This window comes from Phocoena phocoena, chromosome 7 (genome assembly GCF_963924675.1).
Source record: "Phocoena phocoena chromosome 7, mPhoPho1.1, whole genome shotgun sequence".
Lineage (NCBI taxonomy): Eukaryota > Metazoa > Chordata > Mammalia > Artiodactyla > Phocoenidae > Phocoena > Phocoena phocoena.
The window spans coordinates 64,011,400-64,553,087 of record NC_089225.1 but is presented as its reverse complement, the minus strand read 5'-3'; the positions used below and the strand labels follow the sequence as shown (position 1 = coordinate 64,553,087).

Below are 541,688 nucleotides of genomic sequence, written 5' to 3'. Positions count from 1 at the left end.
TCATGTTTCTTTGACAATCCCCATCATTTTTTGAATATGTTTCTTTTAGAGCACAGTAAGACATTCTACACTCATCCAGCATTTTTCCTGCCTCAGCCCTGATACCAGCCATTTCTACAAGAAGTCCTGATTCTTTCAGAGAATGGTATTTAGATAGCAAGATCTTGGTGCTAACCATGCTCCATGCTTTTGGGATGCTGTTACTCCCAATTCTTACCAGTGGACAGAGGTTGGGAATACATATATGTATAGATACACACACACACACACACATACACACACTTACACACATACACATGTTCACATTTACATATATATAAAACTATGAGGTCCCACCAGTACCTCCAATTCCAATATAATGCCATTTCATTTCGTTCATTCTATTTTCCTCCTTTCCCTGAAAATGAGAAAACTGATTCCCATTATCCTTGATACATATGTACTTAATGTTCAATTCCCCCTATGTAACCAATCTCCCATTGCTGATGCTAGCCCCTCCCCTGTGCAGTTGCCCTCTTCATCCCACTTGGTTTCTCACATTTTATACTGGGTCACTCTCCTGAGCAGATGCTCCACCCACTTCATGCAGGTTCCAACCTATGCCAGGCTGCACTCCCACAGGGACACCCAGAAATGGTTGCAATATGCACTCACTTGCTCTCTCATCTCTTTTCCTTCACCCAGTATGGACACTCTCCTCACCTTGGTTGGGCTCTAACTCGTGCCAAACCCACCTAATGGCTCTTGGTCTGAACTATTCAGGATGGGGAAGGGCCAGGATTATTTTTTAATAATCATTTTAGCTATAGTTTGAAGAATTTATAGTAAGAGGGAAATAGTAAATATAGGAAAACTGGCTAGGAGACTATGGCCTAGGTGTTAGGGGATAATGTCTTGAACTAGGGTGCAGTTAGTTCAGATGTAGAAAAATGAACAGATTCAAGAAAAAAGTGGGAGGTAATATACATAGGATTTGGTGATGAATTGGTCGTGGCGGGGAAGAGAAAGATATCTGAAGACAGATCTCTACTTCCGATAATTAATGTCCACTTGCTTCAGAGAAACCGAAGCCTTGCCAGCTTCAGTACAATAAATCAAAACTTGATAAAATAGCTCCATCATATATGCATGAGATATGTTATAACGAGGGGACTGTTTTGTTTCATTTTATTTATTTATGCTGTGTTGCGTCTTTGTTTCTGTGCGAGGGCTTTCTCTAGTTGTGGCAAGCGGGGGGCCACTCTGCATCGCGGTGCGCGGGCCTCTCACTATCGCGGCCTCTGTTGTTGTGGAGCACAGGCTCCAGACGCGCAGGCTCAGTAGCTGTGGCTCACAGGCCTAGTTGCTCTGTGGCATGTGGGATCCTCCCAGACCAGGGCTTGAACCCGTGTCCCCTGCATTAGCAGGCAGATTCTCAACCACTGCGCCACCCGGGAAGCCCTTGTTTCATTTTTAGTTCCATCTGGGGAATTGCTATTTATCTTTTAAGATCCAGTTTACGTTTCTTCTAAAAATTATTTTTCTGTGAGCCATTCAAGCATGTTTGATCACTCCATCCTTTATTATTCCATTTATCACACCATATTGTAATTACATTTCATTGGTTGGTCTAATGAATTCTTTGAGATCAGGAATCAGATATTATTTACTTTTTTTCTCACTGCCTAGCTAGAACAGTTCTTGGCACTTATTCAACACATGCATTACAATGGAATAAAGAATCAATATTTATTATGTGCAAAGAGGAAAGAATAGCCCTTTGTCTCTAAAGTCATCAATGTCTGTCCTGGGAGGAGAGGCATGAAGAACATACATTCACATGTAGAAAAATAGTAAATGTTGAATGAGTGATACAAACAATGTATTCCAGAGGGACTCAGTTTTGGGCTCAAGTGTACAGAGTAGAATGAGAGGACAGTATAGGTGTTTCTAAATTTTAAAAATTTCTTTAATAAATTTGGAATTTTAGAACCAGGTAGAGTCTTTGAGGTTGTAAAGTTTACTTCTTAAATTCATAAGGGAGGAAATGGAGGCCCAGCAATGTTGATGAGTGACTTGCCTAAAGACTCAGATGAGTCAAAATATTCATTACTCAAACGTAAATGAATGTAATGGGACTACTACCTGTGTTTTTTGATTTCTTAGCCAGTATGAAATGATAATCATAATCATAATAACTGAAACTTAATATACATTATATGTCCCAGGCACTATATCAAGCACTTTACTTACATTAACACATTCAATTGTCATAACAACTCTATGAGGTAAGTGCAATCATTATGTCAGTTTTACAGGTGAGGAAACTGAGGCTAAGAGAGGTTAAGCTACTTGCCCACTGTTGCACAGTTGGTAAGTGGTAGAAGCTGGATTCCAACCTGGGCAGTCCTGATCTGGAGTCCATAATCAGTTAATTAACTGAAGTATTTTTGATAGCTTTTATTTAATAAGGTGTTATTTTCATAGTTTTTTTTTCATAATAACCTATCACAAGTGCTTGACTTTGGGGGTAAATTGTAATAGTCTATTAGATCAGACCTTATTTGTAAAGACAAATTGGTTGATGTCTTAAAATCACCTACAGCACCTACTGATAGAATTGACATTCATTATGTGTGTTAAATTCAGCTGAATTTTCAGTTGCTTATATTCCTATGATAATTATAATTTCACATTTTAATCTCCAATAAACAGGTCTCCTTTTACCTACAACTGACCTTTCTTTTAAGCTTATTTTATTTTATGCTTATTTCCCTATATCCCAATTTTTTGACACTACAGTTTTTAGTGTTAAAAAAGTTATGTAGTAATTAAATACTTAAACAAAAAAGTCACAATAAAGCATACATAAAATGTATAACATATAAATATACATATGTATATATACACATATCTGTATATATATTTTGTATACATTGGCTTCTCTTGGCACTAATTCCTAAATAAATAATTGGTAAGTTGAATTGAAAGCAAACAAAAAGCAAATATAGGTTGACAGTCCTAATGAAATATTTTTTCTTTCTATTTTACTCGATTAAAATATGGGGGTAGAATTCCCTGGCAGCCCAGTGGTTAGGACTCAGCACTTTCACTGGAGTGGCTAGGGTTTTCAATCCCTGGTCAAGGAACTAAGATCCCACAAGCCACGTGGCATGGCCAAAAACAAAAAAAAAAGAAAAGAAAAAGGGGGACCAGGAGATTGGAATATAAACTGATAAAATGTACTTGACAGTCTACCACATCCCAAATCTTTAGAGATGATAGAGATGTTTATTTAAAAATGTCCAAATCATTGCTGCAGAACAACAAGTGCCCTCAATGGACCAGAAATTTTGAGGGGTCCCTGAAATGTGGAAGACAGGAGGTGTTAAGTTAACAGAAGAAATCACTGAGCAAAGCCCAAAGGAGAAGAATGCTGCAAAATGTGAGAATGGCTCTGGATGTTATTAAGAAGAGAATGACATGGGAATGAAAGGACATGGAGATGTTGGTTGGTTGAAGCACTGAATTTAGGGTAGCTATGCAGGTGAGCCCCTGTATTGGGCATACTCAAGGCCATCCCCAAGTTTTATGATTCACTAGAATGACCCATCTGACTGAGAATGTAATTGCACTCATGGCTAAGATTTACTATAGGGAAAGAATACAAAGCAGAAACAGTAAAGGGGAAAAATGCATGAGCAGAGTCTGGAGAAAACCAGGTAACTTCCAAGAGTCCTCTCCCAGTAGGGTTCACGGGATGCACACTTCCAGCAACGAGTTGTGACAACACATGCAAAGGGTTGTGTACAAGGGAAGCTCATTAGAGACTAAGTGGCTAAGGTTTTTATTGGCAACTGGGCAGGTAGGCATCCTCTGCTCAGTAGGCACCAAAATTGTAGACCGACCATCAGAAGGAAAGTAAATGTTCCGCACAAATGACATTGTTTTAGAGTTTAGGTACAGTGAGTTATTTTTATTATTTAAGGAAAGTTTTGTACCAGGAAACCGTTTACCAGCCAAGTTCCCAGACCCCAGACAAAGACCAGCTTCCCAGCAAGACTTTCCAAGGAGAGCAGTCTCAGGTTTGCTATGTTAACTCTTTTTTGCACAGCCTCTTCTAATCACTCTCTTCCAACCAATCAAGCAGTACACTGTGGAGGCATCTGCTGCCAGACAGGTACAGTGAAGGCATGAGATTTTTCAAGGTGTCAGGGAAAGGTCCTGGTTTGCTAGGAGGGAGGAGAAGAAGACATACTCAGAAAATTAATGAACGTCACATTCCTCTCAGCAGCACATTTTCCCTTCCTTCATGAAAACAAAGGAGATCCTATCGTACATGGGAATAGCATATACATATAAGCTATCAAGAAGAGTTGTAAAAACAAAGATAGCATAACTAAGAATCACCAAAATTTCAAGATCAACTCAACAAAGAAGGCACAAAACTAAGAAAAAAACCCAAAACAAATAAAAATACAACTAACAAAAGATGGGGGACTTCCCTGGTGGTACAATGGTTAAGAATCCACCTGCCAATGCAGGGGACACAGGTTCAAGCCCTGGTCCAGGAATATCCCACATGCTGCGGAGCAACTAAGCCCATGCACCACAACTACTGAGCCTGAGCTCTAGAGCCTGCAAGCCACAACAACTGAGCCTGCATGTCACAACTACTGAAGACCTTGCACCTAGAGCCCATGGTCCACAACAAGAGAAGCCACCCCAGTGAGAAGCCCATGCACCACAACCAAGAGTAGCCTCCGCTCGCTGCAACTAGAGAAAGCCCATGTGCAGCAACAAAGACCCAACGAGGCCATAAATAAATAAATTAATTATTTTTAAAAAGTGGAGTTAATAGTGCACACAAAGTGGGCTATGTGCATCCCAGGAGGAACACAGGTGATCTTTTGGGGGTAGGAGCAGGGAGGAAGTTTTTCAACTATTTTTACCAAAAAATAATTATAAAAAATTCAACTTTACTTATGTTACTAGAATGTCAGCTACATGGAATATTGTCTGCTTTGCCTATGATATTCTAGAGGTATCTGTTAAAGAGTAGATTTTAGTATTTGTTGAAGGAATAGATGAATAAATTTAATATGTGAATTAAGAACAGCAATGTTGGGACTTCTCTGGTGGCACAGTGCTTAAGAATCCTCCTGCCAGGGCTTCCCTGGTGGCGTAGTGGTTGAGAGTCTGCCTGCCGATGCAGGGGACACGGGTTCGTGCCCCGGACCAGGAAGATCCCACATGCCGTGGAGCGGCTGGGCCCGTGAGCCATGGCCGCTGAGCCTGCGCGTCAGGAGCCTGTGCTCTGCGACGGGAGAGGCCGCAGCAGTGAGAGGCCCGCATACCGCAAAAAAAAAAAAAAAAAAAAAGAATCCTCCTGCCAATGCAGGTGACACGGGTTTGAGCCCTGGTCCGGGAAGGTCCCACGTGCCGTGGAGCAACTAAGCCCATGTGCCACAACTACTGAGCCTGCGGTCTAGAACCCGTGAGCCACAACTACTGAAGCCTGTGCACCTAGAGCCTGTGCTCCGCAACAAGAGAAGCCACTGCAATGAGAAGCCCACACACTGCAACAAAAAGTAGCCCCTGCTCGCTGCAACTAGAGAAAGCCCGTGCGCAGCAACGAAGGCCCAACACAGCCAAAAATAAATAAATTAAAAACAAAAAAAGAACAGCAATGTTATAGAATTTGTAAAGAAATATACTGATAAAAGTACAACCCTCATCCTCTTGTCTGCCCTGTCCCCCTCAAAAAAAAAAAAAAAACTTGGAGACCAGGACAGGTTGTTATAACAAAGAAGCAAATTCAATGCAAATGCAAATGCAAAGTATAATCATTAAAATAAAAATCTCAAAGATGGACCGAGTAGAGGGATGTTTACAGAAAACCAGCAAGCTAGAAGATCAAATGAGGAATTCTCTAGGAATGTAGGACACAAAGATGGATCCATTGATTTGAGAAGTTGGGAACTCTTACAGAGATTCCAAGAAGAGATGAGAGAGCAAATGCAATGTAAGAAATTTCAGACATATTTCCTACAGTAGGAGACTCAACTTTTCAGATTAATAGGACACACTGTGCTGAACAGGATGAATGAAAAACATATTTTGTGATAAAACCAGAACCTCGAAGGAAGGAACAAAATGATAAATGCTTCCAAAGAAAGAAAGCATATATGATATTCAGATTAAAGGCAAACTAAATACAAGAAGGCATTTTTCCTCAAAGTTCTGAGAGAAATGATTCTGAACTTTATTTTATGATGCTATTATAAATTTTATAATTTATATTTTTCAGTATTTTTTATTCATTGTGAGTATACAGTAACACAATTATTTTTACTTATATCCTGCAACATCATTAAATTGACTATGGTAGGTTTTTTTGTAGGTTACACTGGATTTTCTTTGAAAAATATGTTGTGTATGAATTAAGACAATTTTATTTCTTCTTTCCAACCAATGCTTTTTATGCCTTTTTCTTGCTTTATTGTAGTGACTAGAACCTCAGTACAATGCTGAGTAGAAGTGTTGAACAGATTGTTTTTAATCTTAGGGGGAAAGCATTCAGTGTTTCACCATTAGGTAAGATGTTAGCTATATTTTTTTTGGTAGATGACTTTTACCAAGTTAAGAAAATTCTGTTCTCTTCTTAGCTTGCTGAGAGGCTTTATTAGGAATGGATGTTGAATTTTCTCAAGCGAATTGTTTATATTTATTGAGATGATCATGTTTGGGTTTTTTCCCCCCCAGTTTGTTAATATAGTGAATTAAGTTGATTGATTTTTGAATGCTAAACTGTCCTTGCATTCCTTGGATAAATTCACTTGGTCATAATACAGTTCCTCTTAATATATTGTTGGATTTGATTTTCTGAAATTTGTTTAGGATTTTCGCTTCTCTTTCATGAGGGATATTGGTTTGCAGTTTTCTGTTCTCATAATGTCTTAGTTTGGTTTTGGCATCAGTGTAATGCTGGGCTCATAGAATGAGCTGGGATGTATTCACTCCTTTTCAATTTTCTGGAAGAGTTTGTGTAGAATTGGTATTACTTCTTCCTTGAGTATTTGGTACAATTCACCAAAGAAGCTATCTGAGTCTAGGATTTTATTTGCGGGACGGTTTTTAACTTTGAATTCAATTTAAAAAAAGATACAGAGCTATTAAGTTTATTTCTTTTTGTTTAGCTTTTTATTTAAAAATCGTGGTACGTTCACAGGAAGTTAAAAAAGAAAATACATAGATGCCCTGTGAAGCCTTCATCCAATTTTCCCCAATGGTTATATTTTATGTAATTATAGTACAATATCAAGACAAGTAAATTGACATTGATACAATGTTTGCATAGTTTGGTGCCCTTGGTGTCACTCAAGATACAGAACTATTCCATCACCACACAGAGGTCTCCTTTATGCTACCCATTTAGTCACGAGATTACCCCCCCCAACGTCGTATCACCTCTAACCCCTGACAACCATATTTCCATCTTTATAATTTTGCCATTTTGAGATTTGATTTTCACTCAGCCTAAAACCCTTGAGATTCATTCAAGTTGTTGCAGGTGTTAATAGTTTGTTCCATTAGTTTTATTTCTGAACAGTATTCCATGGTACATTTAACCATTCATCTATTGTAGAACGTTTTGGTTGTTTCCAGTTTTGGACCTTTGCAAATGAGGTGCCATGAATATTTGTGTGTAGTTTTTGTGTGTGTATGTAAATGTAAATTTCTCTGGAATAAATTCCCAGAAATGTGATTGCTGGGTTGTTTGGTAAGTATATATTGATACTTATTTTTTAAAGAAACTGGCAAACAGTTTTTCAAAGTGGCTGTACCATTATGCATTTCTACCAGCAATTACTGAGGGTTTCTGTTAGTAAAACTTCTCTCATCACAAAACCAAAAGATGGGACTGCATTGCCTGCTCAGGAACAAATGGATTTGCATTCCTTCCTGGAATTTACAGTGATAAATGAACTTCCTAATTTCTGATGGCAATGTCAGCAGAGCTAACTGCATAAGATTCAGAAGGGGAATATGCCTCATTTCTGGAGTAGGGCTCAGAATTGTACCATCCATATAGGACAGGAGCCCTGGGAGGTGCTAACCTACCAATGTACAGCAGGTTCTGGAGCACATACAAATACAAAATAGTACTAGGGGAAGGGGCAAAAGTGGAAGAAAACTTCCAAGAAAGATGAGCTCTTATCAAGAATTTTAAGTCTGGGGCTTGTATAGTTAAGACATCAGCTATAAGACATATATGAGAAATGGGTTTATTTCTTCTTCTAAAAAACCTAATTTAAAATAAGAGGTGGAGAAGGAGTAAATGAAAGGAAACAACAGTATTCTACATCATGATATAATATACTTATTCTGTTGTGAGAGAGATAACCTTATACATTTTGTTGCAGTCAGAAACTTTTTTTTCCTATGAAAGAGCCAATTAGATCAAAAAAAGGGGAAGATTTTACACTAGAGGAAATGGGAAATCTAAGCATTACAAAAAGGACTTTAAATGTGTATGTTGAAAATACACAAAGGAATAAAGCAGAGTGAAAGTTTAGAATAAACTTGTCTGAGACTTATTCCTTGCAGGCTCTCTTCTCAGAAAGGGATTTGACCTTTCGCTTCTTCTCCATGATTTCCCACGGAAATAAGTCATAGCTGAGTGTTTAAGGACCTCAGTGTTGGTAGAATTCTCAGGTGATAGATCAAGCCACTGATCCCCCAACAGCAACCACAAGGTTTAGATCCAGAATGCTGATCATGACAGAGAGGGGCTAGTGTTTATCTAGTCAAAATCCCCACAGCACTAGGGCCCGGATGCTCCTTCTGAGTCTAATGTCTGGCCTTCCAGACGCCTGGGGGTCCTAGCCAGGTTGTGATAGGCAATGGAGGACCTGTACACCTACTACTTCTTTCTTAGGAATTTTATACAGGCCTGGAGTGTTTGATGTTGTTCGCTTAACAATTGGCCCCAAAGGTAGGGCATCTGTCCCAGCATACCAAGGCACCACAGATCAAAGACCTACTGTGGAAGTAGGAAAAGCCCAAACAGGGCATCATGACTAGCTTCAAGGACTGGGATGGAAAATTACCAACTGGTTGCAGGAACTAGTCCTTTGAAGTCCCATGTTTCTAAAGCAATAAATTTGCTAAGAATGTTAAGCCCTGGTGAGATACAGATTGTCAATATTCCATAGTTGTTATTAAGGCCTGAGAGGGAGTTACACGGAGGTGAAGCAGAAGAGGAAGTGTGAACTGGAACCGGAGGTGAAACTACTAGTTGAACATTCTGATGAGTGGAATGGGCAAAGAATTTTAGGTAAAGTAAGACCAAATAAATGAACCATTTCCCTAATCCACTTCCTATAATCAGAGCAATGTAGGTTGTCACGTAACCATGTCAAGATTAGGTGTCACGTGTTCTGTCAAGATTAGGTAGCATGAGACAGAGAATGTTGTTGGGGCACTATGTAGGGCAAGAAAAGGGGGGGAAGTATAAAGTATGTGACCCTTATGATCATCCACACACACCCCCCCACCCCGATCCCATGACAGTGATAACCTTAAATCAGACCAAGTGAACTGAAAGAACTGCTGGGTGGACCTCCACCACGAGGCTGCCTCTTGGAAGACTATGAAGTTATGGCATCTAAATAAAGGGGCCAAGCAGAAAAACTTTGAAGGTGTCCCCAACTATGTTCTATGGAAATAATTAGGGCGTAGGGAGCCCTTCCTTTAAAAAAAGACTGCGTGCTTAGTGTGTGAGATAAAGGGAATATTAGGGGAGGGCCCAGACCATCTGGAAGATGAGAACAGGGAGGAACCAAAAATTATATCCCCTCCTATGACATTTAAATAATAAAATGGTTTGTCTGGTAAGGTATGTGTCCTCTAGGTAGTTGCTAACCAGTCCCAGCCCATCATCACCCCAGAGTCGTCTGATGATTCGTGTATTAAAGCAGAGGCATTGGCTGTCCAGTTGCAGACGCTCATACACATGGTTGCAACATTGGAGGTATGATGCTGTTGACTCTTGGGTTGTCCAGAGACCCTCCAATCAGACACTGGATTATACTTCAGGGCCCAGAAGATATTAATCTGGGCCTCCTAGCATAGGCTATTCCATGCACATATCACCTGCAGAGTGTGTGGCAGTAAAATGCTGGGATAGGTCTCTGAAAAGGACAAATTTCATCAGTCTGCTGTTCATCATCCCATTGGCAGACTGGGCCACATGCCTAATGCTATATCTGTTTTAGGTACATCTCCTCAGGGGTCTATCTGTTCTTAGCTATCTTCTAGCAATCCAGAAGGGGGCATGGAATCTTCTGGAGTGGAGCAAATACAGTGCAAGACCCAAGCCTAGATATGACTTCCCACGATCACTCCTTTTCCCTCCACCCTGACTTGATCAATCAGTTAGGAAGCCTAGATTGCATCCTGTGCCAGTGGGTGGATGGACACCAACCTGGAGGCACTGCTATATCCTGATCCACTGTTGTGGCCACACAACCAGGGTCATGCCCATCCTCTACCTTGTCCCTTGAAATATTGCACTTCTGGGCACAGACACTCTGTTGTGTGGACACTACACTTATCATTCTTATTACACATGCATTCATTCTTAGCTCTATGAAAGGTGGGAGAGTGTGGTGGCAACAGGGGAAGTCCTACATCCCAGAGAAATTGATTTATGTTTGGTGGATCAGATAACACTCAGTTTGTGATTCAGTTTACTTGGTAGCCCAGGGTCAGGCATTCAGTATTTACCAGGGTCTAGGGGAAAACTGAGAGCTAATTTCACGTTGATAATATTTGTTACAAGAGGACATCATTGTCATATAACAAAACTCTAAAACCCTAGGCTGTGCATCTTCTATTGGGGCGTATCAGAAGCACCTTATAGTATCTCTGTCTGCCAAAGGCACTTTCAATATCATTGGGTCTGCTGGTCATAAGTTCCAAGTAACATGACCATTTGCATCACAGTGTAGATCTACTTATTTCAGACCCTTTCTTAAGTCAGGTCCATCTAAAACTGTCCAGTCTCATGAATTAATTGGTAAATGAGTTGGAGTAACACACCCAAATATTGTAAATATTTCCTCCAAAATTCAAGGAGCCACCAAATGTTTAACTTCTTCCTTCATGATAGGTGCAGCAACTCATATAATTTTACCATTTATACCACTTATACCATTATAACTTATATTAACTCATACCATTATACACTTTAAAAGAAATATTTCAACCTGTCCTAGACCACTGGGCCACTAGTAATTTTACCAGAGTAGCCAATCCTGAAATGTATCTCCTAATCTCTGGCATATGTATGCCTTAGTAAGGCTTGGTACATCCTACTTATCTGTTCCACATTAATATAGTGGATCAGTATGATAGTCTTTAGGATATTGGGATGATCAAGGACCCTCTAAAGCATATTATGACAATAAGAGGTTTGACATAGCCCTGGAATAAGGTAATAAAAATATATTGTTGTTGGTGCCAGGTACATGCAAATTGCTTCTCTTTTCTCTTATCCAACTGAAAAAAAAAAGCATTTAACAGGTTAACAGCTGCACACCATGTGCCAAAGATTGTGCTAGATTTTTTCAGCTAAGAAAACTTAGCTGAAAATGTAACTTCCTTTGGCATCACCATTTTATTCTCTGAGAGTCAGTGACTTTTGACCCAGCCAAAAAGGCAAGTTAAATGAGGATATATTAGGAATCACTGACCCTGCATATCTCAGGCCTTTAATGGTGGTATTAATGTTTGAAATTCACCCAGAGATGTGATCTTGCTTTTGGCTTGCTTTCTTTGTGTCTGTGTGCAACAGTTTCAGATGCTTCCATTTGGCCCTTTCTATCATAAAAGCCCTACCTCCCCCTCAAGGAACCAATTCTTGGGATTCTGCCAGTTACTAAGCATATCTATTTATACTATACAATCTAGGACCAGGGAAATAACAACAGGATGGGTTCACATCCTCTTGGGCCTACTATTAGACTCAGGCCAAAACTGCATTGAGTCCTACCTTGCTTAGTGGATCATGGTGACATGTTGAGTTTCCAGGGATCAGCAAAAACTCAGAACTAGTATCTGAAAAATTCCCAGAAGATCTAGCTATTTCCCTTTTGCAAGGCCAGTGTCAGTCTGGCAAAAGGGCACTGGCTCCCCTGGGGAAGGCCCAAGGGGAAAAATCACAGTATGTTCCTGTTGTCACCTTGCCGGCATCTCTCTCAATTGAGGGACTCTACATTTGGGAACTGGTTAGGTCTGGGATCCAGGTAACAGTCTGTGAATTCCAGCTATGGTGACTTGAGTTACTTTTCTGCCCTGTAGACCCAGAAGTTTTCCTTCTATAAATGTCAAACAGCACCTTAGTAGGTGCCTATCTTTCTTATTCATTGGGACCCTATAGTCAATTAGCCATTTGCTACAGATCAATGCGGTCAAAATACTTTGATTTTCATTCCATCTCTTTAATAATTGCACCCTTCGATTGCTGCCAGTTGAACCGTACCACCTGGCTTCTACAATTCTGGGATCTTATTCTCAATGAGATCAAGCAACTCATTTCTACTGCAGCATTCCCCACAACCATTTCTGACCTATAGAATGTAGCCACCACAGAGCTCTTTGAGGATGCTGCTGCCTCTTCCCAGTGCATTTATTAATACTTTGGTGAAAGTAATGTTCTTTTGGTCCTCCTGAAGGGATGGTTTGGGAGTGGCAGAGCATAATAGATCCATTCCAACTTACCCTTTTTCCTGAGACTTTAGACTTCTTCCTCTACAGTATGCCAAGAAAATTCTGACATTTTGACCTCATCAACTGGAAGCCATCATTTAATCTAGGCTTTAGATTAACCACCATTCTACTCTCTGTTTCTATGAGTCTGACTATTTTTTTTTTAGATTCTACATAGAAGTGATACAATACAGTATTTGTCCTTCTGTGTCTGGCTTATTTCGCTTAGCTTAGTGTTCTCCAGATTTACCCATGTTGCTTCAAATGGCAGGATTTTCTTCTTTTTTAAAGCTGAATAATATTCTAGTGTGTGTGTGTATACATCTATCTATTATCTATTTATTTAGCTAGCTAGCTAGCTATTATCTACCTATCTTCTATCTATCATGTTTTCCTTATCCATTCATCTGTTGACACTTAGGTTGTTTCCAGAATAATACTGAAATGAACAGAAGAGTTGGATGGTCAGGCCACTCAAGATGGCTGTTCTCTTGCTCTTTGTACATTCCCCCGCCTGATGAGTGCCTACTTTACCTACATCTTACCCACAGACTGACCTTCCTACGTACTTGCCCCAGGCCCCAGCTAGTGATTGTTCTTATCAAAGGGGGATAAGGGGTGTGCCCCTCTGCTGGTTTCCCTGCTGACTGCTGAGCCCACCTGACGCCAATTCCCCTATACTGATAATCTCCCCTTCCCCCCCCCCCGGGAGCGGGAGCGAAGACTACCACCATGTCCTGCCGCGCACAGTGGGGTGTCGCTCCAGGACAGTGTTTCAGACGTGTAAGTTACTCCATCCATTAAACTGTTGACGTCTCTGTTGCTGACTCTGGGCTCTTTCTTCGGTCTTGAAGCTGTGCAAACACAGGACTTGCAGGCCTGCGGGGTGCAGCACAAGAGTACAAATATCTTTTTGAGTAATGATTTCATTTCCTTTGGACATATATTCAGAAGTGGGATTGCTGGATCATATGGTAATTCTATTTTTGACTTTTTGAGTAACCTCTGTACTGTTTTCCATAGTGGCTGTATCAATTTACATTCTCACCAGCAGTATGCAATGATTCCCTTTCTTCCATATCCTTGCCAAAATTTATTTCTCATCTTTTTGATAATAGACATACTAACAAGAGTGAGATGATACCTCATTGGTTTTGATTTGCATTTCCCTGATGATTAGTGATGTTGAGCACCTTTTCATGTACCTGTTGGCCATCTGTATGTCTTCTTTGGAAAAATGTCTATTTAGGTCTTTGCCCATTTTATAATTGTGTTATTATTATTATTGATTTTGATAATGAATTGTATGAGTTCTTTGTATATTTTAGATATTAACTCTTTATCAGAGCTGTGGTTTGCAAATATTTTCTCACATTCAGTAGGCTGCCTTTTCATTTTGTTGATCGTTTCCCTCGCTGTGCAGAGCTTTTTAATTTGATATAGTCTCACTTGTTTGTTCTTGCAGTTGTCTGTTTCTGGTGTCAAATCTAAAAAATTATCACCAAGACCTATGTCAGGGAGCTTACTGCCTATGTTTTCTTCTAGGAGTCTTATGGCTTCAGATCTCATGTTCAACTTTTTAATCCATTTTGAGTTGATTTTCGTGTATGGTGAAAGGTACAGGGTACAGATCTTTCACCTCATTGGTTAAATTTATTCCTAGGTATTTTATTCCTCTTAATGCATTTGTAAATGAGATTGTTTTCTTAATTTTTCTGATACACGTTGTTATATGTTGTTAGAGTATAAAACAACTGATTTTTGTATCTTGATTTTGTATTCTGCAAACTTACTGAATTTATTAGTTCTAATAGCTTTTGGGCAGAGTCTTTAGGATTTTCTATATAAGCTATCATGTCATCTGCAAATAGAGACAATTTTACTTTTTCCTCTTGAATTTGGATGCTTTTATTTCTTTTTCTTGCCTATTTGCTCTGACTAGGATTTCTAGCGTGTTGAATAAAAGTGGTGAGAGTGTCTTCTTCCTGATTTGAGAGAAAAAGGTTTTAGCTTTTCACCACTGAGTATAATATTAGCTGTGTGCTTGTCATATACGACCTTTATTATTTTGAGGTATGTTCCTTCTACATCTAATTTGTTGTGAGTTTTTATCAAGATAGAATGTGGAATTTTGTCAGATCTATTGGGGGTGATGATATGATTTTTATCTTTTATTTTGTTAATGTGGTATATCAAATTTATTAATTTTCATATGTTGAAACATCCATGCACCCAAGGGAAAAAAATCTCACTTAATCATGCTGTATGATCCCTTTAATGTATTGCTGAATTTGATGTGGTAATATTTTGCTGAAATCCTTGCATCTATATTCATCAGTGATATTGATACTGACCTGTAATTTTCTTTTCTGGTAGTGTCCATATCTGGCTTTGTATGAGGTTAAAATGTCTTGTAAAATGATTTTGGAAATGTTCCTTTCTCTTTAACTTTTTGGAAGAGTCTGAGAAGGACTGGTGTTAATTCTTCTTAGAACACTTGGTAGAATTCACCTGTGAAGGTATCTGGTCCTGGGCTTTTCTTCGTTGGGAGGGTTTTGATTACTGATTCAACTTCCTTACTAGTAATGAGTTTGTTCAGATTTTCTATTTCTTCATGATTTGTCTTGGTAGGTTGTATGTTTCTAGGAATTTATTTCTTCTAGGTTATCTAATTTTTTGGCACGTGATTGTTCACAGTAGGCTCTTAGAATTCTTTGTATTTCTGTGTTATCAGTTGTAACATCTCTTTCATTTATAATTTTATTTGAATCCTATTTCTTTTTTTCTTGCCAAGTCTAGCTGAAGGCTTGGGTATTTTTTTAATCTTTTTGAAAAACCAGATTTCAGTCTTATTGTTCTTTTCAGGCTCCGTTTCATTTATTTCCACTCTGATATTGGTTATTTCTTTCCTTCTATGAACTTTGGGCTTAGTTTGTTCTTTTTCTAGTTCTTTGAGGTGTCAAGTTAGGTTATTTAGTTGAAATCTTTCTTTTCTCATACAGTAAGCATTTGTTACTATAAACTTCCCTCTTAGAACTGCTTTTGTGGCATCCCATAAGTTTTGGTATGTTGTAATACCATTTTCATTTGTCTCAAGGTCTTTCTTGATATCTCTTTTGAATTCTTTTTTGACCCATTGGCTGTTTAGGAGTATGTTGTTTAATCTCCATATATTTGTGAATTTTCCAGTTTTATTCTTGTAAGTGTTTTCTGGTTTTATACCACTGTGGTTGGTATGACTTCAATCTTCTTAAATTTATTAAGACTTTTTTTTGGACGAACATATGATCTATCCTGGAGCATGATCTGTGTATAAGGGGAATGTGCACTCTGCTCCTGTTGGCTGAAATTTTCTATCTATGTCTGTCATGTCCCAGGTGTATGGCTGTGGGGTTGCTTCTGTATCATTTAAAAACTGCTTCTTTTTTTGTTATTGTCCTGTGGGACCCATGCATGCAAGCTCTGTGAGAAGGTGAAAGGTGTGCCCACCAGCTCCCCAGTCTCTGTGGAAGATCATAGCCAGTCCCTAGATACATGTTAAATTGGAAGTTGGACCTTTATGCAGCAGCTTGTGAAGTATGCAGTCAAGACTCCTTTCAGGGAGAGAATGGGAAATGGGCATTTTTACCTGCTCCCTCTGTATTGAGCTGTAGAGGGATAGCTCTGGCCAGTGCTCATGCCCACGCCTGTTAAAAATTGTTTCTTTGTTTATAATCCTGTAGGACTTGTGATTACAAATCATGTTGGCTGTCAGAGCCAGGCAATTTAGGGCCCCATCCCTCAGGCAGCAGGTGGAAAAGGTGGAGCTCCAGAAGCTTTTTCCAGAGAGATCCTGGTGACCTGTTTTTATTGTTGGATTTAGTCAGGAGAGGTGGGCATCCCTGCCCACTCCCTTTGCACTCAGCCCCAGGGGGATAGCTGTGTCAAACATTCGTGCACCCTTTAAGAACTGTTTCTTTGTTTGCCTCAGTTCCAAGAATCTCATGGATGCAGGCCCCTTAGGCCCTCAAGAGCCAGGTGTCTTGAAGGCCCGTCCCTTGGGTGGGAATCTTAAAAGTTGTGGTGCTAGATGTGTGGTCCAAGCCTCTTACTTCTCAGGGAGAAGCTGGAAGCTGGGGCTTCCCTCCTAACTGTGGGGTGCTGTGCTGAGTGGGGTTCGTGGCAAGAATGTGTCTCAGCTTTTCTCACCCATCTCACTGTGAGTGCATTCTCATTTGACTAATGTGCCAGAGTCACTCAGCTAGTTCCTGGATTTCTTTCAGAGGGAATTGCTCTATGTGTAGCTGTACATTTGGTGCATTAGTGGAAGGAGGGAAGTTCAGGAGACTCCTATGTCCCCATCTTGGTCCCTCTTCTGCTATCATTTTAGTGGTGTCTCACTTGTGTTTTCATTCTTATTCAGTTAAAAATATTTTAAGTTTCCCTTATAATTTTTCTTTGGCCCATGGGTTATTTGGATGTAACAAGGGGCATAAACTAGTGCTTACCTCGAATAATTGTTGTGAAGAAGTAAGTGAACAATCGTAGAAGTGATGCACTTAGAAACAGTTCCCCGCACATAATGATTGCTGTGCATAAGCTGTCATTTTCACTGCCAAATTTATGTTTGAGTGTCCTCATTCTGCTTTGAGGAGAAACCTGAATTTTCTCTTACCTCTGGTACTGTAAACCCTGGGACTCATTAAAACCACTGCTTACTCTTTCATATTCATTTGCTACTACCATTGTAAAATCAGAATGCTTTGAGGGCCCAGTCTTTCTTATATTGCTAACATTGCTTAGTCTCTAATTAACCAGACTTTTCTGTGGATAAGAGAGAACCATTATTTGTTTTGTGCAACTTCTGCTTGCTTTAGCAGCCACGTGTCCTTTAAAATTCTGTGGTGGGGACAAGAAAACAAACAAAAGAATACGGGTGTGGTGTTTTAAAAATAATCTTGTTACTTCTTTTTTTTCAATCAGAAAAGTTTACTTTGGTCATCTTGGAATATATTACTCATTGTAACCAGTTTCAAGTTATATGACTCCTTGTTTCTTGGTGAATTTATTTTATACCTAAGAATTGCTTTATTAAATGCTGTTTCCAGGGTTATTCATTTTTCCCTCCCAACATTTTAAAACATCAAACAGAACCAAATGTGCCTTTTGCCCAAATTAATATACTCAAAACCAAGATTAAATAAAAATATTAAAATTTCAGTTGCATGCTAATATGCAGAGAACCTTCCTCAATGTTTAATGGAGATGCTAAAGAAAAAGGACAAGCATTCTCTATCTCTAAATGAGGGAATAGGGTTTCAGGGAAGGGAGTAGACTATGAAAGACAATGAAAGGCCCTCTGAGATTTTTAAACACTGAACCACTGTTCCTATCTGTCTAGATGCAAGTGCCTGACTTGGTGATGATAACTTTGGGACTTGTCATACCTAACAACAGCCTCTCACATATTGATATAGGCTTCTATCCTGTTCTCCACTGAAAGGTTTTAATTTCTATAATAGACTTTTCAACAAAAGCTTAGTATTATATTGAACAATTCTTTTGGCATAACTGACTACAAAAATCTGATATATTCCCTCTTAATAGCAGTGGATACTTTAATGCAGTTATTACACTTATAAGAGAATTTTTTGGTTTTGGGGTTTTTGTTTGTTTGTTTATTTTTTCGGTACGTGGCCTCTCACTGTTTTGGCTTCTCCCGTTGCGGAGCACAGGCTCCGGACGCGCAGGCTCAGCGGTCATGGCTCACGGGCCCAGCCACTCCACGGAATGTGGGAACTTCCCGGACCGGGGCACAAACCCATGTCCCCTGCATCAGCAGGCGGACTCTCAACCACTGCGCCACCAGGGAAGCCCTATAAGAAAGTGTTATAGCATCATAATGATATCAGCAATATTCTGCAATTAAATATAATTGTTTAATTCTGTTGTCATAAATTTTGCATTTGAAGAGTTAGTCTTTATCAAGATCAATTTATATCCCAAAGACCTAATCTACTTCTTGTAAAAAATTTTCTCTTCAATGCCTGTTCCTTTACTAATTAGCAATGTTAATTAGTTGAATAATTTTTTAATTTACAAAGCTAAGGAGTAGATTGCCACCAAGTTGATGGTAACAAGCATACTGTCACTATGCCTGTCTCCTCCTATCTCCATTATTATTGTTTTTGTTCAATTCATAAAAATGCCACTGAGCCAGCAGAGTGTCACCCACTATTAATTAGGTAAGGTGAGTTGCCAGAGTATGCTGGGAAAGCAAACTGTCTTTGCATTGAGCAAGACTTCACTTCATATAGAATTTTTGTTTGAAAAATTATTGTACATGATCTTTGGTCCTTCAGGATACTTGGAGGTTTTCTATACTCTTAAAGGTAAACACTAAAAATTTTATTTGATTTTGTTTCTACTTGATCAATTTGTCAGTTGCAGAAGCAAGAAAACCATAGGCTGCAGTTTGCCACATTCTCCAGGACATAACTGAGGAAAAAATAATCTTTAAATACTTCGGTCATTAGGACATGAAGTATGATCTAGGGACTCTTGGGGACCCTGGTATCTTTCCAGGTATCCATGAGGTCAAAACCATTTTCATAATAATAATGAGATGTTGATTGTGTTTTTTTAACTTTCATTCTGTCACAAATATACAGCGAAGTTTTCTAGAGACTACATGATGTGTCATATCACAGTACATTGACTGTAGAAACAGATATGAAAATCTAGCTGTCTTTTATAAAGTCAGACATTAAAGAGATTTATAGAATTGTAAAATACTGTCATCTTCATTAATTTTGGGGAGAAATTTTTCATAAACGTATTTTAGTATGTAATGATTTATTTTTAAAATGAAAATTAATAAAATATTTTAAATTTCTCAGTTTATTTCTAATATGGTAAATATCAATAGACACAACAGATATAAACAAAGGCTCTTTGAAGCTACCAATTTTTAAGAGTGTAAAAAGACTCTGAGGCAAGAGTTTCTGAACCACTGATCAATCCAAGTGCCAAGAAGACTTGCTACTTTTCCCACTGTATCCTGAGAACAGTGTACCTGAATATTTATCTAATATCCTTACTTATTTTAATAACTTCAACTGTTTTTAGTTTATGTATCCTGTGTTACTCCGCCTCCCCCTCCAGCTCTAGATTCACTGTCAGATCAATTACCTTGGATCTTAAATTTTACAGAGTTCTGAACGCTTGCAGCAACTTGATTGAAAAGCAGAATTGATTGGAGAGATATGAAGAAATAAGAGTAGGAATGGTGAGCTTCAAAGAACTAAAGTTTTATAACTAGTAATATTTCTCCTATAACCCCTATATTCATGTAACCAAGGCAATGAGACTGGACTAGAGCTAGAAACTTATCATTTATAGATGGTTTGTAGTATGTCAGATATTCTATTAGCTGCTTTTATTATTTTTAGTCCTCAGTTTCTTTGGAGGTATGCATATTTGACTCATTTCATGGATGAGGAAACCTAGTTTGGAGAAGTGAAATGATTTATTCAAGGCAACACAGCTAATTGGCAGAATTGGAATTCCCAGCTTGGTCTGATTAGGCCCCCAGGCCATGTGAGCAAGAGGTGTGTTGTTTCTTCTTCTTTAGGTTTCACATTGGGGAAGGTCTGCACCATAATAGATATTTAGTAAATAATTTCTGTAGAATGGGGACATAAATTAGACCCAACTAAAGAGGTGAGTCCTGCTTAGCTGTGTTAAAATTATTTCTGTTTTCTCTCAGATCATTCCAGCCCCCTGATCAGAATCAGAATTTCCAACTGTTCCCTCTGCTCATAAAAGCATTTTAATCAGAGATCCTTTAGCATGGGGAGTCACTGATCTTTCAAGGGCTGTGAAAATTAATGAATGGAAGATAGGTCAGTTTCTTCCAGAATGTAAATTAGAATTAGTCTAAGAGAAACTTAAAAATAAATTGCCACTGGGGACTGAAGAGTTATTAGAAATAAGATCAAATTCCAAGAAGGATATTTTACATAACATGAAATATATATCTTGAAATACTTCCCCATACCCCCTCCTGAAAAGAAATTCTATTCTGCTTTTATTAGTCTGTCTAGAACAAATTGGTTGGTTCTGTTCTACTTTTAACAATCAACTTAAAATACATGAACAGTTTCATATCATTAACTTTCATCTCTACTTGTTATTATAACTTGAAATCTTAAAAAGTAATGGTTATCTTTTTAGAAAGTACTTTGTGTGATTTACCTATCTGAAAGATCACAAGGAAGAGAATAAATAATTCACAAAAATCCAAACTGATATATTTTGACTGCCACCTATTTACTAATTTTATTTCTAATAGGAAAAGACATGAATTTATACTAGTCACATCAATGGTGTGATGAGGGAGCAACACCAGTCACTTTGCTAAAAATTTAAGTTTAGTGAAAGCAAAGATTACAAATATGGCCTATGATAAGTTAAAAGTAACCTAAATAATTAAGAAATAGTTTTTAAAAGTATTGTTCTCATTTAATATTAACGAAATACATATCCTTAATCAGGAATGTCTTTTCTATAGCTTTTATAATTATAAAAAATAAGACGAGTCTCCATTTTCTCTGACCCCATCTGATAATTCATTGCACATATTTTATGATGTGCATCTCGTACAACCTATGTGTACGTTTATCTGGAAAATAAGGTCTTGTCCATTTTCTTCAGGAGAGAAACAGAGATTAATAACCAGCAGTGCTGGCAGCAGCCTCAGTACCATGACCAAAAGCAGAGATCACAGGATGATGAGAAAGACCTGGGTTTGAACCCCAGCTATGCCATTTTAGCCCTGGACAAATCAGTTAACCTCTTTTATCCTTAGCTGTAAAACAGTCATAATGATTATCTCACAAAATTGTTTTGAGAATTATAAAAGAGCATGTCTTTAAAAAGCCTGGTATATGATAAGCATTCACAAATGGTAACATAAAAGGAAAAAGCAAACAACCTTTTTCTTTCTACAGAAATATTCTTACAGCAGAGAAAGGTATTTCATCATGCTGTTTAAGCTTAGTGGAAATATTTCTTAAGCACCTATAACTGTCATCTAAAATTCCACATACTCTAAGTAACCTTCAATAGTCTATTCTATTATTTTTTTGAAGAGGAATTAACTCAAGTGAGATAACAATTGTCTTACAGTGTAAAATCATACATCTGCATTCTTGACTTTAAGTGTTTCTAATAAAATATATTAATTAGTGTATCAAAATCATAGTGCTTCATTATCTCCTCAGAGAAGTGATAAAATCAGTTTTTAGAAACTAAAAAGTAAGAAAAATTTGGTATAGTAACTAAAATGCAACACCTGTGAGCCTGAAACAATCAGCAGGTCATACCCATTTCTTTATTGGGAAAAGAAATTGAGTAAATTGCCTCCTGAGAGTGGATAATCAGCTATTTCATACAGAGCTTTGTCTAGAAGCATGAGTTATCTTGATGAGTATAATTTCTAGCCTGGTTTCCTTTGTGAAGATTCAGGGTAAGGCCTGAGGCCTTAGTATTACCACTTATCCCTTCTCCTTGAGTTATGATTAAAAGAGAATAATCACGGAGATTTGAGTCAAACAGGAATCAAAACATCAATATTATTACTGATAAGGGCTATGTCAGAGATAGTCTTTAATACTCAAGAATAACTGAAATACTTTATTGCCTGATCCTCCTGTTAGTTGACAAGTGCTGCCAAGTGTCTGTGGACATTTCTTAGAAACTAGAGGTCTCAGGGCCAAATACACTGTGTTCACATGTTCTCCCACATGAATATATTTAGAGATGAAATCAGCTTGAAATGAATATTAAGAACAACCTTAAAGGGGAAATGAAGTCATAGCCAGGCAGTTTTATCCCTTTGCCTTGGTGATGTGGTATGTGATGTGCTCACTATACGCAAATGTCTCTGGGCTTTAATAAGAAATATATATTTTTCATAATAAGAATAGGCACAAAAAGGAGTAGAAAAAGATGATGCTCATCCTCCACTACCCCAATATAATTACTATTAGCACTTTTCTGTATCTCATTCTGTTTTTACAGATCTATAAAAATATTTATTCTGTTCTTTCTAGTTAAATTCCTAACATAAACATTTTCAATATTACAACACAATCTTTATAAACATATGTTTAATGATAGTGTAGTGTATAATATTTCACCGAATGGATTTAACATAATTTATTTAAACAGTCACCCTGCGTTTATTTCTAGTTTTTAAAGTTGTTTCTAGATTTCCTTTTGCTGATATAAACAATGCTGATGTAAGTATCATTCTGCATATAACCTTTGCTGTTTTAGATTTCTTACCTTTAGAATCTCAAGAGTTGAACTTTAGGATTCAAAGGTATATTTAGGGTCTAAGGTATATTCCCACAAGACATTAGGGTAGGAGGCAAGAAACCATTTTTTCCTAGTAAAAACCTAATCAGCTTTCTAAAATATGGCACCTGAAAGTTGTCCTGAGGAGCTATAGTTTAGGAATAGCAACAAGGTGCATGAGACCTGTATATGGAAGTTGCATTCTGTCACTGATAATAACCATTTAGCAGCACTGCTACCAGAGTAAAATGCTGACTGTCTTTGCTGCTCTTCTGATGCACGAGAGGAGTTTAATAGAAAATTGAGCATATTTTCAACTTGGTAAATTCCTCAAGAAGGGAGAGGGGAGCTAGCATTTGGTGAGTGCCTGCTTGGCTCCAGGCACAGTGATTGTTATTTTACATTTATTATTGTTTAAGTTACACAGTAGGGGTTGTTTTCTCAATTATACTACTCACCTCTTTTCCCCTCCAGGGTTCTGGTCAATAGAATACAGCATCAGAGACCTAATTCAAACTGGGCTCAAGATTTCAGACATATTACTGGTAAAGTTGGATTGAAGGATGTGAAATGCCTCCTAATTCCTTCCAAGCCTACATTTTGGAATCCATCTGTCTGTTATTATCTATCTGCTTACCGGTGAAAAGTTGGAGTTGGGAAAGCAGGCCCTCTTGGTTTGCTTATCACATAAAGATTATAAATACAGGTACTCACTGTGTAAGAGAGCAAGCAGGCCCCAGAGGACAAAAGGCAGTTTCCCGTCCACTTGGCAGTGTAGTGTCTTGCCTTCTGGTCAACATAGACCAATGGAGAACTGCTTCTCTGTAATAGGTAAGAAATCTGAGGTTCAGATATGTTAAGCAACACTCTGAGGTCATATAGCTAAGTGGCAAGTGGCTGAGCCAACATTCAAACCTAGACCCCAAGGCCCATGTTCTTTTCATCATGCCGATGAGCACTACTGCCTTCATGAGCCTCATTTCCCCCCAGCTCATTCTTATTTTAATAGAGGCTTTCTGGGGACATAATATCTTAAGGGATAGGACTGACTCTAATGGTGGGAATTTCATGCATCTTAGAAGACCAGGAGGATTGAGATTTGGGACAGTTTGGCCTTTTGACATTTCTCAAATGATGAATCCATCTACAAATCTTGGAACAGCTAAAGCAATCAGCCTAACTAAGCTCAAGACAGAAAAAAATGAGAGCGAAAAGTCAACACCTAAGCTCTAAGACAAGATTTTGTAATGAGAAACACTTTAAAACTACATTTAGAAGTATTTAAGAAACTATACATAAATATTGTTGAGTTCTATGATTTAAACTTAAATCATGACTTTATAACAATGATCTACAAGAAATAGTATTGTTTCATGCTCCATATATTTCAGAAGATATGCTTGGTTTTTAAATCACATGAGGAATGAAATTCTAAAAGACATCTCTCAAAGAAATACTTTATCAGTCAAAGCTATTAAATTCTTAAATTTTATAGTATGAGTTCTTTCTCCAGATTTCAAAATTTGTCCATAATAGTGATTGCTTTTTAGATTATAAAAATAATTTACTTTCAAAAAATGGAAAAGTAAATGAAGTAAAACAAATCAATAATCACACACAATCACCTTTTAAATTTCTTTTGTATTTCTTGTCTTAAAATTTTTTTGCATTTTTTTCTCTATGTAAAATCAATAGTCCTTCATTTCCTTCCACTAGAGCTCTGGGTTCCATAATCCATTTTCTTGAGAGCTTCTTCCATTAATTACTCCTCTTCTTCCTGAATCTTTAAACTTTCTTCTCTCTGGGTTCTTATTTTTAAGCATATGAATAGGCTGTATTAGTTAATGGTATGTGTCCTTTATGTAGGAATTTGTTCTAACACAGACACATCTGCCCTTTCCAACTCTAAGTAGCCTTTCCCCTGTCAGGAGAGACAGTCGCTCATGGGTCTCTTCTCTGCTGAGTGTACCAAAACTGCCATGTCCTGACTGTTCTTTTACCTGGACCATTTCTCAGGGTTGTTTGTGTATCTAATACTTTAAGACATGAGATACATCCTCCTCTAGACAAAGAGTAGGCTTAATTACTGCTTGCTGTAAAAGCAGTAAATTCCCCAAATCCAGTGTTCCTCAGGTGAAATACAAACCCACTAAATGCATGGTGTTCATCTAAACTCATTGTATCATCTAGATTGCATGGTACTGGTATAAAAATAGACATATATATCAATGGAATAGACTTGATAGTTCAGAAATAAACCCATACATTTGTGGTCAATTGCGTTTCTACAAAGGTGCCAAAACACCTCATTAGGAAAGGAGTAGTTTTCAATAAATGGGGCTAGGATAGCTGGATATCTACATGCAGAAAATGAAGTTGTATTCCTACCTCACACAATATATAAAAATTAACTCAGAATGGATCAAAGACCTAAATGTAAAAGCTAAGATTATATAATATATATCTTATATATAGTATAGGTGTAAATATATATAATATAGGTATAAGTCATCATTACCTTGGATTGTCAATAGTATTTTAGACATTTAGATATAATACCAAAAGCAGAAGAAAGCCCCCCAAAAATAGATAATTAGACTTCATCAAAATTAAAAGGTTTTATGCTTAAGAGGACACTATTTTGAAAGTGAACACACAACAGATAGAATGGGAGAAATATTTGAAAAACATACATTTGATAAGAGTCTAGTATCCAGAATATATAAAGAACTTTCACAACTCAACAATTAAATGACAAATAACCCAATTAAAAATTGAGCAAAGATACTTCTCCAAAGAAGATACACAAATGAGTTGTAAGCACATCAAGTTATGGTCAACATTATTAGCTATCAGAGCAATGCAAATAAAATCAAAGAGATACCACTTCTCACCCACTAGAATGGCTAGAATAAAAAAGACAGATAAAAACAAGTGTTGGCAAGGATGTATAGAAATCAGAAACCTCATACATTGCTGGTGGGAATGTAAAATGATGCAGCTATTTTGTAATGATTTCTTAAAATGTTAAACAGAGTTACCATATACTCCCATAATTCCACTCTTAGATATGTACCCCAAAGTAATGAAAATGTATGTACGTACAAAAACTCATACACAAAAGTTCACAGCAGCATTAATCATAGTAGTCAAAAAGTGTTAACAACCCCAAAGTCTATTAACTGATGAATGTATAGACAAACTGTAGTGTATCCATAAAATTGAATATTATTTGGCTATATAAATGAAGTTCTGATATATGCTACAACATTGATGTACTTTGAAAACAAGCTAAGTGAAAGAAGCAGACATAAAAGGGCATATACTGTATGATTTCATTTGTACAAAATGCCCAGTACAGGCAAATTGATAGATTCAGAAATAAATTAGGAATTGCCATGGGGTAGTGGGAGGATGGAGAGTGACTTCTAATGAGATTTTGGGCTGATGAAAATGTCCTGAAGTTATATAGTGATGATGGCTATATATCTTTGTGAATTTACTAAAAATTACAAAATTGTACAATTTAAAAGGGTGAATTTTATGGTTTGTGACTTATTTCTCAATTAAAAAACAAAACAAATCTGTGCTGAGCCATAGTTTAGAAAGAGGTGAGTTGGATTAATGGCAATTACATGATGAGATTTTATCTATTCCCTCTGGGAAAGGAATGTTGAAAAAGAGCCAGAGCAGTAGTCTCTCAGATAGAAGGTCGAGATCATTACACAGGGGTATACTTTAGATATTACATTCCTTTTTTAAAATTTGAAACCACACCAATTCTCTTGTGGGAATGAAAGGTGAGGTCTTTTATTTTTTACGTTTAGTTCTGAAAACCAAAGAAATACAGTCAGAGAGGAGGTGGAAACTCCAAGATATCAGGGCTATGACTTCCTGTGGCAACAGTGGGCCAGGGGAAGGAAAACCTATTTCTTTCTTGAATAGTGTGACTTTGGTAGAAGTTAAGGACTTAACCTAGGATGTAATATCAAGTACTAGAGTTAGGAAGGAACCTCTCAGCATCTGTGTGGGACACTGCTCCCTTATTCCATTTAGACAGCAAGGAATGAGTGTGGAACCTGTTGGTGTCACAAACTGGAACTTGCTTGAGCCAACTTCAGAACATAAACTGGTTTATATTCCTGTGGGTATTTTAGTAGATTATTGGTCATATGCAAAGTGAAATTTAATCTATTTGCCTCTTGGAATCTGAAAAAACTTATAATATCTTTGGAGATTCTAGGGGAGAGGGAGGCCCAAGAGGGAGAGGGTATATGTATACCTATAGCTGATTCACTTCACTATGCAGCAGAAACTAATACAACATTGTAAAGCAATTATACTCCAATAAAAAAAAATCTTTAGAGATTCCATATATCTCTGAGTAGAAATATGAATCTTAGTAGTTGAATGGGTTAGTTTCTCATCATTGGAGATTTCTGTAGCCATCTCAAATTGTCCTGTTACTAGGAAATAATTTCAATTTTTTCCAGTTTATAAAATAAAGCATTGGTTTAACCCTATATATCTCTATTGCTTCTACCTTCCCTCGTCCTTCATTTTAGCTGAAATACTCTTATGGGATTGTTTGGCTGTCCTGTTTTCCTCCTGTGCTCTATTCTAGGTGGGCCACTGATCATGACCTGTCTTTCCTTGGAGGCATCTATCTTTCCTCAGATTTCAGGCTAGTTGGTTACCCTGAGATCTCTGATCTTTGATGGGTTCAAGGGAAGTTATGCTTTTATAGATTATCTGGATTTTTCTTATTGTTAGTGTGGGAGTGATGCTCTTTTCAGATTTCTACATCCTAAACAGAAGATAGAAGATACATCACTTACTAAATAATTCATTTCTCTAGTGAATTGAAAGACACCTATCATCTTTTAAATTCTCATTTATACTTGTTAACTAAATTTTCTTATAATTATAAAATATTTCAAAGGATAATTTTGAATTTAAGGATATAGAATCATAACATCTACAAGTAGAAATTAAATTATCTCATTGATTTCAATATTTATTTTCAATAATTCAATTACTCATCTTAAATCATTGTCTAGGATTTTTAGAAGGCTGTTGAATACTAGAGGTGATTATAGATATTTCTTGTTTTCTTGCTGATTTTAGTGGTAATTAATTTAGTATTTTACTGTTTAATATGATAGTTATTATTGGCTTTTGTTAAATAGTAGTCTCTTTTCATTCTCATTCACTTATATTTTTACTAGGTATGGCTATTTTATATTAATGAATGCATTTTTGACATCTATGTAGATAATGCAAATATGATTACAACATAAGTCAAATGAATATAGAGGAAACAAAAAAAATCTCTAAAAGTAATGGAATAAAAATAAATTCAAAGAAAAGATAAATAAAATTAAAAAACAGTTCCTTAAACATTAAAAATATATCACATCTCCTTTTTAGTTTATTTACATTTAAAGTAATTATTGATAAGTATGTGTACTTATCTCCAGTTTGTTAATTGTTTTTGTCTTGTTTTTGTAGTCGTTTTTGTTCATTTCTTCTTTTTCTCTTTTCCCTTGTGATTCAATGGCTATCTTTAATGTTATATTTGGATTCCTTTCTTTTTGGGTGTGTGTGTGTGTATCTATTATAGATTTTGGTTTATAGTTACCATGAGGTTTGTATATAGCAATCTCTCTCCTCTCTCTCTCTCTCTGAAATACATATGTAAATATATTTCAATCTTCTGACTAGTGATTGGTCTATTCAGACTTTCTATTTCTTTGATTCAGTCTTAGAAGGTTATATGATTCTAAGAGTTTATCCATTTCTTCTTGGTATTTCAATTTGTTGGCATATGGCTATTCATAGTATTCTCTTCAAATCCATTGTAATTTCTCCTCTTTTATTTCTGATTTTATTTATCCGAACTTTCTTTTGCTCTTAATGAGTCTAGCTGAAGATTTGTTAATTTTGTTTATCTTTTCAAAGAACAAGCTTTCAGTTTCATTGATCTTTTCTATTATCTTTTAAATCACTGTTTTATATATTTCTACTCTGATCTTTACCATTTCTTTTTCTTTTTTTTACTGACTATGGGCTTTGTTCTTTTTAGTTCCTTTAGGTGTAAGGGTAGACTGTTATTTGAGACTTTTCTTGTTTCTTGAGGTAGGCCTGTATTGCTATAAACTTCCCTTTTAGTACCACTTTTGCTGCATCCCATATATTTTGGTATGTGGTATTTTCAGTTTCATTTGTCTTCAGGTATTTTAAATTTTTTCCTTTGATTTCTTTGTTGACCCTATAGTTGTTCAGTAGCATGTTATTCAGTCTCCATTCATTTGTGTCTTTTTCAACTTTCTTCTTGTAGTTGATTTCCAGTTTCATTCCACTGTGGTCATAAAAGATGGTTGATATGACTTTAATCTTAAATTTATTGAGACGTATTTTGAGTCCCATATGGTCTATGGTCTATCCTTGAGAATATGGTCTATCCTTGAGAATGTTCCATGTGTATTTGAGAAGAATGTGTATTCTGCTCCCTTTGGGTGAAATGTTCTATATAAATCTATTAAGTCCACCTGATCTAATGTTGCATTTAAAGCCACTGTTTCCTTGCTGACTTTCTGAATGGATGATCTATTCATTGATGTAAGGGGGCTGTTAAAGTCCTCTAACATTATTTTTTTGCTGTCAATTTCTCCCTTTAGGTCTATTAGTAATTGTTTTATATACTTTGGTGTTCCTATGTTAGGTGCATATATATTGATTGATAATTGTTATGTCTTCTTGATGAATTGTCCTCTTTATCATTATATAATGTCCATCTCTGTCTCTTGTTTCCTTTTTTTGGAGTGAAGTCTATTTTGTCTGGTATAAGTATGGCCACACCCACTTTCTTTTGGCTGCCATTTGCTTGTAGTATCATCTTCCATCCCTTCAGTTTAAGCCTGTGTTTGTCTTTAGAACTGAAATGAGTCTCCTAGAGGCGTGTGTAGTTGGGTCTTGTTTTTTAATCCATCCAGCCACTCTATCTTCTGATTGGTGAATTTAATCCATTTACATTTAGGGTGATTACTGATAAATGAGGACTTAGTACTGCATTTTATCTTTTGTTTTCTGGTTGTTCTATATCTCCTCCCCTCACACCTTGTGTTTCTGTGTGTACTTTTGGTTCGGTGGTTTTCTATGATGTTTTTCTCACTTTCTTCATTTTTAATGTTTCATGTTTCTGCTCTAGATTTATATTTTGTGGTTACCATAGGTTTGTAAAAAAAAATCTCATAGATAAAATAGTCCATTTTCTACTGATAGCATCTTATCTCCATTTGCCTATATGGGTTCTCTCCATTTCCTCTTCCCCTTTTATGTTTTTGTTGTCTCAAATTATCCTTTTTTACGTTGTGAGATCATTATCAAATTGAAATAGTTATAGTTATTTTTATTGCTTTTTTCCCTTTAACCTTTATGATATAATTAAGTGCTTAACAACCTATTCTAATACAGAGTTTTAATTTTCTGATTCTGTCTATCACCTTGCTCAAAGTTTTGTATACTTTTGCCTTTTCATTTCAGGTAGAAGATAACTTTTCTGAGTAGAGTATTCTTGGCTGACAGCTTTTATCTTTCAATATTTTGAGTATGTCACTCTACTTTCTCATAGTCTGTAGAATTTCTGCTGAGAAATCTGCTGATAGCCTAATGAGGTTTCCTTTGTAGATACCATCCTTTTTACCCCTGGCTGCTTTCAAAATTCTTTCTTTGTAATTGACTTTTGAAAGTTTTAATATAATGTGTCTTGGAGAAGGTCTTTTTGTGTTGAGGTAATTAGGAATTCTCAGCTATTATTTCTTTAAATAAACTCTCCTCCATTCTCCCTCTCTTCTCCTTCTGACATTCCCATTATCCTTGTGTTGTCCTTCCTAATGGAGCTGGATAAATTTTATAGAATTTCTTCATTTTTTTAGATATCAGTTCTGTCTCTTCTTCTACCTGTATCACTTCTAGATTTCTATCTTTGAGCTTGCTAATTCTCTCTTCTATATTGTCTGCTCTACTTCTGCTTTTTAATGCATTCTTCATCTCATTTATTGAGTTCTTCAGCTCCAGAGTTTCTGTTTGGTTGTTTTTTAGAGTTTCAATCTCTTGATTGAAATTCTGAAATCTTGGTAAAGATTTTACCAAGTATTTTACTCTAAAATACTTGGTAAAGTATTCCTTCTGTTCATAACTTCATTCCTGAACCCACTAAACTGCCTTTCTCAGTTTTTCTGTAGTTTGTTGAGTTTCTTTATGACAGCTATTTTTAATTCTCCATCATTTATATCACAATATTCCATGACTTTAAATTTGGTTTCTGGAGAACTGTTACTTTCCTTTTGTAACACAGTGTTCCCATGATTTTTCATTGTGCTTGATGAGTTGTTCCTCTTCTAGCACAAGTACTGAACACCTTTCTTCATAGGTACACTTTTTTTTTTCACTTGATTCTAACAATTCAACAGGTTAGTAATTAAAGGCCTTTCTTCTGTCTTTCAGTAGGTGGCACTATAACACAAGTTTGTGCTTTCTCTTACCTGAGGGGCCTCTGGCTATATCTGGGAATCAGTACTTTCCACACTCTACCACCTCTCTCAGAAGTGTCACTCAGTACCTTCATTGCCTCTGCTTGTCTCTTTATGGCTACTGGTGCCTGCTGCTGCTAGTGTTGATGCTGTAGTTGGTATCACTGCCTGGGCACCAATATGGTGGGTGCCTCTGTTGTGTCCAGGGTCTCCTGGGTTGTGGGCTCTGCCATCACTGGAGAAGGGGGAGAGTGTGGAAATTCAAGGTCAAAGACACCTTGTGTCCAAGATTTTTGGGTTTGCAAGCTTGCCACTGCCGGTGGAAGGGCTAGAGTTGCAGGTACCTCTGTGGCTGGAGGCATGCGATCACAGGCCTTGCTGCCACTGATGCCTGGTTCCCTTTGGCTGGGGGCAGGTTTTTGGTCAGGAGGCTGGACTCATGTGTGCCACCTCTCCTTCTGCTATCAGGTTCTCTGGGGCTGTGGGCTCAGCTGCCAAGTCTGGGGGGCTGGGATTACAGGTACCGCCGCTGCTGTTCCCTCAATCTGCCTTCTCTATGCATTCCAGTCCACCTGCCTTTACATGTACAGATGTGTGGAACACTCTGGCATCCTGTTGTTTTGGACAGAAGGACCTTTGTTGAGTTACGGATATTTTACTGGTTGTAGATGGAAGGGGAAAGAAAAAGTGAGCATTTGACATTGCCATGATGCTGACATCAGTAACCAGGATGTCTGGTTTTGAAAATCAGCAGGCCTTAACTCCAGAGAGCTGTAAGACTGTAGAAATCTGAGACCTCAGTCCTCAGAGGTGTGAACAAAAACTCACTCAATCTGAGTCCCAGTGCAGAAGCAGCAGTTTAAAAAATGCCTGGGTAGACTCACTTGCTAATCTTGGAGAGCCTCCTGGAGAAACAAGAATAATCTCAAAAAAAACCAAAACCAAAACAAAACAAAACAAAACAAAAAACAATCTAACATTACACTTAAAAGAACTAGAAAAAGAAGAAGAAAAAAAATCTCATTAGTAGAAGGGAGGAAATAATGAAGATCAGAGAATAGATAAATAAATAGGAGACTAAAAATACAATAGAAAAGATCAATGAAAATGAGAGCCAGTTCTTTGAAAAGATAAACAAAATTGATAAACCTTTCGCTAGACTTATCAAGAAAAAAAGAAAAGAGAGCTCAAATAAAATCAGAAATGAAGCAGAAGTTACTACAAACACTACAGAAGTAGAAAGGATCATAAGAGATTGGTTGAATGATTAACTGCCAACAAATTGGGCAATCTAGAAGAAATGAATATATTCATAGAAATATTCAATCTTCCATGACTGAATCAGGAAGAAATCGAAACTCTGAACAGACTAATTACTAGTGGTGAAATTGAATCACTAATCCAAAAAACTCCTAATAAACAAAGTCCAGGACTAGACAGCTTCACAGGTGACTTCTAAGCATTTAAAGAAGAGATTATACCTATCCTCAAACTATTCCAAAGAATTGAAGAGGAAGGATCACTCCCAAATTCATTCTACAAGGCCACCATTACCCTGATACAAAAAACAGAAACAGACACTACAAAAAAAGCCGAAAAGCAAAACAAAAAACCACTACAGGCTAATACCCCTGATAAACATACAGGCAAAATCCTCAGTGCAAAATACTAGCCAACCAAATTCAACATACATTAAAAGGATCATACACTATGATCGAATGAGATGGAGCCCAGGGATGAAAGGATGGTTCAATATCTGCAAATCAATCAGTGTTATAAAAACAAGACCAAAGTTAAAAATCATGTGATTATCTCAATAGATGCAGAAAAAGCATTTGACAAAATCTAACATACATGTATGATAAAAACTCTCAACAAAGTAGGTGTAGAAGGAACATACCTCAGCATAATAAAGACCATATATGACAAACCCACAGCTAACATTATACTCAAAGAGGAAAGATAAAATCTTTTCCTCTAAGATCAGGAACAAGAGAAGGATGCCTACTTCACCACTCATATTCAACATTGTATTGGAAATCCTAGCCATGGGAATCAGCAAGAAAAAGAAATAAAAGGCATCCAAATTGGAAAGGAAGAAGTAAACCTGTCACTTTTTGCAGATGACATGATTTTATATATAGAAAACCTGTAAATACTATGCCAAAAATTATTAGGAAAATAATTCAGTAAAGTTGAAGAATACAAAATTGATATACAGAAATCTGTTGTTTCTGTACACTAATGATAAACTATAAGAAAGAGAAATTAAGAAAATAATCCCATTTAAAATTACATCAAAAAGATGCAAAAAAAAAAAAAAGGAATAAAATACCTTGGAATAAATCAAACCAAGGAAGTATAAAAGACTTGTACTCAGAAAACTATAAGACATTGATGAAAGAAATTGAAGATGACCAAACAAATGGAAAGGTAAACCATGCTCATGGATTGGAAGAATTAATATTGTTGAAATGTCCATGCTACCCAAAGCAATCTACAGATTTTATACAACCCTATCAAAACAATTGCTTTTTTTTTTTTTACAGAGCTAGAAAAAATAATCCTAAAATTTGTATAGAATAATGAAAGTTCCAGATACCCAATGCAATCTTGAAATAGAACAAAGCTGGTGGTATCATACTCCCACATTTAAAACTATACTACATATTAGAAAAATGAAAATCAAAACTACAATGAAGTACCACCTCACACCAGTTAGAATGGCCATCATCAAAAAGTCTACAAATAATAAATGCTGGAGAGGGTGTGGAGAAAATGGAGAAAATGGAACTCTCCTACACTGTTGGTGGGAATGTAAATTGTAAATTTAAATTTAAAATGTAAATCCAGCTGCCATGGAGAAAACTATGGAAATTCCTTAAAAAACTAAAAATAGAGTTACAATATGGCCTAGGAATCCTACTCCTGGGCATATATCTGGGAAAAATGAAAACTCTAATTTGAAAAAACACATGCACCCCAATGTTCATAGCAGCACAATTTACAATAGCCAAGACATGGAAGCAACCTAAGTGTCCATCAGCAGATGAATGGGTAAAGAAAATGTGATATATATATATATATATAATTTTATACATATATTTTATAATTTTATTTTATAATTTTATATATATATAATTGACTATAAAAAAGAATGAAATAATGCCATTTGCAGCAACATGGATGGGCCTAGAGGCTATCATACTAAGAGAAGTAAGTCAGACAGAGAAAGACAATATATCACATGATATCACTTATGTGTGGAATCTGAAAAAATGATACAAATGAATCTATATACAAAACAGAAATGGACTCATAGACATAGGAAACAAACTTATTGTTACCAAAGGGGAAAGGGGAGGATGGATAAATTAGGAGTTTGGGATTGACAGATACAGAGAATTATATTCAGAATCTTGTAATAACCTATAATGGAAAAAAATCTGAAAAAGAATCTTAAAAGAATCTGATATATATATATATATATATATATGTGTGTGTGTGTGTGTGTGTGTGTGTGTGTGTGTGTGTATGTATCACTGAATCATTTTGCTGTGTAGCTGAAACTAACACAACATTGTAAATCAACTATACTTCAATAAAAACTATACTGCAAAGCTATAGTAATCCAAACACTATGGTACTGACAGGAAAACAGACACATTGATGGATGAAACAGAATAGAGAGCCCAGAAATAAACCCATGCTTATATGGTCAATTAATTTACACCAAAGCAGGCAAGAACATACAATGGGGAAATGGCAGTATCTTCAATAAACAGTGCTGGGAAAAGTGGACTGATATATGCAAAAAAATGAACCCAAAACTCTTTCTTATACCATATGCAAAAATAAACTCAAAATGATTAAAGACTTAAATCCAAGACCTGAAACCATAAAACTCCTAAAAGAAAACATACAGTAAACCCTTTGACATCAGTCTGAGCAGTATCTTTTTGGATTTTTCTCCTCAGACAAGGGAAATAAAAGCAAAAATAAACAAAGGGGGATATATCAAACCAAAAATCTTTTGCACAGTGAGGGAAATCATCAAAAGAACAAAAAGGCAACCTATTGAATGGGGAAAGATATTTGCAAGTTATATATCCAATATGGGGTTAATATCCAAAATGTGCAAAGAACTCATATAACTCAATAAAAAAAAAAAAAAAAACACAACCAAACAAGCAATCCAACTGATAAATGGGCAGAGGACCTGAATAGATATATTTCCAAAGAAGACATATAGATGGTCAACAGACACATGAAAGATGCTCAATATCACTAATTTTCAGGGAAATGCAAACCAAAACCCCAGTGAGATATCAACTCATGCCTGTCAGAATGTCTATTTTCAAAAAGAAAACAAATAACAACTGTTGGCCAGGTCGTGGAGAAAAAGGAATCCTACACTGTTGGTGGGTAGGTAAATTGGTACAGGGACTATGGAAAACAGTATGAATATTCCTCAAAAAATTAAAAATAAAACTATCATATGATCCTGCAATTCCACTTTTTGGTATTTATCCAATGAAAATGGAATCACTAATTCAAAGAGATATATACAGCCCTATGTTTATTGCAGCATTATTTAGAATAGACAAGATATGGAAGCAACCTAAGTGTCCATTGATAAATGAATGAAGAATAAGTGGTACATATATACAATGGAATATCGGCCATAAAAAGGGTGAAATTTTGCCACTTGCAACAACATGTATGGATCTAAAGGGTATTATGCTAAGTGAAACATGTCAGACAAAGATCATATGATTTCTCTATATGTGGAATCTAAAAAAACAAAACAATGAACAAACAAAACAGAAACAGACTCATAGTATAGACAACAAAGTGGTGGTTGGAAGAGGGGAGGGAGATAGGGGAAATGATGAAATAGGTGAAGGGGATTAAGAGGTACAAACTTCTAGTCATAAAATAAATAAATCATGGGAATATAACGTACAGCACAGGGAATGTAGTCAACAGTATTCTAATAACTTTGTATGGTGACAGATGCTTACTAGACTTATCGTGGTGAACATTTTGTAATGCATATAAATGTCTAACCACTATATTGTACACCTAAAACTAATATATATAATACTGTATGTAAACTATACTTCAATAAAAAATAATAAAAAAGATAACGTTATACACACACACAATGAAAAATTGTTCAGCCATAAAAAAGAACGAAATCTCGCCATTTGTGACAACATGGATGGAATTTGAGGGCATTATGGTAAATGAAATAAATCAGACAGAGAAATACAAGTACTGTAATATCTTTCTTATATGTGGAATATAAAAAACAAACAAAAACCGCCACAAGAAACAAGTTCATAGTATACAGTATAAATTGATGTTGGTTTGGGTGAAATGAATTAAAGGGGTGAAAAGGCACAAAATCCCAGTTATAAAATAAATGTTATGGGGATGTAATATACAGCATTGTGAGTATAGTTTATAACACTGTACTGCATGTTTGAAAGTTGCTAAGAGAGTAGATCTTAAAAGTCCTCATCACAAGAAAAAAACATTTTTGTAACTATATATGGTGACAAATGTTAACTAGACTTATTGTGGTGATTATTTAACATTATATACAAATATTGAATCACTTTGTTGTAAACAAAACTAATGTAATGTTATATATCAATTATACTTTAGTAGAAAAAAGAAATTCTTGTTCCTTCAGTTGTAACAATAGCATTGTGATTATGCTAAAAAATTTCTTGTGTAGATAAATACTACAAATATCTATAATGACATGATATGGTATTTGTGATTTGCTTCAAAATAATATAGAGCAGGGAGAATTGGGTAGAAGTTAAATGAATACATGGACCAAAATTGGTAGTTGTCAAAGCTGGTGATAGGTACATCGGAGTTCACCATATGTTTCACTGACGTTTATATTTGAAATTTGAAGCAAAGTTTCACAGAACTCTGGGGAATTGTTATAAAGACTGAAATTTTGCCAAATAATTAGAGCAGTAAAAATGGAAAATGGATTTATAAAAAAACTAATAAATTAGGTAATCTATGATTAAGTTGGATATAATTATAGATATCTATAAAAATATAAATTACCTAAAATGATCCAAGAGGAAGTAGACATGTATGTCTACATTGATTACTGTGTAAGAAACGGGAAATGTTTTTAGAGGTAATAATAAAAAGTCACCAGGTCCAGATTGTTTTATATCTGAATTCAATCTAACTTCCAAAGAACAAATAAGTTCTCTATTATTTACTATTTCAGGCCATAGAAAAAGACTACAACTAATTTTTCAAAGATAACCTTAATCCTGAATACTAGTAAGAACAGTTCAAACAAATGTATACATGAATATAGATACAAATATCATAAAATATTAGCAAATTAGATTCAGCAATGTATTAAAGAGTAATAAACCATAATTAAGTGATTTTTTGGTTTTCAAGGTTGAAAGATAATTTAACATCAGGAAATCTATTAACATAAACCATTACTTCAGTAGATTAAACAAGAAAAACCATGTAATTGTATTAATTGATGTTTTTCTCTTTTTGGTATTGCTGGCATATTTGGAAGGTATATTTTAGTTCAGTTCTCACCCCAGTTTGCAGATAGCTTTTGGAGCAACAAGCAAATTTTCCAGTCCGTAAACTTGTGTAGTAGAGAGTAAGGAAAGGGAGTGTATAGAAAATCTTTCTCAGTTCCTCTGGAAGAGCAGGTTGCTAAGGCCATCCAAATCAAGTTCAAATTGGTTTAAATCAAGCTCATTATGTAGTACAGAATCACTATATGATATATGATGATTAAGATTGCTCTAATGACTAATGGAATAGGTTTTGTGTCTTATTAAAATGCAAATTATTTCAGCAGGGATAATGAATTCAGCTCCATTTGCCAATAACAACAAAGGAGACTTCATTAGGAAAGTGGAAAGGAGGACAAATATATTGGATACTTAAGATGGGGAGAAGAAAGGTGCGCCATCAAGAAGGCAAAAGTAGTTCAGGAGACCAACTTTACTGACCTAATACTTTGGCTTAGGGTGAGCCTGAATGTCTGTGCTCTAATCACAGAGGCCTCAACAGGAAAGGGAAGGGCAGATTCAGAGGGAGGGCAGACAGGAGAAGAGATTTAGCATTCAAGAAGTATACCTCCCATGGTCCCCGCTTTTTTTTTTTTTTTTTTTGCAGTACTAGGGCCTCTCACTGTTGTGGACTCTCCCATTGTGGAGCACAGGCTCTGGATGTGCAGGCTCAGCGGCCATGGCTCACGGGCCACGGGCCCAGCCGCCCTGCGGCATGTGGGATCTTCCCGGACCAGGGCACGAACCCGTGTCCCCTGCATTGGCAGGTGGACTCTCAACCACTGCGCCACCAGGGAAGCCCTTTACGGAGGTTTTTAATTGTAAAATATGATATGCGTACTGAGAAGTGCACAGGACAAAACTGTCAATGTGACAAATAAAAAGAGAATACTTACATAACCACTACTCAGATCTGAAAGTATTGATACTTGTCAGCATCTCAAAACCACCCCCCATATCATTTTCTCATCACAAGCTCCTTCCTTATTCCCAGTTAAACACCATCCTCATTTCTTTTCTTTTTTTAAATAAAATTTTAAAATTAGTCATCACACCCCTACCCCCACCCCATCCCCTGCTGCTTTCCCCGTTTGCTCTCCACATCTGTGTCTCAATTTCTGCCCTGCAAACCAGTTCATCTGTACCATTTTTCTAGGTTCCACATATATGCATTAATATATGGTATTTGTTTTTCTCTTTCTGACTTACTTCACTCTGTATGACAGAATCTAGGTCCATCTACCTCACTACAAATAACTCAGTTTTGTTTCTTTTTATGGCTGGGTAATATTCCATTGTATATATGTGCCACATCTTCTTTATCCATTCATCTGTCGATGGACACTTAGGTTGCTTCCATGTCCTGGCTATTGTAAATACAGTTGCAGTGAATATTGTGGTACATGACTCTTTTTGAATTATGGTTTTCTCAGGGTATATGCCCAGTAGTGGGATTGCTGAGTCATATGGTAGTTCTATTTTTAGTTTTTTAAGGAACCTCCATACTGTTCTCCATAGTGGCTGTATCAATTTACATTCCCACCAACAGTGCAAGAGGGTTCCCTTTTCTCCACACCTTCTCCAGGATTTATTGTTTGTAGACTATGGTAAAAAGTGGGGTCATGTTACTTGCCTCTCTGGGCTTCATTACCTTCTCATAAAAATAGAAACTTATATTAGATTTCTTTCATATCCCTTCCAATTCTAAAGTTTCATGAATTTCTTATAAAGGAATCCTAATGTATCTTTAAAGTACATGGATACAGAAAATGAATAAAATTTATTGATCCTTTTAAGGTAGGCTACATATAAGTAAATCATTTGATTTATTCTTGAATACTCCCATAACTATGTAAATGTTTTTATTAGATACTAAATTTTAGTTGATATTATTTAGAAACAATATGTTTCTTCTTAGCTTGGACAATTAAACTTTGCTATCAGAGTGCTTTATGGAAAAGCCTGCTTTCATTACAATGACATATTTGGTAGCAACTGGTGTAATTCCCATTTTTAGAAAAATGTAAATGATTCATTGTGACCTGTTAGGAACCAATATATCTACTTCAGTCTAATTTATTTGTTATTCTCAAGAAATTTTAAGAGTCTGAAACTTTGCCCTATTTGCAGGTTAACAAGTTAATCTCATGGATGCTGCTGAAGACACGCGATCACTAGATGAGAGATAAAGGACAATTTAATTAACTATAGCAATAGTGGTAGCCAGAATCTCAATATTTTTGTATGGGTTCCCTGAGCCTCTATACCCACAGTATGATGTGAATAGGACTAGATGATGCCTGTATACATAGTGAGTTGTGTGACAGGAGAGAAACCCTGAACTCATGGAAATCTGAATCTTTTATAATGAACAATAAGGAAACCTTCCCTTTGCTCCAGGTGAAACATTATCTCTATTTACCAAAGCTATTCACTATACAAATACACTTGAAAAGATAGTCTAGAACAAAAGACGGTGCCTCTGCTCACAAGAAGCTCAGGAGCAAGAGACTCATGGAGAATTGTCTCTCAGTACTTATACCTCTGGATAATAACTTTACAAAATTCCAATTAATTTTTAGTAACACTACACGTTCAGATAAAGACGTCAAAACTTGAAAATTTAAGCTCAGCCTATCACATTTACAAAGTCATCAATCTGGAATAATCAGAATTATAGAAGTTTCCATACTGAGTTAGACAATGATATGTCTGAAATGGCATGTGGCTAATTATAAAATAGTATATCTTCACTAATATTTGGTAGCAACTGGATTCTGATAATATTTTGGGAGTTGTTATGGTTATTTTTCTGTCCTAGTGTCATTCTTTTCATTCTGGGGAAATGACTCTGATATTTTCTGAAATTCAGTCCTGGAGTGATATCAGTAGCAGAATGACAACTCTATTGGATCAGTTGATAACCACTGAACATACACATAAGAAGATGAAATGGACAATGCTTTAGAATGGGGATTCCCAATCGGGGGCCATAAAATCATTATGACAAATTAAAATGAAGTTCAGGGATTGCCTAGGGAATTGAGAAATCATGAGGGGGCAAATGCTGCAAGTTTAATTTAACTAAAGTTAATGTGTTGACAGAAGAATTCTGGCAGACATTGCACAGAGGCAGCCTGTCATAAATGCTGCTCAACTAAACTCTTAAGGTTTCTCAGAGAATCCAGAAGTAACTAAAATAGCTTTTACTAATGACTAGCCAACCTGTTCCATGGCAGACTGCCCAGACTGTGTTTTTTTTCTTTAATGGTTTCCAGCCAATCAGCTTACCCGAAGAAAAGTAGAACAAACACATCGTTCTCAGAAAATCTGTGTTTTTTTTCTACTTCATCTCCTCTTTGTTTTATAAATTCATTTTTTGCTGTTCTTAAAAAGTGTTTAATGACTGACTCTCTTTTATAAAAGAAACCTTTGTGTGAATATTAACTAAATGTTTCTGAGTTATTTGTTCACAGTCCAAATTCATAATATCTCCTGTGTGTAAACTATTTTAAAGTGTATATGTGCTATTTTATTAAATAAAAGTTTATATAAAAGTGTTAACAAATGTACAGTAATTTTTAAATGTGTATTTTCTCAATTAACTGATAATAATGGAGACAGTGGCACTTATAATAACCGTTAATCAATTAGCCAGTATTTAAAAAATACCTATTATTTACTTAGCATAGTCCCTGAAGACAGCTAGTCAGGGATACCAGAAACACAAAATGTTTACATAATTGCTATTATTCTATTAAGCAAGAAAATGATCAGTTTAGACAATAAATATTCTAGCAGTTTAGAGGACAGGTTTAGCAGGTAGAGGTCGAGGTGGGGCTAGAGTGATGGAGGGATTGTGGAGTGTGGTCATGAAGAAAGGAAAGAACATTTTGGAAAGTTACAATAACCAGAGCAAAGAGGCAAATGGTGCTAGTAAGGAAGATGGAGCAAATATATGTATAGGGGAAAATGGGGTTTGTATACTTTGAATGCTGGCTATTAACAAAGATTCTCTCATTGTCCAAACTACTCAGACTCCTCTGAACTTTTTTTCAGCTAGGCCTGACTCTTGTATTTCCATGTTTCCCTGCATCGTCCAATTTTAGCAAGTATCCTGCTAACTCAATTTAATCAGTATCCCTTTCCCTGGATATCTGATTTGGTTCCTCAGCCTCTGCCATCCCTCAGGTGATATCTGATCACCCTAGACTGTCTTAAACAAGAATCCTATTGAGTTGGTTTAGCCACAATCCTCCATAATCCCTGAAGTTTCCTTTTAGTAATTTTCCATCCACTGATCCCCACCCTACTCTTTGGCTATAAATTCCCTCTTACCCCAGCTGTATACAGAGTTGAGCCCAGTCTCTCTCCCCCACTTCAGTATCCCATCTCAGTGGTCCCTGTACACATCTTGATAGTCTCCCCCCACCCCCCTTGAATAAAGTCTTCCTTATTATGTTTTAACAAATCTCATTGAATATTTTTTTTCTTTAACACTACTCAAAAGTGTGAACCATAGACCAGCAGTATAGTCATGAACTGAGAGCTTATTAGAAATATAGAATCTCAGATTCCACCCTACATTTAATGAATTAAACCTGCAGTTTTACAAGATTTCTCAGGTGATGTATATGCACATTAAAGATGGAGAAACATTGCTAGGTGATTGGTTTCCAATGCTTGTCACTAAACCAGGACCATTTTGGCTAAATAAGAATGCCTAGAAAGCTTGCTAAGAAATGGAAGTTCTCAGAAACCTCCACCAGAGATTCTAATTCACTAAGCTTGAAATTCAGGAATGTTAACAAGCTTCCCCAGGTGATTGTGATGCACCACTGCCCTAAGCGGAGGACAGTATCTTCTAACTTTGACTTGATCTAGTTCCAGATCACTGATTCTCAACCTAGGGTGCACATTAGAATCTCTCGGAGACCTCTTTAAAAATACTGATCACTGAGCTCCACTCTGAGAGTCTGATTTACCGGTGCTGTTGTGGGACTGAGGAATCCTTTTATTTTTTTAAACATCTTTATTGGAGTATAATTGCTTTACAATGGTATGTTAGTTTCTGCTTTATAACAAAGTGAATCAGCTATACATATACATATATCCCCATATCTCCTCCCTCTTGCGTCTCCCTCCCACCCTCCCTATCCCACCCCTCTAGGTGGTCAGGAATCCATATATTTTTAAAACTCCTCAGGGACTTTATTGTGCACCCAGGATTGAGAAATACTATTCCTTATAATTTAGTTTAAATAGCATAGGTGGGAATAAATGAAAGGAATGTAACAGGGAAGAGTCAGTTTTGACCCCATGTTGGATCTGTTCTTTTTGACTTTAACCTTTGCTTTTCATTGCTTTTGTTATTATAATCACACAAGCCTGCCCCTCTGCCTGAAATGTTAAACTAAAGTGCCTTTGTTCAGCTCACAGGGAGAGAATCTGACCCTTCCCACCTGTGAATGGCTACAGAAAAGGAGAAATTAACACATCCCCTTCCGATGCTGGCCAAGCCAGGCAAAACTAATGGTCTTTTTACTTGGCTTCCTCACCTCCCACCACTCTCTGTTCTATAAAAGAAACTGGCTTCCAGACCCCGATAAAATGGTTTTTTGGGGACTGTAATCTGCCGTCTTCTTGGTCTGCCGGCTTTTCCAAATAAAGTCGCAATTCCTTGTCTCAACACCTCGTCTCCCGATTTATTAGCCTGTCATGGAGCGAGCAGAGCGAGCTTGGACGCGGTAACAGGAACCTTGGATTTTTTTTTTTCAAAACGGAAGAGTTACATATGAGATGGACCTAAATGGGAGATTATTTTCGTGGTGGTGTAAAGAAATAGATTAAAAAGAGATAAGCAGTGTGAAAACCATCTGTAATAGTGCAGTAGAGAGCTGTTCTACTGAAGCACTAACAGTAAAAATGGAAAGGAAGATTTTGAGAGAAGAAATATTTAGAATGAAGAATTATCAGGTCTTTGAAATGAACTCTTAGTAAGGAGTAGGTTTAATAACATAAGAGTCTCTAGAGAGGTCAAGAAAACTGAGTGTTGAGAAATTACTATTGGATTAGATGGTTCGGAAGTCATGGAGATTTTTGAGAGTATTATTTCAGTGAAGGGATGGGAACAAAATTTAAAATGTAAGAGATTGTAGAGAGAATTAATGATGAAGAAAATATGGTTGTGGGGTGACTTCATTTAAAATCCTTAACCAAGAAGACAGGAAAGAAATAACATGCTCCTAGAAAGGAGAAATAGTCTAGTGAAGGCGTTGTTGTTTTAAAGCGTGAAATTTACATGTAAAGAGAAGTTACAGAAGAGAGTGAAAATAGAAAGCAAACCAAAACAATCCTTTAATTTTCTTTTTCTGAACATTAAAACTATGTAAAAAATTCAATAAATTTTAGTTAGCTTGTTAGACCCAAACGGTCTACGAAGGATTCCAACTCGCCCAAGAACCGCCAAGAGTCGAGAGCCGCTGCAACACGCAAGAGGTTTATTAGGAGCCGATGCACCGGGGTTCCCTGAACCTCACGCAGGAGGCCGATGGGGAACCCCTAAAAGCGGAATCACATACTTTTTATAGGTTTATTTACTCATAGGGCGGGTATATTCTCACAATGATTGGGTAAATGTGGTGACTTTTGAATTCATTGGCTTAGGAACTTTTGCCCCACCTTCTGGCCGTTATAGTTGTCTGTTCATTGTGGCGGTTAGGGCGTATACCTGTTACGGGCAACTGGAAAATTACCCGCTGTCTGGCAAGTCCCCGTCAACTGAAAAACTCCAAGAATTGGTTTCGATAGGGAGAAGGAGTGGCGCACGATAGGGAGAAGAATTGGTTTCGATAGGGAGAAGGAGTGGCGCACGATAGGGAGAAGAATTGGTTTACGGGAACAAGTGAGGGGGTGGAAAGTCCCTAAAGGCCCCACAAGCTGAGGGGACTATTTGTCAAAAGGTGCTATGGGTTTAAGAAAATGATTTAGATGCTGTCAAAACAATTAACTCTCATCACTTTAATCCATGGCATACCAGCACCTGAGCCCACTGGGCCATTGTATTAAAAGTTACACCTTAAAAACACAACTGGGCGAGAATAAGTAACACCTTTTCATTTTGAGAATTGATCTTTCTTTGTAATCCTGTGAATGGTGGGGTTGGGGTGGGAGGAGAAGTACACTTAATTTTGCCTATTAAAACTCACTTAGTCTCTTCTGTCTAGAATAGCCTCTTTTGGGGAAATTGTCAATTAATTCAAATTTCAAACTTCCTAAAAGGCTGTTTCTCTCCCTTCTCAAAGGACTTTCCTTTCTCCATTTCAGGAGAGTGTCTAGGTGTGTGTGTGTTGGTTGTGGGGCTTACATTTACTCATGGTGGACTCTCTATTAGCCTGAGTTTTGCCCCTTCGTTGTTTCATTCTGGTTTCTACCGCAGTGAAGTTGATTGATCTGGTATAGCCTTGTGGAAGCATGCTTATACCACCTTGATTTTTTACCAGTGTATAAGCATCCTCTGCTTAAGTTCATAGCTTCTCCCGTCTGTCCCCAGTCATGATGTGCCTGCTGATGTATCTTATCTGGACTAACTGACCACAGTGTCACTAGGAGTGAAAGAGATGAGCAACCTACTAAAATGCTGCTTTATTACTCATAACAGGAAAAACGAAAGATCTGATGGCTAAAAACCTGACGTCAGTTACCTTGTGGATAGTGTAAGGCCAACTGGCCCGAGGCAGGGGAACACAATCAGATTCACAGGTTGCATCAGACCGAAATTCTCCGGACCACCCAGTTCCAGAAACTGCCCTGGAGACATTCCGGACCACCCAGTTCCAGGAACTGACCTGGGGACTTTGAACCCAGCCCAGCCTTCCCGCCTTTCGAAGGGCGGGACTAACAGTCCACCAGGATACCCGAAAAGACCACCAAATAAGGAATAACCTGCGCCTTCCCAGATTCACCACACCCCTTTCCCTTCTTCCCCTATAAAATCTTGCCCAACCCTCGCCCGGGTGCGACTTCACTGGCCCACTTTCTCTCGGACCAGTGAACCTCACCCGGGAGCGCTCCCTAATAAAGCTCACTTGAAGCTTCCCTCTGTTTCGTGGTGCCGTTTGTTAAGATCCGACCTTACATTTGGTGCTGAAACCCGGGAGGGGTACAAAGCCCCGCGGGTTACCAAGCGGGCCGCTCCTCCCCTTCCCCAGGAGACAACCAGGGAACCTCTACTCATCCACCGGATACGGCAGAAAACGGGGTAAGTCCCCCTCCCTTGTCCCCTCCGACCCCCAGAGTCCCTGCCCAACGGACTCCCTGTCCCTAATGGCGGCCGCGTCAGGGACTCCTCCGTCCTCTCTCTGGGCCTCGGGCAACTGTGGAGACGTCCCAATTGCCTGATCGCTCTCCTACCCGCCGGGCCGCGGGTGATTGTGGAGACGTCCCAATCGCCTGACCACCCTCCGACCTGCCGTGAATTGGAGACTGAGACCAGGGACGCCTCTCTCCCTCTCCATTCACTCAGGGACAGACTGGGGGTCATGGGAACCTCACAATCGAATCCAGATCCTAAGACGCCCCTGGGGTGTCTCCTAGCCAATTTTACAGCCCTCACTATTTTCCTGAAGGGACTTTCGATTTTAACATCCTCCGTGATCTAGATAATTACTGCCGCAGGACGGGCAAATGGTCTGAGGTCCCCTATTTCCAGGTTTTTTGGTATTTGCGCTCCCGCCCCTCCCTTTGCGTCAATTGTTCTACCTCTCAAATCCTCCTTGCCAAACAAACATCTCCTCCATCCAAAACCTCAATCCCCTTGGATTCCTCCCCACTAACCGACCCTCCCGAACCTCTCGCCTCTCCCGCTCCAGAACTCCTCTCCAACCTCCACCCTATCCTGAAGCGGTCCCTCCTTCTCCCGAACCCGGCCCCTCCAACCGCTCTTCCGCCTCCCTCAATGGTTTCTCCTCCCACGCCCCTTGCTTCGCCAATTAGTGCACATACACGCTCTCACGACTCCCAAGATTCAAATCTTGTGTGCCCTCTGAGGGAGGTAGCAGGAGCGGAAGGACTGGTCAGAGTCCATCCATGTCCCTTTCTCTCTCCAGAACCTCTCTCAAATTGAAAAACGATTAGGCTCCTTCTCTGCCGACTCCTCCCACTACATCAAAGAATTTCGCTACCTATCTCAAGCTTACGATCTAACCTGGCACGATATCTTTGTGATCCTATCTTATACTCTGACCCCTGATGAGAGGGAAAGAATTCAAACTGCTGCCCGAAACCATGCAGATCAGGTTCACCTTACCGACAACTCCATGCCTGTCGGAGCGACTGCCGTACCTGGCACCGATCCAGGCTGGACTTATCAGGATGGCCAAGATGGCCGTCGTAAACGCGACCTCATGATCCAATGCCTCCTGGCTGGCATATAGGCTGCCGCTCATAAGGTAGTCAATTTTGAAAAAACTAAAAGAGATAACCCAGGAACCTAACGAAAATCCAGCTATCTTCCTCAATCGCCTTACAGAGGCCTTAACTCTCTACACCCGGCTGGATCCCGACACCCCGGCAGGGGCAGCGGTCCTGGCCACCCATTTTATCACCCAGTCAACCCCGGACATCCGAAAGAAATTAAAACGGGCAGAAGACGGCCCTCAAACCCCTATTCGAGATCTGGTAAAAATGGCCTTTAAAGTCTATAATGGTCGTGAGGATTTGGCAGAATCCATCCGACAGGCTCGGATGCACCAAAAGGTGGCCCTCCAAACCCAAGCTCTTGTAGCCGCCCTAAGGCCGGCCATCTCCCATGGATCACAGCATCCACGGGGTCCGCAAAACGCAACCCTGCCGGGGGCCTGCTTGAAATGCAGAAAAGAAAGCCACTGGGCTCGCCAATGTCCCAATCCCCAACCTCCTTCTAAGCCCTGTCCCAGCTGCGGGCTAACGGGCCACTGGAAGAGTGACTGCCCTACGACTGGCCCTCCCTCAGCATCTCCACGCGGGGCGCAGGCCGACCCAACGGCATTACCACTCGAACTGCTGGGATTGGCTGACGACTGATGGCGCCCGGACTCGAAGACCCCTATCACCCTCGCCGAGCCCAGGGTAACACTACAGGTAGCGGGTAAGTCCATCTCATTTCTGGTGGACACGGGGGCTACCTATTCGGTCCTGCCTACTTATTCCGGGCCAGTTTCTCCTTCCCAAATCTCGGTCATGCGTATTGATGGCAAACCATCCTTCCCACTCCAGACCGGTCCACTCCCATGTCATATCGAAGGACTCCCTTTTACTCATTCCTTCTTAGTCATACCATCCTGCCCAGTTCCCTTGCTAGGCCGAGATGTCCTTTTCCACTTAGGGGCCTCCCTCCAGCTGGTTAGACTTGACCCTAAGGTCCTCTCCTCCCAACTCCTGCTTCCTCTTCTCGGTCTGTCTCTAGAACCCTCCCCCTCCTATCCCCCTCTTCCAATCACACCGAACCCAATCAATCCCCAAGTCTGGGATACTTCTAAGCCCATAATAGCAACACACCATTCCCCCGTTCTCATCCGCCTAAAGGACTCCTCCAAATTTCCATCAAGGCCCCAATTTCCCATCTCTGAGACTCACCTTAGAGGCCTACAACCTATTATCACCAGACTCCTAAACCAGGGACTCCTTATCCCCACTGACTCTCCCTGCAACACCCCCATCCTGCCTGTCCGCAAGGCGTCTGGGGATTATCGCCTGGTCCAGGACCTCCGAATAATCAATGAGGCCATAATTCCTCTCCACCCAGTAGTACCAAACCCATACACCTTGCTCTCCCATATCCCCCCATCCACAACCCACTTTACGGTTCTGGATCTCAAAGATGCCTTTTTCACTATACCCCTACATCCCGACTCCTATTTCCTCTTCGCCTTTACCTGGATGGATCCGGATATTCATATTTCCAGTCAGCTCACCTGGACAGTTCTTCCCCAGGGCTTCCGCGACAGTCCTCAACTCTTCAGTCAGGCGCTGGCACGGGACCTCACTTCCTGCTCCCTTACCCCCAGCACACTCCTTCAATATGTAGATGACCTCCTCCTTTGTAGCCCATCTCTCAGCCTCTCGAGACAACATACTGCAGATCTCTTCAATTACCTTGGCTCTCACGGTTATCGGGTCTCCCCAGCCAAGGCTCAGTTATCTGTATCTTCTGTAACCTACCTGGGGCTCCACCTTACCCCTACCACAAAAGGTCTAACAGCTGATCGCACCTGGATTATCCGTGAACTCCAGCCTCCGGAAACAGCGGAACAAATTCTCTCCTTTTTGGGCCTTATAGGATTTTTCCGACACTGGATCCCTAACTTTGCTCTCCTCGCTAAACCCTTATATCTAGCCAGTAAAGAAACCCCTCAAGGACCCCTCACCTCTCCTTCCGCCGTTCGACAGGCCTTTCTCACCCTCCGTAACGCTCTGATATCTTCTCCTCCCCTTTCTCTGCCCAACCCACACTGACCTTTTCACCTTTTTGTGGGTGAACGGGCCGGAATAGCCACTGGACTCCTTGCCCAGCCTGTAGGGCCTTCCTACCGCCCTGTGGCTTACCTCTCCAAACAGCTAGAGCCAACCATTCGGGGATGGCAACCATGCCTTCGGGGCCCTAGCCGTGGCAGCCGAACTGACAAAACAAACACTCAAACTGACTCTGGCCCACCCATTAACCGTGTTTTCCTCCCACCGGCTGGTCGACCTCCTAGGCCACAAGTCTCTCTCCCTCCTGGGCCCCTCCCGCATCCAGGAGTTCCACCTGCTGTTCATTGAAAACCCTGCTATCTCCCTCGACCTCTTCCCCCGCCTAAACCCGGCCTCCCTCTTGCCTATCTCCGATACCGGGACCTTCCCTTCCCACTCCTGCCCCCAAGTCGTAGAGGCCCTCAGCCCGCCGAGAGAGGGACTCTTTGACACCCCTCTTTCAAAACCGGACCACACCCTCTTCGTAGCATGCTTGCTCCCTGTTTTCTTAGGTTCCTTCGCAGGCGCATGGAGGAAGTCTTTCTGGTGGCCACAAACCAAATGCTCCTCAGTCCTTACACCTTGCTTCCTACAGAACCCCCCACTGGTCTCCTCTAAGCCTCGGACCTCTGGTCGCCCGACTCCCCTTTCGACGCCCCCATTCAGCATGAAGTAGCCAGAGATCAGAACGCCAACCCATTACACCAAAGATGTCGGGATGTAAGGCCAACTGGCCCGAGGCAGGGGAACACAATCAGATTCACAGGTTGTATCAGACCGAAATTCTCCGGACCACCCAGTTCCAGAAACTGCCCTGGAGACATTCCGGACCACCCAGTTCCAGGAACTGACCTGGGGACTTTGAACCCAGCCCAGCCTTCCCGCCTTTCGAGGGGCGGGAGTAACGGTCCACCAGGATACCCGAAAAGACCACCAAATAAGAAATAACCTGCGCCCTCCCAGATTCACCACACCCCTTTCCCTTCCCCTATAAAATCTTGCCCAACCCTCGCCCGGGCGCGACTTCTCTGGCCCCTTTCTCTCGGACCAGTGAACCTCGCCCGGGAGCGCTCCCTAATAAAGCTCACTTGAAGCTTTCCTCTGTTTCGTGGTGCCGTTTGTTAAGATCCGACCTTACAGATAGTGATGAATTTCTACCTAATTTCTAGACCCAAATTAGTTCACAGACCTAGAACTCCTTGACGGAAGGGGAGACCAGGTCCTCTTGAGGAAGGATGCTGCACGCATCCACCAGGTAAGTACTGTGAATTCTCTTCCGAGCCTTTCCCAAAGTGCCACTACTAGGGGGACTGCACACTGGGGAAAAGGAAATACCCTGACTTTTCAGAGATTACTAGATACAGGTTACGAATTGATATTATTTCTGGGTACCCCATATTCACCATGATCCACCAATCAAAATGGGAGCTTACGGTGGCCAGGTGATAGATGGAGGCTTAGCCTAAATTTGAGTTACAGTGGACCGTAGAGCATAGCTGGTGTTTTCTTCCTTGGTTCCTGAATGTATAATTGGAATAGACATACTTGGTAACTGGCAAAATTTCCACTTCTTGCTTCCTTGTTAAACTTTACTGAGTGTGTTATCAATTTTTTCCAGCTTTACTGAAGTATAATTGACAAATACAATTGTATTTAAGATGTACAATGTGATGAATTAATATATGTATATATGTGAAATAACTACTGTAAGCAAGTTAACACATCCATTACCTCACGTAGTTACTATTTTTTTTTCTTTTTGTGAAAAAACTTAAGATCTATTCTCTTAGAAAATTTCAAGTATACAATACAGTACTATTACTGGTAATCACCATGCTGTATATTAGATCCCCAGATCTGATTCATCTTACAACTTGAAGTTTGTACCCTTTGACCAACACATCCCTGTTCTCCCACTCTCTAACCCCTGGAAACTAGTGTTCTACTCTCTGCTTCTATGCGTTCAACTTTTTTAGATTCCACATGTAAGTGAGAACATACAGTATTTGTATTCTCTGTCTGGCTTATTCCACTTAGCATAATGTCCTCCAGGTTCATCCATGTTTTTTTAAATGGTGTTATTTTTTATGGCTGAATGATTTTCCATTGTATATGTACCACATTTAAAAAATCCACTCATCCATTGATGATACTTGGGTTGCTGTTTCCATATCTTGGCTATTGCAAATAAAGCTTCAATGAACAGGGGCATTCAGATACCTCCTCAAGATACTGATTTGATTTCCTTCGGATATGCACTCAGAAGTGGGCTTAATGGATAATATGGTAGTTCTATTTCTAATCTTTTGAGGACACTCCATACTATTATCCATATAACGGCTGTACCAATTTACATTTCCATCAAGTGCAAAAATGTTACCTTTTCACCCCACCCTAGCCAACACATCTTATATCTTTTGTCCTTTTGATAATAAATTTCCTAACAGGTTTGAGGTGATATTCCATTGTGGTTTTGATTTGCATTTCTCTGATGATTAGTGATGTTGAGCACCTTTTCATATACCTTTTGTCCATTGTATGTCCATTCAAGTTCTTTGCCTATTTTTAAATCAGGATTTTTTTTTTGTTGTTGTTGTTTTTCTGTTGAGTTGTGTGAGTTCCTTGAGTATTTCAGATATTAACCCCTATCAGATATACAGTTTAGAAATATTTTCTCACATTCAGTAGGTTGCCTTTTTGTTTTGCTAGTTGTTTCCTTTGTGGTGCAGAAGCTTTTTAGTGTGACGTACTCCTACTTGTTTATTTTTACTTTTGTTACCTGTACTTCTGGTCTAATATTTAGAAACGATTACCAAGATCAATGTCGAAGAGTTTTTCCCCTTTGTTTTATACTAAGAGTTTTATTGTTTCAGCGTTTTTCCTATATTTTATTCTAGGAGCTTTTCACCTATGTTTTATTCTAGGAGTTTTATGTTTTCAGGTCTTATATTAAAAGTCTTCAATAGCTTTCAAGTTAATTTTTGTGTATGGTATAATTTAAGGGTCCGATTTCATACTTTTGCAAGTTGATATTCAGTTTTCCAAGCACCATTTATTGAAAAGACTATTCTTTCTTCATTGTATGTTCTTGGTATTTGTGTGGTATGTAGCATCAGTTGTAATGTCTCTTTTTTTCGTTTCTTAAAAAACTTTTTTTTATTGACATATATTTGATTTACAGTGTTGTGCAAATCTCTGCTGTACAGCAAAGTGACTCAGTTATACACATATAGGCATTCTTTTTTATATATGCTCAACATCACTAATTATTAGAGAAATGACTACAATGAGGTACCACCTCACATCAGTTAGAATGGCTATCATTTAAAAGTCTACATAAGCTGGGACGAGGTAAGAGAGTGGCATGGACATATATACACTACCAAATGTAAGATGGATAGCTAGTGCGAAGCAGCCGCATGGCACAGGGAGGTCAGCTCGGTGCTTTGTGACCACCTAGAGGGGTGGGATAGGGAGGGTGGGAGGGAGGGAGATGCAAGAGGGAGGAGATATGGGGATGTATGTATATGTATAACTGATTCACTTTGTTGTAAAGCAGAAACTAACATACCATTGTAAAGCAGTTATACTCCAATAAAGATGTTTTTAAAAAAAAGAAAAGGTAAATTTATATGAAAAAGTCTACAAATAACAACTGCTGGAGGGGGTGTGGAGAAAAGGGAACCACCCTACACTGTTGGTGGGAATGTAATTTGGTACAGCCACTATGGAGAACAGTATGGAGGTTCCTTAAACTAAAAATAGAACTACCATATGACCCAGCAATCCCACTACTGGGCATATACCGAGAGAAAACCATAATTCAAAAGGACGCATGCACCCCAATGTTCATTGCAGCGCTATTTACAATAGCCAAGACATGGAAACAACTCAAATGTCCAACAATAGATGAATGGATAAAGAAGATGTGGTACATATATATAATGGAATATTACTCAGCCATAAAAAAGAATGAAATTGGGTCATTTGAAGAGATCTGGATGGACCTAGAGTCTGTCATACAGAGTGAAGTAAGCCAGAAAGAGAGAAACAAATATTGTATATTAATGCATATATGTGGAATCTAGAAAAATGGTACAGATGAACCTATTTGTAGGGCAGGAATAGAGATGTAGATGTAGAGAACGGACATGCGGAGACAGTGGGGGAAGAGGAGGGTGAGACGAATTGGGAGATTAGGTTTGACGTAAATACACTACCATGTGTAAAATAGATAGCTAGTGAGAACCTGCTGTATAGCACAGGGAGCTCAGCTCAGTGCTCTGTGACGACCTAGATGGGTGGGATGGGGGGGTGGGAGGGAGATCCAAGAGGGAGGGGATATAGGTATACATATAGCTGATTCACTTAATTATACAGCAGAAGCTAACACAACATTGTAAAGCAATTTTACTCCAAAAAAAAAAAATACTGTTTTGACCCATCTGGGGGGTGACTTTGGTTGCCAGTTTCAAGTGGGACCCATAGCAAAAGAGGGCTCTCCAGCAGGTCCAGGCTGTAGTGCAAGCTGCCCTGTCTCTCAGGTAGATCCAATTGTGCAAGAAGTAGATAAGGACTCCATATGAAGTATCCAGAAGCCCCAACAGGCAAGTTGCAGCACAGACCCTTAGGGTTTTAGAACGCAGCCATTTCCTCCACTGGAAAGAGTTACCAGTAGCTGTTTCTGGTGCATTGCTGAGCACTAGCAGAGACTGAGCACCTGCCCATCAGCTGTACCACAACCTGCATAGATCACTGAATTGTAAAGTTTGGATGAGCAAAGTGACAATTCATTGTAAAATGGTGCTATAATATGAATGTTTGTGTCCCCTAAAATTCATATGTTGAAATCCTAAGTCCAAAAATAATAGTATTAGGAGATGGAGGTCTTTGGGAGGTGATTAGGTCAGAGGGTGAAGCCTTCATGAACAGAATTAGTGCTCTTACAAAAGAGGCCTGAGAAAGCTCCCTTGCCCCTTCTGCCATGTGAGGTTATAGCTCAAATGCAACCATCAATGAGGAAGTGGGTTCTCACCAGACACCGAATCTGCTGACATGATCTTGGACTTCCCAGCCTCCAGAACTGTGAGGAATAAATGTTTACAAGCCATCTAGTTTATGGTATTTGTGTTATAGCATCCCAAATGAACTAAGACAAATGGAAACTGCATTTTGGGGATCAGGCCCAAGGAAGTCACGAGGGCAAATAAATGATGTCAACAGGTGACCCAAGTTCTGTTTTACCTACCTCTGTTGCACTAATATATCTCTCTGAACTTATATATATTGAACTATTTTATAGATAGTTTGGCTCCATATGTGGAACCAAATATGGGCTGCTATCTCCCTACAGCTCAGAGGTGGCCCTAAAGGACCATTGGGAAGGAGTGAATATTCTCAGTGAGCAAAGGTGTGAGGTTTAGACATGGTTGTTTACTTTGTATGAAAGAGAAATGAACTGAGTTAGATATACCTCCCACGAAGGTGGTGAATATCTTGGCTTGGTCAGGAGGCTGGAATAGGCAAGATTAGAAGATTGGGGGCAGGAAGGTCCAAGGAAGAATGGGCTGGACATATGAGTGTGTGACTTTTCCTATCTCTATTATTGTTCACTAGAATGCATCCAACACAGAAGAAAGACTGAACAACCAGGTGGACAGAATCATCCTTCTGGTGGATGTTGGTCAGCTTCTGTCTTCAGCCACCTCAGTGCTTATGCAGTGGGCTCAAAACAGAGTAGAAATGGTGGTAGGGATGGAGACTGTACGTGGCCTCGATACGTGGAGTCCTACTCACCATGGCTGATACCGCTGCTGCTGAATCTATTAGAAGCAGAGATCAGTGGTAAGGTCCTGACATTATCATCCCTCAGTAAGATCAACCAGTCACATGATAGCAAGTTGATTACACCAACCCCCTTCCATCCTGAAGATGATAGTAATTCTTCTCTACTATCAAATTCAAATTGACGTCTTCTCTAAATATGCTTTACCTTTCCTTCTAACAGTACTTCTGCAGCACCACCATTCGAGCACTTACACAATGTGTGATTTACTAAAACAATACCATATAACATCCTCTCAGATCGAGGAACTCATTTCATAGAGAAAGAGGTGTGAAAGTGGGTGCCCGGCCAAGAGGCCCTCTTGTCCTACCACACATCACATCCCCTGGAAACAGCTGGATGATTATAATTATGGAATGGCTCAGCTAGTTCCCTTCAAGATTGTGTTGAATCACTGGCTGATATATAATGAGGTGTCCTCATGGCTAAAACACACAGGTCCAGGAACCAAGACATTGATATAGAATTGGTCCCTCTCACCATTCACTCTCTGAGGTCCACCCGTGCAATTTGCACTTTCCTTTCTTGACAGCTTAGCTCTGCTAGGTTAGGAGAATTCTTTTACTCACCAATACAAGGAAGTATCTAGTGAACCTGAAGTTGTGACTGCTTCAAAAGAATGAAAAGACAACCCTGATTTATTATGGGCTCCTCACGCCAGTGGACCAGCAGCTGAAGAAAAGAATTACTATATTCATGGGGGGAAATGAGCCTCAAGATCACAAAGAGCTAGGACTGCTACTGAACAATGGAGTTGAGGAGATGCACTGGTGCTTTCATGTCTGGTGATAACGATGAATCAACAGTTGTAGTGACCATAGCATGATAAAAACAAAGCAAATAAAAGCTCAGATTCTCAGGTTGAAGATCTGGGTTATTCCACTAGGTAAACAACTTGGATAAGCTGAGGAGAGTGAGCAACCTGGTAGACAGAAGGGAGAGAAAAATATACAAAGGGTGACAGAGAAGTAGGATGATGAGTATGAATTTCAGTTTGGGTTGTAGCATCTGTAGCTTGTGCCTCTATCACTTGTGTATTAAGCTTTCTGAAGAAGCAAATGCCTTGAATATTCAGTGATGGATTGTATTTAATGTAGGGCACAAGTTGATTTGAGTGGTACCAGGGTGGATTTATCAGGGTGCCTCTGGTGCCCTTACATACTCTTAGTCATTTCTCCTAGTCCAGCGGTGGCTGGGGAGGATAGTTCTAAGTATATTTTGACTCACTTTGTACTGAAAGCATCTTGCCTCAAACATATCATGTCTTTGATTTCAGCCCCACAGCTCCTCTGATGCTGTGGATGAAGGAGGTGTAACTAGGCAGCTAGAATATGAATCTAGATGTTAGGAAGTTAGTTTGTAGAGGTAAATTTAAGTGTTTCCAGACTGTAGACGGTATTTGAAGGCACTGGAAGGAAAGATTCCTTAGGAAGAATTTCAAGTGGAAAGAAAAAGATCATGGGGAAATGTCCCAAAGAATATGTAAAACACTCATATTTGAGGAACAGTTAATATATGTGCAAAGAGGGAACACCGGCAAAAATCTTGAAGAGTGGCCAGTGATAATACAAGGAGAATGCTTAATGTGTTTATTTAAGGATGGCCGCATTAAGCCAAATTTACTAATCTTCTCAATTTTATATAAAGAACAGAAATAATAACACATACACACACAGAGTTCTTTGTAATTTATAAAGCCAGTCTATAAGTTTTCACGTTTGATCCATACAAATATATGCAATAAGCTCGGATTTCAAAATTATTCCCATTTTAGAGATAAGGAGATTGGATCCCTGACTTTATTGATAAAGAGTGGATAGCTGGATATTAAATCAAAGCCTATCTCTTGTTAAACTGAAGGAAGTAACTGTTCATCGTTTTAGACTTTGAATTTTATCTTCTGGTTCAAAGTCTGCAGCTTCAGCCTTCACATGTTATTTAGAAACGTGCTCCTATTATGCCTATTGTTATACCTCATCCTGATCTGTGTGTCTTAAACAGGGCATTACTAGTTACGCCTCTATTTTAATCATTGTAGGTTGATTCATTTATTTGTAAAAGCATTAATTAGTTATCCTCATGCATTGTCTCAGTTTAAGGTAGAGGCTTCAAATGTTACATTAATAAACACTGTTTTGGGAACTTACAGACTGAAATGAATGCATAATATAAACAAATAATATATATAAATAGGGGGCTTCCCTGGTGGCGCAGTGGTTGAGAGTCTGCCTGCTAATGCAGGGGACACGGGTTCAAGCCCTGGTCTGGGAGGGTCCCACACGCCGCGGAGCAGCTAGGCCCGTGAGCCACAACTACTGAGCCTGCGCGTCTGGAGCCTGTGCTCCGCAACGAGAGAGGCCGCGATAGTGAGAGGCCCGCGCACTGCGATTGAAGAGTGGCCCCCGCTTGCCGCATCTAGAGAAAGCCCTCACACAGAAACGAAGACCCAACACAGCAAAAATAAATAAATTAAAAAATAGATATATGTATAAATAAAAGATGAAACTAGCTTGCTGTTATTAGATTTGCTTCAAATATATTTGTATGTGTAGGCCATAGAAAGAAAGTAAAATAAAAATGCAACACATATTAAATTAAAACTTTAGTTTTTTCGGTTCTATGGAGATAAGTAATGTTCAAAGATTTCTCGGGGGAAAATAACTATACTAAATTTTGTAGATACATACGTTTTTGTAGCAGCAATAAACAAATTTGCCACATTTCTAAATTTTAATGAACATACCCAGAAATTGTCAAAACAATTTCCCCTTGATTTGGCATTAAAAATACAAGCAAGACTCTAGAGGGCACTCTATTCCTGTTTTTCAAGAGGTGGTACAATTCCTTTTAAGTGCAGCAATGAATGCATGTATTTAAAATTCATCGTGAATACTTCCAAGAAGGTTAGAATTCTCATGCAAGATCTTGAAATTAGTATGTGTTAGTGGGATTTTGTGTTTTATGTTATATGCTTTCACTTGGGATAGTTTATGTTCTTTAATGCCTAGGATGTAATTAAGTTCTCAGGAGAATACACCTGTATTTAAAAGGCTAAACGTTCTATCTAATACGTGTAGCTCTAATTGTTTTCTCGGCATTGCTTAATTATGTTTAACTTAATTTCTTTACTTGATTGTTATTGCTAGTAATAACATATATTGTTACTTTAGTCAGAGTTTTGGGATTTTTCTGGGAGTGGCATCATCACATTACTTTGCTTCTTCCCTAATTACCTGCACATTAAATGTATATGGAAGGGTCTCATCTAGTGCCTGGATTATAGCAGGTGTTAACTGAATATTCCTTAAATCTGAATCTGAAGGTTAAAAAAATCTTTTAATAGTAAATGAAGATATCACATTATCTATATCTGTGCCCCCTTCCCTGGGCCATTAATGGGCTAGGTGATGGTAAAAACCTGGTCACTCAGGGTTTAATTTAGCTCAGAGATTATTCTGGTTTGTCAGTAGGTTATAAAAAAATCTGAATTTGACTGCATTTAAGCCATTGCATTTTATTGATAAATTCTAACAATACTCACATCCCCCCATTTTTGTACCTTACCTGCCTGGTACGTAAAAAGCCATGTGTGCTTAAAACCTCTGGATCTCTTTGCTGGCAGCAGACGTCTCTCTTAAATACCATTTTGTGTGAATAAGTGTTGCCTCCTTAGTTTGGTTTACCAGCCCTTGTGTATAAAAGCCGTTTCTCAGCTTTGCCAGAATTGACCAAGGGGAATTGAAGTTTTAGGAATAACTCACTTTTGTTTTCCTATTCTGACTGTTCTTTCAGGGCTAATAACTTGTGTTGCGCAAAACTCCCATCGTACATTCCATTTCCAGGAAGTGGGCAATGAATTTTTTTCCCATATGTCTGGATTTTATCTTGGTAACCTTCCAGCTACCCAGTTCGTCCCCAAGTAACTTGAATCTTACTTCTCTCTGTACAGTACCTGGAGACGGTAGTCGCAGGTGAACTACAGGCCACTAGAGGGGACTATGTTATCTGCTGCCACTTGACTGCATTGTCCGGTTCTTCCATCCGCATTCCCATTGTGGTGCTTCACCACCCACCATTAAGGACATACCTTGTTGGACTCCCCTAACACCAACACTTGCCCTCATCCTCTTTACCTGGTAGTCATAATCCCTTACATTTATGTAGCACTTTCAAAACACATTATTTAACTTACAAAGTGTATCGGCTCTTATAACAGGCATCTATAAATTGGGTATCATCACTTCCTTGTACAGATGATAAAAATGTGGCTGAAAAAGTCAAGATTTGCAGCCATGTCTTCATATTGCAGATATCAGGATGCTCTTGTTTGTCTAAAGTAATTGCAACTGGTAATAGACTGTAACTTGCCTTAACTTCTTAATAACTAGAGTTACTTAATAGAGTCCACTTAAGCTCTCACCCCACATTGTGAGGCCTTGATATTTTTGTTCTGCTCATCTGAATCAGAGTTCCTATTCTGACTCCAACAACTGGATTATGATCTTATTAGGAATTAGGTTCACTATTCCCAAAGCTCAGAATATCACAATAAGCATATAAACACATCTTCTCAGCTAATAACTTGACATTCTCTTTTCAGACAGTGTATCCCAAAGTTATCTGAAAAGACTCGCTAACAGCCTTCTTATATGTACAGATTGCCAAGTTACCAGATTTCTTCCCCGGGCACACTGTAGCTTAGCAGTTCTGGGCAGAGGTCTGAGAATTTTATTGTAGACAGTTATCTTCAAGCAAATTTGAAAATCAACTTCTTGGAGCAGAGTCTCTTAGAAAGGCGTGAAATTAATCTGTTCATGCTCATTTCCTTTTCCGTGACTTTTTTCTCACTAGATGAATTTCAGCATCTTTCTTTTCCTTTCCCCTCCTCCTCTGCCTAGCTTCCACTGTCAATGACAGAATTTCACTTTGATAGCTTATCAGCCCACTGTGTAATTTGGGTTTAGAAAGCTATTTGATCTACAGATGCTCCTTGTCCTGAATTGAATTGGAATAAATGATTCTGAAATTGCACCCATCCAAGATGATTTATGCCATAGCATTTCTAAAGGCCACATATTAATGAAAGAGTTTTGGAACCAGACGGTGTTGGACTTAAATTCTTTTCTTCTCTTCAGAAGAAGGTGACGTGACATGTCTTTCCCTAAATGACCCTATTCCATCCCTGCAGAAGCTTCCAGGCTATCTCAATGATGCTTAAGTTAAATTCTAGGAGGCCGTTGACACATTATAAAGACAAAGCACATATATAAAGATCCCACAAGAAAAATGACAAATTATGTAGTGGTTATTTGTGTGGCTAAATTTCTTATTTTTTTTACTTGAGACAATTTGGGGAGGCACTGCCAATGTTTGTAAAAGACTATGATTTTGTAGCATCAACGTTTCTGATCAATACATGATTTCTTCAGCTATATTACAATCTTTAATTGGATTACACTTACGTTTCACTGACTTGGGAATTATACTTTTGAGGTGACTTTGTTTAATTCTTACTGTAATTATCCATGACCAATCTGACCTATATTCTTACTGACCTAATTACATGGAAGAGTGGCTAAAGGCCTTTTTTTCTTTTTTACACTATACCATTTCATTTATGTATTTTTTATATCTTCAAGTAGCCTATCAGCAGTTATTTTCAACTGAAAAATGACATTTTATTCCCCAAACAGAAAAGCAATGAATCACTAATTCAGCTATTTAGGAAAAGAGAAATTTTATTTTAGGAAAATTCTTTACTTCTGGGTGACATTATGATGAATAATAATTTATCTTATTAGGAGAGAGAGAATATTTGAAACATGGATTTCTCTTAACTATGGAACATGAAGCTGTTATAACTTTTACTGTTTTACTCTGTCATATTAACAATTCCAATTATGTTGTTCTTGGATTTAGCATATTTTGTTCAGTACTGGCCACATTTTTTTTTTTCATTAGGGGTTGAAAACTTAAACAAGGTAATCTGAAAAAAAATCATGTTTTGTTTACTTTAGATATCCAAGGTTTTTGCCAATTTTTTTCCTGAGCATAATGATTTTGATAAACACTGTTCTACTATTATTTGAATATCTGACAGGCTTTCCATTATATTCCAAATGTTACAACAGTTGACTTCAGTTTGACAGAAAAAAGATAAGTTAGCCTGGCCTCCAAAATTATTGATGTGTTTTGAATAAGAAATGCCAACCATGCTTCTGTGGCTTTGTACAGATGAGGAAAATGTGAAAAGAAATAAATTGGCAGTGATGATTTTAAGATAAGTGACAATTTTATTAGAAAGAATACCCCAAAGAAATAATATTTCATCAGGCAAAAAGGAATATTTACATTAAAACAACAATCCATAACAGAAAACAGTTGCAAAAATGTGGAACATGTGGGTGTGCCTGAGGATGTAGGAAATGATTTACACTATTTCAAATTTCTACGCTTTTGAAAAAACTTGATAGTATTATTTATCTTTCAAATATATATATTCACATAACTTTTCTCATTTTATTTATTTATTTATTTATTTAGTTTTTGCAGTACGCAGGCCTCTCACTGTTGTGGCCTTCCCCGTTGCAGAGCACAGGCTCCGGATGCACAGGCTTAGCGGCCGTGGCTCACGGGCCCAGCCACTCTGTGGCATGTGGGATCTTCCCAGACCGGGGCATGAACCCGTGTCCCCTGCATCGGCAGGCGGACTCTCAACCACTGCGCCACCAGGGAAGCCCCAACTTTTCTTATTTTAGAATCCACTTATGTTCAAACACTTTGGTGAGTTTCACTGGCCTTGCTTATGTCTTAAATAGGATTGAGAAAGAAGAGGAAACCATATGCTAGTCACTCTGCCACTCATGCTACCTTCCTTGTCACAGTTAATCATCACCATGATCCTCTGAAGCAGGTTGTATCCTTTCCACTCAGAGACATGAAAATGAGTCTCAGAGAGATTAGGTCATACTGAAGATCACAGGCATAGCAGTTCTAGCAAAACTGGTGTTAGAACCTCAATCTTTTGGTTCAGTAACTCATTCTACACTTTGCAGTATATTTACTTTGTAAACTATAAAATGACATACACTTGTAAGAGTTATAATTATTACCTAATAGTATAGAGTTTTGCTAGAGTCTTTTACCGTATAGAAAAGCCTTGCATTTGATTCCAAACCTAATGAATGTTTGAACTCAATTAGTTTTTTTTCTTTAATTGAGTACTTCAATGCATGTGCCAGGTACTTTACATGCACTATATTGTTAAACACTCACAACATCACATTGCAGTAAATAATGCTGTTACACTCATGTTACAAGTGAGGAAACAAGCTCAGTGAGATCAAGTAGCTTGCTCAATAGTCAGAGAGTGTGGAACCTACTTCTTTTCCTCTGAACCATGTTCTGTTTGCACATTGTCAGTCAGAGGTAAGAATTCCTTACATAAAGAATTATACACACAGAAAGACTTATATGCTGAGAACTAAAAAACATTGATAAAGGAAATTGAAGATGATTCAAAGAAATGGAAAGATATCTCATGATCTTGGGGTGGAGGGATTATAGTATTGTAAAAATGGCCATACACTCAAAGCAATCTACAGATTTAATGCAATCCCTATCAAATTACCCATGACATTTTTCACAGAACTAGAACTAGAAATAATCCTAAAATATATATGGAACCACAAAAGACCCAGAATTGCCAAAGCAATCCTGAGGAAAAAGAACAAAGCAGGAGGCATAACCCTCCCAGACTTCAGAGAATACTACAAAGCTACAGTAATCAAAACAGCTTGGTAATGGCACAGAAACAGACATATGGATCAATGGAACAGAACAGAGAGCCCAGAAATAAACTCAAACACCTATAGTAAATTAATCTTTTACAGAAGAGGCAAGAATATACAATGGGGAAAAGACAGTCTCTTCAGCAAGTGGTGTCGGGAAAGCTGGGCAGCCACATGCAAATCAATGAAGTTAGAACACTCCCTCACATCATACACAAAAATGAACTCAAAATGACTTAAAGACTTAAATATAAGACATGACACCATAAACCTCCTAGAAGATAGCATAGGCAAAACATTCTCTGACATAAATTGTAGCAGTGTTTTCTTAGGTCAGTCTCCCAAAGGCAAAAAGAATAAAAGCAAAATTAAATAAATGGGACCTAATCAAACTTATAAGCTTTTGTGCAGCGAAAGGAAACCATAAAGAAAATGAAAAGACAATCTATGGAATGGGAGAAAATATTTGCAAATGTTGTGACTGACAAGTACTTAATTTCCAAAATATACAAACAGCTTGCATAGCTCAATATCAAAAAAACAAACAACCCAATCTAAAAATGGGCAGAAGACCTTAATAGACATTTCTCCAAAGAACACATACAGATGGCCAATAGGCACATGAAAAGATGCTCAACATGGCTAATTATTAGAGAAATGCAAATCAAAACTACAATGAGGTATCACCTCACACCAGTCAGAATGGCCATCATCAAAAAGTCTACAAATAATAAATGCTGTAGAGGGTGTGGAGAAAAAGGGAACCCTCCTACACTGTTGGTAGGAATGTAAATTTGTACAGCCACTATGGAGAACAGTATGGAGGTTCCTTAAAAAACTAAAAATAGAGTTACCATATGATCTAGCAATCCCACTGCTGGGCATATATCCTGAGAAAACTAATTCAAAAAGATACATGCACCCCAATGTTCATAGCAGCACTATTTACAATAGCTAAGACATGCAAACAAACTAAATGTTCATCAGTGATGAATGGATAAAGAAGATGTGGTATATATATGCAATGGAATACTACTCAGCCATAAAAAAGAATGAAATAATGCCATTTGCAGCAACATGGATGGACCTAGAGACTGTCATACTAAGTGAAGCAAGTCAGAGAAAGACAAATATCATATGATATCACATATGTGGAATCTAAAAAAAATGATGCAAATGAACTTATTTACAAAACAGAAAGAGACTGACAGACATAGAAAACAAACTTAAGGTTACCAAAGGGGAAAGCAAGGGGAGGATAAATTAGGAGTTTGGGATTAGCAGATATAAACTTTTATATATAAAATAGATAAACAACAAGGCCTTACTGTATAGAGCAAGGAACTATATTCAATATCTTGTAATAAACTATAATAGAAAAGAATATGAAAGAGAAGATATACATAACTGTATCATTTTGCTGTACACCAGAAACTAACACAACATTGTAAATCAACTATACTTCAATTAAAAAAAAGAATTACACATGCAGCTTTACACAGAATCCAACTCCTTATTTATTTAATCATGATTTAGGCATTTTCCATAATCAATTATTCAATTGGTTTTTGATCTGTTAGTTCTGGAAACCATTATCCAAACTCCATGATTTGGATCTAATAACAACTTTGGGTTTCATAGATTGCTTTATATATATATGTATATATGTGTGTGTGTATGGATATATATGAATATATGTAAGGATATAGATGGATATTGTGATATATATATTTAAAAATATGTTAGAATGTATATAAGGAGATATATGTATATCAAGATATATATATATAAGGATAAATGCATAAGGATATGTGTATATATATATCATATATATGTATGTGTGTGTGAATATTCTCTGACACTGAGAAATCAGGAGGACAAGCCCACATTTAAGATTGGTTATTTGGTGGTTAGTCAATCTTCGGGTGTAGAAGCTTGTTACAAGATTTTTTCATGTAATCACTGATTAGAAAGAAGGTATCTCTGACTTAACATAAATTAAATATGACCATTAGGCTTTTGAAGAGCATTGACTTATTTCAGGCAAACTGTAGGTTTCTGAGGATTTAAATGAAAGGGAAAATTGTAACAGATCGGTCATCAGCATTTATTTATCATCTGTCATAAGCTAAAGAGAGAATTTTGGTTTTATAAGTCAACAAGAGTTAGCTGAATTCCCAGTCTGATTTAACAAGAAATCAACATAAGCAGCTTAAATGTCTTGCAAATGAATTGCAATATTGTATTTTCCTGTACTTTCTCAGATGTGCCAAAGCAAGTACCTGATGGTTCTGATGAGAGTTCTGTCTCTCTCTTTCATTAATCCTCTTTTCCACTTTGACATTATTTTAATTACTTAAAAAAACAAACAAACAAAAGATACTTCATTACCAAAATAGTACTGTTTGCTTTAGAACAAAGCTATTGGGAAGAAAGTTATATAAGGGTTAGGAAGGAAGCTGAGATGAGAAGGTAAGATCAGAAGAGACAACGGAGGACTAAGAGCGGTCCCAGGGCAAGCATGTGAGGCTGACCCAGAGAGAACATGGAAGCTGGGTATAGGGAAAAAAAACACAAGACCTAGGTGGAAGACCTGGCTAAATATTTTTTTTTAATTTTAATTTAATTTAATTAAGAATTTTTTTATTGAAGTAGAGTTGATTTACCATGTTGTGCCAATCCCTGCTGCACAGCAAAGTGACTCAGTTCTACACATCTAGACATTCCTTTTTTAAATAGTCTTTTCCATTATGGTTTATTACAGGATATTGAATATAGTTCCCTGTGCTATACATTAGGACCTTGTTGTTTATCCATTCTAAATGTAAAAGTTTGCATCTACCAAACTCAAATTCCCAGTCCATCTCCTCCCTCCCCTCCTCTCCCTTGGCAACAAGAAGTCTGTTCTCTATGTCTATGAGTCTGTTTCTGTTTTGTAGATAGGTTCATTTGTCTGACTCGATACTTTCCTGTGCCAGTCTAGGCAATTAATTAATTAACTTCTCTGAGCACCACTTTTTAATCTCTAAATATTAGAATTATACCCACCTCAAGAGGAGTTTACAAGTGTAAAAATGTGCTGTAATTGTAAATACATGTAAAGTCTTAAAACTGAGCTGGAGGAACAGCAGCAAATAGCCAGGAATTGTGGAGGACTTGGGCTCTTGGAGGGCCTGGACCCAGTAATAGTTAACCTGGGACCTAAGCAGCTAATGCAAAGAGTAGGACTGTCTGGCTTGTAGGGCTGCAGGGGAATGGTGCATGCTCCAAGAGGAGGGTGGGTGAAGAGAAACGACAGGCATCAACACTCTTGTAATTTTTTGATCTTCTATGCTTGGCCATGTGCTTATTTGAGACCTGGTTAAAGGTTTGCCAACTTGTATCACTTGTTTCTGCCTATAGAAGTGTTAAGACATTTTCCAAGCCAATTAGAGGGAACAATGGATGCCACTAGAAAGTCTGAAGTGCCATCGGAAGATCCAATTCCCAGGACTGAAACCAGATGTATTCCCCGAAATAACTCAGGGTTCTAATGTGAATATGAAAGCCTTCAAAGAAACCCTTTTCAGAGCCTCTAAAGCTTATTTAACTGGCTTTGATATCTTAGCATCAGATATGAGTAAAGAGAAAAATACAGAAACTCCTTTAGCACCTCTCTTTTAGGGAGCCACCCATTTTCCCATTTCATAACAATTGGCTAGGCCTGGCCAGTCTATATGTTTTCAATACCACTTAGCTTATGGTCCAGGCCTGACCATTCAGAGCACTGCATCCCCCCGACTTCAGTGGTTGCTAAAGGGATAAGCATGTAACTCAAACTGGGTGATTCAGAGTCCTCCAGGTTTCTAACTTCTACAATCCATATGGTTTTAGGAATACCTGCAACCATTTTGCTGATACACAGACAAATCCTATGTGATTTCAAGCAAAGCAGAGGCAAGCAGAACCAAAATCAAAGAGGCAAGAAAACAGAGTTCTGATGAAATTGTTTAAACCCCTGGATTCAGCAGGAGATGTACCTTTTGGTCTTACATTTTTCTATCACTTGATACTGAAAATGTTTTGGCTTGAACAATTCCATAGTGTTAAACTCCAAATATTTCTCATTATGTTATATAGTTTGTAATTTAACTGAAGAAAAATAAAAGAGATTTTTTTAGCTAAAAATAACTTAATATTGTAGGATTTCTTATCATATGTAGACCCTGCTGAGATGTTTGCTATCGGTTTAGAAATAACAGATAAATTTGTGCCATAAAGCTTATTAACATGAAAACTTTTCTCATACAGGTCTTTATCTTATTAATTAGATTAAATGCAATTGCTTAGTAAAAAAATAGTTTCTACAGGGACTTCAGGTATGCCAGAGTAAATTAGGAAAATGTGCAGATACTCTTTCTTTGATATGTCTTTTGACAATTGAAGATTATTTCAACTGTCAACCGTGAAGACATATATTGTCTCATGTACCATGACTAGGAGCTATACTGAAGTGCTAAAATTTTCAAGTGATTATCACGTCTGTCTAAGAAGAGTAATAATAAAAATGTTATTTGAAAACATTAAGATTTTTTTTCTTACCTCAGAAAAACTATGCAAAGTTCTTTAGTCATTATTCAAGTTGTAAAACTAACTCATTATATGAAAATGTAAAGAAGACTAATGGTACTCTTAGAATATAAAACTATAGTAAATTGTTAATTATAAATTCATTTCCTTCTCCTTGTTCATCATAATGATTTACTTTTTTTTTTTTTTTAAGATGATGCTGGGGGTAGTTTATTAATTAATTAATTAATTTTTGCTGTGTTGCGTCTTCGTTTCTGTGCGAGGGCTTTCTCTAGTTGTGGCAAGCGGGGGCCACTCTTCATCGCGGTGCGCGGGCCTCTCACCGTCGCGGCCTCTCTTGTTGCGGAGCACAGGCTCCAGACGCGCATGCTCAGTAGTTGTGGCTCACGGGCCTAGTTGCTCCGCGGCACGTGGGATCTTCCCAGACTAGGGCTTGAACCCGTGTCCCCTGCATCGGCAGGCAGACTCTCAACCACTGCGCCACCAGGGAAGCCCATGATTTACTTTTAAAATCTGGAACGAATAAGCCCAATTAACCAATTTTGATTATGGGTTTGCTCTTGGTTAAAATATTTCAATTTATATTTGCTTTTATGGGGGAGGGAATGTTGAAATACCCAAGATTTTGGGAAATATTTAATAAATAATCACTTTAATTTTATATTAGTTATAAAATATTGGGAATAGCTTAATTATGATATGACAACAGATAGAAAGTGGGCCTAGTTTTTAATGATTGAATATATTTTTTATATTATGTTTAAATTAATTTTTGATTAGGTAGTATTAAAATTAAATTAAATTAAATTAAAAACACAGTAAAAAGTCTATACCATCCTTTTCCCCATATGCCTAGTACTCTTTATATTCTTCTTCCCACCCCTCCCCTTGCATAGGTAACTCCCTTATATAGATTCCTATATATCCTTCCAAAGTTTCTTTTTGCATGTACAAGGAAGCATGTATATAGAAACTTAATATTCCCCCATATTTTACACGTTTGAAAACTTTTTTTTTTTTTTTGAAAACTTTTACTATGAAGTCTGTTGTCTTTGCTTTCTATTCTTTATATGTCTTCTGACAGTTAAGGAGTTTTTTTCCCTCCCTTGTGGTTGCCTTTATAAATATAACTATGTATAGTCTACAGTATCAACCCTAAGACAACTAATAAAATAAACATGTTTCTTCTTCCTTCCTGTTCCCTCCATTTTCTTCCACTATCTGATAGTATAGAATAAAATTATCTTTCTTAGTATTTACCCTTCTATGGTTAAATATGCATATATTTCTATTAATTGATTTGTCAGCTTCAAATAACATTTTTGACTCCCAGCTATTACAGACAAGACAATCAGAAAATTTATTTACTCTCTACCTTTCCTTTATGCCCTCCCTGTATTTATTAGTTTATCATTTCTACATTTTCAGAACATACTATATTTACATCCTGATTTTTTGCCCTTATCCTCACTTATAGTCAGTGTCAGTTCTACAGTTACATGTATTTCAGTCCTCATTTCCAGTCTCATTACTGCAGTTTTTCTGACCTTGTTTGGATAAAGTTCATCCTTTTGTATCTACTACTAGGAAAGAAACATTATTTGAAGAGAATATGATTGCATAATAACCAACCCCACCCCCCACCCCCTGCCCCATGTAATTAGTTGAAAACCTGCTGTAAATAAGAACATTCAGTGAAGTAAAGGGACATGGAAGTAACATAGAGAAATCAGTACTTTTTATTATATAAGGAACAACTATAAACAAATGACTCCATAAAATACCTAGAAATAAACACATCAAGAAATATATAAAACCTATATCTAGAAATTTTTAGAACATTCCTGAAGAGCACAAAAGAAGAATTGAAATAATGGAAAGATATACCAAGATTTTGACAGGAATATTCAAAATCATGAAGTTATCATTTCTTCATAACTTATAAATTTAAAGTGATCCAATAAGAGAACCAAGTGTTTTTAAGCTAGAAAAATTGATTATAAAGTTTATATAGAAAAAATATACGAACAAGAATATTGAAAAGAACTTTGAAAAAAGGAGCAATAGTGGTAGGGGCAGGATTTCCTGGAGGCAAAACATTTTATGTCTCAATAATTCAACAGAGAGCTAGTATATAAATAAACAAATGGCCAGAAATAAATGATATGGAAATCTAGTATATTACATAGGTATTATCCCAAAACTAATGGGTAAAAATGTATTATTAAACAAATGGTCCTGGGATGATGGGTAGCTCTCTGGAAAAAATAAAACTGGATCCACATTGTACATTATATACTATGATGAATTTCAGTTGCACCAAGAATTTACATGTAAAAGAAGAAGCCATTAAAATACTAGATGAAAATTTATTTTTCAGTGGGAAGGCTTTTCTAACTATGAATCAAAATCCAGAATTTTTAATAAAAAAAGATTAGTGGATTTGGAACTATAAAAAAGAAAAAAATTCTTCATGACAAAAATACCACATGGTAAGTCAAAAAACAAATTGCAATCTTGAAAAAATTTTGCAATTCATATCACAGGCAAAGATTAAATCTTACCATTATACAGAAAGCTTCTAGAGCTCAACCAAAGACCAACAGCCTAAAAGTTAAGAGAGCAAAAGATATAAGCAGTTCACAAATAACAAAGTACAAATAATTAAAAAACATAAAAGAGGGCTTCCCTGGTGGCGCAGTGGTTGAGAGTCCGCCTGCCGATGCAGGGGACGCGTGTTCTTGCCCCGGTCCGGGAAGATCCCATGTGTCGCGTAGCGGCTGGGCCCGTGAGCCATGGCCGCTGAGCCTGCGCGTCTGTAGCCTGTGCTCCACAACAGGAGAGGCCACAACAGTGAGAGGCCCACGTACCGCAAAAAAGCAAACAAACAAACAAAAAAACCATAAAAGAGGTAGTCAACCTCACTGAAAAATAGAGGTTTTTATAATGAAGAGTATCCAATTGATTTATTGTTCTAAATTTTTAAATTCAAATTATTCTATTAAGATCCTATAAGTTGCATGATATTACTTATAGGGTTGGTCAAAAGTTTGTTTTTCTGTACAATGTTATCAAAAAGCCTGAACGGACTTTTTGACCAACCCAATACAATAATTTCAACTGCAGTTTATATTCACATGGAGTGACATTTTATGCTATCTTTTATTGTGCACCTGTTTTCATATTTCTGGAGCAGGTTCCAATCATTAGGATGAATGCAGTAATTAAGGGCCTACTAAAGATGAATCTTCACCCGTACATGCTGTGTGAATTTTGATCACTATAATATCTGTCACTGCTATTAAAACAATTCATTCTCATTTCATCAAGTATTCTTATAAACTTATTTTCTTTTAGTCCTCACATTAGAGAGTTGTTTTTCTCTCTGAGTATCAAAAAGTGCTACCCATGTGAGATGAGGCATTCAAGGCAAGGGTAACATTATTCCTTGAATAATAGTGACACCTGCAATCCTTAGTATCACAAAATATGATAATTGGATCAGCTTTGTGCTACAAAACTGACAGCTGAAAACCTGCTTTGGCAAAGCAGGACTCTTTTGCTACTGCTTTGGTTTGTTTCAATTGTTTGTGTTCTTAGTCCACCCTGTTCCTGAAGTTATTTTCATTTCCTCCAATACTTGGTATCTTAGTATTATAAACATATTGGAGGTGGATGGTTATAATACATACTCCTTGTTTGATCTCTTCGCAGAGACAGTACCCGAGAGAACTCTCTGGGAGAACTGGATTTTCCTGTGTCTGGCTCAAGCTTTATTGAGTTATGTTGGTCTGTGAGATCACATTGTACCGAGTAGAGGCTCTCTCCGCACACCTTGATTTATCCAACTTGCCCACTGAACTGGTGCTCCACATTCCCTCTGCAAAACATATCCATGACCAGAGCAAGCTGAATGCAGATGGCTGAAGACTGCTCTCTCATGCACTCTGCTCCTCCTTGGATAGTTGCATACTTACCATAAATCAAGAAGCTTGTCCCCACACTTTCTTTTATGTGAGTTTTATTATAATCACTAAACATAATTTTTTTTTTTTTTACGGTATGTGGGCCTCTCACTGCCGTGGCCTCTCCCGATGTGGAGCACAGGTTCCGGACGCGCAGGCTCAGTGGCCATGGCTCACGGGCCCAGCTGCTCTGCGGCACGCGGGATCATCCCGGACCGGGGCACGAACCCGTGTCCCCTGCATCGGCAGGCGGACTCCCAACCACTGCGCCACCAGGGAAGCCCACTAAACATAATTTTAATTAAATATTCCATAAACTGACAAGAATGGAAAAAGAGTGTTGTTTGCATGATAACTAGACTGAATGCTTTGGAAAGACTCAATTAAAAAGTTCCCTTAAAACTCCTGTCAGATAAAGTATTGGTGAGACAACAGTAAAAACATTAGAGAAATTATACAATATGAAAGGATTTTCTATTCAGATTGTTTTGAAAGATTGCATCCCTGAGATTTCTCTTCATATTAAAAAATTGAAATTGGAAATTGTAGACTGCATTGGGAGTTTGGTTCATGCAAGGTATCACACAAAACTCCAGTCAAGTAGTGGGCTCATACTCACAGATGTTTTGCTCTACATGAAAAAAACTGGAAAATGAATGTACATTTGTATATTTTAAATTCAGGTAAAAATTTTAAAGTATATATGCAATGCTTTTAAATGATTCAACCCTTTACACCAACTGGTTTTGATAAATTGACCAATTACAAATGCTGATGTTTCAGATAAGAGGATTTGTACTGAACTTAAACATGAATAGCTGTCCTTTTAATATTTTCATGCGGACCTAAGCTTTTGAGATAGGTAGAAGTTTGTTTTTGGAAGAATATAATGTTCTCTTAGGATGCAGGCAAAGTGATTAGAAAAAGTTTTGAGAATATCTGAAATAAGGGCAGGATGAAATGGAAGTGGGAGCAAAATGAGAAAACTGTGGACCCAGAAGTCATGTTCTTCCTATTCCTGCTAGAACAAATCCATGACCTAAATCACAAATTAACACCTCTTTTCTTTCCCCCATGGCTTCTTTTAATAAGAGACAAAGACTTTCAAGCTAATAGTAAGGGTATTCTAAGTACAAGTAACTGTACATAACACTAGCCATTTCTATTTTAGTGTGAATTAGTTTTTAGATTTTGTGTAAATGACAGACTGGTGGGGCTTCTGGAAGATGATGTAGATAAGAAACAGGAAGAAAAGTACAAACACCAGATTGGAGCAGGGCAAGACAGGGTGTACCTTCTTACAGTGGTATTAGATGAGGAAAATCTCTTTGACTACATGGATAAAGATGTTGTTTTCAAAATTTTCCATGCAATCAATGTCACATTGTTGACCCGAGCAACTGAAATCTTATTCATGTTGTGCTATCTACCCATTTCATGCTGACCTGCTATCACCCTGACAGTTTGTCTTAATTGTATTTGAGTAAGTCTATTCATCATGCCATTTTATTTTACTTTGTTTTGATTGCAGCAAATGGAGCCAACATGAAATTCATCTTTATCTGTAATCTAGCAGGATTGGAAAATAAGTCTCTAAGACCTAAATGGATACAACATAACCTGAGTGCTACAAATTATGTGGTTTGAGTTTACCATGACGTCATGAAATCATTCTCCTTTTGCTTAGGTTCTGGAAAAAAATATGCTTTTTATTTAATGAATTAAGAAATTCAGAGAGAAACAAAGCAACACTGGCACCTGATAGTAGTCATAATTTGAGATCGTCTTATAATATCATAAACTTGATCCTTTTACTTAAAATCGAAGGGTACTACATAAACTGTGTGTTTATAAGAGTAATAATCTTTTAAAATAAAATTTGAATTATTACTAACAATTCTTTGCTGTATTCCACTTTCTTTCAGTTATAGAGATACTTGAAAAAATAATTTAACTTTGTAAAACTAGGAAATTACTTATAGTAAGTCTAGGACCCAGTTGGGCACAGAAGCTGTGAAGGAAATAAGACATAATTTTCAAGGTAGAAGGATATTGCCTCTTATGGTGTCTAACAGAGCTATCCTATTGCTAGAGTGAGAAAAAGGGTAACTAGAGCAGCAGGAGACATAATTACAAATAAAAGGGGAAATATAACTATCTTTGAATTTATTGCCAAATGTTTAAAAAGGAAGTTTTAAGTTTGCCGTTATTCTTCCACTTACTCAGGTGAATGATAAATCTTGCAAAGTTGATAGGTAAAGCCTCAGATTTTATATATTTGGCCTCTAGGATAAAAGTAGTCTCGTTAAAACATACTGGTAATTAAAATTTTTATTTTCAATGGTTGGTAGTACAGTTAAAGAAAGCAGACTGTGTTTTTGTTTGACATTAAATCTGATGAAATACTTGTCTGGAAGAAAAATACGCCTGATTTTGTGTGTGTGTATCTGTGTGTGTGTGTGCATGCTCTTGTTTATGTGTTATTATCCTAAGGCTTTTTTACTTTTCCGTCCATCTCCTCGGTCTAAACCAACCTTCTCTCACATCCTATATACTTCAGTCTGGAAGTGAATAAAACCCTCTGAAAGTTGTTTACAATTAGCATAAGAAAGGGAGAAAGAAGGCCTTGACTATAATTTAGTATCAGTGTATCTGATTCCACTGATTTTATTAATAATGCTTCCCATTTGTGGGAAGTATAAAAGCAAATTAATTACTGCCATTTCTGCTGGACTCTTGAGTTCAACCTACATTTTTGAGAATAGCAAATATTATAAATTTTTACAATTTCCTGACATTATACTTGACAGAAATGCAGAGAAATACTTTCATGTGAAAACTTTGCCAGAGAGGAAGAAAAGTGAATCATACCAAAACTTTTATTTGCTTTTATATAAAATTAAGTTTTACTAACATAACTTCTGTTAAAGCAAATCCCCCAATAATAGGACCTCAACATGTTTAAGTGCTTTGCAACTGTACGAACTCAAATTCTCACTAAATGAATGAACATTAAAAAGAAAGAAGAAAATGGAGGGGAAAAGGAGAAATGAGAAAATTTGGATGAAAAGAATAATATTAAAATGTGAATATTCTAAATGTTAATATAGAAACAAAATTAATTTTTAATCAGAACTCCTCACATGCTATATTTTCAGTCTGATTAAGTGTTTTAAAATTTTTTATAAAGGTAAAAATGCATGAGCTAAGTAAGATATTTTTGGAAAAGAGGACTAGAGAAGGAGAACTTGCTTTACTAGATGAGAACATGCAATAATTTACTGTATTTGAATCAATATGGCATTGGCATCAGAACAGACCAGTGGAAAAGAATCCAAAATCTGAAAATAGATCCTGGTGATGAAGAGAATTTAACATATGGCAAAGGTGGTATTTTAACTCACTGGGAAAATGGATTTTGCAACATATAGTGTTAGCCCAACTGGCTACCCATCAGGAAGTAAATAAAATTGTAACAGTACCTCACACCATATAGATAAATTTTGGATGGATTGAAAATTAAATTTAACAAAAACACAGTAACAAACACGTATAAGAAAATCTAGAAGACCATGGTTATAAACTGGGGGAAGGAGAGTTTTATTTTTTAAAAAGTAAATAGAAAAAGCAATATATTTGGAAAAGATATTTGTATGCAGAATGCAGACAGAGGATTAATATTTATAATACACAAAGAGTTCTTAGAAATTGATAAGGAGATAATTCAAGAGAAAATGGGCAAAGGACAATAGGCAAATCATGAAAGAGTTAATCCAAAAAAGTTCAACCTCCTTATAGGCAGGCAAAAGTTAATTAAACTAATATCTGTATACCTCTCCAACTGGCCAAAATTAAAAAGAAGGAAAACACCACTTTCTGCCCAGGAATAGAGAGTTTAGAGTATTTTCAGATGTTACTAACAAAAATGTAAATTATTGTATCCTTGTTGGAAAGTAATGCAGTAATGTCTATTTAAAGAAATAAATGCATAGTTGACTTTGATCTAGCAGTCCCTTTCTTAGGAATTTAGCCAGTAGAAATAATAGCACCCATGAAAATTGTATACAGACTATTGGTTGTAACATTATTCATAGTGGCAAAGAATTAGAAACAAAGTGAATGCTCATCATAGTACATTTGTACCATGGACTATTTTGTAGTCATTAAAAAGACTGTATTAGAACCATACTAGGAAACTTGGAAGGATTTCCATGAGGTATTGTTGAGTGAGAAAAGCAGTATACTGACATATTGCATAATATCCAAATTTTGAAATATAAATAAGATCCCCCCACTATAAATATATATGCATTTTGTAAATACTTATAATTTTATAATCTAAGAAATTTTGTCACCTGGATTACCTAGGATGTGATGGTGCTGGTGATGACATGGGTAAAAGGGGAAGAGAAAGGAGAAAGGTAATGTATTAGTTTTTTGTTGTTATGTAACAAATTAGCACAAATTTAGAAGCTTAAACATCATACAGCAATTTTCCTACAGTTTTTATGCGTCAGCAGTCACATTTGCTAAGCTGAGTCCTCTGCTCAGTGTCTTATAAGGCTGCAATCAAAATGTTGGCAGGACTGAATTCTTTTCTAGAGCTCATGATGCTTTTCCAAGCTCACATGATTGTTGGTGGAATTCATTTCCTTGCGACTGCATGACTGCAGGCCTTGGCTTCTCCCTGGCTATTGTCTATAGGCCACCATAACGTCCTAGAGGCCACCTGCAATTCCTCATCACGTGTCCTTTTCCACAGGCAGTTCAAAACACAGCTGTTTGATTCTTCAAGGCCAGCAGGAGAGTCTCCTTTTGCTAAATCAGTTAAGATGTCTTATAAAATGGAATGTAATCTTGAGAGACAACCCACCCAATCACTTTTGACGTATTCTACTGGTTAGAAGAAAGTCATAGGTCCTGCTAACACCCAAGGGCAGGGGATTTTTACAAGGTCATGGATCATAGGCGGGGAGGTCAAGATTAGAGTGTGTTTTGTCATAGAAAGCCAAGCAAATAATGAAAAGAAACAATATTTCAAAAAGACCAAAAAACTAATTGAATACAGAAACTATTAATATGATCATACCTATATGTAATAAATAATTTTTAAAAGTAAAGACTTTTTAAAAAAGAAAATGATTGCCATGTGTCAGATCATTAGTATTGTGCATTTCCTTGTGTTCTACACAGACCATTAATAACGATACATGGTGCCATGAGCTTCTCTGGTTTCTTCATGAAGAATGTGCTCTATTGTTTTCCTTCATATTTCATCCATTCTAACATGGTCTCAATTGTCAGAGGCCCATTATTTTATGTATCACAATGAAAGAAAAAAGAATGCTAGTTAAACTGGGTTTTTCTAACACCATCAATTATGAGACATATGCTAATTTCAAAGACTTGAAAATGTGAAAATATATTTATCTTAGAATTGATGAAAATTACTTGGGGACATTTTCTTCTTGGGAAAGCTCTCTTTAGCTTACTGCTGGAGGCCCTTAGGGTCCAATGGGTTACCTTCTTCCTCTCAGACATTGCCTGCTGAAAGCCATTGCTTGCCTCACATCCTTCTATTTCCTTAAAATGTAAATCAGGAATAACAATAATCAGATGTAGGCTAAGCAAAGGTAAGTAAGACACTTTCTAAGAGCAAATTCCTCTGAAGTCATTCAGTGGTTCTATGGTGCTAGGTTTCCACTTTCAGGTTAACTTATGCAAACTCTAAACATATATTTTACTTATTATTATTATTTTTTTTGTAGAAAGAAGCATTGTTAAGGTGAAAATAGTGTAACAAAATTTTTGAATTAATTTTTATTTGTCAGCTGCAAAGGTCTGGAAAATTTTTTTAGCTAAGCACAGAAAACAGATGTATTTATAATATTGTGTGTGAACAATGTTTTCCCTTAGATAAAATGAATGCTAATCAAACTTGTCAAGCAATTTAAATGAACTATCTCTTATGGCAATTTCAAATGCACTGAAAGTGACTCAGTAATTTCTTGAAAGAGATTGTATTTTAAAAATGAAGGTAATTTGCTCTTTTCTTTGGCTAGTTCTTTGCTCAAAGTTTTCTGTATATTAGGAAACATTTTTCTTATGGGTTCTACAGGTCGTTGCTAAATTTTTATGTGATATCATTATCATTCTCCAGAATAAAGTCTGTTATCATGTTTTTTAATAAAAATTCCTTTACCAGTAAAATGATTAATATAACAAGCTCTAAAATTAGTTCAATATATTCAATAGGTGTTTGAAATAATTAGAATTTTCAAAAGGAACAGCCTAAACTGCTACCCTTAAAAAATTATAAATAGCATTATATATATAACCTTAGTCTTTAAAAAAAATTTAGGTGTCTTTTGCTTCCATTACTGTTTTGTAGATCTTAAAGTTTTTCTCTAACCTTCCTCTGAAATTGAATTTCACGGTGCTATTCTAGTTTTCATCATTAAAAAGCTTTAATTAGAACTCTAAGAATTTATTTGCATTTCCTGTTTCAAAGTGACCTGAAGCTATCTGGTGAAGTTTTCTTTTTTCTCCAGAAATCAGTGACAGCATGTCAGATATAGCTTCAAGCTGGAGTCTAATTTTCAGTCACCTTCATACCTCCCATACACGGGGGTGCCCTACAGATTTCAAGTGCAGCGGTCAGAAGCCGATGAGCAGGATCAGCTACCCATCTGTGCTTTGTCAGTGTTGGCATTTACCATCCTAAGAGTACCTTTTCTTTCTCTCTGCCTTTGTCTCTGATCTTAAGTCTGCTAGAATTTTACCCTTGTAAGTCTTCCTAATTTCCTGTTTCCTCTTTTGATTTTCTCACACACAGGCAATAATAGATGTCAGTGCTATGGTACATGTTGCTGTACCTGAGGAAGGGTTTTTTATTAGCAAACATAAATGCTTGGGTTTCTTTTCTTCTGCGTTAGAAGGGTATGATGGCTTGGGCCCCTCAAAAATACATCTTGGCTTTATGATATTGTATGATATTGACAAGTTGAAAGCAACATAAACTGATCTTACATTTTCATGTTTTTCTGTTACTAAGTCTATTCTCATATGAAAGCTGAAAGATTTAGCCTCTCCTAGAACTGGTGGGATGGCCCTGTACCCAGCCAGTCAGCCAAGGGTTGTTTCCCCAACCTAATGTATATTGGGGTCACCTGTATCTTGCTCCCTAAAACAGAGAGATCTCTTTTCATGGAGTGCTCTTGCACTTAGGCAGGTGCCCCAAACTCAATCTCACCTGTCAAAAGTCCAGAGAAGGCAACAGATATTTGGAAGAAATAGTCAAAGATAGGCAAGGCAGCTACCTAACTCTCCAATCACTATATCTGTATCAAGTCAGAGCACCAGAACACCTTGTACTCCAGGAGGACTACCTCACCTAGCCTTTTTTCTATGTTTTAAAGGATTTTGCTTTAATCAGCTCCAGTTGTTTTAATAAAATACCTTAGATGGGATGGCTTAAACTACAGAAGTTTATTTCTCATAGTTCTGGAGGCTGTATGTCTGAGGCCAGGGTGTCAGTATGATTGGGTTCTGGTGAAGACTCTCTTCCTCACTTGCAGATGGCCACCTTCTTGCTGCATTCTCACATGGTAAAGAGAGGAAGCTCTTGTCTCTTCCTCTTCTCATAAGGGCACTAATCCCATCTTGGAGGATCCACCCTTATGACCTCATTTAAAACTAATTACCTTCTAAAGGTCCCCTCTCCTAATGCCATTACATTGAAGGTTAGTGCTTCAGCATATGAATTTGGAGGGTACACAAATATTCAGTCTATAACAGATTTGAAGTTTTCTTTTTGTATGAAAGAACACAACACAATGACACTGGGATAGATGAGATAGATGAAAGGTACAGCTTTTAGTTACTTACAGCTCCAAATGAGAGAAGGCTATCACTCAGGCCATGCAGAGGGTTGCACCCAGGTAAGGGTGACAGCAAGCTGGTGCTGTAGCAGGCTTGTATGTATGGCAAGAATGGTGAGTTTCATTAAGTTGTGTGGTCCTCCTGTGGATTGGCTAGTTTGAATAATTTTGCAGGCTCTGGGGCATAGAGGCTGTCCTTTGGTGTTTGGTACCTGGCCCTGGGGCAAATAGGTCAGATGCATAGTGACCCAGAGTCTGAGAGAGTCTAATAAGGGAAGTGATTGGGGTGTGGACTCAATCAGCTGCTGAAGAAGGGAAACTGACCAGCCTCTAGGCAGGGCCTTAAAACTGGTCAAGAGAGCATAAAATAATTATATTACACATGGTTGCCAGGAACATGATTTCCTATCATTCAGTTTTTATTAGGAGTTACTATGAGGACTGGCAATAAAAGAAAGGTTTCAGTGTCTTTTAAAAAGTATTGAAAATAGTGCTCATTGGCATCCATGATACCAATATGAAGACTCATTTTATAAATTCTTCCTAGGATTTTGTGTTATTAACAACTGTTTCCCAATGCATTGGTATGGGAGTATTTAATTACTGGGTAACAAATGCTGTGGCTTCTGTAATTTCTTTTGCGTACAGACCTTTTCAATAAACAGCTGCAGTCATGAGTAGAGTCCCCCACCTGTACCTTAAGCACGTAGAAAGCTAATTATTATTATTTAAAATCAGGAAACATAAAGTTAATTTCATGATGGGTGATATTGAGTAGGTTTTTATCTTTTTTGGACTTCACTGTAAAATGGCAGTAAAACCTGTACTATCGTCTACATGGTTTGTATGAGATTCAAGTGAGATGATTTTATAAAAAGTAAATAAAAGTGTTTTTCTAAATAATAATGGAATTCAAATAACTCAGGCTGTAGCCTGTGGACATAAAGTTATTGGTATTAACATCCAAATAGAGAGGGTTTTTTAAGCTATAGCCTGCTCATGCAAGACTCACTTTTAATCCCTAAGGCTCTCCATGTATATATTTACCTATATTCTGAACATGTCTCACAGGTGTTCATGGGGCCTCTGTGGCCCCTCGCTTATATCTCTTCTGTGCATTAGAGTCAAGTTGCTGGTGACAACCCTGAGCCCTAGGGCTTAACTCTAGTTGTTGGAAGACCAGGTAAGATGTTACCTGCTTTAATTTGGAGTTGTTTTCTCTCTCTTAGGCCTGAAACGAGATTCCTTGAGACTTCCTGTGTCTGGAATGCCACTTAGACTTTCCTAGAGAAGTATACTAAGTCTGTCTGCTCCCAAACATCTCTTTCCATACAGTATCTACACCAGTCCATTGGACTGGGCATGTTGGGTGGTCACTGTGCTGTCACCTCCATCCTCATTTCCACTTCTCACTGGATTCCCAGATCCATACATACATATGCCAATAAGTTTATGTCTTTTCTTCCTCCTTCTCCTCAGACCCCAAAGCTTTCATGGATGTCAATTCATGCACCCAGATAATGCCAGATTTGCCATCCAATTTCTGCAAACAGTAGTTCAGTGCGGATTTAAGTATAACACCTCATTTTGTTGAGAACCATTTATTGTAAATTAAGTCACATCAATTTTTGATTGTTGTTCTAACTGTGCTCCACAGCCACAGAGTCTCTGCTATTACTAAAATGCTTCCTTCCACTGAGTATTGCTGTTTGAAACTCCATCTTGAATAATGTCCTTCAATTTGTCTGTTTCTTGTTGTTGACCCTTTGTTTCTGGTCCCAGTTTTCTTCTCATTTTGGACCTATTCTTATATCTTGCTTCACCAGACTCTCAGAGTCCCTAGTTTCTGGACCACCCTTGTCTTCCATTAAATCTAGCCCAGCCTTCTAAGTCCCCCAAGCTCAGGTCAATGGCTTTGCTTCCTACTCAGCAGGGAGGGGAAATTGGTGGTTTGGATGTAGGATGGTATGAACTGATTCCTAAAAATAATACGCATTCATTCCTATCACTTCTGTATAGGCCCTGTAGAACATTTGTTTATTTTTAAATTGTAGAAGACTGCTTGTCTTGGTAAGAACTTACTTCAGGATAGTTTCTCTTATTCATATGGGAAATTATTACTGTATAGTTTTCCTTCTTGTGTTTAGCTGCTCTCTGACCTAATTAGATACAGCAGTGATGCTCAACACTGGCTGCACATTTTAAATCATCTCAAGTGGTTTTGAAAAAATGCTTTATTCTGGATCAATTGAATCAGAATTTCTACAGGTAGATTCAAGACGTGGGTGTTTTAAAAAAATCTTTCTAGGTGTTTCTAATATGCATCTAAGATTGAGAACCACCAGGAAGATTTCAAAACAATCACTTGCTTTATAATTTTAGACAGCAGTTCTATCTCATACTTAATAGCCTCCTTTATTTTCAATCTGTTCTCTTTAAATATAAAAGTATTTAAAACATATTGTGCTTAACCCTCAATTCTTGCCTAAGATAGGGCATTTGCATATCTGGAAATGGGCTAACCAGTCTATAATATTCAATAACTTATAAATGAAACCATAATTGGATTTTCAAATATCATTCTCCAAAGTCATGAAAATTCTCTCCTGAGGCTATTTCCATTATTAAGTAAATGCATTATAAATTAGGAAACCAAAAGAATATGCATGAACTATAATTCATATCCTGTAAATTTAGAACTAAACCAGAAATCTCATTTTTCTTCAGGATGTGTTGCTGTATGCTTCTTGTCTACATATCAAGAACTTAATTATGTAGAAATTAAATTCTTTGAAATCCTTAGGAATCTTATCAATGTTGAAAATAAACAACAAACATCTTGCTGTATTCACACAAAAATTAGGCTTTTAAAATTCCTGTTGGAGATCAAAAAGTATCACAACACATTCAAAGGGAGAGAGAAACAATGACTTGAGAGAAAAGTTTTTTTTTTTTAATGTGTGAAAAATACTCGATGGGCATAGAAAATGACCACATATAAATTTAAAAAATTGATATCTCCTTCTGATATTTCTCCTTAGGAGAGTGTGATAGGTTGGAGAGTAAAAAAACAAACAAACAAACAAAAAAAGACTTTAGTCTCTGGTTTTTGTTTTCAAAAAGCTCAGCCTCACTGAAGAAATTATATTAAGTACTCTTTGAAGCAAAAACATTTCATAGAGAAAGTGATTCTTCTACACTTAAAGCAAGAATGGAGGATGGGGTTCAACTGGAGATAGTCAAATATTCTCCCGGGTTTTAAGTAGCTGGTGGATTTTGGACCCCAGAGGTAGGAATGTGTGGCCCTGCTTCAGAGATAGAATCCTGAAGAGGTAAAAAGAGAGAGGAGAGGGTTATAAAACCCAAGATAGGAAGGGATCTGCACCCAGTTTTCAGGCTTAGAGTCTTGGGACATGGCAAAACTTCAGAGAGGGAATGGCTGCTTGACACATCTGGGCAGAAGGAGCACAGAGAGCCCTGTGGAGATGATTCTTGGGTCACGAAGTGCTATACACTGAATGCGTCTCCCCAAATTCATGTGTCTGAAGCAATAAACAAGGACTGAATGACTATTGACAAATCATTAAAAATCAAATAATTAAAATTCAAATTAATATAGAAATGTGTTAATAATTACATTCTTAGAGATGCACACAGACTCATTCAATTACTATTTATTGAATAAATAAATACATTAAAAACTTATCAACCTTTTATTTATTTTATGGGATCCTGCACTTGGCTTAATTCCCATTAAAAATCCCAGCAAACCTTCTTCTGTGAAAGCCCAGTGGTATGAAATTCTCCTGAACTTGTATGTATAATAACTGTAATGTATCAGAAGGAAAGTTTGATAAAACAAATAAAATATTTTTCATAAAAGGTGGTTTACAGTAAGGTAAAATCTTAGATCTCAATGCTACACAAAGAATATTTCCAGTGTCAAAAACTTCTTTGAAAATAATTTTTTTCATGCAGGTGTCCATTCTGTGTGTAGCTCTGACAAAGTCTGCATTTCCCTTTGTCACTGTGGTTTGATCATGTGACTCTGATCTTCCAGTCACTGGGGGGTATGGGTCACTGTACATTCCTCTGCTTATGTGAGCCACACAGTGTATTCTCAGAACTTGCTCTTTCTTATTTTCTGAGGCATCGATAACACTTTCTGGACATGCTCAGACTTCTGAATTTCACACATCAGTAGTATTTCCCCTCAATTTGGGGGCAATTATCATAGTGTTGTGATTTTCTATTTGGCCAAGCAAGCATGTTAATAAAACAAATTGATTACCACCCATTCTTATCATATTGAATAAACGGATATTTTTGTGAGAGATAATAAATAAGGAAAACATCATTGCAGAAATTAAGAATGTGGAATTAATTTAGCTTTAGGATAGACTTGTTATAGTATATCTTTTTTTTTTTCTTAATTGCAGAGAAATCAATGACAACTTAAGTACTGAGTGGCACTGGACCAAAGCCTGGCATTTGGGAGTCACTGCCCTAGATAATGCCTTCTTGTTCTGGACAATTTCAATGGCACCCATAATTCTAAGATGCTGTCAGAAGAGGGATTGTCTTTCTCTAAGGTTTATCTTCTCTTCGTAGAGCATTCATTTATTTAACAAACACAATCCAGGCCTGTGCTTTGTGCCAGGGACATAGAGATAAAAGTCCCTGACTCCTGAAACTCACAATCTGTAAATAGATAATTCTTCAGTTGAATCCTACTGTTACTGACTCATGTTCCTGGAAATAACCATGTATATAAAAAACGTGAAAGAGAAATATAATGCATACCATCTTTTAAAGCAGTTAACCTATTGCCAACATGCAGAGAAAACTTTCAATTATTTCTATCTTTATTAAATTATCATTGACTCATTTTTTACAAACAGAATCATAATTTTTATGACAATTCTTACTGTAAAGTCTTTGACTCCATTTCTCTTTGACTATTATTGTATTGCTTGCCTTCCTCACCACTCTTTCACTGCTTCAACTTTTGCTTGGAATCAATTAGTTCTTTTGTAGTCTTTTCCCTCTTTTTTTTCCCTATTCTAATTTCTTCTTTTGGTTGCACTTATTTTTGTTTTTCCAGTAATTTCTCACAAATTAAAAAAGTCAAACATAATTACACAATATCCATGACCTTAGAGAGGGAGCACAGCAGAAATGAGAAAGCAAAGCAAGCAAGCTGAGTATGAAATATTGAAGTTCCTCTGCTGCTAAAATTGGAGCCTGGTCAAAGTCTTACCAAGGACATTTGAGGTTGAAAGAAAGTAAAAATAACAAGCTTCAGGTGTTTATAATCTGGTAAATGTACTTTAGACATAAGTACAAAGTTCTATGAGAAGGGCACACATGTAATATAGATGGAGTGTGGAGGTTTCTGGAAGCAAATGACACCTGAAACAATTTCTGACAAATGAGAAGGATTGAGTCGATGATGAATATGAGTAAAGACATTTCCAGAAAAGGAAAAGCTGATGTAAGGACATGGAGAAATGAGAAAGGATGCTGCTGCAACTCAAATGGAGAATTACTCACGTTGGGGATCATTAGGTTCTTCACAGAGGAGACAATCTGAGCTGGGTGAACTGAATAGGCCACATGAAAAGTACATGAAATTCCCAAGATCACCCTCATTTCTGATGTCAACTGGAGATTGGAAGGTCCCTAAGACGACTCTCAGGTTTAATAACTCACTAGAAGAACTCACAGAACTCAGCAAAGCCATTATACTCATGGTTACAGTTTATTACAGCAAAAGATAGATTTAAATGATATAAGTGAGGAAGTGCACAGGCAAGGGTCTATGAAGGTCCTAGGCATGAGCTCCCAGTTATCCTTTCCCAGAAGAATCTTGAGAACAGCACTAACTTTTCCCAGCAACAATGTGTGACAACACTCATGGAGTATTGCCAACCAGGGAAGCTTACGTGAGCCTTGGTGTCCAGAGTTTGTACTGGGGCTTGGTCATGTAGACATATCTGACTACCCACATGGCTGACCTTAGTCTTCAATCCCTCCAGACGTCAATCTGACACTATGTGTCTCAAGTCTCCCCAACCATAAATTACATTATTAGCACAGACTATCTGACAAGGTCCAATGTTCTCAAATAAACAAAAACACTCTCATCAGGCAGAACATTTCAAAGGCATAGAGGTTACCTCCCAGGATCTGAGGGCAAAGGCCAAACCTCTCTTTGGGCAAGGTTAATCTCTTATTGCACACCAGAAAACTCTGAAATTCCACCCATATTTCCTTCAGAGGAAGCCTGACATCAGGTATCTCTCATTGGACCAGGGGTCACATCCATTGAGACCTGGTGGATCTCAACACTGGCTACACATTGAGCTTACTTAGGAGCACTTAATATTGTTGATGTTTAAGTCTGTATCCCCTGATTAAGAGATTATGATTTAATTTGTCTGTGACAGGTCTAGGATTGGTATGTTTTTAAAGTTCTCCAGGGGATTTCAATTTGTGGTCAAGATTGGGAACCACTCACTACATGAAGTAGCTGGGAGAATTCTGCCTGGTAAAGATACTCTCAGGAGCATGATGGCTCTCTGTTGACATATCAATAAAAGAAAAAGTTGCCTCTGGCAGTGGGTGTAGATAAAGATGCAGCCTCAGGAGAAGAAGCATAAAGAGAGATGCTGAGTCAAGAGAATGGTTTTCTACTGGAGTTGCTGAGATATCCAAAGAGACATGACAATTCTCAAGAGGCCCTACTCTACTACTGCTAATCTGGTTTTTAGAGTGGTCATCTACCATCAGAGGTTATCTGTGCTTGTGCTGTGCAATTTGAATGAGTTTACCTAATACTCTGGCTGCTGCCTCTTACCTCCTGGGGCAGGTTTGTTAATCCTTAAAGCTCCAGCTATCTCATTGGTAAAATGTAAATAATAATAGATACCTCATACGGTGTTATAAGGTTAAATCATCAAAACCTTATTCTACTGTGCCAAATTATTTAGATTAATACATAAATTAACATATCTAATTTTTGTAACAGCTCTATGAAATAATGCCATTATAACTTTCATTTGATAGCTGAGAAACTAGGACTTATTAAAATTAAATAATTTGTTCAATATTGTTCATGGCTTATTTCATTAATAATGCTACTAATAAAACTAGTTTATTGGGATAAATATACTTAATTTACTAATAAAGAAGTTGTTTATTTATCATCTGATGATATATGGTTTTGTACTGTTTTTGAATTTTTCCAAGTGTTGTAGTTTTATCTTTCCAATGAGATTATAAGTTTTATATTCCCCATAATATTATATCTTCCCAATAAGATATAATATACAAGTGACCAACTCTTATATTTCATTTGCATCCCTTACTGCTCTTGGAGCAGGAGGAGAAGAGATCCTGTCATGTTAAAGAGAACCAAACTGATACCTGGGGAGGTCAAATGATTTGAAGTTACTCAATGAGGTGGAAGTCGAACCGCAATCTACTGGCTTTTATTCAGGAGGCTTTCACTGGACCTTACGCCCATGGAAAGAGAAGAGAAATTTATGTAACAATTCCACACATTCTCAAATCATCTGCCATAGCTACATGGTTTTGGAGATAGTGAAAATGGCATGATTCTAAATTCAATTACAAATGAATTTTCAGGAAAACAGAATATTCTAGTTAATCAAATATTCTGGTTAATGAAGACTTTCTATATATGTCACATACGAATTATCTATTTTAAAAATCCCGTTATATTAAAACTATGAAGCACATATCATACTTTATGTTTGATGATTCATAAAAGTTTCTTGCTATGGTTTAGGACCACAGTAGCATCACTTCAGGTAAAACTGAATAGATAAACTAAATTATTTTAAATATTATGTAATAAAGTAACTTTATAAAAATAGCAAAGAAAAAGTTTTCATATGATAATAAAGTCCCCTACATATGAAAGAGTTCAGTTCCAAGAGCTCATTCGTTAAGTCCAATTTGTTCGTAAGTCCAACAAAGTTAGCCTAGGTACCCAAGTAATACAATCGGCTACATACTACTGTACTGTAATAGGTTTATAATACTTTCCACACAAATAATACATAAAAAAACAAACACAAAAAATAGAGAAAACATTTTTAATCTTACAGTAGAGTACCTTGAAAAGTACAGGGTACAGTACAAGATCTGGCATACAGGGGCTGGCATCGAGTGAACAGGCAAGAAGAGTTATTGACTGGAGGAGGGAGAGGAGGTGGGAGATGGTAGAGCTGAAGGATCATCAGCAATAGGAGATGGAGGGCAAGCTGCAATTTCACTCACACCTGACATTAATGGTACAGGTTCTGTTTCCTTGCTGGGTTCAATTACATCTACCCTCTTGAAAAAAACGATCCAGTGATGTGATGTCTGGGTAGTAGCTCTTTTTTGCTCTTCGTAGATGACATGGTAGCACTGTGACATTCTGAACAGCTGCTGCAACCTTCAGGGACCATTTGCTGGTACTAATAGTGCCTCCTCAAAAACTAACAGTGCCTCCTCAAATAAAGAAAATCCCCTTGCCATTTCCTGTGTCGTGAATCTCTTCGGTTCTTCAGTTACTTCTTCCTCTTGTCTCTCTTCATCCTTTCTATGAGGCTCCAATTCCATCAGGTCTTCATTAGTAAGCTCCTCCTATTGCATAGAAAGGAGTTCAATGAAGTCGTCCTCTTGCAGATCTAGCTCCAGCTTCTCCCCAAGGGTCACTAAGTTGCTGAAGACCTCTTTTGACTCCTCATCCACCTTCTCAAATCCACAAAAATTGTGAACAAACTGCAGGCAAAGGTTCTTCCAAACCCCATTCGTGGTGACGGCCATAACCTCATGCCAAGCAAAGTCAATGTTTTTTATGGCCTTGTAGATGTTAGAGATAGTCCTTCCAAAATTGTCACAAGGTTGTTCCTCATTCGTCATTCACCTTTACTGCCTGACAAAAAGTGTGACATGAACAATATTTCTTGAAAGTCACTATAAATTCCCTGGTCCATAGGTTGGATGAGTGACATAGTATTTGGTGACAGATGCACTGCTTTGATGTTGGGATGAAATTCATCCATGAAAGGGAGGTGGCCCGGAGCATTATCAAGCAGCGAAAGAATGTTGAATGGGACGTCCTTCTCCAAGCAATAGTTCTCTACCTCCAGGATAAAGTGGTGGAAAAACCAGTCCTGGAAAATGGCCTGTGTAAGCCAGGCTTTGGGGTTACTCTTCCACACAACAGGAAGAGAGCCCTTGGATACGTTTTTAAGGGCTCTTGGGTTCCCTGAATGATAAACTAAGAGAGGCTTCAGCTTCATATCGTGCTGGAAGCATTGCCACCAAACAATAGAGTTAGCCTATCCTTTGCTGCTTTATAGCTTAGCATCGACTTTTCCTCCTTGCTGATGTAACTTCGTTATGGCATCCTCTTCCGGTACAGTCCTCTCTCATCCATATTAAAAATCTGCTTGGGTAAATTCGCGCCTTCATCAATAATTTCTCAAAGCGTTTCAGGAAATTCCTGGGCAGTTACCGTATCTGTACTCGCTGCCTCGCCACTTATACATTGTGAAGGTTGGCTCTAGCCTTGAACCGATGAAACCAGCCATGGCTGGCATTGAAAGATGCTCCCTCTGATTCTTCACTGTGTTTCTTCTTCAAGCCTTCATAATGGCTTTTAGCTTTCTCTTGAATCAGCATTAAGCTGAGTGGGACTCGACACTGATGCTGATCCTGCATCCACACACTGATAAGTTTCTCCATCTCTTCCATCAATTTCCCACACTTCTTCGCTATTATTGTCGACATCATTGGCACAGCAGACTTCACACGTTCCATGATCTTGTTCTTATTCTTTAGAATCGTGCCAATGGTTGAATGATTCATGTTATAAGAATGAGCGACATCTACCATCTTTTCGCCTCATTCCACTCTCTCAATCATTTTCACTTTTCTTTCCATTGTTATCACTTGGTGCTTCTTAGCAGTACCAGCTACATCACCGCTGCTTTTACGCTTGCTTCCGGGACATCCTGGGTTTGAAATAAAGATACTGTACTACTGTACTCCATACAGTACTGTACAGTAAAGTACACAAAAGCACAACCAATTGTAGAGGTACCTGCACATGACAATGTATGCCAGACACCTGAACTAACTTACGTGACTAGACATGCAAATGCACGTTCACACCTTTGAAAGTTTGCAACTTGAAATTTCATATGTAGGGGACTCACTGTATTGCAAAAATGAAAAATTCAATCAATCATTCCGGAGATAGAGAATTAAAATTTATAGAGTTTCTATGGTCATTATTTTAGATACTTTTACATGTATTATGTACTGTTTCACAATAGCAAACTCCTTCTTTCTGTTATTTTCCTGTCTTGAATACCTGTGAAATTGATGTCTCTGTCTAAGCAATCTGATAACACACAATTTACAAGGACTAAATAGTTAAATATTAATCATGTTCACTAAGAATATAGAATTCCTATAAATGACATTGAGAGAAAAATGTATAGCTTGTTCTGAATACTAACATACTGTACATATCTATTTTGAGTGAAATTAGTACTGGGCTGAAGTCTTTTGTGAAGCAAAGTATATTTGAGCTGACCCTTTGTGGCCCCATTACAAGTGGTTGGTTTGGTACAGTTCAGTGTTGAGACTGAGACTTTGTTAGCAGGACACAGAAAGTGTCTGAGCAGCAAGCCTAGTTATTCTTGTTTTGATTAGAGTTGTGATTTGCCCAAACATCATCTTTCATTTATATTTAACTTTGTTACTTGAAGTCACCTATCAGTTTCAGATATTACATTTCTTAATATTTGCTTACTTTTGCAATTCTTTTGCTTTCAAATAGACCTGATTTTTCCTCATTCTTTCCCAATATGTATCTCATGACAGTATAAATTGTTAAATTTAAAAGTAATTACTAAGGGAAGCTATAAAATCACCATCTTTGGAAATCTTTAACAACAAGATAGATTTTCTAGGGTTATTTTAGGCCATAGGTTAGACAGAGGGATAAATTTGTATAATTTTCAGAGCCTGCCAGCCTTAGGGTTTTGGAATCTAATGCTATGTCAAGCAAAATGAAAGATGAATTGAAATTTAAATTTACTGATCACTGGTACTGGTTGAGAAGATTAGATCAATGAAAAGTATAGCAGAAAGGGAATACTACGCCATGGCATTACTTTATGTTGAATCTATCATTTGGCATATACATTTAGATACATTTTGGGTGGGAGTGTTTCTTTGAAATCACTTTAGTGCTATTTTGAGGCTTATTATTCCTCATTTTCCCCCACTTCTAAGCCCCCACATATCCACACTATAGGTGGTGAATAGTTTGGAATTCTGTGTGGCTTAGATGTTGTATAATTCTATGTTATAGAGCACCTCAAAATGGCAGTACGTGGAATTAGCAGTGGGCTGAATCAGTTAATTGCACACTCTAGGTATGAAGGTCAGGGAACTTGGAGGTCCAGGGAGACACAAAGAAAACTGGGCATTATAAGGGTAGAGCACACATTCACTACCAGAATGTTGTGTGTGTCCAGGAGGGATGAGTGAGGGGAAGGAGGGACAGAGATGACAAAGGCCATTCCCTATAGGTTCTGATAACCTCACATTCTGCTTTTTAGGCTTAAGGGCTTTACTTGGATCATATGGTAGTTCTATTTTTAATTTTTTGAGGAATCTTCATACTGTTTTTCATAGTGGCTGTACCAATTTACAGAGCCACCAACAGTGTACTAAGGTTCTCTTTTCTCCACCTCCTAGCCAACACTTGTTATTTCTTGTCTTTTGATGATAGTCATTCTGACCTGTGTGTGGTGATACCTTATTGTGGTTTTGATGTGCATTCCCTGATGATTAGTGATGTTGAGCATCTTTCTATATGCCTATTGACCATCTGTATGTCTTCTTTGGAAAAATGTCTATTCAGATCCTCTGCCCACTTTTTAATTGGCTTATTTGGCTTTTGATATTGATTTGTATGAGTTCTTTATATATTTTGGATATTAACTCCTAATCAGATATATCATTTGCAAATATCTTCTCCCATTCAGTAGGTGGCCTTTTTATTTTACTGATGGTTTCTTTCACTGTGCAAAAGCTTTTAAGTTTTATTAGGTCCCATTTGTTTATTTTTGCTTTTGTTTCCCTTGCCTGAGGAGAGAGATCCAAAAAAGTATTTCTAAGACTGATGGCAAAGAGAACACTGCCTATGTTTTCTTCTAGTTTTATGGTTTCCAGTCTTACATTTAAAAGGTCTTTAATCCACTTTGAATTTATTTTTGTATATGATATGAGAAAATGTTCTAATTTTATTCTTTTACATGTAGCTGTCCAGTTTTCCCAAAACTACTTCTGAAGAGACTGTCTTTACCCCATTGTATATTCTTGCTTCCTATGTTGTGGATTAATCTAGCAATTCCACACCTGGGTATTTAACAGAAGAAGACAAAAACATTACTTTGAAAAAAGATACATCCATTCCAATGTTCATAGCAGCATTATTTACAATAGCCAAGATATGGAAGCAACCTAAGTGTCCATCAACATATGAATGGATAAAGAGGATGTGGTATTGAGGTATATATAGTGGAATATTACTAAGCCATAGAAAAGAATGAAATTTTGCTATTTACAACAACATGGATGGACCTGGAGGGTATGATGTTTAGAGAAATAAGTCAGACAGAGAAAGACAAGTACTGTATGTTTTCACTTATATGTGGAATCTAAAAAATAAAACAACTGAACAAGTATAACAAAACAGAAACAGCCTCACAGATATAGAGAACAGATTGGCAGTTGCCAGAGGGGAAAGGGGTGGGGCTAGGGGCAAAAAGGGTGAGGGGGATTAAGAGAAACAAACTACTGGGTATAAAATAGATAAGTTACAAGGATGTAAATTACAGCATAGGGAATACAGCCAATATTTTAAAATGACTTTATACGGAGTGCAATCTATAAATTTATCAAATTACTATGTTGTACACTTGAAACTAATATAATATTATAAGTCAACTATATTTCAATTAAAAGAAAAGACTTTACTTGGAGACTTTTTCAAAGGAATTTGTATCTTCAGATGACAAGTAAGCAGTCAAAAAAGCAGAAACCCATGCCACCTTTTGCACTAAATTTGAATTTGCTTTCCTTATCTTTTGTCTATGAAATGCTTTGTAACAGCTTTTATATATTTTATTCTCTTAGTGTTTATAGCAATAATAGCTCACATTCTTTTTTTTTTTTTTTTTTTTTTTGGTACGCGGGCCTCTCCTGTTAAGGAGCACAGGCTCCAGAGGCGCAGGCTCAGTGGCCATGGCTCACAGGCCCAGCCGCTCTGCGGCATGTGGGATCCTCCCGGACCGGGGCACGAACCCGTGTCCCCTGCAATGGCAAGCGGACTCTCAACCACTGTGCCACCAGGGAAGCCCCTCACATTCTTAATTAAGAGCGTAAATTTTCCTTTTTATATTTTTGAGATACTTTACTTTTGCTTTTCAATTTATTTCCTTGCTCTTTTTTAAAAATAAGAGTTTTATAACTTTCTTATAATGTATCCAACACTATTAAATTTTGAGCTGTTTTATCTAACACTAGTAAATTTTGAGATGTTGGTTTTGTCTTATGTTTAAATAAATTAAGACAATTATTTTTAGAATAGTTTTAGGTTCACAGCACAACTGAAGGGAACGTACAGAGATTTCCTGTATAGCTCCCACCCCCACACATGCATAGCCTCCCATTATCAACATTACTCACCAGAATAGTACATTTTCTTGCCAAGGATGAACCTACACTGACACATCATAATCACTCAAAGTCCATAGTTTACATTAGGGCTTACTCTTGGTGTTGTACACTCTATGCATTTGGAAAAAAGTATAATGACATATATTCATCATTATATAACACACACATTATAAATCAAAGCTCTTCAACTAAGATCAGGTACAAAGCAAGGATGTCTCCTCTTACCAATCTTTTTCAAGATTGTACTGAAAGTCCTTGCTAATACAAGTCAAAGAACTAAAAAAGTGAAGAAATATTCCATGTTCATATATAGAAAGACTCAATATTGTCAAGATATTAGTTCTTCCCAACTTGATCTGTAGCTTCAATGCAATTCCAGTCAAAATTGAAGCAAGTTACTGTGTGGATATTGACAAACTGATACTAAAGTTTATATGAAGAGGCAATAGACCCAGAATAACCAACAAAATATTGAAGAAGAAGAACAAAGTTAGAGGCTGACACTACCCAAATTCAAGACTTACTAAAAGTTACAGTAATTAAGAGAGTATGGTACTGGTGAAAAAATAGACAAATAGATTAATGGAATATAACACAGAACCCAGAAATAGACTCCTGTAAATATGATCAACTGATTTTTGGTAAAGGAGTAAAGGCCATACAATGGAGCAAAAATAATCCCCTCAACAAATGGTGGTCAAACAACTGGACATTCACATGCAAAAAAAAATGAATTAGACAGAGACTTTACACTGTTCTCAAAAATTAACTCGAGGGAGAGGGGGAAGATGGCGGAAGAGTAAGACGCAGAGATCACCTTCCTCCCCACAGATACATCAGAAATACATCTACACGTGGAACAACTCCTACAGAACACCTACTGAACACTGGCAGAAGATCTCAGACCTCCCAAAAGGCAAGAAACCCCCCACGTACCTGGGTAGGGCAAAAGAAAAAAGAATAAACAGAGACAAAATAATAGGGACGGGACCTGCACCAGTGGGAGGGAGCCGTGAAGGAGGAAAGGTTTCCACACACTAGGAAGCCCCTTCATGGGTGGAGACTGCGGGTGGCGGAAGGGGGGAGATTTGAAGCTGCAGAGGAGAGCACAGCAACAGGGGTGTGGAGGGCAAAGCGGAGAGATTCCCGCACAGAGAATCGGTGCCGACCGGCACTCACTAGCCTGAGAGGCTTGTCTGCTCACCCGCTGGGGTGGGCGAGGCTGGGAGCTGAGGCTCGGGCTTCGGTCGGAGCACAGGGAGAGGACTGGAGTTGGCAGCCTGAACACAGCCTGCAGGGGATTAGTGCGCCATGGCTAGCCGGGAGGGAGTCCGGAGAAAAGTCTGGACCTGCCGAAGGGGCAAGAGACTTTTTCATCCCTCTTTGTTTCCTGGTGCGTGAGAAGAGGGGATTAAGAGCGCTGCTTAAAGGAGCTCCAGAGACGGGCGCAAGCCGTGGCTAAAAGTGCGGACCCCAGAGACAGGCATGAGACGCTAAGGCTGCTGCTGGCGCCACCAAGAAGCCTGTGTGTGAGTACAGGTCACTATCCACACCTCCCTTCTGGGGAGCCTGTGCAGCCTGCCACTGCCAGGGTCCCGGTATCCAGGGTCAACTTCCCTGGGAGAACGCACAGCGCGCCTCAGGCTGGTGCAACGTCATGCCAGCCTCTGCCGCCGCAGGCTCGCCCGCACTGCATACCCCTCCCTCCCCACAGCCTGAGTGAGCCAGAGACCCCGAATCAGTGGCTGCTCTAAGCTCGCCCTGTCTGAGCAAAGTAGAGACGCCCTCCGGCGATCTACACGCAGAGGCGGGGCCAAATCCAAAGCTGAAACCCGGGAGCTGTGCGAACAAAGAAGAGAAAGGGAAATCTCTCCCAGCAGCCTCAGGAGCAGTGGATTAAAACTCCACAATCAACTTGGTGTACCCTGCATCTGTGGAATACCTGGATAGACAACCAATCATCCCAAATTGAGGATGTGGACTTTGAGAGCAAGATTTATTAATTTTTTCCCCTTTTCCTCTTTTTGTGAGTGTGTATGTGTATGCTTCTGTGTGAGATTCTGTCTGTATAGCTTTGCTTTCACCATTTGTCCTAGGGTTCTATCTGTCCGTTTTTGTTTTTAAAAAAAATTTTTTTTCTTAAAAATTATTTTTTTATTTTAATAACTTTATTCTATTTTAACTTACTTTATTTCATTTTCTTTTATCCTCTTTCTTTCTTTCTACTTTTTCTCCCTTTTATTCTGAGCCGTGTGGATGAAAGGCTCTTGGTGCTCCAGCCAGGAGTCAGGGCTCTGCCTCTGACGTGGGAGAGCCAACTTCAGGACAGTGGTCCACAAGAGACCTACCAGCTCCACGTAATATCAAATGGCAAAAATCTCCCAGATATCTCCATCTCACCAATAGCACCCAGCTTCACTCAAGGACCAGCAAGCTACAGTGCTGGACACCCTATGCCAAACAACTAGCAAGACAGGAACACGACCCCACCCATTAGCAGAGAGGCTGCCTAAAATCATAAAAAGTCCACAAACACCACAAAACACACCACCAGATGTGGACCTGCCCACCAGAAAGACAAGATCCAGCCTCATTCACCAGAACACAGGCACTAGTCCCCTCCACCAGGAAGCCTATACAATCCACTGAACCAAGTTTAGCCACTGGGGACAGACACCAAAAACAACGGGAACTATGAACCTGCAGCCTACAAAAAGGAGACCCCAAACACAGTAAGATAAGCAAAATGAGAAGACAGAAAAACACATAGCAGATTAAGGAGCAAGACAAAAGCCCACCAGACCTAACAAATGAAGAGGAAATAGGCAGTCTACCTGAAAAAGAATTCAGAATAATGATAGTAAACATGATCCAAAATCTTGGAAATAGAATACACAAAATGCAAGAAACATTTAATAAGGACCTAGAAGAACTAAAGATGAAACAAGCAGTTTTGAACAACACAATAAATGAAATTAAAAATACACTAGATGGGATCAATAGCAGAATAAGTGAGGCAGAAGAACGGATAAGTGACCTGGAAGATAAAATAGTGTAAATAACTACTGCAGAGCAGAATAAAGAAAAAAGAATGAAAAGAACTGAGGACACTCTCAGAGACCTCTGGGACAACATTAAACGCACCAACATTTGAATTATAGGGGTTCCAGAAGAAGCAGAGAAAAAGAAAGGGGCTGAGAAAATATTTGAAGAGATTATAGTTGAAAACATCCCTAATATGGGAAAGGAAATAGTTAATCAAGTCCAGGAAGCACAGAGAGTCCCGTACAGGATAAATCCAAGGAGAAACATGCCAAGACACATATTAATCAAACTATCAAAAATTAAATACAAAGAAAACATATTAAAAGCAGCAAGGGAAAAACAACAGATAACACACAAGGGAATCCCCATAAAGTTAACAGCTGATCTTTCAGCAGAAACTCTGCAAGTCAGAAGGGACTGGCAGGACATATTTAAAGTGATGAAGGAGAAAAACCTACAACCAAGATTACTCTACCCAGCAAGGATCTCATTCGGATTTGATGGAGAAATTAAAACCTTTATAGACAAGCAAAAGCTGAGAGTTCAGCACCACCAAACCAGCTTTACAACAAATGCTAAAGGACCTTCTCTAGGCAAGAAACACAAGAGAAGGAAAAGACCTACAAGAACAAACCCAAAACAATTAAGAAAATGGGAATAGGTATATACATATCGATAATTACCTTAACTGTAAATAGATTAAATGCTCCTACCAAAAGACACAGATTGGCTGAATGGATACAAAAACAAGACCTATATATATGCTGTCAACAAGAGACCCACTTCAGACCTAGAGACACAGAGAGATTGAAAGTGAGGGGATGGAAAAAAAATATTCTATGCAAATGGAAACCAAAAGAAAGCTGGAGTAGCAATTCTCATATCAGACAAAACAGACTTTAAAATAAGGACTATTAGAAGAGATAAAGAAGGACACTATGTCATGATCAAGGGATCGATCCAAGAAGAAGATATAACAATTGTAACTATTTATGCACCCAACATAGGAGCCCCTCAATACATAAGGCAAATACTAACAGCCATAAAAGGGGAAATCGACAGTAACACATTCATAGTAGGGGACTTGAACACCCACTTTCACCAATGGACAGATCATCCAAAATGAAAATAAATAAGGAAACACAAGCTTTAAATGATACATTAAACAAGATGGACTTAATTGATATTTATAGCACATTCCATCAAAAAAACCCAGAATACACAGTTTTCTCAAGTGTTCATGGAATATTCTCCAGGATAGATCATACCTTGGGTCACAAATCAAGCCTTGGTAAATTTAAGAAAATTGTAATTGTATCAAGTATCTTTTCTGACCACAACGCTATGAGACTAGATATCAATTACAGGAAAAGATCTGTAAAAAATACAAACAAATGGAGGCTAAATAATACACTACTTAATAACGAAGTGATCACTGATGAAATCAAAGAGGAAATCAAAAAATACCTAGAAACAAATGACAATGGAGACGCAACAACCCAAAACCTATGGGATGCAGCAAAAGCAGTTCTAAGAGGGAAGTTTATAGCAATACAATCCTACCTTAAGAAACAGGAAACATCTCGAATAAACAACCTAACCTTACACCTAAAGCAGTTAGAGAAAGAAGAACAAAAAACACCAAAGTTAGCAGAAGGAAAGAAATCATAAAGATCAGATCAGAAATAAATGGAAAAGAAATGAAGGAAACAATAGCAAAGATCAATAAAACTAAAAGCTGGTTCGTTGAGAAGATAAAATTGATAAACCATTAGCCAGACTCATCAAGAAAATAAGGGAGAAGACTCAAATCAATAGAGTTAGAAATGAAAAAGAGAAGTAACAACTGACACTGCAGAAATACAAAAGATCATGAGAGGTTACTACAAGCAACTCTATGCCAATAAAATGGACAACCTGGAAGAAATGGACAAATTCTTAGAAATGCACAACCTGCCAACACTGATTCAGGAAGAAATAGAAAATATGAACAGACAAATCACAAGCACTGAAGTTGAAACTGTGATTGAAAATCTTCCAACAAACAAAAGCCCAGGACCAGATGGCTTCACAGGCGAATTCTATCAAACATTTAGAGAAGAGCTAACACGTATCCTTCTCAAATTCTTCCAAAATATAGCAGAGGGAGGAACATTCCCAAACTCATTCTACAAGGCCACCATCACCCTGATACCAAAACCAGACAAGGATGTCACAAAGAAAGAAAACTACAGGCCAATATCACTGATGAACATAGATGCAAAAATCCTCAACAAAATACTAGCAAACAGAATCCAACAGCACATTAAGAGGATCATACACCATGATCAGGTGGGGTTTATTCCTGGAATGCAAGGATTCTTCAATATATGCAAATCAATCAATGTGATAAACTATAATAACAAATTGAAGGAGAAAAACCATATGGTCATCTCAATAGATGCAGAGAAAGCTTTCGACAAAAGTCAACACCATTTATGATAAAAACCCTCTAGAAAGTAGGCATAGAGGGAACTTTCCTCAACATAATAAAGGCCATATATGACAAACCCACAGCCAACATCATCCTCAATGGTGAAAAAATGAAAGCATTTCCACTAAGATCAGGAACAAGACAAGGTTGCCCACTCTCGCCACTCTTATTCAACATAGTTTTGGAAGTTTTAGCCACAGCAATCAGAGAAGAAAAGGAAATAAAAGGAACCCAAATTGGAAAAGAAGGAGTAAAGCTGTCACTGTTTGCAGATGACATACTACACATAGAGCATCCTAAAGATGCTACCAGAAAACTACTAGAGCTAAGCAATGAATTTGGTAAAGTAGCAGGATACAAAATTAATGCACTGAAATCTCTCGCATTCCTATACACTAATGATAAAAAATCTGAAAGTGAAATCAAGAAAACACTCCCATTTACCACTGCAACAAAAAGAATAAAGTATCTAGGAATAAACCTACCTAAGGAGACAAAAGATCTGTATGCAGAAAATTATAAGACACTGATGAAAGAAATTAAAGATAATACAAATAGATGGAGAGATATACCATGTTCTTGGATTGGAAGAATGAACATTGTGAAAATGACTCTACTACCCAAAGCAATCTACAGATTCAATGCAAGCCCTATCAAAGTACCACTGGCATCTTTCACAGAACTAGAACAAAAAATTTCACAATTTGTATGGAAACACAAAAGACCCCGAATAGCCAAAGCAATCTTGAGAACGAAAAACAGAGTTGGAGGAATCAGGCTCCCTGACTTCAGACTATACTACAAAGCTACAGTAATCAAGACAGTATAGTATTGGCACAAAAACAGAAAGATAGATCAATGGAACAGGATAGAAAGCTCAGAGATAAACCCACGCACATATGGGTTTATCTTTGATAAAGGAGGCATGAATGTACAGTGGAGAAAGGACAGCCTCTTCAATAAGTGGTGCTGGGAAAACTGGACAGGTACATGTAAAAGTATGAGGTTAGATCACTCCCTAACACCATACACAAAAATAAGATCAAAATGGATTAAAGACCTAAATGTAAGGGCAGAAACTATCAAACTCTTTGAGGAAAACATAGGCAGAACACTCTATGACATAAATCATAGCAAGATCCTTTTTGACCCACCTTCTAGAGAAATGGGAATAAAAACAAAAATAAACAAATGGCACCTAATGAAACTTCAAAGCTTTTGCACAGCAAAGGAAACCATAAAGAAGACCAAAAGACAGCCCTCAGAATGGGAGAAAATATTTCCAAATGAAGCAATTGACAAAGGATTAATGTCCAAAATTTACAAGCAGTTCATGCAGCTCAATAACAAAAAAACAAACAACTCAATCCAAAAATGGGCAGAAGACCTAAATAGACATTTCTCCAAAGAAGGTATACAGACTGCCAACAAACACATGAAAGAATGCTCAACATCATTAATCATTAGAGAAATGCAAATCAAAACTACAGTGAGATATCATCTCACACCAGTCAGAATGGCCATCATCAAAATATCTAGAAACAATAAATGCTGGAGAGGGTGTGGAGAAAAGGGAACACTCTTGCACTGCTAGTGTAATGTGAATTGATACAGCCACTATGGAGAACAGTATGGAGGTTCCTTAAAAAACTACAAATAAAACTACCATATGACCCAGCCATCCCACTACTGGGCGTATACCCTGAGAAAACCATAATTCAAAAAGAGTCATGTACCAAAATGTTCATTGCAGCTCTATTTACAATAGCCCGGAGATGGAAACAACCTAAGTGTCCATCATCGGATGAATGGATAAAGAAATTGCGGCACATATATACAATGGAATATTACTCAGCCATAAAAAGAAACGAAATTGAGCTATTTGTAATGAGGTGGATGGACCTAGAGTCTGTCATACAGAGTGAAGTAAGTCAGAAAGAGAAAGACAAATACCGTATGCCGACACATATATATGGAATTTAAGGGAAAAAAATGTCATGAAGAACCTAGGGATAAGACAGGAATAAAGACACAGACCTACTAGAGAATGGATCTGAGGATATGGGGAGGGGGAAGGGTAAGCTGTGACAAAGTGAGAGAGTGGCATGTATATATATACACTACCAAACGTAAAATAGATAGCTAGTGGGAAGCAGCTGCATAGCACAGGGAGATCAGCTCGGTGCTTTGTGACCACCTAGAGGGGTGGGATAGGGAGGGTGGGAGGGAGGGAGACGCAAGAGATGTGGGAACATATGCATATGTATAACTGATTCATGTTGTTATAAAGCAGAAACTAACACACCATTGTAAAGCAATTATACTCCAATAAAGATGTTAAAAAAAAAAATTAACTAGAAATGGATCATGAGCCTAAACGTAAAATGCAAAACTAGAAAACTGCTACAGTAGAACATGGCAGAAAACTCAGATGACCTTGGGTATGGTCATGCCTTTTAGATACAACACCAAAGGCACAATCTATGAAAGAAATAATTGCTAGGCTGAACTTCACTAAAATTAAAAATTTCTGCTCTGTGAAAGACAATGTCAAGAGAATGGGAAGACAAGCCACAACCTAGGAGGAAATATTTGCAAAACACATATCTGTAAAGGACTGTTATCCAAAATGTACAAAGAACTCTGAATACTCAACAGTAAGAAAACAAGTAATCATAGTTAAAACCGGGCCAAAGACCTTAACAGACACTTCACCGAAGAAGAGATACAGATAGCAAATAAGTATATTAAAAGATGCTCCTCATCATGTGTCATCAGGAAAGTGCAAATTCAAACAACAACGAGATACCATTACATACCTATTAGAATGTCTAAAATCCAGAACACTGACAACAATAAATGCTAACAAAGCTGTGGAGCAACAGGAACTCTCATACATTGCTGGTGAGAACACAAAATGCTACAGCCACTTTGGAAGACAGTTTTCTTGTTTCTTACTAAAATAAATATACTCTCACCGTACAATCCACCAATTGCACTCCTTGGTATTTATGCAGAGTTGAAAATGTATATCCACACAAAAACCTACAGATGGTTATTTACAGCAGCTTTATACATATTTGCCAACACTTGGAGGCAACCCCAGAAGTCCTTTAGTAGGTGAAGAATAAATAAATTGTGGTACATCTAGACAATGTAATATTATTTAGAGTTAACAGGAAATGAATTTTTAAAAACATATTTATTGGAGTATAATTGCTTTACAATGGTGTGTTAGTTTCTGCTTTATAACAAAGTGAATCAGCTATACATATATCCCCATACTTCCTCCCTCTTGCGTCTCCTTCCCACCCTCCCTATCCCACCAAATTATACACATATTACTAAGTGAAAGAAGCAAACCTGAGAAGGCCACATACTGTATGATTCCAACTATATGACATTATGGAAAAGGCAAAACTATGGAGACAGTAAAAAGATCAGTGGTTTAGATCTGGATCAAGAGTTGGGGTGAGAGAAGGATAAATAGGTGACACACAGAAAACTTTTAGAGCAGTGAGAATGCTCCATATGAGATCATAATGATAGATATATATGGTTATACATTTGTTCAAGCCCATACAATATACAACACCAAGAGTGAATCATAATGTAGACTATGATTTTGAGGTGATTATGATGGGTCAATGTACATTCATCAGTTTAACAAGTGTAACACTCTGGTGGGACATGTTGATAATATGCATGTATGGGGGCAAGTGGTATATGAGAAATCCTTATAACTTCCTCTCAATTTCACTGTGAACTTAAAACTGCTCTAAAGAATAAAGTAAAAAAAACCAACAACTTTGTTTCTGAAAACTATAACTTCTCTCATTGATTGTCTTTTCCCCCTTAACTCCCCATGTTCTTCATATTCTTGGACTGAGTGAATGACTACATTTTTCATTTTAAATGGTTCTTCATAGGAAATGCTTTTTTTCTTTTCCCTGAATATGACTTTCTTCTGTGATAATGACAATGATTGACATGTTTAAAATAAAGATCATTCAGTTAGTATTCTAGGCAATTTTCAAAAATTAGCAAATTTCCCCTTGAAATTTCTCGTTTAATGTCTTAAATTTGCTATTGCTAGTTTAATAGTGGCTCAAAAAAGATGATAACACTTTGAAATAATTAGACTGGCTATCAAAACACTGATACATGTAAGTTGAATATCTACTTTAATGTACAGACACCACAAGTTAACCAAAATTATTCCAAATAAAAAATTAATATAAAATTTGATTATAATATTTAATTAGAATTACTTTCAAATGTGGATTTTAAATTCTTATTCTGTAGTATTACTGCAATTCTCCAAAATGTATAGTTTAGGAACAGTGTATAAATTTTTTTGCTAAAAACTACATTTTTAGAAATAATATGTAATTTATTTTATAAAATATTAATACCTATTTTTAACCCAATGAAGTATTAGTGGTTTGAGATATTTCAGAGTGAAACAGGAATGTAGATATCACTCTGAAATTACAGGAGTTTAAATTGCTGCATTTTTAAATATTATTAATACTCTGGTTCTTTCTTGGTATGGAATTCACATTTTTGGATGATGTTTCTCGTTGGCATGAATTTTGTCTTTAAAAATGAATTTAACTTAAGGCCACATCTTGTTGAACAAAATAAACCTTCAGTGACTTGTTTAATATAGACAAATTATCTTTCTATTTTGCTATTCTCACAGTCTGCATTTTACTTGAGTACCTTACCTGCATTCTTCAACTGTTAATAAACTTTAACTCACTCCTCCTCTTTCACCCTTCTCTGGTAACCAGTATGGTTATAGTTAATACAATTTTCATGGAGTGAATATCAGAAAACCCAATGATAGGGCTTCCCTGGTGGCGCAGTGGTTGAGAGTCCGCCTGCTGATGCAGGGGACACGGGTTTGTGCCCCGGTCCGGGAAGATCCCATATGCCGTGGAGTGGCCAGGCCCGTGAGCCATGGCCGCTGAGCATGCGCGTCTGGAGCCTGTGCTCCGCAATGGGAGAGGCCACAACAGTGAGAGGCCTGTGTACCGCAAAAAAAAAAAAAAAAAGAAAACCCAGTGATAAATTTCTCAACAACTACTTACTGACAGGAAATGTGAAAGAACTTCTAGAATCAAGAAAAGACATAGTACACCTTACTTATAGCCATGATCTTATTCCTTCTTTGGATTTGGTTTATCTTTAGACCTGCCCAAGTTGCCTTTCAAATTAATGTCAAAGACGAGTAGACAGAGAGAGTATTTCAATCTCCCCCACGACGGCATTGTTTATTTTTTTAGTACAATGCAAGTGTCAACTCCTTAGATACTCAGTAAGTCTACTGGGTTATCTTGTACTCTTAGATTTGATATAATTAGTTTCAACTTCCAACTCAGTGTCCCTTTTTTTATCTTCAGTTTCTTGATACCCAGTTACTATTGAGTTACTGATGTTGTTTTATCCTCTTTGTCTACTGTACCATTTATCTCATTTATCTTCTGCCTGCATTAATTCCTTTCCCATACCATGTTGTCCCATTATTCTGTTTCTAAATTACCAACTTTGCCCAGTTTAATTCTGCTTCCAAATTACCATCAATGCAGGCTGATTCTCTGGAAAATTTTATTGGATATTTGGGGCCAAAAAAAGTTTACATCACAGGACAGCATATCACTTAAAATCAGATAATAGATATTTGTATATGTTAGATTTTGCTCCATAACAAACCACTTCAAAATGGTAAGGTAACAACAATTTTATTACTGCTTCTGAGTCTGTGGTTGATTATGCAGTTCTACAGCCATCTGAGGGCTGATTGATCTAGGATTGTTTCTCCTATATATTGGGAAATAGTGTTGGCTGTTGGGCTGGGGCAGTAGGGATGACAGGGCCATGTGTCTTTTACCATCCAGTGGACTAGCCTTGTCTTTTAACATGGTAGCAGCAACATAATTTTGAAGACTTAGCAAGAGACAAGCCTTTAATACACAAATACTTTTAAAATCTCTGTTTCTGTCAGGTTTGCCATTGACCAAAACTGGCAAAACTCAGAATCAGTGTGGGAGGTAAATACTCAAGGGCAAGGGTAAGAGAAGAATTATTAAGGCAATTTGTAAACAATCTGCCAAACATTGTTTAACTTTTTTATCATTTATATTTTTATTGTTCATCTTTTCTTATAAGGTACATACATCCAACCACATTGATGTGTCCCATAGATTTTGAATTATTGTGTTTCTGTTTTCATTTGTTTCCAGATATTTTTAAATTTCCTCTTCAGTTTCTTCAGTGACCCATTTGTTGATTAGTAGTATGTTGTTTACCTTCTACGTGTTTGTGTTTTTTGCAGCTTTCTTCCTTGTAATTGATTTCTAGTCTCACAGCATTGTGGTTGGAAAAGATGCTTGATATGATTTCAGTCTTCTTAAATTTGCTGAGACTTCCTTTGCAGCCTAGCATCTGATCTATCCTGAAGAATGTTCCATGTGCACTTGAAAAGAATATATATTCTGTTGCTTTTGAATGGTATGTTCTATATATACCTATCTATTAAGTCTATATGGTCTACTGTGTCTTTAAGGCCAGTGTTTCCTTATTGATATGTTGTCTAGATGATCTGTCCATTGATGTCAGTAGGGTGGTAAAAGTTCCCTACTGTTATTGTGTTACTGTCAATTTCTCATTTCAGGTCTATTAATATTTGCTTTATGTATATAGGTTCTCCTACATTGGATGCATATATTTACAGTTGTTATGTCTTCTTGGATTGATCCCTTGATCATTTTGTAATTTCCTTCTTTGCCCCTTGTTAGAGTCTTTGTTTTAAAGATTATTTTGTCTGATATAAGTATTGCTACCCTGGTTTTCTTTTCATTTCCACTTGTATGAAATACCTTTGTACATCTTCTCACATCCAGTCTGTATGTGTGTTTAGATCTGAAATGAGTCTCTCGTAGGCAGCATATATACGGGTCTTTTTTAAAATCCATTCAGCCATTCTAAGTCTTTTTATTGGAGCATTTAGTACATTTATGTTGAAAGTAATTATTGATAGGTACGTACTTATTGCCATTTTGTTAGTTGTTTTGGGTTTTGTAGTTCTTTTAGTTCCTTTTTTCTTTTGCTCTCTTCCCTTATGATTTGATGACTATCTTTAGTGTTATGTTTGCATTCCTTTCTCTTTTGTGTGTGTTTATCTATTATAGATTCTTGGTTTGTGGTTACCATGAGGTTTATACATAGCAATCTATCTATCTATTTATCTATCTATGTATCTATCTATCATCTCTGATTATTTTAAGTTGCTGATCTCTTAAGTTCAAATGTATTTTAACAACCCTGCATTTTACCTGCCCCTGCAATGTTTACAGTTTTTGACATCATATTTTTTTATTCTTTTGTTTTTTGTATCCCTTCACTACTTATTGTGGATATAGATGAATTACTACTTTTGTCTTTTAACCTTCCTACTAGCTTTATAAGTGGTTGATCTATTAACTTTACTGTATATTTGCCTTTATCAATGACATTTTTGCTTTCATAGTTTTCATCTCTAGTTGTAGCATTTTCCACTTAGAGAAGTCCCTTAATATTTCTCATAAAGCTGGTTTGGTAGGGCTGACTTCTTTTAGCTTTTGCTAGTCTGCAAAACTTTTGATTTCCTCTTCAAATCTGAATGAAAGCCTTGCCAAGTTAGTATTCTTGGTTGTAGGTTTTTCCTTTTATCTCTTTAACTGTATCATGCAACTCCCTTCTGACCGGTAGAGTTTCTGCTAAAAAGTCAGCTGATAGCCTTATTGGAGTTCCTTTGTATGTTGTCTGTTGCTTTTCCCTTACTGTTTTTAATATTCTTTCTTTATTTTTAACTTTTGCCATTTTAATTACAATGTGTCTTGGTGTGGTCCTCTTTGGGTTGATCCTGTTTGGGAATGCCTATGTTTCCTAGACCTTGATATCTATTTCCTTTCCCAGGTTGGGGAAGTTTTCAGCTATTATATGTTCAAATATGTTCTTTTCCTCTTCCTCTCTTTCTTCTCCTTCTGGGACCCCCATAATGCAAATGTTAGTAGGCTTGATGTTGTCTCAGAGGTCTCTTAAACTGTCTTCATTTTTAAGATTCTTTTTCTTTTTTCTATTCATCTTGAGGGATTTCCACTACTCTGTCTTCCAGGTTGCTGATCTGTTACTCTGTATCATCATCATCATACTGTTGATTCTTTCTAGTGTATTTTTAAAAGTTCAGTTATTGTGTCTTTCAGCTCTATTTGTTTCTTCTTTATATATTCTAATTCTTTGTTAAAAACTTTTAACTTCTCACTGTGTTCATCCATTCTTCTCGGGAGTTCTTTGAGCATCTTTATGATCATTACCTTGAACTCTTTATTGAGTAGATTGCTTATCTTCATTTCAATTTCAAAAGTGGCTTTGTGTACAAAATATCCTATGGGGCCCAGCAGCACACTCTCCTTTGGTCACCAGAGCTAGGTGCTTTAGGTGTACCCTCTATGTGGGTTTTTCTGTTGTGGCAGGCTAACTATTGTGGGCATGCTAGGTGTGGCTGGTCCTTGAATTTGGTTGGTTGTAGGCCCAGCCTTGTGTGGAGGCTGCTGGCCACTGATGGTGGGACTGGGACCTCACCCAGTGGTTGTTATGGCCAGGGGAGTACAGATCCTGGTGCCAGCCCACTGGTGGGCAGGGATGGCTCATGAGGCAGCTGGTTATGGAGCTCCAGGTGGAGCTATGGCTATGGCTGGTCCATTGGTGTGTGGAACCAGGTCCTGGTGTGGCCAGCTGTGAGACTTGGGGTCCCAGAGCTAGTGCTGACCTGATGATGGGTGGGACCATGACCAGGAGGGTCCCAGGGCTGATGTCAGTCTGCTGGTAGGTGGGGCTGACTCCTGACATGGCTAGCTGCAGGGTCCAGGCTGTTCCAGAGCTGGTGACTGTCCACTAGGGTGGCCCCAGATCTCAGGGCAACTTCCTGAGGGACCCAAGGTGTTTTATAACTGGTATTGGCCTGCTGTTGTGAAGGGCTGAGGCCCAGTGTGTCCTGGGGTGCTGATGCCCTGCTAGTGGGTGGGCCAGGTCTTGACATAGCTGGATGTGGGACTACTGTGGTCCTGGGGCTGGTATTGGCCCACTGCTGTGCAAGACCAGGGCCCAGGAGGTCCCCAGGCTAGTGCCCACCCAGCAGTGGGTGAGGCCAAGTGTTGGGACTCATGCCAGCTCATTGAAGGGTGGAGCGAGGTCCTGGGGTCTCTAGCTGTGGGTATCTTGGGGGTCCAGCGTTGGTGTCAGCATACTAGTGGATAGGGCCAGGGTCTATTGGGTTCCCAGGGCTAGTGCCAGGCCATGGAAGATGGGACTGTGTTCTGGGCCCTTTGCTGGGTGGGGCTGGGTCCAGGGGTAGCTGGGAGCTGAGGAATCTAGCCTGCTGGTGGGTGGAGCTGTGTCTCCTTCCAGCTAGCTGCTTGGCCTGAGGTGTCCCAGGGCTGGTGCTGACCAGCTGGTGGATAGGACCAAGTCCTAGCACTAATAAGTTAGAGGGAGGATTCCAAAATGGCACTTGCCAGCACCGGTGTGATAAGCTCCCGAAAATGGCTGCTGCCAGTGTTTATGTCCCCAGGGTGAGTCCCAATTGCCTCCTGCCTCTCCCAGAGACTCTCCAAGATCAGGAAGTGGGTCTGATCCAGGCTCCATTCAAATTACTGCTTCTGCCCTGGGTCTCAAAGAATGTGAGATTTTGTGCACACTCTTTAAGAGTGAAGTCTGTATTTCCCACAGTTATCTGGCTCTCCCCAAAGTAAGCCCCACTGGTCTTCAAAAACAAATGTTTTAGGGGATGATCTTCCCAGTGTAGGACTCCTAGGCTGGGGATGTGGAGCTCAGATCCTTCACTCCTTGGGGAGAAACTCTGCAATTTTAATTATCCTCCTGTATGGGTCTTGACTATACTGTGACTCTGCCCATCCTACCCATCTCATTGTGGTTCCTTCTTTATATTTTTTAGTTGTAGAAGATTTTTCTGCCAGTCTTCAGGTCTTTCTCATTGATAGTTGCTCTATAAATAGTTATAATTTTGATGTGCTTGTGGGATGAAGTGAGCTGAGCGTCCTCCTACTCTGCCATCTTGGCCACTCCTCTACTTTAGCTCTTTTTAACCTCTTTTCCTATGTCATCTAAATCTGACCTCCAAAGACCGAATTTTTGTAAACAAACCTACTGATGAGGTATATTTACTGTATAAGCAAAATGGCTCTCTCTATGATAGAAATTCAGTGTACAACTCAATCTTTTCCTAACAGTTATATAAATATGAAGATGAAAATGTGAATTCTCACAAAATAGTAATAGTACTCTTATGTATTCAGTGTATAAACAAGGCTCTGGATTTATAAACCACTTAAGATAGTTTTGGGGCCCCTCTATGGGGCCTTTGTAGTTGAAAAATTTTACAGTACATTTGGGAAAACCTTTCAGAAAATGGATATTGCAAGACAGATTGGTACAAAAAGAGAACTGTGTTGACAGAAGGAAGCATGAACATTTTGAAATAGTATTTTTTTAAAAATCGAGTTGTACGGAAGTGCCCGATTTTATTTTAAAAACCTAAGAGAAATTTGCTGCAGTTTTCCAATCTAATTATCAGTGACAGTAACTTTAAAACCTGAAACATTTTACTTAGTGACCTATTTTATTCCTGGGAGTGAAGCAGAGTTGTGACCTAGACCAGGCTCTAAGGAACTTCCCTCTCATGCTGAGGTAGCAACCTGATCTGGGTGTATGTGATTTCACTTTATGATTCCTATAGGAGTAGAGATCAGTGCTCTGATATATGTAGCTATTCAGAAATACAATCAGATATCATATTTGGATCAATAACAGGCATAACTGAACCTCTTTGACACCTGTATCACTGGGATATGTGCTTGAGTAGGGTGATCTGATAAAATATGGGACATCCAATTAGCTTTGAATTTCAGATAAACAACAAATAATTTTTTGTATAAGTATGCCCTAAATATTGCATTGGAGATATCTATCTATCTATGCTAAAAATTATTGATCTGAAATTCAAATTTAATGGGGAATTCTGTGTTTCTATTTGCTATTTCTGGCAACCTTGTCAGCTTAGGACAACATGAGGCTTAAGAGTCAGGACATATACATAAAAAGTACTAACAAAACAAAACAAAAAAAAAGTACTAACAAAAGGAAATACATTGTGGTGGATTTAACACATATATCTACAAATTCTTTGACACTCCTTCATTGAGAGATGGGGACTATGTCCCTTTCTTTGAATCTGGTTTGGATTTAGGGATTTGCTAGTATTCAATAGAATGCAGAGGAGATGCCACTACATGGCTACCAAGCCTGGGTCATAAAAGGCATGTGCAGACACTCACTGTTGAAGCACTGAGCCACCAGGTAAGAAGACTAACTACCCTGAGGCCACCGTGCTGTAAGGAAGCCCAGGTCACAGGGAAAGGCTCAAGTAGCTGCTTTAGCCAACAGCCCCAGCTTAAGTCCCACTGCGGTAGCAGCTTAGAGCCAACATCAACCACTAGGCATGTGAGTGAAGTAATCTCCAGATGATTCAAGACCCCAGCCACTGAGTAACTCCCAGATGAAACTCAGACATTGTGGAACAGAGATAAGCTATTCCTGCTGTGTCCTATCTGAATTCTTGACCTATATCATCTGAGAGCATAATAAAGTGGTTGTTTTAAGCAATTAATTTGTTATGCAGTAATACTAACTGTAATACACATGTTAAGTAAAAAGTGAATGGTTAACAATCTGTGATTCAGGAGTTTAGGGGAGGAAGAAGTCACCAAACCTTGGGTGGGGGTGGGGCTCCCCTTCTTGACTCTACTCCCACACTTGAAATACATAGCTTTATAGGAAGTATAGGACATGGACAATGAGAAAAGGAAAGTGTGAAAGTGGATTTAATGGCAAAGATCTCTGTTCTTTTTCCTTTAAAATTCTTCTCTTAGAATAATTGGAATTTAAAATAAGTCAGCTTACGAAGCACTGGAAAGAAGATTAAGGGTTGAATGGAGAAAGAATAAATTAAACTCCCATCTTCATTCTTGGGTTATGCTTCTGAGTGTTTAAAGATAAAGCTATTATGACTGTGTATAGGACTTAATAGTCTTTAGGGAGACTGATAAACTGAGAAAGAGATTGCAGTAATTTTGGATTGGTGACCCACCAGGCTGACTTAGTCACTTAAATTTCACATTTCTTTAAAATTCTGAAAAAAGGGCATTCTTAAGTGTTCTTTTAAAAGAACAGAAGAGTTTCATGGGAGAGCAAAGCAATTTGGTGAGAAGAGACTTTTCTTCATGCTTTAATGCGTCTGAGGAAGTCTCCAAACTGCTGAATGATCAAAGATAAAAGCAAAAAAGAATATTTTTGCCTTTATTTGTGGCAAGATTTTTTGAGAGCTGCCGTGTGCAGATATTGTGGGGTAAGATACTAAAGGCTGAATCCTTTTCCTTGAAAACTTTATAATGTCAGGAGATGTTTATAATGTAAAGGATGTTTGTACACTCCTCAAAGCTAAAACCTAGAGATTTCTATGTACAAATTCAGTAGTATACTTTCTGTTTTAGGAGTGGACTTTGAGCAAAATATTGAGGTAGGTGTTGCTGAAACAGCTTCCTTCCTCTTACTGTATTCTTTTCTCTCTTTACTCCCCTTCCCTCGCACCTTTCTGGATCTTCCCAGAACTCCTCAGTTCTCATGCTGTGTCTAGCCTATTAGCTCCTCCCTTTCTCTACTACAATCTACAGTACTCTTTTCTCAGAGTTTCCTCCAAGGTATGCTTTGACGCTATCAATGTCTCCACACGTGTCCATCCAAATGTACCTTCCCTTAGTGAGGCGTGGCAACCACATAGATGGGTTTTCCAGGATAGATAGTACACAAACAATCCTATTGTCTCCATATATTGAAATTCCTCAGAAATCCCAACATTTTTATATTCAAACTATATCTCTCAGAACTTCACTCAAATCTGGGACTTCCCTGGTGGCCCAGTGGTAAAGAATAAGCCTTCCAAAGCAGAGGGCATGGGTTCGATCCCTGGTTGGGGAACTAAGATCCCACATGCCACGGGGCAACTAAGCAGGCATGCCACAACTATTGAGCTCGTGCCTCAACAAGAGAGCCCGCGTGCTGCAAACTACAGAGCCCACGTGCTCTGGAGCCCATGTGCCACAACTAGAGAGAGAAAACCTGTAAGCCACAACTAGAGAGAAGCCCACAAGCACAACAGAGACCATGCGCCATAATGAAAGATCCCACATGCCTCAACGAAGATCCCGTGTGCCACAACTAGGACCCAACGCAGCCATAAAAGTAAGGAAAATAAATTTAAAAAAAAAAAGAGAACTTTGCTCAAATCTAAGAGGGACCCCAAATCCTTTTACATCACGTGTTTAGATTCTTTGTGTCAAAGATTCTTATCCTCCACCGCTCATTGACTCTATTAAAAAAAAAAATCCGTTTTCTGTTTACTCTACAGCTTTCATTAGAGACACGGGCATTTGCTTTACTCTCTTTGTCCTTGCCAAGTTCTGACATTTTCTCATCCACCCATCTATCCATCCTTCCAGTTTACTGTTCATGTAGATAGCTCATATTATACCATAGCTTCACAGTTACTTGTGGTTCTTGACTTTGATACCTTTATTTCTTTTTCAGTTTAATTACCTGGCACAATTTATTTCCTGGCACATTATGTTAAGGAAATAAAAATACTTAAAATACAAACCAATTTTTATAAAGCATCCCCAGACTTTGGTAACAGAATCATCAGGTACTAATAGCACAAATTTCACTGGCCCTTGCTCTCCTCTAAGGATGTGGTACCTTTAAGCCCCTGCAAATTTTCACCCAATTAAGACTTCACTCTCCCTGAATGTGGGGGTGGTGGTGGTGTCTTGTACGTGCCTCAGAAGAGTGTTAGGTTCAGTCACTGTACATTGTCTATCCTGGTTTTCCTATGTCGCTCCATGAGCTTCTCAACCTCCTTTGCCTGAGAGGCTGCTTGTCAGTGCTCTATCTGCATGTACCTCCTGTGAAAACCTCCTGTGAAAATGCTCGTGCCAAGTGTTCATTATCTTTGAATTTCCATAGTTTCCAAATCCCAGGGTAGGGAAGAATGCAAGCTACTCGGTTAGACTTTTGTCTTGGAGACTTAAGTAACACTCCTGATGCCTGTCCTATCTCAGATATTCCCTCATGAAACAAACAAAAAGTTTTTACAGATTTTCATTTAATTTGCTTGTGCTATAGGTTTTTAGCAGTGGTTCCCAACCTTGAATGTGCATTAGAATCATCTATTTAAATCATCCATTTAAAAATGCTGATGTCCCCCCCACCCCCCAGAGATTCTGATTTAATCCATCTGGGATGGGACCAACATTAGGTGATTCTACTGTGCTGTGAGGGTTGAGAATCTCTGGTTTATAGGCACTGACAGGAGGCTGACACAGTGCTTATCTCCTCCTGGTTTTTATTCCAGGTGCTTTCAAAATAGTGTTCCTCCTTTTCATCAAAACAAATAGCCCTCACTCCTCAGCAAATCATCTCAAAACACCTACTTGATGGTGAGAGAAGTTTGAATTTTAGTCTGGTGCTTAAAATAAGAGTCCACAGCAGTTTTTATAGGGAAAGAATTCTAAACACAGATGTCTGGCAGAGAAAAAGACTTACTGGTGTTGGAGGTTTCCCCATTCTAAGTTATCAGAAAAATCTTTGGCCCAGTTTTGAAAGAGATTGACTAGGATACAAAAATGAGCATGTATTACCTCATTTTCATCTTTAACCTATTTGATTTTTCTGTTCAATATATGGGAACACAGTTAATGTCACATATAATATTAATTCTGGATTTTGATATGTTTCTCAGTTTCTCAGGGTCACAATTTATATTGAGCACAGGCGAATCATTTGAAGAGTCAATCAGTTATGCAATTTTCTCTGAATAATCTGCAGAGGTGGATTTAGTGATGATAATGAAGTTGAAACTTTAGGGTCTCTGGAGGGCTCTAGAAATGTGTCCCTATAATCATAGTTTTGTAAAATTTAAATAAGAAAGTTTTTTTTTTTTCTTAAGAAGGGTCCCCTTCCCCAAACTGCAAAAGCTTCAGACCTCCCTTAACCTGGTTATGTGGAATCCTTGAGAATTGTGCCAAAGTGAAACGGTTCTTATTTCAATGTCTTTATCTTTCATTTTCTTTTCTATTAGAAAAAAATGGGCTTATTTTAAGCCAATATGTGCCACTAGCCATGTACAGTTGCTAAATTACTGAAGTACTACTCTACCTGTTGGTAAAATAGCCATTGCCTCAAGCCCCCAAGTACCCCATACTACGATTCCATCTAACCCAGTTGTTCCCCTGAAGCTTACTGATGCCTCCCATGATCCAACCCCTAACAAGGTAACATCTGGTACACCAGGCGCCCTCCAGAACCCTGTTTCAGTGCAGTGGCCACCAGCATCCATTCTGATTTGGCAATACCTGTGCTAAATGAGTTATTAAATATGTTGAATATCAACCTTGCTCAAAAACAACTTAAAAAATTCTGTAGTTATATATCATAGGTAAGATGACTAAATGTTTAATAAAATATTTTTATACAGGTGACACTATAAAAAAGTCCAACCTCTTTTAGAAATTATTTTTGGAAATCTGTTTTGGGACCATTTAATATCTGGTTATGTATGACTAAGAAAGGTCATGTCATATAGAAACCAGATCTTAGCTCAGTCAAAAAGGATTTGAGGAATACCTTAATAGAGCTTTAATTTGCAACTAGGATGGTTCTTAAAATATATTGAAAGAAGGAAGCCAGCTGCTAACACAAAGGAGTACACTACTCAACAGTCACTGTGTAGGAGTTGCTATGAGGGCTAGAAAGGAGACAGCACAGATATTCAACAATCGCTTAAATCTTTACCAAGAAATACATCTGGGAAAGTGCTATACTTAAACTCTATCTAGAGATGATCCACACTTTAGGTTTAAAGAATATAAGCTCAGGTCATTCTCTGCATAATTTGGCAACCTAGGAATGAATAAATTATTTGGATCAGATTTGATGCACATGAGTGTTGAAAGTAAATGAAAAATTAATTTAAGTTGAAAGTAAAATTAATTTAAGACTAAGTTGTTTAAAATATATAAGCTCACTTTAGAACATAAAACATAGCATAATCTTTGAAAAGAATAACCTCACCTTATTATTTTCACAGATATTTTGTTTGTAAACTGAAAAGAATCTATGGTTATACTATATTTATAGATTCAAAGACTCTTTGGTAATGTAATTATTAATAAACAAAAATAAGCAACAAAGGGAAGAGGTGAAAGGTACTTTTGGGTAGAAAAAAGTGACCGCCATACATTTGCAAGGCAGGTTTATTTGAAGACTCACAAATGGCCGGAAACCACCCATGCGGATACTCAAATTTATAGATGCCAATAGCTTTTCTGAGTAAAAATCTGCCTATTCATTCAGGACTCAAAAAAACCTTTACTGAGTACGTAATGTATTCCAGGAATTGTATTAGACTACTGATATGAAAGGATGAAGATGACACAGTCCCTGTCCTAAAGGGCCCAGTCCCAGTGGTGGAGACAAACAGGTAAATAATAGTTCCATTCAATATAACATGTAAATAGTTTGTAGAAATGAATTAGTCACTCTATATAATTATATATCTTTTTAGTATAAGATGCTGCTTGGCAGAAACTCCAAAGGAGTTTTCAAACCCAACACAGATTCTCTCCCACTGGTGTGACTCATCAGGAGAGAGTATTCCTTCCAGTGTTAAGTGGAAGCACATCATGCTATCTTGGAGCCCAGATTCCCTGAGTACTTAATGCGTACAACAGTGCAGCAATGGGGATTCCATTTGATCTCTGCCAATCTCTCCCATTTTCTGGTCCAGCTATAGTGCTCTTCTGCCCACATTTCTGAGACAAATAATATCTGTTCTCTGCTTCTTTCATAATGAAAGAAAACTTAGCCATTATTGGATTCAAGTGCACACTTGCCCACTTTAATCCCCAGGTTTAATCCCAAATTCCACCAGCAGGTGGTAGGGAAGTCAAACAGAGTAAACCTGTTTATAATTGTTTTGGGCTGAGACCACAGTACAGTAATGATTTTGACACTTCTGGATAAATAACATCTTTTACGTTTATAATAACACTTGTAGATATTGTTCTTGCTTACTTTATTTGACGTAAAATTTGTGTAATTTTTTGAATTACATTTTTAGTTTCTTAGAATTTCAAACATCAGAATTATTACTATTATTAAAGAATACTGTGTGAATGTGTATTGATGTGGCTTACTTAAAGTTTACCTAAAGTAGCCATAGTCTTTTTATTTGAGAATAATACAATTTTAAAGTCTGAAAACAGAATTAATATGTGTTAATACAACATCCAGTAAAGTTTTCTTTCTAGAATAAAAAAATCTGAAAGTCTAGATATCTATTTTCTTTATTTCATTTCTTATTATGCAAGTGAACCAAAAAGAACAGGAGTTTAACTGACCATTGTGATGCACAGGTCTTTGGAACACTCAGTTGCATTTGGCATGTCACCCTAGGACACTTGAGGTCCTTTAGCATCTTCTGTGACATGGAAAGGAGTAAACAAACATCAGACACCTAAGATTCATTTTTGGTCCCTTTTTTCCCAAATAATTTTATACAAGTCCCTGCATGTACAAGTTTAAGAGTAAAGGAAAGAAAGGCTAATTAGAAGTAGAACATCAAGCTAATTTCCCTTAACTGGCAAACTTTCTAATACATAGTAGGTAAGGCCTGTAAGATTGCATTTTAAACATATTTTGTGCCAAATATCTCCATGAATTATTCTGAAGAGAAATTATTTTAAAAGGATATGTTTATTTCAGAAGAACTTCTTTGTTTTTTAGGAAGCATTTTGAGATAATTCATTCCTTTACGTATATTTCTTAGTTAATGAAGGTATTTCTTTTCTAACTTTTGTTTCTTTTGTATAACAAATATTTTCTTGATTTCAGCAGCTACTCTATCTCAATGAAGTGATGAAAATGGTCATGACAAATGATTCTTTCTTGATAATCTATGTAATCATTAGAGGAATAAATATAATATCTGGAAATTAGAATTAGAAGCCATTTTCTTTTGGTAAAATTTTAACATTTAAAACGTTAATGTTAGGAAATAAAGGTAGCTTGTTTTTAGCTATTGCAATCAATATATTTGATATACAGAATATCTGGCGTTAGGCATGTGGTGTTAAAATCTGAAATAATATTTCTTTTTTGAACTCCAATGTGTCTTTATCATAAATTACATTGTTGAAAATTCATTTGGTGGGAAGATGGAGGTGGCTTTTGAATCTTCTCAAATCCCCACAAAAGTAAAAATAGCAACTAGATAGCAAAACCAGAAATATTCATGGACAACATTTATAATAAAATTAGGTGACATGAATTCTCTTGAATTTCAAAAGTAGGATCAAGCCATCAAGAGCTACAAGACATACAAGGTATTAGCATATGTTCAGAAGAAAGCAGAGGAAAAACAATGGAGAGTCTAAAGGGCCTGAGAACAGGAGAATCTTAAAATAATCAACAAATACTCACTGGAAAATATAGTGCAGGCAATTTTAGAATAGCAGCTGAAACTGGAAATGAGTTTTGCCCACTGCAAAAGTGGTGAATGCAGGGGACTTCAGTAAGGCCTGAAAAGGCTAGAGAAATCTAGACTCTATGGACTCTTAAATTGACCAGCTAGGATTCCTTTTCAAGACTGGATCCCACCCCAAGGAGAAAGTGTTTGGAGTAAATTAAAAATTAGCCAATAGAGGAACAACCAGAGGACCAAAGGACAATGTTTAGGTGAGACTGGGGAAGGAGCCAAGAGACAGGAAATCTCAGCAAGTTGCCTTATTATTTAACACTATATAAAAAAACAACAGAACAGGGAGTCCTGAAGTTAAAAAATGCTGAATTTAATGTCCTAAAAATTCATGAAAACCAATTTTATATACACAAAAACCCTAGAAACTATTGAGGTCAAATCTCAGAAGAATTTGTTACAAGAATAAAAGAGAAAAAAAATGAGAATAACATTTTTACAGATAACACAAGTTTGTTAGAAAGACCTGTTCCTAAAACACATAAAAGCCATAAAACCTTCTACTTCAAAATGAGTTAATAGACATTAAGAAAATGATACAAATTATGAGAAATAATATAGTCAGAATTAGAAACTCTAAGAAAGTATGTGACTGAATGTGAGAATTAGAAATTAAAGAAAAAGGAATACAAGAGTGAATAAGTACAACATATAATGCTTTAAGAGAAATATAAAGCAAAGAAAAGTTGTAAAAATTAAAAAGAAAAAAATAAGGATTTGAGAGAAAGTGATAGATATTGAAAATAGACAGACTCTAATGTAAGGATAACAGAAGCCATTTAAGAAGAATAACCAAAGCAATGAAAGAAAATAAATACAAAAACATGAAATTTAAGAAAAATTTCCTGAATTTATAAAATATGTATCTGAAACTATATTTTGGAAGAGCATATCATGAACCTGAGGATATTGACCCAAATGACCACCACCAAGACATATGGTAATGAAGTTACTGAAAGAAGAACTCCTGTATTTCCTAACTGAATAGTACACAGAAGCTAGAAATTGTATAACTCTTGTTTGAATAATCAAACTTGTATTTGATTAAATAGAAGTATGTAAAAGTGTGAATGTGACAAACTTGTTCAGTGTCTTGAAACCAATTATTTCAGATATTTTGTCCATTTACTGGATGTTTTAGGCAGGAGGGTAAGTTCTATCCCTGTAACTCCTTCCTGACTAGAAATGGAAGTCCTGCTTGGCTGCCTTTTAGTTATATCTTACTTTATCTGTGCCTCCCCAAGACTCTTAAATCCACAAAATTTTAGAGTTTCCTCAAAGCACAGGAAATATCTGTATTCCTACCTAAAATAAATGATTCTCTGACATGAAACCATTAAGGCTTTGAGTGTTTTTCACTGATATTCCTTGTCAAATCACCAAACTGTTTACTTTGTATGTCTGTCCCAATCTTCAAGGAATATTATAATATTTTTCTATTGTTGCTGTAATACATTATCACAAATTTAGCAGCTTAAAACAATAAAAATTTAGTATCTAACAGTCTGTAGGTCAAAAGTTTGGGCACAGAGTGGCTTGGATGTTTCCTCTGCTTCAAGTCCCACAAGGCTGGAATCAAAAGTGCCAGCTGGTCTGCAATCCCTTCTGAAGGCTCTGAGGGAGAATCTGCCCCCAGGCTATTTGTGTTGTTGGCAGAATTCAGTTCCATGTAGTTGTAGGATTGGGGTCCTTACTTCCTAGGTGTCAGCTGGGAGTTGGCCTTGTCTTCATAAGAGGTGAAAACTGGACTGGAGACTGTAGTGTAGATGTACTGCCATAATGCGTATCTTAACACATCACCCCTGACTTAACCATCCAGGAAGTGACACATTTAGACAATGGCAATTTAGCGCTATGTGTTTCCCAAAGCGTGGAGAATAGCTTAGCGTGTTCCCTTCCTCTCTGCTGGCAGGAGGATCCAAAAGAGAAAACCCAAAACATGCTAAGTCAAGCAAACTCATTTCTTTTCCCGGATGCATTAATTAGGTAAGTCATGCCTTTTCTTACAGAGGGAGTGAGTAATGAGGGAATTGAGAGACATCGGGAAAAAATAAGACAAGGAATAACATTCCCTCCTCTCCCCCTCACCAAATTAGAGTTCTTCCTCTCATTTAAGTCAATGAAAATAGTATTAGGAGTATATGGGAGGGATTCCCCTATTCCACATGCCATAGGTACCACACCTCCAGCTCCCTTGTTGCAATCTCCTCTGAGCAGATTCTTTGTAGTTCCTGCACAGATTTCCACTCTCACCAAAGAATTCTTCCTTGGAAGAAATAATGTTGTAGTCTTTTCCCTGGGGCATATGACTCTTCCTACATTCTAAGCTGTTAGTGTACATTAATGGTGTTGTGTGTAGATAAGCTTAGCTTTGGGGCAGAATTTGTTCCAGTTTCTCCTGAGGTTTCAACGGGATCTTTTTCTGGGTGGGTGCTGCCTCTGTTGTTCATAGACTGGCACATCCTCAGGGATAAGGACTCTGGGTCACCCAGATCTTTTACAATTTTAGTTCCTTCATGGGTGGATTAGACGGTCTCAGCACACTGTCCAGGGATGGAGAACAGTATGTGTGGAAGGGGTGCCTGCCTTGATAAATTTATCAGTTGTGCTCTTTTCCCTCCTTGTCTCATTTCCTGATTCCCTCTTTCTTTTTCTCAGCATGTCAGGCATAAAATCTCTGCCACCCTGACCAGGGGTATAATTTATCTAAAAACATCTCTATGGGGCTGTGATTATTTAATTGGATTAACTTGATTTGGCCTGTCCTATTTTTGCCTGTGTTTTGTACACAAGAAAGTGTCCCCAAGAATATCTAATCTTGGATGGGGACTAGCCGGTTTTTATAAGCATAATCATCATTTTACTCAGGTCTGACATAACTAAGACTGAAATCTGAATAATCTAAAACCTTCTCTTAATTTTGGCTTATTTAGGCTGGTGATGGGAAGATATTTATCAGTCCTCAGGTTAAAGGAATCCCATATACTTCAGATATTCTTCACTATTCAAATCTCACTGTCCAAATAATTATATATTTGCAAAAAATTTTACCCATAATTCCTTGAACTCAAAACCTGCTATAATGAATATGTTTGTGCACCAGCAAAATCATTTTAATTGGGCAGGACTCAGGGAGAGAAGATGTAAAACGGGCTACATCTGAGCTGTTCTCCCAATAGAATTACAGCATGTGTGCTTTTATTGTTCAACGAGTTTGCATATTGCTATCAGCTTTATTACTTTTGCCCTGAGAGTTCAGCCTTTAAGCTTCCCAGTGTCTGCCTCCATAAAGAGCCTGAGGTCTAAATTAGACAAGTGTTAATTTCATTTGAAGTCAGAAGGATGGTTAGCATTTGAAATACTCTAACGAGGCATACTCTCTCAACATGCAGTTAGCTAGCATTTGAAAGAATCTAATCAGGAGAGGCACCTGCTCTTCAGAGGCACTGATACTAGCACTTTCACTATCGCCATCTAAATCAATACTAGTAGGTGTCCTAATTATAGCATATGGGATGTTGATTTTTCACTGGTGAAATGAGTGTTCAAGATATATAGGTTGGTTAGAAATACTACATAGGCACCTTTGACAACATAAAAAAAAGACTAGGTGTCCAGTGAGCCAAGCAGCCTAGACCAGTGGTTCTTGACTAGGGGGCAATTTTTCAGTTTGGCAATGTTACAATTTTTGGTTGTCTCAGTTGGAAGGAGGGGCTGCTACTGACATCTTGTGGGTAGATGCTAGGGATGTTTAAAATGCGATAATGTACAGAACCTTCCCACCCCCATCACCCCAACAAGAATTATCTGGCCCAAAATATTGGTAGTGTCAAGGTTAAGAAACCCTAGCCCAGACTCTTAGGCTGGTGCCCTAGGTCTAGGGCTCTATTTGTCTCTATGTGTAGCCATTAACTGAGGATTTTGTCTTCTGCTTTTGATTAGAAATTTAGCTGACATCTGCTGCCAGAATATTGCTACAATTCCCTCAAGTAAACCTTTCATGGAAGGTGCTAGCTGGAGTTCATAACACGTCAAAGAACTGGGACTTACTTATTTTTGTGCCTGCTTGCTAATATATGTTTCGATATGTTGCAGAATTCAATCTGAAACTTACTTTCATTGTAATGGAACACCTGACAGATTTTTTTTTAGGCTTCTCTTCCAATGGATTTTTATTTTTTGTGACTATAGTTACAATGTCTATGCTGTTTACATGGTAGGATAATAAGTTGACACTAAATTAATCAAAAATATTTTGTTTTCTCAAGCATTTGTAAATTAGGATTTTACAGAGATTTTGAGAGCAAAGGCCTATGGCTTTTACCTACCTCTCATAATTAGAGTCTATTTATTTTTATCAAACTAACCTAATAATTGTGTATAACTAATTTTGCTTCGATAAATTTCCAAAAGGCAAGGTACAGCTTCAACCTTCTATCACACTGAGTACTCAGTAGCTTTATGTGCTGACATGCTTAAATATTTGTACATGTATTCAATAGATTATATTGAATACCTTATATATACCAGGCACTGTTATAGTTCCTATGGATATAATGATGAACAAAACAGGCAACAAGCTTACTTTCCTGTGGATTATATTAGAAATATGTCTGAGTTCCAATTGTGAGCACAGCTGAATTCTTTGGCTAGTAGCAAATTATTTACAAGGCAAATTAGTGGATGTAAATAAGTGTGAGAGTGGGGGGTCACAGGCCATTGTCAATTTTACAGTAACACATAAATATTACCTTCAGAACAAGACTTTCCCTCAATTTTTATGAAAATCTTTGCAAATAAAATACCTGGGCTAATCACTCATAAATTAAGAGAATCTGTAAGTATAGTTTCTACAAATCATTGCTACATGAGAGAGAAAATGAGAAAGAATATTTGGTAAAGTCTCTGGGTTATTTTAAATTATAGGACTGATCCCTCTCCTTCACATGCAGAAGAGGCCTCCTTCCCCTTGCTTCAATTTCACTTCTATAAATCACCATTATAGTATTTTTCTTTCTTAAAAATCATTTATTTATTTATTCTGAAGTATAGATTTACAATATTGTGTTAGTTTCAGGTGTACAGCATAACGATTCAGTATTTTTGCAGATTATATTCCATTATAGGTTATTACAAGATAATGAGTATAATTACCTGTGCTCTATAATACATAGTATATCCTTGTTACTTATCTATTTTATACATAGTAGTTTGTTAATCTCACACCCCTAATTTCTTCCTCCCCACTTCCCTCTCCCCTTTGGTATCCACAAATATAGAAAACCTTCAGTTTCTATATCTGTGAGTCTATTTCTGTTTTGCATTATACATTCATTTGTATTATTGTATTATTTTTTAGATGCCATATATGAGTGATATCATATAGTATTCATCTTTTTCAGTCTGACTTATTTCACTAAGCATAATATTCTCTAGGTCAATCCATGTTGCTGAAAGTGGCAATATTACATTCTTTTTTTATGGCTGAGTAGTATTCCAATGTATGTATATAGCACATCTTCTTAAGCCAATTATCTGTTGATTGGTACTTAGGGTGCTTCCATATCTTGGCTATTGTAAATAGTGCTGCTATGAACATTACATTGCATGTATTAATATCTTCTTAAATTAGTGTTTTCTTTTTTTTTTTTTCAGATACATACCCAGGAGTGAAATTGCTGGATCATATGGTAGCTCTATTTTTAGTTTTTAAAGACCTCCATTCTGTTTACCATAGTGGCTGCACCAATTTATCTATAGTGTGCAAGGGTTCCCTTTTCTGCACATACTCCCGGACATATGTTATTTGTGTTCTTTTTGATGATAGCCATTCTAACAGGTGTAAGGTGGTATCTCATTGTAGTTTTGATTTGCATTTCTCTAATAATTAATGTTGAGCATCTTTTCACGTGCCTGTTAGCCCTCTGTATGTCTTCTTTGGAAAAATGTCTATTCAAGTTCTCTGCTGGGTTTTTTTCTTTTCCCGGTACGTGGGCCTCTCACTGTTGTGGCCTCTCCCGTTGCGGAGCACAGGCTCTGGACGTGCAGGCTCAGTGGCCATGGCTCACGGGCCCAGCTGCTCCATGGCATGTGGGATCTTCCTGGACCGGGGCACGAACCCGTGTCCCCTGCATCGGCAGGCAGACTCTCAACCACTGCGCCACCAGGGAAGCCCCTCTCTGCTGATTTTTGATTGGATTTTATTATTGTTTTTAAGTTTTAGTTTTTATTTAATTATTTACTTTTGGTTGCATTGGGTCTTCATTGCTGCGTGTGGGCTTTCTCTAGTTGTGGTGAGCAGGGGCTACTCTTTGTTGCTGTGGGCTTCTCATTGCGGTGGCTTCTCTTGTTGCCTAGAGCATAGGCTCTAGGCACGTGGGCTTCAGTAGTTGTGGCAGATGGGCTCAGTAGTCGTGGCTCACAGGCTTTAGAGCACAGGCTCAATAGTTGTGGTGCACCGACTTAGTTGCTCTGCAGCATGTGGGATCTTCCTGGACCAGAGCTGGAACCCATGCCCCTAAACTGGCAGGCGGATTCTTAACCACTGTGCCACAAGGGAAGTCCTGATTGGATTTTTAAATATTGAATTGTATGAGTTGTTTGTATGTTTTGGTTATTAACCCCTTGTCGGTCACATCATTTACAAATATTTTCTCCCATTCTGTAGGTTGTCTTCTCATTTTTCAGTGGTTTCCTTTGCTGTGCAAAAGCTTTTAATTAGGTCCCTTTTATTTTTGCTTTTATTTCTTTTGCCTTAGGCAATGGATGCAAGAAAATATTCCTATGATTTATGTCAAAGAGTGTTTCTGCCTATGCTCTCTTTTAGGAGTTTTATGGTTTCATGTCTTACATTTAGGTCTTTAAACTACTTTGAGTTTATTTTCATATATGGTGTGAAGGAATGTTCTAATCTCATTAATTTATATATGGCTGTCCAATTTTCCCAGCACCACTTGTCCAAGAGACGTTTTTCCATTGTATATTCTTGCCTCCTTTGTTGTAGATTAATTGACCCCAGATGCATGGGTTTATTTCTGGGCTCTCTATTCTGTTCCACTGACCTATCTATGCATCTGTTTTTGTGGCAATCCCCTGTTGTTTTTATTACTGTAGCTTTGTAGTATTGTCTGAAGTCTGGAAGGGTTATACCTCCAGCTTTGTTCTTTTTTTTTTCAGGATTGCTTTGGCAATTCAGGGTCTTTTGTGGTTCTATATAAATTTTAGGATGACTTGTTCTAGTTCTGTGAAAATTGTTCTGGGTATTTTGATAGAGATTGCATTGCTTTGGGTAGTATGGCCATTTTAATATTATTAATTCTTCCAATTCCAGAGTACAGGGTGTATTTCCATTTTTCTGAGTCATTCTCAATTTCCTTCATCAATGTTTTATAGCTTCAGCATATAGGTCTTTCAAATCCTTGGTTAAGATTATTCCTAGGTATTTTATTTTTTTGACATGATTTTATTTATTTATTTATTTCATTGAAGTATAGTTGATTTGCAATGTTGTGTTAGTTTCAGGTGTACAGCAAAGTGATTCGGTTATACATATATATCTATTTTTTCAGATTCTTTTCCCTTACAGGTTATTATAAAATATTGAGTATAGTTTCCTGTGCTATACAGTATTTCCTTGTTGGTTATCTATTTTACATATAGTAGTATGTATATGTTAATCCCAAACTCCTATTTTATCCCTCTGCCTTTTCCCTTTGGTAACCATGAATTTGTTTTCCATGTCTGTGAGTCTCTGTTTTGTAGATAAGTTCATTTGTATCATTTTATTAGATTGCAAACATGTGATATTACATGATCTTTGGCTTACTTAGTATGATAATCTCTCATGTTGCTGCAAATGGTATTATTTCATTCTTTTTTATGGCTGAGTAATATTCCACTGTATAAATATGCCACATCTTCTTTATTCATTCATCTGTTGATGGACATTTAGGTTGCTTCCATATCTTGGCTATTGTAAATGGTGCTGCAATGAACATTTTGGTGCATGTATCTTTTCGAATTATGGTTTTCTCCAGATATATACCCAGGAGTGGTATTGCTGGATCATATGGTAGTTCTATTTTTAGTTTTTTAAGGAACCTCCACACTGTTCTCCATAGTGGCTGTACCAATTTATATTCCTGCCAACTGTGTAGGAGGGTTCCCTTTTTTCTCCACACCCTCTCCAGTATTTATTATTTGTAGACTTTTTGATGATGGCCATTCTGACTGGTGTGAGGTGATACCTCATTGTAGTTTTGATTTGCATCTCTCTAATAATTAGTGATGTTGAGCATCTTTTCATGTGTCTTTTGTCTGTCTATATGTCTTCTTTGGAGAAATGTCTATTTAGATCTTCTGCCCATTTTTTGACTGGGTTGTTTGTTTGTCTGTTTTTTGATATTGAGATGTATAAGCTGTTTGTATATTTTGGAGATTAAGTCCTTGCTGGTCATACCATTTGCAAATATTTTCTCTCATGCTTTTCATTTTGTTTATGGCTTCCTTTGCTATGTAAAAGCTTTTAAGTTTAATTAGGTCCCCTTTGTTTATTTTTGTTTTTATTTCCATTAATTTAGGAGACAGATCCAAAAAGATATTGCTACAATTAATGTCAAAGAGTGTTCTGCCTGTGTTTTCCTCTAGGAGTTTTATAGTATCTGGTCTTTAATCCATTTTGAGTTTATTTTTGTGTTTGGTGTTAGACATTGTTCTAATTTCATTCTTTTATGTATAGCTGTCCAGTTTTTCCAGTACCACTTACTGAAGAGATTGTCTTTTCTCCATTGTATAGTCTTGCCTCCTTTGTCATAGATTAGTTGATCATAGGTGCATGGGTTTATTTCTGGGCTTTCTATCTGTTCCATTGATCTATATGTCTGTTCTGGTAAATGTAGTTTTGTAGTATAGTCTGAAGTCAGGGAGCCTGATTCCTCCAGCTCCGTTTTTTTTCCTCAAGATTGTTTTGGCTATTTGGGGTCTTTTGTGTTTCCATTCAATTAAAAATTTTTTTGTTCTAGTTCTGTGAGAAATGCCATTGGTAATTTGATAGGGATTGCAGTGAATCAATAGATTGCCTTGGGTAGTATAGTCATTTGGGCAATCTTGATTCTTTCAATCCGAGAACACGGGGTATCTTTCCATCTGTTTGTGTCACCTTTGCTTTCATCAGTGTCTTATAGTTTTCTGAGTTTAGGTCTTTTGCTCCTTAGATAGGTTTATTCCTAGGTATTTTATTCTTTTTGACATGATGTCAGATGGGATTATTTCTTTAATTTTCCTTTCTGATCTTTCGTTGTTAGTGTGTAGAAATGCAACAGATTTCTGTATATTCATTTTGTATCCTGTGACTTTACCAAAATCATTGATGAGTTCTAGTAGTTTTCTGGTAGCATCTTTAGGCTTTTCTATATATAATATAATGTCATCTGCAAACAGTGACAATTTTACTTCTTTTCCAATTTGGATTCCTTTTGTTTCTTTTTCTTCTCTGATTGTTGTGGCTAGGACTTTCAAAACTATGCCGAATAAAACTGGAGAGAGTGCACATCCTTGTCTTGTTCCTGATCTTAGAGGAAATGCTTTCAGCTTTTTACTGTTGAGTATGATGTTAGCTATGGGTTTGTCATATATGGCCTTTATCATGTTGAGGTAACTTCCTTCTATGCCCATATTCTGGAGAGTTTTTAACATAAATGGATGTTGAATTTTATCAAAAGGTTTTTCTGCATCTATTGAGATGATCATATGGTTTTTATTCTTCAATTTATTAATGTGGTATATCACACTGATTGATTTGTGGATACTGAAAAATTCTGGCATCCATGGGATAAATCCCACTTGATCATGGTGTATGATCCTTTTAATGTGTTGTTGGATTCAGTTTGCTAGTATTTTGCTGAGGATTTTTGCATCTGTGTTCATCAGTAATTTTGGCCTGTAATTTTCTTTTTTGTGTGTGGTATCTTTGGTTTTGGTATCAGGGTGATGGTGGCCTCATAGAATGAGTTTGGAAATGTTCCTTCCTCTGCAATTTTTTTGTAACAGTTTCAGAAGGACAGGTGTTAACTCTTCTTTAAATATTTGGTAGAATTTGCCTGTCCAGCCATCTAGTCCTGGATTTTTGTTTGTTGGGAGTTTTTATTTATTTATTTATTAATGACAGCACTCTAGATTCACCAACTTATTAGTTTCTCCAATTTAAAAGGATCCATCATTTGGCCATTAATAAAATACATATTAATAGTGATTCAAACAAATAAGATGCAAGAGGTTTCCCCATAAGAATGGGAGGGGATGTCACCTAAGTAAAATCCTGAGAGTTTATTCTCAAAAATAGTATGGCAGAAGTCATGTTTTTAGAACACATACACTCACGTTCACACACACAGAAAGTCCTAGGAAGATCCGGTAGAACATTTACATCTCAAAGCACAGGAAGAGAAATGCAAGTCCCCCTAGAAGGTCTTTGTTTAAAGTCAGAATTCTGAAAAAATATTTTTATCAAGCTGGCTTTTTAAGCTTAATTTAACTTAACTGCACACACAATAAAAAAGCCCCCTCATTTTTAGGGCAAGATTTCCTTTAATTTCCAATTAAGTAAGTATTTGTAAGTTTTGTACATAAATAAACCTGACTAGGGTATTAATTGGAGCTGGCAATCTGCTGTTCCTTTTTCTTTTGTTTTAAAAGCTTTATTTCCCATTCTGAGGTCGGTTTGTCGAAATAAAATTGCTAGTGACAATCGTGTGGTGCTGCTTGAGAGCTTCACTCCTCTAGGTTTTGCCCCAGATTTGTTTTAGCCCCCTCTTATGTGTCTCGGGTTCTCCTGGTGGTGTATAAGACTACCACGGGTGCTCCAATCGTGGAATGGCCAGTTCTTATTCACATCCCTGGTTGAGCAGTTTAATTAAATGAGTGTTTCCCTGTAGGGACAGCAGCACAGCATGAGGTCTTGCCTCCACCACTCCTGCAAGTTTCTCAGTTGCCTGAGAAAGCTGTTGCTGGCCTGGAGGAGAGGATCCCTTCTTTGGAGCTCAGAAGCTCTCATAAGATTTTGGTTTTTTATTTTGACAAACTCTATTAAGGTAGACAATTCAAGGAAAAATGACAGGCCAGTCTTCTCCCTAATTACTCAGTCCCACCCTACTCAGTGTTTAACTGAGCAAAGTCTTCCCGGTCTTTAAACTGAAGATACCCACTCAGTGTCTAAACTGAGCAAAATCTTCCCAGTCCTTTGACTGAGGATAACCCAGTTACCTCTTCTTGAAACTAAGTCTCAAGGATAACCTATTCCCCCACTGAATAAAACTTAGGATTATCAACGAATAATGGGAGATCCTAGAACCAGGAGAGAATCACCCACATTCATCTGGACTCCCTGAGGAGGCGATGGGCACAAGAGGCCTCTTCTGGTATCAAGGATCCAGATCCTCATAGAGTACAGGTGAAGGAGAGGAATCTGCTCTGGTCCCTTCGTTGGTCGGCTATAACTGTTGACTAAAAAATTATTCACACCCTAAAAGTTGAGAGTTATGTTTTATTTGGCAGGAATTTTTAGGATTTCAAGCCCAGGAGGCAGCATCTCAAGTAACCCTGAGAGAACTGCTCCCTGTTGGGAGTGTTTAAATCTCAGATTCAATTTCAGTACTTGTCAATGGTCTGCTCATATTTTCTATTTCTTCCTGGGAGATTGTATCTTTCTAAGAATTTGTCCATTTCTTCTAGATTGTCCACTTTATTGGCTTGTAGTAGTATAGTTGCTTGTAGTAGTCTTTTACGGTCTTCTATATTTCTTTGGTGTCAGTTGTAACTTCTCCATTTTCATTTCTAATTATATTTGTTTGGGTCCTCTCCCCCCCCTTTTTTATTGATGAGCCTGGCTAAAGGGTTATCAATTTTGTTTATCTTCTCAAAGAACCATCTTTTAGTTTCATTGATCTTTTCTGTTGTTTTCTTAGTCTCTATTTCATTTATTTCTGCTCTGATCTTTATGATATCTTTCCTTCTACTAACTTTGGCTTGTGTTTGCTTTTCTTTCTCTAGTTGCTTTAGGTGTAAAGTTAGGTTGTTTATTTGAGATTTTTCTTGTTTCCTAAGATAAACTTGTATCACTATAAACTTCCCTCTTAGAACTTCTTTTGCTGCATCCCATAGGGTTTGGATCATCGTGATTTTGCTTTCATTTGTCTCTAGGTATTTTTTTATTTCCTCTTTGATTTCTTCAGTGATCCACTGGTTTTTAGTAGCATATTGTTTAGCCTCCATGTGTTTGTGTTTTTTACAATTTTTTTTTCTTGTGGTTGATTTCTAATCTCATAGCATTATGGTTGGAAAAGATGCTTGATATGATTTCAATTTTCTTAAATTTATTAAGACTTCCTTTGTGGCCCAGCATGTGATCTATCCTGGAGAATGTTCCATGGGCACTTGAAAAGAATGTGAATTCTGCTGCTTTTGGATGGAATGCTCTATAAATATCAATTAAGTCGATCTGGTCTAATGTGTCATTTTAGGCCTCTGTTTCCTTATTGACTTTCTGTCTGAATGATCTGTCCATTGATGTAAGTGGGGTGTTAAAGTCCTCCACTACTATTGTGCTACTGTCAATTTCTCCTTTTATGTCTGAAAACATTTGCCTTATATATTGAGGTGCTTCTATGTTGGGTGCATAAATATTTACAATTGTTATATCTTCTTCTTGGGTTGATCCCTTAATCATTAATGTAGTGTCCTTCCTTGTCTCTTGTGACAGTCTTTATTTTAGTGTCTATTTTGTCTGATATGAGTCTTATTACTCCAGCTTTCTTTTAATTTCCATTTGAATGTGTACCTTCTTCCATCCCCTCACTTTCAGTCTGTATGTGTCTCTAGATCTGTCTCTTGTTGACAGCATGTATACAGGTCTTGTTTTTGTATCCATTCAGCCAGTCTATGTCCTTTGGTTGAGCATTTAGTCTGCTTACATTTAAGGTAATTATCGATATCTATATTCTTACTGACATTTTGTTAATTGTTTTAGATTTGTTTTTGTAGCTCTTTTTTCTTCCTTTCCTCTTTTGTTCTCTTCTCTTGTGATTTGATATAGGATTTTTAACTTTCTTTTTCTGATATTTCATTTTTAGTGTACAGAAACACAACATATTTCTGTATAGTAATCTTTATCCTACAACCTTCAAGAATTCATTTATTAGTTCTAATAGTTTTGGGGTGGAGACTTTACGGGTTCTCTATATGGAGTATCATGTCATCTGAAAAGAGTGACAGTGTTACCTCTTCCCTTCCAATTTGTATACCTTTTATTTCTTTTTCTTGTCTGATTGCTGGGGCTAGGATTTCCAATGCTATGTTGACTAGAAGTGGTGAGAGTGGGCATCCTTGTCTTTTTCCTGAACTTAGCAGGAAGGCTTTAAGGTTTTCACCTTTGAGTATTATGTTGGCTGTGGGTTTGTCATAAATAGGCTTTATTATGTTGATATAGGTTCCTTCTAAACCCAGTTTGATGAGAGTTTTTATCATGAATGGATGTTAAATTTTGTCAAATACTTTTTCTGCATCTATTGAAATGATCATGTGATTTTTGTCTTTCCTTTTCTTAATGTGGTCTATCACATTGATTGATTTTGAACCATTTCTGTTGAACCATCTTGTGACCTTGGAGTAAATCCAACTTGATCATGGTGTATGATCCTTTTAATGTATTGTTGGATTCAGTTTGGTAATATTTTGTTGAAGCTTTTTGCATTTCTATTCATCAAAATTATTGGCCTGTAGTTTTTTTTTTTGTAGCATCTTTGGTTTTGGTGTCAGGATAATAGTGGTCTTATATAATGAATTTGGGAGTGTTTCTGCCTCTTCAAGTTTTTAGAATAGTTTGAGAGGGACAGGTATAAGTTCTTTATGTGTGTGGTAGAATTTCCCTGTGAAGGTTTGGTCCTGGACTTTTGTTTGCTGGGAGTTTTTTAAATTACAGATTCAGTTTCACTTCTAGTGCTCTTTCTGTTCAAACTGTCTGTTTCTTCTTGCCTCAGTCTTGGCAAGCTTTTTTCCTAGAAATTTTTCCATTTCTTCCAGGTTGTCCAATTTGTTGGCATACAACTCTTCATAGTATTCTCTTACAATTTTTTTGTATCTCTGTTGTGTTGGTTGTTATTTCTCCTCTTTTGTTTCTTATTTTATTTGTGTTCTCCTTTTTGGTGAGCTTGGCTAAAGGTTTATCCATTTTGTTTATCTTTTCAAAATACCAGCTCTTGGTTTTATTGATCGTTTCTACTTTTTGAGGGGAGGATATCATTTTACTTATTTCCTCTCTGATCTTTATTATTTCCTTCCTTCTGCTGACTTTGGGCTTTGTTCTTCTTTTTCTAATTCTTTTAGGTGGTAAGTTAGGTTGTTTATTTGAGATTTTTCTTGTTTCTTGAGGAAGGCATGTATTACTATAAACTTTCCTCTCAGAAGAGCTTTTGCTGCACCTCATAGATTTTGGAAAGTTGTGTTTTCATTTTCATTTGTCTCAACGTATTTTCTGATTTCCTTTTTGATTTCATTGTTGACCCATTGGTTTTTTAGTAGCATGTTGTTTAGTTTCCATGTGTTTGTTCTTTTCCTGTTTTTCTTTCTATAGTTGATTTCTAGTTTCATACTGTTGTGGTTGAAAAAGATGCTTGATATAGTTTCTATCCTCTTAAATTTATTGAAGCTTATTTTGTGACTTAGAATGTGATCTATCCTGGAGAATGTTCCATGCTTCCCTGCACACTTGAAAAGAATGTGTAGTGTTTTTTTCTTTTGGATGTGGTGTCCCGTAGATATTAATTAAGTCCAACAGGTATAAGGTGTCATTTAGGACCTCTGTTGCCTTACTGATTTTCTATCTGGATGATCTGTCCATTGATATCTGTGGGGTGTTAAAGTCTCCTACTATCATTGTATTATTGTCAATTTCTCCCTTTATGTCTGTTAGTGTTTGCTTTATGTAGTTAGGTGCTCCTATATTGGGTGTGTATATGTCAATAAGGGTAATACCTTCGTGTATTGATCCCTTTATCATTATATAATGCCCTTCTTTGTCTTTCTTTATGGTCTTTGTTTTAAAGTCTATTTTGTCTGATATGAGTATTGCTACCCTGTCTTTCCTGTTGTTTCCATCTTCATGAAATACCTTTTCCATCCCCTCACTTTCATTCTGTGTGTCCATCACCCTGAAATGAGACTCTTTTCGGCAACATATTGCAGGTTCTTTTTTTTTATCCAGTCAACCACTTTATGGCTTTCAATTGGAGTATTTAGTCCATTGACATTTTATTATTAATAGGTATGTACTTATTGCCATTTTAATCCTTGTTTTCCAGTTGTTTTTGTAGTCATTCTTTGCTCATTTTTTCTTCTTTTTGTTTTTTCCTTTTGTGGGCTGATGATTTTCTTTTGTAGTATGCTTGATTTCCTTTTGTTCTAATTTTTGTGACTCTATTGTATGTTTTTATTTGTGGTTACCATGGAATTCATGTATGTTGACTAGTGACTATATCTACTTGCTTTAAACTGTCATTCAAATTCAAAGGCATTTAAAAAGATCTATATGCTTTTACTTCCCTCCCCATATTTTGTGATTTTGATTTCCTATTTTACATCTTCATACTTCTTTTTTACTGTTTATTGTAGTTATAATTACTTTTACAATTTTTCCTTGTTTTTTAATCTATGTACTGGCTTATTTAAGTGACCTTCAATCACTGGTTTATTTAAGGATCTTCAATTCTTAGTATATATTTTCCTTTCCTATTGGGATTTTCCCTTTTCTATAGATTCTTTTCCATTTAGAGAATACCCTTCAACATTTCTTTTAGGGTAGGTTTAATATTGCAGAATCCTTTTAAGTTTTTGCTTATCTGAGAAATTCTTTATCTCTCCTTCTATGCTAAATTATAATCTTGCTGTGTAGAGTATCCTAGGTTGCAGGTTTTTCTCTTTCAGGACTTTAAGTATATAATGCCACTCTCTTCTAGCTTCAGAGAAATCAGCTGATAGCCTTATGGGGGTTCCCTTTATATGACTCTTTGTTTTCTCTTGCTGCCTTTAGAATTCTCTCTTTACATTTAATTTTTGCCATTTTAATTATGCTATATCTTGGCGTGGGTCTGTTTTGGTTCGTCTTGTTTGGGACCCTGTGCTTCTTGTACCTAGATATTTGTTCCTTTTTTAGATTGGGAATTTTTCAGCCATAATTTCTTCAAATACATTTTCAATCCCCTTCTCTCTCTCCTCCTTCTGGAATCTCTATTATGCTTAGGTTGGCATGCTTTATATTATTCCATAGATCTCGTATGTTGCTTTCATTTCTTTTCATTTGTCTTTCTGTCTGCTGTTGAGTGATTTCCATTTATTCTATTTTCCAGATCACTTATGCATTCTTCTGTGTCACTTAGTCTGCTATTTATTGATTCTAGATTGCTTTTATCTCAAAAATTGAATTATTTTTCATTGAGTCTTCTTTATAGTTTCTAGTTCCTTGTTAATGTGATCTGTGCTTAGATTGATTCCCTTTCTTTAATTCAGTTAGCATTTTTATTACTGAATTTTTAAACTTGCTACCTGGTAGACTGATTTTCTGTTTTATTATTTATTTTTTCAGGGGTTTTCTCTTGCTCTTTCAATTAAGAGTAGTTCCTCTGACTTTTCATTTTACTTTACTTTCTCTATCTCTGTGAATTTAGGTGAAACAGTTACTTATTGTGGTCTTGAAGGGGTGTTCTTATGTGGGAGCATCCCTATGCAGACTGCATGTGCCCAGTGCCCTTGGTGGGAGGGCTGGATTTGATGTGGATGCCAGGCATGTCTTTCCTCAGGGTGTACTGGCAGCCATCACCTTGATAGGGTTTGTGGCTGGTATTGGAGTAGCTAGAGCCTGCTCAGGATATGAGGAGAGACTTCCTCTCTGCTCAGTGGCAGTCACAGCCCTTTCAAGGTTGGGGGCTGCTCAAGTTGCTGGAGCAGATACCCTGAGGGTCAGGCTTGAACTGGTTCTGTTCCTTTTAAGTGTTTGTTTTTCCTTCTCCCCATACTGGGGCCTTTGCTCCAAAGTGGGGGGAATGCTGTAGTAAGCAGGGATCAAGTGCTTACAGAGATCTGATACACCTCTGTAAGCAGAGGCATCTGCAAGCTCCATTTAAACACAGCCCAAGGTCGTGGTCTCTTCCCTTATTGTCCCAGATCTAGTGCAAGGGTTTGGTACTGAGTGAGTGGGGCCAGAGCATTCACTCAGCTGATGCTGGGGATTGTGGCATTGTGGATGCAAGAGTTGAAGAGGCTGCACTGCTGTGAGAAGTCTGGGCTGCTTGGCATTTGAGAAAGCATGAACAGTGGCCACTGCTGCTCCACCTGGACCACACTCTGGGCCCCTGGGTTGCCTCTGTGTTCTTAAATCGAGTCTTTTCCCAGACCTGGTTGCCCTACATCTGTGCCAAGCTGTGGCATGGAGTGAGTGGGGCCAGAGAGTTCACTCAAACTCATGTTGGGAAATGTGGTGAAGCAGCAGCCGCTAGGGCAGACCTTTCTCTGCCCTGTCTGGTGGCAAGCCAGAATCTGTGTATTCCTCATGAGTGGAGTCTAGGTTTCTTCAGTCTTTCTATGTGTCTCAGCAGTTTTCCAAGCAGCCAAGGGGCTTGTCTTCTCCCCGCTGGACCCCAGGATTGGGACACCTAGTCTGTGGTTTTACCCCACTCACTTCCCATGTCCACCCACGAGTTCTCCTTTTTCCACTTAGTCCCATCCCAGGGTCACAGGTCCCAACCCATTGCTTTCCTTCCCAGTGTACCTGATTACATGGGAATATTTCTTGCAGCCTAGGTTGTATAGGATTTCTTCTTCCAGTTTCCAGTTAGTTTCCTGTGAGAATTGTTCCACATGTAGATGTATTTTTGATGTGTTTGTGGGGAGAGGTGAGCTCCATGTCCTCTTTCTCCACCATCTTGATCCCCTTATCCTGTGTTTTTCATACTATATCAAGTTTATGGACATTTCCATCTCCCCTGCTAGTTTGTGAACTGTTTCAAGGTGGTAATGGCACATTTCCAGTACTTACCAAAGAACCTGGTGCACAGAGGGAGTTATGTTTATGGAACAGATGAATGAGTAAACTAATATCATCACATATTCCTATATCCAGAAAGCATACATATTATTTCTATTTATGGTTTCCACATATTGTTTAATGATCACAAGAAATAGGTGAATTTTAGTTGTAGAAAATTTGAATGGAAAGAGCAAATAGCCAATACCATGGTCAAGATGTCCACTTGAGAAAAGCTGGTTGATTATCAGCCAAGAGGACTCACAGGCGTTATTATCTTGGTAAGCATGTAATCCTAAATCTTGTGTAGTCACTCTGAGAGTGGATGTGCTAACCACTGATGTGATGGACTCCCAGTAACCAGACTCATGAGATTGATGAACAGAATACAAATGTTAATATACCAATACTCATGAGTGTTGGCATAATCAGAGTATTCTTGACCTGCAGGCATATCTATCTGGAATTGGAATCAGAGCACTGAGATTGACACAAATTTCTTCAGTGTGACGTATCTATCTCCCTGAAAGGAAGAGCATTTTTCATGAGAAAATGAAAGAAAACGTCAGGAACTTTTTTACCTGTAAGAGAAAAACCAATTGACAAGAATTGCTTTGAAGTGTGCTAAGGGTCAAAGATAAAGGTCTCTGACCCACTTCTCTAGATATAAAGATGATTCTTTATAGAGCTGGAGGGAAAAGTTCATCTCTGCTTTATTTTCCCCAGAGCTCTCTTTTCCCTTGTTTCATACTATAGTGAACAGATGATAAGGAGGAAATGAATTCAAATTTATTTACTTGCAAATAGACATATTCTACAAAGCTTTGCTTTGAGTAAGGATAGTTAATAGCAAAGTAGTGCTACCAATTTTTCATCTTTCAAATTCCAAACTGATTCAATCAAAAACACATTCTGTTAAACACAGTTACTCCTCGGCAAAAAACATTCTCCCAATGTGTTGAGCATTCATTTGACTTTCTTGTTAGTGACTCAGATATTACTTAGAGTCACATCAAGTTGTTTTCTCTCTCATGTTAAATGTATTCTTTAGTTGTGTGGTATATTGAACAAACATCACCTGACTATCTAATGTTTTTAATTCATACAGAGAACCAAATTCAGTGCTTATGTAGTAGATGTATGACACAATTTTTAAAAAATTATGTCCTTATAATTCAGAACTTTCCAATTGAATTTTACAAAAATATAACAAGATGTAACATCAACTCTTAGAGAGGGGAAATCAGTAGCTTTTTCCAAACTTGCTTTTGATTTGCTTCCTTCTTAGTTTCATCTATAAATGGCAAATTAACTATGTACTTGTCTTATTTTCTTAAAGAACTTCTTGGAGCATTACTTGAATTAGTGTACAAAAACTTGGTACCTATTTGATGATAACCACACAGAATATCTTTAGAGTTTAGAGTTACTTATGTAACAGTGAAAAAAATGTAGGATAGTTTTAATTACAGAGATAAGTTTTCATTCTTTTATGGATAGACCTGGAAAATTGATGGTTTCTGTCTTGTACCTGGTAAAAGAGTGGAGAAACTAGAGAAGTTTTGGGCTGGCATAGAAGCATTCAAGGACTGACTGACTGACTGACTGATGGAAGAAGAACAGTTATTTGAATTTACAAAAGTCATGGCTCCCTTATCCAGAGTCATCGTCTTGAAGGGCAAGATCATAACTCACCACTATCCTTAGAATAATGTCAAGACTCTTTAATATGAAACATAAGACCTCATGTAACCTGGTCCTTGCTTGTAGATTTCAGTGCCCCAGTAATGCTGACATGCTTTCTCACCTACAGACTTTTGCTTAATTATCCTCTTTGCCTGGAACACTCTGTCCCTTTTTAATTTTTCACTGAGCTAATTCCCACTCATCTTTTTGATGTCCCCTTAAGTGCCTCTTCCTTTGTGAAAGCCTTGATCCCCCAAACTGGGTTAGGTGTCCTTTCATTATGCTCTAGTAGCATTTTGTTTTTACCTCTGTGGTAATATTTTATATACTAAATTGTAATTTACAGTTTTCTTGTCCACATCTATAACTAGACTTCAGGAGAGCAGAGGGCAAGCACTATATCTTTCTTACTTTTGTATTCCAGTGCTTGACACAGCATGCATCTGATAGACATTAATTGAATGAATTGATGCATAAATAAACAAATGTTAGTGTAAACCAGTGGTTTTCAAATGGGGCACTTGATCTTGCTTATCAGGGGACATTTGGCAATTTCTGAAGACATTTAAATTAAGATTTAGGAGAGGTGGTGCTATATCATTTAGTAGGTAGATGCCAGGTATACTGTTAAAAATCCTATAGTGCACAGGTCAGCCTCCTATAATGAAGTGTTATCTGATCCAAAATGTCAATAGTGTCAAGACTGAGGAACTCTGGGGTAAATAATACTACGTTTATTGTAACAGGTAATACAAAGGTGTCCTCAGGGGTAAGTAGTAGAAAAAAGTGGGTGGCAAAGGAAATAACTGGCATGTTTGGAAATTGGACCTTTCAAACTGAGGTACAAGGAAAGTTGTTCAAAACCAAGGTCGTGGAGAACAATAGGGACCAACCTTCCTGTGTTAGTGCTGCCATGTGTGGTGGGTTGAGTGGAGAAGTCCAAAAGTTTTAGGCTTAGATGTGCTCTCTAATATGTTTCTTATTCTTTTCTTATCCCTTATAGTTACTGCTCTTTTGTGTTGCCTTAATTTCCTCCTACCGTCCATTAAATATTTGTCATTCAATTTTCAAGTTTTAAAAAAATATACTCACTTTGAACATTTCAGATTGTATACTGGGGAGGAAAAACTGAAAATGAATTCCCCATAATTTGTAGGAGAAAGTTAGAGGAGATTGAACCTAAAATGCTTCCTATATAGGAATAAAAAAAACCATTGTATTTCTGGCCTATGTTCTTAGAAATAGGGATATATTATCTTATAAGCTCTATATTACATCTTTCTTTGATCACATTTTGTCTAAAGTTAAACATAGTAAGACCCTTTTTTCTATATATAGATTTGAAATACATCTAATACAAAGTTAAATAAAATTGGCCTTTAAAATCATAATCAGTATAACAAAAATGGAACCAATTAGTAAACAAGAAAGTGTACTTGTTTACTGTATCTATGGAAACAAAGGGAAAATTACTTCTGCTTCCAACAAATGTACAAAGATGAAAAATATTTTGCTTCTCTGAATAATCAGCACAGATGTTGCCCTCCTTGTCAACCTTGTGTTATTACCTATTTTATCACAAGAAAAGCAAAGTCATGGGGGTGGAGATCAAAAGATATAAGATTAAGAAAATGGATTGAAGATGCCTTAAAGAAAATTGTATACTATCAATTAATTGGGATTTCTGAATTGCTTTCTGAATCAGCAAATAAAAATTGTCCAAACCTAGGTGGTTTCTAAGTCAAGTCTGTGACCTGACATAAATATGACCAATTTCTGTACAGTTTTATAAGCAAATTTTAATAGAAAATCTTTAAGATTAAGAACATGGAAGAATAAAAATTAATCAAACTGGGAAGAGACTCCCAAAATACATATCAGAAAAATAATATTCCATTAAGTTTTAAATGAGATGTCCTATGAGCCATGCTGATATCATGTATCTGGTTTTCATCAGGATCTACAGCTTGATGAGATTTCCTGAAAGATATCCATACTTTCCAGGTGATTCTCACCAGATATTAAAGAATAAATGGAATTTATATGAGAATTAAGGCTGAAATGCAATTTCTACCACCCCACATACACCTCTTATCTCTCTACTGAAGTTAAAAGATTGATGTGTTCCTCTAATTTGGTTTAAAAGTTTTATAATCTATATAGTTTGTTTTAAAAAATCAAGGAGTTGAAAAACTATTTGTTTACATTAGATTTGTTGTTTGATTTTGTTTTGTGTGTTTTGGTTTTTTTCATAGAATCAGCTGAAAAACAAAGGTTTTCTTGAATCATCTTTCACAGTGGATTGAGTGTGTTCTGTCTATGTAGTTAATGGTTGGGTTTGGTTCTTCCCCAAGCTCAAGACAGTTTAAAGCACTTGTTCTCCTGGGTGAAGACAGAGGAGAGCCAATTACCTGGTGCAGCCAGGCAGGTGCTCCAGTCAGGCTCCCTGCTAAGAGGTAAGTCGCAACTGCAAATGCTGGCAGGATGCTGGCAAGAGACTCCTATCACTCTAAGAAGACAGGGAGGTGGTGAGGGCAGAGTTCCTTCTGGAGGAGTCTCTGTCTCTGCCCTAGCACATCCTGTCAATGCCCTTTTAGAAGTTAAGTATTGTAGCATTGCACAGCCATCTAAGACTCTAGTGGCCTGAGATGGTGGTAAAAGCCATCATTTGCCTCACACACATTTTCTCACATACAACTCACATAACCCCCTGGCCAAGGGAGTATGTTTATCTTCTTTCTTAAAGACAAGGAAGTAATTTGCCCAAAGTCACACATATAATCAGTGGTAGAGCTACATTTCAAACTGAGGTCTCTCTAACCCCGACACTGCTGTGTTCTCTCTCCACAACTCCTTGTGGCTCCTTGCAAGTTCTCCAGAGCTGCCTTTCTAACTAAAAGAGGAAGTAGCATTGGTCATTTTTCTGAGTCAATCACATAGAACCTTTGTTTTCTGATCTAGCAATCAGATATTAAAGAATGTAATAATATTCTAGAATCTCTTAATTGGAATCTTGACCCAATTCTATTGTTAACTTTGAATCCTAAACTTTGAATAATCTCGATTTTGGCTTTTTTTGTGCAAAAAATTCATCACCACAATCTGTTATTTCGTACAGGAGTTCTATGGAAAACTTAATGGATGATTTTTAAATTTCTACCATGAAACATCGCATGATGAAGGCAAAGAGTCATTACTGATTGGGAACATAGAATAGCAGGAATATATCAATAGCTTTTGATGTCATTAATCTCAAAGAAAAATTGCACTGGACAGGGCTTCCTTGGTGGCGCAGTCGTTGAGAGTCCGCCTGCCGATGCAGGGGACACGGGTTCGTGCCCCGGTCTGGAAGGATCTCACATGCTGTGGAGCGGCTAGGCCCGTGAGCCATGGCTGCTGAGCCTGCGCGTCCAGAGCCTATGCTCCGCAACGGGAGAGGCCACAACAGTGAGAGGCCCGCGTACCGCAAAAAAAAAAAAAAAAAAAAAGTTGCATTGGACAAAGTCAAAAGGGTAGGGAAGGCTTTTCCTCAAGACTACTGCAATAGGGGAGAGAGACTGAGCTCAATTTCACTGAAACAAAAGGGGTACAGAGTTTTTAAGAGTTGGGATGAGGGGAATCATAAACCACCTGTAACTCCTAATTTTCCTAACCCAAAGAAAAAGTAAACTTTCTCACATCTTCATGACAGAAGGAAGTTTTAAATCTTGTAACAAGGCATCCACTGAAGTTAGGTTCTAATCTCCCACAGACTCTGGGAGATAGGGGCACTATCTTCCTTGATGAATATGTTTCAACACGATGATTGTCAGGTCTTTGGGAAAGACATTCCCCAGGTTATAAAACTAGCAAGAGGCTTCTAAGGAGATCTGTATACATTTCAAAGAGAACAGAGAAAGAATTTATGATTATATGTTTTGTAAAGCAAATGCTCTAAGAAAAGGGACTATGATTAGGAACAAACCTATCTAAAGTTTAGTCAAGCTGAGGGGAACATTGAGGTCATCTTAGTCATTAACAATAAGGCTTTACCAAAACCTAAAATTAGCATTGTATTTGTTATATATTACTATGACTATTTGGGAGCTGGCACTACTTGTCTCCCAAAGATCTATGGGCTCTGAATAATCATACTGCTTTTAAGTCTGCAGATAAAGAAAGAAAACACAGATAGTTTGGGTAAACAGTCAAACAGATCTCCATAATATCTTTATAATAACTCAATCTAAGTGGCCAGTTTGCATATATTATTCTGATAATTTCCTTAATTATTAAATTTCTTTGACTATAGAGATTTTTCTGTTCTCCTTCAATTATTATTAAATATGTGATAGCTGAATCATATAATGTTAGCTGCTGGAAGAACAGTTTCCCTAATTAAAAACAAAACCAGAATCTTCATGGATTTTGCCACTGGAAGGAGATCATCTCTGAAGAGAAGAGCAAATGAACAAGTAGCTCCTTCTTTGTTGTCCTGAATTTATCTTTATCTTGGGGTTCTCTTATTCCAATCACCCTCACTATCATCAAACCATTCTCCAGGGCTATTCTGCAGTTCCTTTAAAGGTCTGGTTAAAGCACAGAAAGGAACCCCATCTTTTAGTTATCTTTATTACAATTACTACATCATGGAATTTTCAAATATTAACCAAACACAAAACCATAAAAATAAAGATACAAGCACAGAAAAATGTATGAAGCATAAAAACAATCTGGCTGACATAATGTAGGTTGCTGATCCTATGATTAACTAGTCATTTTTCCCAGTCTCCAGGCTCTGTCCACTAGCCTGGAAATAAGTCTCTCAAAACTGGGTCTCTCCCTCCAATCTCAATTCAAGCTTTCTTGCATGCATTCTGTGATATAGACTCTAGCTCCACTAGAGCATTTTTTCCCTACAGACATCTGAACTCTTCTGCATCACTGTACAAGCTATGCCCCTGGCCAGGAAAAGCACCCTCCCATACCTTTTGTCCATATATCTTCACTCATTCTTTTTTTTTTTTTTTTTTAACATATCTTCACTCATTCTTGATGGCCCACTCATTTATCACTTCTTATTGTTCCAGATTCCTGCAAAATTAACTGCTTTCCTGTTTACCTTAAAAATTTCACTTTTACCATGTTATTTGGTTCTGTATCTATCCCCTTTGTTACGTCTGAATTCCTTGGAGATAGGGACTGTGTCTTAATGACCAACTACATCTAGCATAGTCACAAACATATAGTAGGCACTCAATAGTTTTTGTTAAATTACATTGATCAGTTTTTATGTCTCTTTGGAAAGAATACCCACATCTTCATGTCAACTGACATAACTTTGAAGATTCCTGTCCAATTCCTTGCTTTATATTTCCAACTCTGTGGAACAGTCCATCTAACTGGACATTTTGATCCTTGCCACCTTTGCATTTAAGGCCAGGAAAGCCTATAATGTGAAAGCTTGAGGTGTGAGCTGCAAGTTAGAGTGAAGGGGGCAGTTGAGTAATTTGCCTTTCTTCAATAGTAGACTAGATCTCTTAAAATTCTATTACATAAGAAAAGTACTTGTTCACTTTGGTGCATAATTTAATCACTACTTTAGGTAAAAAGAAGAAAATTGCTATAGGTGTTCACACATAATGGAATTCTTGTATAAAGTCTCTTCAATTGCAGAACGTGTTTACTTAGCTAGTACTGCCCATCTTTCAAACCCACAACCCCTCCTGAATGCTGACTGAGTCTGTAGACTCTTCCCTTGGGAAAAGAGAATCTCCATGAAGCCACTTGGGGTTTTTATCCTATTCTGTACTTTTCTGAGTCTACTCTCTAAGAATTAAACCCATGAGAATATTCCAACAATCCTTATTTTTACTTTACCAGGTATTTCTGGGGGAGGATAGGATAGTCTTGTTCACTGAGCGTGTAACACCTATGAAAACAGGTATTTTGCCCAGGATTAAAATTTGCTTTGGCATAATTAAAACCAGCTAGTGGGTACAGTTTTAAGTTACTAAATTTTCTCTAATTTTTTTATTGTCATAAGACTCAATTTGTGAAGGAAATTATGACTGCTTGTGTGGTTATTTTATTGGATATTATCTAATATTGTAACCTGAACTGAAAGCAGTAGGAATGGGGTGACATACTTTAGACTGGGAGAATAAGATTGACAAGATACAGAAAAGGCACGTGGCCCTAATCCAAATGACTGGCATCCTTATAAAATGAGGAAATCTGGACACAAACAGGCAAAGCGAGAAAACAATATGAAGACACAAGGAGAAGATGGCTATCTACAAGCCAAGGAGAGAGGCTTCAGAAGAAACCAACCCCATCAACACCTTTATCTCAGACACTAGCCTCCAGAATTGTGGGAAAATAAATTCTGTTGTTTAAGCCATCCGCCCAGTCTGTGGTACTTTGTCATGGCAGCCCTAGGAAACTAATATAGTACTTGAGACTAGAATTCAGTAGCTTCTGAATGATGGATCTTGCTCTGATTTTATGATAGGAAAAAGAGTTTACTATTATTTTTATGTCATTTATAGGAAATACAGATTTTATATCAAGTTTAAAATTAGAGGCTCCTAAGCATTTTAGGTGTACTACAATTCACTACAACTGGCCTGGTAAAGGATTACATCCATAATGAAAGTACAATGTATATGTTTCCTAGGGCGGCTGTAACAAGTAACAAACTGGTGACTTAAAACAGAAATTTCTTATTTCATAGTTCTGGATTCTGAAAGCCCCAAATCAAGATGTTAGCGGGGTCATGCTCTTTCTGAAACCTACAGGAAAATCCTTCCCGGACTCTTCCTAGCTTCTAGTGGTTGTCTGGCAATTGCTGATGTTCCTTGACTTGCAGCAGCTGTATAACTCCAATCTCTGTCTCAATTACTGTGGGCCATTCTCCCTGTGTCTATCTGTGTCTCTTCTCCTCTTATCAGGACAAGACATATTGGATTACGGGTCTGTCCTACTCCAGTATGACCTCATCTTAACTTAATTAATTGCATCTGCTATGACTTTATTTCAAAATAAGGTCACATTCTGAGGTACAGGGGCTTAAGATGTCAACATGTCTTTTAGCATGACACAATTCAACCCATAACAGGTCCTTTAGGATATCGTGAATTCCTTGCTACAGGAAAGGCAAATTTAGGAAATTCAAATGGCTGTTTATTTATTGCTAGTAATCAAAAGAGCAGTTATATATGGTTTGTTTTGCAGATGCCATTAGCCTGAATGGACTGGAAATAGTCTGGATATTTATCTCCCTTTAATTAAGTCATATTACTTATTGTTAGCTGTTAATGAAATATGTGCTGATGGCATAATGAGAACTAAGAAGGTTTGCCAGACATTTTCTCATTACTTGCCCTTCTTATGGAATTAATGCCCGCTATGTTCATTCTAGTCCCAGAGTCATCATCCTTTTGTTAAAATCATACCAGTTTATATTGATTTATTATAATAAGTTATATAACAGTAATTTAGATTTAAAAGCTCATTTCTCCTTTTCTGAACATACCATGTGTTTGCTTCCAGGTATGAAGGAAAACAGTCATCTTCCTCTTCTAAAACTTGCAGTCTTTTCAGACTTATGCCAACAATGACAGTCTAAGTGGCTATATATACTCATAGCTCTTGGCTGATCTCCAAGCTGCTATAGACTATAGCACTTGGGAGGAATTAAAAATATTTGTTATCCTTTGCAGAAGAAATTTTCATTAGCTGGGTTCTTGCTAATTTTTAGAAGTTTGTGTCCCTGTTTCACTAGGAGCTACTTGAAGGTAAAACTGAATCGTATAGCAGAGTACCTAACTCATTTATTGAAAACTTACTGAACTGTTCCTGGCACTATTTTAAGGGAATTATTTTCTATTTTATAGATAAGCAGATGGAGGCCTAGAGAGAGGTTAAGTAATGAGTCAAATACTCCACACCAAGAGTGTCAGACAGGATTTGAATCCAGGCAGTCTGACTGCAAGGCTGGGGTCAGCTCCATTTAGTAGTTCTGCCTTCCTACATAGATGGCTAACCAATAAATACATTTCTTAAATTCACAGTAGGGTGTTTATTTTGGGATTCATTAGGCTTATTGTTTCACTCTCATAATCAAGTTAAAGTTAAGTGTCCATGATCTTGAAAAACTGTTTTCAAGTTATTTATTTATTTCACTCAAAGTAAAAAAAGTTTTCCCTTTTATGTGATTAGATAACTAAGTGACTTTTAGGAAAAGGAAAGGGAAATAATTCCATTACCTAGAATTTAATTTTAGAAATTGTATTTTTTGAGGTCTGAGCAGAACTTTACATTTTTTCTTTACTAGATTAAAAAATACAGAGCAGTACTTAGCTGTTGTAACAAGATTGCAATATGAGATCTAAAGAGACTGATCATCTCCTTCAGCTCTTCCTCCAGTCCTAAAGTAATTTAGGTTTACATCCTACTGTCCACCCTTCCACACCTCATTCCAAGCTCCTGATAGGATCAAAATATATACATTTCTACAACTTGCTGTTTTTATTGAGTAGGAATATCATCCCCTCAAGTTCGCAAATAAAGATTTAATTTATTTTTAAAATAACAGTATAATTTTCCATTGTATAAATGCACCGACTCAACCATTTCCTTAGTGATGGGCATTAGAATGGTTTTCAGGGGTGTCCCCTTTGTTTTTAAATAACAAGCTTATGAAAAGTGAGTTTGTTGGTCAAAGTACATGTAGATTTAAAAATAGATGTTGCCAGATTACATTATCCAAATTTACTACTTTAACCGTTTATAATGTAGACTTTTCTTTTTGAAATCAGACAGTATTGCCTTTTATATATGTTGGGAGCTTTTAAATCTCTATTGCAATGTTTTACTTGTCTCCTCTATAGAATAAAACTCATAAGAAACTCAGATGATATGCTCAATAGATATATAAATCTAAAGGAGCACCCTTGAACTTGCTTCCTGTTTCCTTCCAAAGAGTAGAAAAGAGTTTGGAAGAAAATAGATCCAGGTTGTGTTTTGTTATGAGGGTTCCATGAATTAGGTTGGCTCATGACCTTGGGTTCCTTCTAGACCAAAGCTTATGGTTCAGAAAATGGGGGGGGGGGAAGCTTTCTTTATGGTCCCTGTGCAAAGATACTTTTAATTTTAACTAAATTCTTCCTCATTCTTATTTATTGAGAAGGCTGTGCGTCCAACTCTCTTTAGCAAGTCTATAAACCACTGAATGCAATTTTAGAGATCTCAGACAATGGATCTGCTGCCACATTAAAACATTCCCTCACTATCGTAATGTTTGGACCCTACAATTCTTGGCTTGGTTATTCTGAAAACTGACAATCTGCCGGAAGTTGTGTGTGACAGTTTATCTTTCCCTGATTCTAAGCACTTCACATGTCAATGAAGATAATATATGACATTTGGCTGTCCAAGCTGCCATCTGGGGAAGAGTTTCCCTTAATCAATCTAATCAGATTCTGTTTGTAGAACTGACAAATTTGCACATTCAAGATGGGACAGAAAGTTTATTCTAATTAATTCTTAATTTTGTAACAATATAAATATTTAAATCAGTACTGCAGCATGGTTTAGCAGAACAGTGTAACTGAATTTGAAACTCAACTTCACTTTGTAGTGGTTGTATGAACTTGGCCGAGTTAATTATATTCTCCAAGCTTTAATTTCTTCAGGTATAAAACTGGGCTATAACACCAACCTCTCAGGGTGATATAAAAAGGAAATCAGTTAGTAACAACAACAACAAATAGATAATTTAATTTATAGTTGATAAACTAGTTTATAAACTATAGTTTATAGTTTAATCTATATCAAAATCAAAGACTTCTGTGCATCAACTGGCATAATAAATAGTGTGAAAAAGCAACCCATAGAATAGGAGAAAATATTTGCAAATCATATATCTGATAAAGGGTTAATATCCAGAATACATAAAGAACTCCTACAACTCAACGACAATAAAACAAATACTCCAATTTGAAAATGAGGAAAGGACTTGAATAGACATTTCTCTGAAGAAGATATACAAATGGCCAATAAGCACATGAAAAGATACTGAACATCACTGAGCATTAGATAAATGCAAATCAAAACCACAAAACCACTGATATAACCTCATACCTATTAGGATGGCTACTATCAAAAACCCAGAAAATAACAAATGTTGGAAAGGGTATGGAAAAATTGGAATCCCAGTGCACTGTTGGTGGGAATGTAAAATGGTGCATCCACTATCCTCAAAAAATTTAAATTAGTAATACCATATGATTCAGCAATTACACTTCTGAGTATATACCCAAAAGATTTGAAAGCAGGACCTTGAAGAGACATTTGTACACCCATGTTCATAGCAGCATTACTCACAATAGCTGAAAGGTGGAAGTAACACGAGTATCCATCAATGGATGAATGGATAAATAAAATTTTGTATATGCATACAATGGAAAATTATTCGGCCTTAAAAAGGAAGATTTTGACACATGCTACATCATGGATGAATCTTGAGGACGTTTTGCTAAGTGAAATAAACTGGTCACAAAAAGACAAATGCCATATGATTCCATTTAATGAGGTACCTAGAGTAGTCAAATTCATAGGGACAGAGAGTACAATGGTGATTGTCAGAGGCTGCAGGATTGTGGGTATGAGGAGTTATTGTCTAATGGGTATAGAGTTTCAGCTTTTCAAGCTGAAAAGAGTTCTGAAGATGGATGGTGGTGATGGTTGCACAACAATGTGAATGTACTTAATGCCACTAAACTGTATACTTAAAAATGATTAAGATAGTAAATTTTATGAGTATTTTGAAAAAAGTTCATCAGGTAATGTATGTATAGCAATTAATATGGTTTCTAGTTATAGCAGATGATCAATAAATAGTTATTACTAATAACAGTGATAACATTTAATCTCACTGGGTTACTACTTTTCCCTGGCTTGTTTTATTTTTAATTAAAAAACACTTTTATGTATGTAAGTTTTCAAACATACAGAAAAGGTGAAACAGCTCAATAAACACCTGTAGATCCTTAGCCAAGATTCAGCAAAATTAACATTTTGTCATGTTTTATATCCATCTATCCATATGTTTATGTATGTGTGTACATTTATATACATATATTTGTATCTATTTGATGTGTTATTAGAATTTTATATATTATGAAAAATATATTTTTACTGAACCATTTAAGCCATCTATTTAAAATAAATTGAAGAAATCATCACACTTTACTAAATATTTTAGCATGCATTTCTTAATAAGAATAAACTATATAATCATAATACCATTATAACTAGGAAAATTAATATCTATTCCCTAATGTCATGTATCACTCATTCATATACAAATATATCTAGTTGTCTCCAAAATGTTTTTAACAGATAACTTTTTTCAAACCAGGATCCCTTCAAGATTTATGCATTACATTTGGTTATTGTCTCTTTAGACTCTATTCTAGTTCAGTCCCATGTTTGTTTTTCCCTGTGACACTGGCTTTTTGAAGAGACCATTCTAGCTGCTTTGAGGGACATCACACATTCTAGATTGTTTTAAAAAAATGATTTCCTTATGATAAGGTTCAGCTTGTTCTTCTATATCCTCTATTTCTGTAAAGCTGGAAGTTAGGTCTAAAACCTTGATGATATTCAGATGAAATATTTAAAAAATAACTTCACTGAGATATCTTTGACATATAAAAACTATATATATTTAAGGTGTGCAATTTCATGTTTTAATATATGTATACCTTGTGGAAAGATCACCACAATCAAGCTAAATATCTTATCCATCACCTCTACACAGTTACCGTTGTATGGTGTGTGTGTGTGTGTGTGTGTGTGTGGTGAGTAAATTTAAGATCTATCCTCTTAGAAAATTTCAAGTATATAAGATGAGACATTTTTGGCAGGAAAAACCTCACCAGTGATGTCTTTATATTAGCTCCCAATAGGCACATAAAGGCAGGTTTTGCTTGCATGAGTTTGCTATAGATCACTGGGTTAAGAGACGGTTGTCAAATCTCTATGTTGTAGAGGATATAAAGAGATTGCAAAGCAATGTGTGACGTACATGTGTAGAGCCTCATCCCACCAAACTTACTGAACATGGCTTTAGCATTCATTGATCTTTGATTAAATCAGTATTTCATTGGGGGTTTTAAAATGGTGATGAATTAGAATTCCTCCAAAAAAAAGCAAGTTAGATATTGAATTCTTTCCCTTTAATTATCAATTTTCAGAGTGAAAGTTGGGAAATAGCTGTCTCTTTCAGTGGTGGCAAATGAGATTTGTCTTTCACTTTTCAAACACTGTAAGGCATATAAATGTATAGCAATGGATTTTACAATGAAGTAAACAATTCTTAACAAGTCCACAGCTGATATCTTGCCATACTTTTTAAAAATGGCTTATAGTGGTAATGATTTATGGTAACAAACTCTGAACTAAGACCAACAGAGGTTTAAACAACCTTCTTCTCCTGCCTTTCTCCTTTACCAGATCCCTCCAGAGTTACATCACCAAACTATTTCCCTTGGCTGAGAGGAGAGATTATTGTATGAGTCTCTCCCTCATTCTTCTTTAGTGAATGCTCTTTATTCCTTTTTCTTCTCCCTCTTCTGCTCATACAAAAAGGGCTTCTTACAAGCACATAAAACCTACTCCTGGGAAGACATTCTGATGATTTCCATTCTTTAAACAACAATTACTGAACAGGTGCTTAATGTCAGGCATAGAGTCAACTTCTGAATCTACAAAGAGATAAAAAGCATTGCCCTTGTCTTATAGGAGCTTATGATTCATTTTGAAGCTATCTTTTGAAGAGGAGTTAGCTGATGCTTCAAGTATAAAAGAAATAAGCTGTGGACAATCAGGAGGTCATCACAAAGATGACAGTTAGGCTTTCTTAGGAAGTGAACATAGAAAAATGTCAGTTTTAAAAAGGAAATTTTCTGGATAATGAAACAGTGTTCAGCTGTTGCTAGGTTGAAGATTTAGAATTCTGTTGGCATAATGGGTCATGATCTCCTTCCCAAAAAGTTGCTATTACATTGGAGACCTAAAAATTGCTCAACCTTTGATGCCACTCTTAAAAATCAAGTTTACTGGCATGTAAAACATTTTCTATGATTGATATTATCTTTGTTTTTCAAATATAAATTTATGGTCTATTTAGTATATTATTTTGCCCTAACATAACAGAAAAGTACCATTTCATACTACCTTTAATCCAGTAATAAGTAGTTCTTGCATTTTACCAAGATTTTTCATTTTGACAATGACAGAAAGAGATTATCCTCCTTATAACTCATGACATTTGCTTTTACTGTTCTATACTCACTTTAGGTAAAGAAATTAAAATAAGTGGCTAAATGAATCTCCAAAATCTCAAAATTCATAGATGACCATTTTATGCCATTTTCTTGTACTTCTTTTAGGCTGGTCATACCAACTTCTCTATGATTTGATTTGTAGAATAATATTGAGCATGTTTGCATTTTCCTTTTCCATTCTTTTCAGCTTGGTAAGACTTCAATGATCCAAATTTTAAAACAAAGCGCATGAAAAACATTATTCTAAAATTTTGAATTGTAAAGTAAAACCTTCAGTTTCACCCATGATAATAGCTTTGGCCATTCTCTTCATAATCAGGAAGAACACAATGAATGAATTGTGGGTATCCATTGAGGTAAAAACCTTGGTCTTCTCAGTTTTCATATAAGTATTTCAACATTACTATCTACTCAACATGAGTTAGCAACTACTTTTTTCTTTTCTTTCGGGCTGCGTGGCATGCGGGATCTTAGTTCCCCGACCAGGGATCAAACCCATGCCCCCTGCAGCGGAAGCGCAGAATCCTAACCACTGGACTGCCAGGGAATTCCCAGCAACTACTTTAATAGCAGTTATCATATGACAGCTCTTGTTCTAAGACCTTATTCACATTACTGTTATAATACTCATATCAATTAAATGGGATAGGTACTATTATTATTGTCATTTTGTAGATGAGGAAATTAAAGCAAAGAAAGCTTAAGTACCTTACCCAATGTTCTACAGCCAATTAAGTGGCAGAGCTGTGCTTTTATCTCTATCTTGTGCCACTTCCTCACACAGCTTCACATGTCAAATATATGGATATATTTATCTTAAACTCTCCATCATCTGGCCTAGCTTAGAAATGAGGTTAAGAGAGTGTTCGGTATTAATGACTGAAGGATATGCTCGTTTTTTTATTGCTTTATTATTATTATTTTAATTTTATTCTTTATTTCAAACAATAAGAAAATTAATATTAAACCTTGACCCTCTATAAAACAACCGTCACTGCTGTGTTTGATGTCATGCCTTTTATTGATGAATGCTATAAGAAACAGCCTCATAAGCCTATCACTGTATTTGATATGGGAATGATACTAAGGACATTCTCTACTATATTACTTAGTACTGCATTATAAAGTCCTGAGTGAGAAATTTTTTTTAAAACTTAGTGGTAGGAAAGGGATTTGCTTTCAGTGATAATTCCTGCCCCTCCTTTTCAATAGTAATTTACAATCGGTCATATTTCCCTTTTCCATTTGGTTACCAGGAATACCAAGTGTAGCTTAGTCAAATATGTAGACAATATTAAAAGTTTTAAGAGTAATTTCTTACAACATTCAGTTTTACATTTTATACTTTGTACTTCTCTCCTCTTTATGTCTTGGCTTCCCATTTTAGCTTATATTTTCCCTGCTCCAGATTTTAATGTACATTATAATCACTTCTGAACATTTTATGTAAGCTATCTCAAATCTGTCATGAATAAGACAGATACAATCTCATGTCCCCTAGGCCCCAGGGATGCAAAGAGGCAAAAGGCATGGTGTCTGAGCTGCATAAGATCAGACATTACATCATTGGGAATATAGCACGTAGACACAGAAGCAAATTATTAATGAGATCGAACATACTATGAGTCCCAAATGAGTGGTATAGATTAAAAAATACTATCTGAATTTTGAGTGAAGTCCAAGGAAGTTGGGAAAAACAGAAAGAAAGAGAAACTAAGTTGGCCATTGAAGAAAGGCTAGAAATTCAATAAGAATAATATGGGAAGAGAGGAAGACTTTTTAGGAAAGGAAAGTTTGCTGAACCAAGAAATAGAAATATGTTTTATTAAAATGACAATGGATATATAAGTATGGAAGAAGAGTATTAGCTCCCTACTCCAATATTCATTCTCCTGCTTCCCCTCAATTGCTGAACCTTAATTTTATTTCAGAGCAACCATGTAACCAGATTTTAAAAACTATGTTTTCTAGGAGGCAAGAATATACAGTGGAGAAAAGACAGCCTCTTCAATAAGTGGTGCTGGGAAAACTGGACAGCAACACGTAAAAGAATGAAATTAGAACACTCCCTAACACCATACACAAAAATAAACTCAAAATGGATTAAAGACCTAAATGTAAGGCCAGACACCATCAAACTCTTAGAGGAAAACATAGGCAGAACACTCTGTGACATAAGTCACAGCAAGATCCTTTTTGATCCACCTCCTAGAGAAATGGAAATAAAAACAAAAATAAACAAATGGGACCTAATGAAACTTAAAAGCTTTTGCACAGCAAAGGAAACCATAAACAAGACCAAAAGACAGCCCTCAGAATGGGAGAAAATATTTGCAAATGAAGCAACTGACAAAGGATTAATCTCCAAAACATACAAGCAACTCAGGCAGCTCAATATCAAAAAAACAAACAACCCAATCCAAAAATGGGTAGAAGACCTAAATAGACATTTCTCCAAAGAAGATATATAGATTGCCAACAAACACATGGAAGAATGCTGAACATCATTAATCATTAGAGAAATGCAAATCAAAACTACAATGAGATATCATCTCATACCAGTCAGAATGGCCATCATCAAAAAATCTACAAACAATAAATGTTGGAGAGGGTGTGGAGAAATGGGAACCCTCTTGCACTGTTGGTGGGAATGTGAATTGATACAGCCACTATGGAGAACAGTATGAAGGTTCCTTAAAAAACTAAAAATAGAACTACCATACGACCCAGCCATCCCACTACTGGGCATATACCCTGAGAAAACCATAATTCAAAAAGAGTCATGTACCACAGTGTTCATTACAGCTCTATTTACAATAGCCAGGACATGGAAGCAACCTAAGTGCCCATCAAAAGATGAATGGATAAAGAAGATGTGGCACATATATATAATGGAATATTACTCAGCCATAAAAAGGAACGAAACTGAGTTATTTATAGTGAGGTGCATGGACCTAGAGACTCATAGAGTGAAGAAAGTCAGAAAGAGAAAAACAAATACCGTATGCTAACACATATACATGGAATCTAAAAAAAGAAGAAAAATAATGGTCAGAAGAACCTAGGGGCAAGACGGGAATAAAGATGCAGACCTACTAGAGAATGGACTTGAGGATATGGGGATGGGTAAGGGTAAGCTGGGACAAAGTAAGAGAGTGGCATGGACATATATACACTACCAAACGTAAAATACATAGCTAGTGGGAAGCAGCCGCATAGCACAGGGAGATCAGCTCAGTGCTTTGTGACCACCTAGAGGGGTGGGATAGGGAGGGTGGGAGGGAGGGAGATGCAAGAGGGAAGAGATATGGGGACATGTGTATATGTATAACTGATTCACTTTGTTATAAAACAGAAACTGACACCATTGTAGAGCAATTATACTCTAATAAAGATGTTAAAAAAATAAACTGTATTACTATTTTAAAAAGAACAAAACAAAAAACTATGTTTTCCATCTCCACTTTGAAACCAAGTTCAGCTAAGTATTAAGTTTTTGGCAGTGAAATGTAAGCACAAGTGTTATGTCACTGCCTGGGACTTTTGGAAGATCTCCTTAAAGAGAAGGAGCATGTCCTTCTTTTCTCCATCTACCACCCTACTGCCCGGAAGGCCAAATAACAGTTGGAGCTCAAGTGGGCATCTTAGATCCTGCGGATAAGGGCCACACAAGCATGCAGGAGAAGAGAGCTGAAAGCAGCTTGGGCTCCTGATGCCTTCTAGCAGCTGCCAGACAGTCCCGGCCTAACCACCTCCAGGTTCTTTTATGCGAGAGACTAAAGCCTGGTGAATTTGAAGGGGATCTTTTCCAAGTTGCTCTGACTCATGCTAAATGCAATTCCTCCCTGATAAAACCATTTGGCTAGAGTAGAGAATTTGTATTAAGCATAATCAAAAATTGTGTCAGAGCTAATATCCAGCAAACAAATATGGGCTTTATTACTGAAAAAAAATTGATTGTATGTGAACTTTCAAGGAAAAGTTTCTAAGCTGTTTTATTCAGTTAATTAAACTTGTATGAACTAATTTTCTGAGTGAAACTACACGTTTTATACCAGTGAGAAATATAGAAATATATACCTAGTTTGTATCTACTGTTACTATAAAAATATTTTATAAAAGGACAGAAGACACATTTAGAATAATTTTTAAATGTGCTTAAAGTTTTAATAGCAGCTAAGGAAATCAGGAATATGAGTTCAATAAAAAATATTTTTTCTTAAGTTTATAAATACTTCAGTTTAATAACTCATTTTTAATGACAATAAAAATAGAATAAAAATAGAACTGTATTAACTGAAATTGAAAATCTAACTAAAAGTAACTACATAAAACTGCTGTACAAAAAATTGTTTATAAAACTTAAGCATTACAATAATGTATTATGTAGAAGACATTGAAAACTCATTATGAGGACTTGGATTTTTTTAACTAAGAATGTAATCAATATCAAGATGAATATTATTTTTTCATTATCCAATTTTGCAAGCTGAGATTTACAACTAGTTCCTTAAAACATTTTTCTTGGTCTTTGCATCTTCAAACCTGTGTAAATTAAGGAATCACTGTACTTGCTTTGAAACCCTATTAAAGAAATGCAAGGAAGATGAGAAAATATATACTTCTGAAATCTCCCAATTTGGTGGTATTTCATGTGTAAATGAGTAAAAATTTTATTTTTCACAACTGTTTGACCCTTAGTTTGGAAGCTGGGTGTAACACATTCCAGGTTTCTTATGCAGGTACCACAAAAGTAAATTAATAGTACTCCTATTAAATTCCCTTCCACTTGCTGGAAAATTACCTTAGAGCATCAGATCACCAGCTGGCAGAGACACAAGGACAGTTACGTATCAACTAACAAGAAAATAAAGTTTCTTAGTCATCCAACTCGATGATTACAATTGGAACCAAGACTTTTGTGGTGATCAGATAATTTTCTTACTAATTTCCTAATTCTTGACTTCTCATGATAATATTGCAGCAAACTGTTGTGAAATGGCATCAGTGGGAGTGATTAAGAATATCATACAACTAAAATTGGTTATAGGAGAAAAGAATGTTTCTTCATTTAAAAGAGTGTTATAACTAATTCCTAATTAATTAATTAATTACCAAGCTAGCCTCTTCAAGGGCTTTTAACAATTAAAATTATTCACTCTAAATCATGATCATATAAGGAACAAAATGTATAAGGTTATTATGGATTTTTCTATGTTGCAAAGCAAGGATAAATGCTAAGCCAAATCTAGGTGTTCACAAAAACAAATTTAAAATTTGATTGCTTGAACTTGTTATGCAAAGGTCACGTTTATAAAAACTATTTGCATAGCAGAGCTGCTATTTAGGGAAGATGTAAAACAAACTCATAACTCGTAGATGGTCTTAGACTTAAGAAAGGAAGAAAGGACTTGGCAAAATCACTATAAATCAGCTTTACCATATTTATAGAAGTTTTTGCTCAAATATAAACTTCAAAATTTAAAGACATATTATCAAGATAAATATCTAAAAGTGAGATTTATCCAGTTTCATGCTAGAAATCATACCTTGAGTAACTGGAAAGAAATATTTAAAATGAAGTACCCATAATTCACCTCTTATTCCTTGTATCATAGCATTTATACATGGCATATGTTATTGTACAAAATAATATATATTTGGAATGTAAAATAAACAGAAATTTTTGTCCTCTCTATTATTTCCTATCTTGCTTCTTTCTTTTCCTTTTAACTTTTGTGTATAGAAATATTGACAACTAGGAAGTTTCCCAGATTTACATGAAATATAACTTCAAAAATTACATAATTAGAAAGTGTTAGGACAAAACTGTAGCAGATAAATAGCTATTGGAAATGAATTGATTTAAAACAGGAGAAATTTAACAAAAGGTTCTGACCAAGATTGGTTATGATTCATAGAAGGGAGAATGTAGAAGTGGGATATAAAGGAAAATTTGTGGATGGAATTAACGGCCTGTGTAAAAACAAGTCAGTGTTTTTAAACTTTAAGTTTAAATTAAAGTAAGAATGTCAAGTAGAAGATCTGGAAGCTACCTTGAACCATCCTTATAATGCTCTTACAGCTCACTCAAATCACTGAGCTCTGAAGCACCCTGTACTCACAATTCTACATTTGTGTATCCTACATCTGCAGGGCTGACCCAACTTCCTCCCTCTCTCTTCTTTTCATTAGTGACATTTGCAAATGAGGGCTTCTCAGAGGGTGGTTGCTGGGGTGAAGTGGTACCTGGAACCCACTTTCTACAAAGAGTGGATCATGTTGCTGACTGTTTCACTGGGAGAAAGGAAGACTAAGGTGAAAATATGTCAGCTGTCTTCAACTCCTTGAAGAGCTTTTACTAATATTCAAATGGATTGTTCCATGTTGTTTCAGAGAGAAATAACTAGAATAATAAATGAGATTTTGACTATTATAAATAACATTTGAACCATCAGATTTTTTTTTCAAAAGAACAGTCTCCCTTATAAATAGAGTTTCTCATCACCAAGAGTGGTTAAACCAGGCATATAGAAGGTAGATTGTAACAGATGGCTGTTGAGTATGAGTCTTTGATGCTGTGCTTTTTATGTATACTGTATGTCATCAGTCAGTATAAGAACCCCTATCATTTCCTCATCACCCCTCTTTGCCACCAAGCTATGGTCTCAATGCTAATGTGTTACTACTTCTCTCCACCTACAGGCTACTTTCCAGTCACTGGCCACCCCCTACCTGCACAAAGGGTAACCACTATTTTGTTTCTTAAAAATATAGATTAGATTTGCCTGTTTAAGAAACATCTAAATGGAATAATTCAATATGAACTCTTTTGTGTTTGGCTTTTGCCCAATGATATTTGTGAGATTCATTCATGTTGTGGATTATTCATTCTAATTCCTGTACAGGGTTTCACTGTGTGAATAGTCTATACTTTATCTATTGTACTGTTGACAGGAATTTGTGTAGTTTCCAGTTTGGGGCTGTTTGAATAATGCTTTAATGATCATTCCATTAAAGTTTTTGTTGTTGTTGAACATATGCATGCATTTCTATTGAGAATATACCTAGGAGGGGCTTGCTGAGTCAAGGAGTATAAGTATGTTCAGCTGAAGCAGACACTGCCACATAGTTTGCCAAAGTGATTGTATCGGTTTACACTCTCACCAGCAATGTCTGAGAATTCTGGTTGCTCTGTATCTTTGCAAACATTTACTATTGTCAGTATTTGTAATTTTAGCTGTGCTAATGGATGTTTTGTAGTCAGAGTGATCTTTTTATTTTTTTCTCATAAAGCTAACACTATTAAAAATTTTCATTTTTTTAAACATCTTTATTGGAGTATAATTGCTTTACAATGCTGTATTAGTTTCTGCTTTATAACAAAGTGAATCAGCTATACATATACATATATCCCCATATCTCCTCCCTCTTGGGTCTCCCTCCCACCCTCCCTATCCCACCCCTCTAGGTGGTCACAAAGCACTGAGCTGATCTCCCTGTGTTATGCGGCTGCTTCCCACTAGCTATCTATTTTACATTTGGTAGTATATATAAGTCCATGCCACTCTCTCACTTCGTCCCAGTTTACCCTTCCCCCTCCCCATGTCCTCAAGTCCATTCTATACGTCTGCGTCTTTATTCCTGTCCTGCCCCTAGGTTCTTCAGAACCATTTTTTTTTTTTAGATTCCATATATATGTGTTAACATATGGTATTTGGTTTTCTCTTTCTGACTAGAGTGATCTTTTTAAAACCATAAATAAGATGACATCTCTTCCCTTCTTGAACAGCCCTGCAGTGCCTTCTAATTTCACCTAGAATAAAATCCAATCTTGTTGTGGCTTATAGACCTCTGAATGACATAATCCCTGCCCATCTCTTATTTCATTTTATATCACAATCTCCCTTTTTCTCAAGATTCTAGACTCATAGACTTTATTCTGTCTTTTGAAAATTACAAACTATGCCTCACTTTAGAATTTTACACCAGGTTTTAATCCCAGATTTTTACTTATCCAGTTTATTGACATTTTAATTCTAATGTTATAATTTTTTTTTAATTTATTTATTTATTTTTGCTGTGTTGGGTCTTCTTTTATGTGCGTGGGCTTTCTCCTAATTGCGGCAAGTGGGGGCCACTCCTCATCGCGGTGCGCGGGCCTCTCACTATCGCGGCCTCTCTTGTTGCGGAGCACGGGCTCCAGATGCGCAGGCTCAGTAATTGTGGCTCACGGGGCTAGTTGCTCCGCAGCATGTGGGATCTTCCCAGACCAGGGCTCGAACCCGTGTCCCCTGCATTGGCAGGCAGGTTCTCAACCACTGCGCCACCAGAGAAGCCCTAATGTTATAATTTTTAAAAAGCTGATTATTTAGGCAGAAATAAGGAGACCAAACATGATTTGAAATCTCACTTTGATTGGGGTATAGTATCAAAGTTTGGGAACAGTAAGATTTAAAATCACAATTTTGTCTTCCCTCTGGATTTAGGCTTAGGCTTTGTTGTCAGTGAGAATCAATCAGAAAGTGTTGCCCAAGCAAGGAGAAGAGAAAACTCTCTTCAACAGCCTTTTGGAGTCACTGGAGTAGAAGTGCTGATATTGACTCAAGCCTACTTTCTGATCTGCATAAATTCCTTTTCCAAACAGAGATAGGAGGAAGAGTGCATTTTCCTCTGTGGAAGACTACATGGTATGAGCATTGACAGTTTAAATACTGTACACTGTGATTTACTGAGAAATGGAAAGCACATCTTTCATTTTTGGAAATCCTTTCTCTTCAGCATGGCTCTTATATCTTGTCATGCACTATGAAAGAACCGTTGGCCATTTCACTTTTACTATTTTGTCAGCATTCTGAAATTTTAATTGATTACATATTTGTTGAAAAGAAAAGATTGACAAGATCTTGTACCTTTCACCTCTTATAACAGTACTGGTTTTATAGGGATTTAAGGCAATTATGACTGTAGTATTATTTATTATGCTGGAAGTATAATAATTAATGATTATAAAAGCTTAACTTTTTGTGTTTTTTGTATTACTGAGAACTAGTAAAGAGTTAAATAGGGAAAGAGAGTGGCAAGTAATACAAATATTAAATAAGCACATTAGGTATGTAAGTTTGGAAAGACAAATATATTCTTTTTGAGTCAATAAATATTAATAAAATCTAAATTATAAAACAATAATAGATATTATATTAAAATTCTAACCTTTGTAGACTCATTTGGTGTGCTTGCCTCATAAAAAACAGTTGTCTAACTGTTTCATGTTTCTTTGAAAACTCTTCGCATCTAGTGAGAATGAATTAACAGAAGGATGCTGACCTTGTCTCTTCAAAATTTACAAGGAAGAAAAGTCCTACAAAATTATATAAAACATCAGTGATAAATTATCTTCAACTCGAACATAAAAAAGAACAAAAATATTAAGAAGAGTGTTAGAGAAAAATGGGACATCCAAAACACATTTTGTACTTACTAATGAAACTTCAAAACAAAAGATTTTAAAACAACAATTTAAAAAGAAAAGCTCAAAGTTTTGTGGCTATGGAAGTTAAGAATTTCAATAGAAATTGTGTTGAAATGATTGTTACAGACTGCCAGCCATTTTCAGTAGTTGATAATGAAGCCTTTTAAAGATTTGCTTAAGCTATGAAACGTTAGCATAAAATTCTCTCTAGGAAATATGCTACTGAAAAACTCTTTCCTGAATTATATTCTTCAGTGAAAAGTTTAGATACATTATTAAGTGGACACGTTGAAGTAAGACTCTATGTATACTGACTGCAGGAACAATCTAGAGATGACAGTGCTGAGAAATTATTCTCAGACAATAATATAAAAATTTAGGAAACTGATGACTAGATTTTTAAATAATCTGAAGTAGTAAATATTTTTGATAAAATTTATTCATATATACAGATGCTTTTTTCATGATGATGATATTTAGCTTTGAGTGAATATTAATTCTAACACTCAGCTTTGAGAAAACATATATTTACTGTACCACCAGTATTTATATATTCATTAATGATATGCATGTACTAATAGTCTGAGGATTTTAAGTACTAGGCCTACAATATTAAGTACATAGTAAATTAAGTGTATTACAAAATGAACAGAGAAATGGAAATTTAAAAAGGCTAAGTTAAAGATGATATAAAAAATATTTTTAAATGTCAGCTGATTATCATGGTTTCTTAATATCATTAGGTAATATTTTAAGAAATAAAATTAGGGCAATACATTCATCATAAATAAAAGTTAATGTAAATCCATCTTATAAATAGTCTTCATAGGGCTTCCCTGGTGGCGCAGTGGTTGGGAGTCTGCCTGCCGATGCAGGGGACACGGGTTCGTGCCCCGGTCCGGGAAGATCCCACATGCCACAGAGCGGCTGGGCCCGTGGGCTGTGGCCGCTGGGCCTGTGCGTCCGGAGCCTGTGCTCCGCAACGGGAGAGGCCACAGCAGTGAGAGGCCTGCGTACCACAAAAAAAATAAATTAATTAATTAAAAAATAGTCTTCATAATTTCAAATTTTCAAAGGGCTGATTAGACTGTCATCATTTAAAATTCCTACTGTGGCTATTGAAGAGCACTTCCTAATAGGAGAAGGGTCAACTTCCTCCATTTCTTACTGTTTGCTCTTGCTTGCATTATTATATTATTAATCTTTAATTTATTTACAGGAATATTTTTAAGCCATTTCTACATTTTCCGGGGATGATACAATTAACACTATAAAATAATCTGCAAATCAATTTAACTGTTTACAAGTAAACTATGAAGGGTTAAAATATTCTGGTGGCTTGAGATTCTGTTCCTCTCTCACTACCCAAAGCCAAATTATCTTTAGAGCTCAACCTCATTACCGTGCTTTCTTTTGGTTATGGTCTTTGGTGGGAACCTTTAAGATGATTTAAAAAGACACTTATTTCCCAAGGTTTCCCTTACTCTATGTTTGTAGCTACTATTTCAAATAATTTTAATGTAGTCAGTTCTGATTTCTTTTATTTAAAGGAATAACAATTTTGTAGTTGGAAAGGATTTTTAGATCAAATGTATGTCAACCCCCTATTTGATTTCCTTCCAATAAGTTAGTTTTAATTTTTTTTCCCTCTTTAATTTTCTAATGCTTCTGTCTTTCAGTTATTCAATATCTAGCTGAGAGTACACTGCCTTATTTTTAAGTCAAAACAATGCTACACTCAAAGAATATTACCTTTAAAAAATTCCTGGTAATTAATAATGACATTTCAAACACTTCCTTTGTTTCGAACATATTTTGGCAAATGTTTTCTCAGTGCAAAATATATTCATCCTCAATACATGCATGTTTTTAAATGGTAAAGAAAGGGTTATATGATTTTTAAGATAGTCATTTTTTTCCACTGCACTATAACATAGAAGACATTTTTTTAAAAAACTGGATAATTTGCATGAAAAAGAGTTAATTTACATGTATAAGAATTTACTAGTTATGGTAAGTGGCATCCACATGGATTAGAAATAATTTATTTTATTGTAGTTCTTGAAATCTTGATTCTATTATCTTACTTCTATTATCAAATGCTCTGAGCACCTTGACAAAACATTCACCAGCAGTGTGTTTGAATAATGTAATGAACTCAGCATGGAAATTTGTTTCCTGTGATTTGAAAGAAACTTCACAAATACCTTTGGTTTAAGGCTCAGTTTATTGTCTAGAGGGCTTTGTATCAACTAAAAGCTCTGAAGTCAGGGAAACAATTACTGTGAGCATTACTGAAATTAAATTTGCCATACAAGTCATTGCCCAGTTGTGATGTCAGGTAACAGATGACATTTGTTCACATTTCTTTACTTTACATGAGTGTTACAAAACAGATAGCATTGACAAGGCTTTACAGATTATTTAATATTTCAAGTGTTTCTCTGTTTATACTTTTGAAAGGATATCTTGAAATCCTAACAGTATATCTATGAGATTATGCACATTCTTTGCAAGTAATTTCTTTCAAATTTTATGATGAATTATGGCTAATGGAACATTTATTTTGCCAAATTACATCCTGAAACCAGATTTTTCTATAAGATGGCAGAAAGAAGACTTCTAAGGCACCTATCCAACACTGAAAGATGATACCTCGGAAGGTAATAATAATAACGGCATGAATAAAAATAATAATACTATCAATCATTTGTTGAGGAGTTACTATGTGTTGAGCACTGTGCCGAGTGCTGCACATGACTTATTTCATTAGTATAACACTATGCATTAAGCAGTAATATTATTTCCATTTTACAGATTAAGACTCTGAAACTCTGAGAATAAAGCTAAATAACTTGCCAAACTTCATATGAGTGGAAGTGATCGAATAGGAATTTAAATCTAGGTCTGCTTAATTCCAGAGCCCACGCTCTTAACCACCTCGCTAGATACATCATCCCTGGAGATGTTCAAGCCTAGTCCAGAAGATGGCTTGGCAAGAATATGCTAGAAAGGCTTCCAATATCAGCTGGATGGTTGAACCAAGTGAATTAAAACTTTCAAACCCTGAGAATCTGTGATTCTATGTTTATATCAGTAACAAATGTATTTTTATGTACCTTTAAACTTCAGAAGAAGAATCGTGACTAGAGTTTCATCAAAGATGGATTTAAAATCAGTTTTAATTTAAAACACTAAAAAGGAATATGAAATAGTTTAGAAAACTTGGTTCCAAAACAAATGTTCTCTTCAAACTGTGGGTTAAATTTAGTCAAAGAAAAATGGTGCAATGCCTTGCTTCAGGACTTTGTATCTCATCTAAATGTTGAAGTTCCATCTCCACTGGCCTCCCTGCCTGAGACGAATCTCAGTGTGCCACTCGTCCCTGTTCATGTCAGTCGCCACAGAAAGCCCTGGATTTCTGGGCCAGTCGATCTTCACTAAAATCCTGATATTATTGACCTCTTGAATGGTCCCTTTACCTTCTTGCTCTAGTGGAAATTGGCCTCTCCCAAAAGGGCCTCCCTGCAGGGCTTCCCTGCAGCCTTCTCATGTGATGGTTGCTTTTTATTCTATAGTTCTTATACAGGTGGAGTTGAAGATGGGGATGGACATCCTCTTTGTCCCTCATTGCTGTTTTCAGATCATTCTTTTTCTAGTCTCTAAAACTCTGAATTCCATACCAAATTGCCCACTGCTTCTCCTTATTGCTGTTATTAACTAATTCACGGGACACCCCCAACCCCCTATTCTCTATTATTTTAGTTTCTGGCTCACCATCACTTTCCTTAACATTGTGACATTATTGGTAAAGATGAAGACCACAATAATTGGCCTCCCATTTCTTTGATCGTCTCTTCTCCAATGATCTATCCTCCACACTACTTCAGCCACCTACAGTCATTGTCTAAAGACTCTTCTTCTTATCCTGCTCTGCGTTTTCTCTCCTCTTCTCCCCTCCATCCCCAGCTGCAACTGTGTTATTCATCACCTTATGAAAGACTATGCAATTTAATTTATTATGCTTTTCTTTGTTTCTGCCCAGGTAGAATGTAAATTCCTCAAGACCAGAGATTTTTTTAAAAAACTGATTGCAGGAAATACTGTCTAGTTATTTTTCAAATCTTTCTTCTTCCCTGGGCACACAGGTAGACTATATTTCCCAACTACCCTTATGATTTGTTTCTGGCTAATGAAACATGAATGAAGTGATATGAACCATTTCGAGTCCTAACCTCCATGTTCTCTTTCTTCCCCCATCCGCTCTGTGGATACAGAGAATCCAATCAATGACTGATGCTCTCTCTAGGGTAGTGGAGCCACAAGACAGTAATAACCTGGGTTCCTGAATCACCTCCTGATGGCAGCTCACCAAACATACTCCCTGATCTTTTACCTGACACAGAGGTAGGGTTCTATTGTGTTAAGCCTTGAAAACTGTTGGGTTGTTGTAGCAGTAATAGCTATTCTGAATCATACAATGATATATCTCAAGCACCTGGATTGTGACTGAAGCATGGTAGTTCATTAACAGATGCATTTTTCCTTTATTCTTCAATATAATGGAATTAAAGACCTCAAAATCACTAGTACCTGCTTAGCTAGTGTTTCAAAACTAGTTATATACTAAGCTTAACAGACAGTATAGCTTGGTTAGAACTGCCCTGAATTCTGATGAGCTATGCCAAGAGAGCAGTTGCCCAGGACATTATTTCCCTGGAAAACCAGGTCTTACTCTAGCTGTAACAACAGAATAGAAATGCTAGTGAAACACTCAGTGCACTAATCTATTCCAGACTAACTTATTTATTTATTTATTTATTGGTACTTAAAACCTTTGTTTAGTGCTCAAGACATTTCTGATGTACTGGGGAAGACCAATTCAACTGGTTATTCATCATTCTCACATTTACTTTCTTTATTTATAGTACAAGTTCTCTATATGCCGAACAGAGCTGAAGCCCTATTTTAATGCCATCTTATGATTCTCTTAGATAATTGAGGTCAGAAATATACTGCTTCTTTTCTAGGAATCTCCAAGATTTACCAAACATTTACCAAAAATGCTTCTCTTTTTATTCACAAATGGATGAAAAATCTGATGACTTTGAATGTATAAATAAAAAGTTGCCAGGAAAAAGCCAACCAAGATATAAAGATAACACATAAATTCATAATATAAGGCTTTCTGTCTGATTTCATGTGTACAGCAACTTGCTTACCTTAACCAAATGTTATTATTTGCCCTGATGAAATTATATAACACAGACAGCACAAACTGTTTAATAACCCTGCCCATAAATAGCATGAACCCACACACAAATACTTCAAGAAACATCTCATTGAAAGAACCCTAATAACTTGGGGAATAAAGAAAAATAATATACCCTAGAAATACTATTGTTGCTTCTCTTTTCTGTATTATACGTCTATTTAAATTGAAACAGAGTTCCTCAGTTTTGCCCTTGACTATACTGAATGATTTGTAGCAATAATATAAATCTAGACTGAAAAAGGCATTTGTTTTTCTATTTAAGTACACAACTTGATGATATTTAGACATTTGCCAGAGATCTGCAAATCATATTTTGATTTCCTAATTCACTCTTTTCTTCTGCCATATGCTATACATTCTATGTATAATACAATACATGTTGCTGATTATCTTACCATTAATTCCTGACTTATGTTTAACAGATGACTTTTAAATAGCCTGTGTTCTTTCAGAACTGTTTGTTTTGTGTCTTTTTAGATTATTAGTAATATTTATAATTTTAAAGAAGCAAAATCTGAATTAATAGAAACATAGCTCTGGTTTACAAGTTAAAGTAGAAGACTATCTTGAGTTTGGTGTTATAATTTTTTCAGGATTAGAAGATATTTATATTTTAAAAAATCTTTAGAAATCAATAAGAATTGATTTAGATTCAATTTTAGAAAATCAAATTTAGAAAATCTTTGGAAATCAATAAAAATTGATTGTGTTATATTTTTTCAAGATTTTTCTTGAAAAGGCTATTCAAATATATTTCTAATGCTTTTTGAAACACTTTTCCCCCCAAAGAATACATTTCTCAAGGTATTATGAAACACTGATTATTTAAGGATTCAAAACTTCTATAATCCAAAGTGCATTATATTTCAGAACTTCAAAGTAGCTTATAAATATTAATTTCTTTTATAATGTATACAAGTATACAATTATCTTCACTGTATATTATAAGCTGTATAAGCTGGGTTTAAGATTTTTAACACATCTCTTGTTAGTCTTGTAAATTGTGATTTTAGGAAATGTTTAGTTGGTTATCCTCATGGAACATCCCTCCATTGCAGGAGTGGTCTGCAAACATTTAGAGAACATGTACTGGTCAGTTTTTCCATTGTGGAGTTGCTATTTGACCTTGGCATGACCTATCTGAGGGAACCCAGAACCACAAGTGGAATCTGGTTCCAAGTGGGAAAAATATCTTATAATAGTGTTCATGAACTAGGAAAATTACCAAAGAGTCCTAAGCTATCCCAGATGGAAGTTTAGTCACTGGGAAAAAGAACTCCATCCACAAAGGTGGAAATCCTTAATTTGGAGGAAATGCTACAGCACCCTTATTTTTAAAAATCCCTAAAAATTCAAAGAGAAGCAGCATCTGCCTCCTTGGTCTGCGTGTGCTTTTGAATAAGCTCCCTAGTGTATCTTTGACCTCAGCACAGTTTACTGAGAGCAGTTGGCAGGCACAGATTTGGGCCCACATTTTCCTAATCTGCCTTCCAAATTCCTTCTTGCATTTTGCTTGGTCGTATCCTGTGCACTTCAACTTGGTATTTCAGCATTTGTCACTGATCCTATTTTAAAAATCAAGCTTGCCGTTGTTTTGGCTCAGGTACTTTAAAAACAAAAACTGAAAAGCAACGAACTATATAGGAGGTCTTGGGAAAGAAGGCAAAGCCAGCTATTTCCTGTTAATGAGTTGAATGTGGAACATAGGTTTCTTCAGGCTCTGGTCTCATCTTCTGTCCATTACTTCTCCTCTGATGTCTGAGCAAATATATCAATTGACTTATGATGAAAATAAAGGCAAATTCCCTTTCCAAATTTCGGGGAAGTTCTTTGGGAAAAATGTAAAATTAGGAAAGGTGATAACTTTATTTTAAATTTGAGATGAGAATTAAATGGTACAGAAGCCTGATCCTAGGAGAAATTGTGATATTTGTTTTAGGGCAAGCCATTCCCATTTCTACATCCCTCTCTCAGTCCCCACTTCCCTGATCCTCAAATACTGCTGCGATAAGCATTGTTAACTTTCTTGAAGGTCCCTCTTCTTCAAAACTTACTTAACCTATGTACTAACCTCTAAGAGAGCTGGAACTCATTAGTTGATCAACTAATTCATGCAAAGTATTGAAGAGTAACTGATAAATGTGTTAGCTTTTAATTTTAAATAAGCAACACTGATGCCCTTTATTCTAATCATAGAAATTTTGGGATCTGTGACAGGCCATTTCTGAGGGTCTTTTTGGTCAGAGTGGGTCTTCCCATAGCTGTCAAATCACATTGCATAGGCAACAGCCTTAACCTGCTTACATGCAAATGAATGTAGACCTATTTTTTTTTTCAGAATGTTTGTCTAGGCACACTTCTTGTGCAATCTAAAGAGTCTGACAAGTGTCTGTATGGATTATGTATTTTAGTTAGCCCTTCCTGGGTGTGTAGGTAGAGTACGCCTGGTTGATAAAAACATCTTACATGAAATAAATTCTAATGCTCTTGATTAATTAGTTCTTGCCTAGAGTCCTCTCATTAAGCAAACATCCTATGCTCATGGTCAAAGTCAGGAAGACATAAGATGGAGGGTTAAATCATATCAACCTCAGTTGGTTTCCTGTGACTTTGCTTTTCTCTTCTTTTTTGGAGGAGAGATCCATTTTAGGAGATGACAGTCCTACTAGGCAGATATGGACAACAAGAGGTGCTAGATTAGAAAGGGTAGGCTGGACATTTAGAAAAGATTTACAATGGGATGGAAACCCTAGCATTTGATGTACAAATGCCTTTATATTTTGCAAATGCAATTATTGACCAGGGCTCTCTATGAGGCCTTTTTTGTTGAATCCTATTTTCACATCTATTTACTCCCAATAATCTCTCATAATGTACTTTCAACTTGCTTTTTTCCCCTTAATTTTACAATGTGAGTTCACCTACAGAAGAAGTCCCAACTATAGTTAGTTGAAAGTATCTGTTAAAGATGTGATCATAAAAGTGATGTGCAAGTAACCATATTGGTGGAATCTCAATTTGGGGGTAAAAACATGAAATGGATAAATTTTTCAATAACTTCTACTACTCTTTCAATAGCAGTTCTTTCAAGTTACCCATTTTTCTTGCTGGTTAGTGGGCTTCCTTGATAACATTTCAGTTAAATTACATAACATTCTTTCATTTACAGTTAATAAAACATTTCATTTTGGTTATTAACACATCTTTCTTCTCCACACTTGTTCCTCTGGTATTGGTTTGGTGAGGAGGGAAAGGGAAGAGATTTGTCCTTATAGCAACCGTGCACAGCAAGTTGGCTATATGCTCCTTGGTTGATTGTAACTTTTGCTTCTAGACGAGAACCACCCCTTATGTATGGTGGTTAAATTACTCATTTGTCTATTGTTGGCTGTGACTTCCACCTGTATGGTTGGCTTTTGAGTGCTGGCACTCTTGTGGGATGTCCAGTTGTTGGTTCTCCACAGGGCCTGATAATGGCCTCCTGATATGCTGCCCGCTAATATGGAATAACTGTCATAGGCACAACCTCTTCTTACCTCTCACAGCAGGTGGACGACCTATAATGCCTTGCTTCTGGCACACTCTGTGGATAGGTGTACCTGTTGGAGGGGGGATCAGCAAAATGGTTTTGCTGTGTCACCTTCTCCCTTGTCTTGCTATACTGCAGAAATCCTTGGGCATTCTTGCAACAGACTTGATGGGAATGCAAGCTGTCCTCCTGACACTTCCGGCCACTGATCTTCCACTTCTCTCCTGCCCCTTCTCTATACCCCAGGTGCTTTGCTTCTCAGGAGCTCAGCCACTGTCAGATAAGAGATGATTACCAGTTCTTGCTTTAGTAGCAACAGGAGACAGTTTGAATACTCCTTTCTTATTGGAAAGATAGAGCCAGAGGACAAATTCTAATAACTTTCCTCAGCCACAGAAAGGATGTGGGGAGGAATCGTTGTTTTCCACCAACTCTATAGCGCTCCAAAAGGTCAATTCTTACTTGCTTCCAGTCCTTCCTTTATATCTCTATGTGGTAAAAGTCACCAAACTAGTATGGTCTCTGCCACTCACTAACTACATTATGTAATTACACTAATAACTGGCATAAACTGGTCTTAGAATAAATACAATCAACTCTTTTTTTGTGTGCGGTACGCGGGCCTCTCTCGTTGCAGAGCACAGGCTCCGGATGCGCAGGCTCAGCAGCCATGGCTCAACGGTCTAGCCGCTCCGCGGCATGTGGGATCTTCCCGGACCGGGGCACGAACCCGTGTCCCCTGCATCGGCAGGTGGACTCTCAACCACCGCGTCACCCCGGAAGCCCCCAATCAACTCTTGGTAATAACATAAATTGGAATGTAGGGACAGAAGCACTGATTCCTGGAAAGAGGACTACCAGCTCTGACCTTTCACTGTGCCATAGGTGTCAGTATGTTTTATGGAGGAATGCAAAGCTTTTATGAATCTGACAAGTCTGTTAACGGAGGTGAGTTAGGGAGCTTTCACTGTAAAGTATGCTATTTGCAGCGTAAAGCAGCTTTATGAACCTGAGGTTGAATGGCCTGATCCAAACTTTCCAGCTAATTAGTCATCATTAGGACATGAAATCAGATTTTCTGACCTTTTTTGTAGGGCTCTTTCTACTATAATACTTGCATCCATTAGGGGTCAGTCAGGAAAATAGAAATCATTCTAGATCTTTCAAACAGAATGATTTATTAGAGGAAACCTGTTTACATTAGCCATGAAAGAGACAAGACAGTGAACAGGGAAGAGTGAAACAACTGAGAGGATAGCAATAGCAGGGAGGTGCTACCATTTCTAGAGCTAGATCTGTTACCAGAGCCCATGTGGTGAGGGCTATGACTAGGGCAGGGGTTGCTCAGCAGAAGCAGGGATCGCTCAGCAGAAGCAGGGATCACAGACATGGGTGCTGGAGTCTTGGAAAAGGTGCAGCCATTTATCAGAGAAGCCAACCAAGGCAGAGAGAGACATATCTGGCTCCTTCCTTCATCCTATCCTTCATTCTTCTACTTGTATCTCTCCTCCCTTTTCTGATATTTGCTTTTTTGGAAATAGGTATGTGGTAATCCTGATAGTATTATTTAGGGAAATATGTAGCTATGAACTAAGAAAAAACATGGCATGTCTAATAACATAGCTCTAAAGGGGCATAATTAAAGGATTAAAAAGAAGCAAACTCCCAGTAAGATAATTAGTAATACTTAATTATTATATAAACAATAAATATATTATTCACAATAGCCAAAACACGGAAACAACCTAAGTGTCCATTGATGGATGGATAAAGATAATGTGGTGTGCATACATACATATATATACACACACACACACACACACACAATGGAATATTAGGAAATCTTGCCATTTGCAACAACATGAATGAACCTTCAGGGCACCATGCTAAGTGAAATAAGTCAGGCAGAGAAAGACAAATATGATATGATATCACTTATATGTAGAATCTAAAAAAGCTGGACTCCTAGAAACAGAGAGTAGAGCAGTGACTGTCAGGTGCTAGAGGGTGGGGAAATGGGGAGATATTGGTCAAAGGGTACAAAGTTCCAGCTGTAAGATAAATAAGTTCTGAGGAAAAATAAATATTACACAAATAGTAAATGCTAAAATTAGACATGGTCATTGTGCCATTTATTGTTTTATCCTCATCTCACCTTTTACTGTAATTACACCTCTTTGTTTTTTCCTATTACAGGAAAGGGAGAAAAATAAAGAGGAAGAAGAACCAGAAAGAGAAGAGGGGATGGGAATCATCAGAGAGACAAATGTGGAGAGAATCAAGAAGGCACAGACAATACAGGCAGAAAAGCAAGGCTAGTAACTGCAGTTATAGATTAAAATATTGAAACAATACTACATGTACAGCATTTTAATGGACATTCTCCCCACTTGAATGAGAAGAAGGAGAAGGGATTGGGAATGGGAAAGAATATATATCAAACAAACCCACCTCCTACTGCATTATTTTCAGCTGACCTTGATTTCTTGCCACCAGAGTAGGTTCCACAGATGTTTAATTTTCTGAGCTAGTAGTATGTTTTAATGAATATTGTACACAACGTTTTTTCTTATGACTTAAACTCATCTAGACTCAAGAGCCTAAGTTTGGACAGCAGAAAGAAGCATAAACAGTAAAAGGAAGCATCTATCTTCCTATAGAAGAGAAAATGCTTAAAAGTTGACCATAAACAGGGGAAACAAACCAGACAACTGCATTGTGGTTCAGTTCTTTTTGTTTACTCGTTACTGTCAGGGCTAGTCTAGCTGCCCCTCTGAGCAATTTGCTCTGCTTTAACTTTGTCAGTTTCTATTCATCACCTAGCTCTTATCTCCAATTATGGTCAGGTAATTGTTTGTCACCTCTTATCTCCACTTGAAAATGTTTATATGTCGATAGTCCTGTAACTTTAAACAGGTCACCAATTTTTAATAAGGTTAGGGTTCTTTTTATTTTCTGCCTTTCATGATTAAGAGATACTGAAGAACATACAGACCACTGTTAAGTAATTTATACCAAAGGCACCCAATATCATGACAGAATTCAGGATGTGGTGGGAGACTGGCAGGTGGGGAAGGAGACAGAGAAGAGTAGTTGGCAGGACCTGTGTGTATCATCTTCTTAGTTTAGAAGCCCATATGGTGCTTCATAATGCTCTGCTCAACTGCCATATAGTTTTAGTCTACATCCTATTAAAAATAAACTCTATTAAGAAGGTATTTCAGATAAATTATAAATCTCATATTATAATTTACAAGAAGTTTTCAGGAGGAGTGTTTTGAGTTTAATGTAGACTGACCTTGAAAGATAAATTGAGACATCTATTTTTTTAATGAAAAAACATACTTATTTCTGAAAGGTGTTTCCACTATTTAAAAATTACAAATTACATGTCTTTGATTAAAATAAGGTTAAGTGCAATTTTATTGTCATTAACAAAATAATACAAAACAAAATATAACAACCTCCACCCCCAAAATACCCCCCACCCCCCAAAATGCCCCCCCCCACTTTATTGTTCATCATGGAGGTATGGCCTGTTCCTCCTGTGGCTTGTTGTATGAAGGTGTAAGTCCTAAGTTTAAACCCTGGAGATGAACTACTCAAAATAAGTCACAGTCCCTGACCTTTAGAATCTTGTAATTTAGTTTATCTGATGAGATATAGCTACAAGAGCAACTTGTAGTGGCTCACTTCAATAGTCAGTGACCTATTAGGGACTAATCTTACAGTCAGTAGTGTGCTGCTTGGAATTAGCCACACCAACCTGTAAGTTCTATTTAATTTTTCAGGACAAATTTTGGAAAACATAAATAAATATAATTAAAGGTAACGACTTTATTTTCTATAATCTCATTGATATTTTTATATCTGAGCCATTTACACTATCAACACTTTCATATATATTCAGTTACAAAACATTTGGTAGTCTTCAATATTCGCATTGACTGTATCAGCGTAAGAGGGCCACCCTGTCCTCTGACAGCTATACTTCTACTTTCCACTGCTTCCTGGATTTGTAACTTAATGAAACAGAGCAGCTTCCTTGAATAAGCTCACTCAGAGCACACTCACAAAAACACAGGCTCCTACAAAAGCCAAAGGGAAAAGGATATATGGAAGCAACGCACATCAACGATAATTTTTACAAAGGTACTCACCCTCTGATCTCCTTTATCATTGTGCTGTAAGTTCTGGCTTTTGAATCTGGAGACATATGCTTATTTTCATTAGCATGATTTCCCCCTAAAAGACAAATATGGGGCTTTGTCAGAAAATTCAATGAAAATTGAGAAATGGATTATTATCTTGACAATTGGCTTTTATGCACTACTTGGACATCTTTAAGAACCAAAGATTTATCATCCATTGACATAAATCCATGGTGTAGAAATTCTAAAGACATACCATGGACTCAAGAAATTTCCATTACCAAAATAGGTATTGTTATTTTATTCTTAATAGAATAATAGAATATGCTTAAAGAATAAAAATGAGATTCATAATAATCATAAATACTAAAAAATACAAAGAATTTAAACAAGTTTTATACTTAGAATATATGAGGTATTATATAATTTAATTCATATGGTTTGAGCAAAATGATAGAATGAGACTGGCAAATCAAATATTCTAGTTAATAAATAGTAACAATGTGAACATTAACAGTCTCTTAATGAGGTCATTATTATAAGCAAACAAGTTATAAAATTTGAAAAAAATGGCATACAATAAATACATAAACTATATTTAGTTTTTCTTTCCTGATTCCAAAGTTATGTCAGCCTTATTATTTGGACTATAAATTAGTCCCATATAGCAACCAACTAGCATGGTACTCAGTAAACATTTATTGAAGAACAAATATGTGGAAGCAGATGCTAACATGGTTCTAGTTGAGAGAATGAATGGGTAACATATTACATACTATATGTAGCATTTACATTGACTTTACAAAAAAGTTTAATTCATACAGAATATTAGATATTTTCATACATTTCCAGTGATTTTTTTATCCCAAATTTACTTGATAAAACTACTTGGTAGCCGTTCAAAAAATTTGGCATTTTCTCTAGCGTTAAAAAGTAATTTGGTCTTAAAGCACATACATAGATACATCTGTTAAATAAAGGATAAAAATACATCTATCTTTTGTTAAATTGAGCATAGTTAAAAATAATCACAGAATATATGTTAACATATTTTGAAATATTTAAGGTTGAGTTTTTAACTTTATACATTTTCGTGAAATTATATAGGTTTAGATATTATAAAATGATAAACTAATTTGAAAAGGCAACACCTAATTTAAAAATTATCTAATAAAAGCAATTTATTTTATAATTACATAAATTAAACTAGGTTTTAACATATCTTCAGTAAATGTTTCTAAATGCCCAACATAAAATTCTCAAATTGATTTTAATTTTGATGCTTTGGACTTAGAATTGATAGGTTTATTAGTTGGAAAAGGAATTTTAATATCCAGGCACAGCCTTAAGCCAGTCATTTCCTGCTCTAGTCACATAAAACTTCACTTACAATAGTTAGTTTGGGATTTTAAAACTTAATTAATATTTCCTTTTCTATCATGTGAAGGTAATTAAGTCAGAGCAGATCTGCCTATAAATATTCATGACTAAGTAACAAAATACTTCCAGATTTTCTTCTATGTTCTCTGCATTAATACTCCATTATCAGTCAAATCAATTAAATATGAACAAATACAGGCCTAATGGTCAGTCTAGAATGGTTTTAAAAGTAATTTAGATGTGTAATAGTTTTTCATAAACATTAGAGGTTGAGTCTCACAAGAACAGTCCAAGGTTGGCAGGGCGGCTTTTCTTACATCTCTTTATTTTGTAATGATAGCTCTGATTTATTGACTCTTTCCTTCAACGAAGGACCATGGTGACTATGTTACATGCATTATCTCCCTGTGACTTCATGACAACCTAATGAAGCAAGTTCTATGATTAGTGATACTTTATAGCTGAGGAAACTGCAAATATCAAGTAGTTTCTCTGAAGATTACTGAATTGGTAAATGGTGAGTCTGGAAATAGATACAGGCTTATCTTTACCACTTTTGGCTTCTTATTATAGATGAAGAAATTGAAATATAAAAAAGCTTAAGATGACTAGCAAGTTTAGATTACTAGGAAGGGGCAGGGTCAGAAGCTGAACCCAGTACTAGTCCTAAAGTACTTCCAACAAATATTTGGATTTAAAAATCTCTATTCACATGTAGTGAAGATTTTCTCTTGTGTAGTCTACTTGTAAGATAACTACTAGATTAATTTTGGAATTAAAAGCAGAACATTTGGAAGGAGCCAAATAATTTAAGCTATTTTGCTTATATTGCACAAAGCAAATAAGAATAGAGATGAAGTTCAGTTAAAAAAATGTTTTAAAAAAAATGTTTAAAAAACTGGGGGGAAAAAACCCCCTAAATTCTCTGAATTAACAACTCACGAAGAACCAACTATAGGCCAGTCTCTTTTCATACATTATATCTCTTACCCTTCACAATACCTATGGAAGATATGGTTGTTCATGAATTTATTTAACTAATATTGGTGGAGCACCTACTTTATTCCAAGCACTGTTCTAAGTGCTGTAGGTATATCAGCAAGCAAGAGAGACATGGTCCCTGTTTTCATGGAGCTTACATGTGAGAAAGAGCAACACAACACAAACAAGTAAATACAGGATGATGTGATTTAAAGTGTCACCAGAAGTGGACTGGTATTTTTGGTTGGATGGAGAGACCAAGAATCCTGACAGCAGCACACATTTGAAGACATGAGGAGACAGGTGCTGGTGAAGGGGAGAGGAACCTCAAAAGTCCTAAGTGAGGAAAGAGCTTTGCATGTTTATTCAATAGATAAAAGACCAATGTGACTGGAGCAAAGTCAGCGAGAGAGACATCAGGGTAAGTCATCCAGAAGGGTGCTTTTAATACATAAATCAGAGCCCATCACTCTCTTGCTGACAATCCTTCAAAAGTGTCCCATTACACATAGAACAAAATCCTCCAAATTTTCAAAGGCCTCCATGGTTCCATACGGATATAACTCTTGCCATCAATTCAACCACTCATCCTCTAGTTTACGTCCCACCAGCAACACCCCACCTTGCTGGCCGTCCCGTGTGCCAAGTATCCCTAGCCTCAGGATGCTTTTATTGCTCTTCCCTCTGCTTGGAATTTTCTTTCTATGGATATGTACATGGCTTCATGTTTTCATTCATTTCATTTTCATTCTCTGCTCAAATATTACAACCTTGGGGAAGCCTTCCATGATTATCAGTAAAATCTAATCCCCTCCTATCCCTGTCTTTTCCTTTACGCTGCTTTTTCCAGTTGCTATGGCTGCATAAGAAATTACATCAAAAGTTAATTGTTTAAAATAACAATAATCATTTGTTATCTTTCACAGTGTCTGTAGGTCAGGAATTTGAGAGTAGTTTAGCTGGGCAATTCTGACTTGGGGTCTTTTATGAAGTTGCAGTCAGACAGCTGTGTCTGGGGTCACCTGTCAGCCTTCATTCACATGACTGGTCTGGGAAGACTCAAAAGGCTGGGGACTGGAACAGCTGGGGTTCCTAAGTGACCTTTCTCTTTCTCTATAAGGTCTCTCCAGCATAGTGGCTTCAGGGTAGTCAGAATTCTTACATAATGGCTCAAGGCTCCAAAGGCAAATGTCCTGAGAGACAGTGAGGCATAAGCCATATCACCATTTATGGCATAGCCTTGGGAAATCAGGCAATATCACTTCTGGGGCATTCTATTGGTTGGGGCAGTTACAAAGGTTTGCCCAGCTTCAAGGGAGGAGGGGGGATGTAGCTCTTGTCTCTTGATGGAGAAGTGTCAATATAATATTGTAAGAAGAACATGTGGGATTGAGATATATATATTCTCCAGTATTTGGAAAATTAAATCTGTCACATTCCTTTATTTTTTCTCCAAAGTTGTTTTCACTCTGTTTATTGCCTGTTTCCCACATTAGGATATAAGCCCTACAAAGACAGGACTCTTGACGGTCCTCTTTACTGCTGGTCAATCTTTTTCTACTATCCAAATCAATGATTAGCACATAGCAGGCACTTAACATTTTCTGTTGTTGAATAAATATTTCCTGAATCAATGATCTATTAAGCACTAGTGTTTCAGAGATGGAAAATTTTTTATAATATTTTGTAAACTGTCCCAGAAATGTAGTAAGAGAATAGACTATACTAAAATTATCCTAAAAATGAGCTGGTTTTCATGTGTGCCTAAACAGAAAAATAAATGCTTCTTTTATAATATTTTGGAAAAACTATGACTTTTTAATGACATTATACTTACTAACTTCTCAGTTGCTACAAATCACAATAGTATGAGAAGTATTAAGTTAGGTTGTAATCTGCTTATGTGTACAGATTATAACATTGCAAATAGCACATTAATCTTTCAGTCACAGCTATACAAATGCCATCATTTAGCTCTTACTAATATCAGGGAAGATGAGCAGGGTCCTTTACGCTCTATTTTTGACTGTTCACTTTACCATTTTCAATGGGCCTAAATTTCTGCTTTTTTTTTTTTTAATTGACGTATAGTTGATTTACAATATTGTGTTAATTTCTGCTTTTTTTAAAAGGCAGATTGTTGACATCCAGAAGGAAAGTATTTCTTGGGTCTTTACTGAAAAAACTGTAATTTTTTGAAGCCAAGAAATATTCGTTTGAAATTCCTTCTCCATAAGGGTCACCTTAGTGGTTTGTAATACAGACACAGGAATGTGCCTTAAGGTTGACATTTTAATAATAAGCCTCAAGGACATGAGACTCACTACACCAACAGGAAAAATAGGTGCTTTTTCATTTGAATTTAAAACAACCTAAATGCTCACCAAGAACAGTTGAAAAATTAATTATACACCACATGTTAATGTAAAGGCATTTAAAAAGATGTTGCAAAAGAAAAAGAAAATTTTCCATAGCTGGCAAAATTACCTAACTAAAACTCCAAGATAATTAACTAAAAAATCAGAACTAATATAAAATTCGTCATTATTTGGATAGAATAGACAATAAAAAATCAACAGTTTTCTTATAAAGAGCAGTGATTAGAACATAATGGGAAAATATGAAAGCATAAGAGCAACAAAATATAAAACACTTAGGACTGGCGGCAAGCTAAGAAGAAACATAGTGCAATAAATTTAAGGAGCTCGGCCCTGCTCTGTACTCCGTCCCTCGGCGGGCGGGTGGGCGGGCTGACTGGGTCTGCAGATCTCAAATGACAAAACAGTCACTGGTGACAAAAGTACGCAAAACTGTAGTTTCCTGTTTTAGCCACCGGCACTTACTGGAATCTCATCTGTTCTCTGTCTGACGCAGAGTAACGTAAGAGTTACTTACGTTACTGTCTGACGTAAGAGTTTGTGCCACCCAAGAACGCAGGAAAAGCTATGAAGGGGACTTTTCAGTCTCCTCTGCGGGGTACAGATGCACAGGATTTTAAGTCCCAGCTTGCGCAGTGAACCTGAGGCTTGTTTTGATCCGGATGACACCATTGGGTTAGAAAACTATACTCAAATCTGGACGCAGAAAACACCAAGGAAGTGGACACCAAAATGACCAAAGGAATTCTCCGGAAACAAACATTGGTGGGGACGACCCCCCTTCAGGGTACATTAAACTAGCCTTTGAAGACAGGGTTCCCACCTCCCGGCTGGGCTGACCTACATTGCCTGGACGCGTCAAGCTCTCCCATGCCGGGGGCGTCTTCAAAACAAATGGCACCTCCAGGACCAACGTTTAGTTCTTATTCTGCAGACATTCCTTCCATAAAAGCATCACATCCTCCTCCGAAATTGTGGAAGACCCTTCAGGGATGGCATCCCAAGACAGAACGGAGGGTCCTCAGAAGCCAGAGGAGAAGAAGGGCCCCTCGCAGACCCACCAGGCTGGCCCGTTCCCTGCTCGAGACTTCTGCCCCTGAGAACGCGGCCACCGGCCCTCGGAAGGCCTCATAAGGAAGAGGCCCATGGCCAAATGGCCGACCGTGCCAGGAATGGCCCATGAAGCTAGAATCTGGCTTCTCTGATGCTGCCACCAGCAAAAGGCTTTCCTCATCTAGGAAACTGGGGGAGAGAACTGGCCTCAAACCGACAAAGAGGAGGCTGGAGGCTGAGGCGGGAAAATGCCGCGGTCCTTACTACCCTCGGGGCATTTTCCTGGGACACACCGGACGACCCAAACTTTAACCTGTTCCGAGGCCGTGGAGAGGTCTGGCCCCCAGATGGCCCCCGAAGGAGCTGCTGGGCCCTGCGGCCGAGCCGCTGAGCGTGGGGCCTGTGGCTGCGGAGGACTCTCCTCAGCGGATGACGCCTGCGGTGCACACCGCGTGGGAGCCGCGGGCTGAGGAAACGGTGAATTCTTCCGGCTCACTGGCTCCCCACCAGCAGCCCCGGCAAAGAGCCACTGCCTCGCCCGCTGACCCAGTGGCCCGCGCGAGCTGCCTCGGACTGGAGTGAGGAGCACTTCCGGACCTGATTGGTGAGCACTTCCGAGCCCCGAGGTGGATTATGTGAAGCAGATTGGGACTCTCTCGTTCAAGGAGTTGCCCTTGAGGAAACAGTCCGTATACCACAAGTTTGACCTACTCCTTAAAGACAGCCCTCAGAGACCGACGCCTGTGACCCCTGAGACAGGAAGTGCGGGCGAGGCCGACACTCCTTCCTCAGGGAGTCCGCCTGAGGCCAAGCTGGTGGAATTTGATTTCTTCCGAGCTCGGGATGCTTCTGTGCCAGGTTGGCCCTGTGTGTCCTTGGGCCGGGGGTACGTGCCCATCGTGGATATGCTGCAGCGCAGCATGTACCTGGACACTATGGTGAAGCGACACAAAAGGAGAACCTGTTGCTGAAGAACAGATAGGAGGGGCTCTCTGAGAAGAAGCTGGAGATGAGGAAGATCATGGACAGGTTTGAGGAGATTGTGTACCAGGCAGTGGAGGCGGCTCAGAAACAGAAGGCACTTACCAAAAGCTGAAATCCAGAAGGTTCTGAAAGAAAAAGATTAACTTATTGCAGACTGAACTACATGGAAAAATCTCTCTAACCTTTTCAGGTGGTTCGAGAAAGAGAAGGACTTGATCAAAGGCTACCACACATATGAAGAAGCACTGAATAAGTGTGTTGAGGATTACATAGAAAGAATTGAAAAGGAAGGCCAGAGATACCAGGCGCTGGAGACCCATTCAGGAGAGAAACTCACGCTCACAAATGAGGAGATTGCCCAGGTCTGGAGTAAGGCCCAAACAGAGGCCTTGGCCTTCCAAGTGAGCCTGAGGAAAGAGCATCCACTCACTGGAGAAGAAGATTGAGCAGAATACTAAAGAAAATGATGAATTGACCAGAATCTCTTGTCCACCTCATTTCCAAGATGTAAAAGATCTGATGTGGAAGTTTCTGACCAGTGTCCATCTCTCCCTCCTGTCTGTCTGTCTGTCTGACTCTCTGTTAGATGATTTCATGTTCTTTCTTCTCTCTTGACCTCAACTTGCTTTTAAATCAGATTGCTTTAAAAAGAAGACTAAAGAGGATGGACCTAGAGATTATCATACTAAGTGAAGTAAGCCAGACAGAGAAAGACAAATATCATATGATATCGCTTATGTATGAAATCTAAAAAAATGATACAAATGAACTTATTTACAAAACAGAAACAGACTCACAGACATAGAAAACAAACTTATGGTTACCAAAGGAGAAAGGGGTAGGGGAGGGATAAATTAGGGTTTGGGATTAAAATATACACATACTATGTATAAAATAGATAACCAACAAGAACCTACTGTATAATATAGGAAACTATGCTCAATATCTTGTAATAACCTATAATGGAATGTAAAAAAAGAATATATATGTATAACTAACTCACCTTGCTGTACACCTGAAACTAACACAACATTGTAGATCAACTATATTTCAATTAAAAAAAAACTAAAGAAAGTTTCCCTTTAGTTAAAACAAAAAAAGAATTTAAGTGTACTAGCTTTGGAATTACACACTAGGTTTAAGTCCTAACTCTGTCATGTACTAGCTGTAGAGCTCAATCTCTCCTACGTCAGTTTCCTTACTGATAAAATGTGTACAATTATTGAAATACTGATGCAAGATTGACAATGTATGTCTGGAAAAAGCACTTGAAAATAATGTCCATTAAATATAGTTTAAAATGCATCAAAATCTTATTAGTAAAACTGTGGGACTTACATAACAGACAGATGGAGCAATAAAACAGCACAGATGCTTCAGGGACAAAATACCAGTATATATAAAAATATATTGTTTGATAAAGGCTGCAATACAAATCAGTGAGGGCAGAAGAAAAATTTCAACAAATGGTTCCAGACTTTGGGTGAAATCTCTGGGAAAAATTAGCTAGATGTGTACTTTTCAAATAAATTCCATATAAATTAGATCATTAAATAAATAAAATAAAACTGTTAATCAATTAGAATAAAATTGAAGTCATTAAGTATTGGATATCAACATGGGGAAAAGCCTCCAAGGCAAAAGAACAATAGCAGAATAACAGAATAAAAAAACAGATTCGACTACATAAAAATTAGGTCTAAATGACACTAAAAAAAATTATGAAAAGTAAATTACAAATGGTAAACAAGAAAAATACTTTCATCATTCGTGGTAAGCCAAAGGTTAATATAAACACCTAAAGAACATTTACAAATCAGTAATAAAAATTGTAAACTCTGTAAGAGAAAAATGAACAAAAAATGGAGCAAGTATTTTGTTAAAGTGGTACAAAGAGCCAAAAAAAAAGTTAATACGAAAAAATCTCAATAACCAATTTAAAAACACATTTTTGCTTATCATACTGGTAAATAATTTGAAAGAAAAATAGGTACTATTACTAGGTAGTGTACCCTGAGATTGGAGCATTCACAGATTGCAGATGAGGGAATAAATTTGAGTAAATGTTAAGGAACTAATACCAGATTTATAATCCTTGACACAATATGCTTTCTATAAAAATTTATCTTAAGAAATAGAGAGGGTTCTAACTGCTGTTGGGGAAAGGTTGTGGTAGAGAGAATGGCAAGAAGGGTTAATATTGAGTTATTACCAGGGATAGAACTGAACGTACTTGGAGTGTGGGAGTGGGACATGAAGGACAAGTAGGAGCCAAGAACAAAATTTCCTGAATATTAAAAAATACATACAACTATTATATAAAATAATACAAAAAAATCCAAAAAAGCAAAATAAAAAAGTTGTTTTTAAAAATGAAAGTGCCAATTTACATGGAAATTTGGAGGAAAAGCTGGTTTGAAATAGATGATGTTAATTTTTAAACGAGTTGAATGTGTGCCAACAGGGTATTAAAGATACATTCAAATATCTCCCTTAGTTTTTATTATGTAATATATGAGCATAGTAAAAAAAAAAAAGATCGAATAGCAGAGAAAGTTACACAATATCAAATTTCCCACTGACTTTCCTATAACTACTACAAGTCCTACTCTTCATTAGTAGCCACCTTGAATTCTCATTTACTTCCTCTGGTGATCAGTTCCCATATTCGTGGAACTCAAACCTCGATATTTTGATCTATCAACATCAAATATTACTTGATGTCTTCATACTATGAGAGACCAGGAACTTGTCCTCTCTTCCTAATTTTCTTAAGTTGAATTATTACTTTTGGATCCTATTGGTAATAATTGTAACATATTATATGTAAACTTCTGTAAGAAGTTTACACTTAAACTATGTCTTGACTGATCAGCTTCAGACAATATTGTTGAAATCCCTCAATATAAACTGAGTGTATCAGTGATTATAAACTTTCTTCCACCTCTCATCCCCCTGTTTTTCTCCCAATATCTGGAGGCTGTACTATCACTTTTATTAAGGTTTAGGACATTTATATTTTATTCTGTAAATATAATAAAATAATTCATATTTTGCCTAGAGGTTGAATTCTGAAAACTTAAACTGATAAGTAGCATTTGATAATTTTATAATTATGTAACTGTTATTGATGTAGAATATACTACATATTTAGGACCCATTGAGAAAGATATAGAATTCCTTTTTCTTTGCTTTTTAAACAACTTTATTGAGGTATAACTTGCACACCATAAAATTCATCCCTTTTCACTATACCATTTCAAGATATTTAGTAAACTTACCAAGTGATGCAAATCTTCATCATAATCCACCAATATTTTCATCACCCCAGTAAGGTCCCTCATGTCCATTTACAATTAATTCCCTTTCCTACCTGCCAGCCTCAGGTAAACATTAATCTACTTTCTGACTCTATAGATTTGCCTTCTCTGGTTTTTTTCTCTTAGAAAAATGGTTTAAGATTTATACATGTTGTTGGGACTTCCCTGCTGGTGCAGTGGTTAAGAATCCACCTGCCAATGCAGGGCACACAGGTTCAAGCTCTGGTCTGGGAAGATCCCACATGCCGCGGAGCAGCTAAGTCCATGTGCTACAACTACTGAGCCTGTGCTCTAGAGCCCGTGAGCCACAACTACTGAAGCCTGCGTGCCTAGTGCCCATGCTCCGCAACAAGAGAAGCCCACGCACTGCAACGAAGAGTAGCCCCTGCGGGCCGCAACTAAAGAAAGCCTGCGCACAGCAATGAAGACCCAATGTACCATAAATAAATAAATAAACAAATAAATAAATAAAAAGAGTATACATGCAGTAGCATGTGCCACTATTTCATTCCTTTTTATTGTTAGATAGTATTCCTTTGCTTTGATTTACCGTATTTTGTTAGTCATTCATCAGTTGATGGACATTTGAGGTGTTTCCATTTTTTGGATATTATGAATAACTCTGCTATGAACATTTGTGTGCAGGTATTTGTGTGAACTTATATTTTTTATTTCTCTTACGCTGATACCTAGGAAATCTAATTTTGTATTTTTCTGCACCAGTCTACGCAAAGGAAAATGTCCCAATTATCAAGAGCATCTGGAGTTTTTTTTTCCTGTATGTCATTAATTACTTTGAATCATTCCATATTTTACAGTCTAACCTCGGCTTTTTTGTTCAGATTTTTTTCCCTCTAGAGATTTAAAACAATTTTTAAATTAATATGTCATAAATACCAAAGGGTATAAAGATATTACCCACAAACCTGCATATTTACACCCTGCTTAAGAAATAAAATACTTCCAGAACACTTGAGGAACCTTATGGATTTCACCTCAGTAGCGTCTCCCTCTCTTCTTTCCAGAGATTACCATTATCCAGAGTTTATCATCTTTATACATTTAAATAAAAACTTTTACTAACTATAAATGTATTTCTCAATTAGTTAAAAAAACAAACAAATATTTATGCTGTTTAAATTCCTACTGGACTTGATTTTTTCTCAACATTTATTTTTGTGAGATTTACCTATATGTATAGTTTTGTTTTGTTTTTTTACTGAAAGTCATACATTTTCATTGCCATGTTATATTCCATTTTGTGAATATGCCAACATTTACCCATTTTTCGGTTAATTGGAAGTTAACTAGTTAAATTTTTTTTTTTGGGTGGGGGCACTATAATCATTCTTTGTCACTGACCCAAGAATGTTTTCTATCAGCATCCAGGAAACTGTAGTAGGCTGACCTGATTGCTTGTATAAAAGGTGAAATCTCAGAACAACCAGTTCTTAACATTTTATTTTATTCATTAATAATATATATCAATTTTATTGACCTTTTCAAAGAGACAACTTTCTATTTCATTGGTTGTCTCTATTGTTTTTCTGTTTTCTATTTCATTGATTTCTGCACTGATATTTATTTTCTTATTTTTAACTTATTTTGCGTTTAATTTGCTCATCCTCTTCAAGTTTTTTTAATGTGGATCCTGAGGTCATTAATAGGAGAGCTTTGTTTATTTTTAAAACAGTAATATAAATTTCCCCATAGGTACTGCTTTGGCTCATCTCACAGATTTTAATATGTTGTGTTTTCATCTTCATTCAGTTCCAAATACTTTCTTATGTCCCTTTTATTTTCTTCTTTGACCTGTGGATTATTTAAAAGTGTATTATTTAGTTTCCAAGTATTTGGGAATTTACCAGAGATCTCTGTTAGTGATCTCTAATTTAATTCCACTGGGGTCAGAGAACATACTTGGTATGATTTGAATCCTTTTAATATTATTGAGACTTGTTTTATGGCCCAGAATGGGGTTTCCCTTGGTAAATATTCAATGTGTACTTTAAAATAATGTGTATTTGCTGTGTGGAGTGTACTATAAATGTCTATTATTCAAGTCTATTGATAGTGTTGTTCAGATCTTTTATATCCTTAATGGGTTTCTCTCTACCTGTTTTATCAGTTTTTTAAAGTGAGGAGTATCAAATATCTGACCATTTGACTGTAATTGTGAATTTGTGTACTTCTCCTTAGAGTTGCATTATTTTTGCTTCATGTATTTGAAGCTTTGTTATTATGTGCATCTTCATTTTGACACCTTCATTTTATATAGGTGTTCCTGTGCATTCAAAAGGGTATTTATTATTATTTTCCCAATATTTGAAAATGTTTTTTAGCCTGGAAAATTTCAGAATATCTAATCTTCCATATTATTAAAAATTTACATCTTTTCTGGATTTTTTTTTCTTGTCAGTTAAAATATAATGTGCTCTCACCAGTCAGAATGGCCATCATCAAAAAATCTAGAAACAATAAATGCTGGAGAGGGTGTGGAGAAAAGGGAACACTCTTGCACTGCTGGTGGGAATGTGAATTGGTACAGCCACTATGGAGAACAGTATGGAGGTTCCTTAAAAAACTACAAATAGAACTATCATATGACCCAGCCATCCCACTACTGGGCATATATCCTGAGAAAACCATAATTCTAAAAGAGTCATGTACCAAAATGTTCATTGCAGCTCTATTTACAATAGCCCGGAGATGGAAACAACCTAAGTGTCCATCATCAGATGAATGGATAAAGAAGATGTGGCACATATATACAATGGAATATTACTCAGCCATAAAAGGAAACGAAATTGAGCTATTTGTAATGAGGTGGATAGACCTAGAGTCTGTCATACAGAGTGAAGTAAGTCAGAAAGAGAAAGACAAATACCGTATGCTAACACATATATATGGAATTTAAGAAAAAAAAAATGTCATGAAGAACCTAGGGGTAAGACAGGAATAAAGACACAGACCTACTAGAGAACAGACTTGAGGATATGGGGAGGGGGAAGGGTGAGCTGTGACAAAGCAAGAGAGAGGCATGGACATATATACACTACCAAACGTAAGGTAGATAGCTATTGGGAAGCAGCCGCATAGCACGGGGAGATCTGCTCGGTGCTTTGTGACCGCCTGGAGGGATGGGATAGGGAGGGTGGGAGGGAGGGAGACGCAAGAGGGAAGAGATATGGGAACATATGTATACGTATATGTATAACTGATTCACTTTGTTATAAAGCAGAAACTAACACACCATTGTAAAGCAATTATACCCCAATAAAGATGTTAAAAAATAAAAAATAATGTGCTCTTATTTAATCAATAAAATAATTAATGTTTTTAGTTTTTTGAGATTCTTGATAAATTTAATCCAATTTTTTTTCTTGAAGTCATCCTTTTGGATCCCTTTGGTTTCTTGTTTTAATTTGAACTAATTTCTTCTTAACCCTTCTTCACAGATGTAAACCTCGGATTTTGTTTTTAATCTCCATGGCTAGGTTAGGTACATGCCTCTGATTTTAGTCACTAATTACTTTTTTGATTTTGAGGTGTACTGAATCATGTAATTATTTTAGAAGAGTATTTGAGTGATATGTTCTTTGAATTTGGTGCTTCTGAATATGTCATTTACCTTTGTCATTTTGTTATAGTTTGCTGGGTGTGGAATTCTGAGTTTAAAACTATTTGCCCTTTAATTCATTACATGGTGCCAGTATAATCTTAATATAAAAACCAATAAAGTTAGTGCCACAAATATTTAGAACAATTTCACTTATGGATAAGGGTATAAACTTCCTAAACAAAATGAACATCAGCAATGCATTAAAAATAACACATTATGACAAATTATTTGGGAAATACTAGTTCATGATCAGTGAACCAACTGAAATAAATAATTATCAATATATTACAATCTAAAGGAGAAAAGTCATGCAACTGTATCAATAACAATAAATGCTAACAATGTAATAAGGCGGTTACCATGTGCCAGATGCTGTTCTAAATTCTTTATGTATAGTAATTCATTTAATCCTTATATCAACCTTATGAGGAAGGTGATATTTATTATGCTCCTCTACACATGAGAAGACAGACACATAATAGTAACTTAAAAATATCATATTGTTCTCTAAGTCAAAGAACAGGGATTCAAACTCAGGTAGTCTGGATCCAGAGTTTATGCTGTATTATATTCTGTCATTAATAGATACTGAAAAATCATTCTATAAATTTTTGTTAACATTCCAATTAATAAGAATAAAGGAACTACTTATTATAATAGAGATAATTTACCTGTATATAGAGTTAAAGCAAAAGAGATTGAACATCTGAGAGATGAGACATACTGGATCAATTTTTGCCCTATATTTTCTCAATTCCCCTCAGAACTAACATTGAATGTTTTGTTTTAGGAAGTGTATTTTAATTTCTTAGAATCCATTCTTGTTGTCTTATTTCTCTTTCTCATGTCAAAATTTTTTGGTTTAGCTTAATTTTATGAGTGCAACATTTCAAAATTTTCTCAACATATTAATTAGAAAAAAAGTTGTATGCTATTCCCAAAGTTCTACTCTGTTCTCTTTAATGCGATTTACTTTATTTTTTATTTTATTAATGTATCTTGCAGACATTAGTTATAAATTAGAAAAGAAAACTGCTTTAAATTCTCTACATTGACAGAAATAACTTTTTGATACTGCTTAAGGCTGAAGATTGTCTTGGCCAAGGATCTTAATAATAAACTTTTATGTAGCTTGTTCAAATTTTTATTTTATTTTATGAAACATATAATCCAATAATTAAGCATTTTTGTGTATTAAGTGTGTAATCAGTATACTGTGAGTTCTTAAATATCAATTCAATATATGATAGAAGGGACATACTGAAAGCAAAGGGCAAATGAGTTTTAATGAGGAGATAACATTCACCAACACACACTTAAGTAGAATAGACCTCATTCTTTACATTGCAATATTATTTGTAAGCTGGCCAGTGTGAGGGCTTGAAATTTCATGGCATAATTAGAAAATCATTGTGGCCTCAAAGACTTCGATATCTTGGCTCATAAAACAGTAGTGGTGGAGTACTTGCTTTTTATGGCGATTTTTTCCCTGTGGTTTATCTTTTAGAACAGAATTCAGATGTTCGTTGACTATCTCATAACAACAAAGTCAGATAAGAGATTATTAAGTGAATGTAGCTAGGATTATCAATGAAGGCACAGTGAAGGTAAAATCAGTACTTTCAGAGCAAAGACTAACTTATTTCTGACAACTCTGGTAACTGCTCAAAAAAGTGAGGCTGTGATTGTGTAAAGCTGTCTGCTAGCTAAAGACATTAAATTCAGATCGAGTTCAGGAAATAGCTTGTTGGAGAAAGGAAAACTGAGGCTTCACTTGATTTAACCTCTTTTTTTTTTCTAGAAACGGTTTATTTTCTGTCAACGTTATTTCCGTTTTGTGTTTGAGTCTGTGGGAGAACAGTTTAAGCCCACTCAGAAGTTGTTCCTACCGTTCAGTGGCCAGAGCACTGGGGGCCGCAGACAGTCCTCGCTGGCGGCTGAGGCTTGGTCTCCAGTGTGGAACTGCTGGGTGGGCACAGAGGGCACCTGCGCCTTCAGACGCGTCTGTGACCTCGGGTGCAGTAGCAGTGAGTTTGGGAGCTGGAGCAGGCCATCCACCCTGAAAGTCCCCCTCGGTCACAGCCTTCCCAGCAGCTGCCTGCTCTCCCCTTCCGTCTCTTCCGGAAGTGGAGACGGGGCTGATCTCCCAGGGATGATTGCGGGAGATGGTGCCGCGCATGCGCAGACCATTCCGGGCCAGCGTCCACCACGTTAGAACCCCGAGTGGGCTCCCCTGTTGTTATCCCGGGATGGTAGCAGTGTCCACAGGGCGCAGAGGAGAGTCTGTGTCGCACGGGGCGATGGTGGGCGGGTTCACATAAAAGCCTCTGTGAGAGGCCGGTGGTGAGCCCTGGGAACGGTAGCCGCCCGAAGCCGTGGCTCGTGAAGGGCTGCCCGGATCTGGTTAGGGAAGGTTCCAGCAGTGAGGTGGTCAGTAATAGGAGTGGCCCTGGTGGCAGCAGCAAACTTCAGCCCAGCTTGCTGGCCAGTGTTCCTGGAGGATACGATGCTGGAATCAGCCGGTGTACAACGGCAACAATGGCACAAGCTGCTGGAAGAAGCGTCTACCCTGTTCTCCTCAGATTTATGAGGTAGATGCCATCAGTTTTGCTTTTGTAGATGATTGTTCCATTTGGAAATCAAGGTTGTTGCCAACTAAGTGGGTTCCTGCTGCAAGAAATTTGAGGACAGCCTCCTCCTTCGTTTACAGGACGTCAGAGACTCAGGGCATTGTGAAAATTTCCCTTTAAGTTGCCACAGAAACCCAGAGGAGATATATGGATCCTTTTCTGGGTAGCATAGAAAAACTAACCTCTTCTAACTTGTAAATCAGAAGGCACTTTCCAGAAAATTTTGCAAAGATTTTTTTCTACATTTGACCCTTGAACAACACAGGTTTGAACCTGTGTGGATCTTATACGTGAATGTTTTTCAATAGTAAATACTGTAGTATTACCTGATCTGTGGTTGGTTGAATATGCTGACAGGGAAATGTGGATACTGAAGAATAGCAGATACTGGGGAACAGTGTATATGGAAGGCTGACTATAATTTATATGCAGATTTTCCACTGAGGGCTGGGTGGGCACCTCTAGCTCCCGGGTTGTTAAAGAGTCAACTGTACATATTACAACTTTGACTAGATGCAGTCAGTGTTGTTTAGATAGACATAGTAACTTTATAGTGGAAGATTTCTGTTTTTTAAAGTTTACTTATTTATTTTAAATTTATTTAAAAAAATTTTTTGGGTGCATTGGGTCTTCGTCGCTGCGCGCGGGCTTTCTCTCTGGTTGCTGCGAGCAGGGGTTACTCTTCGTTGTGGTGCGCAGGCTTCTCGGTGTAGTGGCTTCTCTTGTTGTGGAGCATGGGCTCTAGGCGTGTGGGCTTCAGTAGTTGTGGCACATGGGCTCAGTAGTTGTGGCATGCGAGCTCTAGAGCGCAGGCTCAGTAGTTGTGGCGCACAGGCTTAGTTGCTCCACGGCATGTGGGATCTTCCCGGACCAGGGCTCAAACCTGTGTACCCTGCATTGGCAGGCAGATTCTTAACTACTGTGCCACCAGGGAAGCCCCTGGAAGATTTCTTGTCAGTAAAATCATAGTGTTTATTTTGAAGGACTGGATTTAAATCTGAGGACTGTCTTTATTTCTCAATTGTCTCAACTGTTAATCGGGAATATTACCTACCTCATGGGCTTTTTGTAAGAATTTTAAAAAGTAATACTGTTAGGTACTGGGAACAGTGTCTGACACATAGTGAGCACTCAATAAATGTTAGATATTGTTACCTATCTACTGTCTATGAATATCTCTACCTTAAACCTCAAGGTAACAGGCAAGCTTCTTGCAGGGAGGAATAAAACTACATTTGTGTCTCCAAACAAACAACAAGAGATATTGCTTTTAAGTATATTTTTCTTAGCAGCTTGCAGATAGCAATAGCTGTTATGAAGCTCATACTCAAGGTCTGTGCTTGTTTCAAAGAAAGCTCACCATGTGTTGGGAGCTTGGCAGATGACTCAGTTCTGATTCCTTTTATGTCCACTTTCTCTCATTTTTCTTCTAAAATGCACAAGCAGCACAGCATCAATTTCTCTCTTCTCCTCCATCTCCCTCTCTTCCCCTTCTCCTCCCCCCACACTCCTTTTCCTTCAACACACACACACAAGCATACACACCAGTTTCGTTTTATTTATTTTTTTAATCCCCAAAGGATTCACAGAGCAGTGTTTGCAGCTGCCGTGTTTTCCACTGGTTAAATTGGCAGTTACCTACTGTGTGGAGTTGCTAGGAGAAGGTGAATAAGCATGATTACAGCATCATCGTTGTACATATTTTTCAATAACAACCTGTGGAGCTCAGTGGTCTGTCTTCTGTACGGCTCTTATGTTATTTTCTCATTGTTGTCATTAGTATTTGTTGAATTTATTTTTAGAGCCTGGTATATTTTTAACTCTTGGTTCCAGATCAATTAGGAGACAAAAACCTTGGCATTTAAAACAGCCACTTTTTTCTCAGGGCGGTGCTGCTGATACTGTTTCCTACCATCTGTTTTCTTATTACATCCTGTCCTCCTTCCATTGGTAGAGAGGAATTCAGCTTCTTCTGGTGTGCTAAAGTCATTCACGTTTCTCTTGTGCATAATAGATCTCAGAAACTGTAGGAATTCTGATGTGCTTCAGTGCACAGAGCAGTAACAAATGAGCTGCTTTGGGGGAGAGCTGGAGCGCTCAGTCGGTCAGTAGTACAGTAGCAGGCTCACATGTGTCGATTGTTTCTGTGAGGTCAGAGGATGTGTTTATACTGCTGTCTGCTTGAAGGGAGGTGATGTGGTGAGCAGTGGATATGCCTGTCAAAGTCAATAGCAATTCTGGCAGAAGCTGCCTTCAGCTTTGTAAATCTGCAATGTTTTGATAGATAAGAGATGCTACTGTATAACTGTTTTAAGATTTGTAGTGGACTGAGGAATGCTTGTTCTAGCTGCTGAAACTGACTAACTGTATTGCCCTAGGAGTATCATCATGGGGTCTACTGCTACAGAAACTGAAGAATTGGAAAACACCACTTTTAAGTATCTCATAGGAGAACAGACTGAAAAAATGTGGCAACGCCTGAAAGGAATGTGAGTAAGCTCTTTGCTTGGTCTGTGTTTTTATCCACCTCTCTGACCAAAAAAATTTTGACTATTAACATGATGAATTGTTGGTACTTTCTGACTTTGTGTTTCCTTTAGAAAGATTTTCTTTAAAAAAAAACAAAAACGTGTCAGTCTTAGCTAACAACTTGCTTGAAGGATGTATAGTTCTTTTGCACAGGTATGTTTTATGTAAAGTAAGGTAACTCCCTGAGAATTCACTTCACTATTAGACTACATGGCTTCTTTTAGACATTCTGTATGTGTTACTTAGATATGTGGTTTAGATATGCAGAAAAGTAATTATAAAAGCTGCTTGTCTGGGTACTTGCAGAAATAAAATTTGTCTCAGGTAAAAAGACAGATTACTACTAATACTTATTTCTTTGTGATTAGATTTTGAATAAAAAGGACAGGATTAATATGATAATAAATAGCTATACTCCATTGTGCTTATTCCTTATGTCTTAATAATATTTTTTTAAGAAAAAAATGTTTATGTGGTAAAATTACTAGCAGCATACCAAACTTGCTTGAGAATTTTGGCTTAAATTAACCAATTCACTTCTGAGAGTACAGAATAGCTCATGGTGTAAACTAGACTTTAGTAAGATGGGTCAAGAAGTGTGCTTATGTCAAGCATGAAATGTAAGTACCTGAGTCAAACTTTAACTGCAGTACTGTTTACCTTGCTGTTTAAACAGCATCTAGGTTTTTTTCTGTGTATGTAACTAATTCCTGTTTAGTGTTCCAGCACACTATGTTTACATGCTTTATTTTAATTATGTCATAATTTTAAAACAGATTTAATTTTTAAAATATGAAATATGAATATTTACAGGCCATTGCAATTGCTTAGTATGTTTGCAGACTTCAAATGAAAATATGTTTGCTTTTCTATAATAATAGCTAAAGGAATCCTATACCATGAGAAACACAGGTTTTCTAGGATTTGTATTTCTAATGTTGTATACACATATTATTGTATAAAATGCAACATTTGAGTAAATTTAGTGTTGCTGTTTATCAAAATCTATGATTTTTTAAAAGAAAAATGATATCAAACTTTGTTAGGTAAAAATTCCTTCTACTTTCTTCCGTTTGAATATATTCAATGATGTTTATATAATTAGTGTTCTCTGTATATTTTCTTATACTTGAAGTAATACATGGCATTACAGTGCACTGGTTTAAGAGCACACTAATAATGCAACCAACGCTTACCAGAGAATAACTTTTAAAAAGGAAGCCATCTTTACATCATTTGAATGAATTAGAGAAATATGTTTACAAGATTCATTGAAGATTTAGAAATCACAGTTTTTTGTAAAGGTGGTTCTCTAGGGAAACAAATAATCCTATAAAAGCAAATAACAGCTTACAAAATTAATCAGCATAGATGAAAATTAAACATTGGCAGTCATCAGCTGATTTGTATCCTAACCTAATGAGTGGATGAACATCTGTACCAGAAAAACTATATTTCATATTACAACCTATTTTAGATTTTTTTCCCTTTAGCAGGACAGGATGGTTTTGGTTTGTTTGTTTTGTTCAGTTTGTCTTTGTTCTATTTTTCTGCAGTTATTTGAATGTATGAAGATGTATGGTAGTGAGTGTATGCATATGTCTTTAAAAAAATTTGAAAAGTGAATTTGTGTTTATCTAACATTTTACGGCAAAGTTATCCAACTTTCACACTATCAGTTGATCTCAAAGATCAACTGTCATATTTTTTCAGGAGAGGGTGATAGATTCATTTAGCAGTAGAGCTTCATGACAATATTCAACATGGTTGTAGGATATAATTATATATGTACCTATATAAATTTTGAATTGTGTCTATATAGCACCACTGAATGACCACATAGAGGCACTGAATGACCAAATTACTGATAACTAGGTTTTTTAAAATAATTATTGCTAAACTGATGGAAATGACTGAATGCTTTTGCATTAAAGCAAGAAAGAATTTTCATTTTGGTACTACTATTTTAACTTGTACTTGCAGACATTTCCAGTATTCTAGGTTCAGAATTGTCAAAACAAGAAGCTCTAAATCTAAAATCTGCATGACTAATGACAACCAAATTGTTTAATTATGGTCTTTTGTGTAGTCTAAATTCAAAGAAATGATATGAGGGACTCCCTATTCCATTGCTGAGATTGTCTTGCCTATTTAAAATCTTATATTGATTCAAACAGAATTTTAGCTTATCAAAATGTCTAGTGCTAGAATTCCACTTTTAAGTAATGGCAATTAAAATCATGTTACTCATGAAAGCTATCAAATAATTTTCTTAGTTTGGCAAAAAAGACTCAATGAAGGCCTTTAGATACTTGTTTGGAAAGTGATTTTTTGATCTTTAACTGCAAACTTTACAAATGCATTTATTTATTTCAACAGGGTATTGAAATAAGTACATTTTTGAGGCTAAATAAAAATAGAGACAAAGGTTAAAGTAAAATAAGATTTATTCCAGTATACCTTAAAAATGGAAAACATGAACCACTACAGGTAGATATTTACAGAAAATATTTTATAGGCATTTTCATATAACATTATATTTTAGAACACTTTTTTTCAGTCCATAGAAGTAATTTTTATATTTTGTAGCACATGTGAAAATGTTGGTAAACTAATTAAAATATCAGTTCTTCTCTATCATTTTGTTGATTTCTTTCATTGAACTCCTTTTAAATCTTCCTCATATAATATTTAATCGAGACAGCATATTCAATAATGTGCTAAGAAATCTCTTATTCATTTGTGGGAACAAAGGTAAAACAGTTTTCTCTTCCCATTTCTGATGTAGACTTGTATGCTTTGTTCTATTAATTTTCTTTTTATAGTTACGGCTCTTTTCTTTAGCTTTCTTCAATCCATTCTACCACTAATTTGTCACTCAGTATGACAATTTAGATTCTACACAATGACTCACCATGTCTGATGGTAGAAATGTTAGCAAATGACTATGGCATCATGTCCTTCATAAACTATATTTAAAAAGAATCATATACATGTCCATAAGTTACCAACCATTTAGGATTTGGAAAACACTTCCTATTTCTTTTGCCATCTTGAAACCTGATGAAATTTCTGGTTCAGAAGTTTCCTGTGACTCTGGGACCTATACTACTTCCTACGTCCTGAGAACATTTGTCTAACACTAGTCTTTGCAAAGATTGTTAAGTTTATTGATTTCCATGAAGAAAGTTGATTTGAAGATTTTATATTTGTTTACATTTATACATAGTAGTTTTTTTCAATTTAAAAAGAATCTTTTTTTGTGTCATGATACTGATTTTTGGTCTTTAAGTGTAAAAAGGGCTCTTCCGCTGTGGAGTTTTTAAAAAATCAACTATGTTTTAAAACATTGGTACTGCTCTTTCCCGTCAGTGCTACTGTTCTAAGAATTTGATCTAAGAGGTTACAGCATTTCCAGAAAACTGTGATCAAGTTAAAATTCCAGTGAAAACCACAAGGTGTTAGAGTAAAACTAAATCAGAGTGTTATCCTGCTCAGTTTTTCAACAGAAAAGAGGAGAGTTTGAACTGCTCAAAACCATAAACTTGATAAAGTGAGACTCACCACTCCACAGTACTTACTGCCAATACCTTCAGTTTTTATAGATGTAAGACTATGAGAATTTCGCTGTTAGAACCTAATGTAATATATGATAATTGATTTTATATGTAGAGACACATACCTCTTTATCTCTCCTAATCCATACAGATTTTAAGATCTGGAATTGTGAATACAACAGTGGAAAGACTTAAACTTCTTTTCTCATTTTTTTCTCTTTGATGGTATACATGATCTTCCGTAGTAGAAGAATAAAACGTAGAGGAGCAGAAAGTGGAGGAGAAAGCAGAAACCCTATAACTAATTTCAGTTAGCTGTTATTTTAGAGGGCAATGTGTTATACGGTTCTCTGATGAAGTAGCCCAAAACTTTATCACCAGGAAGATGTAGCAGAAATACATATTTAGAATAAAAATTGGCAAAAGGTAAAATGACAGGCGTTATTAGCACCATATTACCAAACTAGAATTATACTTTAGGATGGAGCAATATTATAGATTAGAAGCAAATAAATCTGATCCTTTTACTCTCCTGCTTCAAACCTTTAAAGGCTTCTAGTGCCCTCCCTTCAAAGTTCAGCATCCATATGTATAAAATAGTTAATTAATAAGAAACTGCTGTATAAAAAAATAAAATTCAAAAAAAAATAAAATAAAATTTAAAAAGCCAGACAAACAAAAAAACAAAGTTCAGCATCCTTCCCAGGTCTCACCATACCTGTTCAACTTTTGGAGCCTGCTCTCATGCCTCTTCCTCTGTGGCCCCCTCCCACCCAAACCCAGGGTTGCACAGAAGAAATGCTGCTTACTTCCCATCTGCCTTTGCTCATTTTTTTCTCTCTTCCAGAGGGAACCATTCTTTTCTCCTCTCTCAGTCAGAGTTGCTCTTGCTTCTCATGAGGCTTTTAGAGATGTGTGGGGATGTTTCTGGTTGTTTCAGTGCCTGAGAGTGTTTCTGTATTCAGTGGACAGCAAGGTCCAGGCATGATAACTGTCCTCCAGAGCTTAGGACATTCTCTTATCAGGAAGAATTGTCCTACTAGAACTTCTAATTGAGAGCCTATTAAGAAATGCTCAAAGATCTCTTCTTAAATTTCACTTGCAAAAGAAATCCTTCCTGACCTTCCATACTAGATTAGTTTCCTATATTTGGCTCATTAAATAACCTGGGCTTCCCTTTTCATAACAAAATCTACCTTCCCCACAAGCTACTGAGAAAAAGAGCTATGTTCGCTGTGTTTGCTTGTGGATCTCTAGCCTGTAGCATAATAACTGGCATATTGGACATAATGCAATAAATACTGTTAAATCAATCCATCAATGAATAAAATTCTGAATCTTATAGTGGGTCTAACTACAAAATTAGAAGGTCAGTCAGGCTGTCAATATAGGGCCTAAAGCCAGGTTGGAGGAGTGGCAATAGATTCATAGCTGGAATAGGGATAAAGAAGATGGAAGGAAATAATGTTTGCTTATCGTCTACTCGTTGTCAGAACTTTCCAGATATAACATATCTGTATTCTCATTTACTCTTTTCAATGATTTCAAGAGGTAAATATCCTAAGTTGGTTAAACATTCAGTGTCTGATGGAAGTTGGATTTAAATACAGATCAGCCTAGTTCTAAACCTCTTACTCATCTTGCTCCCAAAACAAAAAAAAAACACAAAAGAGGACATTCTCACAATGGTTACCTAGAAAGATCACCAGAAAAGGATCTAGAGTGTTGCTTCTTAAAACTTAGTCCATGAGCCTTATGGTAGGCAGACTAATTGACCCCAAGAGATGTCCATGTCCTAATCCCCAGAACCTGTGAAAATGTTACCTTATATGCCAAAGGGGAATTAAGGAGGCAGATGGAGTTAAGGTTGCTAATCAGCTGACCTTAAAATATGGAGATTTGTCTAGATTATCCAAATGAGCCTATGTAATCACAAGCATTCTTAAATATGGAAGAAGGAGGCAGAAGGAGGTCACAGTGCCTTGATGTGAGAAGGACTCAACTTGTCTTTGCCAACATCAAAGGTGGAGGAAACAGGCTATAAGCCAAGGAATGTGGGAACCTCTAGAAGCTTGAAAAGGAAAGAAAACAGAATCTCTCTCTAGAGCCTCTAAAAAGAATGTATCCCTACCAACACCTTGATTTTAGCTCAGTGAAACTTGCATCAAATTTCTGACCCATGGAACTGAAGATAATACATTTGTGTTGTTTCAAGCTACTCAGTTTGTGGTACATTTGTTGCAGTAGCAGTAAGAAACTAATACATTTCTCCTGTAACAGAATAGTAAGAGTATTTAACCAACATGACCACTCCTATCCTCTCCCAACACACACATACACTCTCCCTCACACCCACATACACACACACAGACACAGACATGATGCCTAGAGGTGGGGCCCAGCCTAGGTCACTCTATGGCACACTGGAGTTAGATACTCATTATCCTTAGCCATTAAATAACTCACTGTCCTCCATCTAACCCTGGATTACATGCCCAGAACCCCAGTTTTTTTACCAAGCTCTGATATTGAAAATATATAGTGGATTCATTTCAAATGTCAAAGAATGTTTATGCTATCTTTCTTGGAAATTGCTGATAAATCTCAGTCTCTGTTCTCATATGGATGTGTATGTGACTCTTTTGATGGATTAATAAGGCAAATCAGTTTAAAAAAATCAGTTTTTTAGTCATAAAACTGATTTGAAGAAGAGCATCTCACAAAGCCTATATTGGTATACAGGTATAATATTAATATAAATCTCAGTTCTTGCATAACATTATGTTATGCTTTCTAGAATGGACATTGTTGAGATGAACTACCTTAGAGATGAAGAAATTGAACTTGGAAACAGTCAGATATTTTCTAATACCATCTATCATTTAATGAGTGACTGTGGAAAAGTTATTAGCTTTTCTGTGAAATCCAATTATTTCATTCGTTATTCATTCAGTCATACTTACTGATTGTGTAGTATGTCAGGTACTATTTTAGGCACAGGAACTTACATTCTAGAGGAAACAAATGACCAAAAAGTAAATTACAAAAAATAAGTTAAAATGGAGTAAGAAGTGACCTGAAAAAAATGTGCTAGGTCATGTGATCAAGAGTCACTTGGAGAAGGTATTTTGGCTAGTCAGGGATGACTTCTCTCAGGAGGAGTTGAGACAGACTCCTGTCCTTCATTAGATCTTGGGATGAGAGAGAGGCTAAGGAATGTCACATAATCTTTGCCCAAGTTCAGAATTAAGTGAAGGACAGATATAGGAGTCCAGTAGATGGAGATAAAATGTCAGCTTTATTGAAAGACTAAATTTATAATGGAGAGTAAGGTTTTTGGTTTGCAGCTAAATAAGCCAAAACATCTCTGAATTCAACTTACTCCCCCAAACTATAGACTTCCCCAAACAGGGACAAAGTCTCTTCTCCTAAATTTACCTCATAACCTCTGGTAGATGAGATATGCTTTCTACAAGTAGAATATCCCTTCCACGCCCCTTGAAGAGGACAGCTTACATCCCAAAGTCTAATTCCTTCTCCACAATTCACCAACCAAATGTTGCTTCTCCTCCTCTGTGAAAGAATATGAGAAGTGGCAAAGAGAGGCCAGGAAGGCTTTTCCAATGGAAGGTCCGTCCACTTAGAAGGAAGCATTAGGATCTGGGAATCTGGATGTTGCCAGAGTCAAGATAGTGAAAATTAAATAAAATAATGTATTTAAGAAATATAACTCAGTACCTGGCACATAGTAAGCTCTTAAAACATTGTAATTATTAATATTCCCATAATCTTGTCCATTATTACGTATATTCCAGCTCTGCTGTTTAACAGCTATATGGTAAGTTGATTCATTTTTCAATGTCTTGGTTTCTTAACTGAAAATGGGAATAATATCCTTACCAATCTCATAGGTGTTGGGAATATTAAATGAATTAATGCTTATAAACTGCTAAGAACAGTGTCTAGAATTCAAGTAATACTAGCAGTATCATTATTATTACTGATAATACATGCAGAAGCAGAATTCTATTTTTTTTTCAGGTAATTTTCTTAGAATCAGTAGACAGAGCAGGATTGTCAACATGAGAAAAGAAGGCTTTCTTTTAGCTCAGTGGAAGTGGTCTCACCAAAATCCCCAGATTTCTCTTTACCAGAACAGTTATACTCAAGGATTTACCTTTCCCTGAGGCAAGAGTGTGTTATGTGGGAAGAGAGAGCTGAGGAAGAGAAGTGGGCTGGCCTTGAGAGTTTCACTGATAGAAGAATTTCCTTGATGGATTCAGTGCCTTTTGTTCAGCATCTTGTAGTGGTCTTAGAATGGATTTTATGTCTCTGTAATCCTGTATGACCTAGGGCTAATCTAATTTCCTGAGTCACTCGGGCTTGAAAATCATTTGTTAGGTTTTTTCTTATCCCTGTCTAGGTTGGGTTCATAAGAGAGTTGATTTCCAAGTAATTGTTGTCATGTGCCATGGTCATTCCTTTTGTCAATTCATTATAGAAAATACCAAATCGCCATTATGTTATTAGATTTTGTCCTTTATTCTAACATATTTCAGTCAGTTAATCAAATGTAAATATTTGAGCAAGTCTGATTCCCATCCAAAAGGACTGTGCTGTAAGCCATTTGGATATGAAAGGAACTGTTCATTAGCATCATTAAACAAATGATAGTGTTAAGGGCTTATGAGAATCCTAGTATTTCACATACCTGATCTGAACAAGTATTGGGCACGAATAACTATTTATTGTTACGAAAGGACATAAACATTTTAACAGGTTATTAGAGGCATATAATGAAACATTTTGTCTCTTTTGGTTCCTCCTTTAGGCTACAATTTCTTGAGGTTGTTTAAAGAGATTATATTCTATTTAATATCTTATAAAATATTTAAAAACAAATTTTTATTAAATAGGCCCAGAAAATGCTCAAAGCAAATAATTTCTGGTAGGTAAAATTTTGATATTTGTAGCTGTTCAAGTAAGTTTTTAAAGAGTCATGAAAAAGCACCACTGTCTACAGGGCGGCAAAACAGAGATCAACCTGAATTAAACTCTGCATAATCATGGAGAATCAAAGGATTCTTGGAATTTTGTACATGAATCAGGTCCTTGATAACTTAGAAGAAAATCACAATGGACTTCTTATCAGCAAAGCAACAACAGTATGATGACTCTGGTCCACTTAAAACTGGACTTTCTAAGACTTGGTTAAAAATAAACAGCATTTGGAGCAAGCTAAGAAAAAACGGAATGACTTGGGCATCAATCATGTTTTTGATTAGCTTAAGCTATTTAAAATCACCTTATAATTGCATAGTAGTAATCACACTTTTTAATTCTTTTATGCCTTATTCTTTCTAAAATATTTTTCTTTTGATGTGTATGGTTCAGCATAATTATCCTGTTTTTCTGATGAGAAAACTGAGCCCCAAAGACATTAAATAACTTGACTGATGTTCCCCTATTAGTAGGGGGGGAGCCAGATTCCTAGGCCCATACCTATTCCCTTGAACACTGACTTAGATAACTCTATTTAACACTCGAGACTCACTATAAAACCTGACATTTCAGGAGTTAAAAACTGCTCTCTTATTTTGATTTTTCCACAATCGTGCCATCTGTTTGCCTAATTCTGCATACTCAAAGATGAATACTAAGGGGAGTTATCTCTTGGCATATGCTTTAGATGTCAGAAACTCCCTAGTTTTATTTCTTTCCTTTTCTAGGACAGGCACTACCATTACCTCTTTAATTAATTTATTTAAACAATGATCCTAGCTAGAATTTGCAAAGAAATTTGACTTTTCCTAAACTCTCTTGCCCCTTTGGAGTTTGGACACTTACAAAATTATTCTAATTTATTTGGCCTTTAGTATGCCAAACAACAGAGAAAAATAACGCTGCACAGTAGAAATGTCTGGTTGTCTGTCCCTGAAGATTTTTATTTACCAATGAGAATAAAAACAGGAGTTTTAATGATTAAAACAAGGTATTTTATTCTTGCTGTGCTTTCTCTTCTTTTCATGTTATAACAGATTTTAAGCATATGATAAGGTTCTTTTTTAAAGTAAAGTGAGCATTTCTCCTTTTGTTTATTTTAGAAAAATCATCTAAATGGAGTTTATTCTACTTTATTGCCAGCAGAGAATATAAACTCCTTAAAGGCGTGCAGTATTTTCCTCATCATTTCTTAGTCTGTATTTGGAAATGGTTACTAGATGGGTTAAGGAGCTCTTATGAACTCTAAGAACTCTCAAAATCTTCAGTACCTCCTACTGGTCCCAATATGAAAAAGTGTCTTTATATGTGTGACCCTCTTGATATTTCATCCCCTAGCAAATCTCTGCTTTAATATCTCAAGTTTTCCAAGGAGCCCTCTATTTTCCAAAAATTCTTTTTTGCTATTGTTTACTGTTGCAATACATCCCAATTTGTTCATGACTTCCTGCATCCACTCTTGGATAATCCCTCCCATACTGACTCTGAGCTTGGCCAGAATGTTGGCTAACTTGCTTTGGCCAATGGGATGTTAGCAAATGTGACACAAGCAAAGGCTTGGGAAGGGCTTATGTACTGGGGTTTACTCTCTCCTGCTGCTCTCTGGAACCCCCATACCAATACTGAAAGAAGCCTGGTTAACCCTACTGGAGGATGAGAATGTGGAGCAGATATAAACCATTCCAGCTGAGACCCCTCTAGACCAACCAGACCATCAGCCACCAGACATGTGAGTGAGGTAGTCCTGGATTATCCAGCTTCCTCAAAATCATGACAAAATCGTAAATGTTTATTGTTTTCGGCTACTGAGTTGCAAGATGGTTTGTTACACACAAAAAAATGCCAACTGATATAAGCTCTTAGCCTCTAACTTTTTCATATATTTCTTCTCTGGCTTCCACAGTTTTTTGCCAATAACACTCTTCTCTTCCTCATCATCTCCTATCATTTATTTCTTTTACCCAATCAAAAATTAGGAAATATTTCAAAGATTATAAAAATGAAAACTGAGGTACCTATTTTCAGAAAGTCAGTCCAATAAAATTCTCTTCCACATTATTTCCACAAGTAACGATATCAATGGTACATACCCACTTACAGTATTTCTTACAAAACATGATCACTCAGTAGCTTGTATATTGAAGTTGTGTTGCTCTTAGGTTTCTTTAAACAAATATAATTTTCCACCAAATAGAAGAGAAACATAGAATAAGGCAGGGAAACTGCATAGTTTCATAAGAGAAGATGGTTCATATCCTGTTACCCTGGCAACAGACACTGGGAAGGCCAGGGCTCCCCACACATCCTGTTGCCCTGACAACAGGTCAGGCAGGGCATGGGAAGGCCCAGTTTCCACTCTTCTAGGCCTTTTCTAGAGGACGCAAAAAAGGGATTTTGCGTCTTGTTCCTCCCCACCTACATATTTCTTCTATTATCTGAATCACTCCAGTATAAGATTATCTTTCCAGATGTAGGAGAGGGTAAGAAAATAGTGACCTCAATTTTTACATTCATAAGCTCTGAAACATTTGCTAATTTTTGATTGGGTCAAAGGAGTAAATGATAGGAGTAAATGATAGGAAAAAAAGAAGAGGGAGGGAATCAAAGTAGTAGAGAGAATAAATTGTGGAAACCAGATCAGTAGTATACAAATAATGTAGCAGTAAAGGCTTTAAATTCTATAAAACAGAAGTCTTCAACTTCTGTAAACCAGATTCTATTAAAAAAATTTTTTTTTTGTAAACCAGATTCTTATTGGTGAAGAGAAAAGTGGCAAAAATCTTCTCTCAGAAAACAGGAAAAGGGATTTGTGGAGAAAAGATTTTGAATTTAAATTGAGCGAAAAAGGAACTGTAGGCTGGTGAAGAGGAAGTATCTTTAGGAGACTATAACCAAGTTAAAATTGAATTTCTAGAAGACCAGGTGGGAAAGTTGGAGCCTAATCAGAATATCACTAGAATCCATGAAAAAACACTCAAGACTGTATGAGACTAGATAAGGTGACTCTTCTAGGTACTCTAATTGCACTTCATGTATTATTATTGTCCATTGAATTTTCTGCCTTCTAGGTTACCTTCTTACTTCCCTAGAGGTAACAAGAGGGGACAGGTAGCATCCATTTGCCATCTGTTTAGTATCGTATCCTCAGTACCTAGAATAGTACACTGCATAAAGTAAGAACTTAAAACTGTCTCACTATAAAACCAGTAACTAGGCAATGTGTAACAACTTTACACTTGAGTGGTACAGTTAGTAAAGCTATATAATTCAGCAGCAACATTAATTCAGGTTGGAAGGTCAAGAAGGCTTTATGGACCAGTAGAGATTATTGGGGATGTGACTATATGACAGACAAAACAAAAAATAAAAGATAAGCCTTATAATATGGAACTTAGAATCTCAGAGGATGGTTGTGAGGGATAAAATAATGCAGTCAAAGTGCCCAAACCCTGTGCCTGGCACAAAATAAGTATCTGCAATTGTAAATTAGTTTTGTGGCACAACTATGCGTAAGACAGTGTGTTTGTTTTTGCCCATTTCTCTGCCAAATATAGACAGAGATAAAAGTTGACCCTAATAACTGTCTGATGGGTAGAGGCAGAGGAGATTCAACATTGAGTGAGCTTCCTACTCCAAAATTCTAATTTCTTAAGTTCTATACCAGTCGTATCCTAGGAAAACTCAAATTTCTGTTTTGTTATGTAGTTGAATAGTTGGGATTATATTGAGAACATCTTTCAGTGATTCGCGAGTATTCTGTGTTCACATGGCCTTGTGGCCCAGAACTCTTGGTGAGTGAAGATCGCTGTGTATCCTGTGAGAGTTAGTTGCCTGCTGAAGCTTCCAAACTGTAATGAGTCAGACAAATGGAGATAAGCTGACCAAACATGTAGGAGATCAGGTTAAATACTTTATATTAGCTTCTGGGCTGCAGGTACTTGTCTGCTACTGAGTTGAAGAAGACTAACTAATCCTTTCTTTGTACAGTTCCTCAAAGAGAAACTTTGCAAGGTAGTCTTGAAATGTCACAATGTGATTGAGCAATTTTAACAGTTTTTGAGGTTTATTTTTACCAGACATTCAAGTCCAAGGTGTGTGACAAGGCTTGAAGTAAAGTCATAATTTTCAAGCTGTCATTTAATATTTGTGTTCTCTGACTTCATCCTTCATGTGAATCATATTTCAATTCAGGATAAATATTTGCAAAAATTGTATAAAAATGTATATCAAAAGATGCCTCTTAGAGCAAACTTGTCTACCATTAATGGAGTCATGAATTAAGGAGAGATCACATATACTTCATGACTGAGAATATTCCAAAATGGAATTCACAACCAAACTATTAATATACAGTTCAAAGGATTAAACTGTACCTGGCATTAGTCCCCAAATGACTTTATTATATATACTTTCCCTCTGTTTTACATAAGGCATTATAACAAATTTTTTGATTCGTTACCAAAATTGTTTTAGTTTTCTAAATAAAAAATGATCAAATACAATGCTAAAAATTATTTTGTTTACCATTATTCTGATATTTCTTTGATTTATGTCTATAATAAATTAGCATAACGTCCATGTTCTGTTGTTAGACAAGTTGGTTGATCCACTGATAGCTATAGCACGTGGAGAATAAGAAATAACATGGAATCACTTTAGAGCATTTTGGAATTAGAAACATGTTGCCAAGCAATCTTAGTTCCCTAGAAAGAGGAAATGTTTAAGTTCAGAAATAAGGAATTAAGAATATCCTCTCCCTGATAAACTTAAATTGTTTTGTTAAGTGTATGTCTTATGGGTATAAAAGAAAACACTGATTTACACAGTGTGAGTCAAACTACGGTAATCTTACTTAGTCATTGATTAGAACTATATTAAGAATGGGAGTCATTAAGAAATAAAGTTGTAGTTTAAATTCGTCAGGACTGTACTGACACTTGTAAAAACATTGAGGTGCTTTGGAAAGTAGGACTAGCATTGTTTCATTAACCCAATTCAGCTGACTTGTTAATACAATTTACTTTATTTATTCATTCAATGACTATTCATCATGGGGCACACAGAGAGTTCCAGCATCATTCTAGGCACCAGGGATACAATGATAAACAATACAGTCATGACCTCTATCTTCATGGAATTACATTTTATAGTGAGGATGGATGATAGACAAGCAAACAAAAACTATGCAATGTAATTTGAATAAAAGCAAATAGAATAAGATGGCAATGTGTCTGGGAGGTTCAGATATGGCTACTTAGAAGAGTGGTCAGGGAAGGGCTTCCATGACAGCAACTCATGAAGAGGGACCTTAATGAAGTGAGGAGTTAACTATGCCAAGACCTGAAATAATGGCATCCCAGACAGAGGAAACCAAGGGCACAGCCCCCAAGGCAGGATGCATGTGGCGTGTGTGAGGAAAAACAAGACCAGGAGGCCTGGATCACAGCGGGTGAGGGAAAGAGTGAAAGAATTGTGTGTGGAGAGAAAGGCAGAAGCCAGATCATCTAAGACCCAACAGGTCATGATAAGAAATTAGGATTTTATTCTGAGCCTGGTAGAGAGTTCTTGGAGCTTTGAAGAAGTGAAGTGGAGTGTTAAGACTTAGATTTTAAGAGGAATTCTCTGGTCATTTTGTGGAAACTAACAGTGAGGAGGGGGAAGGCAGGGAAGAACAAGATTGGAAATAGGAGGATATGTTAAGAGGTTATGGCAGTTGTCCAGTTGGAGAATTGGTAGCTTTGGTGACACTGGTACTTATGGAATTGGTAAGAAGTATTCAGATTTAGGACATATTTAAAATTCAAACTGGTAGGACTCATGATGAATTGGATGTGGGAGTGTAAGTTTTGAAAAGAATGAGATATAATGCCTTATTTTGTGCGTGTGTGTATGTGTGATCCTGAACAACTGGGTCTATGGTCCCTTGTCTGAAATCCTTGGGCCCAAATGTGACCTGAATTCATAACTTTTCAGATTTTAAAAATGTAGTAAGGTGCCTATTCCAAAAATTACTAACTATTCCCAGTGGGATCTAGGGTACCTCCCAATGAATATTTCTGCAACAAAACATGTAAATATTCACTTAATAAAGACAAAAATGGTCTGTATTCAGTTCAGGTTTTGGTGCCAAATGAGTTCAGGTCAGATCAGATTTTACTGCCAAATGAAAATGTCTGGTTTTTAGAACCTTAGGATTCTCATAGCTGTGGATAAGGGATTATTAACCTGTTCCATTTCCTGAAATGGGGAAGTTGGTGGTGAAAACAAAAAGCTCTTTTGGATCCATGAATTTTGAGATGCCTATTAGGCACTCAAGTGGTCTTACAAATAAATAAACAACTGGACAAATGAGAAGTCAAGGCTGAAAATATAAACTTGTGAGTCATCAATATATGGATATATTTAAAGGTGCTAAATGAGATCATCTAGGGAGTTAAAATTGGTATAAATGAGAAGAGAATCAAGGGTTGAGCCCTCAGCCACCCCAATATTTAAAGGTTGGGAGAGAAGACAGTAAAGGAGACTGAGGAGTAGCCATTATGCCATGGCATCTTGGAAGTTAAGGGAAGACTATTTTTTAAGAAAGTCAGTGTCAAATGTCAAACGTTGCTGAGAGGTCATGTAACATGAACTATGCCTTGACTACTGGTTTTTGCATTGTAAAGGTCTTTGGCAATCTTGGCAAAACACTCTCAGTGAAGTGGTGGGACAAAATCCTAACAGGACTGGGTAGAAGAGAAGACGAGGTGGAGAGGTGGGGGCAGCATGCACAGTTAACTCTTTAAAGAATTTTCTATAAAGGCGATCATAGAGGTAGGGTGATAGCTAGAGCGGGGGGTTAAGGGTAAAGGAGTTTATGAAATGTAGAAGATATTCTTAGAGGATTATGATGGGAATGATGATAGAAATGATTTTGTAGAGAGTGAGCAATCAGTGGAGAGAGATCTCCAGCCCCTTGAGTAGGTGAGAGGTAAGGATTGCTTAAGTGCAGAGTTTGGATCTAGGAGCAAGCGTGGCTTATCCATGGCAACAGGAGGGAAGGCCATGTTTGGGAACATTTGCAAGTAGGTAGGTGTAAACATGGTGATGGTCCTCTCTGCTTACTTTATTTCCTCAGTGAAATGAAATAAGAGGCTATTTGCAGAGACTGAGAAGGGGAGAGAGGGAGTGGAGATCCGAGGAGAACATATGAAACAATCACCTCAGAAAGCAGCGTGACTAAGGTGGAATTGACAGGCAGTGCTGAGCATCCACTTCAATGGTATATTTAAAGTGAGATCAGTCTGCATCCCTGTGTCCTTTTTTTCCCTGCTGCATTCAGTTTAGCTGCTTCCATGCAGGGTCAGAGCAGATGCAGAACTGGGTTTACAGAGTTCTTATTTTGTCAGAAAATGTAAATGCAAGGGATGAAGAAGGGGAAGCTGGTGTTGAGGGCCTCTTCAAGGTTAAAGGTAAGGGGAGAGATAAGGGCATGGGGAGAATGCTGGCCAGTGAAAAAGTGGATAAGGTCAGCAGATTGGATGTAGAGAAAGGGATAATGAATTTCTGGAATGAGATGCTAGGATCAGTGAACTTTTTCTCTTCTCAAAGACACAAAATGATATAATCAACACATATTATGTGTAGACAAGCCTATACAAGAAATACAATTTATGAAATGAATCTATGGTAGGTAATTTTATTTTCCCCCTTTTTACAGAAGTCTGCTGTGAGTTCCTTTACATTTTGTTACTAGGCTTTCTCTTCAAAACAGAGGAGGCTGTTAGGAGTGTGGCCATTCCTGCAAAGAAAACAAAGCTGGCAGATCTAATTTTAGGTTGCTTTTCCTTGACAACAGCCTTTTAAATATTGCTTATACAACAATAAAAATTGGCTCCACAAATTAATGAGACTGCATTTGGTCAAGGAAGTTCAATTCCCTTTTACACTTGAACTTTTCACAGTTTCATGAGAACACATAATAGGGCTTTCTCTTCAGCTTGCTTCAGTGACTGAAGTTTTACTGTTTATGGTGTTTTTGGTGGTGGATGACAAATTTCAATATATGTGTCAGTAAAACAGGCCAAGCATGCAATGAAGGACTGCTGTGAAATATGGTTTTAACCACAAGGGTATGGAGATTGTTTCACTACATAAGTGTTGTTGTTCCTCTTTACATTAATGGTAGCTTAGGTGGCCTAAATAATTCAGACTTTAAGTTCCCCCTTGAGAGTCAAATCATGTTGTGAGTCTATATATGCTAAGTGAGCAACTACTTGTCTTTTCCTTTGATGATTTTATTACCAAGAGTGAAGCTTGCTTGGTTTAAATTTTATAATAAAGCCATCACACACACACATACACACACACACATATTCACACAAAATAATGGTATTTAATTATGTACTTTGGTAAAAATGCAACTTCCATTCAGTAACTATACATAATATTGTGCTGACCAGGTGTAAAGTGAATTAAAAGTCATTGTTTCTTTTGATATTTATTTATTTATTTGTTTATTTATTTATGGCTGTGCCGCATGGCTTGTGGGATCTTAGTTCCCCAACCAGGGATCGAACCTGGCCCCAGCATTGAAAGCACTGAGTCCTAACCACTGGACTGCTGGGGAATTCCCTTTTGATTTTTATTACGATGTCATTATATATAGAATTTGGTGGGTCATGGTATTAAAGATTTATAAGACTTCAATATAAAGGTCACTTGTGGATAGATTTTATGTTCACTTTTCCCAGGAAATTGAATCTTCTGGTTTTGTGAAATAAACTAATTTGGGGATACTCATATGTGAGTATTTGAAAATTATTCTTCTGAAGTGGTTGCTATATTTTCTATTTGGCATTTCAGGGTTGATCTTATTTGAAATTTGGTACCAGGTTGCTTACCCTAAAGTAATTCTTAAAATTCTTGGATCCCTGGTGGGATGTCCCCATAGGTAATGCTGTACATTTTATGGTTGGAAAATTGACTTTCCTTCTCAGCTCACAGAGATCTTCCCTCCTGATTTTCCTCCTTTTGCAGACTGGCCTGAACATGATCTGAGACTACATAACTCCTGGTTATTCTGCCCTCAAAGCTGTACTTGAATGTCTAAAAATGCCAGTCATATGCTTTGACTGGGTCTTCAGAGAAATATAAATTTGGCTTCCTTGGTACTTATCCTGTATGTTGTATAACACTTCTACTTTCAAAAATTAATCCTCATTTTTATTAAAGTAATAAAGTAATACCATAAGACAGTGAAAACAGAAGTTTTCTTCCCTACCCCTTGATACTACTCAGGTCTGCTTCCTGAGACATCGACTTTCATCTTTTAATTCTTTCTTACTATAAATCATCCATGTTTTAAAATAATAATTTTATGTAGTTATTTCTGGATTTATCTATTTTGAGCATTACCTACCGACTTCATATAGCAGTGGATGAAAATTTAGCACTCTTAGACCAAGTTCTAACCACTCCCCACTTGACTTATTCTCCCATCATTCTCCAACTGTGGTTCTATTACCATTCCAGTGAATCAGTATTTGGTGTTCATAGTTTATGATTGAATTGTCTTTACTTCTGAGCCAAGAAATGAGATGTGAATATATTTCCTGTAGACTACAACCCTTTGTTTTTTCTTGGAATTAATAATTATTTCATCATAGTTGTTAGTTTGTTGGCCTCAATTACTGCATAACTATCACTAATTCTTTCCAATTCATAAAGAGAGGTTATAAGACACTCTTCAATATATTTCCTACATTTCCAAGCACATCATGTGCTTTTTCTGTCCCACTCTTTTTCTTGAAGACATTGTTCTTTGAGCCTTTGTCCCCAGCTCCTTCTGGGGCTTTCCATGCCCAAGGCACAGTTATCCCCTGGGACTTCTCCTTGCCTTCATTCTGGGAAATCCCTTCAACACCCTCATGAGTTGTGTCTTTTTTTCCTGGGTCCCATTCTTTCTTGGTTTACTCTCCTTTAGGGGATGAGCTTCTCTAATAGCTTCCTGCAATAAGACACTTGAGATATACATGCTTTTAATGTACATTCATATATGAAAATATATTTTTCTATTTTGATACAGCTTGATTGGCTCTGAAATAATAAGTTAAGATAATTTTTTTCTCACAATTTTGAAAGTATGGCTTCATTGTATCTTAACTTTTATTGCTGCTACCAAGAAGTTTGATGTCATTTAGCCCTGATCTTTTTATGTGATATTCTCCCCAACCCCCACGAGCCAGGGATTTCTCCATATTCCTTTTTCTTCAGAAATTTCATGATAATAACGTGAGATTTTTATAATGGGAAATTGGTTGGTCCTTTCAATCTAGAAATGCATGCCCTTCAGTTTGGGTAAAATTTCTCCATTTTTTGATTTGATAATTTTCTTCTTTCCATTTCCTTCATTTAATCTTTAAGGGATTCATATGTTTCTCCTTCTGTATTAAGCCTCTAATTTTCTATTTTCTCTCCTCTTGTCCATTTTTGCCCTTTTATTTTTATTTATTTTTTGTTTATTGAGGTAACTGACTTATAACAAGTTTCACATGACATTATATTTCAACTTCTGTTTACATTACAGCGTGCTCACCACCATATAGTTATTTTGACTATATAGTCATTTTTACCCTTTTTAAAAAAATAAAAAATTTGATGCTTATCTTTCAACACCTCCAGCACTTTCCAAGACCTGATCTCATTCTTATTTTGATTGATTTCTATTTGTAGCATTCCATTCTTTTTTTTACACATTTAATAACACTTTTTATGGCTCTGAAATTCATTTTTGTTGATTAACATTTTCCTTCCTCTACTTGAATAGATACTACTGAGTTGCTGTTTTCTGTGTGTTTTTTTCAGTTTGTCTTTCATGTTAAAGACTCTCCTTAAAGGTATGGTGATTCTTGGCTGTCTGCTCACTTGTAAAAGAGAGACACTGAAAATCTGATTGATGCTTAGTGTGAATGGATAGGGTTTGTTGATGTGTGGGCTTCATAATGGGGTGGGAAGTACTCAGCTACTTAGTTAGGTGATTACAAAATGCCATTATCCACAGGTCTTTTCTTTGGATCTACTTATTTTCTATACTGGAAGATAATCTAACCACCAGTCTAGGATGTTAAAACCTTGTTGTCCCCGTTCTAGAACTGAACGAGGAAAAGAGTTGGGATCATACAATTCATTATGTAGTTTTTACTTAGTTTCCTTTTTTGCAGTATAGCAGTTCACCTCTCTCATCTCTGTGACTTAATTTCACCAGAAGATAAACATCTAACTAGATAAACATCTAACTAGATAAACATCAGATTAGATAAGCATCTAATCTTCCATAGTGATGTGGGAGCAGTAGTTGCCACATAATGAGGAGGAAAATGAAAGTCTATCTTTTCTATATATAGGCTTTCAAACAAAACCCTAATTCTCTGACTTCCGCAAGTTGGTGCCTTCAATTCCTGCATCTTTTCAGGGTTGTTAGGGTGAAACATTTGTTTCTAACTGCTGTTCTTTGCTAATATTTCTGCTCCTCCATCTACTTTCCAAATTTCTAAAAAAAAAAAAAAAGAGTTGATTCTCTTGTGTCTTGTTCATTTTTTTCCCATTTACTTTGTCATTCTGGGAGATTTACAACATTTTTATGTCTTTCTGTCGTGTTAGTGGAGTTTTAAGAGTTAGCAATGATAAATGCATGTTCAGTTAGCATTTTAAAAAGAGATGTACTCAAGTTTCTCAATACTTTGAAAATTCATTCAGATTTTCTTTTTCACTTTAATTCTCTTGAAAACCTGTGAGGTAAGACCATGTACTAACTCCCTTTATCATATAAGGAAACAAAAAGAGGTACTCTTCTTAAAGTAGTAATTATATTACAAAGGGTTCAGTGTAGGAAATGATTTGAGATTTGAGATGAGCCTGGATGAAATAATTGGATATGGATGGAGAGAGGGGTAGGTCATAATTGAGTCAAATCCCATAAGAGGCCATAATTGAGGAAGGTGGGTTGCATGGTGACTGTGGCAACTCAGAGGATACTTGTTGCGTCTTGAGTCAGCAGCCTCTTAGCTCAGCTTCTTTTTATTTGTTGTATAAGCACACAGTGGTCAGTTCTGATTTTCAGAGAGAAGTCAAAATCCATATTTTTAATGTATAGTCTTATTATTTTTAAATGCTAGGAAATAAATCAAAGCTTTGAGAATAACTGATTGGGTCAATACTGTCAAGACAAAGTAACACCCAGGGTAAGTAACAGAAGGTTAAAATGGAATTTTTCCATTTAGCTTTGGCTGAGGCACTGAAGGCCAAGGACAGTGCAACCAAATTCATGTACTACATGCTGGACCACCCATACAGGAAAACTAAGTAAGTGAAAAATAGAATCTTTGGCATTAGAGACAGCCCTCCTCCAGTCTATATTGATGGGATATTGAAAGAGAGGATTTTAGGACTTATTTGGAAGGAGAGCTGTTCGTGTGCTGATATCCTCATCACCTCCAAGAAAAAGTCCAAGAGTGAGAGACTATGGATGGGGCTACCTTTGTCAGCAAGGAGAAAGAGGGTCCACTGGGCTTGCCATCAACATCAGGGCAAGGAGGCATGCATCTTCCTATATGCCAAGTGGACTCTTAGAAGGAAGCCCATCTTGGTCAGTTCAAAGGGGATCCTACTGAAGGTGATTGCACGGAATCAATCCTAAGAGGGAAAGCCTCTGCAGAGTGAACCAGTGGAGTTAGGGATGAAGGAGGGAGTCCTTAGCGGTCAGATAGAGGACAAAGCATCACTTGCCCTAGGAACTGCAGTCAGAGGATCACAGAGGGAAAATTTCCAAAAATCCTGTGTGTGGGGGGATCCCACCAGAGAAAAAGTCAGCATCTGGAAGGAACCAACATAGGAGAGCAGTTGTACCTGCTGTATAAAACTGTGCCATTCCTCCTAATTCCCTTTCTCCTCTGACCTAGTAACTTAAAGAGCTGCGGAGGAAGGAAACTCTAACCTGAAGCAGGTCTGAGCTTGAGGGTGGGAAGGTGAGGCTGGAAAATGCTTCACTTGAAAAACAAACATGTAGTTCTGATTATTACACTGTATGTTGGATATTTTGACTTCTGAAGTGAAACTCATCTTGTAACTGAAAGGGAACAGAAAATCTGTGGGAACTGGACTTCATCTGGTAGTGGAAACAAAGAAATTCAGAGGGTGGGTGTGAAGGGACAATGGGAGAAAAGAATAAAAGCTTCCTTACTGACTCTAGCATGTTTCTTCAACATATGTCTGCAAGACACGTGTCTGCAAGTCAAAACTGTGTGTCTCCATTTGCAATCTCTGAGATAGAGAAAGACAGTTAGGTTGGTGATGGAGAGCAAGCATGGGGTGGAAAAGGTATAATCAATAACATTAAGTAATAAAAGACTGTAAAGCTTTCTGTATAAATAGTCAGCATTCTGTTTTGTCTTTTTTCTTTCATTGTAGACTCCACTTGACCTTGTAAGGTCCTTACTTCATATTTAGATGAATGAACAGAAATGACAGTGCTACTGCTTTTAGACATATTGATGGTAAATGTTTACCTTAGCTTAGGAGATAATAAAGATCATTCAGCTTTCTTCAAATGATAATACATTACTCACTGAAGACTCAGTAAATGATTTTGCGTGCTCCTCTAGAGCCCACTGCAATTGATTTTTTAAGATGTACATTTCTCAAAGTTTTAACAAAATCACCAAATCAGAGCATTCTCTGATCACATAACTCCTGAAGTACCATCATCTGGAATTTGTTCAAATACTAGTATAAAATGCATTGCAAAAGATAGTCTGGAAAGACCTCTTGCTGATTGCAAATTGTTAAGGGGGAATTTGTGCTACGTAGAGCAAGGAATGCTTTGGCTAATGGTTAATGTTTTTGTTCTCTTTGAGTTCCTGTTAGTGTTTTGTTGTTTTGGGCTGTGTAGCTTCTGCAATGATTAGGATGAGGTTAGCACAGAGTAGATGTTTTACCCAATAAAGAAAGTATGGTTGAAAAGCCTGCTGGTCCCTTGCCCATTTGCTGTCACACAATAGAACACGTGGGCATTGCACTGTCTCACACTCATTCTGAGCCTGGAGATTGTGTTTCCTCACACAATTAAGTATATGAGTAACAAAGGCAGCACTAATGACTTTTTGGCATGTGGATATCTCCTGTCACAGAATCTCTTTGAGAATTAGGCTTTATTTAAAAACATGTTTCACTGGATCAAAAATAAAATTCATTTAGCATTGTTTTAAAGTGTAACAATAAACAACAGTTCGTGGTTCACAAAAGCACATGATAGGAAAATTGCTTCTCTCCTAAGTGAAACTAATTCACAAGATGAATGTTTTTCTTTTGATCCATGGTCCATTTTAAGATTTTATAGGCAAAGGTTCTAATGTAGGTGATGATTTTATAACCCTAAAACATTTACATCAGTAGGTCAGACAGTTAAACTCAGTTCCAGGAAGTTTGATAGAATCTTGCTATTAGAAACTTTATGCGAGGTTTAGAATTGAAATACAAAAAATATACACAGATCTTCATTTATCCATTCATCATCCATCCATTTACTTACTCGCTAAGTCACTAGCTCACTCATCCACTCATTCAGTAAAATGTACTGATCTTCTACCAGGTGGAAAGCCTGCTTTTTAGATGAATAAAAAGAATAATTGTAAACCTTAGGAAGCGGGACACTTAAAAGCTAATAAAAGAATTTGACATTGGCAAAAATAATCATATGTAGATATATTTATATATTTGTAATGTATGTTACATATTAATGTATGTAAGCACATAAATATTCATATATGTATATATACACACACAACGTGGTGTGCATACAACTTGGTGTCTGACTTATTTGTTTTTGTTACATTTTATTCATTGCTGCTTCATTTTCTTTATATGTTTTAACTGGTAACATGGTGTTTACCTTACTGTTTCTCTGTTGCTAGACAACTGTGTTGATTCGAATTTAGCGCTGTTGTATAGATAACAGTAGGAAATACCTTTCCTATAGTTTATATATTTTTTAGGACACATTTCCAGAAGTAGGTATGCTGGGTGAAATCTAAATTTCAAGTGACCAACTTTCAATCATCTCCTCTTATTTTAAGCCCACTCCTCCCAGCACCTCAAATCCAGGAGTTTTTTCACCCTACTGGGACCTCCAATTCATTATCCCTTTACACTGTCTTCCCTTTGCTCCCCTCATGTGCTCATGTTTCCCCAACAAGCTTTAGATGAATGAGTCCATTCTCATATCCCTTGCTTGTGTGCTCATTAAGTCCCTTGTTCCCCTTGGGATACACTTCCAGAAAAATCCTACTTCTTGTTAATTACACTTTCTGATCATTCATGCCTGCATTCACGTAGGTGAGTCTGGCTGGAGAAAGACACACCACTGTGCTAACTGCTTTTACTTTAAATGCATGGCTAGGAACCTCAAGTTTACCTTAATTGTCTGCTAATACACTGTGTTCCCTGTAACCATGAATGACTGTCCTAGGCCTTCTCCTGTCTCCTCAAACCTCAGATGCTTCCTTACTCATTGCTTCCTACTTCACTGAGCAAATGTATTACTACCAAGAGCCCTCCCTGATCATGTCAACAACCGCATGTGTCTCTCCTCACCCATACTTTGCCTGCTCTTCTGTTACAATGAATGAACTGTCAGTGCTCCTGTTCAAGGCCACCCCCCTGCTTGTGTTCTAAAGTGTAATTGTCACTCAAGGACAACATTCCTATAATTACACCTGCTTTAGATTGCATTTCCCCCCTTTCTACTGTATAATTATATCAGCATAAAAGTATATTGTAGTAATTCCAAGTCAAAAAAATAAAAACACTTTTAACTATGTCACCTTCCATCTAAGTCAAATTTCCCCTTTACAGTAAAACTTTTCAAAAGAGTAGTCTGCTCGTACTGTTTCTACCTGTTCTTCTTCTATTTGTTCTTGAATCCACCCTAATAATTTTTTATATTTCCCTTTTCCAATGCAACCACTTTTGTTAAAAATCATCAAAGGCTTTCATATCACCAAATCGACTGTTCACTTCTCAGTCTTTATCTCTCTTGGTTCATTAGCATACATTTCCATTTGGCTTAATGCTCCTTTCTGAAACACTTTCTTTACTGTTCCCAGAATAATCTCTTTTTTAAAAAAATAATAATTTATTTTATTTTTTTGTTTTAATTGCATTTTAAAATTGAGGTATAGTTGATATACAATATTATATGTTTGAGGTGTACAACACAGTGATTTATAGTTTTTAAATGTTATATTCCATTACTGTGAAATATTGGCTATATTCCCTGTGTTGTAATATATACCCTTGTAGCTTATTTATTTTATATATAGCAGTTTGTACCTCTTAATCCCCTACTTTTATCTTTCCCTTCCACCCTCCCCACTGATAACCACTAGTTTGTCCTCTATAGCTGTGAGTCTGTTTCTTTTTTGTTATATTCACTGGTTTGTTGTATTTTTTAGATTCCTTATATAAGTGATATTATATGGTATTTGTCTTTCTCCATCTGACTTATTTCACTTAGCATAATACCCTCCAAGTCCATCCATGTTGTTGCAAATGGCAAAATTCCATTCTTTTTTGTGGCTGACTAGTACTCCATTGTGTGTGTGTGTGTGTGTGTATACACACACACACACACACACACACATATGCCACATCTTCTTGATCCATTCATCTGTTGATGGACACTTAGGTTGCTTCCATGTCTTGGCAATTATAAATATTAGTTCCGTGAACATTGGGGGCATGTATTTTTACTTAATTAGTGCTTTCTTTTTTTTTCAGACAAATACCTAGGAATGGAAGTGCTGGGTCATATTGTAGTCCTATTTTTCGTTTTTTGAGAAACTTCCATACTGTTTTCCATAGTGGTTGCACCTATTTACATTCCCAACAAGAGTGCACAAGGGTTCCCTTTTCTCCACATCCTTGCCAACATTTGTTATTTGAGATCGTTTTGATGATAGCCATTCTGACAGGTGTGAGGTGATATCTCATTGTGGCTTAATGTGTGTTGCTCTGATGATTAGTGGTGTTCCGTATCTTTTCATGTGCTTTTTGGCCATCCATATGTCTTCTTGGGAAAACTGTTTTTTCAGATTTTCTGCCCATTTTTAAATCAGGTGTTTTTTTGGGTTTTTTTTTTTGATGTTGAGTTGTATGAGCTGTTTATGTGTTTTGGATATTAAGCCCTTAGAGGTCATATCATTTGCAAATATTTTCTCCCATTCAGTAGGTTGTCTTTTTATTTTGTTGATGTTTCCCTTTGCTGTGCAAAAGCTTTTAAGTTTAATTAGGTATTCTTCATGTGAAACAGGTGTGGTAGAATCATTTTCACCAGTTTACCAATGACAATAGGACAGAATTCATATTTAGTCAACTCTCTTAATTTCCTGTAGAAGGTTACATTGCCTTTCTTCCCTATGTACATAAAGGAATCAAATGATTTCTGCAATAAAAGCCTTTTACAAGGACATCTGATGATGTAATAAGTACAAATAAGAAATTGTGATGCAAGATATATATATTAAATAATATTTCTAAGAATGATTTATACTTTATTATGTGTTCAATAAATATTTATTAAATAAATGCAGAGTATAATAAAAACTGAAATGCAGTGTGTATTTATCTTGTCTTTAAACCCTTTTGATAGTCTTTAGTGTTGTGCCAATCTGCATTTTAAGGCATTTTCATCTTTTGAGACTAGATCTAAATCAACCATATGTCCTAAGCTTGTCAGTCTTTCTCCCTTCTTTCCTTCTTCTCCTGTGTTTTTTTTTTTTATGAAGAAAAGGGTGAAATTATATCTGCAAACTTGACACTAATGATTTTGTTAATTAGAGGTTGAATTAGAGCTTTCACATTTTCATTATAAGTTGTAAACCCCAAATTTATCTAAGAATTGTTATGAGTGCCAGCATGGTAAGCTGTCACCATAATTATCTTTTGGATGAACATTGAAGTGGGAGTAAATGTAAAGACAGGAATATTGCTTTCATGGATTCTTAAGATTGCCTACGATTGCTGATTTTTATAGAAACGAAGTTTGCTTTTCATGCTTTGGGTTTGTCTAAGAAAATTTTAACACTTCCTATGTAGACTGTCCTATAAACATGTTCTGAAAGGATTATCCCTTGCTAGAATTAACGTTGGCATCTTTTTGCATTTGAAATACTTAAGGCTTTCATCTTTTACCATTTCTAACTAAATGGGATCAGTAGGAAGTAATATGTATGTGCAATTTCAGTAACTTCAAGTTAAAGGAAGCGTCATCAATCAAATCCAATGTGTTCTGGTGTAAGATGTTGTATATTTTCTGTTATAAAATAATACAGCAGGAAAGAAGTCATTTATCAGACATTGTGACATTATACTTTTAGTTTGGACAAGAGAATGTTTTGGTAGTCAAGCCATCAAAGGCAAGACCAAGGGTCAGTAACAGAAAGTGGTACACTAAATTCATGATCATTTTTTTCTTACATGATGAGAGATGTGAGGTGTTCACTGTATTAGCCTCCAAATGGGAACTGAGGCATGAGAAGTTATACAGAAAAAGTTCAGCTTTTCTAAACTAAGAAAAGAGTTTGTCTTGGACAAGGAGTTACACCATTTTTTCCAGGCAGTGGGACAAATGCATTGGCAATGGTATCCAGACATGCTGAATTCAGGTACAATATTTGGCACCTGTGTTGTGATTTTCCAATCCTAACCTGGTTTGAAGGTATTTGCAGAGATAAATGACATGGGGGAAAATCAAGACACATAGGAATGCTCCTGAAATGAGAGTTGTATACATGTGGCATGCACATGTACTTTCCCCTTCTCTGCCAACGTCAGACATTGTTCATTTATCATAGCACCCCTTCCCATTGAGGCTGGACATGAACCTCAACACAGTGCTCCAGGAATCCACTCCCAATCTGTTAGAGTTAGAAAGAACTTGTGTGTATGTGTGTACACAGGAGTAATCACTGTAGTATCTAATGGATATTTGTTTCATAATGAACTGAACAAGATTGTCCAGAATTTATAAAATTCTTTTAGTGTTTTGTGAATTGTGGCAAATACAGACCAACAAAGAAATTTCTCTTTGGAGTTATTTGTTTTCAAACTTCTAGTCAAGAGAAACACTTCTCAAAAGAAACACACATCAACATTCTGTAACTGGCTTTGTATTGATGTTCTTTTAGTGATGAAAATACATGAATGCCTTTGAATTATTATGCTGTTTATTTTGTTCTTTGGTGTCCTTATATAATGATCCATGTAACAAACTCCTAACAGAATTTAAATATTAAAAAAGTTTCTTCTGATTTACTGGTATATTTCCTTTTATGAGGTGAAATAACTTGTATATAATGTGTAACATATCCCTTTTTACCTTGGCTGCAAGGAAACTTAGAGCTATGTTTTGTTCACAAAAGCTTTAATCATATTAAGAATTGAAACTTCCTTATATAGTTATTGTTCCCTGATCACTTATATTATTGATCTTTTCATTTTTATGTTAAAATATTCCAGTTCTATAACTTCATTATTTTTTGTAAACGGGCCCTAGTCTCTTTTTAAGTAGATGGATCATTGAAAATTAGAAAAACATAAGCTACCGGGACTTCCCTGGCTGTCCACTGGTTAAGACTCTGTGCTTTGAATGCAGGGGGCATGGGTTTGATCCCTGGTCAGGGAACTAAGATCCCACATGCCGCAGGGCACGGCCAAAATAAATAAATAAATAAATAAAAACTATATATATATATATATATATATATATATATATATATATATATATACTAAATTCTGATAAACTTTGATTCCACCTTTGCTATCTTGCAACATTCTGAATTAATTTTATTAAATCAGGGTTAATTTTGAGACTTAATTAAATAAAAATATCCCAGTCAGCAAAGCAATGTGCTGTATATTATTGACAAAATGTGTGCATTATGAATTCAGCCTTAAAATAGGTAACACTAATTATAATAAATATAACTTATGCTAATTAAAAGTTAATCTGTAGATATAAAAAATGCATTTTTATTGTCCCAATATTTCTTTTAAAAGAAAATGGGTCACAATATTAGAGTAGCCCTTTCATATTAACATGATTTTTGTGAGCACATGGATGAAATTTAACTTTTAGTGGTCTTTTGGTGACAAAATAAGAAAATTTATTTTTTCCTCCTGTACCTTAAATGTACCAAGTTCTTTATTAGCATCTTACCTTCTCATTACTTTTACTATGTTATTTTAAGGGCAAAACTGAATTAACTGAAATATTATTATATAACATCTAAGGAAGTAAACATTTAAGGATTAAAAAAACTCTACTTCCATTCATAGTACTTTTTTTTAAGTATATAGTCTGAGGAAACAATAAAACACTTTGGATAAGTGACATAGAATTGAGTTGTTCATTATTTTCATTAAAGGCAAGAGAGCTGAAAAATAGATGTATTTGAGAAGTATTTTGTGGTACTTGTTTAATGATAGAAGAAAGAGTGATTAGTCACTATTTTTTCCTAAAGGTTATAAGATAATTTCAGTCACAAAAAATGTAACCCTAGCTTTTCCAGAATGAGTTAGTACTATATGAAAGCAATAATGGAGATGGTAAAAGAATGCAGTCTGACCCCAAATTCCTTTCCCTTGGAGTTGCTTGGGTTGCAAATCCCTTCTCAGTTTGCACATTTTTTCTCCTTAGTGAGCTACACTTAGTAAAACATCCAGCCTGTTTGGGGTTGGGGTAGAGGCAGAGGAAGCAGGAGGCTCATTTAGTGTTAGTTCATGTCTCTTTCCCTATCTTGCCTCCATCAGTGGTGCTAATCAACTAATCAATACTCTATCACCTGATGGCCTCCATCTGCATCTTTTGCTGCTGCCGTAAACAGCACTGATCTTGGTTTTTATCTGGGGTCTCACCTTGACATTTTTGATGTGGAAGTCATCCCATTGTCACACACCTTGAAATAGGAGAAGGTTCTGTCTTTTCCTTTGGCTCCTCAAAGGGTTTAAGCTTTCTTTCTTTTTTTTTTTTTTTAAAGAAGCTACACTCAAGTCCTTAAAGCTAGAGAAGAAGTCATCCAAGGGCAGTCACAAAGAACTACATCTAAAAGTGCTGTTCCAAGAGGTACCTAGAATGATACCCAGAGTTCAGCCACACTGACTTTTCTCTTTCAGAGACTGTCCATTTCCATTGGATATGGGAGCAATTGCAGAGGTATGTGTCTTCACTTTTGTGAGGGAGTCTTAATTTCTGTACATCTGAACTCAGTTGTCCACATCATTATATACTTCTCTTGGAATTCTTTATTGTCTTCTATAAGTAGGACTTTTTAGTGTCAGCTTAGGCAATTGAGAGTTTCAGTCCTCCTCTCCCATTTAAAAAAATTTTTTTTTATTATTATTTTTTTTGTCATACGCGGGCCTCTCACTATTGTGGCCTCTCCCACCGCGGAACACGGCTCCGGACGCGCAGGCCCAGCGGCCATGGCTCACAGGCCCAGCCGCTCCGCGGCATGCAGGATCCTCCCGAACCGGGGTATGAACCCGCCTCCCCTGCATCGGCAGGCGGACTCTCAACCGCTGCGCCACCAGGGAAGCCCCCATTTTTTTAAAAAAGAGTAAACTAAGGAGTCCCATCAAAGTATATGTATATATAATTGTTTTCATATTCTGTAGTTTCCTTTTTCCATCTTATTGAGGAAAAGCAGCAACTTTATAGGACCCCTCTATGTCACCAGAAGAAATAACCCAATTAAGCAACTAGTACGTGCTTCACAGTAATCTCATTGAATTTTCACAAGATTCATGACAATAGGAATGTACATTTTATGGGTAAAGAAACCAAGATTCAGAGTTAAGGAGCACACTCAAGATCAGATGGCTAATTATGAATGGAATCAATGTCTGTGCTCTGACCACATCTAGGGCAGCATGTGATCTCCAGCAAATTACTCCTCAGACCTTTAGAGAATTGAATAGGTTGCCTTGCTGCCATACATTATGTGAAACATTCCTATTGTTCCTTTCCTCTGATAAAAATGTTTACAAAGACATATTTCCCCACTCAGAAAAGACCCTGTCTTAAGTGAAAGAGTAAAATTTTCATGATAGTAAAATCCTAGATCCAAGTAAATACGTATCTTTGTTTATTTATCATTTTACACAAAATAGGTATACAATATATATGCATTAATTAATTGCTTATATTGAGGGAAGCTTATGAATCTGGATACTAAAGGTAGGTCTTTAATATTAAAGAAGTACTTCTCAGGTCTTAAATGGATTTTAAGATTAAAAAGTTGGAGAAGAAGAGTATCTCATGAAACTCTTTTTGCAATCATGTTGCTGAGCCATTGACTTTCTTATTGATAATTCAGTTATCACACTGAACAGTGTGATAATTTCTTTCCTGTTGAAAAAATTTCAGCAAAAAAATGTTCTTAAAAAAGAAGCAAATGCCACCTTAAAAACTTTTCTTCTCAGAGTTCAACATAATCTAGTAGTGAGCAGTGCATAGAATCTGAATGTGTATAAAGAATTGGAGAAGAGACACTTAGGAGACTTTTACCTTACTTTCCATCCTGTACTCAAAGGCAATTCTCACATTAGCCCAGATTTCAGAAGTCAAAATTCAGATTGAAGGGATCTCTTTGTTTTGTTTTATTTCAATTGGGCTTCCTGTGATAACAGCCAAAAATTGTACTGTTTATAAAAGAGTCCTGGGTATTTCTAGTGGTTGTGGGACTAGATATTCAATTCTTTGGTGGGCATAGGGAAAGCTTCTTTATATTATTTCATCTGCCTGATAATTATTACATTTGTGATATGTCATCCCTTTCATTCAATGAATAATTATTGAAATATATCTCTTCAATATAATTTTTATAAGTGTTTTAAAGCCACATGACTAAGGATTATGCTGGTGGTTTTAGAGAATGTTTTTCCTCTGGATCTAAATGTATTGCTCTGTAAAGAGATTTCATGATTTCCATGAAACTACTTAGAAAATTTAGTTCACTAAATTGTGAAGATTGTCATTTGCCTACCCTCTGTGTTTTAGATAAGTGTACATAATTTTAACTGTTTGAAATGTTATTCCACCTACATGCAGCACTCAAGTACAAAAGTCACTTAGAACACAGACAAGGTAATTCACGAAAAACAAATCACTTTATCAAAATAGTCGTAGTATCACTGTAAAAATGTGAAGTCAAATGTCATCTCCCACTGGATCGAGCCTAATGTGCCATGTGCAAAACCTTTTATTCTAAGTGTTCTCTAATACAATAGAAGCTCTCTTCACTCTGAATATATCCATTTATATTTCCTACTTGCAGTTCCATGAATAGTGCATATTCTCTCTTGCAGCTACACTCACTCCTGCAGGCCAACTCCTCATCCTTAGTGTCTAACTTGACATCAACCCTCTTTCTGAAGGCTTCCTGGGTTGCAAGACTGGGTTAGGAGCACCTCCACTGTGACTTTACAGCATCCTATATTTAGCAACATAACAATGTTTATCATGCTTTTATTGAAATTTTTTCTTTTCCCCTTTCACTAAACTCTTAAGTTCTCAGAGAGAGGGACTATCTTCTCATTAATTGTTAAATAGCTATTCCTATAATAATTGCTAGCAGACAGTAACTGCTCAATTAATATTGAGCAGAGAGAGTTGAATTTAACTGAACATTTAAAATTTGATATTGAGAAATTTATTATCCTGACACAGTTCATGATGGGAATTACAAGCAATAGCATAAAAATACCTAAGTGCCTAATTATGCATCACTAGATTGATTACAGTGCTACCACCTGTAATTTATACGTAAATAAGATTACCCCAGTCCACTGAAAGTTTTCTAAGCATCATCCTGTTTCACCTAGGCTATGTAGACCAGCACCTCTCTGGTTGTCGAACATCTTTCTAAATGCACACCAACATTTGAAAACAAGTAACTTGTATTTCTGCTTTTTCTGAGATTTAGAAATAATAAATATGCAGTACTTTTTTTTCCTATTGAAGCTCAGGTTCTAAAACTGTCATGTTAAGGAAAACTTGAACAAAACATTTCCTGGGAACCTACTCCTTGTGAGGAACTGAGCTAAACATTGTATTAGGTATGAAGGTAAATGAGACACTGGTCTCACTAGCCAAGATTCTTGAAGAGAATTATTGGCTGTCAGGTAAAATCCACAGACTCTGAGAGATAAAGTTTTTGCAATTTAGGCAGAACCTAAAATTTTCACTATTTTTTCAGTTGTCTAATTATGATTTTGGGGGGCTTGGGGAGTAAGGGCTAGCAAATGTCCTGAGAGCTGTGAATTTAGGTCTGATTGGTATCATGGTGTCAACTACAGATTCAGAACGTTTGGGGAAAAAAAAGGTATGTGTGGGCAAGGTCAGGGAAGGGTCTTGCAAGACCCATTTGCAGTGTGTTGAGAATGGAGGGGGTAACTGCATTTTTATTCCTGATATGTATAAATGGCTCTTCTTCGTGGAGAGAGAGGGGAGGCCATGAATAGGACCTATGACACAATACTGTGATGTTAAACTTAGTATAGATTTTTTCCTCTCTTCTTTTTGTTTGTAAGATACGATTTGCCTATAATAAAATTTACCAATTTTAAGCACATAGTTTGTTGAAGCTTGGTAATTGTCTTCAATCATGAAATCATCACATCAAGATGTACAATAGTTCCCTCACCTTAAATAATCTCCTTGTGCCCTGTTGCCCTTGAACAGGGCCCACAGACCTGTTCTCTCCCTGCCCTTGACCACAAGTAATATCAGATCTGCTTTCTGTCCTTATAGTTTTGCATTTTCTAAAATTTTCTATAAATGGAATTATACAGAACATAGTCTCCTGCTTTGACTTTTTTACTTAGCATAATGTTTTTGAGATTCATCCATGTTATTGTGTGTATTCATAGTTGATTCTTTTTTTATTGGCCTGTAGTATATCATGGTATGATATAATAACATTTCCTTATCCACTCATAAGTTGATGGACATTTGGATTGCTTATACTTTTTAGCTGTTATGAATAATGCTTCTATGACACTTACAGATAGGTTTTGTGTGGACACATGTCTCCATTTTTCTTTTGTAAATACCTAAGAGTGAAGTTACTCAGCCACATGGTTAATATTTGTTTAACTTTATGAAATACATATAACTTTCCAAAGTGGCTGTATTATTTCCATTTCCAGCAGCAATATAGAGTTCCACACGTTCCATATCCTTGCCACACTTGTTATTTTCAATATTTTAGTTTTATTTATTTATTTTTTAAAAGTTTTTTTTGATTTGGACCATTTTTAAAGGCTTTATTGAATTTGTTACAATATTGCTTCTCTTTTATGTTTTGGTTTTTTGGCTGCAAGGTTAGCTCCCCGACCAGGGATCAAAGCCGCACCCCATGCATTGGAAGGTGAATTCTTAACTGCGGGACCGCCAGGGAAGTCCCTCAATCTTTTAAATTTTAATCCTTCTGATGGATGTGTAGTAGTATCACATTGTGGTTTTAACTTGCATTTCCCTAATGACTGGTGATCATTGAGACTCTTTTCATGTGCTTATGAGCCATTCGAATGTCTTCTTTTATGAAGTGTCTGTTTAAATATTTTATCATATTTTTGATGATTGATCTTATTGAGTTTGAAAAACATATAGTCTGGACACAAGCCCTTAGTTGAATATATAGATTGCAAAACAAAAGTTTTCCCAGTCTGTGACTAACCTTTTGTTTTATTAACTATGACTTTGAAGAGGAAGTGTTTTTAATCTTGATGATATCTATTTTATCTATGATTTTCTTTTACAGTTTGTGCTTTGGGGCTCACCCAATGCCACAAAAATTTTCTTCTGTTTTTCAAATAGGAGTTTAACAGTTTTAGTTCCTTTATTTAGGAACCACCATTCTGAGCTGATTTTTCTTATGTATGATGTAAGATAATGTTGATATTCATTTTACCCCTATATAGTTAGTCATTTTTTCCATTCCCCTTTGTTGAAAAGACTATCATTTCCCAATTAAATTACCTTGGAAACTTTGCCAAAAGTCAGTTGACCATATAAGTATAAGTCTGTACAGTCTCTATTCTGTTCCATTGATCTGTATGTCTGTCCTTAGGCCAGTACCTCACTGTCTTGATTATTGTAGCTTTATATTAAATTTTGAAATGAGGTAGTCTAAGTACTGCAATTTTATTCTCTTCAACAATATTGCTTTGGTTATTCTAGGTCTTTTGACTTTTGATATGTTAAATTTATATTGTCAATTTGCTTTAAAAGTCCCAATTAGGATTATGATTAAGAATGCATTGAATCTAGGGATCAGTTTGGAGAGGATTAACATCTTAACAATATTGGGTCTTCCATCTATGAGCATGGTATATTGCTCCATTTGTTTAGGTCTAGTTTCATTTGTTTTCAGCAATGTAATCTTGTAACTCTTTAAATTTTTCTGTATTTTTTTATGTTTTTGTGAATGCAGGTATTTTCTAAATTTCATTTCATATTTTTTATTCCTAAGAAATAGAAATGCACTTGATTTTTATAATAATGACCTTGGGTATCGCAACCCTGTTGAATTCACTTATTAGTTTTCATAGCTTTCTTGCGGATTCCTTTGGGTTTTCTACATATGCTACCATGTTGTCTGCAATAAAAACATTTTTTACTTCTTGTCTATTCTGCATGACTTTTATCTCTTTTTTGTATCTTGTTGCACTGTCTTGGATTTAAGGTACAATATTAAAATGGAGAGAGCATAGTTCCCTTGTTCATGATCTTAGCTAGAAAGCACTGAGCCTTATATCACTGAGTTTGATGTTAGCTGGAGTTTTTTCATAGGAGCTCTTAATTGGGTTAAGGACATTCCTTTTTTTTTTTTTTTTTTTTTTTTTTGCGGTATGCGGGCCTCTCACTGTTGTGGCCTCTCCCACCGCGGAGCACAGGCTCCGGACGCGCAGGCTCAGCGGCCATGGCCCACGGGCCCAGCCGCTCCGCGGCACGTGGGATCCTCCCGGACCGGGGCACGAACCCGTGTCCCCTGCATCGGCAGGCGGACTCTCAACCACTGCGCCACCAGAGAAGCCCAGGACATTCCTTTTTAATTCTAGTTTTCTGAGAATTTTTAATCATGAAATGGCGGTCAATTTTGTTGAATGCTTTCACTGCATCTACTGAAATAATTATATGGTTTCTTCCTTTAATCAATTAATATGGTGAATTACATTGATTTTCATATGTTAAATTAACCTTGCATCCCTGAGATAACACCTGTTGGTTATGATATATTATGTTTTTTACATAATGCTCAATTTGATTTGCTAAAATTTTAAAATAATTCTTGTGTCTGCCCTTTAGCCTGGGGAGCCTACTCTCTCAATAGACAAACCCTCAGAACTCCTTTTTTTCTTACAGCCGGGGCAGTCAGTTTTTCTCTAGGGCTATGTTCATCGAAACTGTATATATGCTCTGTTGGCATTTCAAGAATAAGTGTTCCCATGAGCAGAAAGAATGAACTAGTTAGGATGAAGAATAGAACTTTGATTTACAATGTATAGAAAGCTATGAACCCTGCCAGAAGATTTACAACGTGGAAATGGCTGGCAAGATCGACTTCTTGATTTGCAAACATTTGGAGGATCCCTGGCAGGGTTACTGAGGCCCAGTGTGAAAACTCTTATCTACTTGTGTCTCCATCTCTTTTATTTTTCCAACTCTATTTTCTCTTACCTTTCTCTACAGTAAACTCAACGCGTGGATGACCCCCTCCCACTAAAAAAAGAGTTAGATTTATGACTCTAAGTAAATATTAAATTAGTAACAACATATAAGTTGATTTAAATAAAATTAAATTACAAATTTAATTGATCAATTTCAAACTCATAAATTGAGCTGATTTATAACTCTAAACCAAAAGTTTTACCTCCTGTACCATCATCCAATTGTATGTACTTTTTGGATGCTTTATTCAAGAATACCTTCCTGAAAATTGAGGGAAGAATATGAATAACACCTCTTCCTCAAAAACATTGAATGCTTTCTTATTGTTTGACAAAACAAAGTACATAAGTCTCTGTCTAGTAGTCTAAGCTTTCTCCCCGGTTTTTCCAACCTTCTAATTTATTATTTTGTTATGTTTTCATCCTTACCTCTCATTCCAAACAACATGGTTTACTGGTTATTCCACCAACATAGCCAGTGGATTTCTGCTTCTGTGCCTTCACTGTTGTAGGACTGACTTGCTGCTTAATTTTTCTCAGTTCTCTAGGATAACTGAGGTCCAGAGAGGTGGCATAAATTGATCAATGTCAAACACTTAAGAGAGAATTGGAATAAGAACTCAGATCTAGAATTTTTCTATCTTGGTCTGAAGGGTTTGGATTTTATGTGGTAAGAAATAGGGAGCCTTTTAGGTTCATAGGAAGATAACTCGTGGGAAGAAAATGTGGTCTAAGAAAGATAAACCTGATATCTTTAAAGTGAACGAAGCAAAATGAAACTGTGACAGGCACAAGAGCCAAGAAGCTGGAGGTATCCCAGAGGATACAGGTGAGGTTAAAGGTTACCAGACAAACCGAAAGTTATGGATTTAAAGATATTGTGAAGAAAACAATGACAACACATAACAAGACCCTGGGAAGGAAGAACTGGCAGGATACAAAAGAAATAGGATTGGGTACTGCCTTAAAATTCTTTCTCTACATTACCATAAACCTTATCATATTAATTTTGGTATAATAAATATGTATTTTATTTATTTACATGAACTATTTTTACCACCTACTCTTTCCAGGCATTGTTCTAGACTCTGGGGACACAAGATTGAATCATTTATTTAATGAATGCATGATCTCACTATCAAAATACATATGCCAAAGTTTTATTAAGGTTGTTGAAAATGTTTTTTGATTCTGCAGTTCTTTTTCTTTTTTAAAAAGGTGGTTTTTGTATTCTCTTAATCCTTCTAATGATGTAGATCTCTAGTGATATTCTTTTTTCATTCCTTATGCATAATGCATATATTCTTTTTTATGAATTTTATTTTATTTTTTTATACAGCAGGTTCTTATTAGTTATCCATTTTATACATATTAGTGTATACATGTCAATCCCAATCTCCTAATTCATCACACCACCACCACCCCGGCCCCGCCACTTTCCCCCCTTGGTGTCCATACCTTTGTTCTCTACATCTGTGTCTCTATTTCTGCCCTGCAAACCAGTTCATCTGTACCATTTTTCTAGGTTCCACATATGTGCGTTAATATATATTTGTGTTTCTCTTTCTGACTTACTTCACTTTGTATGACAGTCTCTAGATCTATCCACATCTCTGCAAATAACCCAATTTCGTTCCTTTTTATGGCTGAGTAATATTCCATTGTATATATGTACCACATGTTCTTTATCCATTCATCTGTCAATGTGCATTTAGGTTGCTTCCATGACCTGGCTATTGTAAATAGTGCTGCAATGAACACTGGGGTGCATGAGTCTTTTTGAATTATGGTATTCTCTGGGTATAAGCCCAGTAGTGGGATTGCTGGGTCATATGGTACTTCTATTTTTAGTTTTTTAAGGAACCTCCATACTATTCTCAATAGTGGCTGTATCAATTTACATTCCCACCAACAGTGCAAGAGGGTTCCTTTTTATCCACACCCTCTCCAGCATTTGTTGCTTGTAGATTTTCTGATGATGCACATTCTAACTGGTATGAGGTGATACCTCATTGTAGTTTTGATATGCATTTCTCTAATAATTAGTGATGTTGAGCAGCTTTTCATGTGCTTCTTGGCCATCTGTGTGTCTTCTTTGGAGAAATGTCTATGTAGTTCTACTGCTCATTTTAGGATTGGGTTATTTGTTTTTTTGATACAGAGTTGCATGAGCTGCTTGTAGATTTTGGAGATTAATCCTTTGTCAGTTGCTTCATTTGCAAACATTTTCTTCCATTCTGATGCTTGTCTTTTCATCTTGTTTATGGCTTCCTTTGCTGTGCAAACACTTTTAAGTTTCATTAGGTCCCACTTGTTTATTTTTGTTTCTATTTCCATTTCTCGAGGAGGTGGGTCAAAAAGGATCTTGCTGTGATTTATGTCATGGAGTGTTTTTCCTATGTTTTCCTCTATGAGTTTTATAGTGTCTGGCCTTATGTTTAGGTCTTTAATCCATTTTGAGTTTATTTTTGTGTATGGTGTTAGGGAGTGTTCTAATTTTATTCTTTTACATGTAGCTGTCCAGTTTTCCCAGCACCACTTATTGAAGAGGCTGTCTTTTCTCCATTGTATATTCTTGCCTTCTTTATCGAAGATAAGGGGACCATATGTGTGTGGGTTTATCTCTGGGCTTTCTATCCTATTCCATTGATCTATATTTCCGTTTTTGTGCCAGTACCATACTGTCTTGATTACTGTAGCTTTGTAGTATAGTCTGAAGTCAAGGAGCCTGATTCCTCCAGCTACATTTTTCTTTCTCAAGACTGCTTTGGCTATTGGGGGTCTTTTGTGTCTCTATGCAAGTTTTAAGATGATTTGTTCTAGTTCCGTTAAAAATGCCATTGGTAATTTGATAGGGATTGCATTGAATCTGTAGATTGCTTTGGGTAGTAGAGTCATTTTCACAATATTGATTCTTCCAATCCAAGAACATGGTGTATCACTCCATCTATTTGTATCATCTTTAATTTCTTTCATCAGTGTCTTATAGATTTCTGCATACAGGTCTTCTGTCTCTCTAGGTAGGTTTATTCCTAGGTATTTTATTCTTTTTGTTGCAATGGTAAATGGGAATGTTTCCTTAATTTCTCTTTCAGATTTTTCATCATTAGTGTATAGGAATGCAAGAGATTTCTGTGCATTAATTTTGTATCCTGCAACTTTACCACATTCACTGATTAGCTCTAGTAGTTTTCTGGTGGCATCTTTAGGGTTCTCTATGTATAGTATCATGTCATCTGCAAACAGTGACAGTTTTACTTCTTCTTTGCCAATTTGTATTCCTTTTATTTCTGTTTCTTCTCGGATTTCCATGGCTAGGACTACCAAAACAATGATGAATAGTAGTGGTGAGCATGGACATCCTTGTCTTGTTCCTGATCTTAGAGGAAACGCTTTCAGTTTTTCAGCATTGAGAATGATGTTTGCTGTGGGTTTGTTGTATATGGCCTTTATTATTTTGAGGTAAGTTTCCTCTATGCCCACTTTCTGGAGAGTTTTTATCATAAATCGGTGTTGAATTTTCTCAAAAGCTTTTTCTGCATCTGTTGAGATGATTATATGGTTTTTATTCCTCAATTTGTTACTATGGTGAATCATGTTGATTGATTTGCATATATTGAAGAATACTTGCATCCCTGGGATAAATCCCACTTCATCATAGTATATGATCCTTTTAATGTGTTGCTGGATTCTGTTTGCTAGTATTTTGTTGAGGATTTTTGCATTTATATTCATCAGAGATATTGGTCTGTAATTTTCTTTTTTTGTGATGTCTTTGGTTCTGGTATCAGGGTGATGGTGGCCTCATAGAATGAGTTTGGGAGTGTTCCTTCCTCTGCAATGTTTTGGAAGAGTTTGAGAAGGATGGGTGTTAGCTCTTCTCTAAATGTTTGATAGAATTCACCTGTAAAGCCATGTGGTCCTGGACTTTGGTTTGTTGGAAGATTTTTAATCACAGTTTCAATTTCATTACTTGTGATTGGCCTTTTCATATTTTCTATTTCTTCTTGGTTCAGTCTTGGAAGGTTATACCTTTCTAAGAATTTGTCCATTTCTTCCAGGTTGTCCATTTTATTGGCATAGAGTTGCTTGTAGTAGTATTTTAGGATGCTTTGTATTTCTGCGGTGTGTGTTATAACTTCTTTTTCATTTCTAATTTTATTGATTTGACTCCTCTCCCCGTTTTTCTTTTTTTTTTTTACGTCTTTATTGGAATATAATTGCTTCACAATCGTGTGTCAGTTTGTGCCTTACAACAAAGAGAATCAGTTATACATATATTTACGTTCCCATATCTCTTCCCTCTTGCATCGCCCTCCCTCCCATCCTCCCTCTCCCACCCCTCCAGGTTGTCACAAAGCACCGAGCTGATCTCCCTGTGCTATGCGGCTGCTCCCCACTAGCTATCTATTCTACGTTTGGTAGTGCATGTGTGTCCATGCCACTCTCGCCCCGTTACAGCTTACCCATCCCCCTCCCCATATCCTCAAGTCCATTCTCTAGTAGGTCTGTGTCTTTATTCCTGTCTTACCCCTAGGTTCTTCATGACATTTTTTTCCTTAAATTCCATATATATGGGTTAGCATATGGTGTTTGTCTTTCTCTTTCTGACTTACTTCACTCTGTATGACAGACTCTGGGTCCATCCACCTCATTACAAATAGTTCAATTTCGTTTCTTTTTATGGCTGAGTAATATTCCATTGTATATATGTGCCACATCTTCTTTATCCATTCATCTGATGATGGAAACTTTCCATCTCTGGGCTATTGTAAATAGAGCTGCAATGAACATTTTGGTACATGAGTCTTTTTGAATTATGGTTTTCTCAGGGTATATGCCCAGTAGTGGGATGGCTGGGTCATATGGTAGTTCTATTTGTAGTTTTTTAAGGAACCTCCATACTGTTCTCCATAGTGGCTGTATCAATTCACATTCCCACCAGCAGTGCAAGAGTGTTCCCTTTTCTCCACACCCTCTCCAGCATTTATTGTTTCTAGATTTTTTGGTGATGGCCATTCTGACTGGTTTGAGATGATATTTCATTGTAGTTTTGCTTTGCATTTCTCTAATGATTAATGATGTTGAGCATTCTTTCATGTGTTTGTTGACAGTCTGTATGTCTTCTTTGGAGAAATGTCTATTTAGGCCTTCTGCCCATTTTTGGATTGGGTTGTTTGTTTTTTTGAAATTGAGCTGCATGAGCTGCTTATAAATTTTGGAGATTAATCCTTTGTCAGCTACTTCATTTGTAAATATTTTCTCCCATTCTGAGCATTGTCTTTGGGTCTTGTTTGTGGTTTCCTTTGCTGTGCAAAAGCTTTTAAGTTTCATTAGGTCCCATTTGTTTATTTTTGTTTCTATTTCCATTTCTATAGGAGGTGGGTCAAAAAAGATCTTGCTGTAATTTATGTCATAGAGTGTTCTCCCTATGTTTTCCTTTAAGAGTTTGATAGTTTCTGGCATTTCATTTGGGTCTTTAATCCATTTTTAGCTTATTTTTGTGTATGGTGTTAGGGAGTGATCTAATCTCATAGTTTTACATGTACCTGTCCAGTTTTCCCAGCACCACTAATTGAAGAGGCTGTCCTTTCTCCACTGTACATTGCTGCCTCCTCTATCAAACATAAGGTGACCATATGTGCATGGTTTTGTCTCTGGGCTTTCTGTCCTGTTCCATTGATCTATCTTTCTCCTTTTGTGCCAGTACCATGCTGTCTTGATTACTGTAGCTTTGTAGTATAGTCTCAAGTCAGGGAGCCTGATTCCTCCAGCTCAGTTTTTCATTCTCCAGATTGCTTTGGCTATTCGGGGTCTTTTGTGTTTCCATACAAATTGTGAAGTTTTTTGTTCTAGTTCTGTGAAAAATGCCATTAGTAGTTTGATAGGGATTGCACTGAATCTGTAGATTGCTTTGGGTAGTAGAGTCATTTTCACAGTGTTGATTCTTCCAATCCAAGAACATGGCATATCTCTCCATCTAATTGTATCATCTTTAATTTCTTTCATCAGTGTCTTATAATTTTTTGCATACAGGTCTTTTGTCTCCTTAGGTAGGTTTATTCCTAGATATTTTATTGTTTTTGTTGCAATGGTAAATGGGAGAGTTTTCTTGATTTCACTTTCAGATTTTTCATCATTAGTGTATAGGAATGCCAGAGATTTCTGTGCATTAATTTTGTATCATGGTACTTTACCAAATTCATTGATTAGCTCTAGTAGTTTTCTGGTAGCAACTTTAGGATTCTCTATATGTAGTACCATGTCACCTGCAAACAGTGACAGCTTTACTTCTTCTTTTCTGATTTGGATTCTTTTATTTCCTTTTCTTCTCTGATTGCTGTGGCTAAAACTTCCAAAACTATGTTGAATAAGAGTAGTGAGAGAGGGAAACCTTGTCTTGTTCCTGATCTTAGTGGAAATGCTTTCAGTTTTTCACCATTGAGGACGATGTTGGCTGTGGGTTTGTCATATATGGCATTTATTATGTTGAGGAAAGTTCCCTCTATGCCTACTTTCTGCAGGGTTTTTATCATACATGGGTGTTGAATTTTGTCAAAAGCTTTCTCTGCATCTATGGAGATTACCATATGGTTTTTCTCCTTCAATTTTTTAATATGGTATATCACATTGATTGATTTGCATATATTGAAGAATCCTTGCATTCCTGGAATAAACCCCACTTGATCATGGTGTATGATCCTCTTAATGTGCTGTTGGATTCTGTTTGCTAGTATTTTGTTGAGGATTTTTGCATCTATGTTCATCAGTGATATTGGCCTGTAGTTTTCTTTCTTTGTGACATCCTTGTCTAGTTTTGATATCAGAGTGATAGTGGCCTCGTAGAATGAGTTTGGAAGTGTTCCTCCCTCTGCTAGTTTTTGGAAGATTTTGAGAAGGACACGTGTTAGCTCTTCTCTAAATGTTTGACAGAATTCACCTATTAAGCCATCTGGCCGTGGGCTTTTGTTTGTTGGAAGATTTTTAATCACAGTTTCAATTTCAGGCCTTGTGATTGGTCTGTTCATATTTTCTGTTTCTTCCTGATTCAGTCTTGGCAGGTTGTACACTTCTAAGAATTTGTCCATTTCTTCCAGGTTGTCCATTTTATTGGCATAGAGTTGCTTGTAGTAATCTCTCATGATCTTTTATATTTCTGCAGTGTCAGTTGCTACTTATTCTTTTTCATTTCTAATTCTATTGATTTGAGTCTTCTCCGTTTTTTTCTTGATCAGTCTGGCTAATGGTTTATCAATTTTGTTTATCTTCTCAAAGAACCAGCTTTTACTTTTATTGATCTTTGCTATCATTTCCTTCATTTCTTCTTCATTTATTTCTGATATGATCTTTATGATTTCTTTCCTTCTGCTAAATTTGTTGGGTTTTTTGTTCTTCTTTCTCCAATTGCTTTAGGTGCAAGGTTAGGTTGTTTATTCGAGATGTTTCCTGTTTCTTAGGGTAGAATTGTATGGCTATAAATTTCCCTCTTAGAACTGCTTTTGTTGCATCCCATAGGTTTTGGGTCGTCGTGTCTCCATTGTCATTTGTTTCTAGGTATTTTTTGATTTCCTCTTTTTTTTTTTTTTTTTTTTTTTTTTTTTATGCGTTACGCGGGCCTCTCACTGTTGTGGCCTCTCCCGTTGCGGAGCACAGGCTCCGGACGCGCAGGCTCAGTGGCCATGGCTCACGGGCCCAGCCGCTCCGCGGCATGTGGGATCTTCCCAGACCGGGGCACGAACCCGTGTCCCCTGCATCGGCAGGCGGACTCTCAACCACTGCGCCACCAGGGAAGCCCTGATTTCCTCTTTGATTTCTTCAGTGATCACTTCGTTATTAATTAGTGTATTGTTTAGCCTCCATGTGTTTGTATTTTTTTACAGATCTTTTCCTGTAATTGATATCTAGTCTCATAGCATTGTGGTCGGAAAATATACTTGATACAATTTCAATTTTCGTAAATTTACCAAGGCTTTGTTTGTGACCCAAGATATGATCTATCCTGGAGAATGTTCCATGAGTACTTGAGAAAAATGTGTATTCTGTTGTTTTTGGATGGAATGTTCTATAAATATCAATTAAGTCCATCTTGTTTAATGTATCATTTAAAGCTTGCTTTTCCTTATTTATTTTCATTTTGGATGAGCTGTCCATTGGTGAAAGTGGGGTGTTAAAGTCCTCTACTATGATTGTGTTACTGTTGATTTCCCCTTTTATGGCTGTTAGTATTTGCTTTATGTATTGAGGTGCTCCTATGTTGGGTGCATAAATATTTACAATTCTTATATCTTCTTCTTGGATTGATCCCTTGATTATTATGTAGTGTCCTTCTTTGTCTCTTCTAATAGTCTTTATTTTAAAATCTATTTTGTCTAATATGAGAATTGCTACTCCAGCTTTCTTTTGGTTTCCATTTGCATGTAGTATCTTTTTCCATCCCCTTACTTTCAGTCTGTATGTGTCTCTAGGTCTGAAATGGGTCTCTTGTAGACAGCATATATATGGGTCTTTTTTTTCTATCCATTCAGCCAATCTGTGTCTTTTGGTGGGAGCATTTAGTCCATTTACATTTAAGGTAATTATCAATATGTATGTTCCTATTCCCATTTTCTTAATTGTTTTGGGTTCATTATTGTAGATATTTTCCTTCTCTTGTGTTTCTTGCCTGGAGAATATCCTTTAGCATTTGTTTTAAAGGTGGTTTGGTGGTGCTGAACTCTCTCAGCTTTTGCTTGTCTGTAAAGGTTTTAATTTCTCCATCGAATCTGAGTGAGATCCTTTCTGCATAGAAGAATCTTGGTTGCAGGATTTTCTCCTTCATCACTTTGAATATGTCCTGCCAGTCCCTTCTGGCTTGCAGAGTTTCTGCTGAAAGATCAGCTGTTAACTTTATGGGGATTCCCTTTTGTGTTATTTGTTGTTTTTCCCTTGCTGCTTTTAAATATGTTTTCTTTGTATTTAATTTTTGATAGTTTGATTAATATGTGTCTTGGCGTTTTTCTCCTTTGATTTTTCCTGTATGGGACTCTCTGTGCTTCCTGGACTTGATTAACTATTTCCTTTCCTATATTAGGGAAGTTTTCAACTATAATGTCTTCAAATGTTTTCTCAGGCCCTTTCTTTTTCTCTTCTTCTTCTGGAACCCCTATAATTTGAATGGTGGTGCATTTAATGTCCCAGAGGTCTCTGAGACTGTCCTCAGTTCTTTTCATTCTTTTTTCTTTATTCTACTCTGCAGTAGTTTTTTTCCACTATTTTATCTTCCAGGTCACTTATCCGTTCTTCTGCCTCACTTACTCTGCTATTGATCCCATCTAGTGTATTTTTAATTTCATTTATTGTGTTGTTCAAAATTGCTTGTTTCATTTTAGTTCTTCTAGGTCCTTGTTAAATGTTTCTTGCATTTTTTCTGTTCTATTTCCAAGATTTTGGATCATGTTTACTATCATTATTCTGAATTCTTTTTCAGGTAGACTGCCTATTTCCTCTTCATTTGTTAGGTCTGGTGGGTTTTTATCTTGCTCCTTCATCTGCTGTGTGTTTTTCTGTCTTCTCATTTTGCTTATCTTACTGTGTTTGGGGTCTCCTTTTTGCAGGATGCAGGTTCGTAGTTCCTGTACTTTTTGGCGTCTGTCCCCAGTGGCTAAAGTCGGTTCAGTGGGTTGTGTAGGCTTCCTGGTGGAGGGGACTAGTGCCTGTGTTCTGGTGGATGAGGCTGGATCTTGTCTTTCTGGTGGGCAGGTCCACGTCTGGTGGTGTGTTTTGGGGTGTTTGTGGACTTATTATGATTTTAGGCAGCCTCTATGCTAATGGGTGGGGTTGTGTTCCTGTCTTGCTAGTTGTTTGGCATAGGGTGTCCAGCACTGTACCTTGCTGGTCTTTGAGTGAAGCTGGGTGTTTGTGTTGAGATGGAGATCTCTGGGAGATTTTCGCCATTTGATATTACGTGGAGCTGGGAGGTGTCTTGTATTCCAGTGTCCTGAAGTTGGCTCTCCCACCTCAGAGGCACAGCAGTGATCCTGGCTGCAGCACCAAGATCCTTTCATCCACACGGCTCAGAATAAAAGGGAGAAAAAGTAGACAGAAAGAAAGAAAGGAACGAAAGAAAGAAAGAAGGAAAGAAAGAGGGAGGGAGGGAGGAAGGAAGGAAGGAATGGAGGAAGAAAGAAAGAAAGAAAAAAAAGAAGGAAGGAAGGAAGCAGGAAGGGAGGCAGGGAGGGAGGGAGGGAGCGGGAGCGAGGGAAGGAGGGAGGGGGGAAGGAAAGAAAGAAGGAAAGAAGATGAAATAAAATAAGATAAAATAAAGTTATTAAAATAAAAAATAATTATTAAGAAAAACAATATTTTTAAAAAGAAAAAAACAGAAAGAATAAAACGGACGGATAGAACCCTAGGACAAATGGTTGAAGCAAAGCTATACAGACAGAATTTCACACAGAAGCATACACATACAGTCTCACAAAAAGAGGAAAAGGGGAAAAAATCGTAAATCTTGCTTTCAAAGTCCACCTCCTCAATTTGGGATGATTCGTTGTCTATTCATTCATTCCACAGATGCAGGGTACATCAAGTTGATTGTGGAGCTTTAATCCGCTGCTTCTGTGGCTGCTGGGAGGGATTTCCCTTTCTCTTCTTTGTTCTCACGGCTCCCGGGGCTCAGCTTTGGATTTGGCCTCGCCTCTGCATGTAGGTCGCTGGAGGGCGTCTTTTCTTCCGCTCAGACAGGATGGGGTTAAATGAGCCGCTGCTTCGGGGACTCTGGCTCACTCAGGCCCGGGGGGAGGGAGGGGTAAGGAGTGCGGGGCAAGCCTGTGGCGGCAGAGGCCAGCGTGACCTTGCACCGGCCTGAGGTGCGCCATGCGTTCTCCTGGGGAAGTTGTACCTGGATCCCGGGACCCTGGCAGTGGCAGGCTGCACAGCCTCCCCGGAAGGGGTGTGTGTATAGTGACCTGTGCTCGCACACAGGCTTCTTGGTGGTGGCAGCAGCAGCCTTAGCATCTCATGCCCGTCTCTGGGGTCCGCACTTTTAGCCGTGGCTCGTGCCCATCTCTCGAGCTCCTTTAAGCAGCTCTCTTAATCCCCTCTCCTCGCGCACCAGGAAACAAAGAGGGATGAAAAAGTCTCTTGCCTCTTTGGCAGGTCCAGACTTTTCCCCAGACTCCCTCCCGGCTAGCCGTGGTGCACTAACCCCCTGCAGGCTGTGTTCACGCCGCCAACCCCAGTCCTCTCCCTGCGCTCCAACCGAAGCCCGAACCCCAGCTCCCAGTCCCGGCCACCCAGGCGGGTGAGCAGACAAGCCGCTCGGGCTGGTGAGTGCCGGTCAGCACCAATCCTCTGTGCGGGACTCTCTCCGCTTTGCCCTCCGCACCCCTGTTGCTGTGCTCTCCTCCACGGCTCCGAAGCTTTCCCCCTCTGCCACCCGCAGTCTCCCCCCAGCAAAGGGGCTTCCTAGTGTGTGGAAACCTTTCCTCCTTCACAGTTCCCTCCTACTGGTGCAGGTCCCGTCCCTATCCTTTTGTCTCTGTTTATTCTTTTTTCTTTTGCCCTACCGAGATACGTGGGGACTCTCTTGCCTTTTGGGAGGTCTGAGGTCTTCTGCCAGCCTGCAGTAGGTGTTCTGTAGGAGTTGTTCCACGTGTAGATGTATTTCTGGTGTATCCGTGGGGGGGGAAGGTGATCTCTGCATCTTACTCTTGTGCCATCTTCCCCTCGTCTCCTCCCTCTTTTTCTTGATGAGTCTGGTTAATGGTTTTATCAATTTTTTTTATCTTCTCAAAGAACCAGTTTTTAATTTTATTCATCTTTGCTATTGTTTTCTTTGTTTCTATTTCATTTATTTCTGCTCTGATCTTTATGATTTCTTTCCTTCTGCTAACTTTGGGTTTTGTTTGTTCTGCTTTCTCTAGTTCCTTTAGATGTAAGTTTAGATTGTTTATTTGAGATTTTTCTTCTTTCTTGAGGTAGGCTTGTATTGCTATAAACCTCTCTCTTAGAACTGCTTTTGCTGCATCCCATGGGTTTTGGATCATTGTGATTTTCTTGTCATTTGTCTCTAGGTATTTTTTGATTTCCTCTTCGATTTCTTCAGTGATCTCTTGGTTATTTAGTAATGTACTGTTTAGCCTCCGTGTGTTTGTGTTTTTTATGGGTTTTTCCCCTGTAATTGATTTCTAACCTTATAGCGTTGTGTTCAGAAAAGATGCTTGATATGATTTCAATTTTCTTAAAATTACCAAGGCCTGATTTGTGACCCGAGATATGATCTCTCCTGGTGAATGTTTCATGTGCACTTGAGAAGAAAGTGTAATCTGCTTTAGGATGGAATGTCCTATAAATATCAATTAAATCTATGTGGTATGTTGTGTCATTTAAAGCTTGTGTTTCCTTATTAATTTTCGGTTTGGATGATCTGTCCATTGGTGTAAGTGAGGTTTTAAAAGTCCCCCACTATTATTGTGTTACTGTCAAGTTCCTCTTTTATAGCTGTTAGCAGTTGCCTTATGTACTGAGGTGCTCCTGTGTTGGGTGCATAAATATTTACAATTGTTATATCTTCTTCTTGGATCGATCCCTTGATTATTATGTATTGTCCTTCTTTGTCTCTTCTAATAGTCTTTATTTTAAAGTCTATTTTGTCTGATATGAGAATTGCTACTCCAGCTTTCTTTTGGTTTCCATTTGCATGGAATATCTTTTTCCATGCCCTCACTTTTGGTCTGTATGTGTCCCTAGGTCTGAAGTGGGTCTCTTGTAGACAGCATATATATGGGTCTTGTTTGTGTATCCATTCATTGAGCCTGTGTCTTTTGGTTGGAGCATTTAATCCATTCACATTTAAGGTAGTTATCTATATATATGTTCCTATTCCCATTTTCTTAATTGTTATGGGTTTATTTTTGTAAGTCCTTTTCTCCTCTTGTGTTTCCCACTTAGAGAAGGTCCTTTAGCATTTGTTATAGAGCTGGTTTGGTGGTGCTCAATTCTCTTTGCTCCTGCTTTTTGTAAAGCTTTTGATTTCTCCATCGAATATGAATGAGATCCTTGCCGGGTAGAGTAATCTTAGCTGTAGGTTCTTCCCTTTCAGCACTTTAAATATATCATGCCACTCCCTTCTGGCTTGTAGAGTTTCTGCTGAGAAATCAGCTGTTAACCTTATGGACGTTCCCTTGTATGTTATTTGTCATTTTTCCCTTGCTGCTTTCAATCATTTTTCTTTGTCTTTAATTTTTGCCAATTTGATTACTATGTGTCTTGGCATGTTTCTCCTTGGGTTTATCCTGCCTGAGACTCTCTGTGCTTCCTGGACTTGGGTGGCTATTTCCTTTCCCATGTTAGGGAAGTTTTCGACTATAACCTCTTCAGATATTTTCTCGGATCCTTTCTCTCTCTTTTCTCCTTCTGGGACCCCTACAATGTGAATGTTGTTGTGTTTAATGTTGTCCCAGAGGTCTCTTAGGCTGTCATCATTTCTTTTTCTTTATTTTGTTCTGTGGCAGTGAATTCCACCAATCTGTATTCCTGGTCACTTATCTGTTCTTCTGCCTCAGTTATTCTGCTATTGATTCCTTCTAGTGTAGTTTTCATTTCAGTTATTGGATTGTTCATCTCTGTTTGTTTGTTCTTTAATTCTTCTAGGTCTTTGTTAAACATTTCTTGCATCTTCTCAATCTTTGCCTCCATTCTTTTTCCAAGGTTCTCGATCATCTTCACTATTGTTATTCTGAATTCTTTTTCTCGAAGATTGCTTATCTTCACTTCATTTAGTTGTTTTTCTCGGGTTTTACCTTGTGCCTTCATGTGGTACATAGCCCTCTGCCTTTTCATCTTTTCTGTCTTTTTGTGAATGTGGTTTTTGTTCCACAGACTGCAGGATTATAGTTTTTCTTGCTTCTGCTATCTGCCCTCTGGTGGATGAGGCTATCTAAGAGGCTTGTGCAAGCTTCCTTATGGGAGGGACTGGTGGTGGTTAGAGCTGACTGTTGCTCTGGTGGGCAGAGCTCAGTAAAACTTTAATCCACTTGTCTGCTGCTGTGTGGGGCTGGGTTCCCTCCCTGTTGGTTGTTTGGCCTAAGGCGACTCAACACTGGAGTCTACCCAGCTCTTTGGTGGGGCTAATGGCAGACTCTGGGAGGGCTCTCGCCAAGGAGTACTTCCCAGAACTTCTGCTTCCAGTGTCCTTGACCCCATGGTGAGCCACAGCCACCCCCCCCCCCCACCTCTGCAGGAGACCCTCCAACACACTAGCAGGTAGATCTGGTTCAGTCTCCTCTGGGTTCACTACTCTTTCCCCTGGCTCCTGATTTACACACTACTTTGTGTGTGCCCTCCAAGAGTGGAGTCTCTGTTTCCACCAGTCCTGTTGAAGTCCTGCAATCAAATCCCACTAGCCTTCAAAGTCTGATTCTCTAGGAATTCCTCCTCCCGTTGCCGGACCCACAGGTTGGGAAGCCTGACATATAGCTCAGAACATTCACTCCAGTGGGTGGACTTCTGTGGTATAAGTGTTCTCCAGTTTGTGAGTCACCCACCCAGCAGTTATGGGATTTGATTTTATTGTGATTGCCCCTCCTACCGTCTCATTTTGGCTTCTCTTTTGTCTTTGGATGTGGAGTATCTTTTTTGGTGAGTTCCAGTGTCTTCCTGTCACTGATTGTTCAGCAGTTAGTTGTGATTTCGATGCTCTCGCAAGAGGGAGTGAGCGCACATCCTTCCGCTGCACCATCTTGAACCAATCTGCAGTTATTTTTTAAAAGAGGAAGTCATAATTCTGAATCTGGGAATACTTAGAAATAGATTCCAAGTTTGCCTGTGGATAACATCATTCAGTAGGCATGAAAGCAGAATATGTGTATATTTGTTTAATGAGGACAAAAATTATTGTTTTAACTTGCATCAAACAGGTTTTAAGCTTAATGTTAATGGAATAATTTGGGTAATGCTATTCCCAAATACCATACTTGACAAAGAATGGAATATAGGAAATGCTTTCTAAACTGAAGAGAATCTTTTTTACTCTTAAAAAAAATACTTGTAATTCCTGTGGTTTGTTAGGAGGCACACAGCTCCTCAATGTATCAGTATATGCAATTAAAATTTTTGAGACACTGCTTTAAATTTTTTATCAAAGTATACTTCAGTTTCTCAAATCCCAATTCTATTGTATGTGTATTTGGAAAGGAAAAGTGTAAAAATTCTTCGGTATAGACATTTACAGTATTTTTGGCTAAGTACAAAACTGGTCACTCCATTATGATTTGACCAGTAAACTTTAGGTTAAATTTGAAATATATAACGGGCCCAAATGCCTGTTAAATTATTAGTAGTAGAATCTTTATGAACCAGAGGCATTGCCTCTTCCTCTGGCTCTAACCATTTATTTTTTATCATTGTCTTAGTATGAAGCCAAAGAAAATGAGGCAACACCAAGTTAACCAACCCAACGTGATTCTCTAAGAAAAATGAAACAAAAATGAAAGGCAGAAAAAAGTAAACATTCTGACTACTTCTGTTTAGTAGTCTTTAAGTCTTACTCTTTAACATTCAGTCAACATATTGAGTGCTTACCATGTGTCAGTCTTTGCACTTCGCAAGAGGAATACAGGTAAAGAAGGCAGAAGGTTCCATGCCTAACAGTGCTTTCCTTCTAGGTAGTAAAGACAGATATTAAAAAGTTAGCAAATAAGTAAACAGGATACTTTCAGAAAATGACAAGTGACTTGAAAGAAGTAAACAAGCTATGGAATAGGAAATAAGAAACTGGTGGGTCTGCTTTATAATAGGGGGCCAACAAAAAGCCCTACTGAGTGGTATTACTTGAGCTGACCTGTGGAAGAATTAGAATTTAACTGGTTCACAAAATTGGATGCAGGAGAATGGACTTAGCTTTGTAGCATCCACAAAATAAATTAACCCTTTATAAAAGGCTAGGGTATGAAAGGAAGTAGCTTTTCCTCTACATCCAGTATGACATTTCAGTTTTGACACCTTCCCTACCTATATGACAGACTTTCAAAAGACAGTAAGAACAAGAAAAATAGAGAACAGTATTTCTGAAGGTAATAACAAAGTTTGGTCTTTATATTATTTTCCTTTCAAATATTATTTTTACAACTAAAAAATTATCCTCTATTATTCATGTATCATTAAACTTTTTTGATATTTGGCTTTAAAAGTAAATGGCTCCTTTTGCTTCCTATTCTACCTAGTTGTTCTGACCATTGTACATCTTCTGAGCTGAGTGGAAATTTGCTGTTTATATGATAACTTACTAGACTGGAAAGAAGTTATATCAGTGGAAAATAAGAGTACTCACTTTTATAAGCATCTTTGCTATTTGATTAAAAGGGAAGTTGAGTGTACTCAAAAAGCATCCTGAAGTACTTAATGGATTGACAAAGCTAAAGTGATTTTACAATACCTAAATTATTTGTCAAAACTCTCCCCACTCCCCAACTCACAAATATTATCTCTCTCTCTCTCTCTCTCTCCCCAGAATTTCTTAGATTCACTTTGTTCAAAGAAGTCCCTAATTTTCAGTCTTAGGTAGAACAGTTATTAAATTGTTCTAGATAGATGCTCATTCTCTTCTATTTTTAAAAAATCTTTTTATAAGAAAATGTTAAGTTCTCCTTTGACAGCCCATTTCTGGCATGAGAGCCTTTCTCTGTAGAATCAAATAAAAAACTGATGGTTTTGGAGTACCCACTCAGAGTTTTAAGGGGTGAGAAATCCTTCTAGTCTCCATGATACCAGTAACCTAAAGAAAACACAAAGTTTCTGGAGTTCTGGATCCTTGGTGTTGTGTGATATAAGCGGCCAGATCAGGATGCAGAAGAGAGCTTTAGTAGAGTCAGCATAGACATCACTGGGGCTCTCAACTCCTATTCACTTGTCAAACAGATAAAGTGAGAGATTGGGCTGGTGTAGAAGCAAGTCTTTCCACGTCATTACCAGCTTAGTCTCCTTGCCAGGAGTTTCCTTGCCAGGAGATAGTTTGGTTACCAAGGACTCCCAGAAGTGTTCCTTGGCAGCTCTGAGTGAATCGAGAGTGTGATTTCATGCTTATGCTTTTCTTCAGCTTGTGCCTGTCTGTGTTTCTTGAAAAATTATCTATGAATTTTTAATAAATTGTTCATATTTGCTTATTATCTGAACTCTATAGGGACTTGGACATTATCTTTTATGTATTTGTTCATTTTAACAAAACAAAATTTTTGCCTTGTGAAATGCACTTTTTCTTCCTTGTATAGAGCAGTACGTGTGTGGGAAGATTCTTGAATCGTTCCTGCTTATTTTTGCCAGAAGAAAATAAAAGTATGTCTTTCACAACCATTTTCTTATGGTAGCCAGCATTATCTGAGGCTATCAAAATGCCAGCAGGTGGCTTCTTTTCTAGTTCGATACAATGCAGCATAAATATTCTCTTCTTTTGCATAAAACAGCTAAATCAGAGTGAATTTCCTTCCTATATCTAAAGGTTAAAGACCAAGAGATAAAATGTGCAGAGTATATTCCTTGTAATGTGAATGCCATAGGATTCATGGGGATGAGATGTAGGTTAGTTTTGTAATAATTTATTCTTTTAATAAACTACTATTTTTAGATATATTGAGATCCTTAGGTTTTGGGTCATTTTATTAATAAGATGCAGAAGATTAGTTACAGGAAAGAAATACTTAACATCTGATTTAAAGCTCATAAATATAAAACGTATTTTGAAAAACATAGTCCCTGAATTGATAGACTGTGGTATATCCAGACAACAGAATATTATTCAGTGCTAAAAAGAAATGAGCTATCAAGTCATGAAAAGACATGGAGGAATCTTAAATGCATATTATTAAATGAAAGAAGCTCATCTGAAAAGGCTATATACTGTATGATTCCAACTATATTACATTCTGGAGAAGGCAAGACTATAGAGACAGTAAGATCAGTGGTTGGCAGGGGTTGAGAGGGAAGGGGAAGGATGGGTAGGTAGAACACAGAGGATTTTTAGGGCAGTGAAAATACTCTGTATGAGACCATAATGTTGAATACAGGTCATTACATATTTGTCCAAACTTATAGGATGGACAACGTTGAGAGTAAGCCGTAATGTAAACTATGGACTTTGGATGATTATGGTGTGTCAATGTAGGTTTATCAGTTGTAACAAATGACCCACTATGGTGGGGGATGTTGATAATAGAGGAGGCTATACATATGTTGGGCAGGGAGTATATGGGAAATCTTTGTGCCTTCCTCTCAATTTTGCTGTGAACCTTTAAGTGCTCTAAAAAAATAAAGTCTTAATTAAAAAATCCCATAATCTCATGTTATTTTCACTTCAAAATTTCAACAAAGGAAAATATTTCAGTGTTGATATTTTTATTTTTAATTAAAAAATAAGCAGAGAAAAATAATATAAGGATTTATTATTGGGGGTGGTGGGTGGGGGTGTTTGCCCCACTCTCCACTCCACTACTGCTTCCGCCAGCTTCTTGCCTATCCCTTTTTCCTCCTGCTCCCCTCAAAGGTGGAGATATTGGTAATCTGGCTAGTCAGTGTCTGGGAAAATTGGGCAGAAGTACTGCAAGCTAAAAGGCAGGAGCTATGCCCAGTTCCCCTCTCCTACTTCTTCATGCACACATTGAGTAGATTAAGCCTACTGAGGGCAGTCCCTGTCAACCGTCACTTTCTCCAATCAGGCCTAAACCTAACTGAGTACTAAATCCCAAGATTTTGAATTTGAGGTTTCTGATCAGAACCTAGTCTCTCTTTCTTTTAATAACAGATCAAGATTTGTTTTGAAAGCCATTATTATTGGTTGGTAGAATTGACCTCATTCCTAGCACAGGATGGACAAGAGGACAGGAGAAGCCCCAATTGACTTAATCCAATAAGCATGGTCCACCTTCCCGGTCCTGAGACTGGTTCACAGATGGGCATGTAACCCAATCAGAACTATAAGGTACAAGAGGATATTTTTGGAGCCTCTAAAAAAAATAGCTGGAGTCTTCCTTCTACTAAATGTGGGAGTGTGAAGACACGAGGGTTAGAGCTGTGTGGCCTTTTTGCTAGCAAAAGGGATTCACCATGAGGATGAAGCTCACTCACAGAGGAAAGCACAGCTGAGACACACAGAGAAACCAAATCTTGATGACGTTATTTCAGTCTGTGGGTCAAATCACAGCTGAAGGCAGCAGTAGCACTGAATCTTCATTTCTGTGAGTCTGCATATTTCCTATTTTTCTTTAAATCAATTGAGCTCAGTTTTTGTTACTTGGAATATAGAGGATACCCTTGGCCCACTGAGCCCTCATAGCAGATAGGCTAATCTCTGTTACATGTAATGCCCTCTGTTCCCACAAGTTGAACAGTGTGTTTGCCAAGAATCTATGTTTCTTCCTAAACTCGTTTAAGCCAGTTGTGCTTTATACAGTAAATCTACAAATTAATTAAATATTAAATTAATAAAATATAAGTATGAAAAGAAATTTATTGAATATACCAAAACTAAGCTTAATATTTTGAAAAGACTCATCAAAATTAAGTCATACTAAAAAGGTATCTAATTTAAAATGAGCAAGACAAGAACAAGAGTTTGGAAGAATTAAACAAAACTACAATAGTGTGATTTTGAGCTTAGTTTGCTTTGAAGATATCTTAAATTCTCATTCCACTTAAAAGAAACTAGAAATCACAGAGAGGCAATTTGATTGTAGTTTATACTAGAAAGTGAATTGAAGCTCAAATTAACAGACACATGCAAAGAAAAGGCTTTGCTCCTACAACAAATGGTTGGCAAATAAAAGCATTTTCGCAAATTTCAAGTTAAATTACAAAGTTGTTAATCATATTTTAATGCTTTCCTGCTTTAACCAAAATTTTTGGCTAACTGACAGCTACAGGTTTCCAAATTCTGTGAGATCAGAGGCTTTTACTGCTCTTGATAGGAAGGTGGAACTGGGGATAGGAAAGCAGCATTGCTGAAGTGAGGCTCAAACTGTCTCAGAAAATGAATGTTCATCTGTTACAGGAGGCTCGAGGGACTGTAAGGAGGAAGAGCTGTTAGTTAAGGCATCAAGGTGTGAGATATTCTCCTGTGTCTTTGACACAGGTAAACCCTTGTATAGTAGTTAGCAGCTAATTACTGATGGATTTTAGGCAGATTTATATTTTAGAAAAATCACTCTGGTGATAGGTAGGAAGATGGATTGGAATGAGCAGGAAATATGTTAAAGGAGGATAGTATCAATGGATGTGATCACCAACTAAATAACAAGAGTGAGGAAGAAGCAGGAACAAAAGATGACTTGGTGGTTGTCAGTGAATGGAAAATGAGGTGCCTGAGAAATAGACTCTTTGGCCTTAAAGAGTTTAAAGTTGAGTAGTGTGCTGAGACCAACTAAATATTTATTGGGCCCTTTTTGTGCCAGGTATGGTGACACTAGGCACCATGGGGAAGATTACTATTCTCTAGAAGCTCAGAGTTATGAGGAAAAAATACATGCTACTGTGGATATTTGCTAGGGTTTAAAATTATTATTTTTGTTTGCTCACATTCAGCCCCTTTTGTAGACTGCCCCACAGAGTGTGGGTAAAAGAGTTGTTTATCTCCCATTATGGAGGCCAAAGGTGGCCAGACATTTCCTCTCCCTTCTCCCTGAAAGTTATCATCCCTCTAGAGGACCCAAGATCAGCCAAAGGGATGTTCTTGACCAAGCTCAGAATTTGGAGTTATTGATGCAAAGACATTGGGTAGTTGGAGATCAGTTAGGGTGAGAGTCCAGCTACCTAGTATCCTTCCAGTAAATTCCTTTTGTGGCCGAGTTTGACTGCAAAGGTACAAACACAGACATTACAGGACAGGACACAAAACATGATTTGGTGGACTAGGAAAGGGAGAGACCTTTAAAGTGTGCCATCAGTACTGAAAGAAATTCAGTCCACCTTCCTTCTAATATGTACTGGGAAGAGCCTTCTCAAGGGTCATGATTATAACATTCCCTCCTCTGAGAGCTTAGCTTACAGAGGAGCCCTGAACTCTTTAAGATGTTAAGGATTTAGAATTGTATAAGAACTTCCATCTTTGGCATTGGTCTATCAAACTTTCATTAATGGCATATTGACAGCTTACATAGGGAATATCTACATGTTTGTTAAGATTAGTTTAATACCAAATATAAGTGAAATAAGCCAGACAGCAAAAGACAAATGCTACATGGTATCACCTATATGCGGAATCTTTAAAAAAATGAACTCCTAGAAATAGGGGGTAGAAAAATGTTGGCTGGGGGGGGGGTGGGGGAAATAGGGAGGGGTTGGTAAAAGGATTCAAACTTTCAGTTATATGATGAATAAGGTCTGAGACTCTAATGTATAACATGGTGACTATAGTGGATACACTATAATTAAAATTTTCTAAAAGAGGAGAATTTAAATGTTCTCGAACACAAAAAAAAGGTAAAGGTGTGAGGTGATAGATGTATTAATTAATTTAATGGGAGGAATTCTTTCACAATTTATACATATATCAAATCATCACATTTACATTTTAAATATCTTACAATTTTATTTGTCAATTATACCTCAACAAAGCTGGAAAAAATATTTTAATAGCAAATAATAGGTATATGTATTGTTCATTTTAGGGATGAATGAAAATTGTGACAAACCAAGTGTATTAAAAAACATAGAAGCTCATGAGTTCAGGGAACAGATTGCAAATGTATTTATTATGCTTATTTTTTTTACTGTATTGTATAAAAATGGAAAAAGAGGGACGATATTAAGCTTAAAGAGTGATATTTAAAATATGATAGCTCAGAAGTTGGACCACTAATAAACAGAAGAATGGACTGGTATAGTTATCTGTGCAATGAGAGCACTTAGCATCATTTTAATTAGTGCAAATTTATAATGTTGTTTTTGTTCCGTAGTGTTTTTTTTTTAAATAAATTTATTTATGTATTATTTATTTAGTTTTGGCTGCGTTGAGTCTTCGTTGCTGCTCACGAGCTTTCTCTAGTTGCCGCAAGCAGGTGCTACTCTTCGTTGCACTGAGGGGGCTTCTCATTGCAGTGGCTTCTCTTGTTGCGGAGCATGGGGTCTAGGTGCACGGGCTTCAGTAGTTGTGGCACGTGGGCTCAGTAGTTGTGGCTGGCGGGCTCTAGAGCGCAGGCTCAGTAGTTGTGGCGCATGGGCTTAGTTGCTCCGCGGCATGTGGGATCTTTCCGGACCAGGGATCGAACCCGTGTACCCTGCATTTGCAGGCGGATTCTTAACCACTGCGCCACCACAAAAGTCCCTCCCTCGTGTTTTTAAAATGCGGTTGCCTACACATCAGTTCTAGCTTCCCTCTCATTTTGCTTTGTTAAGAAAAGTTCTTCAAACCAGCATAATTTCTCCTGATAAGATTCAGGTGGTATAATAATATGAGTAAAGACTGAGTTGGGAATTCCTAGACAGTCCTGGATCTGCTACTTCCTGTTATTCTCTCTGGGCCATAGTTTTCTCATCTTAATATAAGACTCAATTGCACCCCCTTTATTTGCTTCAGAGTGTTATTGTGAAGATTAAATTAATGCCAGATAGAGAATACCACTCCCATCACCCTCTATCCCCTTACACTGCTTGTCTATTCTTATAATTCCTCTTATACCTGTCATATTTGCTTACCAAATTATTCTCTTCCTGAGCTAGAATGGAAGCTCCGTGAACATGGGGACTTCACGAGTTTTGTTCACTGCTTTATTCCAAAAGCTCAGAGTGGTGCCTGACACAGAGCAGGTTCTGAATAAAATTTGATTGGCTAACAGTGAATAAAAATATTACTATTGTGAAAGCCTTTCTTGGGAAGCTTGTTTCTGATTGGGGATTAGGCCCAAAGTTTTTGATTCAAGGGAGTTTTTTTCATATTTGATTGATGATCTTATCTTTCTATTTTTCCATTGTACTGCTATTCTTCCAGGTTATCTCAAGATGAGATTGACTTGACTGCATCTTCCTTAAGTTTTTATGCACACTATTTGCTGTAGCTACTGTTTTTTATTTTTAAGTAAATATCTCAAAATCTTATATTGTGTTCATTTGATAATATTAGTGCCTTATAGATGAGTGTTTCCTTTATCAATAGAGAAATAGATGGAATTTTAGCTCGAACATAACATAGCCTAAATTTTGCTTTGCTCAATACAAGTCATAAATAAATTCTTATATAGAAGTGATTACATTTTTAGAATCAAAGTTGCCATAAGTTAAACAGGAGAATCATGGGGGAAAAAAGGCTTCAAGGACATATGCAAGAGGCAGGAATTTAATCTTGGTAAGGGCAGAATGTGTCTGTCCTGTTTACTGCTGTATAACCAGTGTTCAAGAGAATTTCTAGCTCACAGTTGGCACTGACTGAGAGAAAGGAGAGATGCTTGAAACAAGCAGTACAGAGCAGAAGTAGTCAGGGAGACAAAGCAGTAAAGAGGGCAAGAGAGAGTAAATGTTCTTCATGAAGTTAAAAAAGCTTACGCAGCTCTGAGCTGGCAGTGGAGACAGCAGCACTGCACAATTCTGAGCCTCCTCAGGTTTTCTCTTTCCATGTTCCTTGTACCATCAAGAGTTCAAGCAGCCAGAGGATAAGTTGTACACTGTGCAAGGTCACACTGACATGTGACCTCAAGTCCCTGACCCTGGGTAGAAAGAGGAGCAGAATCCCCACTGATTGATGATTCCTTATATAAGGTGAGGGGTGTTTAACACATTGCAGTGTGATTTTTATAGAAAGTGGTTAAGGGCTTCCCTGGTGGCGCAGTGGTTGAGAGTCCGCCTGCCGATGCAGGGGACAGGGGTTCGTGCCCCGGCCCGGGAAGATCCCACATGTCGCGGAGCAGCTGGGCCCTTGAGCCATGGCCGCTGAGCCTGCACGTCCGGAGCCTGTTCTCCGCAACGGGAGAGGCCACAACGGAGAGAGGCCCGTGTACTGGGAAAAAAAAAAAAAAAGTGGTTAAACATTTTAAAAAGGCTTAAAGAATCCAGCTTCAGTTACTTAAACAATTAAATAAGATACAGTATTTTCTGATGGTGCCATTTGCCAACAGAAATACATATGGGGAGAGTGTGTGTTTATGCATTTTCACATTTCTATATATATGCTAATATATTACTATATATATAAAATATTTTTACAAGGAGAAAAATATCTTTCAAATACATATTTCTATAGTATTGGTCATTGAAATATAATTAGGAACCCAGCCTCTATTAAGTTCAAAGGCAGTTACAGAATACAGGCATACATTATCTGTAAATTAAATTTGTCAGAGGAAGGCGCTTGCATATGGTGATTCACGTACTTTTGACATTCTCTATTATTTTCAGAAACTGATACACCAAACAGTGCCAGTTGTAGATATCTATTCTTCCCCCTTTGTAAAGATACATAACTTTTTACAAATGTAAGCAATTCTTTTTTGTGTGTGCTTTGCATCTTTTTTACACATAGTGAAAAGCTAGCAGTTCACACACTGTAACATTAATGTAACATCTCTGATGAATAAATTATAATTTCCAAAGCATGAGCCTGATTTGATCTTAACAGTTCTTGATTTAATCAAACTGCAGGGGATTTTCATTTCTGTAGTAATGTTGTTTTTTTTATTAAAAAAATATCTTTGAGAGCTAGCTTGATGTCATTGGTATATTGTTTCCTTCCATGAGCCAATAAATTCGCTTTCATGGGTAAATTCTTAGTTTTTGGCCCCTAGGCTAACAGAGGCACATGAACTGAGGTAGTCATAAATTGGTCAGTCCTGAATTCTACTAATGGAAGATTTTATAGCTTGTTTCTCCAAATGGAAACTTTCTGGCTCAGTTTGGCACTACACATCCCATTTCTTCTATTTTTCTTTCATCCATTCCATCATTCTCTCTAATTACTAAATTTTTACGAGTGCCAGTCTTTTGAATACATGATATCTGCTTGAGGATGCATTTATTTCCTTTGATGGGGAAACAAAAGAGAAGGCAGTTGGCAGCAGGAATAATTAAAGATAATGCCAATGATAGTAATCATGATGATAATGAAAAAGCCAGTATTTATTGAGTGCCAACTGTGTGCCAGGCACTGTGTTCAGAAATGTATATATTTGCATTATCTTATTTAATCTTGGCAACAACCCTATGAGATAATAATAATTTTAGCTTACATGTTTTATGTGGTAATCAGTATTATAAAGGTTTTAAATGGATTATCTAAGTTGGTTTAATTTAGCGTGGTATAATGGCTGAAGGCTAAACATTTTTTAAAATTTAAATGCTACACACATTATAGAGGTGTAAAAATCTATTGTGACCACATCCTACAATCCTATAAAGGGTTTATTATTCTCAAGTCTATTTTACAAATGTGAAAACTGAGGCATAGAGATGAGAAAATTATCCAAGGTCAAATAACTAGCAGGTGGCGAAGCCAGCATTCAAACCCAGGTCTTTTCACATCAGATTTATGAATATTTGCACTTTATGATTATGCTCAGCAATAGAAATAAAGATGAAAATGCCAAAGAATGAGTGTTGTGTGCCTCTCAGTGACTGTGGAAAACAAACCTGAATGAAATAAAAATCAGACAGATACACTTTCTCCTTTCAACTTGAATTGCTGTTGGCAATATTTAAACCTCAAACGCACTCCTTCTTTGCTGAAGGAGTAGGGTAGATGTAATGAGGGGAAGAAGGTTTTTTTTTCCTATTCTTTTCACTATTAATGGCATTGGATAAATTTTTCATTGAGGTTTCACTTGTTTTTTTTCTTTGTAAAGCTAAGTTGATGATCTTTTCATTTGCTTTTTTTTTGTTTCATGGGTCAGTCTGTATATTTGGCAGGGACACTCAATATTTGGGTATGTTTGTCATTTTGTGATACCTTTTATTTACAGGCTTGTTACAAGAACTGACAAGACTAGTATCCTAAGATCTTGAAGGATTCCGAGTCTGTGTGTGTGTGTATGTGTGTGTGTGTGTGTGTGTGTGTGTGTTCCTGTAGTTAGTATAATTCTATCAATTTCCAATAGTTATTTATTTTAAATTTATAATTATATTCGAAAATACAGAGAGGAATTAACTTCAAATTTGTGGACTAGAGGAAAAGGAAATCGCTTTAGTGTGTCTTGTGGCCTCAGTTTCCCCAGGCAAAAATACAGGGTCTGAACTAGATGTTCTCTATAGTATTTCTCCACACTGGAACCATAATACATGTTTGCATCTGCCATTGAATGGAATCGGAATAGATTATGACAACCTCTGTAGTACACAACCTTTAAATTAAAAAAATCATTTATCTTTCTCTTTCTGACTTACTTCACTCTGTATGACAGACTCTAGGTCTATCCACCTCATTACAAATAGCTCAATTTCGTTTCTTTTTATGGCTGAGTAATATTCCATTGTATATATATGCCACATCTTCTTTATCCATTCATCTGATGATGGACACTTAGGTTGTTTCCATCTCCGGGCTATTGTAAATAGAGCTGCAATGAACATTTTGGTACATGACTCTTTTAGAATTATGGTTTTCTCAGGATATATGCCCAGTAGTGGGATGGCTGGGTCATATGGTAGTTCTATTTGCAGTTTTTTAAGGAACCTCCATACTGTTCTCCATAGTGGCTGTACCAATTCACATTCCCACCAGCAGTGCAAGAGTATTCCCTTTTCTCCACACCCTCTCCAGCATTTATTGTTTCTAGATTATTTGATGATGGCCATTCTGACTGGTGTGAGATGATATCTCATTGTAGTTTTGATTTGCATTTCTCTAATGATTAATGATGTTGAGCATTCTTTCATGTGTTTGTTGGCAGTCTGTATATCTTCTTCGGAGAAATGTCTATTTAGATCTTCTGCCCATTTTTGGATTGGGTTGTTTGTTTTTTTGATATTGAGCTGCATGAGCTGCTTATAAATTTTGGAGATTAATCCTTTGTCAGTTGCTTCATTTGGAAATATTTTCTCCCATTCTGAGGGTTGTCTTTGGGTCTTGTTTATGGTTTCCTTTGCTGTGCAAAAGCTTTTAAGTTTCATTAGGTCCCATTTGTTTATTTTTGTTTTTATTTCCATTTCTCTAGGAGGTGGGTCAAAAAGAATCTTGCTGTGATTTATGTCATAGACTGTTCTGCCTATGTTTTCCTCTAAGAGTTTGATAGGTTCTGGCCTTACATTTAGGTCTTTAATCCATTTTGAGCAAATACTGTATGCTAACACATATATATGGAATTTAAGAAAAAGAATGTCATGAAAAACCTAGGGGTAAGACAGGAATAAAGATACAGACCTACTAGAGAATGGACTTGAGGATATGGGGCGGGGGAAGGGTAAGCTGTGACAAAGCGGGAGAGAGGCATGAACATATATACACTACCAAATGTAAGGTAGATAACTAGTGGGAAGCAGCCGCATAGCACAGGGAGATCAGCTCAGTGCTTTGTGACCACCTAGAGGGATGGGATAGGGAGGGTGGGAGGGAGGGAGATGCAAGAGGGAAGAGTTATGGGAACATATGTGTATGTATAGCTGATTCACTTTGTTATAAATCAGAAACTAACACACCATTGTAAAGCAATTATACTCCAATAAAGATGTAAAAAAAAATCATTTAGACTTCAGATATTAAGCCACACTAAATTAAACTAACTTCAAACTCTGCTGAAAGGAACTGTAAGTGAATACATTTGTTGATAGATGAAAACTGGCTGGCATGCACAGTCATTAGCAGTGGGTGATAAGTTTCTTTGGATGTAATGTGGAAAGAACAGAGAGCTGTTTTGGAATGCCTTTGAAGTTTTTTCTTCTAGTTCTAAATATCTGAGATTCTTTACATTTTTCAAAGCAGAATGCTCTATAATTTTTCCTGGGTCTTAAAAAGTCACATATGCTTTATGGTCATGGATTTTCAGGGTACTTATAAATCAGACCTCAATAAGAAAAACTCATAAGTTGAAAAGAGTAATTCGAAGGTAACTCTAAATTCCATGTCTTTAAAGTCTGCTTTTAATATGAAAAGTAAAAACAATCTAAGTGATAAGATTGAGCAAATCACATGGTTTAAAATTTTTTATTTGAAACATATGCTCCAAAATGGTTCGAATGGTTTAAAATAAGAAAGGAAGGAAGAACATCAAAAGTTATTGAGCATACCCTATGTGCCAAGCATGAGTGTCAGGAGCTTGAAACGTTAGGAAAGCCAAAGACTTGCATAATTAGAAGAATCATTGACTTCATAATGTAGTGCTAAAATGCTAAAATGCAGCTTCTGGTCATACGGAGTGCCTGGGATCTGTGAAAACAGCAGTGACATTCAGGGACATGGAATAAGGGCTTCCAAGGAGATAAAGCCAGGACTCCAAGAAAAGCTTGTATTCTAGCCCCATAATGTAAAAAAGTTGTTCAATGTCAATGCTCATCAGCAAACATCCTTCTAACAGAATATGGACAGAGCTATGAAGCACAAATTTGTTTAAACAGTTTAGACAAAATTCAAAGGGTAATAGTTGATATTCAGTCATTCATTCATTCATCCATCCATTCATTAAGTTATCTACAATGCACAAAAGCCTAGGACAGACGATGTCATGGCCATAAGGAATTACAATACATAGTAGAAAGTGAGTCATGTCATAAGAAAGTATAGGTCAGGTTTGTGGTTTTTCAGAGAGAGTAGGGGCCACCAGGGAAAACATCATTGAACAGATAGCCTTTGAGCTGGACCTCACAGGGTAGGCTTGGGTGCCTCATAGAATGGCTCCTTTAGTATCCAAGACTGCATAAGTTATGATCCTTACTGGGGAGTGTAAGGACTCTTTGGTGGTGATCTCCAGCATGTATCTCCTTTTCCTGATATATACTCCCATCAGCAAAGAGGGATCTTTATGAACTGAACTGATGGTAGGGAGGGTTGGTGAAAGGTATTGGAATTTGGTTGTAATGGGAAGAAGTTGGGGAGGGAGTCAGGGTACATCTGCTGTCTATAAAGACCCCAGCTGATTCTGATATGGTCTCTTTAGATGGCCATCTCTCTTTCACATCACAGATGACAAGAGATATTAGGACATCAAAACTAAGTGCAACATTATCTAGTAATATTTGGTAATTGAGAACTACTAAAATTTATGAGGGGGAGGTACCTTGTAATAAAGCATGGTATGTAAAATATGAACAGAATATGCATGTATATGTATCATAGGGGTGGAAAGACGTTCCTTCTACCTTCCTAGTTTTGATAGCTGGTTATATAAAATTAACTAACAACAGGTAGATTAACAGGAGAAAAGGTATGTAAATTTATTAATTTTTAATATTACTTTCAGGAGGGCATAACAGGATAAAACTCAAAAAAGCATTGAGTTGAGAGCTTATATACCATCTTCATAGGGACACACACACACACATACACACACATATGAAAATTATGGTTCATTCAGCATTTAGGAACTGTGATATAAAGAAAAAGTCTTCAAGGTAAACATTTTTCCCATGGTTGTCCTTCTGAACCTAATCAAGTTGTAATTCTAGACTTTTATGTACAGATTAAGATTAAAAAAAACCATTATGTGCATTTACCATGTATATATATTATCTCATTTTAAAAACACAAAACTCCTATGAGGTGGTCACAACTATTATTCCTTCTTTGCAGATGAGGAAATTGAAACTTAAATTAAAAAAATAACTTTCCAAAGATCATACACCTTGTTAGAGAAGGGTCTGGGATTTTAAGCAAAGTAGGTCTTTTCGGAGATTTGATGCTCTTTATATCAAAGAAGTTATCATTTAAATGTGCATAAGAGTATTTATGCAAGTATTTAATCGTTTGAATTTAACATGTCACATGTGTGATGTAGGTCAGTTAATAAGCAAACAACAAAACCAATGAATTTGTTACTTATATCCTTCTCCTTCCATTTCTATGTACAAAGCAATTTATCCATCTGAATAATTACTCTTTGCTTTGCAGTAAATGGACATTGGTTGTCAGTTCTTAAATCTGACCTTTCAGAAAATTATTGGTCTCAGACGAGGTATATTGTCGTAACAACTCCTGACCAAAACAGGAGACTGTACTTAATTTAACAAATATTTAGTGTCAATAATATTTCTTTCCACCCTCTGACCTGATTTTATTTGTAGTAAACAGCCTGCCTTTATGTGATTAGTGGCTAAGATAAATTTATCTTTGTCCTATGTTAACTGAACCTTGTGAGAGTATTCATGTTACTGGTATGCTGTACTAACAGAGTGGAGTGGTCTACCATCGCTTCCAGGCAGGAGGTTTCGTACCTTTACAAGTTTTTCATCTAGTAAGCATTTTAAGATACCATAAAATATTCCTGAGAAACCATTTCTAACCATTTTACTTTTTATTTAATTTATTCTATTACATTTAAAATATTAATATAATAATAAAAGCTGAGATGATGTAAACATGATGCCATGACTACCATTTAAATTGAAATGAATTGAAAAACATACTTGTACTTTTATCTTGCATATTAGCCATTTTAAATAGTGATAAATATTGAATATTCATGTCCCAGCATGCTGTCATTTCTATCATAACTAATTGCCTAATAAGGTTTGATGAAATTTTGTTCTGATGGTAAAGACCTTTGACCATATCAAACATTTAAAAATACTAAGTCATGATTGAGGGTTAAAGAAAATACTCTTAAGAGGCATGAGTGATTTTATGCCAACACACTAATCTTTAAAACAGCCCAAGTATTTTTGAGCTGCAATAATGGAAAAAACAACAATACTGGGCAGGAATGAAACAGGAAATGTTTAAATTGTTATTGCCTTAAGCAGAAACTGATGTAAGTAATGGTATTAAACGTTATACAATATTTTGTCCCTTAATGTTGCCTGAATGGTTGAAATATATTCTTGTGCTATAGACCTTCCTGTTTGTATAGCTTTCACATTGAAGCTAATTTGATTTTTATTGGCATAAGATATTTTCCTTTAAACTCCCAGATCAGCTCCCTAAAACAATATTTATAGGTTTCAACTCTCCTGAACAGAATCACCAACATTCATGGACCCTAGAAAAAATAATCTTGTTTAGAAGCAAAACAGTGTCATTTGATTCTATGTCAGATGGAAAATGAAATGTTTATTTTGAGGAGATAACTCAAGGTATAAACTACTTACTCTAAGTAATTTGTTTTACTGTTGTTTTTATACCAATAAAAAGCTGACTTTAGGCCATTCTATCAACACTGTTGAGGTCTTAATATTTATATTTAGAAGGAAGTTCCTTTATATTTCCTCACTGTCTTTTGCAAATATTTATATTTCTATATCTTCAGTAAATGGTCTTAAGAAGTTGAACTCCATTGCTTTTTGTCTGCATTAGCCTTAAGTGCTGAGAAAAATATAATCATTCACTTTTCAGCATACATAAGCTCATTTAGTTGCACTGAATGCTCACACATCCCATTATACATTTCCAAACACAATTATAGTATGGCCTAACATAGTCTAAAATTCCATTTTCCACAGCCAGTAAAAACAATTTTCTGGACCAGGTCCAAAGTATGCCAAGTTTAACTTGTGTATTACAGGACTGTTTTAGCATACTAAACCCCAAAGGGTTAGCTATCTTTTCCACTCTTTTTTCCTTGTTCTTGTAAAGGAGATAAGAGTACTAAATTAAGTACTGAAGCCAATCTCTAGGAAAATTATAATTATATATGCATGCATGTATGTGTGAATAGATGATAGATAGATAGGTAGATAGATAAATTTCTTTTAGTAGAGGGTGGTATATAGAAGCCAAGCTCTGGGTGCTAGGTATGCCTATTTCTACTGAACTGTCACTTCTTGCAGGCCTGTCAGTGGACAGAACAAGGAAATAGATAGATTGATTTCTCTCCAAACCCAAAATTCGCAGATAGCATTTTGCAAAAGTATGGTATAGACATGCATTTCTAGTCATTGCCAGCCTATTTTATGCAAGGCAGTGTTAAAAGAGATGTATGGAATAAAAGGATGTTATTTCCTCAACATCAAATAAGACAGGAAAGTTAATGATGGACCAAAAGTAGTAAAAAAGATATTGCAATTATGCTGTAGATTTCTTAGAAGTGGAAGTAAGGATGCTCAACAGGCAGAGAAGGAACATCTATATCAGAGTTGGTTCTCAGGGAAGGCTTCCAGAAGCAAGGGATATACACACTGAGGGTGGAACAGTAAGTGGGAAATGGCTGGGAGAAGAAGTGAAGGAAGTATATTCTAGGCAGAAGAACTTAGAAACTGTAAATTTCTAGAGAGAGAACATAATGATCTATGTGAACTGAAGGTAATTTAATATGGTTGAAGCCCAGAATGTATGTCTATGTAGTGTGTAGTGGGTGGGGAGATTTTGAGACATGTAGCTAGAATATATAATATATGTTATATATGAAACATAATATCATGCAATATATCATTTTATATAATATGATATTAAAGGGTTTAAACATCTTGAGGGTGTCTGGGAGTCATTGAAAGATTTTAAGCAAATGGGAATTCTACCTTTAAAGAATTTTATTTAGTCCATTGTCAGAGACAGTATGCATGTAAATAATTATTATCTAAGACAGAAGCTTTTATATATCCCAGGAAAGTTAGAGAAACATTGGAATGTAAGGTAAGAGTTGGAAAATTATTTCTCGTTGAAGAGCTAAGGGAAATCTCTGTGAAGGGAGAACATTTTGGTTGGGCTTAAAACTCAGGTAGGGTTGTAGACTACTCATTTATTACTGATCATTTTATCTTTAAAAAATAATTGTGAATATAAATAATACACAGGTGTCATTCTCCTAAAGTTAACCTTGCTTCTGAAAAATGATATCATGTTTTGATCTGGCAAATTTTATTGTAAAATTTATTGTAAGATACAATTTTTTTTTTTGCGGTACGCGGGCCTTTCACTGTTGTGGCCTCTCCCGTTGTGGAGCACAGGCTCCGGACGTGCAGGCTCAGCGGCCATGGCTCAAGGGCCCAGCCGCTCCACAGCATGTGGGATCTTCCCGAACCGGGGCACGAACCCCTGTACCCTGCATCGGCAGGCGGACTCTCAACCACTGTGCCACCAGGGGAGCCCTAAGATACAAAATTTAAAGATAATGCTGAAGTATAAATTACAATGAAGTCAATTGTACATTGATTTTTCAATGTCTAAGATTTCAATACAAAGTTAAAAGCTAAAGTTGTAACAATCTTTAAAAAATGTTTTATTTTAATATGATTTTAAAGTTAAAGAAAAATTCCAGGAATAGTGCAAGGAGCTTCAGGAACAATTGTTTATATTTTGCTCCATTTATCATTCGTTCTCTCTCTCCCTCTCTCTCTCTCTCTCTCTCTCTCTCTATATATATATATATATATATATATATATAAATGTATATATGTAAAATTCTTATTTTATTCAATGGGTACAATAGATTACAATCATTATTTAATTTGGTGTGCAAATTGTCCCATATTTGATCAATGTAACCTCTTTAATCTGTTTCTTGTATTTCTTTGATATGTCCCCTTTATTCTTTGAATGTTTCCTTTTAAGTTTGTCTTATACTTTCCCTCCCCAGCCCTAGATTCAGCCTATTTTATAAGGAATTCTGATTTCTTTTAGTAGTGAGTGGTATATAGGAAACAAAATTTGGGTGCTTGGTGTGCTAACTGCTAATGGTGTCTCAGCCTTCTCAATGGACATAGCTAGACATATATATTATATTCATTATCTATAGTTCATGCCAGTACCTCCAACTTCTATGCAATACCACAGGATATATTTTAGTCTTCCCCTTTCTCATATGTGGAGTTCCCTTCTCCAATCATGAGAAAACTGGCTCTTGATATCCTTAATAATCCTTTGCTCAAGTCAATAGAACTTTTTATTTTTGATAAAAGATGAAAAAATTGATATAGAAGAATACATTTTTGTAAAAGAACAACATGCATGTGTAGTGAAAAAAAAATCTGTGGGAAGGGGATAAAGCTGAAGGAGGGCTGGTATTACCCAGTGTTTAAGTATACTAAAAGCTACATTAACTAAACCAGTGTGATATTGGAACACAAAAATCAACAGAACAGGAGATAGACTGGGCCAAATAAACATGAAAATTGAATACTTGATAAAAGTGACATTTTAAACTAAAGGAAAAAATAAACAATATTTTTAAGAAATAGTTTTGGGATAATAGGTAATTTGGGTAATTTGGAAAAATCAAACCATATCATACTGAGAATATGCCTTAAATTTTAGATACTGTTAATTCATTTCCCAAAAGAACCCTATTTTTATCTGAATTATTTTTTAAATGATGCAGAAAATATGTCAAGAATTCATTTTTCTTTTGCATGAATAAAGAAACATAGGCATTTATTAGAATTGAATGGGAATATATAATGCCTGCATATAATTAGGAAGAATAGATAGCTGACTATGTGGTAAAATTTAAAAGGCACCTATAACTAAATAGCATTTAGCCAACCTACCATAATTACTTAACTTTAGAGTTCTTGATAATCATGTCCTGGAATTTAATTGCAAGTATTTATCATCTGCTAATACATTAGCAGATTTTATTTCTTTGTCAGGTCATCTGGCTCACAATGTCATATTAAGCAATGAAACACAAAATAATTAAGTTTTTACAGAAATCAGTATGGGAAGAAAATACACAGAATGTTGACTCTAGATGATTGATGTAGTTTAAGAGGTGAACATCGAGAGATCAAAATGTAAGTGCTGGGATCCTAGAAGTTAACCCTGAGAGAAAGTTGAAGAGATATAAGAGACAGACTCTGACTACTTAAATAATATGCCTAGGGCCAGCAGAATGTCACTTTAAGATAACCACAAAAAAAGGTTATCCAAGTGAACGCCAAGCTGAAGAAGACATAGAGCAAATTTGTCTCGATCTTTTCTTGGATTCATATCTCTATTGAGTTCCCACACATGTCTTCCCCAAAGAAGACATTCCTTGGAAATTTTAAATCAAGGCATTAAAATAGGGAAGGAAAAAAACCCCAAAACAATTCCTTGAAGTGTTGTCATGTAGAAAGATGGTCATATTTCTTCTTTCTGTGACCCCCAAATTTTGTACAGTTAGCCCATATCTTCCTTTTCTAGTTATTTCCATAGACAGCATTAATTGAAGTGAGTTTGGTGTACCTAATCAGAAAAATTACCTAACCTCCATGGCTTACTGGTTTCAGAACTTTTGTCTTACTGAATATGTGATTGTTCCAGCACAGAAATTGCTTTCATTAAGACCATCAGTGGCTTCCATATTGATAGCTTTAAAAGAAGCATTTCTGTTCTCTTTTTACTTTTTAAAGTTTTAATTTGTTCTCTTTTTAATTGCTGTGCACATTTGGCACAAGTGACACCTTTCTCTTACTTGACATTCCGTCCAATTTTGTTGTAGGAAAAACTTTCCCTCCAACTCTCTGGTCTCTCTGACATCTTCACTGATAACGCTTCCCTCTCTATCCTTTCACTTGCCAGGATTTTTTTCTTGGGTCTTCACTCCTCTAACCTACATGTTCCCTCTGAGCTATACCATCCGAGTTCATATTTATGTTGCAATACCTCTACCTTCCACACACACATTTTATCTCTATAACTGATTTCTTTCCTCTCTCCCTGTAATTTAAACATCTAATTGCCCATGAAACATCTCCTTTTGGACCATCCTTTGGTATTGCAAACTCACTATGCCCCATCAGTGACCTTTTAAATTTTTAATTAAAAATTAATTAATTTTTAATTAAAATTTTTAACTTTTTAATTTAAAAAAAATTTTATATAGCAGGTTCTTATTAGTTATCTATTTTATACATATTAGTGCATATATGTCAATCCCAATCTCCTAATTCATCCCACCACCACCCCCAGCCCCATCAATGAACTTTTGATCATACTTTTTTCTTTTTATTTCATTATTTTTCTTTTTATTTCATTATTAGTCTTCTTACTATCTGATTCTTCCTAGTTGGTGGTGGTACCATCCACCCAGATGATAAACCAGAAATGAAAGTATTGTCTTAAAATCCTTTTCTTTCTCATTCAATATACCGAATTATTCACTAAGCCCTAACAGATACCTGTTAGTATCTGAATAGGCTTTCTTTTCCAATTAATGCCTTTGCCTTACTTCAGGTCAGTATCATCTCTCACCAAGATTAATTACTCTAACAGACTTTTTACTGATATCCCTACATCCAGACTTGTTCCTCTCAAAAATGTCTTCCACGTGTTTATCAGTGAAGTCTTCCAAAACTGTAAAGCCGAAGGTGCCATTTTCCTGACTGTAGCCCACCAGTGACTACCCATTGCTTGTTGAATATAGTCTAAGCTCCCCATTTGGCACATATGATTTGTCATCTGTCTGATTTTCCAGCTTTACTTCCTGCTACTCTCCCACACACTTTTACCCTCAGTCATAGGAAGATACCTTCCAGTTCCTTAAAATTATGGTATTTCGTGCTTCTATGTTGTTTTTCACCTTCCTCTGCCTGGACTTTCTCCATTTCATCTTCCTAGTAAACAATTCTCCCCTGCTGAACTTCTACTTACTGGCTAAACCTTGCTAAAACATAATAAATTCCTCTATGAGTCTTTATTTCTCTCCCTTCTGAGTTTCTTTTGTCCTTTTTATTTATTTTATGAATCCATGTATTGAATTGGATTGAAATTACTTTTAAAAGTGGATTATTTTTTTCCTTTTAAACTTGAGCTCCCTGAGGAAAGAGCCTATGTTTTAATAATCATTGTTGTCCTAACCCCCTGGTACATCTTTTGTCACACTGGCCAGTGAAATTAAGCCATATTATTTTTAAAGGTAGTGTATAAAAGGCAAAAATTTACCTAAAACCAAAATTTACTTTTCAATATCCATAAACAATGTGCTATATTGGAGACTAAATACTCCTTTTCCATACTCCCAACACAGCCAGTTTTCTCTTTGTAGTTGGAAGAGATTGTTGTTTCTTTGACTGTATACCAGGTGAAGAAGTTAGTATAAAAAAATGTCCCTATCTTGAAATACAAGTAGCATGCAACAAATGAAATTCTCATATTATGAGAGATTCTTGGGGATGGAGATCAAGGAAACAGCAGATTTACTTCTTTGAGCTCAGGGGCACTTGTGAGTAAGCCCTTTCTGAGATGAAAAGCAAGAGGAATTCTGGAAAGGTTGGGAAGGTGAAAAACTTGACAGTGAAGGTTCCTTCAGATTTCAGGAGTCTATGATTTTATTTATAACAAATAACTCACTATCTCAAGGCCAAAAATGGATATCCATGAGCTCCTATACTGAAACAGTGTATACATTTAAAACAACAGCAATGTTCTGTATTTGTTGAACAATTGAGGAAAGTGAGTTCACAATCTCCACAATTTTAAGAAGGTTAGAACCAATTAATAATGATACTTGGAGCTCATCATTGGAAAAGGGAATTGTTAATGAAACAGGAGCAAAAGAAGAGGGAGAAGATAAAAATGCAAAATGACTGTGAGAAACAGAGAAAGGGAATCAAAGTGAATCATATTAGATGGCCTTAATCATTGGAGGCACTAGTGGTTGAATGCACGGGCAATGGAGGAAAGCAGTCCTGGGCTCAAATCTTTGCTTGGCCAGTCCCAGTTGTGCAATATTAACTATCTCTAAAATTAGGGATTCTAACTCCTGTGCCAGGTTGTTGTCAGGAGATTTCAATATAGTAGGGTTTGTAGAGTATTCGGAAGTGCCTGGCTCATAGTATGTGCTTAGTGAATGCAACAGTTGTCAATATTCTCCTTGTAGTGGAATATGGTGGGTAGGTAACCACATAGGTAACTCTGAACTTTACAAGTCTATGAATGGGACCCATCCAGCTTTTTTGGTGAAGGTTAAGTATCTATCTAATAATGTGATTTTGAAAGAGGGTAGGGAATTCTAATTAATGAATTAATTTTTTAATGATTTGGGTTGCTGGTGAGCATGATTTTAAAAAGGGGATGCATTACAGACATGCACCTCAGCATTGCAGAGCCATTCTGTATATTGAGGATAGAACCACAACTTCATTTATATATTTAATCTGACTTGTTTTTTTCCTAGAGTTTGTCAGTGATATTTTGACCAAAAATTTTATTTATCCACTTTTATTCAGTAAAGATTATACAGCAAACAAATAGTAAAACTTAAAATTTAAGACCTCCATATTTATTCTCTTTTTTTGGTTCACTTACCCATGCATGTGTAATGCTTACGTTGCGAGAATGACCCAAATCAAACTAATGTGTCTCTGAAATCAAGCCTGAATTCTTGCTAGGGTGGTACCTAATTCAAATGATCAGAGTATTATATTTTCCAAGATGTGATAGTAAACCAAGATGCCTTTTTCTTGAAGATCTGAAATTCATCTGAAACAATTAATAGCAGAGGGAAGTCTGCTATTAAAACATATTCTAGTGTGATTATGGGGAGGCAATGTTAGTAAGAATAAAGATATCAGCATCAGATAGAACTGGATTCAAATCCTATTACTATAACATACAAGACATACAGCCTTTGGCAGCTTATATAATTTTTCTCAATTCTAGTTTCCTTCAGTGTTCCTTGAAAGTAAGAAAATCTACTTTCTAGGTGTGTTATGTAGAATTAACTGAAATAGTGCATATAAGGTAGTCTGTCTAACATATAGTAAATGACTAATAAACACATATCAACTCCCTTGCTCCCATACTTTCCATTGGGCCAGGTGGAGAAAAGAATAGATGAGGGAAGACTGTCATTTTCTAGGACTATAGAGCAGGATAAAAGTTCATAATGTTTAAAAAAGATGCAGAATTTCTAAGATAGACTTGGTTTCCAGTATTTTGTCAGGTATTGGGCCTTGTGTTAGATGATGCAGTAGAAAATGTGTTTGGTGCTGGGCTTGGGAAAATGTTCAATGACCAGCTTAAGTCTGCTATGGATTTAAATTAGAGTTTAATTAAATGAATGTACAAATAAATTATGGTAACTATAATATATCATGGAACAATTGATAGGAATGATGCATTGTTATGAAAAATAAGATCATACTTCCAGAGATGAGATTTACAAGGGTAGATCATTTCAATGCATATGGAATAGGGGAAAGTCAGCAGAAGTAGAGAGAAAAGCTAAAGTGGACTGAGTTTTTTGAGAAGTGAATGGATAGAAGGGTACAAATATATGTGGTCTGTAGTTATTCTCTCTGTTAATAACATTTTTATTTTAAAAAGGTATAGGGGTAAGCAAACTATTTCTTTACATTTGAGTTATTTATATAGAACCTACCACACGTACTATTAAAAACTTGCAAACTGAGTGAGTGGCTGCTTCCATTCAAAGTCAGTGTGAGTCACGATTATCTCTACTGCTGTCTAATTCTAAAAGCTTTGAGAGTCAATAGGCTAGCATTTAGGAATTTTCCATTTACTGACATTGATTCAATACATTTCTTGGTGGTAGCTCCACACATTTATTCATAGGCATTACTGGAAGCTTAAGACAGATTTAAAAATACCTGCCAATTGGATTTAAAGTCATGTTGAAACCAAGCTTAAAATATGGAGGAAAGCTGGTAATGATGACTCAGTACGGAAGCTAAGTTAATGATTTAGTGATGAATTTCAGATATGCAGGGAAACTGAACCAGTCTCAGCGTGCAACTACCTTTAGACAACTTTCACTGACTGAAGAATTGCCGATAAGAACATTTTTGGCATGTTTCGAGAGTAATGGAATCCTTTGAATCAAATGCTTTTAAACCGTGATATCACATTGATTATTTTCCTAATTGCAACTCCTCTTCTTATGTGATGGTGCAGCCTCTGTGATTCTGCAGGCTAACGTGACGGTAACCACTCCACACTGCTTCAGTAACAATGTACCCTCCAAATCATGTGTTGTTGCCTGGTGCTTAGGGCTGATATAACACTGCTTGCCTTTCCTCTTAGCCTGTTTGCTGAATATCTATTCATCCTTCAAGGCCCTGTCCAACCTTCTCTTTCTTAGTCCTCTGACTCAAACGGGATTTTACATTAAGGAGGTCTCTTTCTTTTATGTTTATTTAACTACTTACTATGCAAAAGCCACTTCCTTTTATAGTAGATTTAATGTTGCTTGATACACATTGAGCGGTGGGTTGGTGTTTGGTTATGAGAATAGTTTTTAAATGATTCTCTTTGTTGTTGATGTTTTCACAGAATGTCACACTCATTCAAAGGAAGTTGTTTGACTGCCAGCACTAAAGGCTGTCAGAACTTGTGGGAGTGCTAAGTGGAACCAATCAAATTCTAACTGACCTGTTTCTACACTTCAATGACAAAGAGGAATTTCTCCTACTTTGTGAAGTGGAAAGGCTCAGCTCTCATACCTGGCTGAAGAGTTAGCCAATTTGGGGGACAGATTTTCCTTGCCACTTGAAGCTATAAACCTGGTCTTCCTTATTAATTAATTTTAGAAAATAATTCTGATGTAATTTTTATTGAGTAGACAATAACCTTTAAGTCTGACACACAAACAAGAAAATCTAGTTTAAATCCATTAACTAGGTAGAATGTGCTTTTTGCCCCAAGGCAGAAAACATTTTTAGTCAAATTGAGAACCATTTCCAAAGTGATTTTTAGATGCCTTGTCAATTTTAATATCCCCATTGTATTTATTCTCAGATAAGTAGAGTTCCTGATTTGAAGAAGTGTAATGACAAATATTTTAAGATGAAACACATACGTAATTATTAGAAAATGTTTTGAAGCATTGCAAGAGATCAGTGAGAATCTATTTTTAGGTTATTACAGACAACACATGAGGGAAAACACATTTTCGGGATAACTTGACTAGATTTATTTTTAAGGTAGTCAGGAACAGTTAGATGTTCTGATCTTTCCCTTAGTTTATTGCATCCTGCAGAATGGATGTATTCATTCACTGAACAGATGGATGTATACACAAATAATTGCACAAATTATGATATTGCTATGAGGGAAACAGTGCTGAAGTTACACAAAATTCAGATGGGCTTGTCAGAGTAGTCACCTCTGTGAGGAGGGGAAACGGCAGCTGCATATGAGCAGTGGGCAGGAGGAAGATCATCTTAGGCAGAGGGAGTGGTACATGGAGAAGAGGCAGGAAAGAGTGCCAGTGTCGATGGAACAAAATGCCAGTGTCGATGGAACAAAATGCCAGTGTGGCTAGTGTGGAATGAGCCAAAGGGTCAAAGTTTTGAGATGGAAGTATAGGTAGATGAGGGCCAGATAGGGCAGAAGGTTAATATTGTGGTATAGTTACTCACTATGTACCCACAGAAATGAATGAATAAAAAAGCTCCATAACATAATGGGAACAATGTGCTTTTCTCTCTTCCATCTTGATGAATATGATCTTTCCTTTTTGCAGTCAGCCAGGCATCCATCTTCTTCATGCAGTGTGGGGAGTGGGGTTAATATTATCAAAGTGAAAGACAAATAAGAGGCCCAGCTTTGAATACCTAAATGGAAATTTTGAGCCTTCAACAAGACAATAGTGCTGAAAGCCAGGCTTTGTTCACACCAAAAAGGGTTTCCTAAATTCCTGTGATCCAGGCTTATAGACTTGAACACTGAGTTTATTATAAACCATGGACAAAAGACACTCAAGAGGTAAAGTAAGGGATTTTCTGCCATATGAGATGGGGAAAGCATACCTCTTCTGCCCTGGTAAAGGATAGAGAAGGGAACCCTGATAGAAGGCAATTTATGCAAATGATCAAACAAGGTTTTTTGACCTCTTACCTCTGAGCTGAAATCCCAGGGTGGGGAGCATATTTCATTGAAAGTGAAAGCTTACAGCACAGTTTTCCAGTGACTTAGTGAGTAGACTACAGCAGAATAAAAATGGTGGTATGGTATGGTATGGTCAATCCCAGGACTTCCTCAGTGCTTGTGTTGGACTGAGGGCTCAGAAAGTTCTGCTTGACCAGTGGGGAATTCAGAAGTCAGCTGAGATGGGCCAGTGTATCTGCCATGCTCCTGCCGTGCCCACAGCAAGGGGTCAGGGGATCCCACAAAGAAGTCAAGCATTAACAACCTTGGCAAAGATCCAGATGAAGGATGGGGAAGGGGAAGGAAAAAATTTCCCTTTATGCTTTTTGGGTTCTTCTGGCTGGTCTAAGAATTAAATTGACATGAGACAGATTAACAGGTTAAAATCAAATTTAATTACATACGTAATGGGACCACATAAGAAAAATGAGACCCAGGGAGAAGTTAGGCAATTATATAAGATGGCTTATATGCCATCTGAGAGAAGGAGAAGGAGTAGAGTTTGGGACTTCAAAGGGGAGGAAGGCAATTCACCTGGAGACTTTGGTCTCCAGGTCCAGGAGTTCCCCCTACCACAACTAGCCCATATTCTTCATAGATATCTATGGTGATAATGCTCTTCCTGGATCAGGCCCTTTATCTAAATTCTTTTAGGCAGTTAAGGAGGTAAAAAAGAAAGACTTCCTAAGTTATTTGTTTCTTAAAAATAATCAGCCTAAAATAATCCTCCTGCCAAAGAGACACATTTTGGCGTGGCAAACTTTGCTTCCCTACAGATGTGACTGAGACTTAGAGAGTCTTGCAGCTCTGGTAAAGGCTGAGATTGGGCTCAGTTAGAAGGAGATGATCATAGTTCCCAAACTGATCCAACTGAACAAACCAGCCAGGGATTTCAGCAGTAGATGTTAGCAGGGAGCCAAGTGACCAGACAGATAAGGGACATGTTGCAGATTCCAGAGAACACAAAGGAGAGCAGGAACCTGCTGGTTTGGGTCTGAGGCTACCTTTTTCCTGCCACTACAAGGTCACAGAAGCCCACCTATCTATAAACTCAGATACCTCCTTGAAGAAAAACTGTGGGTTGGAGGAAATACATAAAAACTGAACATTTACCAGATATGACTAAGATTTTAGAAAAAGAATATACAAGAATATGATGAGGTAGCATTAATTAGCACTTTGTGTTAATTCATTCTATAAATAACCATTGAGTGTGTCTTATTTATCATGCACAGGGAATACAACAGACACTAACCCTTGTCCTCCTGGAGCTTACATTCTAGTGAGAGTAGTTCCCTGTTGAAGCTATAGAAAAAAAGAAAACAAAACACATAATTAGAAAAAAGAAAACACCTAATTAGTAAAATAAAGATGGGACAATTTATTTTCACATTCAATAGTAGTGTGTTATATATCTTTAATTCCACAACAGTGGGGATGAAAAGTATTCTGGTGGTATGCATGACCTTGCTGTGGTTAAGAAGAGCTAAAAATGATTACAGAGTTTATTCCTGCTTGGACACTAACTTTAAATAACTTGACGTCTTAACATGCAGTCAGTCATAGAGTCACAAAAATATGGGGCTGGAAAGACATCTTAGTTTGACTGGTAAGGAAACAGATGTGCAAAGAATTGAAGATACAATCACTGCTATAGTTGGGATTTAAATATATGTTCCTTGACATTAGTCCAGGGCTCTTTATAATGGAACAGAGCTTCCATTCAGATCTTAATAGAACATATTCATTGGTTATTTCACCTTGATATCAATAGGCCCTTTCTTGGGCAGGCTCTTATGAGTATGGAGAACACAATGGGCCATGCAAAGATGTTTAAGTAGGGTAGAGGATTAGTAGAAGAATAGACACTCATTAGAGGGGCTAGTTTCTTCTGTTTCTCTTTAGCATGTGAATGATAGCCCAGAAAAGGCCCAAGCAACCTCAGAGGCAGAGTGTCCACCAAGGTGACAACCTACTCAGTAGGTGTAAAAGCGAGGGCTCAGGAATGAGGCATCTGGGTTCAAATCCCAGCTCTACCACCTATCAGCTAGCTTCATAATCAGTTGGGAACCTTGTAGCAGGAAAGTTTTTAAATAAAAGATCAAATGCTGTCTCTAACAGTGCTGAGTTTTTGTTGTTGTTTGGTTTGGTTTGAGTTCTGGCACATTTTTAGGTGAGGCTCACGGTGTGAACAGGCAAAGGAGTTTTCTGTGGGAGGTAATGCCTGTAGGCAGAATGAACTGTCCGGTCTCCTCTTGGGGAGGAGCTCAGGGCTGTGAGAACAGAGGAGCTAGGGGGCCTCGAGGAAGGTTCGGAAGATGGAGGAGACGAGATCTTGCTGGTGGTGTTGATGGTGCCTTTGCTGTCTGAGCTGGACTCAGAGTTGCTGCCCCTGCAGTAGGCGCCCAAGCCTGGGAGGATGCAGATACAGACGGCAGCAGAGGAGCAGTGGATGGAGGGGCCGCTCAGGGTTGTGCTTCCAAGAGACACGCAGGATGGGGCTTCTTGATTCTTGTCATCTGGGTCAGGGGCCGATGACAGTCTTTTCACACTGTTGTCGCTCTCTGAGCTCTTATGCTTCACAGCTCCCGCCAATAGCTTTGCCTGGGAGAATTTGTTCTTGGTGCCTGTACATGTGTGTAGTGGGTGGGAGTGAAAGGGTTAGGCTAAGTCATACTGAAAAGGAGTTCACCATAATAGGAAAATTACAAAAATCATTTCTGATCCCCACCCCCAGAAAAAAACTATTCAAAATAAATTATCCTTAGTATATTTTAATAGGAGATTTAGTCTTTATTTTTATGATAAATTTTAGTATTTTGCACAGTACAGTTGTTAAAGACTATATATTTTGCAATTTAAGCAACAATAGTGAGGTTTTTTCATCTTATTGAATACTACATTAAATTTGAATAAGTTAACAGAGCAAACTTTTCTCTCAAATATTAAGTTTAAATGCTGTTAGAGAAAAAGTTAATGAAAACATTTAAGAAATACATATTTTTCTTTGTGCCAAGTGACTAACTTACAGTTATCTTCTTAGGGCTCCTTAAGTTCTAAGATTGGATTTAAAAATAAATATAGTGTAAAATATAAGTGGGAATCTAAGTTTTCTACCTTAACTTCAGAGCAAAAAGAATATAAACCTAATGCAAGCAATGATGTTATTTTATGGATTTTCTGTAATAAACTTTAACAACGTTTAGATTCTGCAGTTGATAAATCAAGCCTTTGAGCCTCAAGTAAGATTGTATACTTGCTTGTCATTTGAACTGTACCTTGGTTAGATGTTTATTAGTATTCCTGTTGAGTTCCTTCCATCATGTTAATGAAGAAATCATCTCAGGTTTCTAAAATCAAAGTAGACAAAACGAAAGTTAATAATAGAACTAGGACTAGAACCTACTTATTTTATTTTTAGTTCATTGCATTCTCAGACTGATTCCATTTCCTAGTGTGGATTAGAACTGCTCAATATGATCAATGATTTATTTTTAATTCTCTTCTTCTTTGTCTCTCCTCTGGGAGGAAAAAAAAAGGTGTTCTTGCTCCTGTGGACATATTTAGAGGGTGCTAAGAGCTACAGGTTGTCACCATAATGATCATATCCCCCTCTGTGACATTTGATCCTTATTTGTATGGATTATTCAACTAAAGCATGTGTGTCTCTCAGTTTTTTCACCTTTTATTACATGTATATTTTTAAAACATTTTAATCGTGCTTTGAGATGGTTTATTTTATTACATAACATACCTCTGGCCTGGAATCTCATGACATTATCGATTGAGTAGAAATTTTTTTAGTGATTTAGATACAGGAATGTCTCCAAAATAAGTTATATTAAAATATGGGGATTCGCCTTATCTGTAACTTGAACAAAAGTCCCTGCAGTGTGAGTCTAAGTCTTCCAAGTAAAACAATTTTTAATGTCATTTATTTTCAGCTGTTCACAGCTTCTTGTATCTACTTTTCTTTCTTTTTATTTTCATAAATTAAAATTTGATTGTATAATATAAAAAACTTAGGTTCCCAGGGAGTTTTGGGGGACTTAAAATATTGTGTTTGTGTGTGGGTGTGTGTTTCCATATCTTTTTTGCAGTTTCCCCTCTTAGTTGGAAAGCTACACTTGGGTACAGATATCTGGGTACAATGTCACTGATGGAATTAAGAAATTTTTGTTTTTCTAACTTTTGTAGCTCCGGCTAGCTTCACAGGGGTTTCTATCAGTTGAAATGGCATCTTCGACTTCAGCCAAGTGTAGGTTATTAGGTTATGAGTGCCAAAAATGTTGAGTCGTCTCCACACTTCATCCAGCAAGAATAAAAGCAAGATTGTAAAATAATTATAATCTCTTGAATCAAAGCCAGCCATGCAGCCTGAGTCCATCTTTCTTCATTAATTTGTATACAGTTCTTATTTTAACAGAACAAACTTTCAGAGGGTACTCACATGGGACTGCTGAACCAGCTGTACAACTTTTATTTTGAAGAAAAAAGTTGAGCCTCAGAACGGGCTGTTTTAAAGACAGGGAGGGACTTAGCTTTTCCGAGCTTGACCAGCATTTGGAAGGAGTGCTCTCATGGCTGCAATAACCTAGGGAGCTCCTACCTGGGTGCCACGGGGGTAGGAAGGTTTCTGTTTGTTTTGTTCTGTTTCTGAGGGTCCTGTGCACTCCTCTTGTCCGTGTCAACGTGACTCGGTGTTTTTGCACACCCTGCTCTGTGGGGGAGTGCCCCAACGTGCCTGTCTTATGTGGCCTCTATGGACACACTGCTCAGCTGGCAGAGAGCAGGGAAGTTTTCTCGAGCACCCAAAAAGAGAAAGAGAAAACTACTTTTTCCTTCTGGGCTCCTTGCAACACAATAGATCAGGATAAGCTTCCACATTCTCTCCCTGGATTTCTGGAGTGGTTTCCAGGAACAAGTTAAACTTTCACCTTTAAATGGATGACCATGTCACAATCAGGAGGAAACATCTCCAAAGACCCATCTTTAGGTAAGTGATGCTACCTACATCCTAGGTGGCTCCAGGGCTATCAGGAAAAGTAATTTCTCTTTTTCATACTTAACTTGGGAATTCTGGCACTAAGCTACAGCAAAGCAATAAAGAGTGTGCCTAAAGTTTAACTTAATGCATACTGAAGGAGTCCTTTTATTTTCTATTTTCTGAAACCCTATGCCCAAGCTTTTATTAATTCTTCAAAATGTATTTTAGAGATGCATTGCATTAGCTTTTTATGCACATGAATGACATAGCACTGGAAAAACTTCTGAAACATTATGCAATCCCTCCCTGTTTCTAGTGGTTGCATAGCCCTGTAAATGGGAAATGTTGTGCTTGGTTCTTTCAACTGATTTCGCTCAGAGGTAGTATTTCAGTGCTGTGAATGCTACACTTTTTTGAAGTAATATATGGGGAGACAAATTTGAACTTGATGGCTATTATACTAGAGTGTGTACATCTTACAGCTAGTTCAGGAGTATCTGTATAGCAGTTAAAGAAACAGTAGGGCAATAGGAGATATTTTACACTGGGGTGGAATCTTGGGCCAGGCAGAATTGGATCTAGTATAATGGATTGGGCTAAGATTTTATTTGAGGGGAGAGACACTCTTTTTCTAAGACAGCAGCAATTTCTTCATTGACTCTATAACTCCTGATTCTTTAGTTACCTGTTATGTGCTTTAGAATCCAGAATTGGGAATTAAGAATTTTAAAGTAGCTAGAAAATGAACACAAACAATTTCTGCCTCTTAAAACAGACAATTTAAAAAAGTTAATTGTATAATAAATTTGTGTTTCCCCCCAGGTAATATCTTAAATATAGCAAAGATACTACATGTTAACAATACTAAATGTTAAAGTCAATTTGCAGCCACTGGTTGTTGATCTTGAATTAACAACAGGATGATAGAAGTTTATGGGTGGAATTCCTGACATTCCATCGTTGTTAAATAATGAATAAGAGTGGGCCTCAAGGAGTATAGTTATATAAAATGTTTCAATTTTATGTATTGATTAAACATTACAACAATATTATTAGTAGAAAATAATATACTCTTGCAATGCTTAAAACAAAATGTTAGCCCAAATCTGTTTTAAAACCTTTTGAAGATAAATATTTTTAAATCTATATTATGGATTTCATATAATGTGTCTACTTAAATATGCATTTGTAAATTTAACCAAAAATCCGAAATGACCGCCCCCCCCCACCCACAAATGTGTATTCACCTGCCATATTTCTTATGGCAGGAACTGGAAAAGTTCTTCCAGTCCCTACATAATTCACTTCTATTTTCTCTCAAGTGCATGTGTGACTTCAAAGAGGTATGAGAGTTGCACAGATAATTCCAAACTCAACCGCACTGAGGCATCACTTGAAGAGGGCACCTTCAGAAGTTCAGGAGGGCAAGGTTATGTTGGATAAAATCAGATCCACTTAGCCATCAACTTTAGTGTATTACTCCATTGTGGAGCTGTTGTGATTTGTGGCAGGTGATCTTTCATTGGTTTATGCCAAATCCTTGTCTCCTCCTGATAAATTATATGCTAAGGTGCCACTCACAGGGGAATTGCAGTTCGACTGTGCTTCTGTTATTTTTCATATAAAAAGCAGATCCTTTGTGGAAGGTGGGATTCTTTGTCCACATAATTAGAATAAAATTTGGTAAATTCAAATGATTGCTTCATGATCCTGATGACCTAGAAGAGAAAACACAGCTACCAAAGAGGACATACTTTCACCCAGGCAATTATTTCAAGTAAGTGTTGAAATGGGTCCCTGACTGAAAACAGATTAAGGCTAGATGTAGGGTGGGACTGATTGGTCAACTGGCATGTTGACAGCTGACTTTGCTTTAATCAGGATGTGATTGTGATGAGGGAAAAGGGAGGTGGAGAGTATCTTAAAAGATCCAAATGACTAGATGTAATTCCTCAGAGAAAGTTTTAGGCTGTTCTTTAGTAATGGGCTTTCTAATAGCTAGTTGTGCTTTTGGGCAAGCTGGGAAGTGGTTTAAGCTTGGCTTTGGCATCTTTGGCCCATATCCCATGTCTCACTTCATTTTCTTTGTCAGCCTCCTTTCGCAGCTCCCTTGTCCTCTTGGGCTCTTCCTGGGCTGTCCAGCCTTTCACACTGAGACATCCTTCTAGGCCTGCCCTTTCTGGTCAGAGACCCATGTACCAGACCTTTCCTTCTCAGTATGTACTTGTGTACACCCCGCTTCCTAAGGGCTTTGCACACTGTTTCTCAATCCACATGGTAAGCAAATCTGTGCTAGAATGTTTCATATGTGCTAGTTTACAAGTTTAACAGAAATTTTGTGAAGTATCTTTGCTTTTTATAAATAATTCATTTAAAATTTTAGTCTTTAAGAGAGATCAGCCCAGAATTTATTTTAGGAACATCTGGCATATTGACACCATTCAAATTTCTATATACATGCTACTTTCTTCTGGACTTGAACCCACAGCTTTAATTCAATTCACCTGGCATTCTCTGGTTGAGTAGACCTGTCCATAATCTGGGATATGGCACTGGGGAGGCCAGACATGATAACAAAAAACAAACCTTACCGACCCTTACAAGGCAGATCAGCTAGTATATATCTAAGTAACCATGGCACAGGCCGATCATGGGTGCCAAAAAAGAGATAACAACATCGTGGGAAATTATAATGGAAAAGACAGATTTCAGACTAATCTGGTACTAAGTGAATTGAGAAAGATAAGAGCAAGATTTTTTAAATTTAATTTTTGAGACTGAATTAATATCAATTTTTCACCAACATGATCTCCCTAAATTTCAGATAGTAAAAGTCATCCATCAGGTGTAAAAAATTTGAGAGATTTTTAGAGGAGATGATGAATATTGAAATTCCATTGCTGGTATGCTATTGGGAAGGCTGGGAGGAATCTTACATGCTATTAAGAAACTGTCTCTAAGAATGTGTCTCCTACAGTGCTGATTCCCAAATCATTTCACATAGTTAGGTTATTAAATCTATGTTTTAAAAGTCTACCATGGAAATTTTAGATATACATTTTCATGTCAGATCTGTGAAGCAGGGAACAAAGGCAGAGTTTCTTTTATGGCCGAGGTGGGAATATATATGATCTCTTTCATGCATTTCATATGTTACTTTGGGATCAATGAGACTATTCAGTCCTGAGCATATATAAATGATGCATCTCAGACATATTTTGTGGTTCTGCCTGCAGATGTTCTTGCAGCTCAGACTTGTACCAAGAAGAGATGGTTCTGCCTTTACTCAAGAGAAACACTTTAGGCTTTATATTGTAATTTTCCAGGAAGGAAACACTGTTACAAAACATGTATTAATGTGTTTTCCATCAACAACACTGAGTTTGTTCCTCAGCACTTAGAAAATAAAATTGCATAGATCTTTAAAATCCAAGATATGAATCAACACGATATGAGAGCCCTCAGATACACACATTCTTTAGACCTTTAAAAACTTCTTTTTCTGTATTACTACAGTTTTATCTCTAGTAATCATAATCTCTTTATATAAAAAGATTCATCAATTTACAGCACATTTCAGATGAAGTACCTTTACGTAACTTCAGTAAAACAATTGCTGAAGACACTTCCATCTTATTGCATACGCATGTTGCTTAGTGAACTTTCTATATTCCTAGGGGATGAATCAATCTTAGACTTTGATACACGAAAAATCTGTTTCTCCTAATAAAATTGCATCAGTGAAAATAATTCTTATCTGAATTTCACTGCCATGAAGTGTTTAGTGTTTAAGTCTGGGTTTTTGTTGTAATTATCTCCTCCCACTTGATTTGATATTTTATTTTATCAAATTCTATTGTATGTGCATCTTTTCTTTTTCTGTTTGTTGCTCAAATTCTTTCTGAAAGTAGGTAGAAAAATGAATTAAAAAAATAAATTGAAACTCTTCTTACATGTTAAGACTTATTTAGTATTTTTTAGAACCAACAACCTTTTGAACCTCTTTCAGAATTCAAAAGTGGATAAGTTATTTTTGGGGTGACTTCTCATTAGAAGTAGCACTAAAAAGCTACAAATGAAATCATACAAATAGTTCTTCATCAGCCCTAGAATTGAGAACCGGTCTATGCATACAGGAGCTGAGACAGTAAAGTACAAGTCGAATGGCTGCCAGGGCCCAAGACCAATGAAAATCATGTTGGATTCTTCATAGCATTTAGAACATGCTGTTTCTTCTCTTTATGTCTTTTCAAAGTTTTATTTTTACAAGTGTCTGTTAGCAGAGGAATTCTGAGTGTATTTTTGGCAGGCATATTCTCTTCACATGAAGATGTAGAAAGCAGTGAGATGCCTAGGAAAAGAAAAGCGGTCCTAATTTTGTTTGTTTGTGGACCTACTGGGGATGGTTAGTACCCTATTGCTGGGTCTGAATTCTAATTTCTAGGTTGTGATCTATTCTTTATAGAGGAATAGCATAAAATATCTGTTACATATTTAAAATCATACACCTTTTGGACTGTAATCATTTTTATTTAGTCCTATTTTATGCTCAGTGTATCAACATCAGTGTCAAAGCTAGATCAGAAGTTGCTAATATGCAGGGATGACACCACATTTCTGATTTTTAGACAATAATAAGGAATCAGTAATATTACTGATTTTTAGACAGTAATAAGGTGGAACACCTGATTGCTTTGCTGATTTACAGTAGTTTTCTAGGTGTTAATTATTCCATGTTTCAGACCCATTTCCTTCAGTGTTTTGGGAACAATAGAAAACGTGAACAAATAATATAAAATGCAAAATCACTTCAAAATTTAAACAAATTGTAATACATTATAGGACATTGGCATTTTTGTCTCATAAATATTTAAGTATTTATGACATTCTGTGCTTTGTCTCTTTTTAACACCTTCTCACAAAAAAAATGTGTACTTTAGAGAGAAATGTATTTAGTATAAAGTCATCAAAGTGAAAAGTAATTACATGGAAAAAAAAGTGTGAACTGTGGAAGTAGTATGGTATATTAAATACCTTTTCTTTTATGAAATGTATTTCCTCATAAGAAAAAGCTCTATGTAAGTCAAATCTAAAATATAACTCTATATTTATGAAAATATTTTACCAGTTTTTGTTTCTAGGAGATTGTGAATTCATTTATTTAAAAAAAAGAGAGAAAAAGGAAAGTGGATTGACTTGCAATGGCTACATAGTTATATACCGGAAATTTAGTTTCAGGGTTTTTTTTAAATGATAATTTTTATGTAAGTGACAATTGATTGATAGAACAAAATAATTAACACTTATTTCCACTTGCTATGAAAGTGAAAAATACTTCTGGAGGTGGGAGGGAGGGAGGCACAAGAGGGAAGAGATATGGGGATATATGTATATGTATAACTGATTCACTTTGTTATAAAGCAGAAACTAACACACCATTGTAAAGCAATTTTACTCCAATAAAGATGCTAAAAAAAAAACTTCTGGAAAATAGACATATGAATTTAAAGTCTATGACATTATCAGACACAATGCTAATTAATAGAAGAACAAATATATTTTATTACAGACATGTTCATTACAAATTAATCTTTTAGTTGTCTAGGTCAAGATGTTGTTGCTGCTGGTCAAAGGTCGTTGTATGACTTATAGGGAAGGAATAGACACAATTGATCTTTAAAATAAATTACAAAGATCAGGGTAAAACAACAAATACATTTGAATGTAAGACAGGAAATGTTTATCAAGGAAAAAACTATCAGACATTGTGGTGCCTTTTTTTACCCCAGTTGTGATAAAAGTAGCTCTAATTTTTTTTTTTTTTTTTTTTGCGGTACGCGGGCCTCTCACTGTTGTGGCCTCTCCTGTTGCGGAGCACAGGCTCCGGACGCGCAGGCTCAACGGCCATGGCTCACGGGCCTAGCCGCTCCGTGGCATGTGGAATCTTCCTGGACCAGGGCACGAACCTGTGTCCCCTGCATCAGCAGGCAGACTCTTAACCACTGCACCACCAGGGAAGCCCAGCTCTAACTTTTAGATGGTCATCACAAATAGATAAACTGTAATTTGTCATACATTTTAAAGTCAGGAATTCAGTCCTTCTGATATTATTTCACCCACAGTTTACAAAAATTTCAATTATGTCCAATAAACTTATCATCACTAGTGGCAGCAACAGCAGTAGGTGGTAACAATACCAAGAGCTACTATTCATCAAAATCTTAGCATATTTTTAGACAAGGTACAAGCATATATTCTTCAGGGCAACTTCATGAGGAAGTATTAAATTCATAATAATTTTGGGTATGGATCCAGGAAAAAGGAATAGATTAAAACATGGGAAAGCATCTCTCACTCAGGAGCTATGCAAATTTTGTTTTCTAAGCTAGAGGTTCTTGGCACTGTTTGCATTCATCTAGGACATCAGTATGATTAGAAACTGCTTTTCAAAGATCTGAAATGTTTGAATTGAGGAAAATCAAGATTATGCAGGTAAAATGATCTAGTGGGGATAATTTTACGGCTTTATACCATCTGGAAAATTTTATATTTGGAATAATCAGCCTGTTACCTATAGTTTTAGGTAAAAAGCAATGAAAAATAATAATAATAGCAATGAAAAAATAATAGTAAGTTTAAAGATGACCTGTAGGTTTATAGAGAATAAGCTTAAAGAAGTCTGCAGTATTTATAAACCTAGTCTCTTTGGTTCTGTGACTCAACATGACATAATTTTGATAGTTCTCATGGGAAAGCTGCAGTTTGTTTATGTATTTGATTAAGGCCACTTGGACCTGATCTCTAATTGAGGAAAATCCAACGTTTCCTGAACTGGAGCTGCTGGAAGTGTAGGGGGCAATTCACAGTGCATTTGAAGGAACAGATGATAAAGCTTCCAGAGTTACCTTTGTAACATCCCAAGCCTGCTCCATTAGAGTCACATTATTTGTTATGGAGAACTGTAAATTCTGAGTCAAATTTGTGTCCATTTTTGGTGTTTTGGTGACTCTAGCTTTTAGGATCTTAGGATGTTATTTTTAGAAGTGTTATTACATCAAAACAGATATTTAAATATTAATTATATACTCATTAACAAATTGTTTTTAGGCATTGAAAGTCATGGGCTTTTATTATGAAAATCATCGCTTCAGATTTAAAAATATTAATATTTAATTTGACATTTTTAAGGATCAAAGAGCTTGGAACAAATTGTTTGAAGACCTGTGGTAATGAAGAACAGTAGGGTTGTATCTTTAACATACAAATGTGGCGATTTTTTGAGTCCTAATTAAAGAAGGAAAAGAAAATTGTAGTAGGTCAAGTCACTTTTTAATTGTATCATTAAATTAAAATTTGGATGTAATTAGGGATGTGATAATCTGGACCACCTGTCTGTTGGAGATCTGTAAGGAAGATTTCAAATGCTTATAACCATTCCAGTGATGGTGTCTTTGAGAAACAACTAATAGAAATAGAGACTCTGTAATTTCTGTGCCCACTAATTAAGCATTGGCTTCTCAGTCCAGCTGCATCCAATTGTTTCTAATTCTGCGATCCCATGTCATTTTATCTGCATCTCTTTTACTGCACGTTTCACTCCAGTCTATTATAATTACTTAAGGGGATCAGCTCTCCTTCAATACTGTAGGATTCCTAAGGCTGGAATCCATATTGAATCTCTGTATTTCCTATAACTTTTGGTAGAATGTGAGTCATAAGTAAGAACTTACCAAGTCTTTAAACTTAAATACCTAAAGGGACCAGGTCAGTACTGTAAATGTTTGAAATAGGAAGTGCTGGGAACTGTGATAGATGGAAAACACAAAACATTTGGTTTCATATTTTTAAAAACACTGATAGACTGAACAAAATCCAACTGAAGCCTGTTAGCTGGTGACCCTTAAAACGAATGAATGATAGAATGAATAATTTGTTTCCTTAGGTCCACATAGTGGTCATCTCTCCATTTTCAGGGTGAATGATGGCCAATAAATCTTGGATGAAAATTCTGGCATCTACATCCAAGAGGATTACTAGAGGAGTGGGTACTTGGCTCTTGTTTCTAATACCAGTTAAAGAATGAGAAAACCAATATACTCCACAACATACTTATACTGATAATCTGTATATAATTTTGTAGCATTAAAGGAATAGATGAAGAAATATATAATTGTTGAATGAATAAAATGCATTCATTTTAGCCCCAACTTGAATTATCCTAGAATCAGGGAATTCAATGCTGATATCTTTGAACAATTATGACTTGTTAGAAAGTACTTTCTCAAGTGGAAATCTGTCTTCCTATCAATACAACTTTTTCTCTCTTAGTAGAACTGGCACAAGAAGGATCCAAATGTTCTCTTTCACAGGACAGCCTTTCAAACACTGAAGACAATTGTGTCAGCTATCACTGTTTTTAAATCTCCCTAAAGCATAGCGACTTAAAATGACATGAGTCTATAGATTAGCTGGATGGTTCTGTGATCTGTGCCAAAGTCGGTTGATCTCAATGAAGCTTTCTCATGCATCTGTGGCCAGATGGTGGGTTTGCTGTGAGCTGGCTGGTCTAGGAGGACCTTGGTTATACAACTTGGGTTTCCTCCACGTGTACCTCTTATCCCTCCAGCAGGCTAGACTGGACATGTTCTCACGGTAATAACAGGAATTCATGAAAAGAAGGATAAACTCACACTTTTTCAAGTCTCTGATTGAGTCAAGTTGCTACTTCTTATTGGAAAAATCAGAAAGTTACAAGACCAAGCCCAGAATTGGTGGGGGAGGGCATTAATAAAAGGAAACACATTAATTAATACAATTAATGCTCTCTGAAAGCTCTTATGCTCTTTCTGATTCTTCTTTCCTTTAGTCCAGCCATAGTTCATTCAGCCATTGAAGATACAGCAATAATTTGAATTTTTCTTTCATGCTGTTAAAGTTATCTGAGTGACCAGGGAGAATAGGAAAAAATATATATTAACAGAATAGTGAAGTCTAGTTGACCCTTCAGTGGCTGATGGGTCAAATGTGCCTTACCTGACTCCAGGGTTATAGCATGCCTGAGATTCCTGGTTTAAAAAGTTTAAAAAAGTTTAAAGTTAAAAAAGTTTCCCCTAATTGCCTAAAACATGAGCTATTACAAACATAATGACCTATACTTTCCTAACTCGTCTTGGAGAATTGATTTTACCAAGTGTCATGCTAACAGACTTGAGAAAATTAGTTGTTTTAATAAAAGCTGAATATAGTTAAGTATATAATTTTTGGCAATTCGATTACAATTCCATTAAAACTAAGACATGGAAAGAAGGCCTTGTAAATAGTAAAATAAAATAATACTTTCTTATTCATTTGAATAATATTCTTCTCATCCATAATGTGTATTCTCTAGGGATTTATGATTATTATCTTTTAAAAATGATTTATTTTTATGGGATAGATTTATGATATTGTTTTCTATTACTGAACCCTCCCAAACACTACCATAATGAGTAAATGTTTTATAAAAGCACAAATTATAAAATTTCTCTTTTAAGTCATTGATTCACAAAATGAATGTTTGCTACTGACATTAGAATTGCAGTTTACAGAACTAAACTGAACTAAACTAAACTACACCAAACTAAAACAAAACAAAACAAAACTTCTGAAATTAACCTCAGGGATTCTGCTTCAGTAGGTCAGGGAGTAGAAAGCTTTGATTATTTCTTCATGCTCCCTGTTCTATGCTGATTGACAGCTAGATTGGGAGCCACTTTCCTTAATGATATAATTTACATAAAATAGGAATGGAAAAGCAGAGTAGTTTGGAAAACCTTTTAATAAAATTAGCATCAACATTGGAAATGTAAGCCCAATAATTTTTTTCAGGTGAAATGAACTTTGTTAATTTAATAAACAGGTAAAACATATTCTATGTGAAGCAGTATATCACCTCCCCTTACTCTCCCACCTCTGGCAACCACCAGTCTGTGCTCTGTATCTATGAGCTTGTTTTTTGCTTTGTTTTGTTTTAGATTCCACATATAGGTGAGATCATACAGTACTTTCTTTTTTCACTCAAAAATGTCTATGGGTACAGGGAATCTGTGCCTATGAAGAGGACTAAGTTTCTCCTCTAAAAACTCTGAAACCCTTTTTTAGGATGTAGGTCTATAAAGTACAGAGACAAATTACCATGGACTCCAGAGCAATTGTTCTCAGCATTGGCTGTCTTACAATCACTGGGGAATTGAAAATCCCAATACCAGGGTTGTATCTCAGACCTATTATATCAAAATTGCTGGATGAGACTCAGGAATCAGTGTTTTTTTAAAACTCTCTAGGTATTTCTAATGTATAGCCAAGTTTGAGAACTACTGCCTTAAAGAGAAGCACGCATGAAAGACAATGACATAAGAGGCAGGAACAATTGAGAATGAACATTGAAGGGTGCCTAGGCTTTTGACAGGCAAGTAGCAGAAAGAAAGGACATCAAAAAGATGGCATGGCATAAGCAAAGACATGGGAATATAAAAGTTCATGAAGTGTTTGGGAGAGTTTTGCCAATAGGGAGAACTCCTGAATGGCCAGCATAGAGCTGAGCTTCTGTGTGTGGAAAAGATGTGTAGCTGAAAGTTTGGTTAGGGCTAGCGAGTCAAGGGCCATACTGCATTTATTTTGTAAATATGTGCTGTCACCCATCTGGTCTGTTGTTAAAACCGACAAACCTGATGAACCAAACTCCTGAGCTCGGTATTTCCAAAATGCTTTTTCATCATAGGGCACTATCCCCCCGAGATACTCTGAACAAAACATCAGATAAGTTTGGAAAATACTGCCTGTCATACTCATTCTCCTCTTAGAGATTTACAAAGAATATTAGAATTCGTGCAGTAAAATAAGATTGTTTACTCCAGTATTTCCCAAATCATATTCTATTTCTATATAATGCTTATTAGTATCTCCAGAAATTGTTTCAAAGTACACATTTTTGTTCCCCTAAATTTTTTCAGAGAATGTCTCCTTTATTTTTCTGAAATTCATTTTGTTTTCGGGTAGTCTTGTTTTCATCCTTTAATTATTTCTTTTCTTATGTTACCTAGAATATAGTCTGACCCCAAGAAATTTCTCCATAGTTAACATTTTTTACCTACTCTTAGAGAAGCTGAGGCAAAAAAAATGTTGCCTAGTTGAGAGAATAGTTAATGTTCTATTACATAACTGTGATGGTGTGAGTTTAAAAAAAGGAAAAGAAATATTTTGAAAAGATTGAGAAGTGATGAACAAAGTCACATTATTGAAACAGCTGAGGGCAAATTAAGAAATAACAGATGGGAGCTATGTGTGGATTATCACACCCAGGTATCACTGTACACACAAGTTTGGCAGCATTTTACCCAGCTCTTTTGCTTTTTAAAAGAAGCATTGCCCTTAAATTCATGCTTAGTGAAATGTAGACTGTTCAATCTACAAATAACTCCATTTTGAATAATGATGGCTTATGCTTGTGTAGAATCCCATATCAAGAGTTTAAAAAATTATTTTTACATCTGTTATACTACCTGTTCACATGATATCCTTATGAAATAGAATGAAAACTATATAGATCCCTATTTCATAAGTGAAGAAAGAAATTGAGGCTCAAGGGGTCACAGCAAGTCAGAGGAAGAAACATTGAAGAGTACTGACATTAAGAACAAGCAGTTAAGTGTGGCTTCTATTACAGATTGCACCTTCCTAACAGATGCTGTTAGGAGACCTTAATGTGTATGTCAGGGCAGCTATACAATCATTCCTTGAGGTATAACACATTCTCACTTGACAACGAAGTCACCTGAATCATTTAAAAATTTTTTAGCTACTTAGAATTATTTAATACACACGATATACATGAAAATTTTCTTTTCTGGAGGTGAAGCAAGGGAAAAAAAATGAGCAAAAGTAAATTACTATGTGTCCTCTGAGCTGTATGATTTACTGTGAGGACTTTACAAACAGGTTTTTTTTTTTTTTTTTCCGGTACGCGGGTCTCTCACTGCTGCGGCCTCTCCCGTTGCGGAGCACAGGCTCCGGACGCGCAGGCTCAGCGGCCATGGCTCATGGGCCCTGCTGCTCCGCGGCATGTGGGATCTTCCCGGAGCAGGGCACGCACCCATGTCCCCTGCATCGGAAGGCGGACTCTCAACCACTGCACCACCAGGGAAGCCCACAAACATAGGTTTGACATGGCACATATGAGGCCCTTACTAGGAATTTTAGGATTTAAAATACTGTCTCTAGAAGAAGTAAAGAGGAGGGAATAGAAAGGTAAAGTTCAGGCAGTTACTTGAAAGTGTTTCTAAACAGAAGAGATTTGTTTCTGCCATAATATAAACTGCATTTTGCAAGGAAGGGGAAAGACCCTTGCAGATACTGAAGGATGTGGCTTCTAGATTGTGTAAGACTAGAACTAACTTTCACTGTGACTTCATTATGAATTCATTAATAGAAATGATTAAAATATAATTTGACAGTTGCCACCTTATTAATCTTTTTTTCTCAGGCTTTACTTTCGGTAAATATCCTAATACTCAAAATGCTTGAAATTTACTGTTTTGATTGTGTTTTATTTTAATGTATTTAAGGTCATTCTTGAGTGCTATAAAACTCCCATGTTTTGTTATTTAAAAGTATTTTTCTTTATTGTGATAGTTTTTCTAAAATATTATACTAAGAATCTATTTTTTAGAGGGAAAATAAATCCCACATTCTATTAGGCAAACAATACAGTGCCCTTATAAGGCTATTTTCTCTGTCTTAAGAATCAAATATTTATAAAAGTAAAAGAAAAGATATTTGGTTTTGTGGTACAGGGTGGTAAAGACACAATTTGTTTAAAATACATTCCATTTCTAGACTAGATTCATTATTTCTTGATATTTGCTTAGTTAAACAATGGAAAACACTTTCTGACTACATTCTGACTACATTCTAAACAGCTGTTGTTACTAAATAACCATTTACCTAAACTTTATATAAAAATTCTTATTAATTCTGTATACCAGCTTTTAGACAAACTCATGTGGAAGTTGAATTGTTAAAGTTGAATGATTTTCATCAATGTATATCATCAGGATAATTTGTTCTGCTAAATCCTTCTTCTTACCTACCAGCACATTGTTTTCCTCTCTTATTAGCGCAGTTGGGAATTTAGCCCCATTTAATGGAGTCTATGTCAATGCTGCGCTGGTGAAGGACTCTAGCTTACATCTAATTGTTTAACTTGTTTCTCTCATAAATGTCTAGATAAAAATATGATAGTTGCTCCTTCCCACTCTCTGCTCTTTTCTTTCCTCCTCCTCTGCTGCCAGACCCCAGAATGCCTAGCATTACTCAGAAAACTAATGGTTATGCCTATTAGTGTGTTATCCTGAGGTGTTCTACCTCCGAGTGTAAACATTAGAACATTTAAGGCCACCTTAGAGCTGTGAGTTTAACTCTGAGGATACAATGGCCTTAGGACTTCCAGGTGGAGTATTAGTTCTGAATTTTCCCTTAAAGATTCAGATGCCAAGGGAAGGATCTGGAATTCCATGTTTAAGACTTGTCTTAGACTAGAATGTTTAGGTGACATCTCCATAACTTATTGAGTAACTTGAAGAGCTCATTCTAAAATAATTTTCCCTTAGGTTTTCTACTCCGTCAAGTTACTGTTCAATCTCTCTTTCTTCCATTCATTAGTTTTTAAAATGTAGACTGCCTGTTGCTTCCACATCCTCTCATTACTTTCTCCAGTGTCTTGCAAAACTATCTCCTTTCATAATCTCAATTATCTTCTCTGTTAGGTGATTCCTAAATCTACATTTGTAGATCTCAGCTCTATCCAGAGTGACAGTATCTTCCCATCTCAGACATGTTTCACCTGAATGACCTCCTGATACCTGATACTAATCTGTCACAAAGAGATTTATTATAACACATACTTACTCTATAAGAGTAATTTCAGGAGCATATGTGTGCTTGTCTCTTGCAACATTAGTGCCCATGAGAGTTAATAGTTTTACACACATGTACACACACACACACACATTACTACACTATTTCCTAGAACTTTATTATGTTTATGTAAAATGTAAATATTTAAGAGGATGATATGATATTTAGTGTTTCCTAAATTGATAGTGGAAATCTTTGTGTTAAATATCTACAAAGATATTAAAGTCTCCAGTAAACTGTCGTTTGAGAAATATTGCTTAGACGAACAGCCTAAGCCTAGCTACTTTGTTGACAGCTATTAAGGAAAGCATAAAATGTTTCCCTCTTGCCATTTAGACTTGAAATCTTAGTTATTTTTGTTGCCTCCCTACTTCTTATCTTCCATAACAAAACAAATATCAAGTCCTTTCAGTTATGTCCTTAGAAAATTACACATTTCTCTCCTCTTTGTGACTTTTTACTTCAAAACCTTTTCCCCCTTATCTAAAATGTTATATTTTCCAAATTGACCTTCTAACCTCCACCCCTTCCTTTCACAGTTCCTTGTTTCTAGAGTTATCAGATTAGTCTTTAGAGCTTTGTCATGGTTATGTCACTACCTTCCATAATTTTCAATGACCCTTCATTTTCAACTAAGTGACATATTGACTCTTCTGGCATTCCAGACACTTTATACCTACTGTTCGTTTACCTCATCTCCTTCCTCCTTTCACAAATCCCGTGCTACAGTCATTTTGGATGACTCATTGTCCCCTAGGACTGTCTTATACTTCCCTTCTTGAGCTTATGCCCACTCTGCTTCCTCTACTTCAGTGTCTCTCCTCCATCTCCTGTCTGAATTTACTCTCTGTCCTCTTCAAGTCCATGCTTCAAGTCCTAATTCAAATGCTACTGTCTTCATGAAGTGTTCCCTGATTTTTCCAGCAAAAATAAGTTTCTCTGCTTTTGTGCTTTAATGATAGTAACACTTTTTTTTCTCATAGCTCATATTTGTAAGAAATTGGTATAATAATTTATTATTTAGTGCATATCTTATCTTCCCTTATTATAAACTTATTGATGACTGAGGCTTTGTCATGTTTATAGAATTATAAAATGATCAGGTTGAAAAAAACCTTATGTCTAGTGCGACTCTCTTATTTCATAGATGAATAAACAAAAAACTTTAAGACATTAAATGTTTTGACCAAGTTCTCACAACTACAGAGTCAGGTCAGAATCAGGACTAGAACACAAGTCTTAACTCTCAATCTAGTGTTCTTTCTAGTCTAATTTCTTTGCATCTCTTATGCTTCTAGCCCAAGGTAATAATCCCTATTGAGCATCTACTGTGAACCAGGGATTTTACCTACCTATTGTATCTAATAGTAAGAGTAACACTAGAATGTGGGCATTAATACCCCGATACTACAGATAAAGAAACTGAAGTTCAGTGAGGTTAAATAACTTTCTTAAGTAGAAAAATTTGGAATCAAAGCCAGGTCCACCTGACTCCAGAGCCTATGCTCTAGGGTCAAAATTTAATAAATAAAGAGAGCTATTTAGTTTAGGGTGGAAGTTTGAAGTAGCTTTCTTGGGAACCTGAATTGGACTGCCACCTATGGACCAAATCTCAAACTTTAAAATGACTGTATTTAGTTGTCATATAATGCAAATTAAAATCATAAGGAAATGCAATGATGTGCCTTCTGGAATGGCTAAATGTGAAAACCAAAAATTTACCCAGGGCTAGTGAGGCTTTAGAGCGGAGTTTCTCAGCCTCAATGCTAGATCAAATCTTTGTTGCAAGGGACTGTCTTGTGCATTATAGGATGTGGAGCAACATCCCTGGCCCCTACCCACATGATGGCAGTAATATACCCCCAGTTGTAATGAGAAATAGGTTTCCAGGCATTAACAAATATTCCTTGTAGTATAAAATCATGCCCAACTGAGAATCCATTGATTTAGAGAAATCAAAACTCTCATACATGATTGGTGGGACTGAAAATAAGTACAGCTTTGGAAAACTGTTTGCAGCATCTACTGAAGCTCAACATATGTACACCCAGAAATTTCACTCCTAGGTGTTTACCCAAGACAAGCACATATATATCATATATTCATCAAAGACCTGTACAAGCATGTTCTTAAAAGCACTATTTGTAATAAACTGAAATAAAATACCATCAAGTGCTCTTCAACAGTAGAAAGCATAAGTACATTGTGTGGAATACTATAAAGCCATGAGAAACAATGAACCATAAATGTATGCAATAATATGGGCTAATATCTCAAAGATCTGTTGAATAAAAGAAGCCAGACACAAAAGAGTACATATTGTATGATTCCATTCAAGGTTTAGGAACAGGCAAAACTAATATAGGTATTAAAAGTCAAAAAAGTGGTTACCTTTGGAATCCCTTGAAGGACGCATGAGAGAAGATTCTGGGCCTTGGTGACATTTGTTTTTTGTTTTTTTAATGTGGCTTCTGGTTATATGGGTATATTTAATTTTCAAAAATTCATCAAGCTAACACTTATGATTTGTGTAATTTTCAGTATGAATGTTACAACTTACTAAGAAGTTAGAAAAAAAACTGGAGCATTTTCTGTTTGGGGAAAGACTTACACATTCCGTATTAACTGACTGCAGATGAAGCTTCAGAGAAAACCTGGTGGTGGTGCTAGAGCAGCTTTGAGGGATATACACTTTGCAGATGACTTTGCATGGTGTGGGTGGGCATAAAAGGAATGAACAATGCTTCTTTTCTGTGCCCTGTTAATGGAAACCTGTCAAAGAAATTATTAATAAATGTAGAGGACAATTAGAAGTTGATGAGCATACATTTAATTTTTAAATTTTCTATGTTTGTCCACATATCTAGCAAGTTTTATTATTCTACGTTATTAATGAAAGTGATTATACTAGTCTCACGAAGCAGAGTTTGAGAAATGGAAATGCTTTACACATAATGACACAGACCATGTGATCCCAGTTATATTATTCTATTATATACCCATGTATTACTTGTATTGCAATTTTTATATGTTCATTAGAGAGATATTCCCACATTCATATTTAGATTGCCAATCATTGCTTTATAGTTGGGAACAAGTCATATCAAGACTTATACCAAGTCATATCAGGCCTTATATAAGATAAATTATACTCTAATAAATGTTTATTCACGGTTTCAAACTGCGGGTGCATTTTAAAATGGTAAATTAGTTGAATTGTTTATTATACAATTTTGAATTTTTTCACAAATTTATTCTTAGAAAGTATAAATTTAGAAACCATTCATTAGGAGATGTCATATGGAAACAAGAGACATGGCCAGTGTTAGGAGGAGAGAGGAGAATTAGAGAGGAATGGAGGAAGTCACCAGAGAGCCGCAGAGCAGCAACTGACCAGTAACGAAGATGGAACAAAAAGTCTTGCTTTGGAACAGATCTGTGTCTCTGCCCAGCCTCTAGCTAGTGAGACAAATCACTTCACCATTCTGAGCTTCAGTTTCTCTCTGAAAGGTGTGTGAATTGTCCTCAAGTGGATTTTGCAGCTCCTGAATTTTGTGAACACCTTTGTGAGAATGAGCAAAGGCCATAGAGTTGATCTGATCTCTGTTGGTAACATTTAAGTGAGACCTTTAGAAGAATAGAAGAAAGCAGGAAACTATGTAGTACTAAAGAAGGAACAATGAGTATAGATCATTTATATAAATAGTTTATAAGAAAGTAGATTTTTAGCAGGAAAGATATCACAATTAATTTTAAATGTATTTTAGGAAAATAAAATAAACCCTCTATTTAGTCCACCAGTTATCACAAGTAATTGCTGCCCAAGATATTTAGGAGTCTGCAGCAGATGGCAGGTCCAGCGCCAAGGCGAAGGGATAATCATGAAGGTTACGTTGAATGAGCACCTAAGACGTAAAAGTGCCTTTTGTTTGGTATGTATGTAAGTTATGTCATGCTAGTGAGTATTTTTTAAAGTTGAAAAATTAAAAGTGAAGCTCAGAAGGGTAGCTAACTTGCTTAAAATCACACAGCTAGGAAGTAGCAGAGCCAGAATTCAAACTCACATCTGCCAGACTACACAATCCATGCAAAGTCTAAATACTGTACTGTCTAAAATAGCTGGGAGTAATAGTGTGGGGGAATAAAATATGCAGGGAACGTTGGGGAGCCACTTTTTTTTAATTGACGAACTTTAAAAATTATTATTTTTACATAAATTAATTGACTAAATCCCATTGGCTCAAACCAGTAGCAGTGCCTTGTGGGGCAGGGAGGCAGTTGTCCTTAGGTGCAGGCCCTGTGACTGACATTTTCCATAGAGAATTTAAAAACAATAATAACCTGCTATAGCTCAGTCTTCTTTTTATTATTACCGTGTGCCAGCAATGCTAAACAGCCCTAACTCCTCCTAACTCCTAAATAATTGGTATAACTCCCAAATAATTGCCATGGTACTGAGTTTTAATTATCTACATATATATATATATGTTATTATATATACATGTATATATCATGTGTATATATAGTATGTGTCTATGTGTATATATATATTGGGTTGGCCAAAAAGTTCGTTCAGGTTTTTCCATAAAACTTTATGAAAAACCCGAACGAACTTTTTGGCCAACCCAATATTTTATATATACATACATATATTACTTATTCTTTAATAAGCATTGTGTTCTACATGGGAGATACTTTGGGGGAAACTGCAGTTATTCAGTAGACTCCCAACACATGCAGACTCAGCTATATACATTTGTTTCAAGAGTAAGCAGTCAGCCAAGTTTTGTTTTTTGGTCACTGGGCTGTCATTTATTTCAAATGTACTGTTTAAAATGTGTTGAAGAAAGCAAAAACTGTACTTAAATCGGACACAAACAATTCTGAGCAATTATAAACTTTGGAAAAGTTTACCAAGTATAGTACAAATTTATGCAGACTTTTCTGGTGAAGTTATTTTAGTGGCAATTTTTTGATCAAAGAGACATTTGAAAGCTATTAGACTCAACCCTGAAGAAGCAAAGATATGAACAGCATTTTATTGTGAATTGAGATTTCATAAATCTCTGCCAAACTATAACTTTAATACTTTTCCTATATATTTTTATATCTGTTGCTTCATGTGAAGGAAACATTTTTAGAGTAAAATTAATATAAAGTGCTTTTTGAATCACTCTGAGCAAAGATAGATTGACAAATCTGGCTTTACTGTCTACTGAAGATGAATATGTGAAGACAATCAATTTTGACAACTTTGTTGAAAAATATGCAGAAGTCTCAAAACAAGAACTGTAATATTATTGATTTCTTTAATAGAACACCATGTAGATATATTTTTGTTGTCTTTTATAATTAAAAAATCAATCTGTTGCTTTTTCATTTTTCTGTAATATCTATATTTTAAAAATTATTTATATTTGTATATGGGCATACCAGCACAATTCAACTAGAGAAAATGTTTACTCTCTACATTTCCTTTCTGGCCATTATAATTATTGGTCTCACTTCATGATTATTTCTGAGAATAATTTTTCATATATATAAGGGGAGTATTAAAAAATGATCTACTCTGGGTATCCAGTATGCTAGGTATGCCACTGGCTAAAACTAAGAATTACTTTTTAAAATCTTGATTGATTGTGGGAAACAGCTTTTTATTGCTTTGTCTTCATCAGATATCTGAGTATAGCAGTTGATAATACATACTTATTGAATGAAAAGACAAATGATGAATGAATAATAAACAACTGCTTAAAATAAGCCATGTTTGGTCTGGAAATCTACATTTTTACTCTGAGCCCAAGATCCTAACAATAATTTGACTGCTAATCAAAAGTACTCCTTTAGGTTTATGGCTAAAGATGAAAAGTCCTAAATAAATGCAGTAAACTTCAGAATTTTTAAAGCCTGATTCCCTAAAAATACTCTGTAAAAGATTTTGGAATTTCAGTCCTGGATTGACCTTTTGTTTTTTCATCTCTGAAGTGAGAATAATAATAATAGTAATGCCATATAGGTTTGAAATGAGAGTAAAATGAGATAATAGAGTGAGAGGGCTTAACAGTGCTCAAAATAGTCCAAGCATTTGATAAATTATAGCTATCATGATCTATATGTCATGAGCTATCATGAGATAGAAACTTAATATTTTTTGTTAAATTTATTCTGACCTAAAATGAGTCCATAAGCCTTTCCATTTGAGGAGAAAATATTTGTGAGTCAATTTTTTTTCTTTAACAAATTTTAGGACACTAGGATTTGGTGACTATAGATTTTGTCAGAATTAAGTGAAAGCCAGAAAATGATGAAAATGAGAAAGGAACAAAAAACATAAAGTGAGAGAAAGAAATTAAATCTTCTCTGAGAGACATATTTACAGCTTTCTGCAAGCTAAGTTTATGTCAGACCATTTAACAAAATCCTATCTAGAATTTAGACTCATGAGATGCAAGGTTCCACTGACCCTGGTGGCATCCTGCAGTTTAAGGCAGCAGTAGGCTCCCTTTCAATATCTGCTCTGTCTTCTTGTTCTCCTTGCGTAAATGATACTGGAGAAGTAGAAGAGTAACAATTCATTTATTTCTTTAATTTCCTATGTACTCCTCATTTTATCCTGAGATAGGGCTGTACCACTAAATTTTATATATTTATATAGTTTCAAAATTCTGTTCTCAGTCATGCCATCCACCAACATGTGCCTTGACTGCCACTAAGTGTACACCATTTTGTGTGATTCATTCTGTTGTCATTTGGATGTTATTGACCCATAGTAGATTCTCTTTATCGCGTGCTTTTTTTGGTAAAAGCAATAGTCCTCTCTCACATTTTTCCTTTGGGCCACTACAGAAATAATATAGTTAAGTCAAAAGAGTAAAGACACTATTTTTTTGTCTAATTTATTACTTAATTATTAATTATAATTTTATTAAGTGTTAATTAATTAAAATATGATTTAATTAAGACTCTCAAAAGTCTAATGACTTCTAGTCAATAAAGTTGAACAACAGCAATAAAAATGGATCTGTTCCATTCTATATTTGACCTTTTTTTCTGGATATGGGGCACTTGAAAAATTGACTAAAAGTGAATTGTTAGGAAAAATTGCAACTCTCAGGTGAGAGAAAAACTTGGACTTCTGTTCTCCTTTCTGATATAGAAGATCTTCTTGGGATGTTCTTTTGCATGCCAAAGGATAAGTCATTGCTCTTGAAACTTGGTCTGTGGGACAAAATGAATTTTACATATTTCTCATAGTGATTTCCCTCTGCTCTTCTCCTGGGCCATTAGTCAAAAGATATCCAAGACAGAAAAAGGTGCAGCTACCAGGTTTGGAGCTTGGATGAACTTCCAGTCTATCTGTAGCATGGAACTTCTTCTTGGCTTATTCCATATTCACTGAAGCCATTTTCAAAGCATACTTTTCTTCTAATAGAATATGAATATTTAAAAAATTTATTCTTATTGACATGTGATACCTCAAATTAAAACAAGGCTTTTGTCTTATTCTGTGAAGAAAAAGGCTTTGGGGATAGACAGTTTTTTTCATGTACACTTATAATTCATAAGTAAGGACTTATAGCAAAAAGTAAACACCAGTGGATTAATTAAAACTCCCCTTTAGTAGGAGTTGTTTATGTTTTGCACTGGACTTGAAGGCCAGAAATTCTCTGACATTTTGACAAAGGTGGTATTTTCTACTAACCTTTGTGGAAAAAGAAATCTCTGTGACAGATTTAGATCAGGTTGACCAAGATAGCGCCTGCCATTATCCATTCCAGCAAGTGGTCCTTCTCTTGCCTGCTGTTTTGGCCTCAATTTCCTAACCTTTTCCCCAATCAGTCCTTCCCTTCATTATATTAAATTCAAAATATAATTTCAGGGCTTCCCTGGTGGCGCACTGGTTGAGAGTCCGCCTGCCGATGCAGGGGACGCGGGTTCGTGCCCCGGTCTGGGAGGATCCCGCATGCTGCGGAGCAGCTGGGCCCGTGAACCATGGCCACTGAGCCTGTGCGCCCGGAGTCTGTGCTCCGCAATGGGAGAGGCCGTAGCAGTGAGAGGCCTGCGTACCTAAAAAAAAAAAAAAAAAATTTAGTGGCTTAATTTGAAAATTCCCCTCAGGGTTACCCTTCAGAGTCATCTGAGAAGCTAATTAGGGCTACAGCACCTAAGGAGACATTCAGAGACTCCTGCAAGTAAAGCTGTAAAGAGGTAGGACAGTCATGATATGCATGCTCTGAAAGCTCTTTCTGCTGCCGTAAACAAAGTCACGTTGTCTGGGAGCATTATTCATAAAGGGTTTATCTAAAATTATTATAATATAGATGAAGCAAGCATTTCTCACTTAATAGAAGTATATTTTAAAATGTAAAATCTATTGCCTCCATGTCAGAGAGGTTGCTAACTTGAAACAATGCTTAGGAACAGAGAAAGGAAAATTTTAAGTTAGTTTGCTCAGTGTCTGCTATATATCATGGACACTTACTCTTCATTTAGTCATGGGAAAGACACAAATAGCTTGATAGAAAAGTGTTCAATGACATGAACAAAGAATTAAAGATTAAAATCAGTTATTACTAATTATTGTGAATCATATTATATTATCAAACTATTCAGTAGCTATTAAAAAAATGAAATAGAGGTCTATATTAATCTGGAAATATTCCCAAAATATATTAATATTGAAAAAGTAAGCTTGTAAATTCTACCTTCAAATGGTTTCACTAAAAAGCAGAATGGGACTCTATAAGTTTAAATATATGTATAAATGATTTGTAAACTGAGTATGGAGAAAGTTGTAGAAGGGTACATACCATACTATAATGTTGATTAGCTTAGAATCAATGGTATTGGTAAAAAGAATGGGAACACACTAGCTTTTAAATTTATGTACTAATGTATATAATTTTTAACTCTTTAGAATAAGCATATATTAATTTTATTAATAAAAATGTATAAAATTGAGAGCATATCAGTAGTTTCTGGGGATTAAGATTTGGGGGAGGGTTTGACTCAAAAGGGCAACATGAGGGTGTTTTTTGGCTGAGGAACTGTTCTGTATTATAAGTATGATGGTAAGTGATGATACATGAATCTGTGCATGTGCCAAAATTCATAGAATTTTACATCAAAAAATCACATTTAATTGTATGTGAGTTTGTAAGAAACTATAAAAATCAGTTAAGAAAAAACAATGAATTGTTTTTAAATGTTGAGAAATTGGTAATAAAAAATAGTCCTCCAAAATCTACTAATTATAGACTAGACTAAAAGAATTTTTTTCCCAAGAGAAAACTATGTTATTATGTTGAAAATTTTAGGGTTATTTTCCAATTTGAGCCCACTTAGTCATTGATGGTCAGGAGAGCAAGTCAGTTAATTGATAGGGTAGATCAATAGGTATTATTCGCCGAGTTTTATAAATAGCTAAACTAAAGCTAAAGCTAGGACAGTTTAGTAATTTACCCAGAACTACACAGTTAATAGGACTTCAAGTTGAAATTCAAACTTTGGGAAAAAAAAGGTCAAGATTTCTAAAAGTGAGAAATACACAGGATACAAACTATTTGTATGAATTAACTATAATAAGTTAGTAATGAAAAATCTAGCACGATTTGAGATAGAAATATACTGCTCCTTTACCGTAAGAGTAATAAAACAGACCTTAGACATAAGTAGTTACTCGTAGCCATGTCTACCCAGGAACTCCTGCAGGGTCTGTGGATATAGTGATTACAAATTATTGGAATCATCTAAGTGTATAGCTCCAGGATGCTGAAAATAAAGTAATATAATATTTTTATAAAGAATCTTAATTCAACTCTGCAAAAGAACTTGACCTACACACTTGCAAAAATCCATTAAAAAGTGAAATAGTAGAGGATAAAGAGTCAATGGTAAATAATTTAACATGGGGTCACTGTAGTAAGAAAGAAGTATAATAAATTTGAAATCTGTTTGGTAGTGCTACATTCATATCTTATGACAATGTTGAACCCTGCATTTTCATGTTAATAAGAGTAAAGCAGCAAAAGAGGTCAGAGTTGCATAGATAAGGTTGACAGTTTGCATTGTAATTCATGGATATGTTCATTTCCAGTAATAATAGTGAATATTAAATATCTGTCTTCCTTTTAAGTGATCATAATTCAAGATAGCACATTTTAAATATAAACTATTTTACAAGAGTAAAATAGAAATTTCCTCATTGACTTCATTCAACTCAAGATTTTTAATTTTGTATTTAAAAATTTCCTTTTGTTTTTCTTTTTCAGTGTCAAACACTGTTTTTAATTTTTGCCTCTTCTATCTAAACCATGTCCATCCTTTCTGAGCTCAGTTGAAAATTTTCATGTAAACCTCTTTGGAAATAACACTTTTTATTTTCTGAAATCTTACTATAATTAGAATTAAATACTTAGTATTTTTTGTTCAGTGCAAGTTAATTTCATCTCTCTGAACAGATTGTGAGTAACTTAAGTGCAGAGACTATATCATGCTCCTTTGACATTTCCCTAGCATCCATTCATTCAAGCAATAAGTAGTTACTGATCACCTTCTCTGCTTAAGGCACCATGATAGCTGGGGAAGGAGATACAAAGATGACCTAAAACTTGTCTTGATTTTAAAGAATTTATCATTCAGTAGGAGATATAAAACTTGTTGTGCATATTACTCCAATACTAGACATTGTTTGGTACAAAGTGTGTTGAAAAAGGAGACAAAAAGACACTGGAGTATTGGTACAATTGGTGGAAGGCATTTTTTTCTGACTGATTTTTGAAACATTTAGTGAAACTACTATCCTATTCTGGTTTCTAATCCTAGATATTTTCCCTTATGTCTGACACTAACACTAATAATTTTAAAAATTATATGTACCTTTTTTTCTGGGAAAGAATTTATTGAAAGATACCCTTTTTTTCTGATTCATTACAATGATTTACAATCCCCTGTATTAAATGTGCCTGAAATTAGGTTGTGTCTTTTAATAAATGATGTTTCACAATGCCTTTTGAGGAGATGGCAATCATGACATATTAGGTTAAGCAATATGAAATTGATATTCAACAGTTTTTGACCTACAATAGCAGCAATTTTATATGACAATATAAAATTTTACATTGCCAGCCCATTTGTAAATTTTGTTATTTCTCTTCATCTTCTCATCACCTCAGGTGATGTTAATTATATTACTATTACTACACATGTTGAGTTCATTAATCACACATAAAGAAAGGCATGAAAACAGAGCAGTGGGGCCTATATTTGACAGTGGAGCAGATATTTACTATGGGGTACATGACCTTAATTATCCATTTTCTTGCAACGCAAAAACGAAATGCTTGAAGAGATCTCAAAAGTGAGAAACTCACAGGTAGATAAAACTGTGCTACATTGTTCCTTAGATATATGCACAAACATTGCTTTTACTTGCCAACCAATACAACTGGAAGTAATAGTAGTTGCAAAATCACCCGGATGGATGAAATAAATGCCCAAGTGATGATAAATGTGCCAAAGTGACAATTAGTGTCATGCAGGAATATTGTAAGAGCATTTGGTTATAGCTTAAATGACAATTTTTGTCTTTTTAGTGTCTTACAGTGTTTTGGATTCAGTGTGATTGAATAATTTAGATATTCTTTCTTGCAAAACTTTTAAAAAGTTGTTTACACAAATTATGCTATAAAGAAACAGACTCTTCAAATGACTATAAGCTTTTGGAGAAGACTCAATTAGCATATCTTCTTTTTTATCCAGTCAAGGCTAAAATGTGATTTCATTTACTTCTCCTTTGTGTTGTATTAGACATAAGTTCTATTTCAAAAGTTTCTTTATATTTATAAAAATTCAAGTAAACTGTCATATACTAATCATTTCCTATATTTATGATATGATCTCCTCTACAAGTGGTTGTGCTTTTGTGTACAGTACTATACAGTAAACTACACAAAAGCACAACCACTTGTAGAGGATGCACACATGTGACAATGTATGCCAGACACGTGAACTAACTAACTTATGTGATTGGACATTTGAGCTCACGTTCGCATTTTTGAAAGTTTGCAACTTGAAGGTTCGTATGTAGGGGACTTACTGTACGAGTCTTTTACCTTCTTGGTTAGAATACTTCCTAGGTATTTTGTTCTTTTTGATGCAATTGTAAATGGGATTTTCTTAATTTTTCTTTCTGATGATTTGTTATTAGTGTATAGAAATGCCACAGATTTCTGTATATTTATCTTGTATCCTGTGACTTTACTGAATTTATTTAATAGTTTTAACAGTTTTTGGTGCCATCTTTAGGGTTTTCTATATCTGGTTTTATGTCATCTGCAAATGGTGACAGTTTTACTTGTTCCTTTCCAATTTGCATGCCTTTTATTTCTTTTTCTTGCTTAACTGCTGTGGCTAGAACTTAGAATACTATGTTGAATAAAAGTGGTGAGAGTGGGCATCCTTGTCTTGTTCCCAACCTTAGAGGGAAGGCTTTCAGCTTTTAATCACTGAGTATATGTTAGCTGTGGGTTCGTCATATATGGTCTTTATTATGTTGAGGTACCTTATTTCTATTCCCACTTTGTTGGGAATTTTATGGTAAACAGATGATGAATCTTGTCAAGTGCTTTTTCTGCATCTGCTGAGATGATTGTATAATTTTTATTCATCATTTTGTTAATGTGATATATCATGTTGATTGATTTGTGGATGTTGAACCATCCTTGCATCTGTGGAATAAATCCCACTTGCTTGTGTTGTATAATCTTTTTAATGTATTGTTGGATTTGGTTTGCTAGTATTTTGTTGAGGATTTTTGCATCTATGTTCATCAGTAATATTAACCTGTAATTTTCTGTTTTTGTGGGGTCCTTGTCTGGCTTTGGTAATAGGCAATGCTGGCTTTGTAAAATGTGTTTAGAAGGGTTTCCTTCCGCTTCAATTTTTTAGAAGAGTTTGAAAAGGATGGATATTAAATCTTCTTTGAATATTTGGTAGAATTACCCAGTGAAGCTCTCTAGCCCTGGGATTTATTTGTGGGGAGGTTTTTTTTTTTTTTTTTAACATCTTTATTGGAGTATAATTCCTTTACAATGGTGTGTTAGTTTCTGCTTCATAACAAAGTGAATCAGTTTTACATACACACATATCCCCATATCTATTCCATCTTGCATCTCCCTCCCTCCCACCCTCCCTATCCCATCCCTCTAGCTGTTCACAAAGCACCGAGCTGATCTCCCTGTGCCATGCGGCTGTTTCCCACGAGCTATCTATTTTACATTTGGTATCGTATATATGTCCATGCCATTCTCTTACTTTGTCCCAGCTTACCCTTACCCCTCCCCATATCCTCAACTGGATTCTCTAGTAGGTCTGCATTTTTTTTTTTTGCAGTACGCGGGCCTCTCACTGTTGCAGCCTCTCCCGTTGTGGAGCACAGGCTTCAGATGCGCAGGCTCAGCGGCCATGGCTCACGGGCCCAGCCTCTCCGCGGCATGTGGGATCTTCCCAGACCGGGGCATGAAACCGTGTCCCCTGCATCAGCAGGCAGACTCTCAACTACTGTGCCACCAGGGAAGCCCGGTCTGCATCTTTATTCCCGTCTTGACCCTAGGTTCTTCATGACCATTTTTGTATTTTTAAAAAATTCCATATATATATGTGTCAGCATATGGTATTTGTTTATCTCTTTCTGACTTACTTCACTCTGTATGACAGTCTCTAGGTCCATCCACCTCACTACAAATAACTCAATTTCGTTGCTTTTTATGGCTGAGTAATATTCCATTGTCTATATGTGCCACATCAACTTTATCCATTCATTTGTCGACGGACACTTTGGTTGCTTCCATGTCCTGGCTATTGTAAAAAGAGCTGCAATGAACATTGTGGTACATGACTCTTTTTGAATTATGGATTTCTCAGGGTATATGCCCAGTAGTGGGATTGCTGAGTTGTATGTTAGTTATATTTTTAGTTTTTTGGGGTATTTTTGTTTTTTTTACATCTTTATTGGAGTATAATTGCTTTACAATGGTGTGTTAGTTTCTGCTTTATAACAAAGTGAATCAGTTATACATATGTTCCCATATTTCTTCCCTCTTGTGGCTCCCTCCCTCCCACCCTCCCCATCCCACCCCTCTAGGTGATCACAAGGCACCGAGCTGATCTCCCTATGCTATGCGGCTGCTTCCCACTGGCTATCTATTTTACGTTTGGTAGTGTATATATGTCTGTGCCACTCTCTCATTTTGTAACAGCTTACCCTTCCCCCTCTCCATATCCTCAAGTCCATTCTCTAGTAGGTCTGTGTCTCTATTCCTGTCTTACACCTAGGTCCTTCATGACATTTTTTTTTCTTAGATTCCATATATATGTGTCGGCATACGGTATTTGTCTTTCTCATTCTGACTTACTTCACTCTGTATGACAGACTCTAGGTCCATCCACCTCACTACAAATAATTCAATTTCATTTCTTTTTATGGCTGAGTAATATTCCATTGTATATATGTGCCATATCTTCTTTTTTTTTTTTTTTTTTTTGTGGTACATGGGCCTCTAACTGTTGTGGCCTCTCCTGTTGTGGAGCACAGGCTCCAGACGCACAGACTCAGCAGCCATGGCTCACAGGCCCAGCCATTCCGCAGCATGTAGGATTTTGTCAGACCGGGGCAGGAACCTGTGTCCCCTGCATCAGCAGGCTGACTCTCAACCACTGTGCCACCAGGAAACCCTGTGCCACATCTTCTTTATCCATACACCCGATGATGGACACTTAGGTTGTTCCCATCTCCTGGATATTGTAAATAGAGCTCCAATGAACATTTTGATACATGACTCTTTTTGAATTATGGTTTTCTGAGGGTATATGCCCAGTAGTGGGATTGCTGGGTCATATAGTAGTTCTATTTGTAGTTTTTTAAGGAACCTCCATACTGTTCTCCATAGTGGCTGTACCATTTCACATTCCCACCAGCAGTGCAAGAGTATTCCCTTTTCTCCACACCCTCTCCAGCATTTATTGTTTCTAGATTTTTTGATGATGGCCATTCTGACCGGTGTGAGATGATATCTCATTGTAGTTTTGATTTGCATTTCTCTAATGATTAATGATGTTGAGCATTCTTTCATGTGTTTGTTGGCAGTCTGTATATCTTCTTTCGAGAAATGTCTATTTAGGTCTTCTGCCCATTTTTGGATTAGGTTGTTTGTTTTTTTGTTATTGAGCTGCATGAGCTTCTTGTAAATTTTGGACATTAATTCTTTGTCAGTTGCTTCATTTGCAAATATTTTCTCCCATTCTGAGGGTTGTCTTTTGGTCTTGTTTATGGTTTCCTTTGCTGTGCAGAAGCTTTTAAGTTTCATTAGGTCCCATTTGTTTATTTTTGGTTTTATTCCCATTTCTCTAAAAGGTGGGTCAAAAAGGATCTTGCTGTGATTTATGTTATAGAGTGTTCTGCCTGTGTTTTCCTCTAAGAGTTTGATAGTGTCTGGCCTTACACTTAGGTCGTTAATCCATTTTGAGCTTATTTTTGTGTATGGTGTTAGGGAGTGTTCTAATCTCATATTTTTACATGTACCTGTCCAGTTTTCCCAGCACCACTTATTGAAGAAGCTGTCCTTTCTCCTCTGTACATTTTGCCTCCTTTATCAAAGATAAGGTGACCATATGTGCGTGGGTTTATCTCTGGGCTTTCTATCCTGTTCCATTGATCTATAGTTCTGTTTTTGTGCCAGTACCATAGTGTCTTGATTACTGTAGCTTTGTAGTATAGTCTGAAGTCAGGAAGCCTGATTCCTCCAGCTCCGTTTTTCATTCTCAAGATTGCTTTGGCTATTTGGGGTCTTTTGTGTTTGCATACAAATTGTGAAATTTTTTGTTCTAGTTCTGTGAAAAATGCCAGTGGTACTTTGATAGGGATTGCATTGAATCTGTAGATTGCTTTGGGTAGTAGAGTCATTTTCACAATATTGATTCTTCCAATCCAAGACCGTGGTATATCTCTCCCTCTCTTTGTATCATCTTTAATTTCTTTCATCAGTGTCTTATAATTTTCTGCATACAGGTCTTTTGTCTCCTTAGGTAGGTTTATTCCTAGATATTTTATTCTTTTTGTTGCAATGGTAAATAGGAGTGTTTTCTTGATTTCACTATCAGATTTTACTTCATTAGTGTATAGGAATGCCAGAGATTTCTGTGCATTAATTTTGTATCCTGCTACTTTACCAAATTCATTGATTAGCTCTAGTAGTTTTCTGGTAGCATCTTTAGGATTCTCTATGTATAGTATCATGTCATCTGCAAACAGTGACAGCTTTACTTCTTCTTTTCGGATTTGGATTCCTTTTATTTCCTTTTCTTCTCTGATTGCTGTGGCTAAAACTTCTAAAACTATGTTGAATAAGAGTGGTGAGAGTGGGCAGCCTTGTTTTGTTCCTGATCTTAGTGGAAATGCTTTCAGTTTTTCACCATTGAGGATGATGTTGGCTGTGGGTTTGTCATATATGGCCTTTATTATGTTGAGAAAAGTTCCCTCTATGCCTACTTTCTGCAGGGTTTTTATCATAAATGGGTGTTGAATTTTGTCGAAAGCTTTCTCTGCATCTGTTGAGATGACCATATGGTTTTTCTCCTTCAATTTGTTAATATGGTTTATCACATTGATTGATTTGCATATATTGAAGAATCCTTGCATTCCTGGAATAAACCCCACTTGATCATGGTGTATGATCCTTTTAATGTGCTGTTGGATTCTGTTTGCTAGTATTTTGTTGAGGAATTTTGCATCTATGTTCATCAGTGATATTGGCCTGTAGTTTTCTTTCTTTGTGACATCTTTGTCTGGTTTTGGTATCAGGGTGATGGTGGCCTCGTAGAATGAGTTTGGGAATGTTCCTCTCTCTGCTATATTTTTGGAAGAGTTTGAGAAGGATACATGTTAACTCTTCTCTAAATGTTTTATAGAATTCGCCTATGAAGCCATGTGGTCTTGGGCTTTTGTTTGTTGGAAGATTTTAATCACAGTTTCAATTTCAGTGCTTGTGATTGGTCTGTTCATGTTTTCTGTTTCTTCCTGATTCAGTCTTGGAAGGTTGTGCATTTCTAAGAATTTGTCCATTTCTTCCAGGTTGTCCTCCATTTTATTGGCATAGAGTTGCTTGTAGTAATCTCTCACGATCTTTTGTACTTCTGCAGTGTCAGTTGACACTTCTCCTTTTTCATTTCTAATGCTATTGATTTGAGTCTTCTCCCTTTTTTTCTTGATGCATCTGGCTAATGGTTTTTCAAATTTGTTTATCTTCTCAAAGAACCAGCTTTTAGTTTTATTGATCTTTGCTATCGTTTCCTTGATTTGTTTTTCATTTATTTCTGATCTGATTTTATGATTTCTTTCCTTCTGCTAACTTTGGGATTTTTTTGTTCTTCTTTCTCTAATTGCTTTAGGTGCAAGTTAGATTGTTTATTTGAGATGTTTCCTGTTTCTTAAGGTAGGATTGTATTGCTATAAACTTCCCTCTTAGAACTGCTTTTGCTGCATCCCATAGGTTTTGGGTCGTCGTGTCTCCATTGTCATTTGTTTCTAGGTATTTTTTGATTTCCTCTTTGATTTCTTCAGTGATCACTTCGCTATTAAGTAGTATATTGTTTAGCCTCCATTTGTTTGTATTTTTTACATATCTTTTCCTGTAATTGATATCTAGTCTCATAGCATTGTGGTCGGAAAAGACACTTGATACAATTTCAATTTTCTTAAATTTACCAAGGTTTGATTTGTGACCCAAGATATGATCTATCCTGGAGAATGTTCCATGAGCACTTGAGAAAAATGTGTATTCTGTTGTTTTTGGATGGAATGTCTTATATATATCAATTAAGTCCATCTTGTTTAATGTATCATTTAAAGCTTGTGTTTCCTTATTTATTTTCATTTTGGATGATCTGTCCATGGATGAAAGTGGGGTGTTGAAGTCCCCTACTATGAATGTGTTACTGTCAATTTCCCCTTTTATGGCTGTATGTATTTGCCTTATGTATTGAGGTGCTCCTATGTTGGGTGCATAAATATTTACAATTGTTATATCTTCTTCTTGGGTTGGTCCCTTGATCATTATATAGTGTCCTTCTTTGTCTCTTCTAATAGTCCTTATTTTAAAGTCTACTTTATCTGATATGAGAATTACTGCTCCAGCTTTCTTTTGGTTTTCATTTGCATGGAGTATCTTTTTCCATCCCCTCACTTTCAGTCTGTACATGTCTGTAGGTCTGAAGTGGGTCTCTTGTAGACAGCATATATATGGGTCTTGTTTTTGCATCCATTCAGCCAGTCTGTGTCTTTTGGTTGGAGCATTTAATCCATTTACATTTAAGGTAATTATCGATACGTATGTTCCTATTCCCATTTTCTTAATTGTTTTATGTTTGTTATTGTAGGTCTTTTCCTTCTCTTGTGTGTCTTGCCTAGAGAATATCCTGTAGCATTTGTTTTAAAGGTAGTTTGGTGGTGCTGAACTCTCTCAGCTTTTCCTTGTCTGTAAAGGTTTTAATTTCTCCATCAAGTCTGAATGAGATCCTTGCTGGGTAGAGTAATCTTGGTTGTAGGTTTTTCTCCTTCATCACTTTAAATATGTCCTGCCAGTCTCTTCTGGCTTGCAGAGTTTCTGCTGAAAGATCAGCTGTTAACCTCATGGGAATTCCCTTGTGTGTTATTTGTTGTTTTTCCCTTGCTGCTTTTAATATGTTTTCTTTGTATTTAATATTTGACAGTTTGATTAATATGTGTCTTGGCGTTTTTCTCCTTCGATTTATCCTGTATGGGACTCTCTGTGCTTCCTGGACTTGATTAACTGTTTCCTTTCCCATGTTAGAGAAGTTTTCAACTATAATCTCTTCAAATGTTTTCTCAGTCCCTTTCTTTTTCTCTTCTTCTTCTGGAACCACTATAATTCGAATGTTGGTGCGTTTAATATTGTCCAAGAGGTCTCTGAGACTGTCCTCGGTTCTTTTCATTCTTTTTTCTTTATTCTGCTCTGCTGTAGGTATTTCCACTATTTTACCTTCCAGGTCACTTATCTGTTCTTCTGCCTCAGTTATTCTGCTATTGATCCCTTCTAGAGTATTTTTAATTTCATTTATTGTGTTCTTCATTGTTGCTTGTTTCATCTTTTCTTCTTCTATGTCCTTGTTAAGTGTTTCTTGCATTTTGTCTATTCTATTTCCAAGATTTTGGATCATCTTTACTATGATTATTCTGAATTCTTTTTCAGTTAGACTGCCTATTTCCTCTTCATTTCTTAGGTCTAGTGGGTTTTTATCTTTCTCCTTCATCTGCTGTGTGTTTTTCTGTCTTCTCATTTTGCTTATCTTACTGTGTTTGGGGTCTCCTTTTCGCAGGCTGCAGATTCGTAGTTCCCGTTGTTTTTTGTGTCTGTCCCTGGTGGCTAAAGTTGGTTCAGTGGGTTGTGTAGGCTTCCTGTTTGAGGGGACTAGTGCCTGTGTTCTGGTGGATGAGGCTGGATCTTGTCTTTCTGGTTGGAAGTTCCACATCTGGTGGGGTGTTTTGGGGTGTCTGTGGACTTTTTATGATTTTAGGCAGCCTCTCCGCTAATCGGTGGGGTTGTGTTCCTGTCTTGCTAGTTGTTTGGCATAGGGTGTCCAGCACTGTAGCTTGCTGGTCATTGAATGAAGCTGGGTGTTTGTGTTGAGATGGAGATCTCTGGGAGATTTTCGCCATTTGATATTACATGGAGCTGGGAGGTCTCTTGTGGACCAGTGTCCTGAAGTTGGCTCTCCCACCCCAGAGGCACGCAGTGATTCCTGGCTGCAGCACCAAGAGCCTTTCATCCACACAGCTCAGAATAAAAGGGAGAAAAAGTAGAAAGAGAGAAAGAAAGAAAGAGGATAAAATAAAATAAAATAAAGTTATTAAAATAAAAAATAATTATTAAGAAAAAAAATTTTTTTTAAAGTAAAAGAGGGCTTCCCCGGTGGCACAGTGGTTGAGAGTCTGCCTGCCGATGCAGGGGACAGGGGTTCGTGCCCTGGTCTGGGAAGATCCCACATGCCGCAGAGTGGCTGGGCCCATGAGCCATGGCCACTGAGCCTGTGTGTCCGGAGCCTGTGCTCTGCAATGGGAGAGGCCACAACAGTGAGAGGCCTGCGTACCATAAAAAAAAAAAAAAAAAAGTAAAAGAAGAAAACTAAAAAAGGGACGGATAGAACCCTAGGACAAATGGTGATAGCAAAGGTATACAGACAAAATCTCACGCAAAATCATACACATACACACTCACAAAAAGAATAAAAGGGGAAAAAATAATAAATCTTGCCCTCAAAGTTCACCTCCTCAATTTGGGATGATTCATTGTCTCTTCAGGTATTCCACAGATGCAGGGTACATCAAGTTGATTGTGGAGATTTATTTATTTTTATTTTTGGCTGCATTGGGTCTTCGTTGCTGTGTGTGGGCTTTCTCCATTTGTGGTGTGCAGGCTTCTCACTGCAGTGGCCCCTCCTGCTGAGGTGCACAGACTCTAGAGCACAGGCTTCAGTAGCCATGGCGCAAGGTCCGAACTGCTCCGCAGTATGAGGGATCCTCCCGGACCAGGGCTTGAACCCGTGTCCCCTCCATTGGCAGGAGGACTCCCAACCACTGTGCCACCAGGGAAGTCCCGATTGTGGAGATTTAATCTGCTGTTCCTGAGGCTGCTGGGAGAGATTTCCCTTTCTCTTCTTTGTTCGCACAGCTCCAGGGGCTCAGCTTTGGATCTGGCCCTGCCTCTGCATGTAGGTAGTCCAAGGGCGTCATTTCTTCGCTCAGACAGGACAGGGTTAAAGGAGCTGCCGATTCGGGGGCTCTGGCTCACTCAGGCTCGGGGGAGGGAGGGGTACGGAGTGCAGGGTGAGCTTGCGGCGGCAGAGGCCACCGCAACATTGCACCAGCCTGAGGCGCACCGTGCGTTCTCCAGGGGAAGTTGTCCCTGGATCCTGGGACCTTGGCAGTGGCGGGCTGCACAGACTCCCCAGTAGAGAGGTGTGGATAGTGACCTGTGATCGCACACAGGCTTCTTGGTGGCAGCAGCAGCAGCCTTAGCGTCTCATGCCCGTGTCTGGGGTCCACGCTGTTATCCGCAACTTGCGCCAGTCTCTGGAGCTCCTTTAAGCAGCGCTTAATCCCCTCTCCTGGCTCACCAGTAAACAAAGAGGGAAGAAAAAGTATCTTGCCCCTTCGGCAGGTCCAGACTTTTCCCTGGACTTCCTCCTGGCTAGCCGTGGTGCACTAACCTATTTTTAGTTTTTTAAGGAACCTCCATACTGTTCTCCATAGTGGCTGTATCAATTTACATTCCCACCAACAGTGCAAGAGCGTTCCCGTTTCTCCACACCCTCTCCAGCATTTATTGTTTGTAGATTTTTTGATGATGGCCATTCTGACCAGTGTGAGATGATATCTCATTGTAGTTTTGATTTGCATTTCTCGAATGATTAGTGATGTTGAGCATTCTTTCATGTGTTTGTTGGCAAGCTGTATATCTTCTTTGGAGAAATGTCTATTTAGGTCTTCTGCCCATTTTTGGATTGGGTTGTTTGTTTTTTTGTTATTGAGCTGCATGAGCTGCTTGTAAATTTTGGAGATTAATCCTTTTTCAGTTGCTTCATTTGCAAATATTTTCTCCCATTCTGAGGGTTGTCTTTTGGTCTTGTTTATGGTTTCCTTTGCTGTGCAAAAGGTTTGTTTTGGTTTTTTTTTTTCATGCAAAAGCTTTTAAGTTTCATTAGGTCCCATTTGTTTGTTTTTGGTTTTATTTCCATTTCTTTAGGAGGTGGGTCAAAAAGGATCTTGCTGTGATTTATGTCATAGAGTGTTCTGCCTATGTTTTCCTCTAAGAGTTTGATAGTGTCTGGTCTTACATTTAGGGCTTTAATCCATTTTGAGTTTATTTTTGTGTATGGTGTTAGGGAGCATTCTAATTTCATTCTTTTACATGTAGCTGTCCAGTTTTCCCAGCACCACTTATTGAAGAGGCTGTCTTTTCTCCACTGTTGGAGAGATTTTTGATTAGTGTTTTAATCTCCCTACTAGTAATCAGTCTAATCAGATTTTCTGTTTCTTCATGGTTCAGTCTTGGAGGATTTATGTTTCTAGGAATTTATGCATTTTTTCTAGGTTGTCCAATTTGTTGGTGTGTAATTGTTCACAGTAGTCTTTTATTGTCCTTTCTATTTCTGTGGTATCAGTTGTAACTTCTCTTTCATCTCTGATTTTGTTTATTTAAGCCCTGTCTCTCTTTTTTTCTTGTAAGTCTAGTTAAAGGCTTATTGATTTTGTTTATCTTGTCAAAGAACCTGCTCTTAGTTTCATTGATCTTTCCTTTTTTTCTTTTTTAGTCTCTATTTCATTTATTTCTGCTCTGATTTTTATTATTTCCTTCCGTCTAATTTTGACCATCTTTTTTTTCTAGTTCCTTTAGGTGTAAATTAGATTGTTTATTTGGTATTTTAAAAATTTTCTTGAGGTAGTCCTGCATTGCTATGATCTTTCCTCCCAGAACTGCTTTTGCTGCATTGCACAGGTTTTGGTATATTGTTTTAATTTGTCTCTAGGTATTTTTTAAAATAAATTTTCGTTATTTATTTATTTTTGTCTGTGTTGGGTCTTTGTTGCTGTGCATGGGCTTTTCTCTAGTTGCAGTGCACGGGGGCTACTGTTCATTGCGGTATGTGGGCTTCTCATTGCGGTGGCTTCTCTTGTCAGGGAGCACAGGCTCTAGGTACGCGGGCTTCAATAGTTGTGGCACGTGGGCTCAGTAGTTGTGGCTCGCGGGCTTAGTTGCTCTGCGACAAGTGAGATCTTCCCGGACCAGGGCTTGAACCTGTGTCCCCTGCATTGGCAGGCAGATTCTTATCCACTGCACTACCAGGGAAGTCCTAGGTATTTTTCGATTTCTCCTTTGATTTCTTGGATGACCCATTTGTTGTTTAGTAGCCTGTTTTTTAATATCTATATTTTTTGGTTTTTCCTGCTTTCTTCTTGTGATTGCTTTCTAGTGTCATACCATTATTTTGGGATAAGATGCTTGATATGATTTAAATCTTCTTGAATTTATTGAGACTTGTTTTGTATGAGATCTTTTAAATAACTTTTTAATTTGGTGTAAAACTAGCATACATGCTATTGTTCTCAAAATGAACAAGGAGATGTATCACATTGATATGAATGGGTGGAGGGAATGGTGTACTCTACCAAGACAGGAGAGAAAGAAAACTTGGAAAGTTTAAAGAGCAGCTGAGTTTTCTAAGATGAACTGGTTTTGGAGAGGGGATCAGGGCAAGCATGAATAAAGGCAGAGGGACATGATAGAGCAGGGGACTATAGTAGAGAGCCTAAAGGAGAGAGTGTAGGAAAAGAAAAGAAGGGAAAAGAAAACAAGAAAAGAAGAGAATAAGATTTTGGTGGATCTGGTCTATGATGCTTAGAAGTGTGTCATAATGATGGTGGTCTAGATTCTTCAGCTTTGCCTGTGAGTTGCTGCAAAGTAAGGTGCTCATTCAAGAGTCTGGGCCATCATGAATAAACAGAACAGAAAATATTTCGTCTTGACAGAATCCACACCTACTACTTTAGGCCAAGTAAGATGATCCTGACATATATCCACTTTTGAAAAGAACAGATATTTTATAAATAATTCATGGCTATCTTTGCTTCAAAGTAAGAACAGCCCTGTTAACACTTTATACTTAAACCTTTATTTTATATTTATTGTACATTTCTTTCCACCTAAACTTTACAGAATGATGCATTTTTTCCTCCATTTGCAGGATTATTTACTCCTGCAAAATCCTTGCCTGTGAGCATTGCTTTATTCCTGTTTATGCTGTTAAAGTTCAGCCAGATGGAACTCTTCCAAGCCCTTATTTCTGTCAGATATTTGAACAGCTGGGATTGTGTAGTTTCTGAGTTTGAAGGAAAGGATCTGTAGAGCTCGTGTCAGCAAGAGCCTGAGCTCTCATGATCTCTCTCAGTAGCTTTATATTCACACAGTTTCACTTGGAAAAGACTAACATCTGTAATTTGTGCCAAGATGGAAGAGAGCGTGAAAAGGAATTGTGTCTAATATCTGGCTTTTAACATTTCAGGCCATTTGTGATTGCTTTATTAAACTCACTTTAGAAAATTGTAATTATACCATTATTCTATCTTGTGAAGTCATTTGGCATGAAGTATGGACTTAAGTAGCTCTAGAATAATTTTTTTTTGAAAGGGGTTGAGATTCACCATGTTTAACTTAGATCACTAAGTAGAAGATAATTAAGAAAAACTGGTGTTGGTGTAGCATGTGAGATTTATCTCAAAGATTAAGTAGGTTTCAAAAAGTGTTCTTTACACTATTAAAAAAGAATGGAGTTTGTTATTTTAAATTCTGAAAGTAGTTATAAATGGGATTTAAACAAAATGGTTTCTTCTCTCTTCTCATTTTTAATGGCTTAATGTTCATAAAAACTAATTTAAAAAGTTTTGTCAAAAATAAATTTCCACTTGTTGCATGTACCTTTGTGAAGTATGTTGAAAGTCTAAGCAAATGCTATGATCAGATTAGAAACTATCCAGTTTTGATGCAGATAAAGCTATGCTAAAATAGTATCGGCTTTTAAAAATATGAAAATATTAGATAATAAAAATATTTCATAGTAAAGAGTTGTAATAACAAAAAAGCAGGATGTTACTAGTAATGTAATTCTGATTGGAGATGAAGTGAGAAGGCTGGAAGACTGAGAGCCTTTGAATAATACAGTGAATGACATCTGAGTCACAGCTCATTAATTGCAATTTGAAACTAATCGAATATCTATGTAATGTTAAACTTTTAAAATAGTAGCATGCAAATGGCTCTAAGTATTACATAATGTATAGAGTTCCTTCAGTAATTATTTTCATGAAAGCTAATACTTGGAAAATTCTTATAGTTTTGACAAAAATGTTAGAATAGGAAGGGACTCGTAGAAATCACGTGGTCCAATCAGTTCTGCTTAATTAATTGAGGCATAACTTACATATAGTAAAACACAGATTATATGTGTTTAGTCCAATGAAATTTAAGAGTTGTTGACACATGTAACTAAAACTCCAACTAAAATATTGAGTATTTTCATCTCTCCAAAAATTTCCTCGTGGCCCAGTCTATATTCACACCCTCCCATCACACAGAGGCAACCTTTGTTCTAATTTCTCTTACTTTACCTTGGTTTTGCCTGCTCCAGAACTTGATTTAAATGGAATCATTCATTATGCACTCTTTTGTATATGGCTACTTTAGCTCAACATAATATTTTTGAGCTTCAGTCATGTTGTTTTGTGTATCAGTACTTAATTATTATTATTAATTATTTCTGAGTAGTATAATATTTCATTGTATAAAAATGCCATAATTTATCAGTTATCCTGTGTGGACATGTGGGTTATTTCCATTTTAGGAACATTATGAATAAATTTACTATAAACCTTCTTACCCATATCTTTTTGTGGACAAATATATTCATTTCTTTTGGGTAAATACCAAGGAGTAGATTTGCTGGGTCATAAAGAGGCTGTACATTTAACTTTAAGAAAAACTGCCAATCTAATTTCTGCAGTGGTAATAAAATTTTTCTCTCTCACCAGCAATGTAGGAGAGGTCTACTTGCTTCACTTTCTTAGCAACACTTGACAAAAAATATTTTATTCTATTCTTGTGGGTTCAAAGTGGTAACTCATTAGATTTAATTTGTATTTCCCTTACTATTATAATGACTATAATCACATTGAACATCTTTTTATGTCCTTATTGACCACTTGCATACCTTCTTTTATGAAGTATTTAATCAGGTATTTTGTCCATATTTATCGGGTTGTTTTCTGTTGATTATAGATTTGTAGGAATTCTTTAAATGTTCTGCATGTGAGTCTTTTGCCAGATATATGTCTGGTGAATATTTTTGTCTAGCTTGTGACTTGACTTTTCATTTCCTTAGTGGTATTCTTAATGGTGTCTTTTGAAGAGTGGAAGTTTAATTTTAATGAAGTTAACTTTATCAATTTTCTTTTACAGTTAGTGCTTTTTGTGTCCCAAGAAATTTTTGCTTACACCAGGATATTTTTCTGTTTTTTTCTCTAAGCTTAATAATTTTATCATTCATGTGTAGGTCTTTGATTCATCCTGAAATCAATTTTTGTTTATGATGTGAGGCAGAGGATAAAATTTATTTTTTCCGTATGTGTATATAGGTGTTCCTGACGATATTCATCAAGCGTGTATTATACCAGTCTTCGAGAGTTTTCTATTTTAATTTGATGCATGAATAAATTCACATACAAATTTTTAAACATCACATAGAAAAATAATATTAAGCATATGCTACAATCACTTATCTTTTATGTGGATTTATCTACCTAACAAAATTAAAAATTTTTGAACACATATGTACCCTGGCTAATATTTTTCCTCCATCATTCCCCAAATTCTTAGTGAATATTTATTGATTAAATGATTGGATTATTGGGGTGGAGAATCCATTAATATTTATTAGTTTTTTTTAAACATCTCTATTGGAGTATAATTGCTTTACAATGCTGTGTTAGTTTCTGCTTTATAACAAAGTGAATCAGCTATACATATACATATATCCCCATATCTCCTCCCTCCTGTGTCTCCCTCCCACCCTCCCTATCCCACCCCTCTAGGTGGTCACAAAGCACTGAGCTGATCTCCCTGTGCTATGCAGCTGCTTCCCACTAGCTCTCTGTTTTACATTTGGTAGAATTTATAAGTCCATGCCACTCTCTCACTTTGTCCCAGCTTACCCTTCCCATTCCCCATGTCCTCAAGTCCATTCTCTACATATGCATCTTTGTTCCTGTCCTGCCCATAGGTTCTTCAGAACCATTTTTTTTTTTAGATTCCATATATATGTGTTAGCATACGGTATTTGTTTTTCTCTTTCTGACTTACTTCACTCTGTATGACAGACACTAGGTCCATCCATCTCACTACAGATAGCTCAATTTCATTTATTTTTATGGCTGAGCAATAGTCCATTATATATATGTGCCACATATTCATTATCCATTCATCTGTTGTTGGACACTTAGGTTGCTTCCATGTCCTGGCTATTGTAAATAGAGCTGCAATGAACATTGTGGTACATGACTCTTTTTGAATTATGGTTTTCTCAGGGTATATGCCCAGTAGTGGGATTGCTGGGTCGTATGGTAGTTCTATTTTTAGTTTTTTAAGGAACCTCCATACTGTTCTCCATAGTGGCTGTACCAATTCACATTCCCACCAGCAGTGCAAGAGTATTCCCTTTTCTCCACACCCTCTCCAGCATTTATCGTTTGTAGATTTTTTTGTTGATGGCCATTCTGACAGGTGTGAGTTGATACCTCCTTGTAGTTTTGATTTGCATTTCTCAAACGATTACTGATGTTGAGCATTCTTTCATGTGTTTGTTGGCAAGCTGTATATCTTCTTTGGAGAAATGTCTGTTTAGGTCTTCTGCCCATTTTTGGATTGGGTTTTTTTTTTTTATACTGAGCTGCATGAGCTGCTTGTAAATTTTGGAGATTAATCCTTTTTCAGTTGCTTCATTTGCAAATATTTTCTCCCATTCTGAGGGTTGTCTTTTGGTCTTGTTTATGGTTTACTTTGCTGTGCAAAAGCTTTGAAGTTTCATTAGGTCCCATTTGTTTGTTTTTATTTCCATTTCTCTAGGAGGTGGGTCAAAAAAGGATCTTGCTGTGATTTATGTCATAGAGTGTTCTGCCTATGTTTTCCTCTAAGAGTTTGATAGGTTCTGGCCTTACATTTAGGTGTTTAACCCATTTTGAGTTTATTTTTGTGTATGGTGTTAGGGAGTGTTCTAATTTCATTCTTTTACACGTAGCTGTCCAGTTTTCCCAGCACCACTTATTGAAGAGGCTGTCTTTTCTCCATTGTATATTCTTGCCTCCTTTATCAAAGATAAGGTGACCATATGTGCGTGGGTTTATCTCTGGGCTTTCTATCCTGTTCCATTGATTTATATTTCTGTTTTTGTGCCAGTACCATAGTGTCTTGATTACTGTAGCCTTGTAGTATAGTCTGAAGTCTGGGTGCTTGATTCCTCCAGCTCCATATTTCTTTCTCAAGATTGCTTTGGTTATTCAGGGTCTTTTGTGTTTCCATATAAATAGTGAAATTTTTTGTTCTAGTTCTGTGAAAAATGCCATTGGTAGTTTGATAGGGATTGCACTGAATCTGTAGATTGCTTTGGGTTGTTTAGTCATTTTCACAATGTTGATTCTTCCAGTCCAAGAACATGGTATATCTCTCCGTGTGTTTGTATCATCTTTTAAATTTATTTTTAAAATTTAGTTTCTATTTCATACTGGAATATAGTTGATTTACAATACTGTTGTAGTTTTAGGTGTACAGCAAAGTGATTCAGATATACATATATATATGATTCTTTTTCAGATTCTTTTCCCATACAGGTTATTACATAATATTGAGTAGAGTTCCCTGTGCTATACAGTAGGTCCTTTTGTCCTTTTCTAGTTACTACATATCTGTGAATACCTTTAAGTAGTTGCACATGGGGAACTTCCCTGGTGGCACAGTGGTTAAGAATCCACTGCAGGGGACACAGGTTTGAGCCCTGGTCTGGGAAGATCCCACATGCCGTGGAGTAAGTAAGCCCATGTCCCACAACTACTGAGCCTGCACTCTAGAGCCCATGAATCACAACTGCTGAGCCTGTGTGCCACAACTACTGAAGCCCGTGTGCCTAGAGCCCATGCTCCACAACAAGGGAAGCCACTGCAATGAGAAGCCCGTGCCCCACAACCAAGAGTAGCCCCTGCTTGCCACAGCTAGAGAAAGCCCAAGCACAGCAATGAAGACCCAACGTAGCCAAAAATAAATAAATAAAATAAATAAATGTATTTTTTAAAATGGTGCACATGATTTGGTGACTCAATGCAGTCATACGTAAAAGTCTAATTTATTTTCCTGTGCTATTAATATTTCCACTTTCTTTCTTATCATATTTCTCCTCCATATATTTCCTTTTACATGTGTATTAAAACTGTCTCTTCCTTAATTCCTTCTTCACTGCCTTTAAACAAGCTCAGGCATTAAAAAAAAACAACAAAAATACCCCACTACCCAGTTTTCAGTTTTGCTGCTCATCAGGTACCATCTTTTATCTTTCTTCATTCCTTTACTTCTTTGTTTCTTACATGGGATGCTCTCATATACTGTGAGGAGTCTGTGACTCTTCCCATGAGAAATTTGGGTTTCACTTTAAGGAAAATCTATGAAATAGCCTTCCTATTCTGGTTCATCTGGGTAAATATCTTAAAATCAAGTTCTACCACAGTTTTAGAACTGCCCTTGGAATTTGTGTTTATAATTCCATCATGACCAAATGATAACCTAATGATAAGTCTGTTCAAGTTCTCAAACAAGGAATGTGGCTTTACTAATAGATTGTGGAAGAAGTCATTTGCACTGTTGATTTCTTTGCCCTCTTCTTCCCTCCTTCCTTTATCAATCCCTTGTCATTTGGCTTTGCCTTCCACCATTTTATTAAAATAGGAAATTGATCTCTTAACAGTACCCACAACAGACTTGGCTATTCTTAGGCCTGTTCAAAAAGAGCTTAGATAGTAATTGCCCCCTTCCATTATTGCTGTGATGCCATATTTGATACTAAACTCTCATACTCAAGATGCATGATCCAAGTAAATCAGCCAAGCTCCTCTAATGCCTTTTTCCTTCAAGTCTTCTTCACTGACAACCACAGGTGAGAACTGGCATTCTATGAGGTCATGAAACAGCCGGGCCTCAACGATTCTGCCTTGTCACTACATGGTATCCTAGTCCATAGGACTTGGGCTTTTGTCTTAGTCCCATTTCACAAGTATTGAGTAGATACCCCACCTGTACATTATTGCCACCCTCAATCCCTGTGCTTATGACATCCCTGCTTCTGGGCTGTCATGGCCAGTCTTTCCTCTATCCAGGAAATAGTCTTGTATTACACTTCAGGTTGGTGTTTGGGCATTTTCTTCTTGTGGGAATGCTCCCCAGGTGATAACCAGTGGTCTGCCTAAATCTTTAGCATTCAACGCAGTTCTGAATTTCTCTGTTTGGTTCTCTAGTGTATACTCCAGTATTCTCAGATTGGTTATCCAGTATGAAAAACTTCTGAATTTGGAGTAAAGGTTGTGGCATTGCACCTTCTTAGACATTGCACATTCTCACTCTCCAGAGCCAGACCTGGGTTGAAGTGTGTGTCTCCTATCTTCACCCTTCCTAGCCCTGGATTCCTCACTAATTCAGAATGTTCTGTTTCCTTTGTACTTAAGGAAGTGCTATGATACTGGTGTATAACAATGTTACCTGTTTAATTCTTTGCATTACTATTTTCACATCATCACTGTTTCAAACATTTCAGTGTCTGCTGAGAGAGAGTGGGGAGAGTTTTCTCATACTTTTATTTGCAGCTATTGGCATCTTATCTCAGTACAATCCTTTCCCTTCACTCAGCTCCCTCAATCCTGTTAATAGTAAACATTTATCAGAATAAGTTTTCATGTCAGGAGATCTGATGGTCTTCCTTAAAAATAACATTTCAAATAAAATATTGCTTGGAGAAGTTTCTTCTGGTTTTCTTTCCTTAACAAAACAAAATTTGTCAGGATCTTGATCTTAAATAGAAACTGATGCTTGTAGGTATTAAAGGAGTAATTTAATGTGGAAGAAATCTATATTTAAGAAAGGTTTATAATGCATATTTTATAACCACTTTTTCCATGATCTTTTTTGGGACTGTTCTAATGTTTTTTAATGATTTTAGAATTGTGTGACATTAAGTTGTGATTCCACCCAGCTGCTACTTTAGATAGGCAAAGACTTGCTGCCTAGCCTGTACCTCTTGGAAAGTTTTTTCTTTTGTAATTCTCAGACATGTTAATTCATCCCATTTGATTCATTCTCCCTTTCTTCTTCTCCATCTCATGGTAAACTTTATAAGGGTTCTCTCTGCAGTTTTTTTCTCTTTCTTCTTTTCTTTGTCTTTGCTGGAAGGTCCCTGAAAGCATCGGAAAGATCATAATTTCAGTATCCTCAATGATAGTCCATTTAACAAACTCTTAAGAATTCTCTAATCCAATGACTTCCTCCCTGTTTCAGCAGCATACTCCCATAGTCCTATTTTTGAGATCTTGAATTTTGAAAGTTCCCTTTCTGACCACAGTCTTCTTCCTATCCTTCCATAAAGCTGTTCATAATTCTTCAGTTTTTCACCTACTCTTGGCCTTCTTTCTCTTCCTACCCTGATTGAAGAATGTTTTAATCTCTTTAACAGCAGTCTCACCAGTAACAGCAACCAACAAGAATTTGAAGAAAGATGGTCAACAAATACTTGAAACTTGCTTTCATAGTTTGTGGTGTTTTGTCAGGTTTATGGTTATCTTGTCATAGTAAAAAAGCCTGTGATGACTTAACATGGGCTTGTGACAATGATGCTTTACTCTATTTCTATACCACTCTGATTACTCTTTGTCCCACATTAGCCATGACTGCCAAGTCTACTAGTCAAAACAATTTTACAATTGAACATTAATGGACTCAAGAACATTAGCAGGAGCAAATATAAGCAGGATGCCATAGTAACCCATGGAGTCTGAGGAAATTATGGTCTATTAAAGGGAAAGATAATGTCCAAAAATAAAGCTTTACATAAACAGATTGACTTCTCATACTTGAAATGTCTCTTAATGTGAAATCAGCTTCCAATTTCATACTGTCCATACTTCTCACTATCATCATAGTACTTAAAAATTTGTTAATACTTAATTCATTTAAAAATTTAAGAATGATAGATTATTAAGTTAATTGGGGGAGAAGATAAAATTACTTTATATAGAGGTAGTTTAGGGTTTTTAAGGTTATATGATAAATTTTAAGAGAAACAGAAGGCAAATCATAGGCAATAGATTATTATGATTTTAGATTCAGCATTAACCGAAATGTCACTTAACCCATAAAGGCTCATAGGAAAACACCTCTCATTCTATTTATTTTTTCTCATCTTTTTACTTATATTGGTCATTCCCAACTCTGCAAATAAATATTTATTACAATGGATTTCATACTTTTCACCCTTGAAGGGATTTTTTAAAAAGTCAAAATAGCACTAAACACAGAAGGAATAATTAAATTTTCAAAACTACTCTAGTAGAGATACTTCTCAGTGTCTATTCCTATAAAAGCAGTCACAACTGCACAGAATTCACGTCATCACCTTTCAACAGTGTGTCACTGAATATAGCTGTTTATTGCCACATTAACAACTCTTAGTACTTAGGAGGCAAATTCCTGCACGTTGCAGACACTTTAGCATCTTTCAACATTTGGCTACACACCTAGGAAGAGTGTGGTAAATAGCAGAGGTGAGAACCACTGATTTATTAAGTGTTTACCAGGTGCAAAGCCCTGTGATAAGTTCCATGCACTCTTTTCATCTCCTACTTTGAGTTCAGTTCCATAGATGGCTATACAAAATGAGGAATAGATTTCTACTCAAGGAAGCTAGCAAGTGGATATTTGTATTATATTCAATCAAAAGGATTCTAGGACGAGTCAGCACATTTTTAATATTGAGGAAAAAACACAAATCTAAACAATATTAATTCTGTCATTTTAGGCCCAAGATATTGGTGAGAGAAAGGGAGGTTAAGGAGAAGAATATAAACAGGAAGAAGGAAAGATAGAGCATACAAGGAGCCAGTGATTTACAACCAAGAATTAACTTAGGAATGTGCATTTCCATTAGTTTTACAACTTGTCCATTTTGTGATTGAGGAGTTTTAGTTTAGATGATTTAGTTTAATATGATTCTCCTTGCTTTGTAATACATATTTAATATATTTATACTAAACTGCATTAAATGTATAATGCTTAAAGTCATGCCAGCAGAGGGATGATCTAAAAAAAATAGCTGTGTTTAATTTCATGAAGACAGGAGAAAACAGCGATTGTAGAAATCATCAGTTATCTTAAAGGATAGCTTGTAAAGCAGGAATCATATAAATTCATTATGACCCATACATAGGATGATTGTATCTGCTTATTTGCCTGGCATTGTCTCAGTTTATACTTGCTGTCTCCCTATATTTACTAAGGGTGTCCTATATCATTCTCAGAAATGTTCTGGCTTGCATGATAAAGAATATAAACACCCTATTCATATACTGAAGTTATAGTGGTATAGATTTTTAAGTCAAATTTAGGAAGAATTTTCCATAAGTTAAAATTGTTCAATAATGGAAGGAATTGCTTTAAGAGCCAATTGAAACATTAGAAGTTCTCAATCAGATGCTGAAAAATTATTAATTAAGGGGGCCTAAACCAGATAATGTTTAGAGCAGCAGATCTATTAATGTGAATTACATAATGGTGCCAATATTTGGTTCTTTTAGACTTGCAAAAATATTAACTTCATATAGTTCAACCTAGCATAATGTCTGTCAAACTCTAGGAGTCTGTATTATGTTTATAGTCTCTTTGAAAAGATATAGACATATTGTCTATGTCTATTTGAAAAGTAACCTACAAATTGTTTTATTTTGAATCTTAAAACTTCATCAGGAATAATAAAAATTAAACTATCCCTTTATTTGCTATGCCCTTAGTAGAATAATAAAGTGTATAAGTCAGAGGGACAGCATTGAAAGCTGAGAGAAAAGTTGGATGTATTTTGATGCCAAGCTTTCATGAAATGTGCTAGCTCTATGCTAGCACTTCCTGTAAGGGATAAGATTCCTAGAAAAGAATTCAGAGTACGTTTTTGAAAAACAGTGTTCTAATGTAGTCTGGGAATGCTGTAAAAGCCATGTTAAATTAAATCATGATTGATAATAGTTAAGATTAGTGAAAGGCTTAAAAAAGTAGACTAATATTTATTGATTTGTAAGATTGCTTTATAATTGTGTTTAGCAAACAGAAAACAGTCCCAGGCACCCCTGTTATGTGGGAAATTGCATTGAGGCAATCGTTGTCTCTAAGCATATTGACTGACAGACATTCGCAGGAGTCAAAGGACAGAAAGACTCACAGATCCAAACTAAGGTTCTTGAATCAAATGGTTTATTGAACCAAATGAAAACACACAGCAAGAAGCAGGGGAAAGAGTTGAGGATAGGTTAACATACTTAGGATATAGTACAAGAGGTGTGAAAGTACCACCGACCTGAATCCTGTATTGCAGAATGTTTATATGTCCTGCCTCTCTCTCTGCTACATCAGACTTTCTTACTGAAAATGTGATTAAACATTACATTGAACAAGAGGGCTCAGGGAAGGTAGGTACTTGCTACCCACACATTCTTGTTCTAGTTAGGAGGAGGACCTAGTCAATTGCTGTCACTTTCACATAACCTGTTGAATAGCCTTGACTTCTCTGCACATGTGGGGCAGAACATACATGGGACCAAAATGGACCCATGATGTGTGTCACAAATGGGTGGCTGACTTAGTGATGATGTACCTTTCAATCTGAGGGTGGCATGATTTATATCTTGTGACTTGATTTTTCTGTTTTCATCTGTGATACTCCTGTTTATTCCATTCACTTTTAATCATATATTCCATTTACTCTATCTATAATATAGATATCCATATCTTACAAGTTACTAATTTACTTTCTATCTATATGTAACACATGAATTTTACCTATGCCTCTGAAACCAACTGCTTGCTCACTGTCTCTAGTTAATATTTCTTGAGAGTTTCATTTATTCCATTTTGTTTTCTTGTTTTCTCCAAAGCAGAATTGAGTATTCTTAAATAATATGGCAAATACACATTGCAGTCCCACAGGAGGAAAGTAGGAGAGGAAAATAAGTGTGAAAGGCTGGATGTCTCCATTTCAGTGTCAACTTGAATAGCTATGATTTGTACTTTTACTATTTTGTGTATTCAGTACAAGATCTTGTGTGACTTGATGCTAATAAAAGAATCTGAAAATCAATGCTACATAAGGTTATTTACTTTATTATTTAATATTTAGGTTTGATTAGTAATTCCATAATTATAAATGAAATTTTAAAATGCATGATTGCAACATTGTTGGGGGTCAAAATGAAAATGTTAGTGAAAATGCTAGTGGTAGAAATTTGCCAGAAATCAGATTTCATGTTTAAAGTGAATGTTAGCAAAATAAAAATACCTTGATAGATGAAAAGCTGTGGTTTAAATAAAGTTGTCCCAAATCATAGTTATCATTTCATTCATTCATCAAACTATCCATTTTTCCATCTTTCTAACAAGTATTATTTAGATGCCAGACACTGTCCCAAGAGTTAGTGATACAAAGATGAATAAGACTCATCTCCTGTGCTCAAAAAAGTTCATCCTGGTAGAGAAGACAGAGAATAAAGAATCTGTTAAAATCCAATGTGATAACACTTTTAAAGGGGTCTGCTTTGGAGACACAGAGGAGGAGTGGAGTGGGGAGGCACTGTAAAGGAAAGCTTCGTAGAGGAATTGAAGATTGAGCAAGAATTAATGGAGGTGAGGAACTAATTGGAATGAGGATAAGAGAAACACACTAGTAGATAGAGAAAATGGCATTATTGAGGGCATAAAGGGAAAACAGATGTAGATTCCAGGCACAGAATTATCAGGAAATGAGACCAAGACAAATCTGGTTATGAATAGTTTTCATGTTATGAAATAAGGATTAGAATTTACTCTGAAGCTGAGAAAGAGTGTCTGAAGAATTTTAAGAGAATAGCATAATCATGTGATCATGTTTGCAATTGAAAAGATAACTTTGGGAAGAGAAGAATGGAGAGGAGAAAGCCTCGATTGATTAATAGCCCATGATAGCAATCCAAATAGAAAAAGAGCTGGTATAAGGAGTGGAGGAGATTCTCAAGTTATTTAGTTAGCTACTGAGAATTAGACCACATCTCTTGGCTTCTGAATAGCCCAGTACTATTTCTAGCTCTTCATACCACCACCACCACAGAGGAAATACTGGCTAATAGCGTACACATCTGTAAAATATCTATTGGCTTGCACTTCAGTTTTAGAAGATGTGTGTTGAATTCTTAGTCATTTCACTTGTTGCATCAAATGTTTTCTCCAAGCTTAGTTCCCTGTTATGAAATTTAAAACTGATGAAGTTCACACATATTTCACATATTTGTGAAATGCAATTAGTTTTCTTTATTAATATCAATGTAGTTAATATCACTGTTGCCTCTTATTAAGATACAAAGCAAATTACTACAAATATAAAATGTTATTCGTGTTATATAGAATATTTTCCAAAGTTATTTATGCTCAGTTTTAAACACAATAAGTACTGACTCTATCTCTCCTCAATCTATAAAACTCATGCTCATCAGAGCTCTAAGTCTCTCAAATCTTGTATCTGTAGTTTGCGGTAAACATCTCTTAGTGAGACCATTGCCTTGTTGGTCTCTAGAGGCATTCGTTTCTAATCCCTCCTGATAAAACCACCCCATGGTTAATATTGTTGTTCTAGTAAGTGTTGCACGCTGCAGCTAAATAGTCTAGGAGAATTTGAATTTCCTTTCTGACTTCATCTCTTCCTACTCTGTTCCCAGCCCCACCCTGGACTTTCACTTTTCCTCAAATACATAAGGCTTGCTCCCTGCTTAGAGCCTCCGTATGTGTTGTTCCCTCTGCCAGGAACACACTTCTCCCCAATGATCCACGTTGCTGACTTTTACCTCCCTGAAGTCTATGTTCAAATGTCATCTTCTTAGTAAGCTTCTTCCCTGAACATCTTACTTAAGGTTGCTTCCCTGGATCAATCCCTCTCCTCTGTTCTAGCTTTTTAAACAACACTTAGAATTTTGTAATGTATTACATACTTCATTTATTTATTGTGTTTATTTTCTGTCTCTCTTCCCCCATTAAGACATAATGTCTTTGCCTTGTTTTCTTCCTTCTGTATGGAGATATATGTGCATATACCTGTATGGTTATTAAATATCAACAACCACATTCTCGACAGACAAATTTGAAAATAAAAGGAAGATAAAAATGTAACTTGAAAATTTAAAGAAAAACATTTTTCGCATCTTATTCTGGTTTGTCTGGAACATTGTCAGTTTTAGCACTAAAAATCCTGTGTCTTGGGAACCCTTTCAACCCTTAGCAAACCAGGACAGTGGGTCATCTTTTATTCTTGTGATTACCTATCATTGTTTAATGTTTTTATCACCTATTTCTGTCTTGGTATGAGATGGCTATGCCACTGCTGACCACTATGTTTCCAATAATTCTTAGTAAGATTATATATGTCTACCCCACAAATGACCTGGGGAGCTTCCTCCTTTAACTGATAAATTTCTAAATTGTCATTTCTTTGTCTTCTGGCTTGGTTTGCAGGATGAATGCATGTTCCTCTCACCAATACTTCTCTTGTTATTATGAAGGAACGACAAGACTAGTAAACAAATTCTGCCACTAATTTGCTCAAATCATCTCACCACCTGGCCTCAGTTTTTTTCTTTCATAAAGTGAAGGGAGAACAGATGTTAAACCACATCCTTTTTACCACTAACATCCTAGGGTTCTAGTCTGTTGTATTTCTTCTGACCTGCAATTGAATCTGTTCCTTTTGCTCGGGAGATGGCTTAGCCGCTGCTACCCTCTCAACTGGAAAATTTGGCACTTGGGGAAAAAACAGGAGCCTTCTTGGACCACAAAATGTTGAAAAAACTTTAGTTTCCTTACCTTCTCTATGTTAGAGCCTTACTTGCCCTTTCCAACTAAGATTTCCACATGAAAAGTGTGGTGTGGTTCAAAAACATTTTGCTTCTAAAGTGGCTTTGTTTCCTGCTGAATTAATTTGTTTTTAAAGAACCCAACTGTCTTTTGAACAATTTAAAACTTAATTTGAATTTAATAATTTACCAGCAGTTTCCTCATAATACACACCTATGTATGACTGAAATAATACATACACATCTGTGAGATTGAATTGTGTATTTGTGTGTATAGAATAGATTAAAGGAAACCTAACACTTCCTATATTTTCCTTATACCCCACATACTTAGGTTTATACTGTAGTTTTGAGTTTGACTAAAACCTAGATAACAAGTAGTTTCATCTATAAACAGCTCTCATATTTGGATCAGAAATGGGGAAAAAATGTTAGCAAAAGCAAATGTCATCATTTGCAATTAAATACTTTACATTTAAATGGTTCTTTGATATTTAGAAATCACTTCATTCGTTTATGGATCTGCGTACTGACTGGAATGAGAGCAGGTGTTCAAATGAGATTGGCTTCAGATGTTTGCTCTACCACTCAATAAATTTTTGTAGGTACTTGGGGGAATCAGGTCAGCCCTCTGATCCTTGGTATAGGCAGGTATATAATGGTGATTGGAATGTCTGCCTCATTCAGCTTAACCTTTTCTGAGTTGTTGTAGGACTAAATGCAGTAATGTACCTAGGAGAGTATTAAATACATAGCCATGATTATTTTTTTAAATTATTTTTTATTGGAGTATAGTTGATTTACAATGTTGTGTTAGTTTCAGGTGTACAGCAAAGTGAATCAGTTATACATATACATATATCCACTCTTTTTTAGATTCTATTCCCATATAGGTCATTAGAGAGTATTGAATAGAGTTCCCTGTGCTATACAGTAGGTTCTTATTAGTTATCTATTTTATATATAGTAGTGGGTATATGTCAATCCCAATCTCCCAATTTAACCCTCCCCCCTTCCCCCTTGTTAACCATAAGTTTCTTTTCTACATCTGTGACTCAATTTTCTTTTTTGTATATAGGTTCATTTGTACCATTTTTTTAGATTCCACATATAAGCAATATCATATGATATTTGTCTTTGTCTGACTTACTTCACTCGATATGATAATCTCTAAGTCCATTCATGTCACTTCAAATGGCATTATTTCATTTTTTATGGCTCAGTAATATTCCATTGTATATATGTACCACTTATTCTTTATCCATTCCTCCATCTATGGACATTTAGGTTGCTTCATATCCTGGCTATTGTAAGTAGTGCTTCAGTGAACATGAGGGTGCATGTATCCTTTTTAATTATGAGTTTCTCCAGATATATGCCCAGGAATGGGATTGCTGGATCATATGGTAGCTCAATTTTTAGTTTTTTAAGGAATCTCCATACTGTTCTCCCTAGTCATAGCCATTATTAATATTACTCCTGTTTATATAGAGAGAAACTGAGGGTAGAGGAGGTTAAGTGATTTTTCCAATTGACAAAACTCCTGACTTGTGGAACCAGGACTTGTTTACTAGTCTAGGGATTTTTCTCTGAAAACCACAGTAATATTTTGAAGCTTGTCAAGTGTCCACTCAATAAAAGATCAACTAAGTTCAAGGCTGCATTATGACTGTCTTGGACTATGGACACTTTGCTTTCATGGGTTCCTTTCACCATAGGAAAAAAATAAATCCAGGTGAGGTTCATTATGATATATGCATTACTATTATATTCACTTTTTCTTCATATTTTAAAGGAAATTAAAATTAGAACATTTCCATGGGTCTCTAAATATATCATGGACCCTAGACACCGTACTCACTGTGCCTAATGATTAAATCAACCCTAAGTTAGAAAAAAACTGCTTCATACTGGAACAAACAATGAAAATAATGGATCCTTCTATCCCCATGTTTGGTCTTGCAATTCAGAGAGTGTTCTAGTGAGGTCTTTAAGCTGCCCCCACAGAGCCTCACAAAGTATGCTATAGTTAGCTTCTGAACCAAGTTAGATAAAACTGGGATATTGGCCAAATCCTATTCCTTCACTCTCTATGAGTGATAGACGGCATTATACAAATATAAAAGATCATGATAAAGAAGTTAATATTTTAAATGTAAAATACAACAATTCTTCCACGTGAGATAATATAATCTAAGATGAATCACAGAAAATGCTTGCTAGGAAATGTAGTAATTCATCATTTGTTCTCCAGAAACAATATGTATGTTGAGTGTTTCCAAACAGTGTCAGAGTCAGTGTCTGGAGTCAATGAAATCAGGAAGGAAAAGGAGCCCAGAGTCATGCATTTTAAATCTGTAGATGTCCTATGATAATTCCTGTGAAGAAGAGGAACACTACATTGAAACTTCTATAACATGTCCTACGTGATATTTGGGTTCCACTTTGAAGACTATAGAATTTAGGAATTGACGGTTTGAACTCATAAAATCATCAGACCATCTTCAAGAAACAAAGATAAATAAACAAGTCATTGCTGGGTAATCTCAGGATAAGCCTACCCTTCTTTGCTGGGTATATTTTGGTGTGGCTTGACCATCTAAGTTTCCCCAGACAGGAAGGTTTATGAATGCAGGGGATAAAAGCTCATGGAAAAATGCCTTCTGTAACCTTTTCCCTGTTACTTTTCTTGACTTCTGGGAGCTTTATTCTCAGCAGCATAAAGTGTGTCTATGACATACAATCCTGTACAGATTTTAACTACTCAATTATTATGCTGACACGGACATCAAACAACAAAAAAAACTTTACTAAGATGACATCAGTAATCTTTCTGATGCATAAAATTGATGTTTCAAACTGAGGGAAATGTATTCGTTCAGATATAAACTTAGGCATCTGAATCCTTAGACCCAGCAACCGATCTCAAACTGAAAAAGTCATTTACATTAATCACTGAGGTGTCAGCTGAAAGGCTGTAAATTTGTCATCTCTAAAAGAGGTTTTACGTTACAAAGTCACTCAAATGAAACCCCTCAAGTATAGGATGGAGGGCTTTATTGCCATTATTTATTACAAGTTTTAACATGATCATTTTTGTTTTGCCCTTTAAAAAAATCAATTAAGTGAGTTAGTGTGCTCTGAAAGAGTGTACTTAAATTTTTCTTCAAATGCATTCTCGTTATTATCAGTTTCAAACTAAGGAAACAGAACTGTTTATATATAATTTAACTTAGATTTGTTACACTTTTTAAGAGTTTGTTTGGGAAGACACTGTGCCTACCTTTCCCCAAGACCCACTCATGTGTGTTCAAACAATGTTAATTAATTTGTTCAAGAAACATACAGAGCTACATGTTAGAAACTATAATAGGCACTGAAAAGTAAAAAAAAAAACAAAAACAAAAACAAAGGAAGAATGAAAGAAAGAAAGGAAAAAGGCAATGTAGAAAATTGATTAACAGTGGAGGTTATGGATTCAGATGGCCTCCGTTTGAATACTGTCTCTTCCAATAACAAGAAACAAAGCCTTGAGGAAGTTACTTCTCTCTGCCTTAGTTTCCTCATCTTTAGCATTGGAATGATAATAGTCTAACCTCCTAAGGTTGTTATAAGGATCAAATGGTTTTATGCATTTTAAGTGCTTAGATTCATGCCTGGCGTTATTGAGTAAGCACTCAATAAATGTTAGCCATTAACTGAATATCCCTGCTGCCAAGAAACTCATAGTGTTTCAAGAAAACAGCAAAATACAAATGCAGGTGTACCATATAATACAATGCAATAAATACTATGTTATAAATCTGAACAAAGTGCTAGAGGAGACACAGAGGTGATTCCAAAGGAAAAATGTGGTGATTAGGCAATGGAGATGACAAGAGATTAAAAAACATCATTGGATAACACAAAGGAGGAAAGATCAATTCTGATTAGTGAGTCAGACCAAACTTCATAGAGGTGGTTGCCTGAAAGCATATTAAGATTTTAGAAAGCATGCAGATGAAAGAGCATGAGCAAAGGATTGGGGGTATAAAAATATAAGTTGACTTAAGAAATGTCGAGTGGTTAGGTGTCCCCTGAGGGAGGGAGTGGCTGAGTTGAGGGAGATGAGTCTGGAAAGTGAGAATCAGGCTGTCCATAGCTTCTGATGAGCATATGAACATTAGAAAGCCCTTAAAGGATTTACATGAAAAGGTGATACCATTGTATCTGTCCCTGAAAAGATAACTCTGAATGTAGAAGAGTGGAGTCATGTACACTCAAAGCATGAAGCTGGGAAATTCAAGTAATTATGAAAAAAAGAGAAGGTGGCTAAGAAATGGTTGAAAGGTGACCAACAAATGTCCATCCACTAGAGGTAAGAACTACAACAGTGCTCATCACAGTGAAAGGGGCGCCCACTGCCTATCCCACTTCCATCTCCCTTTATCTAGAATTCTAGAGCTCAGGCATCAGTGGGACCAAATGCTACCTTGGGACAAACTGCTTGGAAATCTAATTATTTCATGATCTACTGATAACAATTTATTTCTTTGAGGCATGTATTTAACTCAACAAAGCTGCCTTTAAAATGCATAATGGGACAGTTGAAATTAAAATCATGGAACCTAACATTACTTAGACAAAACAGAGTTAGTTATAAAGCTAGTTTCTTCCAGACTCCATCCAAAGCAATTTAATACTAAAATACAAAATGGACACAGTAATATTGTATTCTTACTCTTAGGGATTACATTACTGCTTAGATTTTGAATAAAGCATTATTATGAGGCTCTGTGGAAAAGAGTAAACTTTGTGCTCTAAGTATTTATTATCTCTTTAGATGCCAAGTGTTTTTGAAAAGCTCATGGATAGTGCAGAAACATGTTAAAGACTCTTACAGCTTTTCTTTGGAGAAAGTGTCTTGAGTGGTTATTGGATGTTTAATGTGAATTTGAAGGTAATATTATTTTGTACTTTTGTCTTTTTAAGTTGAATTATTTCAATTTCAGAAAACATTAAGAGGTATTTTGTACAAACATTTAAATTTCTCATAAGTCTTTTACCCAGGGCATTATTAATGTTAATTACTTCTGCTGAGATTTGATATATATGAAGTAGTGATATTCTTATTTAAATCATAATGATTCAGCCAAAGAAATAAGCAAATTTTCTGCAACTCTCAAAGGCTTGTTGGCAGTATAATTCAGTAAAACTTAACCTTTTAGTATTGTAGTTTGACTTCTTATTTTAAAGAAAGGCCAGTGAATTTGTGATAATTAATGTAATATTTGTTCTTTAAGAGTTTTCCCTATATACATGGCAACAAATTATTAATCAGTTAAATTAATTAATCTACGAAAGAAATAGAAAATTTTATTCAAACCAAATTTGAGGATTATAACCCAGGAAGAGCATCTCAGAAAGCTCTGAGAACTGTTCCACCAGTAAGAAGCCAAAGCACAGTTGTAAAGTTTTTTGAGACAGGGCAGTATATTAAATGACGTGTTATTGACAGTTTACACAATCCAGAGCTAAGTGTTATCGTGACCCCTTATAAGCTGAAGAAGGAATGTTATCTTTTAAGGACTTGTTGATGCTAGAAGAATGTTGCTCTTTATGGTTGGGCAGGTATTTGTGCTGATGGGAGAGGTTTGGTCGATGCATAATGTAGATACACAATGCACAGTGCAGGGAGAGAGGAGGCCAAAGGCAGAGAAAATTTTTTGCTTAAATTTTTCTTGTCTTGCCATAAAATATCAATTTTATTCACACACATTAAATAATTTAAAGCAATGAACTGATTTCAGGGATGATGAAAGTATTGATGTCAGCTAAGTGTTTAGACAGCTAGTTCTCCTTTCTGGTCTTCCTTTTCTCATTTCTCTCTTTAAAAAATTTCTTTCTTAAAAAAAAAAAAATTTCTTTCTTGCTCTCTTTCTCTATCCATCATTTCATAAGACCCCATTTATCATAAAATGATTAGATCAGGGGCTTCCCTGGTGGCGCAGTGGTTGGGAGTCCACCTGCCGATGCAGGGGACACGGGTTCGTGCCGCGGTCCGGGAAGATCCCACATGCCGCGGAGCGGCTGGGCCTGTGAGCCATGGCCGCTGAGCCTGCACGTCCGGAGCCTGTGCTCCGCAACGGGAGAGGCCACAACGGTGAGAGGCCTGCGTGCCGCAAAAAAAAAAAAAAAAAAAAAAAAAAAAATGATTAGATCATAAGAAGTTAATGAGAAAGTTCTGTTTGTGTCAATAAATTATTAATTAGTATAATAAAAATTCTAAAGATATTATTTTTCATTTTTAAATAGATCAAAAAAGGTATTTAATATAAGATATATCCCCAAGGCCATGAAATCTCTTGCTCTTTCTTTTATTTTCTCTGTAGCCTATTATGCTATCAAAGCATTCCTTAGTTACTATTAAAGTCTTTTGCCTTTGGAATTTCAGCAATTTTGTAAAATATCTTTGCATTTTTGTATGGTTCAATTGTTTCTTAATTTCAACACTCAGCAGGGTAGTTTAAAAGCTCTTGTTACAATCAAACTGACCTTTAGCTGTTTTCAAATTGTGCAGCTCTTAAATGTTAGATATTATCCAACTTGGACTTTCCTATCCTGTAATATAAACAACTCATAAAATTGTTGGTAAAATTAGTTTCTCTCCAAATCCCTATAACTCAATGCGACTTGAAAACATCGCAAAGAAATCATTTTAAGGGGGCGAGTCATTTGAAATCAAAAGCCTAAAATTTCATTAAATGTGTTCTCAATTAGAATTGTTCACTTTGAACATTACATTGAAAGAACTACACCGAAATCATTTGTCATAGAAATAGCATTGCTACCAAAACTCTACCTTAATTAAAATCATTTTTGAAAGTTACCATGAAGTTATTTTTAAGAAATAAATGACTTAGGCAGTTTTAATTTGATAGCAATGAGTTTAGTATTAATGGATACATGTAAAATTCAGATGATATATGCTTATAATAAAAGCCACGTAACCCATGTAGACATGAAATCCAGTCATTCAGAAATGATTGAAATATTCTTTTGAATGTTTCTTAGTTTTACAATTTTATTTTCAAATCTAGACTTATAAGAACGAGAAAAATTGGAATAAAATTTACTTTTTAAAATGACAATCATTTTGGCCTAAAATTTTATAATACTTATATACTTACATTTATCATCTTCCCTGCACTATGAGTACCAAGTCAAATTCAGAAATTGATTAATTTAATTGTTGATGGGGTTATGTCACTATGTCTTAAAGATAGAAATATCCATATTTATTTTACTGTAATTGACCTATTGATATAACTGGCAATAGAGTATTCACATCTACATATTTCATTTGCATTTAATTACGTTTCTTGTGTGTATGAGAAAGAGTGGCTAATAGTAAATATTCATCTGAGTTAAAATACAAGACCTTTAATTATCCTCCTTGTTCTCCAGGTTTGGTTTGTGTATTTACTTTACCAAGTGCATTAACAAGTTAGTAAACTGTATTTTTTATTTATACTTAAGTTCAGAAAGGCAAGAGTTAGAACATGTGTATTCAGATGTGCAGTGATCAGTAGGTAAGCCTATATTCACATTCCATGAGTAATTTTCATAATATGCATTTCACACCAAAGAATTCTGGATTTAGCAAATGCTATTAGGCTGCTACTTTTGATAAATGCTGACCATCTAAATAATTAGCTGATTAATTTTTAGAAAACAGGTAAAATAGAAGCATAATTGAACTCAGTGTGCCTGTCTACTATGCCATTAGTAAGTGGTTTTTTGGTTTGTTTTTTAAGTTTTCAACTGTAAAATAGATGTGACTTTTCCATATGTACCATATGTACTAGTTGTCAAGGCACATTTTTGCCTATCCATATGCTCATATTTAACTACCATTACTTTGTAGTTATTTCGTTGGAACTTTAAGGTCCAGCCCAAATGAAATGTGCTGTTCAAGTACTGAATTTTGATTTGTGTGCCTCACATATTTGAGATACACTATAAGTTGCTGATTTTATTTTTTATGATTTTAAAACTCTTACTTTAGAAGCAGATTAGCTAAATGGTTTCCTTGACTCAAGATGAAATGTATTTACTGCTTAAATGAATGCAGCAGCTGTGTTTTGTTTACAAAATCTTACCTAAATAAATGCTTTCTGCCATATATCAAATCAGCTCTTGTAGGCCAGTCCCTTAGTCCAGCTGGCAGTTGGGAAGAACACCCATACAATTAAAAGGAAAATGAACATTTTTAAGGGGATGAGCATTAGTTTACAGTAAGTTAAATGTCCTTGTCTTGATATCTCTGAAACAGTTTCTTTCTTGTCTTTCTTCCTTAGTTTATTTTGTTCTTTCCATTTTCCTTGGAAATGAAACATAAAGTTGAACTATTTGGATATCCCATTTTAATTTCACTTCAGTATTTTATATTTGTGTCCCTTTGTCTTGGAATAGATTTAACCCTACTTACAAGCAAATAAATTAGCCTACTACCAGTTCATAGATGCTGGCAGAAGACACAAGACTCCTGGATCAGGAGCAAAAAACTTTATTACTCAGGGCCCTGCAAGCAGCATGAGTATCAGCATGTGTATCTGCTACCCTTGCCCCCAAATCCCACAGGGGCAACTCAATATGGATTCAGATGGACACTGCCTGTGCAGTGACTTTATATCACAGCTGAGGAACATTGAGCTTGAGGAACCCACCTTTTTATAGCAAATTGTAGACAAGGCTTCTCTTTGTCCCAAAGGGAGACATTGTTACCTCATCCCTCAAGGTTGTTTACTGCAAACACAACCTGAAAAATGGTCTGGGTAAAAAGCAGGCAGTCTCGGCACACCCAGCAGGACATACAGGAGTGCTAGAGATCCACGGAGGACTCTATCACATAACACCCTTAGGTATGGATATTGTAAATACTTTGACATGAATAACCCTATTTTCGGTAGGTATGTGTGCATATTTCTCGCATTTTTTGGCATATGACTAACTGAACATGTATGTGACAAACTATGTATTTACCAGTTCACTTCTTAATCCAGATTATGTCTTAGAACATTAGCATCAAGTAAATTATCAACATTAACTAGTTATGGTTCAGGTTCATTGTCTTAAAAAAATAAACTTATAAGATTCAGTAAAGTTTATATGCACACAACAGAACAGAGGTAACAGGGTCTGGACTGTGATTTTACATTCGGAAGCTGAAGTAGACTGTTGTGACTGATCATAAAATGTCAGTGTAAGGAGCCAATGCTGACACCTGAAATACATCAAATGAAATGATTAGTTTGTAACATGCATGGAAAAGCATTCCAAATTTGTGAAGAAAAATGACATTCTCTGATATGACCCTGTGGGATATTTTCATGTCATATTCACCGTTTTGCTTTTATACTCCAAACTTCTATTGATAATCAGATCCTGAAAACTATCTTCCAGATGTGGGCAATCACATGACAACTTTAAGTTATTCTCCAAGAAATTGGATTTCATCAGTCTGAGATATTTAGAGAAAAACAAACATCTAGAAACTACCCTTAACTGTGGCCATTGTTAATGTATTAGAAGATTTGAGCAGTTATCTGCATTTATAGCTATTGAAAACAATGGAAATTTTGATGACTACTTTGAGAAACAGCAGGTTAAATTGTAGAAGCAGTGAACTAAGAGGGCAAAATGGTCTATAGTACTCAAGTAGTGCTAGATGTCAGAGTTTAACGAAATTATTTCTAAAATCCTTAGAAGTCAGGATCTGCCTATTTCAAATGCACTTTTTCTTTAAATTATCCCAAGAAGATTATATTCTGCTGCTCAGTGTGCTTTTTGTTAACATTGCTGAAACAAGGGAAAGCAAAATGGCCATCCTTCGCTACAAGCCAGCCTTGAATTTGTCATAATTCATAAAAACAAAAAGAAGCTATACAAGTTACAGAGTTGTGATAACCAGAGCCATTCCTTGGGATAAGGAAAATCAGGATCAGAATATTATAGGGCAGGGAGTAAAGACAGGTGGGTGAGTCAGCTGGTGAGGGTAATAATGGTGGTAGTCACAGTGGGAGTCAAACATCCTTACATCTGCGTACTGGGGGCCTCTACCCTGGCCCCTGCTCTGGCCTCCTCTGGCCATATCCACCTCACAGATAGAGGAGTCCACAGAGACAACTGGAAATGTCCTGTACAAGCCTCTCTTCTTGACCACTTTTGAGGAACTTGGAATGCCAGAATTCCATGCCCAAGTCAATTAGAATCTGATTCTATGCCCTGCATGAGCTTCCTCTCCAAGTCTATCTTCCTGAGGGTGGGCTGGCCTGTTGGTAATAATATATCATTTACTTCCTCTGCTATGATATGATTTCCTTCACATATATTTTACTTCAATTGATTCTCATGTGATCTCAGAACTTCTCCCTCAGGTAGAGGCAGATTTCACCTAAATGTCTTAAAATTCTGTAGCTAATAGCTATAGGTCTAACTTCATCTACTTACTATCATCAAAAACTGTAAATAATTATATTGCAAGTGGCCTCCATTGAGAGCTCACCAGTGTTACTGTGATTATTTCTCTTGTCTGAGTCTTACCTGTAGAACTTTAATTCACAAATATGCATTGTGTGTTTTCTCTCTAAGGACATGCTTGACTTCCAAGAGCTCTGGAAATTTCCTGCTCCTTCTTACCTTAGCTGACCTCCTGAACTTGACTCCTTGCTTGTTTGTTTTTGCTACTTTTCAGCTCTCTCCTTTTCAGAGAGTTTCCTGTCCTGGTCTCTCTTTGGTTAAGCCATGGTACTTTATCTTTCTTTTCACTATCATTCAATTCTCTCTGGATATTGTCTTTTACATCATCTCCTTTTTCAGCTCAAAGATGCTTTTGTTTCTGATTTTAGTATTTCAAATATAATTGCAAATGTTGCAGAAAGGTATAAGCATGTATAAGGGATTTACCACAAGCATTTCTTTTATAGGAGTCCCCTTTTTGTACGTACCTAGGGATGGCTGTAGCTTGGGACGGGGGGCTAAAGGAAAGGGGAGATGCCTGCCTCAATTTCCCTAAAGCCCACCCTGAGCTGGGGCCTGGCATGTCACTCCAGCGGCTGGTGGAAGGAGGAACCTGGGCTTCCTCAGACCTGCCAGCCACAGGGGGGCTCCTGATTCCTTGTGAGGGTCTGAAGGCAACTGTGAGAATCCCATGCTCCAGTGAGAGAGTTTCTTTGGCCAGATCTGTGCCAGGGGGCCCCTCTCTTCTTCCAACCTTGTTGAGTTTGGATTGTGTTGGTTCTGGCCAGCTCGAGATAGCTCATGAAATAAGAACTATGCAACTTTGGTGATTCCACGTACAAGCTGAATGCTGTTATAGTTGCATTTAAAACTGTTATTTTACAACATAGATATAAAGGGTAAAATTCCTGCTAATAAGTTTAACTTTTTAATTTTTCTTTCCTGGGAATCTAATTATGTACCAAGTCAAGAGAAAGACCATAAGAAAGAGGAAAAAAATTTATACTTCCAACTGCACTTTTTACTGCTTTTTTTAAAAAGGGGACCTTGTATTTTTATTTTGTACTGTGCCCTGCAAATTATGTAGCCGGCCTGTATGTAGACATTCTTTGTGAGAAAACACTTCTGCTTTTCCTCAAATAAGGATACAACAGCCAGCACACTAATGCAGAACAGAACATCCTTTAAAACCTAGCAATTCAACTCCTAGGGAAATACCTAATAGAAATACATAATATATTCATCTAAAGACATGCACAAGAATATTCAGAGAAGCACTATCTCTCATAGTCCTAACCTGAAAGCTATCCAAAAGCCAATAAATTGTGGGAACAGATTATATCTAACAGGAACAATGTACTAAGGAATCCATAAAGATCATGATGAATGAAAGAAACAAAATACAGAAGAGTACATACAGTAGAATTCCATTTATATAAATTCAAAAACAGGCATGACTGATCTATGGTTTTAGAAGTTAGGATAATAGTTACTCTTGTTGGGGGGTTGGATAAGTACAAAAAGAAGGCATAAGTGGAACTTCTGAAGTCCTGATAATATTTTACTTCTCAATCTTGGTGCTGGTGTCAATGATACGTTCATTTATGAAAATTTATCAAGTTGTAACTTAACATTTGTGCACTTTTCTGTATGTGTGTTATACTTCAATAAAAAGTTGAAAAAATATAGCATGAAATATCCTCCATTCTTCTATTCACTGCTACTGTAGAGTATGACCTTAATTCTGTGTTAATGTGAAGTTCAGTGGAAGAACTAATATAGCAAAATGAATTTTTCTTTTTTATGCTAGAGTTTTAAGGTATGTAAATAAAGAAGAAACCATTGTTTTTGAATAAGACTTTGTAAAATTAGAAGGAATAACAAGAGGAAAAATATATTTCTATCACAAAAGTCCCCCTAGACAGCAATTGGCAATGACTTGGAAGGGGTGACATTTTGAGAGATGTCCTATGAAGGTTCAGGAATTAGAACCATCCTTGGTGAGGTTAAAGCAATGTGTTTTTGTAATTAAACTACAACTGGGTGTATGAGAGGAATGTACTCTTGTTGACTCAGTCTAATTATGTTTTTTCCTCTCTTTTTTCTTTATTGTCAATATTGATATATGAGCAATTAATTGAGGCAGTTTTCAAATATCCTCAAACAGTTTCCTCATAGGAGCAGTGAAAACTTTGTATAAATTTTGGCAAATTGGAGAGGATTAGACAAATACAATTTCTTACCAAAATGTAAGAATTGTAGAATATTTAAAATAATATTCTCTACTTTCCCATCATTTGTCAAATAACTTCAAATCCATGAAGGATGAACAATAATAGAAAAATAAATGTCTAATCACAGAATATTTAGCTAACTTATTATTGTCTGTCCTTACCATATCAGTGGATTCCTATACGGTGTCTCTGCCAATGGTCTCTTTAGACAGTTCAGCTTCCTTTCTATCACAAGTTAGTTTCTTCAAAACCAAATCTGGTAATATTAATCTTGTAGTTACAAGTTTATTTGACTTCCTATTACCTTTTGAATAAGATCCAGTTTACTTAATTTAGTCTACAGTGCCCTTCACAGTTTGCTCCTAACGTGGTCCCAGACTGCCTCTGAGATGAGGCAGTTAACTGTTTGAAATTCCATTCTGCTTCTACTATATAACAGCATGACAAAATATTCTCCTACTGTTACCCTCCAGAGACTTCAAATATCTTTCCTTTTGAACATATGTGTGTGTGTTTGTGTTGGTGGTTTAATTTTCAGATTAAGTACCATATCTAGAAGCCTATGGCTTTGGACAACAATGCAGTTTGACAAATCTTAAACTTCCTAATCAGAAAATTGATGGTTCACAGAAATTTCAAGTGCCTTTCAATGTCAGAAATACTACTAAAAATTCCACCAACCTGGTCTCTGACCAAGAACAACAAAAAACATCACAGAAAATCTAAACATAAATGCCCGTCACTGAAAAGCCTTCCCATTCAATTTGTTGTTGTAGTTAAGATCCCAAGGACTCAATGGCCATATTATTTTACTGACCTGTACTGGCTCCGTTGGAGGTCAGTACGTGATTTTGGCAAAGAGAAATGGAAAGTGTGTCTTTTTCAGGCAGATTCTATGTTTATCCTGTTTACTTATGATATTTAAAAAAATTAAATTGTTTACCCACAGATGCTTCCCTTTTCCTCAGTAAGCTCCATTTTGTAATCTGGACTTGAGTATATCAAAATCCTGCTCCTGGCATCCACAGCAAAGAGCTTTCTGACAAAAAAACCTAGGCAGTCAAAGGTCTGGTCTGTACACTCACTTGGGTTATTTTCAATTCTCCTGAGACTAAAATCACCATAGCAATGACATTTTATTCTACCTACCTCCTTATTGGAGATGCCTATTAATATACCATTTATCAGAACAGATTAGTTTATTTTGGTGTTATAATAACACTTCTTACAGGAACTCAAACTTTCGCTCTTCCTTTGCACAGCCTTTTCTGTCTTGAATTCTTTCCTCTGTTCACAAAATCATCGAGCTCTATCTGTTTTAGTAGGGAAAAGTATAGCATAATTTGAGCCCCCAATTTAAAGTAAGGTACAATTACTGTCCCAGGCATGTAGTAGTCCAAAGCTCTGTCACAAGGTAAGATTTTGAGATTCAGGGCTAGAACTAAGAGTGTAGCTGGACACAGAGCTAAGGTGAACTACGGACTGCTCTATGTATTGAAGAAATGGAATGGGTAGGATCATGTGGGCTCCAAAGAAGCAGATGGATAGATGTGATCCACACACCTCAGTAAAACGTGCCAAAGAGAGGAAATATAGCTGGATCATGTGTAAGGAATGAGGAGAAATCCTGAGCCATGTGAGGACATAGGAGGAAACTTTTCTAGGGAATCTGTGGTCCACTGCTAGGTGGTCTGAGCTGATTTTTATGGGAAATATAGACCCCCAAATGCCAGCGACCACAGAATACTGAAGTGTTCTATGCATGTTCTTGGCCTCATTCACCTTTTCTGTCTACTCCTTTCCTCTTAACTCTGATCATTTCCCTTTTTTACTGGAAGGGTCTAACAATCTCCCTGAATTCCTAAAGATTCTCATCAACATACACAGAGTGAAGAAATGATCCCTTTCTGTCTTTTGTATACTTCCCTTTGCCCACCCTGGCTTCTTCAGGCTATTGATGTAAAATCAGTTTATAATTTAATAAGTACATTAGTTTTCTTAAAAGATTTGTGTTGACAGAGAAAAAGTAGATCCCAAACAAATAACAAACATACTGATTGGCTTTACATCATCATAGCATGAGGTAGTTTGAGTTCAATAATGTCTTCAAATCTCCAGGAGTGGATTTATTGCATTTGTGGCTGGCATTAATTTTTTTCCCATAAAAGTACTTGTTGCTTCCTTTATAGATGACCATGTACCACCATAACTCTATACCTTTTTCTTGTGCTTTTTCCCTCATCTAGCATAAATATCTTTAAATTTTCAACTTTCATGTCCCTCCTTCATGAAGCTATTTCTGATCCTCTCTATCAAAATGAATACTTTCTCCTAAGTGTTCTCATTGTACTTTGTTTATATCTCTTTGTTAATGGCTTTGCCTTATGATTGTTTATGTGCATCCCTGTATTTCCCACCAGATGGAAATCTCTTTGAGAATGGAGAACATGCCCTATTTATTCTTATTGCACAGTATCTAACATGGCACCTGTCTTAAGCACTTGATGTATGTTGGAGAAAGTTTTACTACATTATGGATAAAAAGCAATGTCCCAAGGGCTGAATTCATGCTATAGTTCACAAAGTTTTCAATCCATGATTGTATCAGAGGCAAAGGAAGTAATAAGTTATTAAGATCATGAGGGAAACATAATTTTAACAAAATGAAATGGATACCCAAGTTCATTTATATTGATACTGAATAGATGACTTACACAGAAGCATAGCACAAATTAACTATTACACTGCAGACTCTGAAGGTTTTAGTATTAATTTTAGAGTTTACAACCCTAAATTAGATTAATAGTTGAAGTTAGGCAAATTGTTTTCTTTGTAGCAGTCTGTGTACACTCCCTCCCTCTGGGTTATTAATGTGAGATAGGGCCGATTATCTATTAAAGGGATATCTGGAGCTTTAAACGAAATTACAATTTTAAAAAATTCCTTATCAGTATTTAAATCAAGAATTTTCTGACCAAATAGCTTTCACATTTAGGCCAGAGGGAAAAGCAAAACTCAGCTTCTTGCTATATTCTTTTTTTTCTCACATGGATGAGGATTTAAGCATTAATACTCAGATCTGCCTTTACAAACCTTTATCTCAGATTTCATTTCAAAGAAATTTCTTGGAGAAGAAAAGAGGGTCTTAACCACTTACTTCTTAACTAGTTGTTGAATGAAGGAAAAGTGCTTCTATGGAGGACAAGTCAATTTTTTCAGCTGTCTTTCGGTGCAATACTTGAAAATATTCTTGGTGTGGGCTTTAGAGTGAGACAGGTAGGAGCTCAAATGCCAGCTCTGCCATTTATTTTCTGAATGATCATGGGATTGCCATTCAAACTCTCTGAGTTGATTTTTCTCATTTTTAAAACAGGACTTAACCATTACTTGTATAAAAATATGTCAAAATGCATACATTCGTATGTGTGTAGATCATTTCTAGAAGGCTATAAAAGAAACAGTTACAGTCTTTCCCTTCAGAAGAGAAAGTAGGTGCCTTCCAGGTATCAGGGATGGATGAGAGATGTACTTTTTATGGTATACCCTTTTACACCTTTAGAACATTGTACTGTTACATGTATTATCCTTTCAAAAGTAAATTGCTTGATTAAAAAAACCAAGAAAGTATAAAGTAAAAATTTGAACTCAGTTTCTGACATGGTATTCAATAAATATTATTGTTTCTACCTTTTCTATTTCATCCTCTAACTTTCCCTGAGCTGGTATTCATGGAAAATATACCCACTCTTCTATGGAAATTTTAATTCTACTCTTTTTTATCTCAATTCATCTCTGTGTTTCACTAGAGGAAGTTTTAGGTTTTACTTTTTCAATTGTTTGTGACCACAGAGTAAGTTAAAATTCAAGATTAATTTGAAAAAGGTCAAGTTTTTTGTTTTTCACTTCTTGTGGAGAGGGCTAATATATTTTAGAAATTTAAGTCTTTTAGATTATTTCAACTAAAATGGATACATTTAAAGATACTGATATTTTTAGGAAATTCAAATTGCGATGACTTAGCTTGTCATCCTTTCATGTAAGACATATACATCTAAAAACCTGATGATAGCTCATTCATTCCTCTAAGAGAGATTTATATTGTCTGCTGTGGATGTGTCAGACACTATTCTAGACTCTTGAACGAGGCAGATAAATATCCTTCTCCTTGCTGAATTTACATTACAGGAGACAGACGATAAACAATAAACATGATGAATAAGCAAATTATTTAGTATGTTAGGAGGTGGAATTTGCCATGGAAATAAGACAAAGAAGATCGAGATAAGGAAAGATGAGAGTGCCAGGATTTGTGGTGACTTTAACTACTACAGTGGTTAGGGTGACCTTTGGAGAGAGACACTTGAGTCAAGACTTGAAGTGGATGAGAGAATAAAACTGCACATACTCCTGGGGGAAGAGCAGAGGGAACAACCATTTTACACTCTGAACAGAAGCATGCCTGAGTGTTCAAGGATTAACAAGTGAAAGGATGCAGAAGGAATAAGGAAGCGGAGGTGTGGTAAGAGAGGAGGTTTGGGGGTTAATAGGTTAAGATCATGTAGAGTCTTGTAAGATGTATTAAAGAGAGGCCAGCTTTTACTCTGAGTGAGATAGGGAGGCATAGAGGGCTTGGGGCAGAGATTTTAAAAGGATCGCTCTGCCTGTTCTGTTCAGAGTAGACTATAGGAAGGCAAGAGAGGAAGCAAGAACTAGTATTTGTCCCTGTACTGTAGGCAAGGAATTGCGTCCAGAGTGGAGATGCTGGATTTGAAATGGGGTATGGCTGACGAACAAAGCCCCAAACAACTTGAAGCTATGTAGGTGGAGTACCTGGAAGAATGGCCTCTCCATTAACTGAGATGGAGATAACAGAGAGTATCGAAAATGCAGGGGGCAATATTGGCAGCTCATCTTTGAACATATTAAATATGAGATGTCTATTAAATACCTAAGTGAAGATGGCGACGAGGCAGAGAGGTTCAGACTGAAGATATAAAGGTGGTAGTCACCAGTCTAAATAAAGACTCTGAAATGAGTCACCACCTCCAGCCCAAAAATTAAGTTCAGGGATCTATCTACCTGTAAAGGATATCCTGTTTGATCCTAAAAGCAGAGAATTCAGACCTAGAAAGCCAAGGGAAAAGTAAGTGATCACTGAATTGGAATGTATAGCATGTAGTTGTGTCTGTGGTTGCTTCAGAATGAGGTGCCCATTTCTGTGTACTGTGTTTGGGATGAGCTCATTTTTTTTTTTTCTGCAGAGGCTTCCTTCAGGGAAGACAAATAATTGTAACCGGCACTTTGAACCTGATCTCTGGATAGAAAAAATCCTCCTAAAATCTTTGAAATCTTGCGTGTGTGTGTGTGTGTGTGTGTGTGTGTGTGTGTGTGTGTGTATGAGAGAGAGAGAGAGAGAGGAAATGAGAAAAGCAAGTAAAGAAAACCTCACACACACAAACACTATTACTTTAAAGATGCAAGCAGTTTTCTGCCTTGCAGAGGTGAAGACACCTTTCATGCAAAATATTTCTTTGTCCAGAGGAAAGCACAAAAGTGATGACATCATTGCATCATTGTAAAGCAGAAGCCATGGCTGGAAGTGTAGGTGTTTAAGAAGCCAAGGCAGCAATGAGCTGAATGCTCTGAGTGATTGTGTACACAATGGTGTGGATCTGGGGATGCTTATACCGCTAGAGACCACGTTTCCTTTTTTTGGTCTTTATCAGAGATTGGTTTAATATTAAAGCCTGAACTCAGTTGTGTTGTGGGATTTAGAAGGGAAAGTTTGCTGTCCACACTTTGGCCATTTATGTCACCGTATGAGAGTAGCAGGTCCCCAGGCCAGTGTCAAGGGCCCAGAACAACTGTAAGTGAACTACAAGGGTGACCTGAGGGAAGCAATAATGCAGTGCTCACTGGAACTGGGAAAATAATATATTTACAGCTTGGGCTTCCAGTTACGCTTAAGGATGGAGGAAACACCAAAAGGAGGCTCCTTTTGGAGGCCGAAGCTAGTAGAATCTTGGCATACATATGAATGTAATTTCATTCATACACCCAGGGTGGTAAAGTCTGGAGACAATTAAATCATGTATAACTAAGTTATAATAGCTAAGAAGATTGAAGCCAATTTGCAGTCATTGCTAAGAATCGTAAAATGCAATGCATTTGTGTATGCTGATGTTCTTGGGGAGTTTTTAAGCTTTGTTCTTTTTTCTTTGTAAATATTTTATTGCATATTTGAAAGCTTCCTCATATTTATATATTTTGAAGCATAATGCAAGATATAAATAGTATTTTTCAATAAATACCAATGATGGTATCAAAAACATTAAGCGACTACTATGTCTTACATGTTGTTATATAATTCAGGAGAAATATTAAATATAGCCTATGTATATTCTTGTCAAAGAGGACATTTACTATTTTAGTTCCTAAAAATGAGAAATCATAGTGATAATATACTAATTCTCCCAGTTTGGCGCTCAATTTAATCATGATGATTTTGATAACTATATCACGAAACTCTTTAATTGTCTGAAGATGTAGATCTGTGTAAAATGCCAGCCTTGTCAATTAGGCTGCAAAGAATTTTAAGAGTAATAATTTTTAAAGATTGGGGCAATTTTGACAGATTTTCTAGCTTTTTGTCTTAGAAGAAACATAGTATTCTACAGTTTCTAAAGGATAAAATTCAAAAGAAGATCACCTAGTTTGGTCTACTGCCTATGACATTATACTGAACACCTTCAGACCTCTTTCATGTTTAAAAAATGTATGTATGCTATAAAGTGGTTGATTTTGTATAGTGTTGTATATCCATCCAATAATAAAATTACCAAATGAATACCATATGCTTGCACAATAGGCATTAAATATGATTATTGAATTTAATTTATAAATCAGCCTATATTTTCTGATTATGTTTCTCATGATATCATCATATAAAGATGTTTACTGTATTAAAAATTTCACTTTCAAACCATAGACCATATGAGAAAAGCAATAGTTACTTTGCTGCTCTTTTTCTAACTTCTTAAAATGAATACTTTGCTCATTGTTAGCCTTTCTTCATGTCTAATATCTACATTTAATGCTATATGCATTTCCTCTATTTTGTCTTATCTGCATTTAATGTTTTGATATGATGTATTTTTGTTTATAATTCAGCTCAAAAATAGCTTATATAATATGATTAATCCATGGATATTCTCTGATCCATGGATTAATCACAAAGGTATTTCTTAATTTCCAAGCATATGGGGGATTTTCTAGTTATATTTTCGTTGTTGGTTTCTATCAGTGAACAGCAAACACACTCTATGTTTCCAAGTCTTTGAGATTTGCTTTATAATCCAGATTCCCAGCAGCAAATGTGAGCAAAGTCTGCTAATATATAGAAGATAACTAAAGAAAAGAATGTACCAAATTTAAAATTTTTTCAAAGAAAGTATACCATGTAAAACTCTATATTAAGAGTTTATATAAACAATAAAACTCTAGAATAAGAACAATTTTCTTCCTATTAGTTGCTCATTCAGTGAAATTACAAAGTTTTATAGCTAAGGGCTTATACTATGTCTGAATAATGGCTAAGACAAAACTGCATCTCATACTTGTGTATTGAAATATCTGGCTAGGTCAGGATGGTGTTTCTGGGGATGCTGAATCTCAGGGAGGGTAACTAGAAGGCGATTGTAGAGTACCCGTATGGGTACACACTGATGATAGAAATGTGACATCTTCAAATATGTCATTAAAGGACATGCAAGAGTTATAGCCACAAATATTTCTATATCTTTGATAGTTAGAAACTTAGGAAAGTAACCTACCTCTACAACAAGCATGACTCAGAAATGACTTCATTAATAGAGTGCACTGGATGGGGGATCAGAAAACTGGAGTTTGGTGTCAGATTAGCTACTCCTTGGATTTAAAAACTAGGTAGGACTCTAATCCCCTTGAATTTCGGTTCTCTCCTTAGTGAAATGGAAAGAATTACTCTTGCCCCTCCTCTCAAGACGTTGCGAGAATTGGGACCAAAAATAATGGTGTTTGAAAAAGATTTTATACTGTAAAGTACTATTAAAAATTCAGATTTTATTCTTAATGAATAGCCAAGTGCCCACATTAAGCAGTGCCAGAGGATGCCAGAGAAATACAGTCACTGACCAACCCCCCCCCCCCCAAAATGTATACTTTGGAAAATTCTAGGAGGAAATAGTGCTTTAAGTCAGAGTCCTAAGAACTCAAAGGGACATTAGAAATTAAGTTATATATCCAAACTCTCCATTTTACAAATGAGGATCCTAAGACATAGAAAGATCTGTTTGACTTGTCCATGGTTCCACAACTAGTAAGCCTGGCAAAACCAGGCTTTATTACTCTAAGGTGGTCCTACCATAGCATTACATTGGTTAGTAAGAAGGGGAAGGTATGCCATTAATAACATCTTATTCCTTGTGTGACATTTCTAAATATTCATGTTAAAGTTGAGCATATATATTAATCTAATGTATGTAAATATGTAATGAAATGCTTGTTTAGAATTTGAATTGGATTACATAAAATTGGTAATGTGTTCATCAAATAACATGTATTTATATTTCAAAAATTTAATAACTTGTGTGCCAGGCGCTATGGGATGAGCCTGCTCTTGTTGAAAAGGGAGTTACTGACCACATTTTGGAGCCTCTTTAACCTTTTATGGTATCTTCCATCCATTTAACAATAAGATTTTAGGGTCTCAATAGAGAGAAAATATATCTTTAAAAATTTTTATTTTTAAAAATCATTTTCCCTTGTGTTTCTTACAAAAAAGCCTAGAGAACAAGAATATGTTTATGTTCTTAATGGAAGTCCACTTTCTGCCATGTCTTATTCTTGATTCAAGGAAATATAATATTTATGCTATTCCAAAAGATTTCTAAATAAAAGTAAAAAAAACTTCTCTACAGTTAACCCATTTGACATGTGAAAATACTCATCATTAATAAAATATTGAACTATTTTCAATTTCCATATTTCAGTTAATTTCTTCCTGTATTAACATCAGAGCTATTGTCTCCGACATTCTAGCTATTTTAATGAGGCAACATAACCATATAATTTTTAGGGTAAAATCATCCTTAAAAACTTTTCCTACTTGAAAATATAAAGATTCTAGATCTAGCTACGAGGTAGCTTTTTTGTTTGTTTGTTTGTTATTCTGTTTCTAGTTTCAAAGTTTCCATTTTCTCCTGTTTTACAAGGGGTATTTTATGAAGTGAGTTTTATGACACAAGGTGTTTTTGGCTTAGATTAATGGCCAAAAGAAAAGGGGGGAGTGGGGGACGAAAATACGCTTCAGAAATTTTGTTCTTCAGAATTCATTCCACTTGGAAGCGCTCTGAAAGTTTGACAACAAGGTAGTCTTCAATGATGAGAGCAGACGTTAGCCATGCAGAAGTTATGGTAGTGTATTTTATTAGACAAACTTTCTGAAGAATAACATTTAAATTTGATGTAGTATGTCTGAAAGCAAATGGAAACACAAGTTGTATATTTTACAAATGGCCTTAAAAGTATCTATTTGCTTATTTTGAAACTACTTTTGATAATTCTGTAAATCCTGCAGACTGTATATACTTCATTTTGCTGTTTATCTTGGCTTTATCATAATTCAACAATCCCCATAAATTGTTCTTCAATAAAAGTTGCATTTTATAGTATAATCTCAGTGATCTATGCCCAAGCTATAAACCTGCCTCACTTGAAGGCAGGTTTATATCTTTACAATGAAATAAGACAATGAATATATGGTTATCACCCCTTCTACCCCAAGTAAATCAGGTTAAGGACTTTAGAAAATAAACATTATTTTCCTTCTATCACAAAACATAAACATAATTGCATTATGATTCACATTATGAAATTCACATGAAGTAGACCTGCTCAATCAAAATCTCATGGAGTGTTATTATTTTTTAAAAAGTTCTGCAGGTGATTATGATTCAACATTTTTGTGAACTTTTGTCATAGATGGAAGTAGAATATTTACTTTTCCCTGAAAGTGGGATCAGCCCTTGCCTTATAATTCCCAGTTGTTCAAGAGTTTAAAATGCATACGTTTCCCCTAGATTGAACAGAACACTTAGAACTTGGGGCACTTTTATGTGAGCATTTTTACCCAGAGAATTGGATTGAGTCACTTTTCAAAGCAATTACATTCTGATGATTATTCAAGACTACATATTATTAATGAAAACATATTATTCAAATTAAATAAATTTAATTTTTGTTGAATCCAGATTATGTTTGCATTTTATAGCTCTCTTAAAAGTGCTTTTCGAGGACTAGTTTTTTTTTTTTTTGGCTGCACTGGGTCTTCACTGCTGCGCGGGTACTTTCTCTAGTTGTGGTGAGCCGGGGCTACTCTTCGTTGCGGTGCATGGGCTTCTCATTGTGGTGGCTTCTCTTGTTGCAGAGCACAGGCTCTAGGGGCACAGGCTTCAGTAGATGTGGCACGTGGGCTCAGTAGTTGTGGCTCGCGGGCTCTAGAGCACACGCTTAGTGGTTGTGGTGAGCGGGATTAGTCGCTCCGCGGCATGTGGGATCTTCCCGGACCAGGGATCAAACCAGTGTCCCCTGCATTGGCAGGCGGATTCCTAACCACTGTACCACCAGGGAAGGGAAGCCCCCTCAAGGACTAGATTTTTATTGCCATATTTTCATTTGTAAAATGGAAATTCATGGATATTTCATGGATAAAGCATCTAGTTTATACTAAACATTTCCTTAGGTAACTAAGAAAATAATATGAAAAGGGCATTGTAAGGGCTTCCCTGGTGGCGCAGTGGTTGAGAGTCCGCCTGCCGATGCAGGGAACGCGGGTTCATGCCCCGGTGCGGGAAGATCCCACATGCCGTGGAGCGGCTGGGCCCGTGAGCCATGGCCGCTGAGCCTGTGCGTCCGGAGCCTGTGCTCCGCGACGGAAGAGGCCGCAACAGTGAGAGGCCCACGTACTGCAAAAAAAAAGAAAAAAAGGGCATGGTAAGATAAATGCATCATTGAGAAGTACAAATTACATTGAAAGATTTCACCATCTATTAAGGAAGTGTAAAAAGTTGTCTCTTGTGCTTCTTTTAGTTCTACAAAAGAAAGCCTATAAAATTTTCTTTTGTGTAATGATTCAAAGAAAAGGAAATATGACTTTGAGGTTTGAGCAAGGTTATCCTTTCATAGATATATAGAAAAAATATCTTCACAAATTCATGAAGAAGACTTTAATTAAAATTCATGTTCTTCAGTAAGGCACTAATAAGCACCAGATGAAAACAAGGTTAAGTAATGGTTTCAAGCAGCTCATTAAATGCAATCTAGTTACCACTGAAATATTGATTATTGCCATTGGTGCAGTCATGCAAGAGAAAACAGATGAGTTACCTGCCTGTCGTTTCAGACCCTTGCCTCCTGTTTACAAATGAAACCATATGCTTAGCAGAGGTGACAGGGACTATTGTGAAGAATGAAAATGGTTTTGATCACATAGGTGCTTATGTCGGTTAACATTCTAAGTGCTCAAACATCAAGAAAAGGGCTCTCATGTTAGTTCAAGTAAGTGAACTAACATTGATTGAAAGCATTTTACATGCTCAATTCTTTAATTCCTCGTGAGGTAAGTAGTATTATCCCCATTTTACAGATGAGGAAACTGAGGCCCTGAGAGGCCCAAGTAACCCCACATAAAATACTGGGTGGTAGAGTCAGAGTTCAAGTGCAGGTGTTTCTGGTGCCAGCACTCTCCCTTCTACCCTTGCCCCATTTGAGACAGGAAGAGGATGAACTCAGTGGATCCAGAGTGTCATACATCTTTGAATGACTTCTCATGTCTGCAGCATTACTTCTAGAATGATGGTGTCAGAACACATCAATCAGTCCACTGTGCTGACAGTGTGTAGGTACTGCTGATGGACATACCAAGGTGGGGTATCCAGTAGGAGAAACACAACTAAAAGTCAAAAATGATATAGGTATAAAGGCTCTAGAACTTCAAATGACAGGTAGCACTTAGAGGACCAAAACTGACAAAGAAGGTTTTGGTTAGTGTCTGATATTTTACCCTAGACACTACCAGTGAGAGTGGGATATCAGTCTTTTCTTTGAGGAAGAAAAAAAAAAAATTTACCTTTAACATACTGAAATAGATCATCCTGGTTTTTTGCCCAAGAGGCAGAAACATACATTTAGTCCAGTTTAACAAAACTCTATCCTGTGATAATTATTACAACAGGTGACCTTTTTGGATTAGGAACAAACCTATCAACGATGTATTGGAAAAGGAAAGCAAGACCTTTTTTAAAAAAATTTTTATTAGAGTATAGTTGATTTACCGTGTTGTGTTAGTTTCAGGTGTACAGCAAAGTAAGTCAGTTATACATATATGTATATCAACTCTTTTTTAGATTATTTTCCCATATAGGTCATTAAAGAGTATTGTGTAGAGCTCCCTGTGCTATACAGTAGGGCCTTATTAGTTATCTATCTTATATAGGGTAGTGTGTATATGTCAATCCCAACCTCCCAATTTATCCCTCCCACCATTTTCCCCCCCGGTAACCATAAGATTGCTTTCTGCATCTGTGACTTTATTTCTGTTTTGTAGATAAGTTCATTTGTACAATTTTTTTATATTCCACATATAAGCTTATTTATATAAGCAATAGCATATGATATTTGTCCTTCTCTGTCTGACTTAGTTCACTCAGTATGACAATCTCTAGGTCCATCCATGTTGCTGCAAATGGCATTATTTTGTCCTTTTTTTTGGCTGAGTAATATTCCATTGTATATATGTACCACATCTTCTTTATCCATTCCTCTGTCGATGGGTATTTAAGTTGCTTCCCACTCCTGGGCATACACCTGGAGAAAACCATAATTCAAAAAGATACATGCACCCCAGTGCTCATTGCAGCACTATTTACAATAGCCAGGACATGGAAGCAACCTAAACGAGACCACTTTTTGATGAACTTCTGTTTCCTCCTAAGTGCCTGGGCATCTGAAAGTACAAGACAAGACCATTCCTCATACGTGGAATTAAAAAATATTCATCTGAGTAAATTTTAAAGATCTTATTGGCTTTATTCAATAGTTCATGAATTGGGCAGCATTTGATCTGGCAGACAGAAAGGAACTCTGAGGAGCTGTACAAAATGAAAGACTTTTTCAAGCAGAAGGGAGCAGGAATGAGGAAGTTATACTAGTAAAAGGTGGATTGGTTGTATCAAGGTCACTTTCCTTTAGGGCATGGCAGGGGTCTATCAGACTACCTCACTAGTGCTGATCTTGGGATTCCTGATTGACAGGTTTAAGATTCCATTTCTGGGAAAGACCAAAATTGTAATTAATTTATGTCTCAGTTTGGTGGTATGGGGCTTAGCATGACTCCATTCTGAGTCTGATGTCTTATTTTTAACGGTGGCAACACTGGTGAAAGCTAATTTCCCGACTCCAGGGGCTAATTTTTACAGCTGAGGAGATAAAGTGACATGTTATTTACCAAAAGCTTCAGTTAATTAATAATTTTATGACTTTGAAAATGACAGAATTATTCATTATTCTGTCAAAGATTCCACACACAATCTCCCATTTAGATGGTAAAGTCAATGTAACTCAGTATTATGATGTGATGAACTGAATATATTCCAAATACTGTTAAAGTGAAATTAACTGTGAAACTCCTAACATGTAGGAGACTTTCTTTCTTTCCATTTAGTGTACTAATATTTTTTCTTTTGCATATTTTTCATGTAAAAGTTCACAACCTTTCTTTCTTTCTTTCTCTGCTCAAATGCTTTCCCTACATTTGAGGTCTTACACTTTACACTATGACATGTAATTCAAAGGGAACATATGCAAACCCCAAATAAGGAAAATAATACCTAACACGTACTTACCATTTACGATGTATCATGTGCCCATACTTTTATTACATTTTAATACTCATAGCCAACTTGTGGCATAGGGACTATTCTTTCATCCTCTTCTATAGATGTGGGAACTAAGGTACAGAAAAGTTCAGTAACTTACCCAGTTACTGAACTGTGATGCTTCTGATCAGCTGCTCCATAACTGTGTGATCTCCACTAAGTTACTAAACCTCTCTGTGCCTCCATCTGCTCATCTGTAAAGGAGGGCAGTGGAAATATAAAATAAATATATAAGCTTCAAAGAGTTTACAGTCTTCTTGGTAGAGATGTTGAGTTCCTCTGGAATTCAAGAGGAAAGGTAGAGCACAAAGTCTGGAGACCAGCCATGTAAAGCATGCAGGGAAGCCCTGAGAGGTAATGAGACTTTCAGGAAGAACTCACTAAGAAGATTACCAAGGCAGGACCCTACAGGGTAAAGGGAAAGGACAGTCTGACCTGGGTACCAAAGGATAAAAAGGAGAGTGTGGGAAGGAGATTAGAGAGGGTAGGGCAGCACTGAGTGATGCTAGAGAAGCCAGGGAACTGGCCAACAAGGCCAAACATAACTTTTTATATTTAAAGCCATGTCATTATGTTTGGTGATGAGGTCATCACTGACCTTTGGAGAGACGCCTTCCTAGAGCTGCAGCGGTGGAAGTGCGGTTGCAGTAGATTCTGAGGAGGGAGAGCGGGAGGCAGAGGCAGTGTGGAGAGTGACTGTCCAAGCAGTTTGGCCTGAAGAGAGGGCTGCAGCCAGAGAGAAAGCAGTGCTGAGAGAAGGGCTTGTGGATAGGGCTCATCTATGAGTGTTTCTACATAACATTTAAGGATTAGAGGAAGAACAGGGAGAGACTGAGAAGAGGAAGAGCAATAAAGTAAGATTCAGGAGAAAGAAACAAGCCTATAGGCCTTCTGAAAACATTTGCATTTTAACAATTTCTTCAGTGCTGTTGCCCAACAAATAACTGATGAGAATTTGAGATCCATTCAACAGCTAATATTTACTAAGTTGTCACTACACATCTGATACCATTTTAAGTGCTGGGAATGCAACAAGAATAGCAAAGATAAAACAGGCAACATTTCTGCTCTTACGACACTTTCATTGTAGAGTCTGTTTCAAATAAATAGGAAACATGCAAATGAACAGATAGAAAGTATGTCCGGTGGAGATAAGTGCTATGAAGAAAACCAGATTGGAGTAAAGGGTAGAAATGGCCCCTGGAGGGATGGGGCTGCTGTTGTAGGCAGGGAGTAGGAAGGCTTATTTGACAAGGAGACATTTGAGTGGAAATCTGAAGCAACGAGAGTCTGAATTTTATCAGTATACGGTGAGAAAACATTTCAGTCAGATGAACAGTGAGTGCGACAGGCTACAAGTGCAAAGACTTCGCAAATTCAAGGAATAATTTGCAAATAATACAAGACCACTATGGCTTCAGTGGAATGAGCAAAGGTCGTGATGGGAGCTCGGCAAATTTAAATTGTACAACCTTATAAACAGGAGTCGCTATGCCTATAGGTAAAGACAGCCCTAGGAATGGATTACATTTGAATTACTATTTTACTTTTATTATATATAGTTTCTTATGCCTCGGTAGTAGTTTTTGTATTTGGGGATATTAGACCAGTTTGAGAACCTAATGAAAGCCATGGATTTTCTTTTTGAAAAAGCACATATTTACGCAAAGAAAAGAAGTTGCTTACAATTTCAGAGGATTCTGGGAATTCTACAATCCCTTCTATAGACTCTAGGTTAAGAATTCTTGCTCTAGAGGAAGAATTGGTGAAATGCTTTCCCAAACTGTTCTTCACTGTTACTTTGATTGAAATAATGCAGAGACCCTCGCTCACTTGTCCTTAAAGAGTTTATCATCCAGCTCACTGTCTCTGCAATCGTATTTCCACGTAGAACCCTGGAATCTCAGTTCCTTGATCCCATTCCAGTCATTCTCAACCACCTGCTGCCATGGTCATACTCTAGACCTAATAACTGTAGCCCTTCCACAATCTCAGTTTCTAACAACTACCTCCTGTCTTTCCAGTTCACTCCCTCCAGTGTCCCAATTCCAGAAACTTTGATCCAAATGGAATCTACTATCCATTAATCCTACCACCTTTTCATTTTGCTGTCTCTGAACTGTGTCCTTATTTCTCTCCCCACACAGGTCATACTCAATGATCCATAATTGCATTCATGACCTTCCTTACACTCTCAATGTCCTTGTTTCACTACTCTCTATATTATTCTTCTGGTGAAACCCCAACACTGTTAAATTCAACTTTCAAACTATTGCACCAGTACTTGGGCAACATTGATAGCACATCTACCCACCTTACTGCACCCATGTTTACATATTCTGCCTTCACTCCTATAAATGTAGATAAGCCTGCCCATGAAAACCACCACTTCTATTTATACCTTAAATTGCATTCCTTCTCACCTTCTTGAAGACTTTATCCATTGCTCCCTCTTTACCCCACATCAATTTGTCCTATTGGATCAGTGCTTTCAGCATAAAAACATACTTTTATTTTTTCCACTTAGAAAAAAACCTTCCTCAACCCACATTTTTCTCCAGCTTTCTCCTCATTCTTCTTTACCATTTATAGCAAAATCCCAGTGTGTTATCTGTATGTGCTTTCTCTACTTCCTCTTTTTCCATATTTCTTAAACTCACTTGAGTCAGGCTTTGTCCCCACATCGCCACTAAAATGGCTCTTGTCTCCAGTGACCTCATGTTGCTAAACGCGGTAGTCCTGTCTCTGTCTGCTCAGGGGAACTATCAGTAGCACTTGTGTTAACTAAATGCCCCTCCTTCTTGAGATCGTTTCTTCCCTTGGTTCCACCACTCTGCTGGCCACTCCATCTCAGTGACCTTTGTTGATTCTCTCTCATCTTCTCACCTTTAAAATTTGGAGTATTTTTTAATACTTTGACCTCCATACTCCTTGAATGCCTAAGCATGTCCTTGTCTCAGGGCTTCAGCAATTCAATTTTCCTCTGCCCGGAATGCTCTCCCTGCAGAAATCCGCATTGCTTACTTTTCCTTTCACTCAGTTCTCTAATATCACTTTAATCTTTTTTTTTTTTTAGACAGGCCACTGGCCACTTTATAAAATATCCCTCACCCTGGTCTCACCAAGTCAGTCCCTCCCTCTCCTCCTTACACTGCTTTATTTTCCCCCAGTATTGATCACCATCTAACATTACATATTTATTCAATTGTTTATTGTCTGTCTCTCCTCAGATATGTCAGCTACATTAGGACAGGAGCTTTGTTTTATACAACATAGTGTCCCCGAAGGTTAGGCTAATTCTTGGCGTGTGCTAGACATTCAATAATTATTTGTTGAATGAATGAAGGATAAGGAACTGACTTAGCATAACAGGTTTGTGTGTGATATACTGTTTACTCAAAATAGCCTGTGAACTTTTTGAGGACTGGAGCCATGACTTGCTTATGTTATAAATAAGTGAATAAAAACGTTAATAAACAATTGTAAAATGTTGAATAAATGAAAATAAAAACTGCATTGCTAATATTCAGAGAAAAGTAATGTTGTGTGCCTCCCCTCAACTCCCCTCAATCTTTTTTTTTTTTTTTTTTTTTGTGGTACGCAGGCCTCTCACTGTTGTGGCCTCTCCCGTTGCGGAGCACAGGCTCCGGACGCGCAGGCTCAGCGGCCATGGCCCACAGGCCCAGCCACTCCATGGCATGTGGGATCTTCCTGGACCGGGGCACAAACCCGTGTCCCCTGCACCGGCAGGCGGACTCTCAACCATTGCGCCACCAGGGAAGCCCCCTCCCCTCAATCTCTGACCCCAATTCACACATACACAGTTTTTAAAGGGCTGTGTACTCACCTTCTCAAGTAACTGCAGGCATATATTTTTTTAATTGTGGTAAAATACACATAACATAAAATTTACTATTTTAACCATTTTTAAGTCTACAGTTCCATGGCATTAATTACATTCACATTGCTGTGCAACCATCACTATTATCCACCTCCAGAACTTTTTGATCATCGTCATCTGAAACTGAAACCTTATACCCATTAAACCATTCCCCATTCCTGGTAACTACTGTTCTACTTTCTGTTTCTATGAATCTGACTAATCTAAGTGCTTCATGTAAGTGGAATCATAGCATATTTGTCTTTTTTGCAACTGGTTTATATTACTTAGCATCACATTTTCAAATTTTATTCATGCTGTATCATATACCAGAATTTCTCCCCTTTTAAAGGTACATTATATTCTGTTATATGCATATGCCACATTTTGTTTATCCATTCATTCATCAATGGACATTTGGATTATTTCTATCTTTTGGCTATCATGAATAATGATTCTATAAACATTGGTGTACAAATATCTGTTTGAATTCCTGCTTTCAATTCTTTTGGGTATATACCTAGAAGTGGAATTACCAGATCATGTGGTAAGTCTTTAATTTTTTTGAGGAGTTGTCATACTATTTTCCACAGTGGCTGCACCATTTTATATTCCTATCAGCAATTCACAAGGGTTTCAGTTTTTCCACATCCTTGCCACTACTGCTTATTTTCTGTTTCTTTGTGGTTTTATGCTAACCATTCTAATGGGTGTGAATTGACATCTTGTGGTTTTGATTTGCATTTTTCTAATTATTAGTAATGCTGAGTATCTTTTCATGTGCTTATTGGCCATTTGTATGTCTTCTTTGAAGAGCTGTCTATTCAAGTCCTTTGTCTATTTTTTTAATTGGGTTGTTTGGGTTTTTGTAGTTATTGAGTTATAAAAGTTCTTTGTAAATTCTGGTTACGAATTCCTTATCAGATAGATGATTTGTGAATATCTTCTCCCTTCTGTGTGTTGCCTTTTCTTTTTTTATCTTTTTATCTTTTTGATAGTGTCTTTTGATGCACCAAGGTTTTTAATTTTGAGAGAGTCAAATTTTTCTCGTTTGTCTTTTGTTGGCTGAGCTTTTGGTGTCATGTCCAAGAAGTCATTGACAAATCCAATGTCATGAAGCTTTTCCCATTTTCTTCTAGGAGTTTTATAGTTTAAGCTCTTATGTTACATCTGTGATCCTTGTTGAGTTAGTTTTTGTATAGAGTATAAGGTAAGAGCACATGTATACTTTTCAGTCACATTTGGTGTCATATGTTGGGACAATATCTATGTGTCACTAAATTAATTACTAACCAAAGAGTCTATATTTGCCAATTATTATCATACTTGAGACTTAGATCTTCCTATTTCTAATTTCTCAGCATGGTCATCCTTTATTACACTTTTTGCTCCTGTTAACAAATGTTCATTCATACCCAAAGATTTTAGCCGGATGTGTTGTTTGTGTAGGAAAAAGAGCAATGAATTCAAAGTCCAAAACTTGGATTAAATCCTAGCAATAACTAGTTCTATGACCCTGAGCAAGTCATTAAACATTTCTGAGCTGCAGGAGTAATAGTACCTACCTCGGAGTTTGTTGTGATAACCTCTGTTAAAGCCACTGGCGCATAATAAACACTTTAATGTTTGCTGAATCTATTGCCCAACACTGAACGACTAATTTTTTCTGAATGACTAGTTTCAGCTGACTTGTGTCGAGGGCAGTCAACCAGGCAGTAGACAGAGGGTGGAGAGGGCAAGCCACCCACACTGGAATTAAAAAGGACAGGGGCCAAGGGATATCACAGAGGAGTGTAGATGTGGAGTGAACATGCTTGCTGCAATAGGTAACCACAGAGCAGTGATTTTGTTTCCTTATAGATTTGGGACAAAATACAAAATTTCAAGCAAAAAGTAATGGCAGTAACAAATTTGACCTCTAAAATAGAAAAATGCTTGGTATTAGGTAGAAAGTCTAAAGTGCTTGGAATTGGGTAGAAAGTCTAAATTTTTAAGATCACAGGGAAGCTCTCTGATTTCCATCTCTTTTAAATTTTCTCACATACAGGTAATTATGAAAAGTAAGTTGTTACATTTTGAAATCCCCTAAATTTAGGCATTAAAATATTTTATGCATATCATTTTATAATTAGCATATTATAATTTAAAAATACACCTACAGTTGTATACATTGATCCCCAAATGAATGATCCCCAAATGGAGCTTTATAAAGAGGATTAATGTAAGGTAGTCAAGATCTGGTGAGGAAATTAAGGTTGGATAGATTCTGCTCCCTGCTCCCTAACCACTGAGACATAGAAATTTTAGTGTTATTCCCTCCTCAATAAAACTGAAATAATATTTCTTACCTTATCTCCCTCGCAGTACTATCATGAGGTTTAAATGAAATGAAGCATATAGACTTGTAATGAGTATTTTTTCCAGGCACTAGCCTAGAAAATGGACAGTAAAAATTAATAGCACCAGTAATATTTATGGCCCTATCTTCCGGTCTCCTACTATATCTCAAAACAGGGATGTCTTCTCTCCTGGCTGTAGTGAGTCTCTGACTGATTCCCTGGCTCACTAAGAAAATCTGTGCTGTGCCTGAAAAAATTATTTGTTGCTCTAGAAATCTGCAGAGCATCACTTCAGTGCCAGGCTCTGTAGCTGTGTGTAGGATGTTGGGGATATACATTGGCCTAGTCTGTCAGAAGCCCCTTGAAACTGATGTAGCCTCTCACTACTGGAAGAAGTAGGGCCCTCAAATGGCTGCTCTCAAAGCTCCTAAGTTGCTGTACTTTTCTATACCATCCTCCTTGTGGCCCATGGGAACTTCCTGGCTCTGGTCACTGATGACAGTTAGACCTACTTTCCCAGGCAAGGACCCTACAAGCAGGGCTTACATTGGAAATGAATTTTTCCAGTTCTCCTCTGACAGACACTAATGTCTTCCAAAGAATTCCCCCTTATTTTCATAGACTTAAAAGAAATGTTTAGCTCCAATTGCTAGACATTAGGGAAGCAGTAGAAATGTTTTTTTTAAAAAAACTTTCTCGGTCTGCTTTCAGCCTGCGTTCAATTTTCTAATTGTCCCTATCTTTCTTCTTAGAAAAATGCTCATTATTTTAGTTATTACTTCCCTAGTAGAGAACGTCTCTATATAACTTTTGTGACTGAATCTCTACCAAAGAAAAGCTAATTTCTTATTTGGGGAGGAAAAGTTGGAGTTTTTTCCCCCTTGATAAAATCATAAGATACGTTTACCGGCATTGACAATAAGTGAATATTTTTAATTATTAAACAAAGAAGAGAGAAACTGGGTGTGTTTTCCTGACCTTTATTTGGATATATCTTCTTGGAATATCCTTTTTTCCCCACTGCTTTAACTTGTTTACAAATCCAAAAGTCCTTACAAAGCCATTTATTTTAGATGTTTGTTAAAACTCATCAAGGTAAAATAATATTTGTTTTATTTTATAATAAATTAGAAAAGACACAATTTTTTGTAAAAGAGTTATATTATACATAACACTCAGAATATTGAGTACTCTTGGGCATTCAACTAGAATTCATTTTGTGGGAACTAAATGTGTTTAAAATTTTACTAACTCATATAGTTACAGTATTATTTTCATGGAACATCATCTCTGATTTGATTTCTGGGTCTAAAGCCTAGTTATTTATTCATTTCTGAGAAGCCACTTAATTTCTCTACTTTATTATTTCTTTTATAAAATAAAAAAATAATAAAAAATATAGTTTAACCTATTTACTCCACTGGAGTGTTCTACAGATGTTTTCACTAAACTTCATAAAGTATTCTGAATGTCTCAAATGAAAATCCCATCAAGATGAAAATGAAAAATATTGGTGAATCACATAACCTTTTGCTTGTGTAGCAGAGATTCTGCATCATGAGAAATGAATTCAGTTTCTAATATCCAAGAAACTGTGAAGTCTGGGATTGATTCTTTGGCTTATTATTTGCCCAACACAATAGTAAGAAATTTCCAATACAATATTGCATTTAATCCTGGGGATGTAGATTCTACTCTCATTTCCTTTTATAAAAGAAGTTTAGGAAAAAAAACCTAACTTGCCCAAGATCACATAGCTGGTAAGTGGCAGGGTGGGATTTAAAGTCCAGTGTAATTTGGGAGCTCTCATTTCCAGTGATTAGTGACAGACCAACAAACTTTCTTTTCTAAAAACAATTACTTTGAAATCATAAAGCCAGAGTAGACAACATTTCCTAGAACTCTTGAATGGTGAAGCTGGAAGAGAACTTAAACGATTATCTAGCCTAGTGGCTTATAAATTGGTTCTTAGCCTTGAAACTCTTCCTGCAACTAAAAAATTAACTGGCAGCTCAAATATGTTTAGAGAGCTCTATCAAAGAGATTAAGGGCAGAGGGTAGCCTTGTGCAATTCTGAGTTCAAGGTGCTTTCTGAGGGAGTCCCAAAGAATCTTCCCAGAATCAAGTCCTAGGGGAGAAATTTGAAAAACCACAGTAAAGTCCAAGAGTCTTCATTCCATAAATGAAAAAACAAATTTTCAGTACTATAGTTAAAATGAAAGAAACGTTTTCAAAGTAATAAAGTCTCCCTTCTTTATGCCTTATTTCTCATTGCAGATCCACGTGGCAGGACACTGACCACATTTTTTTTCTTCTTCTTTTAATCACTGAAACCCATTACTAGCAGAGTGCCTGGCACCTAAGAGGAACTCATTGTTTTTGTGTAAATAAATTAAAGAATAAACGCGCAAGATAACTTTCTTAAAAATATTTGTGTGTGTGTGTGTGTGTGTGTATGTGTGCTAAGACTTGGGGAAAAAAAGTAATTTTTATAGCCACATGTTGATCCATAACTAAAATCTTCAGGCTTGTTCTAACATATTGCCTTGGGGAGAGCTTGTGAACTATTAAAAATGGGACACCATGTCCCTTCACAGAGAAATATGCAAGAAATAGAGAAATATGTCAATTGGAACTCCAAGAGAGCTGGGAAATTCTGGCTGTGATCTCATGAATTGGAATACAGTCAGAGGGCATCAGTAAATGTTCTTAGTGGAAAATGCCATTACTCCTGGTTTTCTTTTTTTTTTCGGTACGCGGGCCTCTCACTGTTGTGGCCTCTCCTGTTGCAGAGCACGGGCTCCGGACGCGCAGGCTCAGCGGCCATGGCCCACGGGCCCAGACGCTCCGCGGCATGTGGGATCCTCCCGGACCGGGGCACGAACCCATGTCCCCTGCATGGGCAGGCGGACTCTCAACCACTGCGCCACCAGGGAAGCCCCATTACTGCTGTTTTTAATGACCATTTTGGTTTTATATCTTCTTCAACATGAAAAATATCTATCTGCTTTAAATTAATAGTCACACAGAAGTCATTAGCAATCATTTGCCCTAAATAGTATTTTTTGCTTCTCGTTGAAACCAGATTTATTTTCCTCAAAACACTTTATTATCACCCATTAAAAGAGATTGAATGTGTAAATATTAAGATAAATTGGTATTTAATTATTGTATTCCTGCTAGTGATATAGGACAAAATATTTTGCAGATATGTAATATTTTACAGGCAGGATATTTCTCATTTAGGGTAGTAACTTGGAGGTCAGATCCCATGGGGACAAAGGAGTCACAAAATCAGTAATAGTGAATCTGCTATTCTGAACCTTCAAGATACTCTGTCAAATAATATGTGTAACTTTAATATATATTTTTTAAATTAATTAATTTATTTATTTTTGGCTGTGTTGGGTCTTCGTTTCTGTGCGAGGGCTTTCTCTAGTTGCGGCGAGCGGGGGGGCCACTCTTCATCGCGGTGCGCAGGCCTCTCACTATCGCGGCCTCTCCCGTTGCGGAGCACAGACTCCAGACGCGCAGGCTCAGTAGCTGTAGCGCACGGGCTTAGTTGCTCCGCGGCATGTGGGATCTTCCCAGACCAGGGCTCGAACTCGTGTACCCTACATTGGCAGGCGGACTCTCAACCACTGTGCCACCAGGGAAACCCTATGTGTAACCTTATATTTAACAGAAGCCTTTTGTAATAAGTAGCCCATTTGCAAATTGTTCAATTGAACTTAGCTAAGAATATAGGAAAAGTGATTTCATACTAAAGATTAACAGTTAATTTTTAAAAAGCTAGTTTTATTGAGTCCTCAAAAGAGTAAATTCAAAACAAATTCCTACTTATGGTTAATAATATCTACTTATTGAGGTAACAAAGATAAAATAAATTTTAAAAATACATTTCTTTAGTTCTAGAAAATATTGTTCTCTTATTTGGATTTATAATACACCTTTACAATAAAATAGTTATTTAAAATATTTCTTAAGCCTGTGTAAAGCTGTATTTTTCTCTCAAGTTTCCTTCTGCCAATTTCCTACAGGTCAACGTGGCCTGCATGAAAACAGAAACCTTACATCCCAGCACCTTGCAGAGGGTCTGGCATATTACAATAGGTACCTGCTACATGAACACATAGGTGCCATGATCTGCATACTTTCATCCACTCAGACAACCTACTAAACCAACCTAGCACACTCTTGGCTCTGTGGGTATAGTAACAAAGAAAACAGGCAGGAGCCTCCCCTATTGAGCTTGTTTGTCATTAATTTCAGTGTCATACCAAGCTTCATTCATGACTTTGAATATTTATTAATTAAACAATTACTATATTTTTCCTGTCTTCACTATGAGCCAAGACAACTTGTATACCTTCCAGCTGGCCCTTATTTTATAGATCTTAGTGAATGACAGTCACTGAAGATAGGCAATACAGAGCCTACCAGTTGTTCAGTCCAAGAGATGCAGACCACAGGCATAGTATGCATTCTTCTGCAGAAGAAAGAAACTTGAAAGTGGAAAGCTGCTTTCTGATTTGACATAGCCTCAGAATCCACTAGAGACTGAATAAATATTCAGAATCTTATGGTCTAACACTGAAGAAAATAATCCCATTGTATGACAATTAAACTATGTGCATCACATTTTTTTGCTTTGTCATGCCAATTTTCAGAGGAACTACATCTTTTTGTGTTCCTTGATGGGTTGCTGTGCTTGTCAGCAGGGGATGAAGTCATTCTGGCAGCTTCTAAAGAACAGCTGTACAGATATGGATGACTCAGCTAAGAGAAACAGGCAGAGGGCTTATGCATACTTCTCACTTCTCATATTGTTCCTTTGAGCCATCAGAAAATCTATCTAGGCAAAATTATCTCTTAGGTTGGTTACCACAGAAGTAAATAAAGTCCATATAATGATACACCCTTTTAATGCATTTATTCTAATTGCTTAAGCAAAGGAGTATATAGAAGTATCAGAGTAAATAAAAATACATTACTGCTAAATATGGGCAGATTTAAAATGCAAAATTAAGGGCAAAACCATAGTGAGCATTTTAAAATTTGTTGATTAATTTAAAGCCAGAAAAGAAAAGTTAAACTAGGATTAGGATTAATTTATTGTAGAATCTTTAAAAATAATCTCCTTTAATAACTAAGACTTTCATCATCGATGTCCTAGATAAGTGTTTGTTTTAATAATATCAATTAGACTTGGTAGAATATGTTTAGGTTATATAAAGATTAGGTGTTAGTTTTTCTCCTAACCCCACGTAAATCTGTTGAGATTTGAGCCAACAAATCTCCTTACAAAAACCAAAAAAGATCAGTTTATCCTTGGATTACAAGCATATTGCATGATTTTTTTTGGCAAAATCAGAAATTACCAAAGCAGGAAAATCAATACATGAGGAGAAATAACCTTGCACTTTCAGGACATAAAAGCATGAAGGGTAAAATGAGAGAGGGAGCAATGGAGTAAAAGAAAATATTCATTCTCAAAGGCAGTTCTGAACGCATTATATATACTTGGGAAGAGTGACTAAGAAAATAGGATAATGAGTAATTCATGTTGAGAATGCTAAGACATTGAAATTAATGTGGGCTTAACAGAATCTTCTTAAAGGTTATAAAAATGAACAGAATATAGAAGAGCCCATATCATATGGAATGGAATTAGGTGTAGCTCCAGAGAAAATTAGGACCACTGGTGTTCTATGAAATTTTAGAAGCCACAGAATTATCACGTTGTTACAAAGGTATTGCTTTCCCCATGGAGTCTCTGACATTGAAGTGAGCATTTGGCAGCAGCCTCGGTCCTATGGGTGAAGTTCTTTTCATTTACATGGTTGTCATATGGGCATCAAGACGTGAGTGCCAGGGAGGATGTGAAACCAGCACGCTATTACTGCAGCACTGAATTTTCTGCGAAAGAGCCTTCCTACCTCTTTCAATGCTTCCTGTGAAAACTTGTTTCTTGATTATATAGATTTATGTATATGATGTTGTCAGTCTTTCAAAATGGAGGATACTAAGAATGGCAAATGGCAGGGCTCATTTCTTCGTGTGCAACAACATTAGGATGTGTTAGGCCAGGGGATAGCTTGGTGTGGTTTAGTGAGTTTCAGTAGGGGACAACTGGGGTAGGAGAATGCAGGTTGAAATGTAGGTTGAAAAGAACATAGTTGGCATTGTAATTTTGTATTTGGAAACAAAAAAATATTACTAGATTTATATTATATACCAGAGGGATTGAAATTCTTGGCTAGTGAAAATATACAGATTATAGTGTATATATTGAGGGGACATATTATATCAGCTGGAAGTGTGGGGTGAGATTTTCATGTTTGTGAAAAGCAGAGGGAGTTTTTAAAAGCTGGAGAAACTGGTGTAATTAAAAGAAAATGAATATTGTAGCCAGAAAATCCTGTACTGCGTTCCCAGCCCTGCTTGTTGTGTGGCCTAGAGCATCTGTTTCTACTCTCTGAGCCTCATTTCATAGATCTGTAAATCGGAGATAATCATATCCACACATAGAGTTAGACAATCATATCTATATATTTTAAAAAGTTAAACTATTTATGGTGCCTGGCACATAGACTAACCAAATGGTAATGCAAGCTCTCCCCATCTCTGCCGGTTTCCCTCTCCCTCTAACATTTGCTCTTGCTGTCTTTCTGGCTTTCCCATCTCTATTTTTTTCCCACCTACCATATAAGCATACTCAAGAACTAATGAAAAAGTAAAGAGTACCACTTCTGTTCTTAGGTCCCCACCTTGTTACCACTCTGGCTCTCTTCTTCCGTTCACATTACCACTTCTTGGTCCACAGTCACTGTCTCCACCTTCCCACTGTCCGGTTGAGCCTCCACCCTTTGCAACTGACTTTGATCTCCATCAGTCCACTATAACTGGTCCCGTTAACATCCCTAGTTCCCTCAGTTGCCAAATTTAATAAGTAGTTTTCAGGATTTTCTTTCTGGACCTTATCTTCAGGAGTACCAACATTATAACTTCAGGAGTACCAACAATATAACTATTCTGATGCATACTTCCTTGATGTTTTCTCCCTCAGCTTCCTCACTGCCACTTCTTTTCAATCTCTCCTTATAATGTTCATCTTTTCTTGCCCATCATGTAAATATTGTCATTTTTATGCCCATCTTTAATATCCTTTCCTTCTGTTTACAAAGTCTTCTAGAGATGTTTGTTCACATCAATAACTTCAACTACTCTTCATTACTACATATGTAGTCTCTGAACAATGTGTTTTGGAATCACTTATGAACACTTAGAAGAAGTGAAAATCTGAGGCTTGACCAGACCCTCCTCTGCCTGCATTCTGATGAATTTCAAGTGCAGGTCACCACCTCAGAGAGATCTTGGTTCCAGACCAAGTGCCCTGCTCCTTCTGAACATTTTTGCTTGGATGTCCCATAAGCCCCACATGTTTGGGGTGCTCAGAACTGAGCTGTTCATTACTCTCAGCCTAACCTGCCATGGCCACTATCATGGAGATGCTCACTAATCTCCCCCAGTTTCCTAAATCCTAGCATCTCCCTCTCTTTCATCATCACATCTCATCAGTCATCAAGCTCCTCCTTTCCACCCTCACTGCCTTCTTGTGTTTTATACTTGGGTAACAAAATAGTCTCAGTTTCCCTGCCATAGTCCCATGTCTCTTAGATTTGTCCTCCGTCATACTGTAATATGTCAGGAGTAGTATTCCCTACTCTATTTTGTCGCTAGCTCCCCACAAGCCTCTGAATAGGTTCCAAACCTCTTAATAGTGCATATGGCCCCTGCCTGCCTTCCAAGATCCTTAGCTGCCACACCTCACACAGGGGTCCTAAGATCCCTTGTGTTTAATGATTTGCAGTTTACTGCAGGCTTCCTGCCTTCAAATGTTTGAACGTGTTGTTCTTTATGCCTGGGATTCCTCCTTCACCTGACGAACTCATACTATAGCTTCAGTACTTATTTCAAGGATAAACCCCAAAGATCCCCTCAGGAAACTTCCTACATCATCTGGATTGAAAGATACACATACTTGGTTTGTTTATTTGTTTCATAACAATCTGTGCTTTCCTTTGTCACAGCATTAGTCATTTTATGTGATGATTATCAGAGCACTTGTCTGTGTGTACTGCTAGTCTGTGAGAATGAGAATAGCACCTTTCAATTAAAAATCTGCCATACCATGCACAGTACCTAGCACATAGTAGGTATTCAATTGATACATGTTTGTTAATGTATTGGCTTGTGAACTAATGGTTCTTTTAGGTGGATGATGATGGCACTGTGAGTGGAAGGAAAGATACTATTTAGGATGTCTTAGCTCAATGAGTCATGGTTATATCAAATAACACTTTTCTTCTTTTTTTATGGACGCATAGTTGAATTCCAATATTATATTAGTTTCAGGCATATGACATAGTGATTCAACATTTTTATACATTATGAAACGATCACCACAATGAATCTAGTTACCAACTGTCACCATACAGTTATTACAATATTATTGACTGTATTCACTATGCTGTACGTTACATCCCCATGATTTATTTATCTTACATTTTTAAAAAATTTTGTGATAAATGTTCAAAGATCATCTTTTTTCTTAAAAAAAATTAAACACAAATATTTAAAACTTAATTCTGGATCCACAAGTGTCATAAGGCATAAATGCATGAGAGTATTAACATCTGCTTAGCCTGGAAATATGTTGAAGTGTGGGTATTAAAATGCATTGCATAACTGAACTAGTCTAAACTCCAAACCAGAAATTTACTGTTTGAAAGCAAGATGAAACCAAAATAGAAGCCTTTTAAACCTAAACACAGCCTGGTCAGAGGAAGAACAATGAAAACATGTCCATTCTTAATGTCTCGCAAAAGGATATAAGTAATTTTTCACTTTTTTTAGTGAGTGCTGCATTCCAACAGGAATTTGGCAGATTTTCTTCACTTAATTTTAAGCCAGCATGTATCAGAAATGAAAGAAACGTCCATGTTTTTACCTCTGATTTTAAACAATTATAATACCCAATTTGGATAACTTTGAAGTGTTTTAATGTATTTAGAGTGTATAGTCTATGTAATGCATATTTGGAAGTAAAAGTACAGTATGTAATAATCTATTGAAATACAGTTTAAAAAGAGAATAAAAATTTAAAAATAAACTGCATTCCTGATTCTCTGAATATCCTCTTTTCAATCCAAAGTGAAGACTCCAGCAACCTTTTTTCCAAATATTGTTAGCTATTAATATTAAAGTTGGTACTGCAAATTTATTCTTAACACGATGAGCTTAATAGAATGTAAGGAACTTTAGATTAGAATTCAGAAGACCCAGTCTTGTCTGAGCCACTTACCAAATGTGTAGCCTTAGACAAATCACTCATCCCCTTTGAATCTCAGTTCATTCCTTTGTAAAATAGAAGCAATAATTCCTATTTGCTTATTTAATACTTTATTTATTTACTCAAATGATAAAAATATATGAAAGCTGTTTGTAAAATTTTAAATACAAATAAACTAATGTATCAATATAAGTAATGCATTGCAACTTGAAAAAAATAATGCATTTTTTCAAAGTTTGACCACATACATTACCTCATTTTTTTTTTTTTTTTTTTTTGCCTTACGCGGGCCTCTCACTGTTGTGGCCTCTCCCGCTGCGGAGCACAGGCTCCGGATGCGCAGGCTCAGCGGCCATGGCCCACGGGCTCAGCCGCTCCACGGCATGTGGGATCCTCCTGGACCGGGGCACGAACCCGTGTCCCCTGCATCGGCAGGTGGACTCCCAACCACTGCGCCACCAGGGAAGCCCATTACCTCATTTTTATATGAGGGTAATCTGTTACCCTGTTGTTCATGAGGATGAATCAGGATAATCTGACATTGCATCTTTATTTCTTGATAACCTGTGTATAATATTATTGACATATTATTGATTCTTGGATGCACCTGCCTAGCATAGGTCCTCCAGCCACATTTTGAGCCTTATGCATTAGTGCTGGGAAACATCAGGATGTCCCCTCTGAACTCACAAACACCTTGCAGATTCTTCTGGTTCTGAAAAATTGATTCCTTGGTCAATTTTCACTGCTTGTGAAGTCACTTGTGAGCAGAGCTTTGCCAAGGCCCTATTGCCAGTATCCACAGTGGAAATGATAATGTGTTTACTGGGAGGTGCTTTCTTGTGGTTCTTCCAACACTGCATTTCCCAGAATCCTCTCTGCTGAAACCACATGGTAGTCCTTGAAACTGTGGGAATAAACTTCTCTCCTCTACTCTGTGTCGTACTTAACTGCCTGAGCACTTATGGCATCCTACTTGTGCCTCTGAGTCTATCCCATAAAAACCCTCATGAAAATAGTTTCCCAGCTGTGTAATCTTTCTCTCTAATGGGATCAGTCCTTGAAGTTGGGCATGGAGAGCATCACTTCATAAGAAAGTGCTGAACTGTTTTCTACACTAAGTCTACCATTTTGTATTCCTACAATATATGAGTTTCAAGTTGTTCCATCTCATTGCCAGCACTAGGTTTTCTCAGTCTTTTTAGATAAGTTAGCCTTTAATATTTGATTAACTAAATATTTATATAATTATTAAAATGATTTCTTAAGGAGACTGCTTATAATATCTCTTCTTCACAACCTACTAATCTTTTATCCTGTATTTAAAGTAGATCTATAATTAGTCAACCAGTAAACAATATAGTATTCCCTATTAGATACTCATAGCAGTAGAAGCTTCATGCTTTCTACCAATTCTCAATGTGCCCATCAATGAAGATCAAGGTGGGATATGAAAGTGTACAAAAAGAAGCCAAATATGGAAAGAAAATAAACTGCCAACTGGAACAAAATGAAGATGTTTGCTCTCACTGCTTCTATTCAATGTGGTACTGGAAATTCTAGCAAATGCAGCAAGACAAGAAAAGAAAGAAAATATATCTAGGTTGAAAAGAAAGAACCAAATCTGTTATTAGCAGAACAGATAGTCATCTGTGTAGAAAGTCTGATGGAACTTATTTTAAAAGGCTTCTAGAACTAATAAGTTTAGTAATGCAGTAGGATACGTAATATTTATGATAGCAACAAAAAATTAAAAACTACTTAGGATAAATCTGATAACGTGCAAGGTTTGTACATTAAAATCTATGAAACAGCAGAGAGAAATTGAAGGAGTCATTAATAACTGGAGAGGCATGCCATGTTTATAAGTATATCAGGTTTATGGGTCAGAAAACTGTTAAGATGTTAATTCACCCAAAATTGTCTTATAGACTTAATACAATTCCCATCATAATCCCAGCAGGCTTTCTTTTGTGTGTGTGGAATATAAAAAGGTCATTTTAAAATTCATATGGAAATGTGAAGAACCTAAATTAGTTAAAACAACTTTTCGAAAGAAGAATAAATTTGGATGACTAATACTACCTGTTTTCAGGAGTTACTAAAAACCACAGTAATCAAGACAGTATGGTATGTATTAGTGTTAGGTAGAAAAATAGAAAAATGCGATAGAATAGAGTTTATAAATTGACCCACATGTATGTGGAAAATTGACTTTTTTGTTGTTTTATTTTTACTTTATGCTATTTATTTGGCTCTGCCGCATGGCATGTGAGATCTTAGTTCCCCAACCAGGGATTGAACCTGTACCCCTTGCATTGGGAGCATGGAGCCTTAACCACTGGACCACCAGGGAAGCCCCTGGAAAATTGACTTTTGAAACAAGGCTACAAAGGCAATTCAGTGGAGAAATAATAGGCTTTTCAACAAATGATGCTCCCCAAAGTTGCATATCTATATACAAAAATAAAATAAACTCCCATCAGTACTTCACAATATATGTAAAATAAGTCAAAATGGATCATAGTCCTAAATGTAAAACCTAAAACTATAAAATGTCTTAAAGATATCATAGCAGAAAAGCTTAGTGATTTTAATTAGGCAAATATTTCTTAGATATGGCACAAAGTATATAATCCAGAGCATTTTTTAAAATGATAAATTGGACATCATCAAAACTTAAAAAAAACCCAAAAAACTTCTGCTCTTGAAAGACACTGTTAAGAGAATGAAAAGATGCCATGGACAGGGAGAAAATATTTGCAAATCATCAATGTGAAAAAGAACTTATATCAAGAATATGTAAGGAATTCTCAAAACTTTATTTAAAAAAAGAAAAGAAAAATAACCCGGTTAAAAAATGGGAAAAAAATTGAAAACACCTCACCAAAGAAGATATACAAGTGACAAATAAGCACATGAAAAGATACTTATAGCAGTAGAAGCATTCATCATTAGTGAAATGCAAATTAAAACCACAATGAGATATCACTACATAACTATCAAAATGGCTAAAATTATGAGGAATAACTATATAAAGTATTTGCTTGATGATAAAGTATTTGTTTGATGTGGGTGTACTGGAATTCATACACTGCTCTTGAGAATGCAAAATGGTACAGTCACTCTGGAAAAAAGTTTAGCAGTTTCTTAAAAATTTAATCTTATACCTGTATATAATACAACCATTCCATTCCTAGGCATTGATATGAGAGAAGTGAAATCATACATCGGTACAGAGACTTCCATGTGAATGTCCAGCTGGGGAATGAATAAAGAAATTTTGGCTTATCCATTCAGTGGAATATTATTCCTTTAAAAAGAAACATACTTCTGATATATTCAACAGCCTGAGTGAGTCTTGAAATAATTGTGTTTAGTGAAAGAAGCCAGCCAAAAAAGCTATAGACTTTATGTTTCCACTTATGTAACATTTTAGAAAAGAAAAACTATAGGGACAAAAAAACACATCATATGTTGCCAAGGATTAGTGGTAAGAAGAGAATTGATGGAAAAGGGCAATGATGCAACTTTTAGGGGTGAAAAATTTAGGGATGAAAATATTCTAGATCTTTATTGTAGTGATCGTTGCATGGCTGTATATATTTGTTAAAACTCATTGATCTATATACCTAAGAATGACTTTTTAAATTACATAAGTTATATGTCAATAAACCTGACTTATAAAATGGAGTTATGCACACACTAAACAGTAAACAGCATTGATGAATTTGTAGAGAAAATCAGGAAGTGCCAGAGTGGGCAGGAACATTTTCCTGGAGTAGGTTAACTTGAACTTAGTTGGAAAATAGAGTTCCTATCTGAATGGGTGAAGAAAATAATGCAGCTATAATATTATTTAGGGCAGACTTAGTACAGTAACAGTAACCCTAATCTTAATAGCTTAACATAGTAATGGTATATTTCCTGCTCACATGGTAGTCCACCATATTCAAGAGGCAGTCTTCAAGGCATGATGTAGGAACCCAGGTCCTAGAGGGTCTAGGTCTTTGGAATCCTCCACTATATCTTTCGTATCAGGGAAGGAATACAAAGAAGTAGAGCACATGCATGACAAACTGTATGGGAGATTTTAGAAACCAGGTATGGAAGTTGTGTATATCATTTCTTCCTGAACTCCATTAGCCAGAATATGATCACATGGCCTCATTTATCTGCAAAAACATTGGGAAGTGTAGTTTAAGCTGGGTTCCTAGGAGGAAAAGGATACAAGTTTGGTGAGTACAGAGTAGTGTTTCTGCCACAGGTATGGATGTGCAAAAATGAGATGTGCAGTCACAGAGTGTTGAGGAATCTGTTTAGATTTAGGAAGCTGGTAACATTTGTAAGGGAATATGGGAGGAACTAGAGGAGTACACCGAACACCAAGATTAAGCAGTTTATATTGTCTTTGGGGCAGTAACTGGCCAAAGATGTCTTTGTATCAATAAAATAGGATGATATTTGCCTATCACTCAAAGGCATACTGAGGATGGAAGAAGATAACATACTGAAGCTGTCTTTCAAGGTTTATAAAGCACTAAATGAGCATATGACATATTATGTATTACTTCTAAGTTTCTACAATTGCAAAACAATTGCAAAACAATTTCTGTATTCAATGACTTTCCCTGGAAAGTGCAAAGTTTTTCAGCAACTTTTGAACTTTGCTAATTATTGCCTCCATACCCCTCAAAGGAATAATTATTTCCTTTGCCTATCTTATTCCTCTCTGAAGAAAAGATATTAATAAATTATTAACTGTAAAGGAAAGGAAACCAGAGGATTTCTTAGAACACTTCTCTTCTTTGCAATCCTGCTGTGTTGTGGCTAAGGATATAGTATTACCATCTGTGCTAATAAAAATAACAATAAAAAAAAAACAAAACAAACAAAAAACAATTCACTAAAGAAGACATACAGATGGCCAAGAGGCACATGAAAAGATGCTCAACATCACTATTTATCAGAGAAATGCAAATCAAAACTACAATGAGGTATCACCTCACCCTGGTCAGAATGGCCATTATCAAAAAATCTAGAAAAAATAAATGCTGGAAAAGGTGTGGTGAAAAGGGAACCCTCCTGCACTGTTGATGGGAATGTAAATTGATACAAAAACTATGGAGAACAGTATGGAGGTTCCTTAAAAAACTACAGATAGAACTACCATATGACCCAGCAATCCCACTACTGGGTATATACCCTGAGAAAACCATAATTCAAAAAGAGACATGTACCACAATGTTCATTGCAGCACTGTTTACAGTAGCCAGGACATGGAAGCAACCTAAATGTCCATCAACAGATGAATGGTTAAAGAAGATGTGGCACATATATACAATGGAATATTACTCAGCCATAAAAAGAAATGAAATTGAGTTATTTGTAGTGAGGTGGATGGACCTAGTGTCTGTCATACAGAGTGAAGTAACTCAGAAAGAGAAAAACAAATACCGTATGCTAATGCATATATATGGAACCTTAAAAAAATAAATGGTACTGATGAACCTAGTGGAAGGGCAGGAATAAAGACGTAGACATAGAGAATGGACTTGAGGACACGGGTGGAGGGGGGATGCTGGGGCAAAGTGAAAGTAGCAGTGACATATATTCACTACCAAATGTAAAATAGTTAGCTATTGGGAAGCAGCAGCATAGCACAAGGAGATCAGCTCCGTGCTTTGCAATGACCTAGAGGGTAGGATAGCGAAGATGGGAGGGAGGCTCAAGAGGGAGGGGATATGGGGACATATGTATGCATATGTCTGATTTACTTTGTTGTACGACAGAAACTAACACAGTATTGTGAAACAATTATACTCCAATAAAGATCTATAAAAAAATAACAATACTGTGCACAAATAATGTTGAAATGTAGAATAATAATTATTTCAAAAATGAAATTAAGTCCTGTTTTGTTTCTTCTTTCTGCAGATTTCATTTTTGCATTATTTGTATTTTTCTTTTATCTTTAGTATATTCATTGTGTCCTGCCTCAATTACCCTGATAACTCTGCTTCTCTCCCTAGGGCTATAGGCCAACTGATCACTTCTAAAACCAATTTTGTTCATTACATTGGCATTCTCTCCCCCTTTCTTTTAAAATTACCTTCTTAATACCTTTGAATCCAATTTTAACTATTCTATTGAGTTACAGGACAATTTTTCCACCATTCCTGAGCTAGTCACATCCATCACTTGTAGTTATTTCACCTCTCCATATTGTTATGACACAAACACTCTTAAAATTGTCCTTTTGATATTTTCCCCAACTGTATTTTCATGCATATTTTTATCTGGCTGCATATATCTGCAAAATAAGTTTTTCTTTATCAATTCACTCTTTTCAACTTTCAAACAACAGCTCATTTTTTGAATGAGATTTTAACTGAAATGGCTGATTTGATATTCAAGTTGAGTAATTTATCCTTTCTCATCTTTGATATTTTCTTATCAGAGTCCACCAAACATGAACACAGCAAATCCTTTATAATCTTAGAGGATAATTGTGATTCCATCACTGAGTCCTCTATTTTTCTCCTATCACTCTGAGTACATATTTGTTTTCCTGCTTTCTAGACCCCACATTTCATTATTAGAAATGGAAATGTTTTGGTTAGGCATAAGAGGAATAAGTGATCTTTCATTGTGATTACTCATAATTATGCAGTTATAATAATAGTATTATGGTCAATATTACTCTGTACTCTACACAACAAAATCTCGATATAAACATAAAATGCTGATTTTTCTTTATCTAATTTTATAACATTTGAAGTAAAAACATATCTATATTAAATAAAGATATAGTTTATCAGTTGTCTCTCTTCAGAATTAATAGCAAATTGAGTCTCTCAAATAAACATAAAATCATATCCAATTTTTCACCTGAAAGGAAAACCTGGGTTTCATGAAGTTCTTAGAGAGTAATTTGCAAGCCCTCTTTGTCACTTTTTTTTAAAAAAAAAAACAAGATTAAGGCCTACCTTATAAACCTACTAACAGATGTTTATGTGGCATTTATGACAAATAGTAGAAATAAGAAGTAAGGACAAAGAAAATACTATTTAACTCTAAAAAGGTAAAACAAACATGGCAGATCATGGATAAGTGGTAGCAGTAAGCTGGTTTTTACTAAATTCTAATAGCCTTTTATGGGATAGAGAGTGCGCTTCTTAACTACAGAGAAAAAACCACATACATTTTGCCTTCGACTGAATAAAAGAAATTAGTTGGGTTGTTTCTTACATTTTTAATTCTTTATGATGTAACTCATGCTATATCTGAAAAAAAATACATAGAGGTACAATTGGATGAAAGTTTTCTGTTGAACAATTTATGGATGTAAAGAGGGAGGAGGCACTGAGTCCAAATACGTATGTTTTCCCCCAATTAGTCACATTTATATTATCAGTATTGTCTAAAGTTTTAAAACTGTGCTTGGCCAAAGTTTACTTCATATATTATAATTATTTATTTGTTCCATAGCTATTTCTGTTAATTTCTGAATTGTTCTATTTTATTTCATCCTTTCAAGTATTCTGCCTGTTTGAAAAGGGGAGGTAAAATGATATACATAGGAATTTAGTTAATTTACAGTTGCTTATTATGCAGAGATTTGCTTTTTAAAGTTCTCAATGACTTGAACTTACATTTCAGGTTCTTTATTAAAGATTTATTTCAAGGTATTTTATTTAGCACTTCAATCTCTAATTTATTTTTAGCAATTTAAAAGTGATGATTTACATAAACCACATTCATTTTTATTGGAGTCAAGAAATTTCTCTTATATTACTACATAATTGATTTAATTATAGCATTATGCTTTAAACAACAACATTTTCATGCTTCTAAGTTATTACATATGTTACATGTGGTGTTTCTTCCTGAGTGCTCTAACATGGAAATGATTCTTTTCTGATTTAGGCTACAGTTATTAAACTTGTGCAGAATAATATTGTCAGCAAGTCCTGTCATCTGAAAAAAAGAATAATTTCCCCAGTGGATATTATTTTTCAATAAAACTGTCAATGCCTTAATGCTAAATGTTCAAAAAAGTTCACTTTTAAAGATGGTCTATTACGAATGTATTGTTTTTACTATAAGAAGACTGATTTTGGATTGTAAGATCTTGGCAATAATTTTATATTATGTATGATTTTTATAAACTTTATAATCTCTTCATAGAGATATTGGTAATCTCTTGTGACTTGGAGCACTTTCCAAAGTGTTTCTTGTATATAGAGACATACCATACAGAACTTTAGACCATGAAGGAAACTTAGAAGTAATTTAGAGCAAGGATAAGCAAACTACAACCCATGGATTAAATCTGGCCAGTAGTCTCTTTTTGTAAATGAAGTTTTATTGGAACACAGCTACCCCCTTGTAAATCATCCCCTACCCCATGTCCTGGGGAACAGTATCTCTTATACAGCAGAATTAAAAGTTGAGTATGGAAAGCACAAATCACCCAGGTGGGTCACTAGGAGAGACAGTACAAGGGGCTACTTCTAGTTTGACCCTTGGTTCTCAGATCCATGTGTTCTAGCTACTTAGAGACATAGCACCACACAATAGCCACTGTCTCTTAAAAGATAGTACCCCAATCCCACAGAGTAACAGTGTCATCATAAACTAGTGGTTTACTTGTGCCTCTAAGAGACTAATCCAGCATTATATCAGACCAGCAGATTTGGGGTAATGCAATATATAGTAAAATGAGTGATATCTCATAGTCATGTACTTTTTATCACCTTTCCTTTGCTGTAATATGGGCCATTTTATTCTTTCATTCAAAAAGAAGTTATACAGGATCCCATGACAATAAATGTCTTGTTCTCTGAGCCCTTAGATAGTATTGCTGGATGAGACACTTGGGCAGAAAAGGCAAATCCATACCAAAATATTTATCAATCCTAGTAATGACAATTCATTGCCCTTTCCAGGGAGGAGAGGGTCAGATATTACCAACTTGCTACCAGATGACTGGTTGGTTTCCTCAAGGGATTGTATCATACCAAGTGATCATTGTTGGTTTTTTATTATGACAAGTCAGTCATTCAACAGAGGCAATAGCTAGATATGCCTCAGAAGAGAGAGCCCATGCATAGTCTACATCTGCACCACAATAACTATTCCTCCAATGGGCCATTATACAGTAAGTGTAGTAGCCACAGGGGAAAACTTGTTCCACAAGACAGGTAATTCTATCCATTCCGTTGTTCAGTGTTTATACTGCAAGCTGTACAAGAAGCAAAGCTCTACACTCTTTGTGACTACCTCCAATAATTCCTTCCACTGTTTCTTTTCTAGGCACTATTGTCTCCAGTCTTCCAATCCTGGTCTTTCCAAAGCTCTTAACCACACAGTCAAATCATTTACCGCTGCTCAGTATTCCATACATATCCTTACCTTGAGCCAATTCTCCATCCACACAGTTGATGACTAGATACACTACTTAAAGCCCTGCCCACTGGGAGGATTTCCCCATACTATTGTCTTTCAGGGCTGTCACTGAGTGAGGAAGTAGTGTGACATTTTCAGCTCCCAGTGGTTTATTGCAATGTGTTATCAATGAACCAAGCCCAGATTTTTCTCCAGCTCCATCAGCTGGTCAAACAGAATCCCCGCATGAAGCCATAGGAGTGAGCTGAGAGAGAGGTGTCACTGCAACACAGAAGTCTAGTCTACCTGTTCCTGAAACTTACTTTCTCAGTATACTCAGTATATTAGGCTTCATCCCATAAGTAACATTTCCTAATGTGTTATAAACTAAATGTCTTCAAAAATCTGTGTTTGTTTCTTAGTGCTGGAAGTGCAAAGTACAATAACTTGTTCTTTACCTTGTGGCATGTATTCTGTCATGTTCCCAGCAACCAGACTCCTAAACCTTCACCCTTGAATCATTATAGGATTTATCTCCTACCCTCTGTCAGCCATATGTCACAGTATGGGTTTCCTTATCACTTGCTGCTCAAGTCTGAGTAACATGCTGTCATTAATATAGTAGATTAGTGTGATGTTCTGCAGAATGTCCAGATGGTCAAGGTCCCTGTATTGTGTCAGAGAGCAGGAGGGTTAACAATCCTGGGACATGATCATGAACATGTGCTGCTATCCAGTCACATGAATCTAAACTGCTTCTGATCCTTCTTTCTGATGGGTATTGAAAAGAAAACATTTTCCACTTCAGTAGTTGCATATCATGTAACAGAAGCTTTGTTAATCTGCTCTAGAAATGATAACACATTTAGTACAGCAACTGCAAATGGAGCTATTATTTAATTCATTTGTGGTTAGTTGACCATCATCTCTCATGATCTAGCCTGGTTTTGCAGGGCCAGAATGATGAATTAATTGGAGATATGATGGAAATGACCATCTCTGTACCTTTAAGTCTTCCATGGTGTGCTAATATCTGCCGTTACACCCAGAATGTCATATTGCATTTGATTTACATTCCTTGCCAGAGGGGAAGAAGCAGTTTTAAGGACTTGTACTTGGTCTTTTCTGCCATAATGCTTCTTACTGTAAAGATATGGAAATCAGTTCAAAGATTTTGCCAGTTGATAAGTATATCTATCCAGATTCTGCATTCAGGGACTGCAGAAATAATCATAGGATGGAACCATGGACACTATAGTTCCACCATGGTATAGATCTGAGCCAGGACTCCATTTATCACCTTTCATCTATATACTCTAAGAAAGCCTGTCCATGATGGTAGTTAAGGTCCCCTGGTATCCAACACCCCTCAAAAATGTGAGTATTTTTTCCAGTGTACAGAAACCATGGTATTTGGGGGGAAATATTGGAATTTTTACTCAATATATTTGTTGTGCTGTTGCAGGCTTCTTCCACAAGGGGACCCTGTTTTCCTAATTGATGGTTTAAGTCTAGAACTAGTTCTGCTCTGGAAACAGGCTAAGAGTTTTTAAATTTCCATTATGGCAGCAAATATCAACCTTCTGTTCATCTGATATTAATCTTCTTTTGAGTGTGTATGTGTGTGTGCGTGTGTGCGTATGCATACCAACCTTAGAGTCCACTCCTTGTCTTTCAGCCCTTATATTCCGGTATCCCTTAAGATCAATTCTCAGACATGTTCTCTCAGTTTTTGCTGGTATGTAATATCAAGCTCCTACAGTTCTTTGTGAATAATCTCTTTCCTCTTATAAAAGGCACTGTACTTCTCAAGCCAGGTCAAGCTGAGACTTGACCCTAGCTGTTGGTCTGGAAGTAGTGAAGTAAAGTGGGGGAAGATCAGCTTCTGAGCCATCTGCATAGACTCCAGGGAAGAAAAGACTGCTATACTTTAACAAAAGAGTGATACACCTCTGTTAGGGTTCAAGGGAATTTGGAGATTGTGTTACCAAGTGCATCCACTCCACATCCTATGGTCACATTCCTTTCTTAAGAGGACCTTACTGTAGCATAAGGGACTTTTCAGTTCTGTGTTTCAGTTTTATTTATTTTTGGCTGCGTTGGGACTTGTTGCTGCACGCAGGCTTTCTCTAGTAGCTGTGAGCAGGGGCTACTCTTAGTTGCCATGTGCGGGCTTCTCATTGCAGTGACTTCTCTTGTTGCCGAGCATGGGGTCTAGACGCATGGGCTTCAGTAGTTGTGGCTCGCGGGCTCTATAGCACAGGCTCAGTAGTTGCGGCACACGGGCTTTGTTGCTCTGCGGCATGTGGGATCTTCCCGGACCAGGGCTCGAACCCGTATGCCTTGCATTGGCAGGTGGATTCTTAACCACTGAGCCACCAGGGAAGCCGTATCCCATTTCTTCACAAGTGAGCTAGCAACTGTGGGGCTGGAGCACACCACAGATTATCACTATTGCAATTACAACCAGCGTTGGGGGTTCTTCTTGCCATCTGGCTGGCAAGTTATCCAATTCCACTAGCTTGTGTATCTGCTTTTTAATATAGAAAACCACTGTCTTTGTTTATGCTCTCCCAAATGCTGACCTGTTGATCCCTGGAAACAGTGGTAAGGAAGTGGGGAAGTGATACATGGAAGAATGTGTTATCAAACAAGTTACTAGTGTGGGAAACTGGAACTTACTGGGGAACTCTAGGAAGCAATGTAGAACATATGTCTCAGAGTGATGCCATGCAAGCGGTGAGGGAGCTGGGGTATTACTATGGCAGCCATTGCTGTTGTCAGTTACTGGTTGAGGCTACTTCCAGAATCAGGTCTGACAGAGTACTCAGTGGTATCCAGAGAAAGTCTCAGGTAAAGATGTGTAGATGCTGATATTGGAAAGGTAGGAAGCCTGGATTAAAGTAATAAAACCTAAATAAATAGCATCTGCTGTAAATGACTGGGCTAACATCTCAGAGTCTATACACGGTAGAATGGAAACAAGAACATGGGCTTTAGGACTCCAGTTCTGGTGAACCTACACTAAGCTGTTTCTTTCACATTCATTTCAACATTCCAAGAATGTTGTCTAGTTTGTACTTGAATGTGGCATATATAAAAATGACTCCCAATCAAATTTAATGATTAAATCTTCTCTTTGTTGTCAGCCCAAGGATAAGAGAAAAATAGCTCTTGGCTTTTCTCCTCTGAGCTCAGGAAATGGAGTTTACTAAAGCAAGGACAATGCTCTTATGCCAGTGGGAGGAGGAGAGAGGAAGAGGACAAGTAAGATTTTTTCCACCAATGGAAGAGATCAAAACAAACAAAAAAAAGACATTGGATGCTTGATGCAATAGATAATAGTTTTTGTAACCCAGGGATAGCCAAAATTTACTTTATAGCTAACTAAGGCAGTGGCAGAATATAAATCTTAACATATCCACTAGCTTGCAGGTTAGATTTTAGAGCCTATGAAAACAATTTTGCAGGGTATTCCTTACTTGAAGATGAGTGTCCTCTTCATTACGTGGCTTCATTTCTCTTGGGAAAGAGGTCCAGGGCCACCCACTGTCCACCCTTAAGGAAGGAACAGAGAGATATACAAAGGGTTCTAGGAGCAGCCATGCACACACTGACACGTCCACATGCTTGCAAAACCAAAGGTGCTCTCTTTCTTCAGTGCACCTCTGTTAATAAGCAAGCACATGTGTGCCTAACTCTTACCAAGTCCAAGCTCTCTCTGCTTGCCGCAGGACAGGCCAATGAACTGGAGACGAGGCGTTGAGGCAAGGAATACGACTTTATTCGGAAAGCCGGCAGACAGAGAAGATGGCAGACTAAAGTCTCTAAATAACTATCTTATCGGGGTTTGGATGCCAGTTTCTTTTATAGCACAGAGAGGGGGAGGAGATGAGGAAGTAAAGTAAAAAGGCCATAAGTTTTGCAAATATCACCTGGAATGGCCAGCCTCAGGGAGGGGATGTGTTAATTTCTTCTTTCTTGTAGCCATCCACAGGTGGACAGGTTCCAGATGTTTCCCTGAACAAAGGCACTTTGGTTCAACATTCAGGCAGAGGGGCAGGGTTCCCCAAGGCAGGCCATTATGTATAGATAGTATCCTTTTAGTGAACAAAAGCAGCTGAAAGCAAAGGTTAAAGAAAAAGAAACAGACCCAACATGTAGTCAGATTTCGCTCTTCCCTGTTACATAACCTCACTTCCGTCTTCCTGTATCTTTGACAGTGTGGTGAAGTAACAAAACTAAGAGAAAGGCAGTGAAAATCTTCATGGTGGGATTGGTATACAGCAGCCAGAGAGCCTGTACATGCATTCTGAAGCAATCCCAAAGCTCATGTGGAGACAGTTTAAAGGATAATCATCTTCACCTAGCACTGTTTACTTCTTCTTATTTCCCAGTTTGCATTTTTAAGAGAGAAACTATTGATTCCAGCTAAACTTTTTGTGCTAGGCTACATCTAGATACTCTGTAAACTGCCTGCCGTTGGACCAGTGCTCACCTTTTGCCCAATTTGTTATTGCCGAAAGGCACAGAATGATGTGATATTAAATATGACTGCCTAAAGCGTATCCTGTAGAAGAGACTTAGGACCTACCCTTAAAATAGAATGTGTGAGCAACATTGTCGATATCTACCTATCACATGTATGTCACAAGGATGTTATCACGCTTAAGTGAGATCATGTAGATGAAAGTACCTTATGAATTATAAAATTCTAACCATATATGCCTTATTAATCCCATTATTATTAAAAACATAACTACAGCAGGGAAACGTGTTCTATAAAAGCCAAAAGTAAATGAAAAACTACTTTGTTAGTTGAAGTTTTTTTAAAAAAATTCACATTAATGACCCCAGATGAACAGCTCTCTGACTAACATTTATCTATCACACATTTATTTATGTTGTATTATTCATACACTCACAATTTACTTGGAAGTTGTATGTCATCATTACTTCATTAAAAATTTTTTGTTTGTTTATTTGTTTTGCTTAAAAATGTTAGCAAATAAATGCTTTCAGTACCAGGTGAGAGAAAAAAAATACAAGCCATTAATACTGAAGTAACTAAAATGTTCAAAGTAATAATGTTGTTGAACCACTATCTTTTGTTGATATATATTTTTTTAAATCTAAATGCTAGTTTTCTTCTAATTTATATTTATTTAGTCAAAATAAACCCTGAAAGTTTTCTTGAAGGCATTTATTAATGATATGAGAGCTCTAGCTTTTTTTGTTGTCAGCAAATTCTATCCTACATTCAAATCTCTGAATCTCAGAGGAAGGATTTGATGCAACTTGCTTTGTAGAGGATCCAGAGCCTTTAACTCTTAATTAGTAGTTCTTAAAAGACTATCTAATGACTATCATTCTAGGGTATAAATTTAAAATAACAGGAGATTGGTTCAAGATGGCGGAGTAGAAGGACGTGCTCTCACTCCCTCTGGCAAGAACACAAGAATCACAACTAACTGCTGAACAATCATCGAGAGGAAGACACTGGAATTCACCAAAAAAGATACCCCACATCCAAAGACAAAGGAGAAGCCACAATGAGACGGTAGGAGGGGCACAATCACAATAAAATCAAATCCCATAACTGCTGGGTGGGTGACTCACAAATTGGAGAACACTTATACCACAGAAGTCCACCCACTGGAGTGAAGGTTCTGAGCCCCACATCAGGCTTCCCAATCTGGGGGTCTGCCAACAGGAGGAGGAATTCCTAGAGAATCAGACTTTGAAGTCTAACAGGATTTGATGCAGGACTTCGAAAGGACAGTGGGAAACAAAGACTCCACTCTTGGAGGGCACACACAAACTAGTGTATGCATTGGGACCCATGGTAAGGAGCAGTGACCCCATAGGAGACTGAACCAGACCTACCTGCTAGTGTTGGAGGGCCTTCTGCAGAGACAGGGGGTGGCTGTGTCTCACCGTGAGGACAAGGACACTGAAAGAGAAAGTTCTGGGAAGTACTACTTGGTGTAAGCCCTCCCAGAGTCTGCCTTAGCCACAGGAAAGAGCCTTGGTAGGCTCCAGTGTTGGGTTGCTTAAGGCCAAACAATCAACACGGAGGGAACCCAGCCCCACCCACCAGCAGACAAGTGGATTAAAGTTGTATCGAACTCTGCACACCAAGCCAACAGCCAGCTCTACCCACCACCAGTCCCACCCATCAGGAAACTTGCACAAACCCCTTAGATAGACTCATCCACCAGAGGGAAGACAGCAGAAGCAAGAAGAACTACAATTCTTCAGTCTGTGGAACAAAAACCACATTCACAGAAAGATAGACAAGATGAAAAGGCAGAGAGCTATGTACCAGATGAAGGAATAAGATAAAACCCCAGAAAAACAACTAAATGAAGTGGAGATAGGAAACCTTCCAGAAAAAGAATTCAGAATAATGATAGTAAAGATGATCCGGGACCTCAGAGAAAGAATGGAGGCAAACATCAAGAAGATGCAAGAAATGTTTAATAAGATCTAGAAGAATTAAAGAACCAACAAACAGAGATGAATAACACAATAACTGAAATGAAAACTACACTAGAAGGAATCAATAGCAGAATAACTGAGGCAGAAGAATGGATAAGTGACCTGGAAGACAAAATGGTGGAATTCACTGCTGTGGAACAGAATAAAGAAAAAAGAATGAAAAGAAATGAAGACAGCCTAAGAGACCTCTGGGAAAACATTAAACGCAACAACATTCGCGTTATAGGGGCCCCCGAAGGAGAAGAGAGAGAGAAAGGATCCGAGAAAATATTTGAAGAGATTATAGTCGAAAACTTCCCTAACGTGGGAAAGGAAATAGCCACCCAAGTCCAGGAAGTGCTGAGAGTCCCATACAGGATAAACCCAGGGAGAAACATGCCGAGACACATAGTAATCAAACTGGCAAAACCTAAGACAAAGATAAATTATTGAAAGCAGCAAGGGAAAAACGATAAATAACATACAAGGGAACTCCCATAAGCTTAACAGCTGATTTCTCAGCAGAAATTCTACAAGCCAGAAGGGAGTGGCATGATATACTTAAAGGGCTGAAAGGGAAGAACCAACAACCAGGATTGCTCTACCCGGCAAGGATCTCATTCAGATTTGATGGAGAAATCAAAAGCTTTACAGATAAGCAAAAGCTAAGAGAATTCAGCACCACCAAACCAACTCTACAACAAATACTAAAGGAACTTCTCTAAGTGGGAATCACAAGAGAAGAAAAGGACCTACAAAACCAAACCCAAAACAATTAAGAAAATGGTAATAGGAAAATACATATAGATAATTACCTTAAACGTGAAGGGATTAAATGCTCCAACCAAAAGACACAGGCTCGCTGAATGGATACAAAAACAAGACCCATCTATATGCTGTCTGCAAGGGACCCACTTCAGACCTAGAGACACATACAGACTGAAAGTGAGGGGATGGAAAAAGATATTCCATGCAAATGGAAATCAAAAGAAAGCTGGAGTAGCAATACTCATATCAGACAAAATAGACTTTAAAATAAAGAATGTTACAAGAGACAAGGAAGGACACTACATAATGATCCAGGGATCAATCCAAGAAGAAGATATAGCAATTATAAATATATATGCACCCAACATAGGAGCACCTCAATACATAAGGCAACAGCTAACAGCTATAAAAGAGAAAATCGACAGTAACACAATAATAGTGGGGGACTTTAACACCTCACTTATGCCAAAGGACAGATCATCCAGACAGAAAATAAGGAAACAGAAGCTTTAAATGACACAATACACCAGATAGATTTAATTGATATTTATAAGACATTCCATCCAAAACCAGCAGATTACACTTTCTTCTCAAGTGCACGTAGAACAGTCTCCAGGATAGATCACATCTTGGGTCACAAATCAAGCCTCAGTAAATTTAAGAAAACTGAAATCATATCAAGTATCTTTTCTGACCACAATGCTATGGATTAGAAATGAATTACAGGGAAAAAAAGGTAAAAAACACAAACACTTGGAGGGTAAACAACACGTTACTAAATAACCAAGAGATCACTGAAGAAATCAAAGAGGAAATCAAAAAATACCTAGAGACAAATGATAATGAAAACACAACGATCCAAAACCTATGGGGTGCAGCAAAAGCAGTTCTAAGAGGGAAGTTTATAGCTATACAAGCCTACCTAAAGAAACAAGAAAAATCTCATATAAACAGTTTAAACTTACACCTAAAGGAACTAGAAAAAAAGAACAAACAAAACCCGAAGTTAGCAGAAGGAAAGAAATCATAAAGATCAGAGCAGAAATACATGAAATAGAAATGAAGAAAACAATAGCACAGATCAATAAAACTAAAAGCTGGTTCTTTGAGAAGATAAACAAAATTGATAAACCATTAGCCAGACTCATCAAGAAAAAGACGGGGAGGACTCAAATCAATAAAATTAGAAAAGAGAAAGTTACAACAGACACCGCAGAAATACAAAGCATCCTAAGAGACTGTTGCAAGCAACTCTATGCCAATAAAATGGACAACCTGGAAGAAATGGACAAATTCTTAGAAAGGTATAACCTTCCAAGACTGAAACAAGAAGAAATAGAAAATTAGAACAGACCCATCACAAGTAATGAAATTGAAACTGTGATTAAAAATCTTCCAACAAACTAAAGTCCAGGACCAGATGGCTTCACAGGTGAATTCTTTCAAACATTTAGAGAAGAGCTAACACCCATCCTTCTCAAACTCTTCCAAAACATTGCAGAGGAAGGAACACTCTCAAACTCATTCTATGAGGCCACCATCACCCTGATACCAAAACCAGACAAAGATACTACAAAAAAAGAATTTTACAGACCAATATCACTGATGAATATAGATGTAAAAATCCTCAACAAAGTACTAGCAAACAGAATCCAACAACACATTAAAAGGATCATACACGATGATCAAGTGGGATTTATCCCAGGGATGCAAGGATTCTTCAATATATGCAAATCAATCAATGTGATACACCATATTAACAAATTGAACAATAAAAACCATATGATCATCTCAATAGGTGCAGAAAAAGCTTTTGACAAAATTCAACACCATTTATGATAAAAACTCTCCAGAAAGTGCACATAGAGGGAAACTATATCAACGTAATAAAAGCCATGTATGACAAACCCACGACAAACATCGTTCTCAATGTTGAAAAACTGAAAGCATTTCCTCTAAGATCAGGAACAAGACAAGAATGTCCTCTCTCGCTACTATTATTTAACATAGTTTTGGAAGTCCTAGCTATGGCAATCAGGGAAGAAACAGAAATAAAAGGAATACAAATTGGAAAAGAAGAAGTAAAACTGCCCCTATTTGCAGATGACATGATACGATACATAGAGAATATTAAAGATGCTACCAGAAAACTATGAGAGCTAATCAATGAATTTGGTAAAGTTGCAGGAAACAAAATTAATGCACAGAAATCTCTTGCATTCCTATACACTAATGATGAAAAGTCTGAAAGAGAAATTAAGGAAAGACTCCCATTTACCATTGTAACAAAAAGAATAAAATATCTAGGAATAAAGCTACCTAAGGAGACAAAAGACCTGTATGCAGAAAACTATAAGACACTGTTGAAAGAAATTAAAGATGATACCAACAGATGGAAAGATATGCCATGTTCTAGGATTTGAAGAATCAATATTGTGAAAATGACTATACTACCCAAAGCAATCTACAGATTCAATGCAATCCCTGTCAAATTACCAATGGCATTTTTTACAGAACTAGAACAAAAAATCTTACAATTTGTATGGAGACACAAAAGACCCCAAATAGCCAAAGCAGTCTTGAGGGAAAAAAACAGAGCTGGAGGAATCAGACTCACTGACTTCAGACTATTCTACAAAGCTACAGTAATCAAGACAATATGGTACTGGCACAAAACCAGAAATATAGATCAATAGAACAGGATAGAAAGCCCAAAGATAAACCCATGCACCTGTGGTCAACTAATCTATGAAAAAGGAAGCAAGGATATACAATGGAGAAAAGACAGTCTCTTCAATAAGTGGTGCTGGGAAAACTGGACAACTACATGTAAAAGAATGAAATTAGAACACTCCCTGACACCATACACAAAAATAAACTCAAAATGGATTAAAGACCTAAATGTAAGACGAGACACCATAAAATTCTTAGAGGAAAACATAGGAAGAACACTTTTTGACATAAATCACAGAAAGATCTTTTTTGACCCACCTCCTAGAGAAATGGAAATAAAAACAAAAATAAAAAAATGGGACCTAATGAAACTGAAAAGCTTTTGCACAGCAAAGGAAACTGCAAACAAGACAAAAAGGCAACCCTCAGAATGGAAGAAAATATTTGCAAATGAATCAACGGACAAAGGATCAATCTCCAAAATATGTAAACAGCTCTTGCAGCTGAACATTAAAAAAGCAAACAACACAATCCCAAAATGGGCAGAAGCCCTAAATAGACACTTCTCTCAAGAAGACATACAGATGGCCAAGAGGCATATGAAAAGCTGCTCAACATCACTAATTATTAGAGAAATGCAAATCAAAACCACAATGAGGTATCACCTCACACAAGTCAGAATGACCATCTTCAGAAAATTTACAAACATCAAATGCTGGAGAGGGTGTGGAGCAAAGGCAACCTTCTTGCACTGTTGGTGGGAATGTAAATTGATACAGCCACTATGGAGAACAGTATGGAGGTTCCTTAAAAAACTAAAAATTGGGGCTTCCCTGGTGGCACAGTGGGTAAGAACCCACCTGCCAATTCAGGGGACATGGGTTTGAGCCCTGATCTGGGAAGATCCCACATGCCACAGAGCAACTAAGCCTGTGTGCCACAACTACTGAGCCTGTGCTCTAGAGCCCATGAGCCACAACTACTGAGCCCGCGTACCACAACTACTGAAGCCTGTGTGCCTAGAGCCCATGCTCCACAACAAGAGAAGCCACCGCAATGAGAAGCCTACACACTGCAACGAGTAGACCCCGCTTGGCGCAACTAGAGAAAGCCGTGAAGAAGACCCAATGCAGCTAAAAATAAATAAATAAAACAGATACAACATTAAAATATAAATAAAAAATGTTTTTAAAAAATTTTAATAAATAAATAAATAAAAATAGAATTACCATATAACCCAGCAATCCCACTACTGGGCATATACCCAGAGAAAACCATAATTCAAAGAGACACATGCACCCCAATGTTCATTGCAGCTCTATTTACAATAGCCAGGTCATGGAAGCAACCTAAATGCCCATAGACAGATGAATGGATAAAGAAGATATGGTACGTGTATACAATGGAATATTACTCAACCATAAAAAAGAATGAAATTGGGTCATTTGTAGAGATGTGGATGGACCTAGAGTCTGTCAAACAGAGTAAAGCAGGTCAGAAAGAGAAAAACAAATATCATATATTAACGCATATATGTGGAAACTAGAAAAATGGTACAGATGAACCGGTTTGCCAGGAAGAAATAGAGACACAGATGTAGAGAACAAACTTATGGACACCAAGGGAGGAAAGGGGGCGTGGGATAAATTGGGAGATTGGGATTGACATATATACACTAATATGTATACAATAGATTACTAATGAGAACCTGCTGTATAGCACAGGAACTCCACTTCCCTGTACAGAAGAAACTAACACAACATTGTAAAACAACTCTACCCCAATTTAAAAAAAGAATTTGGCTTTCTACTGTGCTTTTTAACTTTTAAATACCACATTATAAGTTTGTTCTATCTTTACACTAAGATTTTCTGATGTAAACAGAGGGAATAATTTAATTCATTAAATTGAAGAGGCTATTCTGTCCCAGACTTTAAAGTTTAGTGGTTTCACTGAGTGTAAAAATAAATTTTATTTTGGGGAAAAAGTCCTGAATAAGTAGGACTTATGTTTTCTATCCCCAGATATTCCACTCAGATTTTTAGGCTCAGTGGAAAGAGAAGAGGACACAAGTTGGTCCGCTAAGCCTTTCTTTAGGCATAATTTGACCAGTTTGTTTGCTAGTAAATTTAGCCTTCAGCTACAGCTATCTTTCACAATGTTGATTTAAGCAACAAACTTGCTTTGCCTTTCTTTTTCAGCTCAGTAGAGTTGGTTGGGGCATTAAAGTGTGCCTAGCTCAGTGCGTAGAAATTTCAACACACTTCATTAATAAGTCAAATTTACTGAACACTAACCATGTATTAAACAATGCTAGCATGCTGGGTAGTAGGGTAGTAGATAAAACATACAAGGATCTCTGCCTACTTATACTGTGGGACTGTGGGACGAATAGATAGATAAGTGAATAGTTACATAGATACATAGATAGATATATTAGATAGATAGAGAGATAGATAGATAGACAGTTAGAAATACTAAGATTCCTGATGGAAAGTAACATATCAAATTGTCATAAGTTCTATGCAGAACATTACAATAGATGGATGTGCTAGAAAGTGACTGGGTGACTATTTTAGATTGGGTTGTCAGGGAGGGCTTCTCTGAAGAGGTGTCATTTAAGCTGAAGTCTTAGTGAGAGGAAGGGTGCCAGCCACGTGAAGATAATAGAAGTGTTCTAGGAAGAGAGAAGGGCCAGTACAAATACTCCAGGAAGGAATTTGTTTGGATGGTCAAGGAACCAAAAAAAAATCAGTGTGAGTAGACCCTAGTGCACGACGAAGAGATAGGCATGAGACAAGTTCAGAAAGGTAAAAATTTTGTTTAACCAAAAAATCCCTCTGGCTCCTGCCAGGAGTTAGATGGCAGAAGGACCAGCGCTGGAAGCACAGAGACCAGTAAGGGAAGTGGGGCAACATATGGCTAACTGTCCATCACACCATCACTCTCTTTCCTTGGCACACAGTTGAATTGCCCTTCCCAGTCTCCTAAAGTGAGATGTGACCATGTAATTGATTTCTCCTCAGTGTAAGATGAATGGAAGTTATGAGCACCACCTTGATCTCTTAACGTAAAGCCTTCTACATGCAACAACCTATGCTCTTTCCCACTCCTTTGGCTTGATATGCGTGAGTCCAGTGATCATGGAAGCCATGTATTGAAAATAGTGGCACCATATGAAGGAAGGAACTTAGGTCCTAAATCATTTATTAACCAGAAACTCACAACTTTTTATGAGTGAAAAATCAACTGTGATTGTGTTAAGGTACTAGGTTAGAGTTTTATCTCTTATAATAGTTAGCAATACTTTAACTAAAATAGGGACTAATGCAGTAAAATAAGTGAATTAAGGTGGTAGCAGTAAGGAGAGGAGATGAATAAATGACATATATTGGAGGTAAAATTGACAAAAAATTGGACAAAAGCGTTAATGAAGGAGAAGGCAGAGGGGACACTTACTTTGCTCACTTGTGAGCTGTGTGAAACTGATTGTCATTTTCAGTGTTAAGTACCATAGGAGGAGGAATGCAGTGCTCATGATGGCACCTGTAGATTTTAAGGTCCCTAAGTAACCTCCCAGAGCAGCTTTTTAGTAGCATATTTGAGTCTGGAGATGAGGATAACATTCTTTGGTGGAATAATAATAATATCAAGCATTAATTGGGCTCATATTATATGTCAGTTATTCAGTCACTGTGCTAAGCACTTCACATGCATTATTTCATATGCTTCATTTCCTCAACAACCCAAGCAAAGCATGCACTGTTTTTTTCCCCCAACTTTGCAAATGAAAACACTAAGAGTCGTGTATGGTAACTTATTTGCCATTTATCGCAGTCTCACACTTAGATAGTGTGTCTGAACCTATAACTTCCCAGTGGTTTACAACATTTGATTTTTTTTTTTTTGCTTTTGCTGTATGTGGGCCTCTCACTGTTGTGGCCTCTCCCGTTGCGGAGCACAGACTCCGGACGCCCAGGCTCAACGGCCATGGCTCACTGGCCTAGCCGCTCCGTGGCATGTGGGATATTCCCGGACCGGGGCACGAACCCATGTTCCCTGCATCAGCAGGCGGACTCTCAACCACTGCGCCACCAGGGAAGCCCTTCTTTCTTGTTTTCTTGGCATCACCTTATATTTATTAATTATTATTATTAATTAGTATAATATTTAAGACTGGCTGGCTACCTATCTAAGAAACTACTTACTAGTTATGTGTGATCTAGGGCAAGCTACTTAATCTCCTGCTATCTCAGATTCTTCATTATAAAATCAAGATAAACGTAAATTACCTAACGGAATTGATGTAAGATCAAATGAGTTAATAAGTGTAAAGCTCTTAAAAGAGTTTCTGACACAATGTAAGTGCTTAATAAGTGTTAGCAATTATTTTATGGGAAAATATTCAGCATGTTTATATACTGATGACAGAAATTTAGATAAAGGAATGATTAAAAACCTAGGAAAGAGAGGATTTAATATTATGTTTTTATCTTAAAAATCACCACTCATCTATATTTTTTATTGACTTAGATGAAGGAAATCTGATTTTTTTCTTCTGAATAATTTTAGCCAACATGTCCCTTAAAGCAACACCAATTTGTTGCATATCTGACAGTTAATAACATTATAATGAAATTCAATCTATATTCATTTCCATTCAAAATATATTTTTATTACTCTGTAGCAAAGATAGTGAAAATAAAAAATTAGCCAATGATTCTTCAAATTTGTGAGTTTGCTCAATTTGATTTTGTGCACTAATTTTGTATTATAATTCTTAGTCATCTAATTAAACTTTTGGTGATACATCAGTTGATAAACTCCTCTAATGCAGCTATTTACCTATAAGTATAAATATTACCTTGGATTTAAGATTCTTTCTAGCTAGAAATTAAGCCAGATAAACCAATCAAAAACTGCTTTCAGAGGACATGGGGAGGGGGAAGGGTAAGCTGGGACAAAGCGAGAGAGTGGCATGGACATATATACACTACCAAATATAAAATAGCTAGTGGGAAGCAGCCACATAGCACAGGGAGATCAGCTCAGTGATTTGTGACCACCTAGAGGGGTGGGATAGGAAGGGTGGGAGGGAGACACAAGAGGGAGGAGTATAGCTGATTCACTTTGTTATACAGCAGAAACTAACACACCATTGTAAAGCAATTATACTCCAATAAAGATGTTAAAAAAAAAAAACTGCTTTCATCATGACCATTTCCTAAATTCCCTCATGTAGTGTAAGGTCCAGACCCCTTACTAGAATTTAAAATCATAGGTAATGGGGCTTCAGTGGGGCCTTATCCCTTCTTGCCAGTAGCACATCCCTGTGTTTTTCCATATAAGCCATCTCCTTACCTTACTGCCTATTGAATTCCCAAATTCATATATGCTTTCCTGCAATAGGACGGGTAAAGGCTATCAGATCACTAGCTACTTGAAAACTGGGACCTAATTCAGTTGTACCTGGGAGAAAAAGAAGGTATGTACTTGATAATAGTAACGTTTACTATTACAGAACAACCTCCTTGAGCTTCTAATGCCCCAGTTATCCTAAGTGCTGTTAGGTGTCAGTTGTCATTGACATTTTACTCCATCCTTAGAACGAGATGTTAAGATGGAGTTTGATAATGTACAATTTTTAAGACACAATGCTTTTCACAAGTGTTGGTGTGTTGCCATGGAGTTCTAGCTAATCACTAATTTAATCAAAAGCATTCTCCCTTGTCTGGCTTTCACTTTATAACCTTTAAGTGTGTGTCAAAAAATGCCAAGTTAGAGTGATGTTCCTTTGTGTCATCTGTTTGGGGATCAGGACTGCAGTTCCTAAGAATGATTTATTTTCTTCTGAACGGAAGTGGTTTTTGTTTCCTTTCAGAAAAACTTCAGATATGTGTCTTTCCTTGTTAAACTAATGGTCACTCATGATTTGTTCTGAGTTAATAGTTGAAAGGATTAAATAGAAAAACAGCTTTAGAAATAAAATCAAAAGCCCAAACAGAGCCTCATATTGTTTTATCATTTTCTCAAATCTAAGAGTTTATATTGTACAGCATTTAAGGAAGGCTGCCACTGAGTTATAAAGTGTGTGTGTGGTGTGTGTGTGTGTGTGTGAAACTCAGGTACCCTTCGTACCAAAACCATGTTCGCATATTGATAAGGTAGACTTCTCAAAGGAGAACAGTTTAAGCAATGTGTTGTGTTATTCTCAGAAAGATTTGTTGGTTGAAAAATTCCATAAGAACCACTGTAATTATGCTGTATAGGTGACCATTTACTAGTAACTATGGGACTTGTCTGGCTGTATGTATGTGGACACTCAACAGATGTCCAGTACTATTTACTTTGCTATCACTTTTACCAATCCTTAGGAATGATTACATCATTACAGTTTAGAATGTAAGGATTTGAGAAGAAAATATTTATTCCCTATTGCTTATTGACATTGATCAATATTTCAGGTATTTGCTAAGTATAATCTTAGTCTTATATTTAGCTTGGTATAGAAGGAAAAGGCATGGATTTTTGAGAAATATTTACTAGTTTTAGATTTACCTCTTACACTATTTAATTGTGTAGATGTGAACAGTTTAGTTAAAACTCTAAGCCTCAGTGTCCTCATTTTAAAATTGAGAATAATTCATTAAGGTTTTTGTGAGAATTAACTAAGTTTTATGATCTTTAGGTAGATTTTAAATAGTTTTTTGAATAAACAGGACTGCCAATGGTAATTTAAGACTAAGAGATTTATTATGGCACAAGACATACATGTAGACTATATATTCATATATTGTATTAATCATTTATAATGACAAAATATTCAATTAAATTATTGGTATATGTAGGGAAATAATGCCAATTTGGAAGCTCATGTATGTGTATAAATATACATACATAACTAATACAAAACTTCAGTATTAAGATTTGAGATATGATATTGGTGTAAGGGGATGTCAATACTTGGATCCTGGGGTATGTTGTATGCAATGGAACAGAGTTAAAATTTGATGAGAAGTGATGCTTTTGTACTGAGTTTTTGTATGCTTGAGTTAAGGTTGCCAGAGGCTGTATAGCAGTAACAAGGACACTTATGAGCCTAATTAGTTCAAAGGGGTGAATTTTATCTACACAGAAAGCTTTTCTTAGGGAAAACGATTGATAATTAAAGTCAAGCTTAGAGATTGGAGGAAGGGTTACCAACCTGAAAAATGTATATCAAGTTGACTGTTAGCAATGCTGTATTTTATACTTGAAATTTGCTAAAAGGATAGTTGTTAAAGTAAATCTCATCACACACAGACAATGACACACAAATACCTGTGTACAGATGATGGATAAGTTATTTAGCTTAATTGTGATCTTTTCACAATACATACTGATATCAAAACATCAAGTTGCATACCTTACATATATACAATTTTTATATGTTAAATGTATCTCAGTAATGGTGTTTTTTTAAAAAGGGATGCAGTGACTTCCCTTGACAGTGACCATCTCCTCTGGGAGTAGAGGAACAAGACCTAGTTGAGCGTGGTTAATAGAGGAAGGTTTACATAACAGGGAATGGTTAAAGGAGGGAGCTCAAGAGCAAGAAGATAATGAGGACAAGTGAGGGGAAGAGTGGAAGAGAGGTTAAGATTATGGTTAAAAATCTTTATGGGGTGAGTGAGTTGAATCATCGGAGTTAACTGGATGGGTCTACTCCAATTTCAAGATTAAACTAGATAGTACAAACATCCTGTCTGCAATAATACCATCACTGTGTTGAGTGTGACATGGTTTCAGATGATGGAAAGTCACAGGTACTGGTGGAATGATCTAGATGGTCAGTAAAAAAAGCATACAAAACTATATTGGTAATGTATTGTTTTCTTATCTTCAACATTTTAGTCCAAGGTTTATTTCTTTAAAATATCTTAACTGCATTTAATATTAAACTCAAAAACATGTGGCTGTAGAAGCTGAATTAACCACTTGCTTGTTCGCTGCATTAAAAATATTTTCCCCTTTCGATCAATACTCACTTGCTGAATCAGATTGAGTGTACAACAGTCTAAGCAGCCATTGAGAGAGGTAGCTTTAAAAAATAATAACATGTTTACAACCTCATTTCTTGAACATACTGACATTTGTCACACTCTTCTGCTTTCTTCAGTTCTCTTCTGGTTGTAAAAGCACGTGGTGAATGTAATGTACATTGACTGTGAATAGTTATTTTCCCTTTCTTAGCATCAGTAGCAGCAGCAGCATTTGCTCAACATTTGGCTCTTTCATGGGGCAGTTGTTTACTGGAGTTCAGATCAAGCCTTCTAGTCCATATGGTTAGCATTCAGATAGGTTTCTTGACATTATTTTGCTATTTTATTGCTATCATTTCAAAGCTGCCTGACTGTTGGTTCCGCAGGCTTGTTTTAAGTAGTTTCTTTGAAAAGTAATGTCCTTTTAAATACCACTAAGACAAAGCACTCATTATAACATTCTTCAGCATGATTTTTTCATGGGACATTTTAAAACCAAATTGCAGTAGAAAACCAGCATCTGTGTTACAGAACTTGAGAGCGTATCACACCTTTAAATAAAAATTCTAAAGTAACTGTTGAAGACAGAAAATTAATGCTAAAATTAACAAATGAAAATGACTCATGTATTTTAGAGTACACAGACTCCCTGAGCATACGTCTCCTTGAGCCTTTATAGTTGTAGAGTCATGGGGGTGGATGGGAGTAACGAAGTGGAAAACCATTGAATTGCATGCCAATCAAGACACTGAATTTCTCTTTTCTATAACAAACTCGATTCTCCCTACTATCCAAATGGACTTTCAGCTATAATTCTTTCTTTTTTTATGTCTTTATTGGAGTATAATTTCTTTACAATGTTGTGTCAGTTTCTGTTTTACAACAAAGTGAATCAACTATAAGTATACATATATCCCCATATCCCCTCCCTCTTGAGCCTCCCTCCCATCCTCCCTATCCCACCCCTCTAGGTCATCACAAAGCATCGAGCTGATCTATTTCTTGTTTCTCCAGTCATTTTTTCTGCCCCAGAAAAGACAGATTTTCTCCTGTTTGTGAAAAACACTCTGTAATTTTTTCTATACCAAATGGTTATGCCCATTTGCACCAGCCTTCTGTTTCCTGCTTCATTATTAATATTTTTTTAATTATTGAGGTACTTCATCAAAAATTAGTTTCATCTTAGCTATACCTTATTTTCTTCTTTTTGTTAATTTAGTTATGCAGCAAGAAAAGAAAATGCTTGCTTTTGAATAAAGATAGTGGGTGGTCACATGTATCTATTTTTTTCCTACTTGAGACCTCCCTTAAAATGATACTAGAAGAGTAAAATTTTATAAACTTACAAAATCAAAGGAAAAGTGGTGGCATTAGAGAGTAGGATATTTTAATGAATTTTTGAAATATGGAAACAGAAGGACTGTCAGAACAGAACAGAGTGACCAAGCACGTGACTCCCTTTAGCAGAAGAAATGAAGCAAAATTTTCAAATTTTGAGAGAAAATGCTTATCAATCTAGAATAGTCTGTCAAGCTGTCAATCAAATGAGAAGAAAGAACAAAGAATTTAGCAGAGATTCAAAGATTTATGTCACATACACATTTTCTTGGTAACTACTGGAGAATGTGCTCTTTCCAACAAAATGGGAGAATTTAGAAACGAGGAAGCCATAGAATCCAGAAACAGGGGCTCTATACCCTGTTTAGAGTGAGGGAGTGTGGGCAGAGGAGGTCTCAGAATGACAGCTGTGTTTCAAATCTGGAAAACAACTCATCCAGATTTGAAGCAGAAGATAAAGAGCTCTAAGACAGACGTCTCCAGAATAAAAGGGGGAATTGCTGATTGATATTTAGCAGATATAAATGGGATTTGGGGGGGAAATTTAGAATAGACATAAAAAAAACAATGATAGTAAAAAATAAAGTGCTTAATAATTCAGGAAATTTTTAATAATCCAGGAATGGAAATGTAATCATTATACACCATTTGGCCATGTAATGAGCATATATAAATAATCATAAAATGTAGACATTGATTATTGATTAAGAGTTGTATAGAGCAGTATTGAGAATTTAGGATAAGGTAAAATGGTCAGTCAGACATGTAGAACACCTAAATCTTCAACTACCGTAACAGGAAACTGATAGGTAGCATCCAATATTGATAAATCAAGAAATAGAAAAATAAGTATACCATTAAAAAATAGGGAGAAAAATCCCACAAGAAACAGACAAAATATTTTAAAGTAGATGTCTTCTGTGAACAGAGCATAGAGTGAGGCTGGGTGGGTGAAGAAACTGCTAATTTTTAGGAAAGGATTTCAAATATATAATATTTAGTTATATATTTAAAAATTAAATATATGTATTTAATTTTGTGCATGATTTACTCTGGTAAAAAGTAAAGGTCAAAAAACAAGAAAGAAGAAAAAAGAAAAACTTTTATATTTGAAATCTTACAAAAATCTTCTCCTTAAAAATAGGTCAGTGCTATAAATCTGAAGCCCCAAGAGCTACAGGGTAGGAAACCAGGATTGATTCAGTATGGAAAGAAGAGGAAAGCAGGATTTCTAGAAGTCGGATCCATGAATGTACAATCTATAAGGAAGGTTACTCTTCCCCTGCAACCAAAACTGCTTTGTTTTGGTTGGTCATAGGCTCCCCATGAAACCAACCCTGAAGAAGAATGAAAGCAAATGGGGCTTTGATCTTTGCTATCTGGCTATTGCTTTCTAACTCTGAGAACACAAAAGACAGGCCCAATTTCTATACTGAGATTATTCTGGAAGTTGAAAAACAGGCATAGCTGTTAAGCCCAAAGGGGCATGGACCTTAAATAAATAAGGAAACAAAGAGAGAATAACCTTTTTACCTTATTATATATCTTAGAGAGCCCTCTGGTTCTGTTGTGGTGGCATGCTTTGTGAGTTCCTATAGATTATAATGATTTAGGTTGTGCTTGCTAAGAATTACAGGATGGTGTTTTTTCTCCTACTACAAGCTAGTGTTGAAAATCTGCTCGTCCTCTGCCTATTAACAGTGGATATTCATTGCCTATGTAATAATATATATAATAAATATGATTTATATAAAAAAACCAAGCTAAAAAAAATGAAAATCTACTTTTTAAGAATCCTGCCTAGATACTTTATTTTCATTATACCCTAGTTATTGTTTAATAGAAGATAATTTATGAAGAATCTCTAAGAAACTATGAAAGTCTCTGTTATTTGTCAATACAAGGGATCTGAGTTGAAAAAAAAATAAGGAAATGAAGTTGAACCTTGGAATTTCAACCTTAAGCTTTCACATAATGCTTGTGCTCCTGCCATTCTGAGCAAATCTGTTTAAACTGCATTTGGCTTACTTTAAAAAATTAAAACTAAAATAAAGGAACTTCAAGCCTTCTTGGGTTGGTCAATTCTACCAGATTTTTCTCCCACCGCCACACATTAACCATTGCTGAGCTACTATAGAGAATGGGATTGTGTTTACCAGGGTGAGGACTCTTTCTGGAAAGTCAAGCAGGTATTGACTTCTAAGCTGACTCTTACATTTGGATCTGCATGAAATACTGTTTCATTTTTATTTTGAGTATTGACAAGAATCTGTATGATCTTGAAATATTGCCCATAATGCATAATGTCTCCACTTACCTATATACCCCAGACAAAAATGTGTAAAACCGCTAAAGAATCAAAGTGATTCATAAATCCCTCTGATATGAATGTCAATTTTACTGATCACTGCTTCTTTGAGGACCCCATTCTAATATTAAACCTTCTATCTGTCTAAGGCTACCAAAACATAGAATTGAAGGCTTTGGGTCAGCATTTCTGGTTAAAGATCTGGAAAAAACAATGCTAAAATTTTATGCCTTAGGTCATTTGCCCCTGCAAATTGTGGAGTGTTTGTGGCATAACCACTAGAAACTTTGAAATTAGAAGCTTGACTTAATTATTTAAGCATATTAAATCACATTTTTCACTAAATCACTAATTAGGCCCGTTTCCTAATTAGTCTTTGTCTTGATGCAAGTTGGAATCTTTGTGGGGATGAAAGAAAAGACTAAGAATTCAAGATTTTCTCAAGAAATTGACCTGTTTAATCACCATATTAAAGACATTTTCTGAAGAAATCATGATCTTCCAGAAAGATCAAGATCTAGAAGTCATCATGTCCTTTTGGCCAGACACATATGGTATATATGTCACAGGGGACATGGATTTGACATAGGTCTAGTGCTATGGACTGACTGACCTTAAATAGATTGTAACTAAGGGTGTAACAATATAACATTGCCAGGCACTCACTGTAACCTAGTCATGGCAGGGATTCAAAAGAGTTGGATAAGGACCCTTTTTGATTTTGTGAATCATTCCAGGTGAAGAACTTTCTGATAGTGTCTCATACCACATTATTGTCTCACAGGGCCATTCAATTTTATTTGAAATGCCTGCTGAAACTCCGGAGCTGTGCATCTTAATACAGATGGGGCTGCATTTACCTCGATTGTGTTTGAGGAATTTACAGAAAAGCACCTAATGTGAGGTGTGACTCTAGCATCTAACAGCTCTCTAGCAAGAAAATCCAGACCACTGAGAATTCCCTGAAAACAAGTCATGGGAAAAATTGACCTAGGGCAGTTTCTTATTGTTTAGCATGTCATGTTTAAAATCAGAAATCTGTTTCATGTTTAAAATCAGAAATCTGTCTTGCTGAATTACTTGCCTTGTTTGCCTCAATTAGGAGCAAAGGCCTTAGAAGCAAAATTATGTTGAGATTTCTGTCTGTGACTGTGTAGTGAGACTTTGGTAGTCTCCTGGGACAGGATCAGTGCTTGGTCTGTATTTTCAATAACAAAAAATGCATACAGGTGAGTGCAGCACTACCTCTGTGTGGATCTGCTAGGAAGGTGTGGTTTCTCCAAAGAGTTGCTATTTGGAGCATCTCTTCTAGGGCCAATTTTTTAAAATTTTCACCTATATTCTAGGAACTCATGAGAGCCATGTCTTTATTAGTTAAGAAAGAGAGGAAGGTGGGGGAGAGAGAGAGAGAGAGAGAGAGAAAGAAAAAGAAAGAAAAAAAGGAAGGAAGAAAAGAAAGAAACAGAAGGGAATGGAGAGAGGAAATATTTTCTTGTTATTATATTCATCCTTCAGCTCTGGATTTAGCTGCATTTTTAATTGTTTTACATGTTGAGAGTATTGGTATAAATTGTACAAAAATGTGTAGTACTTTTGTTAAAATATACTTTTCAAAAAGGTAAAATCATAGTCATGCAAATACAAATTAAACATGTACCAAATTTTTGCTTAAATCAGTAGTGAGGAAATCAGTGAGAAGTTATGGCTTGCTCAAAAGGCATTTAAGAAGCTAGGTGTATATAAGCAATGTTCTGGTAAGACTGCTGGGATAGATGCACAACTGGCTAATGTCTAACAAGGTCTTAAACCTGTGAGGTTGTTTGTTCCACTGAATAAAAAGTTTTATCATTTCTACCAGACAGAAATCTACAAGTATAATGAACAAATAATTTCATTAAATCTGGATCCTTTAATCAATAGCAAACTGACCTACATACATTCCTCTAGATAACCCTTCACTGGATTTGTCCCAATGTTAGAGAGAAGACATGCCACTCACCTTTCTGCCATATTTCCAAATCTCAGAAAAAAATTTTGACAATTTCTGGTTACTGTGTATTTGGGTTCTTGACCTGTTTGCCCTTGGATCTATTCCTTGTTCTATCCCTGCTCTGCTCTGTATCATCACAGCTGAATTTCCCAGCCTCCTGTGTCAACTGGCATCTGGCTGGATTTGGCCAAAGGCAGACACTGCCAGATTACAGGATAGGTGAGGAGGAAGAGAAAAGCCAGTGCATTTCTCCCTCCCTCTCTGCACTTAGGAAAACCCCTCCTTGAATCAGCTGTGTCTCTTCTGTGGTTCCAGATGCCCCTTCTGGACAAGACCACTGGTGATCCGTTCTTCTGCAGGAAGCCCCAAAGGTGCTAAGATCTGAGGACACTGCCTCTTTCCTTTGATCCTCCAAAAGCTTCCTGTAGTTGCTTATTTAGAGGGACCTACACTATTCTCCTGGTTGTCTTACCATCTTGCATCATCCCAGTAATCAATTTCAAGAAATGTATTCTCAGTTTTAAATGTTCAAAGTTGTTATATTTCCTAGTTAGAACGTGACTAATTCATTTGAGAATCTTTTGTTTATTTTTTTATTCCTATTGTTAAGCTATACTAAATTTGGGACTCAGTAATTTATACAAGTGATGATGCATTTTCAGAACTGCTTCTGTCAATGTCAATATAACATTCCTAAGATCTCATAAGGAAAGAATTATTCCCAACAATCCTGAGAGATCATGTATACAAAAGTTACATTTCTATGGAGGCAAGGAAAACTCAGCAAAAGCAAACATGAGTTTTTGTCCTCCAATTTTAGTGGTGTCTTGAAATCCAGAGTATTCATATATAACATGGAGAGAGACGGGTAGTGGGGGAGATTGGGAGGGAGGGAGAGTGGTAAAGGGAGAGTGTTAGGGACAGGAAAAGGGGGAGGGGGAGAAGGGGGGGAAGGAGAGAGAGAATTATTCAAATTAGGCTAAAATAATTTTTCTAATACATACAGCAACCTTCACAATAAAAGCCATCTTCTCAATCAATTAATTAGAATTCAGTTTGGTCACTTATGCCACCAATTTTATCCCAACAGAAGGATTGCTCTTTCAAGACACTCTTCTTTAATTGATCCCAATTTTTCTATCTCTGAGTGTCAAGAGTAACAGAAGGACTTCTCTACTTCTCTGCACACTGATAGGATTTTGATGGTATTTGCCATGGAAATATTTCTGCTTCTTAGGTTTTCTGATGTTTATGATTTATTGTAATTGGAAAAATTCCATGTTGACTTTTCTTTCCATAGTTTTATATTTTTGTAAGCACATTTCTTTAAAAATCTATTTTAATACGATTTTCCTTCTCTGGTAGTGTATTTTTGAAGCATGTTGGTACAAGTACTGCATTAATTAGGAGTAAATGTCCCAAGCACATTTTTAAACATTCCTTTGTTATTTTGGGTGGAAGTGGTGCTGATCAGCCAATACAGTCATAGACTTTTCTGGTTTCTAGCCCCTTATTGCTTTAGGAGCACCCCAGATTCATCATGCTCTTTTTATGCCCAACCTCTTGTCTACTCACTTTAATTCTTTCTAAACTACATTCTAATTTGACTTTTGTAGCACTGCTCAATACACTTTTCCCCTTTCTCTGATTCTGCAAAAAATATGTAATAAATTCAGCCGTCATAGTTCACTCTACTCTAATATTTTATACTATTGATATTCCCCCATATCTCCCTTTCACTTTTTCACATATATATTTCCTTTTCTGTGTCTACCTCAAATCTAAAACATACGTGCCTATTTTCAGTCAGTTTAGTCCATGAGCCTGGAACATGTGATGAACAGGTATATATTTAATTATCATGTATAATATTCTTTCCTTTGGCTTCACTATGCATCCAAAAGAGGCTAGAACAACTGGAGTTCAACATAACCATCAACTCATGATTGGAATATTTTTTACCCTCTTAAAGTCTTTCTTTGCTTCAATTCAAGATGAATTTTGACATCTTGTTATTTTTCAGTCCTTTAAATTTGTCATGGTCAGTGGTTCCATATGACCAAGTATAGGACCTGACTTCTAAGTTGTCACTTGTTTTGTGAGCAATATATCAAATATTGTACTTTAATAGGGGATTATTTCATTAAAACTCTTTTTATTATTATCAAAAAACAACAGTCAATTTCCCAGAGTTAAATAATCTCAGTGGTTTAGTTCGGTTTTTTTATTTGTTCTTTAACATATTTCCAAATAATATCTTTTACTATTTTTTGATTTATCAATTTCAAACTTTACCAACTGACATCTGTAATGTTAATAGAGGAATAGCTCTTGTACATTAATTTCACCAACTTCCCTACCCTCATCTTCTCAAAAGAGTTTTATTGTACCTTATTTTGTTTTTAAGTCACTACTGTTTATAGCAGTGTAATTTCTAAATATTATTCACTTCTCAATCAAATAGTCAATCAAATGACTTATATTTTGTATAACTTTTTTCTTTCTCCTTGATTTCATAATCATTGTATTTTTATAATTTTATGCTCAACTGATCTGTCAAAACAAAGTTCCAAACATCTCATCAATTCCATTGTTCCTCAGTTCCATTTTCACCCCCAGAGACTTCCCTCCTACTTCCTTTCCTCTGTACTCCTAGTTAATTCCTAGGATGGACACATATCTCTCCTTTGGAGGCTTCCCTTTGTCACTTATCTGTATTAGAGTTAGTGTTATGTTCTTGTCTTGGTCAAATGTATCCCCCAGTGGCTTCCTGAAATAGAATGCATAGAATGTCAAATTTTTAGACTCATTGAGTATCTGAAAATGCCTTTATTCTTTCTTCAAACTTGATTGATAGTTTGGCTGAGTATAGAATTGTAGGTTGACCCCAGGACCAGCTATATTATGTTCAGGGCCCAGTGCAAAATGAAAATGTGGAACTTCTTGTTCAAAAATTATTAAGAATTTCAGAATGGTGACAGCAGAGCACTAAGCTAAGTGGGGGGAGGTCCTTCTAAGCTCAAGGTCCTCTATGACTATCAGGTTTCATGCTCATGAGACTGACCCCAGTAGGCTCTTCCAAAATGGAGATTCTTAGTTCTAGAAAATTGGGTGGTTTTTTTGAGAATTTCCTCTGTTCCTGATTTCTAGAACTTTAGTTAGCTAGATATTACATCTCCTGAACCAGCATTCTAATTTTCTTATCATTATTATTCATTCCGCTGTCTTTTTGTCCACTTTATGGCATATTACACTTTATCCTCTACCCCTTCTGTTGACATTTGTATGTAATAAATCATCAGTTTCAATTCCCAAGAGCTCTTTCATCACCATTTATTCTATTTTTTAAAAGTACCATCATGTTCTTGTTTCACGGATAAATCTTCCCTTACTTTTCTCAGTTTTTTTAAATTGAAGTATTGTCAATTTACAATGTTATATTAGTTTCAGGTGTACCACATAGCGATTCAATATCTTTATAGATTATACACCATTTAAAGTTATTATAAAATATTGGGTTGGCCAAAAATTTCATTTGAGCTTTCTGAACGAACTTTTTGGCCAACCCAATAGTTCTCTGTATCTATGAATCTGTTTCTGTTTTGTTATATTCATCCATCTGTTTAATTTTTTAGATTCCACATATAAGTGAAAACACAGTGTTTGTCTTTCTCTGTTCAACTTATTTCACTAAACATAATACCCTCTGGGTCCATCCATGTTGTTGCAAATGACAAAATTTCATTCTTTTTCATGGCTGAGTAATATTCCATTGCATATATGTATCACATCTTCTTTATCCATTCATCTGTTGATGGGCACTTAGGCAACTTCCATATCTTGGCTATTATAAATAATGCTGCTATAAACATTGAGGTGCATATATCTTTTCAAATATGTGTTTTCATTTTCTTTGGATAAATACCCAGGAACTTCCATACTGTTTTCCATAGTGGTTGTACAAATTTACATTCCCACCATCAGTGAACTAGGGTTCCCTTTCTCCACATCCTTGCCAACAGATGGCGGCCATTCTGACAGGTGTGAGGTGATATCTCATTGTGGTCAATTCAGGTTTGTTTGTTTTTTATGTTTTCCTTTGGTCTCTGTATTGTTTCTGTTTCCTTCGAGTTTTTTTTTTTTTGTGGTACGCGGGCCTCTCACCGTTGTGGCCTCTCCCATTGCGGAGCACAGACTCCGGATGCGCAGGCCCAGCGGCCATGGCTCACGGGCCCGGCCACTCTGCGGCATGTGGGATCCTCCTGGACCGGGGCACGAACCCGTGTCCCCTGCATCGGCAGGCAGACTCTCAACCACTGCGCCACCAGGGAAGGCCCAAGTTTCTTTATTTGTCAAATATATGTCTTTCATGTTTGAGGTTTTCCTTCAAGGCTTGCAAATTGATGACAGGCCATTAATATTAAAGAGTCTGGCTCTGAAAAGTGATTAGAATCTCTTTGTCATACGTGGTGCTTGTCATCTTCTGGGCTTCAGCAAGTACAAACTGTTTGTTTCCAAAATTTCATTTCTCTGGGTCTTTTCAGTCTCTCCCGCAGTGAATCCCTCAATCTTCATCCTGTAAATAGGTGGGAGGAAGGAACCTGGGGTATCATCACTCAACATGCTGACTTTTGTTTAATCTCTCTGTTTTCAATCTGGCAGTCCTGCCTCCTTTCCAGGTTTGCTATAGGAATAGGTAAGGGTAGTCTCCTGTTACTTGGGGTGGAGAAAGTAATCTGAAAGTTCTAAGAAGATTTTCACCCTTTTGTTTTGAGCCTAAAGACAGTTCGGCAGAAGATCTAAATAGACAGTTCACCAAAGAAGACATACAGATGGTCAACGTCACTAATCATTAGGGAAATACAAATCAAAACTACAATGAGGTATCACATAACACTGGTCAGAATTGCCATCATCAAAAAATCTACAAACAATAAATGCTGTAGAGGGTGTGGAGAAAAGGGAACACTTTTGCACTGTTGTTGGGAATGTAAATTGATACGGCCACCTAAGGATAAACCTACCTAAGGAGACAAAAGACCTGCATGCAGAAAACTATAAGACACTGATGAAAGAAACTAAAGATGATACAAACAAATGGAGAGATATACCATGTTCCTGGATTGGAAGAATCAACATTGTGAAAATGACTATATTACCCAAAGCGATCTACAGATTCAATGCAATCTCTATCAAATTACCAATGGCATTGTTCACAGAACTAGAACAAAAAATTTCACAATTTGTATGGAAACACAAAAGACCCCAAAGAGCCAAAATAATCCTGAGAAAGAAAAACGGAGCTGGAGGAATCAGGCTCCCTGACTTCAGACTATACTACAAAGCTAAAGTAATCAAGAAAGTATGGTGCTGGCACAAAAACAGAAATATAGATCAATGGAACAGGACAGAAAGGCCAGAGATAAACCCAGACACATACGGTCACCTTATCTTTGATAAAGGAGACAAGAATATACAGTGGAGAAAAGACAGCCTCTTCAATAATTGGTGCTGGGAAAACTGGACAGCTACGTGTAAAAGAATGAAATTAGAACACTTCCTAACACCATACACAAAAGTAAACTCAAAATGGATTAAAGCCTTAAATGTAAGGCCAGACACTATCAAACTCTTAGAGGAAAACGGGCAGAACACGCTATGACATAAATCACAGCAAGATCCTTTTTGACCCAGCTCCTAAAGAAATGGAAATAAAACCAAAAATAAACAAATGGGACCTAATGAAACTTCAAAGCTTTTGCACAGCAAAGTAAACCATAAACAAGACCAAAAGACAACCCTCAGAATGGAAGAAAATGTTTGCAAATGAAGCAACTGACAAAGGATTAATCTCCAAAATATATAAGCAGCTCATGCAGCTCAATATCAAAAAAACAAACGACCCAATCCAAAAATGGGCAGACCTAAATAGACATTTCTCCAAAGAAGATACACAGATTGCCAACAAACACATGAAAGGATGCTCAACATCACTAACCATTAGAGAAATGCAAATCATAACTACAGTGAGGTATCACCTCACACTGGTCAAAATGGCCATCATCAAAAAATCTAGAAACAATAAATGCTGGAGAGGGTGTGGAGAAAAGGGAACCCTCCTGCACTGTTGGTGGGAATGTAAATTGATACAGCCACTATGGAGAAGAGTATGGAAGTTCCTAAAAAACTAAAAATAGAACTACGATACAACCCAGCAATCCCACTACTGGGCATATACCCTGAGAAAACCATAATTCAGAAAGGGTCGTGTACCACAATGTTCATTGCAGCTCTATTTACAATATCCAAGACATAGAGGCAACCTAAGTGTCCATCGACATATGAGTGGTTAAAGAAGATGTGGCACATATATGCAATGGAATATTACTCAGCCATAAAAAGTAATGAAATTGAGTTATTTGTAGTGAGGTAAACATTGTAAACATTGTTTACATTGTAAAGCAACTATACTCCAATAAAGATGTTAAAAAAATACTTTTCCATTATATATTCTCCAGTGGAGTTATTTTGCTCCTTTAAATGTAGAATGTAAATATATTTTAAAGAACAATAATGTCTGCCATACAATTGTTCCCATTTTTTTCAATGATACCAATTTTGGGGGGAATGATTTATTCTATAAAATAAAGTTATCAAGGAGCTTTACAATTATAACATTGGCCTCTGTGGGAAAAAAAAGTATCTTAAAAAGTCTTTAAATCTATAAGCCTTGCTTTTTAGACTAAGATTAGAATTTAATTTCCTAAGCATTGTCCTACAGAGTAGACAATACAATTTCATTATTTAATGGCTTCTTATCATCATTTTTTATCATGTTAAGATTAGAGGCATGCAGGACTTAGAAAATGACATAGAAGCTTCTAGTTCTGGCAGTACCTATTTGTGTTTTTGTGCATTCCTGCATATGGCCATATTTTAAAGTTAATGTTAATATCACTATAGATATTCTTTTAGCTTTACCTCTTCTGCTTCTTAAGATGACATTCTTACAACCATATCCTTCTCACTTTTGTTCGGTTAGGTCAAAAATGGGGACATTGACAGAAATATGATGAGTATCAATTCTCTCTTAAATTATTAATGTATATATCATTCATGCTTTACAGCATTAGGGATATCCTGGACATTTTTATCCTAGAATTAATGAAGACATGCATAGACACACGGGAGTTTTCAGTATAATATTCTTAGTCATGTAGGTGGTCCTTTTGCAAGATAGGGTCATGTAGCAATCTCAGAAGGTAAGTTTAGAGTATATGAAGTGCTTGATTCTGAAAACTACATCCCTTTATACTGAGTATTTTTTTCATTTAGAAAGTGTCGGTTCTATATTTGAATAAAAATATAATCATTTTCTACAGCTCAGTACTCTGTTCAATGGTAGAAATTATTTTTCTTCTGCAACTGCTTGATTGAATCACAGATCCAATCAATTATTTTCAAAGATGATTTCTATTTTCATTTCTATCTTCTTTTAAATGTTCTGATCGTTAGAAGGTAAGGAAGTCCCACCAAAAAGCTACGAACATCAAAGCCTGTTCAGCACCTAATATTTAGGCTGATTTTAAAAGTCTTATGAATTATCAAAATTAGTGTCATTCTCCTTGGAGAAAGATCATTAACAGTTTAATGCTACTTTTGATTTTTTATCATGCCTTTCATGATAGTATATATTAAAATTTTTAAGCATTTTAATAAAATTGATGAAAAATAAAGATATGTAACAGAAGCATCTATTTAACATATGCTTTTTCTATCTGAAATTACATATTTCACTGTGTAATTTATAATTTGACAAGTATGAACATCTGTGTACACCTATGAAGCCATCACCACAATGAAGAAAACAAACATTTCCATTACCCTCAAAGTTTCCTCCAGCTCCTTTGTAACCCTTCCCCTCCTTTCCTCCTTCATCTCCTCACTCCCAGGCAACCTCTGATCTGCTTCCTGTCACTGTAAGAATAGCTTACATTTTAAAAATTTTATATAAATCGAATCATACATATGCATCTATCGTATTTCACTCAGCATAATTATTTGAAATTCACTCCTGTCATTATGTGTATCAATAGTTCATTCCTTTTATTGATGAGTAGAACTTCTTTGGATGGATATGCCCCAATTTGTTTTTCCATTTACTTGTGGATGAACATTGGGGATGTTTCCAGTTTGGGGCTATTACAAATAAAGCTGCTTATGATGCTCATGTACAAGTATGTGTAAGGACATATATTTCTTTTTCTCTCCATCAAAGAATAGAGTGGTTGAGTCGCATGGTAGATACATGTATAACTTCTTGAGAAACTGTTTTCCAAAATGATTGTACTTATTTACATTCCCAACAGCTGTGTATGTAGTTTAACTTGCTTTACATCTTTGCCAATATTTGGTATGATCAGTTATTTTAATTTTAGTCATTCCAATAGGTATTTGATTATAACTCACTATTATTTTAGGTTGAATTTTTTCTGGTGACCAGTAATTTTGAGCATCTTTTCATGTTTGCCATGAATATATCTTTTTTGGTGATAGAAAAAAATCATTGGCAGATTTTGTATTGGATTGTTTATCTTGTTATTATTGAGTTTTGCAAGTTCTTTATATGTTTTCTGAAAATCCTTTATCAGATATATGGTTTGCAAATATTTTCTCCCAGTCTGTGGCTTGTCTCTTAATTCTTGAAACAATGTTTTTGAAGAACAGAAGTTTTTAATATTGGTGAAGTTCAACTTATTTTTTTTTCGTAGGTGTTGTACCTAAGACATCTTTGGCTGACTCAAGGTCAAAAAGATTTTCTCCTATGTTTTCTTCTAGGTTTCTAGTTTTAAGATATACATTTAAATCTGTGATGCATGTATGGATCAAAGTTCCTTTTACACATGGACATTTTTAATGATCCAGCACAATTTGTTGTAAAGGTTATCCTTTTTCCTCTAGATTATCATTGCATCTTTTTCTGAAATAAATTGACTATATATTGGGGGTCTATTTTTAGACTTTATATTCTGTTCCATTGATCTGTTATACTATCTTGTTGCTAATAATGTACTATATTATGCCATTTATTCTGTACTGATTACTGTAGCTTTAAAATGTCTTGAAGTCTTATAAGTCTTGAAGTAGTGTAAATCCCCCAACTTTGTTGTTTTTGTAAAATTTGTTTTGACTATTTTAGCTCCTTGATTCTATGTGAATTTCAGAATCAGCATGTCAATATATACAAAAACAAAAATCCTGCTGGGATATTTACTGGTGTTGTATTGAATCTATAGATAAATTTGTGGAGAAATGACATGTTAACAATATTGGGTCTTCCAATCCATAAAATGGTGCATCTCTCCATTTATTTAGGTCTACCTTTATTCCATTCAGCAATGTTCTATAGTTTTCAGTGTATAGGGCTTGCACATACTTTGTCAGATTTATATCTAAGAATTTTACATTTCAGTACTATTGTAAATGGTATTGCTTTTCATTTTAATTTCAGATTGTCCATTATTATTATATAGAATGATATTTTTTGTATCTTTTTTATATTGTAAACTTGTTAAAATCATTTATTACTTTTTATTACTTCTAGTAACTTTTTGTTATATTTCATCAGATTTTCTACTTAGACAACCATGTTGTCTGTGAACAAAGACAGTTTTATTTCTTTCTTTCCAGTCTGGATAGCTTTTATTCTTGCCTTATAGCTTTGGCTGAAAGATCTGGTGAAATTATGAATATCTGTGGTGAGACTAGAGCCTTGTTCCTGATGTTTGAAGGAAAGCATTCAGTCATTTAACATTATATATGACATTAGCTGTAGATTTTCGTACACTCCCCTCTATTCCTAAAATGCTAAGAGTTTCAGTCAGCAATTGATGTTGGATTTTGTCTAATACTGTTTGAGTATTTATTAAGATGATCATATGGCTTTTCTTAGTCTCTTAATATAGTGAATTACATTGATTAATTTTTCAATTTTATAACAACCTTTCATTCCTGGGATAAATCTCTTTTATGATGCAGTATTCTTTTATGTACTGGTGGACTTGATTTCTTAAAATGTTAAGAAATGTTTACATTTATGTTCATGAGGCATATTCATTAATATGTTACTGCTGCTGCTTCTTTTTCTTCTGTTAATGTTTTCATCTGGTTTTCTTATACGGGTAATTTTGTACTCCTAGAATGAGTTGGGATTCTTTTTCTGGAAAAGTTTGTAGGGAATAGGTATTATTACTTCATTAAATGTTCGTAGGAATTCACCAATGAAGTCATTTGGGCCTGAAGTTTTCTTTGTGTGAAAGTTTTTAACTACAAAATCAGTTTATTAATTTCTTTTTGAAATTTAGTAGCTTGCATCTTTTAAGGAAATTGTTTATTTTGTCTGAGTTGTTGAATTTATTGGCATAATGTTGTTTATGTTTTTTTTTTAACTTTTATTGGAGTATAGTTGATTTACAATGTTTTGTTAGTTTCAGGTGTGCAACAAAGTGAATCAGTTATACATACATATATATATATATACTGGTTTTCTAGGTTCTTTTCCCATACAGGCCATTACAGAGTATTGAGTAGTATGTTATTTTTTTAATTGTAACTTTTAACATCCTTGCTTACTTATTCTATCATCTTTGTAGTTTTGGGGTCAATTTTCACTGACTGATTTTTATCCTCATTATGGATCAATGTTCCTTCTTTGCGGGCCTTGCAATTTTTTTATTGGTTGAAAAATCAGTTGGGAAAACATCATGCACAAAATATTAAAATTATAGTGAAAGCTAGAGAAATATCAATTTCATAAGTGAGGGATAAATGAAGTGTGGTTTAGTTTCTAAGTCGAGAGATCACAGTGGATAAAAATCTTCTAAGTACCTATGATATAGATAGCATCCCAGATATGCCTGGTAATTAAACATGATTCAGACAGTTAAAGATGAGATACGGGAGAAAGGGATTTCAGTAAAAAATAAGAACTTGAATCTAGGATGATGTGAGAGTGTTTGAGGCACAGTGACTAAATCAGTTTGCTTGGAAATTAGGGAAAAGAAGTAATGGGAAATGTATGCATTCCAACATTCCAACAGCATTATTTGCATAAGTCATGCCATTCCCAGAGATTGCAGATATCTTGAAGACAGGTACTGTGGTGCATTACGTGTGTGTATCCATATATATGAATTCTTATATGTATTCATATACACAATTTTTCTTACACAGCCCCAGTTGCAGTAATAAATGCTAAATAATTATTTATTTAACAGACTTGGGTTTTAATACCTTCTTGGCAATATTATCTGCTTACAAACAGCAGGTCTTTGCTGTTTGATAGAACAGCTCTTGTTTGCTACCGTGCAGGGAAGCCAGTGGAGTCTCTATCCACAGATTGCTGAATTGCTGGGCCAGAAAGTGCTCAAGTTAGAACATAAAGTACATATACTTATCTTAAGCTTTGGGAACCAGTAGAATATACCTAGTCCTGGTAATACTGTACTGCTTTTCACTCGGCTTGCTTACTCCGATGAAAGAAACCAAATCATTATTTAAAAGAGTTTTTACTAAATTTAGGGAACTTATTTATTTTATCATATGACTTTGTGATTTCTTCTTCAGTTCTGAGAATTTGCTCATAGGATAGTTTAGGAATTAGATAAATAGTCTATATCTTCTTAAAAAAATAAAAAAATTTGTACAGATATATTCAGTAAAGCCTTAATGCTTTGGAACCCACCAGTTTAAAATGTATGATCATTTGAAAATGATTCATGATAATGTTTGGCCTTGTATTATCTACAAAGGGAAACTAAATCCTAAATAAGATTGTTGGGGATTACTGTATGCATAAATTGATTACAAAAGCAAATTCACAATTGATATAACAAATATAGAAATTGTTTCCTTAACATGCTGTTCTAATTATAAATAATCTTTTTACAATACAAAGCTTTTTTCTTTTTATGTAAATAGAAATGTGTACTCACTAAAGGAAATTTGTGCATACAAAATACAAAAAAAGATAAAGGAAGTCCTAATAACCCTCCAAAATATATTTCTGGTTTTTGGTATTGACATAGTGAGTTTAGAGGTGTGTGTATGAGAGTGTGTGTGTCTGCATGTGTGTCTGTGTGTGTCTGTGTATAGGTAGCTATGGTTTTACAGAGTTATAACCTTATCTAATTAGTATTTCTCGTTGGGTGATAAAACTTTTCTGGAGTATTTTCTTCAAAGCTATTTCTTGTGTTAGATTCTAGGTTTATACCCCTATTAAGATTATTCAAAGCTATTTTTTGTGTCAGATTACAGGTTATTACCCCTATTAACATATAACAATTTATAATGTTTGTTGGTTTTAAACGACATCAAGATATCTCTGTGAAAAAGCATGTTCATTGTGTAAGTATTAGAGCCTTTTGATGTCCCAGGTTTCATCACGTGTGATCTGCTGAAGGATGACTCCCTGGGAACAACTGCAGGCTGTCATGAGTTAGGAAGTGAACCTGAGTATAGTTTACCAGGAGTGTCCTCTCTTGTTTTATATGATAATTTCTCTATTCTTGAGTTCCTTATTTTGTTTCATTTTTTAAAATTAATTTTTATTGGAGTATAGTTGCTTTACAATGTTGTGTTAGTTTCTACTGTACAGCAAAATGAATCAGCCATGCATATACATATATCCCCTCCATTTTGGACCCCCTTCCCATTCAGGTCACCACAGTGCATTAAGTAGACTTCCCTGTGCTACAGAGTATGTTCACATTAGTTATCTATTTTATGCATAGTATTAATAGTGTATATGTGTCAATCCCAATCTCCTAATTCCTCCCACCCACCCCTGTTTCCCACTTGGTTTGTATACATTTGCTCTCTGTGTCTGTATCTCTATTTCTGCTTTGCAAATAGGACCATCTATACCATTTTTCTAGGTTCCACACATATGCGTTAATATACAATATTTGTTTTTCTCTTTCTGATTTACTTCACTCTGTATGATAGACTCCAGGTCCATCCATGTCTCTACAAATGACCTGATTTCATTCCTTTTTATGGCTGAGTAATATTCCATTGTATATATGTACCACATCTTCTTTATCCATTTCTCTGTCGATGGACATTAAGTTGCTTCCTTGTTCTGGCTATTGTAAATAGTGCTGCTAGAAACATTAGGGTGCATGTATTATGGAAAATAGTATGGAGGTTCCTTAAAAAACTAAGAATAGAACTACCATATGACCCAGCAATCCCACTACTGGGCATATACCCCCAAAAGACCATAATTTGATTCATTTCTTATTCATTTGATTTATCAGTTAGGATTGGGTTCAGCTGCATTTAAAAGCAATCTCAAGACCAGTCCTTCCCATCAGAAAACTTGCACAAGCCTCTTAGATAGCCTCATCCACCAAAGGGCAGACAGCAGAAGCAAGAAAAACTACAATCCTGCAGCCTGTGGAACAAAAATGACATTCACAGAAAGGTAGACAAGATGAAAAGGCAGAGGGCTATGTACCAGATGAAGGAACAAAATAAACCCCAGGAAAACAACTAAATGAAGTGGAGATAGGCAACCGTCCAGAAAAAGAATTCAGAATAATGCTAGTGAAGGTGATCCAGGACCTCGGAAAAAGAATGGAGGCAAAGATGGAGAAGATGCAAGAAATGTTTAACAAAGACCTAAAGAATTAAAGAACAAACAAACAGAGATGAACAATCCAATAACTGAAATGAAAACGACACTAGAAGGAATCAATAGCAGAATAACTGAGGCAGAAGAATGGATAAATGACATGGAAGACAGAATGGTGGAATTCACTGCTGTGGAACAGAATAAAGAAAAAAGAATGAAAAGAAATGAAGACAGCCTAAGAGACCTCTGGGAAAACATTAAACGCAACAACATTCACATTATAGGGGTCCCAGAAGGAGAAGAGAGAGAGAAAGGACCCGAGAAAATATTTGAAGAGATTATAGTCGAAAACTTCCCTAACGTGGGAAAGGAAATAGCCACCCAAGTCCAGGAAGCACAGAGGGTCCCATATAGGATAAACCCAAGGAGAAACATACTGAGAAACATAGTAATCAAATTGGCATAACTTAAAGACAAAGAAAAATTACTGAAAGTAGCAAGGGAAAAAACGACAAATAACATACAAGGGAACTCCCATAAGGTTAACAGCTGATTTCTCAGCAGAAACTCTACAAGCCAGAAGGGAATGGCATGATATACTTAACGTGATGAAAGTGAAGACCCTACAACCAAGATTACTCTATCAGGCAAGGATCTCATTCAGATTCGATGGAGAAATCAAAAACTTTACAGACAAGCAAAAGAGAATTCAGCACCACCAAACCAGCTCTACAACAAATGCTAAAGGAACTTTTCTAAGTGGGAAACACAAGAGAAGAAAAGGACCTACAAAACCAAACCCAGAACAATTAAGAAAATGGTCATAGGAACATATATATCAATAATTACCTTAAAAATGAATGGATTAGATACTCCAACCAAAAGACACAGGCTTACTGAATGGATACAAAAACAAGACCCATATATATGCTGTCTACAAGAGACCCACTTCAGACCTAGGGCCACATACAGACTGAAAGTGAGGGGATGGAAAAAGATATTCCATGCAAATGGAAATCAAAAGAAAGCTGGAGGAGCAATACTCATATCAGATAAAATAGACTTTAAAATAAAGAATGTTACAAGAGACAAGGAAGGGCACTACATAATGATCAAGGGATCAACACAAGAAGATGATATAACAATTATAAATATATATGCACCCAACATAGGAGCACCTCAATACATAAGGCAAATGCTAACAGCTATAAAAGAGAAAATCGACAGTAACACAATAATAATGGGGGACTTTAACACCTCACCTACACCAATGCACAGATCATCCAGACAGAAAATTAATAAGGAAACAGAAGCTTTAAATGACACAATAGATCAGATAGATTTAATTGATTATTATAGGACATTCCATCCAAAAACAGCAGATTACACTTTCTTCTTAAGTGCGCACGGAACATTCTCCAGGATAGACAACATCTCGGGTCACAAATCAAACCTCAGTAAATTTAAGAAAATTGAAATCATATCAAGCATCTTTTCTGACCACAACATTATGAGATTAGAAATGAATTACAGGGAAAAAAAAACCATAAAAAACACAAACACATGGAGGCTAAACAATACGTTACTAAATAACCAAGAGATCACTGAAGGAATCAAAGAGGAAATCAAAAAATACCTAGAGACAAATGATAATGAAAATACAATGATCCAAAACCTATGGGATGCAGCAAAAGCAGTTCTAAGAGGGAGGTTTATAGCTATACAAGCCTACCTCAAGAAGCAAGAAAAATCTCAAATAAACAATCTAACCTTACACCTAAAGGAACTAGAGAAAGAAGAACAAACAAAACCCAAAGTTAGCAGAAGGAAAGAAATCATAAAGATCAGAGCAGAAATAAATGAAATAGGGCTTCCCTGATGGCACAGTGGTTGAGAATCTGCCTGCCAATGCAGGGGACACAGGTTCGGGCCCTGGTCTGGTAGGATCCCACATGCCGTAGAGCAACTAGGCCCGTGAGCCACAACTACTGAGCCTGCGGGTCTGGAGCCTGTGCTCCGCAACAAGAGAGGCTGCGACAGTGAGAGGCCCATGTACTGCGATGAATAGTGGCCCCCACTCGCCACAACTAGAGAAAGCCCTGGCACAGAAACGAAGACCGAACACAGCCAAAAATAAATAAATAAAAATTTAAAAATAAAAAATAAATGAAATAGAAACAAAGAAAACAATAGCAAAGATCAATAAAACTAAAAGCTGGTTCTTTGAGAAGATAAACAAAATTGATAAACCATTAGCCAGACTTATCAAGAAAAAGAGGGAGAGGACTCAAATCAATAAAATTAGAAATGAAAAAGGAGAAGTTACAACAGACACTGCAGAAATGCAAAGCATCCTAAGAGACTACTACAAGCAACTCTATGCCAGTAAAATGGACAACCTGGAAGAAATGGACAAATTCTTAGAAAGGTATAACCTTCCAAGACTGAACCAGGAAGAAACAGAAAATATGAACAGACCGATCACAAGTAATGATATTGAAACTGTGATTAAAAATCTTCCAACAAACAAAAGTCCAGGACCAGATGGCTTCACAGGCGAATTCTATCACACATTTAGAGAAGAGCGAACACCCATCCTTCTCAAACTCTTCCAAAAACTTGCAGAGGAAGGAAGGAAGTCAGAAAGAGAAAAACAAATATCGTATATTAATATATGTATGTAGAACCTAGAAAAATGGTACAGATGAACCGGTTTGCAGGGAAGTTGAGACACAGATGTAGAGAACAAACATATGGGCACTAAGGGGGGAAAGCGGCGGGGGTGTGGGTGTGGTGGTGTGATGAATTGGGAGGTTGGGATTGACATGTATACACTGATGTGTATAAAATTGATGACTAATAAGAACCTGCTGTATAAAAAAATAAATTAAATAAAATTCAAAATTTAATAAGAAATCTCAAAATAATAGTGGCTTGAACACAACATTTTATTTTTTGTTATCTTATGAAGTAAGTCCAGATGTAGGTGATTTCATTCAGGTGGATTCACAGGATGGGACCCAGACCAATTCCCTCTTCCTTCTCTGCCATTCTTAGTGGGTAGCTTCCTTTAGTCAGATCACTTTATGATCCTATATAGCTCCTGGACCTTCAGACAGTTCCACTGCATTCCAGGCGATAAGGAACAGGCAAGGGTAAAAGAGAATCCCTTCTAGCTGATTTAGCCTTCTTCAAAATAATTGTTCTGAAAGTCTTACTCAATGACCTTCTTATTCTCCTTAACCAGCATGCAGTCATTTGACCATACGTAGCTTTGAGACAAACTGGAAAATGTAGTTTTTTAGTAGTGAAAATTGCTAACTTAAATAATACAAGAGTTCAGTTATTCAGAAAGAATGGAAGGTAACCATCTGAAGTTCACATGGTTTTTAAGAACACATCATACAACCAAATACAGCAAAGCCGTACAACCAAGCTCTACCAACACTTTTCACAAGAAGGATACATGACTGGAATATTTTTAAGCCATTGCAAAGTATCACACTTTTTCTTTTGCTGCCCACATAAAACATAATTCCACTAAGTATAATGTGCTTGGGTCATAAGCATTACAAAAATCCCTCAAAATTCTATGTGTTGTTCCTTTATCATCACATTCGGTGTTTTATACAAGCCTCAAAGCCAGGCTTAATTTTTTCTTTCTAAGTAACCTGTTTTAGTTATTATTTTTGTTTTGTTTTACTTTGCTGACTCTGTACAAATAAGACTTGTTTATTGATACATGGAATTTATTTGGCAATGTTGTTGTCTGCTAATATTTTATCATACAAAAGTATATGGTACAAAAAGTAATTCTTTGTAGCTTCCTGAATAAGAAGTTTTAATCTAAGTGTGGTTTTTCTCCATGGAGAAATAAAGTATTTCTTATGGATGGAGAAATAAAGTATTTCTTATGGATGGAGAAATGTCAAATACCCTTGCTGAAATTTTTAACTTGCCTTTATACCCTAAACCTTGATATTGGAAATCACCCAAAGTAAATTTAAAGAAAATCTGTTACACTATCTTTAAGACAGTGCCTAAAAGTAGATACACTCCATTCTCTCTGAAATACATTTTCTTAGGAATGGAATTAAATTCTGTCTGCTGATTTAGGAAAATGGGTAAATTGTCTTTACAATGTTTATTTATAGTGTGTACTGACTAAAGAATATGTTTTCTTTTTCTGCCTAGTAAAGGGCAGTATCTTCAGAAACACTGGATTTATAATTAATGCATAGAAGTTTTCTAACATGTCAGAAACTTATTGAGGTAATTTGTATTATCTCACTCCATGAGATATCTATTGCTGCATAAAAAATTATCCCAAAATTTAGTGACTTAAAACAATAGTATTAATTACATCACAGTTTCTGTGAGTCAGAAGTCCAGGCATGTTCTAAAATTTCTCAGACAATTGGGATACATCATCCCATGGGCAAAACCAAGAGAAAATATTTTATAGTTTTCCTTCAAGTGAAAAACCATTGCAGTAAAAATACTAAGCATGCATACATATATTTTTTCTCAGCTTAATTATATTTTCTTGAATCTTTTGCCTTTTATTTTTGTTTTTACTGCTATATACAGTGAATAATTGCTACAATGGTAGTCAAAAGAGTATTTTGACTCTTTTAAATATTCTCTTAGTGCCAACTCTGAAGGAGCAAAACAGCCATAAAATAAATTCTACTGTTAGAAATACTTTTATGAAAATACCTATATTGTTTTGAATTTTCAGAAAAACTATGTTTGAAATATGGTACCTAAACTAGCAACCTATAGCCCTAATATTATTGAGGGGTGAATATAATTTCTGAGTCATTTAAGTGATAAAGACTGATCTTAATTATACCCCAAATATACCTAAAAATACTTCTATTTAATGACCTGGAAAGATATACTCTAAGTTTAACCCAATTTGTATATTTAATATTGGACTATTTTCCATACAGTTATGATAAATCTCTTTTTATTTTTCTTTCTTTTTGGCCAACTTTTGGAAACAGACTAAGATGCTTAGTGAAGCAGCTGGAAAAAGGTGATGTTAACATCGTAGACTTAAAGAAGAATATTGAATATGCAGCATCTGTGCTGGAAGCAGTTTATATCGATGAAACAAGGTAAGTTTTAACCTCTTCTCACTTTTAACTTTTTGCCTCTCTCTTTTTTTCCCTTTTTCTTGACCCTCCTTTCATATCTTAGCCATGAAACCAAAATCAAAATCTTATTAAAACTTAAAATGTTCTTCTTCATGTAGCTATGGAAGAATTATCATTCTTTCTTTAAAAAATACAAATTTTAATCCAAATGCTTGAATAATAAAAAATAGTCGATATAAAGTCAAAAAATAAACAAATTAAAGTCTCCTTTACCCCTACTCTCACTGTCCTTAGGCCCAGATTTTTAAATGTCAGAGACAGTGTAGGCTTACACTGATTTTCACTGACGTAAGAATTTTCCTATTATCTCAAGATTGCGGAGTTCCTTCTGAGAAAATGGGTGTCACATGCCCACATATTCTCATGATAGTTATCTATCAGACCCTCTGTGCAGGGCTTGCTAAGGGGCAGTCTCCAATGTGTGTTTGATTATCACCTAAACCCCATCACCCAGCCTGATAATTAGCAGAATGGTAAGGAGATTAGGAAATGGCAATTCATTTGAAGAGTGTTGTTAGCCTAGTGCTGTGGCTCTCAGCCAGGCCATTTGCCTTCCAGGGGTCATTGGGCAGTTTCTGGAGACATTCTTGTTTTGTTGATGGGGGCGTGCTACTGTTACATAACGGGCAGAGGCCAAGGATACCACTAAACATCCTAAAATGCACAGGAAAATCTCCCACAACAAAGAATTATCTAGCCCCAAATGTCAATAGCATGGAGGTTAAGAAAACTTGGCCTAAAGGGAGGACTGTAAAGAGGGACCCTGTGGAGGGAGAGACATGCACTTCCAGACTTTAGCACAGAAAAGGTACTGAGTTTTTTCAAAGTCATGAGGCAGGTGGATTAGAGAGGTCTTTTAAAGGTATTGACCAAAGGATACCGACTTCAGAGGGTGGAAAACAGCCTTCATGGGGTGATTGTTGATATAGAAACCAGGGTAGGAATTGTAAAAATTCAGCCCAAATGTCAGAGAACAAAGTACCCTCTTGGTGTAGTAAGCTGTCTCTGAGGGACGCACAAAAGCTCCCCAGGAGAAAAAAATAACCAACATTTGGGTATTTGTCACACAGATGACAACAAACACACCAGTCTTGTAAGACCTTTTGACCCCTTCCTCCTCTCCAGATTGCTGGGCAAGGAGAAGCAGCAAAGTGGGTGGGACAGGGGACGGGGCATGGAGAGTGAAGACATTCATCATGCCCCTTCTCTTCCACAGGTGTCCCTGCCTGTGTCAGGCCTGAGCATGGGCAGGTGAGAGACGTTAAGTCAGATGTGAGACAGGTTTTTATATATCAATGTGTACTGGACTTAGAGACACACACACACATACAACAATTTATTTAATAGGTAAAAAATTCACGACTCAAAAATCAAAACAATGTGAAAAGGTATGTTATGAAAGTCTTGTCTCCACCTGTTTCCCAGTCTACTCAAGTTCCCCAAGTCATAAATTTCTTATGTATATTTTCAGTGGTTTACTATAAATTTTTATTTCATATTTTCCCTCTGCCTTTCATAGAAGGTAACATACTATTCATAACTTCAAAACTTCTGATTTTTTTCCCCTCAAAAAGGAAACTTGATCTTCCTATATCATGGACTGACATTTAAATTTTAAACAATAAGAATTTTTACTGGCAACAGATAGAAAAGTGCATGGTGAGGGCCATGCTGCACAGGTGATTCTTTGTCCTCAGAACAGAACTCTGTTAAAGCACAGTATGAAGTCATAACTTAAGAAAAAAAATCATAGATATACTTTTAGAATGATTTTTTGGTTAACTTTCACTGAATATATATAAATGTATATGATTCTTCTATGTGAACAGAGATTCAAAGTGTAAATTTTTTTAAAATCAGGTATTTTTCCTATAATTTCCTTGCCTTCATTTTTGTGTGTGCTGTTTTTTGTTCACAAGTTGACTGAACTTAATGTATTTAAGATTTCTTCAATCTGTCCTGGACATTTCATTTTTTATACTTATTTATAAAACTGAAGAACTTTTACCTTTAATAATTATTTGGAGATTTACACTATACATCTTGTAATGACATAATGCAACTATCCATTTTGTCTGAGTGTCTCATCTTTCATTTGATGGACTATTATATGCTTTATCTATTAATTTCTCTGTTGTATTTCCTTTTCCAGAAAATTATGATTTCATAGATATTTTTTAACTTAGTTCCCCAAGATCCCTAATTCACTTAAACATATGTTACATTTCAAAGTATAGTTCCTTTTCTTTTGAAACTTGCTCTTTTGTGGGAAGGAAAAAATGCTTAACTGCTTCATGATACAATGTGGGGTTTTTTCCTCTTTACAGCAAAATATCCCAGCTGTTAACAACACATCATTCCCAACTTTTACTCAAATGGCACAAAATTTTTCACTCTTTTATTTTAATGCCTCCATGGCATCATGAATTTTAAATTGGATTAATGATAATACCCCACATTTGTACCATCTTCCAAGAGCTCTTAGCTTCATTATCTCATATTAATCTCACCACAATCCTGTGCAGTTGGCAGGGTGGTCATTACTTTCCATATTTTACTAATGAGAGAGCCAAAGCTCTTGAAGTAAACTGGTTTGGCAAAGGTCACAAACCTAGACTTTGGCAAAGCTGTGACTAGTAACTAAGGTATGACTTTTTTTTTTTTAACATCTTTATTGGAGTATAATTGCTTTACAATGGTGTGTTAGTTTCCGCTGTATAACAAAGTGAATCAACTATACATACACATATATCCCCATATCCCCTCCCTCTTGTGTCTCCCTCCCACCCTCCCTACCCCACCCCTCTAGGTGGTCACAAAGCACTGAGCTGATCTCCCTGTGCTATGCGGCTCGTTCCCACTAGCTATCTATTTTACGTTTGGTAGTATATATATATAAGTCCATGCCACTCTCTCACTTCGTCCCAGCTTACCCTTCCCCCTCCCTGTGTCCTCAAGTCCATTCTCTACGTCTGCATCTTTATTCCTGTCCTGCCCCTAGGTTCTTGAGAACCTTTTTTTTTTTTTAGATTCCATATATATGTGTTAGCATATGGTATTTGTCTTTCTCTTTCTGACTTACTTCACTCTGTATGACAGTCTCTAGGTCCATCCACCTCACTACAGATAACTCAATTTTGTTTCTTTTTATGGCTGAGTAATATTCCATTGTATATATGTGCCACTTCTTCTTTATTAAGGTATGACTTCTTACTTAGTGCTCTTCCCTCTATAACTGGCTTCTCTCAGAGTATTGCTATCAAACAGGATGGGTTTCAATGACCTCTGAAAGATTTAGATGACAATGTGGAAAACATTCTGATGAGTGGAATTGTGAATTCTCGAAAAAACAATCCCTAACATTTATGACTAATAGCCTATTATTATAGCTATGTGCCAAGAACTCTCCTAGGCATTTTAATGCACTATTTTATTTAACCATCACAGCAATTCTAATGAGATAGAAACTTTATTATTACCATTTTACATATGAGCAAAGAGAGTCACAGGAAAGCGAGATGGCTTATGCAAGGTAACACAGAGGGCAACTTAAAGAGTGGAGTTAGGGTCTTGGCAGCCTGACTCTAGAGCCTGGCTTTTAAGCACAATTCTCATCTGCATCCCTTTAGCCACTTCTGACCAAAAGGTGATTTCAGAGACTTATTGGAGGTTTTGATAAAAGCTCACATGATGTCAGGGTTGTGGGACCCAGTGGTGTGTGGACTGTGGTTACATCTTTTCCCAGCTCTTCCTTCAGTGATGTCATATCGTTAGCTTGAAATTGGCTACAGGGAGAGTATTTATACCATGGAAATTGGCAAATGCTACAAATCAGGATTTGTTTTTATTCTGGAGAGCCTGTCATTAAATATTGTCATCATGCCACTGGTTAGACCCAAGATTACCTTGTACATATCTTCTAAGACTGTGATTTTATGATTAAAATATCAGCTTAAGAAATTTTAAAGCAAAATTACTTGATGTGGTTTGATTTCCTATAGACCTAGTAAAACACAGCAGTAAACTGAGGATTTTTTTGTTGAGATGTATATATAATTATTAAAATTGCATTTGCCTTAGAAATGTTAGTAAAACAGAGATAATTTAGAATGAGGAGGGATGAATAAGCATTTAGTTTCTTTTAAACCTTAAATTAAAAAACTGCTGACTTTTGAGATTTTTTAATGGAAAATTCTCTTTCTAGAAAAAATGTTTCAGTAAGTATTCAAGAGAGGCATTTTTTTGGGGGGGGGGAAGCTGGATTACAAAAAAAAAAGATTAAAACATTATAAAGCAGAATAAAACAGAAATTATGAATTGGTTTAAATCCCCCCCCACTACACACACATATATATCTTTTCCCACTAAGCCTTAGCAGGATTTCAATTAAGAAAACAAATCAAAACACAAAATGTCTCTTGAAACATGATATGAGTAAGAAAAATAGAAAAGAATTTCTGATAGAATTTGAATTCTGACCTTCTTTGAGGGATGATAGCACAATTCCCTAATGAATATAATTATTGGTTTTTTAAGAAAACACTTTCAAATGCAAATGCCAACATTTTATGAGTTCTGCTTTCAGATGTGTCCCTAGAGGCTATTGTTTTTCAAAGCCGCATAGTTATAATCCAGAAACATGTGACTTTAAAAAAAATAATTCTTTTTGATCATCCTTATTTGGATTTGGATGCTGCCAGGAAAAGTAGCATCCTTGGCCTCATGAATTGCTATTCATGAGGGTAGGCAGCTGACTGGGAGGCATACTTTCAGTGATGGATATTATGCTTATTAATACCTCCCTACAACACAATTTATAACTTTATTTTCTTAATGTGAACCAATCTAAGTCTTATGATTACCACAGTTTGATCACAGACTCTGGATTCAGAAAGAATGAGGTGATGAAAGTCTGGATGCTCCACTCAGTACTCTCTTTCTTTAAGCAAGTGACTCAACTTCTGTACTTTCTAGCTTTATCATCTGTAAATTAACAATAATGACAACGCTTATTTTCTAGCTTTATCATCTGTAAATTAACAATAATGACATGCTAACCTCACAGGGTTGATTTGAGGATTAAATGTAGCACCGTATCTGACAGAGTAAAAGTTAAATAATAACCAATTTTTGTTGTACTAATAAAATGCAGATACTTCTGGGTACATAACACAATAAAGATGTATAATTTATAGAAAAATATCAAATAATTTATTGAGAGAAATTTTTTTTTTTTTTTTTTTTTTTTTTTTTTTGCGGTATGCAGGCCTCTCACTGTTGTGGCCTCTCCCACTGCGGAGCACAGGCTCCGGACGTGCAGGCTCGGTGGCCATGGCTCACGGGCCCAGCTGCTCCACGGCATGTGGGATCTTCCCGGACTGGGGCACGAACCCATGTCCCCTGCATCGGCAGGCAGACTCTCAACCACTGCACCACCAGGGAAGCCCGAGATAAATTTTTGATCCTAAAAAAATGAAGTCAGGTGGGCTCAAGTTACCAGGAAGTGAAAGCAAAGTGCAAACTGATGGAAACAAACCTTAATAATATACACATCTTGATAAAAAAAAAAAATCTTCAGTTGACTCCTATGTCTTACTACGTCTAAAGGTCCTTAATTTTGAGAGGTTGTCTTGAGTGAGAATGCATGGATGTCAATCAGTACTTCAAGAAGTTAGTCTGCTAGCAACTGAGTGAAATCCAGGGCACCTTGAAGTCTAAGTCCCTTGAAATCATCAAGTACTGGAATTTACTAAGGAATATTCACTCATGACACAAATATCTATTGAGTATGTGAAGTGAATACCAGGCACACTGGTCATCAGAATCCAGACTACAACCGTGCAGATAGCTGCTGGTTAGAAATGAGTCAAGAGGTGGGAAGATAAATGGAGGAACAAGGACTAATACCACAAACAAGAAACAGGGATATTCGGAGTTAGAGAGAGAAACACAAGCACATTGACAGATTACAAGAAGAAACACTAAGTAGCCTCAGTAAATTATATACAGAACATGGGTATAACATGGTATAAAAACTGTAGAGTCAAGATTCCAAACCAGACATGGTTGGACTTGCTGAATGTTAAAGAGTTTAGTTCCCTGGCAAAGTTCCCTATGCCCATTCTCAAAGACATGGCTTCTAACAAAAGAACTTAAGGTTAAAAAAAAAAAAAAAAAAAGGTCTGGAATGCACTAGATATATGGGCCCTAGAGCTCAGAAATATGGTGCCATATTACAGATGTGAATTTGGGGATTATAATCCAGGAGTCTCAGGGGTTTTTTTTTTTTAATGCTTTATTTCAATTTCAATATTTAGAGCTCCTATACTAATTCAATATGTTTCTCAGCCCAAAGTTTTTAAGAATGCCCAGTGAATGTTTACTTACTTAACCAATTTGTCCTGGCTGTCACTTTCCTCTACAGCCAGCTCTCTGGCTTCAAACTACTGATTTGTTCCTCTGCAGTTCACCTATTTCCCCCTCAAGTCCAGCAATCCACAGGCTGGTACTGCTCCCAAGCATGAGCTCAATCTCTTCCTCCAGTTCCCCAAACTGAAGCTAGCATCAGCTAGGCTCACTATAACTGCTACAAGACCTCTCAGAACCCACAACTCAACCCCTTCCATAGAGGTCCCCTACCAGGCATTTCTCTGCATCCTCTAAGGTCTAAACCCATCTTGTAAAGCCACCTTACCATCCCCTATGGAAGTGTCTTTCAACATGTTTTCCTACCCTGAATTCAGGATCTCCAGCTACAAGGCCAAGAAAAAGGAAGTGGGCTATCAAAATTAATGTCAAGGTGTGCATTCATCTCCAGGATCAACACCTATGCTCAAAGACTATGCAGTCTAAATCCATATTTAGAAAAAGAGTGACATTTTCCCAAAAGACACAGAATCTGCAGTGATGTAGCTGTGCTCACAGTGAAGATAATTATGCACATTACTGTTCAGAGTTGTCTAGTCTCTTGCAGTCACATTGTCTCCGTCTTCTATGTGCCAGAGTTGAGACTTGACTTTATTTTTGTGTAACTTAAAGACCTATTTAAAAGATTTTTTCATAAGACAAAAGAGCAGTCTGCCTCTGAAGGTAAAATAAAGCCTCTGCAGAATAAAACAAATTATTTTTTGACTTTTCAAATGTCAGTTTTTCTCACCTCCTACTATTAAGGTTTTCAAAAACTCTTAGAGTTCCATCTCAAAATGGTCAACATGTTATCCTTGTAACTGAAGTCAAGGGAGAGGATGAAAATGCCAAGTAGAGGTGTGGAGTGAGAGGGTGGTTATGGAGGGATGTGGGAACACAGCATTTAAAGTTAGGCATGGAGCTACTAAAGAGGATGCTCAGGAAGTATAGACATAGAAGCTGGAGGCAGATCTGTAAAATATGGAGTAGCAAAAGCCGGCAGAGAGTGGGGTTACTAAATATTGTAAATCACATGCCACAGGGAGAACCACTGGATGCAGTTAGGAGATTCCTGATGCCTCTGAAGTGCAGTTTCACAAAGAGAAAAAGGCACCTGCCAGATTATGGAAGTATGAGGAACTGAAGTGAAATGGCTCTGGAAGAAAGCAATGTGGACTGTTTTTCAAGAATTTTCTAGTAGGAAAAAGCAGCAATAGAACAGTCTATTAATGGGGACATAATTTTTTTCATACTTTTTTTAGAGTGGAAACCTTCCGTTAGCCTTGCGATAGAGTTTAAAAAGAAATTTTGGTTAAAGAGAAATAATAACCATAGAAAGATTAGGTCAAGAAATTATTCCTTGTAAGTTGGTGTAGCCACTGTGGAAAACAGTATGAAGGTTCCTCAGAAAACTAAAACTAGAATTACCATATGATTCATCACTCCTGGGCATATATCCAGACAAAACTATAATTCAAAAAGGTACATGCACCCCTATGTTCATAGCAGCACTATTCACAATAGCCAAGACATGGAAACAACCTAAATGTCCATAGACAGATGAATGGATAAAGAAGATGTGGTACATATATACAATGGAATACTACTCAGCCATAAAAAAGAACAAAATAATTTGCAGCAACATGGATGCAACTAGAGATTATCATACTAAGTGAAATAAGTCAGAAAGAGAAAAATACCATATGATATCACTTATATGTGGAATCTAAAATATGACACAAATCAACCTATCTAGGAAACAGAAACAGAATCATGGACATAGAGAACAGACTGTTGGTTACCAAGGGGGAGGGGGTTGAGGGGGGGATAGAGTGGGAGGTTGGGGTTAGCAGATGTAAGCTCTTATATATAGAATGGATAAACAACAAAGTTCTACTGTACAGTACAGAGAATTATATTCAATATTCTATGATAAACCATAATGGAAAAGAATATAAAATATATATGTATAACTTAATCACTTTGCTGTACAGCAGTAATTAACACAACATTGTAAATCAACTATACTTCAATAAAAAAGAAGTTATTCTTAAGTTATCTAGGAAAACAGACAAATAGCCAAGCATAGGTGGAAAATGTGGGTGAAGATGGAGCTAACTAGAGCACAGCTAAGGGTCTTCAAATAAGCAAAACTTGCGTAGCACTGTAAAATCAAAAAGGTTAGTAAGCATTGATTTTAAACTCAGTTGCTCAGCAGGGGTAAGAGGTGACAATAATTTTTACCAAAATATAGACCATGGGCTCTAAAACTCATGGATCAATATGATGTAGAGAGTAAACCCTGGGTGGTTAATCACTACAACCGGCAAGTCATGATGGCACTGACACACGTGTACTCCTTAAACCTTTAGAGCAAGAGTAGGGAAGAAGGAAAAAAGAAAAGAGCTGGACTAATGAACACCTTTCATTAACATTTCAGTTGTAAGTGACAGGAAACCCAACCAAACCATCTTAAACTCTCATTGCTGAAACATTGATGGCTAATGCTGACTATAATCACAGGTCAATCAGGACAAAAATGATGTCAAGGGATCAATCTCTCTGTTTCAATTACTCTGGAATGACCTCCTGATGCTTTAAAGGTAGCAAAACAAGACAGGCAGTGTATCCAAGCGTTACATCCTCACACCTTCAAGTCCAGTGGGAATAAGGGAGGCTTTCCTTCCCAGAGGCTCTAACAAACACAACTTTTCTGTTTCATTGGCTCTAGTTAGGTCATATGCTTATCCCTCAAACTATCATGCCCAGAAGAACTGAATATGCAAGTTCATTGGTCAAGCATCTCATGAGGCAAGTAGGAGGTCAATTTTATTTAAATCACATGCCTAAGAATTGAGTGGAAGAGAGTGCTTTCCTAAACAACAACTATGTCTCCTCTAGAGTGAAAACTAAAATGTTTATGTTAGTACCGCGTGCAGTGGGACCTGGAACAGGGTCTGTGCAGGACGTTGAGCAACTCCTGTCCTAGGTTTGCTCCTACTAATGACAAGCCTATGGGCAAGAGATTTTTTTTTCTCTAGTCATTAGTTTTCTTACACAGAGATGAAGTCACCAGTCCCTTCCTGTTCTGGAATTCTGTGGTTTTATCCACAGTCCCAAAGTCCCTTGTAAAGACTTGCTTATGCCTAAACTACCCTGGCCCCCAGGAGGGTGACAGAGCCTATTGTTTATCATATGCTTAGTGGGGGAGCATTTATAAATTTGGGCTCCTGTATTTTTTAGAGTTGTTTCCATTTGGAGGAGTCCCTGAGGAAATCAATTTGAAGGGCATGTGCTAAGACATTGCTAGAGATCAGTGAATCATTAAAAAGCAAATTATGATTTTTATGAATTCCATTTTTATGGTGTGAGTTGTAGGGAGGGGTGGCTGTTCGGAGTGCTGTGTTTGTAGGCTGTTCTCACCCTGTAGACTGAGTGTGAAAACCAGGCTTAGAAAAAGTTGCAATACATTTTGGTTGATTTTCATATTTTCTGCCATCTGTGGTGTGTTACTTTCTGCAAACTTTCAAAAACAGCCTCCCTAGTGAAAGGGGAAAAAAATAACCTGACCAGATCTTTTGAGAGATAACTGACATAAAAACCTCCACATATTATATAAGATCTTACTGTTGTGATATTTTAGATCAATAAAATATAAATGAATATGTCCTGGATTTGAAAAAGATAAAAATTTTATTATTCTTTTCTAATGATGATATTAATAACAAGATTATTTGATGGTTAATTATATCCAAGGCAACATATTATGCAATTTGCATATATGATTACAAGTAAGTCTCAAAAATTCTATGAATTAGATACATGTATTATTTTCACTATAAAGTTAAAAAATTTGAGACATAAAGAAAATAATTCACTTGCTTAGAATCTTATAATCATTAAGTATCAGAGACAAGTTCAAACTGAGATGGAGCATACCCAACATCAATTGTTTTCTTCCTTGGCAATAGAACGCTTTTTTTTTTTTCAATTATTCGCTCTTCTCTGCAAAGCCAAGTGATTCAGGGGAGACCAGTCATAGCACCAGGCTCAGGATGAGTGTGTCCTAATTGACCGAAACCAGTAATTGGTTTCCAGTTTCCTAACCAATGAGTTTGGATATGGACATACGTTACAATTCTGGCCGATGAGACTAATGGGGGTTCTGCAAAAGATTTCCTCTCCATAGAAAAGGAATCCTGTATGTCTGGGGATTCTATCTGTATACCATGCTTGAAAGTGATACAAACATCTGGCTACAAGCTTAGAGCTAAACCTAACACTGAAGTTGGCAGCATAGAAAGATGGAGGAAACCTGAGTCCTTGATGATATTGTTGACCTGCTGATTTAAAAAACATAAATCCCTGCTGGAGTCTATCTACCTTTAACTTTCTTATTAAGAAAAATAATAAATTCCTCTATAATTTAAGCCACTTTGGGTTAGGTTTGATGTCACCTGCTATTGAGAGCATCCTTCTAGCCACATAGGTCTGCCTTGCTCCAAAGCCCATGTTCTTAATTTCTAATCTTTGTAGGTAGTCACATTATCCTAATAAGAAATCCTAACACAAGTGCTTGTTATCTAAGATAGCTACTTAGAATCTATTTTCCCATAAAACAAGGTAAGAGGTTGATTGAGTTTCCAAGGCAGCTCATAAAACATACTGATCCCATGATACAGTTAAACAGCATAGGTGGTTCTTGGGCAAGTATCAGGTACTGGATGTCAGAGACTTAAGTTTTTTCTTAGTAAATAAAAGGGTGGGGTTAGGGGGTGGAGGGGGCATCCAGCATCCTTCTGCTCCAGGATCCTAGAAATGTACTGTGGTGTTCCATTTCCCCACTCAGTGTTTGTCTTGGTTTGGAGAATTTCAGGTTGGACTCAGTGTCCCTTCTCAAAATCTCTTCTATCTTCCTTTCTGACTCCTCTGGCTTAACCTAGGGCATCTTTGGATAATAATAGGAATGGAAACTCTGCTGTGACTCATCACATACTCTTCCATTATCTTGGGCCTTTCCTCCTTCCCTGGGACCTAGATTTTAAAACTCAAATCCAGGAACAGGAGTTTTTCCTTCCCCAGGTTATTCTGTGTCATACATGAGTCAATGAATGAAGCCATGGCTGACTATATGGACAAAGGGCCAGGGTAACAGGAACTTCTTTTCTAATTGTGATATCATCTTTGCACACATGAAGCAGACCTGACTAAAAATGACTTTATTCCTCACCAAACCACTGTAAATATCTTAATATTTTATAACCTCTAAGACCAGAGACTCTCTGCCTATGTTTTTATACATTTATTCACTTATTCAACAAATATTTATGAAGGACACTATATACATTGATAATTATTTTGTTATTCTGTTTGGCCCTTGTTAACTCCTTCTTGTCATTGCCCCTACTCTTTTAGCTTCATTGGTTTAGAAAGAAATATATTCCTTGTCTTCACTCACACCCATGTCCTTCAAATATACCCCAGTTCTTCTTAGTACCCCTTCTCTGCTCCCACCCCGAGAATTTGACACTTCTGTATAGCATGGTGACTATAGTTAATAATACTACAACACATTTTTAAGAGTTGCTAAGAGTAGATCTTAAAAATTGAGAAATTGACTCTTCTATTTTTCAGTTAATTAACATACAGATCATTCTTATTCATAAAATGAGTATAAAAGATTCACTAATTAAGATACTTTTACTGAGATTCTTCTGCCAATCCCTTCCTGTATTGTTCACCAGCACTATCTCTGACAGTGAAATAATGGGCAAATGGACATAAGCAGTACTGCTAAGTCCACATTATAGAAAAGGATTAAACCTTATGTTCTTGGCAGAGCTCTTCCATTAATTGACACGTCATGAATGGATAAGAGCAGTTCTCCAAGTGTTCACAAGAATCACCTGGAGGGCTTGTTAATTCAACAGGTCTGGAGTAGAGCCCTTGAAGTTCCCGTTCTAACAAGTTCCCAGTTGCTGCTGATTCTGCCGGTCCAGGGACCACACTTATAGAGGATGTCAAAATGAGGCTACAAAAGGAGAGATGTACAGAGAATGTTAGAAACCTAATGGTTAGAATTTTAAGGTCTTATCAAAGGAGTGTGGCCCAAATATTGCCCCAAGTTGTATATGAAATGATCCTGGGAGCTGAAATGCCTCCCCGAGTCAGGAAACTTCATCACCTACTAGGAGCAAAAAGCAAGGGGCGCTGGAGATTAGCAGCGCCTCAGCAGCAACTCTTGGGCACAGAAGAGGGAGCCCTATCCTTTAGTCCATGACGTGGGCACCTCTCCCAGATCTGGGAAACCATAGCCCTTAGGCTTCATCTCTGGGCTGCAGCCCCAACCTTTTTCTTCAGCCTGCAACTCAGTGATCCTTGGAACAACACTTACTTAGATGGAGCCTGGAATACCCTCCTCTATGTCTCATTCCCTTGATTAGAAGAGGCAAAATATCATTCCTGAAAAGTAAGGCAGGGAGAAGATGGTAGATATTGTATTGATAGTATTGTCATAAAATATAAATGTACCATTTTAACAATTTTCAGTGTACAATCCAGTGGAATTAAGTACATTATTTACAGTGTTGTACAACCATCCCACTATCCATTTCCACAAACTTTTCATTATCCCAAACAGAAACTCTGTACCCATTAAACAATAACTCCCAGTCCCCCCCTCCTCCCCTCAGCCCCTGGTAACCTCTATTCTTTCTGTCTCTATGAATTTTCCTATTCTACTCAGTAAAATTTTAAAGTAGGTAAAAAGTAGTTTTGGAGGTTCCTCCCACTGCCTCCTCACAGCCCATAGAATGTGTAAGTTGTTCTTTGGCTCCCCCAAGTCCACTTTGACCAATTTCTTCCTGTAATGTCTGAAACACTTCCATCCCCAGACACCTTCCTTTTACTGCACCTCAGAAATAGGAGATCTGCTTAGACTAATTCATATGGATGTGTAAATGGCTGGGAGTTTACTGTGTCAGACACTGTTCTAAATGCTTTCTGTGCGTTTACCCATTTCATCCTCCAACCCCACCACTAGGGATACTATTATTATCATCTCTATTTTATTGACAAAGAAACTGAGATTCAGACAGATGAAGTATTTTTTCCAAGACCACACAAGTAATAGGTGATGAAGCCAGGATTCCAACTCCTGAGGCAGTTCTCCTAACCACAGAGGATGCTTACTAATCAAAAAAAAAAAAAACGATAATTAGTGGAATGTCAGGCTTTGAGCCTAAAGGAATATTTTCAAAGATATTTTCGAGCCAAAAGGACTTCCTGGTGGGAAGCCAAGAGCCATCAGAGAGGCCTAGGGCAGTTTCTGCTTCACGTGTTCCCTCCACTTTCATCTCCAAACTAACTCCCAAAATCTTGATGCTAACTCTCTGAGATCCTAACCCCTTCTCAGAGCCCTCCCCCAACATTTCTTGGACCTTCCTACCTGTCTCGGGGGACGACCCTCCTCTGCTGGATCTCTGCTTCCTCGGCTGGATACAGAAGAGGTTCAGAGCTCTCTGCAGGCATTAGCTTGGAGAAAGCCACATCTAACTTTAACACTCTCCTTTGTCAACTTCATTTTGGCCAAATTTGCCTCTTGGAATTGAGCTAAGGTCAGCATAACTGACTTATCTACCCAAATGTTCAGTCTTCAGTCGCTCAGATATAATACTCATCTTCTCATAGTTAAAAAGAAAAAGATTGATAAAACCAAAGGAAACATTGAACAAAAGCTATTAGGTAGGCAGAAAAAGAAAACTGCCCCCCCCAAAAAAAACCCACAAAAAAATGTTGAAATAAATCTGTGAGCCTGCCATTTTATGTCTCTTTTGAAACAAGGCAAATAATAAATAATAAATAAATAAAAGTGCATGGGTGGTGGCCTGGAAAAATTAATTCAAATGTATTTAGTACTCAGGAAGTAGGTTACTGACAAGTTGATAAGGCTTTTCAAATGTATTACCTCTTTCCATCCTGACATTTAATTTATTGCACTTCAAAGTACTGTGAAATTCTACCATCCAGATACATTTCTCTCTGAGAAAATGATTCAACATACCAATCATGGAAAATACGTTTAAACTTCCTCCAACCAAAACTCTGGTGGACCAAACTCCTTTAAGATCAATTATTTTTAACCCTGAATTTCAAGGTAGAGATGGGATGGAGAATAATGATTACTGATATTTTTTATTGTTTCAGTGTGAAGGTAGTCTGGGCACTTAGTAAGCAAAACACACATTTGAGGTTAGGGATATCTCAGCAGTTAAAAACTCAGACCCTGAAATCAGAGAGACTTGAGTTCAAAAAATAGCATGGCCACTTCTGGTTATATGATTTGAGCAAATCACTTAGGGTATCTGTGCGTCAATTTATTCATCACTATAATAGGGGTACTGATAATAATTGTGTCTCCCACATAGTGAGGAAGGAATGAAGTAAAGCTTGGAAGATTAAATGAAGTAAACCTTGGCTCCTTGCCTGGTTCGTAGTAGGTAAGCATCCCGTATCCTGGGCACTGAGACCCCAGAGTTCTCTACCCAAAGGTCTCCTAGCCTGTCTCCTAAGTCTTCATGGGTCTCCTCCTTAGGTCTTTCCTCCTGAGGGGGCCCAGGACACTGTTGGTGTGTGCACCCCTCCACCCCTAAAGAGTGGCCAAGAAGCAGCTGCTTTCAAGGCTGATGGGTTGATGAAGATTGTACTGGGGCCATGGCGTCCACCTGCTCATATAGTGAGGACCTGAACAGGAAGCAGGCAGGTGCAGAGAGCCAGCCATAGTCCACTGGCCCAGCCCTGTCACACAAAGAGCTGAGAATTCGCAATTCCAATACAACTTGTCAGACTTTTATGAAACATTAAAAGGTAGAAGGATAGAACAAATATCATATTTGTTCACTTGATATATAACTTTTAAATATTTAATGTGGTATTTCAGAGAAATGTGCTCCTACCCTGAGCCCAGCAGATATTAGAAGCAGAGTTGAATGAGTTTCTTGTTGAAGTGTGTTCCTTTATAAGAATAATAAAGCAGGAAAAAGAAAATTTCAAACTTGAGAAGCCAGTTTCCGGCAATTATGCATCCGGCAGATGAATTTTAGTACTTAATAGGTGTAAATGTGGGCACCGATTGCCTGGAAATAACTGTGTGGGTACATGAGTGTAACCATTTTCCAAGAGTCTACTGTGGACAGAAATATTCTCACTGATATTACTGTGAGTCAAAATCCCATGACCTCTCCTTCTGTGGCTGCCTCTTTCTTTATGCCCTTTTCCTACAAACTTTCTAGTTCAAAATATAAGCCCTTTGGGAGTTGTGTCATCTGATTTGAAGAGAAAATTTGGAGTATAAATAGCTCCCAAAGATCAGTACTGCGCTGATTGGATGCAGGGTCAGTTTTCACAGCTTGCCGGCCCTGCATCGACCCACAGCTTACGTTTAGGGACCCCTCACTTTCTGCTTTATTGACTCCATTGGGACTAAAAAAAAAGAGTTGCATCAAACACCAGTTGAAGCATTTTTCAGAGGTCCATAGTGTTAACATTTTACACATATATTCCTATTGTTCTTTTCTGTAGAGTGCATTTTAAGAATTCCCAAGGAAAATGTACCAATGATTTTTTTTTCATGTTGTAAGTTTCTTAAACACAAAATCTTAATTTTTAAGAGCCCTCATGGAGTAAGCAATTCTGCTCACCCTGCCATCCAACCCTAGGATGAAGAGCAATTGAGCTGTTGGATGTTTTGGAAGCAAGATTCATTATAGTATTTGAGATCTCATTTTATCAAGCTTCTTGCACAAATTTATGTCAGAAATGAAATGAAGGCAGAATGTAGTCACATGTTTTACATGTGACATAATCTTATATAAGTATTTAGATATCTTCACATCTTAGATAAATGTATAGAAAAATTGTTTCTGATAATTCTCTAACAAAAGCCCAGGATTACTATTTGATATTATACTATAGTTTTCATTCCTGACCTATCTAGCATGGTCAAATGAAATCTGAAGAGCTCCTTTTGGTGCTCAGAAGAAGAAACGGTATACAGGGCAGGTGCCAGGGAAAGGGAAAATAAATAAGGGAGAGAGAGGAGAAATATGTGCCATTAGGTGTGTCGGATTATTTTTTAAATTCATTTAAATTTGTTTTATCTACCTGCCTTTCAACTTTCTTCTATCCAAACTTGAAAAATTATCTTAAATAGTTTGATACAAATTATTTGTGTCTTTATTAGGAATTTCTTACCATACTCTACTTGATAGATGAGCCTAAAAGAGTTAGTTCTGATAACTGATACTTAACAGAGATACTGAGGTCCTTAGTTGAAGGCATGTAAACAGTGCATACAATTTTAAAAATGTTTCTTTCCTGGGCCATTAATTCAAAATGCTATTAGAAATGTTTAATATCTTTTCTTTTTTTACATTTTTTTATTGAAGTATAGTTGATACACAATGTTGTTTTAGTTTCAGGTGTACAGCAAAGTGATTCAGTAATACATACATATATATCTTTTTTTTTCATATTCTTTTCCCTTATAGGTTCTTTTATACAGCTGAGTAATATTCCATTGTATAAATATACCACATCTTTTTTATCCATTCATCTGTTGATGGACACTTAGGTTGTTTCCATGTCTTGGCTGTTGTAAACAGTGCTGTAATGAACATTGGGGTGTAGGTATCTTTTCAAATTACAGTTTTCTCCAGATATATGCCCAGGAGTGGGATTGCAGGATCATATGGTAGCTCTATTTTTAGTTTTTAAAAAAACCTCCATACTGTTCTGAATAGTGGCTGCATCAATTTACATTCCCACCAACAGTGTAGGAGGGTTCCTTTTTCTCCACACCTTCTCCAGCATTTATTATTTGCAGACTTTTTGATGGTGGCCATTCTGACCGGTGTGAGCTCATACCTCACTGTAGTTTTGATTTGCATTTCTCTAATAATTAGTAATGTTGAGCATATTTTCATGTGCCTTTTGGCCATCCGTATGCCTTCTTTGGGGAAATGTCTATTTAGATCTTCTGCCCAGTTTTTGATTGTTTTGTTTTGCTTTTTATTGAGCTGTATGTGCTGTTTGTATATCTTGGAGATTAATCCCTTGTCAGTCACATCATTTGCAAATATTTTCTCCCATTCTGTAGGTTGTCTTTTTGTTTTGTTTATGGTTTCCTTTGCCATGCAAAACTTTTAAGTTTAATTAGATCCCATTTGTTTGTATGTGTGTGTGTTCTTATTTCCATACTCTAGGAGATGGAGACAAAAAGATATTGCTGCAATTTATGTCAAAAAGTGTTCTGCCTGTGTTTTCCTCTAGGAGTTTTATAGTATCCAGTCTTACATTTAAGTCTTTAATCCAGAAAAATGTCTAATATCTTTTCCATGTCAAATATACATTTCCCTATAATTTGCCTCAAAAATTGTAAAGAGATTGTTCAAGGGCAAATTAACCTAAAGGCAATGAAGAGATGATTAACAATAGTGAACTACTCCCAGGATGCTGCTGCTCTTATCAATCAAATAATATGGGACTCTAAAAGACTAAACTTCCTTATACCATCTCCATTCTCACTCCACTCCTCAAAGATAGTCACTTGTAATAGTTTAGTGTAAATATTTCTAGATGTTGATCCCCCCAGTCTGTGCCATGCACTGTTGCACATGCTGGTGATATAACAGTGCACAAGAACAGACCGACTCTCTGATCTTGAGGTCTTTACAGTCTAGTGGATAAATCATAAAATGAATGAACAAACTAATAAACATATGGCATGACATCAGCAGTGGTAAGTGCTAAGAAGAAGTCTATAGAAGGATAAAGACAATAAAAGTGTTTACTCTTTGAGTAGCGGGGTCCAGGAAGCCCTTTCTACCTAAATACAATGAGGAAATGATTCACACATCTTGAAAAAGAGATTCTAAGCAGAGGGAATGGCAAGTGCAAAGACCCTGAGCAGAAGAAGCAAGCTTGGCAGGTTTGAGTATACCAAGGAGGCCAGCATTGCTGAAGCAAAATGAATAAGGTGGAAATTGTTAAAAGATAAAGGTAGAGACATAGCTTGTGGTGAGCTACATAGGGCTGTATGAATTAGGCACTGACATGGTCTGACTTATACTTTAAAGGAGGCTGACACTGGCTGGAAATTCTGACAGCAGTAAATGTTGCAATCTTGAGTCTGAAAGTAGTCTGGAGGCAGGATTACTTCTTTGGGGGACCTCCGCCTTACTGCTTAAGGCCTTGAATTGATTGGATCAGGCCCACTCACATTATGGAGGGTAGTCTGCTCTACTCAGTCTATTGATTTAAATGCTAATCACATCTAAAATATACCTTCACAGCAACATCTAGACTGGTGTTTGACCAGACAACTAAGCATCATAACCTAGCCATGTGAACATATAAAATTAACCATCACAGAGGTATTTTTTGTTTTTCCAAGATTTCCTTTTTTAGTTATACAATAGAATATTTCATGCTTTTCTCTTTATGTACTCTCCTCCTTTATTTCTATATTCATTAATTAATCTATATCACTCTTTTTTCCCTGAAACTATATCTTATTTCATTTTCAATAAATGACATCATGCATCATGACTAAGGGATTGCCAGACTCCTGGGTACCACATCCCTATATGAACTCTCATTTTCATATGCTAATTTTGTCATATTTGATGATCTGTCATGGATAATTTATGATTTTAGGACATATAGCCCTAAAGTCATCCACATCAGATTTGCAAAGGAGCAATTGACAACCATTACTATGTGTCTGTCATCGTACTTAGAGTAGCTAATAAAACAAGATAGCAGTAGAATTCCTGGAGCATGGTGACATCACAGGATTATAGCACAATGATTCCCATTCCATCTGTCCTGCTCTGTGGTTTTATCTGATCACTGCATGAGGAATAATAGAAATGGCATAAGCCCTGAAATTTTCAAACCATGTAGTGTAGTGACTTGCCGTAATTGGCTAAGGAATCTAATTTTAAATGGTCAAAAGTAGAAAAAAAATATTTTGCTTTGAATTACGATGTCCATGTGTTAAGTATAAATGAAAGTCATCCAAACGTAAGAGCCAAATGAGAATTAAATATGATTTAGGTTAAGTATTAATCAATATTTTTAAATATCTTTATTGGAGTATAATTGTAATGCTGTGTTAGTTTCTGCTGTACAACAAACAAAGTGAATCAGCTATACGTATTCATATATCCCCATATCCCCTCCCTCTTGCTTCTCCCTCCCACCCCTCTAGTTGGACACAAATCACCGAGCTGATCTCCCTGTGCTATGCAACAGCTTCCCACTAGCCTTCCATTTTACACTCGGTAGTATATATATGTCAATGCTACTCTCTCACTTCGTCCCAGCTTCAATATTAACTTCCAAGTATGTCTTTTTTATCTTCATATGTATAAATATAATTTTACAACTCCAGCACTTAAGTTGTATATAGTTTTTCATAAGGCATTTCATAAATGCATTCACACTTATTTAGTACTATGAAAAATAAATATTGGCAAATGACTGACATCGATATGCTTATAAACAGTAGCATATAGAGGAAGTCATATTATCTTTTGAGTCTCTTTTTGGTAGTTTTTGCTCTCTGGAGATGATGTGTGACTTGTTCTGAAGGCTGTAGCACTCGCTGTCATCTCTGGCTACCTTCCTTCCATCGGCTCATAATCCTTAGGCCTCACTCTGTGCAAAGAAATTTACTAGCGCGAAGGGAACCCAAAGATCAAAGCTAAAGTGCGCCAAAAATAGCTCTGAGTTATTAAATTGGTGCGCCAACAAGGAAAAAACCTAGTCAAGCAAAGGGCAGAGCTGACCTGTATTCTTCCTGAAGGCGAAGCTCAATTGCTCTGTAAAGCCCCTTTTGTATTTTGTGGGGAGCCTTTCACACTATCTTGCCAGTTCAGACCTTTAGGAAGTTCTGGATCACTGGAGCTGCCCACCCTTAATGCAGCTATTGTTACTGGTCAGTCCTGTCCACATCATCTACCTGGAGCTTATACTGGAGAGTGGCAGGGCAGTGCTTTCAGCTCCTGGTCACTTCCTCCTCACACAGCTGATTTCCTCAGCCAGCAGTTCTAAGCCCATCAGATCTCCACCCTCAAGACATCATTTGCTTTAACTTTTCCACCTGACACTGGCTAAATCACCTAAAATTAGCTTTCAAAATAATCCACTTGTTTTCATCTTTATTTTTCAAGTTATTATTTTCCTAAAATTTAGGGATACCCATCAAATAAAATAACACATGTGAATGAGTTCTGTAAACTCCAAGGCCTTATTCAAATAGCATGTACTTTCTGTACTGAATATACACAAGCTTATTAAATATAAGACAACTTTTATAGCTTCAACTCCCCTTTTTCTTTCCACTCCAGTTGCTTCCTTTAATAGACCTTTGTTTACGAACTCTCTTCCCTATCTTATATTAGTTTCATTTATTATTGGAATAATATATTATTATATATTAATATATTATAAATAATATAATCGATATCTCCAGACTCATATCATTGTACTTAAATGTTTGGGAATGCTCAAATGTTCAAGTCCATTTGTCTTTGCCCTCAGAAGATGACCAATTTGAGAAATTCAGAGATTACAAAATGTTAACCCAATCATTTTTTAAGACAGTTCATATTAAAAGATGATCAGAGAGTGACTTGCAATACTTTAAATCCTATTGCCATGCTTGTTTTGTTATTAGTTTTTCTTCACTTTTTCCTAAACTTTAACCACTATAAATTTTTGTAGAAGACTGCTGGATACTGATGATGAGCTCAGTGACATTCAGTCGGATTCGGTCCCATCGGAAGTCCGGGACTGGTTGGCTTCTACCTTTACACGGAAAATGGGGATGATGAAAAAGAAATCTGAGGAAAAACCAAGATTTCGGAGCATTGTGCATGCTGTTCAAGCTGGAATTTTTGTGGAAAGGTAAGTGAAGTTGTTGGTATCTCAAGACAAAATTTAAAAGACAGCAAATATACTTACTATGTCAAAGTTATAAGAGTCCTGTATTTTATTTATTGAGCAAAACTATAATCATAAGTATAATTGGAATGAACAGATTTAGGACTTTATGGTGAATTTACCTATAACAAAAAGATCTTGTCCTGGATTTATTATTTTCATTTATTTTTAAATTGACATAAAGACTAAAAGCAAAGGCTTTTGAATGACCATTCTCCTCAGATGAACTTTTGTGAATAACTGTTTATAATACATTTATAAACACATTTATATGCTTTACACCTAATAATACATTTATATGCTTTACACCTAATTTTACCCAAATACAATGTAACACCCAATAAAATAAGTTCTATACTACATACCAAAATCAAGCAGGCCTTTTCTTGGCACTAAAAAGAAGACCATTCTCTTACCATTGTGGAATAAAGCTCTCACATGTCCACTTTCCTTGAAGAACTTTTCAACCTTTCTGTCACTGAAGCATTTCTGTCACTTGCTGGCCCCTAGAAACACCAGAGTTTCTAAAGTGAAATACACGTTAATATGACCCAATTTAAATTCTTTAGCCTTTAAGAGGACAGCTTATTTTTCTGTCTGGAAACAAGATGTTTCAGAACTAAAGCTACGAAAAGACTTGAAATAACATCTAATATCTGACAGTGTTGAAAACTAGTTCTTAGAAATCCCTTGGATTAAAAAACAATTACATTACATTAAATTATACATAAAAAGGTTATTTTAACATTTTTGAAACAAATAAAATCGAGGAACAGAGAAATTTTTTATCAATGTATCTAAAATTAAATTTAAGGGAGGCCACATCATTTTTTATCTTCAGACGTCTCTAGTCATTACCTCTAATGAACTTCAACTTCATAAACTTTCGTTTTCTTCTTCTAACAGAACAATGAGAAGCACTCTTGGGTTTCTAAAAATCTAAATGACAATGCATTGCAAGAAGTATTCGAGGTGATTTAAAGATGTATTATAACCATAAGACATGAAGCATCTAGGATCTTGGTTTATGACTATATTACCCAAAATAACAACCACTCAGTGATTATTCAAATTATTTTGACTATTTCTTGACTATATCTAGTTGGCTTTGATAAAAGAACGCTCATAATAACCATTATGAGCTTATAATCATGATGAGTTAGGTGAGATGACAACCCCCCCACCCCTAGTGCATAAACTGCTCCCAGCTCTGCCAGGTGGGACCAGAAATCTGAAACAGAGAGGTAGAGAGGGCTGGAGAGAAATAATTTTTGTAATTATGTTCCTATTTTTTAAAACAACTTAGGCAAGTGTATGACATTATTGATTTTCCTTAATATAAATTCGAAAACATCTAAATCATAGTTCAGAAAGTCAGTGAGAGAATCAGAGAAAAAAGAGTGCATGTTTGCTTTAATGAAGGAATGTATATTTTGTCTTTTTTGTTTAAGAAAATATTGCAGAACTTGGCAAACTGAAAAGAAATGTAAATTATTAAAGTAAACCAACTAAATTTCCATTCCCATTAAATAGAAAAATCAAGACAAATTCTGTGAAATATATTGACACGTTAAACTTTCAGTTTTTTTATATGCTACACAGAAATATCAAAACGTACTTAAGGTAACTAAATTAGCAAGCAGTCTTAAAGAAATTAATGTGCTAAAAACACATGGAAATGAAATTTTTAAATTACTTTTAAATCCCCATTAGTAAGTGTGTAAACAGAGTGAGATATGTTTATCTTGAATTTTCAAAAACAATCATCTTCAGTCTTGAAACTTAGAAAGTCTTTTTGGATCTTCTCTCAAGCAGCCCCTCCCAAGAATCAATACCTCAGCAAGTCCAGGCAATTTGCTTACCCCGGTGTACCCTGAGCCTACTCACTTTCTCAACTCCACTCCTGCAACCCCAAACTAAGCCTTTGTCACCTGCCATCAGAAATATGACAATAGCTTTCAACTCTTCCTCACTTGCCCTCTCCAAACAAGTCATTCTGTAGTGATTTTTAAAATATAAATTAGTTCCTGTCACTCTTAAGCTTAAAACCATCTGATAGTTTTTACCATTTCACTTGATATATCATTACACTTGGTATTAAAGGCAACTTCTGTATCATGGCTTTGCATGACTAGGCCCCCTTACCTTCTAGACTCATCTAATGCTACTCCACCCTTACCTGAATATATTTACTAGTGTGATTTCAACTCCATGAATATCCCTAAACTCTTGCTTCCCTTGGGACCAGTAATCCTGCTATTCCCTCTATCAGAAATGATTTTCCCCACCCTTCACTCTGGCTAGCCCTTTCTATCTTTCCAGAGGCCTTTCCTGGTTACTCTGTATACTGTTCATCACTTTCTCTATCCCAACCAGTGGTTTACCTCATAACATTTAGTGCTGTTTTTAATCATATATTATTTCTTATTTATTGTCCCTCTTTGCCACTGAATTAACCCCATGAAATTTTTCTTGTTCTTCACTGAATAGTCTCTTGCTTAGTACTGTGTCTGGCATAAGATAGTGGGTTTTTTTTTTAAGGTCTTGAATTATATTTTGTAACTGTAGTAAAAACCTTCCAAGAATAATCTACCGTATTTCCAGCTGGACTTTAACCACCTATAGGAGAACAGGAAATCCATTATTCTTTTTCAGCATCTTGTAATATAGTGACTATTTACTCAAGTGTGAGGCCACAGTATTAAGGTTTCTCCCACATTCATTTGATTCCAGAATGAGTAGTCCTAATTTTCCATCCTAATTTTCTATTTCTAAGTTTTCATCCTAATATGCTATTCCCAATTATAGGGTTAGAAAATGATAATGGGGAGGTTTCTCCTTCTCCTTGGATGAGTAATCTTCTTCCTTGTCTTTCTTTACATTCCATATAATGAGAATATACAGGGATATTCATTCCTCAACCTGCTACAAGTCTAAGAAACATCAAAGTTCTCACTGAGTCCAAAGAGCCTTGAAGAACGTCAGAATTGGAGCCAATGGTATTGATGAGAACAGTAACACTGATAATAACGGCTTTCTTGTATCAAGTACTTATAATATTATGCTAGGCCTTTATATCATTTACTCTTCATAAAAAGCATGTAATTATCCTCATTTTACAGATGACTGACATTAAATAGCTTTCCAGAGGTCACACTAGTGATTGGCTAACCTGCGATCCAAAGCATGTGTGCTCTTTGCTCCATCATACTGCCTTTTGTGCCATGAAGTCACACTGATTTAGTTACTTAATTTTTAAGGTTCCTTATTCCTGACCTTTTTATTTCCTCACCCATCATCCTTCCATTTCCCCCATATTTCCATTTTTTAGTAATGATTCAAAAAATAGATAGAAAAGACTGTTTCCTGAAAAAAAAAAAAGGAACTAAATATCATTACTGACAGCAATTATTTTCTGGGTCTTTTGTAGTGTGATTAAATAGTTTCCTTGCCCTGCATTATTAGAATAATTATACCTATCTCAGTGGAGTAATTAACACAGGTATTTTTCTTATAAGAAATCTTCCAATTGAGATAGAGGATAAGGATAAATTTTTATGATAACTGATTGCCACACCTAAAAATTATTTAACGTCATTTAAGATAAACACAAAATGGGAACATGGAAATAAAGTAACAAGGTCTCTGTAATAAAATGGGAAGATACTTTATCAAGGAAGTCTAGTCTCTATGTAAGTAAATACAGTATTTTAATTCTGAGCTTCCAAGAAGTGAAGATTAAAAAGGAAAACATGAAGAATTACTTGGCTCTTATTATCTTGATAAAAATGATAGCTTGTACATAGAAACTGAGTAATATCTTAAGGATTTTTAATATAAGGTACATTGAATCAAAAGGTTAGTATCTCCCATAGTGGTTTTATAAAAGATGCAGAATATTTTCTTATGTTCTTATATTTCTTATATTGACCCCCAATATAAATTAAAGATATAATCATTAAATTATGGTTTTGTCCAGGCATCTTGGGAAGAGAGTTTACTGCAGTATAGTCTAGGAATGCAGCTTGCTTGTGGACTAACAATATAAAAATTAAGGGACATGATTAATAATCAGTTAAATTCTTTCTTCACGGGACTTTGTGGAGGAGCCATGTTCCTTTCAGTCCTGATTAGAAACCTATTGCTATTTCTACCCATTAGGGTATCATGTTGATTCTATTTTTGCATGAATCAATGGAGGAGTTTCTTATATTTGGTTTAAGTCATCTTGGTTGTCCATTGGAAGCTGGAAAGCTCCAACAAATTACTGATTAATAAAAAAATATTTTTGTTATTGATGCTATTATAAAAATAGAAGCACCCTGTTCTTTCTGGATAATCTTTATTAAATAATATTAAATGACAATTTAAACAAACTTAAGCAATTTTTGTCAATATGTTCTCCTCCAATATTTTTAACTTAAAAAAAAGGCTCCAGAAATTCTGATGAGAGTGCATATTCCCTCCTATAATTTTTACTTTGTGGAAAAAAAAACCTATCAAGGAAACATGTCCATGACATTCAGCTTCCAGACTGAGAATTTTGGAACACAAATAGACACAAAACAAGACTACTGTGCTGTCATGCATGTGGTGGCATGCTAAAAGGTGTTGTTGCTGCCCGGGCAAAGGACAGTCTCTGTTTTTAATAAGATCACGTTTAGGGAAAGACCTCTTCACATAGAATCTAAAATCACACTGACTTTGTGGTTGTGATGCAAATGTACTATTTGCATCTGTCACATTGTAGATGCTTAATAAGCGGTGACAATAGTTATCATTGTTGCCACAAAAGGAGACTGTGACATGATACAAGGTAAACACATCAAAGGTAATTTTTTCTTTGTTCTTAAGAAATAGCTGAAAACTTTGAGTAACTGATTTTTACATATACACTTATTTTTCTTTTTCAGAATGTACAGAAAATCCTATCACATGGTTGGGTTGACATATCCAGAAGCTGTCATAGTAACATTAAAGGTAAAAAACATGTTCAATTACTTTAGTTTTTCAACTAGTCATTTTTTCTAATCTCCTTAAAAGGACTAGGAGAAAATGAGAATAGGTCTTTGCTGCAGCTTACATGTTGGAATGTAAAAAATATTTTAACCATTTACAAAATGTCATGTGTTTCAAGTCATGACTCATTGTAGATTTAAATGAGGATCAATTTACCCTAACAAACTATATCAATACATACATATACACACACGTGTATGTGATGTTTTCTTCTTCTTCATGCTCTATTTAGGTGGATCTTGAATTCAATTTTGAGATGGCACCAGCAGTTGTCAGAATACACATATTTTGTTACTATATATTATGAAAGAGTTGAATACTTTATAAATAAAAAGATATTTCAGTCAAATATGGTTAAAGGCAAAGCTTATATGGAGTAAAATTGTTTAGAATTTTAGGTCCGAGAAAATATAAAAAGTAAGATAAAATTAAGAAAGGAAACAAAAAAGAAATTCATATCTTTTGTCTCTGGCTTTCCCTGTGGCTGCCCTAGTCTGAGGCCCAACTGCAGTATTATATGTGTTAGAAATAACTAGAGCTGAAAATCTGAAGTTGTGAAAGTTTTTGACTTGCTTGTTCCCATTGCATGTGTGTGTGTGTGTGTGTGCACGGGCACACTATTCCTAGACTTTATTACTAAAGAGGCATTTTGTAGGCTCACCATTCTGCATTCCTTATTTCATTCCATCACTTAATTTGGGTAGGAAATTCAACTTTGTCTCCTCTAACAGTTTTATGGTGGTTTTCCTGTATTAACCACAAATTTAAAGAATACTAGCAACAGAATATACTGGGTTATTTTATTTTTGATTTATTAAACTCCTTTCCTAGTTTAAATCTATATTGCTTTCTTTTGTTCTTTAATTTCCTTTAAAGCATCCCCTTTGCATTTGTTTTTTCTCTGCTGCATATTAGATTTTAATCTTATTCATTTAAAAAGGTAGTTTGTTTTTCTTAGAAGCTTTTTTATATTCATGTTTCTAAAGTGATAATAGAGGCAAGTATATAACTGAAATGTCACATTATCAGATATTAATTACTCCTTGGCTCTTGAGAGATTTTGATTTCATTATTTCCTGAACTGTGGGCATGAAAATTACTTATTTTTATTTATTTTTCTTAGAAACCAGCTAACAGAGTATTCTGGTATGAGAGAATGTAAACATTTTTCTAAAATGTAGTGTAGGGAAATCATGAACTAACAGGTTGAAGAGAATTATCACTAAGTTAAGAGTGTTTTAGTAATTCTAATTTCCTGAGATACCTCCTTGTCTTGTTTGTTCTCAATCTGACAAAGTAAAAGCCAAGCATCTGCAGTAGTTTACAGATGTAAATCACCATTGTTGATTTAAAAAATCCCCCAAAATGGAGAGCTAAGCTTTTACTCAGTGGGAAACCCCTACTGGGAACTGTAAATAGCAGCCTGTAACATTCTGAACTAATTCTGTGTTAGCTTTGGAATTTGGTGAGATTTGTTGGTCTCCTTTGAGCTTTATTGATGGTAAATGCCTTCTAACAAAACTTTGAGAGATTTTTAAATTTACAAACTGATCAAGCAAGTATTTCGCGATCAAATTAGGGCCAAACGCAAGGAATTTAACAAAGGTACCCAAGGAAACCAAAAAATATTTCACTGGTGTTTTGAAATGATTAAAAACACGTTTGATGTTATTGTTGCTATTTGTGGAAAGAAATAGTTTTAAGAGATGGTTTGGATACTTTTAATCAGATTTTCAGTTTAGTTTCAGCATGTTACAGCATGTATTGTTGCCCTCTGTGAAATGTGTTAAATGAATGAAGTTCTAAACAGGGCCTGCTCAAATTCAAAATTAATGTATAGCTTTAAGGTTGTCCACTTACTGTTCAATACTAAACCTGTTGTGTGTATGCAAACACTAGACCTTCTTTACTAATAATTTATGATAATCATTAGAACTGATTCTGCTGTATTTCTGTAGATTTTTAAGTTTCAGTGATTTATTTACTGTTGCAACTCAAGCTTTACCTTAATGTACTGATGTACTTAATACCTCCTTAATGTACTGATACCACTTGCTACAAGTCCATTTTGTGGACCCCTCTGCAAGTTTTTGTCCTGGAATCACCTGAATTAAAGTCGTGAGGTGGCTGGAGTAGTTGGATATACCTGCTCATTGCCCTCTTTTCCCACAGTTAAGGGGGACTTTCCTAGGGTATCTATTTCCCTACAGGCCTGGCCACTTCCCCGGGGAATTGCCTGAAATGCCAAAATTCCTAACCTCCCCCTCAATCAAGAGACCCACTTCCTTTATCTTACAATCTGGCCCTGGTAGAAAGTAAAAATGAATCAGCCAAGGTTAGAGTGAGTAATAAGGTAGTAGTACTCTACCGAGAGAGAGAGCTCTGCCTCTCTAGGGCATCTTCATCTTAAAAAAAAAAAGACATAAAATATAAAATCTTTAACCAATTAGTAACTTTTAAACGGTAGAATTTCAAGCAACGTAGCAGGTGGGTGGGTGGGTGGGAAAGATAAATTGGAGCTATCTTCCCTCTCTCTCTCAATTACATCACCCATATAACCTGCAATTGCGTCTTGAAATGAGGCCCACTCTGGGAAAATGATTTATGGCATGCATTTGGAGAGAGACTAAGAATATGGGCAGTGTTATAGAGTTATCAGGTTTACTGCATCATATTGGATAACCTTGGGATTAAGGGGAAGATCTTAAGCATTATTGACCTCACTTTTGTGGATCCACAGATACTAAGTGTCCCTGTCACATCAGACGCTGGTAAAAATGAAGTTTGATGTGCTGAATTGAAATCTGACCTGCTGGATGTACAATGCCTGAGCTTTCCAAGAATTTTTTCATAGAAAGAAACAGAATCATATGATATTGCCAACTAAAATATTTACTTTTTTTCCTACAGGATGTTGATAAATGGTCTTTTGATGTATTTGCCTTGAATGAAGCAAGTGGAGAACATAGTCTGAAGTTTATGATTTATGAACTATTTACCAGATATGATCTTATCAACCGTTTCAAGGTCAGAAACATGGAACAAAAGTAAAATGCTCTTAGAATGAGTTATCTGAATAAGAATGAAAATGCAGAACAATGGGTCATTAATCAATTCATTTAAAAATGTTTCTGGATTGTCAAATCACAGAACTAAGGGGATGAGTTCACCACTTGAAATAGCCATTCTCTACAAATCACTGACATTTCTGTATATCCACTGGGGTATCATAAGGCCATGATAGACTCATTCCAACAAGATACAAACATCCCCCTGAATTATTCACAGAACACTCATGTAAAGATTGGAATCTATGTCTTAAAGAAATATGATTTTCCTAAAATGCAGAATGAACCATTATTGGCAGCTTTTTTTAAATTGAAATGAAAGGGTTTCTAATTAACTTCACTTAGAGCCATCTCAGCAACAGATTTGATTCAGATTTCTGAGCCCGTATCTATGGAATCATGTTATTTTTAGAGTTAGAATTTACTGGGAGGTCATTTATTTTAACCCCCTTGAATTACCAATAGAAAAACTAGACTTCACCAGTTGTAATTGGAAAATTTTACCCCTTTAAGAACTAGCCTTCTTATCTGACTCTGGAAGATACAAAATTTAAAGATTGCTATATGGGTAAGACTGTTATTTCATCTATCTTAATTAAACACTTGGGGGTTATAATCCTTCTCAGCATTGAAAACTGACAGGTTAATGAAGTGTTTTTTCAGAACAATCCACATTTAACTTTAAGAAACTACTGCCCACATCTGACTCACTAATGTATCCCATCCCAAACGTCTTTGTGCTCATGTTGATTTAGTGCCACTCTTTTGGTCAAAATATAATCATAATTGTTACTTTCTGCAGATTCCTGTTTGTTGCCTAATTGCCTTTGCAGAAGCTTTAGAAGTTGGTTACAGCAAGTACAAAAATCCGTATCACAATTTGATTCATGCAGCTGATGTCACTCAAACTGTGCATTACATAATGCTTCATACAGGTATCATGGTAAGAAAGTCTTTGTAACTGAAGTTTGTTAGTTTGCAACATCAAATTCCATTCCCTTCTCACTGTCTCTTTAATACTCATAAAAGTATTTCAAGTAATAATCTTCTGGAATTTTGAGGGTTAATGAGTTATTTACAATATTCATTTTTCAAAAAATATTTTAACTCAGTGAATAAAGATCTCCAGAAGGAAATGAAAATAGACCGCAAATTTTTCAAAATTTGGACTATGTAACATTTTTCATTTGTAAATTCCTTTTCCCATAGGTATCAACCCCCAGAAAAGTGACCTAGAGAAAAATTCTTTGGAATAAAAGTTAGTTGTAGTGCTCTCCCCTCCTTTCATCACCCAAGCTGAGCTCAGTAGCTTTTTCTCTTTTACATGTTTGCATTGCTAATTACAATCAAATCCTAATAGGGATTTTTGGAAATTATTCATTTGGATTTTTCCGAATTCTTCTTCCTTCTCTTTGTATTTGAATGAATCAGTTGATGAGTGAATAAATGGTTCAGCAGTGCAAATCCTGGGACAAAAATGAGTAGATGTTGGGAAGTCTGGGACTGCCTAGAATTTCTATAGTGTCTTAGAGCATAGGATTACTTCCAAGGGATAAAAAGGGACGGGAAGTCCTTCCTTCTGAAGGTTCCAAACTGGGATGGGTTCAAAAGGGTATGAGCCATGTGAGATCCCCAGAATCTGAGTACATTTTTGATTCCTCATGTATCAACCTAGGCTGAAGCAGTACCATAAAATGCATATAAGTAGAATGGTCCACCAAACCTCATAATTTACATTGCCTACCTGTTTAGATTTCAAAAGTCACATTCTTTTTATTGGTAAGTCTCATTGGCATTCAGATCTGTGTAACTAGTACTCCTCCATATCTCATCATTCTGCCCCAGAGACTGTGTTCTTTACCTGGTCCCACACAAAGCCCTTAGGGCCACAGTATAGAGTCCTGAAGATCTTGAAAACTTGTAGCAGGTACATGATTCTCCAAGTTTATTGTATACAGATGATAATTGTATACACTTTCCCCCAGAATCCAGTGTGTGGTTTCCTACACATAAGATCCCTTTGCTATGATTCATCCAGAGGTGTCTCACGTGATGAATGAAAAAATTATGTATTTTACTTCTCCATCTTTTTGCCTCCCAAATGTTGCAGATCCGTCAATGCCTTGGGCTCAGATTCCACTCCTGCCCCGTGTTCCAATTATCTGTTTTCTCCAGAACAAACTACTCTAAACTCAGTGGCTTAAAACAATAATTTATCATTGTTTCTTATGGGTGTCTGTAGTTAGAAGGGTCCCAACTAGAAGGTTCTCATTTGGGGTCTCTTGTGTGATTGTGACCAGCTAGCAACTATGGTCAAAGACATCTGAGGACATCACTGGGCAAGACATCCACAGTGGTTCACTCACATGGCTGGCAGTTGATAATGGCTAATAGCTGGGAGCTCAGCTGGGATTTTAATGAAGAAGTTTCTTCAAATATCACTACCAATTCAATAGAAATATGCATTATATTGGCAGGATCACTAAGTAATTATAGCCTGCTTTGGAGTTAATGCCTACTATGGGGAGGTAAAAATCTCAAAAACCTTCACTGATGCATGACTCTCTTGTGGCCTTCTAGAAGGCTGAATTATATGTGATGTTAACCTTATACCTTTGTTTTCTCTTTTTAAGATGTAAATGTGGCTATCACCCAGTTAAGATATAAATGGGCCCATCGAGCCAAATCAAATGCAGTCATGGCTGAACTTGGTCCTTGGTTGAAATTTACTCACCATTCATTCCAGGAGTCTGATTTGACATTTAAAGGGAGGGAGTAGAACTTAGCAATAATAAGTAGAAACTCAAACTTTCAAAGATATAGCTTCAAAATATTGTAAGCTTTTTTAAAGTAGTGTATAATTTTCTGTTTCTCTTTCTAGCATGTGTGCGTGTGCACACACACTTACACACAAATTATTTTAAAGCTCTGTTGGTTTAATAAGTCTTCATTGTCAGAGCTGTTTCTTGAACTCTGTTTTCATTTGGTTTGATATACATGGCAATTAGTGGGAAGAGCAAAGTGCCTCCTGACAGCTGCAAATGCTGTTAACGCTTGAAAAAGTTGCTTTAACATCTTCCTGGTTAGATTTGCTTTTCCTTTCTAAGGCCTTGGAATTAAATCTGATTGTGAGGTGGTTTTCATTTCAAGTGTTTGGCATTTCCTCTTCCCTGAATTCTGTGGCTTTGAAAAGTTAACTGAAAAATGAAATATTTAAGTGTTAGTCTGAAACAGAAACTGTACTAATTAAATTTCCTCAGAACAAAATGGAGTGGAAAAGTAATGCCTACTTTGGTATAAAAAAAATCTCTGCTTTAATTATGAAGTACAACCAGAAGATATATGCCATTTCAGGCTGTTAGGAAACCAGGATTTTGTTTTGAAATACATTTTTGCTTTAATTATGAAGTACAACCAGAAGATATATGCCATTTCAGGCTGTTAGGAAACCAGGATTTTGTTTTGAAATACATTTTTGCTTAAGTACCACAAGTGTAAAGGGAACCAAATAAAAGACTCCTAGTTCAGCTTCAGAACCTCTGTTCTGAAGGTGACATTGAACAGATGAGGGATGCTATATTGGTGGGTAAATAGAGAAATGTAAATCTGCAATGTGCATTTACCCTCAGACTTGCAAGGAAGACTTACTTGTTCCAGGATGTAACAAGCCATTCCAACTTCTCTGGAAAACTGGGGAAATCTGGCCCAGCCTGGCATGACTCTTAGAAAGCTAAAGTTGTTAGTAAAGATCATATAGTCACTTTTTGAGATATATAACTTCACTCTACTTTAGCAGGTTTGGTTTAGAAACATTTCTTTTTTTTTTTTTTTAGAAACATTTCTAAATTTATTCATCCTTTACCAAAAAAAGTGTTGGTGGAATCTTTACTTATCCCTTAGTTTGGCCATTACAAAAATAGTCGGGTGGGAGACTGTCAGTGTTGTCCAGGATTGGGAAAATATATTTAAACTAATGAGAAATTTTATGATTGATGATGAAAGGAAAGGCAAAATGAATTTTCAGTTTATTGACTATTTTGTCAAAACTATGTTACATTGCCAGCTTGAGGGTTTTTTGCAAGTTATTTTAATAAGCTTTTCTTTAGATTAAAAAAATGGTAGTAGGAGAGTATTAGTTTTCATACATATGAATGTGTTGGTTCTTTGAAACAAAAAACAAAGCATTACAGAAATATTCATTTAACTGAAACACCTAGGCTTTGATATGGAGAAGACAGGGTCACTTACTTTAGTGTTTTAGTCATCTCCTGCTGTTTCAAGATGGTCTTATCAGCATGACATTTATGGAGCACTCCAGTAGCAGCCCAGCACTGTCAGATAACTAGTGCAGCCTGTCACCTGCAAAATGTTCGCAGGACCATTGCCTGAAAGGGATTGGGATGAAACCATTGTCCTTCAGTTTGTTAATGTCATATTGGGACACTCTCAGGCCTGGGAGTAGGCAGTGCAGAGAGGATGCCAGGACACCCTCTGTCTCCCTCTCTCTCCTTTTGTCACTTAATTAATTTGTAGCCACATGTAGTGCCATGGTGATAAGGGTGTGTGGTAGCTCGATCCATTTGCTAAAGAGCAAATGCTTCACCGAATGCTGCCAAGCCACTTCCAAATGTCTTTTTGAATATGAAATCATCTGAGGGCCTTGGCAAGGGAACACTCGTATTTGAGGGCTCCTGGCACTGTGTTCCCTCTAATACTGAGAGTAGAAGAAAAAGAGATAACTTGAAAACTATTCCTTTGGAACTTGTAGTCCACTGACTACACCCAGAAATAGCCCCTCACACTCTGAAATTACTTAATTTTTCTCCAATCTACAGAAATTTGCCACTATGTCTCTGTTCTGCAAACTACATGGAAATTCTGTTCTTGTAAATGGCTTCCGATACAACAGTGTTTGGAAGAGTGGGAAGAGTGTGGGCTTTCAAGGCAAGCAAACACAGATTTAAAACCCTACTTCCCCACTTCCTAGCTCACTTGCTCTCCATATCTGTTCCCTTGTCACTAAAATGTGGTTAATAATACCAACTACCTTGTAGTACAACAGTGAGGAGTAATGATATCATATGTGTAATCCTAACCTAGTTCCTGAAACATAATAGCTATTAGTAAAAATTATTAGTAATTTATATATTATATATTAACTTATGTGTATTATATGTTAATATTATTATAATATACTCACTTTCCATATTGAGTAAGTTATAGCAAAGTACTTCAGTCTATTCAAAGGGATAGAGAAAAAAAGGTCCAACCCTACCTATCATGTAAGCTAAAGGGGTTGTTAATTACGCCCTTTTAGACACACCGGCATCTAATATGTCAATGTGATTTTCTGACCTAAAATTCTCCCAGGCCTATACATATACACATATACATTCTCTATCATACACACACACACACACACACACACACACACACACACACACACAAACACACACACACATTAAATAATTCAGATATGAAAATTACATCCTAAGTCTTAAAGCTTTGTTAGCTTCTCTACCTATCAGTATATTTAGTTAAATTATCTAGAAATTCTGCTTTTGAAATCCTAGAAGAATGTATTCAGCATATTACCACCCTGGAATAATGAAGGTTATTGTCATCCATAGAAGGAAGGAATATTGTGATCTGTGGAAAGAACAGAAATTTTGGAATCAGACAGATTTTAGTTTGAATTCCTGCTCTGCCACTTGAGAGCTATGTGACTTTTGGCAGGTTGATTCAATTCTTTAGGATTCAGCTGTGTTATTTGCCAAATAAGATTTAAAACATTTACCTAGTAAATGGTAAATAGGGTGATTATAAAAATTAAATGAAACCATCTACCTAAAAAGTCCAGTTAATGTTAGTTCTTTCTCCTTTCTTTCCATCAACATTGTGCATGCTATTAATGGAAGTCAATGCCTCTCTCTGGTATAATTTGAGGACTGCGCTTTTTACAGCAAGTCTACCTGAGCAGTTCTCTAGGCAAACTGCAGTTTAGATGAAGCACAATGTCTACACTGCTCATGACTCTTCATTTTAACCCTTTATTTCTGCCCATTAAGAATCAGAAGAACTTAGGTTATGTACTGACCACTGTTCTAGTTGGGAAGAATGATATGATTCAGACTTATTCTCTCTGACTTGTCATCATGAGTAATTTACAAAATTCATGAATTTAAGCAACCATTTTCTGAGTTAGAATTCTCATTCAACACCAGTGTAAAATGAATTGTCAACTAAGGACATAAAAATCAGCCCCCAATTCTACTTTCACTAATATGAAATAGATGTATTTTTCAATTAAGTGTGAATGTTCAATGTTTCTCTCTTCCCAAACTAGTTTATAATGTAAACTTAATTGTTAAGACTATACTGTGGCAATAAGTAAGATGAATTGATGAAGGAAGTACTATTTATAGGAGGCAGGGATTAATGAGACTAAAAACAGGAAACATGTATAATCAATTTTGAAAGTTAGAAAGATAATAATTTTAAATACTTATGAGATAATCTATAATTAAAATTCAGCTCTTATTTCCTAATTTAATTATTTTTACAATTGCGCTTCATATTCTATATTATCGTAGTAGATATAGAATATTGCTTTTTAAAAATCACAGGTAAGTCTGTAAATCTTAAATATAACTAATAGGAAATACTTAAGAAAATAGGTGATTTTTTTTCTAATAACAATTTTCTTTATTAAAACAATGGATTTCTGGGGTTACAAAATCTGGTTTAACTTCAATTGCTATTCAGTTCATGGTGTTTAATTCCACAGTCTCAGTGGGGACATTGGAGGCTCAGTCCCAGTTCAGCCTCTAATATAGACCTTTAATGAGGTAATTTCCTTCCTTTTAATGACTCACAATTAAATGCACCTATAAACACAGTGCAGCTAGTTATATCAACTCTCCTTAGTTCTAAAAATTATTTCTGCTTCAGTCATCCAACTGTAAGACATTTATTCTTGAATTGCAATCACTAAAGATATGTTAGCTCATTATTATTTTCCAGATTCAATACCTTAAACAATGTATTTAAAGTAATAAGTTCAGTAAAATGCCATTTATTCTGTATTTTACTGTATATTAAGACTTGTAATAGGCACAGCACATACATCAACTTTAAATTTCTTTTAAAGTCCACAGGGGAATGATCACTAATTTTATTTTCATGGAAACTGTGCCTGAGAGGGTAAATAGCTTATTTGCCTGAGGATTAACAAGGCTTAAAATCAGGATTCTCTGATTCCACAGTCTCTTTCCACTATTCCCAATTAACTCCTCCAAGTGCAAAACTAGTGAAATTCAATTCAACAGACAAATGCCAAGTTCCTACTATGTGCCAAATACCATGATGGGTTATATGAAAGGAGCAAAGATGAATAAGACTGTGCCTTTAACAATCATGAGACTCAACAGTGTCACCTCCACTGTTAGACCCATGGACCTACAGTGGCTTCCTGTTGCCTTTTATTCAAAATCTTAATTCATCAGCTCTAATCAAGGTAGCTTATCAATTCTTTCCCATACTCCATCTTCAATCTCACTTCACTTGACTCTCCAACACAATTATACTATTAGCAATTCAATTACCGTACAGGCCTCTATAGTATCATTCCATATTTACTCTTTCTATTTAGAATCTCTCTGTTTCCAACCTTGCATTTAGCTACCAATCTTTGTCCATCCTTCTTCCAAGATCCACTGCCACCAAATAGGTGTCCTAACTGCCCTTCTATTCTGTGAGTTTTCATCAAGTATGCATGTACTTTATATTCTGCTGCTGCTTTGTGCAAGGTTTTTGTTTCAAGTATATGGCATAAAACCACTAAGAGCAAGTTCCACATCACTTTGGATCCTCTATTCTTACCATCAAGTACCACCTACTTACAGCGCTCTCCAATGGAACTTCCTGTGGTGATGCAAATATTTTGTATCTGTACTGTTCTATAAGATAACCACTTACCACTATTGAGCAGTTGAAATGTGGCTACTGCAACTGAAAAAGTGAACTTAATTTTACTTAATTTTATTTATTTTTAAATAGTCATATGTGATTATCATATTGAACAATGCAGTTAAAGTGTTATGCAAAATGTGAGTAATGAATAAACTATCAAATTACCTAAATGGACTTATAACAGTAGAGGAATTTTATTAAAACCATCCAATTGATAACAACAACAACAAAATCAATGTATATGAAGCAGTGCTCTGGATTTTACGTGAAAGCATTTATTCTTTCATTGCTATTCAGTTTAATTGTATAGTCAAAGAATATATGTATCATGAAGAACAAACTTGATAAATTCTTGGAATCTCTTCTAAATCTCTAAATATAAAAACTAAGTTCAGTTTCTCTGATGACCAAAGTGAGTATTTTCAACTCACAGGTGGAAAATTTTCTAATAGTAGGGTCTTCTACAAAAGTTGTGCTAAAAGACATTTTAGTGTTGTATGAGTTATATGTTAAAAATCACTAAACTGAAATGATTTCATGAGATCCCAAATTCGTAAGGCTGTAAATTCAAAATCCATTTAGAGTTCACCTTTTAAATCATAGAAAATTACTTCTTTTCCAATTAACAAGGAAAATTATAATGTCTGAATTTTTAACTTAACAAGCCATGAAACAATCATCAGCCTCATGAAGAATCCATTATGCACAATTAATGGAGGTAAAATAGGGGAAAATTATTTAAAATTCATATAACAGTTTTATATATTGATTTATACTGTGTGCAATGAAAATATTTATTTTTTAGAAAGACAGCATTGAGTCTGCTTTTTGATATGATGGAATCTTTGTTTAATTTAATAGCACTGGCTCACTGAACTGGAAATTTTAGCAATGGTCTTTGCTGCTGCCATTCATGATTATGAGCATACGGGAACTACAAACAATTTTCATATTCAGACAAGGTAAGTTAGATAAAGGATTAACTTTTCTAAGTTAAAACTTGAAATGTATTTTTCTGAATATTACTTATTTTTAAGAGGATTTCAAAATAATAATGAAGATGTCTAATAAGAATGGATTTTAGCAAAATGCCTTAAGCTTGAAACACCTCAATCAGCAATTCTTATTTATCAAGAATCTTGTATTTTGGTGACATATTTAGCAATTTAAAGAACATAAAAATGTATAAGATAATTTTTCTTTGCCCAGAACTTGCACTAAACTATCACACAAGTCAGACATTTATTCACGGGGACAAATCTTACCATATTATTGTTCACGGCATCAGTCTGGTGTCATTATATATTTGAAAGTAATGAAGTTCCGCTTCTGAAAAAAAATCTAAAGATCAAATAAATCTTATTTCCAGGTTAGCATGCAATGTTAAATTTAAACTAATTAGAAAATTGGATTTTTAATTATGGTGATAATGGCAATTATTAGAATCAAAATACCAGAGTAGAGGTGCATTAGTCTGTTATGAATGTTACATAATACTACAGATTGGGTGGTTTAAATAACAGATATTTTCTCACAGTTCTGAAGACTGGACATGCAAGATCAAAGTGTTAACAAGTTTGGTTTCTTCTGAGGTCTCTCCCCTTAGCTTGCAGATGGCTGACTTCTTGCTGTGTCCTCACATGACCTTTTCTCTGTGCTTGAACATACGTCAGGGTCTCTTCCTCTTCTTATAAGACATCAGTCATATTGGATTAGGGCCCACCCTTTGACCTCTTTTAACATTAATTATCTCTTTAAAGGCCTTATCTCCAAATACGTCACATTCTAAGGTACTGGGGTTAGGACCATAAACATATAAATTTGGGGGAACACGATTCAGTCCATAATAGAAAGGGGCTCTAACCTCTTTTTGGCTGAAAAGAGATTTCAGTACCTGGGAAACAGAATTTGGTTTAAGACCCATCAGGATCCAATTCACTTGTTTACATAGGATCCTGAATTTCTATGTCTTTCACTAGTCAGAGATGCTTAAGATGGAGATGTAAGTCGAGAGACTGGTTTCTTTCTGGAACTACTGTAGTGCTCTCTATTCTTGTTGAGGGAAGACTAAACCCAGTTAATTTTTTTTGTTCATTTTTTTAAATTAATAGACTTTATTCCTTAGAGTAGATTTAGGTTTACATAAAAATTGAACAGAAAGTAGAGTTTCCACATACTCCTTCCCCAACCCCACATTTTCCCCTAGTGTTAACATCTTACATCAGGTGTGGTACATTTGTTACAATCGATGAACCAATATTGATACATTATTATTAGCTAAAATCTATAGCCTGCATTTTGGTTTACTGTTTGTGTTATACATTTTATGGGCTTTACAAATGTATAATGCCATGTATCCACCATTATAGTATCATCCACAATAGTTTCACTGCCCTAAAAAGTCTCCTGAGCTTCATCTTTTCATTCCTCCTTCCCTCCTTCCCCCTTTACCCATGGCAATCACTGATCTTAAGATCTCTAGTTTTGCCTTTTCCAAAATGTCATGTATTCGAAATCATGCAGTATGAAGCCTTTTCAAACTGGCTTCTTCCACTTAACAATATGCATTTAAGGTTCCTCTATGTCCTTTCATGACTTGTTAGCTCATTTCTTTTTACTGCTGAATAATATTCCATTGCATGGATGTACCAGAGTTCACGTATTCTACTATTGAAGGATGTCTTGGTTTCCTCCAAATTTTGGCATTTATGAAAAAGCTGCCATAAATGTTCATGTGCAGGTTTTTGTGTGGTCTGTTCATTTGTATTTTAAGAGCAATATTTCTAAAAACTGATTTTCCAGCTATAGGAATTTGTTGTTTTGATGTGGAGAGCATGGAACATTTTATTAAAATACTGAACATTTTAGGGCTTCCTTGGTGGCGCAGTGGTTGAGGGTCCGCCTGCCGATGCAGGGGATGCAGGTTCGTGCCCCGGTCCGGGAGAATCCCACATGCCGTGGAGCAGCTGGGCCCATGAGCCATGGCCGCTGAGACTGCGCATCTGGAGCCTGTGCTCCGCAACAGGAGAGGCCGCATTAGTGAGAGGCCCACATACCGCCAAAAAAAAAAAATAATAATAAAATAAAATACAGAACATTTTAGAGCTTCAAGGGATCCTACAGTGACTGAGGTCCACATTATAGATCATATGGTCTAAGCCTCACAGTCTAAGAAAAGAAAACAAAGATCTTAGTAGGTGAAATTACCTAACTATATGCACATAGTCAGCTGGTGGCAATAGCAGGGTTGAGAAGCTGAGATGAGGGACACTTACTCTCAATCCAGTCTATTTACATAACTCTGCTCCCATGGGCAGAGACAGACATGTAACAGTAAATCTTTTACAGCCTTAAATGGATGGACTTGAAAATTATGGCTCCTTGACAGAGACAGAAGGAGAGTTGAAATTCAAACAACGAAATGTTGGGGAAAGCATTCTGTCTATCCCTAGAGTCTCCCACATTGACAGAGCATAAAGTGAAAAGGAAGACCTTGAAGTCTGGTTGTACAGCAGGGGTGTTATTAACCTACACTTTTGTAGAGTATAGAGATATCCTGTTTTCATTTGTGTTAAACATCAAAGGAAAGGTAAACTATGCAGATCATTTTTGCTTAGCAAAGGCTCTTCTATATCTACCAAATTCATAATAAGTGGGATTTTAATTAAAGACAGCTCATTACTGAGCCGGGCCCAGTGTAGGACCACAGTTTTAGGAATTGGAGAAAGGAGCAAGTGATTTGCTTCCAATAAATATTTCTTGCTCTTTCTATTTTTAAAAGTAAAGGCAATGGACTGACCTCCAGCAGCAATATTAAATTATCACTTCTAGATTTCTCCTTTTGCCATTGATTTACAACTGGATGAAGAGTCCTAATCTACTTATCCTTTAGACTGCAGAGAAGGAAAAGGAGATGGAGAAAAGGAGGAGGAGAAAGAGCAGAGAGAGGAGGAGGATGAAGAAGAACACACTTTTTACCATTTTATATTAAGAAGCTCTGTATAAACACTGGGGAAGGTCTATTATTTTACTTATTTTCTTATATATTGTCTATCAGGATCAATTATTTAATAGATTAATTCTACAAGAACTTGAACATTTTATGAACAAAAAAGTTGTAATGATCACAAATGCAACAATATGATGTGCTTTTTGAAATTATTGGCTTCACATTTTGTCCAAGTATATATTGGTTTTATGTTACTGATTTCAATAATTCTATCGTATTTTATATTATTCATTGTTACTTGGATTTAGAGTTGCTTTTCTAATATGGAAACCTACTTACTGGATAATGAAAAATGACTGAAAAATAATTTAAAACATAGTGCAAGGCTAGATTTGAGTTCAATACAGACATTATAATTCATACAATCCTTGAAAGTGTAAATAAATAGAAATAATTTCCTCTTTGTGAAAAGAAAATGCCAAGCTACATGTAACCATGGACACTGGGTATTGCTTAGAATCTTGTTCTTTCCATAGCAGTCAAAGATTATCTCAAGCATTAAGACCATTCTGTATTCTAAGCGTCCTTTTGGATTTATGAGACAAAATCACACATAATTTGCTACAATTAAATCTGGTTAAAAAACACATCTTTGCTTGTTGCTGAGAGAAAGAAATAGTGATACTTAGATCCACATCATGCAATAACCCTGGCAAAACTGCCATGGCTAGATTTGAGATTGTATGATACAAAATATGTGATTTGCAAATCACAGTTTTCCCCATGATCTCAGCAAATTTCTGGAGATACTTAGACAAGATCTATTTAATTTTCTCTCGAACAAGGATTGCATGTATGCTCTCCTAGTTCAGTTTTCTGTGTATCGAGCTATGATTATTGCTAATAAAATTTTTAGGCCAAGGCTGGGATGATTAAAAGAAAGTCTATTTTGGGGTTATATGCTATTAGCTAACTACATATGTTATTCTACTTTTATGATAGTGCTAGGAACAAAAGAGGAAGTAATTATTCCACTGCCTGATAGGTCATTTCCCCTATATTGGATTAATAATCAAGCTTGGTTTATCCACCAGACTATTAGATACAGATCTCAAATAGGTTGCTTGCTACAGAAGCCAGATTTCTTAGTTCTTTCTTTTATTTGTCATTGTCTACTCTTTGGTAAACTTTCAGTGCTAAGGTCAGTGCTAGATCACTACCCACTGAAAAGCCTGAAATAGTCTTAGTGAGACATTTTTAGTGCTGACAGAATATGTGTCTACAGGAGAAAGGAAAGGTGAGAGGAGTGTGTTGTGTGTTGGTGTAAGTGGTAGCAAAATTGTTACAGGTTTCACCTTGACTTTCCTTTGGTGCTATTTTTACTGCCTACCTACAAGTTGTCAACTTATTTGCATGGGACACTGCACTGAACATAGTAGCTCTGCTTCCATTCCACACTTGCAAAATGATCTGGCAACTTAAGGGGATAGAGGAAGAAGAAGCAAGGGCTCAATTATACAGATTTGGGAACACTTGGAATATTTCACACTTTATGCTAGAATACCAATTTCAATAGTGCAACTTAAGTACTTTATTTGATGATCAAACGATATAAAAACACAAACAGGCGAGAAATAAAAGCCTTCCCTTAATGAATTCATCATTTTAAAATATAATGCCCATTATAAATTGGTGGTGAAACATACATTTTAAGTTTTGCTTTACAAAATGGTTTTCCCAGTTTAATGGTAGAGGACCTATAATACTCAAATCGAATTACAGCATTATAAGAGAAAAAAATAGAATCATAAATAGACCAAATGATTTTTAACATCCCCTCTGCCTTCTACCCAAAGTAAATTTAGTCCAAGGGAGTAAGGATGGTAATCAACTATATAGAATAGGTACAAAAGGGTTGGTTCATTCAGTGATTAAATGAGGATGTTAGGTGATTTTTTTCTCTCTCTCTTTGTCATATCTAGATCTTGCAGTCATCTGGATTGCAAATTGAAAGGAAAAGGCATAAATACATTTAAATTATGATAATACAAGGAGACTAGGCACATGACCAAGTAAAATTTATGCCTAGGTTTGACATTAAAAATTCAATTGAGGTAACCCATCATATCAATAGGCTAAAGAAAAAAACACACAATCATATCAAGATGCAGAAAAAGCACTTACCGTAATCCAATAGCTATTCACGATAAAAATATTCAGTAAATTAGGAATAGAGGGAAACTTCCTCAACCTGACAAAGAATAATCACAAAAAACCTACAGTTAACATCATACTTAACAGTGAGAAACTCAAAGCTTTCCCACTAAGATCAGGAATAAGGCAAAGATGTCCCCACCTCTCTACTGCTTTTCAATATCATATTATACAGGTTGGGAAGGAAGACAAAACTGTCTTTGTTCATAGATGACATAATGGTCTATGTAGAAAATCCAAAAACTCAACCAAAATACTTCTAGAACTAATAAGCAATTATAACAAATTTTCATGATGCAAGTTTAATACACAAAACTCAGTCACCCTCATATATACTGGCAATGAGCAAGTGGAATTTGAAGTCAAAATTTAATTTAAAAAATTTAAAACTAAAATTCAATAATGTAAAATATCATTTACATTAGCATCCAAAAATTGAAATATTTGGGTATAAATCTAACAAAATGTAGAAGATGTATATAAGGCAAACTACAAAACTTTGATGAAAGAATTCAAAGAAGAACTACATAAATGAAGAGATATTCCATGTTCATGGATAGGAAAACTCAATATTGTCAAGAAGTCAGTTCTTCTCAACTTGATCTATAGACTTAATGCAATCCCAATAAAAATACCAGCAAGTTATTTTGTGTATATCAGCAAGCAGATTTAATGTTTATATGGAGAGGCAAAAAGACCCAGAACAGCCAACTCAACATTGAAGGAGAGAACAAAGCTGGAGAATTGACACAATCCAACTTCTAGACTTACTATAAGTCTACAGTAAACAAGACAGTATGGTAATGGCAAAAGAACAGACAAATAGGTCAATGGGGCAGAATAGAGAGCTCAGGAATGCACTTACATAAATACATTCAACTGATCTTTAACAAATGAGCAAATGCCATACAATGGAGCAAAGATAGTCTCTTCAACAAATGGTGCTGGAACAACTAGACATCCACATGCAAAAAAATGAATCTGGACACAAACCTTACATTCTTCATAAAAATTAACTCAAAATGTATGATATGGCTTCCCTGGTGGCGCAGTGGTTGAGTCCACCTGCCGATGCAGGGGACACGGGTTCGTGCCCCGGTCTGGGAAGATCCCACATGCCACGGAGCGGGTGGGCCCGTGAGCCATGGCCGCTGAGCCTGCGCGTCCAGAGCCTGTGCTCCGCAGTGGGAGAGGCCACAACAGTGAGAGGCCCGCGTACTGCAAAAAAAAAAGTATGATAGACCTAAATGTAAAATGCAAAACTCTAAAACTTCTAGAAGGTAACATAGGAGAAAATCTAGATGATCTTAGGCGTGGCAATGACTTTTTCAATACAACACCAAGGCACAATTCTTGAAAGAAATAACTGATAAACTGGACCTCATTAAAACTAAAAAATTATGCTTTATGAAAGGAATATCAAGAGAATTACAAGATAACCAAAGAGTAGGAGAAAATATTTGCAAAAGATACATCTGATAAAGGACTATTGTGCAAAATATATAAAGAAGCCTTAACACTCAACAATAAGAAAATAAAGAACCTGATTTAAAAATGGTCCTTAACAGATACCTCACCAAAGATACACAGATGGCAAATTAGCTTATGCAAAGATGCTCCATATTATATGTCATCAGGGAAATGCAAATTAAATGAGCTATCACTACACATCTTTTAGAAAGGCCAAAATCCAGAACATTGAGAACACCAAACACTAGTAAGGATGTAGATCAACAGGAACTCTCATGCATTGCTGATGAGAATGCAAAATGGTACAGCCGCATTGGAAGACAGTTTGGTGGTTTCTTAAAAAACTAAGCATGCTCTTACCATGTGAGCCAGCAGTCACTCTCCTTGGTATTTACCCAACAGAGCTGAAAACTTATGTCCACACAAAAACCTGCACAGAGGTGTTTATAGCAGCTTTATTCATAATTGCCAAAACTTAAAAGCAACCAAGATGTCATTCAGTAGGTGAGTGGATAAATAAACTGTGATACATCCAGATAATGTAATATTATTTAGTGCTCAAAAGAATTGAGCTATCAAGCCATGAAAAGATATAAAGGTAGCTCACATGCATACTAAAAGGTTCAAGAATTCAATCTGAAAAGGCTACGTACTGTATGAGTCCAACCATATGACATTCTGGAAATGGCAAAACTGTGAAAACAATAAAAAGATCAGGAGTTGCCAAGGGTTCAGGGGATGGGAAGGGAAGGATGAATTGGCAGATCACAAAAGATTTCTAGGGCAGTGAAAATACTCTGTATGATGCAACAATGGTAGATGTATGTCGTTATACATTTGTCCAAACCCATAGAATGTACACCACTAAGAGTAAACCCTTTATGTAAACTATGGACTCTGGGTGATAGTGATGTTCAATGTAGATTCATCAATTTCAACAAGTGTACCACTGTGATTGGGGATGTTAATAATGGGGGAGGCTGTGCATGTGTGGGGACCAGGGGGTATATGGTGAATCTCTGTACTTTCTGCTCAATTTTGTTATGAACCTAAAACTGCTCTAAAAAATAAATCTATTTTTAAAAAAATTATCATACAGTAAAAAACAAAAAGAAAGGAAACTAAGTACTTCCATAAGTCTAGGTGTTTAATTATAGGATTTTTACGGATGATATTTTGTCTTGTGACTTGAGTAGTTTTCGAAGACGCTCATGAGGTCTAAAGAAATCCTCTACTTGGCATTTTGTTTCTAATTCTTAGGTCAGATGTTGCTATTTTGTATAATGATCGCTCCGTCCTTGAAAATCACCATGTGAGTGCAGCTTATCGGCTTATGCAAGAAGAAGAAATGAATGTCCTGGTAAATTTATCCAAAGATGACTGGAGGTGAGTTTCAGAGGAAACCTAGAGGAAATGTAATTTTAGGGAAAATGTTAAGTGATGTAAACTGAAGAAAACAGATGAAAGTCAATCCTTTACTCACAAAACAAACTCAGTTCCCTTTGACTGGATGATTCTGAGAATGATTAGTGCCTAGAAGACTCAGGAGCCAGGCTCTGTTACATGGAGCTGAACTATTTCAAGGCCAATTCAACATCTATATGCATCATAGCCAATCCATAAGATTATGTGCCACATAAGAAAAACCTTAAAATCCATAACTACATACTCCTGGGAATGGAGCTCTGCTCAGCTGTACCAATATGTGGTCCTACATGAATTCAGAATTTTAGCATCACACTGATCCCTTCATATATTACTTTTCTATATGTGTTTAGCTTTTCTAAAAATCAAAGAACTCACTATTTGGGGAAAAAGTTATGAATATAACATACTAAAATGACCTCGATGCAAAGGGTAATCTTACATGTTTCTCCAAGGCATCTGTCTTCTCAAAAAGAAAAAAAAAAATTACGTGAAATGGTATTGCTTATTGCCATGCAGGGAAAAATAACAAGATGCACCCCTACTGCTCAGCATAACATTCCCTCCTTTCTTCTTGATCCTCAGGTCATCATCATCCCCTTCATTTGACTATAGGCTTGCCAGATGTAACAAATAAAAATAAAGGACATCCAGTTAAATATAAATTTCAGATAAACAGAGACATTTTTTAGTGTAAGTATATTCCTAATTTTCTGTGGGACCTACTTACATTAAAAAAAAAAAAAGAAAGCCTTTATCTTTAACTAAGATCTTGTTAAAAGTCAGTTAATGGGCTGAAAAAATTCCTATTCAAATTCAAATATCAAAGTGTTGTTTAGGTTTGTTTTTGTTTTTTTCTTTAAATCAAGGTGAAAAGAAATGTCCAAAGAAGTAACCTGGAATTAAGATCTGCCTTAAAATAAATAAATAAAAGTTTAATTCAGGGTTTAAAACAAGCCCTAATTTCCCATGGTTACTTCTCCAAATATTAAAACTTCCTGGATTTTCAAGGCTGGAAAAAATATGGGCTCACTTTTGCAACTGTAGAAAAAGCTCTGAAGTCAGGGGAAGGAGGCATTCTGTTTTGGGAACCCAATTCAGGCCTCTCATTTTATGCCACAGGAAACAATAGCACAGTTGGGTCACCAACCTAGGAAGGCCAGGATCTAATTGTGAAGCCACCACTGCTGGGTATGGGGAAAACAGAAGGGCAAAGGTAGAAGCAGGGACACAAGTGCAGAGGTGTTTCCTAAGGTCCGAGAGATTGACTGTTTATATGTAGAGTATTAATTTATTTCTTCATCAGTGATTATCATTCCCAGAGGTAACATTTGTATTATTAATTTTATTCTTTGAATTAACGTTTTTCTTCTCAAAGTTATTCTGTTGCTATTTCAGTGTGATTTTTTTCTATTACACTTTGTTCTTTAACATCTGTATTATTTATTCTCATAATTTACTCCTCTAATATTTTATATTTTTGTACAGTAGCTAAGAATTTACTGTACAAAACATCCTAATTGAGTGTTTTTATAGAATTTTTCTTTTCAGCCGCTCCACAAGGCTTGCAGGATCTTAGTTCCCCACCCGGGGATAGAACCCGTGGCCCCAGCAGTGAGAGCACCAAGTCCTAACCACTGGACTGCCAGGGAATTCCCAAATTTTTTTAACACATACTATAATATCACATGATTTATGATTTGATTTATCATATGATTTAACACTGTTTCCAAAAAGCTGTAAAAGATTTATTTAATAGTATAAACTTGATACTATTTTACCAAGAATTAAAATATGGATAGTGGGACTTACCTGGTGGCTTAGTGATTAAGATTCCGCCTGCCAATTCAGGAGACAGGGGTTCAAGCCCAGGTCTGGGAAGATCCCACATGCGGTGGAACAACTAAGCCCGTGTGCCACAACTACTGAGCCCACGTGCCGCAACTATTGAAGCCTGCGCGTCTAGAGCCCATGCTCCACAACAAGAAAAGCCACGGCAATGAGAAGCCTGCACACTGCAACGAAGAGTAACCCCCGCTCACTGCAACTAGAGAAAGCCCACACGCAGTGACGAAGACCCAACACAGCCAAAAATAAATAAATAAATAAATTTAATAAATAAAATAAAATATGGGTAGCTAGCTTTTTAAGGGTTTGTAGGTTTTCTGTTTGCAAATCTATTTTTTAAAGTAACTTTAGTAACTATAAATGCAGTAATTTTAAAATTTTGGCAAGAAAAATGTATAACTAAAGTAACATTTCCTTTGTGCACTAGTTTGCCTATTGATATTAGTTGATTATTGACAATATCTAACATTTATTGATTACTGTTAAAAAACAAAGTTCAACTGAGTATATTTTAAAAATCTTATTGGCTTTATTCAACCCAATTCATGAATTGGGCAGCATCCCATCTAGCAAATGAAAAGGAGCTCCAAATAACTGTACAAAATGGCAGATTTTATAAGCAGAAAGCGGAAGACAAGGAAGTTATTCTATCAAGAAGCTGATTATTTCAGGCAAATTCACCTTCCTTTGGGGGATGACAGGGGATTACCTCACTAGTGCTGACCAGGTAATTCCACATTGATTGGTTTAAGTTTCCAATCCTGGGGGAGGTATTAAGTCTTGTTTGGTGATGTGGGCTTAGCACAAGGACTCCATTTTGGGCCTGTTGTCTCTTTTTTAACATCACATCTGCAAAGTACAAAGTATTTATTAAATTTTATAGATTTCATAAAACTTTTGTCTCATTTTTCCTAGTTAACATGAATATTTTGGTACAGTTGGTATTGTAACATGGGTATCTCGTAATTTAGAAGAAAAAATGTAATTGAGAATAAGTATTAACTATCTTTGATAGCTTCCATTCCCTTAATATTTGGGTAAAAGAATTCTAAGCAAGCTATACAATATCATGAACAGTAATCAGAGTATTGTTTTCTCATTGCTCCTATCTAAAAATCCAACTGAATTGAGCACCCATAATTTTCAGCAAGAATCTCCAATATGTGGTTGTTCTTAAAAACAAATCATTCAATCATACCATCTTTAGGTAAAATATCTTTGACACAAGATCATAATTCAAGTTTAGCATACACCTGTAATTTAGCTTATTCTACTGGCCACAGAATGAAATAAAATATCATTTCCAGTATAAGTGACTTTTTTACCTATCTGTACTGAGCAAGCAATGAATTGTAGAACATGCAAGCCTTTACTGGCATTACTCATCTCCTGCTTACCGTGAGAATGAGTTATTCATTCATAGGCTTTGTGATATGTTCACCGTATTTGCAGTGTCTTGGTTAAAATTTTAACAGTACCAGTAGCTCTGTCTATGATATGTAGGATCGAGGTCCCCAGGGCTTAAACAGAGAATTCCCGCTCACTTATAGCCTTGGTTTCTCTGGAGTCCTCATCATGGAAGCTTGGTACAGTGGAGTGATCCAAGTGTCAGCTTTGCTAGTGAGAACTCTTGGGGGTGAATCTTATCTCTGCTATGTACTAGCTGTGTGACTGAGCAAACAACTCAATCCCCTCTGGTGGGAAATAATAGTACCCCTCACATAAAAGCACCTAGAACACTGCCTTGATGGAATAAATACTGAATAAATGGTGGTGGTTTTCTTAATTACAAATTCTGCCTTTAGAACTCTTTAAAATTAGTTAGGATTCTTTCTGATATTATTATTTCTAAAAATAATATTTAGAAATTATGAGTGGGGGAGGGATGTAGGTGTGGGAGGGAAGGCATCCAGTTCTTTAAAAGGAGATGTTGCATCATTCACAAATCACTCTCCTGGCAACATCCTAAAGCCAAACTTTCGTAAGCTCTTTTATATTTAAAATGTAGCATCTTTTGTGCTCATACCATTAGAAAAAATAAAATGTAATTCGCAATATTAAGGAAATATTTCACTTGAGAACAAAAAGGGGCCAAACAAACCTTTCTGCTTTTGATGACTCCACAGGGATCTTCGGAACCTAGTGATTGAAATGGTTTTGTCTACAGACATGTCGGGTCACTTCCAGCAAATTAAAAATATAAGAAACAGTTTGCAGCAGCCTGAAGGGTAGGTGTTTTTTTTTTTTTTTTTTCGTGTTAAAGGTATATGGGCTTGGACTCAGAGGAGACTGTAATTGGTTACTTTGTTCTGATAATTTGAGCATGTCCTTGTTTTGACAGGCTTGACAAAGCCAAAACCATGTCCCTGATCCTCCATGCAGCAGACATCAGTCACCCAGCCAAATCCTGGCAGCTGCACCACAGATGGACCATGGCCCTGATGGAGGAGTTTTTCCTACAGGTGCCTCTTTCATGTTCTGTGTCTATGCAAATGTTTTTGGAAATAGTGACTGTGCATATCGACGTACATCTTCTCTGTAAAGAATCCAGACCTTGTGACTTGCTGTTACCAACTTGGCCACAACACATTCTTGGGACTTCAGGCAGAATTTATTAATCTTTCAAATAAATGTATTAAATAATCCTATGCAGTATAATACATGTTTTAAAGAGGGTCAAGTCTTGGATCTCAGATGCCAATCTCAAGAGAGAAAGAAATTAACAAATGAGTCGCTATCTGCTGTTAAAAGGTAAAATGCTAGGGTTAGGTTTAGGGTTAGGGTTTGCAGAGGCAGCAAATAGCTTTCACCATAAAAAGAGAAAGGGAAGATTTATAACACTTCTGCATACATCTTGCTGGTTAGAATTTAGTTATACATGCATAGTTGCAAGGATGGCTGAGAAATATAGCTTTTAGCTGGGTGAACATGTACCTAACTGCAAAAATCTATTGTTATGTGAAAAAGCAAGCCTGGATATTGTTGACAAAAAATTAATCAATAGCCAATCTAAGAAAGAAGTGGAAAATTTTATTTGAGCCAAACTAAAGATTATAACCTGGGAGACAGTCTCTCAGAGAGTTCTGAGAACTGTTCTGAAGAGCGAAAGGGGGAGGCCAGTATATACGTGATTTCGGCAAAAGGGGCACGTGCGATCAAGTACACGTCTCAGTAGAAGGTTGCTGCTAGTCACAAGGAACAGACATTTTAGTTAATGGTTTTAGTGCTTTTCTAAGTATGGGAAGATGCAAGAATCCAAGTTCACAAGAAATTCCTCCTGAAAATATCTAACTATCTGAAGGCCAGTTCTGTCAGTTTCCCCCCAGCACAAAGCACCACATCCTGATCTTCACCCTGAATTCCTTTCAGGGTGTATTGTAAGTCAGCAGCTTCAGTGCCTGATGACTTGATTATCGTAGGACTGGATGGTGGGCAACATTCTTTATTTTACAATCTCTCACCTTTAGGTCTTAATTTCGACCAAGATTTGGGAGGCATTTCATGACCAATTTGTTCCATGGCGCTAGGAATACTCATTCCCAGGTTGGGCAAGAATTTCATTGTTAGGCCACTCAATGTACTATTACTGGACTAAACCCTGTTAACAGTGGCCAAAAACCTCTGGAACTCCTGTCATACTAGTCTCTTATGGTTCAGGAAATAGTTCCCTCTTGTTGCTTCTTCCCATATCTAGAGTTACACTATTGTAATCACTGATCTTATAGAACTGTATATTTGGTCAATTGTTTCAAGTTGCCTAATCATCATTAATTTTATCACAGTCACACATTTAGTAGTGCAAGAAACAATCTTGTAAAATAGGCAGAATACAAGTACTAAGGTCATAGTGAGTACTTAAGTTAAAAACTTCCATTAGGTGTGACCCAGTATCTCTCCAGGTCATCTGACCAGTCTGCTTTGCACCAATCGCTATCTTTAAGGGAAATGATGCATTGGCATTGTACGTAAAGTGCACCAAAGATGTCTGCACATACGAGGTGAGCAGTGGGTCATCTAGACCCCTTACAAGATTGCAAAAAGCAATGTTAATTTCTAAGGAGTTACATGGCTGGTGCCAGAAGGAAAAGAATTGATCTTTATGATTGAGCAGGTGTTTCTGCCATTGGGGAGGTTTGGTTAATGCATAATGCAGATACACAATGGACACTAGAGGGGAGGGAAGAGGCCCAGATGGGCAGAGCAAAAAATATGTTTAAATTTTTCTTGTCTTGCCTTAAAATGTGAATTTTTATTTCATCAATATGGAGAATGACCAGTGTTCTCTACAACAAGTATATGTTTTTTTTCTCTATAGTGTCCTTGTTCTGTTTCTACTCCCACTGGGGTACTACAGTAAAATGAGCCAAGTAACTCAGGAAAGTGCTCTACTTACAATTATAGTTTTATTATAAAGAATACAACTCAGGAACAGCCAAATGAAGAAGTGCATAGGCCAAGGTCTGGAAGGGTCCCAGATATGAATCTTCCACTCTCTCTCCCCCCCGTAGAGTCAGGGTGTGTCACCTTCCTGACACATCAATGTGTTCACCAACTAAAACGTGCCACTGAGTTTTGGTGTCAGGAGTGTTTATGGGGATTCATTACATAGGCATGACTGATTAAATCATTGCCCATGTGATTGAACTCAACTTCCAGCCCTCCTTTCCTCCCAGATGACGCTGCCCCAATATTCCAACCCTCTAATCATGTGATTGGTCTCTCTGGTGAGCAGCCCTATCCTGAAGCAATCTAAGGGGTCTTATGCCATGAGTCACATAATTAGCATAACAAAGAGTCTCCTATCACTCAGGAAATTTCATGGGTTTTTGAACCTTTGTGCCAGGAACCAGGAACAAAGATCAGATACATTATTTATGATGCCACAGTCCTGTTTAGAGAAGCTCTTTTTTAACTTCTGTATTTTCAGATTATTTGATTTCTCAACATTGTTCTTTATTTGTAATCTTTATTTTTTAATGTTTCATTTATTCTGAAAACATAAAGACCAAATACATTACTGTAGTTAGATGACTATGGTTTTTGTCTCCTATTGTCAATAGGTATATGGTTTCGCTTTGAAATAGCGTTGCATAGTCCTAGAGAAAGTTACTAAGTAACATCTTCGAAATTCAAATATTTTTACATTAAAAATGTCTTTAGGGCTTCCCTGGTGGCGCAATGGTTAAGAGTCCGCCTGCCGATGCAGGGGACACGGGTTCGTGCCCCGGTCTGGGAGGATCCCACATGCCGCAGAGCGGCTAGGCCCGTGAGCCATGGCCGCTGAGCCTGCGCGTCCAGAGCCTGTGCTCCGCAACGGGAGAGGCCACAACAGTGAGAGGCCTGCATACCGCAAAAAAAAAAAAAAAGTCTTTAAAAAATATTTTAATACATTTTGTGCTTAAAAATAAAAAACCAAATGTTAAAATCTGTTCAATTCTAAAGGCAAGCTGCATGCTATGGCCAATTAAAAATTATAATTTTAGTTACTCAACGAATCATCAGACAATGGTAGATATAAAATAGAGAGTTTTAATAACAACATTCTCACATTAGAGATGAAAAAAACAGAACCAGGAAAAGATAAAATGACTTTTCTTGGGTTAAGAAGAAATAATAAAATATTTTTAATTGAATGACCATGAAAACACAACATATGAAAATTTGTGGGATGCAGCTGAAGCAATGCTAAGAGAAAATTTTATAGCTTTAGATGCTTATATTAGAAGAATGTATAAATCAATTATCTATGTTTCTACCTTACTAAGTAAGCTACGAAAAGTTAAGAAAATTAAACCAAAATAAGTTGACGGAAGGAGATAATAAATATAAAAGCGGAAATCGATGAAATAGAACAAGACAAACAATAGCAAAAATTAACAAAAGCAATAGCTGTTTCTCTGAAAAAAATAAAATAAAATTACTAGGAGGATCAAAAAGAGAAAAAAACAGCATAAATTGTAAAGGAAAGAAGAGATAACGTTACAGATCTATATATATCAAAAGGATAAAGAATGTTATACACAATATAAATTTAATGACTCAGATGAAATTACCAAATTATTTGAAAGATACAAATTACCAAACAGACACAAGAAAAAAACTGTAATCTGAATATCCATATATCTGTTTTTAAACACTGTAGTTTAAACTCTTCCTGTGAAGAAAATTCCAGGCTTAAATGGCTTCAGTTTTTAATTCTCGTTTCAATTCTTAATTCTCAGTTCAGCTGAGAGAGGGTGAATTCTCTCAAACTTTTCAGGAAAAAATAATGCCAGTCTTACACAAATTCTTTCATGATATGGAGGAAGAGGGAAAATTGTCAATATAACCCCTGACAAAAGCTAACAAAGCCTTTGCAAGTAAGAAGATTGTACACCCATATCTGTCATGAACCTAGATGTAAAATTCCTTAAAATATTAGCAAATCCAACTCAGCAATATAGTAAAAGGGTACACATCATGACCTCCATTGACTTACTACTCAAAAATCATTTAGGTACTTTACCATATTAAGAGGAAAAAAGGGGGGGGGAAATCCTATTATCATCTCAATACTTGGAGAAAAAGCATTTGACAAAATTCAAAAGACATTTATTATAAAAACCTTCAGCAAACTAGAAATAGGAGACCTCTCTCAACCTGGCAAAAGGTGCCTATAGTTAACAATACTTCATGGTGAAATATTGAACACTTTCATTCTAAGATTTGGATGTCTACTCTTACCACTTCCATTCAACATTGCATTTGAAATTCTGGGTAGTGCAATAAGGTAATAAAAGGAAATAAAGAATAGATTGGATAAAAATAAATAAAACTGTCTTATTTCCAGAAACATGAGCATCTACATAGAAAATCTTAAAGAATCTGTTAAAAGCTACTTGGACTGATAAATGAGTTTATCAGGGTTGTTGAATCAATTGTATTTCTATATGCTAGCAGCAAAAAATTTGAAAATGAAAAGTTAAAAACAATATTATTTATAATAGCATAAAAATAGTAAACTATATGGGAATAGATTAATTAAATGCATATAAAACCTTGATACAGAAAACCACAGAATATTGTTGAGAAAAAAATTTTAAAGATCTATATAAATGGAGAGATATACTATGTTAATGGATTGAAAGATCTAACATTGCCAAGATGTCAATTCTTCCAAAATTGTTTAATATATTTAACATAAATTACAATAGTCTTCTTTATAGAAGCTGAAAGAAAAGCTGATCCTAAAATCTCCATGGAAAAGAATCTAAAATAGCCAAAATAATTTTGAAAATGACTAAGAGTTGAAGGACTTACACTTCCTTATTACACAACTTGGTATAAAGCTACAGTAATCAAGGCAGGGTGTTACTGACATAGGGACAGACAAATAGGCAATAAAATAGAATAGTGATTCCAGAAATAGTTCCATACTTAGACGATCATTTGATTTTCTACAAAATCGCCAAAACAGCTAAATGGGGGAAAGGGAAGTCCACAAATAGCAGTGGAACAACACATTATATGTATGGAAGAAAAGGAACCTGCCTGTCCTCTACCTGTACCATGTATAAAAGTTAAATTCAAGATTAACCACAGGCTTAACACAAAACTATAAAGTTTCTACAGGAAAACTCAAGAGAATGTCTCTCTAATCTTAGGGGTAAGCAAATATTTCTTAGTGAAGACACATATAGCACTACCTATAAAAGAATAAATTTGTAAAGTGGACAAAAGCAAAATTCAAAACTTCTGCTCTTCCAAAGATAATATTAAGAAAAGGCAAGCCATAGACAGAGAGAAAATATTTGTACTACAGATATCTGGCTACAGGCTGTACCAGATTGCATAAAGAATTGCTACAAATCAGTAATAAAAAGAAAAGCAGCCCAATTTGATCAGACACCTCATAAAAGAAAACACACAAATGGGTAGTAAGTATGTACAAGTATGTTCATTTTCATTACTTATCAAAGAATTGCAAATTAAAAGCACAATGAGATACCACTACACCCTCACCAGAATGGCTAAAATTAAAAGGACTGACAATATTAAGTGTTACTGAGGATGTGGATCCACTGGAAGTCTCAGGCATTGATGGTGGGAGTATAAATCATTACAATCCATCTGGAAAACTACTGGTTGACATCTATTAAAGTTAAACTTAATATCGCCTGTGACCCAGCATGTCCACCCATAGGTGTATAACCTACATAAATTAATGCTTATGCTCACCAAATGTCTTATGTAGGAGTAGTTGTAATGGTATTACTTATGATAGCCCAATATTAGAAAAAGTCCAAATGTGCATCAAAAATAGTAATGCATAAGTAAATCATAGTATAGTCATACAAAAGAATGTCATACAATAAGAAATGGACCAATAATATGAACCACAGTGAACCTCAAAAAAATGGATACTATAGGGCTTCCCTGGTGGCGTAGTGGTTGAGAGTCCGCCTGCCGATGCAGGGGACAGGGGTTCGTGCCCCGGTCTGGGAAGATCCCACATGCTGTGGAGTGTCTGATCCCGTGAGCCGTGGCCGCTGAGCCTGCGCGTCCGGAGCCTGTGCTCCGCAACGGGAGAGGCCACAACAGTGAGAGGCCCGCATACCGAAAAAAAAAAAAGGATACTATATGATTCCCTTTATATGAAGTTCAAAAACTGGCAAAATTAATCCATGGTGATTGAAATCTGAACAATGGTGGCCTGCCTATATGGGGTAGGATTCACTAGAAGAGGGTAAAGGAACCTTTTGTGGGTGATGGAAGTGTTCTATATCTTTATTGAGTGTTAGTTACACAAGTGTGTGTTCATGATTTATACTGTTAAGATTTGTACATAAATTTTTCCTTAATTTAAAAAAGGAATATATCAGAATGAAGGTGCTTCACTAGTGACTTAAACAAAACCTCTAAAAAAAATTTAAAAACTCTAATAAATCCCAGAAACTCTTGAAAATTACTGTTAGATCTCCAAATAACACCATGACTTGTATTACCCATCTTTTATTGATTTAAAACCAAAGATTTTCATGAATTCAATGAAACTGAGGCCTGATGATTTTGAAGTTCACTACCTTATTCTTGAATTTTCTAGAAAGGTGACTGATAACTGTTAATGAAACTCCTGGCATGCAGTAATTTTTGACATCTGAATTTCAGGGTAGAGGCACTTTGTTTTGTGAGGCTACTTAACTCCTCTGTCATTCTCAGAGCCTGGTAAACAGTGACTCAGATATCTGAATACTAGAGATTAAAATACATCCAACACAAAAGGTCAAGTCTTGGAATAGGTATAGCATCATGCTGCTTGGAATGTTTTTGCGATCTTCATTTTTCAGAATGTGTTAGAGTGAGGAGGTGTCAGGTTTTCATTTTGTTTTGTTCTTTGATAGGACTCTTGGCAATAATAGGCATTCATGTAACCCCAAAATATTCAGAAATGACAGTCTTTGCTTGAATGACCTTAACATATAAGGCACGATACTTACAGCCCAAAGGAGAGGAAAGTGTATGTGTTAATATGGGCTATTATAAAATCAAAACATCTCTGCTTGCATTGCCTCATCTCTTCAACTATGAAAATCTTCTCAGATCATAATAAATTAATATAGGACTGAGTTTTAAAATGGAATCATATTTAATAATGGAATCTTAGATTTTCTCTGGATTTTTAAAAGTAAATGACTTTTTCTTCCAGTTTTTTATTGAGATATAATTGACATCCAGCACTGTATAATTTTAAGGTGTACTGCATAATGATTTAACTTACATACATCATGAAATGATTACCGAAATAAGTTTAGTAAGCACCCATCATCTCATATAGATAAAAAAATTAAAGAAATAAAAAATTTTTTTCCTTGTGATGAGAACTCTTAGGATTTGCTCTCTTAATAATTTTCATATATAACTTACAGAAGTGTTAACCATATTTAACATGTTGTATATTAGATCCCTAGTACTTATTTGTCTTACAACTGGAAGTTTGTACCTTTTTATTACCTTCATCCAATTGGCTTTTAAATCCCCTTCAGAAATATATTTAGCAAAACAGGAGAATGTAGAGCTAAAAGTCAAAATAAGTGAGTTTGCACTAACAGCGATTATGTTTTACAAGCAAAACAAGTTTATTTTTACGAGACATACTAAAATATGACTGACTCCAGAAGGAATCCATTTTTTATCCTTTCAACTAACTAAATGAATCTCTCAGTACCCTAATTATCTTAGCCATACCACATATTTTAGCCTTTTGGAGGTAGATACAGCAATGAATCTGAAACCGCTTGGTTTGTGCTTTGCTCTGAATATTTTTGACATAAGCTATTTAACTGGATCTATGTATCTATGCAGATGCCTTAGAAATTGGCAAGACTGCAATGGTTTTTCCGTGTTTCTTCTTATTCTTGCTCATCCTCACATAACCACCTGTAACTATCACTTTGTAGAACCCACAGTGCTAATAAATAACTTCTTGGTATGGATCTAGCCAAGATAACAGGTTTTTTTAAATTAAAGTATAGCTGGCTTACAATGTTGTATTAATCTCTGCTGTACAGCAAAGTGATTCAGTTATATATATATATATATATACATCCTTTTTAAAATATTCTTTTCCATTATGGCTTATCACAGGATATCGAATATAGTTCCCTGTGCTATACACTAGGACCTTATTGTTTATCCATGACAGGTTTTTTATCTCAGTTGAAACATCACGTTTATAAAGGCATTTGAAAATATATTCCTTCATTCCTTTAGAATGTACTAAGAATCTAAATTATGTAATATGTCACACGATCTACTGGTTATTCTAGGGAATTTGAGGCAAATCAGACAAGATCTGCCCAGAACTCATCGCTTCCCTGAGCTGCAGTAAAAATGTAAACATTTATGTTTTTTGTTAAAGAAAGTATTTGATATACATCGGGCAAACATAAGAAGTCTAATAATGCAAAGTAAGTGATCATTGGACTTGGCTTCAGAAAACCCAAGTGTGAACATTAGCTTTCTATCTTTCCAGCAGTGGTGGATATGAGCCTTCACCTTCTTACCTATAATAAGGGATTAATACCCATTCTGTCTCCTCCCCAGGATGGCTATGAGGAACAAAATGATACAATGAATGTGAGAGGTCTTCTTACATTATAGACATGATACAAATGTGAGGAATTGGTATTATTTGTTATCCTTCAGGTCTATGTTAATTTCCATATTTTTCCTAGGTCAAGTATCAGAGAGCCATTGACTATGAAATATTTTATTTGACAGTCACTTAAAGCCTTTGACTGAACACAGGTTTTAAAACACATTCCCTATACAACCATGAAGCTTAAAAAGCAGCCAGTTAAGAGAAGCATTTTTCTTTTGCTATGAAAAATATAGCACTAGACTTGAAATCCATTCAATGGGTTTTGAGCAAAATTAGAGACTGGATATAAATTCAAAAGTTAGTAAAAGTACTCAAAGGAAGGAGCTAATTTTGGAACTTTCAAGAGCAACAATAAAATTTATGTGTGTGCATGTATGTGATATATATATAGATAGATATGTGTATATATATGTGTGTGTGAGTGTGTGTGTATATACATATATCTATATGTTTTAGAAAAATCCAGAAAAAATTTGGGATGCATTGTCTCCTAAGTCAATTTTTCATTAATTTTTCTACAAAGTTCATTTTAACTAACAAATGGGCTTAAATAGACATTAAAATTTTTTAAACACAATGTATTTCTGGAGGACAAACCAATTTCTGGATTCAAAGCTTTTGTATCATCCTTAAAAATCTCATCAGCTTTACCCTATTCTTTGGCGTAACTACTTAGGTACACCTTGTAAAACCATGGGAAATTGTAACCAGAAGAGATTAAAATTGAATCTAGAATTTGCAGTCTTGACAAATTTTTATTTCTGATTCTTAGTAAGCAGCTGATGGTAAAGGAAGTAAAGCACGTCCCCATCTCTGAGGCATGTTTCATAGCAAGCTTGTGATATTCATGAATGCAGTTAACACACTCCCTTCAAGTGTTCGCACAGCTCGACACAGTTGCCTCTGCCCCCGACTGTAATGGGAGAATTTGGAAGATGCTGCATTCATTTCAACTATGACTGATAAGACTGATAGATTAGAGGTGGAAGTACTAGTCAAGAAAATAACCATTAGTAGAGGAGACAGGTTTTTTTGTTTTTATTCTTTTCTTGAACATGTTAGGTTGGCAAGATAACAAGAAGTTAATACAATTAAAATTTTTTAAAAATAGTTTCCATTAAAATGTGTTCATATTTTATACTATGTGAATTTTTTCCTTCTTCAACTAGTCCTTTTGTGTGATACATGAAAAAAGAATCTATATCTGAGCAAAATCTACATTTGCCAATAAGTATTACTTTATCAACAAGGAGAAACAAATAATTGGAAATGCAAGTTATTTGGAAAGAAAGGTCAAAATGGTTATTTTACCCTAAATTGTATACAGTAAGACCCCTCTATTTTCTTCAAAATTGCTAGAAGTAGTATAAAGTGTGTTATTTCAAAATAAATTGTATTTTCTGTAGCAATAAAAATATATTTAGTTAGTACATTCTCAGCTGAGGATCTGTCACTAAAAATAATAGATACAAAAAACAAAAAAAACCCCAAACTTCACAAACATACAGAACTGTAGCCACGAGCCAGGATAAAAAACCAAAGCTTATAGTATTAAGAGACATAAAAGTGTTACAAACATTGATTACACAGGGGTACTAATGTCCTGCAAAATATTTATAACACAAAAATACAGCTATACCATATCATAAATACAGCTATACCATATCATAAATTTTACTGAAAGTGAATATGTTACTATAATAATCATTAAACTTTTATACAGTTTGGGGGCTTTCTTAGAATTTGGAAGGGCCCATTTTTAGAAGGAATGAAGGAAGGTAATTAGATGAGCTAAATCCCTTAAGTAAGTTGTTCCAAGAAGGCCAAACTAGTGCATCTTCCCCTCCTTTCACAATTAAATTTGACGGACTGGCAGTCCCTCAAATTCTATCCTCGGCCTTATAGTCGCCTCCAAGCCTGTGGTCAGGAGCTTCCTATATGCTTCCTGTTGATGTTGCTTCTGAGATCAAAACCTCTTCAACACAAGAGGTTTCTCAAGATATCTGTACTTCACCCTTTCTTATCTTCTGCATTTCTTTAAAACTATAGAAATTGTTTTGGCTTCACAGAAAATGCAGAAAGGGAAAAAGAAAAAAAGGTGCCACTAAATCACTAGATTTGACACCTTGTTGACAGCTATCAGAGTATTTCACACCATTTAGGAAAGCATAGAAACAATTACAGGCATAACTCATTTATTGTGCTTCACTCTATTGTGCTTCTCAGATACTGTGTTTTTTACAAATTGAAGGTTTGTGGCAATCCTGCATAAAGCAAGTCTATCAGTGCCATTTTTCCAACAGTATTTGCTTACTTCATGTCTCTGTGCCACATTTTGGTAATTCTCACAATATTTCACACTTTTTCATTATTATTATATGTATTCGTTGTAGTGATCTCTGATCAGTGATCTTTGAAGTTACTATTGTAATTGTTTTGGGGTGCCACAAACCACGTCTATACAAGAAGGTGAACTTAACTGATAAATGTTATTTGTATTCTGACCGTTCACTGACCAGCTGGCCATTCCCCTCTCTCTCTCCTCCTCAGGCCTCCCTATTCCCTGAGACAGGGCAATATTGAAATTAGGCCAATAATAGTCCTTTAATGGCCTCCAAGTGTTCAAGTGAAAGGAAGAATTGCACATCTCTCACTTTAAATCAAAAGCTAGAAATGATTAAGCTTAATGAAGAAAGCACATCGAAAGCTGAGATAGGCTGAAAGTTAGGCCTCTTTTGCCAATTAGCCAAGTTGTGGATGCAAAGAAAAAGTTCTTGAAGAAAATGAAAGGTGCTACTCCAGTGAAGACATGAATAAGAAAACAAAATAGTCTTATTGTTGAGATGGAGAAAGTTTTAGTGGTGTAGTTAGAAGATCAAAAAAGCCATAACATTCCCTTAAGCCAAAGCCTAATCCAGAGCAAGGCCCTAACTCTCTTTAATTCTATGACGGCTGAAAGAGGTAAGGAAGTTGCAGAAGAAATTTTGAAGCTAGCAGAGGTTGGTTCATGAGATTTAAGGAAAGGAGCCATTACCATAACCTAAAAGGGCAAGGTGAAGAAGCAAGTGCTGATGTAGAACCTGCAGCAAGTTATCCAGAAGCTCTAACTAAGATAATTAATGAAGGTGGCTTCACTAAACAACAGATTTTCAATGCGAGGAAATGGCTTTCTATTGGAAAAGATACCATCTAGGACTTTCATAGATAGAGAGGAGAAGTCAATACCTGGCTTCAAAGCTTCAAAGGACAGGCTGACTCACTTGTTAGGGACTAATGCAACTGGTGACTTAAAGTTGAAGTGCTCATTTACCATTCTGAAAATTCTAGGGCCCTTAAGAAGTATACTAAATCCACTCTACCTGTACTCTATAAATGGAACAATAAAGCCTGGATGACTGCACATCTGTTGACAACATGGCTTACTGAATATTTTATTTATTTATTTATTTTTGGCTACGTTGCTACACGCAGGCTTTCTCTAGTTGTGGCGAGCAGGAGCTACTCTTTGTTGCTGTGCGCAGGCTTCTCATTGTGGTGGCTTCTCTTGTTGTGGAGCATGGGCTCTAGGCATGCTGGCTTCAGTAGGTGTGCACGTGGGCTCAGTAGTTGTGGCTCACAGGCTCTAAAGCGCAGGCTCAGTAGTTGCGGAACATGGGCTTAGTTGCTCTGGGACGTGTGGGATCTTCCCGGACCAGGGATCGAACCCATGTCCCCTAAACTGGCAGGTGGATTCTTAACCACTGCACCACCAGGGAAGTCCTACTGAATAGTTTAAGCCCACTGTTGAGACCTATTGCTCAGGAAAAGATTCCTTTCAAAATATTCCTGCTCATTGACATTGCACCTGGTCACCTGAAAGCTCCGATGGAGATGCACAACAAGATTCATGTTGTTTTCATGCCTGCTATCACAACATCCATTCTGCAGCCATGGATCAAGGAGTAATTTCAACTTTCAAATCTTATTATATAAGAAATACATTTTATAAGACTATACATGCCACAGATAGTGATACCTCTGATGGGTCAGAGCAAAGCAACCTTCTGGAAACCTTCTTGAAAGGATTCACCATTTCAGATGCCATTAAGAACATTTGAGATTCACGGGAAGAAGTCAAAATATCAACATAACAGGAGTTTAGTAAAAGTTGATTCTAACCCTCATGGATGATTTAGGGTTTCAAGACTTCAGTGGAGGAAGTAACTGCAGATGTGGAAATAGCAGGAGAACTAGAATTAGAAGAGGAGCCTGAAAATGTGACTGAATTGCTGCAATCTCATAATAAAACTTTAATTCATGAGGAATTTCTTCTTATGGATAAGCAAAAAAAAAGGTTTCTTGACATGAAATTTATTCATGGTGAAGATTCTGTGAAGATTGTTGAAATGACAACAAAGGATTTAGAATATTACGTAAACTTAGTTGATAAAGGAGCAGCAGATTTCTAGAGGGTTGACTTCAATTTTGAACGAATTCTACTGTGGGTAAAATGCTGTCAAACAGCATTGCATGTTACAGAGAAACCGTTCATGAAAGGAAGAGTCAACTGATGTGGCAAACTTTATTGTTGTCTTACCTTAAGAAATGGCCACAGCCACCCAACCTTCAACAACCACCACCCTGATCAGTCAGCAGCCATCAACATTGAGGCAAAACCCTCCACCAGCAAAAAGATTACAACTCACTGAAGGCTCAAATGATGGCTAGCATTATTTAGCAATAAGGTATCTTTTAAATTAAGATATGTTCATTGCTTTTTTAGATACAATGCTAGTGCACACTTATTAGACTACAGTATGGTGTAAACATAACTTTTATATGCACTAGGAAACAAAAAAACTCATATAACTCACTTTATTGCAATGTTTGCTTTATTGTGGTGGTCTGAAACCAAACCTACAAAATCTCCAAGATATGCCTGTATTAGTTCTTTGTTATGGCCTTTCAAATAAGAAACCCCAACAAGTCCCAAGGGAATTGCTAAGCCAGGCAAAAACTATCAGGCCTCAGCACAACAGGCTATCTTGTGTTTCCAAGTTGATGAAACCACTTTCTGTGCCTCTCTACCTGCAGGCATATCCCCAAGAAAAGATGCAGAGATCCAGGGGCATAATTAAGTGGTTGGTTAATTAATTGAGTTTAGTGACCTAGGAACCTATAATTCTGCTGCAACCACTTGTATGATTCAATACACCAGAACTTACATGTATTCAGTAAATTATTGATTTTTAAAAGTATATTTTTTGACCTCCTATGAGCAGCACCCTCAAATGAAAGAACAACCTCAAGAAAAATATAAACTAGTTGATGTACACAACATCTATTGCTTTTGACCTCTGATTTCATCTTGATGAAAAGTAAATGGGAGAGAGTAAGGAAAATTGTAAAGTTTGTCAAACTTATATTCAGGTTTCCTTACTCTCCCTTTACATATCTTTTCCCCTCCCTTAGGAGAACCTCCCTTGTCCTATTGGGTTTCTGATTCCCTCATAGTCTGGCTACAGGGCCCCCTACTAATCTTGCACTCGTGGTCTTTATTCACCCTAAAGAATAAATGATACTTTGAAATATTTATAAATAAGTTAAATAATTACTGCACTATAGCATTCAATGTGCTTAGCAATGGAAACTTAATATTCTAAATCAATTGTGGAGTACAAGAAACAAATAGAATATAGAATCTCCCACTTCATCTGTAGGAAGATCAACCCTGCATATGTCTGTCATATGCTTAAGTCCTATATAAAAATGTTGCTATCCAGCATTCCATGAAATTTAACTCATGGAAGGTAAATCATCACAATGCCTTTTGCAGGCCCAAATAATAATTTTCAGGTCAAAGAACTTAAGTGATATAAAACTACATCTTTTAAAATATCACCAACACCTTAACTAATAAAATCAATGGATCATCTTTGCATACATCAATTAAGAATCCCTGACTGAAGACTGCTGCTGTGTCTTGCCCTGGTGTCCTGCCTGCCATCTGCTGCAAACAGTGGGGTGTCACTCCAGGACTTTGCTTCAGACAAATTGTTTAAGATGGCAGAGTAGAAAGATGTGCACTCACTACCTCTTTCGAGGGCACCAGAATCACAACTAACTGCTGAACAATCATCAACAGGAAGGCACTGGAACTCACCAAAAAAGATACCCCACATCCAAAGACAAAGGAAAAGCTGCAATGAGATGGTAAGAGGGGCACAATCACAATAAAATCAAATCCCATAACTGCTGGGTCGGTGACTCACAAACTGGAGAACAATTATACCACAGAAGTCCACCCACTGGAGCGAAGGGCCCCACGTCAGGCTTCCCAACCTGGGGGTCCGGCAATGGGAGGAGGAATTCCCAGAGAATCAGACTTTGAAGGCTAGTGGGATTTGACTGCAGGACTTCTGCAGGACTTGGGGAAACAGAGACTCCACTCTTGGAGGGCACATACAAAGTAGTTTGCACATCAGGACCCAGGGGGATGGAGCAGTGATCCCTTAGAAGACTGAACCAGACCTACCTGCTAGTGTTGAGGGGTCTTCTGCGGGGGTGGGGGGCGACTGTGGCTCACTGGGGGGAAAAGACACTGACAGCAGAAGCTCTGGGAAGTACTCCTTGGTGTGAGCCCTCCCAGAGTACACCATTAGCCCCACCAAAGAGCCTGTAGGCTCCAGTGCTGGGTTGCCTCAGGCCAAACAACGAACAGGGAGGGAACTCAGCCCCACCCATCAGCAAACAAGTGGATTAAAGTTTTACTGAGCTCTGCCCAACAGAGCAACTCCCAGCTCTACCCACCACCAGTCCCTGCCATCTGGAAGCTTGTACAAGCCTCTTAGATCGCCTCATCCAGCAGAAGGCAGACAGCAGAAGCAAGAACTACAGTGCTGCACCCTGTGGAACAAAAATCACATTCACAGAAAGATAGACAAAATGGAAAGGCAGAGGACTATGTACCAGATGAAGGAACAAGATAAAACCCCAGAAAATCAACTAAATGAAGTGGAGATAGGCAACCTTCCAGAAAAAGAATTCAGAATAATGATGGTGAAGATGATCCAGGACCTCAGAAAAAGAATGGAGGCAAAGATAGAGAAGATGAAAGAAATGTTTAATAAAGAACTGGAAGAATTAAGGAACAAACAAGCAGAGATGAACAGTACAATAACTGAAATGAAAAAATATACTAGAAGGAATCAATAGCAGAATAACTGAGGCAGAAGAATGGATAAGTGACCTGGAAGACAGAATAATGGAATTCACTGCTGTGGACCAGAATAAAGAAAAAAGAATGAAAAGAAATGAAGACAGCCTAAGAGACCTCTGGGACAACATTAAACTCACTGACATTCGTATTATAGGGGTCTCAGAAGGAGAAGAGAGAGAGAAAGGACCCAAGAAAATATTTGAAGAGATTGTAGTCGAAAGCTTCCCTAACATGGGAAAGGAAATAGCCACCCAGGTCCAGAAAGGGCAGAGAGTCCCAGGCAGGATAAATCCAAAGAGAAACATGCTGAGACACATAGTAATCAAATTGACAAAAATTAAAGAAAAATTATGAAAAGCAACAAGGGAAAAATGACAAATAACATACAAGGGAACTCCCATAAGGTTAACAGCTGATTTCTCAGCAGAAACTCTACAAGCCAGAAGGGAGTGGCACGACATATTTTAAGGATGAAAGGAAAGAACCTACAACTAAGATTACTCTACCTGGCAAGGATCTCATTCATATTCAATGGAGAGATCAAAAGCTTTACAGACAAGCAAAAGAGAATTCAACACCACCAAACCAGCTCTACAACAAATGCTAAAGGAACTTCTCTAAATGGGAACCACAAAAGAAGAAAAGGACCTACAAAAACAAACCCAAAACAATTAAGAAAATGGTAATAGGAACATACATATCAATAATTACCTTAAACATGAATGGATTAAATGCTCCAACCAGGGGCTTCCCTGGTGACACAGTGGTTGGGAGTCCACCTGCCGACGCAGGGGATGCGGGTTCATGCCCCGGTCTGGGAGGGTCCCACATGCCGCGGAGCGGCTGGGCCCGTGGGCCGTGGCTGCTGGGCCTGTGCATCCGGAGCCTGTGCTCCACGGCAGGAAGGACCACAGCAATGAGAGACCATGTACCGTAAAAAAAAAAAAAGTTCCAACCAAAAGACACAGGCTTGCTGAATGGATACAAAAACAAGACCCATATATATTTGGTCTACAAGAGACCCACTTCAGACCTAGGGACACCTACAGACTGAAAGTGAGGGGATGGAAAAAGATATTCCATGCAAATGGAAATCAAAAGAAAGCTCGAGTAGCAATACTCATATCAGATAAATTAGATTTTTAAAAATAAAGAATGTAACAAGAGACAAGGAAGGACACTGCATAATGATCAAGGGATCAATCCAAGAAGAAGATATAACAATTATAAATATATATGCACCAAACATAGGAGCACCTCAATACGTAAGGCAAATGCTAACAGCTATAAAAGAGGAAATCGGCAGTAACACAATAATAGTGGGAGACTTTAACACCTCACTTATACCAATGGACAGATCATCCAGACAGAAAATTAATAGGAAACACAAGCTTTAAATGACACAATAGATCAGATCGATTTAATTGATTTTTTTTTTAAGAAGATGTTGGGGGTAGGAGTTTATTAATTAATTAATTTATTTTTGCTATCTTGGGTCTTCGTTTCTGTGCGAGGGCTTTCTCTAGTTGTGGCAAGTGGGGGCCACTCTTCATTGCAGTGCACGGGCCTCTCACTATCGCGGCCTCTATTGTTGTGTAGCACAGGCTCCAGAAGTGCAGGCTCAGTAGTTGTGGCTCACGGACCTAGTTGCTCCGCAGCATGTGGGATCCTCCCAGACCAGGGCTTGAACCCATGTCCCCTGAATTAGCAGGCAGATTCTCAACCACTGCACCACCAGGGAAGCCCCGATTTAATTGATATTTATAGGACATTCCATCTGAAAACAGCAGATTACACTTTCTTCTTAAGTGCACATGAAACATTCTCCAGGATAGATCACATCTTGCATCACAAATCAAGCCTCGGTAAGTTTAAGAAAATTGAAACCATATCAAGCATCTTTTCTGACCACAACGCCATGAGATTAGAAATCAATTACAGGGAAAAAAACATAAAAAACACAAACACATGGTAGCTAAACAATACATTACTGAATAACCAAGAGATCACTGAAGAAATCAAAGGGGAAATCAGAAAATACCTAGAGATAAATGACAATGAAAACAAGACGATCAAAAACCTATGGGATGTAGCAAAAGCAATTCTAAGAGGGAAGTTTATAGCAATTTAATCTCACCTCAAGAAACAAAAAAAATCTCAATCTAATCTTACACCTAAAGGAAGTAGAGAAAGAACAACAAACAAAACCCAAAGTTAGTAGAAGGGAAGAAACCATAAAGATCAGAGCAGAAATAAATGAAATAGATACAAAGAAAACAATAGCAAAGATCAATAAAACTAAAATCTGTTTCTTTGTGAAGGTAAACAAAATTGATAAACCTTTAGCCAGACTCATCAACAAAAAGAGGAGGAGGATTCAAATCAATAAAATTAGAAATGTAAAAGAAGTTACAACTGACACCGCAGAAATACACAGCCTCATAAGAGACTACTACAAGCAACTCTATGCCAATAAAATGGACACGCTGGAAGAAATAGACAAATTCTTAGAAAGGTATAACCTTCCAAGACTAAACCAGGAAGAAATAGAAAATATTAACAGACCAATCACAAGTAATGAAATTGAAACTGTGATTAAAAATATTCCAACAAACAAAGTCCAGGACAGATGGCTTCACAGGTGAATTCTGTCAAATATTTAGAAGAGCTAACCCCCATCCTTCTCAAACTCTTCCAAAAAATTGTAGAGGAAGGAACACTCCCAAACTCATTGTACGAGACCACCATCACCCTGATACCAAAAGTAGACAAAGGTATTACAGAAAAAGAAAATTACAGACCAATATCACTGATGAATATAGATGCAAAAGTCCTCAACAAATACTAGCAAACAGAATCCAACAACACATTAAAAGGATCATACACCATGATCTAGTGGGAGTTATCCCAGGGATGCAAGGATTCTTCAGCATACACAAATCGATCAATGTGATACACCACATTAACAAATTGAAGAATAAAAACCGTATGACAATCTCAGTAGACGCAAAAAAAGCTTTTGACAAAATTCAACACCCATTTATGATAAAAACTCTCCAGAAAGTGGGCACAGAGGGAACCTACCTCAACATAATAAAGGCCATATACGACAAACCCACAGCAAACAGCATTCTCAATGGTGAAAAACTGAAAGATTTCCTCTAGATCAGGAACAAGACAAGGATGTCCCCTCTCACCACTATTATTCAGCATAGTTTTGGAAGTCCTAGCCACAGCAACCAGAGAAGAAAAAGAAATAAAAGGAATCCAAATCAGAAAAGAAGAAGTAAAACTGTCACTCTTTGCAGATGACATGATACTATTCATACAGAAATCTAAAGATGCTACCAGAAAACTACTAGAGCTAATCAATGAATTTGGTAAAGTTGAAGGAAACAAAATTAATGCACAGAAATCTCTTGCATTCCTATAAACTAACAACAAAAGATCAGAAAGATAAATTAAGGAAATAATCCCATTCACCATTGCAAGAAAAAGAATAAGATACCTAGGAATAAACCTACCTAAGGAGGTAAAAACTTGTACTCAGAAAACTATAAGACACAGATGAAAGAAATCAAAGATGACACAAACAGATAGAGAGATATACCATTTTCTTAGATAGGAAGAATCAATATTGTGAAAATGACTGTACTACCCAAAGCAATCTACAGATTCAGTGCAATCCCTATCAAATTACCAATGGCATTTTTTACAGAACTAGAACAAAAAACTCTTAAAATATGTATGAAAACACAAAAGACCTCAAATAACCAAAGCAATCTTGAGAAAAAAACAGAACTGTAGGAATCAGACTCCCTGACTTCAGACTATTTTACAAAGCTACAGTAACCTAGACAATATGGTACTAGCACAAAAACAGAAATATAGATCAATGGAACAGGATAGAGAGCCCAGAGAGAAACCCATGCACCTACGGTCAATTAATCTATGAGAAAGGAGGCAAGGATATACAATGGAGAAAAGACAGTCTCTTCAATAACTGGTGCTGTGAAAAGTGAACAGCTACATGTAAAAGAATGAAATTAGAACACTCCCTAATACCATACACAAAAATAAACTCAAAATGGATTAGAGACCTAAATGTAAGACTGGACACTATAAAACTCTTAGAGGAAAATATAGGAAGAACACTCTGACATAAATCACACGAGATCTGTTTTGACCCACCTCCTAGAGTAATGGAAATACAAACAAAAATAAACAAATGGGACCTAATGAAACTTAAAAGCTTTTGCACAGCAAAGGAAACTATAAAGATGAAAAGACAACCCTCAGAATGGGAGAAAATATTTGCAACCAAATCAATGGACAAAGGATTAATGTCCAAAATATATAAACAGTTCATATAGCTCAATATTAAAAAAGCAAACAACCCAATCAAAAAATGGGCAGAAGACCTAAACAGACATTTCTCCAAATAAGACATACAGATGGCCAAGAGGCACATTATCAATAATGTGCTCAATATCACTAATTATTCGAGAAATGCAAATCAAAACTCCAGTGAGGTATCACCTCACACTGGTTAGAATGGGCATCATCAGAAAATGTACAAACAACAAATGCTGGAGAGGGTGTGGAGAAAAGAGAACCATCTGCACTGTTTGGAATGTCAATTGATACAGCCACTATGGAGAACAGTATAGAGATTCCTTAAAAAACTAAAAATAGAATCGCCATATAATGCAGCAATCCCACTACTGGGCATATACCCAGAGAAAACTATAATTCAAAAAGACACATGAACCCCAATGTTCACTGCAGCACTATTTACAATAGCCAGGTCATGGAAGCAACCTAAATGCCCATAGACAGGTGAATGGATAAAGAAGATATGAAAAAAAAAAAAAAAAAAAAAAGAAGATATGGTACATGTATACAATGGAATATTACTCAGCTATAAAAAGGAATGAAATTGGGTCATTTGTAGAGACGTGGATGGACCTAGAGATTGTCATACAGAGTGAAGTGAGTCAGAAAGAGAAAAACAAATACCATATATTAACGCATACATGTGGAATCTAGAAAAATGGTGCAGGTGAACTGGTTTGCAAGGCAGAAATAGAGACACAGATGTAGAGAACAAACATATGGATGCCAAGGGGGAAAGTACGGGGTGGGGTGGGGGGGATGAAATGGGAGATTGGGATTGACATGTATACACTAATACGTATAAAATAGATGAATAATAAGAACCTGCTGTATAAAAAAATAAATTAATTAAATTAAAAACAAAGGAATCCCCAGTATCACATTTCCCATGAAGTCTATGAGTAGCCTTATTTCTACTTTAATAATAGTAATATCATCTATATTTTAACAAGTTATTAATATTATTCTTTCACTTTATTCTCAACATGTTAAAATCAAATTCATAATAGTCTTTAAATCAAGCCCTCATCCAGATCATCTTATTTCTATTAGTGGCCCCAAAGTCTCCTTTTCATTCAGGTTTGAAGCACAAGTCTCACCCTTAACTTACCCCAAGCCATCTCCCACACTGCCGACAAATTAGTGTTTCAAAAGTAGAATTCCTCTTATGTCAATTCCATATAGAATAAAGAGGGGAAAAGCCAATGCCTCTCCATTACATGTAAATTAAGTAGTAATCCTTTTCCTTGTGGTTTAATACCATCCAAGATGTGCTTTAGACTTCATAAATACCTCTAATTTGCACAGCTCTGTGTTTTAGCTAGTATTATGAATTATGATTCTTATTAGCTAACATTTAATGACTATTGACTATATATTAGTCAGTGTCCTTAGGCTTCACATAAATTATCTTAGATAACCTCAGGATAACCCTATTAGGTAGATACTATTATATCCTTATTCATAAAAACAAGTCAACCTAAATCACCGAGTTGGGTAACAGAGGAGAATTCATTTCGGCAAAGTCTGTGATGTGTCTGAAGTAACAGAGACAGCCTGTTGAACAGCAGTGATTTAGCTCTGTGTCTTGTGACTCCAAGGCTAATGACAGTAATTTCTGCCCCCCCCCACATCTGTCCCTTAAGCCAAGTATAAATATTAATTCCAAATGGAATGGATGTTATTCTCTTGGGGAATGGTGAGGCTTGCTGGGAGAGGTCACAGAAGTTCTTGCCCTATTTTCTCTAAGTCATGACATAGTGAAACATTCCTATTTGTAGCTACTTTGCCTGCTTCTTTGGTGACTGTATCTAGATTTTTCCAAGCAATTCTCATTTCAAACTTCCTCTCCCTTCTAATCAGAGGCATAGTTTAGCGTAAATGCACTAGAAAACATCATCAATAAAAACTTTAAAGCCACGTGTTGACATAAAGTTGTAAAGATCATGATGAAAAGCTGCTAGAGGAAGCAAAGGAAACTGAAGTTCTCAGACAGATTTGCCTTGTAATATGGGCTCTTCTACAAAGTAAAGGCCACTCCCTTTTGTCCCCTGATCTCAACCATATATTCTAAGTTGTGGTCTTATGCAAGGCCAGTGTACCCCATGAAGGTATACAACCAACAGATTAGGAGAAAATAGAACCCAAAGCATTCTTTCAAATGTCTGGGCAGTTGAAGTGAATGGGGCAAGTGAAGTATCCTACCTCCTTTTTCTTTGTGAGCACATCTTGAATGCAAAGAACCAATGTTTGATAAACCTTATCATGATAAAGCTTTGTCCAGAGCAGCCACCTTTATTTCAGGAAACGAAAATCTAATTATGATGTTAAACCCAAACAAAAACGGAATTCTTTAACCTTTGTGCTCAATCTACAATTGATAAGACCAAATAATAAAAAATCATTGACATTTCAATTTTCTCTGAGAAGAATACATTAAAATAAAATCTATGCACACATAATGTAAGAATGTTGCAGATATTCCTCATTACTTACTGTAGGAGATTCAGTAAAACTTGGTTAATAAGTAAAAAGATGTTTCAAAATGCTCATACACTTTTAAATTTAAAAAGCCATCCAATCATGAATTCTTGATACTGAAGGTCTGCTGATGTATTTGGCATGGAAAAATGAAGCAGAGAAATCCATGAGATGGATTGTTAATTAAATGCCAAATAACACACCGAGATGACTATTTTATGGTGACTTTAGAAAATTCCAAAGAGCAAAGGTTTGTCTCTTTATAATCAAGGGGTTGTAATACCAATGTGGAGTCTCTAGGTGCTGAAAATGTTCATGTTTTTTTACTTCTGCAATGTGTGCCATATGCAACATATCCCCAAAAGGAGACCATGTGAGTAAAATTATATGAACTTGAACAATAGCTTTTTGTTTTGTGATAAATACACAATGCTAATTAAGAAATAAAATATGCAGCTTTTTATCTAAGCTGCTTTTAGTTTCTCCACACCAAGTCTGTACTAATGGGCTTTCCTTTCCGCAGGGAGATAAAGAAGCTGAATTAGGGCTTCCATTTTCCCCACTTTGTGATCGGAAGTCAACGATGGTGGCGCAGTCCCAAATAGGTAATACTGAGGATTGGTGGTTGAGGAGAGCGGGTGTGTGCCTGTCAGTTTTCAAATGGATACATGATGTTTTTCACCCATGAAAACCTCACTCCATATTCATGACCAATTTGATCTTTAGACTGATCTATATGGTGGTGAATGAAGAATTTTGAAACATTCTCACAAAATGAACTCAATAAAGCAGTATTAGTGAATAATTGTTATTCTCTTTGTAATCCTTTTACAAAATAGAGGACTTTCTTCTTTTGCAAGAGACAGCATTTCTTGTTGTTTTGTTGCTGATTATTTTCTGTAATTTAATCCTTTGTATTTAGGACAATCCAATGAAAATATTAATATATCTGTTATCACTGTTTGCATAATATTCTTAATATACTAGCTCATATTCTTTTGGGGAAAAAAATTCTTATGATATGAATAGGGAAGCCAACAACAGGAAATCTGTAAAATGATATTGCTCCCAACCATATTTATCCTTTTCATTTGTGCTTATATTGGAGACTTCAAGTCCAGCCCATGATTAAAACATATTATTGCTATGGTTCATATATTTGTAATAGTTATTCCCTGGGCCAGCATCTTCATTACTGATCTATATGATCAATAAATATAAGGATGACTGCCTTACCTCTCTAGTTGGTCTGGTACCACCTCCTACAAAGTGGTGGTCAGCTGTCAGAAAGCTTCTTGCTCTCACCTTTCCCCTCTTCCTACCCATGTTCCAACAGCTGTTTTCCTAGCTACCGTAACACAGGTGACTCTTATAGTTTAGAAGTTGTGAATATGTCAGGTTAAGGACCTCCTTGGGCAAGCTGAGAAGAATAGAAGTGTGTGAGGCTTATTGCCGTAATGTAAATTGCTGCCATGTTCGTAGAGGTGACTCATTTGATAGTCTCTAGATCCCAGGCATTTAAAACCATAGACAAAACGTGAAAGAACACCCTGGTGGTCAATTAACATTGACTCAACTTGAAGTCATCAATTCAAACACAAAACTATTGAAATTTTTGAATTAAAAATGCATCTTAGGGCTTCCCTGGTGGCGCAGTGGTTGAGAGTCCGCCTGCCAATGCAGGGGACACGGGTTCGTGCCCCGGTCCAGGAAGATGCCACATGTCGCGGAGCGGCTGGGCCCGTGAGCCATGGCCGCTGAGCCTGCGCATGCAGAGCCTGTGCTCCGCGACGGAAGAGGCCACAACAGTGAGAGGTCCGCATACTGCAAAAAAAAAAAAAAATGCATCTTAATGTATGCTACGGTGAATACAATTACTTGAAATGTGAATTACTTTATGCAAGTTTCTGATGGATAGGATACTTTTTAAATATAGATATCTCCCAGGACACTATCATTTAAAAGGCATCCCCGCAGTGTTCTCTTATATTCAGATGGTAGTCTGTTGCTCCCAGTTGTGTTTAAGGCAACAAGTGCTTGATTTCCAGCACCACACCTCTCCTGGGACCTCTGGTGTTGAATGTACACAGAGCTTGTCTCCTCCTCCACCTAAACACAGGTGGTAAATGCTCCCTAAAGGACTGTGCCCCACTCTCTGTGTGTGTCATTTTCTAGTTTGATGAGTACTTTCAATGTAAAATTCTTTATTCAATCCTGTCATCTCAAAGTGGCGGGATTAATGCTGTTCTCTGTTCTGATTTAACAGAATACGCCCACACGCTGCGAACTTAAAGCTTTACATCCTGGGAATAATAAACAGCAATTTGAAATATTAACACAGTGGCAGAAAGCTCTGACTGATACAGTGTGAGAAAAAAAAGTGGTTGCCTTCCTGTGGCTTGAGAAAAAAACTTCAATTATTTAGTTTCTTTGGAGCTTACATATTATTTCTTGTTAGTCAATAATAAAATTCAACGAACAAGTGAAGACCTTTCAGAAAGAAGAGTGATCCCTCTCATTAACAGAGGAAAATAGATCGACTCTGGTTAGATCTGAAATTATTGTTAACAATAAGATGAGGCTGAATATTAAGTAGGAAACCCAACACACTTGAGTTAGCAAGCTTAAATTGTATCACTTCCACTGCTTGAGAGATGATTTTGTAGAACAGTTAAACTCTCTCTAAAGATTGTGTTCTTGGATTAAAAATAATTGCAATGGGCTTCCCTGGTGGCGCAGTGGTTGGGAGTCCGCCTGCCGATGCAGGGGACACGGGTTTGTGCCCTGGTCCGGGAGGATCCCGCATGCCGCGGAGCGGCTGGGCCCGTGAGCTGTGGCCGCTGGGCCTGCGCGTCCGGAGCCTGTGCTCCGCAACCAGTGAGAGGCCCGCATAAGGAGAAAAAAAAAAAAAAATTGCAAGCGGTAAGCTGAACCAATGTTGTAGTTGAAACTTGTTATCAGGAGCATCAGAATCTCTGCATTATTACTGTTAGAATTCAGGAAATTGTAACACTTGAATATATATTTATTTATGTTTTTGCTTTTGTAGGTTTCATTGATTTCATAGTAGAGCCGACATTTTCTCTTCTGACAGACTCAACAGAGAAAATTATTATTCCTCTTATAGAGGAAGACTCAAAAACCAAAACTCCTTCCTATGGAGCAAGCAGGTTTGATGTTTTCTTTTTTGCATCTTTTCCTTTTTACTTATGATTATCTTTATTATTCCTTACATTAGGCAGGAAATTCTTAGAAGAATTATTAGGTAGTATTGCCACCTAATGGCTCTGCAATATATTGCATCTGCCTTTGAAATTAGGAATTTGATGTCCACTACAAAAAACATCAAAGTACTAAGGAGTATAACAGAATTATATTCAATACTCAAGAGAATAAATATTATTTTAATTTTCATTAAAATGTATGAATTATGTCCTGTATATAGTAACATGTCTGGTAGTGGTGGGCAGTTGGGAGACGGGCATTGTGTTGGCTTGCTAACAAATCAATCACAGCCCAATTGTATGTCTAGAAAGATGCCTACATCAAAGTTAGCCTTTTAGATGACATGAATACAGTGGATCTGTATAACATGTAACTTAAAATATTTCAATCTAGATTTTTTTCAATGATAAATGTGTTAAGGGATGTTATTTAAAACTTCCAGTTGCAGAAAAATTATGCTAAATTCTTGTCCATCTGAACACATAGTTTTTCCAAACAACATACCAACATTTCCTAAATGTTGCCCTAATGAGGAAACTGAGGGAATGTTCTACCTGAGAAAGATCCACATTATCCTAGAGATTAAATGGTGACGGAAGGGCAGGGACCATTACCCCACTTTTAGCTCCAGAAGGGTGATGCCGCTGTGCTGCTCACCGGTAGACTCACCGCTAAGTCAGCTCATCTCAAGGTTCTGCTGCTCTAATTAGGCCTCACCCACCCGCACCCCGTAATACATGTGGGCCCTGACCTGCTGCTCTGGGAATCCCAACAGAGCCTGGCCCTCTCCATGAGGGGAGGAAGGTGGGAGGTGAGCACCTCTGACAGGCGCTCAAAACTGGGCCTGAGCAGCTGCCTTCCTGCTTCTGTAGCTGGTTTTGTAACGTGTTTCAGGCTTTGCTTCCTCATCCCATATACTGCCCTTGGTATTTCCTGTTTTCTTTGGTGGTTACTATTAGCTCAAGCACCTTTATGTTTATCACATCTTTCTCATTCCTCTAGACGATCAAATATGAAAGGCACCATGAATGATGGAACCTATTCCCCAGACTACTCCCTTGCGAGCGTGGACCTGAAGAGCTTCAAAAACAACCTGGCGGACATCATCCAGCAGAACAAAGAGAGGTGGAAAGAATTAGCTGCTCAAGGTACGGTTGTTTATGAAGGCTTACTGCCATCTCTCTCTGTCCTAACTCCTCCTCTGAGATATTGGATTTTTTCCCCCTAGATTTCTTCTTTTATAAAATATGCAAGCCCTTGGAGGTGTTTAGAATTTGGCTACCCTTTGACTACTCATAAGAAAATTGGTTTGTATGTTAAATAAAAAGATATTCTGCTCTGTTTGTGCCATGTGGGCTGCAGAAGTATTGACATGGGTGGCAGTGAAGTGGATGTGAAGGATGGGACAATAAAAGAGCGACAAGACTTTATGTGACGCAGTAACGTCCTGTTCATTTCTAGAGGTGCTTTTGATCCTGTGTTTTAGGCCTTCCAAGTAGTTTTGTGTTGCATTAGGAATTCAACACTTAGTGTTAGAGATTTGAGTATATGTTTTTTTCAGCTTTGCTAAGTTACTTCTTTGGCTGACAGGTTCACGGATGAGTTGGGAGAATCGTTTGTAATCGGCTACCAAAGAAAACAAATGGGAGGCCAGCTCTGTATTTCTGACATGTTTTTTATTCAGATTAATTAGTCTATTTGGTTTCCAAGGCATGTGAGTTAGTATCAGTCATTATCCTTCATGCAGGAAATTAGCTTTCAAATTCCACATCTGGCCCATCTCCTTTCATGCTGCATCCCATAGACCTATCTCTCTCATGCTTTATACTCCCTGCACAGTGGCATTCTGGCAGGTTCTTATAATACCCCAGGGCCTTTGCAATGATTGTTTCTTCAGCCAGGAATTCTCCTCTTGGAGCTTTTGCAAGGCTGATTCCTTCTTGGCTGGCTGATTCATTCCTTGGCTGGAGTGTTCCTCCCTCTGCAATCTGTATTTTATTTCTAATTTGAAAAACACAGTACTTAATAACTTTTTAAATTCTCACATGGATCTTACTGTTATCATTCCCATTTTACAGATAAGGAAACTGAGGCAGAGGACAGTTATGTGACTGGCCTCAAATCCCACAACTAGTAAGTGAAGGAGCTGAAATTCATTCTTTCTCTACAAATGCAGTGACCTAAAACCCAATGCTCGGCCGCCCACTAAAGAGACCCTCCTTGACCACTAAAAGTAATGTCCTCTGTCCTGGTTTCCCCTATTCAAACCCAGTTTAGTCATTTCAAAGTGGTATCACTAGTCCATAATCAATGATGTTGATTTATTCCTTTCCTTATCCTCTGTCTTCCACATGGGAACGTACAATCCTCAAAAGTCGAGTCGTGGTCTGCTGTGTTTCCCAGGGTTTCCTCAGCTCCTGGTACAGTGCTGGGCATATCATAGGCACTCAGTAAATATTTGTTTAATTAAATAGTTAGTTAATCCTGGATGGGGCTGCATTATTTCTCCACTTCTGCTATTAGAAAACTTTAAAAAATACCAACCTAATGCCTTCATCTGAGTCTGTAACTCGTGTTCTCCCAGCCACTTAAGTCTGATCTTAGTTGAAAGGAAACAGAGTTTCCCAAACATTTGTGGCTCTATACAGCCATTACAAGGACCACTTCCTCGATGTATAACCTGTGGGTTCACACAGTTCCTCCCCCACCCCCCACTCAGAATGGCCCTATGCATAATTAAATACTCTAGTATCATCATCTTGAAATTCTTAAAAAATTTGGAGCCAGGGGCCTTATTTTTATTTGGCACTGTGCCTTGCAATTATATAGCTATTCCTGGCCCTTACGAAGGGTCTTTGTAATGATACATTATTGTCACTCAATAAAAAACATCACACAATACAAGATCCAGATGACCATACTAAAACATTTTCAAACCCATCTAACTGGAGACTTCAAGTGACTAGAATTTCCCCTCTATATGAACAAATTATACTCATGATATTGACCCTGAAGCACTATAAGATATAAATCGCTAGACCATAAGCTGTTTGAAAACAGGAACAATATCTATTGTATTGTCATTATTTCTCAGAGCTGGCATGTCCCTGCCATACTACAGGTGCTGTAAAATTATTTACTGAATGTGGTTTTGAATGAAAGAATGAATGAAAACTTAAACTTCACTTTGAATATATTCATTCAGAAAGGAAAATGAATGAATATATTAGATTTTCAGCAATGAAGGGAAGAGAGGAGGGAAACAAGATTTCTGAAACCCCTCCTATGTACCAGGCATTTTAGACGTATTGTCCTATTTTCTCCTACAACCTTGTGAAGTAGAAAGTATTATCCCCATTTTATACGTTTGGAAACCGAGGATCACACAGCTTCTAAGCACTAGAGTCAAAACTGATTCTTTACACCAAGGTTTTTCCTACTCCCTCCTATTTTACTCTCCCACTATCTTTCAAGAAAGTTTGAAAAAATTGACTTGAAATATTTATCTTCAACAAATCCAAAGAATCCAATTGACCAAGATACACTCTGTTCTAAGAAAGTTTAACTAAAATGAACAACAGTGAACCCCAAATATCAACCCATCACCTGGAACCTATTTGTCATAAAAGAAAACATTGTGTCAAAATTGTATTAGGGCTACAATTGCTCCCTTTCTAATAAACTTTCTGGCACTGTGCTCTATTGAATGTTGTGTTGCACACAGAGGTAAATTTTAGATTTGCATAAAGTTTTCAACTTACATTTCTGGAATTGAGTAATAATAACTCAGTTCTGCAGTTAGAAAATGTAGAACCAAGATTTGAGCACAGGAAGTCTGGCTTTAAGCAAATTAAAATTATAAAGTATTTTGATAATATAATTTCCAAGGGGTACTTGTGTAGAGTACACATAGTTTGAATAAAGCAAATAATGTCCAATTTTCATTATTTATAAAATTGTACACTTGGTTTCTATTTCCCATGCAATGGTGATCTAGATAAACTTAAAGAAATATGGTAAAAACAACTAACAATGCTGGATGAAATATTGTTGAAAAGAAATTGACACCCTTAGGACCTGTCCAAATAAAGATAAAACAGAAATTCAGAGAAATAAGGAAACTTTGGAGCCACAATCTCTCCTGAGGGCACCTGTTTACCTCTACTGAAGTCATAGGTTTGCAGACTGAATTTATTACCACATCGGGTTTATGCCAGAAGTGCCAATTTGATTTTACATTTAAAAATTCTATTACTGCAATTCACCGTATTAATGATAAAAGGTGAAAAATGCGCCTCAAAGGATGCAGAAAGAACATTCAAGAAAATTCAATATCCGTCCATTTCTTTCATTCAGAGGGATAGTCCTAATCTACTATTTTTTTTCCCCACTTTTCTTGCCTTCATTTTTACTGCTTAAGTTTTTGTTCTATCCTAATTTATTTCCTTTATGGTTTGAAACATTTGCACTCTATTCCTATTATTCTCATAATTAATTAGAAGATTTTAAATGTATAATCAATAGTAAATAACAAAGAGGTTAACCAATAATTTTACCTTTCCACCAAATAACACAAAAACCTTAGAAAACTTTGTAACTGATATTTTTTTAAAGTTTTAGAAATACAGACTTTATATTTAATAATTAACATTTAAAACATCTTCTTGAAATTCAAGAATATGAGACTGCTTTCTAACATTGTTTTGAAAAATCAGACTAGTGCAGGAAGACCCTCTCAAGGTTCTTCCTCAGCCAGTCAGAGATGTTCCTCAGATAATCAGTGGAGAGCTATCTCAGCCCTTCCAGCGCTCTTTGATTGCTAGGATTTTTCTCTTAAATCCTGCTGGTCTACCAGTTACCCCAAACTTGGACCACAATCTCAGGCTTGCAAAGCTGTGGGTTTTCCCCATTTATTCTAAACTAAATCCACCACTTTATGTTGGAGAAAACAGGGTTTTGTTTCCCTCTTGTCCCAACCCAAACTGAGTCTACCTCCTCTGGCAGCAAAGCTGTTTTCCACTCTCAAGCTGGGGTTGGCGGAGGAGGTTGGGAGTAGCTCCAGGCAAGAAGGTCACAGGTTCCTCTTGTTCTTACCTGAATCTCCAGAAATTTTTCAATAAATGCTTCTCAGAGTGTCGTGTTGCCTTGATTGATTTCCGGTGTGATGGAATAGTTGTTTTTGTTAATGTTTTCCAACTGTATACTTATTTTCTGTGGAGCGGAAACCCTCGGCCTCTTTACATCACTGTAACAGGAAGTCCTCTCTCTCCACATCGGTTTTTGGGAGAATTAAATGAGTTGATTTACGTAATCTGCTTACAAGTACCTAAAATAGTAGCTACTACATGAGTTGGCTTTTATTATTGTAATTATTATTTACTGTGCTTCTGGGATACAGTAAAAAACTAAAGAGACAATAATACCTACCTTCATGAAAGAATGGGAATTAGGAGCAGGATTGAAGTTTTAAATAAGGTGGCTAGGAAAGGCTTTACTGAGAAAGTGATAATGTAAATAAATACATGGAGGAGGTTAGAAAGACTTATGGGGAGGTCTGGCATAAGAGGTGGGGGAATAAGTTTTCAGAAAGAAGAAATGGCTAGCACAATATCTGGGATGTGGAGCTTGGCTGACATGCAAGAAATAACAGGAGGCAAGTGAAACAGGGAAATTGGGCAAGTGGGAATAATGTAGGCAATGTGTTAGATGGGTAACATGATGTCACATCATTGATTTGGGTCCAAGAGAGATAGGGAAACAAGAAGAAAAGTAAAAATGAAATGAACTGGGGCTTCCCTGGTGGTGCAGTGGTTGAGAGTCCACCTGCCGATGCAGGGGACACGGGTCGTGCCCCGGTCCAGGAAGATCCCACATGCCGCAGAGCAGCTAGGCCCGTGAGCCATGGCCGCTGAGCCTGCGCGTCCGGATCCTGTGCTCCACAACGGGAGAGGCCACGGCAGTGAGAGGCCCGCGTACTGCAAAAAAAAAAGAAATGAACTGAAAATTTAAAGGGATTACTTGGCTACGGAATGGAAAATATTATGTTTCGTAGGCAAAAATGGAAGAAAAAAAAAAAAGGAGGCAAGGAAGAGGCTGTTGTTAATAACCCAGAACAAAGATGCGGGCTCAGATCAGGTGGTAGTGGTGGAAGGAGAGTGTCTAAATTCTGGACACATGATCCAAGTAAGCATAAGTAGGAAGGGACAACAAAGAGAGATTGGATTCTGGACATATTTTGAAAGTAGAACTGATAGAATTTGTTAATAGATTAGAAGTGCGATATGGAATCTAGAGAAGAGTCAAGAACGATGCCAGTTTTCGGTTTTCTTACACATTAATTGTGGATATGTACATTCCTATAGTCATTTTGCAGAACACTGGCATTCTCTAGCAAAGCTGAAGATGCACGTGCCATATTTCCCGACAATCTCACTTCTGTATTTTTACCTTAGAGAGACTTTTGCTCATGTGCATCAGAAGACATGAGCAAAACATCCATTGCAGCATTGTTCATGAGTGCAAAAAATCTGCAAACAGCAGTAAAATGAATTCATAAGCTGTGATTCCTATTCATATTATGAACCAGCATACAGCTGTTAAGAAAAATAAAACTTCACTGTGAATATCAACAGGGATGAAAGACACAAATAATATTAAGCAAAATATGCAAGCTGCTGTAATATAGCAAGATGCCATTTATAGAAAGTTTAAAAAAACTAAAAACTGAATAATAGGTTTTAGAATACACACATGATAAAACTAAAGAATGATGGGGAAAATATTCAGAATGGAGAATCTAGGGAAAGGATGGAGAATTTATTTAGGAGTTAGTAATATTTTACTTCTTTGGTTGGGTTCTAGACATACATGTTCATTTGGTGATTATGGTTATACCTAACATATATGCTTTATATATGTAAATATCCATTTTTTATGAATAGAATATTTCATAATAAAAATTTTTTAAATGTGATCTGCTGTGAAAGCACAGCAACTAGAATAGACATCTATTTTAAAATCAGTGTGTATCAGATACTGCCATTGTAATTTCCCATTGCCATCACCTCTGGTTTTAAATATACTGAAGATGAAGTTTTCCTTATTGCATTGAGATGAAAACAAGCAGGTTATATGATGCTTGATTAAACATCACGGTTCGGAGCAGAATCCCGGATGTTTGGTCATCATCATGCCAGCTCTGAAACTATATTTCATAGTTGTCTCAAAAACATCCCACTAATCCTAGAGCAGTAGAAGGTATGGATGCTTAGGCCCCAAGGTATGTAGCTCCTAGGTCATCAATAAAACAAAACACTTTTTTAAAGAGTCATTTCATTCAGTAAGCCTTCTATTAAGGATCTGAGAACAATCTGTTTAAGAATGTTGTATGTAAATGCATTCCTTTTTGACACAGTGTGTTTTCAAAAAGTAAAGCCAGTGAATGGCAAACACAAAAAGGAAAAAATTCTTTCTTCCTACCCAAACTGTTTTTGGTTAAATTTATCCATTTAGTGTGAGGAAAATGCCTTCATTATCTATTCAGCTTTCCTCAGCATCTTAAGTGTCTACCCAGTCTCTATGTTTTTCTGTATTACTTAAGAGCAAACAGGAGATTTTAAGAGGGTGTGTGACTGTCCTCTAGTGAGGCAGGTGGAGGCAAATGGTGAGGAAAGTCACTTTTCTATTTCTACCTATGGAGTCTCAGGCCAATCACATAACTTTTCTTACCCTCAGTGCATGTTATTATTGGGAAAATCCTATTTGTCCTAATGAAGGAGCAGACATTCCCATAAATTCTGACCAATCCGCATTTATGCTCCAGAGTTTTGAATGTCTGTGATGCAGCTTTGAGAACAAGGCACCAAGGAAATGAGAAAAAATGAGTACATTTGCCTATACTGATGGCCAGTGGGTGAGAGATGCCCCCAATTAACAACCAAGGAAGTCCTATACAGGAAAGAAATGTATACATTTTAAAGTGCCATATAAAAGTAACTCATTTTCACTGGTGGCCTGCCATCCTGCGTCATGAGCAACACCTTGGTCTGAAGCTGAGCTGGAGTAGATTAGGTTTTGTTTAGAACAGTACCTGAATGGCAAACACAAATATCTGTTCTCCCTTGAAGCAGAAGAGTTGCTTTTGTAAGTCACCTGAGAGACTGGTTCCTCTTTAGACACAAGAATTCCAAATTGACCCAGGTCCACCAAATCCACCTAGATTGGAATAAAAACCATAAATCAATCCCAGATCTGTTTTCTTTTCCATCTTCTCAAAAAGAATGTGTACTTGAGAAAACTAGTTATGTCCCAGAATGAAATCTGGGTGGTCAGTCTGGAATGGAATGCACTATGTTTTTTACTGTACTGAGTAATTTTCTGATTTATTTGATATTGATTCAGACCCCAAAATACTATGCTCAAAGATGATTAAGAAGTGAGAAAAGGAAGCAACATGGGAACTGAGACGCTACTGGAGTTGCACTGTGCCCAAATCACAGCTGTTTAGAACCAGAAGGAAACCTAGAGCTAGCTTAAGGCAATCTTGACATTTTAGAATATGTATTAAAAATCTCAAACATAGCAGTGTTTTCTAGTTTCTTTTTGTGACTTACTTCCTACATAATTGCTTGAGAGTCATAGAATATGTTCAATATAATATTATTCATTTGAGCATTTTGAGACCTGCTTTTGGCTTAGTAGCTCATCTGTTCCACCAAAAAAGAAGGAAAAAAATAGGATTTTGATTAGAATTTCTTTGATATCAGTTTGGGGAGAATTGTCATCTTTATGGTATTGAGTCATCCTATTCATATATATCTTATCATTCCTATGTCTTCTTTCATGTTTCTCAGAAAGCTCATTTTTCTTTGATAATAATAACAATAGTAATGATGATGGAAAATATTTGATAGTGATATTAGATGTTAGGCACCATACTAAGCATATAATATATTATGTAATCACCTAATATTTATAATTAACAAAACTATATTTTAAATTTCTGAATATATTTTGTTGGATTTTCCATCAGTATTTAATATTTTTTATTGATTTTGTGAATGAGTATTTCTTGCAGGTGTATACAAATCCAATTTGCCTTTGAATACTTGTCTTCTGCAAATAATGACAGTTTTTTCCTTTCCCAAATGTATATCTTTTATAATTGTTTTTCTTGAGTCAACTGCACTAGCAAGTTTATCCAGAATGATCTGAAATGGAAGTGATAATGGCATTCAGCTTGTCTCTGAATTTAAAGGGAAGATGTTTAATGTTTCAGCATAAGTGTGATATTTCTTACTTTCTTTGATCTGCTCTTTATGAAGTTAATTTCCCATCAATATTAAGAAAATAAATTTAAAATAAAGTGTTTAGTTTTAACAAATGTCTTTTCTGTAGCTTTTTAAAATAATTCACTATTTTTCTTTTTAATTGGTTCATACAGTGAATTATATTAATAGATTTTCTAATGTTGAACTATCTTGTATTCCTTGGATAAACCCAACTTAATGGTTAGGTATTAACTTTGTAAAAGTGTATGTATTACTTTGGCTGGCATTATAAAATTTATATTTGTGGGTGAGATTAGCTGTTATTTTTCTTTCTCATACTGACCTTGTCTAGTTTTAGTATTGAGGTTATACTAGCCTCATAAAATGAGTTGGAGTTTTAAAATTCTTGAGCTTATGTGACATTGGTAGAACTATCTTTAAAAACCATTAAGCCTAGTGTTTTATTTGTGGGATAATTTTATCTGCTGATTCAATTTCCTTAGTGTTTACATAGGATTTTTAAAGTTATTTAGTTTTTTTTTTTTTAATTGTGAAATATAGTATACTGAAAAGGAATACATAAAAACATATGCACTATTTATAAGTAAATAACAAAGTGTACATTCTTATAATAGACAATCATTATAGTGGCCTACAAAGAAGTAGTATGCTGGCAAAGTTTAACAACTAGTTCAAAAAAAGTATGTATATATACACACATATATATGTATATATATGTGTGTATATATACAGGTTTATTATTACTATACAGGTTTATTAATATAAAGAATGAGTAGCACATAATTTATAAGTAATAATAAAATATACAATAATCTATTACAAATTCTATACAGCTAATTAATTATCACAGAATGCTTTCACTGATTTTTGACAAACTCTTGTGTCCATTGTCGACTTATGGTTGCAACAGACAAATGGGTGTCATTCAGACTGATATTTTCATTTCTATCAAGGAGTAAGATGAAAGTACATAAATATATGTCAGAACTTAGAAAACATAGAAGGCATATATCAACTTTACTTGTTCATCAGAGATGCAAATGATTTCTTGGTCGTTTAATTGGTTAGTGGCATTTGAATGCTGGAAGAAAATTCCCTCAATTTTTGTGCTATTTATAATATAGCAGCTATAGACATGACACAGTCTTAAATTCAATCTCTATTTTTATCATTATCTCCACCATTTTAGACATCAATAAAACAATAATTTGAGCCCCGATTCGGAAAGTTTGATGATATCCATGGTGTGAATATCCCCACCATGGCCAGTTTCAAGCTATCCATATAATTTCTCTAAACATGGAGTTGGGAAAAGGTGCATGTTATATATTTGTATTTTACAGATATGGTAGAAATAACCTCGCAACACAGATAATAGTAAAATGTATCAAAATAATCAGGCAATGATGAGTTCTGAGTATTTATCACCTTTTTTTTGAATACAGTTTATTTAATTGTAAGTTTATATAATTTTACTTTTCAGAAGTAGTTTTAACAAATAGTTTGTAAAATTTCTGAAATGTAACAATTGGGTCTTGGTGCAACATACCGCTGCCCATAAAGCTTTCTGTGATCCACCCTCACCTCCTTTATCTTGCTGAGTCAATTTGCATTTCTCTTCTCCTCACCTGCTTGCCTTACTCCAGACACATTGACCTCCACACTGTTCTTTTTTTTCCTGTCTTACAACATGTCAGATACCTTTCTGCTTTAAGAGCTTTGTACCAGCATCATTGTTAGAAATGCCCCTCCCCCAAATACAACATAGCTGCCTCCCTCTCTGCTTTCAAGTCCAGCTTCAGCTGTCACCTTGTCAATGAATGACTCCTCCCCTGGAAAACATTTTCAAATTCCACCCATGTTCCTCCCTTGCCCCCGATAACCCCCACCAACTATTTCCCCATAACACAACACTGTCTAGTCTATAAATAATTGCCTTATTAGCCTTAATTTTTATTGTCTCTCTTACCCCATTAAAAATAAGGTTCATGAGAACAAGGATGTTTGTTTTGATCACTGATGTATTCCAAGCTCCTAGAACAGTGACTGTCATGAATTCGAAATTCAAACAATTATATGTTGAAAAAAAAATAGGAGAGACAGAGAGGGGGAGAGAGGGAGAGAGGGAGGGAGGGAGGAACAGAGGAAAGGAAGAAGGAACAAAAGAGAAAGGGAGAGAGGGAGGAAACCTACCATCTAGGCCAAGAAATAGAATATTGTGCCGTGCCTTAGTAGTTCTATACGTCCTTCTCTAATCATTTCTTTCCTTCTCTTCCTTCCATGATCTAATCACTACCCTGAATTTTGTGATAATTATACCTTTGTATAACCTTAAACAATATATAGCTTAGTTTTGCTTATTTTAAAACTTGGTGAAAATGGAATCATGTCATATAAATTCATTTATGTTTAGCTTTCCACTCAATGCCATGTTTTTTGAGAATTATCCATGATGACCCAAATAGCTGTTGTCTCATTCAGCAGAGATGTTTTCTTGGATCCTGACAGAAAACATGAGATAGAAGAAAATGTATCCAAATACTGTGTAGATTTTTAAAAACTATTAAGTATTTAAGTTTTTCAAATAGTATATAACTATACTATTTCTTAGGCCACAAATCAGATGCACAGATAATATAACTTCCATTATTTTTCTGTGACCAAACATAGTTTCCAGCTGAAGTCCCCTTTGTTACATGTTTGTAGAAAGCATAAGCTTATCAGTCAAATGTTTTAATTGAATCAGAGTAAGCCTGGTCAATTTAGGATACTGGGGAGGAAAAATTCAGATTTTTTAACCTCCTTTTCCTTCTTCTTTAGATAACATCAAAGTCCCCAGAGACTAATGAGGTGTTATGGATTTGGGATAAGTACCAGTCCTTGTTTGACTTCTGGACACTCTCCCTCTCATCTTCCCAGACCTATACCCTCCCATCTGCTTCTGGCAATTATCAGCTCCAGCTCCTGCTTCTGACACGGGACCCCTTGTTTCTACCATTATAGGCTGTCAAACCTTTGCTCTCCCCAGCCTGCTTACTCTCTCTCATTCTTCTTTCCTCTTGATGCTTCTCATGGCCTGAGAACAGGCTGCTCTTCCTTACATATGACTGAAGACTGCAGGGTTCTCCCAGGCTCTTTACCCTGACCTTCCATATAGCCACTACTCCAGTCCTTGTACTTGAGAGCACCTACCTTGCGGCTACCTTTCAGAATTCCAGATATGGGAATTCTGAGGAGACAAGGTCTCCTCTACTCCTAGATGCCTGAATTTATCTATATCATACTTTCCCACTTAGAAATAACCCAAAATGTGACAGGTCTGGCTAAACCCGGGGTCCTGTCTCAGAGGCTGTAAGTTTCTAGCCCTCTTGTATCTTCCATCTCTCTTCTCTCTCCCATCTTCCTCTGGTTCCATAGGAATGGAAAAAATTGCCACTGGAACAATGAGTCAAACCTGTGCCACCTCCATTCTGAAGGCTACCCTTATCCTTCTTGGTACTCTTGGTAAAAACCTCAGTCCATATCCAGGAAATGAGAAACCTAGATATCTTCTGGAGGTATGAGTGGGGAAGTATAGAACTTGACTAAGTATTTTCCAAGAAACTTTGTCCCATTGATGGATGTGGCTTATGAATCTGAAGACTAAGAGTGTATGCATTGTTTCTGGGTACTTCACTAATAATATCTATGTCTACTTGTCTGAATGGGCATGGACCATGGTGACCAGTGGGAACAAAACCAGATAAGTTAACAGTTCACAGCATCAGCTCAACAAGACAAACAGCTTTTGCAGTTGTTTCAAAAGAGAAATTAAAAATAAAGTGATTGTTAAATTGACTTTATTTAAAACAATATTACTCAATTAACATTTATCAAGTGTTTTTCACTACTTTGCAAGAAAAAAAAAGATTGGAAGTTCATTTTTCATTTAATTTGAATGATTTAAAACTAACTGAATCATGTGTTACAAATTGAAATAACTTTAAGTTCTTTGAGGTTTTTCAGGGTGGTTAGTATTTTTAAAAATGTTTCAGAGGGAAACTGACATTTTTGATCATAGAGAAATCTATTTTAAAGATTAAAAAAAATGAGACAACGTTCTCTGTTTTCTACCAAGGTCCAGGGCAATCTTAAGACATGTTTAGGAACTTTAATTCAGTTAAACTATTTTTTTCCAAGAAAATACTTACAGGATCCTAAAGGCCTCTTTTAAAAATTGAGTGCTATAACATAGTGCTATAACAAATAGCCAATTTATTCTCATTTTCACTCAATGTCTAACTTAGGGAACTTTAGGGACAAATGTAAGAAACTGTTGTCACACACACACACACACACACACACACACACACACACACTGACTCCCACAGATTGTCCTGTCCGTTTTGAAAGTTCCACTATTTAAATCGGGCTGATTCCTCCTTTTGGTTTCAACATGGTGTGAGAGAGTTACCACTGGAGCAATCAGGAGTAATCCCATCTGAATGCCACCCTTCTCTTCCTCCTTTGCTTCTCTGGGGAAAACCTGGATCCGTGTCCTTGGGTGTCATCAGGAAACAAGGCTGAGGGGCTTCAGACTCTATTCCCAAAATCCTTAGGACACTTAGAGAGGCTTCCTCAGTAAATCATCTTTAGAGCTGATAGATGATAAACTGCTCGGGAAGAATAAATTTTTAGCCCAAGCATCACACCCAAACCAGTTACACAGCAGTACTTTCACTCCCACAGACCTGTATCACTCTGCACTCTGATCTAGAGCTTTGCTAGACTTTTTTTGCTTTATTTGGCAGCAGTCCCTATTAGTCCCTAATAGCGCACCTCACTCTTACATCTGTTGCTTAGAGAAAATAAAAATAGATTTTTTGAAAAGAACAAAAACATGCCATGTTACTTTGTATTGAATTACTTTAAAAGGTTATGTTTATAAATATTTTTTCACAAAATATTTAGTTACTCCTTTCCATTATCTTTTAATAAAACATAATGCATTTATTTACTTATTAATTTTTTTGGCTGTGTTGGCTCTTTTGTTGCTGCACGCAGACTCTCTCTAGTTGCAGCAAGCAGGGCCCACTCTTCGTTGCCATGCGCAGGCTTCTCGTTGCGTGGCTTCTCCCGTTGTGGAGCACGGGCTCCAGGCACGTGGGCTTCAGTAGTCCTGGCTCATGGGCTCAGTAGTTGTGGCTCACAGGCTGTAGAGCACAGGCTCAGTAGTTGTGGCGCACAGGCCCAGCTGCTCCACGGCATGTGGGATCTTCCCGGACCAGGAATCGAACCCATGTCCCCTGCATTGGCAGACGGACTCTTAACCACTTTGCCACCAGGGAAGTTCCCAAACGTAATGCATTTTATGTTATAACTCCTAAACTCCCAGGATAGTTGAGGCATAGTTTTCAGAAAATATTTGCATAGTTTTATATTTCAGAAGAGACAAGTAATCAACCAGAGAAGCAAAGTCTTTCAGAGATAAAAACTAGAGCTCACTTATTTTCACTAGAGCTCACTCATTTTCTAATTATGGTTCAAAAATGTAAGCTAACAGTTTAAATGAGATCTTGCTACTATTTTTAAAATAATCATATTTTAAATTATTTTAAATCATTTAAAATCATATTTTAAATTATTAGTAAATTAAATTATATATTAAATTGTGTATTCTATTATATATTTATTGTATTGTTCCTATTTCTAATTTAATCTCTTCAGCTAGCAATCTACATTATATGATTAGTGCAGTAGAGCAGAAATATGCATTTGATGGAATGGAACATTTGGAAGATCAGAATTATAAAGTTCTAAGAGGTGGCATTCACCAAAGTCGCTTAACCCTAGAAGAGCTTAAGTGACAGTTCACACAATGGGTATGTGCTTGTGTGTTATTCATTCATTCACTCGCTAATTTATTGTAAAGGTATTACTCAATAGTTTTCAACCCTGTAAGCATATTAGCATCATCGGGACTACTTTATTTTTTAAAAGTTCGGCATGGCTTATCTCCAGTTCACAGAATTAGGTCAAAAATAGAACACTTCTGGGCTTCCCTGGTGACGCAGTGGTTGAGAGTCCGCCTGCCGATGCAGGGGACATGGGTTCGTGCCTCGGTCCGGGAAGATCCCACATGCTGCGGAGCGGCTGGGCCCATGAGCCATGGCCGCTGAGCCTGCGCATCCGGAGCCTGTGCTCCGCAACGGGAGAGGCCACAACAGTGAGAGGCCCGTGTACCACAAAAAGAAAAAAAAAATAGAACACTTCTGTGCGTTTAAATCAATGCAGAGGACATGAAAGGGAGAGCAGGAAACTTGATCAGCTCATGGTCAAGACAAGCCAAGTACAGATTACGATCTGAGCCAGCTTCACCCTGGCCAGCTGTACGCAGAAAACAGCAGTACGTACCTTGATGATGCTGTCCCTTAAAATATCTGTCTTTGGTCACATGTCTCTACCCTGGAACATTTGCCTTCTCCTGGAAAAGTCAGTGGACTTTCTCTCTACCCTTATCCTTGTTCTTTCCTCCTCATGGAATGCACTTCTTGCACCCCTTCCTGCACTTTGCTTACTAAAATCCTACCTATCTTCCAAAACTCCATTAAAATGCCTTCTCCAAGAAGCCTATCACTTACATAATAAGCATAGCCATCTTATTCGTACTGCAGTTGGAATACTTATGTTCTGCCTTGCAAGTCCCAGAATGGGAAGAGAAAAATGTATTCAAAAGGGGTGTTCCAAAGTCAGTGTTGGCATAGGAGTAGGATTGGAGGAGATTTAGAATATGATTCCAATTACACATGCCTTAAGATTCTGACATTTCCCTTTGGAGATGTGCACCATCCTCCACCCAATGAGAACCATTGCATATGATGAGATATCACAATCAGAATGTGTTACACATGCTAAAACTACAGAGTCTGACAAAATATTGAGAACTACTAATGAGGTCATTCCAAAAACATTTAGAGGCCTACTGGGTGCAAAACAAATGCCTATAGATTTTTTTGAGAGCTGAACTCATGGGATGTTCAGCTTTAGATCTTTAATGGTTCCTGCTCATGGCTGGGTAAGAGCTCTGTCAGTGTTGAGTAGGGGAGAGTTGACTTGATTCTAGGGAAGTCTCATTTTAATGGTGAGTTCATATAAATGAAATGGTATTACCCACTATATTGTACCATATTTTTCTTTGTTAGCTAAAAGATCTAAAATAAATCTACAGATAAATGGCAAAAAAGAAAACTAAATGTGGGGGACATTCCCTCAAAGCTCCTCGCTTTCTTCAATGCCTGCACTTGCTACATTTTCAGGCACCCAAAACCTGATCCCTAGCTCTAATTCTACTTTGCAATAAACTGCAATAAATAAGTATAAGAGCTCACAGGAGTTTTGTCACCTCTGAAAACTCTGGGGTAGGGAGTGTGACAGTGGATATTTGGGGAATGAAGAAGCTGGTGATGGGGAAGCGAGTTGTGGACAGGATGCTGCACAGTTGAGCAGAGGTGATGGGGGCAGAGGAAGACTGAAGAGTTGGGGCATGAGGTAGGCAACAGCTCTTTGAGACAGTTCTCCCTTTCAGGTCCTACTCTCCTCCAGCAAGTGTAACTAGACTTTGTACCCAGAATTTGACTGAGTCCTTCACATTGCTCACACTCAGCTAGGTTCAAGACTTTGTCAGTTTCCCCCAATAATAAACTCAGTTCCAAGTACATTGGAAGATTTATTGTCTTAACATTATGCTTCAGAGCAAAATTTAAATCATCATTTGTCACCACTCACCTCTGTTCTCACTCCAAAACCGCTAATCTTTCATTTCTCTTGACTTAAGGTCTCTCCTCCTCTCTTTCCTCTCTCTGCCTCTAACATCCCCTCAGCTGCCCAGAGCAATTTAGTTCTGGCCTCAAATTTAATCCATTCAACAAAACAAAAGCCTAACAATTGGCCTAAAATGATATCTACAGTTCTTGAAGTAAGTACCTTTTTTTTTCAGAAGCAAAAACCAGTTCACAGAAATGTTAAGTTTTCCTGATCAGTAAACATCTTTAACATCTTTAAGTAAAACCTCATGCATGGTAACAGCTCTAATTTGACCAAAAGACCTGGAGATTTCAGTCTACTTGCTGGAAATCTATGGGGCCCTGTGAGAGAAAGGGGATTTCTGCAGATTGTTTAATTGGTGTCACAAACCACATAAGTAACAGCTACAAATTCCTTGGTTGACCTGGCTCAGCTGCTATGACAACATCAGCATCTTTATGTTTTCAAATATCTGTTTAAGTGGCATTTTGTAGCATTTCTCTTTACTAACATGGTGAGTGTCAATAAATTTTCTTTGAGCAGCTAATCCCTAATTTTGTCATTTCTGCAATAAAGTTTATCCATACATTTTCACTTTGGATATCCCCTTTCCAAAACACCAAAAAGGTAATGTGACTTTCATAAACTAAATTTACCTTTTATATTAATTCTACCATTGTCCTGCTGAGCAAATGCTTTAATAATTTTCTGCCATTGAAAAATGATTTATAAAAGTTTTACAGGACAGATATCTTTGAAAAAATGTCTATATTTTAGTAAGTGTGAACAACAGGGGAAAAATGGCTTAATATATTGTTTTTTGTGAGATTTGAGAATGACTTGTCCAATGTATAATTCAGTTTAAGGTTAGCCAAGGTATTTTCCTCCTGAAAAGTTTATTTTTTTGAGAATTGCTCTTCTACCCCTTCTTTACTGTGATCCCCTAATAGTTGACCTAATGGTTATGGTACTAGACTAGTAGGAACACCCCAATAATTAATTAGCTGAGACTGGCCGGTGTCTAATATTGAAGAAAGTATTTTCACAAAGAAGTTTATTTATTCTTACTCTCTGGCTCTGCCTTCAGGAAAAAAAAAAAAAAGGCTATCATTTACCAATCAGATGTAATTTCAAAGATGAGGCAGATAATTATACTGAGGAAAGACAAAAAAACATAGCCGGTATTAAATTACACCCAAAAAGGCTGCATAGTAGAGTATAGAACCCTGGAAATGGACTATCTTATTTGATCCTGTTCCCATCACTTATTTGCTACGTAATCAAACAAGTTATTTAATCTGTTTCAGTTTGCTGATTTCTAAAGTGAGGATCATAAAAATAGCTGCTGTGGGAATTAAATGAGTAAATACTTGTCAAGTTTTTAGAATTTAGTGTTTTCTACTATAATTCTTATTATTCTCCTGCACTCACATATATGTCTCCAAACTATATGGAGATCTTATAGAAGGCTTCCTTAAAGAAATATACTATGGAAAAACAGTACCTGCTCATAAAAATTTTGATATGAGTTTATGCTTAACTCATGAGAAAATATGCAGTGGATCAATTCCATCAATCAACTGAGTGAATTGCAGTACGGTAAATTGATCGTAACTCTTCTATCAACTTTCATTCTTAGCTTAATCCATCAAGATAGCCTATAGAGTGTATCTCCCAAATATCTCTCAGATCCATACAGTTTTCTGCATGAGTGAATGAAGGAATGGAATTGGCTTATTCTGGATATCTGGTAGAGTTACCCAATTTATAGAGCTGAAATGAACCACCTTTATCTAAATACGTTCTGTTGAGGACTCTGCCACTTAAGATACTTGCCTTTACTTTTTCTTGGCATAGAACCCTTTAGGAAAACAGAACAATTCTAAAAAAGAGTATTCTGCAGACCTAAATGCTCTCAAAAAGAATAAATTTTAGCTAATCCAGCAAACTTGGTTTGGGGCAATTCACTTCTTTCCCAAAAGAATATTTTACCATCGTAGTTATTATCCCCTAAAGTATGCCTAGATTTAGGCCTTCTATACAGCCCAAACTTTTCATTTCTGAGTTTACTCCTTCTAGGACTGTTGTTCATATTTTGCCTAACATAATTTTCCCTTGTTAACTATAGGAATCTAGGAAATTCCCAGAAATCATGCAAAAAATATTTATAGCTGAAGTCTTTGATCTTTCTTAGATATATTTAATTCCTCTGAAGAAATTATGAAAAATGAAGGGGAAAGGAAAAGTGATCCAAGAAATCTCTTCAGGTGAGGGTTAGTATATAAGCCCTCTAGGGAAAATGCTGAAAACCTTCAAGAATCTGATGCTCAAACTTTATTTCTATATCATTCTTCAAAACCCAACCTAGGCTAATTTTTTAGCAAAACAACTTGCAGTGAATGATCTTGGAAGACATGGACTAATTGTGATTTGTATCAGGAAACTTTTGTGAAGGTTAAGAGAGAAGTTCAGCACAATAATATTATCTCATTACTCTGGACATGGGATTCTTTCAGAAGGGGTCTATGTTTCCATATCACCCTTCTATCTGGACTAAGCTTCTGTGCAGGTCTGTTGGTTACAGAAAACCCAGAGTCATCAGTAAGACATAGAAATCTCATCGAATAAAAGAAGTTCAGCAAAAATAAGGCAATAGTTTTTTTGTTTGGTTTTTTCGTTTTTTTACAACTTTATTGGAGTATATAATTACTTTACAATGGTGTGTTTCTGCTTTATAACAAAGTGAATCAGTTATACATATACATAATTTCCCATATCTCTTCCCTCTTGCGTCTCCCTCCCTCCCACCCTCCCTATCCCACCCCTCCAGGCGGTCACATAGCACCGAGCTGATATCCCTGTGCTATGCGGCTGCTTGCCACTAGCTATCTACCTTATGTTTGGTAGTGTATATATGTGCATGCCTCTCTCTTGCTTTGTCACAGCTCACCCTTCCCCCTCCCCATATCCTCAAGTCCGTTCTCCAGTAGGTCCGTGTCTTTATTCCTGTCTTACCCCTAGGTTCTTCATGACATTTTTTTGTTTTCTTAAATTCCATATATATGTGTTACCACACAGTATTGGTCTATCTCTTTCTGACTTACTTCACTCTGTATGACAGACTCTAGGTCTATCCACCTCATTACAAATAGCTCAATTTTGTTTCTTTTTATGGCTGAGTAATATTCCATTGTATATATGTGCCACATCTTCTTTATCCATTCATCCGATGATGGGCACTTAGGTTGTTTCCATCTCCGGGCTATTGTAAATAGAGGTGCAATGAACATTTTGGTACATGACTCTTTTTGAATTATGGTTTTCTCAGGGTATATGCCCAGTAGTGGGATTGCTGGGTCATATGGTAGTTCTATTTGTAGTTTTTTAAGGAACCTCCATACTGTTCTCCATAGTGGCTGTACCAATTCACATTCCCACCAGCAGTGCAAGAGGGTTCCCTTTTCTCCACACCCTCTCCAGAATTTATTGTTTCTAGATTTTTTGATGATGGCCATTCTGACCAGTGTGAGATGATATCTCATTGTAGTTTTGATTTGCATTTCTCTAATGATTAATGATGTTGAGCATTCTTTCATGTGTTTGTTGGCACTCTGTATATCTTCTTTGGAGAAATGTCTATTTAGATTTTCTGCCCATTTTTGGATTGGGTTGTTTGTTTTTTTGTCATTGAGCTGCATGAGCTGCTTGTAAATTTTGGAGATTAATCCTTTGTCAGTTGCTTCATTTGCAAATATTTTCTCCCATTCTGAGGGTCGTCTTTTGGCCTTGTTTATGGTTTCCTTTGCTGTGCAAAAGCTTTGAAGCTTCATTAGGTCCCATTTGTTTATTTTTGTTTTTATTTCCATTTCTCTAGGAGGTGGGTCAAAAAGGATCTTGCTGTGATTTATGTCATAGAGTGTTCTGCCTATGTTTTCCTCTAAAAGTTTGATAGTTTCTGGCCTTACATTTAGGTCATTAATCCATTTTGAGCTTACTTTTGTGTATGGTGTTAGGGAGTGTTCTAATCTCATACTTTTATAGGTACCTCTCCAGTTTCCCAGCCCCACTTATTGAAGAGGCTGTCCTTTCTCCACTTTCCTGCCTCCTTTATCAAAGATAAGGTGACCATATGTGGGTGGGTTTATCTCTGGGCTTTCTATCCTGTTCCATTGATCTATATTTCTGTTTTTGTGCCAGTACCATACTGCCTTGATTACTGTAGCTCTGTAGTATAGTCTGAAGTCAGGGAGCCTGATTCCTCCAGCTCCGTTTTTCGTTCTCAAGATTGCTTTGGCTATTCAGGGTCTTTTGTGTTTGCATACAAATGGTGAATTTTTTTGTTCTAGTTCTGTGAAAAATGCCAGTGGTAGTTTGATAGGGATTGCATTGAATCTGTAGATTGCTTTGAGTAGTAGAGTCATTTTCACAATGTTCATTCTTCCAATCCAAGAACATGGTATATCTCTCCATGTATTTGTATCATCTTTAATTTCTTTCATCAGTGTCTTATAGTTTTCTGCATACAGGTCTTTTGTCTCCTTAGATAGGTTTATTCCTCGATATTTTATTCTTTTTGTTGCAGTGGTAAATGGGAGTGTTTTATTGATTTCACTTTCAGATTTTTCATAATTAGTGTATAGGAATGCAAGAGATTTCTGTGCATTAATTTTGTGTCCTGCTACTTTACCAAATTCATTGATTAGCTCTAGTAGTTTTCTGGTAGCATCTTTAGGATTCTCTATGTATAATATCATATCATCTGCAAACAGTCACAGCTTTACTTCTTCTTTTCCGATTTGGATTCCTTTTATTTCCTTTTCTTCTCTGATTGCTGTGGTTAAAACTTCCACAACTATGTTGAATAAGAGTGGTGAGAGTGGGCAACCTTGTCTTGTTCCTGATCTTAGTGGAAATGCTTTCAGTTTTTCACCATTGAGGATGATGTTGGCTGTGGGTTTGTCATATATGGACTTTATTATGTTGAGGAAAGTTCCCTCTATGCCTACTTTCTGGAGGGTTTTTATCATAAATGGGTGTTGAATTTTGTCAAAAACTTTCTCTGCATCTATAGAGACGACCATATGGTTTTTCTCCTTCAATTTGTTAATATGGTGTATCACATTGATTGATTTGCATATATTGAAGAATCCTTGCATTCCTGGGACAAACTCCACCTGATCATGGTGTATGATCCTCTTAATGTGCTGTTGGATTCTGTTTGCTAGTATTTTGTTGAGGATTTTTGCATCTAGGTTCATCAGTGATACTGGCCTGTAGTTTTCTTTCTTTGTGACATCCTTGTCTGGTTTTGGTATCAGGGTGATGGTGGCCTCGTAGAATGAGTTTGGGAGTGTTCCTCCTTTGGCTATACTTTGGAAGAGTTTGTGAAGGATAGATGTTAGCTCTTCTCTAAATATTTGATAGAATTCACCTGTGAAGCCATCTGGTCCTGGGCTTTTGTTTGTTGGAAGATTTTTAATCACAGTTTCAATTTCAGTGCTTGTGATTGGTCTGTTCATATTTTCTGTTTCTTCCTGATTCAGTCTTGGCACGTTGTGCATTTCTAAGAATTTGTCCATTTTTTCCAGGTTGTCCATTTTATTGGCATAGAGTTGCTTGTAGTAATCTCTCATTATCTTTTGTATTTCTGCAGTGGCAGTTGTTACTTCTCCTTTTTCATTTCTAATTCTATTGATTTGAGTCTTCTCCCTTTTTTTCTTGATGAGTCTGGCTAATGGTTTATCAATTTTGTTTATCTTCTCAAAGAAACAGTTTTTAGTTTTATTGATCTTTGCTATTGTTTCCTTCATTTCTTTTTCATTTATTTCTGATCTGATCTTTATGATTTCTTTCCTTCTGCCAACACTGGGTTTTTTTTGTTCTTCTTTCTCTAATTGCTTTAGGTGCAAGGTTAGGTTGTTTATTTGAGAAGTTTTCTGTTTCTTAAGGTAGGATTGTATTGCTATAAACTTCCCTCTTAGAACTGCTTTTGCTGCATCGCATAGGTTTTGGGTCATCGTGGCTCCATTGTCATTTGTTTCTAGGTATTTTTTTATTTCCTCTTTGATTTCTTCAGTGATCACTTCGTTATTAAGTAGTGTATTGTTTAGCCTCCATGTGTTTGTATTTTTTACAGATCTTTTCCTGTATTTGATATCTAGTCTCATAGCACTGTGGTCAGAAAAGATACTTGATACAATTTCAATTTTCTTAAATTTACCAAGACTTGATTTGTGACCCAAGATATGATCTATCCTGGAGAATGTTCCATAAGCACTTGAGAAAAATGTGTATTCTGTTGCTTTTGAATGGAATGTCCTATAAATATCAATTGAGTCCATCTTGTTTAATGTATCATTTAAAACTTGTGTTTCCTTATTTATTTTCATTTTGGATGATCTGTCCATTGGTGAAAGTGGGGTGTTAAAGTCCCCTACTATGAATGTGTTACTGTTGATTTCCCCTTTTATGGCTGTTAGTATTTTCCTTATGTATTGTGGTGCTCCTCTGTTGGGTGCATAAATATTTACAATTGCTATATTTTCTTCTCAGATCGATCCCTTGATCATTATGTAGTGTCCTTCTTTGTCTCTTCTAATAGTCTTTATTTTAAAGTGTATTTTGTCTGATATGAGAATTGCTACTCCAGCTTTCTTTTGGTTTCCATTTGCATGGAATATCTTTTTCCGTCCCCTCACTTTCAGTCTGTATGTGTCTCCAGGTCTAAATTGGGTCTCTTGTAGACAGCATATATTTGGGTCTTGTTTTTGTATCCATTCAGCCAGTCTGTGTCTTTTGGTGGGAGCATTTAATCCATTTACATTTAAGGTAATTATCGATACGTATGTTCCTATTCCCATTTTCTTAATTGTTTTGGGTTTGTTATTGTAGGTCTTTTCCTTCTCTTGTGTTTCTTGCCTATAGAAGGTCCTTTATCATTTTTTGTAAAGCTGGTTTGGTGGTGCTGAACTCTCAGCTTTTGCTTGTCTGTAAAGCTTTTAATTTCTCCATCAAATCTGAATGAGATCCTTGCTGGGTAGAGTAATCTTGGTTGTAGGTTTTTCTCCTTCATCACTTAAAATATGTCCTGCCAGTCCCTTCTGGCTTGCAGAGTTTCTGCTGAAAGATCAGCTGTTAACCTTATGGGTATTCCCTTGTATGTTATTTGATGTTTTTCCCTTGCTGCCCTTAATATGTTTTCTTTGTATTTAATTTTTGACAGTTTGATTAATATTTGTCTTGGTGTGTTTCTCCTTGGATTTACCCTGTATGGGACTCTCTGTGCTTCCTGGACTTAACTATTTCTTTTCCCATATTAGGGAAGTTTCAACTGTAATCTCTTCATATATTTTCTCAGTCCCTTTCTTTTTCTCTTCTTCTTCTGGAACCCCTATGATTCGAATGTTGGTGCGTTTAATGTTGTCCCAGAAGTCTCTGAGGCTGTCCTCAGTTCTTTTCATTCTTTTTTCTTTATTCTGCTCTGCAGTAGTTATTTCCACTATTTTATCTTCCAGGTCACTTATCCATTCTTCTGCTTCAGTTATTCTGCTATTGATCCCTTCTAGAGTATTTTTAATTTCATTTATTGTGTTGTTCATCGTTTCTTGTTTCATCTTTAGTTCTTCTAGGTCCTTGTTAAATGTTTCTTGCATTTTCCCTATTCTATTTCCATGATTTTGGATCATCTTTACTATCATTATTCTGAATTCTTTTTCAGGTAGACTGCCTATTTCCTCTTCATTTGTTAGGTCTGGTGGGTTTTTATCTTGCTTCTTCATCTGCTGTGTGTTTTTCTGTCTTCTCATTTTGCTTATCTTACTGTGTTTGGGGTCTCCTTTTTGCAGGCTGCAGGTTCATAGTTCCTGTTGTTTTTGGTGCCTGTCCGCAGTGGCTAAAGTTGGTTCAGTGGGTTGTGTAGGCTTCCTGGTGGAGGGGACTAGTGTCTGTTTTCTGGTGGATGAGGCTGTATCTTGTCTTTTTGGTGGGCAGGTCCACGTCTGGTGGTGTGTTTTGGGGTGTCTGTGGACTTATTATGATTTTAGGCAGCCTCTCTGCTAATGGGTGGGGTTGTGTTCCTGTCTTGCTAGTTGTTTGGCATAGGGTGTCCAGCACTGTATCTTGCTGGTCGTTGAGTGAAGCTGGGTGTTGGTGATGAGATGGAGATCCGTGGGAGATTTTCGCCGTTTGATATTATGTGGAGCTGGGAGGTCTCTTTTGGACCAGTGTCCTGAAGTTGGCTCTCCCACCTCACGGGCACAGCACTAACTCCTTGGCTGCAGCACCAAGAGACTTTCGTCCACATGGCTCAGAATAAAAGGGAGAAAAAGTAAAAAGAAAGAAAAATAAAAGAAAGAAAGAAAGAAAAGATAAAAGAAATAAAATAAAGTTATTAAAATAAAAAATAATTATTAAGAAAAAAATTTTTTTAAGTAAAAATCATAAAAATACGGATAGAACCCTAGGACAAATGGTGAAAGCAAAGCTCTACAGACAAAATCTCACACAGAAACATACACATACACACTCACAGACAGAGGAAAAGGGGAAAAAATAATAAATCTTGCTCTCAAAGTCCACCTCCTCAATTTGGGATGATTGGTTGTCTATTCAGGTATTCCACAGATGCAGGGTATATCAAGTTGATTGTGGAGATTTAATCCGCTGCTCCTGAGGCTGCTGGGAGAGATTTCCCTTTCTCTTCTTTGTTCGCACAGCTCCCTGGGCTCAGCTTTGGATTTGGCCCCGCCTCTGCGTGTAGGTCGCCGGAGGGCATCTGTTCTTCGCTCAGACAGGATGGGGTTAAAGGAGCCACTGATTCGGGGGCTCTGGCTCACTCAGGCCGGAGGGAGGGAGGGGCACGATATGGGGCGAGCCTGCGGCGGCAGAGACCAGCAGTGACGTTGCACCAGCCTGAGGCACGCCGTGCGTTCTCCCGGGAAAGTTGTCCCTGGATCCCGGGACCCTGGCTGGCGGGCTGCACAGGCTCCCCGGAAGGGGGTTGTGGATAGTGACCTGTGCTCACACACAGGCTTCTTGGTGGCGGCAGCAGCAGCCTTAGCGTCTCATGCCCGTCTCTGGGGTCTGTGCTGTTAGCCGCAGCTTGCGCCCATCTCTGGAGCTCCTTTAAGCAGCGCTCTTAATCCCCTCTCCTCGCGCACCAGGAAAGAAAGAGGGAAGAAGTCTCTTGCCTCTTCGGCAGGTCCAGACTTTTCCCCGGATTCCCTCTCGGCTAGCCTTGGCGCACTGGCCCCTTCAGGCTGTGTTCACGCTGCCAGTCCTCTCCCTGCGCTCCAACCGAAGCCCGAGCCTCAGCTCCCAGCCAGCCCGCCCCAGCGGGTGAGCAGACAAGCCTCTCGGGCTGGTGAGTGCCTGTCGGCCCTGATCCTCTGTGCGGGAATCTCTCCGCTTTGCCCTCTGCACCCCTGTTGCTGCGCTCTCCTCTGCGGCCCCGAAGCTTCCCCCCTCCACCACCCTCAGTCTCCGCCAGCGAAGGGGCTTCCTAGTGTGTGGAAACTTTTCCTCCTTCACAGCTTCCCCCAACTGGTGCAGGTCCCGTCCCTACTCTTTTGTCTCTGTTTATTCTTTTTTCTTTTGCCCTACCCAGGTACGTGGGGGCTTTCTTGCCTTTTGGGAGGTCTGAGGTCTTCTGCCAGCGTTCAGTAGGTGTTCTGTAGGAGCTGTTCCACGTGTAGATGTATTTCTGATGTATCTGTGGAGAGGAAGGTGATCTCCGCATCTTACTCTTCTGCCATCTTCCCCGCCGTCTCAAGGCAATAGTTTTGATGTTTTCTTTGATGTAGAGATAGTAGAGCACCTACAATTTATTTTAAATGAGTTCATCATGAAAATAATCCTGTTGTATTAGCCATTATAGGTTAGAGATAGCACTGCTCCCACAACCCTGGCTAAATGTTGTAGATCAGTAAAGTACTTTGTGACTAACTGCTTAAAGTGCTTTTATTTTAAAGCGTGGATTTGCAATTTATAAAGGAGTGCTGTAATAGGAGTATTGCATACATGACCAACAGAAGCAATTTATTCCACTACTAACTTCAACAGCTGTAAGTAGATAAGGCTCTCTCCACACGTTTCTTCAAAATAGCCCCTCAGCATAACCAGCCTAAGTCAGACAGGAACATGTACATAGGAGAGAAAAAATAGCATGGAAGGCATTTTGTAAGAACACTAGTGTTTCTCATTCCAGGTTAAAGGATAGATGATTATGTGAGATTGATTTCTATTTTGGCTGATTCTTAGACCTTAGTTAATGTAGTTACCAACTAAGCCCTCTAAGATTTGGTGACTAAAGTTAAGTAAGACAGAAAAAACAATTGTTTGGGAATTTGGTATCACCAAGTCAATTTAGTTTATGCATTTGTCAAACAATATGTTTAGAATATCATCAGGGGCATCTAAAGCCTCCTAGAATTTTGGATTATGCATGTCCCCAATATTTTATGAATCATTTTTCTGTAGTAAGTACCTACTTGCTGAAAATTATGTATTCAACTTGATGAAGATTGTAAGTAGTTTTTGTATCCAAGGGGAAAATGATGAACAAATTCAAAGGAGACATACTTTCCTGATTCTTTCTTCTCTCATCTTCCCTAGATGCAAACTCATGCCAAAAAAAAGTGCTCTCTCCAGTGAAGAATTTGATCATAAACATTAAAAAATTAGTAATTTGTGATGTTTGCCATCTTAGAGTAGAAACAATTCATTGCTCTTGCTGTGCATGAATATGCAAGGTAAACAATGTGTGCAGTTTCCGATCCCTAAGATCTAGACTAGTTGGTTGGCTATGGTATTACAGAATGGCTAGTCAGAAATCATTGAGACAAAAATGATGGTGGAGTTTTCACATTTACGCCTTTTGATTTTTTTAAGCATAGATATTTACCTCAGTCATATATTTATGCTGGATTTTAAATCGAGTAACTTCTCATTATTCCTGGAGTCAGAAATTTCTATTATTTCTTCTCCATGGTATGAGAACATGGCAAGGGAACGTCTGGGTCCTTCTTGCAGCCCTTCACTTTGAAATCCTCCTGAGTATAGGCCTGTGTGGGTCTTGGGATTTGAGTCTTTCTTAGCCTGTCTTCTACTGCAGGTGTTACTACAGGAAGTAATAGTAAAAAGTGAGTTTTGTTTTGTAGGGAGGGCTGCTTACTATCAAACTACTCATGCTTCTCTGAAAAACTGAAGTTTGAATTTTAGTAGCTTGTCAGAACATGAAGATTAAAAATGCCATGTTTTTTCAACTTGAATCTTTGCAATTGCACTTCTCCAGGCAACACAAAATGCATTCACTCTTTCAGATCCAATAGAAACTTGCCCCTGTGGGTCAGGGAGTTAGTACTGGGTGACCAAACTATTCAGGTTAGTACATTGAGGCTGAAGGCTCAGCTCTGCTCCTTAGATGGTATGTGATCTCGGGCAATAGAAATTGTTGGCAGGATTAAATGATAAAATATAAGAAGCACCTGGCATAGTTCTTGGCACGTGGTAACTATTCCCTTAATATTAACTACTGTTTTTGCTGTTGCTGCTAATATTATTAATAGTAATAAACCGCAGTTTTTACTCATTAATCTGTATCTTTCTAACAGATCACTTATGATTTAATAAATCAATATGTAACAGCATATTCATGTTAAAATACGTGTAGAGAGATTATAATAAGAATTTGAAATTTAAAGTTGTTTATGTAATTGTATCCTTTTTAAAGGTTTTGTGTGAAGACCTACAGTTTAAAATCTGATCACACCTTCTTCACATCCATGTTTGGATCCATTTTAAAACACAAGAGCTCAGAACCTTATGGAAAATTGTAGGCCAGAGATTGTGAATAAGTGGGAAGATATATCATGTACATGCCTCATTGATTTTTCTTTCTGACATTATTAAAATTGAGCAATTTGAGAAATAATTTTCTGATAGTAGTAGCATTATGTTATAAAATCTCACATTGAAAGTAGAACTTTCAACTATTTTTTTAACTTTCAAATTGAGTAGAATTGGTGACAAAGCAGTAAAATCAAGAATTGATCTTTTTAGTAGTTACCTAGAGCCACTAAACATGAATGATACTCTATTCTACATGTATAGGAGAGTGAGAATTAATGGCTTATGTTTAGAACAATAACCCTCAGGTTTTTTTGCAGGATTATCTATCATTAAAACAAGTTCAATTATGTTCAGTATTTTCCATTTAGGCACAAAAGTAGGTGTACATATTGACATGTTTAAACATTTTTACTGAAAGCAATTGAAAAATTTTTTTCTTAATCTAGCCTTAAATAGAAAACCCAATTAACTAAAATACTAAAAGCAAAGCCAAAGTGTTTCTATCATTTTACAATTTTTTTTCCAAGTTTTAACTTTTAAAACTAGTTTAGATTACCTAAAATTAGTACTCTTTATGTATTTTTTTGCTTATAAAAGATAAAGAAAATGTGAATTTTTGTTGCACCTCTCAGATTCAATTTTCATCCCATCTTTTCCCTGATTGAGAAAGTAGAGAAGACCCATACTGCCTCTCACGTTAAATTGGCTCTAAGAGCCAAATCTTAGAATTTCCGCAACTGTTCCCACCACTCTTTACAGCAGACAAAGTATGATTTGAGTGGTCTTCATTTCACTACCCTAGACCTTCTTTCTCCATTGCTACCCTCCCAACTTCCCTACCTTCAAAGACAATCAATGCCCTTACTTTCTCACCATCTCCCTGCCACCAGAGCCTGCTTAAAAAAGAAAATAAAAGATCTGTTATTCAATCAGACAAATTCCATCTGAGAATAAGAGCATTTCAATAGGTGTGAGAGCTTTCCTCTAAAAGAACGAAGCTGAAGGAGAAACCATTACTTTAGTCAGTGGGCAGGAACTCTGAGTCAAGTTTTCGCAACTGGGCTTCACTTCTTCCTTGGCACAATTTTTTCTTTCCAATCTGCTGCCTTCGCTCATATTCCATTCCGCTCTTCCATCTCACCTCCTCACTCCCCTCACTAGGAGAATATTCCTATCCTCATGCCACCAAAACATATACATCCTATAGACCCAATTTTAGACTGAACTCTTTCAAGAAGGCATCTCACTACCTGTCTTCATTGTTTAAACTCTAGTTTCTATGGAACCTTAAGATTTCTGGCTGTTTCATGTGCTATTTGCTCCCCAAGTGGAATGAACTGTTACAGAATGGCAGATGAATATACGTAGAGATCGTGCATTCATTTTCCACAGATCACCTCTGATCATCTCTGTGCAGAACTCACCACATCTTTAGGTGCTTAATACATGTGTATTAGGATTCATTCACATTGCTAATGTGAATCGGTGTGTTTTGTACTGCTTTAGTTGACCAAAAAATAATTTAGCCTTTTCTTGATTTGTATCTTATATAACACTTTATGAAATAAGACATTACTTCCTCTAACTTTACAGGGTTGAAACTAGCACATTTGGAAAGAGGTGGAATTTTTCTTCAGCAGCCTCACCTCTTTTTTTCTTCTCATCTCTCTTGGTATTTAGTGTTCACTCCTTCCTTTGCTTACTGTTACCTTCATGCACACAGCAAAATTTATCCTCAGGCAGAAAATACACAACAGTTTCCTCTCGAGAGGCATTTAAATGAAAAGTATTTTCTCCTGATGTGAAGATTTCTTATTCCCAACCTACAAGGCAAATCATATTATACAGATGTCAAAACACCGTTTAGAATCAGAAGCTCCGATTTATCCCACATTACGTTTCTCCAGTAACTATAACTTTCAATCCTAGATCATCAATTCTTTCTAGTTATTGGCAACATAAGCTACATAAATGGACCAAAAATAGAACTGAATCAACCTAGACAGATCTGCCTGCATGAGGAAATACTGCTATACATAGCAAAGGTAACGTTTTTCTTATGAAGAAATGATAATGCAGTATAACGCAGAACTAGTATTTCTGCTGAAAGGACTACACAAACCAATTTTTGCCAAGTATTTTTCAAACACTATTTGCTGCTTCTGCTAAATATGGAAAATTAACTGGAGTATTTTTTAAGGGATAATATGGGGGTCTGTCTCCCACACTCTCCCAGGCCATGGTGTCTTGGAGTAGTCAGTCATTCCTTCTGACCATGTGTTCCTCATTTCTAAAATGGAAATTATGGTGATAGTTTTACTACTCCATGCAGGGATTGTTGAGTCAGATAAGTGAGAAATATATGAGGGCAAATATAAACCATTAAATTAAATCAATTATTGTGTTTATAGAAGAAATTATCTTTTTGCTAATTATGAATTCTACATGTTAGGAAAACACAACAAGCACATCAAATCTGTTATATCTTGGATATTACTATTCAGGACAAAACTAATCTTTGAAAGGAGAATAGATTTAAAGTCTGTGTAAAGAAAAATATTAGTAACTAATAGAATAAATGGCGTATAGATATGGCAGAAATGGTAAAGGTGGTATGCAAATAATTGTAGTTTGGGAAATGGAGGGCAAGATTCCGGTTGGACTTCGTCAGAGAGATTCAGCCACTAGACAGCCTTGAAACCTTGGTCAGATGACTCAACCTACATATCAGTTTCTACACTTTGCTGTGAAGATTCAGGTAATTAAGATAAGTGAAGCACTTAAAATAGTGCCCACCACCTAGCAATTGTTCACAAAGTGTTATTACTGATATATTTTCAATTGTATAATAATTTATCCTAGCAGATTATTTTTTAAATACTAGTTCAACAAGACCATAACTGGACAACTGGAGTCTCTAATACCCAGCTGATCATGTGCCTTACATTATTCCCTGCAAGTATTATTTATATCATCTACAAAGCTAACATATTATGATTCTAATATAATAATAGTGAGCTCAAATTGCAGGCTAAGATTTAGATTAGCTAAATTTAAAGGATTTTTGTTTATTTGTGTAGATCTGTCCCTCCTATGACCTCTATCCCCTCCTTGCACCCTTCTGATTTTACACTGTGTTTATAAAGCAAAAACCATATTTCCATCATTTTACAAATTACTTTTTTCAAATTTCAACATTTAGATGAACAGCTAAAAGCTCTTTGAGATGAACAGAATTATCCAAGTTTCCTTACTTTCACTGCCTTTTTCCTGGCTATCAACCAAGCTTCTATGCACCTGCTTTGAACAAACCCATTGCATTCATTCCTAAGGTGTAGCTTCCTATGTATGGGAACTTGCAAATTTCTTCAGTAAAATGAAATTCCTAGGTCAATTTATGGATCTTGTTGACATAATAGTGACTTAAAAGCCAATAATTTTTACTTCAGGTTATCTATTTGTGATCTACACTGAAGTAAATCACTTGATTATTCTGGGCCTGTTTCTTACCCATAAAATAAAGTTAGACTAGATCAAAGATTTTAACCCAGGTTATATAGATAGAGCCTGTACACTTGGAGAGTGATTTTTTTACTAACCTTTAACTAAAATTTAGGATTTCCTTCGTTTGCAGGCAAAAATGCACAGAGTAACACTTGGGGTATTTGTGTTTGTCACCAATAGAAATCATCAATATTTTCATAAGATATTTAAATTCATGGGGATACCTTGAAGTATTATTTGATATTATTTCAAAATTACTCAGGTGATAGACCTGCAGCTAGACCTTGTTATTTAACTCATTGGTAAAGAAGCACATATATTACTGTATCACATGTTAAGGATTACTTAAAGATGTTGATAATTGTATTTTAATAAAAATGAAGTCCCTTGTAATCCCATGTATTTCATTTCATTTATTTATGACTTTTACTTTAAGGAGGTCATACGTTTCATCAAACTAAAAGAGGGGACTCTGATTCAAAAATGTTTGGAACCTTGGATTTTAGGGATGCTTCTCAAGGTCTTTTACACAGATCACTCTTGGGTCATGAAGATTATCTAAGATGATCTGTAATGAATTGAAAAATGCAAATCGGTTCTTCTTTTCTGTCAGAATGATATATCAGAATGATATGGCTTTCTTTTTTTATGAAAGCCTAAGCGTTACTTTCAAGTAATCCAAGTTAGTTGTAAAGGCTTCTACAACTAAAGATTTATTAACTAAAAGTAATGTGATTTGAATTTGAATTTCAACTAAAGATTTATTAACTAAAAGTAATGTGATTTGAATTTGAATTTGCTAATTCAGTATTTTCCTAAGCATTCTGGCTGCCATGCGATTGATTGGCAATGTTGTATACCTGCCCCTGAAAACACCTGGAATTTTACAGTTTCAAGGAATATTTTTTTTTCCAGTGCTTCAAAAATCTTGTCTTGAATTGGTCATAGTTTTAGATCGCTACTTTTCTAATTGCATGTATGGAATTACTCTTGGCTGTAGTCTACGTAACATTTAGGGATTTTTTTTTGGTAATTGCTGCATTTTAACCATTTGCCAGTTTGCTCCTCTTCCACTGTTTTGTTATTGGTGAGTTCTTTATCCACTAGAAGTAAGAGCATAAGATTATTGGTAAAGCTCAGTGTCCTTTGTCCATTGTAAAAGATTCTCAAAAATTTTGAGTAACAGAGAATTAGTTTATTACTTATTCCTTTCTTTTTAATTCAATCTATTTTTTTCCACTCTGTTCCATTCTATTCTAGTCTATTTTGTTCTGTTATAATCTAGTTATAAGTAACACGATATTAAATCAGAAGTATAAGCCAAGACTAGATGTCAGAAATGTCAGAAACAAATTGACCTGGGAAGCAGAAATTTCACAGAAGATCCAAAAGTCAATAATAGGATGCTTATAACCTTCACCCAATTCAAACAATTGAAAGGGCCAGGTTGTTGATGGTTAGAATAGGATTTGTGAGGAAGATTTCTTTAATGAGTTCTCTGCTATTGGGAAAGATGTAGAAATGCTTCCCTCTTCGCCTCAGATCAAAGGAAGATAGCTTCACCCTTGGAGAGCTTGAAGTTAGGGGGATATTGGGAATGGAATCTAGTTCCTATGTGAGAGGTCTAAAAGGTTAGAAGGTGACAGATAAGCTGAAGGAGAGGAAGCTGTATAGGTTTCAGCCTTTTCTCAAGTAATTTATAGGAATAAAGGCCTAGTGAATATTCCATGTGAACCAAATGTAACCTACCTGTATTTGTAAGCATGATTGGACCTCAGGAGACAGAAGCTGGAGATGTACCAACAAATTTCCAGGGGCTGTGGACATTGTAAAGGAACCAGAGTTTCATATGTCCATACCAAGGTTGTGCTAAGTCTCCAGCCATGGTCTTGGCAAGAGGTCCCTGGAGAGCCCATGAATGTGCTCACAGAATAGAGTCAGCTCTAAACACCTGCCTGGTCTAGTGAGTGCAAAGCCATCCTACAGTAGTACTAGTCATAGAGGAACTTTGCTGTTCTTCTTAGCCTTCTTCTCTCCCTTGCTCCAGCTCAGGAGTCCAAGGTAGCCAGCTGAGGGAGGGCAAACAGGAAATGAAAGAAACATCAATCATGCCCTCCTCCCCCATCACCACCCTTTCTAAGCTCTGCAACAAACCCAAGGTTGGGAAGAAGTTTTATCTTTGTTTTAAGATCGATGTGTATTATATGTGACCAGACCTAAGACACTGGCATTTTAATGTTATCACACGATGTTTTTATTAACTAAGAATGACTGGAAAAGTCCTGATACTCTCTGAAAGATTGAACTTGGGACAGAAGATAAGTTTCTCCCACTGAATATATTTTAAAGAGAAAGTAAGGGACAAAATAATTTTGCTTTGTGATAATACTCCCTAAGTTCTATATGTTCACTAATTTTATAATTATATAATTGTTGGAGAAATGATCTCAAAATCAGTTGGTGCAAAGTTTAATTGTTAGTATATTTTCAATCAAATTTCAGATAGAGAGAACATTCTATCATATATGACTGTTTTCTGAAATATCAAGTCATATAGTCATATATAGGCATCATAATTGACTCAAAAATTAATTTCTGCTCATTTTTTAACTTTCTTATATAATAAGACTCTTCTATCTGTACATTTTGCTTTACGTTTCTATTTTTGATAGATTCTCTGCAACCTCTCGAAATGTTGGAACATTTTCCATGCTAATTTTTTTCAAGGTTTATGTAGAAGCTGAGTGATTCTAAGATGATAAATTCCAATAGTTTGTTTCGGCAGATGATGACTTATCTTAAACATTACATTCTCTTGTACTCATTTGTTTTAAATTCATAGCAACTAAGCAATGTGTGATAAAAGACACTGAACATCAGAGGGTTTGTTTAAAAGAATTTGTTTCAATTAAAAATATTTGGGGAAAACATGCATAATTTTTATGTTTGATTTAAAGCATATTTAAACATGTTTCATCTGTTTCATTTCTGTATTCCCAGATTAAATTGCAACTTTACAAATTTGTATAACCACCAGAAGATGATTTGTTATACTCTATAAATCCACAAGCTGAAAAGAAAATGTTTGGTATCTTTGGAGAAATGTGCCACAGATCCATCGTAAAATCCAGTCTTCAACATTTTCCTAATTGCTTTAGTTTCCTGACCTTATTAGGTTTTTGTCCTCAGACCTATTTTGTTTTTGTTTATTTGTTATTTGTTTGCTTATTTTTTAGGTGAGCCTGATCTTCATAAGAATTCAGAAGATCTAGTAAGTGCCGAAGAAAAACATGCTGAGACACATTCATAGGTTTGAAACACCTTAAAGGCTTCTGTCATTTTAAACATGAGAGGTAATTTTATTTTTTAGATGAGAAATTTATTTCTGAAGTGGATGGTTTGTAAAATATCATTAGAAACAAAGTTATCTTACTTAAATGTCCTCCTGGATTCTTCTTTTAAATCTCTATTTTCTGGAGCAAAACATTAACAGGTAAGCTTTAAATATTTAACTTTTAAATTTACCTTTTCAAAGGATTCTTGACTTATTCATCCATAAAAATTATATTTACTGAGGCCTTTTAGTCCTTTAAAAATAATAAGCTATATCCTATGGGGAGGTTTAATCCTGGTTTCTTCCACTATTCCATAAAAGAAATATGAATGTTTTATACCAATTTCCTTTTCTACATCATGTAGGAAATATGAACGTTTACACTGAGTGATAATAACAAAGCAAGTACATATTATGAAACAACATCAATATTTGCTAAAATCCGTGGACATTTGCATCAGTGATTCCCTTTTTAAAAATTCAGCTTCTACAACCTAAGTGTCCATCAACAGATGAATGGATAAAGAAGATGTGGCACATATATACAATGGAATATAACACAGCCATAAAAAGAAACGAAATTGAGTTATTTGTAGTGAGGTGGATGGACCTAGAGACTGTCATACAGAGTGAAGTAAGTCAGAAAGAGAAAAACAAATACCGTATGCTAACACATATCTATGGAATCTTAAAAAATAAAATTGTTCTGAAGAACCTAGGGACAGGACAGGAATAAAGACGCAGACGTAGAGAATGGACTTGAGGACACGGGGAGGGGGAAGGGTAAGCTGGGATGAAGTGAGAGAGAGGCATGGACATATATACACTACCAAATGTAAAATAGATAGCTAGTGAGAAGCAGCTGCATAGCACAGGGAGATCAGCTCGGTGCTTTGTGTCCACCTAGAGGGGTGGGATAGGGAGGGTGGGAGGGAGACCCAAGAGGGAGGAGATATGGGGATATATGTATATGTATAGCTGATTCACTTTGTTATACAGCAGAAGCTAATACACCATTGTAAAGCAATTATACTCCAATAAGGATGTTTAAAAAAAAAATCAGCTTCTAGGGCTCACCTTTGATCTACCAAATTACCAACTCTGGGAGTGATGACTTAGGAATCTGAATTTTTAATAATTCACTCTACTGCTATTTCTGTACACTAAATTTGAGAACTACTGTCTTGGACCAACAGAGAAGGTGCAGGCAGTTAGAAGGGAGTTAGAAGGGAGGAATGTGTTTTTTATAGTAGAAATGTCTTAGTATCTCCTTAAAAAATATATAAAAATGAGTCCTGCTCTCTTGTACCTTGATGGTAGGGACAAGAGAAAATGCTGCAGGTACCACGTCAAGCCTTTGATATACTATCAGTAGCTCCTTAAATGTTGTTTTAGATATGACACAGTTAAAATGTGATTAGCTTTTAAGATGATTCATTTCTCAGTATTCTTGAGTTAGTTGTAAGACTCTTTAATTAATAATAATAGTTTCATTAATAGCAACTATCAGTGTCAGGCACTGTGATGAACATCTCATATGTATTATCTCATTTAGTCCTATCAACAATTCCAGAGTTAGTGACTGTGATTACTACTTTACATAGGAATTGTAAATAGAAATCAAGCCACAAAGTTGATGGAAATTTTAAAAACCAGCTCTGTATTAAACAATTTAAAGATATTGTCTCATATTAGCTACAGCAATTTTTCTGCATACCCTCCATCCAAACTTTAAAGATACATAAATACACACATGCACGCATGCACGCACGCACGCACACACAGAAGAGACAGGAAGAATTCCAACTGATTTAAAGAATATCTATTATCTACTGATAAATCCCTTATTTTTACAAGCTATATGAAGTCCAACGTGAAATTGCCATTCAGTGATTGATGCCTATATATGACTAAAACATGATCTTCATTTTCATTTGGATTTTATTTCAGGATAATGAGAACAGCACTAAAATATCCTAAATCCTCAATTTTCCACAAACCTATATTCTCCTCTTTCAACACACACTTGGAAACAGGCCATTTTATGGACTCATATAAGAGAAGAACATAAATTCTGAACTAGTAATTCTAGCCAAATAAATACACTCAAAGTTGCGACCAGAGATTTTGGCCAGTGCTTCTGCCATTGCTCTTCCTCCACAATTTGGCCTTCTTCAATCAAGCCAGAGAAAATTTTAAGACAAAAAGTTGGACAGTTTTAATTTTTCATCAGTTTGAACCCAGTTACTGCACAGGCAACCGTGCAACATGTGTGCAGAAGTTGAGGCATTTTAAAATTTTACTTTCTTGCTTTGTTTTATACAGAGTGCTGTAACTACAGTAAATTTTTCAAGATGTTAAGTAAAAGGAAAGCAAAAACAAAATTATAGAAAAATATTTTTTGCAGCTCTGAGGCTATTTAGATTGTCCTTGTTATTTTAAATACATGGGAACAAAGTGAGAGCCAGGGCTGCTCAGAAGCTGTGGTTGACGCCCTCTAACAACAATGGAACATCAGAGCCCTGGCTCTGTGACCTGATGAACTCTTCATTGTAGCGCTCAAGCTGGGAAACCACAGTGAAACCTGCCCCTGAAAGCAGTGGACCAGCCTGCATCCATCCCTGTGATTTCAAAGCACTAATGCATCACCTACATGGGCGTCATCATAATGCAAGTCACACATTACCTACGATCCAAGATGACAAGAACCTCCAGCCATTGTTGGAGACAGACACTAGAACTGAGGATGGAATTTGCCTTCTGGGGTGTTGATCCCATCAGGATGTAACAAAATATATCACAGGCCAAGGGATAAGTGACAAGAAGTGTGTGTGTGCGCGTGTCTGTGTGTGTATTCAAAAATGTCTATGAAAATGGAATCCCACACTTTTCTGTACAGATAACGTTATTTGACGTGAGTTTATAATTTTACCACACAGAAACAAACTGCAACGCTTGGAGACTCTGCTTCCTTGTCATGTTTTGCCTGAGCATGTGCAGAGCCTTGCCTTTGCTCCAAACTGAAGAGCTACATTTATTTGTTATTAGCTGACAAGAAAGGTCAAGCACAAGTAGGTGTTGTAACTTTTCACTGTACAAACTCTTCAATGATTGTGAGACTAAGCGAATATGTCTTTGTGAGTGGTAGAATTGGGTGGAGAAAATTAAGAGTAGCCATCAATTAAAGAATAAAGTGAAGGTGGGTTGTCCATCCTAATGTGTTTTCTGTCGCACATGCTTCTTCCCTGGGTTCCACAATGCTAAGCAATATTTTAGAAATGGATGCAATCACAGGCTTTTAAGTCTAAGTAGTGGGACTTTGTAACTCACAACTTAGATCTCTTTTCATGTGTAAGCCATATTCTGTATGCATATTAGGTATGCATTTTAATTTAAGATATATTTGTGCATAGACTGTGTATAAGATGCTTTTAAATGTTCTGTGAATAAGTTCCTTAGATTTTGTTTCACCTGAAGCATATGTAGAACACAGCTAAATAATTGAATTGTATCATAGACATTATAATGCAATTGATATTTTAAATGTAAGCAGTAAAGATTGATCTATAATGATGTGTTGGGGGAAATTTATAGATACGTACGTCATGGTGACTTTTTGTCCTACAATGGATTTCTTATTTCTATTTATGGGGAAACTGCAACTACTGCTTTTAATGTCTTTTTTAAGGTAGCTATTTACAAGCTAGAAAATATTCTGCATTTAAGATTAGAATATGACTGTCAGGGAAGTCTAATTACTATTGTTCCTATTTGAGCCAGGTGTCTCTCAGTAAAGCTATAGCGTCTCTCAACAGAGAAATAAATTGAAACACTGCTTCTTAATTGTCATAAGAAACCTGTCCACTTTGTTCCTATTAATACTTTAAGAGATATAGACTATTACTAAAAAAATAGAGGAATATAATGAAGTCATTATTTTCTGTATATGGGGTTTAACCTAATTTTCCAGGTTATGTAATTTATAAAGCGCTGTGACGGAACTTCCAGGGGAGTGGAGAAAACTCGCTCCATCTCTTCAGAAGAGTTGTCACGCTATTGATGCACTTTTTTTCCCCTAATCTCCCTCCGTCACTCCCTCTTTTGCTCCTTCCCCACCCTTCTCTCCTGCTCTCCTTTGTATCTTCCTTATTCCTTCCTTGCTCTCTCTAAGACAGGCACTAACTCATGTTAATTAGCGGGAAGTCAGAGCACAGGGTACCAGTGCCCATCCCTTCTGCCAACATCAATGTTGAATCCATCCTAAAGAGAGGGATGGATGAATCCGGCTGCTGAGCCTTGAATGGCCTGCTTTGCATTTGTATCCTCAGCTACTCAACATATATCTAACAATTTCATATGCCTCTTTATTTAGCTTGTATCTCTTTTATTTAATTTTTAACATGACAAGCTTCAATTCTTGTGTTTTTATTCTGCTGTAATTCTCTGTATTTCCTATTGTATATGATTGTTAAATAAATCATACTTGAGGGAAAATATCATGAACCATTTGGTGCCTGATGTAATTCAATTTGGTGGGGCATTGAAAAGTTGGCAAAATCAGGGAGAACCAGAAGTACACCATCTTGAAAGTTGATATGAGTTCAATCAGAAAGTGATTTTTGCTCTATGAAAGAAATGTTCACTGAGCATTTACTATTGCACCTATTATTTGCATACTCCTGGCTAGATGCATAGCACATATAGGATTCTGGAAACCTGAATATTTCCTCTAGAAATTTCCTATTTTATAAAGGAGATAATCTATACCCATGAATAACTAAAATGCCACATGTGAAAGTAACCACGTGCAAGTAAAATGCACCTCCGGGTATTAAAGGAGGTAAAATCTGCCTCCATCTTCAGGGCTTCCAAGAAGACTTCTTGGAATGGATGGCACATGAGTTGATGTTTCAGTAACAAATAATAAACCAAAGCTCATATTCATTGCCTATTCTCTATGTACAGGCTCCAGGTAAACACTTAACAAATATTATCCCTAATCCTCAATAATCCAGCAAAGTGGGTATCAATATGAGTAAGGAAACGAAGTCTCAGAGAAAGAGCCTTGTCTAAAGCCATGTGGGTCTCAAGCAGCAGATTCCAGACTAGAATTGGTCCTAGAACGCTGACACCAAAGACCTCTTTTTCCTTCTACTACATCTGTGTAGGATGGGACAGAAGCACAGTGGAAAGGACAGCTCTGTGAAGAAGGACAATGTGAATAAGGTAATACCAGAGAATAATAAAGAAGCAAAGAGTGTCAAGTCAAGGTGAAGACCTAGAGAGTTTTCATTAACTGAATTAAGAGTAATCGGCACAATATGTGTCACCTCTCAGGCTGTGTCTCTGTGATGCTAAAGCATCTGATGAAAATGTAAAAATTTATCTAGTCAGCAGATACATGACACTTAACTGAACTTTTTACTTTAAATGTGATTCCATGATAAGTTTTCACCTAATATCAAAAAGCTTTCAAAAGCCACATTTTAATTTTGAAAATAATTTAATTTTGTTTAATGTAGATATAAAACACATATTTCCTTTGGAAGCTACGTTAAGCCTTGTATCTTCTGTTTAATTGCTTTCCTAAATATCACAAAGTTTATCCATCCTTTAGTACAAGCCTTAAACTACAGTGAAAACATACATTTTAGAGTCAAAAAGCAAACACCTAATTATGTCCCACATTACATACATGCAATTTCTTTGGAGGGAATTCCAAATACTTAAGATACAAATCCCATGTATGGACCAACATGTATATTTAAAGCTCTTTTGGGGGCTATTTGTCCTTTAGTAACATTAATAAATTTCTAGGTTATTTCCTTACCAGTTGTGATGGTTGGAGAGCTTCCTTTGCATCTCAAGCTGATACTTTTTATCTCTGATAATTAAAGATTCAATTATTTAGTTCTTTTTACAGTCTTACTACTGCATTACATTATTTGCTGACATTATCTCTTTTACTCCCTGTAACTAACTGCTCTTTGAGGATTTGTTATCCCCATCTATGGATGAGAAACCATGGCAGAAGAAGGTAACTAATTTGTGTAAGATCGCATAGCTATTAAGTTGAGGACCCTGGATTCGAAGTTGGAGTGTGGCTCCCCAAACCACTAGATAGACTGTCCCTGGCCACTATGGGAGGATCGGTCCTGTCTTCTCCACCCACTGTATCCATTATCTTCCTTTTCTAACCTTTATTCCATCCTATGCTTTATTCTCTATCCAGGCACTTGTCCCTAAAAACTACCACTCTGAGAGGACAGAATTTCCAGTGAAACACACTGCAGGGGCAGGTGTGCTTTGGTAACCAATTAAATCATGTATTACGGCAGAAAATGTGCCTTTGATTTCTGTGGATGGAGGAATTATTTCCCATGCTTAATATGTGACCTTAAAAGTTTGCTTTTCAAATAACCACTGGTGTTCAGTCTAGAACTTTGCTACTGAAAGTGTGGTCCCTACTTGGGAACGTCTTAGAAATGAAGAGTCTCAGGCCCCATCCAGAATTTTGAACTGGAGTTGGCCTTTTAAGAAGATAACTGGTTGATTTCTATACATATCACTCTTCTATGAAATAATTAAATATTATGGAGACAATCTGAAACACCCACTAAGCACTTAGAGATTAGGTTTTTTCCTCTACACTAGACAAGAGCTCCAGAGTTCATGCTCTCAACACTGTCCTACTCCCTCAAAACTAAACCAAACCAAACCCCAAGAAATTGCTGAACTGGACACAGTCTATGATTTCTCCAGTTGTTGAGAACCTTGCTATGGCATAGCACTTGGGTCAACTGAAAGTTAAGTTATATTGTTTCTATAAGTATTAAAGACCCATTTCCTTTTTTCTGCTCAAACAGCATTGCATGGTTTAGATCTTTACGATCTCACTTGTGTTCCACATTTGGCTTCTCTGCTTCTAGCTCTTTTCAATTTTTCTTTTCTGCGTACTGTTATTATATTAAATGTCCTTAATTCATTCTTTGGACCTATCACTCTTCTTCTCAAAAACAGTTTCTCCCTGTCTACACCAGGGGTCAGTAAACCTTTTCTATAAAGAATCAGGAAGTAGATACTTTAGGTTTTGCAGGCCGCATTCCATCACACTCTCTCCTCTCCTTTTCATCCACCTCCTTCTTCCTCTTCATTTTCTTCTTCTTTCTTCTCTTCCTTTTCTTTTTTTTTACAACTCTTCAAAAATGTAAAAGCCAAACATAAAAACTATGTAAAAGCCATTCTTAACTTGGAGGACGGGAGTGGCGCACAAAAACAGGCCATCTGGCAGATTTGGCCCCTGGGCCGACACCTGCTTCCTTTTCAGATCAAGGAGTTTGTACCCTAGCATGAAAGAGAGAGGTTGCTAGTGTAAGTGGCTGTCATCGCTAGGAGCTCTAGCTTCCCCAGGGCCTGTGTAGCTACCCTGAGGATAAGGGAGATGATGACTTCCAGTACCCCTGTCCCCCATTCACGGCCCACAGAGCAGTTTAGCAAGGCTGACTACAGCACTGGTTCTCAACCTGTAGCAGGCATCAACATCATTTGGAGGGTCTGCTAAACTGCAGATGCTAAGCCCCACCTCTCAGAGATTCTGATGCGATAAGTCCGGGGTAGAGCCTGAAGTGATGCTGATGCTATTGGACTGGAGATCTCACTTTGAGAACCACAGGCCTACATGTGAGTAAGGTTTAAACCCTTTAGCATAATACTCAAAGCCCTTCACAGTCTAACCCCAGCTATCTTTTTTGCCATAGCTTTCGCTACACCACTCACTACTCCTGGATCTCTGCTATGCCTCTGCACAGGACGCCTCCTCTGCGTGGATCTTGCGGCTCCCTTTGCCATCTTTACCTGTCACTGTCCCCCCTTCCTCCAAGGACCTGAGCACATGCCAGCTCTCCCAGAAAGCCTCTTCACATCGCTCTGGTCAGAACTCTCAGATCCTCTTTTCTGGACGAACACATCTCATACCCCTCCATGCTGGAACCTTGCAGCTCCCCATGTCATATGTTTGCTGCCAGATTTTAA

At 36.6% G+C, this 541,688-nt stretch overlaps 1 protein-coding gene and 2 pseudogenes across 2 annotated transcripts; 2 read left to right on the top strand and 1 right to left on the bottom strand.

Annotated features, from left to right (window-relative positions):
* Positions 1–179,498: 179,498 nt before the first annotated feature.
* On the top strand, positions 179,499–180,668 carry LOC136125393 (transforming acidic coiled-coil-containing protein 3 pseudogene; annotated as a pseudogene).
* An 8,189-nt stretch (positions 180,669–188,857) lies between these two features.
* Positions 188,858–191,325, bottom strand: LOC136125392 (small ribosomal subunit protein uS2-like; annotated as a pseudogene).
* A 688-nt stretch (positions 191,326–192,013) lies between these two features.
* On the top strand, positions 192,014–537,504 carry PDE1A (phosphodiesterase 1A). 2 transcript variants are annotated; one of them, XM_065880877.1, is made up of 15 exons: positions 274,918–275,309; positions 420,934–421,047; positions 442,279–442,461; positions 447,411–447,477; positions 450,427–450,543; positions 451,387–451,527; positions 459,417–459,517; positions 467,449–467,574; positions 471,588–471,689; positions 471,803–471,923; positions 495,199–495,280; positions 497,725–497,845; positions 498,903–499,048; positions 533,560–533,676; positions 535,983–537,504. In XM_065880877.1, exons 1-14 carry the CDS (start codon positions 275,257–275,259, stop codon positions 533,631–533,633), a joined length of 1,548 nt encoding a protein of 515 aa, XP_065736949.1. In that variant the 5' UTR covers positions 274,918–275,256; the 3' UTR covers positions 533,634–533,676; positions 535,983–537,504. The 2 variants fall into 2 exon arrangements, with proteins under 2 accessions (XP_065736948.1, XP_065736949.1); XM_065880876.1 differs by lacking the exons at positions 274,918–275,309; positions 535,983–537,504 and adding an exon at positions 192,014–192,114 and having other exon boundaries at positions 533,560–533,633.
* The last annotated feature ends 4,184 nt before the right edge of the window (positions 537,505–541,688 follow it).

Coding starts and splice junctions, on each gene's coding strand:
- PDE1A (XM_065880876.1), top strand. CDS start 192,014: ATGGGGTCTACTGCTACAGAAACTGAAGAATTGGAAAACACCACTTTT. Junction 442,462..447,410: donor GCTGGAATTTTTGTGGAAAG/GTAAGTGAAGTT, acceptor TTTCTTTTTCAG/AATGTACAGAAAATCCTATC. Junction 497,846..498,902: donor CCTTCCTATGGAGCAAGCAG/GTTTGATGTTTT, acceptor TCATTCCTCTAG/ACGATCAAATATGAAAGGCA.